The 576,716-nt window shown below is 30.1% G+C and overlaps 40 protein-coding genes, 8 long non-coding RNA genes and 2 pseudogenes across 79 annotated transcripts in view; 26 read left to right on the top strand and 24 right to left on the bottom strand.

Moving 5' to 3' along the window:
• Positions 1 to 18,774, top strand: part of Serca (ATPase sarcoplasmic/endoplasmic reticulum Ca2+ transporting SERCA) — a 21,786-nt gene extending 3,012 nt beyond the window's left edge. Inside the window, exons 3-13 of the mRNA XM_074239355.1 lie at positions 3,735 to 3,752; positions 5,002 to 5,084; positions 5,780 to 6,868; positions 8,195 to 8,986; positions 9,576 to 9,796; positions 9,921 to 10,056; positions 10,120 to 10,272; positions 10,347 to 10,480; positions 10,565 to 10,682; positions 11,284 to 11,401; positions 16,960 to 18,774. Coding sequence (XP_074095456.1) covers positions 3,735 to 3,752; positions 5,002 to 5,084; positions 5,780 to 6,868; positions 8,195 to 8,986; positions 9,576 to 9,796; positions 9,921 to 10,056; positions 10,120 to 10,272; positions 10,347 to 10,480; positions 10,565 to 10,682; positions 11,284 to 11,401; positions 16,960 to 16,988 — 2,891 coding nt within the window. The 3' untranslated portion in view covers positions 16,989 to 18,774. The remainder of the gene's footprint in view (positions 1 to 3,734; positions 3,753 to 5,001; positions 5,085 to 5,779; positions 6,869 to 8,194; positions 8,987 to 9,575; positions 9,797 to 9,920; positions 10,057 to 10,119; positions 10,273 to 10,346; positions 10,481 to 10,564; positions 10,683 to 11,283; positions 11,402 to 16,959) is intronic.
• A 3,638-nt stretch (positions 18,775 to 22,412) lies between these two features.
• On the bottom strand, positions 22,413 to 87,076 carry LOC141527269 (alkaline phosphatase). Its single transcript, XM_074243041.1, has 9 exons — positions 85,771 to 87,076; positions 72,527 to 72,774; positions 36,744 to 36,918; positions 35,761 to 35,939; positions 34,407 to 34,608; positions 33,818 to 33,958; positions 30,812 to 31,006; positions 23,235 to 23,356; positions 22,413 to 23,117 (listed from the first exon to the last, which is right to left on the bottom strand). The coding sequence occupies exons 1-9, from the start codon at positions 85,853 to 85,855 to the stop codon at positions 22,695 to 22,697; spliced, it is 1,770 nt and encodes a 589-aa protein (XP_074099142.1). The 5' UTR covers positions 85,856 to 87,076; the 3' UTR covers positions 22,413 to 22,694.
• A 59,920-nt stretch (positions 87,077 to 146,996) lies between these two features.
• LOC141538169 (uncharacterized) lies at positions 146,997 to 151,906 on the top strand. The gene is given in 10 exon segments (XM_074259555.1): positions 146,997 to 147,190; positions 147,721 to 147,927; positions 149,489 to 149,606; positions 149,717 to 150,154; positions 150,229 to 150,621; positions 150,697 to 150,751; positions 151,133 to 151,200; positions 151,203 to 151,353; positions 151,439 to 151,675; positions 151,755 to 151,906. Coding segments are annotated over 10 exon segments (2,013 nt in total).
• A 1,966-nt stretch (positions 151,907 to 153,872) lies between these two features.
• Positions 153,873 to 157,636, top strand: LOC141524677 (uncharacterized). The gene is made up of 8 exons (XM_074238703.1): positions 153,873 to 154,124; positions 154,492 to 154,624; positions 154,735 to 155,166; positions 155,940 to 156,329; positions 156,405 to 156,615; positions 156,729 to 156,950; positions 157,060 to 157,296; positions 157,388 to 157,636. The coding sequence occupies exons 1-8, from the start codon at positions 153,928 to 153,930 to the stop codon at positions 157,534 to 157,536; spliced, it is 1,971 nt and encodes a 656-aa protein (XP_074094804.1). The 5' UTR covers positions 153,873 to 153,927; the 3' UTR covers positions 157,537 to 157,636.
• A 473-nt stretch (positions 157,637 to 158,109) lies between these two features.
• On the bottom strand, positions 158,110 to 163,543 carry LOC141524752 (uncharacterized). Its single transcript, XM_074238832.1, has 9 exons — positions 163,404 to 163,543; positions 163,210 to 163,309; positions 161,961 to 162,048; positions 161,512 to 161,722; positions 160,929 to 161,089; positions 160,661 to 160,835; positions 159,677 to 160,090; positions 158,659 to 158,877; positions 158,110 to 158,554 (listed from the first exon to the last, which is right to left on the bottom strand). The coding sequence occupies exons 1-9, from the start codon at positions 163,453 to 163,455 to the stop codon at positions 158,175 to 158,177; spliced, it is 1,800 nt and encodes a 599-aa protein (XP_074094933.1). The 5' UTR covers positions 163,456 to 163,543; the 3' UTR covers positions 158,110 to 158,174.
• Positions 163,407 to 166,968, bottom strand: LOC141524817 (INO80 complex subunit B). Its single transcript, XM_074238957.1, has 5 exons — positions 166,844 to 166,968; positions 166,447 to 166,736; positions 165,405 to 165,638; positions 165,157 to 165,323; positions 163,407 to 163,961 (listed from the first exon to the last, which is right to left on the bottom strand). Exons 1-5 carry the CDS (start codon positions 166,887 to 166,889, stop codon positions 163,826 to 163,828), a joined length of 873 nt encoding a protein of 290 aa, XP_074095058.1. The 5' UTR covers positions 166,890 to 166,968; the 3' UTR covers positions 163,407 to 163,825.
• Positions 166,969 to 168,320: 1,352 nt separating this feature from the next.
• Positions 168,321 to 171,065, bottom strand: LOC141524513 (BTB/POZ domain-containing adapter for CUL3-mediated RhoA degradation protein 3). Its single transcript, XM_074238494.1, has 5 exons — positions 170,822 to 171,065; positions 170,267 to 170,711; positions 169,273 to 169,585; positions 168,993 to 169,191; positions 168,321 to 168,802 (listed from the first exon to the last, which is right to left on the bottom strand). Exons 2-5 carry the CDS (start codon positions 170,616 to 170,618, stop codon positions 168,599 to 168,601), a joined length of 1,068 nt encoding a protein of 355 aa, XP_074094595.1. The 5' UTR covers positions 170,619 to 170,711; positions 170,822 to 171,065; the 3' UTR covers positions 168,321 to 168,598.
• A 288-nt stretch (positions 171,066 to 171,353) lies between these two features.
• Positions 171,354 to 172,416, top strand: Ift20 (intraflagellar transport 20). Its single transcript, XM_074238620.1, has 3 exons — positions 171,354 to 171,713; positions 171,780 to 171,934; positions 172,016 to 172,416. The coding sequence occupies exons 1-3, from the start codon at positions 171,590 to 171,592 to the stop codon at positions 172,127 to 172,129; spliced, it is 393 nt and encodes a 130-aa protein (XP_074094721.1). The 5' UTR covers positions 171,354 to 171,589; the 3' UTR covers positions 172,130 to 172,416.
• A 28-nt stretch (positions 172,417 to 172,444) lies between these two features.
• On the bottom strand, positions 172,445 to 176,627 carry LOC141524444 (putative protein phosphatase CG10417). The gene is made up of 4 exons (XM_074238371.1): positions 176,290 to 176,627; positions 175,519 to 176,182; positions 174,007 to 174,929; positions 172,445 to 173,243 (listed from the first exon to the last, which is right to left on the bottom strand). The coding sequence occupies exons 1-4, from the start codon at positions 176,398 to 176,400 to the stop codon at positions 173,028 to 173,030; spliced, it is 1,914 nt and encodes a 637-aa protein (XP_074094472.1). The 5' UTR covers positions 176,401 to 176,627; the 3' UTR covers positions 172,445 to 173,027.
• Positions 176,628 to 178,124: 1,497 nt separating this feature from the next.
• Positions 178,125 to 201,048, top strand: Hs3st-a (Heparan sulfate 3-O sulfotransferase-A). Its single transcript, XM_074237635.1, has 4 exons — positions 178,125 to 178,414; positions 196,125 to 196,216; positions 198,499 to 199,066; positions 199,658 to 201,048. The coding sequence occupies exons 2-4, from the start codon at positions 196,158 to 196,160 to the stop codon at positions 200,321 to 200,323; spliced, it is 1,293 nt and encodes a 430-aa protein (XP_074093736.1). The 5' UTR covers positions 178,125 to 178,414; positions 196,125 to 196,157; the 3' UTR covers positions 200,324 to 201,048.
• On the top strand, positions 199,987 to 220,170 carry LOC141524055 (uncharacterized). Of its 2 annotated transcripts, none has more exons than XM_074237804.1 (7): positions 199,987 to 200,117; positions 216,287 to 216,407; positions 216,475 to 216,607; positions 217,148 to 217,278; positions 217,729 to 217,984; positions 218,243 to 218,576; positions 218,663 to 220,170. In XM_074237804.1, the coding sequence occupies exons 2-7, from the start codon at positions 216,363 to 216,365 to the stop codon at positions 218,778 to 218,780; spliced, it is 1,017 nt and encodes a 338-aa protein (XP_074093905.1). In that variant the 5' UTR covers positions 199,987 to 200,117; positions 216,287 to 216,362; the 3' UTR covers positions 218,781 to 220,170. The 2 variants fall into 2 exon arrangements, with proteins under 2 accessions (XP_074093905.1, XP_074093831.1); XM_074237730.1 differs by lacking the exon at positions 199,987 to 200,117 and adding an exon at positions 212,695 to 213,162.
• Positions 206,405 to 216,421, bottom strand: LOC141524187 (uncharacterized). Of its 2 annotated transcripts, none has more exons than XR_012478674.1 (3): positions 216,347 to 216,421; positions 211,333 to 211,546; positions 206,405 to 211,237 (listed from the first exon to the last, which is right to left on the bottom strand). It is a non-coding gene; the product is annotated as an uncharacterized LOC141524187 (long non-coding RNA). The 2 variants fall into 2 exon arrangements; XR_012478679.1 differs by lacking the exon at positions 216,347 to 216,421 and adding an exon at positions 212,346 to 212,444.
• Positions 220,171 to 222,305: 2,135 nt separating the features above from the next.
• LOC141528482 (regulator of G-protein signaling 11) lies at positions 222,306 to 237,035 on the bottom strand. 5 transcript variants are annotated; one of them, XM_074244668.1, is made up of 15 exons: positions 236,850 to 236,984; positions 236,702 to 236,763; positions 236,338 to 236,523; positions 232,449 to 232,675; positions 232,280 to 232,376; positions 231,706 to 231,756; positions 231,528 to 231,634; positions 230,915 to 231,031; positions 230,488 to 230,751; positions 229,550 to 229,929; positions 227,881 to 228,102; positions 226,859 to 227,086; positions 226,534 to 226,587; positions 224,410 to 225,303; positions 222,306 to 223,787 (listed from the first exon to the last, which is right to left on the bottom strand). In XM_074244668.1, the coding sequence occupies exons 4-15, from the start codon at positions 232,524 to 232,526 to the stop codon at positions 223,727 to 223,729; spliced, it is 2,553 nt and encodes an 850-aa protein (XP_074100769.1). In that variant the 5' UTR covers positions 232,527 to 232,675; positions 236,338 to 236,523; positions 236,702 to 236,763; positions 236,850 to 236,984; the 3' UTR covers positions 222,306 to 223,726. The 5 variants fall into 5 exon arrangements, with proteins under 5 accessions (XP_074100769.1, XP_074100849.1, XP_074100690.1 ...); XM_074244748.1 differs by having other exon boundaries at positions 236,890 to 236,965; XM_074244589.1 differs by lacking the exon at positions 236,702 to 236,763 and having other exon boundaries at positions 236,890 to 237,035.
• Positions 237,036 to 237,537: 502 nt separating this feature from the next.
• Mical-like (MICAL-like protein) lies at positions 237,538 to 257,271 on the top strand. Of its 3 annotated transcripts, none has more exons than XM_074244423.1 (7): positions 237,538 to 237,729; positions 241,536 to 241,772; positions 243,912 to 244,090; positions 247,726 to 247,811; positions 253,784 to 255,136; positions 255,740 to 256,607; positions 256,954 to 257,271. In XM_074244423.1, the coding sequence occupies exons 2-7, from the start codon at positions 241,621 to 241,623 to the stop codon at positions 257,130 to 257,132; spliced, it is 2,817 nt and encodes a 938-aa protein (XP_074100524.1). In that variant the 5' UTR covers positions 237,538 to 237,729; positions 241,536 to 241,620; the 3' UTR covers positions 257,133 to 257,271. The 3 variants fall into 3 exon arrangements, with proteins under 3 accessions (XP_074100524.1, XP_074100450.1, XP_074100583.1); XM_074244349.1 differs by having other exon boundaries at positions 237,538 to 237,734; XM_074244482.1 differs by lacking the exons at positions 237,538 to 237,729; positions 241,536 to 241,772; positions 243,912 to 244,090; positions 247,726 to 247,811 and adding an exon at positions 252,036 to 252,143.
• On the bottom strand, positions 254,166 to 259,327 carry LOC141529124 (protein-lysine N-methyltransferase EEF2KMT-like). The gene is made up of 5 exons (XM_074245592.1): positions 259,094 to 259,327; positions 258,607 to 258,993; positions 257,865 to 258,306; positions 257,273 to 257,366; positions 254,166 to 254,300 (listed from the first exon to the last, which is right to left on the bottom strand). Exons 2-5 carry the CDS (start codon positions 258,982 to 258,984, stop codon positions 254,285 to 254,287), a joined length of 930 nt encoding a protein of 309 aa, XP_074101693.1. The 5' UTR covers positions 258,985 to 258,993; positions 259,094 to 259,327; the 3' UTR covers positions 254,166 to 254,284.
• LOC141528960 (uncharacterized) lies at positions 258,695 to 290,477 on the top strand. 3 transcript variants are annotated; one of them, XM_074245305.1, is made up of 6 exons: positions 258,695 to 258,819; positions 264,876 to 265,394; positions 272,719 to 272,772; positions 287,678 to 287,772; positions 288,083 to 288,469; positions 289,449 to 290,477. In XM_074245305.1, exons 3-6 carry the CDS (start codon positions 272,733 to 272,735, stop codon positions 290,319 to 290,321), a joined length of 1,395 nt encoding a protein of 464 aa, XP_074101406.1. In that variant the 5' UTR covers positions 258,695 to 258,819; positions 264,876 to 265,394; positions 272,719 to 272,732; the 3' UTR covers positions 290,322 to 290,477. The 3 variants fall into 3 exon arrangements, with proteins under 3 accessions (XP_074101406.1, XP_074101482.1, XP_074101567.1); XM_074245381.1 differs by lacking the exon at positions 264,876 to 265,394 and having other exon boundaries at positions 258,755 to 258,819; XM_074245466.1 differs by lacking the exons at positions 258,695 to 258,819; positions 264,876 to 265,394; positions 272,719 to 272,772 and adding an exon at positions 285,623 to 286,320.
• Positions 259,963 to 263,787, bottom strand: LOC141528758 (uncharacterized). 2 transcript variants are annotated; one of them, XM_074245084.1, is made up of 3 exons: positions 263,708 to 263,787; positions 263,000 to 263,171; positions 259,963 to 262,299 (listed from the first exon to the last, which is right to left on the bottom strand). In XM_074245084.1, the coding sequence occupies exons 2-3, from the start codon at positions 263,096 to 263,098 to the stop codon at positions 260,035 to 260,037; spliced, it is 2,364 nt and encodes a 787-aa protein (XP_074101185.1). In that variant the 5' UTR covers positions 263,099 to 263,171; positions 263,708 to 263,787; the 3' UTR covers positions 259,963 to 260,034. The 2 variants fall into 2 exon arrangements, with proteins under 2 accessions (XP_074101185.1, XP_074101109.1); XM_074245008.1 differs by lacking the exon at positions 263,708 to 263,787 and adding an exon at positions 263,251 to 263,406.
• Positions 290,478 to 290,609: 132 nt separating the features above from the next.
• LOC141528879 (solute carrier family 23 member 2) lies at positions 290,610 to 295,148 on the bottom strand. The gene is made up of 5 exons (XM_074245194.1): positions 295,031 to 295,148; positions 294,733 to 294,952; positions 294,289 to 294,405; positions 292,998 to 293,488; positions 290,610 to 292,265 (listed from the first exon to the last, which is right to left on the bottom strand). Exons 2-5 carry the CDS (start codon positions 294,748 to 294,750, stop codon positions 291,161 to 291,163), a joined length of 1,731 nt encoding a protein of 576 aa, XP_074101295.1. The 5' UTR covers positions 294,751 to 294,952; positions 295,031 to 295,148; the 3' UTR covers positions 290,610 to 291,160.
• Positions 295,149 to 295,718: 570 nt separating this feature from the next.
• Positions 295,719 to 301,472, top strand: LOC141530194 (uncharacterized). The gene is made up of 3 exons (XM_074247211.1): positions 295,719 to 295,937; positions 296,060 to 297,501; positions 298,479 to 301,472. Exons 1-3 carry the CDS (start codon positions 295,818 to 295,820, stop codon positions 298,600 to 298,602), a joined length of 1,686 nt encoding a protein of 561 aa, XP_074103312.1. The 5' UTR covers positions 295,719 to 295,817; the 3' UTR covers positions 298,603 to 301,472.
• On the bottom strand, positions 300,243 to 305,658 carry Rl (Mitogen-activated protein kinase rl). The gene is made up of 4 exons (XM_074247319.1): positions 305,395 to 305,658; positions 303,232 to 303,889; positions 302,896 to 303,084; positions 300,243 to 301,700 (listed from the first exon to the last, which is right to left on the bottom strand). The coding sequence occupies exons 1-4, from the start codon at positions 305,517 to 305,519 to the stop codon at positions 301,575 to 301,577; spliced, it is 1,098 nt and encodes a 365-aa protein (XP_074103420.1). The 5' UTR covers positions 305,520 to 305,658; the 3' UTR covers positions 300,243 to 301,574.
• Positions 305,659 to 307,034: 1,376 nt separating this feature from the next.
• Positions 307,035 to 307,904, bottom strand: LOC141530521 (uncharacterized). The gene is made up of 3 exons (XR_012479765.1): positions 307,765 to 307,904; positions 307,242 to 307,664; positions 307,035 to 307,169 (listed from the first exon to the last, which is right to left on the bottom strand). It is a non-coding gene; the product is annotated as an uncharacterized LOC141530521 (long non-coding RNA).
• LOC141530479 (uncharacterized) lies at positions 307,080 to 308,009 on the top strand. The gene is made up of 3 exons (XR_012479764.1): positions 307,080 to 307,176; positions 307,283 to 307,624; positions 307,871 to 308,009. It is a non-coding gene; the product is annotated as an uncharacterized LOC141530479 (long non-coding RNA).
• A 1,214-nt stretch (positions 308,010 to 309,223) lies between these two features.
• LOC141530347 (transmembrane protein 47) lies at positions 309,224 to 313,489 on the top strand. 2 transcript variants are annotated; one of them, XM_074247515.1, is made up of 3 exons: positions 309,224 to 309,278; positions 310,123 to 310,455; positions 311,144 to 313,489. In XM_074247515.1, exons 1-3 carry the CDS (start codon positions 309,224 to 309,226, stop codon positions 311,437 to 311,439), a joined length of 684 nt encoding a protein of 227 aa, XP_074103616.1. In that variant the 3' UTR covers positions 311,440 to 313,489. The 2 variants fall into 2 exon arrangements, with proteins under 2 accessions (XP_074103616.1, XP_074103537.1); XM_074247436.1 differs by lacking the exon at positions 309,224 to 309,278 and adding an exon at positions 309,512 to 310,008 and having other exon boundaries at positions 310,120 to 310,455.
• A 694-nt stretch (positions 313,490 to 314,183) lies between these two features.
• On the top strand, positions 314,184 to 316,586 carry Rtcb (RtcB RNA ligase). Its single transcript, XM_074259872.1, has 2 exons — positions 314,184 to 314,375; positions 314,879 to 316,586. The coding sequence occupies exons 1-2, from the start codon at positions 314,280 to 314,282 to the stop codon at positions 316,301 to 316,303; spliced, it is 1,521 nt and encodes a 506-aa protein (XP_074115973.1). The 5' UTR covers positions 314,184 to 314,279; the 3' UTR covers positions 316,304 to 316,586.
• Positions 316,587 to 317,047: 461 nt separating this feature from the next.
• Positions 317,048 to 394,262, bottom strand: Dpy (fibrillin-like protein dumpy). Its single transcript, XM_074254773.1, is given in 40 exon segments — positions 317,048 to 317,975; positions 318,748 to 318,934; positions 319,187 to 325,710; positions 325,938 to 326,255; positions 326,327 to 326,629; positions 326,706 to 327,011; positions 327,088 to 327,414; positions 327,488 to 327,796; positions 327,867 to 335,198; positions 335,284 to 335,604; positions 335,671 to 336,000; positions 336,151 to 336,471; positions 336,551 to 336,856; positions 336,933 to 337,559; positions 337,629 to 337,940; positions 338,008 to 338,331; positions 338,397 to 338,714; positions 338,792 to 339,097; positions 339,177 to 339,479; positions 339,562 to 339,879; positions 339,950 to 340,585; positions 341,167 to 341,487; positions 341,570 to 350,677; positions 350,880 to 351,062; positions 351,510 to 351,587; positions 351,705 to 351,848; positions 353,538 to 354,383; positions 355,510 to 355,647; positions 355,738 to 364,107; positions 364,369 to 364,602; positions 364,881 to 365,138; positions 365,545 to 365,782; positions 366,534 to 366,667; positions 367,859 to 368,108; positions 368,942 to 369,189; positions 369,379 to 369,495; positions 369,811 to 369,915; positions 372,295 to 372,490; positions 372,566 to 372,621; positions 393,992 to 394,262. Coding segments are annotated over 40 exon segments (41,301 nt in total). The 5' UTR covers positions 394,002 to 394,262; the 3' UTR covers positions 317,048 to 317,736.
• Positions 369,803 to 372,337, top strand: LOC141535537 (uncharacterized). Its single transcript, XM_074255890.1, has 7 exons — positions 369,803 to 369,930; positions 370,370 to 370,458; positions 370,531 to 370,691; positions 370,743 to 370,777; positions 370,911 to 371,080; positions 371,199 to 371,306; positions 372,210 to 372,337. Exons 3-7 carry the CDS (start codon positions 370,680 to 370,682, stop codon positions 372,212 to 372,214), a joined length of 330 nt encoding a protein of 109 aa, XP_074111991.1. The 5' UTR covers positions 369,803 to 369,930; positions 370,370 to 370,458; positions 370,531 to 370,679; the 3' UTR covers positions 372,215 to 372,337.
• Positions 373,986 to 380,265, top strand: LOC141524960 (uncharacterized). Of its 3 annotated transcripts, XR_012478775.1 has the most exons (6): positions 373,986 to 374,856; positions 376,145 to 376,590; positions 377,297 to 377,332; positions 378,602 to 379,287; positions 379,380 to 379,580; positions 379,661 to 380,265. It is a non-coding gene; the product is annotated as an uncharacterized LOC141524960 (long non-coding RNA). The 3 variants fall into 3 exon arrangements; XR_012478780.1 differs by lacking the exon at positions 377,297 to 377,332 and having other exon boundaries at positions 376,145 to 376,386; XR_012478790.1 differs by lacking the exon at positions 377,297 to 377,332.
• Positions 394,263 to 405,169: 10,907 nt separating the features above from the next.
• Positions 405,170 to 408,227, bottom strand: Thoc6 (THO complex subunit 6). Its single transcript, XM_074246232.1, has 5 exons — positions 408,008 to 408,227; positions 407,321 to 407,545; positions 406,918 to 407,085; positions 406,223 to 406,385; positions 405,170 to 406,133 (listed from the first exon to the last, which is right to left on the bottom strand). The coding sequence occupies exons 1-5, from the start codon at positions 408,121 to 408,123 to the stop codon at positions 405,813 to 405,815; spliced, it is 993 nt and encodes a 330-aa protein (XP_074102333.1). The 5' UTR covers positions 408,124 to 408,227; the 3' UTR covers positions 405,170 to 405,812.
• An 88-nt stretch (positions 408,228 to 408,315) lies between these two features.
• Positions 408,316 to 411,893, top strand: LOC141529656 (uncharacterized). Of its 5 annotated transcripts, XM_074246559.1 has the most exons (5): positions 408,326 to 408,504; positions 408,707 to 408,752; positions 408,991 to 409,154; positions 409,433 to 410,167; positions 410,292 to 410,570. In XM_074246559.1, the coding sequence occupies exons 1-4, from the start codon at positions 408,476 to 408,478 to the stop codon at positions 409,602 to 409,604; spliced, it is 411 nt and encodes a 136-aa protein (XP_074102660.1). In that variant the 5' UTR covers positions 408,326 to 408,475; the 3' UTR covers positions 409,605 to 410,167; positions 410,292 to 410,570. The 5 variants fall into 5 exon arrangements, with proteins under 5 accessions (XP_074102734.1, XP_074102660.1, XP_074102514.1 ...); XM_074246633.1 differs by lacking the exon at positions 409,433 to 410,167 and having other exon boundaries at positions 408,316 to 408,504; XM_074246413.1 differs by lacking the exons at positions 408,326 to 408,504; positions 408,707 to 408,752; positions 408,991 to 409,154 and adding exons at positions 410,702 to 411,066; positions 411,315 to 411,893 and having other exon boundaries at positions 409,610 to 410,167; positions 410,292 to 410,406.
• Positions 411,894 to 411,984: 91 nt separating this feature from the next.
• Positions 411,985 to 414,687, top strand: LOC141529518 (uncharacterized). Its single transcript, XM_074246128.1, has 3 exons — positions 411,985 to 412,307; positions 412,632 to 412,746; positions 413,076 to 414,687. Exons 1-3 carry the CDS (start codon positions 412,254 to 412,256, stop codon positions 414,194 to 414,196), a joined length of 1,290 nt encoding a protein of 429 aa, XP_074102229.1. The 5' UTR covers positions 411,985 to 412,253; the 3' UTR covers positions 414,197 to 414,687.
• A 610-nt stretch (positions 414,688 to 415,297) lies between these two features.
• Positions 415,298 to 424,361, top strand: LOC141529447 (uncharacterized). Its single transcript, XM_074246008.1, has 6 exons — positions 415,298 to 415,491; positions 416,552 to 417,025; positions 417,990 to 418,095; positions 418,188 to 418,264; positions 418,549 to 418,669; positions 422,801 to 424,361. Exons 1-6 carry the CDS (start codon positions 415,432 to 415,434, stop codon positions 423,526 to 423,528), a joined length of 1,566 nt encoding a protein of 521 aa, XP_074102109.1. The 5' UTR covers positions 415,298 to 415,431; the 3' UTR covers positions 423,529 to 424,361.
• A 176-nt stretch (positions 424,362 to 424,537) lies between these two features.
• Positions 424,538 to 438,331, top strand: LOC141529937 (uncharacterized). Of its 4 annotated transcripts, none has more exons than XM_074246923.1 (4): positions 424,541 to 424,736; positions 424,800 to 424,835; positions 425,527 to 425,671; positions 437,462 to 438,331. In XM_074246923.1, exons 1-4 carry the CDS (start codon positions 424,674 to 424,676, stop codon positions 437,506 to 437,508), a joined length of 291 nt encoding a protein of 96 aa, XP_074103024.1. In that variant the 5' UTR covers positions 424,541 to 424,673; the 3' UTR covers positions 437,509 to 438,331. The 4 variants fall into 4 exon arrangements, with proteins under 4 accessions (XP_074102945.1, XP_074103024.1, XP_074102863.1 ...); XM_074246762.1 differs by lacking the exon at positions 437,462 to 438,331 and adding an exon at positions 431,941 to 432,473; XM_074246999.1 differs by lacking the exon at positions 437,462 to 438,331 and adding an exon at positions 431,041 to 431,236.
• Positions 426,962 to 461,754, bottom strand: Sarm (sterile alpha and armadillo motif). Of its 4 annotated transcripts, none has more exons than XM_074245708.1 (9): positions 461,632 to 461,754; positions 435,848 to 435,988; positions 434,512 to 434,726; positions 433,358 to 433,619; positions 433,087 to 433,254; positions 431,252 to 431,353; positions 428,161 to 430,316; positions 427,505 to 427,735; positions 426,962 to 427,100 (listed from the first exon to the last, which is right to left on the bottom strand). In XM_074245708.1, exons 1-8 carry the CDS (start codon positions 461,716 to 461,718, stop codon positions 427,531 to 427,533), a joined length of 3,336 nt encoding a protein of 1,111 aa, XP_074101809.1. In that variant the 5' UTR covers positions 461,719 to 461,754; the 3' UTR covers positions 426,962 to 427,100; positions 427,505 to 427,530. The 4 variants fall into 4 exon arrangements, with proteins under 4 accessions (XP_074101809.1, XP_074101937.1, XP_074101883.1 ...); XM_074245836.1 differs by having other exon boundaries at positions 433,370 to 433,619; XM_074245782.1 differs by lacking the exon at positions 461,632 to 461,754 and adding an exon at positions 447,931 to 448,199.
• LOC141528244 (uncharacterized) lies at positions 449,173 to 450,579 on the bottom strand. The gene has a single exon (XM_074244227.1). It carries the CDS (start codon positions 450,577 to 450,579, stop codon positions 449,173 to 449,175), a length of 1,407 nt encoding a protein of 468 aa, XP_074100328.1.
• Positions 460,483 to 464,988, top strand: LOC141530153 (uncharacterized). The gene is made up of 3 exons (XR_012479720.1): positions 460,483 to 461,542; positions 461,614 to 462,107; positions 464,850 to 464,988. It is a non-coding gene; the product is annotated as an uncharacterized LOC141530153 (long non-coding RNA).
• A 4,078-nt stretch (positions 464,989 to 469,066) lies between these two features.
• On the bottom strand, positions 469,067 to 508,176 carry Nmo (serine/threonine-protein kinase nemo). Of its 3 annotated transcripts, XR_012480928.1 has the most exons (11): positions 507,564 to 508,176; positions 507,046 to 507,473; positions 488,266 to 488,395; positions 488,008 to 488,063; positions 485,418 to 485,524; positions 478,935 to 479,230; positions 478,098 to 478,286; positions 477,826 to 478,027; positions 477,274 to 477,367; positions 476,678 to 476,905; positions 469,067 to 472,906 (listed from the first exon to the last, which is right to left on the bottom strand). XR_012480928.1 is itself a non-coding variant. In XM_074257044.1 (10 exons), exons 2-10 carry the CDS (start codon positions 507,261 to 507,263, stop codon positions 472,852 to 472,854), a joined length of 1,347 nt encoding a protein of 448 aa, XP_074113145.1. In that variant the 5' UTR covers positions 507,264 to 507,473; positions 507,564 to 508,176; the 3' UTR covers positions 469,067 to 472,851. The 3 variants fall into 3 exon arrangements, 2 of the variants coding, with proteins under 2 accessions (XP_074113145.1, XP_074113896.1); XM_074257044.1 differs by lacking the exon at positions 476,678 to 476,905; XM_074257795.1 differs by lacking the exon at positions 476,678 to 476,905 and having other exon boundaries at positions 507,046 to 508,176.
• Positions 481,470 to 483,489, top strand: LOC141525325 (uncharacterized). The gene is made up of 3 exons (XR_012478841.1): positions 481,470 to 482,048; positions 482,445 to 482,865; positions 482,954 to 483,489. It is a non-coding gene; the product is annotated as an uncharacterized LOC141525325 (long non-coding RNA).
• A 623-nt stretch (positions 508,177 to 508,799) lies between the features above and the next one.
• LOC141525373 (ubiquitin-protein ligase E3B) lies at positions 508,800 to 515,352 on the bottom strand. Of its 2 annotated transcripts, none has more exons than XM_074239883.1 (10): positions 515,258 to 515,352; positions 514,713 to 515,115; positions 513,757 to 513,906; positions 513,313 to 513,640; positions 513,061 to 513,249; positions 512,599 to 512,980; positions 511,717 to 512,128; positions 511,533 to 511,651; positions 510,716 to 510,840; positions 508,800 to 510,655 (listed from the first exon to the last, which is right to left on the bottom strand). In XM_074239883.1, exons 2-10 carry the CDS (start codon positions 514,871 to 514,873, stop codon positions 509,309 to 509,311), a joined length of 3,213 nt encoding a protein of 1,070 aa, XP_074095984.1. In that variant the 5' UTR covers positions 514,874 to 515,115; positions 515,258 to 515,352; the 3' UTR covers positions 508,800 to 509,308. The 2 variants fall into 2 exon arrangements, with proteins under 2 accessions (XP_074095984.1, XP_074096064.1); XM_074239963.1 differs by having other exon boundaries at positions 510,716 to 510,831.
• Positions 515,353 to 515,527: 175 nt separating this feature from the next.
• On the top strand, positions 515,528 to 517,034 carry LOC141528169 (uncharacterized). Its single transcript, XM_074244118.1, has 3 exons — positions 515,528 to 515,653; positions 516,110 to 516,252; positions 516,313 to 517,034. Exons 1-3 carry the CDS (start codon positions 515,581 to 515,583, stop codon positions 516,727 to 516,729), a joined length of 633 nt encoding a protein of 210 aa, XP_074100219.1. The 5' UTR covers positions 515,528 to 515,580; the 3' UTR covers positions 516,730 to 517,034.
• Positions 516,892 to 523,747, top strand: LOC141538099 (multidrug resistance protein homolog 49-like). Its single transcript, XM_074259441.1, has 11 exons — positions 516,892 to 516,960; positions 517,023 to 517,456; positions 517,802 to 518,486; positions 518,539 to 518,664; positions 518,806 to 519,171; positions 519,549 to 519,735; positions 519,789 to 520,576; positions 521,404 to 521,642; positions 521,702 to 522,044; positions 522,104 to 522,307; positions 523,535 to 523,747. Exons 1-11 carry the CDS (start codon positions 516,892 to 516,894, stop codon positions 523,742 to 523,744), a joined length of 3,651 nt encoding a protein of 1,216 aa, XP_074115542.1. The 3' UTR covers positions 523,745 to 523,747.
• Positions 523,748 to 523,820: 73 nt separating this feature from the next.
• Positions 523,821 to 526,831, bottom strand: LOC141525507 (protein pelota-like). Its single transcript, XM_074240065.1, has 6 exons — positions 526,727 to 526,831; positions 526,540 to 526,595; positions 525,519 to 525,762; positions 524,783 to 525,453; positions 524,430 to 524,536; positions 523,821 to 524,069 (listed from the first exon to the last, which is right to left on the bottom strand). Exons 2-6 carry the CDS (start codon positions 526,578 to 526,580, stop codon positions 523,972 to 523,974), a joined length of 1,161 nt encoding a protein of 386 aa, XP_074096166.1. The 5' UTR covers positions 526,581 to 526,595; positions 526,727 to 526,831; the 3' UTR covers positions 523,821 to 523,971.
• Positions 526,832 to 528,398: 1,567 nt separating this feature from the next.
• On the bottom strand, positions 528,399 to 530,817 carry LOC141523932 (uncharacterized). The gene is made up of 3 exons (XR_012478634.1): positions 530,740 to 530,817; positions 530,619 to 530,677; positions 528,399 to 530,510 (listed from the first exon to the last, which is right to left on the bottom strand). It is a non-coding gene; the product is annotated as an uncharacterized LOC141523932 (long non-coding RNA).
• A 113-nt stretch (positions 530,818 to 530,930) lies between these two features.
• LOC141538544 (uncharacterized) lies at positions 530,931 to 533,996 on the top strand. 5 transcript variants are annotated; one of them, XR_012481073.1, is made up of 8 exons: positions 530,931 to 531,034; positions 531,108 to 531,187; positions 531,886 to 532,414; positions 532,691 to 532,971; positions 533,029 to 533,072; positions 533,156 to 533,294; positions 533,359 to 533,535; positions 533,645 to 533,996. It is a non-coding gene; the product is annotated as an uncharacterized LOC141538544 (long non-coding RNA). The 5 variants fall into 5 exon arrangements; XR_012478629.1 differs by lacking the exon at positions 530,931 to 531,034 and having other exon boundaries at positions 531,051 to 531,187; positions 531,886 to 532,063; positions 532,232 to 532,414; XR_012481071.1 differs by lacking the exon at positions 530,931 to 531,034 and having other exon boundaries at positions 531,051 to 531,187.
• Positions 533,997 to 534,166: 170 nt separating this feature from the next.
• Positions 534,167 to 540,068, top strand: LOC141538024 (uncharacterized; annotated as a pseudogene).
• Positions 540,069 to 541,400: 1,332 nt separating this feature from the next.
• LOC141538478 (proton-coupled zinc antiporter SLC30A9, mitochondrial-like) lies at positions 541,401 to 544,146 on the top strand. Its single transcript, XM_074260003.1, is given in 17 exon segments — positions 541,401 to 541,778; positions 541,781 to 541,895; positions 541,964 to 542,150; positions 542,251 to 542,336; positions 542,401 to 542,457; positions 542,460 to 542,520; positions 542,609 to 542,747; positions 542,852 to 543,034; positions 543,036 to 543,077; positions 543,079 to 543,285; positions 543,288 to 543,397; positions 543,464 to 543,493; positions 543,495 to 543,548; positions 543,550 to 543,589; positions 543,659 to 543,717; positions 543,719 to 543,770; positions 543,839 to 544,146. Coding segments are annotated over 17 exon segments (1,845 nt in total). The 3' UTR covers positions 543,884 to 544,146.
• A 136-nt stretch (positions 544,147 to 544,282) lies between these two features.
• On the bottom strand, positions 544,283 to 545,295 carry LOC141537948 (uncharacterized). Its single transcript, XM_074259198.1, is given in 3 exon segments — positions 544,283 to 544,843; positions 544,846 to 545,073; positions 545,260 to 545,295. Coding segments are annotated over 3 exon segments (678 nt in total). The 3' UTR covers positions 544,283 to 544,429.
• Positions 545,296 to 548,865: 3,570 nt separating this feature from the next.
• Positions 548,866 to 559,504, bottom strand: LOC141537869 (uncharacterized). The gene is given in 23 exon segments (XM_074259098.1): positions 548,866 to 549,370; positions 549,457 to 549,509; positions 549,512 to 549,582; positions 549,668 to 549,881; positions 549,884 to 549,914; positions 550,073 to 550,205; positions 550,319 to 550,671; positions 550,741 to 550,807; positions 550,896 to 550,990; positions 551,093 to 551,200; positions 551,267 to 551,284; positions 551,286 to 551,413; positions 551,416 to 551,492; positions 551,561 to 551,720; positions 551,723 to 551,903; positions 551,906 to 552,265; positions 552,435 to 552,803; positions 552,806 to 552,892; positions 552,895 to 552,936; positions 553,030 to 553,168; positions 553,277 to 553,372; positions 553,447 to 553,577; positions 559,177 to 559,504. Coding segments are annotated over 22 exon segments (3,045 nt in total). The 5' UTR covers positions 553,527 to 553,577; positions 559,177 to 559,504; the 3' UTR covers positions 548,866 to 549,187.
• A 2,544-nt stretch (positions 559,505 to 562,048) lies between these two features.
• LOC141525041 (synaptotagmin-6-like) lies at positions 562,049 to 569,544 on the top strand (annotated as a pseudogene).
• Positions 569,545 to 572,136: 2,592 nt separating this feature from the next.
• Positions 572,137 to 572,556, bottom strand: LOC141524255 (mitochondrial disaggregase-like). Its single transcript, XM_074238052.1, has 2 exons — positions 572,287 to 572,556; positions 572,137 to 572,218 (listed from the first exon to the last, which is right to left on the bottom strand). Exons 1-2 carry the CDS (start codon positions 572,429 to 572,431, stop codon positions 572,196 to 572,198), a joined length of 168 nt encoding a protein of 55 aa, XP_074094153.1. The 5' UTR covers positions 572,432 to 572,556; the 3' UTR covers positions 572,137 to 572,195.
• Positions 572,557 to 572,859: 303 nt separating this feature from the next.
• Positions 572,860 to 574,906, bottom strand: LOC141537715 (mitochondrial disaggregase-like). Its single transcript, XM_074258995.1, is given in 10 exon segments — positions 572,860 to 572,868; positions 572,943 to 573,025; positions 573,028 to 573,074; positions 573,145 to 573,352; positions 573,455 to 573,545; positions 573,611 to 573,639; positions 573,642 to 573,860; positions 573,925 to 574,114; positions 574,185 to 574,237; positions 574,365 to 574,906. Coding segments are annotated over 10 exon segments (1,236 nt in total). The 5' UTR covers positions 574,672 to 574,906.
• Between the last annotated feature and the right edge of the window lie 1,810 nt (positions 574,907 to 576,716).

The following is a 576,716-nucleotide window of genomic DNA, read 5'->3' as shown; positions in this document are numbered from 1 at the left end:
TGTTAATTTTATGCTTGAACAAATTATTATAAATATTAATTTTATTTATAAATTAACTAAAAAAAAATCTTGTAATTTTTAAAAATAATTTGAAAGTTGATTTTATAATCAAAATTTTTTTTTTTAATATTGGAGTAAAAAATTAAGTACCCGTTTTTTTTTTATAAAAAATTTTTTTTTCAATATTTAAAAAATTTTAATTTTAAAATAAATAAATTCAAATAATTTTAATTCAAAATTTAATTATTTTTCTAAATAATTTATTAAATTTATTAATATGTTGTTATTGTTCTAAATATTGTAATAAAAAATCAAGCCCGTAAAAATAATTTGTAAATTTTAAGATAATTTAAAACCACTTACCAGAAAAGCTTTTAAAAAGCGACCATATACGAAAAAGCTATTAAAAGCGTTTAATAACAAAAACTGCAGTAATAATAATAAAAAAAGTTTAAAAGTGAATTGACATATCCACGTGAAAAAGCCAACAGTTATTTATAAAATATTATTTTCTTAAAAATAAAAAAAGCATAGTGTATCACAAGTAACAGATAAAATATTCAATGACTCTGTACCCATCAACACGTTAATGCACGTGTATAAATAAAGATTATAAATTTATTTACGAGGGTAAATATAATCTAAATCTAAATAAACCATGAGCTAAAAGCCATAGCTTAGAAAATTTTGAATAGTAATAATAATAACTAAAAACCAATTGATAGAGAGTTTATGAGTTTATTTTTTTATTTTTTTTCTTCACTGAATTATTTTTAGTGGTTAAGGCAATTAGATAATTTGAAGATTTAAAGACCGTTTTATTTTAGCCAGTACTAAATTACATTTAAGATATATGTTTACGGAAGTGTTTTATGGATTTAATGAGCGTGTAATATTTTGAAATTTTAGTTATTGTTATTTATCTATTTAACAGTAATAATTTAATAATTTAATAATGTGTTGAGAGAAGTTTGTTGCGTGGGTTTTGATAGTTTTATAAAATTAACTCGATAATTATTTGGATAATATTTAAAATAGTTTAAGTACTTAGCTGTAATTATAGTTGCCAAAGTCGAGCAAGTTACTAGATTTAACTTTAACTGTCGTAATAGATTATGTCACTATATTAGAATTGACTTTAGCCCAAGTTTAAATTTTAAAAATAAAAATACCAGCTTTATGTAAGATTTTTAACGGAGTAATATGTATTTATAAATTTCAATTTTAGAGTTTATTTTTATTTTTATTTTATTTTATCGTGGACTGAGTGGTAATGAAAATTTATAAATTATGCGGGCGTTTGTGTCGCTATATATATTTAAGTCGATGAACTTTCAATTATTAATGTGATAACTTTTCCTTGTAAATTTTTTATCAACTGTTGTAGTTTTATCGGTAGAATAATTTTGTTTTAAAAGTTATTATTTATTGATAAAAATTACTAAGTTTAAATTTCGGATTTATTTTTAATATTAGTTATTATTGTTAATTGCAGCCTTTTAAATGCACTTGTAAGGTGATCTGGTTTATTGGTTCAAGTTTTTTTTTTTTTTTTTTTATTATATTTTTTTATACAAGATATATATTTTTTTTAAATATATCTTGTCTAAATTATTTTGTAGAAAAAATTTATTGTAATTTTTTTAAGGTACTTTTAGTTTGTTCTTGAAAAATTTTTAATTGTTAGATTTTTTTCAAGATCTAGTATGTAATAATTATTGTCGTGATCAGTTTTAAAAAGGATTGCTAGGACGAAATTTTATGTTATTTTTTTTTTCAAGGTTTTCGTGGAAATTTTTCTTTTTAATAATTTTATACAATTATTGTAAACTTGATAAAAAATTCCAATCATTTTTAAAAAAGTCTGAGAAATTAAAATAGAATTATTAAAAAATAATTTTTTTCTATTGAAAAAATTGTAAAAAATTTTGTGATAAAAAAAAACAAATTTCAAAATTTATTAAGATTTAACATTTTTAAAAAGCAAAATTTGATACAAAAATTAAAAAAAAAATAATAATTAAAATCTAAAAAAAATTTTATAAAATTAAAATAAGAAATTTGTTATAAAATTTTACTGTTAAAAAAAAAAAAATTGTAAAAAATTTTTATTTGAGAAATTTTGTGATAAAAAAATTCCAATTCAAAATTTAAAAAAATAAAAATTTTTCCAAGCAAAACTTGTCATAAAAATAAATTAAAAAACAAGAAAAAAAAAATAACAGTTAAAAGTTGAAAAAAAAATGTCAACTCATTATTTGTAAAAATAATAAGTACCAGAATAAAAACTTTTAATCGGTCATAAAACATAAAAACGTTTAGCGTTATATTACATAGAAGGAAAAAGGTGATGTGAGGGGACAAAGATTTTTTATCTTGAAAAATATGAAACTAACATACGAACAAAGATTGATTGGAAAGTGCAAGGAGAATATCTAAACATAGATGGTTTTTTATTGCATACAACCTAACCGTGATATAATATATGATATGGTTGGACACAGCATCGAGTACGAGGAGCAGAGGATAGATTTGTGTACATCATCCGAGCTTTGTATCTGTCCTTGCTGCTCACGCTCATTGTCGCGTAACAAATTTATACAACATAACACTTCAACGTATGGCTCACAGCCACGTCACACTTTATCATCCGCGAGCACACGTTGCACGGGAAAAACGGTCAATGGTCCCTTTTTTCTCTCTCTCTAACGCTATTTAGCCCTCGGCTTCAGCCACACCGCCCAAGCCCTCATCCGTACATTTACACACACTCTTTTCCTTTGGTAAATGCTAAGGGTACCGAATCCCTTATTTCTTATTGATTTTTCATCCACGTGTCATTTTTTATGTTATTTACATTTTTTTTTTTTTTTCCTGTTCGAGCTGGAATAATTTTTTTAATATTGAAAAATTTTCAGAGTGAAAATTAAAAAAAAAAAAAAAAAGCTGGAATTTATATTTTTAATTTTAGTATGTAAAAATATTTCATTTGTATAATTTGTATGCTAATGAGTGTGAATTTAGTTATTAGAAATTTTTTATAGAATTAAAATATTTAATTTTTATTATTTTTAATAAAAAAATTTTTTTTTTTAATTTATATTTATCTGAATTTGTCAAAAATTGTCAATTTTTGTCTTTAAAAAATTTTTAAAATCATAAAAATTTTTACTTTTAATTTTTTGTTTCTTACACACTCAAAAAAACGGGGTTCGAATCCCGATGCGGATAATTTTTTAAGTTCAAAAAAAATTTTATTTCATTTTTAAAAATTATTTTAAAACAAAAAATTTCTTTATACAATAATTCTATAAAAAAAAAAATAAATTTCGGCTTAATTAATAAAATTATCACTCAAAAGCCGATGAACGTCAGAACAATAGAGATAGTAATTAATTAAATAAATTAGCCTGAATTATTACATATCGATCTTTGTTTATGTTTACTAACACAATCTGACAATTAGTTATGTCAATTATTATCAGATGTAACATATTATATTAAATTCCGGTTGTTCACGGATGCAGAATACAACATAGTCGATAATATCGTAACTTTGATGTAGGTCAACTTGGAGAGAATCTCTCATCGCAAAATTGTTTTCAATGTAACTAGTAATTTATCCAATGAGTTAATTACCGTAAATTAAAAATTATAAATAATAATAATAATAATAATAATAATTAATTATTAATTATTAATAAAAATATTAATTAGAGTTTTATTTGTTTCAGAATTGCCAGCCGAGGAGGGTGAGTTGATAAAAATAATATCAACGATAGTTGAGATAAAATTTTCCTGTTTGCTTCCAAGAGATTTATATCCAGCTTAATTAATTGAGATAACCAAGAGTCTCGATTAATATTTTAATTTTATTTAAAAAAGCGTAATTAACGGACCTTGGAGTGCGGTTAATAATATGTATTAATAATAGACTGAGGTGTGACGATAACAATGATAACGGACTGTTAAGTATCCGATACTTGTTCTTTACTTCAATGTCCCTCGTAAGCCTCGTTATTATATTTAAACAGTATTTACGCGGTATAAAACATACATTGTCTTCATTATGAGGGAAAATAATGAATAATGATAATAATAGTAATACGTAATATTTAAAAAAAAAAAAAAAAAAAAATAAGTAGCACATTTATATAAAAAATATTTCAATTGAAAAGACAGTGACGTCTTTTCATTGCACTGCGTTGCTAATCACAATGCTATAAAGGTAAAAAATAGTCATCGGTTGTTGCATTAATTTATGCGTCATAAATAAATATATATGATAACTTTATCAGTTAAAATTAATTTGAACTCAATTAAAAAGATAGACTAAAACTCAAGATCCAGACGATTGTTTAGATTAATCAATTAGCAAACAATTTTAAACTTTTTAAGTCTCAAGATTTTGATTGTTTTGTTTGTAAATGATGAATAATTACAAAGTGTTTTATTATTATTATTATTATTATTATTATTATTATTATTATTATTATTATTATTATTATTATTATTTTTGTTTTTATAAATATTTTTTTTTTTTAAATCGCGAATAATAAAAATTAAATAATATTTAATATTAATTAAGTACAGTAGTTTTGTTGGAGAGTTTTAATGACGTCAATCATACGCAAGACATTTGCCATCAAGGTCGCGGTGACTCGATTGGTGTCTTACAGTTTAGTTGTAAGTTCCGCTATTTAATGCATGACCAACAATCGCTGTATTTAAAAACCGATAATTATCCGCGGGTTACTTTGGTTTAAACGAGGCGAACGAGGGCTTAATGAATGACTTGCAGAACACACATGGCCCGTGGTATCGATAAACCTCAAATACGGGCCATGTGAGTTCTCAATAACTCAAGTAAAACTTCAGGCGACGTATGATGTTATATATAACCGATACATGTGCTTTGTTTTATTATTATTATTATTATTATTACCAGTAGTTTTGTTTTGTTTTGTTTTCATCTGAACTTTTAATTGGATATTGTTTCAGGAAAGAGCATTTGGCAACTTGTTTTAGAACAATTCGATGATCTTTTAGTTAAGATTCTTCTGTTAGCCGCTATCATTTCTTTCGTAAGTATTTTTTATTTATTTATTTCAGTTTTTTGTTTTGTTAAAAATTTTTTTCCTTTTTTTCTTTTTATCAATAATTGATGAAAAAAATTGAAAAATTTTTTTTTATTGAATATAAAAATTAATTCAGCAGATATTTGATAATTTAAAAAATTTTTGTAACAAATAAAGTCTGGTGAGAAAAAAAAATGGATGTAGAAATTTAAAAAAATTAAAAATGCAATTTTTAAAAAATTTATTTTCGAAACAAATTTATTTGTTAAAAAAAATTATCAAATGACTACTAACTTTAATGTCATAGAAAATAATTGAATTTAAACATTAAAATCCACAAAAAAATCATTAAAAAAAATTTCTAAAATATTTTTATTTTCTTGAACTCAAAATTAATCCAATTTATTTTAATAAAACAAAATGTTTTTTTTTTTTTTTTAATTTATTGAGAAAATTGAATAGAATAAATTTTTTTTTAATGCAACATTTTGTTTAAAAAAAAAATTGAGTTTAAATTTTTATCCGAAAAAATTCAAAGTTTGACGAACAATAAACTAACAAATGTAACTCACTTTCGAAGAAAGTTTTGATAGGAAAAATATTAGATAAAAAGAAAATATTAAAATCCAATTTTTTTTTCAACAAAAAAAATTCTAAATAAAATTTGTAAAACTAAAAATAAACTTAATTTAATTTTCCAGATATTAGCTTTATTTGAAGAGCACGATGACGCGTTCACAGCCTTCGTGGAGCCATTCGTTATCCTGCTCATCCTTATCGCGAATGCGGTGGTGGGAGTGTGGCAGGAGCGTAACGCGGAGTCTGCGATTGAAGCCCTGAAAGAATACGAGCCAGAGATGGGTAAAGTGGTCCGAGGCGACAAATCCGGAGTCCAGCGGATCAGAGCCAAGGAAATTGTCCCGGGAGACATCGTCGAGGTGTCTGTAGGAGACAAGATCCCAGCTGACATCCGTCTGATAAAGATCTACTCAACGACCCTCAGGATTGACCAGTCTATCTTGACCGGAGAGTCGGTCTCAGTGATAAAGCACACTGACGCGATCCCCGACCCGCGAGCCGTCAACCAGGACAAAAAGAACATCCTCTTCTCCGGAACCAATGTCGCCGCCGGTAAGGCCCGAGGTGTAGTAATGGGAACTGGTCTGAACACCGCTATTGGTAAAATCCGTACCGAGATGTCAGAGACAGAAGAAATCAAGACTCCCCTGCAACAGAAATTGGACGAGTTCGGTGAACAGCTGTCGAAGGTCATCACCGTTATCTGTATCGCCGTCTGGGCCATCAACATTGGTCACTTCAACGACCCAGCTCACGGTGGCTCCTGGATCAAGGGCGCCATCTACTACTTCAAAATCGCCGTCGCTCTTGCTGTCGCTGCTATCCCTGAAGGTTTGCCTGCTGTCATCACCACTTGTCTTGCCCTTGGAACCCGTCGTATGGCCAAAAAGAACGCCATCGTCAGATCTCTGCCCTCCGTCGAAACTCTTGGTTGTACTTCCGTTATCTGCTCTGACAAAACCGGTACTCTCACCACCAACCAGATGTCCGTCAGTCGCATGTTTGTCTTTGAGAGGATCGAAGGCAATGACAGTGCTTTCAACGAGTTCGAAATCACTGGATCCACTTATGAACCCATTGGTGATGTCTATCTCAAGGGATCCAAGGTTAAGGGCACTGATTATGAAGCTCTTCATGAGCTTGGTACTATCTGTATCATGTGTAACGACTCTGCTATTGATTTCAACGAATTCAAACAGGCTTTCGAGAAGGTTAGTTGGTTTTTTTTTTTTTTTTTTTTTTTTAAGCTTTCCAGGAGGTTTAGATTAAGTTTGGGTGATTAAATTTATGCTATGACATTTTTACTTATGCTCAGTTTCTATCTCAATTATTTATTTAAATTCAAACAAAAATCCATTCAAAAATTTTTTTATCTTCCTACAACTTTATATTCTTAAAATTTATGCAATTAAAATGCATTAAATTTGTTTAGAAATAACGAAAAAAATTATTTTTGGAGGACATAAAATTTTTTCTCATGGCAAAAGTATTAGAGGTTGTTGCACTGCATATCCTCTAATATTTTTTTAATAAAAAATTTAGATTTATTTCTAAAAAAATTAATAAATAGAAATTAAATTTTATTTTAAAAAATATTTGTAATAAATTTATTTTTTGAAATATTTATAAAGAAATTGATTAGATAGAAATTTTAGATTATTTTTAAAAAATAAATGTCAAGCTTACTATGGTGAAATTAATATATTATTTATTTCTTTACAAGATTTGTTCTAAAAGTTTTATAAATAGTAATTAAATTTTATTTTTAAAAATATTTGCAATAAATAGTTTGATATTTATTCGATAAGTCATTTTTTTTTTTTTTTTTATTTTTATCAAGAAATTGATTAGATAAAAATTTTAGATTAATTTTATATATTTGTGTCAAGTTTATTATGATTTTTGATGGATAAAATTAACATGTTATTGATTTCGTCATAAAGAAGTTGTAAGATTTTTACCAATTGGTTTTATTTAAAAAAAAAAAAAAAAAAAAAAAAAAAAAAAAAAATTGTAATTGATAGTTTTATAGATAAGGTACTTTTTTTTTTTTTTTTTTAATGATTTTTATGAAGAAATCGATCAGATAAAAATTTTAGTTAGATTAAATTATTAAAACTGTGTCAAGTTTATTATGATTTTTGATGATAACTTTTTATTTTTTTTTTTTTTTCATAAAATGATTTTTGTAAAATTTTTTTAATAATTTAAAAATGTTTAAAGAATTAAAAAAAAAAAAATAAATATATTAACAAAAATAATTAATTTTTATCATAAAAAAAATGGTAATCTAAAATTTGATATGCAAATAATTTTTTTAAAGATTTTTGTGAAGAAATTGATTAGATATAAATTTTAAATCTTTAATAAATTTTTGTCAAGTTTATTACAATATTTTATACGATATTGAAATTTATTTATTTATTAAATTTATTAAATTTATTAAATAAAAGATTTTGAAATTTATTATTTATTTTTTCATAAAAATATTTTCAATATTTAAAAATTATTAATAACAATTCTTATTAATATTAAAGGTCGGTGAAGCCACTGAAACAGCTTTGATCGTCCTCGCCGAGAAAATCAACCCCTTCGGAGTCCCCAAGAACGGATTGGACAGACGTACAGCCGCCATTATCGTCCGGCAGGACATTGAGACCAAATGGAAGAAAGAATTCACCCTTGAGTTCTCCCGTGACCGTAAATCTATGTCATCTTACTGCGTGCCCCTCAAGCCCTCAAAACTTGGAACTGGCCCGAAATTGTTCGTCAAGGGAGCGCCTGAGGGAGTTTTGGACAGATGTACGCACGCACGTGTCGGCACCATCAAAGTTCCTCTTACTTCCACCCTGAAGAACCGCATCTTGGACCTCACCCGTCAATACGGTACTGGCCGCGACACTCTCCGTTGTTTGGCTCTCGCCACCGCTGACCACCCAATGAAACCCGACGAGATGGACCTTGGAGACTCCACCAAGTTTTACATGTACGAAAAGGACCTCACCTTCATCGGAGTCGTCGGTATGTTGGACCCCCCACGTAAGGAAGTCTTCGACTCAATTGTCCGTTGCCGCGCCGCTGGAATTCGTGTCATTGTCATCACTGGTGACAATAAAGCCACCGCTGAAGCCATCTGCAGACGTATTGGAGTTTTTACTGAAGATGAAGATACTACTGGCAAATCTTACTCTGGTCGTGAATTCGATGACTTGCCCATTGCTCAACAGAGGGAAGCTTGCGCCAGGGCGAGACTGTTCTCCCGAGTGGAACCTGCTCACAAATCCAAGATTGTTGAATACTTGCAGAGCATGAATGAAATTTCTGCTATGGTATGTCGTTTTATTGTTACATTCATTTTTTGACAGAAGGTTTAGTCAGAATTTTTAGAAAATTTACTTATAGCTTTTTCTTCAAGGATGAAACAGAAATTTCGTTCAAAAAAATTAAAATTAAAATGGTTGACCCCACTTGTAAATATTTACCAAATTTTCTAAATTCAATATGATATTATTTAAGTAAATTATAATGCAATAAAATTTGTATAAAAAATTTTTTGATTGCTTGCATCAAAAAATTTCAGCGTGGCTAAGTACAAAGACTGCTTCTTACACAGTCAAAGTAACGGGGTTCGAATCTCGACGCGGGTAATTTGAAAATATTTCCTGAAAATTTTAAATTAATTCAATTAATATTTTTTAATTTTAAAAATTTTTTAGATATTCTAAAAAAAGCCGGACTGAATTTTTGTTAAAAAATTTTTTTTAGTCAATAGTTTTTTTTTTTTTTAATTGTATAATTTTTTAATTTAATTAAAATTCATCATTTTTGAATTGTAAATTATACAAAAATAATATAGATAAAAAAAAATTTTTTTTAACCATAAAAAATAAATTCTAACAATGAAATTATTTCCCACAGACTGGTGATGGTGTGAATGACGCTCCAGCTTTGAAAAAAGCCGAAATTGGTATTGCCATGGGTTCAGGAACTGCTGTCGCTAAATCTGCGTCTGAGATGGTGTTGGCTGACGACAATTTCTCATCAATCGTCGCCGCTGTTGAGGAGGGTCGTGCCATTTACAACAACATGAAACAATTCATCCGTTATCTTATCTCTTCCAACATCGGTGAAGTTGTCAGGTGAATTAATAGCTCCATACTCAACCAAACAAACAAATAAAAAATAAATCTAGATTTTTAGATTAAAATTAAAATTAGATTAAAAAAAAAAAAAATTAATTTAAATTTGAATTAAACTTTACAGTATTTTCTTGACTGCCGCTCTTGGTCTTCCTGAGGCCCTTATCCCTGTCCAGCTCTTGTGGGTCAACCTCGTAACTGATGGTCTTCCAGCTACCGCCCTCGGTTTCAATCCACCCGATCTCGACATCATGGACAAGGTACTTAGAAATAAAAAAAATAAAATAACAATTAATTAATAAATTATTGATTTAAATTTACAGCCACCCCGTAGAGCTGGTGAATCATTGATCTCCGGATGGTTATTCTTCCGTTACCTCGCTATTGGTGGCTACGTCGGTGCCGCTACCGTAGGGTCCGCTGCCTGGTGGTTCATGTACGCTCCCTCTGGACCTCAGCTCAGTTATTACCAACTCGTAAGTATTCCTGAGGCAATATAAATTAATTATTAATAATTAATTTCTAATCTATCTATGAATAATTATTTCAGACTCACCACTTGGCCTGCATTGGAGGTGGTGATGAATTCAAAGGTGTTAACTGCAAAATTTTCACAGACCCCCACCCCATGACAATGGCGTTGTCTGTACTTGTAACTATTGAAATGTTGAACGCAATGAACAGGTACTTAATTTTTTTGGCTGAAAAAAATTTCAGGTGATTTATTATTTTAAATAATTTAATCATTAAATATTTTTCTCTGTTTAGTTTGTCTGAGAACCAGTCATTGATCACTATGCCACCATGGTCGAATATGTGGCTCATTGCCTCCATGGCACTTTCATTCACACTTCACTTTGTTATTCTTTACGTTGAAGTTCTTTCGGTAAGTTTATTAATTTTTTTTTTTTAATTTAATTTTACTGTAAAACTATTATTAATTTTAAATATTTAAAAATAATCAAATAATTTAAAAATAATGCTTTTCTAATCAAAGTTGTTAAGAAAATAGACGCTCGTAAGCTGGTGCTCTTTATTTTTTTTTTAATAATTAATATTTAATATTTTGAACTGACAGTAATTTTTAAAAATTCTTTAATTAATTATAATTTAATAAAAATTTATATGATAGTTATTCTCTTATTACAGATAATTAAATTTATTTAAAAATAATTAGGGCTTTTACCTTAGTTATTAATTCTTTTTTTTTTTTTTTTTTAATTTGAATAAAAATTTTTTTTTAATTTAAATTAGTATTAAAAAATTCCGCTAGTGGCGCTACTATCAAATTCTGTTTTCTTGGGATTCCCGTAACTCTAAAAAAAAAAAAAAAAAAACCTGAGACCGGTAGCATTCCGAACCTAGTACATGTCTGATCGAAAAATTACACTTTTTAATGAAATAATTTTTCAAATAAAATTATTTAAGTATTTGCATGATAAATAAAAGACTTGAAAAAATTAATAAATAAAAATTATTATCCACAGTCTGTGTTCCAAGTGACTCCATTGTCAGGAGATGAATGGATAACTGTAATGAAGTTCTCAATACCAGTAGTACTGCTCGACGAGACCCTGAAGTTCGTCGCCAGAAAAATAACTGACGGTGAGAATCCAATATACACCATTCACGGGATTATTCTTATGTGGGCCGTATTTTTTGGACTATTACTCTACGGGCCCTTTTAGATTATCTTTTTTTTACAAACTTTTATTAATTTAAATTAAACAACAATAACTAGCTTAAAACAGCCATCGATAACTAAAAAATACATGGAAATTCGCAGGAATTTCGGACTTGCTGCATTTATTATTTTACCGAGAGGCTAATTAATCCGAAGCGTTTTGCTCCTAATTCCGGCATGCTCTTGGTCAGTTAATTTAAAATGCATTTAACCTTACCACACCAGACAAACCTATGTAGAAAAAAATTAAACGAGTGCCTTTCTATTGATAATTGCACTCTCCTTCCCTTAATTTTATTAATTTTTTAAATTAATAATAAATAATTAACTTGCCAAAATATTGAAACTTCGCACAAATATTAAAACAATTCTTGTATTGACAATACTGTTAACTGACTAAAAGCTTGCTGCCTCACCGATACCTTCTAACGAAGCATTTAAATATTTCGAGCGTACAATAGTTTAATAAAATATATCCTTCTAATATCTAGTGATATTTATACTAATTGTAAATAATATTAAAAAGAGTGAATAAGCGCGAGAAATGCTGTATATTGTTAGCTTATTTAGTAATTGAGCTTCTAAGTGAAAGAATCGGTGAAGATTAATGTAATCGCATGACCTTTTTTGTACCACAAACAAAGTGTGTTAATTTTAACATAACCTCCGAACAATCGAGAGGGCATTGTGTTAATCTTCCGGAACAAAGCAAACAGTAGCTTATGCATGACAAGTCCTCATTCTTGCGCCTTCCTGTTAATCAACAAAGTTTATTATTAATTAATTAAATGATTGATTAAAAATGAAACAATAAAAAAAAAACATTTTTAAAAATGAGAACAAGGCATTGAGGCGATTGAGTGGTAAGTTGCGGTAACGCGATAGGTAATTTATTAATTTATCGTTTGTAATTGTAATAAAGAATATTGATATATTAAAAAATATTGTAATAATTATATTAATATTCTTTATTAATAGATAATTTAAGTAAAGCGGATTCTGATATAACGAATCTGTTTTTATAAACAAAACAATAGTTTTAACCCGTAACGTTCATTCCAACTGTGTGTGTGTGTGTGTGTGTGTGTGTGTGTGTGTTTATCCCATTTTTATTATTAGCGTGTGTTTATGCTTTATTTAAGAATTTATTGTTATGTAAGCCACTCATCTATATTAATATTATATTATATATGTTTATTAGGGTGGCGCAAAAAGACCTACTATTTTTTTTTTTTTTTTTTTTCAGTTTTAAGTGAAAAAATGTTAGTTTTTGATTTTTTAAGAGTTCTTTTCAAAGGACAGTTCAAAAAAAAAATTTTTAAGAGCTCGCTCCAAATTTTTTTTAAATTTCAAAAATCGTCAAAAATCGAATTTTTTATTTTTTTTCTCGTTACGGTATAATTTTATAGATTAAAAAAAAAAATAAGTTTCTGAAAGTTCAAAATTAAAATTTTGAAAGGTCACTCATAATTTTTTTTAAATTTATTACACGGAAAAAAAAAAGATGACGCTGAATATTATCCCAGATTTTACTCAGTGATATCTGTGGGGAAAAAAAAAAAAAAAATTAGATAGTAACTAGTATAATCCAGATTATACTGAGTGATATCTAGATTATATTCTTTATAATCTGGATTATACTCATTATAATCTAGATTATACTCAATATAAAAAAAATTTTTTTAATCGATTTTTGACGATTTTTGAAATTTAAAAAAATTTGGAGCGACTTCTTAAAAATTTTTTTTTTTGATGCTTGCCTTTGAAAAAGACTTTTAAAAGATCAAAACTAACATTTTTTCACTCTAAGACTAAAAAAAAAAAAAAAAAAAAAAAAAAATAATGGGTTTTTTTGCGCCACCTTGTTGTTTATAAATACAATAATATATAAATATATAAATATAAATTTGAGGGCGAGTCGTGCGCATTTTTAGTCGCTGTCCTGCGTCGAGTTTTTTTTTTTTTTAATTTCACCGAGCATCAACCATCCGGTTTATTTATTTATTTAAATTTAAAATTTCAAATAATTTTTTATTTATTCGTATCTAAATCTGACTAGACGTAGGAAAATAATTAAATATCCATCGCCGAAAAATAATAGTCTTGAGTTCAGTTTATTAATTAATAATATAAATACTGTTTCTAGCTCAATTTATAGAAAAATAATTCAATTTGATTAATTGATATTATTGATATTGATAAATAAAATAGTTTAAAATCCACTCTACAATTTTTTATAACCGAAACAAGACTGAGGCGAGTGGTTATTGTTGAAACAATTATTGTAAAAAATAATTATTAATTATTAATAATACATATATGCAGATTTATAGACATAGTTAATTAATTAGTTGTATTTTAATCGATTGATTAATAGTTAAGGTTTTGGTATGGGCATAGATTAATAATTCATTTGTTCAATGGCGCTCGTACTTTGTACAATAAGGGTTAGATTAATTATTCAATATTTGCACTGTTTTTTTTTTTTTTTTTTTAATAATTAATCAATTCCTTCATTAATTTTCGATTGAATTTACAATATTTTGCTCATTTATTCAAAACTTTACCTTTATTAATTGTTAATTAATCAGTGCTTCATAAAATTAACCTAAAAACAATGAAAATTTTATATTGTTCTTATTGATATATTTTTTTTTATAATTTTTTGGTATAATCTATCAGTTAATTAATTTTCAATGATTAATTATGCGGAAAGTAACTGGAGATCATTGAAATTCAATTATTTAGCAAAATAAAAATTGTTGAGAAAAACTAACCTATATTGAAACAATGAAATTTTTTTTGTTTTTATTGAAATTTGCGATTAGTGTAATTAAAATATTAAAAAATCATTAAAAAATAATTAATTAGAAAGTAAATTATTAAAATTAAGGTTAAATAGTCGAAAAACTTGTTGTTAAAATCTAACCTCTGAAGAAACAAAGAGAATTTCTTTGTTTTTATTAAAATTTTCTATTAATCTAATCAGCAAGTTGATAAATCAAGGAAGAAATAGATAATTAGATAGAAAATCATTGAAAATTATCAAAATAATAATTACATAGCCAAAAAAGCTTGTAGGAAAAATCTAACCTCTAAAGAAACAATGAAAATTTTTTAGTTTTATTAAAATTTTTGATTAATGTAATTAAAAAATTGAAAATTAATTAAAAAATGAACAATTAGATAAAAAATAATTGAAAATTATTAAAATAAAAATTAGATAGCAAAAAAAAATTATTCTTACAACCTAACCTCTAAAGAAACAAAGAAAATTTCATAATTTTTACTAAAATTCTTGATTAATGCTATTAACAAACTCGCAAATCATTAACAAGTGAATAAAAATGATTAATTAGATAGAAAATTGTTAATAATTGGAAAATTGTATACGCTTTACTAGAAAAAAAAATTTTTTTAAATCAGGTTATAATTACAACGGTGCAAATAACCTTTTATTAACGATTAATCGATAACTAGATAAAAAAAAAAAAAAAATCATGATCATTGCCCAATCATCAAGCTGAACTCGACGTAGGTGGCTATTTATAAATAGTGTGAATAAAATGTTTTTAAGTGTGTCCTAATACCCGAGCGCCAATAAATTGACCAATCATTTATTTTTGTGTAGTTAATATTATTTACATAAATAAATTAATGATTAATTATTAATAACTTTCTCTATAAACATCATCACACGCATATTTATGTCATTAATGTGTTTTAAAATGTGTCTTGCGTGATATTAATTTTGTAAACACCCACCCAATCATTGCGATGTAATTAATAGATTGATTAATCAGGGTCAATTATTGTTTTTGTATGAATTTAAATAAACGTCAGCAATGATTGGGATATAAATAGCAACAATTATTATTTTAAATAAATTTGTAATAAATTTTCATTTACAGTAATAAGTTATTGTGATTAATATTAAAAATTTTTGTTGATGTGTGTCTTAACGTCACAATCGGCCTACTAAATAATAATATTAAAATTAAATAAACAAATGGATATTAATAATTGTTATTTTTTTAAATTACTTGAAATTTAAATAAGCTTATTAATATCTGAGATAAAATTTAATTATCGATCAGAGTATTTAAAGCTATTCAGAAAACAATAACAGTGATAATTCCATAGTTTTTGCATGAAGTGTTTACATTATCCTTGAATGATTACTCAGTGTTGAATCGCTCGAGTTACTACCCAGTGTTTTTATACCATTTTACAATGTAGCTTTGTAATAATAATTTTTTTTGCTGTTTTACTCCCAATCCAATAAACTTGTTACCCATCGGCGATCGACGACAGCTGGCATTTCACTGGTGAGTATATTAATTAATCAATATACTTTTTTCTGTTTCATCGTTTTTTGTCAACCTTCTGTACTGAAAAAAATATTACACATATTACTGGTATTTTTTTTATCGGTATATTTATTTTCAATTTTTCTTCTTTTTATTGAAGCTCTTCTTTTCAATAAAAAAAAAAAAAAAAAAAAAAATTGTAAAAATTTCTAGATGTCGGTTAACTTAATTTTCATAAACATTTATAATCCTGAAATCATCAGAAGTTTGATATTTTTTTATTAATTAAATTAGAAATGAAAAAATATTAAAAAAAAAAAAAAAAAATTGCACCTACTATTTTTTAAATTTCCTACAAATGATATATTTTTCTTTTTATTTTTGAATTTTTGAATTTTATTTAAAAAGCAAATTTCTTCTAAAAAATTATTAAAAAAAAATTGAATTTTTAATTTATTAAAATTTCTGGGTGTCAATTTTTTTTACATTTTTTTTGCCATAATTTATTTGTTAAGAAAATTATTAAAATTCTCAAAAATTTTTTGCTACATTATTAAAACTTTTTTAAATAAGAAAAATTAAAAAAATTATAAAAAGTCTAATTTAATTTTAATTTTTTTTATAATAAATTTTTCACTAAGAAAAATTAAAAAAATAGTAAAAATTTTGCTAATTTAATTTTGATAAAAAATTTTCAGTACTAAAGGTTTCATAATACTCATCATCACATTTTAATTACACAGTACTGTCACCTAAATAAAATTAAAACAATATCAGTAAAGTGATACTTTAAAAGCATAGAAAACATAAAAAACAAGCCAGTCATACCAAAAAAACAAAATGTCTAAGTATATCATCTTTACCATCACGACTCTTGCCACTGACCCCACCTGGCGAGGAGAAGAAACAGTATCTTTTATTCCCGGCAGCCTTCAGACCACTTGGATTGTTTACTTAGAGTAACTAACTGTTTTACTACTAATTTGTTCAGCTTCAGGTTTTCATTTTGTTATTAATATTAATATTAATAATAATAATAATAATAATAATAATAATAATAATAATAATAATAATAATAATAATAATAATACTATATCGTAATTAATATTTACATAAATGTCCGTAATTAATAAACCCAGTAATTAACCTAAGTGTAAATGTGTTTTCAGTTTCACCGCCAGTGAAGCCAACGCAGTAATCACCAGCCGAAGAGAGGGAGTAGAAAAAAAATCTAAAAAAAATTTTACAAATAAACGTATATTAAGTATAAGTTTTAAAATCTTTAATTTAAAGTTTACGAAATGTTATTTATAACAAACAACCTTGTATATAAGATAATAAACTCAAGAAAGTGGATAATCTGATGAAGAAACAAAAGACACCTGGTAAACAACCTGGAGATGACTCTGTAACTCTGGAGGACTAAAAAATAAATAAAATTTTAAAACAAATATATAAAATGTATGTCTGAGTCGACGAGCGATTCAATTTTTCTATTCTTCTTAACAAATTCCGCCATTTTATCTTCTTCTTTGCACACTTATGTTAATAAGCGCGCAATTAAGACAAAGAAGAATAGAAAAATGAAAAACAGTTTAGAATTTAAAAAAAAAAAAAAAAAAAAAATCTAAATATTAATTTAATACTTGACAAAAAATCAAACACAAGTGATATTAATAATAAATAAATTAATATCATTTATTGATCTTAACCTCAAAATCTGTAGCGCTTAATCCAGTGTTATTTTTAAAGTGTTCAAAACATCGAATATCTTTTTGAGGTTAACTTTTAGGCGCCAAGACATGCGCGTTGTTTTAAACAATCTGAAAAAAAAAAAAAAAAAAAAAAAAATAACAAGTTTAAGTAAAATAATGGAAATGATAATAATAATAATAATGATAACAATAATTAATTAATTACCGTCCCCGCAATTATACTCTCATTGAGCGTGTGAAAGACAACGGGCGGCGGAAACAAAACAAGAACAACAATGGAGCTGAGTGGCTTGCGTATGATCCAAGCGCCCATTATTTAACTGCTAACAGAGCAACTAGAGCTTACTGGGCTTATACTGCCGGCGAGCTTAACTAATATATAATATCTGGAGCTTAAATAATCAGCCTTGTTCTACAACTCACACTTGCGACGTCTTTGATCTTTTCTCAGCCTGTAAATTCAATTTTGATTTATTTAATCTTATTTATAATTACTATTACAATTAAAACTTTTATTTTTACCTTTTTTTTCAATCTTTCTTCTTTTCTTCTTCTTCTTAATTTCTTCTTTTTTCACTCTTCTTTACTCTTCTTTACTCTTAACTATTTTTTCTCTTAATTCAAATTTTCCGCCATTTTGCTTTACGCCATTTTGATCAACCGCCATTTTGTCGCGGCTCATGTCTTGCGATAAATGTTAAGATATTAATACACGAAAGTAATATCGGGTTTTCGTCTACAGAGAGGTATTTGTTGTTAAATAACAAACAAATTGTATATATAATTATGGTATTGATAATTATTTACGATTATTAATATCTGTAATTAAATAATTAAATTAAATTGTGAAATTATTAAACGACGGGATGTATAGACATTAATTAAAATTAAATTATACCGTCATTTGAGACAAGAATTGTAACTTTAATAATTATTATTTTTTAAATAAAAATAATAAATTTATAAATCTTGTTACGTATGATATGGTAATTGCCATTTAAATATTATAGATTTTAAATAATAAATGCTGAGCGTAAGTTATAAGGGCCAGAGCGAGAAAAATTATTTTTTTTTTTTTAATTTCGCGGGTTTAAATTTTTTACACAAAATGGCGGTGTTAATTCTAATTGGCGGGAATTTTGATGGTGTAACCTCAAAATTTAAATGGCAACCGCTCTATTGATGCTAGGGATTGATTAAGTGATGTGTGATAATGAAACAATAATTAAAAGTGACAATCATTGAGAAAAAAAAAAAAAAATAAATAAATTTTAAATGAAAGTAATATCAGTAATTATTCTCGCTCATTAGTAATATAAATATTATTTATTTATTAATTTTTTTTGATCGTAATATTAAGACCGAAAATATAAAAAAAAAAAAAAAAAAAAATATAAAAAGTATTTTATTCTAAAAATCCGAATAAATAATTGATGATATTGATTATTTGTTATGTACGAAAAAATATGAAATAAAATAAAAGATTTGAAAATAAAATTGAGTTTTGTCATTGATTGGATTTTTTTTTTTTTTTTTTTTTTTTTTTTTTTTTTATGAGACGTCACCCGCAAAAGTGTGTCATAATGGAGGAACGTCCGTTTTGTCTCAGCGAACGATTTATTCCTTTTTTCAGTTATTTATTAGACAGTAACTGTCGAGTCATATCCTCGGTGGGATCGAGGCTTCCTACCAGTGGCTTTACACGTCCAGGGTTAGAAACTGAGGTTGAGGAGCCGACTTTGCCAATTTCCAAGAGATTCTACATTCTTATATATTTTATATACATATATATATATATATATATATATATATATATATATATAAGCTTAATACTTTTGCTTTAAATCCTCATCAATTTTAATCTCCTCCTTTGCTTTTTTCGTTCTTATTAACTAATAGAAAACGTGCTTGATAGATTCTAGCGGAACTGAAAGAAAATTTCTGAAAAATTAGAATCCAATTTGTAAAAAATGGAATTTATAAAGATTAATTGACTGATTAAAATTTTCTGCACTGAAAAAAAACTAATTGATTGGAGAAAAATATTTTTGTTCCAATAATAAAATTATTTTGAAGAGAATTGGCCGTCTTAATCCAAGAGTTACTCTGTTTTTCATTATTTTAGTGCTTAATAACCTTATAATAGTCTTAGACTCATTCTAATTGGTTAATGCTAACTTTAATTTCATTCAATTAAATTAATTAAATGATTAACTGATTAAGCAGTTAAATGGTTAATTGGATAAATGATAAATTTTCATTTTTCTATTTATAAAATATAAATTACTATTAAGTTATATATTTTCAACATATTAAAATATCCCCGACAAAATATCGAAGGGAGGAGCTGATTTTCAAAAGGGTATCTTTTCATATTTTAAAAGAGCAGTTTTTTCTAACTTTTAAATATTAATTATTTCGAAAATTATAAAGATTTCTTAATGAAAATCGAATTGTTGCTTCATAATCGATAGCACTTTATATCTAAATTAAAAAAGTTTGATAAAAATATTTATAATTAGAAATAACCAGTTTTTTGTCTTGATTAATCAAAAATGAAAAGATACCCCTTTGAAATTTAAATCTTCATATTTTGTTTTTTATCGTTTTATTAAAAAATTCCGACTGATTAGGATTAATTGTCGGGGATATTTTGCTGGACCCCCATCGAGACAGAAAGTCTGAAAAGCGGGGTAATAATACATAAAAATTTATATTTTTAATCTTATCTTAGATACAAGGATCGTAAAAAAAAAAAAAATATTTTTCTCAGCGTCCCAGTCAATCTTTAATTATGTTTCCATCTCATATTTTGAGCTTACAGTACCTATCAACTCAAAAATTGCAATGTTAATATAAAACACATCAATGACGTGCTTGAACAAGATGAAAAAAAAAAAAAAAAACACATAATACCCAGAGTCGCAACAAAAAAAAGTGTCGCAGCTTAGTAAACTTGTTCCAGCAAAACTTGGCCAGCGAAAATTAATTTATTATCCGCAAAAGCATCCTCAATCCTACTTATCAAGTCTGAGATGCACTTGGCTGAGAACAATCCTTGTACATAACAGCTGTCTCTCTCTAGACCGCGAACTAACTCTTTCCTCCTCCATCCTCCCTTTTCCGTCTTTATTCTCGCGTCAGTCTATTTCTCAGGTATTTGGTCGACGGAAAACTATTTATACAAATTCTATCATTCTGATGCAGACACAGACTAGCAAAGAGTATAAGTAAATGTTCAAGTCGACGTAAACGAAGACGTTAAAGGTAACGTATAAAAGAGACCCTTTGTTTCCTTGATATCTAATATAACTTTCAATTCATTTCGCTTAATTTCATTTATCGCATCAAATCCAACGACTCTATTTTATTTATTTTATTTATCTCTCATTATTTACTCGTGACTTGCTTATAATTATCAATTTTTGCTCTATTCGATCAATATGTTAATTGAAATTATCTATAACTCAAAATTTAGCAGTCACTTGGTCATTTTTTTTTAATTTTATTTTACAAAAAAATTATTTTTAAAAAATTGCGATTTTAAATTCTAAAAATTTTTACATTTCAATTTTTCTTTTTTTCCTATAATTTATTTATTACAAAATTTCTTAAAATTATTAAATATCTGTTAAATTAATTTTCATCAATTTTTTCATTGTTTTTAAATAAACAAATTTGTTCTGAAAAATTATTTAAAAAAAATAAATTAACTTTTTTTTTGTCACTAGAATTTAAATTTGCGCGCGTAAGCGCGCGCCTGAATTTGGAATTTGCATATATTTTCAAGCTTATGATATATTTGACCAATCACGTTACGAATAGTTTGCTTGTATGATATATTTTCATATTTTTCATCTAAATGATAAGATTGGATAATTTATTTGTTACAAAATTTCTTAAAATTATCAAATTAATTTTCATCAATTTTTCCATTTGTTTTTTTTAATAAAAAAATTTGTTCTGAAAAATAATTAAATATTTTTTAATTCCTATTTTTTTTATCACAATTTATTTATTATAAAAATTATTAATGATCTGCTAAATTAATTTTTACAATTATATTTAAGAATTTAAATCTTTATTTTTTTTCTTTGAAGGTTTTCTGAACTTTGTAATTTTTACCAGACCGCTTTAGATGATCGATAGAACTCTTACCATGATTTTTCTTGAAGTTTTAAAAATAAAATTTTAAAAATAAAACTCAGTAATTAGTTGTGATTTTTATTTTTTATGAAAACAACAGTACATATACATCTATATATATATATATATATATTAAATCCATTCACAATAATTCGTTCATCTGTCCATATATATATATATATATATATATATATATATTATATTAATTAATTACTTATTTACAGATATAAATAAAAGTGTGACAGCATCGAACGAGCGATCCATCACAAACAATGTACACGTTTGTAGTAATTATCAATTATCGTTATCATAATTATCATCCTTACAATTATAATTATAATTATAATTACAATAAATATCAATTATAATAGGTGCAGTAATAAACGTGTAAGTAAACAAATATAACATTTGAAAACCGCGATCGATTGTCTCTGTACAAGTACGCTCTTTAAACTAGGGTATATATCAAAGTTCACCAATATCCGCGCACACACTCAACTTTTAGTTTCTGTTAGTGTAGTAAGCTATATAAAATAAAATTAAATAACTTTTAAAATTTTTATTTGAATTTATATAGTTCAATATTCGGCGGAATTAAAAGTTGGACCCGTCCCCGTTGGACTCCCCGGTAAAAAAAGTTATATATAATATCATATATATATATATATATATATATATATATATATATATATATATATATATATATATATATATATATATATATATATATATATAAATGGCTCTATATAATTATATAGAATTATTTCCATAGAAAAAATATATAATTATATATAATCTTAAAAACAAACATATGTAAAGACACCATATAGTTATATATAAATTAGATGTAATTATATATATTTAAATATAAATTATATGAAATCATAAATAGATTATATATGATTCTATAAAATTATATATAATTATTTTTACCCGGGCTTGGATTTAAAAAGAGTCGTCATTAATGTAATTCAATAATTACTTAATTATTTATATTAAAATTAACTAAAATATTCGGTCTCTCTGTCTAACGTCGGACGCCATTAACTGGCGAGAGGATTGAGCAAAAGATGAATAAAAAACCGTAGAAAACAAACAGATAGAAGAGAAATAAATAATTGATGAGCTTTCGAAGTCGTGAGATTAGAGCAGACAGAGTTGTTTGATTTAGAGCCCGGATTACGGGCCTGGTCGTTCATTACGTCACTGGAAATGGCCGCGCTGTTGGGCTCCGCAGAAGGACAGCTGATCGAAGCGATTTGATTGGTGTCGTTGATCACCATATTCGATTCAAAGGAACTGCACCTGCTTGCGTACCGACCGAGGCACCCCGCGTACGCAATTGCATGCGGAATGTAGCTCTGGTCCACTGTTCCGCTGAAGAGAACCCCCGCCAGAGGGCCGGTTGCGAACACTGGAACGTCTTCTCCGCCGTGAGTCGCCCACGTTCGAGGAACTCCCGCCGTCTGAAATAGTTTTAACTTGTTTTTATTTTTATTTCAGGATTTAGAATATTCATCCGCCTTCAAAGGGATTACGGGAGTGAATAATAAGGATCAATAAAAAAGAATGTCTTTATTTACCTGAATAGAATCCTTCCCGGCTTCTCGCATGACAGATCGCGGCTCCGTGTGACCTGGCCCGTTGCTGTACAACAAGGTCGTGTACGGTTTTCCATCCACGTCCGATTTTTTGCTGTCAGACCCTGCAATCACGAATATATTAAATTATTTTCTGTCGCTGAATAAATAAGTGAGTTAAAATGCCTTTTTTATACAGTATTTTTATAAATATTTAACTTATGAAAGTTTACTTTTTTTTTTTTTTTTTTTCAGATTAGGTTTTTGTCAAGATTGGGGTGACGGCGGGTTCATGATTTATGGATGCGAGGTAAGATTATAGTTTTTATTTGGAAAGAAATTTTTATTAAAAGTTACTGTCGAAATTGGAGAAAAAAATTAGAAGAAATTTAAATTTCCCGCGCTTATGGCGGTGCAAGTAAATTACTAATGACGTCATTTATTTTATAATAAGTACTAAGTCAAAAAATTTTTGTTTCTGTGTATTTTTACTACCCCGATGTCCGCTGTACTGTTTGAAACTATAAAAATTTACCGGAATAAAAATTTCTTTCCATGTAATTCAACAAATCATTAAATATTTTGTTCAATATTTCTTCATCGTAACTCTGAAACTCGAGCAAACTTTTTCAAAGACTTTATCACAAAGAACTGTGTAAAAAAAAGACTATTGAGGGTAAGGTAGGATCAATAGTTTTCCGTGTTTTAAAACCTATTAATTTCATTTGTTACCCAAACAAAAGAATTTCTTGAAACGTTTTCCGGCTTCGGGCATCAAGAGAATAAAATCTCAATTACGAGTGAGAATATTCACGGAATTTTTCAATGGAGTTAAATGATGAAGCCGGCCGGATTGATTGATTTCAATAAAATTGTGAAGGTTAAAAATAATAAATAATAGCAGAAACAGAATAAAAATAAATGATTGAAGTTAATCAAGTATCACGTTGAGAGTATTCGCTCAGGAATTGTTAAATTATGCATTGCTGGAGAATAGTAGCTGCCGAATAGACTTGTGGAAGGGAAGCAGCCGTATAAAAATACAAGGTTGCAAAAGCATTACCGATGCCTGCAGTTCTTCTAGTAGTTGTACTTGTATAAGTTGTAGTAGTGATAGGAAGTAGTCGACACCTGAATAAAACATCGGCATCTCCATTTCCCTGACGTAGAACCCATTCTTCCGCATTTTCCACAACGCCCGTGTCATTTCATTCGCTCACGGTCTTTCTTTCTTCCATCCTCGTTCTGGTTATTATTATATCCACTGACGCTCTTTTTCACCCTCTTTAATTTTCTTTGACACTCATTACTATCCACGGTAACTCTATTCTCATTTCTTTATATATTCTTCAATGTCGCTATTTTAAGACATAATCATACCGTTTATAGTTTCTTCAATTAGTTCTTGTTATTAGTAATTACAATTAATGAGATCGATTAAGCTCCTGCCGGGAGGAAGATTAACTTAGTTGTTTTACATGAAAAAATTTTTATCGTCGGTTATCAACAATAGGCACTGTAAAATATCGTTTTAAACTTTTCAATATTTTTTATCCACCCCATTTAAGTTATTTTATAAAATCTTGGAAAAAATATTAACATTTTTAGAAATTTTTTTTTTCACAAATTTGCACGGTGAAGAATAAATTAAATTTCACTAGTAGATAAATAATGACTTTAATTATTAGATAAAAATTAATTTTATGTATAATCTAATATTTTTTATTTAACATTAATCGCGAAAGTACCTCCTTAAATTTTTTTCTTTTCTTTTATAATAAAGATAATTAATTGTCTTTCCAAAGTATCCCGAGTAAGAAGGTAATAATAATACGAAGCCTCAAAGTAACCTCGGACGACAAGTTAATTAATTACATCCTAATCACTAATTAAACAGAAATAGTTAAAGTTTAATAGTCTGAGCCAACATAAAGACAGGTAAAGTTAGCCCCAAAGTTAGATTGAAATAATTAAACCGAAATTCCAGGGAAATGACCATCGGATGGAGAATGAAAATAGAAGATTACCTAGCGAGGACACTCAAGAAGTGAGAGCTCACTCCTGTCGAGGAAGTTTGCATTTCTCTTGGTGTAATTTTCACCGTCCCGGAAACTATTACTGTAAGTTTAAAGTACAATACAGAGATGTGTCTAGTGAAGAGATGTCCAGCCCAGGAGTTTTGTAGTGTCTGGAACCGGACAGTTTGAAATGGGAGTAGGACAAGAGCTGGACAAACAGCTCACGTCAAGTTCTCACTCTTCGGAACTTCGGAACTAGGAACTAAATTACATTTGTCACGAGTCACGAGGATTAAGTTTACCATCAGAGTTTGGGATTTTCGCGGTAGCTACCTCGAGAGGTTACGAGGACTTGGTTGTCTTGGTTTTGCGAAATTAACTTGGTCACTTGAAGGGTTATTTCAAGGAGAATAAAATCCTGGTGGGCTTATATTATATTCCACCGCTGAGCGGTCAGTCAGTCGATTGCCGATAGGTGCTTCAGGGGCTAGCTTTGCTCTATTTGTACAAGTACAAATATCTATATAGCCCACCAGTTTACTCGGTCAACATTGTTCAATTTTGAGCGGAGGTTTTAATTGAACGAGTAATTAAGCCCCAGTCCGGCGGTTCACGCGATCGAATAAAAAAGCTCTGCCAAACAAAAGGGATATCCGATGTTTGCTGCACGAAACTCAATGTTTAGAGCTTACTTTTCAGAAAGTAGAAATTATAATAATAAAAAAAAAAAAAAAAAAAAAAAAAAAAAAAAAAAAAAGGCGAGTAAAGGTGAGTATCATTATGGTTATTATTAAATAGAGGAGAGCATTTACGTGAGGCCACCCCCGCGAGAAACTCGAAGAGGGTTCACCGCAGACAGAAACTCGAGAAGACCCTATGTTCTATTGAATCCGCCTGCTCCAGAGGCTCTAGATCCCAGGAATAATGTGTTACACATCCCTCGGCCTTTTACACGTATCACGTATCGGGTTATTTACGTTAGCTTTGATTTTTGATATTATTTTGATCCTCGGCCGGGAAAAATTATACGCGGGATAATGATGAAAGTTTTTAAATTTATGGACTGTATTATCAAATTTCGTAAAAAAAATTTATATATCTATTCATATTAAAGCTTGATAGGGTGGTCATGTTCTCCATGTAATTTTTTGAGGAAAGTAATGTTTAATCGCTAACAGAGAGCGCAGTTGAGAGAACAAGTAAAAGTATTGATATGATATATAGAATGGGTTTTTTTCTAAGTTTAATTTAATATAATTGAAAAGGTCTTGACCTGAATAATATTAATATTTGAAACTTTATTTTTTATTTGATTACTTTGGTTCAATACTGCCGGTTAACCAGAAGTTAAGTTTAAACTTTAAACAAACTGGATTTTCTGCAGTTGAGAGGTTAGACCGCTGAGTTTTCAAGGAATATTGAGTTAATAACTATAGGTTAACGTCATTTAGGAGTTTTTGAATATTACAGATAATTTCATTAACAATCATAAGTATTGTGAAAATTTACTTTGCTAAAAATGTTGATTTTATATTTTTGTCTAAAGAAATAGTGATCGAAGATCAAATGTGGCGAGACCTTAGTTAATAATGTGTTCTTTTAACTTCACTTGTCCAAGTTGGAAGATAATACATTGGATCAAGTGATTGCATATCGATTAGAAACCTTGATAGTGTGAGAACTAAACTCGGTTTCAATATAAGATCCATTCTTAAAGAAAATAACTATTATTGTCTATATAATTAAAAAAAGAAAGGAAATTTTGTCTTTGGGATATTTTTATGATAATATGATTTTTTTTTAAGTTGAATTTAGTATAGTTTCATATGATTTTTAACGATATTTAATTCATGAGAATAAGTTTTCAGAGTCATCATAAATAGACTCGCATTTCAAGCTAGATAAAATTTGTTTATTTATTTTGTTTTGTGAACAAAACATAATATTCATATGAATATGAACCGTCGTTATTTGTCAAATATTAATCGATATAATTAAGAAAATAAGAAACATTTTGTGACGGACATATCTTTATTATAAAATGGGTTTCTATAGTTAAATTTAGTATCCATAGAAAGGTCTTGATCTGAATTTGTACCTTTTCACGATTTTGTATATTTTTTAGTGATAATCAATTTTCTATGTCAAGTTTTTGGAGGAGTTTAGAATAGTTTTGTTTGTAGGTTCTATAAATTTATACCGTAAAATTTTCCATTAATTTATTTCTAATTGATTCGTCATAGTAATATTATTTTTAAAATTTTATTTAAAAATTACCGAAGCTATGTATATTGTCATCAACAATATTGAAAATTAACTAAGCAAAAGTTTTTTTTATTCATAGTTCGTAATTTTCAGCAGTGATATAGTAACTGCAGGTTGTTAGTAGTATTTAATACACTTGAATAATTTATAAAAATTGTAAATTTATCTTTAAAGGTAATATTGGGAGGAGGTAGAAGACATTTTGTATCAAAAGTAGCTCAAGACCCCGAAGAGCCAAAAAAAGAAGGCCGCCGACTTGACGGGAGAAATTTAATAACAAAATGGACCAAATCAGACTTTATGAAATGTAACCATATATGAAAATTTTTTTACGGGACATTTAATTTCCGGAATCGTTAAACAAAATATTGGAGAAAATCCTCGATCTAGTCTCCCTTTTTTCCCGGTCGAGAAATCGAAGTTCTGATAAGAAATCCCGGGTTCCTAGTTGTCGTATGCATCTGCATAAATCTACATTAATAACCAGGATTTAATGGTGAATATCCTTGCGGTGGTTCCGCCGTCGAGGATTGAAAATTCAGTTCGGTCAACCAAGCAGTCGCGATGTCTGCCCACTCCACTTATACTTACCCCTTATACCAACGAACCCCTTTTACTTTTATTACCAGCTTTCTAACGAACGAATTGTTGCATTTTATACCCGCGTCATTCGCGAGCTATTTCCGCTTGAGAAATTCCATCTTATAAATTGGATGTCTTTACATTTTTTCTTTCTTCATTTCTTTCTTTTCTTGAAACATCTGAGAATTCTCCAGGATTTGAAAGTCTAATTGCGTTTCTTAAATTTAATTTAATTTAACAGAATAACAGGTCAAGTGACAAAGGCCGTGATTTTTCCAGCTCATACAAGGATTTTATTTTATATCATTTGATAATTTTTTTAATAATTTTTTATTTAAAATTTATAGTCAATTTTCTAATCAAGCCAAATGGAAACAAATTTATTTTAAAATTGCCGTCAGACATTTCTTATCAGGAATATTCTATCAATTAATAACATCGAACATTATAAAGTAAAGAGTAATGAATTTATGATTTTAAATAATATCATCTAAATTTTGTATTGGCTGTCGTAGCAGCAGGACATTATATTAAATATAATGATATATTCCCGTTAAGTTAAGAAACAAGCTCGAAGCTGTAAGCGCCGGCGGAACAAAACACCAGAGTCCTACTGAGTTGATTTCCTGGCAATTTCAGTCTGGCAGAAGCAAAGCCCTCGGCGATTCTCTCTCAATAGCTTGTGATTTAACAATTTGACGGGTACTCGTGATACCAGTTTTAAAGCTCGATTCGTTCACTTTGGATCACGCGAGTACAAACCACGGTACGCCAACCACCAACTAGTTAGGTAGGTCACTGTGATACTGTGTAACTGCAAAGCGATAGAATTTAACGGACATTGCCCTGAAGGTGAGCCCTAGGCCAGGACTCGGGTTTAGAAATTTCGTCGCTTGGAAACTTTATTCGATCTTCATTTTTGGAAGAAATTGAAAAATAATTGAAATTTTATAAAAAAGTAAGTGGATTATTCTACGATGTGCATTAGCTGATATTTCCGCTACTTTTCAAGTTATATTGTTATAAAATATGAAAAAATACTCATAAATACATTTTTTTAAATTAAAACTATTTCGTAAGAGTTCTAACAGATGGCGCCACTACAATAACTAAAATGACGTCACTAGTTTTTTAGTACAAGCTCAAAGTTTTGAATATATCAAGGGAATGGTTCGTTTGATTAAAAAAATGCAAATAGGAAATTTGTAGGAAAATAAATTTTCTACAAAATTTATCTTTGTGTTCTTGTCGCTAAAATGCTTACTTTCGAAGATATAAGCAGAATATTAAATTATAAGGTAGCTGTGGATAATAACGCCTAAGTGATAGAAATGCTATTTAAAATAATCGCTTCCGCTACAAGACTTCTCTAGTAAAAGTGTCTAGCATTGAAATGTCGCTACAAGTTTATAGAGTCTCGATACAACGTTCATTGTCTTCTATATTTCATAAAGTAACGCAGAAGAATTCCTAAAAAACAATTTGAGTAAATGGTAAACATTTTTTATAATTTTATATTTAATAATTTAAAATCATTGTTCTAATTTTTATCAACATCTTAAAAAGTATTGTTGCTCAATTTAAGTGATGATTGATCTCTAATACCAATTTTATCAAGTATAGTATAACTATTTCCAGTATGTATAACCCTTAGGCGTTATTACCCTACCGTAGTAGTAATAGTAAAATAAGGCTTATTTGTAAGGTTTTTAAAAAAATTTAATTTTGTGTTTGTTTATGGTGAAAATTACCATAACTCCTTTATTATATTTTATGGCTAATGTATTAATTTAAAAATTAATGATACATTGCAATAATTAATTACAATATTTTCAATTTTTTTCAAAATCTTCCTTAGCTAGGCCTTATTACCCGCCGGTACCTTATAAAATAACCTGATAGTTTCAATAAATAACTAATTTTTTATACCTTAAAAAAAAAAAAAAAAATCATGAGAATCAGCAGGAAGACGTTTTTCTACACATATTTCTCTCCTTAAAAAAGCATATAGAGAAAAAAAAATTTACTTGAATCAAGTTAACAATTTTGAAAAACTTTATCTTCTTGATTTTAGTAAAAAAATTCTTAAACTAAGAAATTTTTTTTGATTTAAATAAATTTAATTTGATTCAAGAATTTTTCGTCTTGATTCAAGACAATTAAACATTTCAAAAGTATTTTTTTGGTTTAAGAACTTATTTTTTGATTCAAGTAAATTTTTTTTTTCTGTGTGCGAAAAATTGAAAAAATATAAATTCAGGTTAAGATTTTTTTTAAGTTTATTAAATGTTAAATTTAATTTAAAATACTCATTTTATGATATAAATACGCCGGAAGAAAAATGTTTCTTATTCTCTTAATTACATATACTGTTATTATTATTTGCAAATAAAATTTCAATCGCTCACGATAATTTCGATGGATTTGAGAAGATAGAAATTGAGATTTTAGATTTCAGATTGTAGAATAAATGTCAGCGAGATAAAGAAAATAAGGAAGGGGATAAATGTTATGAGGCTGGGTTCTTAAGATTTAACTTTAGTGAATCGCGAAATGGCAAACGTGGGGAAAAAAAAGGTTGCTGGAGCTGGAAGCGGGGATAAAAAAAAGAGATTGAGGTGACGGTGAAGGCGACGGAAATGAGGGGATAAACCTTGGGCGAAGGTGGTAGAAGTAACGAGAGTGAAAAAGTAAAATTTAAGTTAAGATACTCACCGAAGATTGGGTTCCCACGGATCGTAGCCAGTCCGCCGAGAGTCAATACGTGGGAGTGGTCAGCCGTGACCACCAGAAGCGTCTCCGAGAGGTCAACTTCTTCCATAACCGCTCGAACTGCTTCCTCCATTGCAAGGGTCTCGTCAAGGGCTCGGTAAGCGTTGTTGTAATGATGCGCATGATCTATCCTTCCACCTGAAATTAGTTTTATTGCATGAGTATATATTTTTAATAAGATTTATAATATTAACTTTCTTCTTTTTAATATTCAGGTCGCTTTTTATATTTTTATTTTGTAAATATTATAATTACACTTCAATTAACTATTTAAATATTTAATTTACAAATTCCTAGGATCGTACATTGTAACGTTACATTGAAAGTTACAATGAATATTAGCTGGAATAATTATTATATTACATGGATAAAATGTACATGCTAATTCGATGAAATTTAGAATTTGTGAAAGTCAAAACAATACTCTAATTAAATTTCAAGTTTAGATCTAAAAATACTATTCTATAAAATTCCCAGCGAAGCGGGATACTGAATGTTTAGAAATAAAGTTTGATTTAGTTATAGTTCCAAAATGTTAAAATGTAAATCTAAACCAAATGTAAATTAAATAAGCGTCGAAGTGTTGATTTAAATAACAGAGAGATAAAGACAGATAAACGAAAAAGGAAAGGAGGTAAATGTAAATTGAAAAAGTTGCTTCTGAAATAAATCACTCAGCAGTTAGTTGTTGCTTCGCCGCTCGAGTTGATTCCTGCAACAGTATAAGGATCCTTGAGAAATAGATGGCCCGATTTGTTGTCAATCGTCCAAAGAGGAAACTCCTAAACATTCTTGGCACGAATCGTATGTCCTGGGAGTGAAACTTGAGAGTGAGTTCAACACTCGTGAAAAGAGAATCCAGATGAAAATCTTTTAACTGTATTCAACTATCACTATAACTATAACTGTTGTTTTATAACTTTCCAGCTATTATTATCTCATCGGGGCTGATTTTGCCGAGGCTGGGGTAGAGGGTAGTAGATAAACTACCACCCGTTCGTATTAAACAAGGCTTCAACTTATCAATCTCTCCGATCTTCCATTAATTTACTGCTTGCATTTTAATTATGATTTATCTAGCACTTTGATGAACTTTCAATTCATTATTGATAAAGTTTAGATAAACAAATTTTCGTTTCTTACTTTTTGTTTTATATCAATTCAGAAGATACTTTTTATCTTTTTTATACACGGTAGTTTCTTAGTTATCGTCACGGGTAGATGAGCTGAAATCTTTTAAATGGAAATTTTATTTCCTACAACTCCTTCTCGGGATGATATTTTATCGATGTTTTAAGGAGTTTTATTTCCGTGCTTTTTTTTTTTTTTTTTTTTATAGATATTGCATATAAGAAAAGTTTGGTACATTCGTGTATACATATTATTTTATTCAAGTAAATAAAAACTGAGAAGAATGGATAATAAATTGATTTAAAACATTTTTAAATCAATAAATTAAAGTTTATCGATAAAATGTTTGTTTCAATGACTTAATAACCCTCAAAATGATTTCTCGCTTGCCATTGGTTCATAAAATGACGTCATTAACTCATCCTCTAACGTCATTGGTTAATCAAATCACTTTGACAGAGAATTTACTTTTAGCGTCACTGGCGCGGAAATTTTGAATTCAAATTTAAACTTTTACCGCCACTAGCGCGGGAAATGTGAATTCAAATTTAAACTTTCGAGTAATAATGCGAGACTTTCAATAAAAATGTATGAGATACGTTCTCAACGACAATAATAAAAATTTCGACACTGACTGACAATAAAAATGAAAAAGTTACAACATATCTGTCTCTTCTGAAAAATATCATTTTTCTCCATACCAAGTTTTGACAGTGAATCGTTAATATAAGTAACTTAGATATTTAAAAATTTACTAGCAAAAGTTACAAATCATAAAACTGACTCTAAATTCTACAATTAAAAGCCCGACATTCAATAGAAATTCCAGTTATAAAATCAACAAACAGTCGGGAACTTGACAAAGAAAAGAAACTAACTCAGGAAGAAAAGAAAAAAAGCCGCGATCTTGTTATCAAAGTATGTCCTCCGTTTTATATCTTAATAAGATCAAGTTTTCTTGGAGTTATTAGTAGAAAATTTGGCTCGCTGGCATGTAGAATTTAAGTTTAGCTTACTAAAGTGCAATAGAGTGCCATGTATCCAAGCGGAGGACAAAACTTTATTAATTTTTTTTTTTTTTTACTTTTGGTCCTTTCTTCCTTTATACCGTAGCTTACAGTGCTGAAACTTTTTTATTGAAGGCAATTAAAAAGTTGTGCCAACACAACCATGGCTTTATTGAATTTTTAAACCTACTGAGAAATTTAATATATCCGACAATTTATAACTATCACTTCGGATTTACGCGCTTTTGACGAATCAAGTATTAATACGCTCGATAATAACGTCAACGCTTTTATAATCAAATTCAGGATAGGTTTTTCCTAAAATCAATTTTTTATGTGTCTAAAAAAATTGAATATTACCTTCTACACACAAAAAAAAAAAAAAAAAAAAAAAAAAAAAAAATATTGTTAAAACTTAAAAATTTTACAGAAAAAAATTTTAAAAAAATCAAAAATAAAAATTAAAGTAGTTTAAAAAAAATTTATATTCTTCAGCCAAGAATATCGATATTTTTGAGTAGAATATATTTTTCTAAAACTGTTTAAACAAAGAGAATCTTGTAGTTTTGGATGAAAAAATTTTTATCTTCTAAAAATAAATTATTTTTCAATAAAAAAGTTATTTGTTTGATTAAAATTCTGTAATAATTTTAATTGAAGAAAAATTGATTGAACTAACAAAAATAAGTTTATTAATTCAAGAAAAATATTTTCTAGACGACAGTGTTCTTGATTAAAGAATTTTTTTCTTCAGCGCACCGTAATATAAATTATTAGTAATACTGAAAAAAACAGAAACAAATAGAGTTACCTTCAACAAACAAGAAAAACCCTTTAGGATTCCGTTTGAGAATCCTGAGCGCTTTGATCGTCATCTCAGCGAGGGATGGGTCTCCGGTTCCGGTGGTGTTGCGATCGACGTCAAAATCCATGTGCGAGTAAGCAAATAATCCTGATAACAAAGTAACCGATTGAGGTGTATTAGTGCGTCTAAACTGAATACCGTTGCTCGAAAAGCATTCGAATGCAACATTCAGAATAATTAACGGGGATTCAGCAACCGTTCCAAAGTCTACAATTAGCAAGGCGTAAACTTTCCATCCAAGTGTAAGTGAGTTAATTAAAATCTGTCCTTTAGGACCCGAACTCGCTATATACAATCTATACTCTACATGTAATTTTAACTTACATTTTAATTAATAAATGTTAAACAAGTTATTAGGCGTCATTCGAAACCAATTTAGACGTAAAATTCACTATTTTGTTTCACATCGATATGCGACTCGTTATTTTATCCATTTGGTTTCGATAAAATAAAAATATACATATTGTGTTACGTATCATGCATGAATTTTATTTAATTAATATTGAATGTGCAATTAAAATTATTTTTCACTCACCCAAGAGATAATTGACCCGCGACGGATCTATTTCGTCGAATTGCTCTTTTGAGTACACGTACTTCGCCGCCATGTTTTGGTGGTACTTGGTCCACTCTGTTATTAAATTTCTCCCGTCAAGTCGGCGGCCTTCTTTTTCTGGCTCTTCGGGGTCTTGAGCTACTTTTGATACAAAATGTCTTCTACCTCCTCCCAGTATTACCTTTAAAGATAAATTTACAATTTTTATAAATTATTCAAGTGTATTAAATACTACTAACAACCTGCAGTTACTATATCACTGCTGAAAATTACGAACTATGAATAAAAAAAACTTTTGCTTAGTTAATTTTCAATATTGTTGATGACAATATACATAGCTTCGGTAATTTTTAAATAAAATTTTAAAAATAATATTGCTATGACGAATCAATTAGAAATAAATTAATGGAAAATTTTACGGTATAAATTTATAGAACCTACAAACAAAACTATTCTAAACTCCTCCAAAAACTTGACATAGAAAATTGATTATCACTAAAAAATATACAAAATCGTGAAAAGGTACAAATTCAGATCAAGACCTTTCTATGGATACTAAATTTAACTATAGAAACCCATTTTTTAATAAAGATATGTCCGTCACAAAATGTTCCTTATTTTCTTAATTATATCGATCAATATTTGACAAATAACGACGATTCATATGAACAAAACAAAATAAATAAACAAATTTTATCTAGCTTGAAATGCGAGTCTATTTATGATGACTCTGAAAACTTATTCTCATGAATTAAATATCGTTAAAAATCATATGAAACTATACTAAATTCAACTTAAAAAAAAATCATATTATCATAAAAATATCCCAAAGACAAAATTTCCTTTCTTTTTTTAATTATATAGACAATAATAGTTATTTTCTTTAAGAATGGATCTTATATTGAAACCGAGTTTAGTTCTCACACTATCAAGGTTTCTAATCGATATGCAATCACTTGATCCAATGTATTATCTTCCAACTTGGACAAGTGAAGTTAAAAGAACACATTATTAACTAAGGTCTCGCCACATTTGATCTTCGATCACTATTTCTTTAGACAAAAATATAAAATCAACATTTTTAGCAAAGTAAATTTTCACAATACTTATGATTGTTAATGAAATTATCTGTAATATTCAAAAACTCCTAAATGACGTTAACCTATAGTTATTAACTCAATATTCCTTGAAAACTCAGCGGTCTAACCTCTCAACTGCAGAAAATCCAGTTTGTTTAAAGTTTAAACTTAACTTCTGGTTAACCGGCAGTATTGATGGAAAGTATATAAAATAAAAATAAAGTAAATATTTACTAAAATATAAAACCACTTACATTAATATTACGTCCTGGTTCATCTTCCAGAAGTTGTCGAGCGATATCTTTACAAGAAGCCCGCGCTGCTGAAGGCACTTTACTATCATCTTCCCAGTAACGACTTGAAGCATGAGCATACAGCGCTGCCGGCGTAGCGTGAGTTATACGAGTTGTTGTTACCATCCCCGTGGATTTACCTGTAAGAAAAACATAATTACAAAACTTACAGGCTACTTATTCCTAATTTTTGTGCTTTAGGTCCAGAAAATCGAGTAAATTATCAAGATGGTCGTAGAAAGAATAGATAAAACTGGTTTTTCTGGCATCGGAGACGAATTTGGCCATCCAGCGATTCGGAGGTTATGTATGCGGATATGGATACATGTGTGTGAGTGAATAGTTGGGCGTAGCGGTCGTAAATAAGAAATTGAATGGAGAGGATTAAATGGGTATAACAAACGGGATAAACGTAAGAGAGTGAAACTTGGTTGTTATGTATCTGCAGGACATCCATTACTCTGTCAGTGTGTAAGTAAGTGTGCAGATAACCTGTGCTTCGGTTGTAAGCGAACTTGTATTGTACTTCCAGTGTTGTCTCGCGCAGTACAGTACGTCAATGCCAAACGGCGTGTGTGATTAATCAGCAGGGGTGATTCATCCTAGCAACGGAAATTTAACAACGGAAATTGACGGGTACCTGTGTTCTGTTGCGGTAATTACATTAATTTACTTATTTATATTTTTTTACATTTACTAATAAAAAAAAAAAAAAAAATTTGAAAATTCTAAAAGTTCACGCTTCATGATATTCATTTAATTTTTAAGAAAAAAATAAGTCGTAAAACTGACGAAAAATTCAAAAATTTCGCGCCAAAATTTAATTTTAAATTCAAATATTTCGCGCCAAAATTGTAAGTAATGAGATTGAAGAACTACTTTAACCGATAAGCATTATAAGGCGTGCAATTTCTCTTTTCAGAACTTGTTCAGTGTTCTTTTACCTTCTCGTTGAGCCCAGTCGACGATCGACGTCACCTTTGCCGTTTTGCTGGACAAACAGTTGTCAAACTTGGCCGAGGAATCTAGCCCGAGTGTCTCGTAGTTGGCCTTCACGCCGCAAAGCAGTGCAGTCGCGCACGCCGACGACTCTCCTACTTGGGCGTCCATGTTGTAAGTCTGAAACAGAAAGATTTTAAGTTTAATAGTTTATTTCGAATAACAATCACGTTCTTATGAGCTGACTTATTGGTGGATAAGCTACCAGCGCTCACTCGATAAATATTAAAATTATCTTTTTGGTACTTTATTATCGCAATGACAGTATTATGATAATACTTGGTATTTTTCGACGGTAGACTCACTCCTCTGGAGCGCGAGGAGAATTTTATATAAGTCAACTTACGGATCGGGGATTTACATTAAGATGGTTTAAATATATCGGAGGTTATCTGGTATAACTAAGTTCGTCTTTTTCATAGTTATTATTAGTTCAATTCGTAGATTTTTATCATTTTTGATCGCCAGATTTTATTGATATAATTTTGCTCAAAAACATGATTTTCGTGAATTTTCATGAACTTGCGGTTCACGGAAATCAACGCAATTTTTTCAGTTTCTCTAAGAATCTTAGAGCGCGAATTCAGACCAAAAATTTCACAGTAATTAATAAAAAAAAAAAAAAAAAAAAAAATTTTTTCAATTTTTTTCGACAACGATAGCTCTCATACGAATCAACCAATTTTAACCGGACCGGTTATAATCAACGTGGTTATTCAAGATTAAAAACTGATTAGTTTTTAGAATCGATCGATGAAGCCGTTTAGAAGTTATTCCAAAAAAACGGTTTTTTGAAAATTTTATTTTTGAGATTTCTCAAAATCTAGCGAACCGAATTGATTCAAATTTTTACGAAATTTAATGGCAATAATACTTATTGGATCGCTACCTATCTCGATCCGATCGGTCGAGCCGTTCAAAAGTTATAAGAGGTTTCCCTACACACATTAGGGTGTTCCAAAATTTAACTTTCGTGATGGACCTCTTAAAATTGGAATTTTAAGATCCGCTTTTAACAGAAGCTGTGTTTGGGTATTTCCTGAGATATTTCGGGCGTGAGTGGATTTTTTGGATTGTTACAAATTTTTTTAACAGGAGTTTTTGCTGAAATTTCAAAATTTCAAAATTTGGCCAAACAAAACTCTTGTTAAAAAATTCTATGAAAATCAAATAAATCCCTTACGCTGAAAATATCTCAGGAAATGTCACACAAAACGGTTTTTTCATGGAACAGCGTTAAATATTTTTAATTATTTATTTTTATTTAGATAATAAGAAAAAAATGAACTTAGCGTTAAAAAAAAAGCTGAAACTTATAAAATTAAAAAAAGTTACAATGTTTTCTTGTCTCTCCTGAAAAATTGTATTTTTCGATGAATGAGGTTCTCATAGTAAGCCGTTGGTATATAACTATGGATTATTTATAATTATTAATAAACGGAACAATGTAAAAGTTAATTAAAAGCTTGTTTTCCAGGATTATCACGAAATTTAATGAATCCAAGGAATTAATTGGATGGATTGAAATATTAATTAAAACATTACAGAGTTGTTTCCCTGATTAAAAAAAAGAATTCAAACCGATTGACAATGTTAATTTTCCATAAGATAAAGAATTCAAAAGTATTTAAAGTATTCAGAAGTATTGGAAAGAATTCAAATTTCGTTATTTCCAATACTTTTTAATTCATTTTTTTAATCAGGGTTATTTAGCTGCAAAATTTCAACGGATTGACGAATATTAGCACAATAAATACTCTAATTAATGAAACCAAACAGGCAATTAAAATATTCCGATAAAGATTTTGTTTCACTAGCGAAGTTCCGTTTGTTCGGCCGTTAAAATACTGAAAGGATAATGATCAGCATTGTTATTAGTAGTATTTTATAAATTTATAATAGAATCGTTTCACTGAACCTGAAACAATAATTTTAATGAAAACTTTCAATTATATCGGCAAAATCGATTCTGTTGAATTTCAAGTTATATGAACGTGCTATGCCAATTCTCAGATCTTTATTATCCCGATTATCGGAAAATTAAGTAAACTTGATATTCATCCGAAGCGTGACCAAGTGCTCAAGTACTTGAGCGTAATAGTCACGGCTCGTCTGCTCTAACTTGTCGGTCTAAATGCCGGAAACTACCGAACGCGGTCGACCCGAATCCCACATAACTACTGTCCTCCGCACATATTGGCTCTAAGTTTACTGCATTCTGCATCTGATATTTATCTCCAAACCATTTCACAGATAACTCAAACAAACTCACCTCAGGTGATAAAAACTCAATGGTAAATGTTATCCTTTGTTAAAATAAACAATTTAAAATTATTCAATCCATCCAAAGTGGTCATTTACTGGATTAAAAATTTTTATAGAAATTTTAAAAAATAAACCGTAAAACTTAGATCTGATTACAAAGTAAAAAATTTTTCGTCATTATGTAGAATGTTAAAATTTGTGTGTAAAATATTACACTCTACTTTGTAGAATTTAAGATTCTAGTGTGTTAAAATCATTAAATCAACACATGAGAATGTTAAATTCTACACACTAAGGTGTAATATTCTACACACAAATTTTAACATAATTCTACATAATGACGAAAAATTTTTTACTGTGTAGATTTGAGAGTTAATCCATCGAATCATTTCGAAGAAATTAAAAAACAAATTTGAATTTTTACATTTTTTTTAAAATAACTCTAAAGCGTGTAGAAAAATCATAATAAAACCATATATACATTTTTTGTGCTTAAAAAATTGCGTCGAATGTATTTTTGAAAATAAAAATCGAACGACGCATTCAAAAGTTATATTTGTTTAAAAATTTACAAAATTTTGTTTTTTAGTATTTTTTAAAAATTTCTTTGAGATTTCTCAACCAATCAATATAAATCTATACATTTTCTCTTTGTGCTTTAAGAATTGCGTCAAATACTTTTTTTAAAATGAAAATCGAACAACGCATTCAAAATTTAATTTAAAAATAAATAATTTAAATTTTGGAAGTTTGAAACTTTACAAAAACTTAACTTTCACAAATTATAGAATTAAAGTGAAAATCACATTTACTCTAACAGTTTCAAATTTTTAAAATTATTTTTCTCAATAAAAAATTAAATATTGCTCTTTGCAATTATTTTAACCAGCAAACTCACTTTAATAATATTTTTTTTTTTTTTTGCAGATAACTCAAAAGCTTAATGGAAATTCCAATTACATAAAATGACTTTCCAACGAAATTTATGTTCTCATATGGGATTTTCTTTCGCAACTGCTCGGCAGACGAAGAAGGGGACGTATTTTTGAGCCCTCATCCCTCTGTTGCTGTACCAGACTTTAAGTATTTGTATTTTGTATTCCTACAAGTGTACTATTTGTATTTGTAGATGAAACCTGAGTACAAATTGAGTGTACACACATATTCGTAAGCTCAACTGAGTTAAATATCTATATATATACTTCAATATATATACAAGAATTGGGATCAGGGTTTACCTCCTGTTGTTCTTTTGATATCGTGCCAGAAACACTTGCTCCATGTTTCAGGAGTCGCGTATTATTTGCTACCGAGTGTTTCTACTTCTTGAGTCTTTTCGCGAGTCTCTCAACCGTTCATACTGGATTTAACTATTTTTAAAAATTTTTTATTCTTCTTTCCCCGGGATTACTTGTAAGCGCATCCGAGCTTTCTACATTCGTGAATTCTTATTGTCATCACGTACTTAAATAAGAAAATAACACGAGAAAAGTTGATTAAAAAAGTCATAAAAAATTTCATCAAATTCAACAACTTTGTCTTCATTTCTTCCTTCACTCTGTCCAATTAAAACTTTAATTTAATTGAGTCACAAGTTGTCCGAGGACAAAAAGGATCCAGTGGGCAATAACGTTTGACAAAATTTCTCTTTGATTTGCTTGATACCTGAACGCCTTTGCAAAACTCTAGCTCTGCTTTTCAAAAGAGGGTGTCCCTAATACCCCTCGAGCAGCTTAAGTTTTTTCCGCTGATACATTTGACTATTATTACCGTTAAAAATACTTCAAAGAAGTAACGTAATACAATTTGGATGTTTACGTTTCTATCCATTAACGCGCTGTCGTCAGCTGGACTTCTCTCTCAATAGTCTGCTCGACTTTACTCCATTTAGTGACGTAGTCATTGTACACACGTCTCTGTTAGTTCTCCGTTTGTACTCAAGATCTCTGTTTTCAGTTAACGGATTCCAGTATTCATCTGGTCAACAGCCTCGAGCTGACTTTATTATACTGATTGTTATCCAGACACTGGACTTTCTGTTTCTGGACTTTATGTTTTATTAAAGCTTTCACAGTTACTTTACTCATTTAACTGCTTTAATACCTCTGGAAATTTATATTTACAGGTAATAAGAGCTGTTTATTATTTAATACTCTACAACAAAACATTTTTGCTGCAATTTTTTGTTTATTTATGTTTACAGATAGCCCACTCATCAGAAATTATGGCACAGAAAAGGGCAGCAGCGCCACCTCCCGCTTTTTCATCGTATTAATTATCAGAGGTCAGTAATCATTTTGTAGAATTTTTTAAATAGCTAGTCGTGATTTAATTAAATAGAACGCAGTGATTTAAGTTTTTATATTAAAGACTTAGTTTTTATTTAAAAGATTGCGTTTTAAGAAGCGTCCGTTTAAGACATAATCATACTGTTTATAGTTTCTTCAATTAGTTCTTGTTGTTAGTAATTATAATTAATGAGATCGATTAAGCTCCTGCCGGGAGGAAGATTAACTTAGTTGTTTTACATGAAAAAATTTTTATCGTCGGTTATCAACAATAGGCACTGTAAAATATCGTTTTAAAATTTTCAATATTTTTTATCCACCCCGTTTAAGTTATTTTATAAAATCTCGGAAAAAATATTCTCTTGCATTTTGTATATTCAGATCACGACTTCTCATCACGAAACAGTAAAACTTAATCGAACAAAATAAATACTGTCAAGAGATAATTATTTTTTAATTAATGCAAAATAATCTCTAATAAATTTTAAATACGGTTGATAAAAGATTTAAAAAACAATACTTATAACTTTCCGGGTTCAGTGAAGTATTTTAATTTAATATCGTTCGTAGCCGTCTGTCGTGCTTTTTAATTATCATTATTTTTTCACAAATTAATTATATATTCTTTGTAAAGAATTTTTTTCAACATTTATTAACTTATATTCTATAAATTATAACTTGTATTATAAAATATTTGCTTATTTTCTTATTTAAGATGATAATATAATAGATTTCTTTTTTTAATTTTCTGTAAGATGGCGTTGCGCACCGGATACAATATGACGTCACTAGTTTTTGAATTTAAAGGTTAAATAAAATAATTTTTAGTTTAAAAATTATCTAGGCAAAGAAATTATTAAAATAACTTTCCTTTGGCTTGTTTTGACAACTTTTATTAAGTTTTGAATAAATAATAAAATTACAAATCATACAACTTCTTCGTTATAACTTTAAAAACACGTCAAATGGTTAAAAACATTAATTTTTTAACCGTAAAAATGGTGAAATGACAAAAAAACGATTTCAAAAATTTAATTCTCTCAACCACACATTTCACTTCCAACGTATTACTTTCATAGCAACCATTATATCAATTATAAATCTCCTGAAAACTGTGAAGTCATAAATAAGTGAAACGTTAGTCGGAAGTAAACGGATTTGTAAATCTTGTGACGAAAAAGTAAGAGGTTAGTTGTCTGAGATACCGCAATTCTAGCGTATATTTACGATTTCTTCGTATTTACAAAACACACGTAGTAATGTTGGGTGGAATTTGATAAATAGGTATCGAGGATTGATATCCCTGGTGATGAATAATAAATAAGCTCTTGAATTATTGGAAGTTTCATTGTGAAGCAGTTGTTGGCTCGTATAAATCGTATAAGCACTAGCTCTTACGGCGGAGTCTCCGGGGGTGCAGATGACTTATTGCCAAAGTTTACAAACGTCCGCATGAGTAAAATTATTCAGAGTAACATCGATCACACCCGCGTATCTCAAGTGCATCTTTAAGATTGGCCATCTCCTCTTCATCCTTCCTCTGGATGAATCTCCAACTTAATATATTAATTCCGACACGAAGACGCTCACCTGGTACTCTTCGACGGAGCATTAAATCTATCGGATATTTAATGGCCGCCTAAATTTAATAGCTTTGTGTGATAAAAATATGTAATTTGTAATATGAAAGATAACGAGAGTTATTAATTCAAATGATTCGGCCAGATAAATTTGTGCGGAAACTTTTTTGCAGATGACTAGTCAGAGTAGATCGTTCTGAAGAAACTCGAGTGGCAAGGATAAAATGCAGCTTCTGCTCGATTTTTATATTTGTATTATTATTATCATCATCTATATATATATATATATATATATATATATATATAGTCACTCATCACGATATCTCTGAAACTATAAGACCTAGAGACTTGAAATTTGGCAGGAATATTCCTTTCGCCGAGTAGAGGTCAGCTAAGAACGGATTTTACAAAATTCCACCCACAAGGGGGGTTGCGGGGGGCGTTAACAATGAAAAATCCCCATTTTTAAACTATAGCTCCTATCGACTCCAAATTTGGTAGGAATCTTCTGTAAGAGATGTAGAAAAATTCTATGGGCAAATTTTACGATAGCTCATCTCCAGGGGTTTGCGAAGGTCGGTGTTAACATTAAAAATTTTTAATTTCCAAGCTATAGCTCCTATAGACTCCAAATTCTCATTTAAAATTTTTTTCTTCATGTCAATTATTATTCATTTTTGAAAAAAATCCACGCAAACATTATAATGATTGCACATTGAAAGTTACAATGAATATTAGCTGGGGAATAATTACATGGATAAAAGGTACATGCTAATTCGATGAAATTTAGAATTTGTGAAAGTCAAAACAATACTCTAATTAAATTTCAAGTTTAGATCTAAAAATACTATTCTATAAAATTCCCAGCGAAGCGGGCGGGTAACAGCTAGTTTTGATATATACCGGAGTTTAAACAGAAGACAGGAATATATTTGATCTGAAATGCGACGGAATACGGATGATGAAGGATGGAAGCTTAGGTAAGGGTGCTTTTTTTATTAATTTTTCATAGTTTTTTCGGACGAACGATTTGTTGAGAGTTACGGAGCGAGATGAGCATAAGGAGAGTACTTAAGACTGTTTTTATCTCTTCTCCTCGGGCGATAGGACGCTCTTATGTAGAAAAATAGCTAGCGTGAATGAGAAACTAGACTCAACTCAAGAGTTTGCTGAGATCTTCGCCAGAGTTGCTTACGGTCTCTCATCGAGGGAATTTCTCGTAGAATTTCTACCGATAGCACTGCTTCAAGCTAAATTTTATTTGCATCTTATTATGCCTTTTTTCAGCTTATAAATGCCTTTTTCCCGAGTTTTCTTTTTCAAAGTCTATAGATAAAGTATATCCATCGGAAATTTTTGCATTGTAAGGATTTTAATTATCAATAAATGATGCACTCAAAGGAATTAATTTGTCCTTTGCAAATGATATTTATTTAAAAGCTTTGTTTGATTCTGCAGGAATGGATTATTTAAGCGACGGTGATATAATCATGTACATCCAATCTGGAAATTGTAGTATCGGGTTTTTGGCTTTTTGTTATGTATAATCCGAACTAGTATAATATCTACATTATTTAAATTATTATTTCCGATAGAATATTACAATTATATTACAATAATACAAATGAAATTCATTGTATTTATTGATGTTCAGCTTCAATGGTCTTATATTTAAATGGAGTACGCTACGAAATATTTGATAATAATCAGGAAAGGATAATGAACAAGTTAGAATTATTTCACGGTGCAATTCACATTTATCTACTCATATAAACTTCTCCATTGCCAGTAATTATCAAAATATTTTTTTTAATTTTATTTTTTATGTTGTTTTTGATAATTTTACACTTTGTCTGTTTTGTTTTTTTTAAATGTTTTCAACAGTTATTTCGACGATTTTCGACTTTTTGTCATTTTTATTATTTTATTGCCATTTTTTGAAGCCTTTAATAGTTTTTTGTTATTTTTCGATATTTCATTGCAAATTCACATCAAAACCAAGTGGGTTACATTTTTACATTTTTTTTAAGTTATTATATTATAGTTTATTGACGATTTTCTTAGTTTTTTTTCTGTTTTCCAGAACTTTAGACCATTTTTCAATGTTTTCTGATGAATATTTACAGTTTTTTTTTTTCTTAATCATCTCATTCGCAGTTTTTTTAGTGGATTTAATTTTTTTCCCTTGTTTCTGCCATTTTTTGACAATTTCTACAATTTTTGGCTATTTTCCATATTTTTCGGCCTTTTATCCAACTTTTCATCAGCCATTTGCCATTTTCTAAGTCTTTCATAGGTTATTACCAATTTTTATAGTTTTTGATAGTTTTTTAAAGCTTCAAGAAGATTCTCCAAGAAGATTTACATTTTCTTAAACTTTTTCAAATTTCTTCAAAGTTTTCCCATGTTTTCCATTGGATTACACTATATTCTATTAAAATTTCCAATAAATTATATTTTAACAGTGTCCAAAATATTAAATTCCTTTTATAATTGTTTGCATGTCCCAAAAATATAAACTACTGTGATAAATTACCCCCCCAAAAAAGATCCCATAAAATAAATAGCTTTTTCCAAATATATCGTCGAATTAATTTCGAATAAAAATATTTTATAATTACTTAACGATTTGATACTACAAACAGGATCCATTTTTCACGATAATATTTCAAAGGCATTAAAAAAATAATTTATTACCCGAATTACTTTAACGACTTATCTCTGATTTATTTATATTGCCTTTTTTTTTTTCCACCAAGAGTGAAAAATTCAACGTCAGTGTTACGTCGGGATGCAACGTCACGTGCATACTATTTTACATTTACGAGAGTCGACAAATCGTAAATACGAATCAAGGATCAGTCCACCTTTTTTTTTTTTTTTTTTTTTTTTTTTTCTATAAACCTTCAAGAACTATAAAATATTGTCGCGAAAAAGGTGAAAAGCTTTACAATTTAAAATTTTTTTTTCTATTAAATTCTTATTTTATTTAGCTTCTTCTGCTAGTTTTCTAGCCAACGTTTCTTTAGCGAACGGCAACAACAAATGGCGGTTTTATCGTCACTCTAAAATGTCAAAGTAGTAAAATAAAAGGCGTGAAAGAAAATGAAAGAGACGTTTCCGTGAAAAAATATAAAATACCTATGAAATTCAAATGTTCCTTGTGACTTGAGATAAAAATAATATTTAAATAAAAGAAAGGGAAAAAATTAACCGAATAATAAAAAAAAAAAAAAATAAAACATTATATCCTGTGACGCGTGGTGTGAACACGATGAATATTCATCGCCGGACGTTCTGGAACGTCTCTGCCGGTTTATTAATCCTCCACCCCTCCTCCAGCTATTTATAAAAAAAAAAAAAAAAAAAAAAAAAAAAAAAAAAAAATAAGAGCAATTAATTACATCGACACTGGTAACTAGACAGTGCGAATTGAGCTTTCGTTGGAGCCCAAATCCCGTATCGTGTATCCCGGCGTGTTAGCTAGTCAATATATAATTTATAACGTGAAATATCGTTGGACGATTCTTTCCTTTGTGCGCTACGTACGTGCAATCGGCGTTATTTATCGCCGATAAACTATCGGATACTTGAGCACAGGTGGAAGAATCTAATAACCGCGACTTGCTCTTCGAACACTAACTGAATTAGTGGGAACTGATTCAAAAATTTGTTAGTAACTTCCTCGTTAACTGACGACAGTTTCCCGAACTGATAAAATTATTTTGCCCGGAATTAATTTGGTTAATTATTGATCCATTAACGTGATCTTTTTGAGGTTGCGGATTACGTTCAGTAGAGTGCGTCAAAATTTAGTTGATACCGATGACAGATAAATTAATAATAATTTAATATTTATCAAAATGGAATTTATTAATAATAACAAAAGCAATATCTCCGGATTTAAATTTATGTCATAATTTAATATTATTTTTCTATACAAGGTTAAATAAGAAAGTTTGTATATTCATAATTATCTCTTTAAATATTATAACATGTCGACAGTTTTAGTTTAAAGTCGTTAATATTTAGTCTTTAGTACAATTTTTCATTTTTTACTGTCAAAGATAATTTATTTGAATATTCCCGCTTGATTTTAAAAATATCACTAGATGGCGGCACTCAAGATATCCTAAATTATTTAGACACAGAGCATCAAAGATAACCTCGTATCTTACTAAATTTTTATGTATTTAATTAATTAAATGTTTTTAATTGTTGATTTTTATTTCAATAACAAGAGAAAAATTAACTTTGTGCTTAGTAAAAAACAAAAGCTTAAACTTATAAAAACAAACAAGTAAAAATGTTTTTTGTCTCTTGTAAAATGTTTCATTTTTTGGCATACGAGGTTCTCATAATCAGCCATTGATTTATTATTTAATTTTTTTAATGAAAATTTATATTAAATATTTTTTAAATAGTTTTCTTACTAAATTGTTATTAAATTAATGCACTAAACACCCAAAAATCATCAATTTAGCTTTGTAACGCTCAAATTCTTAATGCTCAAATTAAAAATTTTTAAAATGGCTTCTCGCTTGCCATTGGTTCATCAAATGACGTTGTCAGCTCATCAACTAACGCCATTGGTTAATCAAATGACGTTAACAAAGAATTAGCCTCTAGCGCCACTAGCGCGGAAAATTTGAATTCAAATTAAAATTTCTGCGGAAAAATCGCTGAAGTGAATTCCTTCTCACTAACGCGAATTCAGTCTTGTTGAAGTGAATTCTGCCTCGCTAAAGAGTATATTCTCGAATAAGTGAACTGGAAGACTTCAAAGATTTTAAGTCATAATAAGTACGAGATACGTTATATATGGAAAATTTGATTATACTATGAAAATTTAAAGTTATATCAAGCAAGAGTACGTCGGAAAGGTAAAAACATTTTTTTTTTTTCATATCTCTGTGTAATATATTCCATAAAAATTCAAAGGTTTCTCTAATAGTCAATCAAATTTGTGTACCAACATTGTATGGAGCAAAACATCGATAAAAAAGTTAGCAACTTTTCTCTCTGATGTGACCTTTTTAATTCAAAGAGAATTTACCGGTTGACATTGTGTCACACTTTAAACTGACAAGTTCTCTTCACACTTTCATTATTTTTCTGTCGTATCGAACTATTATTCGCAGAAACTGAGAGCTCTTCAGCGCTTAAAAGTACACTTTAATTTTTTTTGTCGCCTCTATCATACCTTTTATAAAAAATTTTCAATTTACATTGAAAAAAATAATCCAATTAAATATTTTATAAAAATAAAGTAAAATCGTTCGCATAAGTAATAAGGGGATTTTAATAAAAGCACACTTTTTTTTTCTTTGTTCACAAAGGTTATAAAACCTCTGAGAAATTTTATATAAATTATTAGTGCGTCTTGTATTTATGTCCATCTGAATTATTCAGTAAAAAGACTTAGTAAATTAATAATACACTTAAAAGGTTTTTTTTTTTTTTTCTCCAGGAGATTCGTATAATAAATATTTATTAATAATTGAAAAAAGCTTGCGTTAATTAGTGATGAAAAAAAAAAAATAAAACCCTGAGGATGTGGAAGAGTGAAGTAGAGTACGATCAGTAAAACGTTAAAAGCAAAATGACCTTGATGAAGTAAGAGAGAAAAGGTGAAAAAAAAAGAAATGCGAAACGTGATGGAGAGAAAAAGAGACAGAAACGGATGATGGAGATGTTGAGGGTGGTTTTACGTTTTAAAACTACTAGTACAGACAAGCAAAGAGTGAGGAGTTTTTCAAAAACAAGAGTCGAGAGAATGATGAAGGGAATATTGCTGTCGTATCTACTCGCTCCGTCGGGCTTGAAATAACTAGAAACTATGGTGTAAAAAATTTACGCTTTCAGCTTTGGTTTTCACGCGCTACAGACTCCTCTACGCTCAACTTTCCGTGAGATCGCTGCGTTTTATTACTCATAGCAGCTCTTTGTGCTTATTTATTGAAAAATAATTAATAATGTTGACTGGATTACGGTTCTGTGGGAGAATCGGCTGTTTTTTTGCGGCCTGACACTACCACTTGCGAGAAGACGCCCCCCCCCCCAAGCGGTAGCCACCTAGCGGTGACTTTTAGAACTAATTTTTTTTTAAGCTTTACTGGTCATTAATGATCTGAATAGTCGATCCTGAATGTATTTTTGAATTTCTTTAAATAGAAATCACAGTTTTTTACGAAAATTTATGGAGAAACGAATTAGGGCGGACAATGTAAAAAATTTTGGATAATTTGTGTTCTCGAAATTAATTAGATTAATTATCATAGCTAATGGTTCCATAAAATAAATAGTAGGGGCGTAACATGACCGAGTGATTTGTCGCGCATTTCCATTGACCGCGAAATAGCCCATTATCGTAAAACAAACTTGGTCATTATCCAATATTGAGTGTGTATGGTACTAATAAATGTAATCCGTAAATTGTCGACGGGAATCACAAGTATTTATTGTTAATTTGTGAAATTTCCGATCTAACTGTTATATTAATTGAGATCAACCAAACTTTTTCTGGAAAATATTTTGTACTTCAGAAATTTAATTTATTAATTAAAATTTTAAAGTCAAAGTTATAATGAGTTTTTAGCTAGAGTTAACTTCAGTTATGATGAAGTTAAATAGATGAATGCGCTGGAAACGCGGGAATGTTGAAACTATCAATGGTTTGGAAAAACAAAGAAGGTACGAAAAAATTAGTACGGAAAATGTTGTAATACAGGGAGAAACTTTGAAGTAATTGTAAGAAAATAAAAATCACAACATTAGTTATTTTACAATGACGTTTGAGGATGTTTTTCATAGCTTTCGTGTTCGTTTCCAAGGTTCTTTCAATTTTTCAACATTTTCTGCAGTATCTTGATGTTTTTCGTAGCTTTTTGTCGTTTGTAAATGTTTTTAATAGTTCCATCATGTTTTCTGTAGATGTTTGCTTATTTTCGATGTTTTCTATGGTTGTTGTGCTATTTTTTGACGTTATTCATATTTTCCGTTATTTTCTTTAGTATTTTTGCTATTTCCCGAATTTTTTTAGTGCCTTGAGCAATTTTTTGACGTTTGTTTTAGTTTTTAATGTTGTTCAAAAATTTCTACTATTTGTTTATATTTTCTATCAGTTTTTCGCTTATTTCGACGTTTTACGTAGCTTTCTGCTCTTTTTGTTATATTATTAAAAGTTTTGGAATATCTTCTACAAATTTTTACCATTTTGTGCGTTTTTCATCATTTTTAGCAGTTTTTTAAAGGTTTTTCAATATTTTTCATGGAATTTTTACTATTTTTCGATGAATTCCAAATTTTTGTTGCTATGTTTGAAGTTTTGCACAACTTTTTGCTGCTATTGGACAGTTTTGAATATTTTCGACTATTTTTGACGTTTTTTAAAATTTTATTCGCTATTTTTCAACGTTTTCTTTACTTTTCCGACTTTTTAATAGCTTTTTCTCAGTTTTTTACAATTTTTTGCCGACTTATGAATGTTTATCACTACTTATTGCAGTTTTTTGCCATTTTTTCGTCGTTTTACTTCAAAAATCTCGTAAATAATTATAAATAACTAAAATTCATAATAAATTGGTTCAAAAAATAATTTTTTAATACCTAAGCTATTCTAAAATAATAAAAAAAAAAATAAAAAACTGCGTCTTCGATCCACAGTTCGAAAACTTTGGATCCAAAGGTTAAAGTAAAGAATTGTGATGAGTATTTTACCGGAAAGACTTGAGTTTTAATTAAAACGGTTCGGTAATTATCATTAACTGTAACTAGAACATAGAATAACCCATTACCAAAGGTTTATCTAAAAAAAAATTGATTTTATTTCTGACTGAAATAGAATCGTTCCATAAATTAAAAATTAACCACTATTGAGAAAAAAAAAAAAAGAATAAAAAATATTCTGATTGCTTTCTTTATTTTATTATCCAATCAATCAAGTTTAAATTGGTATAAATCAATAGAAGAAATTATTATTGCTATTATTAATTTATACTGTAGTTTAAAATCAGGAAGACTTTTTATTGATCATAGTAAAAATTAACTCATAACTTTGGATTATATTCATTATATTCAGGTCACTTGGCTTCGACGAGCTCTCTCTCGTGAGCATATATAGATTATTATTATTATTATTATTTTTGTTATTTATAAAATAAAATATGGGAAAAAGTATGAACGTCGAGAAGTGATTTATATTTTTTCGAGGGAAAATCTCTGGTGTTGTTTATTTACCATTACAATGCAACCAAGGGGAATACCCTTGAGTCACTAATTTGAGTGGAACACATACCGTGGGTGCTCTTGTAGGAGTACAGAGCATAGTAGACGGTTAAGGTTCCACTTATGTATATCGCAGTGAAGTTTCAAGCCCTTCCCGGTGAAAACGAGTTGAGGAAAAAGAGAAGCTGAAGAAAATAAAATATCAAGGCAAAAGGACAAAACTGAGACCGAAGAATGGGTTTCAAGTTGAGCTTACTATTATACCGTGCACATAGTCGGTAGTCAGTAGGGCTGTTGCAGTTCTTATACCAAAGGTACTCTCTGCTCTTTAAAGATCTTTATCTGTATATGGAATAAAAAATACGGGGTTGAGAGGATGAAGGCAACTTGAGAAGAAGATGCTGTTAACGACATCTCGCATCAGGAGTGCCTGCGTCGGGCTCTCAACAAATAAAAATCTTTGTAATAATAAGAACATTCAATGTTATGATTGTAAGAAGTGGTTTTAAGCAAGTTACTGAGGTAAAGAGGGCTTGGATTGTTTTTTGTCCAAATTTGAGTCATTAACTTTGAAGCAGTGCTTGCAGAAAAAAAATTTTTCAACAAAAAATTTTATAAATATACTTTCAAATTGAAATTTTGAAAAAAATTGGATGAGGTTTTTTTTTAAAAATTTTCGTTTTTTTTTTTTTTTTTAGCTTGGTAATTGAAGCAGGAATTTTGATTTTAATTGAACATAAAAAAAAAAACAACGTGAAAACGTGCGTATGGATTTGAATTTCACGCGAGAAGTCGAAAGCTAATGCACCGGGTAACTCTCTAGGGAAGAAATTCATTACTTTTAGGCCGCTAATTTGCGTTGGTGTATTGGCTTTCAATTGGCTAAACACCCATTTGAATTTCGTGGTCTAAAACATTTAAAAAATACGTGATTATCGGAATTGTTACTTCTCGCAAAATTTCACAAAACTTTTTCAATTTATACCTAATAAGGGTACTTTAATAATCTCATTACTTCCTTTTCGATCGTCATATTATTTATCTACAAAGTTTTCGTCAATAAACCGAAACGAGTTTAAGTAGAGCGTTGAAAAAAATCGTAATTTAAACAATAAACTGCTGGACGGTATCCAGAAAATTTTTCAGTTTGCATGATTTGCTATAAAAAACTAAATATCGACGGTTTACTATGAAAACTTGGCATATTGAAGAATACTAATTTGCAGGAGAGATAAAAAACATTGTAACTTTTTTATTTTTATAAGTTTGAGCTTCTGTTATCTTTTTAAGCAATAATTTAATTTTTCTCTTATTATTGAAATGAAAATTAACAATTAAAAACATTTAATTAATTAAATAAGTGGAATTTAGTGAGATACAAAGTTATTGTTTGCACCAAGAAAATTACAAAGAAGACAAAAGTTATTTTGGAACAAGAAAAAATTTTCTTGGCTCAAGAAACTTTGACTTCATTTAAGAAATTTTAAATCTTCCTTAATATTTTGTGAGCCAAGAAAATTTACCCTCCAGTCAAGAATTTTTTTTTTTTTTTTTAGTTCAAAATTCATTTATTTATAAATAATTTAAGATAAACTCTCGCATTATTACTCAAAAGCCTTCATTTGAATTCAAATTTCCCGCGCTAGTGGCGCTAAGAGCAAATTCTCCGTTTAAGTGATTTGATTAACCAATGGCGTTAGTTGATGAGTTGATTACGTCATTTAATGAACCAATGACAAGCGAGAAGCCATTTTGAAGGTTTTTAACTTAGAATTCGAGCGTTATATAAATTTTTTTATAGGCTCAATATTTTAATCGTAATATTAAACATTTAAACCTTTAATTTTAAAATTACGGCAAAAATTTTGGCTTTAGAAATAAAATTTATTCTGCAGATAAGAGGTTTTGTTATTGTTAACAATAACTTTCCATTCTGATAAATATTATTAAATTATTATTAGCTCATTATCAGTATAAGGTGATTCAGAAAATTTTTATCTAATAATCTCCTAACTTTCCACTTTTCACGGAATTTATTTGCTAATTACGATGAAAAATCTATATTCTAATAAGATCAATACCATTCTCTTTGCAAAACAAAAAAAAAAAAAAAAATTAGTATTACCCAAATGAATTCGGGAAGCGATTTGTGAAATTGAATTCCCGATAAAATAATCTTGTAAGCAATATTTTATATATTTATTTCAATTTGGATGTGTATGTACACATATATATTTGAATAGAGCCATTTAAATTTGTACTTGAGCGTAAAATTGGTAGAAATGTTTTGTCAGGGATCCTGGTAAATTGTGGCGATTGAATTTTAGCTGGATCCTTTATTGGTAAAGTGGAAAGTACAAGGCGGGGAAAAACTCGTTGCTACGTGGTCGAACTATTTTTCGTAAACTTGTAAGGCCACACATGGCTTACTACTGTGTTCTGTTCAGCTGTATGTTGTATGTTGTTTCAAACAAGTGTAGCTTCTATAGATATATATATATATATATATATATATATATATATATATATATATATATATATATATATATATATATATATATATATATATATATTGTGTATATATGTGTATAAATTGAGTATCGAGTCGAGAGTGGATACAGGGTGAGTGTAAAGTGAATGAGAAAGGATCGTAGAGGAGCAGAAGTGCGAGGGTGAGACTGGGTACCAGGTTATGAGAACTGAACAACGGGAATCTCACATTTTCAAACGAGTATCGAGATCGCTTACGCTCGGTCACGTACTACTGTAGCGGTCAATAATCCAATCACGGCTGTACCTGCTCGAAATGTTATTTTCTAAGTCACGTAATTATTTCAATAGCCTGCAGATTATACCACTGGCCTTTTGAATAATAATTGTTTTTATTATCTGTATTGTGATAGAAATAAATTGATTGTTTTGTTCGCTTATTTTAAACGAGAACTTAACTGTAAAATATACTTTGATAAGAGGGCGTTGAAAAGATTACGAAACAATTTCCGAATTGGAAAAAGTCACAGTGGGTTTTAAAGCTGAGACCCTGAGGATTATAAAAATACTGGCGAAGACATAAAAATAACTATTTTAATTAAATTAATCCAGCAGTGAAGTTTGAAAAATGTCTTTGTGCAAAAATTTGGGTTATTTAACTTTGACATTTTTTTTCTCGGAAACTATTGTCTCTAGAAAAAAATTTTTAGAACAAAAGTTGTAGCTCTAAGGTTCTTTTTTGAAATGAATCCTGTCCGGTTCTTTAATTTTTATTAGAACAAAAGTTATGGAGTTTTAAAGGCTGTTAGTTAAGATAATTTTTCGAAAAAAAAAAAAAAAAAAATAGTTTTTTCGGTTAGAGGCGTTGAAAACTTTGCGAATAAATTTCGAAATTAAATAAAGTCTTAGTGAATTTGAAAGCTGAGACTCTGAAGATTCCAAAAATCCTGGCAAAGACATAAAATAATTATTTTAACTACTTAGATGCGGTAATAAAGTTTTAAAATAATGAAAACCGCGGAAATGTGCATTAAAAAAATTAAAACAATAAATTCAATATTAATTTGATATAAAATAGTTTAAATAAATTCGAGCGTCAAAGCGTAAATATAAAAATTCAATGAAAAAAAATTGTGTAAAGTATAACGCAATTTAATACTATTTATTTTTCGGTACACTCGTCACTGAGAATTCGATTAATATTTTCCGTAGTGACGTCTGCCTGAACGGTAGTCGTATCCCTAGTGTTGGGTCTACAACTCGGTTTAAAAAATAGGCTAGATGCTTTAGGATAGTTTCTCTGTCTCTTTCAATCTCGTTTTGTTTTGGTCTCGCTTTGAACTGAGCAGCGCGAGGAGTTATGTATAGAATTTGAATAATTGCATTTTTTATTTAGCAAACTCCTAACGCCTGCAGGGTAAATCCGGCAAAAAGAGTGAGCCTGGATATGATATTCCGGGGTTCTGTGTTTTTTTGCTGTTTTCTGATGTTTAATTATTTATATTAAATTTCATGAGCGGACGTTTTATAGCGTATCTGGGCCTCCCGGGCTTCCTCAATGGGGAAACATTTCAGTTATTTGTATCTGCTAAATAATATTACGCGAGTGTATAATAACTTGCTACGCGAGATTTTAATGACCCAACCCAATACCCGGGGATTAAATGATTGTTTAGATTTTAAATTTTATTTATTTGTACTTTATTTTACATAAAAAGTAATTTAAAAAAATTTTTTTTAATCCTTATCACGCAGTTTCTGAAACATAGATTGAGCTTATATTTTTTAAATTGCCGTATTTTTTAAAATACCGCCACAATAAAACGGCAACAATATTGTAAATAATTTAATTTCTTACTACTCTGGTAAAAAAATTTTTTTTTAAGATTAATTATTCAAAAGTTACCGCTATTTAAATAATTAAAGTAAAAGCCCCGATTATTGACAGGAATTTAAATACTAACACCCTAAATTATTTTTAAATATATTTAATTATTTATAACAAGAATAACTATCATATAAATTTTTATTAAATTCTCAAAAATTAAAAAATTGAAAAAAATTACTTTTAGTTAAAAATATTAAATATTAATAATTAAAAAAAATAAAAGTACCAGTTCATCAAACCATCTTACGAGCGTCTATTTTCTTAACAACTTTGATTAGAAAAGTATTTTTTTAAATGCCGAGTTTAAATTAATTTCTTCATCTAATTATATAATTTTTTTTTTTTTTTTTAATTAATAATATATGAAAAATTAATAAAATATTTTATATTAAAAATATCCATATTTTTCAAAATATTGATCCTATATAAAATTTAATTGAGACCAACATTGTAAAAAATTTGATTTATTGAACTTTTGTATCTAAAATTAATAGTTTAACAATTAAAGCTACTTATACAGTTATATATACCCAGAAAAAAAAATTTCTTGACTGGAGAACAAAATAACAAATTTTAGACAACATTAAATGATAAGGACATTAAGCAAAATATTCATTCATACCTTTCAGTAAATTTTTCTAAAATATTATTCTTAAAAAATTTTCCAGATTCGTTTTCTCCGTGATACAAATAAAACCCGAATAAATGTAACAAAAACGAAATAACTTGTCATTGAACTGAGAACGAATTTTTAAGATTTAAAAATTTTTTATCGACTCTCAGATTTTGCCAATAAAGTACCGGCTTTGAGATTAAGGGAATCCCGTCATAAAAGATAAGACCTCGCTGGACTGAAAAACATATCTTACGATTGAAGAATGTGATATATGTACTCACATATATTTACGTACGTGAGCTGGAGTCTCTCAATCGCATATGTACCTCGACATTTATACATAACCATTCCATGTCTTGCTTGGCTCCGCACACGAGAATATATTATACAGCACACCTATAACTATGATAAAATAAATTCACTAGCGACCTCTTGCCTTAGCTTCAATATGCTCCAACGACCTTAGAAATTCTATTGAACCTTCTGGTACAGGTCTTTATGTTCCATTCCACTTTAACTTCATATATACTTATTTCTTATTCCATTTGCGACTGAATACAGTCAAATTCTCTGCATATATAAGTGTATCTTTTTCTTTTTTATTGTGTTATAGAAGTTTTTTTTTTTTTTTTTTTTTTTTTTTTTTTTTTTTAATTGTTATTAAAGGGGGTTTTTGTGTTATAAATTAGGATGTTGGTACTAAATTGCAAAGAAATAAAAGACTGTTAAACAATAATTGCCAAATTTATAAGGAAGTCTTGGAGTTTTCAAAAGTATTTTTTTAAATGAAAATTCAAATGCTTATAACTCCTAAAATATTAATCCTACGAAAAATTTTTAAAATACCAAATTTCTAGAAAATTTAGTCATCTATAACTTTTGTATTAATATTTTTTCTCTAAAATTAATAGTTCAAAAGATACAACCACTTGAATAACTGTATATAGTTTCTAAAAATGTATAATTGAGCTTGTATTAAAAAAAAATTGATATAATTTCTAAAATACTGGTACTAAAAAAAAATTTTTTGGATCAAAATTTGTAAAAAATTTAATTTTTTATAACTTTTGTATGAACTTTTAAAATTCCCGCTAAAAAATTGAAAATTTTCAAAAATTGGGAAATTATTGATTTCCCGCCTTTTTCCAAAAATCGAGTTTCCAACGGATGTTAGTAGCTCGTCCAGACTTAGATTTTAACTACAATTTAAACCGGTAGATTTTTATAAATAATAAAAAACTAAAAAAAAATAATTTCCCGATTTTTGAAAATTTTCAATTTTTTTAGCGGGAATTTAAAAAATTTTTTTAACAAATTAATTACAGTAAAAAAATACTTTTAAAAATTTTCACTTGTAATTTTTATTAATTTTCACATGTGAAACTTTTCAATTAAATTTTTTTTAGATAATTTAATTGCTATAAAATTCCAAAAAAATTTTTAATATTTATCAACGTCAGTGTTATCGAAATTCCCAGTTTGATCATTTTAAACTTACATATTCTTTATTGGTTCATTCCTTCAAAAGTTTAACCGTTTTTTTAATTTTTTAATTTCAAAATTCTAAAAAATAAAATAATCTCACCAACTTAATTAAAAAAAAAAAAAAAAAAAAAAAACATTTTTTTTTTATTTCTTGCATCCATAGATATTTTCTTATTTTCTCCAATTTAATCGAATTATTTTATTTTTGTTCTGTAAATTGCGACGTTGTAAGACGTTGGTGCCCGTAAAAGTTATGCGTTATGTTTAATATATGCGAGTCTACTTAGTTACCGTGAAATTCAATGAGTAATCCAAGTTTATCGGTGTTCGTCCTTTGGAGGAAACTATCCGTGAACTTCTTTAGCAATAATTTTCATGTTTATTTACGTTACGGTTCATATTTTTTATCTGGCTTTTCGTATTTTTTAAGAGTCGGATAAAAGATATTCGGTTTTTATGTACTCGAGGCAGTAAAGTCAAGTTGGAGAATAAAAATGTGTAAGAATGGCAAGTAAGATATCAGGGTAACAATCGCTTGTATTTAAGTTTCTTTCGGCGAATCGTCTTTTCCATTCATTTTTTTTAAATGTTTTTATACACGAGTTTTATTACTTGACACTCTCTTTAAAAAAATAATTTCAACTTTGATTTATACCCCGGGAATAAATAAGGTAAGTACATGTTTAGGAAGCTCGTTAAAAAGACATTCAGATTTATACTTTGATCTTTATTAAAAAATTTTTTATTGCATTGTAAGTTCCATTCGTTTAACATTTATCATTTTTCAAAGCATGGAACTTTTAATATAAATTAAATTTTTCTGCAAAATCATAATTTCAGAAGATAAGGCAATTTTGAGCACACGGAAAAAAATAAACTTTAAAATTAACTCGGGTTCGGATTAATTTTTATAATTTCAAAAATCTTAAATTTTTTTTCTACACATTAAAATCAATTTTCCCTTGAAAAGAGTATTATTATACACCACGAGTACACTTGCAAAAAATATATACATTATATGATTATTAATAATATGTTTGACGAGCTCTCGAATTTATTTCCAACAATCAACGTAACACTTTTAATCGCATCAGAAGAGCTTTTAGCTTTGATAGTAAAATGCCCGTAAAAATGGGCATTTGATTCAAGCGGAAATCGAAATTTAAATCATAAAATGTAAAATATCATTTTATTTTTTAGTCATCAATTTTATTCCCACGCTTTTATTCTTTATTGTCCGGCGGAAAATAAAATGAATGAAGGGAGGAAAAATTTTAGCAAAATATTTATTGGAAAAATTTTAGCAGATGGTGCTCGAGGGTTCAATTCTCAGAGCATCGGCGAGGTTGTTTCAATCTTTGAGCTGGGAGATAAGATTGAAATTGGTTACTCCGGGCGTCACTGATATGAGCATCACGGTTTGTTGGTCCAGCTCTCTATGAAGTTACGGAGCTCTGTTGATTTTGCATATCTGTATGGTGATGGTATATGGATATGGATATGGTCAGTGAAAAATAAACAAACGCAGCGTCTCGTCCAAATTAAATATCCGAAGGCTCCGGTGCGGAAGGATTCTCCCTTACGCTGCGATGCCACCGTCCACTTAATTTGCTGCCTAGCGGCGAATAAACATTTATCGAAATCCTTTTCGAGTCTTGGATAATGCTGATTTATTGTCTAATGAGTTGTTATGGAAAATATATAAAAGATTTTTATTTTTTTTTTTTCGTATTTGACAAAATATCCTACAGACAAAATATCCTCCGACAAAACATCCTACAGACGAAATATCTCCCGACAAAATATCCCAAGCAAAATAATTTCAAGACAAATATATCTTTTTTATATAAATTTCCCTTATTACGAAAAATTAGAGATAAAAATTGTTGTATTAGACTGGATAGCCAATTAACTGAAAAATCTAGAAAATAATAATCTAAATTAATTAATTTTTGCCCATATATTTTATAGAAATACTAATTTTTTTCTTCGCGTAGAATTTTAGAATTTATCAATTCATAACGTCGCATTTTTAAATCGAGTATTACTCCTTAAGTATAAAGATTACATTTTCCTATTAGGTGCATAATATTTTATACCGCGGGGTGTTAAAATTCGTGAAATTCTCAAGTTTTTGTACTTTTAAACTCATAAAGCGCTCTTGCTTCACATGAATTGTAGTGGCATAATTAAAATTAGTAATAATTTTCCATCCCCATAAAACTTCATAAAACTCGGTGAGATAAATAACTATAAAAGTTTTAAAATGAATATGGTTGATTAAATTAGTCGATGAAAAAAATAATTACTTAGTGAAACAGAATAAATTTAATTGAAACATAAAATTTGATTTACGAAATGAAATAAAGTGAGTAATTCTGAAACAAACAATTATTGTTAAAACTACCGTTTCTGTTTTAGCTATTGTTATAATTGGGATGAAAAGCATTTTTGGGTGTAATATTAAATACTCACTTTTGGGCAAAGTGCAAAGGCTTTGGGGCTGATATAACAATGGTTGAGGAAACTGACGCGTTGATTTACACGAGCCACAGTACGGACCGCAACGCGCTGTTGATCTCGCTGCCGAGCGCAGCTATTGTCATTGCACGTAATTACGTCAGGTATTTCTGTATGGATCCACATATATATATATATATATATATATATATATGCGGATATTTGCAAACATCTATGCAAACACAGGTATATGTATTTCTCAAGTGAGGATATCGGTATTATACACATTATGGAGTACCCCAAGAGCTGGGATACTCTGATCCCCTTTCCCTGGCCGCCCTTATCCCTTATCTCCCTCTTTGGTTCAACTCCTCACTCGATTCAACATTTCATACCCTCGTTCTATTCTCTAAAACCCCTATATTACAACAATGTACATTCGACCACACGCGAATATTGTACAATCGAATCACACCCGGATTATTCTATCCACGTGGATCAATTTTGTCTCTATTATTTTCATTGGATTCACTTTTTTCTCCTTTTAATCCTTCATTACAATAGTAGATTATCGGTATTATGTGTTTTTTATTTCTTTCTCAGTCGACAAAATATTTTTTGCTTTCTAAATTTTCACGGATTATTATTTACGAGTTTTATTTATTCTATAACTGTCTAATCAATCGATCAAATGCCTCCAAATTTTGTAGAGTTTGTTTGAATGTTTGTTTTCAATCTCCCTATAAGTAATAAAAAGAATTTTTCAAATCGGTTGATCAGTTATCGAGATATTAACTCCGTACATCCGTACGTAGCTTCAAATCTGTACGGATCGAATTTCTGCAATAACTTTTAAACTAATTACCCGATTATTTCCAAATGCTATAAAGATGTTTTATTTTGAATACTCTTCAGGTGGTAGAAAGAATTTTTCAAATCGGTTGACTAGTTCCCGAAATATTGCCTCCGTACATTCGTACCTAGCTTCAAATCTGTACGGACTGAATTTCTACTATAACTTTTAAACTAATATTCCGATTGTTTTCAAATTTCGTAGAAATGTTTATTTTAGATATCTTTTAAATCAATAATAAGAATTTTTCCGATTCGTTGAATAATTTCAGAAATATACCGTCCGTACATGTACATTCGTACATATCAATTTGTACGGATCGTTTTTTTTTTGCTATAACTCTCAAACTAATCGTCCGAATGATTTCAAATTTTGTAGAGATTTGAAGCTTATAACACACTTAAGATCTCAAAAAAAATTTTTATAATTAGTTAATTACTTCCTGAGATACAAAGTCGTAAAATTTTTCTAAAATTTTATTGATACAGTTATCATAGAATTGAAAAAACTCTTAAATAAAAACATCGAAGATATTGATTGAATTTATTTAAAAATATAAAAAGTTCCACGAAATGTTATTGTAAAAGCAGGAAATTTTGCATATATAATAAATTAAAATAAAACAATGGAGGTGAATTTGAATAAAACGAAAATCAATGGAACCTGAAAATAATAAAGTTTTAATGAGAATGAATAATAAATTATTTTGATGAAGGCGGGATTTAATTTATTGAATGAATGAATGAGCGAGCTAGCTAGCTAGCAACCGACGAATGAATGAATGAGTGATAGGTAAATCGGTTGTGAGAGAATGAAACCGAGTAATGGAAGGACAAGATTGAGAACAAGCTGCAAAGAGAAAACGAGCCCTATTAAAAGGGATAAGAGAGTGTAGTATTAATTTAACCTAGTCTGAGATTCACTTAAACTTTAAATGCAGAGCTTAATATTGGTGTAAGTGTAAGTGTTAATATTAGTATAACTCTATACCCTTCGCTCACTATTGAATGACCTACCGTAAAATTTATTCTTCATAACTCATACACCGTTTTATGGGAATTAAATCCCCGGTAAATGTTAACACTTTACCGCGCCACTTTGCTAATTTATAACCCTTTTAATTCGGGGGATTCATTTGAATAATTTTTACCTATTTTATATTTTTTATTTTTATCACGAATATATTTTTTAAATTCATATAAATTTATGCGGGCTTGTATAAACGGGCTTTGAATAAATATTTATGCTTTAAAGTAAATATTTTTTTTACTATTCATGTCTCTTTATTCAGGTTGTGAAAATCTTGAAGTCAAAAGTTTGTTGCTAAAAGGCACGCAAAACATGTAAAGGCAACCGCAAGCAAAAAACCGCATAAATAGAGAGAGAAGTATAACTAGGATAAATGTTAAGGGTAAACATCGCCTCTAGGTAAAATAATGTTTATAACTATCGGAAAAACAACTTTGTGCGTTTACATTTAACAGAATTTCAATACATTTTTGCTTAGATTTACTGTGGAATAGATAATAAGAATTTTTAAAGTCACTATGGATTGGATTTTTGCAATAACTTTCAACCTGATTGTCCAATTATTTTTAAATTCCCTCGAGATATTTGTATTCAATCTCTTTACAAGTAGTAAAAAGAATTTTTCAAATCGGTTGATTATTTCCCAAGATATTTACTCCGTACATTCGTACATAGCCTCAAATCTGTACGAATTGAATTTCGGCAATAGCTTTTGAATTAATTGTTCAATTGATTCGAAAATTTATACAGATGTTTTGTTATGAGAAAAAAATTTTTAAATCGGTTAATTAGATTCAGAGATATTTAATCCGTACATCCGTACATAACCATAAGTATGTACAATTCAAATTTCTGTAGTAACTTTTAAACTATTGAGTACTCTTAAGTTGAAAGATATTTCACCGCAGTTGATTAGTTTCCGAATTATTGACTCCGTACATTCGTACGTAGCTTCAAATCTGTACGGATTAATTTTATGTAATAACTGTGAAACTAATTGTCCGAATGTTTTCAAATTTCGTATGTATGTTTATTTTTAGACCCTTTTGAAGTAGTAAAAGTAATTTTTCAAATCGGTAAATTATTTCCTGAGATATTGACTCCGTACATTCGTACATTTCATTCTGTACGGATCATATTTTCGCAATAACTTTTAAACTTATCATCCGAATGATTTAAAATTTTGTGGAGATTTAAAGCTCAGAATACTCTTAAGCGCCCAAAAAAATGAATGTAATCCGTTGATTCTCTTCCGAGCTATCAAGTTAAATTTATACAATAATTTTTAAACTATTGCGAAATTTCGTAGAGATAATCATTTTTAAATACTTTTGAGGTAGTAGAAAAAATTTTTCAAATCGATTGATTTCATGTTGAGATATTACGAATCCGTGCGTCCGTACACATGAAAGTTTACGTAAATCTCGCCTTGAAAAGGCACGGAAATAAATTTCTCTAGTCCGTACCTAAATTATCGGTATAGAATACAACTTTTAAAAGATCCTAGGCCGTAATTCCAGGGGATTTATAAGGATCCCAGCGGGAAGTAAAAAATAGGTGAATAAATGTCTGAAACAGGATCCAAAATGACAAAATAAATCCAGTGGATTGTGCACTCGCTGAGTGCAGCGGACTGATCATATTGTGTGTCCTTGCTTGGCTTTCTGTCACAGATACCTACTGGCAATTGAACAAATAGGTCTCGGAACTCGAAAGAGCGTCAACCACGTACCAGACATGGAGAGACTCATTGATGCGACATTAACGATGTGCGTGTCACACACGATCTACTCCGATGATTGCCCGCCTTGTCTCCCTGCATTCCAATTGACCTGCACTTCATATGAAGTTTGTATTATACACCACTGAACTGAACCTTATTTGCGTTTTATCCACCTCCGTTTCTCAATTTCTGTATTTCAGCCCTGTCGGTTCGGATAATTCGAAGCTCCTCCTCCTTTTTTTTTTTTTTTTTTTTTTTTTTTTTTTTTTTTTCACAAGTACCAATTATAATTAACTTTTCGTCGATACTGAAGATCAGCTTAAAAATATTAGTTTAAAATATTTACCAACCATCAAAGTTTCACCCTCTAGGATCTTATTAATTCGTGCCAAGAAAAAATTAAAACTTCCTAATCGTGGAGCGTGCTTACCGTAAAGTTGTTTGAATCTGCCGCGTATACTTTGGCTCGTCTTATCGTTAATTTATGCGTCAACACGTCTTATCGACGGCAGTATACGTTTATATCTATATCTAAGTAGTATTCCTAACTACGGAAAGTTACTCTACCAATCCTTCATGCACGTAAAAATCTCTAAGTCTCTATTTAGCTTGTAATTTATATTTTGTCCTGGAAACGCTCTTAATCACACAATATACAGAGAAAAAAAATATAGAAAGTTTTACTGAAAAATATAAGTAAAAGTTACACAGAAAAAAAAAGATTCACTTTAATGAAGAAAATATTTTTCTTCCTAATTATTTTCTTGAGCGAAAAAAAATTTTTTTTTCAAAAAAATTTCACTTATTCCAAAAAAATTAATTTTCTTGCTTTAAGAAATACGTATCTCGATCCAAGAAAATTTATTTAAGTCAAGAAAATACAAGTAATGTACTTATTAATTTAGCTAGTAAATTTTGCTAAATCATTGCAATTCTCATGAAACTTCCGAGACTTATTTTTTCCCCTGTAGTTTATTTTTTGGCTCAATCTAAAAATTTTCGCGTTGTATTTTTAATTAATGTACATGTTATTCTCATGGAATAATTATTTCTTATTTTTTCTACTATTGCCCAAGAATTTTAATTGCTATCAATTCACTATTTATTATTTTTTAATTATGATACGTTTTAATTAAATTTTCCGGTAATTAATTATTTTTTTCGTGGAACATTTTTAATTAGCGAAACAGTACGAGTTTGAAATAAAACGATGTGAAATTTATAATAATAATTTTTTTTTTTTTTTTTTTTTTAAAAAAAATATTGCAGATTAACAAAATTCATGACCTGTTATTTTTACGGAACGCTTGAGCCTGAAGTATGTGTAAAAGTAAATATTGCAGCAAACAAGACGACAAGTACGCAGTAAACCTTCCGATGAAAACAAACAAAAATTTTTCCACTTAAACTCAAATTTAAAGTTAATCTTACTTTAAAAATTTTTCATGAAAACAAACATCAAGACCATCTCGACGTTTTCATTTAAATTATCTATGTTGTTCTATCGAAATAAACTCAGCGCTTTACGAAATATATATTTGAGGATTTAATTTCTCGGAAAATAAGAAACGGATTATAAAAATTCATGGTGGAGTCAAAAGAGTGTTCAAAGCTTTAGACCTCCACAAAATTTTAAATCATTCGGACCATTAGTTTTAAAGGTATAGCGAAAATATGATCCGTACAGAAAAAAATGTACGGATGTACGGAGTCAATATCTCGGGAATTAATCAATCGATTTGAAAAATGCTTTTTACTAACTCAAGGGTAGTTATAAACGAACATGTCTACCAAATTTGAAATCAATCGGATAATTAGTTTAAAAGTTATTGCAAAAATTCAATCCGTACATAATTGATACCCCATGTGCGGATGTACGAAGTCAATATCTCGGGAACTAATCGACCGATTGGAAAATTTTTTTCGCCGATCTTATTCGTAGCCAAAAAATAATAGTCTTACAAAATTTGAAAACAATTGGACGATTAATTTTGAAGTAATTACAAATTTTTCACTTCCAATTATTTCTTCCATCTAAAAATGAAAAAAACTATTTTAACTGGACGAAATTTTTATTTAATTACCGAAAAAAGCGCCAATAGTTAATGAGTCCATTAGTCACAAAATTAAATATCCGCAAGCTCTGCTCAATATTTGGAGGCTTTATCAATTTAGAACTCCGTTTATTGTCAGTAATTTTTTACAATTATCTATTTTTTATGGATAAATTTTTTATTGGAGTAAACCAATTGGTATGCTCGTAAACTTCTTATATTCCAGGCTCACGTCAATTTACAAGCCAGGATATGATGGAGCGTTACGTGCCCGCAGTGAGCTGGCAAACATCATACTGGCAAACGGCCAAATTCTATCCTCTTTCTCACAGTTATATATTCATGCTTCTCGGCCCTGTTATATAAACCATTTCACTCATTTACTCACTCGCTCACTCCCTCCGCAAATCACCCGCGCTTTAACCACCTACTCTTTGCCTTCACTCGTTTTCGCGGGCTTTCACCTCTCAGAGGACCCATTGATTTGTATACAGACACGGTTATTCATCCAGTGTACATTCGTACTCGGTGAATTTACTGTTCTGTCGTACGTCTGACCGAACCAACAGTTATTCCACTGCTCGTACACGCTAAATACGTTTCATGTTTCATGTACGCTCCTCAAAGGATTTTTTTTACTGTTTTTCCCATTTTTAATGCATCTGTGTACAAGAAAATTCTGATAAATTCACCATTGTTGTACCATCGAACCAATGGAATTGCTATTGTTTGAATTCTCACGCATTTTATCGTTAATGAGTGTTTTGTCGATGAATCATTCTTGCAATAATTTTCGAGAAAATTTTTTAATTGATTACAAATTATTGGAGTCATTAGTTATTTATCCCTTGAAAATTTGGTAAAATAATTTTCCTAATTGGACAATTAGATTCAGAGATATTCAATCCGTACATCCGTACATAACCATAAATATCTACAATTTAAATTTCTGCAATAACTTTTAAATTATTGAATACTCTTAAACTAGTTGAAAGAATTTTTCACAACAGTTGATTAATTGTCGAGATATTGACTCCGTACATTCGTACGTAGCTTAAAATTTGTACGGATTAAATTTCTGCAATAACTTTTAAACTAATTATCCGATTGATTTCAAATTTGGTAGACATGTTTGGTTATGATTACCCTTGAGTTAGTAAAAAGGATTTTTCAAATCGGTTGATTGGTTCCTGAGATATTGACTCCGTACATCCCTACATTTTTTTATGTACGGATCATATTTTCGCTATAACTTTTAAACTAATGGCTCGAATGATTTGAAATTTTTTTTTGTCTAAAGCTTAGAATATTTTTAAAATTTCAAAAGAGATTTAGTTTATTTAGAAAATTTAGTTTCAAAAATAAATAAATATTATTCTACGTGAAGCAATGCTGAAAAGAAACTCAATAAATACTTCCAGCAAAAGAATTCTCGCCGTCAACCAAACACGAAACAAACTAATGAATGACCAAATAATGATAACAATGGGCAATTAAACTACAACTTTATCTGAAAAAGTAAAGCTGAAGGTTAATTAATTACCGAAACAAAAAATAGTAAATTTCCTAAAGCTCTACTTAAAAGTTTAAATGCTTGTCACGAGCATCGAACAATGCTCCGCCGTAGACTCACTCTCGGCTGGGTAAAATACGTATTTTACCGAGTGAAATAATTCAGGCATGCACAAGCTGGCCCGCGAGTGCGGTCAGCCATAGGGATTCAACCCGACAATTATTATTTAACTTTGAGGTGAAGAGGTCACTTGGAATCCATCCAAGAATCTAACACCATTATGCCTGAAAAATACCGTAAATTAATAAACACACCAGAATTCGATTAAATATTCAACTGCGTAAGCTTTTAATTTCGTGCTAACTCTCCGCCAGAGGGCACTGGGTCAACTTTTCATATTTACGCTAATCTCTCGAGTCCTTTTTGGCTTACTTCCTTGGAGATTTTCCTGCTTCAAAAGAAACTTTCAAAGATAGCCTGTGAAACACGGAATCGTTAAACGTGCGTTAAGGGAATATTTAATTTTTGCAGTTTCTCAAGATTCAACCAGAAGAATCGATTCAAATTTTTAGAAGAACAAAGTTTTGGTGAACTATTTCAAAATCTGCAAATTGAATGCTAATCAATCAATTTGTTCAAAAGTTAGAAGAGATTTGCGAGTACTTCAAATAGTAAAATTTCTAATTTTACTTATTTTTGCAATTTCTCAGAAACTAATCAATAGAATCGGTTCAAATTCTCAAAAAACTTGAGTTTGATGAATCCTGTTCAAATGCCTTGTGTAGAATGTCAATCGGTCAAGTTGATTAAAAGTTATGAGCAACTTTCGATTACTTCAAATCATAAAAATTGGAAATGAAATTTTGGATAATAGTTTATATTTCAAGTTCCTCAAAATCTAACCGTCCGAATTGATTCAAATTTGCAAGGTACTCAAGTTTGGTGAAATTATTTTGAAATCTACAAGCCCGAAGTCAATCAATTAATCCGTTCATAAGTTATGAGAGATTATCGATTGTAATTATATTCAATTTAGCGCTCGTAAAGTTAGAGCCGTAATTAAAGCAAAATTCAAAGTGTGTGAGTTTGAATGGAGTAAAAAGTAACGAGAAAACTTTGTTCTGGTTTTGTGAGAATATTCACGCAAATTGTACGCGATTGTACGGTCACGATATCTAAAAAAACCAGTAGTTTGATACCGATAATGTCGTAAGAAGTGACTTTTACGTGTAACGCATATTATATAATCAGCGTAACAAAGTTTTGATGGTAAAACGTCTTTGAAAGTAAAACTTGTGCAAACACTTTGTATTCATGAATTCAAACCTCGATTAATGTCTCTCTTTATTCAGGCTCATCCTCGTCCAGAGACTTTCGAACAAATTAAACGCCGGTGCATTCAGTTTAATAGCGTTAATCACTGAAACTTTTAAATAATTAACGGGTATTTAAATAAACAAATGTCAAGAGTTTATTTCTTATTTCTGGGGTAAAAACTACATCTTATTGAGAAAATGGAAAAACAGTTTGCAAAGTGCCGACTAAGTGAGCGAACGGATTCGAAAATGATAAATAGTTTGATTTACGACGCGTGTACTCTTGGGGATTAGTAAACACTTTGGGAAAACAGAATAAACTGCACAATTGATGGGAAAGTGAATTCCCAAGACAATCAATCACGATTTACCAACCACCGACAATAAAATAAAGTTTACGCGGGACTTGTTCGAGTGCTTATCCTTAAAGTTAACTTCGGTCTTTGGTAAACATTTCTAAGCTTTATTTCAAAGTTATCGAGTTCGAGATTCATATATTCGCCTCAGGCGGACGTAATCCGCGGGTTATACTGAAAAATTTAAAGCGCTGTTTAATTTTATCTTTATTTTGGTAATCAAAATTCATGGTGCTAAATAAATAAGCCTCTATTTAGAATTGAAAAACCCAAAGTTTTCGTGTATGTTTATACGAGAATTTCTGTGAATTATTATTGTTTAAAAAAATAAAATTTTGATGACTTTATTTTTGTGCAAGCTTGATCTATTGAAGAAAAAGTGACTGATTGGAAAAAAAAAACACTTTAAAGTGTAGTATATAAGTTTTATTTGAAAGTCACTTAGCTTGAAAAAATACTCTTCAACTTTAATGGAAAAAGGTTTTGAATTAATTCTTCGAAAATTGTAAAAAGAAGTATTGAAGACTTGCTAGCTCGGAATTAACGGATTACATTCATTTTTTTTTTTTTTTTTTTTTTTTTTTTGGTGCTTAAGAGTATTCTGAGCTTTAAATCTCCACAAAATTTTAAATCATTCGGATGATAAGTTTAAAAGTTATTGCGAAAATGTGATCCGTACAGAATGAAATGTACGAATGTACGGCGTATCTCAGGAAATAATTTACCGATTTGAAAAATTACTTTTACTACCTCAAAAGGATCCAAAAATAAACATATCTATAAAATTTGAATACTATATGATAATTAGATGAAAAGTTATTGCGGAAATTTAATCCGTACAGATTTGAAGCTACGTACGGATTTACGGAGCCAATATCTCTAGATATATCCAACCAATTGGAAAATTTTTTTTTTTTTACTGTCTAAAGAGAATCTATAATCAAACATATCTACAATATTGGTTATCAATTGATCAATTAGTTCAAAAGTTATTACAAAAATTCAACTCGAACATATTTCCGTGCCAAGTACTTGATGCCTTTTTTACTCCCAGCAGAAAAAAAAAAAAAAAAAAACAGTAAACTTGAGTTATTTATTTACTAATCAACAAAAAAGTTGATTCACGAGGAAGGGTCTAAGTACTTGCATTTATCAAGCCCGTCGTTAAAAACGTCGACGTAAACCTGCCAAATCTGCGGCTCTACCGGAGTTTCATTTCGAGACAGAGTGCTTGCAGTTCGTTACAGATTGACCATCATGATAAAACTGACCATTATTTCTCCACCTCCCACTTATATTAATCCATGCACCCGGCAATAGATCGTGCCTGAATCATTAACACTCAGCATAATTGTGCAAACAAACGATTCTTTAAATCCCTCGCTGAAAATCGTTTGTTAAATTATCCTTGTAAATTTGTTGTATGTACCATCCGCCCTCCGCCCTCCGCCCTCCGACTTCGAACATCAAAGCCTTTTTTTTTTTTTTTTTTTCAACCTGTTTGTGTATTCTCTTTTTATTCATGCCCGGGTCAATGAATTTTATTTGCTAAAATAAAATAAAAAGTCACGTTTACTCACTCGATTATTCTAAATAAATATTTTTAACAAACAATATGTTTGTTTTAGAATTTTTCCGCGAAACAGTCCAACAGCAATTATTTTTATGTTCGTAAAATAAATTTTTTTGATTAATGAATTCTGTAATAAAGTTTTTTCCTCTGTCTGTCTGTCTGTTTTATTGCATGCAACAAATAAAATATTTATCCAAATCGAATAAATCGAGTTGAATATTTTACTTTATTTAAATCCCTGATGACGAAATCGAATCAAGAAGGAAATATCGTAATTAATAACAAACGGATAGCATAAATAATCAGTGACATGTTTCCTCTATCAATAATTCACCTCATCGGAAAAATGACAAATTATTAACAGTGACATAAGCACGAATTTATGGACACATCAAGGCCAGATATTCGATGAGTATGCATCTGTACATGCGTTTACATCCACTTCGATAGCTTGCATCATATCAATGTCAATTTTTCCCGTTGAGCCACGGCTCGCTGATCCCTCCAATAGGGATTATTATCGATGTAGAATTATGCCATGCCGGGAATCGCCTACTCATCATTCATTGTTTCCTGTCAATATTTTTGATTCGATTAATTAATTATTATCCTGACGATAAATTCTGCTTACGATGCCTGATTCGATCTTGTCTTGGAATTTACAATCAGGTCGCGTGTCATAGTTATAATGACTACGTAAATTGCGTTATAGGCTTTCTAATCCTTTCCAATCAATTTTAGATAATTAAATTTTAATAAATTACATTGACGTATTTTAATAATTTTTTTTTTTTTTTTAATTTATTAAGCTTATTAAAAGAAGCTCTTAAAAAAGTATCAATATAAAATTGCACAGAAAAAAAATTTACTTAAATTAAGTAAATAAATTTGAAGAATTTTTCGTCTTGATTCAAAATGATTTTTTTGGTTCAAGTTTTTTTTTTTTTTTTTTTTTTTTTTTTTTTTTTCAGTGTGGAATTAACAGATTTGTAATTTTACTATTTATTTAAAATTTAATTAAATTTTTCAGGACAAAATACAAAAAAAATTTAATAATTTCTTTGTCCGAGTAATTTTTAAATTAAAAATAATTTTTTTTAATCTAAATTCAAACGCTAGTGACGTCATATTACAGCAACGCCATCTTACAGTGAGTTAGAGTAAGGGGAAAAAAATATATCCACTATGTTGTCATCTTAAATAAGAAAATAAACGGATATTTCATGATTTATGTTATATTTTATGTGAAATAATTTAATGTAAAAATAAAAATTTTTTTTACGAAGAATAAATAATTATTTGTGAAAAATAAAAATAATTAAAAAGCACGACAGACGGCTACGAACGATGTTAAATTAAAGTACTTCACCAAACCCAGAAAGTTATAAGTATTGTTTTGTAAAGCCTTTATCAAGCATATTTAAAATTTATAAGAGATTATTTTGCATTCATTAAAAAAATAATTATCTCTCGTATTACTTGACATTATTTATTTTGTTTGGTTAAGTTTTACTGTTTCATGATGAGAGAATCATCGAAATATACTTTAAATAAACAATTTTTTCATTAATATCAATTTACATTGATGCAATATATTAATGCAAGTTCTCTATTTTTCATTTTCGGTCTAAATATCATAATAAAAAGTATTTTTAAACTTCAGAAGTTGATATCTTGTCTTACACGCAACAAACTGGAAAGTGTGCCCTACATTTTTTTTTAGGAAATTGAACGCTCTACAAAAAAGGTTCCTTATGATTTTTCAATAAATTTGCTTTTTCAAAAGTTTATAAGTAATGAAAATTTTTATTCATCTCGACGAAAAGTGACTGGAATTTTCGGTACAAAATTAAAAAAAAAAAAAAAAAAAAAAAAAAAAATCCGACGAATAAAATTTGGTCTTATTTACAAATAGATACGAAAGTAGGTACTGATGTAACTTAGATCAAAGGTTAACTCAGTTGAAACTAGAAGGAAGACTAGGAGGAAAAAGTATCGTAAAAGTAAACTCACTTTAGCCAATGAAACAGCAGGAAAAGTATCCCAGACGAGTTCAGCTTCTTCCCCGGTGTTACCGTGACGCTGTCCAGACAGAATTCTAGCAGCGGTGAGGGTGCTCATCCCCATGCCGTCGCCGACAAAGAGGATGACACCCTTGGCCTCGCCGGTTGGAGAGGTGGTACCTGTGCTGGTGGTTGAAGCAGCGGCCCGCATCCTCGTCTCGATGCTCCTTGTAGCTGCATCGTACCACACGTTCCTCTCTGAAAGTCAGACCGGGAAGTCCCCAGGTGAATCACGATGCTAAGTATGCTTCATAAATCTTACACATCTACATTCATCTACATATACACACATACACACTTGATATATATGTGGGTATAACTTAAACTCTAGCCAAGTTTGCTAGTTTGCTTTCCTTTACTGCATCAATGAATTTGGAATATAATATATGAACGATTACACATGATCAAATATGACGATGGAGGAGATGATGACCATGCATAATGATAATGATAAGTTGATAAGCGAGCATGATGATGATAATTATCATCATACATCATTATCATCTAGCAGGATGATGATTAAACATGATGATGATGATGATGATGATGATCAATCATGATGACAGTGGTGATGATCAAGCGTGGCAATAATGATGATCAAACATGAAAACAATGATGATATTAGTGATGATCAAGTGTAATGATGATGATGATGATGATAATGATTCAGAATGATGATGATCAAGCATTATTATCAGTATCAAGATAATAATGATATGAATAAATATCTTAAATTTTAATCAAGTTCGCTAGTTTGCTCTTCTTCTCTGCATCCATGAATTCAGAGTATAATATATATACTTGGAAAATACACTCTTGAACTTCCAAAAAGTTAATAGTTAAGCAAGTCACCATTAAATCAGTAGTAACTGCACTATATCCAAGTTGTTTTACATAATTTTATAAAACTTGATATTAATCTCTATTTAAGTCAAATTAAATGGGTTATTATTCGTTATTTATTACCCCATTTTATTTATGATTCACTGACAATAAAATAATAATTTTTCCGGAAAAAACAGACTTGAAAAATATCACCGGATATATAAACTACAACCTATAAATTATTCAAAAACTCAACTCCAAAAATCATAACACTGAAACTTTTGAAACTAATTCTTCCGAGTGACGTAACGAGCCTACGGTAATGTCGAATTTATGAAACTCTATTCATTCCACTTTATAATTATCGGAGAAGTGAATGTTGAAGATGTTTTTTCTTTAAAGTAACTTTAGCAATCGTATTTTATTTTGATATTTCATCAAAACGATTAATATTAATGTTAATGTTCAAATTAAAATGAACATTAGTAAAATTAAACAAAATAAATGCAAACTATGAAAATTTAATTAAAATTGTGTTTATTCTGTTTTTGAAATTCAGTTATTCTCTGGAAGTGACCACTATATTTATTCAAAAGCATAATGTATGAGACGTCGGGAAGATTTATGATATGTGCCAGAGCAACTCCCTCGGCGGAATGTGACGTGAGATTTTTAATTTAAAGACAAGTCAAACACTCGAGTCGAGCATGAAATATGATTAATTACTCGGATGGGAGCTTTAATAAATAGACATCAATTATTTAAATAGAAACAATAAATTATTCAATAACTGGATGGATCTACCCTTAGGATTAATCTGATACGGTCCTACCGTAAGGGTTTGATGCTAAAAGATAAAAAAGATAAAAAAGACTATATATTATTCTAGTGTCATTAATATAGAGATTTTTAATTTTAATACATATATTTTATGTCTGAATAGAAGATAAGAAATTTTGATTTTTAATACTTCTGTGATTTTTAAAAGGAATTCTTGGAATGTCCATGGTTTATTCAAAAGATAATCAAACGTGTTGATAATGATGATGATGATGATGATGATCATGCATGGTGATAATGATGATGAGTATCATGCATGATGATGATGATGATGATGATGATCATGTATGAGGATCATCATCATGAATGATGATGATTGTCGTGCATGATGATCATGTATGATGACGATGATCATGCATGATGGTGATGTTAGTGGATAATGATGATGGTGATGATCATGCATGATGATAAAAAATCTTTTGTTTCTGTTTTTTTTTTTTTCCTAGAATTCTTTTAAAAAAAATTAAACCAAGTATGGTTTTTGATTTTTGTTATGTACTTCATTAAAACGAAATCCATATAAGCAGCTTTTAAATTTTCAATTTGTCATAATGGCATTTAATCAGCTTTGCATAAAATTTCAGAAAGTGCCAATAATTTCTAGAAATTCAAGCGCATCAATTATCAGTTTTTTATCGCAGGATTAATTTCCATTATCAGACTATAAAAAATTCTGTGAGACTGATTAATAAGCTGGTTGGTTGGAAGTTTTCGTAACTTATTAACAACAGATCATATATAATACGTATACTTTAGCGATAGGTGCAGACACTATAGCGTGAGGTTAAGCAATTATTTCGGTGAGTGCCGCCAATTGGAGACTTTTAGAGACTATAACGAACAAGTCTGTAAACTAGTTGGACGGGAGTGTTACGATCGTATACAAAATATATTACTATCCAGTGGAGTTCTTGTTCACGCTAATGGCCAAGTTTACTACATTATAACTCTTAAATCCATCACCGCATTTTGGCTTATATATAATATATAATACATAATACATTAAAACTAATTCCGCATTATCGGTAAAGTTTTACTTTTATTAACAGCAACAACGGAATAAAAACCGTCAAGTACTTAAATAAAAAACCGTGAATTAAGTTTTAGATTTATTTTTATTACCCACCTGCCTCGCCGGTACTTATTGCACGCATTCACGTTAAGTGGACGATTTACGAGCTGGAGGTGTGTATACTGTACTGCACTATATTATGTATATAGTATGTACCGTATGCTATATATTGGATGAGTATTACGTACATTAAACAACGCGGACTGTTTCCACTTGGTGTTAGCTGGACCGGCAAAGAATTCGCTTTATCGTCCGCAGCAGCATTTAGATGAAAATGCCCTTCGCAAGTCGCCATTTTGAGTCGCCATAAAAAAAAGACGTTTTCAATTCAATTAAATTTGTATCGGCTGCATCATTCAACTAATTGTTTCGTCCCTTATAAGTGAAAGTTTCATTCCAACTTTGTTTATTTCAAAATAAAATTGAAACAAATTAACCCAAGCTTCAAGCACAAAGTTTTTTTTTTTTTTTCACGCAAGACGAATCGAGTTATGCGCAACTGTTAATTACAATTTTAAATTCATTATTAACGCTCCAAGTCTGTGATTTAGTAATTAATTAACAGTTTTATTCTGTGTTCACAGAATAAAAGTGCGTGGTTCTCTTTGTTGTTGCGTCATCAAGAGCGTTGACCAATCAGAGATCACTGACGCTTACCAGTGGCGTCATCTAAGCTTCAAAGGGCGCACTGATTTTGACCCGAGGCTTTGATAATAATTATAACTTGTTCAGAAAAAAGGAAAAAAAATTTGTTTTGTTTTGAAAAATTTTTTTCGCTGAAAAATGCGATTTATTTTTTATTGAATTGGAAAAATATAATAAACCTAACCGGAAATTCTCTATTTCATGAATAGTTGGAGAATTTTTGATTCTGTAACACGGAATTTTTGGTATAAATGAGCTTTTCTACGCATTCATCGGCTAATGAATATCGGTTGGAAAAATGAGTGAAATATTTTACTTGAATTGTTTTTATCAGAGAGGGCTGTGAAACAACGCAAAATTATTAACAAAAAGCGGATGCAAAAGATAGTGGTATTCTAGTTATTTAATTGGGATTTGAAAAGATACTTGATATTTATATTTTTCATCGGAGTGCTAATAATATAAGGTATCCGCAGGTAATAACGGCTAAGTGATAGAAATGCTATTTAAAATAACCGCTTCCGCTACAAGACTTCTCTATAATAGTAGAAGCGTCTAGCATAGAAATGTCGCTACAAGTTTATAGAGTCTCGATACAACGTTCCTTGTCTTCTATATTTCATCATCCTAAATATGCTAAAGTAACGCAGAAGAATTCCTAAAAAACAATTCGAGTAAATGGTAAATATTTTTTATAATTTTATATTTAATAATTTAAAATCATTGTTCTAATTTTTATCAACATCTTAAAAAGTATTGTTGCTCAATTTAAGTGATGATTGATCTCTAATACCAATTTTATCAAGTATAGTATAACTATTTCCAGTATGTATAACCCTTAGGCGTTATTACCCTACCGTAGTAGTAATAGTAAAATAAGGCCTATTTGTAAGGTTTTTAAAAAAATTTAATTTTGTGTTTGTTTATGGTGAAAATTACCATAACTCCTTTATTATATTTTATGGCTAATGTATTAATTTAAAAATTAATGATACATTGCAATAATTAAATGCAATATTTTCGATTTTTTTTTTTTTTTTTTCAAAATCTCCGTTAGCTAGTTAAGTAGCATCTTTCGATGTAAAAAGTTCGTATAGTAAGCCTTAATAATCTTCAAACGAGTTTTCAACTCTTTTGCTGTTTAATAACCATAAAATAGTCTCAGGAATTCTGATTGATTAATCAAATGGCGTCATTGATAATTTACATGCAGCGCCACTGGCGCGAAAAATTTAAATTAAAAAAAAAATTTTTTTTAAGCCGGGCATGGTTTTCTTAAAAATAGTACTATCAACCTTTAGCAACACCTTAAAACACAAAAATAAATTTTTCATCAAACGAAAAGTTTCTTTTGATATAAATCCCAACAATTGACCGCGACCAAACAATTGGTAAACTTGGTAAAACTTGCAATTGTTTGAAAACTGGATGGTGAAAACAAGCCTCAACCCCTGGAGTAGTTTCAACGAACTTTCCACGCGTAACAATAGATTATCGAAAAAACGTTGAAAACAAAAGCCAGATAATGAATTATTTTGATGAAACCTTTTTCCGGTCGGACAGAAGTTTAGTTTTTCAGCGAAAATGATGCTTACAAGGGGAAGGGAGAGGGGTATGCGATAAAATCCTTATTACCATTTCCATTCCCTATTGGGATTTAAATTTGAATTTTTTGTATAAAAGCATGGAGCGGTTGATCTATTATTGATGGTGATAAATTTGGTATCATGAATCTCCTGGAGTTATTAAAGTGGAAGTGCGGAGTGTGGAATCGATATCACCCAATCAATCTCATAAGCTCCTGCTTAAGGGAAGAGGGGATTGTATCCCTTTGATTCTATTTGGAATTGATTGACAACCCGCTCGGTTTGTTAATTTGTCAACAAGATAATTTTAAGCTTCGGAAATGTAAATGGAAGAAATATCTGTAAGAGACAAACGGAGTGTGCCGTTGGCAGACGAGTGTCAATGATTGTCAACTGTTTCAGTAAAACACCCAACCGAATAAAAGGGAAATTCCAATTGGAAAGCCCAACTTTTGTGTAAAGTGTAAACTGTTACCAGAAATCGGGGATGGGTTAGGATGTGGGAGATGAACTGGAGAATAGGCGAGAAACCCGTGGTTTCCCGGACGATTAAACGACGGCAGGCAATTCTGTAAGCGACAGCGGCTGCTCGATAGACTTCGCTTCAATGTTTAATTTTGTAGCGCCTGTTCAATCCTCGAAGCGCACCCGACCATTTTTTTACGAATATACCACTCTCAAGTTTTTTTTTTGTTTTTTTTTTTTTTTCCTTACTTTAGATTTTTCTTATGGACTCGGGGTTTCTTTTTACGGCTCTTGGCTATCAGATATTGCCAAATGCTACTCAAAACTCGATTGTCCCATTAAAAACTTACAGGCTCCGCTGTCTGTCTAATAAAAAATATTTATCGGAATTTAATGACACTCGTCAAATTAATTGGACGTTAAAGTTATGACCGTACTTGGGATTGGATAATTTTTTATTGAATTTTGAGAGAGTTAATACACTTATTCGCAAATCGATAAATAAAGATTTTTTTATAAAATGGGTGATTCGATGATTTATTATCGAATTTCACTAGAGTTAATGGCCGTGAAAACCCTGTAACTTTTGAAAATTGCTATTTTTAGACTCGATTTTCATTCGAATCCTTCACGGAAAAAAGTAAACTGTAAAATCATCACGATGTCTCTGGAACTATAAGACCTAGAGACTTGAAATTTGGCAAGAATCTTCCTTTCACCGAGTAGAGGTCAGCTAAGAACGGATTTTACAAAATTCCACCCACAAGGGGGGTTGCGGGGGGCGTTAACAATGAAAAATTCCCGTTTTTAAACTATAGCTCCTATTGACTCCAAATTTGGTAGGAATCTTCTGTAAGATATGTAGAAAAAGTCTATGGGCAAATTTTACGATAGCTCATCTCACATGGGTTTGCGAAGGTCGGTGTTAACATTAAAAATTTTTTTCTTTGTGTCAATTATTATTCATTTTTGAAAAAAAGCCACGCAAACATTATAATGATTGCACATTGAAAGTTACAATGAATATTAGCTGGAATAATTACATGGATAAAAGGTACATGCTAATTCGATGAAATTTAGAATTTGTGAAAGTCAAAACAATACTCTAATTAAATTTCAAGTTTAGATCTAAAAATACTATTATATAAAATACCCGGCAAAGCGGGTGGGTAACAGCTAGTTTATGTATATAATATTTTATCTGTTGTCAATAAAAATTTACTTAGTGGCCCTCTGGTCAATGGCATTTGCCATTGGGCCTCTATTTAAATAAATAAATAAATAAATTCGTAAAAAAGTTTCAAGACTTATTTTCTCCGTGGGATTATATATTGCATTATCCAAGCACTGTTCATCCGTTGAGATTGTGATATGTAATAGCAGTATGCATAACTAAACTATCATAATCATATATGACACAATTTTATTTTCTGAAGGAATCTCAAGCTCCGTATGGGCCGAAGCTATGAATTTGTTAAAGCCACCAGAATATACGCGAGCTCACGTTTAGAATCACGTGATTCGTGACAAACCTCGGTGCATGGTCACATTTAACTATATAACTATATAATAAAGACATTTGTATGTATGTATGTATGTATGTATGGATGGATGGATGGATGAAGGTATGGATGGTTTACAAGGCGCACCGTGATGTGATTTTCGCTTACAAATATTGACATTTTCCCTTTGAACATGTGTCGCACGATCCCAAATAAAACAGGTTCCATGTCTAGGTTGTTTTACATCAAGCTTCAGGATACGAATCAAATTCAATTCATCTAATTTAACCGTACGCAACTACTCGGTTTGAGTAGTTACCACCTAGTTCTACAAGGTAATTTCGGATATTTTTTTTTCCTCATCGATTCCACGGCTGTAAATAATTTACCCAAATTGAAAATAGAATAGAATAGTTTGCTAATTTAATATCCGTGTTATTTACAGCTGATAAAAGGTGTCGAGATCGCCGAGTGTGAGAATTATTTATGAGTAAAGATTATTATTTTTTTTTTTTTTGCAGATAAAAATTTTACGTAACAATTTTAACGATTTTTGTGCACGTTAAAAAATTTAAACTCAACAATTTATTTTTTATTTGATTAAAATAGATTTCAATTGCTGGGCTTGAGTTTAAAATTTAGTAAAACAACTTTTTAAATTTAATTAATAATTTAATTAATAAAATACTGAATAACAGTTCATTTAAATGGATAACAAATAAATAATTGAATTTTTATTTTGAATAAAATTGCAACCAAAAGAACGATGAAATAATCTATAATAATATAATAATAATAATAAAGTTATATAATTTAGATGAAAAATATGAAAATATATCATGTAAGCAAACTATTCGTAACGTGATTGGTCAAATATATCAAAGCATAAAAATATATGCAAATCTTAAATTCATGCGCGCGCAAATTTGAATTCTAGTAAAGTTATTATTTTCAAAGTTAAAAAATTTAGGTTAAAGCGAAGCATTTGAGCGTGTATTGTGCACCTTTTAGTATTAAGTTCATCTATATATTTATAGAGAGACACTGTATATAATAGAAGAAGACGGTCACGCCATCTTCTGGTGATTTTTAATTAAAATAGAGCGGCCCGAAACTGAGTGATCCTTAAAAGCTATATACTAATTTAAATGAACTGTTTTCTCAATGTAAGGGTTGATAAATTATAAAATTTAACACAGAAAAAAAAAAATATAGTGATTTTTATTAAAAAATTTATTAATTTGAATTTAATGTCGAAACGCTATTGGAATATTTGAGAAATTAATATTAACATGAGTACATTTAAATGCATTTAATAATTTTTTAGCCTCTGATACACTAGTCACAAAAATTAAGGAATATAAAATAAATTCCTAAATATTTTGGTGGTTTTTAACGAGCTGTAACTCCGAAAAAAAATGATCGTACAGCAAAAAAAATTTTCCAAACTTTTTTCTATTTTAATTCTTATTTATTCATCTAAACTGTTTAAATATTCATCATTTACACGTTTAAGTATTTGATAACTTAAAAATTAACAGCCGAATGTTAATTTATTATTAAGCCAAATCGATAAATTCGTAAGATAACATGATGTTTAAAAAAAAAGTTAATAATCCTAGAAAATTTATTGGCGTTTAAAAGCAACAATTATGTGGAAATTTTCCATACGCTGGGTCTCGTTAAACAATCCTAGGAATTTTTAGATTAAATATTTGAATAATTAATTAAAGTATAAATATGATATTTACAAAATAAAAATACGAAACAAAAATAAAAATAATGACTTGACTATCAAAGCGAAAAGTTTGTATGATAAATCTTATTAAAGTTTAGAAAAATAAAAAAATTAGGAAATGTATTTAGTTTGTCAGTAAGATGGAAAACGTATTTTTATCTCTTATTTGCTTGGTTGCGTTACATTTTTTCACGTGGATTTTATTTAAAAAAAAAATAAATAAATAGCGATTTTAAATAAATGGCGTTTTAAAATTGCAATTTAAAACTAGTAATTTGTACCCATATTTTTTATTAAAGTAGTATATTATTTTTTCAATATAATTTTGGCCAGTACGCAGCTAGGCATTCCTTCAGAAATATGATACGTTATACTCCAGCAATAGTTTAGTTATGCATACGTTATTACATATCGCATGCTATAGATTCACAATGCTCGTATAATATAATGTACAATACTTTTTGTGAATATACGAGTGTCTTATTTTGAGATTTGCATGATAATAATAATAATAATAATAATAATAATAATAATAATAATAATAATAATAATAATAACCGACTTTTTGCTTTGCCATCTCTGCTCAACATCCTTTTGCATAAATTCTTATTCAAGGACCAGGTTCCTGCTTCTTTAAGCCACATTGTCAATAACTTCTTTGAACTCTTAGAACTGTGCTTTCCAGAAATATATGCACTCTCATTTTTTTTTTTCTTTTCCGATTTCTTTTTATAATTTTTTACCATTCATAACTACATTAATTGGATTGTCATTCTCAGCGGGATAGAATATAAATTTTTCCGATAATTCAGAAACTTTTTTTACGAACAATTTCATCGTTGTTCTTTGTTACGGAAATTTAATTTATTATGCGCAATGTTAAAACAATAATTTTATTTTATTTATTTATTTTTTTTTTTATGTCATTAACATTAACGATATTTTGTTCCATTTCATTTTGATTAAAGATAATTGCGGGCTCCGGTATTTAATTAACTTTACGTGCGTTTTCATTAATATTTCGAGGAACATGTGGATGAAATTGGATAGAACGTATTGAAAAGTGGATGTATGGAATGCTGACTTTAATTAACATGTTTTGGGTATGTGTAAGAAATTTCATGTAGTTATGAGATATTTTTAGCTTTTCAAATATTATTGCATCGAAATAATGAGCACATATTACCGGGTTGTTATTGTGGGTTGAATAGTTGTAATTAATCAACTGTTGTTCGTTTTTGTTCTAATTAGTTAATAAATTTACTTAAAAAAAATTTTTTCGATTTAAAATTCTCGAATTAAAACTTCCATTTTTTATCAATAATTTTAAAGTAGTAAATATTTTTAAAAGGCTTGATTTTTTTTTTAATATGAAATTTAAATATTTCTAAATAAATTTCGAAAATTTAAAACAGATTGTCCATTCATTTAAGTAAATAATTAACTTTAAAGTTGAGCAATTTAACATTGGTCTTATGGGGTAATCTCTAAATATTAATACATTTCTGTATTTTTCTCCTAAAACTGTCGGTGAATATTTTTAAAAAATTTATAAATGAAAGTAAATATATTAGTGATAAATTTAATTCAAAAAAATTTACACTTGTCCGACTAATTAAAATAAAATAAAATAAAATAAAAAAGTCTTTTATTTCTAGTATTTGAAGTTTACACTTTTTACAATTTATTTTAATGTTAGTTCATGTAGTTTAATCTATGTTAGTATAATTTCTCTTTCCTTTACTTAATTGTATGTGTACCTAAATTTCTATATATTTTTTTATAAAGTTTTTTTTTTTATTGTTGTTTTAATTTAATTTAAATTTTTGTCCGACTAATTAAAGTGTATTAATGAAAAGAAAAATAAATGCCACCCCGCCGAAGCGCTCGTACTTCCTTAAAAGTACAACAATTTAAAAAAAAAAATTATGATAGTACGAATTAAAAATTTTTTATAAAAATTTGCAATGTAAAATTTATTTTAATGCTAAAATAAAAATAAAAAGTAAATTATCGAAGAAGTAATTACAGAATTTAGAATTGTTCAAGAATAGAGTTACAAATTTTGTAATTTAATTATTTTAATTTATTTAAAGATTAGTAAGAATTATTAAAGTAAAAGAAAAAAAAGGTATTTAAATTTCTTTGCCCAAGTAATTTATTTAATTAAAATATAATTTTTCCAAGCTTCTTATTGTCTTTTTCACCGGTATGTTTGTATTTTTGTAACAGACTTCATTTTTACCCACTTCATTTACTTTTCAGTTTCGTTTTATATAAAAGCGTGTTTTTCATTTTTTAAACTATTGTTATCTAAAATTTTAATTTAAAAGCCAGTGACGTCATATTATACTCAGTGCGCAACGCCATCTTACAGTGAGGTAAAAAAATATATTTATTATGATGCCATCTAACACAAGAAGATAAACGAATATTTTATGAACCTAGAATTTAATTTGCGCGCGCAAGCGCGCACTTGACTTTAGAATTTGCATATATTTTCATGCTTATGATATATTTGATCAATCGCATTATGAATTTGAAACACATATTTTTCATCTTAATTTTTTTTCTTAAAAAAAAAAAATTATTTAAAAAAAATTGCATTTTTAATTTATTAAAATTAATTAATTAAATAATTTTTTTATGCTATAATTTATTTGTTAAAAAAAATTAAAACAATTGTGAAGTGACAGCTTTCCGTTTTAACGGAGATAATAACGTCACAATCAATCATAATTTGTTTCTTTACGCCAAAATTTATCCATTTTTTATAATTTATTTAAAAATTAAAATTGTTACTCGAAAAAAAAATCATCCGATAAATTTTAAATAAATAATTCTTTTATTTATTTATTAATTTTAAGTGATAAAAAATTAACGCAAGTTCTCGATTGTTCAATTTTTCAAAAAAAATTTTGAGATTGTTCAGAATTTTTTTTTAAAATCTCAGATTTCGTAAACTGCAATTAAATTTTCAGTAAAAAATTTTAACTTTAATAAAAAAAAAAAATTTGTCACACCTCCGCAGTGGAAATTGAATTTTTTGACGGAAATCGACGGTCTAATATTTTTAAAAGCTATTTCGAGAGCGTGTATGATTGATCTAGGAAAAAATTAAATCATCCTCCCACCCGTCATATTCAAAAGTTCTAAAAAATTTCTACAAGAAAAAAAAAAGTATATTTATAAAATCATGGAGAATTAAATTTAACGTAGCAAACTAAAAGTTTGAGGATTTCTGAAGCAGCTGACAGATTTAACTGTTAAAGAAAATAATTTAATTCATAGAAATAATTTTCTTGTAATTACACTTGAATTACCGCGGAATAATTCGGAAGTTTAATTAGCTAAAGCATTTTAAATTTCATTTTCACTTATCAAAAATTCAGAACCGACAAAAATTTTTACACAAAAAAAAAAAAAAAGGTCAATTAAAAAGTTTAAAAAATTTGACGAATTTAACGAAGCTAACAGCTGCCAAAAGTGCTTCCAATTAAAAAACATTCGCTATATTGTTTTGCTGGAAAAAGAATTTCAAACAAAACAACAAAAACCCCTTTGGAGTAAAAAAATAAATCATCCAACCGTGCTGTGAATTTTGTTTACCAAACAAGTATACCCGGAAAAGGAGAGACCGCTGTGCCAAATCGCGGAAAAAAAGCTCCGCCACATTATAAAGGTGTCAGAGATGTACGCGGTAAAAAATTTAAGGGCTGGAAAATTTTTATTTATTTCTTTCTCAGAGTATGATTTAGTATTTTAAATACTCCATTAATCTTATCAGAAACAACTTGAGTTTTGCCCTGCAATTTTTAAATCCGAGTTATAATACTACCATTAAAACGGATAAAAACTTGCATATATTTTTTTAATCTTCCCATATTCCTCTGTGATATAATACAAAAGTATATTATTGTATTGTTAATGTTAACGAGCTCTGGATTAATATGAGATTATGAAATTCGCTAAAAAATATTTGTTTTGCAAATTAAAATAAAATGACATTAAGTTTTGTATAATTTAATCTTTTTAACTCGGAACATGGATAGGATTTAAATAAATTTAGTAATTTAGTAGAGGTACTTCGTTAGTGTTGCCGCGCTTTATGGATTGCTGGTATCGTAATACAATTTTTTTGTGTAATTAAATTTGCAAATCTGTTTAAAAAAATTCATTAAATTATACCGTGAAAAAATTGACGTTAAAAAGAGTGTACTGAATAGTGGTAGCTTAAGGCGTAGACGTCCTGACATATAACTCGAGAGGACGGGGTTTGAATCCCGGCTTGGTTCCAGACCATTTTTTTTTTCATGGTTATTTTTTGTTTTCAATTTAATTATCATTAATTTAATACTCAAAGACTTTTATTCCAAATTTTCGGTATTTTTGCTCTTTTATTCAGGTTAAAAAAATAAATAAAAATATTAACCACACACACACACACACACACACTTTTTCTTACAAAAATCGGCCGGAAGCGACGGCCGCAAGCGTCCCACCTCCCGACTCATAATTTACCTTGGTCCCCAGCCTGGACGAGGACGATCGCGTGAACCACCAGGAAGACCAGGGCGGGGCCGATATTTCTTCCTGGTCGTGGCATCTCCGTGAAACGGTCTTGTCCTACGTGACACGTTGCCGCCTCATTCCTTCCCCAACAATTTCCTCCAAGGTAGAACAGCCGGCAGTTCCTCAAATCATCAGCATCTCAAAAATCCTTGACTCCAATCGGTCTTTTGTTCACTTTCCGACAATAAATCTAATATTTATCACCAACTCAACACTTTTCGCGACATTTCACACACGTTCCAAGTTCACTGAAGAATCCTCAAAGTTTCTGTTACTTCCTGCTCTTTGTGTGCTTGCTCAAACAAAGTTGACGTAACGCTTCAGTCCCACTTTCTTCTCTCACTGAGAGATTTATGTGAAAATCTTATATCTTATATCTAACACCCCCAAATCCACATCCCTTGAATCTACATCTACATTCACGAATTATATCTTCACTCCTAGCGTTTCCATTGTTTCATATTTTATTTATCTCTTCTTTTTGCTCAAGCTTCTATCCACTAGCAGCCTGCACGCTTTCATATTTCACTTTTATCTTTTTCTTATTTTACTATTTTTCACTTCCTTTCGACCCGAAATTTATCACCAAAAACAAATAATATCTCAACGCAGTGCAGAGCTAGACACTTTATTAAATCAAAAATATATTCCAAATCGTTAATTGCTCACTCAAAGACGGAAAACTTTTAAATTCATCATCAGAAAGCTTGCACTCAACTCTTTTTTTTTTTTTTTTTTTTTTTTTTCTATTCTTTTTCTACAGAGTTTTTTTCACTGACCCACTTTGATATTAGAGAAAACTTCAATTCCTGTTGTTCCAGATATTAAAACTCCAAAAAAATACAGAAATTATTTCCGTTTTATCACTAATTAATTGATCAAATTAATTAATTATTACTCGGTCACTTTTAGCACAATCACGTGGAAAACGAAAAAAAATCACCAATTAATTGGTGGCGAACACGATTAATGACAATGACAATAGAAATGAACTACCACTAAAAGTGTGCAAAGACGGGGAAGATAAAAAGGTTGTTCGTCTGAGAGTAACCCGCACTAGACTAGATTGCTGCGAGATCGACTCTGAAGAGCGGAGTCGGAGCCAGATGTGCCTGAGCAATAGGATATCAGAGCGGGGTGAGCGTGCGCAAGAAACCGCGAGATGTTGGGGTTCGCACGTGCACATTACAGTTTTAGTTTTAGTTTAGTTTTATAAATATGTTTCATTTAGTTGGGACGTTTCATTCATTTAACTGATTTAGACCACTTCCGTCGAGGATGATAATGATGATGATGCGTCGAGAATGATAGCTGGCGGATGGTAATTTTAGGGTAACCTTTTTTTTTTTTGTTGGAGGAAGTGGAAAACAAGTGTTAAGGTTGTCATATTAATGGGACTCCAAGTGCTGGTTGACAACTGCTTTGGGTGATGTTAATACAGTTTTTAAGGCTGAGGCGATGAGTGTGAATGATTGATTATCCTAGAAGTTTGGAAACAGTTGGAAGATTTTAGATAGTTAGTCGAAAGATTTCGACTAACTATAAATTGTTTGGATACTTAGATTAGTTGCAAGAATTAGAACGGTTCTAAGTTTTGACCGTGAGAATGCTTTGGATTGTTGGATTCGTTGATTAGGAGTCTACACTCCTAATGTTAAATTTTTTGGATCGCTGGAAAATTATAAAAATTGGAAATTCCAAGATTCTAAGAATTTGGAGAATTTGAATTAATACTTAGAACTGTTTGGGCAATTTAGACTTGAAAAGTTGAAGTTATTTTTTGGATTTAAATGAATTTATAATTTTTTATCTCGAGAAATTATTGACGGATTGCAAAAAATTATTCAGAAAAGTCAAGAGTAATCTAAGCTACGGCTTGTCACAAAATTTGAAATCATTCGGACGATTAGTTTAGAAGATATCGAGAAAATACGATCCGTACAAAATCAAATGTACGGATGTACGGAGTTAATATCTCGAAAACTAATCGACCAATTTTGAAAATTCTTTCGACTACCTTCAGGGGGCTTAAAATTAAACCAGCTTTAATTGGTACTTTAATTGGAAACTAATCAACTAATTTGGTAAAAATTTTGAAAAATTTCTCCGTTTTAATTTAAAACAATGTAGTTTAAAATAAAGTAAAAGTTACGTTAGTTAAAAAAAAATTTTTTTAGTACAAAAACTTTACTACGCAAATCAAGACGATTTAAGCCCTTCAAAGAGATTTTCTTGACTTAACAATTTTTTCCTTGAATCAATTTTTTTTAATACAAAAAAAAGCCATAAGCTTCTTCAGTTTTAAATTATAAGAAATAATTGAAACGTCTTTAATTTCTCAAAGCCATAATTCTGATTAAGTTCGTTACTGCGATGATGGTATATATTAATCAAATAATAAATCTAGCGTATAGTATCAAAATGATAGCCTTGTTACGTATTACATATTACATTAAACATTAAACAGAAACTAGAATATCTAACACACAATAGATCGCATGCATTTAGTAGGAGGACAGAGGTATTGGACATCACGCACAGAGAGTTGTGTGATACTCCATAAATTCATGAAGCGTAGGGTACCAATGGTAATATGAAAATGAATGGTCAACCAACATTGTTCAGAATATAACAGAGATGAATATAAATAGAAATAGAAACAGGATAGGCCCTGGGATACGATGAGAGTGTAAAGCTCAAGCTTATATATTGATCGGTATGATAAACCAATCCACCAACAAGAGTTTTACGCATTTCCATATCGTGAATCCTCGACAACTCGGATAACCACCAATCCATGTCCAGCACTCGATACTGTCGACTCTAGAATTCGTGATTGAAATTACCGTGATTGGTTTCCCAGTTGGACACCAACGAGGATAAACTTTCCTGGGTTAGTGAATTTCTGATTTTTTCTCGAATTTACATTTTTATGCGGCACATCTATCGGCGGTAAGATTTATCGCTCGAGTAATGAATCTGTCAAAGCCTTGGTTCGGACTGATGTTAGGTTATTAATAATATTACCAGTGATGACACTTTCATTATTTTACAACATATTCCATAAATTTTTATAGAAACTCATGTATTTTTCAACGAAAGTTTGAATTTGGATTTTAAATTTTCGCGCGGTTGGCGTTAGAGACATATTCTCTTTCAAACTGATTTGATTAACCAATCACGTTAGATTATGAGTTGATAACATCATTTGATTAGCCAATGGCGAGCAAGAAGCCATTTTTAAGGTTTTTATCCTAGAATTGACCGTTACAAAGCTAAATTGATGATTTTTTAGTACTTAGTGCATTAATTTAGCGAATTTTAGTAAAAAGACTGTTCAAAAAATAATTTATGTATATTTTTATGAAGAAAGTAGAGAAAAAATCGTATACCGAAGGATTAAACATTTTAAAAGAGACAAAAAACATTGTAAATTTTTTATTTTTTTTAATTTGAGCTTTTGATTTTTTTAAGCATAAAATTAATTTTCTCTTATTGTTAAAATGAAAATTAAATACTAAAAACATTTAATTAATTAAATACATGTAATTTAGTGAGATACGAGGTTATTGCCTTTGTGTCTAAATAATTTAGGATATCTTGAGTGTCGCCATCTAGCGATATTTTTAAGATCAACTGGGAATATTTAAATAAATTATCTTTGATAATAAAAATGTTAAAATTGCACTAAAGACTAAATATTTACGACTTTAAATTAACGGCAAAAAAAACATAGGGATTTTTCCTATTTTTTCAATATTAACTTGGGAATTTTTTCTTTATTAACATGATAGAAATATCCATGTGACATTGGAAAAATTTATTTATCACTAAAATTTATTTAGTGACTTAATTTAATAATTACAAATTTACATAACAATTTTCTCATTCGAGCAATTTCAGATAATTTTAAAGTAAAACAGTGATATACAGTCGGTTTGTGATAAAAAAAATTTGAGGAAATTTTTTTTCAAATTTTGCTTTACATTTCAAAAAAATTAAAAATCCAGCAGATTATGGACGGTGTGACTTAAATTGCCAGAACTTTTTCAAAAATTGACTTATCGGGACGTTTTTTTTTTTTTTCAAAATTTTTTTTATTAAATGTTCTTTTTGGAAAAAAATAGAAAAAAAAAATCATTCGAACCTATCTTCATCGTTATTTTTTAGATTTTCCGAAAAAACTCCGAATTTCTCGATGATAAACATTTTTAATTTCTTTTTTCTTTCTTTCATATGAAACTTTGACATTTTCTACAAGTATCCTGAAAATTTCAGAATGGCGTTCTTTCGATTTCTATTTTTTTTCAATTGAAAAAAAAAAAAAAAAAAAAAAAAATTTATTTCATGTCATAAATAAATTTTTCCTATGTCACATGGATATTTCTATCATGTTAATAAAGAAAAAATAATACCATTGGAAAAATTACTATGTTAACAAGGGAAAAATAGGAAAAATCCCTATGTTTTTTTCGTCGTGTATACAAACTCTCTTAGTGCGCTCTCGGGGTAATATCCGATAAAATTATGACAGAAGTTTAAATCTTGTGATACGAGGTATTGTTATTGTTAATGATTTCTATTCTATTCTGTTAAATAATATTAAATAATCATTAGCCTATCATCAGTAAATGTAATTCTGAAGATTTACATTTAACAATCTCAAACCACTGAAAAATCGATGTACGAGGGTCTTCACAGTAAGCTACTGTTGCAATGTTCCGAGAGCTAGTAAATATAAATATTTATGATACAAATTCGGACAAATGTTTCAGTCAAAGATAAATAAACGGCGTGTTGTAATTCATTTAATCGGATATAAACCTAGGATTATTGTTGTGTACACGAGTACTCTAGTAGTGAAGGCTCTTAGGCGTCTAGGAGGCGATTAATGTACAGTAGCAACAGGTTTGACAAGATTACATACATTATATTGTAAATATAATTATCTTGAGTCCCATGCCAGAAGAACGAACCGAAAGAATATGATAAAACTATAAAACAATATCAGCAGTAAAATAAACGAGGCTCAGAGACAAACATTTATCATTTGATCCCTCCTAGCCCGTTGAATTAACAGTTTCTGAGGAATCGTCGGCTACTGAGCGAAACAATATCTTGGGATTGCTATTGTAGCCGGGAGGATATTACCTGGTATTAACAATCACCTCATTCCATCGAATACATCCTACGTGACAGGGTATCGACATTGCTACGTCATTAATCAATTCATCCAGTATTTATAGAATGATTAATAATAATAATCATTTGCTTTAATTTTCATTTTAATTACTATTGTTTTGTTGGATTAACGTTTCAGTGGCTGCAGAACCTTTTCAATATAAAACGATTGAAATTGGGGAAGTTTGACGTGGTATTACTGAAGTGTCGTATTGTAATGTTGTTAATTATTGATAATATCAGTTTGAATTCAAGCACCGACAGATTTATCAATTGGATTATAAATATTATTTGTGATATGTTGGATTTTTGTGGATATTTATCGTGACTTTCATCAGTTTTTAGAAATTATACTGACATGTATTAACTGATGATGACACGCTCAAAAAAATTACCAAAAAATCAACTCCTAGGCTTCTTTCATTATTAATGAAATTTCCAAAAAAATATTTATAATTTTTTATCTCGGAAAGTTATCAACGGATAAAAAAAAAATTATTCAGAAAAGTCAAGAGTAATTTGAGCTACGGCTTCTCACAAAATTTGAAATCATTCGGACGATTAGTTTAGAAGTTATCGAGAAAATACGATCCGTACAAAATTAAATGTACGGATGTACGGAGTTAATATCTCGAAAACTAATCGACCAATTTTGAAAATTTTTTCGACTACTTTCAGGGGGCTTAAAATTAAACTAGCTTATAAAATTACGAGTCAATTGGATGATAACTTCAAGAGTAATTGCACAAATTTGATCCGTACATAGTCTAAAGCTGATGAACGAAGCCAATATCTTGGAAATTAATCAATTGATTTGGAAAATTCTTTCTTCTACGTTAACAGGATTCAAATTTAATCATTTCTACAAAATTTAAAATCATTACGACGATTAGTTCAAAAGTTATTAAAAAAATTCAATCCGTACATAATTGAAGCTACAGATGTACGGACTCAATATCTTGGAAACTAATCAACTAATTCGGAAAAATCTTTCTACTCCCTAAATAGTATTAAATAAAGAGTATTTCTATAAAATTTGAAGTCAATTGGACAATTAGTTCAAAAGTTAGTGCAGAAATTAGATCCGTACATAATCAGAGTTACGTACGGATGTACGGAATCAATATCTCTAGATCTAATTAATCGATTTCAAAAATTCTTTTTCTTATTTTTTAATTAGCCAAAAAAAAAAACACAAAAAAACAAAAAAAAACAATTTTAAAGAGTTTTGAAACATTTTAACAATTAATTTTAAAAATAATTGTTCTTCATAAATCTTGCAACTTTTTAAAGATCAACATACGTAATTACAAAAATTATCTTAAAAGTTTTCCAGCTTGATTTTACGTTAAAGAAAATTAAACGGGAAAATCTTTTTTCTGCCCTCCGGCCGAAAAGTGGCAACTTTCTGGCCGCTGTGCTAAACGAAGTTGCCACATTCCGGCTACGTCGAGCAGAAAAATAGTATACACACCTTGGCCAGTAAAAAGTAAAGCCTCAGACCACATGTTTGTCAACCTCAGCTTCGCCTCGGCCAACAATTACATGTGATCTGAGACTTTTCTTATTTTATTGGCCTAGGTATGTAATATACTATAGAGAGGTGAATGAAAAACATATTGCTCTTTTAAACTGAAAATAGAATTTCCTGTAGAATACAATAACTTTTCGTAGATTTTCTAAAATATTTATGATCTGAAAGCTTTTTTAGCTGGGAAAAAATAATAGCGATGGTAATAATAATGTTCAGAGGTATTTTCATTGTAAATGCATCATGCATATCATGCACGCTCGAGATGATAAGTATGTAAATCATATTGTAATGATCTATGAGCTAGCGTACCGGCGTAGTCGAGATGCTCGTACTTCGGTGTAACACGGAGGATGGAAGCGTTAACCAAATGTATATATGTCCGTCCGCGATGTATGTATTATCCACGTGTGTATTATACATATATATATATATATATATATATATATATATATATATATATATATATATATATATATATATATATATATATTTATATCTATATCTATATAGATATTTTTTAACAGGCTATTCCCAGGATTCACATATCAAGTGTTTTATTGCATTGATTTCATACTCCCAGTCGATTGTCCCTTTCTCTTTAACTCTCGACGTTCATTTCCCGCGGGTAAAGTTTACTGTTACATATAAAAACCAACAGGCATAAAAAAATGATCAATTTTTCAGTCCCAAAGAATTGGAGGGAATGAGAGTGAAGAAAAGCATGGACAAGGAAAGAATTTAATTTACCCTTTTTTTTTTTTTTAGGGATAAAAATATTTATTATCAGGTATTAATTTGCAGCTTGAAATACAGAATTTAAATCTTTAGATAATGACGAGCATCGATAAAAAAAAATGTCTAGACTAATTCTACAGAAAATTCAGAGCTCAAAAATTTACACAATTAAAAAATTTTTTTTTACATGTTTGTGTTGATTTTAGAAAATTAACTTAAAAAAGTGTTAAAATTATACATAAAAAAGTTATAAATTCAACATAATAATTTTTACACAAAATTTTTTGACGCAATGAAGAAAAATTGATTTTAATTTTTTTGGCGGCATTCAACGCAGTTTTTGAACTGAAAAAATTTATATAACGTTTCAAATAAATAAGCTTCAAAATTTTAAATTTATCGTAAAAAAATGAAAACAAATATTTTTGTAAAATACTTAGGAATTGCAAAATTAAAAATATTGTGTAAAATTAACACACAATTTCTGTGTTAAATTTAACACACTTTGTGTTATTTTAACACAAAAAATAAAATTTTTAACACAGACCATATACGGAAAAAAAAATGAAAAAATTACAGTTTCAAATTGTAATTATTACATACGTTAATATAATTCTGATAAAATCTGTAATAATTATAATTCGAAACTGTAATTTTTCCATTTTTTTTTTTTTTTTTTTTTTTTTTTTCGTGCATTTACGTAAATACACAAAATTTTTACTATACAGCCGATTAATTTAAAAATTTGTTTAAACATAAATTCATCGATGAAAAACTCAATATCCTTAAATCAGATCCAAACCAACAACTCCCGAATTTTTGAAATTTTCCTTTTTCCAAGCGGAAAGTAAAAAAAAAAAGTTCCACGAAATATCTTGGACAAAAGATGAGCTAAATTTTTTTTTCAGTATAGAAAAACAATATTTAGTGTTTCTGGAAAATTGCTCGGACAGAATGAATTCAGGACAAAGCTCGAAAGTAAAGAGCAAGCAATGGGATGAGAAACGACGAAGAAACTCAGCACTATTGCTCACTAAAATGAGGGTAGATAATCGTGTCATGATATCGATTGCTTCTACCTCAGTTACATCGTGTAAATCTCAAGGTTATCGTCGTATTCATTTTCTCTATCATCTTTATCGTAATTTGTCTTTCCCCTTTCTTACGCCTTACACTCCGCTTTTCTATCTCCCTCGCATGTATATCTATACATGTATAGCTTATATATTTCTGTATGTAGCGAAGTAATTAAATCCCGAGGCGAAGATATAACAGAGAACGTAAAAAGTTAAAAATTAATTATCCTCGTCTGATACTTGTTACGCTTGTCGGAAAAAAATATACTTTGAATACTAATTTATCTTTATTCATCCCCAGTCTTTTTTCACGCTCTAAGCTGGAATATATTCCGGGTGGAATAACGAATTCTTAATTATTATCCGCTTTGATAATTTGGTAAATTAATGTGTACTTGGGAAGAAAATTTTATTTTAAATTATAGCAATCTAATTTTTTTTTTTTTTTATATATATAATTATCTACGAATACAATGTTAGAAAAAAAGACGTTGAGCAGCTGAAATGGAAATGAATTTCCCAGAGCACCTGAAAACTTTTATGATTGGTAAAATGAATGCAATAGTAAAATTTCATCAAAAAGATAGATAAAATAGTTAAAATGTAATCCAGAAAAAAAAAAGTAAACATTATAATTAAACCTTATTCAATGGGCTTTCAAATGTATTTTCCGAAAACTCGAGAAATTATCCCGTTCAGAAACTATTTCAAGAAAAACAAGCTAAAGTGTCATAGTATGAATTTTTTGAAAAATTGGAATTGCTATCATTCCTAACGTCGAAGAAATTCTTCGAAAAATAGTGAAATGTTTCGAAAGATTAATTATGAGGACGAGTGCAATAAAATCTACTAAAAATGTATCATTAGATCATTTTTTCAAGAAACAATGATCTGACTGAAAAACAAAAATTTTGAAATTTTGAATTTCCCGCGCAATTGGCGCTACAAGTAAATTATCAGTGACGTCATTTGATTAACCAATCAGAATTTCCAAAGGTGTTTTAAGGTTATTGAGCTACAAAACAATTAAAGAAGAAAAATTTTCACATCAAAACAACAGTTTCTCTTCAAAATAAATTTGTTATTAGATTAATAACACTATTTAAATTTTAATAATTTAATTAATAAAAAAAAATTTTTAACGTTTCATTTTGCCGCTTTGGTAGCACTGCAAGTAAACTACCGATGACGTCATTTGATTTTATAAAATAAAAAAATATATTTTCTAATAGTTTATTTTTTTTTTAAGGAAAAAATAATCTAATTGACAAAAAGAATATTTTCAATTTGAATTTCCCGCTTTAGCGGAGCTGCAAGTAAATGATTAATTACGTCATTTGATTAACCAATCAGAATTTCTGAGGACATTTAAAGGTTACTAAACTCCAGAACAGTTGAATTGTTGGCAAAATGGTTGTGCAAATCCGAAATTGTAGCCAATTAACCTAAAAACAAAGTTTAAATACCAAAAAAAAATATCTGGCAAGTAAAAATGAGCCGCAATCAACTAAAAAACTAAATAACGAAAAATAGTTAATTAAAAAAGTTGGTTTTGGCTTAAAAACAAAACCATAACGATAAGAATGAAATTGAACGGGAGTGAACTGAACAGATGTCCAGTGACAAATACCTAAAATAAGGCTCCAAAACAAACATCACTGTCCGTCAGAGAGCCAGCATACGCAGAGCAAAGTGATGAATGAAACCCGGAACCGAAATACTCGACTCGCCATCGAGATTCTCAACCGAGATGAATCTACACTTTTTCCGCCTCCATTGTTCCGAGCTTACCTTTTTTTGTCGTGCAATATTTTTGTCTATTTTTTTTTCCGGATTTTAACTGTAATGCCAAATAAAACAATAAATAATTCCGACGTAACAGCAACTGCCGGGAATAATGGAGATGGGCATCCACTCTTCCACAAAGGGACCAATACAAATACAAATACTGACACACATGGACAGTATTTCAGCGGACATCCTGAGTAAAACCGGACAAGGGTCCAGGACGAATGTTGGAGCAGAAACGATTCGAACAGAAGGTGGAGGCTGCTCGTGGAATATAAACTTATACCCTCACTTCACTTCCACGAGCGTATACGAGTCAAGAGAATACGAGGACCTACAGACCACGTAATTATAGCTTCAGGCTACTAACATCAGTATCTATCTCACGAGCTAACATATAAATATACATAGACTTACACACATGAACAGCTCTTTCTCTTCTCCTGGCAGCTTTGATATGAGTTACATTTTATTAACTCCAGCATACTTCCTGTAATGTATCACAGGTCATTAAATAATTATTTCACTATTTCGCTTTTACCATGTAATTATATAAATAAAGTGCTTATCACTTATTTCAAACGCGTATTTTTTGTTTTATTACTTTCGTTGATCCTTTTGTCACCGGCGTTCTGGTCCATTCATTCGATTCGATGTATCGTGAAGTTTATGAGAATTAAATTTTCTTTCTATGGACTCTTTATTGAAATTTATTATTTATCTTTAGTGAAATTTTTTCCAAGTGCAGTGTCGAGGAAATTCCAACAAAAAAATTTGACCAGGAACCTTGCATTGTGTTTGAGCTTGAAATGTTTAAAAATGTTTCTGTCTCGACGTTTGAAGCTCACATTTATAACTGTTATGAATTTTCTAAGTCTTAAAACTAGCAGGTGCAATACAAAGCTTGACTTCAAGAGCTAAAATCTGCTTAGAAAGCTCAGAACTTCGTACAAAAATCTAGAATAAAGTTTGAAAGCTCAAAACTTGTTTCAATAGTCTAGAACTTAGAACTAAAATCCAAAATTAGGTTTTAAAGCTCAAAAATTGCTTGAAAAATCCAGAACTTGGTTTAAAAGCTTATAATAACTGGTTTCAAAAATCTATAACTTGGTTCAAAAGCTCAGAACTTGTTTCAATAGTCTAGAACTTGGTACAAAACGTCCAGCACCTGGTCCAAAAGTCCAAAACCAGGCATAAAATCTCAGAACTTTTTTCAAAAGTCTATAACTTATTTCAAAAGTTCAAAATTTATTTTAAAAGTCGAAAACTTGTATTGATAGTCCAGAATTTGGTTTAAAAATTTATAACCTGCTTCAAAAGTCTAGAACTTGGGTTGAAAGCTCAGAATTTATTTCAAAAGTCTAGAACTTGGTTCAAAAGTATAGAATTTGATTTTGAAGCTCAGAACATAATTCAAAAGTCTAGAACTCAGGGTCATAGCCTAGAATGTGGTTCAAAAGTTTACACTCAGTACAAAAGCCGAAACTTGGTTCAAAACAATTCTAAAATTTGAAATCACGATATGTTTTGAACGAATGAACTAATTTTGATGCGACTTGCAGCGTTCGACGCAGTTTTCCAAGCAAATAAAGATAATTTGCTTAAATAAAAAAAAAAAAAAAAGAAGACACTGTTAAAAATTTCGGAGTTAAACCAAAACAAACAATTTTTTTGATGTTTTTTACAAAAATCAAAATCTAATGAATCAATTTTTGAGAAATAAATTGCCATAAAAATTTTTCCAATTTTTGAAAATTATAAACTTTAATAGCTTCATAAATTCCAACCATCTTTCTCAGCGTAATTGATCGGCTTTGTTAGTCTTCTGCACAATATCTTGCTGCAAAGTTTTCTCGGTAAAAAAAAAATTTACAAACGATAATTATTCTGTAAAAGTAATCCAGCGGCTAAAGTGCAAAAATATGTACACTTAGTAATAATAATCTTAATTAAAGAATATAAAAATGTGATTATTAAAAAGTATATTAGGTAAAAAAAAGTTTATAGCTGTTAATTATCTTCACTCGTTCCCTGGAGAGTGTTTTTGTATGAAATAAATGGTTAAAAAAGCTTTTCCAGTGTCTTGTGTCTTGTATACGGCAGAATAAAATGGTTGGGTTATCGTCAAAAATTTAGATTTTTTATTCAGGAGCTGCTTAACTCGTTTTACTCGGAGTTTGATGCTTTTGTTTTTATTTAACGGATCCCTCATTGTTAGGGAATTTTTCACGGTCGAGGTGACTTGAACTGTGACAATTCAAGCGATTACTCTTCCAATTATTATACTTTTACCTCCTCTGTCCTTAACTTTTGAGAGGAAAAAACTCGGTTAAGATCCTACTTGAGATATGTAGATGCAAATTATGTGTAAATGCTTTATTTTCTGCATTTAAGTAAATGTTTTTTAAGGGGATGAGTGCTGCTTTTTCATAGTTTTCAATGTCTTCTTTCAATGAGGAACGCTTCTTCTTCTCCAGATGACGGTTTGAGTCAGGTGCGAATCGTCGCTGGATTCAATGAGGATATTCTCGGATTTTTCAATGGCTCGAGCTTTTAAACCAACTTTTTTTTTGTCTGCAACTTATCACTCGGTCTTTAATCGGAATATTTTTCATCGAGTTTATTCATAGAATTATTCATCGGAGCATTGAATTTTTTATTTCAAATTATTAAATTTTTATTTATCATTATTGATGGCTTTGTTTAAAAAAGATTTTTAATTTTTATTAAATTGTCTAAAAATATTTTTTTTCTCAAAATTATTGAAAATAAATATTTTAAAAAGTACCAAAAATTGTATATTAATAAATTTAACACAATTTTAACATTTCGAGAGCTTGAATAATAAAAAATTTTCAATCTTTTTGAACTATCAAAGGTAAAAAGTTATTTTTTCTTCATAAAAATTGAATTTCAAGATAACAAAAAATTTTTTTTAAAATCAAAAAAAAAAAATTTGAGCCAATTTTAAAATTTTGACAATTTGGACAACTAAGATTTTCAATTTTATTGAATTATCAAAAGTTCTAATTTTTTTTTCTTACCACAAAAATTAAAACTCAGTAAAATACTAAAATTCTCTTTTTATATGAATTTGACAAACTTTTGAAATTTTTACAGACCAAAATTCTCAATTTTTAAAAAATATTAGTTCTATCGTTAGTTTTCCTTAAAAAGGCGAGAAATTTGATGGATTTTTCTCAACTTTTCTTTTAACATGAATTCGTCACGATTAAGCGATTTTAATAGTAATTTTTTTATGAAAAAAAAAAAAAAAAAAAAAAAAAAAAAGAGAGAATTTATTTAGTGATAGTTTTCGGTAATTGAAAAAATAACGCGGTCAGCCCAGACCGGGAATCGAACGCGGACTTTTTGAGTACGCGTCAAGCGCTCTACCAGTTAAGCTATCTAATACAATCTTAGGCAATTGCTATTCAGTTTTTGAATAATTTTTCTTTAAAAACTCGTAAAATTAAAAAATCTTTTGATCAAATTACAAAATTATTTATTCTCTTATGATTTTATGGGGGAAAATTTCTGCCCAAAATTCCACTTCCTTCCGAACATTTGGAGCCTTTTTCATTAACCCTTCGAAATTTAAAATGACAACTTCTTTACCTATCCATTTCAATATCACAATAAAGAATATTCTATGAAATGTAATGTAATATAATATAATATATAAATCTCAATGGATTTAAACGGTAAAGACTCACCAAGAATATTGGATACTAAAATCCCCAAAGATCGGTGCATCGAGTTCATTTGTAAAACCTCCCTATATATATATATATATATATATATATATATATATATATATATATATATATATATATATATATATATATATATATATATATATATATATATATATATACAAAAATTGGATTCTCCGAACATTAAAATAGAAAAAAAAAAACCGACTACTAGCTGTATAAAAGTGGGCAAATTAAAATTCGTTTCATCTGCATCCTGCAATCGGGGTGGATAAAAAAAATGTGACAGAAGGTGGCTATTGAGATTTTCATAAAAAAAAAATTATTCCAATCGAAATTTCTCCTAGTTATTGTAGGTCAAATATACATACCGTTTTTTTCTTTTTTTTTTTTTTTTTTTTTTCTATCGGCTGCAAATAAAATATCTCTATAGATATTTGAGAACGTGCTAGGTGTTATACGGATGCAAACGGAAGGTTTTTTTCCCATTCTCTGTTCTTAGCCTCCGGGTTAGCTTTTCCGTCTTTACTTTATATTATACCCTTCATCTTTATCGTGACAAGAATATATATTTGTTTCCTCTTCGGTTAATATTCTGACAACAACATATTCATCTTATAAGTACATTTCATACATCAAATTTGAATAAAAAAAAATTTCGCAGATGCTAAATAAATAATTGTCTTTTTTTTTTTTTTTTTTTTTTTTTTTTATTGAATCGAGTTTGCACGTATATTTATAATAATTTTTTTTTTTTTTTTTATTTGTTTATATTCGAAACGGTAAATTGCTTTTTTTATTTTACACATTTACTTTCCGCGGATTAATAAATATTTAATTCTTTAGTAGCAATTGTGAATAATTTATCGAATAATAAATTCGATAAAATGTTGCATTTAATGAAATATACATGGACTGGAATTATATTTTATATTCGAAGGCTTATAGAATGGAAGATAATTTTCTGGGAATTTTAGTACTGCTAATTTTATAATTTCAATTATTTTTCGTAAAATATTATAAAATGTTATTTAAGAACTGGAAAATATATTATAATATTGTGCAGTGGAAATAAAAAATACTTGAGCATTAAATTTTACCATTTTTTTTCGTGTCTAAATATAGCAACGGTTCACTTCTTTCAAAGAAACAAAAAAAAATATTCTGAATTTAAATGTCCCGCTTTGGCAGAGCTGCAAGTAAATTACTATCGACGTCACTTGATTAACCGTTTACATTTTTGCGACCATTTAAAGGTTAATAGGCAAGAGAGCGAATTTTGAGACAAGGAATTTTCGAATCAAGACAACCAATTCTCTTCTAGATAATTTTTTTTGATCTACAATATTTCTTACCAATTAATTTTTTTTTTTTTTTTTTTGATACAGTAATCTTTAATTTAACAATAAATTCCATTAAAAATTTTTAATTTAATTTCTAAATAATGGACGAAATTGAGTTACAACTAATTTTTTTTTATAATTTACATTGCTTTATTACATAAAATTTATTTTATTTTGATTAATAAAATATACTTTTGTTGAAAATTACCTTAAAATTCACAGTAATCTAAAAAAATTCTTTTTCTCTGTCTTTACTATTTTTTTCTTCTCCTTTGAACCACCGGAATCGCTTGAAACTCAGTCAGGCCATCAAGGTTGACGCATTTTTGAAATTATGACACAAATTTCTGAAATAGTTTGATCCATTATCAAGATATTGGGAATCCACACATCCATATCAAGCGTCGGAATGAAGCCTCTGATTCTTGGGAATAACTTGTTTCTGAAAGCAAAAATAAAAGAAAGAAAGAGAGTGAAACAAATGAATATTGATAAAGAAGAAAAAGCTTCGACTAATTCGTATCAAAGGAAAATTTCTACTCGTAAAATTTTTACTTTGAATGTCGAGCAGTAAATAATAGAAAAAAAAAATTTTTTTATCAGAGTGATGTGAGCAACGAAGCATCAAAGAAAAATATGTTCTATAAACATAAAAAAGGTAACGAATGCCGATAAATTTACCGGATCATCGATAAGACTGGGTCGAAGGAAGATCGCACAAACTCCCTTTAGCGAAGTAGAGTGTGGAATGGAAACTATTTCGAGTCAGTGTGGAAATTCCGATATAGATCGAGAGGATAGAGAGCTGCCGAGTGGGCGGAAGAGGAGCACAACCAGAGATACGAGAGTATCTGCGTCCTGGGAAGATACAAGAGGCTAAATTCCATAGACTCGCTGTTACTACTCTCATGCCTCAGCATCCCTAGAGATGTATACGAGATTATGTATCCTCCCTAAGGGTATGTTCTCATAAATTAACATAACTCTTTCATTATCCAAGTATAGCCATGATAATGTTAATGACAATGCCGAGCCGTTCGATATTTGCATGTCATCACTTTCCTTAATAACTCACGTCCATTTCATTTTTATTTTTATTTTTATTTCTCACAAGTTCTGCTGAAAGCCTTCTATGAGTTTGAATTTTCAATTTCAAGTTTTAGAGTTCATTTTTCTGGCCTGGGGAGCCGAAATTTCAACCTTGGTACGGATGTACGGATTTATTAATTGTCTATATCTCCGGAACTAGTCAACGGATTTGAACCATCAAGATGTCAATCTTTAGAGCTTATCATCCTTTATAGCCCTGTAAAATTTAACACTAATCGGACAAGTAGTTTTTGAGTAATTCAAAGAATTTAATGCTAACATCTTGGTACGGATGTACGGAGGTGAGAATTGTCTGTGTCTTGAGAACTATCCAACGGATTTGAACTATCAAGGTGTCAATCTTTAAAGCTTATCAACCACTATAGCCCCCTGCATACTCTGATAGCAATCCAACGAAAACTTTCTCAGAAATTTCAAAGTTAATGTGCCAAGAAACAAACTTACAGATAAGTTTAAACAATGAACACTAAAAATAATTAATATTTAGCATAAGCATACACTAGTTGGCAAAGCAATAGCAGTAACATCTCACTGTTGGTATCATCAGGACGAACGAGGCGAAAACTTTGTTCCGGAATTTGTGGTGAACAGGAAATTGCGGCGAATAAACTTGTGTCTCCTCTTTATTCGGATAAATGTAACCTCTATCTGTACACGTATCTTTGTCTTTCGAGTCTAGTTGAAAGGGTTGAACTCAACCGGGGCTCTGTGCAGTGAAAGCCCTTCCTTCCGCTTTTGGTGCCTTTTATTTCACTAGAGCAACCGGATCGTTTTCATTATTCTCCGAAGAGGGATAATCCACCCCAGTAACTTCCTGTGTACAATTCACTTGATCATTTCAAAGCCGGACAAATTAAGAGATTTGCCAAGCTTTAATGTATCTTCCCAGGCTCGATGACTATTTAGCAAACCGGATGCTGGATAAGGATAAGGACAAGTGTGGGTGGGGTTAAACCAACACAGTCCAGTTGGACTCTGTTGGAAAATTCATTGAGAGCAGGTCAATGCTTTTTAAACGGCAATCAGGTGTGTCAGGTTAAGTTCCTGGACGTTTCTAGTCGACACCGGGTGCGGCTAATTAGATGCATAATATTCCGTCGAGTGGAGCTCTGCGACCCAACTCCGTTCTGGGTGCAGTTGGTATATAATAATTAGCAACGACCACCGGGAAACTCAGACCCGGATCTCCGTAATTACGAGTGCGACGCTAGCTAGTGAACACAGCACACACGAGCTTAATACCCGGTCGAGTCTTCTAGTTCTCTCGTCTCTCATTTATACAATCATATACCCTTACAAGAGATTATCGCTTTAAGTGTGCCACCGGTTTGGATTATATTCGACTCACTCACCATCAAGGCTTTTTTGGGACAAACCACCACCGAATTTAATTGAAATACTACCCGACATTTATTACCTGGATCTTACTGCACTCTACTTTGTTTTTAAGTACGGATGATTATTTTCTTCCATTCTTAAGTGTCTCTAATGGGCAAAATGTTTCTTCAGGCCATTAAAATGTTTTTTGGATTTTTTATTATTTTATAAACAATGTACTTTTTATAAGTATGTTTAATTTACCTTAGAAATTTTTTTGCTAACTTTAATTTTTATATTTCAGCCGGAGAAAAGTATTCTGGAGCTGGAATTTCACTCTTTGTGCGGATGTACGGATGTACGAATGTACGGATGTACGAATGTACGGATGTCTTGTAACTCAACATATATCTTCGCTGACATTGATATTCTTTCGTTTTCAGATAGAAGAATTTATTTGCAAGTGGTTGGGAACCAAAAATCAATTTTTGGTGCGGATGTACGGATGTACGGACTTAAAAACGGTTGATAAATCAACAACGGTTTGGATTTTATGAAAATTTTTTTTTGTGACTTCAAGAAGACTTCAGTCCTGACAGCCCTCTAAAATTTTAGAGCAATTGGTTAATTAATTCCTGAAAAATTAAGGATTGAAAAATTAAAAAAAAAAAAAAAATTTTTTTTTCCCCGGTTTTAAATAATACAGAAGTATAAAAATAACAATTCAAATTGTCAGTATCGAATTGATCTGAATAGATTGTAGAGAATAATAAATTAACGGAGTGTAAAATTAAAAACGAACAAAAATAAACGACAACCGCAAACTAGAGTTTTAAATTGATTAAAAGCCCACCGATTAATTTATTGCGGTTATTATCAGTTGGTATATATTTTGATAGTTTTTTTTATTTATTTATTTTGTTTGATGTTGTGTTAGGTGATGTTTTTTTATCAGCAGGAGATTGGATGCGGAGAGATTGTTTTGGATACAACGAACATTGACGTCGAAATGAAGGCTTGATAGGTTGATCAGCAAAGAGCGCTCGGAAGTGGCAATTTTCGGTAATCGATATCAACGTCGACGATTGAATGGACAAGCCCCGAAGCTTTAGAACCCAGTAATGACTTGCGGGTGTTCACATATATCTACACATATTCCTGGTTAGATGTCTGTTTATCGTGCCTCGATATATTTATACGTATACATCTAGACATATTATTATACGCCGCAATCAAAACAGCCTTCACTCCAATCAACTAATAAATCAATGCGATCTTTTGGTAATAATAATTAGAGTTAAATTTTCAATAAGTAGCAGACAAAACGGATGTAAATATTTTAAAGCACCTAAAAAATTTATTTATTTATTTATAACAAACATTGAACCCAAGAGCAGAGCAATTAACAGGGTTCTTTAATTAAAATTATTATCATAGCATAATACAACACGAAATACAATATTTCAAAAAGGAATACATTAAAGTGGTCGTTAAATATTAAATTTTTTCCGGCGCCCAAAAAAATCCTTTTTTTTTTTGACGAAAAACTATGAGAAAAATTTTTCTTTTTAATTTTAATCAAAAAGAACACGTGCCAGTAAAATTATGATTTTTTTTGTTACAGTATCTTTAAATTGATGACAAAACGAATAAAATATTCATTTCTTCTTTTGATTTTTTTTTTTTGTACTTACAAAAACAGAAATTTTTTTTTTTTTTAACCAAGCACAAAATTTTTAAAAGATCGTAAAATTATTATATTATAGAAAACAGATCAAGATAACCAGTCATTTGTTGATTTTTTGGGGAAAAAATGGCTAATTTGACAACAAATAATTTTTTTATTTGAATTTCCCGCTTTGGCAGCGCTGCAAGTAAATTATCAATGACGTCATTTGATTAACCAATCAGGATTTTTGAGGTGATTTTAAGGTTATTCAGCTACGAAATTGAAGAAACTAGTTTCTTTAAAAATCATTTTTTTTTCCATTATGCTTTCATACATTTTCCTGAAATTCAATAAATCATTATTCTATTTAATTAATATTGTTTAATAATTTTAAAATTTATGAAAAAGTTTGTTGTAATTTAAATTTAAAAAAAAATTTTTTTAATTTCGTTAAAATTTCTTTTGAAAAATTTTTTAAAACATTTTTTCTTTAGAAAATTTCTAAATAAGAATTTTCAAAGTTTTTCTAAATTTCCTGTTATTTAATAATTTTGTAAAAATGTGTTATGTAAAGAAATATTGCTAATATGTAATTATATTGGTATGTAATAGATGCCTGAAGAAGCCATGATTCATGGCAAAACGTCACTGAATTGAAAAATAATAAAATTAACATAAAAAGAAATTGATCCGTAATAATCTGAATCACTTACTTATTTAATTATATTCACTAGGATCTAAATTATTTCATACGATGATAAGTCATTATGTTCAAGTAATTTTACGAAAAACTAGTAAAATATTTATACTTTGCGCTCTTTAAAAATGATGAAATGTTGTAATTTTTTAGCTATTCGATCAATTTCACTCCATTAAATCTGTTAAAAGAATAAAAACAAAAAAAAAAACAAAAAAAAACACTCAAAAACGGGAAAGAAAAACTAATATAACAATGCATTATTAAAGGTTTTATTAGATCGAAAAAACTAGTATCAGTGTACAGAATAAATTTCCTGGAGATCACTCATCAAAGTTAAAAGTACAAACCGAGTTTCTCAGAAGTTATCGATTTTATTTATTATTGCTTTCTTTTTTTTTTTTTTATAAGACTCGGTAATATGGCTACGGCCAGTATATTTAGTATTTTTTTCCAGCAAATACTTTTTTAATATATATCTTTTATCCGGGTTTTTATCTATATAGGAGGTTTTTCTCCGTGGGTCTGTGCTCTAACATTATTCCTCAAACACGAGAGTAACTTTTCTTCAGGAGTTTCGTTTTATAACTTGGAGCCTAGAATAAGTTGAGGTGGGTCGGGCAAAACCGAATAGAGGCCATTGAGGGTGGAGTTGAGTTGAGGGTGTGAGTGTAGAGGGTACTCAGTACCGAGAATATAGTATAGAGTAAACCGGAAGATTGCTAAAATCTCTCAATGTTCTGTGTAATGTAATGGTGACAGAGTCATACACATCAAGGTAAAAACATAACCAGAAACTCCTTGACGATTTGTCCCTCTTTCCACCCTCTCTGTCCTTTCTACACAGTCTGCGTCAGCCGAGCCCGGCCCCAAACTGATTTATCCTTACAAGTTATATAAACGCGTGCAACCATGCAAATAAGAGATAAAAATACTTTTTCCATCTTACTGACAAACTAAATACATTCCCCAGTTTTTTTTTTATTTATAAACTTTAATAAGATTTATCATACAAACTTTTCTCTTTGATATTCGACTCGTTTTTTAGATTTTTATTTTGTAAATATTATATTTATGCTTTAATTAACTATTCAGATATTTAATATACAAATTCCTAGGATTGTTTAACGAGACCAAGAATATGGAAATTTTCTACATAACTGTTGCTTTTAAAACACCGATAAATTTTCCAAGCTTATTAATTTTTTTTTAAGCATGTTATCTCACGAATTTATCGATTTTGCTTAATAATAATAAATTAACATTCGACTATTATTTTTAAAGTCATAAAATACTTCAACGTGCGAAAATAACTATTCAAAGCGTTTGAATGAATATATATATATATATATATATATATATATATATATATATATATATATATATATATATATATATATATATATATATATATATATAGTTAATTTTTTAGAACATTTTTTTCATAGACTAGCTGTTACCCGCCCGCTTTGCTGGGCATTTTATAGAATAGTATTTTTAGATCTAAACTTGAAATTTAATTAGAGTATTGTTTTGACTTTCACAAATTCTAAATTTCATCGAATTAGCATGTACCTTTTATCTATGTAATTATTCCAGCTAATATTCATTGTAACTTTCAATGTGCAATCATTATAATGTTTGCGTGGATTTTTTTCAAAAATGAATAATAATTGACATGAAGAAAAAAATTTGAAATAAGAATTTGGAGTCTATAGGAGCTATAGCTTGGAAATTAAAAATTTTTAATGTTAACACCCACCATCGCAAACCCCTGTGAGATGAGCTATCGTAAAATTTGCCCATAGATTTTTTCTACATCTCTTACAGAAGATTCCTACCAAATTTGGAGTCGATAGGAGCTATAGTTTAAAAACGGGAATTTTTCATTGTTAACGCCCCCCGCAACCCCCCTTGTGGGTGGAATTTTGTAAAATCCGTTCGTTAGTTGACCTCTACTCGGCGAAAGGAATATTCGAATGGAAATAGAATTCAAAATAGTAATTCTCAAAAATTATGGAGTTTACACGGCCATTAACTTTTGTCAAATTTCGTCATAAATTATTGAAATATCTTTTTTATGATAAAATAATTTATTGATCAATTTAGGAATGTTTTTTTATGTTTACTATTTATTTTTTTTTCTGCAACTGTTTTTCCACATATTTTTTAGAAATATAGTATTTCTCTATTTTGAGGCAATATTTTGTAAATAAACTAGATGTACACTTCCATAAATAAAATATTTCTTCGGTTACTTTGAATCGCCCGAATAATTATTACCAACACAAAAAAAAAAAAAAAAAAAAAAATAAAAAAAATAAATAAATTTAAAAATACAACTGCTGCACGATAAAAAGCAATTTTTATGTCAAAAATGTTAGCAAATAAAATGTAAAAAAAAACTTACATTCACAGCAGAAGCATGTCAATCAATTCTAGCATCCCGGAGCGTATGAAAAATAAAAGCACGATATTAAATTAATATTCACGTGCATATACACCTGAGAGTTATATATTTAGAGCATAATTCAGAGAGTGAGCAGTGACCACCAGTGGAATATTTATCTCGCTAAAAGATACACGGAAATAAATCAATAACGGATGAAAAATAGGATTGAAGGTAAGCCGAGTTGATGTACAATAACCCATAGCTTTGATTTTTTATTCATCTCTCATCTCTTTAGAATAAAATTTTCTGCTCAGAATCTCACTGCGGTCGCCCTTTGTATTAAATATTAATTCGACCGGGTTGAAACTCATCTTCTGTGTAAAATTAGAGAAGTGCGCTCTCTGTATGTATATTAACGTGGAAGCACAATTTTAACTCGTTATTTAAGCGGCCGTCTATCATATCTCCGTCTCATTGTTGGGCACGTGGTTGCTGGTGGTTTTCCCACTAGCTAGAGATAAACTAGAAATAATTGCAATAAAAGTGCAAACAATTTAGTACATTTGCCAGTTCGAAGTGCAAATTCAAAACACTGATAAATTAACACGGATCCAAGTAGAGGTTGATAACCACATCGTTGTCCTCTCCACAGGGACTTAACATGGATTTCATTTTAGCTCGCGGAATATTTTATCGCGATAAACTATTTATCAATGACACTGCGACCTCGCTTGGGTTTTTAATGATTTCTTCATTGTAATTTGTTAATTGAATCCTCTAGATAATTGATGTTTGTCCTTTCGATCAGTTCTAACTTCTGGTTTTGACCCACTGTTAAAATTGTCTTTTTAACATTCTTTGTTCTCGTCGATTGAATTTATTCATGCAAGCTCTGAAATTTTCGTTATTTTATAACATTCAGATCAATCGTGATGGAATTTAACAAGCTTTTGATGATTTAAAAAATAGAGGCTGAAAAATAATATTTTTGATATTTTAAATATTCCGCGGTAGTGGCGCTGTAAATAAATTACCAATGACGTCATTTGATTAACCAATCAGCATTTCTGAAGCTATTTTGAGGTTATTCAAGCTCAAAAATACAATTTATGTGTTATTTTGAACTATCCGAGCTCAAAGAGATAGCTTTTCTATGCTTTTGAGTTTTTCGAGCTCAAAAGTCTGATAGAAGTTTGATTAAACACTTATTTTTTTAATGTTCAAACTGCAATAACTTTTGAATGAATGAACCGATTTTCAAGCAGTTGGCGGCATTAAGCGCAGTTTTTTAAGTCTCATGAAGAATCTTTGAGTTTGAATTGATCGAACTAAAAATTAACGATTTAATTAACTCGAACGAATTAACCGATTTTGACCGGATTAGCGGCAATCAACGTGGTTTTTCAAGGTCAAGAGCTGATTAGTTTTTGGAGATGATCGATCAAGCCGTTTAAAAGTTATTCCACTTGAAAAAGCCACTTGAAAAAAATAAAATTTTCTCACATTTTTTCACGGTTTTTTTGAGATTTCTCGAAATCTATCGTTCCGAATTAGTCCAAATTGTATTCAAAATCTAAGTTTGGTCAAGCCCTTTCGAATGGTGCGCCAACCGCGATGAAATCGGTCAAACCGTTCGAAAGTTATAGGGGGTTTACATACTTACACACACATAAATACATACAGACATAGTGACACCCTCGTGGGGATATTCAGAAAAGCTTTCTGTAACCTTCAAACGTCGAGATCTGATGAAAACTCGATTTTTGCAAAACTGGATAAAACCAATAACTTCCCGATTTTTGAAAATTTTCAATTTTCTTAGTGGGAAGTTAAAAAGTTCTTATATTTTTAATCCGGGTATTGTGGTATAATATAATATAATTCTAATCAGGGATTGTAAAGTAATGACTGAAAAGCCAACCAAGCAATAATAATTGCAGTAACACCTTTTACAAGCTAAAAAGAGCAACAAAAGTGCCGATCAAAAAAACTATAAACTCTACGATACCATATCAATAATGTTGCTGTGAACTGTTTGCGAACAATGGAGGATTACGCACCTAATGCACACTAAATTGTTAAATGAGCTTATATTAATCGGTTTACCGCTTAATTATTAGAGTAATCCAAAGCAGAGTGATATTCAATTTAACTGCGTATGATCCGCCTTAAAGCTCAATAAACAATCACTGGAACGTCTAATAACAACCCAACTAATTGATAATGAACTACAACCTTTAAATAAACATTGCTGGTTGTCTTGTACTTTAAAATAGAATGATGAGCAAGAATAAGATAAGAGCAAGATTAGCATTATCGTAACTTTCATTAGGGAACCAGGCCTGAATGCACGCGAATCAAATTCAGGTCAATGGGCCACCGATCTGGAGAACTGAAGCTTTTTTTTCTCTTCAAAATGTTTCATAGCTCCTGATTTTTTTATTTCCGCTCGATATTTATCGCGTTTAATTTAAGCGGCGAATAATAGAGCGGAAGTCAAGCTGGAAAAAAAAGAGCAAGATATTAATGAGAGATGAAAATATAAATGAGACCAAAAATATAGAATATAACGAATAATTTAACTTGAACATTAGCGTCTCCAGAAGTGCCAGCAGTTACAGTTACCGGAAAAGTATTGCAGATCTTTTGAATCGCGGTTTCTATTTCTGTATCTCCTCTGGGTGTTCAAAAGGATCGGAGCTACACTATCACTGATACCTAGCAACATCTAGACACAGACCTGGAACGTTTGAACAGATAGAGATAGGATCACGGTTGAAATGGGTAGAAGTTAAGTGCGAGCAGATAACGTGAATGCTGGATGGTAGATTTACTGGTGGTTGTTTCGCTGGTGTGGAACTAGAATCTCAAGACCTGAATGTGTCTCGTTAGCAATACTCAAACCGCATTCGCATCCTCTCATTGACTTTCGGGCTACATACTGTATGCTCATGTCATTGCTGACGAAAGCTATTCTCTTGTGTTGACACTCAGTTCTCCTATTTGCAGTATTCAATTCAAAAGTTGTAGTTTCATTTTATCGTTATCGTTTTTAGTTAATTACAATGAATTTTACCAACATTTTTAAAAAATAAGCTTGGATTTTGCCTTTGGTTGAATATTTTCCCATGAAATCAATTATTTTGGTCGTCTATAATGTTAAAATGAGCTTAAGAACGCTGATTGGTTAATCATATGACGTCATTGGTATTTTACTTGCAGCGCCTCTAGCGCGGGAAATTCAAATTTTTTAAATCATTTTCTGGCAATTAAATCATATTTTTCTTAAAAAAAAAAAAAAAAAATCAGCTATTGAAGAAGCATTTAAATACGGAAAAATATTTATAGCCTAAAATTGAAGATAAAAACACTGAAAAAAAAGCGCGGGAAATTTTTTTTTAGTTTAAATTTCAGATTAAAAACTAATCAAAATTTTTAAAACAAACAAACACTTTTTTGATATATATTCGAAGAAAAAACAATGAAAAATGTAGTGAGGAATAAATATCATCGATAATAAAATCCAATGTGCCCGATAGACGATAGAGCGGGCGACCGAAAGTCGGGCGATCATGATCTCGATGAAATATTGTGTCGAACACTTATTTAATTTTATATATAGGTTTGATAATAAGAAAAGCCAGGACAGTTTATATCTCAAGGACTTTAAGATTAATTGGAGCGATTGGGACTTTGTGGCGTCGCGTGTTACTTTAAATTAACCTCAGTAAAAATACAAGTGCACAAGAGGTTGTTAAACAGTCGGATGGAACATTTTAGTTTTCTTGCAGATCGTACAGACATACAAAAGAAACTTACTGGAAGTTGTTGATGGTTAATAGACGGTTTAAGGAAACTTTTTAAAACACCAATAGAAATTAGTGCAAACCCGGCAAATAATGTGAGTCTGGAAATAAAATAGATGTGAAAGGGAAGATCTACCCGTCTGTTGATGATGAGTTGAGCAAGTAAAACCCCAAGAGTTCGCAGAGAGTCATCGAATTATCTAACGCTCCTTCTATACTACAATGTCGTCGTTTCAATGAAATTACAGTTTACACATGACTGACAGTCTGTTAACGTTTCTAAAGATTATCGTATTATAAAATCCGCGAGGTAACTTTCTGAAATTGCTCCAGTAATTTGTATGCCATGAAAATGATGTTCTACGGGAAAGTTTCGTTTTTATTCAACTTTGTAATCTACATGTTTTCTTTCTAAGTAATTGTTTTTCTGAACTAATACAAAAGAAAAATTTTCTTTATAAAGTTTCATCAAAAAAACACACTGAAAAAAAAAAAAAAAAAAAAAAAAAAATTGTTGATTCAAGAAAAATTTTCTATTGAAAATTTCGCTTTTGTTTAAAGAAAGTTTAAATCAATAATTCGTTAATTCAACAAAATATTTTATATATTTTCAATAATTCAACAATAAAATTCATTCAAAAGTTCTTGACAAGAAAAAATTTTTAATTTGAATTCCCCGCGCTAGTGTCGCTTCAAGTAAATTATTAGTGACGTCATTTTATATTAACCAATCAGCATTACCGAAGCCATTTTTAAGTTACTGATAATAGTTTATGTTTTTCAAGAAAATAATAACAAAAAAAAATTTTTTTTCAAATTTAAATTTCCCGCGCTGATGGCGCTGCGATTAAATTACGAATGACGTCATTTGATTAACCAATCAGATATAACTGAGGCCATTTCATGGTTATTGAGGCACATCACAGTCGATTTGTAGACAAACTGGTCGCAAAAAAGGATATTCAAAGCAATTTAACAAAAGTAATCCACTTATTTTTTTTCAATAACTAAATCTATTAAAACCAATCAATATTTCATCAAAGAACGTAAATATATGTAACGTCAAATATCCCGTAAATGAATTTCAGAGTAAATGATGTTTTCGAAACTATGTGCATAGAACTATAGCTCACGTGAGCTGTAAAGTACATAAAATATGAGTAATACCTCTCAACATTAATTGAGTTTGATATTTGTTTCTTCTTCACATTTTTACCGTAAAATTCAAGTGAATCAAATAAAAATCTTAAGCCCATTAAAATTTGCAAACTAATTTATCGAGAGACTGATTAATATTCAATATTTGTAGTAGAAAGAATTAATTAATGTATTAAATAGTAGATTTTACAGGCATAAATATTTTTATCTGTACTTGCAAGTATAATAATAATTATTATTAATTATATGAGATTACCACATTAACACACGAGGTAGTTTAGTACTTGCTACTTGATAATATTTGTGATCCAGTAAATATTTACACACGTGCATTAGATTGAATCGATATTATTGAAAATCATATATGTTCACGTTTAACGTTTCGTTAGGTTTAAATATCGAATATAATAATATTACTAAATAAACATTCTAATTCCACAGTGTATAATTCATTTAAAATTACAAGAAGTTTCATTATTTAAATAACTCTTTAATTATTTAGATAACAGATATATAAACAAATATATTATAAATAATGCAAAGGTTTGAAACAAAATGTATACTTGAATAATTATACTATCACATTAATTAAATAGCAAAATAATATTTGCTATTTTTAATATTAAACTCGGAAATTTGTTAAATAAATATTTTATCGCTTAAAACTTTATACTTTCGTAGATATTTTTAATTGATAAAGTAGTTAATAGGAAAAATCATTTTTACATGAATTATGTTAAATTTTGCCGCTTCGCGTCATTTCAAGTCATCGGCCATTTTGATTAGTATTCTAACTAACAAGTAAAAATTAATAAATTTCTTTAAAAAAACACGATTAATAATGTTGAAATTGATGTTATAATGAATTTGCAGATTCTCGAGAAAACAAGAACAATTTTTTACGCATTTATCGTGGTAGGATAATTACAAGTATTGTTAACCAATCAGAAGCTTAAATGGAAACAGTTAATCTATAGCGTGACAAAATATCAATTTAGGTTTAAAAAAAAGTTTAAAAACGGGAAATTGCCTCAGTTCTGACGAGAACTGTCGACAATCAAGCTTTAAAATGTTCCGAGCAATAAAATATTGACCAACAGAATTGATATAAAATATAAGACTTGTTCTCTAATATTGAAGATGATAAATAACTTGTGAGTTAAATTTGAAAATCATTGAATTGAATTGACGGAGATTGCATGGAGTACTCGATCGCTGATTGGAAAAGAGTGAAGAGACCACATGGGAATAAAGAAGATGCAGCTGAGCTTCAATATCGTAATGGATACTTCCACTAACCTAGTCTTGTAGCTAGTCTTGGAATTGTACTCGGGCCGTACGTTAACCTAAATCTATGGCTGGATACACTTACGAACATGGAATAGAGCACTTTTACTTTAAAATCATCAGATATCGGGTGTGATTCACATCGGAATATCAACAGCTCCACATCACGATAAGACTACATTCGTATATATTACATGACCGTACCCCGCCCGAGTCAGCGAGTCCGTACGTACTTTTATCACTATTATTAACTTTAATCACTATTATTATAACTGTCTATCTTTACACTCGGGTAACTTTAATTAAACTCGGATAAAAAGATCAGACAAAGAACCTTACCTCCCAAAAATAATTTATCATCATGTCCAGGGTCCAGAGATAAATTCTCTAAATTCGCATCGTCATTAATTTATTTATCGACAGTTTAATTCATTGTCCCCGTTACAGAGTCTTTCTTTTTACGGAAAAACGATAAGCTGCATAAATTCTTTTAAAATGTTACCGAACTTAGATCATCGTTTTTTTTTTTTTTTTTTTTTTTTTTTTTTTAAGCTATATTGAAGATTTATAAATTAATGCAACTTTTCTAGTATGAATTTTAGAAAAAAAAAATTTTTGAACAATTTTTGAAAATTTGTTAAATTTAAGATTATTAAAATTTTTTTTTAAATTGTTCATTTTTTTATGTATTTTTTAAAAATGCAATGCAATGAATGGATAGAAAATATTTAAGGATCATTTAAGCATAATTTTTCGGATAATTTGGGGTTGAAAAATTTTTAGTAAATATTTTCAAGTGGAGTTACCATTTTAATTTTTATTTTTTTGAAATAATAAATAATAAATAAATAATATCCTACAAAAAATTATATTGAAATTAAAATGATAGAAAATTAAAATTTCCAATTATTTTTATATTTTTCAAATATCTTCGAAGATTTCTTTTTTTATAATAGCACATTTCAAATTTTGACAACACTTGTGTAAGATATACATTTGTAATTTATGAATGATCAATCTTCATTAAAATGAAATTTCAAAATTAAATTGATGAGCAAACTGGCACGAGAGCCCTCTACCAACACCTTTAACTTAATCACCTTCTTGAAGGTAAAATAACTTTTTCTAAAATAAATTAATTAAAGTTTTGTGTTTAAATGACTTTGATGTGGTTAAAGCGTGAAGTGATCAAAGATTTAGATACTTGAGTAAATTGGATGGTATCTTATTTTAAAATTTAATCAACCGACAAGAAGCTCTGCTTTGTCGGTAGCTAAGATAATATAATCAAGTATCTTTACTCTTATCATCCCGAGTACAACTATCGGTGAGAGGTAGTGGCAGTAGGTGTAGGTGAGTCGTATCTAATCGAGAAACTACTACATAACAGAGCAGACACGCATATAACTGTGGGAGCGCGTGTGTAGTTTATCGCATCTGGCATCACATCTCATATCCCGATTTCCGGCGCACGCGAATAAACAACCGTATTAATACACTGTATGTACGAACACTGTGAACTGTGGTACTCAACCCAGGTAGTTCACACCGGTGGATATTCGATGGTGGATGGTGAATGGTGGATAAGCTTTGACGGCCCAACTCCGATATCGAACGGCACCGACCTACTCCATAACCCCACAACTGATGTGTGAAAAAAAAATAAAACTCTACCGACGGAAACCGCAATCCAGACATCAACAGTTGCGTCATTTCCATAAATCATCTAATATTTATCATCAGCTTTGAATTTTCCATCACCGAAAACTAGAAAGTTATCAAAGTATCAGCTTTTTATTTTCTGCGATGTGAATGTGAGCCAAGCGTGACGGATTAGCCGGAGATTTAATTAACGTTTTCTCCAGAAGCGAGTTCTTGGATAATGCGTCGTGGTAATTAAAATTTTGTACACGCCAATGCAAGTTCTGTTACTTTGGGTCTTTTTGCCCAGACAAAGCCCTTTGATATAATAGATGTATTAAACCAATTTTACACTCTATTGTTACGGGAGTTGCAAGTTCAACCTCGAGAGAGAAAAGGAAAGATTTTGAAGTATTAATCAAAAGTCTCGTTTGTACACTTAAAAAAACTCTTTCATTTATAAAAGAATATTTTTCAGTGAAGAACAAGATTAATTTCATAATTTTGATTTAGAAGTAATTATTTCTAGTTTTAAAACTCAATTTGTTCCTCAATAACCTTAAAACAGTCTAAAAAATTCTGATTGGTTAATCAAATGACGTCATTGATAATTTACTTGCAACGCCACTTACGCGGGAAGTTCAAATTTTAAACAAATTATTTTTTCCAATCTTGATTTAAATAAAATAAATTATTTTAAAAGCAGGTATTTATTTTAATTGAAAATTATTCATGTTAAGACTCGTCTTGAACTCTCTAATTAAACAGAATGATTAAAAATAATTTCACATTTAAACCCCTTATAAAATTATTTTAGGGATTAAAAATTATTCAAAAAGTTTAAAAATCAAATTATTTTTTATACAACTCAATTATTTCGTTTAATAAAGGCTTTTTTGTGCCTTACTAGCTTCAAAATAGCGTTAAAAACTCTGATTGGTTAATCAAATGACGTCATTAGTAATTTATTTGCAGCGCCTTCAGCGCGGGAAATTTAAAATTTAAAAAAGTTTTCCGTCAATTGGGAACTTTCTAATTAAATTTATCATTTAATTAATGGTTAAAATTATTAAAGTGCTTGATTAAATTAATAAAATTGATTTGAATGATTGAATTTCCGAATTCACAACATCATTTTGATTGAAGTAGTTTTTTTTCTACAATATTAAAAACCTTTTTTTTTAACATTATAAATAAAAGTAAAAAAACTTATCTTTTTGTATTCTTTCCTCACACATCTCACCATACCACTCTAGAAGCAACCGATTTGATATCAGTTTTAAAAAAAATAGAGAACAATCTCAGCAATATTGAAACAAAAAAAGTCGATATCTATCTATATTGGTACAGTAAACAAAAAAAAATGAGAATATGGAGTATGGAAATGCATGTGGTTGTTGTTAGTTCTGTCGAGATTTGGAGTTTTGCATGGCAGCGTATCCAGGGCGGTCTAAATTCGCCCGATCGACCGGATGTCAAGACCAAAAGCATATGCATCCGGTGTGAGTTACCAACTCTCCGGAAAAACAAGAGTTAAGAGTGCCACTTTGGTATTCTCGATCTGTCCTCTTCCTCGTTATATCTACATTCATTCTTACCATACACACCCATACACCACACACACACACACACACACACACACACACACACACACACACACACACACACACACACACACACACACACACACACACACACACACACACACACACACACACACACACACACACACACACACACACACACACACACACACACACACACACACACACACACACACTTATGCAAAAAAAGAAGAAATAACGAGTACTCACGCACATGGGACGAAGACTATTAATATCAGTTGGTCGTGCTCTCTAATATCCTAAATGGTGCTTACTCCTAAAGAGCTTGGCAAACACACAGCACACAGCACACTCTTACATCAGGTCTTTACTAAAATACAAACTATTAATGTCATGAAAAAGTAAACATTTTTTTATATTTGCCTTCGGCAATTTATGAAATACTTTAGACTCTTCCGTTATTAATAATAAAAGCTCCGCCCATTTATGAGCTATCAACTATTCATTCATATTTTAATGACATTCTTTAAATAAAAAACGTCGGATGGATTTTATTTATACTCTTCAGTGCTATTTTTAAGGAATTAAATAACGCGGATTGGTCCGCTTGAAATCATACGGACTTAAGAATATATTTCGTCAGCTTTTCGTGTTTCTAAATATCCAATCACTTTACGGAAAAATTTAGCTCAATCTCGATTTGGAAATCGCTTTAATCTCCGTCCTTCCGTGATATTTCTAATACATTCAAGCGGTATTGTGATCGTCGGGAAATACTTGAGGAGTTCATTTGCAAAATTATTTTCCTCGATTTTTTGGTCCATTAGGTGATTGAGTTTTTAGTAACCACAACAATTACACGGGAGAAATTTACTGGTAAATTAATGAGAAAAATTACCGGGCGGGGGATCGTTATCGTGGGACGCTGTTTTACTATTTATTAATAACTGCAACTTTTTAAAGTTTATCTCAAAAATTTACCGGAGTTTCTAGTAGAATAAAAAAACAAATTTATGCAGCTTACCGCACACATGGAATTATTATTAAACATATTGTTATCAATGGAATATTATTATTATTTTTACAGGTTTTGTATTTAAAAAAAAAAAAAATAAAATTTTATTTAGCAAGATTAAATATTTTATTTTTTTGAATTAATCATTTTAATTTTCATTTATTTGAACGAAATTTCTATTTAATTTTATTGATAAATTTTTTTTTTTTTTTTTTTTTGAAAAATTGTCACCCATGAACCTAGTAGTTTATGTGACTTTAAAAAAAAAAAATTTTGGAAAGTTTGAAAATCCAAATTTTATAAATTTTCAAAATAAATTTATACATTCTTTGGAAAATTGTGATATTTAATTTTTTTTTCTAAAAAAGTTAAAATTTTTTTTAAAAAAAAAATTTTGGATGAAAATTCGCAAGTTGTCAATCTAAAACTATTCAAAATTTTCAAAAAATTAATTTCTTGTCAAAACAAGGTCCATTTTTTTCAAAATAAATTTTTTCTATCGGTGTATTTTCAAGATTAAAGCTTTTGAATTCTTTCAACATCTGGAGTTATAAAATTCAACGTGCTAATAAATTATTGATCTATAAACGATAATTTTTACTGATACTAAAATTAATTTCATTACCAAACTAATTTTAAATTAAAATTATCTGTAAACTTAATTTTTCATACAAATTGCTATTATATAAACAAAAAAAAAAAAAATAATTATTATTAGTAAAATTATAATTAGATCAAACCTTGCGGAACATTCTACTAATTTCTTCTCGTATACAATTACAATTTTCATTATTCCAGATTGCAAAAATAATTCCATTTTGCTTCTGTAATTGTTATTATTTAACAATTGTTAATTCACGAGAAAAGAAATTATCAATAACTCTAAAGGATTTAAGCAAAACCTTTCTTTGAGTAAAAAAGACTGCAAAAGACGTTTGCAAAAGCCTTGAAATGAATTAACGCATAAAAATACGAACTGAAGGTATTTATTCTAGCGAATGTTGTATAATATAATCAAAGGTATAGCATTAGATCCTTTAATTCTCGGAGTTGGAAAAACATAAAAACCCTTGATAGAAAGAATAAGTTATGATACTTTGAAGTGACTATTTAATAGGAGATCTGAAGGAAAAAGGAAAAAAAAAGTCAAAGGTTAGTTATACGCTGGGGGCTAAATTTTCTCATCACTTTATTCAGATCACGAATCTCGCTCGGTACGACCTCATACAACTATTTCAACTCGCCCCCATTCTCTCGGATACTTTATAAATTTTTTATTCTCTTTCATGGAGTGCATGACGTATAATCGTTCCAGATAACCCGCACTCCAACAATCCTCTATTTTCTTGCAATCTCCGTTCAACTGAGTGTAAAAGATGCACAATAGTGCGACAGCAATTGTCGGAAGTAACAAAGCAAAAAATTGATACTTCATGTTTTTCCAAGCAATAATATTTTTGCTTTATTGTGACTTATGATCTAACCAATCACCCGTGTTTATGTGCCCGCTTTTGTGAGGGAAAAACAATCGGGAAAATTCCGATGACAAATAATGACAAATCTTTTTCTTCATAGCTTTATGATATGCTTCAGAAAAATCTGTGTTTAATAGTAAGTTTCAAATATTTTATTTGTTATCGCTGGCAAGTTTTCGTAATAACTTTAATATTTTTATTTCAGAGGCTGAGAGAAGCATTTTAGAGGCGGAATTCAATTCTTCATGCGGATATACAGATGTATTGTAACTCACTAACAGTGTAGATTTTTTGGAATTTTTTTCGTGTGACTTCAAGAATAATTCAACCCTGACGGCTCCCAGAACTTTAAAAACGATCGGTCGAATAGTTTCTGAGAAATTTCTCTAAACACATTGACGGCTTAGACAACCTTGTACGTCAAAAAATAATACTTTTCAGAAGAGCTCTTCCCTTAATTTTTTTTTTTTTAGGAAGGTCACAGAAATCGTTTCTAAATATCCCCACGAGGGTGTCACTATGTCTGTATATATTTATGTGTGTGTAAGTATGTAAACCCCCTATAACTTTCGAACGGTTTGACCGATTTCATCGCGGTTGGCGCGCCATTCGAAAGGGCTTGACCAAACTTAGATTTTAAATACAATTTGGACTGATTCGGACCGATAGATTTCGAGAAATCTCAAAAAAAACCGTGAAAAAATGTGAGAAAATTTTTTTTTTTTCAAGTGGCTTTTTCAAGTGGAATAACTTTTAAACGGTTTGATCGATCATCTCCAAAAACTAATCAGCTATTAACCTTGAAAAACCACGTTGATTGCCGCTAATCCGGTCAAAATTGGTTAATTCGTTCGAGAGATATCGTGAACAAAAGAAAACCGAAAAAAGTGTTTTTTCGGAAGTACTCCGAAATTTTTAGTTCGATCAATTCAAACTCAAAGATTCTTCATGAGGCTTAGAAAACTGCATTGAATGCCGCCAACCGCTTGAAAATCGGTTCATTCATTTAAAAGTTATTGCAGTTTGAACATTCAAAAAATAGTGTTTAATCAAATTTCTATCAGACTTTTGAGCTCGAAAAGCTCAAAAGCATAAAAAAGCTATTTGAGCTCTTTGAGCTCGGAGAGCTCAAAATAACGCATAAATTGTATTTTTGAGCTCGAAGAGCTCAAAAACGTCATAAAAGTGCAATTTTAAGCGCTTAGATATGGAATTAGCGGGAAGTTGTAGTAGGGATGGCCTTTAGAATCAACTGTTTTCTAGATTTTTATTATAAACATTAAAGTTACTACCATTATATTAATTTTTATCATCTGTTATATTACTATAAGTTTGTACTTTCAACTATCTAAAATAATTTGATTGAATATTTCGACAACAACTTTTAAAATCAAATTAATAATTTCTACAATCTTCTACAATAGTAGAAAGAAAATATCCTTAAAAATGTCAATTTTTAGGTTTTGTTACCTCATTGCCTTGTTCTCCAGAAACGCTCATCGAATTGGCAAACAAATTCATCGTTCCCCAGGTCCTCGTATGACCCTCCGATTCAGCGTCCTCGTAAAATAAAAGTAGCTGCAAGCGTTGCAAAAACCGAGCCGACCTGGTCACTTTTGTTTCACAATATCGTTGCCATATCTTTTATATCGATGCCTTTCTCCATATTGGATCGCTCAGGTGATCAATACCAGCTCGCTTTTGCCGATTGCAGAATCAATACAAGTATATATTAATTATACAGAAGCTAGCATCAATGGCAAATAAATAAAGTTCGTTTAATTTAATACCGAATCTAATGCAATGTTGAATCGAATTGTTAAGAAGCGGAAACGTTAAAGTTGGAAAAACTGAACCATTGAATTCAAAGAGTATATTTGAAGCGTATTATATATCGAGAGGTTAGTTCAAGAGAATGTTAATTACAACGTGAAATATTACAGTTTTTTTTTTTTTTTCCTTTTAATTATTTAGCTTTGGGTCTGTAAATTAATAACTTTTGCTCCGAGATAATATATTAACAAATCTATTATTATTATTATTATTATGAACTTAATAAATGAGGAAATCATAGTTATTATTTTAATAATTGTTGTACTAACTTTGTATAATAATTTCCACATGAAAAATTCAAATATAATGGAATACTTTGTTACGTACAAATTCATAGCTATTGCAGTAAAATTAAACTTTATTATTTTACCATTTATATATTTAGATGCAGATACGTTTCATTATTGAAATATTTTATTATATATAAAGTTCTATTCTGGGAAGTTCGATCAATGCGTACGTAATAAAGATGAACTTTATAGTGTTTTATAAACTGCCTAGTAAATAAAATAATTTAAAATTCAAAATTTTAATTTATAATCATTTTAATTTATTGTGTGGTAAGTATTAAGGTCACATGTATTTTGGACCATGGAAAAAAAATTCTTAATTAAAATATCTCCCGAAAAATATCTCCGCACAGAAAGAAAGGTTCGCTTGAGCCAAGAAAATATTTTTCTTCCTAATTATTTTCTTGAGCGAAAAAAAATGTTACTGGAAAAAAATTTAAATAAACGCACTTAAAATCCGTAAAAGAAGAGTACAGTATAATAAAACGCTAACGACTAAAAATTCAAAGTAACTTTAACAGAAACTTTGTTTAAAACATTATACTATTGTATTTATAATATTATTATGCTTTTTTTCCAAAAAAAGACCAATGTACTTAAACTTTGAGTACCGCTTTTGATAAAAATTTCTATTTGTTACGACTGGCTTTTTAATAATTTTAAATAATATTATTTCAATATTCTTTTTTAAAAGTTCTTTTTTAGCCGCATTTAATAATCTGCAGCATCTACATTATGGGTTTAATTAATAATTTATTAGTGACTTGTATAAATACTAATATTCCTCACAACCCATAAACAAAGTGGATTACTAACTTTTACTAACTATTTGAATAATAAATTTTCTGTAATGAATTTTTAAAATGCTTTTAACGTTATCATTTAATGAAGTAAAAATCTGTCAAAGTAAATAGAGATTAATCATTCAAACAATAAAAAGGTATTCATTTTTTTTGTAGCGTGTTAAAATAGACCACTATTATTTATTATTTATTAGTAAGTCATAATCCATAAGTACCTCAAGTATAATCAAGTATAATCCTTGACGGTGAGTCTGCCACCATTACGCTAATTTTTAGATTTACATACCTTATGTATAACGCACATTAAAAGGTTTTAACAATTTATGATGGAGACGTATTTGGAACGATATAATTTTTGATTTCAATAATTTTGTGATCAGTCATAAAGTCCTATATTTTTGAACAGAGATTGCGTTTTGTAGAAAATTATATGCAATTAATTGGGAGTGAACTTCTCGAAATTGTCACCTCTGACGCTAGTCCTGTCTTTTCGAGGCGAGTAATATGTTTTCAATGTTACCTCCTTAAATATCACTCCTAAAAAATTTTTACACTTTGCAAAATTGTTAGAAATAAAAATTGCTATGATTTGAGTATCTGGAAAAATTTTCGTATGGCCGATAGTCACGGAGCAACAGTCGTTGAAACATTTTCGATTTATGAATTCTGAATTAGTTTCTAACAGCAACCTTAAAATTTTTGTATTGCCGTTTGATATTTCTTGAATTTGTGATTTGATTTTCCACAAATCAAAAGCCGTCTCTGTAAAATACGAACAGCAACAGTTACGATTCACATTGATGCAAATTCGTTGGAAGTACGCAGAAAAGAATATATATTAGTCGTAATATTACCTTTTGCATAGAATAGTTTCGTTTTAAGATAAATCTCTTAAGCTTCTTAGAATATTATTTCTGGTCTTTATATGTTTATAAGTCATAAGCGGAAAAGTATGCAATAAATATACTATTAACTTGTTGTTATTGTGTGCAAAGAAACTACCCGAGTTTACAATATTGAAAAGACCTCTTTGAGCACAGCCATTAAAATCAGTCGTTCTCGCACTAAAATCGAGTAATTTTCTCTAATATAGGCTCACTAAATCCGTAATTAATGTATCGATAACATCGCTTTAAGACGTTACCGACTTAGTCCAAGGCCTTTGCAGAACTAATATCTGTTTCAAAAACATTGACTCACATAAGTTATCGAACCATAAGCACTCGAAATGATTCCACAAACAGTGTAATTATAATATTCGTAAAACAATAGTGTTATCAATTAATTACGTAAATTAGTAATAATAATCCGAATCCATGATATGATCGTGCGGGTTCACGGTTACTAGCTAAATCAATTAAACTAATTTTAATTGAAAACATTTTCCGCACGAGTGACACCATTATCGTAATTATAGCAATCAAATAACAGCTACTTCCATTATCATAGACTGAATATTATCACAATAGAAATCGTTATTCAAAGTTTTAGCACAAAAAATGAAAACATTATTTCTATAATGAATATCCTAATAGCAGTAAAAGTTCCGGAAAACTTATTAATGGGCCACGCGGAGTTTAAAAAAAAAAATCTTAAGCAAAAAAAAAAAAAATTAAGAGCTCGAGAATTGTTATTATTATTATTATTATTATTATTATTATTATTATTATTATTACTTTCTAGAGTATAATTCTCCGTCCAAGGATACTCCACTCAAAGAAGTTTTATAAAGTTATATAACTTTTAAATTGTTATATCTCAAAAAATTATCCTTTCAAAAGGAGACATTATTGTTTCGGATAAGAATTTACTGTTAATTTAATAATAAACAATTTTATAGATTTTGCGAAATTATAATCTATTATTAAATCACGTTTTGCGTTATTGGATTATTCGCTTTGATTGGTCAATTAAGAGTAATTAATTGCCGTATTATTTACTGAATAAATTAAATTACTGCGCAATAATCTTCGTTGGGTTTAATTAGTATTTAAATATTTTGGAAAATGTTTTGAATGTTCTGGCTAAAGCTCAATGTATGAAAACAACAAAACAAACTTTATTTGAGAGGTTGCGTTATAAAATCACATATATTTGTGAGACAAAGCGAAGAAGAGTTTGACAACTTGAGTCGTTGGACATTACCGCAACATTTGTCAAGCTTTCGGAAAAAGCAATCTTTCAAAGCACAATGGCCACAGTCAGATACTTCAGTCCTTTTGCGAGAAGCCAACGTATTTCGTGGCTCGATAAATGCTACCGCTAATGGTCCAATAACACATCTTAGGGCTTTGTTCGCTTCTATGTTTGTATACAATATAGATATAAAACGCATTTAGAGGTTAGTTACTTGCACTTTTAATAATTTGTAACCTGTTTTGTAGCTTGTCAGCATTCTTTTGGAATTTATTGCTTTAATTACTTCTAAAAGGCTGCTTTTCAAATATACGATGGTATTTTGTGGAGCAGTAAGTGTACAGAGTCGGACATCCGTACATTTTTCCATCGACATTTTGTATTCAAGCATATTTACTTCAATTTTTCAGGAACTAATTAACCGATCGCTTTAAAATTTTAGAAGGATGTCAGGGCTGAAGTGCTATTGGAAACACAAAAAAAAAAGTTTTCAAAAAATCCAAGTAATTATCGAGTTACAAGACATCCGTACATTCGCACATTTTTCCAAACGACATTTTGGAGCCAAACATATGTTTACTTCAATATCTCTGGAATTACTCAATCAATTTATTCTAAATTCAACAGGGCTGTCAAGACTGAAGTACTCTTCAAGTCACAAAAAAAATTTTTCATAAAATCCAAGCCGTTCGTACATCCGCACCAAGAATCGAATACCGCCGGCAATAATAAAACTAAAATTAACCAAAAAATTTCCAGGGTAAGTTGAATGAATACATTTATCATCAACATTAAATTGTGTAAGCAATATAATAATTATAAAAACTTTTTTGAACCATTCAAATTTCAGCAGCTATGAAAGCTCAACCTCACAGCAGTTATTCAATCCCTCATACATTGTATTTTATATCTGCAACTCTATGATAAACTGGTTACTTAAAATTAATATCAGTTTACAGTTTTCGCATCAAAACAATGTAATAATTCAGTTATGAATTAAAACTGTGAATAAACAAACATGTGTTTGATAGTGAATAATCTTCGAAAATAATCCCGTTTACAATCGAACAATGACAATCCGTGAATTATTATTAATTTTATTAGAATATCGTGCCGGAAATTCAAATCGTAGCATTTTGATTGAAGCCTCTGCATATCGGGGTGGAATTTAACTTGAAATATACGCAATGCATACAAAGCTTTCAACATAACCGTTCATGTTTATATTTAACGAGCTCTTTGAATTTATTTTAGACAGAATAAGAAAAAATAATATAATTTTAATTTATAATAGTTGAGGTGTGTATAGTATCTACGTATGACTTTTTCCGTCGATTTGCACTACTTGAGTAAATTCACGGAAAGTACAAAGTCTTTGACCGCTATAGAAACCGGGCATCAAGTTAAGCACCAAGTCATAGTCCTTGTGCTGCTGCCGTGTGCACTGGTCCTCGTAATTGGAATTTTCCATTCCTACTTTTTCATCTGACAACCGACCAGCATTTTTAATTATCCCTCTGGGAGTACGAGTGCCCAGGGATAACGACGTCTACTTCAACAGGAATACAACTGGCTCAACTACTTATTCATCCTTATTTTTTAAAACTCGGTAAATACAGTCGAAACTTCTACTGAAATTTAAATATTTCAAGTAAATTTTTAAACAATTAACTTTTCATTAGTATGTTCGAATTACCTTGGAAATCTTCGTGCTACTTTAGTTTTTTTTTTTTTTTTTTTTTTTTTTTTTTTTTATTGCAGAAGGAGAAAGACATTCTGGAGCTGGTATTTGATTTTTGGTTCGGATGTACGGATTTCTTGTAACGCACCAACGGTTTGGATTTTTCGAAAATTTTTTTATGTGACTTTAAAAAAACGTCAATCCCGACAACTCTTTGAAATTTGAAAAAAATCGGTCAAGTAGTTACTGAGAAATTGAGGTTAACATGTTCGTAATTAAAAATACCAATAGAAAAGAAACGTCCCAGTAGTCTTGTAGTAAAAAAAAATAATCTCTGTTTTTAATATTGAAGAGAAGAAATTTAAATGCAACGTTCATGAAAATCAATATCACGGCATTTAAATGTTCTTTTAGAACCAAAAATTTCAATAACTCGAGCGTGGAAAAAAAAAAACGTCAGTGCTTCTACTACAAGTCCATAACAATTTGGAGCTCAATTAAAAATTAAAATGAATGGTAAAAGAATAACAAACGCCAATAAATATGCAATTGCAATTATTTAGAAAGCTCGTCGTAACTGAAAAATCTCGGGTCTAAACATTTAAAGAGCTTGAATGAAAATATATTGAGTTATGCCGAAGCTTTCAGGATTATTAATTAGTTTTTTTGTTTAGAGAAAACGAATTAAAAAAAAAAAAAAAAAAAAAAAAAAAAAAAAAAAAAAAAAAAAAAAAAGATGGATCAAAGTTATGGAAAATGTTTTTAAACTTTGTTTACGATATTGGTTTTTATCAGAAGCCGTTGTCGACAAATACATAGTTATACACCTGCAGTAACTATAAAATTGTTGTCTCGGCGCAATAAAACCGATCGACATGTTACTGATACGGTATCAACGGAAGTGGTCGACGACAGTTTGCCGTTGTCGTATAAAAAACATCCCGATTTACATTTTTACTCGTTTGCTTTTCAATATCAACGAACGTCTGACTAAACTTCCACGGCTGTTACTTTGACTTTTTAGAGTATAGTTATTTATATTTTTATTTTTATTAACGAATCATTGATATTAAGCTCTAAAGACTCGGATACTGTTATTATTTATTAAAGAAATCATGGGTTATATTTTTAATCCTCAATCTAAGAATTGGTTTTAGAGATTTTTTAAACGAAGACAAAAATATAGTAAGTTTTACTAAATAAATACGAGTACAAATTACTGAAGTTAGTTTCAACAATATTGAAACGTTGTTAAATTATTTGAGAAGTTAATATTGACGTTAGTATATTTTACAATGCGTGTAGTAATTTTTCAATCTTTAATAGGGGAGAAAGGGGTAAATTGAACCACTCGAATTAAAAAACCGAAAAAATTGAAAAAAAAAAAACTTCATCTTCTTAGAATTAGATTCTAATATGTTAAACTTTGATTAGAAATCATTGAAATTAATAAATTTTGAAAAATTGATATTTTTGTATTTTTAGGTATGTTAACTTTTTTTTCGGCTGGTTACAAATTGTTTAGTAATATTTTAATTTTTGAATCAAGTTATAAAATTTGAAATGTAGTACACTGAGAAAACAGTTTATTTAAATAAATCTCTTATTTAAATATCACCAGAAATATTTATTTGATAGAAATAAATTGATTCATTTGAGACAAAGTTCTAGTAGATTTGAATGAAATTCAAATTTGTTGATAGTTAACAAATATTTCTTTAGTGCTATAACAATCATATATACTTCAACCAAATCAGATTTGTTAACTATAAATAAATGCTATCTTTAAATATATTTAAAGCAATGGTTTTTAATTTAAAATTAAGAAAGTAGTAAAAGACGATATATCGAACATTTGGGGTAAAATGGGCACTTCTTTTGGAATTATTAATTACACTGAAATTAACAATGACAATAAAGTTAGCCGACATCTAAAAATTTTTAGAATTTATATTCTATTAAAAAAATTATTACAAAAAATTTTTTTTTTTAATTTCATTTGTAAAAAATTCGAAAAACTGTAAGTGCAATTAAAAAAAAATTTAATTTTAATTTAATTTAATTTAAGTAGGCACTAGGCGTAATTTACTTAAAGCTAGATTTTTGTTAATAGTTAACAAATCTTTATTTAAATGAAATAAATAAGTCGATTGAATTAACTAAACCAAAACGAGGTATTATTTGATTAAAAATAATATATATTTAAATGAAAGAAATTTGTTAACATTAAATATATATTTTTGATTTATTTCAAATAAATTTGCGCATTTGAGTCAAACAAACTGTTTTCTCAGTGTACACAGTAAAAAATTTTGCGTCATTGTGTCAAAAAATTTTGTGGTAAAAATTTTTGTATGAAATATTTAACACTTTTTTGTGTTAAATTAACACGATATATCTCCCTTAGCTAGGTATTATTACCCACCGGTACCTTACACGGATTAAGCGACCCTATGGCCGAGGGCTATTGGGTTTCAATAAACAAAAACAAATATATAAAATTTATATTATAAATTAATTGATTTTATATTTCATTAAAACGAATTAATTTCGTAGTTTATTTTACTGAAAATATTTTAAATATTAATATTATTATTTACAAATTGCATATTTTATATGATGAAGAAAAATGGTTTTATATTTTATCTTTTTGTATATATTTATATTCTCCCAACGTATTATTTATTTTATTATAAATTATAGGTAAACGTGATTGCTAGAACTCGAGCAAAAAATGATTAAAATTTTCAATATTTAGCAATATAAAAGCTTACAAATAAACAGAAAAATTTTAAATATGTATTTTGCAACGGGAATCAATTAGAGCTGTATTTACTGTTTTTATAGTCTATTATTTAGTTGCTTATCAATTATCGGATATTTGTTTAGTTACATGGCGAAGGTATTTACGGAATATTTGAAGCAGAACGAAAGATAGATTTATAAAATATGAAATAAGTTCTTTTATTCGATTGAATGAAATCAGACAGGATTATTTTTTATTTAATTACCGGAATTCTCTTCTCCATTACTGAGTACCCGTCTAAAGTTGGCTCGAACGAATAAATATGATTTTGTTTTACAAAACAAAGTTTATGAGCGGGTATTTTATGATTAATGTATACGCTGTAGAATAACTGAATTAATTGGGTAAATTTCGCATATTATGGATATAAAGTGGAGATTTAATAAAAGGAATTTTGTTCAGAGGCATTCATATATTTATATGTATATTTAACAATATTATTGTTCCAATTCTTGATAATTATTTTTATTTAAAATATGTACATACAATTCAAATATAATTAAATTAATTTTTTAAATATTTTATATATTTTTAGAGCTTAACGATAAGGTATTGTTGACTCATAGGTGGCCGTAAGATTTAAATATTTTTAATTGTAAACTTTATTGTTTAAGTACCCGCGTAAAAAAAATCGTCTTAAAATTGTCTTAAAAAATCTTAAAATAGTCTTGGTTTGTGTCACGTTTAATATTTTAAACAAACGACAATTTTAAGACGATTTTTTTTTACACTGACAGGTTATGAGCCCAGTTATCGATTTTTTTTGTAATTATATTCATAGTTATTTCTATAAATGTTATGACACGTCGATAGTTTTAGTTTAAAGTCATTTGGATTTAGTCTTTACTGCAATTTTAATTTTTTTATTGTCGAAGATAATTTATTTAAATTTTTCCGGTTAATTTGAAAAAAAAAAAAAAAATTCACTTGAACCAAGTAAATAATTTTAAAGAATTTCATCTTCTTGATTTGAGTAGAAAAATTCTTAAACTAGAAATTTTTATTGGTTTAAATAAATTTTATTTCATTCAAGAATTTTTCTCTTGAATTAAATTAATTTTTTTTTCTGTATTTATTTAATTAATTAAATGTTTTTAGTTGTTAATTTTCATTTCAATAATAAGAAAAAAATTAACTCTATGATTAAAAAAAAAAAAATTTTAAACATTAAGTTCTCATAGTAAGCCATGAAGATGTTTCGTTATAAATCACGATAATTCGTATTACAATACACCAATCCGCAATTTAGTCGATCCATTATAACAAAGGACTGATATCGACAAACTATTTCGTCTAATAAAGTTTCAGGACGAGATAATAAACGTGAACATAAAAGATGAAAAATAATAATTTCAACAGTAGTTAACTATCAAAGAAGAGTAATACTTCCTGACCCGAATCCGAGGCGAAATCAGCGGTTGATAATAATCGATTCTAAATCGGCGATTATTTGCGAAGCTATCCTACTTCACTTCTGACCCAAATAAGGTCTATGAAACATGGAATGAATAAGCTCGATCAACTGCCGAGTCGACGGAAAAGTATCCTACTGCTATTACACATATAGTCATGTGTAATGATTGAAACTGCGGATTTAGTGTGCCCGTATTAGAGAAATTACTCGATTTGAGTGCTAGAAGGGCTGATTTTAATGGCAGTGCTCAAAGAGGTCTTTTCAATATTGTAAACTCGGGTAGTTTCTTTGCACACAATAACAACAAGTTAATAGTATATTTATTGCATACTTTTCCGCTTATGACTTATAAACATATAAAGACCAGAAATAATATTCTAAGAAGCTTAAGAGATTTATCTTAAAACGAAACTATTCTATGCAAAAGGTAATATTACGACTAATATATATTCTTTTCTGCGTACTTCCAACGAATTTGCATCAATGTGAATCGTAACTGTTGCTGTTCGTATTTTACAGAGACGGCTTTTGATTTGTGGAAAATCAAATCACAAATTCAAGAAATATCAAACGGCAATACAAAAATTTTAAGGTTGCTGTTAGAAACTAATTCAGAATTCATAAATCGAAAATGTTTCAACGACTGTTGCTCCGTGACTATCGGCCATACGAAAATTTTTCCAGATACTCAAATCATAGCAATTTTTATTTCTAACAATTTTGCAAAGTGTAAAAATTTTTAGGAGTGATATTTAAGGAGGTGACATTGAAAACATATTACTCGCCTCGAAAAGACAGGACTAGCGTCAGAGGTGACAATTTCGAGAAGTTCACTCCCAATTAATTGCATATAATTTTCTACAAAACGCAATCTCTGTTCAAAAATATAGGACTTTATGACTGATCACAAAATTATTGAAATCAAAAATTATATCTTTCCAAATACGTCTCCATCATAAATTGTTAAAACCTTTTAATGTGCGTTATACATAAGGTATGTAAATCTAAAAATTAGCGTAATGGTGGCAGACTCACCGTCAAGGATTATACTTGATTATACTTGAGGTACTTATGGATTATGACTTACTAATAAATAATAAATAATAGTGGTCTATTTTAACACACTACAAAAAAAATGAATACCTTTTTATTGTTTGAATGATTAATCTCTATTTACTTTGACAGATTTTTACTTCATTAAATGATAACGTTAAAAGCATTTTAAAAATGACAGAACTTTTAGAATCAAAATAACAGAAATCTGAAACGAGGAGCGGATTTATTGATAAAATATTCATCGTAAAAGCTGAAAAGCTTCACTAATAAAGAGAAAGACAAAAACAACGAGTGATTGCCGTAAACTAGGTGAATATTAATGATGATCAAGACACCAATGAAAATGAGGAGGAAGTTAAAGCGGTTGCGTGTCAGGAGACCGGCAAAGGACTATTTCCCTCCAGGACAGTAGCACGTGGTTTGGGAAGTTTAAAGCTGACGGGTCGACTGCTCTACACCCCAGCGCACACAGTGGATATGGGATATGGGACAGAGACGTCGACGTCGACGGAAGTTGCCCTGGCGGGTGAGTTTATCTAGTGGTTAACACACTGGGGAGGCTTATACAAGGCTGCTATCGGCCCGGGTGCTGGTTCGCTGCTCCGTATGTACCTTCCCCACCTCTCTGGCCTTTACCCTCACCCTTTACCTATCACCCGCAACTGTATGTACACGAGATTGTTCAGCAGTTAGTTTTGTTTGTTGGGAGTTTCGTTGACGACAACCAACTACTTCTGTCACTCCGTTGGGTCAAACCTGTAAAGCTTTTCCATCAGTCTTCGTTCCATCGGCGGAGAATTTCGCGATAAAACATTGTCAACATTGTCCAAATATTGCCGGTACTAAATCTACCGAAAGCACTTTCATGCTCTGTTGTATTCGAGCTCTCAAAAGTTACCAATTTGTTCATTTTTTACTTTCACAATCCAAGGATTTAAGATCCTTTGGGAATATTTTTAACCAGCGATATCTTTCAATTGCATTCTTCAATTTTTATTTTTTTAAAAGCAGTCTTTTAAGCACAATTAATTCATCAATTTAAAAATTAAATAAACCTAAAAACAATTATTTTATTGGCGTTTCTTTTGTAATTATCTTTGATGAGCGATTTATTTTAAACGCATCTTTCAATCTTAATTTTTTTAAAGACAATCGATGCAATTTTTTGAGTGGTATCAGGCGTCTTGATCCTCCGACAAAATATCCCCGGACAAAATGTCCCCGAGACTAAATATCACACAAAATCCATGCACAGTAAAAAATTTTGCGTAATTGCGTTAAAAAATTTTTGTGTTAAATATTTAACACTTTCATATGTAAATTTAACATTTATGGTGTTAAATTAACACAAAAAAATGTTAAATTTTTTACTGTGTGATAAAAAGGTACAACACGGTAACAAGCTTATGTTCTTCTTTCCAGTTGAGTTTTTTGAGAAATATTGTAAAAATAATTTTTTTTTTAAATAATTGTTTTGAATTGTTTTATTGAAAAATTTAATTATTTAAGATATTTTGTCAGAGGATCGAAAATCATGGAATTTTTTTAAATACAATAAATATACATAAGGTTTTGCATTAATTGGTTTATAAATGTCAAAGTTAACAATTTTTTTATCAGTTTTTATTTCATGAATATTTTTAAGCGGTGATATATTTCAGATCCTTCGATTTTAATTTTTTTTTGGAGGCAATCGATGCATTTTTTCACGCTCAAAAGGTTTGTAAAGAGTTTTGAGTTAATCGATTTATAAATGTAGAACTTTTTTAATGAAAAAAAATTTTTTTTGGTTTTTCTTTTATGAATATTTTTTGAATATCTTCAAAAAAATTTCATTGATTAATTTTAAAATCTAATCAGATCTTAAATTATTAAGATCTGAAGTAACCTCGAGTTTGTAATCAGACTTAAGGAGATTGTCACTGACTTTCCAGTTTAAATTAAAAATTAAAATGCAAAAGACTGAAAAAAGTGAGCGAATCACTGTTGGATAATGAAAATTAACAAATTGGTAATAAAACTCTGGATCAATTTTATAAACTAAAAACTCAATCAGAAAAAAAAGAAATACGCAAAAGTTTGCAATACCGTTGATGGTAATTCTCAATAAAGGCCAATAATAAACATGATAATTAATTCAGATTTAGCCCGAGTTAAGCTCGTCTCTAACCACCAAAAATAAAACCAAATTCTGTAGTCAAGTTAAATATTAACTATCTATTATCTCCTACATAATTAACATTCACTTCACAACGTTAACATTGGTGTAGATCTAAAACAATAATAACAATAATAATGATAATGATGATAATAATAACGGCTATATTGAAGCAGCACTCGGAATACTCTAATTGACAATTCATGAATAGTTTGCCTTTGATCCCAAACTTGAGACGTATATCAACGGTAATAAACAGTGCAGTAGACTACTCGATATTATGTCAGCTATGATATCCCAATTATTAATTTTATTAATTTCTCCTCTTTGTATTATAAAATTTATTTAATTTTTATTTACATTTGATTACCTTGGTACACTGAATAATTATGTATGAAAAATAAAAAATTAAAATATTTTTTTTTAATTACTAAAGCCAAAAAAGCGTATCTGGAGAGATCCTATCACATTTCTGTAAATTGAAGCTTAATAAATAAGCTTTAATTTGTTTGATTATTTTTTCAACTTCTCGTTAAGAAAATTGAAAATTTTGAAAAATTGGAAAGTTTGTTCAACAACAGGCTCTTTACCGTAAGATGGACGGTGGTGTTTATTACTCGATAGGCCTTATTAGGTGACTGAATAATAATTACGGACAGTGTCTCGGATAGCTTAACTGGTAGAGCCTTTGGCGCGTAACCAAACGATCCGGGTTCGATTCCCGGTCTGGGCTGTCCGAATTACTTTTTCAGTTACCGAAAATTCCTACTGACTAAAGGTCCTCCCCTTCCCCCTTTATCCTTTATTTCCCCCAGTTCCCAAAAATTTGTCTTTAATGACAAATTTAGCTATTATATATGGCTTGACTTGTTTTTTTTTGACTTGTTTACTTGTTTTTTTTTTTTTTTTTTTTTTTTTTTCATAATATTTATCCATTGAATTTACTTTTTAACTAATTATAATTTATTATAACATCCATTTTAAGATGATTAAAAAGTAATTATAATAGTGGTTAGTAATCATGAAGTCGTGGTTCGAATCTTGGATAGAGTAATTTAATAATTCAATTTTTCTCTTTGTAAATAATGAAATTAATAGTAACTAATTAATTAACAAAGTCTAAAAGTATGTTAAAAGTAATAAAGTAAAAATGTAATATGAAATGGTCGGAAATAAGTTAATAATTTAGTTAATAATGGTCGGATTTGTTATACAAAGAAACGAAGACTTCCCTTGAAGTAGACACACCCGGCTTTTTCCTCTCTTCACAGTATTTTATATTTATTTTCTCTATTTTACGAGCACCGAGGACAAATAAAAGAGACACGTAAAATAAAAGTATAAAGGAGTAAAAGTAAAAAGGAAATATAAAAATAATAATAAGAGGATGAAATGGTGAAAGACTCAACTCGTTCTGGTGTTGTCGAAGACCCGGTCTCTTTAGAAGCGCCCTGCACTGGAATATTGCTGTAATTTACTTTAACGAGGTGTCCGTCATTGACGCCGCACTGGTGTGAGAACATCTTATAGAACCTCGGAATAAAGTAACCCGTCTTCTGAAAAAAAAAAAAAAAAAAAAAATGAAAGTATAAGAAAATTCCGTGGTGTAATTAGAGAAAAAATATTTTCAATCTTTACATTTATTAAATTCTCGCTTTAATCATAAACTTTCATTTGCATTTCTTATTTCTTTCCACTAATTATTATGTGCGTAATACTTTTTTTTTTTTTTTTGTTTAAATATTTGTAACTTTAATTAAAAAAATTTCATGAGATTGGAAATATTTTTAATTATGAATTCTTTTAAACTCGGTAAAGACAGTTGGAACTTCTAATGAAATTTAAATATTTCAAGTAAGTTTTTAAAATTACTTCATTTTCAAACAATGGACTTTTCATAAGAATGATCAAATTACCTTGAAAGTCTTTGTGCTGACTTTAGTTTTTTTTATTTCAGGTGTAAAAAAAAATTCTAGGGTCAGAATTCGATTTTTGGCGCGAATGTACGGATGTACGGATGTCTTGTAGCTCAAAAATGGCTTAGATTTTTTGAGAAAAATTTTTTTGTGGCTTCAAGTGACTTCAAGTGAACTCAAATTATTGGGTAATTTTCAACGAGCTGTAACTCCAATAAAAATGATCGTACAGCAAAAAAAAAAAAAAAAAAAAAAAAAGGAAATTGTAGCTCCAAGTGCCTAGTTTTCAGATATGCCCATAAAAATTTTTTATCATGTTCGGATCTGAAGAAATCCTAAAAAAACTACAAAAAAAAATTTTCTAAATTATTTCTCATCTTAAAAAAAAATTTACAGGCTTCAAAAAAATTTTTTCCACTGTTTCGCTGAAAAGCTTCTTTAGAAAATTTAATGTCCTCCAATTTGACGTAATCAAAAAGCCTGTACGATGATTTACCGCGGAGTTATCGTCAGTCAAAGCAAAAAAATTCTTTTTACACTTAAAAAAAAAATTTTTTTTTACTCAAGAAAATAATTAGAAAAATATTTTCTTGGCTCAAATAATTCTTTTTTTCTGTGTAGGTTACTTCTTTGAGTGTTTTTTACGTTGTTGATTTTAATAGCTATCATTCTGATAAATATTATAAAATTATTACTAGCTTATCATTAGTATAAGGTTTTCTTGAAAATTTAAATCTAAAAATCACAAAACAGTGAAAAATGAACAGAGTTTTCATATTTAGTCATCGATGTACTCAATTAACCAGCTCGCTGAAAGGAAACAATACAGTAAAATAAATAAATTCATTTATTTCAATTAAAATTGAAAAATTATATATATGTTCATACATATCGACCTATATTAACAAATTTCCGTAAAAATAAATCGGCAAAAAAAGGTAATTTATTCTCCGTGAACAATCACGCGACATACCTCGGAATTAAATTCCGCAATTGTACTTCTATATCAAATAACGTATTTACAATTCCTCGCTCGGTTGTTTTGTTTCAGTTTTCATAAATTTGATATTATAATTTTTTGACGGGACTTTCGTGATGAAAAATGTTGATTTTTTTATAAATTTTTATTGAAACTTTCATTCGAAACATAAAAAATGAATATATATATATGTATTTGTAGATTTAAACTTGACGTGCGAACAGACAGGAATGAGTTTGAGGATTTCTATACGCTTGGGACGTTTAAATGTAAATTACACTTCCAGAATCCTCACCCTTCTTTACCTAAGGATTATTACCATAATTTGCGTCAGCGTCATTTCATTTCCCTCCTCTTCTTCTCTCTCTTTCTCTCTCTCTCTCTCTCTCTTATTCTATTTATCTCACCTCTATCTCTTCTCGTTCATCGGTAGTATACTTCTCTGCACCGTTCTGCACTCAACGCTCGTTCGCCGCCCGCTTACGTCTACGCCAGCGCTTGTTGTAGTGCCGCTCGGTACTTCTCATCACCTCTCTTGTTTCATTTGGGATTTAGTTTCAAATTCCTCCAGACTTGTCTTCGAATTATTTTTATTTCAATACACCAATCACTAATAATTCTCAATTATGATTTTTCATCACCAATTCTGAGCATTCTTTAGTTTTTCCTTTATTGAGCAATTACTGACATTAACTTTTTAACTATTTGTTGTAAATTTATAAAAAAGTTGATTTGTTTCGAATTTTACATTAAAAACACATTTAAAGTTCGAATGTACGGATGTACATTATAGAGCTTTTACCTTTTGTTTTACAACGAGGACGAAGATGTATGGATGTACGAAATATGGATATTCAAATTAAAAATTTGAAATATACGGATGTACGGATTTCAAATATCTTGGTAATTAATTATCTGAATTCAAAGATAATTAATTGAACTTGAAGATTTTAGAAGTCTTAATACATCCTCAAAATTTGAAATAAAACGAACAAGTAGTTGATTTGAAAAATTGAAAAAGTATTCCGTACAGAATTTTGAGTTTGTCATTTTTAACAAAAAATCAAGGAACTTACTAATAAAAAACTAATAATTATTCAATTTTTTATCAATTATTTGCTTAGTTCAGATTTTTAAATTAAGACAAATTTGTAATTCAAATGTACGAATGTACGGATTTTAAATATTTTGAAAATTAATCATAGAATTAGAATAATTTCAACTGAAATTCCCAGAGTTGACTAACCTCGACAGCTTCTGAAAATTACAAATAAATTAATCAAGCAATTTTATTCTAAAAAATCGCATAAATAACTCAGCAGCTTGAATTATGTCCCCAGTAGTTGTTAATTAAAAATCGGTGTCGAAAAAGTAGTCACTGGTAAACAAATGTAGTTTTGATAGGCACCAGCAGGTCCGTCGCGTAACAAGTAGTCTGGATCTGAAAACAATAAGGGTTAAAAATAAATAATAAAGAAGAAAGAATAATAATAGTCGGGGATAATTTATTCGCACTATTCTCTAGTATATATCTTACCGACCTAAATAATCTCAGAGTCGCAATCTACGGAGACATTTGTATTCCTCGCGTGGGTGAATTCTTTCGGCGGTGATGGGGATGTACGTGTTGTACTTTGCTCTTTAAAAGAAAATATTACGCCGGTGTGTGTTCAATTCGGAAGCCACCGAAGCACATAGCTTGATACAAAGTAATATATGTGTTATATACATTATAAAATATATAATATAGATATAAATTATTAAAATTTTATTATTTACTTTAATATTTTTATCTTGATCTTGATCTTAATCTTTATCTTCATTTTCTTTTAAATTCAAATTCTCTAGATAAATTATTATTCCAAGAGTATTACGAGGTATAAGAAGCTCTCAAGAATTTCCATTATCTCTTGATGCGCTGAATTTAAACTCGAAATAAGTTGACTTATGATAAATTAATTTTATGTATATATATATATATATATATATATATATATATATATATATATATATATATATATATATATATATATATATTTGTCGCGTGAGCGCTTTTTTAATTATTTGGTTTTGTTTGATTATCGTGAGATAAATGAATTTTCGCGAATAGAAAACTGTCAGTAACTCTCACGAGCAAGCTGTGTCAAGGCACTTTGGATCGACGCCAATTCAATTAGACCCTTAAACGCGTAACCTGGCAGAGCAGCGTACTCCTCCTCCTCTTCCTCCCCAGGTGGTGTCAGGCCGCTCAACTCACGCCAACGATTGGACCCGCTGCCATAAATTCATTCTGAAGGACGTGGACGACATGTCTCATCGAATTAAATTCACCGATTGCGCTTCTGTCGAATTACGCATTTACCATTCACATTACTTCATGTTACACTTTTTTTCTAACTCTTTTTACGAGTACTCAAGATTTTTTTTTCAATTAATTGAACCCATTAAAACGGTGCTTTTGGTTCGAACAACTTTAAGAGTCCTTGGATTCTTAAACCTGTAACTAGATTTAATGAATTAAAAATTCTTGTTATTACTATTGTTAGTCTATGTAATGTTCATTTTTATTGCTCTTGTAGATCGTTTCCTCAAATTTTAATCAAAAATATTAACCTCAATTGAGGCAATGTCATTTTTATAAAAATCACAGTATCTAGTTGGATAAATGGGCAGAGATGAAGAAGGAAGAGAATTATTATTTTCTTACGAGTGAGTACTTGAATTTTAGTAAGAAATTACATACTTCAAAATTCTGTACGGAATACTTTTTCAATTTTTCCGATGAACTACTTGTTCATTTAATTTCAAATTTGAAGGATGTATTAAGACTCCTAAAATCTTCAAGTTCAATTAATTATCTTTGAATTCAGATAATTAATTACCAAGATATTTGAAATCCGTACATCCGTACATTTCAAATTTTTAAGGTCAATAAAGATTTTAAGATAAAAAAAAAAATCTTTAAATTTTACAAATATTCCTTCCAAAGATATTAATAATTCGTACATCCATACATCTTCGTCCTCGCTGTAAAACAAAAGGTAAAAGCTCTATAAATTGAAAATTAACAAAAACCAATAACTATTTGAGAAAGTTTAAATCGAATCAATTGTCTCGTTCTATTTATTTTCCAGCAAAAGGGGACGTCTCTGTTTGGATTGGCTATACTCACTAAAAAGATACACAAGGTATAAAATAGCTCAGGCTTAGCTAACAAAGAGAGAGCGAGCTCTCGAGGTAGTTTCAGTTCCCAGGGGTGATCTTTCCAGCTAAGTTTCACAACTAAGGCAAAGCTCCGTTAACGATAACGACGAAAATTGTCCACGAGTATCTTCAGAGGCATTTCCAAACGTATACTTTGATTTCAGTGGTTCCTGTCGATGAAGGTTGCTTCTTCGAAAACAACTGGACCCATCCTTCGGTGAGTTATCAAGACTAATATATCAATCCGAGTGAATACCCGGCTCGGAACTCAAACTCAAAAGATGTTGCCAGATATATTTAACTGATAATAATTCACCCACATCAATCAAACCACGATAGCAGGGGGCGGAGTTTCCCCAGTAACAAGTTCAGAAGTACTACTTGTAGTAAGTTTTCTTGCCTCAAAGACGAATGGTAATGGGCTGGAAGTTTGTACAGAGTTTAATGTTTTCAGCATGATCAGCTAGTCGACACGCGATCTCGCTGTTACGTTTCGCCAACTACTGTTCTACACCGGTCGTATAATATACATTAACCTTTCTAGTCTCTACTCTCCAGTATTTCAATCAATATTTATTCATTCGTGTTAAATTATTTTTTACATGCTGTTCTGATAATTGAAACCGAGATTAGAAGTTTAGAAATAATTTTTAATTATTTAATTCATGCAAAATTTTATAAAAAAAATCACCGGATTTGAAAAATCACATTTTTTCATTCAGAATTTTTGTATCTACACTCTGAAAAAAAAAAATTAACTTGATTCGAGAGAAAAATCTGGATCTGGAGAAATCCTAAGAAAACTATAAAAAAAAAAAAAAATTTTCCAAATTGTTTCTCGTCTTAAAAAAAAATTTACGGGCTTCAAAAAAATTTTTTCCATTATTTCGCTGAAAAACTTGTTTAAAAAATTTAATGTCCTTCAATTTGACGTAATGAAAAAGCCTGTACGATGATTTGCCGCGGAGTTATCGTCATTCAAAGCAAAAAAGTACTTTATCACTTTGACAATCAATAACTCTGGAAATAATGATCGTAGAGGAAATCGAAGGACGGTTTTAAAAACTACACAATATTTTCTATAAGATACTGTGAATAGCTTTTGTCAAAAAAATTTTTTTTGAATTGAAAACTTTAACTGAAAAAACGACAAAAATTCGCATAATTGAGGATATTTGGATAACTTGGTATAACTTTGGATAAAATGGATGAATAAAGGATATCGTCGGTAATTTTTCAACCTCAACAAGTGTCCCCTAAAATTCCTGAAAAATTCAAAGCACTGCGATTTTTTTTTTCATAGTGCTCCGAAGCTTCAAATTCTTTGTTTTTTCAAAAATCAAAAAATCACCATTATGAGCAATTTTTCGATTTTTATTCATTTCTTCAATGAAAAAAAAATTTTTTTTCTCAAAAATCTTTATCATAAATACTTGATACACTAAATTTTTATATTTGTTAAAAATTTTTAGATACTTTAAGGAAGCAGCATCACTTACTTCAGCTGAAAAAAAAATTTTTCTCTTGAATATTTGATGCCCATTTTACATTATTTTAGCGTGCAATTAAACATATTGAATGAAAAAGAATGATGAAATATTATTTGATCTTCCCATTTGACATGTTAATCAATAAAAATATTAATAAAAATTTACTTCTATCTTTATATTTAATTTTTTGGAGCAAGAGGCTGAATTTTCTCAAAACAAGAAGAGTTTCTTGACTTAAATAAATTTTCTTGAATCAAGATCCGTATTTCTTAAAGCAAGAAAATTAATTTTGTTGGAATAAGTGAAATTTCTTGTTAAAAAAAAAACTGTTTTTTACTTAGAAAAATATTTTCTTGACTCAAATAAACCTTTTTTTCCGTGCGCTAATTTCAGTATCAAGTTAGAGGAAGAGAGAATTAAAGAATATAAATGATTGAAATAAAAAAAAATTTCTTGGATTTTAAATAATTAAAATATTTACATATATATATATATATATATATATATATATATATATATATATATATATATATATATATATATATATATATATATATATTATTCAAACAATCTCTTAAAAAATTTTTAAATTATAGTTCTCAAGTGAAATGACGATGAATTCAAGACTGAGTAAGTTTGCGTGGTTGAGTGAACACAACCATTCATTTGGATATGCATGGATACGGAGTTAGAACTACTCTTCTGGAGCCAGAGGTAAAGGTAAAGGTAAGCTTTTGCTAGATGGAAACAACCAAAACAGCGCTCGAGTTTGGAGGTAACTATAGAAGGCGGTATGCCAAAATTTATTACCTGATACAAAGTTCCGCTTACCGGGACGTGAACTCGGTACGAACAGTCCGCACGCAAATTAGATTCTACGGGACCTGAAATTATTGATTATTATTACAATTAATGTTATTTACTTAGCAGTTACATTTTTTCACCAACACTTCACCTTTTTTATTTCAAATTGCCGATTAATTGGATTTGCTTGGAGTTAAATTGAAGCTAAAGCTAAAAGTAATTGCAACAATATTATATATGGGTTATATGTCGATGTAATAAGCCTGAATAATGAAGTTGCAATCTCCGGCGTTGGTTATCGACTCAAATGTGTCTATAGGCTTTGTTCTGCGCTCCTTTGGTCGAGGTTGCTTCCTCTTCCACAGTCGAGATAATTAGAGCGGCCCTTAAAACGCACAAATCGCGGAAATACCTAAATTGTTTCTCACAAGGAATTTCTGCGGTGGTTCTGTTCTTGTATGCTAGATAGTGAATGTGCTTACGTCTGTTTCAATGCATAGAAATTTTTTTAACAAAGTAAAATCATTTTTAAAAGCTTTATTGAAATTAAGAAATTCTTGAAGGAATTTAATTTTTTTTTATTCAAGAATTTTTTTTCTTGATTCAAAAGAATGAAACTTAAAAATTATTTTCTTAATTTAAAAAAAATTTTTTTTTTTTTTTTAATTAAATTAATTATTTTTCACTCTTTTTGAATAAAAAGATCCCACATGTTAATCTTCTATAAGAGATTTTGTATTAAAAAGGATTTCAAGGATTCGAAAGTATTCAAAACAATTAATATTTTAAGGATAATTTTAAACGTTTTTCAAATGATTTTAAGACAATTGTTTTTTGCTGAAAATATTTTAAGAATGTCCCAAACAGTATATTATAAAAAAAACTTCCGTAGACCGTAAGCACAAAAACTCGAAAAAAATGCCATCATTTGAATTTACTTTTTTTTTTTTAATATTATTTAAATGAAAAAAAAAAAATTATAATAATACACTAAAATTGAAAAAAAAAAAATTTATCATTGATCGAGAAAAAAAAGATTTGGAACGAAGTTATATTTTTTTGCATAAAAAGTTAAAATTCTGAAAATTAAAAATTTTTTAAATAAAAACATTTAAAATTAAATTAATTATTTCTAATCTTTGTTATAATTATAATTACATATATACAGCATAATCTTCTTTACTCAAGAATTAAGATTAGTATTTGTATTTAATTACAATATTCCAGAAATGAAAGCCATTCCAGGAGGTTAATTAAATAATTAATAAAACAGATAGGTGAGTAGAAGTATAGTTAAAGAGAATTATTAAACCGACTTCTTGGTAGACGATAGTTAAGGTTATTACATTTTTTGAGGTCAAGGGTCAGAGCAATGACAATGAGTGTTATTAAGATAAGACACTGGTTATTATTAAACTACAGTCTAGTTGATAGAGTCCTTAGGGGGTTAAAAGGACGCGAGCGTTAAAATGTCAAGCGTTATCTTTTAAATAGAATATACCAGACTGACAATTACTGTTGTTTCAGCTTTAATAACTTCTGGCTCAAATATTTCCCAGGTAATAGCTATTGTTCCCGGTAAAATCTTACCTTTGTATGCTTCCAGGTAATTACCTCAAGAAAGGTTTCTTTAAGAAGATTCTCCACGCTAAAGCAAAAAAAAATTGAGTATTAATTTCAAATTTTGGTATTCTTTTTCATGTTATTAAAAATTACAATTATTATTTAGAATTTATAATTTATAATGCAGCTCGTAAATCCTAAATTGACGTTCTGTTATATTGTACCAGGAAATTTTTGTTACAGAGTAACAAATCTTATTATAGTACCCAGCACAATGAAGTCTTCGAGATCAGATGACGCTTTGCCACAAAAGCTGCTGTGCTATCTCAAGCGGTGATGGCTCTTTTCTGCCGGATGTCTTTTATACAGTCTATGCAGCCCGACAATTTAAGTAATTGCTATTCCATTGCTAGTTGCAGGTTATTATGCGGTACATTATTATTTTTTTACTACTTGAGGAAAAATATCGCTATCAAATGATAAATAATAATTTAAAAAAAATGAAGAATAACACTTTGTAAAAAACTTAACTAATAAAAAATAAAAAAATTATTTTAAATAAAAGAAATGAGTGATTAACAAAAAAAATTTTTTTTATTGAAAAAGAGGGGTAAGTCGACTCTATATATTCTTCTTTTTCTGTAAAACTGAATAAGTTTTATCAACTTTTAATAATTCTTTAGAAAATTCCCAAATTAAAGGGAAAATTTTACTTTTCAAGGAATTTTTTCCAATAAGCATTCTTACAAGAAGTTTTAGTAATTTTGAATAATTCTTCTGGCAGAGTCTCAAAAAATCTGACTTTCTAAACCGTGTAAAAAAAAAAAAAAAAAAATCGTCTTAAAATTGTCGATTGTTTAAGATCTTAAATGTGATACAAACCAAGACTATTTTAAGACTTTTTTAAGACGCCAAAAAAAAAATTCCGAGAGCAGATTTTTGAAATTTGGCGCTCGAATTTAGTATGAAAATTAATTTTTAGACAATTTTACGAATTTTTAACCGCTTGATTTTTGAGTAAGCTCTTTTTAAATTGAATTTGAAATTGTTGAAAATTCATTATCGGACAATTGTGAAGATCCTAATCAGAAACAAACTTATGATAATTATTTTATTTTAAAATATCAAATTAAAAAATTCTGTAATACACATAAATAAATATGAAGCTAATAAAAGCGGGTAAAAAGTCCAACAAAGGTGAGAAAAAAGCAGTCAAATAAATAAAGATTTTGTTGTTATATATTTTATGCGGTTAACTCACGCAGGTAATTAATAATTCTGTGATAATTAATGGCGCCGAGTAGTTATAACTACTATTTCTTTACACGAAATGTTTAAACTTCTTTTTTATCACCAATCTTGTATTAAATACAATTCTTATTGCGTAATAATTTAATTGTGAATTTAAAATTTATATTACAAGCTTATATGGGATAATTAATGCTAAAAGATCTTAATCTTTATCAATTAACAAAAAAATAATTCCAGATGATCTTAATCTCTTGACAAATTTCTTGCCCAAAAATTCAAAACAATCTTACACCCGGAGAATAAATTTGCTTAAGCTTATAAAGTAACCTTCACCAAAGTTCATTACCCTCAAACAATAATTAACGAGAGAATCTGGAGGCTCAAAAGCCGCGGAATTCATCCCCCGATTTAATTAAAACGCGTATTATTTATTAGCTGGAGTAAAAAATAAAAAAAAGGGGAATCCTGAAAAGGACTTTCCATATAAATGACAACTTTTATAATATTTTTCATTTTTTATTTGATAAAAATCGTCTTAAAATTATCGGTTGTTTAAGAATTTAAACGTGATACAAATCAAGACTGTTTTGACTTTTTTAAGACGCAAAAAATAATTTATAGAGCAGATTTTTGAAATTTGATTCACGAATTTTTTATGAAAATAAGACGATATCACAGCGACAGCTTCGGAAAATTATTATAGAGTCTTAAAATAGTCTTAAAAAAATCTTAAAAAATTTTTTCGTGACTATTTTAAGATGAGCTAACAATCACAGAGCCTCGGAACATTAAAACGGAGCGTCTTAAAATTGTCTGATAATAAATTTTCAACAATTTTAAATTCAATTTAAAAAGAGCTTACTCAAAAATGTAGCGATTAGAAAGTCGTAAAATTGTCTAAAAATTAATTTTCATAAAAAATTCGAGAACCAAATTTTAAAAATCTGCTCTCGGAATTTTTTTTTTTTTTTTTGGCGTCTTAAAAACGTCTTATTAAAGGGAAGTCTAATACAATTTTTCCGACAATAAGACTTTTCAGACTTTTTTCAAAGTTCATTAACCTCAAACAATAATTAACGAGAAAATCTGGAGGCTCAGAATCCCCCGATTTAATTAAAATGCATATTATTTATTAGCTGGAGTAAAAAAAAAAAAAAGGGAATCCCTTTGGATGGCGAAAGGGATTTTCCATGTAAATGACAACTTTTATAATATTTTTCATTTTTCATTTGATAAAAATCTCCGACTGGATGACTGTGGACAGTCATAGCGACTATGAACTATGAATGACGGAAACTGGATTCTATAGACGTCAAGAGCTTCGACGTTTTTTATATTCTCGAGCACCTGAAAGCCCTGTTCGAGCGGGAGTCCCACTAGCAGTATCCGACTGTGTCGTTAGAACCAAGTGCAAAAAACCCAATGCAAATGGATCTGGACAATGGGAGCCTTTTTATACATTTACGGTGATGAAAAGCGGGTAAGTAATAGCGGCTGGTGGATATGCGGGATGGTTACACGTAGCCGATGATCAAGGCGTTTTTATCCGTCTCGTAAACAGTCATGCTGATGTTTGGGTTTTTTTTTTTTTTTATTTATTTCTGGATGCTGGTTCTACTGTATTACACGTACGAGGCTGCTTTTTGTTCCTGGAGTAAAAACACACCGGACGCGTGTTTTTATTTTCTTAAACGTTTCATCAATGTCAGCTTCTTGGATACATCGTTACTCTTAGTCGGCCATTATTGCTAAATAAACTGTCCGATAACCTTTTTATTTAACAATATCTCACGGTCCATTGTTGCTCGCTTGTAATTGCTAGCATTGTTATCGTGTCACTTTACCAAAAGTTAAAATTACTTTAAGGAAAAAAATTAATTGGTTATGACGTCTGGATATTTAATTGCTTTTGCTAAAACTCAATGTCACTGGGTACTTTTGTTCGCTTGAAAATTGACGTTAATTGTTATTGATTAATTTTAATTAAAAATATTTTTTTTCCTTTTAAAGTTTCAATGTTTTTCCTCAGTTTGCTCAAAATTTGAAGAGAGTAATGTTCGGTAAATTTTTGACGCTGATTTTATTCCCGGTTTTCGCCGCTGAGGGTGGAATTAAATTAAGCACTCCTGAAGAATGTACCAGAGAGTGCAGCAAAGATGAAACGCCCAAAATTTGCTACTATTTTTTTGCGCTGGAATTTTTCCCGGCGCTTAGCAGGTAATTTTACGCTGATTAAAAAATTAATTTCACAAAAAACTTTACTCAAAAAATTTTCCGTCTTCCTTAAGATTTTCTTGATTTAAAAAAATTTACGCTTAATTCAAGACTTGTTTTTTTTCTGAGTAGAAAAATTATTTTTATATTGACAAAATTAGTTTGAAATACTTTTATTTTTTGAGTCAAGCATTAAAATTATTAAATTGGAATTTTTTTAAATTAAAAAAATTTTTTAAATAAATTTTTTTTATATTTATAATGTTATAAATTTAAGTCAGAAAAAAACTTTGAAATAAAATAATTTTTACTTCTCTATACGCCGAAAAATATTTATTAATTTTAAATAATTTTATTTCTTAACTGAAGAAATAAAAATAACTTTTTTGTTAAAGAAAAATTTTTTGATTTAAAAAAAATATTTTTGAATGAAAAATCGTAAGCTGACAATCTAAAATTGTTTTTTCCAACAATAAAATTACTGTGAGAAAAATTTCTATTTCTTCAGCTAAAAAAAAAAAAAAAAAAAAAAAAAAAAAAAATAAAATTATTGAAATTAATAAACAAATAAATTTTTTATTACAAAATTTCTAATTTTTTTCAAAAGAAATTTTTTTTCTCTCAGTGCATTCTAAACAAACTTAAACCTTAAATACTTTAATTGCAACTTAAAATTACTTTGTGTGTACAATTAAAAAATAATTTGCCCATCCTTAAAATTAACGTAAAGTTTTGCGGTAATTATTTTATATTTAACGAGTAATTTGATGTTAACAGGATATTAAACTTATTTTATAGCTTGAATCTGTTTACGACCATCAAAATTGTTTAATAATTCATTTCGCAAGATAAATAAAGTTAAATTACTGTTTTGATAATATTACTGAATAAATATTGTTTGAATGAAATAGTAATTATCAATAACAATAAAATGAATTAATAAAATTGAAATTAACAGATACTTGACCATTTTTGATTTAATATTACAAATAAACGAAATAATTATTTAAAAAAAAAATTGTATTTGTAATTTTTAATAATTTTTAAAAGTAGAATTTTTGTTTAAATATTTCTTCCCGCAATTTAGTTGTTAAAAAAATCTTAAAAATTATTAAATAAGTTTCTTGTAACAAATTTTAGTAGATTAAGAAGCAAAAAGTAGGTCAAAACAATTGGAATTTTTGTATCGCTATATCTTGGATTGTTTTAAAGATATTATTTAGGGGTTAGTTTCATAATTAGCGTAGTTAAATCTATAAAAAATTGGTACAATCAATATTTAGGGCACTAAATCTATTATAAAGTTCAAGAATAATTAGATGTAAAAATAATTATATGATTATTCAATTGGTTTTAACTTGAAAACAATTAAAGTTATGCAAATAACTATTGAAAACAAAGTTTTAGGAGTTGGATTAACTTTAGGAAGACTATATTATGTGTATACGATACGCGGTATTGTGTAAGGTTAGCTATTGTCAATTGAAATGAGTTAATTAAATTTATATGTAATAAAAATTGAATAACAATAATGGTAATAATAATGAAAACAAAATTAATAATGTCAACCGACGACGACACAAGGATTGAAAAACAAAGAGGACTGCGAGTGTATTATCGTTGATGGAGTTGAACGAACTGTGTTTTCAGTGAATCGCATAATACCCGGCCCCCACATTCAGGTAAATATATGCTCGAAAAATTAATACCCAGTGAACAATATCGGCAAATAAAAAGCGCAATCTAGAAACAAATTATTGTTTTAAATTTATTTATTAAATATCTGTTTCAGGTTTGCAAAAATGATTACATTGTGGTGGACGTTGAAAATATGGCTGAAGGAGTCGGAACGACGATGCATTGGCACGGACTGTTAGAACGTAATTATCAGCACTATGACGGAGTGCCATTCGTTACTCAGTGTCCTATAGAAGAATCTTCTGACACATTTCGGTACCAGTTTCCAGCCTCCGAATCGGGGACTTTTTTTTACCACTCCCATGTCGCGCTCTATCAGCTGGACGGGCAATACGAAAGGCCGCTGATAATTCGCGAGCCAAGAGAAGACGATCCCAATTCGCAGTACTACGATGTTGATGATCCAGAACACGTGATCCTCATCAGCGACTGGATGTATGAGCTGGCTACCGAGCGATTTCCTGGGTTACGTAAGCGCTGGAACAGCGAAGCTGCTGATAATATCTTGATCAACGGTCGAGGAAGTTACACTGTAAGTTTATTAAATCATTTTATGATATTAATATGAAATAAAAGGGTTTAATTCATTTTTTAATTTTTTTCCAGTACGAAAACAAAAACAAGACCGACGTAGAACTGGAAATATTTTACGTCCAACCCAATACCAGACACCGGTTCCAGTTGATAAACTCCTTCACAACGATATGTCTCGCGCAATTCAACATTGAAGATCATCAGCTACTATTGATCGCTCAATATGCGGCTAACATGGAGCCCGTTTATGTTGACACAATCGTAATTAGCTCTGGCGAGCGTGTTGATTTTGTTATAAACACAAATAACACTGCTAAGACATACTGGATACAAGTACGCGGACTTGGAATTTGTGAAGAAAAAAAAGTTAACCAACTGGCAAAGCTCCAGTACCAAAGCTATCAAGATTCTGAGTCAAACTTCAACGATCCTCCGACGTATGACGAGGGACTTCCCCGAGGAATTGTACTCTCTTATTTTATTGTTACTCTATTTAATTAACCATCTACTGTTGATTATTGTTGTTTTTCATTATTACAGCTCTATAATCCGCTAGATGCGTCATACGATCCAGAACAAGGAACTGTTTGCTCAAGTAATTTGAAAGCTGTAGATTTCAATTCTTGTAACTTTGTTCCACTCTCATCCTCAAAAATATCCAGTATTTTTTTAGTAAGTCAAAATTCTGAAGTTATTAGCACTTATGAAACTGAAAAAAGCGATTTTTAATCAGTTGAAAAAACTTTTTGAAAAGAACAAGATGACACTGGGATATATAATATCATCCCAGAATATACTCAGTGATATCTGCGGTGAAAAAATTTCCGATAGTAGCTAGTATAATCTTGGATTATACTCATTATAATCTTTGATTATACTCATTATAATCTGGATTATACTAGCTACTATCTAAAAAAAAAAAAAAAAAAAAAAAAAAAAAAAAAAAAAAATTTTAACTTTACACACTAATTTTCAGTGGGACCGGGAGAAACTCCAGTAGCAACTATAATAAACGATATAGCTTTTAAACCACCTCGGGCGCCTCTCCTCTAACAGAGCCCGAGGACCAGGAATACTTTTACGAGAATACCGACTACTGTAAATCTGAATCAATGGCCAATGAATCAAGGCCTTGCTCCAGTACACACGTCAAAAATATTCCACTGGGTTCCATCGTCGAAGTTGTAATCTACGATCAAGGTAAACCGTGGCTTTTAACAGATAAAAAAAAAGTACTTCCTTATTTTATTAATAACCCATTAATAAATTTTTTACTTAATTTAACCACGAATACCGATCTTAAGCTACCCGTTCCACCTTCACGGAATAAACTTCCACGTGCTGGACATCGGAAGTCTTCCGGAACAGCCGGCTCTCACGATGGACGACATTGAAAAAATGGTTTCGAAACACCGCGAGCGTCTGGTCAATAAATCTTACGACAAACCCTCCGCTAAAGATTCCGTTATGGTGCCTCAGGGTGGCTGGGTAATTTTCCGGTTTCGCGCAGATAATCCAGGTCTACAAACAATTTATAATATTTATTAATGATTAAATAATTAACTAACTACAAGCTATTAATTACTTTTCAACAATAAGTTACTGGGCATTCCATTGTCACATTGAATTGCATTCAATAACAGGAATGCAGATGGTTGTTCATATCGGCCCAGAGTCCGATTTACCGCCAACGACGCCAGGATTTCCTCGATGCGGTTCATTTAAACCGTACATTTGTCCGAAACAATAAAGAACTCATTTGTTTGTTTATCTATTTTAGATTAAGCATATCATTTTGATTTCATATTGCATACCAATCGACCGTTAAATTCCAGAGTATTGAATTAAATAAATTAATTAATCAAAATGTTAAAGTATAATAACTGAAAATTTTGACTTTGATATTTATCATAATCATTTCGTATTTAGAAAATTATCGCAAGATATGTAATTGATTTATGTTATAAAAATTAAAAAAAATTTTCAGTTCAGTTCCAAAAATAAATATAAATGTTTTTATATTTATTCAGAAAAACAAATTTATAAAATTTTATAACAATTAAATTTTAGAAATAATTTTACATTTAGAAATTAAAAAAAAAAAATCTATCAGTTCAAATTAGAAAACAAAAAAATTTTTATCAAGATATTAATTTGTTATAAAAATTTCAAAAATTTTCAGAAACAAAAATTTCTTAACTGGAAAATAAAATTTTTGGCTCAAAAAAATTTTTCGGCTGCCTGAAGAAAGACCGAAGTTGTATTGGCTGAAGTAAAAATTTTTTTTGAAATTCTATTCTTGGTGGAAGTAATTTTTTCTTAATTCAAATTATCATAAATACTTGATACAATTAATTTTTAATATTTGATTAAGATTTTTAGATACTTTAGGGAAGCAGCGGCAGCTACTTCAGCTGAGAAAAAAATTTTCTCACCTTGAGAAAATTTTTCTAAAGAATATTTGATACCATTTTTATATTATATTAGCGTGCAATTATACATATTGAATGAAAAAAAAATATGATGAAATATTATTTCATCTTCCCATTTGACATGTTAATCAATAAAAATATTAATGAAAATTTACTTCTATCTTTATATTTAATTTTTTGGAGCAAGAGAGAAATTTTCTCAAGACAAAAAAATTTACTTCTATCAACAACTAAATTTTTTGGAGCAAAAGGCGGAATTTTTATGACATTTAAGTTAGCTGTCACCTGACCAATTTTTAATTTTATTTAACAATTAAATTTATTAAAAAAAAAAAAAAAATTGCATTTTTAATTTTTTTAAATTTCTAAATGTCAATTTTTTTTTTTTCTTATTTTTTTTTTCTATAATTTATTTGTTAACAAAAATTCTAAAAATTATCAAATATCGGCTAAAATTAATTTTCATTGAATTTTTTCGAAACAAGAAGATTTTCTTGACTTAAATAAATTTTCTTTGTCTTAAGATCCGTATTTCTTAAAGCAAGAAAATTAATTTTGTTGGAATAAGTGTAATTTCTTGTGTCAAAAAAAATGTTTTTTTTTTTTTCGCTCAAATAAACAATTAGGAAGAAAAATAATTTTCAAGAAATTAATTGTCTTTAATCAAGAAAAAAAATTCTTGAATCAAGTAAAATTAATTTAAATCAAGAAAAATTTCTTAGTTTAAGAATTTTTCAATTTAAACCAAGATTAAATTCTTAAAAATTATTTACTTGATTCAAAAAAATTTTTTTTCTGTATATAAATACACAGTCGTATCTTAATTTTTTATAAATAATAACGCTTCGCTTATGACACGTGCAATAAGAATGTTTGACGTCAGGAATTCTTGAAAAATTTATTTACTTCATACGACATTTAGAGAATATTTTCAATGTCATATTAATGTTAATAAATAATTAAAAATTAATAAGAAAAAAATATATTATTAAATTAGTCTAACATTAAAATAATTTAATTCTGACATTTAATAATTAAAAAATGTAGAATAATTTTGAATTTTAAATTATTTTATAAAAAATAAATTACGTTAAATAATTTGTAAATAAAAAAAATTATTTATAAAAAATTAACTTGACATTGAATTATTAAACATATTATATATTTATCTAATCATTGACATTGTAAATAAATAGCTGATGCGATAATGACCGAATAATTAAAACGCGCGGTATCTGTTGACGGAAAGAAAAAAAAAATGATTATCATCGTTATCAAAGATCAGCTAATAGTCAAAAGTTTGTGGCTTTTGTTAATACTTTAAGTATAAAAGGCAATAATGAAAGCTTGTAAAAAAATCAATATGTTAATATTGCTGGTTTTTATCCTTCCGATTGGTGCAATTGGCCAACAATGTGCGGATGATGGACTGAAATTAAGCACTCCAGAAGAATGTACGCGTGAGTGTAGCAAAAATGAGACACGGAAAATTTGCTACTACTTTTTTTCATTGGAATTTTTTCCGGCACTCAGCAGGTAAATTTTATTATTCATTTCATTCCTCTTTTGAGGGAACAAATGAACATTGAAAACGCTCGAGAATTGGAGAGGAAATTTGATTTGGTACAACTGTAGTGGGTACAAATAAGTGTAAATTGAATTTCCTTTTCAGCTATAAAATATATTTATTGGTAAATAAAAAAAAAAAAAATATGGGATAAAATGAGTATTGTGTCAGGTTAGCCATTGTCAATAAAAAAAAGTTAATTAAATTTATCTGTAATAAAAATTGAATAATAATAATTAATAATGGTAATAATAATGAAAACAAAATTAATAATGTCAATAGAAACTTAAAATTGGATTTTATTATAAATAATTATCTGTTTAATATAAATTTCAGCGCTTGCGATTTGTGCCAACCGACGACGACACAAGGATTGAAAAACAAAGAGGACTGCGAGTGTATTATCGTTGATGGAGTTGAACGAACTGTGTTTTCAGTGAATCGCATGATACCCGGCCCCCACATTCAGGTAAATATATGCTCGAAAAATTAATACCCAGTGAACAATATCGGCAAATAAAAAGCGCAATCTGGAAACAAATAATTGTTTTAAATTTATTTATTAAATATCTGTTTCAGGTTTGCAAAAATGATTACATTGTGGTGGACGTTGAAAATATGGCTGAAGGAGTCGGAGCGACGATGCATTGGCACGGACTGTTTCAACGTAATTATCAGCACTATGACGGAGTGCCATTCGTTACTCAGTGTCCTATAGAATCTTCTGACACATTTCGGTACCAGTTTCCAGCCTCCGAATCGGGGACTTTTTTTTATCACTCCCATGTTTCGGTCCATCGGCTGGACGGGCAATACGGGCCGCTGATAATTCGCGAGCCAAGAGAAGACGATCCCAATTCGCAGTACTACGATGTTGATGATCCAGAACACGTGATCCTCATCAGTGACTGGATGCATGAGCTGGCTACCGAGCGATTTCCTGGGCTACGTAAGCGCTGGTCCTCCCAAAGGGCTGAAAATATACTTATCAACGGTCGTGGAACTTATACAGTAAGTTTCTTCATTATTACTTCCTTTAAGGAGATCCAAGTAATTACTAATTTTTAACTTCCCGCTAAGAAAATTTAAAATTTTCAAAAATCGGGAAGTTATTGGTTTTACCCAGTTTTGCAAAAATCGAGTTTTCATCAGATTTCGACGTTTGAAGGTCACAGAAAGCGTTTCTGAATATAATCTTAAATACAATTTGGACTGATTCGGACCGATCGATAGATTTCGAGAAATCTCAAAAAAATGTGAAAAAAAATTTTTTTTTTCAAGTGCCTTTTTTGGAATAACTTTTAAACGGCTTGATCGATCATCTCCAAAAACTAATCAGCTCTTATCACCTTGAAAAACCACGTCGATTGCCGCTAAAAGTGTTTTTTCGGAAGTACTCCGAAATTTTTAGTTCGATCAATTCAAACTCAAAGATTCTTCATGAGGCTTAGAAAACTGCGCTGAATGCCGCCAGCCAACCACTTGAAAATTGGTTTATTCATTCAAAAGTTATTGCAGTTTGAATATTCAAAAAATAGTGTTTAATCAAACTTCTATCAGATTTTTGAGCTCGAAAAGCTCAAAAACGTCATAAAAGTGTAATTTTAACCGCTTAGATATGGAATTAACGGGAAATTGCAGGGATGGCCTTTAGGGTAAACCGTTTTCCAGATTTTTTTTACTTATTATTAGGCTACATAGATTGAATTTACAATTTAAAAATTTGATTACTTCACGTAGATCTCCTTAACATAAGTAAAAAAATTAATTCTTCTTTCTTTTAGTACGAAAACGGAACTAAGACTAACGTAGATTTGGAAACGTTTTACGTCCAACCAAATACCACTCACCGATTCCGACTGATAAGTGCATTCACCACAGTATGTTTGGCACAACTTAACATCGAAGATCATAAATTGTTATTGATCGCCCAAGACGCGGCTAATATCGAGCCGGTCGAAGTCGACACGATTATAATTGGCTCTGGCGAGCGCGTTGATTTTGTCATCAACACAACCAACGACGTCAAAATATATTGGATACAAGTACGTGGACTCGGAGAGTGTCAAGAGAATGAAGTGAATCAATTGGCAAAGCTCCAATACCAAGGCGGCGAAGATTCAAAGTCTGCCAGCGATCCTCCAACTTACAGCGATGGACTTCCTCGTGGCATTGTATTTTTCACTTTTCTACCTTCATTCAGTCATTCGTTAAAATTAATTATTAATTATTGCAATTGATTCTTCCAGCTTTATAATCCACTGGACGGGTCTTGCGATTCAGCGGAAGAAAATTTCTGCGCGAGTAATTTGAAAACTGCAGATCCTTTTGACAAAGAAATTCTTAAGCCGGATCCAGATGTTCAAATTTATTTACCATTTTGGTTCCATAATTTCAATGAGACTAATACTTTTGATATTTTGTACGGATCTAATCCGGAAAACTATCCAGTTTTCTTCGGTAAGTTTTAATTATTTTTTTTTTTTTTTATAATTTACTATAAATGTCAAGAGAACGAATAATTAAATTCTGTCAAATTGGGAGAAAACAAAATTATAAAAAAAATTTTTCAGTTACTTTGGGAACAAACCCTCTGGTGAGCGTTCTGGGAAACGTTACTTACAAACAAGCCAGCGCGCCCCCACTCACCGAATCGGAAGGCCATGAATACTTCTGTGATTCCCCGGATTCCGATTATTGTAAGGAACATGCTGCTGACCGAACGCCTTGCTCTTGCACTCATGTTCAAAATGTTCCGCTGAATTCTATTGTTGAAGTTATAATCTACGATAGACGTAAGTTCTTTTTTAATAAAAATTTTATAATTTTTAAAAAAATTTAATAATTTAATAAAAATAGTGAACAAATAATGAACAATTAATTAATTAATTTTAACTTTAAAAGAACGTTTGCCGACTTTGAACCACCCGTTCCACCTCCACGGTGGAAATTTCTACGTCTTAGACATCGGAAGTCTTCCTGAGCAGGCTAACCTCTCGGAATCAGACATAGAAAAAGTTATGGCCAACCACCAAGAGCGTCTGAGGCGCAAGAAAGGCTATGACCGGCCCTCCGCTAAAGATTCCATTGTTGTTCCACAGGGCGGATGGGTTATTTTTCGGTTCCGCGCTGACAATCCTGGTTTAAAATTTATTTTTTTTTTCATTATTTGCATTAAAATTTTATTAATTTTCAAATTCTATTGTTGTAAATAATTAAATTAATTTTACAGGATACTGGGCATTTCATTGTCACTTCGACTGGCATTCAATAACGGGAATGCAATTACTATTTCATATTGGTTTGGACTCTGATTTACCGTCAACACCTTCAGGATTTCCTCGGTGTGGTTCATTTAAACCACCCGTTTGTGCTCCTTGATAGTTTTTTGATTATTTATTTTTTTTAGACAAATTTATTTATTAATTTTTTCTGTTAAGAAAAAAAAATTAAAAACAATTCAAAGTTATTTTTGATAAAATATTATTATTATTTATAAATAAATTTGTGATAATTAATTTTTTTTTTTATCTATTTTTCAAAAATGCAAAATTTAAGCTCAATTTTTCCGATAATTTGGGGTTGAAAAATTTTTAGTAAATATTTTCAAGTGGGGTCACTTAATTTTTATATTTTTGAACGAAATTTCTAATTGATTTTATTGATATACTAAAAAAAAATTCATAATTAAAAAAAAAAAATTAATTACCATAATTTTCACAAATTTTTAAAAAAATTATATAATCCAAGATTCTACTGAGTATAATACAAAAATAATTTAGTATAATTTGGATTATATTTGAAATTTTGTTTTTTTTTCGATAAAGATTACACTGAGTATAATCTAGGAGGATATGTAGTGTAATTTTGTTCTTTCTCTGTAGTGTCAATAATTGGAGCTTTTACCTTACTAATGAATAATAAAGCAGTAATTTGAGGTAATAAATTTAAAAATTAATAAATAAATAAATTTATATTATTACAACAAACATATACAAAATTTTTAATCTATAATGGAACTATTCATCCTCAAAGATTAAATCAGGACCTTTGTGATTCCCGCAAGTAGGAAAATCGATAGGAATTGTAGGCATGTTCTCCGGATTGCCAACTTGCAGGAGAAACTGCATCGGCGGACCGTGAGTAGTTGCATATCCCCGGGATTCCCATAACCAATACCCGATATTGTCGGTATAAAAATTGAGTATAACGTATCCCTTGTTCGGAACAACGAAGCTATCCAGTTTAGGAGGATTGATTAGATTCCGCGGGAGTTTATTTGATTGGTCAAGAGATACTATCTCCTCTCTTGTTACCGCTCGTCCGAATGATTGGTATCCTATTACGTTGACCGTGTACCCGTGGATATGATACACGTGGCTTCTATTTCCGCCGAACCCTAATTGAATAACCAATAAACCAACTGATTAATTAATTATTCACTTGTTTACAGAAATAAGTACATCAGCATCGTTCGCTAATTGATTAAACCAACCAACCAACCTTCATCAATCAAAACAATTTCGATTGTTTTCTTAGCGGGGACTTGCAGTACTTGCAAACACTCGCAGAATTCGGGATTGTTTCTGCAAGCTATTGACCGCTCTTCTATCGAACAAACCAAATCTTCCGGAACTAACTCCGGTTGGGAGAGAATTGGTGATGACGGGTACTTGAAGGACATCTTGTTTATCTGCGTCACCTTAGGATTGTCATCGATAGCTAAAATATTAGAGAAGAAACATTTTTTAACAAGAGATTAGAAAAATTTTTAATCCCCCGATAAAATATCCCCAAAATAAATATCTCCGGATAAAATATCCCTGAGACTAATCTGTGTAAAAGAAAAATTATCCTAAAAGAGTCATAAAATTAGGATCCTAAATTTGACACAATTTAGAATATTTTTATGACATCAAACTGAAGTGAAATTTAGATTTTAGAAAAATATTGTTGCTATTATTAAGAGAAATAATATTGTAAAAAATATTTTTATTACGATTTTTTAGGCACTTAATTCACAAGTGTATGATACTTTTAGGATATTTTTATAACAATTTTAGGATACTTTTATGACAATTTAGGATGACTTTCTGAAAATTTTAGGATTTTTTGTGACAATTTTAAGACATTTTTCTGATAATTTAGAATGCTTTTATAAACATATTAGGAAATTTTTATGAAAATTTTAGGACATTTTTATGACAATTTTAAGAAAATTTTCTGACAATTTTAGAACACTATTTTGTCAATTTTATTGTTATATTAAGTTTCCTAAAATTGTCATAAAGGCATCCTAAATTTTGATAAAAATATCCTATAATTGTCATTAAAGTGCCTAAAATTGTCATAAAATTGTCATAAAAGAATGTTTTGAATTTTTTTATTGAAAAATTTAATTATTTAAAATATTTTGTCCAGGGATATTTATTTTGGAAATTTTTTGTCTAAAAATCAAGAATCATGGAACCAAAAAAATACAAACAAGAAAAAAAAATAAGATAATGTTAAATAAACTTACTCAAGTACGAGGGGTAGAAAGAGTACCCATAAATATTAAAAGTGTAATCAGTCATGTCATCGGTGATGCTCGGGTAGTAGTTGACGTCAAAGGGAAGATAATAAATAGCCGGTGGATCATTATTAATAATAACATTGGATGTTGTCTCTAAATCCAAGGAACAGAGAGTATTTTTTTCAATACTTCGACAGTCATGACCCTGCATTTCTTCCGGTACGTCTAGATAATGTACTGGATCACCATCATCATCGTCAGCCTTATCTTCGATAGAGCCAGGAGGGATATTTGATTCCGCACTGTCATAAGTTAATGAAGTCTCGTAGATCAAATTCCTACAGCCCTGCAGGCCTTTAACCACTACTCGATATTTTGATCCAAGTCTATTTGCATACAATATTAAGTCTATTCTTTCTCCTGAAAAATAATTAGTTTTAGATTATATTACTGAATTAAAAAATTTTATGATACTGAAATGGAACAATTTTTAATAATTTAATTTTTATAAAAAATATTGAGTGGAAAAATTGCAATTATAAAAATTAAACTACATTTGAAATAAAAATTTCAAGGAAAAATGTTTAAAATTAATTTAAAAAAAAAAAAAAAAAAAAAAAAAATTTTTTTTGGATTGTGTGAAAATTTCTTGAGACATAAAATAACAAAAAAAAAAAAATTTTAATTTAATATATTTGTCTTAAATTAAAAAATTTATTTGAAAAATATTCAAAAAATTTTTATCAAACCAAAATTTTCTTCTGCAAATTGAGAAACACACAGACAGTAACAGTATAATTATGTATATAATATGTAGCCAATTTTGTAAGCATGTCAAAGAGAATCTCGTAACAGTAGATTGATTGAACGGGAGATGGATTTTTAATCTTCGAGCGACAAAGGACCAATAGATCCAGACTAATCCGATCAGGACGAAGATCAAAGTAAATTTTTGCGGTAATTATCGGAATAATTTATAATATTGGTTACCTGGGAATATAATAACATGCATTGTTTCTGTCGGTTTAATCAGAGTATTTCCAACAGCGTATGCTACCAGCGGGTGATTGTCGATGAAAAATCCCATCGGGCAAAAAATTCCAGCATTTATTAACCGCAGGCGATAACTGAGGCCTTTGTGTACATTAAGCTCATGATTATTGGCCTGGAAAGCACAATAATTACACTTACACATCAGCATCAGCATCATTGTGACCGTGATTTACGGTCAATAACTGTGATTTGTGATTGTAATTACCTGGCCGTTTATCGTGAGAGCGATTGCGACGGGCGTTGATTGCGAGAACGGATAAATAGGATACGATTTTCCAGATAAAATCAGAGTTCGTTGGAGATTTTGATCGTCTGATGGAGAGGATACTATCAAGGAGCCGTACAATCCGTCAGCTTGCTGAGAAACTTAAAAGTTAAATGGTTTTTAAGGTTTGTTATTAATTGCGATACTGACATCTATCCAATTTTTTTTTTTTTTAAGAAATAAATTGTTGTAGAAAAATATTTTCCGTACACGGAAAAAACAAGATGACACTGGATATCATCCCAGATTATACTCAGTGATATCTGTGGTAAAAAAATTTCAGATAGTAGCTAGTATAATCCAGATTATACTGAGTGATATCTGGATTATACTCAGTGATATCTGGATTATACTCAGTGTAATCTGGATTATATTAGCTACTATCTGAAAATTTTTTTCACTTGATTTCTTTTTATTTATTTGTTAAAAAAAAAAAAAAAAAAAAAAAAATTTTTCAGATGTCTATTAGATTAATGAATTAAAATTCATAAAAAAAAAAAAAAAAAAAAAAAAAAATAAGTACTTGAGTGAGCGTGGTAGAAGTAAGTCCCATTTTTCTCGGGCTTGAAATCATACCGAAAGCTCGAGAACGGCATGATTGGACACTGAGTTATCATAGGAACTCCATCCATGTGTACATATCCTTGCTGAGATATTCCGTGCCAGTGGAACGAAACCTCGCTGGATGGTAATTTGTTGTGAACAAATACTTCTATGATATCTCCGAGACACACCTGCAATAAAATTCATAAATAATTTTTTTCTATATGATTAAAAATTTTTTAATCATTACGAAGACATTTTGCAATTTTTTAACAATGAAAAAATCAAGTAAAAAAATTTTACAAAAAAATTAAAAAAATTTTAAGTGCAAATTTCGAAAAATAATTTTTTTTTATAATATTTAATCTGTTATAAAAATTTCAAAAAATTTTCAGATGCCCGCTGATTTTAGTATCATTAATTATTCACCTCTATAGCAGGTCCAGGTGTCTTGCCGTTGATCAATAAGACGCTGTCGATTGATTCATTGCAATTGTCTGATTCATTTCTGCAAATCCTTTTAAATTTATTGATTACTATTGGCGGCAATTCACACTACCGCCACCTGCAGGACTGATTGGTAATTAAATTTCAATCTACACCCCTGATAGCCACCTTATCTATAACTTACTGTCAATCTACGTCCGCAATTTGAAGCAAACTTGACGGAAAGAGTTGGCAAAGCGAGCGATTACCTATTAGTTACCTATAACTTACTCTGCAAATAGACGTCAAAACTTGCTGTACAAGTATTTCCTTCAAATTGTAGTAAAGTTGAAAAGAAATTTAACTACAAGTTTGATTGTTAACTTGTATTCAAGTTGCGGCCGTAGATTTCCGTCAATTTGCTTACAACTGTTGTTGAGAGAAGAATTACCGCCAACTTGATGTATAAATTAACCGTAACTGCTGGAAGTCAACACTTACTGAGAAAGCGCTGGCTATCAGGGACCACTCCGCCATTTTTATTAATCTTCACCTCGAAATTTATTTTGCTCATTATATTTAATTGCTTATAAAAAATCAGTGGGAATAATTTTTTATTAAAACTGTGCAATGGCAAGATTGTAAATTTAATTTACTTTTTTAATTACAATGTGCCTTTTATTTTACGTGACCTTCTGAAATGTAAGCGTGCGGCGCCATGTTTAATTTTATGCAATGTTGCTAAAAGAATATTAATTTTTTGTGAGAAATTCAAAAATATTAACAAGAAAGTGATACAAATTGTGTATGGTAGAACTTTTTAACGTCCCAATTGATAAAAAAAATTTTTTATAAGTTTCAAAAGATGAATCTTATTTAAAATAAATTTGACCTAAAATATGAATCAAAAAAATTTAATTTATTAATAAACTAGATTGAATTTTAGTTCCGACTTTCCCCAAAACTAGTACGCAACAAAAAAAACTCGGTAATTCACTCGGTTAAACCGCTAATGGAACTTTAATAATACAATACATATCTATATCTCGATCTGCAATGTAAATAAATGTTAAACAACAAAACTGAACGTTTATAATTAAAATACCGTTAACTGGATAGAAACGGATGAGCGCGCGGAAAGATTGAAAGGTCTGCAAGTATAAACACTAATAAAATAGTAAAAATAAAAATAAGCAATAATTTTTTTTTTTTTTTTAGATTTATGATTTCTCAAACTTTAACAAAAACTTACGTGTTAGATTTATGATACTCCGTCACTACAAAATTGTACTGACATTTTAATGAATTTCCACTCACACACTGACGCTTACACTCGTGCAATTCTTCTCCGACTGAGAAAAAATTTAACTATTAATAATTTAATTACTAGCAACAAAAATAAATTTTTCTAAATTTTCAAATAAAAAAAAAAAATTAAACACTTACCAATTAAAGTTGACAAAAGTAACAAAAAATTAAAAACAAACAGACTCATCATGACATCAGACCATTTTTTAAGAATATTAATTTTAGATAATTTTTTTAACTGATAGTGTCACTGTCCGGAACAAGAATGAACTGTTAATGCTATGCTGGATATCACTGCTGGAAGTATTGATGCACACTGGTACATCCACACGTATGAGAACCGGTCTGGACCGTGCTGACCATAAGATCGTGGAACGGTAAACCGTTACAGGTCATAATCGGTAATTGTTTTTACTACTATCACTATTTACTATTTATTAATTTAAATATTATAAACTAGGCTTGAAAAATATTAACAATTTTTTTTTTTAAGACCTTAAATTATATTTATGAATTATTAGATGTGAGTGATGAGGTAGGCTAATGAATCAAAGCTTGGATTATGCTAGGATTCGCGCGATGTTTGCCTTGTAACACCGCAGACTGCACAGAGGGATTCCTGTCCTAGAGCAGGAATATCTTTTTGGGCTTTCGCAGTCGTCTACTCCGCACTTTATTACTTCTGGTATTTTTTTTCTGAAATTTAGAAATTTATTAATTAGGATTTTTAAAATTTTAAATAATATTGAAAAATTAATATGTGCATGTGCTAAATTAATTCAGGCTGAGATAATAAATTATTATTAATTAAAAACTTAAAATTTTTCTGTTTTCTGTTTTTATCAATATTATCAAAAAATTAGTAGCTTCAATTAATTCATATAATAAAAAACATTTAATTATTAATATCAATTTTTTTTATTTACGTCTGACTTTATGAAGAAATTTTTTGAACTCTCAAAACAATCTAACTTTAATAAATAATTTTGTATTATTTGTCAAAATTATTTGAAGAAATTTATGTACTTTTTTTCATCATTTTAATTTTTTCTTCCTTATTATTTTTAATAAATCTTTTTTTTTAAACAATAAAATTTTATTATTACTATTATTAATTTTAATAAAAAAAAATATTTCAAATTTTGGTACTTAAAAAAAAAATCTTCAAATTATAATTTGAAAGTTTTGAGAGTTAATATTAAAAAGTTAAAAAGTTTCAGCCATTAATTTTGTGATATCTGCCTACTTATCATAATCAAGATCATAAAAACACTTTTTTATAAGCTAATTATTATAAATTATAATCCTAATCATTATGATGTATGATGTATGTACAATAATTTTGTTATAGCACTTGTAATTTTGTATATTACATTACTAATGACTACTGATATATTCTCACGATTGATTACTGTATATATTTGTAACTTTCATATTTATTTTTCTGTTTTTTTTTTTTTTTTTTTTTTGACAAGTGTAATGAATTTCTATATATCATTTATTCAGAAATAAATAAATAAAATTATTATTAATTTTATAATCTAATAGAAATACCGTACGAGTAAAAAATTTTCAGTCACATATTAAATTCAATTAAGCAAATGAAAGCCAGCATTAATAATTTTCCGTGACACGAAACTAAATTAACTTATAACTAGTTAAAACGTCAATTAGATAACTAATTACAAATTAGAATTAGGATGTTCGCGCCGACGTATGACACGTTGCATAACATACTTCATAAACCTCGCTAATTATCTACTGTCACTGCTCTAACACGAGAAAGTGATTAAAAACTTTTGACAAAAGTTACGCTAAGCAATCTCCATTATTTAATTTAATTACTAACCACCAAAATTAAATTCAAAATCTGGTGAAAAATAAAACTTACATTGAAGTAGGAGGCAGAGGAAAGTCAACTCCCGGCGGAAGCGAAATAGAAGAACCTTCTAGGGTAATCCTGTAAGTCACCAGTGGTACTTGTCGCTTGATCTTACCCTTGGACATTATTTTTGTCTTGGACTCTTGTTTCTTCAACAATCTCTCCATAGTTTTTTTCTAAAAATAATTAAATATTATTTCTAATTTCTAATTTCTAATTAATAAAAAAATTAATTTCAAAATAAAAAAATTAACTACTTTATCCTTTTCCCGTTTTTCATCAGCCATCTGCTTTCGCTTCAGAGATTTTAACGCAGCTTTCTGAATTGCCTCGGCGGTCATGACTTTTTCCTTGTACCCAGTAGGCAAGGACATCAATTGCTCGACTCCTGGATTCGGCTCGGTGTCTGTTTTTCTCTCAAACATCGCCCGCTGTCTGGCTGTCATCAATTTTGGATCCTTTGGTTTTATTTTTTTTAATTCATCGTCAACCTGGAATTTATTTAAGTCAAAAATTAATTATTTGTATTATTAAGAAAATAAGAAAAATTTTTTCTCCAGGATAATTTTGTCCCTCTAGATACATAATTAAGAAATTATATTGTATCTTAAGAAATATTAAAATTTTTAAAGATACTTAAAATAAAATAAAATATTAAAATAAAATACTTAAATAAAACTAAAATAAAAAATATTTTTTATTTTTTATTTTACTATTTTATAATATTTAAAAATCCCGCCATTATCTCAGTCGACCAACCAAGAACCTAAAACGCGAATATATAAAATGAGAAATTCAAAATTTAAAAAAAAAAAAAAAAAAAAAATTTTCACCAGTCAAAATGGAAGGTAGATTAAATGTAATTTAAATTTTAAAATACAATGATTTTTTTAATTTTCAAAAATTTCAAATGGCTGCCATTTTTAAACTACTTGACAGATACAACTTAAAAAGAACAATTACAAGTTCAATTTTTTTTTTAAATAATTTTTTTTTCATAAAAATATTCTAAACATAAATTTTAAATTCAAATTCAAACCCAAGTTTGACATTTATTATTTAAAATCCGAATTCTTGGTCATTTTTATTCACGTCATTCCTGCCAATTGATATTAGTGATTTTATTGTTCAAACTTTTTAAATTTCTAAACGAATATTTTTATAACAATTTTTTTTAAATAATTCAATTATAAAAATCTCAAAAATTGACAGATGTCTATTAATTTAATTATTATACTTTTTCAATTAAAAAAAAAAAAAAAAAAAAAAAAAAATGATAAAATAAAATTTTTAAATTACCTCCTCAAGTTTTCCAGACTCAATAGCATCCAGCCAACGTTCCTCTTCACTGCTAGTCCCACTGTCCTTACCTTTTCCACTTTTCAAAACCTTTTTCTTGGACTTCGGTGAGGTCGAAGTACCCGCTAGAGTTTTCACCACCTTGCTGTCATCAATTTCTACTTTCTTAACGCGGTTCAACATTTTTTTCCTGCCTATCAGTGAATTTCCTAGAACTGCTTCGTGGATTAATTTCTTCTTCTTGTGTTTTTTGTGCTTGTGTTTTTTATGCCGCTTCTGCGAAATTGTTTCTGAAAAATTATCCACGCAAAAATTAGAGGTTAACTCTATAGTCAGTCTGCTGTGTCAATAAAATATATATCTAGTGGCAATAAATTTTATGAAACTGTTTACTTACCAATATTTAATCCAATGTCACTGATAGCTTCTTTAGGTTTGCCCATTTTTTATTTTTTTAAAACATTTTAGACATTGACAATTAATAGTCTTGTTATTGTTTAAATGTCTAACATTGTGTATATATATTTATATATTTAATAATAATAATTGTAATTCATTGGTAACTTAGGAATTGTTTTTTCTTCCTAGGAAAAATTTTTGTGCTGCAGAAGGTAAAATAGAAAAAGACACTTATAAAAAAATTTTTTTAATCTTTTAACAATACTGAAGTTAGCCGTCAGCTGTTAATTTTAAAAATTTTTCGAACAAATTAATTATAATAAAAAAATGCTTCTAAAAATTTTTATTAATTATTTTTGGTAATTTTTTAAAGTGGTTTTTTTTTTGTAATTAATTTGTTGTAAAAATTAAAAAAATTTGATAGCTATCAGCTGACTTCAGAATTGTACAAAAATTTGATGAAAATTAATCTAGCAGACATTTGTTCATTTTAAGAATTTTTTTAACAAATAAATTACGGCAAAAAAAAAATGATAAAAATAATTTTAAAAATTTAAGAAATTTAAAAATGCAATTTTTTAAAAATAATTTTTTTAAACAAATTTAAGTTAAAAAAAAATTTTTAAATGATAAAGTAACTGCTAACTTAAATGTCATAAAAATTTGACAGTTTTCAGCTAAATTCAGTATCACAATAAAAAAAATTAATCTCTTGAATTGATCTAGCGAATTTTACAATTTATCACCTGTTACCTGTCACATTGCAGCTGTCATCTGTCATAAAGCGCTCTTATCAGATCTGCATTAAATAAACAATGTCATTAAATTATTAAAATCCTCTAAATTAAAATATATGAAAGTTTTGAAGTTAGTCATAGGTCGAAACTCGCAAAAAATGGCCCACGATTTCTTATTGGTTGAAATTAAAGCGCGCGCTGTTTAAATTTCTAATAAAAAATATTTAAAAAAAATTTTATTTGCAGTTTTAAATTAAAATTATATTCAAGTGAAAATTATTTAAAATATTTAAAATTATTTCAATTATTTTAAAAAATTCCACAGAAAAAATTAATTAATTATTTTTATTTTAATTAAACAAATAAAATAAAATAATACGTGACCAATCAATTTTTATTATGAGCAATTAATATGCAATTAATTACAGTTAACAATTAAACAATGGATATTCATATTTAAATATATATATTTATAAATAATTGGTGATTGTAACAATCTTATTATTAAATTCAACTATTTTTTTTTTTTTTTTTTTTTTTTTCTAGTCCAGTAGATTCAAACATCAATACGGAATTTAAAATTTTTAATATTAACCATTTAAAATTTAATTACCCTGTCGCGAAAAATTGGCAGTATTTATTAAATTTAATTTAATACAAAACAATGCATTCGATAAATTGAAAAAAAATAAAGAAAAGAAAAACAATATAAATACAAATGAATAAATAAAAGTAATCTACATATTTTACAGAATTTAAGTGATAGTCCAGTTACAAAAGTTATTAATTATTCACTAATAAATAATATTATCGTTTGGCACTTGTCTGCTTGGTAATTAGTGCGAATAAATAATAGTTACAATGATCATAGATCATTATTGTAATTAATAATTAATAATTTATAATTTATAGTTAACAATTATCAAAAATTGTTATTTTATATGAGCACGGGTTTTAAAAGACCGTACCAAGCTCATGATTGCAGGATGCGCGGGTGTCAGTACAGTGAGGGAGGGTCAGTTGGTGTTCTGCTTATTGGTCCGGAGACGGGCTAACCCGGAACGCTCACCCTCTTCTTCGTCGCTCGTACATGGCGGTCCGCCGCCAACTGCTCCGCGGGATGACGTTGCTTGCATCAGCTCCTGGTCCGGGCCATTACGATGCTCGTATAATAAAATGTTTAATGTTTCTTCGTAAATTCTAGCTTCTGGGAACTCCACCTGGTAATTTTATTTTATTTAGAATTTTTTTTTTTTAGCAGAAAAATAAATTTATTGGAACAATAATGAAGAATAAATTAAAAGGATATAAATTTCTTCAAACTGTTAAAAATATTTTCAATACTTGCCCGCTTATTATTATTTAAAAAAAAAAAATTAAAAAAAAAAAATGACAAATCATTATTTTTACCTTGGTATGTTTTCTATCAGTAGTATAAACAATCGAATGACAACAGACTTCTCCGACTTTTCTTCCATGTCCATAAAACGTCCAACAGCATATTTCAATAGAACCGATAACGTCTTTAATAAATAAGACTCTTCCATTGAATCTCAAAGACATTTTATCAAACAATTCGATGTTTTTCAGTAAATTGTCATCTGACGTGCTGAAAATTAAATTATTATTTATTATTAATTCTTATTAATTAAATAATAATAATAATAATAATTATGAATAACAAAGATACCTTGTATATGAATATTTATTATTATGCCTATTGATAAGTAACTTAACAACTGGTTTGGTAGTACTGCTAATGAGCAATTGCTCTTCTCTTTGGGAAGTTATTAAAGCAACTCTACAAATAGGCTCAGCTTCGCGTTCTTTTCTTAATAGTGCTTGTTCACATGACTCTGCTAGCTCGCTGATGCAGTAGTACTTGGCTTCTACCAGCAGCTCGGTTATTTCTTTAGTACTTTCTGGCAGAGCTACTGATCCGTTTCTCAGAAAATTTAAAATTGTTCCAAAATGTTTTCCGCATCTGTCTATCAATATCCAACCTGCCAATAATTAATACTTATATTAATTAAATTAAAGAATATTTTAAAAATTCCTTGGTTCTAAAAATTATGTATGAATTTAAAAAAATTTTTTTTTTTTAAGTATTTAATTTATTTTTTAAATAAAAAAATTTTTTTAAGATATCTGCTAATTTTTATTTTATAAAAATAATCATTTTTTATTTTTAAAAACTTAAATTCAAGTACTTAATAAAATTATAATAAAAATTACAATTATAATCAAGAAAATATTTTATAAAAAAAAAATATTTAAAAAAACTTTTTCGAATTTTTGCATGTAAAATTTTTTTTAATAATTAAATTGTTGTAAAAAATTGAAAAATTAATGCTTTTCAATTTTCTGAATTTTTGCTACAAATAAATTTTTTTTTAATTCCTACTTGTAAAATTTTTGCATAAAAATTAAAACAGTTAATAGATATTTGTTAATTTTATAAATTTTTACACAAAATTAATTGTCATAAAAAAAAAAAAAATTATGTAAAATTTAAAAAATTTTTATCCAAATTATTTTTATAAAAATTAAATTGTTTTAAAAAATAAAAAAAAAAGAATATAATTCTATTGATTAATTATAATTAAGTATATTTAAAATTAATCAATTTTAATTAAGTATAATTAATAAAAAAAAAAAAAAAAAAATAAAAAAAAAATATCCACCTTCAGAATCAGTGTGAACATCCATACGGCCACTGAACATAGCGCGCAACATAGTGTCATGCTTCCTGAGAGTGCTAATGGTCGTGTAATGCAAGGACCCGCCAATATTGAGTTTGACATACTCCGAGGGATAGCGAATGACCGGACGATGATCACCAGACATAACGGTGGTGTTGCTGGTGCTGGTGGTGGTGCTGACAATCAGCGCTGGCGAGGTTGACGAAGAAATCGAAGTCGAACTCGCTGGGGAGGAAGTAGTAACCGAGCAAGATGAGACGGGCAGCAGAGCTAGAGGTTCTGGAGTCGTCGATGACGACGGTGCCTCGATTTTATCTGGTGTCACAATCAACATTTAATTTTCTTACACGAGCAACGTCGACACGCTGCTTTGTCAGTCTTGGTTTTGGTCAGGCTGCTAATCTAACGATCCTACTGTACCTAGTTTCTGAAATTAATATTTTAATTATTATTATTATTATTATTATTATTATTAATAATTTTAGTAAATATTACTTTTTTTTTTAAGATAATAATTATTACACATGCAAAACTTACTGCGATAATTGCTAGTCTACGTGACACTTAGACTCGTCATTTTAAATATTTATGATTCGAGTTCGAGGAAGTTCTCTTCTGCAGATATATTGATTTTATTACGCGTAATTCAATCATGTCTTTAATTCCATGTCCATATTAGCGGTGCTCAACGTTTTTTTTTCTTATTATTATTTATTGTAATTTTAACAATTTATGTGAGTATGTAATGCAATAACACAACCAGTTGACAGTCACTTGAAGTTGCCGAGGCTCGATGATTTTTACAGGATGACAACTGCGGAAAAAAAAAATTTTATTGATACCACAATTATAAAAATTATTTATGACAATTTTTTTTAATTTTCTTTCACAAAAAAATTTTTTAATAATTTTTTTTTGCAATTATTTATTTATTAAAAAAAATTTTTAAAATATGACATTAAAGTTGGCTGTCACTTGACTATTTTTTAATTTTTTTTAACAAATAAATTTGCTCCAAAAAAATATTTTTAAAAAATTGCATTTGTAGTTTTTTAAAATTTCTAAATGTCAATTTTTTTTTTTCATAATTTATTTGTTAATTTTCATTAAAAATTACACTCAGACGAAAAATGAATAAAACAAAACAATGCGCAATAACAAGTGCGCATGTAACTAGGCAATACATTCAATATCAAAACATAGCAACTGTTTTTGTAAACTTACACTTGTCAAAAAAAATTATTTTTTTTTTACAATTCTATTTTATAATTACTAAATAACAATTATAAAAAATTACAGAAATAAATGGCGGAATCTCTGGCAAAATATGGATTATTCGTTGACGACTTGTGTAAAATCCGTATCCTCGAGCCCGAGATAACAACTCAGAGTGACAAATTAAAAAATGAATGTCATGATTTTGTCAACAGTAAGTTAAAAAAATTATTTTACAATAAATTTAAAAAAATAATAAAAAAATAAATTATTTTTACAGAAATAACAGAGTTTAAAAAAAATTCAGAACATTTCATAAATTTGCTAGACAAACTAGCAACAGAAGTTGAAAAAGAAAAAATGCGAACTATTGGCGCGAGAAATTTACTGAGCTCTGTTGAGAAACAACGTGACGTACAAAAACAAAAAATTCAAGTAAATTTTATATTTAAATAATTAATAATAATATTTAAAAAAATAATAATACTAATAATAAATTTGAAATAATAATTACAGGCAATGATAATTGAAAAAACAATGGAGTTGGAGCGGCTACGAGTTCAGTATGACTCGTTAAAAAAAATAGAACTCGAGCAACTAGAAACAATTGAACATTTGACTATTAATTAACACACAAATTTGTTTATTAAATATTTATAATTCAGACAGTAAAAATTTAAACTTAAATTTAATTAAATGAATCCTTAATTTTTAACTATTTATATATTAAGTATTATTATTATTATCATTATTGTAATTATTATTATTATTATTATTATTGTTGTTGTTGTTGTATTGTGATTCCTAAAAATAATCCTTAGATTTAAAAGGCACGTCAAATCTTCTGGCCACTGACACACTAAAAAAAGCAAAACTTTGAAAATAAATTTTATTTTAAATGAAAAAAAAAAAAAAAATAATAATAATAATAATAAGAAAATTAAATTGTGTTATAAATATAAACCCTATTGTCTAGATTTATTTACATTTACATATTAATTCTAATAAACGTTAAATCTAGAGACCATTGGAAACAGATTATCTAGTCGGAGCTGATATAATAAAGTGAGTTTAATTTTTTTAATTATAAAGATAAAAATAATTATACTTGCACGGAAAGAACAAGATGACACTGGATATCATTCCAGATTAAACTTAGTGATGTTTGTGGTGAAAAAAAATTTTCAGATAGTAGCTAGAAAAATCCAGATTATACTGCGTAATATCTGGATTATACTCAATGTAATCTAGATTATACTCATTATAATCTGGATTATACTCATTGTAATCTAGATTATACTAGCTACTATCTGATTTTTTTTTTTTTTTTTTTTTTTTTTTTTTTCCCAATATAATCTGGGATGTTTTTTTGTGTCATCTTTTTTTTTTTGTATGTGAGGAATCTAAAAAAAAAAAAAAAAAAATTATATTGCTCCTCGTAATTTTAATTAACAAAAGAAAATTGTACGGTTGTAAAAAATGTTTGAAATTAGGTAATTGTAATTAATAATAATAAAAAAAAAAAAAACTAAACGGTTTCTCTAGCCCGTTTACACTCGTTTGATTGTTCATTAGCTGAATTATTTTCACTGGTGGGCGAGAGCGGCCTTTTTTTAGCTGCCGACTCCTCGGTCTTGTTTTTTTGGTCCTCTGTATCGTTCTTCAGCTTCACAATCACTGCTGTCATGTTGTCACACCCGGTACCGTCGCCGCAGGTATCTGGTGCTAGGCAGTGATCAAATAGCTGCAATAAATAATTCAATAAATTAGTTTTGCATGGATGAAAAATATACATAGTATTTAATTTTTATTGAATCAATAAAAACTGTGAATTCAATTAAAACTTTTACTAGAATAAATAATGCAAATGCTGGTTTAATTGATTCTGTAATTAAAAATTTTAATTAAAAAATTTAATATCTGTCGGCTGCTTCCCTGATTAATATTTATTCACTAATAATAATTATTATCAATGAGTTTGTAAAAAGTAGGTAATTGTTTACTTTCACTCACGTTATTTGTGTCTGGAAAAATTCAATAAAATTATTAGATAAATTTTTTTTATTTATTCTACCTACTTGGCTTGTTTTTTAGTAATATTTTTAAAATATCAATTTATATGAGTTCAATATTAAATTTTAAGTGAATGAAAAATTAAATAAAAAGTATTATTAAATAATTAAATATTTTTTTTCATATTTTACATCAATTAAATAATTAAAAAAAAAAATTGTCAATATTTTAATCATTGAATTTTTAAAACTTTTTAGAATTAATAAAATCGAATTGAATATTAACCAAAATTGTAAAAGTTGACATCTACTTTCATTTTAAATTATTCGATTTTTTATGTAAAATTTAACAATATTAAAAAATTATTTCGTTACTTCTAAATTGAAATCGTGTATAAATAATTTACATATTTTCAAAAATTTTAATGAAAAAAAAAAATAAATAAATAAATAAATAAATAAATAAAAAAAGTAAATAAAAAAAAAATAAATTACCTCTTCGCAAATGACAGACAATTGTTTTCTCTCATCAATTCTCTTCTTGACAAACTGGATAACATCAGCGCTGCTCATAAAATTCCAAATCCCATCACAAGCAAGAATAAGAAACTCATCTCTCTGAGTCTCAATCTTAACATGCCTGACATCAGGCATCGCGGAGATCATTTGCTTCTCTGGCGGGAGCTCAGAATTCTGCTTATAAGAATGATCTCCCAGAGCTCTGGACAAATTGAGCCCTCCATTGACTCGCCCGTCGGGAGTAACTTTACCGCCAGCCTCATTGATCCGCTTCATCTCGATGTCATCCTCCGGCTTGTGGTCCAAGCTGAGCTCCAAAGCCTGGCCATCTCTACAAAGCACGCACCTGGAGTCTCCAGCATTCGCGACAAACAGATCATCTCCTCTGAGAATAGCGACAACTGCCGTGCACCCGCTGTCTGAACCGGGCTCTTCCTCCATCGTGATGTCTTCTTGTGCATCGTCATTTTCGTCATCTTCGTACGCATATTCATCATCCGAATCTTCCTCGTCAGATTCATTTTGGTCCAGTTCCTCATCGTCACTCTCGCCATCGGGAGCGTCAAAGGATTCGTCTGTGTCATCCTCGTCCTCTTCGTCCGAGTCTGAATCCCCGAGCAGCCCGTGGAAGAACGCTTCTGCAGCAGCTGAAATTCTGCGTCTGCTACTGGTCATTCCTTCCTGACTCGTCTCTCCGTTTTCCATCGTCGAGCTGCTTGTCACGTCGTTATTTTTAGCCTCTTCTTTACTCTCCGGTTTGTCTTTAACGTCAGAGCCGTTTACTTCCTTACTTTCGGTTTCATTTTTACTGGGAGATACTTTTGCATCCGAGTCCTCGGAACTGTCCGGCATTTCTGCTTTAATCTCTTTTATTTCCTCCTTTGCTTTAACTGCCGGTTCTGAAATTTTATTTTATTATATAAATGTATAATTTATTTTAATAATTAATATTAATTCATTTATTCATTTATATACATATAAATAAATAAATAAATAAATATTCAATATTGATTTTTTTTTTTGTGTATATAATAATTAGAAATTTTTATAAAATTATTAAAATATTGAAAAAAATTTTTTTTATTTTTCTTGAATAATCAACTAGGTATAGAAAATTGCATTTATAATTTTTTAGAAGTTCTAAATATGCATTTTTTTAAATAAATTTTTATTAGTTAAAAATTTTTTTAAATTATCAAATATCTCTCCATAAAAAATTTATAGAAAAAAAAATTAATTGCTCATTAATATAAAAATAAAGTAGCAAACGTCTGAAAATTTTTAGAATTATTTTAAATTTTTTTGAATTTCTAAATGTGTATTTTTTGCTGGATATTTTTAATTACAATTTAATTAGGAAAAAAATTTTTAAATTATTAGATGTCTGTTAAATAAAGTATCAAAATTGTTTCAAATTAATTTTACAAGTAATTAATTAAAATTAAATTTTCATTTAAAAAAAAAAAAAAAAAAAAAAAAATATCCTACCATTTGCGACTTTATGTTCAACTTCTCCATTGATAGTAGCTCCAGTTGCAGTTCCAGTCGTAGAGTCAAGAGTCTGTTCAGCTTCGCTGCTCTTGGAGCTCTCAAGATCCTTCTCTGGACATTTCTCAGCCTCTGGATCTTTCTCTTTCTCCTTACTCTCTCCAGAAGCCGAAGCAGAAACGGAGCTGGAGCTAACATCAGCCTCGTTAGTCCAAGTAGAAGAGCACCCAGCAGCAGGGTCCCTTTCTTTGGTGCGACGACAGCGAATATTGGGACTGGAAATAATTTTCTTGCCAAGCCTGTCGCCAGCAGGAGTCTCCATGTACTTGGCGATGACCTGCTCGAGCGGCATCGCGGCTTCCTGCTTCAGGTCCCTGACATTGTCTTCTTCATCAGTCTCGGCCTCCTCCTTGACTTTCTCCGAGTCCCCTCTGATTTCTTTGAGGACCTTTATCACCTCAGGAGTGGCGAGAGTCGCGTCGAAGCCCAGAAACGCGTCAATCAGCGCCTGTCTGATGTCACCACGCTTGTAAGCTTCTGTTTCTTTTATAAAATCCGGGAGCTTCTTCGCGCAGTAGCTCGAGACATCGTGCCCGCCGTGGCCATCGTAAACTGCAAAGAGCGAGACGTTCTCGTCGAAATCGCTGCAGCAGTTGTGAGCGTCCTGGTAATAAATGTCAACAGTGTCAGAAAAATATAAAAAAAATTTTTTTTAATTAATTTTAATTATCAGAAATTTATTATTCAAATAAAAATTAAATAATTATTTACCTCCTGGCTTATTCGCCATCCTTGCATAGAACTCGCGCCAAATACCACATTTTTACCAAAACCATCAACGGACTCCTTTGTGGTTACCGGCTCGGACAAATACGCGCCCATTTTTATTTTTCAATATTTATCAAGAGGTTTTATAATATTTTAATGGTGAAAATTTTTTTATCTCGACACTGTTTATTATTTTAATGTGCAATACTTAGGTTTGTTTGTTCGTTGTTATTTATTGTTGAGTTTTGTTTTATTGAAGTGAAACTCTGAGCGTTAACGCTGAATATCCATGACCGGTTTTTAAAGCTACTTAACAAATAAGAGTTGCGAATGTGAGCTAATGCTGATCCGCCATTACGATCGTGTTTTTTCCACAGGTGCTGCCCTCTAGTATTTACGCGGGAAAATTTGAATATTTTTTGCCGGCTTTTTTTTTTCTTCAATCGCTTCTAGTAAAAAAAAAAATAATGAACTTATAAATTACTATTTATTTTTATTTTATAAATTAAAATAATTTTTATAAATATGCCTTTTTTTTTTATTGAATTGTAATTAAAAATAAATTGAAAGTTTTCATAAATTTAAACAAAATAAAAAATTTTTTTAAATTTGAATTTTTCATAAATTTAATTAAAAACATGATTAGTTAAATTTCAGATAATTTTAGTGTTATTTAAATAATTAAATTTGCATGTACGACAAAATGGAGTCTTTAAACAAAATGGCGGCATGCGCGCGCGTATAAATTAATACTCTAGTATTTTTTAAATTAAAAACTATTAAAAAAATAATTTTCAGTATTCTAAGTCCTTTTTTTTTTAAGAACAATTCTTTTAGTTGTAATTTATATAATAAATAATTAAACTTCAACGTATTTATCAGGTTAAATTTCAGAAAACAAAATTGCGGATTTAGCACCTGCAATAAAATCAAATTATTAAAACTAGAACTAAAAAAAAAAAAAAAAAAGAAGCAATTATCTTTAAATAATAAAACGGACTTTTTATCAACCTGTCAACAGCTTCAATAAACAATTACCAGCAAAAATAAACAAAATATCCTTATCATCAAATAATAATAAATACCATAAAAAATGAATGAAAAACAAGCTCTAGGTCATAGAAGTTGCGTAGTAGCGTTTATCGATTTCCTCGAGTGTACAATAGCAAGTTAACGTTACACTTATCCGTACGCTTCAGTTCCATGACAATTGCCAATAAAAGTCCATGAAAAAAAAAAAAAAAAAAAAAAAAGCAGACATTACCAATTCAGAAAACTGTCACACAAGTGTCAGATTAAACGCATCGACAAAAATGAAAATCCTGGCAGTAGTTTTACGTAATAAAATAACGGGTAATCCCCGAAGATTGTTTACCCGAAGATCTTGGCAGCATTCCCAGGTTGCCGGCGTACCAGGTGACCCCTGATTGGGTCATCAACCAGAGCTGGTTATTAAAAAAACTACCATTGAGTGGGTGCACTCCAGCATCCTCTTGTGTTGCTCTTGAGACTGAAAGAAAAAATAAATTAAATGCATAAAAAAATCGAGCGAGATGACAGGTAGGGTTGATGAGGGTGCTCCGATTATTCGACGAGGAGAAAAAATTCCTCTACTAGCTCTTACCTTAGCGAAGCAGTTGTGGTGGGGGCCGTAATGCCCGTAGTACCCGTAGTCGTAGCCGTAGCGTGAGAATGAGACGGCGACCGAGTTAAGCTCAGTAGAAGCAAGAAGAAATTTAAAACAAGCGATAGACGGGTTGTGCGCATGCGCAAAAAGCCAGAGCTTGACGTTCATGTCGGCTCCCGCCAGTTCTCTGACAAACCTCAACGCGCTCGGGGCTTGTCCTCGTCGGCTGGTCGCGCTCTAGCGCAGCGCCGCTTCTATTATAATTATATTTATTATTATCATTGTTAGAATTGTAATTATTATTATTATTATTGTTACTATCGTTATTATAATATTGAAGATTGATAAATTATATATCTGATCGTATGCCGACTTACTCGAGTGCTTGTTCCCGTGTCCGGAAGTTTCAGTGTCTGATTAAAAAAAAATCATCTTCTTCTTCCGAGTCTGGGGAGCTAATTTGTGGATTTAATTGATGGAGCGATGACCTTGGAGCTGGAGGTGAGTGATTGATCTACCTGTAAAATAAAAGTACGTGTTAGGTTAGGTGTTAATGACACTGAAGTTGACAGATATTCAAAATTTGTTCTAAAAAATTGCATTTTTAAATTATTAAAATTTTTACAATTTTTTTAATAAAATTTTTTTTGTTATTATTTGTTAAAAAAAATTAAAAAATTGTCAAGTGACAGCTAAATTTAATGTCTAAAAAATTATTAAAAAGTTTCACGTGTAAAAATTAATAAAAATTACAAGTGAAAATTTTTGGAAGCATTTTTTTATTGTAATTGATTTGTTGAAAAAATTTTTAAAATCTAGATTACATTAAAGTTAGCTGTCACTTGACAATTTTTTGATTTTTTTTGACAAATAAATTTGCTCCAAAAAATTATTTTTAAAAATTTTTAAATGTCAATTTTTTTTATAAATTTTTTTTTTGCCATAATTTATTTGTAAAAAAAATTTTTAAAACTTCAGTGTTATTTTTTTATTGTAATTGATTTGTTAAAAAAATTTTTAAAATTGACAGCTGACCGCTAACTTCAGTATTAAAAGTGTTAATTATAATTTAATGGATATTTATTGTGAAGATGATGATAATGATGGTAATTAGCTATTTAGTTTAAGAAAAGTTGGCGGTAGTTTTTAGTAAGTGGTTGGAGATCGATTACTGGACGAATTGCCCTCGCCTGAGCTAACCACTCGGCACTCGGTTCCTTAGTTTGCACATTTCGAGTGAATGCTTACTTGTACTTGGTATGAGTTTAACAGTGGCTCTTTTGCCCTCTAGAAACCCCTTTAGGCCTTCCTGGTTAGGTTCAGCCAGGATTGATGTGTAGTGGAATGGGAATAGTTATTGCTTACTACTACTGTGACTGCTAGGCTGTTGTTTGAGCTAATAGTGCCTGTGCTGCTTCTGTGTGCTCACTTTCGAGGCAGCAAGAAATGGGGTGAGTAAATGCCGAGTATTGTAAGACACGCATCTTGCGTTACCACGAAATTTAAACATCAAATGAGATTGATCGGTGAATACCACGAATCAGGGGTGCTTTGATGGAGGTGGGTACTTCAGGCGGTAATTCTAGAAAAAGAGGTTTGTTAAAATAATTAGGAGAAAAATATTTAAAGGGTGGAAATTTTGTCTTGTAAACTTGGCTGAAATTTAATATTAAATTAGGAATTAAATTAAATACTTAGAAATTTATGTCTTTAGTGTTTGATCCTATAAAGATTATTTTTTAAACTTATTTTATACTGATAAAAAAAATTAATTTGACTCAAGAGCCAAAAAGAGCCATTTTGAAAAAAAAAATGATTTTTTTTAATCAAGAGAATAAATTCTTGAGTTAAGTAATTATTCTTGATCTAAGAAAATTATTTTCTTCATAATGGTAATCTTGGTTCAAGATTTAGATTTTAGATTTTATTTAAATTTGATGCCAAGGCAAAAAGCCAAATGGCAATTTATAATACATAGTTAAATAATTTCTACATCAAGAAATTAATATCAAAATCATTTCTATGAGTACATAGTATTAGAGTATATAATAATACAAAATAATAGATTAAATAATTTGCATATCAACAAGATACAAACAATATGACAAGTCTACATAATAATTTATAATAATTCTTAATAATTCTCAATAATTCTAGATTTAGGCTCTTGAGTCAAGTTAATTTTTTTATCAGTGTACTGAATTTTAATACTGAAATAATATTAACTTTGTTATATTTTTTTTTTTTTTTGAGTTGCAATTGCTAACACATCAATGGTCTACTCATATAGCAATCTATTATTTTTTAAACTTATTCTATTAAATTTTAATACTAAAATAATCTTAACTATGTTTATATTTTTAATTTGGTGATGCTTATTATAAAAGAAGAAATGAAGCATATATCAAAATAATTGAAAAAATTATATAAATTTCTTTAAATAATTTTGACTGAAATAATATATATAAAAAAAAAAAAAAAAAAAAAAAAAAAATATTGTCGCTAAGGACCCTAAAGGTTGATGTGACTTTAAATAAATAATTAAAAAAATTTTAATTAGGAATTAAATTAAATACTTAAAACTTGACTGCTCTGCCAAGTTTTTGGTATAATTAATAACTTTATATAATAAACAAAATTATTGTTAATGTCTTTAGTGTGTGACCTTATGAAGATTATTTTTTAAACTTATTCTACTGAATTTAAATACTAAAATAATATTAACTTTGTTATTAATTTTAATTTGGTGAAGGTTACTTTAAAAGAAGAAATAGAGCAAAATTAAAAATGAACAATACAAAATCATTTTATAAAGTTAAATTGTTTTGGAAGTTTAAAAATTTTTTTTTGTAAAATCTCAGTTTTAATTATTAAACCAAAATTACATATTTATTTTTAAATATTAATTGAGCTTTTTCCATGAACTTGTTTTATTTATAAAATAGTTGGAATAATAATAAATTTTTAATAAAATACAAACTTTAAAAATAAGCTGTTTTTTTTCATGTACATTTAATCGGAATTATTTTAGAATGCTTGACGGAAAAGCAATGAGTTAATTACTCTTGTCCTAGTAATTACGATAAAAGCTTTAATTTCTTAAAATAGAGATTTGTTAAATTGAAGAAATTATTTATATAAAGAAATTTAATTTAACAAAACCCGGAATTTTCTGAACTGTTAAAGTTATTTTTGATATCTTCCAGTTTCTTTTAAAGTACCATTACACTAACTCCTGAAGAAAATACTCCAAAGTTAATCTAAAAACAATGGTAATAATAATAATAATAGTAAGTGTAATGTAACGAGTAACAGTAGATGGGTAGTAAAAAAAAATTTTATAAGATTTGAGTGGTGACAAATAGCGCTGACGTTGTGCATTTAGTCTTCCTTCTATCTTCTATCCGCTGTAGCGACATGTAGGAGGTTTTAATATGAAGAAATAAGTAGGATTGAGAGCCGAGAGGAAGGAAGATAAGAATCTAAGGATTTAAAGGAACGGAATAGAGCAACTTTAAATGAGACAAGTATCTCACTCGAGAAACTCACATTAAAGGAGCTCTTTTCTAAGCTACATCAGCTCCAAGTCCACGTCCGAGCCCAGCTCGTTCTTGGACTTAAAAAAATGGACTGGATTGAGTCTAAATCCCCGTTAGTGGTCGCTCTTTCGACACGTTTCTGTTGTGTGTTCTCTTGTACCAAATGGCTACTGTATTCTTCTTTATAGAAATCAAAAATTTGAAGATTAAATCTCAGAGTAGCCAGCAAAGGTTTTAAATTTACAAATCCTACAATATAATTCACTTGAATTGATAATATTTTTATTTCTTCTTTGTAAGAACAATCAGAAAAATTAATTTCTGGCTTTTTCTGACAAGAAATTGCGTTGGTAATAAAAATGGCTGGCTTAGAAATTACCAGTAGCGCCAAAGTTGCCGTTATTTGTCTCCGGTTGGGTGTTTTTATTACATTAGAGCATCTAATCTCACTAAATTGATCATAATTTTTGAAAAATAATGGAATATTATGAAGATAAAACAAGATTTTTACCTGAACTGGATGTTCCAATTGATGTTCAAAAACAATGTTTTGACTAAAATGGAGTCTTATATTGACATAATAAAGAAGAAACAATAAAATTGTTTGCCAGAAATGACAAGTGGCGCCAAAGTTGCCGATATTTGCCGCAAATTTAGTATTTTTGTCAGATTTTATCACCTAATCTTCACAAATTGATGATATATGGAAAAATAGTACGATATTTCGAAGATAAGGACAGAATTTAGTCGAAATTATGGGTGGAATATAGTTTATTGAAGAAATAATTGAATTTTTTAATTAAAATAAAGCCATATATTAATATCATAAAGAAGAAATAGTAAAATTGCTCACAAGTATTTTTATTAGCGACCGGTAGGGCAAGAGTAAATAATAACAAGTAGCGCCAAAGTTGCCGATATTTGCCGTAAATATTGTATTTTTGTTAGATTTTATTATATAATCTTTATAAATTGATGATATATATAAAAAGTAGTGAGATATTTTGAAAATAAGGCTAGAATTTCGTCGAAATTATAAGTTAAATATAAATTAGTGAAGAAATAATTGATATTTTGAATTAAAATGAAGCTAAATATTAATATTATAAAGAAGAAACAGTAAAATTGCTAGCAAGTATTTTTAATAGGACAAGAAATGACAGGTAGCGCCAAAGTTGCAAGTATTTGCCGTAAATTCAGTATCTTCACAAGATTATATCGATTTGTTGCAATCAAATGACACATTTCAGTCAAATAAACAAATAATTTTTATCTGTAAATTATTCACATTAATCATGAAGCGAATATTTAATAAAAAAAAAAAAAAAAAAAAAAACCCACTCAAAAAAAGAAACCTGAATTGAATTATTGAAAAGAAATGTTACTTTTTCAAGAAATTAGTAACGTAATGATAATTATAACTGCAGATTAAACATAAAAGGTTTGTGTGATGGAGCGTTAAATGAATATAATTAATTTCCAATGAAGTCGAGTGGGAAAATAGCTGATAAATAAAAAGAAAAAACGAGTACAGAGAAGAAAAGTTGTCGATGAAAGTATTTGGTTCGTTGGCCTCGGGATCGAGTACCTAAAGCTCTTTACTCTCTAGCAGCCCTTGCTCTTCTTGATAGCTCTCTCTGTTGCACTAGAGGGTTTTTCACCCTCAACTCACGCTGCACTGCCTCGAATCGAATGGAATAGAAGCGGCTCGCACATCCGCCGTAAACTATCGCGTTTATATGTACATTCAGGGCAAAAGCAATAGCAATAGCAACAAAGAGCAGTAGTGTGTGCCGGTAGATGCTGGATTGTCGTTGTTGAAGGGAATGGTTTAACGGCACCAATAGCTACGGGGTAAATACACCTGCAGTTGCACAATACAGTATAAAGTTTCCTCGTAACCAACAATAATAACAGTAATAATAATAACGGGGAAACAATAATAACAGCACCCCTGTACAGCTCGGGCTGCAAGCTGCAAGCTGCAAGCTGCAAGCTACAAGCTCCAAGCTCCAAGCTTGTCGCTTTCACCTTTTCCAATCGCGATCTCGCAAAACAATAAAACAAATATTCAACGAGTATTTTTTTGGTTAAGCAAACCTTTCATTGTTTTCTCGTTACTTATTTTATGGATGTTCCATTAATTTAATTAAAAAGCTATTACGCCAGTCATTTTATGCTTTGTTATAATTATCCGACTCTTGTTTAATATTTTAGCAGTAATTTATCGATTTAATAATACTTTTCGTTTTTCTCTTCATTATTTTAATACTTTGGGTAAAACGCTTCATTGTTTCTTCAAATAATTTATTTTAATCGATATTGTTCTTGTTTTTCAACGTTAATTGCTGTAATTTTCACGAAAATCTGTTGTAATCCTTAAATTATCGTTTGTCATTGCTGAATACAAACTCCAATATGAATTTACGCGGTCGAATCTGATCAAGCGATGACACACAATCAAAAAACAGAATTTTTTTCCAGGTTGATTGAAATATTTGTTTATTTAACTGCAATTCACGGTTTAAAAATTTTTTTTCTCAAATTAAGAAGATGAAATTTTTCAAAATTATTTAGTTGATTCAAGTTAATTTTTTTTTCTGTGCATTAAATGTGCAATTATTAACTCTATTTAATTTATATTTCTTAATTAATAATTAATTATTTAATGTTCTCTACGAATAAATATTTCTTAGCAATTAATAAATCAATTTTTCTTCAAGATAAATTTTTAAATTATTAAAAAATTTTTAGTAATATTTAATAGATGAACAAATTATTTTAAAATAAATAAATTAACCACGACAATTCCCTTAAATATAAATTGCTTTTCAATGAACCAATTTGCTTCTTAAAAATTCTACAATAGTATTATTATTTTATGATAAATTTATTGAACTACAAATGACAAGTTTATTAATTCAAAAACCAAAAATTCAAGACAATAATTTTGGTTCAATTATTTTTTTTGTGTGCAAATTTATAGTTTAAAAAATTTACTTTCATTTCGGCTGCCAAATGGTATTTTTTGAAAAATAGAATAAGACCTATCTTATGTTTGAAGCAATGAGCCCTGAGAATTGCAAGCGGATCTAATTACCTAGAGTTGGAATTGCTTATTGACGTGCATAGGCGCTTACGTGTTCATCTAATATTATATACTTGTGTATTAATACCAACACCAGGACAGATATCTGTATTTTTGCGATGTGCGAGTATATGAGTGTAGAGGAAGCTGAAGACGTGTCGATTCAAGATCCGTTTCCTTTCCTCTATCATCAGTCCAACTCTTTCCCTTCCGTTTTATTTCGCTCCGATGCTCGGACACATTTCGATTCCATTTTAGATTTTTTTTTTCTTATTTTTTTTACTTGACAACTTCATCCTCGTGGCTTATCAAACTTCAGTTTTATTTTATTTATTATTTTATTGAAGAAATGGCATTTTCCTGGGGAATAAAAATCGAATAAAAATTTCAGAGCATCTTTTTTTTTTTTTTTTTTTTTTTTTTTTTTTTTTTTTCTCATCTTTTTTTATTTAATAGCGGAAGAAGAAATATTTGTTTAAGTTTATTTTTGAATAAACATATTGAATTCAATATTAAAAATAAATATTGCGATGATGGAAATGTAATTGATGCAATTGTTTAATTAAATATATTTTTATTAATTTTAATATTGCTATTTTACGAAAAAAAAAAAAAAATGTTTAATTTAATCTAATGATAAAAGGTAATTTTATTTATGAAAAAAAAAAAAAAGTAAGGCAAAAAAAAATTAACTCGCGTATCAAGACATTTAAAACCTTATTTACATTTCCTTATTTTCCATATTCAATTTACATAAATTTGAATTTTAAAATTATAGATTTTAAATTAAAATTACACTGTAAATATTTTTCGATGGGTTTAGTTTATACTTGTTATTTTTATTTTAGTAGAGTAGAATGAGATGAAGAGAAGAAATGAAAAAAAGAAATTCTGGACATTGTTATTTATTTCAAAATTCTGTCGTGCATTAAATTGCGGGATTACAATTATGAAAAAATGAAAATAAAGTAATTTTTAGGTTTATTTTTATTCTTCAACTTTATTTATGATACTCTTGAGTCACTGCGTCGGCACATGAACGTTTGGTTTTATTTTTAATATCAAATCGTCTGTAGTACGGTCACGTATTTCATGTTAAAAATTCAGAAGTTACGATGGGTTTATATGCATATCATTATGATTATTATTATTATTTATAATTTTTACTATTCTAGAAGAAGAGTCAAGATTTATTAGAACAATAATGAAGGAAGCATCCAAATGATGCTAGAAAGTATATAAATTTCTTTAAATAATTTTGAGTGAAATAATATAAAAATTAGGAATTAAATTAATTAATTTAAAATTGACTGCTCTCTCAAGTTTTTGATATAATTAATAACTTTATTTATTTTTTAAACCATTCTTTTCGATTTTTCTGAAATTTTTATATTTTTCTTTATTGAATACAATTTTCAGAATTTTTTCAAATTTTTTTCCCAATCAAAAAAAAATTACGTCATTTAAAAAAGACAGCTTTTTTTTTTTTGTTGAATAATCATAATTTTTTTGAAAATTAACTTATTAGGATTTTTTTTTTTTTTTTGAAAATTTCGGGATGATTGACATTTTTGATTTTCGATTATTTTTTTTTTTTTTTTTTAAATATCATTCCACAAAATACTCTAAAGTTAATAAAGAAACAATAACTACAAAAATAATAGCTCAAAAATTTCACTATTATCTTTTTAAAATTAAATTGATAAATTCTACTTAAACTTCACCTAATTCTCAGAAGATAAGTATTATTAAAGGCAACCTTGGCACTTTTTGCGAGTAGCAAGTCTAAATAATAAATAATTCCTTTTCCTTCCCAATAACTTGGTTTCTGGGGTATGCAATCATCCGTTAGTTAAATTTGTCTTAATATAAATAGTTAAGTGTAACCGTATAGATTAATCGGAGTCGGAATATGAATAAAAAATGAACTTACAACCTTTCGGCATGTCTTCGAATGACGCCTTTCAGTACAGTTAAATTTTTTTCGGTAACGCGTAAACCAACAAACGGTGGCCCCACCCGTGAATAATTAAATTATCAACGTAATTATTAATTACACTAGAAGTCAGTGAACTTATTAAAAAGAACTTAATACTTCAGTACGTTTCGTGAGACCAAAGAAAAATTCTAAGGGAGAATATACTCTTGGGTATTTTATTACACCAAAGAAAATTTAAAATAGGTCGTAACAAAGTGTAATTTTTGGTTGTATGTAGACCAGAGTGCTCGTTAAAATTACATTTTTTTAAGGCGGTAAAAAGTTTCATTTTGCCGAGATCTCCTGGAAGATTTGATACATGGAGAAAAAATATAGTAAGATTACACTGGATGTAATCCGAAAAAATATCCCGTATAATTTGAATTATACTCTGTAGAATCTTGGATAATATAATTTTTTTTTTTAAATTGTGATATTTATTTTTTTTTTTTTTTTTAATTTAAAAATTTTTTTGAAAATTTGTAAAATTTGTGAAAATTGTTGTAATTAATTTTTTTTTTAATAAATCAATAAAATCAAATAGAAAATTCGTTCAAAAAAATAAAAATTAAGTGACCCCACTTGAAAATATTTACCAAAAAATTTTTCAACCCCAAATTATTGAAAAAATTGTGCTTAAATGATCCTTAAATATTTCTATCCATTTTTGAAAAATACATAAAAAAATGAACAATTAAAAAAAAAAAAAGTTGAATATTACAATTTTTTAAAAAATTATATAATCTAAGATTCTACTGAGTATAATTCAAATTATACGGGATATTTTTTCGGATTACATGCAGAAAAAAATTTTGTTCTCAAGAGAACTATTATTGACCTTGGTGTTTTAACGAAATCACATCCTCGATATTAAATAGTTTTTCATCACTATTAACCGTCGGGCTTAGTGTAAATTAAAGTAGTGCACGAATAGGAAGACAATGTCGGGGTGAAATAAAAAAAAAATAGATATAGCGATAATAAAATAAAAAGTAAAGAGGAAGGAAATAAAAGGGATGATGATAAAAATAAAAAAGGGTAATCAGAAAATAAAAAGGTGAATCTCGTTATGGTAGTCTCTTTAACTCCCTCTACTCTTTGAGTCATTGCACTGGTTTAGCGATCACGAGACGTAGATTCGGCTCTGTAACCAATTACCAGAGCTTCAATCAAGGTGTAATCAGCGGAGCAAACAACGTGGTCCGGATGGAAAATTAATTGTCCCATTCAAACTATTTTCCTATAATTAATTGCGACATGTCTGATAAATTATTTATCAGATATTAGATATTGGGAATTACATATTATTGCACAAAGGAAACGAGTCCCTAAAATTTAGTAAATCTTGAACCAAGAGATAAAAATTCTTGAAAAAAATATATCTGTATATAGCTTCAAGAGTTCAAATTTTGAAGAAAAAAAGTTTCTTGAATCAAGATTGTTTTTTTGTCAGTGCACTTTCTAATTCTAAAAATAAAAAAATAAATTTCCAAAGCCAAAAGGGCGGATGTTTTAACTTATACGCCCTTTTAGCTTTAGGACATTGAAAATTTAGTAACTTAAAGCCAAAAGGGCGGATAATTTTTTTTGCCGATTGCTTTGAATTGTCATTTATATGTTACTAATTTTGCTGCATAATTGAAAATATATATTGATTATTAAATTACAAATAGGTATTTTTAAAGGTTATTAAGGTAAAAGAGCCAGTTATTGATACTTGCAATTTTATTTTAATTAAAAAAAAAAAAAAAAAAAAAAACAAATCAACTCTAATAAATTAATAAATATAATTTTTGAATTATAAATTTTAAGAAAATTGCTTTTTTTAATTAGAATAAAATTGCAAGTGTCAATAACTGGCTCTTTTACCTTATTACAATTTTAATACGAATTCTGTTTATAATTTTAATTGAAAAAGAAAAAAAAAAAAAACAGTTGCGATATCTAACATGTTTGGTGAGTCAGAGGCGCGAAATTAAACAATATTAAATCATCTGGATTTATTTTTTAGAGTTAAAATTTATATTTCAGAGCAACAATTGAAAGTTTTTTTATCCGCCCTTTTGGCTTTAGGCTAAACTTTTTCTAAAGCCAAAAGGGCGTATGTTTTGAGATATGCCCTTTTGGCATTAGTACGTTGAAAAATTTTTTTTGACAAATCTTTACGTTTTGAGCAGTTCTAAGTTGAATGGCGAAAAAAAATTTTTTATACGCCTTTTTGGCATAAAACCCTATCTAACTGCTGTAATACGCCCTTTTGGCATTAAAATTTTTTTCTTCGTGCATTTGAAAACGTAATTTCTATAAAAAAAATCCCGTTGCCTCCTGAATCTTCCCCAAGTGAAGATTCTTCTGTCAAAAAAAAAAAAAAAAAAAAAAAAAAAAAAAAAAAAAAAAATTGGACAATTACAAATCTCGAAATAGCCGTGATGTTGGTTCCTAAAACTCATCATAGACTTGTGAGAATAGGAGTGTGCCTTGTGTCTATCCAGCGGAACAAAGTCTTGTCTCGAACAAGAGACAAAAGCGGGCGAGGGCACTTGGCTCTCGTCGAATCAAGTATAAAGCGAAGAACCTTTAAGGAGTCATTGTGGATGATGCAGATGCGAAAGATTGGGAGCCACGGAGCCGAAAGAGGATGTACAATTTCACGGGAACCGGGTCAAGGGTGATTAAGAGAGCACCCTCGAGGGAATACCACCAGACAACGGTGGCAGGCAGGTCAATTGGATTCGTTGGAGCTGCTGAAAGGCCTACGTTCCTCCCAAAGGCTGTCCTCCTGTGTACCTCAAAACACTTATTCAATTTAACGAATTCGCAATGCGCTGCCTGTCTGCCAACTAAACTTTTTTCTTAATTGAATAACTTTATGTTATAAATAATTCACCTTTTTGTTATACTATTGGCTATTCTTCTTATTTCTTCTTCACTTTTGTCGATCTTTGTTTTATTTATTTATTTATTTATTCATTCGCTTTGTTAATTAAGATATCTTGCCGTTTTTTCTCTTCTTTTTGGTCCTTTCTTCTTGAGCTCAATGTTATGTTATACATTATGAGTTATTTTATAAATTATTCACCGGAAGATACTCTACGGGTGGTATTGGGCAATACAGGCAATACAGGCATCAAGAATAAGAGGGAGTCTCCCCTCTCATGATAAGAGGCTCACAACGGTCGCCCAAGGCGGCTTTTCCACCTACTTCAGATAATGTGTCATATTTTATCCACAAAATCCTAAGAACCCTCTGACAAAACTCACCTTTTTTGCTTTTAGACTATTTAGATTATTTATCAGCGCTATTTAGATAACTCTTTAATCAAAATAAGTATCATTTGTAAGCGTTTTTTGGAAAAATGACAAAAAATTTTTAGATAAATTCGTGGATTTAGATAGCTATGCAGAAATCTTGATACAAGACAATAAAAAAATTAATCTAAAGAAAAATTATTTTTTTTTTTTGCTTTAATTAATTCTTTGGAAATTTAAAATTAATTAAGTAATCTATTTAATTTAATTAACCTTGAATTATTTTTTAATTACGTTAATCTTTTTATATAAAATTTATTCAACTTACATTGAGTGATTCTAATCACAATGCTGATTAATTTAAGGTCAAAATTTTATTTTAAAAAATAAATAATAACTTTTCACTTAAAATTATTTGTAATTGTTGCACTAATTACTTAATTAATGGCACTATTGTATTTATATCGCTTATATCTATATGAAAAGCAATTAAACCACATTGTTTATTGTCGTACCATTACTATATTACTCTGGTAATAGACTGGTCAACTACTAAACTGCTGTGATTAGAAAATATATAAGGACCAAAACTTGAATATACGGCGCTTGCTTGTTCAAGTTCTGGGTACAACTTTGAAAATTCCTGGACATATTAAATTTAAAAATTGTACATTTTAAATTTAAAAATTTGAAAAGAGGTGATTTTTTGACAGGGAAAATAAAGGAATTTGGGGATCGGATTTTTTTTATTTTACTAAGGGTACAAATAAAAATTTTTGAAATTCCGTACGTGCGACGACAACTACATTCTTACTGATTAAAAATCAATTTGGATTTTTAATTTCAGATGATCCGTTTTTGAGTTATCAAACCGACCATGGAAGGGGAAATTTTTTTTAGTGCTCTACGAGATTGTTAATAACTTTGTAATAATTAAATATTTTTTAATAAAAATTTCAGGTAATAATCTTTAATGTACCCTTAATAAAATTAAAAAAAAAATCCGATCCCGAAAATCACCTTTTTTTTTCAAACATTTTTAAATTTAATAGAAAATTTTCACAGTGTAGTTAGACGATAAAATTTAATAAAAAAAAATCATATTTTTCAGCCTTGCAAAGTATATGAAATAGTTTTAAAAAATTATTTCATTTATTAGAACTTTATTTTTTATTCAAAATGATCGTATACTTTTTTTTTTTTTTTTGTTGGTTGCTAGTTTTAACTGAAATAGTTAAAGTTAACCAGAATTTAAACTCTAAAGTTAAACAGAATTTAATTATTTAAATTAAAAATTTTTTACAACTTTCAAAAATTAGTTGCTAATTTTTTTTAGAAGTTACGGAGGAAGTCGAATATTGGTTTAAAATATTGATCGACAACTCCAAAAATTTAACACTGATTTGAACGAAATATTTTGGCGACCTTAGCACCGTTTTTAGCCAGTTAACATTTGAATTAATTTATAAAAAATTATAATATTATAACCACATTTTTGTTGAGTTTTAAATAATTTATATTAAAATCAGATAAAAATTTAAATAGTTACAGCGGCTTGTTTGAGTGCGCCATAATCTCAAACTCATACCGTCACTTAACTTCGTTAGAATAGTAACCTTTGTAGTTAAATTTCCTAAGAAAGGAAAAAATGTGCATACAATAATGAGTAAATAAATGCCGTATAACGAGTGTGAAGCAGTGCAGCATGAAAAATAAATTTACATAGAGCGCAAATATAAAAGTTTTGGTTTTTAACGCTTCAACGCTTTACACTATAACCAGAGTATAGAGTATAGAACAAGACTTTGTGCGATTTTGTCTCTAGGTTAGTTCAGCTTTTTTACATAGCATTACATCTATATCTATCCAGCGTAACAAAATGTCGAGTCGAGTTAAGGAAAAAGAACGAGGGAAAAAATGAAAGAAAAGTTTTACAAGAAAGTGTCGGGGTAAAAAAGCAAAAAAGATCTCGCGGGAATATTTTACTTTGCGCTGTACAAATTGCCGAACTATCGCTGAGGAACACCGTTCATTTTATTTATCTTCAACCGGAAAATTGAAGGAACAGAATAGAATGAAAGTATATAAATAAAATTATCGGAATAAAAACCGCGTAACCAAATTATTAACCGATAATAAATTTTTATTGGATAATAAATTATTACCCGCGTTTTGTCGATAAAATATACCAGAATTGTTCTGGAACAACAACCGGAGCGGTTTTCTATATATTTGTTATCGGGAATCGAGAAATAGAATTAAAAAAAAAAAAAAAAAAAAAAAAAAGAGTTTAGGCAAAGTTGAATTAAATGTTGGCTCGATCAAACTTTTTCCTGATATATTGTTTTTTCTTTACTTTCTTCTTAAATGTTGTAGTGAGTTATTTTTTAACCAGTTTTGAGCGTAGTATTTTTAGTATTACACTGAAAAAAAATTTATCTTGAAAAAAATAGGCATTGTTGTGACAAGAAATTAATTTTTTGGAAATTTTAAGCAATTTTATTACTTAGCTAAAGAAATCAAATTTTTTTTATTAAAATTTTATATTAAAAATTATTATTATTATACTTTTTTATTAAAAAAAAAATTTTAGATAGACAACTTGTGAATTTTCACCCAAAAATTTTTTTTTTCCCAAATCTAGAACAATTTTTTTTTTTTTTAAAGAAAAAATTAGTGTGAAAAATTTTTATTTTTTCAGCTAAGAAATAAAATTGTTTAAAATTTTGAACAAATAAATTTCATCTTACAATATTGCTCATTTTTTTCAAAATAAATTTTTTCTCTAAAAGTAAACTAAAAATTGTTACAAAAATTTTATAAAAATTTAATCGTTTAAAAGGACAAGGTTTTTTTTAATTTAGAAATGGTATTCACATTTTATTTTAATTAAGAAGAATATATTTAATTTAAGAATATTGATATTCTTGGCTGAAAAGATCCGAAGATTTTCTCGAAATTGTTCTAGTTATTTTCGGAAAATTTATTAAATAACTTCAACTATTAATTTAACAAGATTATTAATAAAAAAGGTCATTTGAAATCCGAAATAGAAGTAGATTTCTTTTTATTTCATTACTGTGGACAAAACGGCTACAAGAGTAAAATTTTATTAAATACTTACAGACGAATAGGTTATTTTCAGTTTATAAGGATAAAATGGCATAAAAATTAAAGCTCGTTTAACGGGATTTAAAATACAATTTTCAACGGTTAGATAAATTATTTTGTTCAAAAATTATCTGCGAAAGAATCTGACAAATTATGAATTTTTATGATTTTGAAAATTTTGGAACCTTGGAATTTTTGAATTACTTGACCGATTAAACTTATCTTTGAATTTGGCTTTAATATTCGTCTTAAAATTCAATATATTGAGTTTGGAAAATATTTATTATAAATTAGCGACACTATCGTCCGGATAAGTCGCGTTATATTGTATGTACGTAGTTAGGTTGGAAAATAGCAAAATTTTTACCAATTTTTGATTACAATATCTATTAATAATATAAAAATAATTATTGCATCGATTTTAAATTGATCAAACACCATAATTTACTAATTTGTTAAAAATTCATCTAATTTCAAAAATCAAATAAATTTTTTCGTGTAGTCGCTAATGATCTTGAAGAATTATTAAATTTTATTTTCAATCCAATTAATACCATAATTTTCAAAATTAAAATCAATATTCTTTTTTAAATTCTAATTTTCCAAAAAAATAAAATCTTTTAACTTCTCCAATCCAATAACTATAAACCTTCCATTAAAATTTCAATTTATAACCCTCCAAAAGCAAACCATAAACTTTTTCCATCCATCGTTGCAACAGCCCCAAACTCAGAAGCTTAAACTCGAAATAAACCTCTCTAAAATACACATATTGACATACTGCACCCATTCCCAAAAATACCTTGATCTAGCTAATAAAATAATTGGAACCGAAATTGATCCTGGATAAATAAATAATCCCTGAAACTCAGAAGAGCAATTAATCCTCAAAAGTTTGATCTAGCTTCAGAGCAGAACGTCAGATAAGCTTTAAACTGAAGTCTAAGCGATTCCATAAAAGTTGAGTGGATATAGCTCCCTCGTTGAAACATCAAAGACTCACTTTGCCGAGCGAGACTTAAACTTGCCAGGTCGTAGGTCATACGTATAGAGAGAGTCTAAAGCGGATCTGGAATCTAGATAAGTGGTAGAATCTATGAGGTAGTAGGTAGTAGCTGGCAATTCGTACGTGGATGTAGGAATGAAAAGGTCGGAAAAAATAGAGGTAAAAATTATTTAACGATGTCTGTGTCGTGTGTGTAGGTTGTCGGTTTAGTTGTAGGTAGCTGGTTGTTGGATTAGGATCCCGGAATCTAATGTAGACTCAACTTATGGACTGGTAAATTATTGTGAATACATGGATGGATGTGTGAATATGTCGTACTTATACTATACATGCATAATGAAATGATATTATGGAGTGTAGAATAGAGACTATAGAGTGGAGGGCGAACTATAGGCCATATTGGTGAGTGAAAAGGTGCGAGGTCAGGTCGATCGCGACTACTGGGTACTGGGGTGAGACCTTGACTCACAATGCACACCACCGGATAAAAACGCGCAGCCGCGTTGTTATCATGTCTTATAACTATATGTTCACTGATAAATAGTCAGATCCCTCGTATTTACCTATATTGTGTGTGGGGGGTTGAGGGGGTGGTGGTTGCTCGGTGGAGCAAGGTGGAGTAGGTAGTAGTAGTACTACCACATTGCTCGTATACTACGCGATCAGGATGTAGGTGGGTATCCTGTGCAGGTATCCTAGAGCTTTGCCACTTTTGGAACCACGTGCCGTCGTATCAGACGTAATCAATTGACTCGAATCCCCTGACATTTCTAAGTGCTCGGTGGAGATATAGCTAGACTTCCTCCATAGAGTCAATAATTTAAAATTAGCAGAAGATCGAGCTGGTGTGTTTTCCTGCCTGACATCTGCTTTCTCGGTCGCTGCCTTTTAATTTTCAGCTGGCTCGTTTAAAGAGAGCAATCCGAGGATAAGGATTACCATATATATTGTGTATAATGATAATTGTAATGGGAATTCACTCCTGGAAAATGAATTCATATTAGTCGTGGATCTAAAGTTTTAGTAGTTTAGAATAAATTTTCTCTTTGGGTTAATTCAACCGATCAATGGAATTTTATGTTCAGAGAAGCTTATAGAATATTTTTACCCTTTTAAGGATCATGATTTTGGTTCACTAGAAAATTAATATTTTATTTTTTTTTTTTTTAATATTTCATTGAGAGATTGGTGGTTGGAAATGGAGAGTTTTAATGTTAGTAATAATGCAGTAATTTTTTTTTTTTTTTTTTTTTTAATTATCGTTAAATTTGAGGGATTTATGAGGAAAATTCGTTTTAGAACTCAAGTACGTCAAGATGGCGGGGGAAATTAAAATGGCGGGCTCGAGAAATTCTATTGGTCCATTTGAAATAGCCAGCGCCAAACGCGGCAAATTTATCAACTAAATGTTAATCTAACATACGTTTTGAATTTTTATTTTTTTGAGGGGCTATATGCGGTTGGAATTTTTGAAAAATCTATTTTATTACTTTTTTTTTTTGTACATTTATTTAAGTAAACAGAAAATTTTTAAATCATTAAATAATATTTTATATTAACAAAAATTTTTTGATTTATTGCAAAGCAATTATAAATTTATCTAATCTATTTTTTGGCAAAAATTTCAAAATTGCACACTTCAAACCAACTTCGAAGATCCTTGAAATCTTTTGCAAACCACAAAAAGGTTCTTGTTAAATTCTACCTGAAAAAATGGACTGACAAGAGCATGGAAAGCTTTTTAAAATACGTCAAATAAAGAAAAAAAAAAAAAAAAAAAAAGACTCACCTTTTAAAATTTGATTTATACAACAAAAAGTTCTAGATAATCCAATTTAATCCGAAATGAACAGTTATATCATCAAGACATAGACTAAATGTAAACCAGAAGCTATTTGCGGTTTAAATTGTATATTATTCACGGTGTCCTTGATAGAATATTCGCGAATAGATATCGTTGACACAAATGGACACTATATACAAGCTTAATCGAGTTTTGTCACAGAATATATCTGTCTTACAACTTTACTCCATCCAGAACAGTACAATCATAAATTATTAAACTCGATTAAATTTTAATGGACACTGATTCATTGATTTGTTCTCGCGTACTCCGGCATACAATCTTCTTCCTATAAATAAGCAATAAAATTATTTATCAGTATGTTTATTTTAATTCAAATGTTTATAATATTTTGATACTTATTAATGATTTAATTATTTTTTTATTTTTGATGCAGAACAAACCAAGGATGTGAGAAAACAGAGAGCAAATGCCCAACAAGGCTCGGCCTCGTCGTGAGTGGCCATCTGAGTCCCTCATAAATGTTTTGTAAGTTTTTTTACACATTATTATTATTATTATTATTATTATTATTATTATTATTATTATTATTATTATTGTTATTATAAGCCGTTTACTATTCAGTGTTTATAATAAAATACGGCAGACTAGAGCTTTGGAAAATTTGTCTCCAAGTACAAAAAAAGAGGATGAAAAATCGATGTTGATTCCCGGGGGAATATCTTGAATATGTATTTCTAGTGTACGTAGTAAGCTCCTCAATTTTCACTGAGAAATGGCTTACAGTCACGAACTAACGTTTTATGATAGTAACTTTGGGTATAAAAATCATTTTTTAGCTCAATCTTACATCAATCAACTTGAATCAACGTCTTAATGTAATGTCTGAAATGCTCGAGAAATTGCTTTTGTAAACTATAAATAAATAATTGCTCTATAGTTTTTTTTTTTTTTTTTTTTAGCAATTACCTCACTTGTTTCTCAAACTTCCTGATTTCCATAGACGTCTTGTACTTTAATTCGCGATAAAATTTTCCCAGTCCGCCCGATCGTAAGCAATTTAACCGCGAAATTCTATTCTTGATGAAAGTAATTTTTTTTTTTTAATTCAAATTATCATAAATACTTGATACAATTAATTTTTATATTTGATCAAGATTTTTTCTTGTCAAAAAAAAATTTTTTTTCGCTCAAGAAAATAATTAGGAGGAAAAATATTTTTTTGGCTCAAGTGAACCTTTTTTTTAATAAATTTTAACGGACCCTTTATAATTAATTCTTTACTTTAAAGAAAAAATTCAGCTTATATTAAATTATTAAAGTTTAATATTCTCCAGAAAATTGGAACCTAAAAATAAGAAACAATTTTGATTCCACGAAATTATTATTTCATTATAATGGCTTATGATATTAATATTTCTAAGAGCTTCCTAGGGAATTTATTAATAAAATTAATAGAAGCTTCAAGCTTTCACTCACTCGATTATCTTAATATCAATTTGTTGCATTAAAAATATAGTCAAAGTTGAGATTTATTAATACTTAGTTTAATATATTACTAAATTATAATTATTATCAGTAACCAGTTATAAAAGCTAAATGGTAAATGTATTTATAATTACAAAAGCTTTAGTTAATTATATTGATATTATTATATATTAAAAGATTAAAATATCAAGTTCACTTACTTCATTAAAACAGCAGTAATGGGTAAATATATTTTTAATACATAATCATCGCGTGCTGAGAGAAAATAGTAACGTGACGATAGAATCTGGAGATTAAAAAAATAATATAAGTTTAGGTTAAAACAAGTACTTAGAAATAAATTAATGAAAATAATAATAACAATAATTAAAAAAAAAAAAAAAAAAAATTATTGAGTTTATTTTTTTTTAATTGCCTTTAAAGTATTTTCTTCAGAAGTTAGTTTAAGGGTACTTAAAAAAAGCAGGAAAAATAAATTTCTATTTTAAAAAATAAAAGCTTTTAAAAGGAAAAGAATAATTAATTCATTGGTTTTCCATTAAAAATTTAAAAATATCTCTGATTAAATATACATGAATAAAGCTTAATTTTAAATCCATTCAATTTTCTATAAATACTATAAATTTATCATGAAAATTTCTGTATTTTTTTAATATTATTATTTTATTTAAAATATTAATTATTTCGACGATTTAATAATTGAAACAAATTAGCGGGAAAAGCTTTTGGTTAATATTTAAAAATAAGTATGTTTATTTAGTAAAATAATTAAGACTGAGATAATACATTGCAATTAATTAAAAACCAAAAATTTTTTTGATTATTGTTGTTTTTAATATTATTAATTTATCAGTTGCTTAAATTAATTCATAAAATAAATAATATTTAATAATTATTAATTATTAAATTAATAATTAAAAATTATTTAACTTTATTAAATGATTTTGTATTGTTCATTTTTAATTTCAGTTTATTTCTTCTTTCATAGTAAGCTTCATCAAATTAAAAATAATTATAAAATTAATATTATTTTCGTATTAAAATTCAGTAAAACAAGTTTAAAAAATAATATTCATAAGATCAGACACTAACGACAATAATAATAACAACTTAATTTTGGTTATTAATTTTATCAGAAACTTGAATGAGCAGCCAATTGTTTAAGTATTTAATTTAATTCCTAATTTTATATTATTTTAGTTGAAATTATTTGAAGAAATTTATATACTTTTTCCATAATTTTAATATATTCTTCATAATTGTTCTACAAAATTTCTTCTCTTGCAACAATTAAAATAATAATAAATTACAATAATTTACAGGTGGATACCCCGCTCCGCCATGAGGCCGGCCGAGGGCGACACGTCAGACTGCATCCTGGTGGTCGGCGTGTCACGGCCAAAGTTAGCAGCGGCCTTTCTACTGGTAGCCCTAGTCTCGCTCTTCCTAACCTTCCACATCCTCTATGACAGCGCCGTCTACAGCCTCGACGCGGCGGCATCAGTCTTCGACTCATCGGACGAGCTGGCGACGAACCAGCTCGAGCCAGCGCCGTCTCGTCGCCTACAGCCGTCCTCGTCTTCGCAGCAAGCCAACAACCTCAAGGACCTCGTCCCTCCACCAAGTCTAGTCAGCAAGGCCCACTTCTCACGCACAAACCGGCACCTTCCGCAAGCCATTATCGTCGGAGTGCGCAAGTGCGGAACCCGTGCTCTGTTAGAGATGCTGTTCCTTCATCCTCAGATCCAGAAAGCCGCCGGGGAGGTTCACTTCTTTGACCGCGATGACAACTATGAGAAAGGTTTAGAGTGGTACAGGAAAAAAATGCCCTATTCACTCAAGGGCCAGATAACTATTGAGAAAAGTCCTAGTTATTTTGTTACACCTGAGGTAAATTAATATTTTTTTTTCAGTCAAGATGGCTTCATTTATTTTTTATACAAAAACATTAAAGATTATTATTATTATTATTATTCATTAATTAGCTGAAATTTGCAAAAATTCTCATTCGGTCACATAATTGAATGTACTGTCAACACGTAGTAAAATTCTATAAAAATTTAAATTTCCCGCCATTATATAATTTAAATTTTTGCCGCGCGGCGCCATTTCATATCAACGGCCATCTTGATAAGTACTCTAATTAACAACTTAAAACTGATAAATTGCCTTAAATAACTCGTTTTATAATATTGATATTGATATTTTATATTTTAACAAACTTTTTCTGCTATAATTTCGTAACTTTAATGTATAATTTAATTTTTAAATTCAATATAATATCAAAATTAAAGTTGTAATATGTCGCATTTTTCAAAAATTCAAATTTCCCGCTATTTTTAAGTTTGAATTTTAGCGGCTCTGCGCCATTTCGCGTGATCGGCCATCTTGACAAGTACTTTGACCAACAATTAAAAATGATAAATTCCCTTGAAAAACTTGATTTATAAAATTGATATTAATAATTTATGAAACTTTCAGGTCCCGGAAAGAATAAGAGCAATGAACGCGAGTATAAAACTTTTGCTGATAGTCCGAGAACCAGTAACGAGAGCGATATCAGACTACACGCAGCTGCGAACACGAGTGTCTACAACATCGACATCCTCAGCAGTGACAACATCCTCAACGTCATCTTTATCATCATTAGAACGTCCTCCAGGAACAGGTGGGATCCTAACCCCGACTTTTGCCGAAGAAGAGAGTCAGCGCAGAGCAGCGTCGAGTCGAACCTTCGAAGAGCTGGTTTTGCGGCCCGACGGGAGTATTAATGAGTCCTATCGACCTATAACAATCTCCCTCTACCACAACTACATGCACCGATGGCTGGAGGTATTTTCACGGGAACAAATTCTGGTTGTTAACGGGGATCAGCTTATTGAGGATCCATTGCCCCAGTTAAAACGGATTGAAATGTTCCTCGGTCTGGAGCCCCGTATCGGTAGGCATAATTTTTATTTTAATCACACCAAGGGTTTCTACTGTCTGCGTAACGACACTGCGGACAAATGCTTGAGAGAGAGCAAAGGCAGAAAACATCCCCGTGTTAATCCCCTCGTCGTTTCTAAACTCAGGAGGTTCTTCAATGAACACAATCAACGGTTTTATGAACTCGTCGGCGAGGATCTCGGCTGGCCGGAGGAATAACATTTTTATTTTATTTCTGACGCTGGAATTTATTTTAATAAGTGTAGACTCGAAAATAGAAAAATTTTTATTTTATTTTAATATTAATTTCATTTTTTTTTTATCATTTTGTAAATTTAAAAAAAAAATTCTTACAGAATTCTTAAAAATATTTTTTTTTAATTTTTAAACGATAAAATTATCAAAAATTAAGTCTCTGTAATTTTTAGAATTTTTTTATACAAAATTTATTTATTAGTAAAAATTTTAATCTTTAAATTATTCGAAAAAAATTGAAAAAATAAAAAAACATACAAAATTGCTAAAAATCGCAGCCAGGCGTCGCATGGTTAGCAATCTCGCGCGCTAATAGAAAGTTATAAATAAAATATAAATAATTTTTTGTTAAAAAAATTTTCATGTCTTAAAAAAAAGAAAATTTTGTTTTTTTAAATAATTTTTATCAAATTTCTGAGTTTTTTAAAATTTTTTCTCTGAAAATTTTATGAATTTTTTTTTTTTTTTTTTTTCCAGTAAAAAAGAAATTTTATTTTAAAATAAGAAGATAATTTTTTTGATTACCTACAATTAAACAAAAAGTATTTAAAAAAAATCAATGAAAATAATTTACGACTTTTAGTAATCACAACCGCATAATTATTCAAATTATGCAGTACTGTTATCTATTTTTACCCGTAAACTCTCGGAATTTTATCTAAAAAAAAAAAAAAAAAAAAAAAAACAACTTAAAAAATTTCGAGTCTCCATTTGTTGAAATAATTAAAAAAAGTCACGCAATATAAATATAACCAGTCAATTACTTAGTCTTTACCCGAAAAGCCAACTAATTAAATAACAAAAGCGAAGAATCCAGCGTAGCACGCAAATTGAATTTTTAATCAGCATTAACTCTTACCGGCGTCAGTAATGCGATAATAATCTTTAATAAGTTAAAAAAGGTATAAATAGTTCCGAGTAGAGCTGGAGTGTGAGTATGTTCCATGGACATAACACATAACACTAGAGGATGCTCGCTCTGCCGTGTGATCAATGTTACGTCACGCAGACAACCGACAACGACGACAGACGTACCAGGTCGCCGTAAATGTATTTAATATTTAATGAATAACTTGATAAGTCTAATAATAAGAATAAAATAGTGTAAGAAACTGTCAGAACTTGGAATCGATCTCCGTGGATCACATTGGTCCGTAGATAATAAGGTTAAAGTTAATAACAGATTTAATATTTTTATAATCCACATTGGAACGTTGTTATATCGTTGACTGCTTGTGTGAATGTCGGTAATTTATAAAATTTAAAAAAAATTTATAAAATTCAAAAAAAAACACCAAAAAAATTTGTGTCCCTTAGGAATTAGTTTTTTCATTCGTTGCAAATTCTTTTTATATATTTACTACAAGTTATACTTATAAATTTATATAATTTTTTTTTCTTAATCTTAAATTTAAAATTTTTTAAATGATCAATTTTTAATACAATGTATCATTTTTCTGCAATTTACGGGTATTTTAAATTAACCTGCGCAGTTCCCTGCGCAATACAAATTCCGCAAGTTCTCTGACTCCCTCTAGCGCTAAAAAATTCAACTCAAACTTTGTACCGTTACAAAAATTCAGTAAAACTATAATTTGTACTTTTAATCAATTGAATTTAAAAATTTTTGCAAAATTTATCTTTAAAAAATATTAAATTATTATTTTTTAATGCAAAATTTTACTTTGCTCCAAATTTACGTTAATTGGAACAGTTCTCGGTACAATGTTTTTGAACTCCTCTAGAGCCATAATTGTCAATTCTTTAACTTTTTCATCATTTAAATAGTCTGGAAAACAAAAAAAAAAAATTTTTTTTATTATCAAATAGAGCTTATTTGTTAAATTATAAAATTTTTCTGCAGTTCCTGGAACAAGATAAGTTCCGCGAATTCCTTAACTCTCTCTAGCGCTAAAAATTTCAACTTTTTAACCTCCCCACAGTTATTACAATCGGTAAAACAAAAATTTGCCTTCAAAAAATATTAAATTAACAATTTTTAAAGCAATTACAAGTATTCTTGGTTAACTGACGCAGTTCTTGGAACAATTAGTGTTCTGAGTCCTTCTAGCGCTAAAAATTTCGACTAAAAAGCCTTCAGACGAACTAAAGATTCATCAAAACAAAATCTAAAGTTTTAATGATCGTAAATCACAAAAATGCATTTCTTTTTCGACATTTTAAAGAACTAAGACAGTTTTGTCGATACTGTGGTTTTTTTTTTTTTTTTTTTTTTTTTTGCAACAAAAAAATGATTTATAAAGTTCCGGATGAAATATTAAAGAAAAATGTATAATTTAAGTAAAATTAAATAGAATTTGCAACAGTATTATAAACAAGAGCTCAAAGGCTCGGTTATTTATTATAATTTATGAGTCTGTGATCTGAAGCTTCGCCGGAAAAGTTTTCGAGCACAATAGGCGTTTTACGGTTTTCTCTTTTTATTCTTTCTGTCCCGGATAACAAAGGAGGAGGATAATGAAGACATTTATTTATTAATTGGGCGTATTGACGGGGTTTAATGCAAGGGCCGACGGGGGGAGAATAATAAATTATTGCGGACTAGGACATTTGTAAGGACGTGCAAGGGCTATCGATTAGATGTCACTCGTTAAACGTCGAGACTTTCTCAGGCTATTTTCCTCTGGAAGTTATTTTTTTCTTTTTTCCCTTTTTTCATTGCTTTTATTAGATCATACTGTTATGTTATGGTGGATATTATTTGATGTTATATATTACCCATTTGTCGTCGGCTGTTAAGGGATCGCTTGATTGTATTTTCTCTTCTTTATTCAATCATCTAATTTATATCGACCGCTCTGATTTACGTCGCCCTGCAATTACGGTTATACAATTATTCTGCCTGTCATTTTATTAAAAGATTCATTAACTTATTTTTTTTTTTTTTTTTTTAATTATCAGAAAAGAAAATTTTTTTTAATTTCTATTAATATTTGCAATTTTTTTCATAAACTAATTTTTTTTTTTAGCCATACAATTTTTCCTGATATTCCATTTCAAACTTTAATTTTAAACTTGAAAAATACTCAAATTGATTGAAATTATCGCATTTATTTTACTACATGCGAGAAAGCCGCTACTTTGCGCCATCTCGCGATCAATTTTAAAACTAACTTTTTTTTTTTTTTTTTTATAAAACTCCAAAAAATTTTTCTTAATTAAATAAAAAATTGTCTCATAATAATTAATTAATTTTTTAGCAATTTTTTTTTCAAAAAAAATTAATAATTCAATTTTTATCTAGCCATATAATTTTTATCATTTTTTAAGTTCAAGGTTTAATAGATTATCACAAAATTTTTTATAAATTTAAATTGTCGTATAAATCACACTACATGCGAGAAAGTCCACATTATGCGCCATCTAGCGGTCAATTTTAAAAACTATTCTTTTTTATTAACCATTCAAGAATCTTACAAGTTATTATTCGATATAAATTCAAAGAATTGCTAACTTATTTTGTTTTAATCAAGAAAAAAAATTTTTTTTTTATAATAATTGCAATGTAATTATCTTTTTTCAACCTTTTTTTTTTTTTTTCCAATGAATTTATAAATTGATTTGATTATAGCCGTACAATTTCTATTGTTATTCACGTTCAAGATTTAATTTTAAGCATTAAAAATCTCTTAATAATGAAAAAAATCAAATTGATTTTACTGCATGCGAGAACGTCGCTACCAGGCGCCACCTATCGGACAAATTGACAACTAAATTTTTTTTTCTATCAGTCACATTAAAAATACTCTAATAATAATTAATTATTTCCTATCAATTTCCAAAATTACTATTTTTTTTTTTTTTTTTTTCAAATTTTGTTCAAAAATTAAATTTTCTTCCCCAAATTTAAAAATTTTTTAAGTCTAATTTTTTTTTTCTTTTTGATAACAAAACTCCTCAATATTTCTTTTCTTTCATCAAAATTTCCAGACATAAAATTTAAACTTTCCCATCAAAACACACCAAAGAAAACTCTAAATGTAAAAATCATAAAAATTCTTCCAAATTGATTTGATGCCTCCGCAACATAAACAAAGTAACAAAAAAAATTGTTTATAAAGACAGTGACGTCGTGAGTTTCGAAAGAATCCGAAGATAAAAAAAAAATGAAGCTTCGGCGAGAAAAATAAGAAAGCTCACAAGCCCCAGAATTACACGCCACACTAAAGAAGACTATACACATACCCGAACATTATACAACCCATTCTTCTTCGTTTACTATTATGGCTCTCTCTCGCGTGCATCCTCACTTTTTTCCAAGATTCTTCCACCCCCTCCCCCCGCCGCCATTTAAACTTTTTTCTCTTTTCACTTCATTATTCTCGGGAATGATATTTTTTTCTTCTATCTTCATTATTTTTTTTTGAGTATTTATTTTTTTGAAACCACACAAACACACTGAAAATTCCAAGCGCATCTGGAGTAATGTTTCTCGTTAATGTTAACCCTCTGGTAAATGTCTCTTTTTTTTTTTTTTTTTTTTTTTTTTTTTTTTTTATGAAGAAATATTTAAATTTAAATTTTGCAATAAAAAAATAAAATTTATTAGCTTCAGATTATTTAAAATAATTAACCGAGTTTTTGAGCCTCTAGAGTATGAATGATTCAAAGAGAATAGTTGAGTGAAATGAGGCAGGTAATCATTAATGAATCATAATCATAATCATGAATGAAAAATTGAGCATCATCAAAATGATAACGCGATAGATATTTGTTGGTTAAAGTGGAGATTACACGAAATCCACGGGTCGTTGTTCTGCCGGTCGACCCTGGCATTATCGATTTATTGGTGCATCAAGGTCTTGGGGGGGGGGGGGGTGTATGCGCGAACCCGAAGGCACGAGGGATACTGTGCTGTGGTATGGTATGGTACTATCGCGGTGCATTGATAAATTATTAGGATCCCGAGAGTATTAAAATTTTCACGTCACGTCGATTCATTTATTTACCTTTTTGTTTTTGTTACTTTTTTTCACTAACTAACCGCCACTCATTAACCATTAATCACTAATTACTAATTACTAATTACTAATTAGGTTATAAATATTTATTGGTAATTGTTAATCGTTAATTTTTGACAAATGATTAATTTACTTTAATTCTTAGATTTTATAAATTAAAAAATAATGATTACTGTTAAAAATAAGTTTTGAATTATTAATTTTTTTAATACTTAGTCATTAAAGTTTGATTTTTTTAAATACTAATCGATTAATAATATTTTTAAAATAAATCATTAATAATTAATTATTAGTTATTTATTAACATTATTAAAAAATTAGTCATTAATTATTAAATTTTGAAGATATTAATCAATCTTTAATGTTTTATAACTAGTTATTAATCACAAATAATTAAACTAGTCAATTTAAAGTTGCATAAACTACTAAGGTCGCGACCCAAATACAAAAAGGGTGTATTACAGCAGTTAGATAGAGTTTTATGTCAAAAGGGCGTATAAAAAATTTTTTTTCGCCATTCAACTTAGACTTGGTCAAAACGTAAAGATTTGTCAAAAAAAATTTTTCAACGTACTAATGCCAAAAGGGCATATCTCAAAACATACGCCCTTTTGGCTTTAGAAAAAGTTAGCCTAAAGCCAAAAGGGCGGATAAAAAAACTTTCAATTGTTGCTCTGAAATATAAAATTTAACTCTAAAAAATAAATCCAAATGATTTAATATTGTTTAATTTCGCGCCTCTGACTCACCAAACATGTTAGATATCGCAACTGTTTTTTTTTTTTTCTTTTTCAATTAAAATTATAAACAGAATTCGTATTAAAATTGTAATAAGGTAAAGAGCCAGTTATTGACACTTGCAATTTTATTCTAATTAAAAAAAGCAATTTTCTTAAAATTTATAATTCAAAAATTATATTTATTAATTTATTAGAGTTGATTTGTTTTTTTTTTTTTTTTTTAATTAAAATAAAATTGCAAGTATCAATAACTGGCTCTTTTACCTTAATAACCTTTAAAAATACCTATTTGTAATTTAATAATCAATATATATTTTCAATTATGCAGCAAAATTAGTAACATATAAATGACAATTCAAAGCAATCGGCAAAAAAAATTATCCGCCCTTTTGGCTTTAAGTCACTAAATTTTCAATGTCCTAAAGTTAAAAGGGCGTATAAGTTAAAACATACGCCCTTTTGGCTTTGGAAATTTATTTTTTTATTTTTAGAATTAGAAAGTGTTAATAAAGCGATTAGTAAAAAAAAAAAATTTATTAACAATTGATGATTAACCCCTACTTACAAACAATTGATCTCTTCATTAATCAACAATTAATTTACATTATCAATAAATGAACAATTAATTAATTAATTCATTTAATCCTCATTAATTAACGATTAACAATTAACAATTAAAAATTAATTATAATTAAGAAGAAAGAAAAAAAAGAAGAAATGTCTTAATAATGACGATGCCATTAATGAAACGATACATATCAGAAATTGCCTGATGGTGATTAATCTTAAAAATTTACGCCCACTTACAATTACATATCATTACTTCTAAGTAAATAAATAAATAAATAAATAATAAGAATATGAGGGAAACCACAAGATCTGCTTTGCAATAATGTCAAGCCTGCTTTTTAAGCAACGATTTTATTAATAACAAAACATTTTCATGCAATGTAATTGCCCTCCATTACTAGAAGCTATATTTATTAATAAAAATTAATATTTCTAAATCTTAAATAAAATATACATATATAAATTATTAATTAATGTCCTGAGGATTTAATGAAAATTTTTAAAATATACACATCAATGTATTCTAAGTCTTTGGAAAGACTTTTCATCTGAAGCTACTATTAAAAAGTATATTAATATATATATATAAATATATTACTTACGCATTTGTATTTTTGATGTTTTATAGTAATAATTTATTGCTGGGAGACTGGCATCAAACTGAACGATAGTTCAACCCTGATACATATCACTAGTTACTAAAAAAAAAAAAAAAAAAAAAAAAAAAAAAAAAAATTAAACATATTAAATATAAATATATATATATATATATATTGATATTAAATATTATTATTTATAATTAATAAACGAATGCATAGCGCGTAATTTATTACTTACTTTTTAGGCATAAAAAATTTTAATATATTATATAAATGTGTATTATAAAATGTGGATATTGTAAACAATGTGTGGATGAAGTTAAATTTATTAATTATAACGATTACAAACAGTATTTTTAAGTATAGGCTTTATTTCAATTGTTAAGTATTCGTTTGTAAGAATGAGCGCTTTTTGTTGTTTCTAGGCTTTTGTTTTTATTATAATGTTATTAATTATTTTTTTTTTTTTTTTTTTTAACAAGATTTGAAAGTTTTTAGGTTACTTTCTTCTTTGTTTTGGATTTACGGTCCAAAGAATTGTTATTTAGTGTTTTACACAAGATGAATGCTCATGCGCTGTTCAAAATGGAGGATTATAACCTCAGTTTTATAATGTTATTGATTTTATGTGTTGATTGTAATTTTGTGACATTTTTTGTTGAGATTATGTGCAAATTTGTTGGAATTTTTTTAAAGAAGAAATAATTGAATAATTTTAGTTAATTGTAATTTATGGGTTAGATTTTGAAAAGATGGAAAAATTATAAGCTTTTTTGTTGGATATTTAAGGAGATTCTAGTATCCTTTTAGTGTAAAAAATGTCTTTAAAAAAATAATACTTTTGTTATAAAGCTTAAAATTAATTTTTAAACTAATTAATAACATTTTTAAGGAAATCTCCGAAAAATTTACTCATTAAATAATTAACCAAGAAGAAATATTTATATATAATTATATAAATATGTGAAAAATGGCCAAATATAATAATCATATATAATTATATATGACTATATATAATTATATACTAGTATACATTGCACGCGCAAGCGCGCTTCTGACTGTTGGTATAGAATTATATATATATTTTCATGCTTATTATATATTTGACCAATCACGTTACGAATAGTTTGCTTACATGTTATATTTTCATATTTTTGATCTCAATCATAAAAATAGATTACAATATTTAATTATATATTTATTACATCTAATTAATTTTATTTTTCAATCAAATTCAATGAAAATTAATTTTTTTTTCAATCGTTAATTGCATTAAATTCTTAACAAAATACACGGTTAATAGAATCTTTATTTACCTACATGTAAAAAATTACAATTTTTAAACCTAATTATTTGATTAAATATCCCGGAAACTGATTTTTAATTTTTTTATTAATTATTAGGTTACATAGATTAATAAATTCACAAATTTTCAAAATTTGACTACTTCGCGTGGATTTCCTTAATTTTTTTTACTAGTTATAAAATTTCAATTAAAGAGAATTTTTTTTAAGGTTAGCTTCAAGCAAAATTTAATTTTTCAAATAAAAAAATAAAATAAATTATTTTCAATTTAAAAAAAATGTTAAAAATATTTTATTCTAATTATTAACATTGTTATTTTATACATTAACATAATTAATTTTTAAAACCGAAAAAAAATTTCATAAAAATGCGCCTTTAAGTTCGCTTTACTATAGTAAGAGAGAAGAACTGACCAATCAGAGTTGGAACAAAGATTGAGGTTATAATTCTCAGAACAAAATCATTAAATCACCAAAAAAACGCATTTTATTTAATATTAAAGATATTTAAAAGATTACAAATAAAAAAATAATTACAAATAAAGCCTAGAAATGATAAAAAAGCAATTTTGAATTAAAATTATACAAATTATTTAGAAAGGAATATATAAAACAATAGACTCTGGCTGAATATCTCAACATTTATTATTTTTATATTAAATATACTGTAACATTAATAATAATAATATTAAATAATTAAATAAATAATAAGACGGTGTCTAAACATATCAATAATAATAATAAATAATATATAACATATCACTATTTAATAAAAAAAAAAAAAAAAATGTCTGATGCGAAAAATAAAAATTATACGAACGCCTTCGGAGAGTGACAAAGTATATTAAAAATAATAATAATAAAATATTTCCGAGGGTTCTTTTGTTCCGATAATAGTCTTCTGCCGTGTAAATTTTGTGCTCGTACAAAAATCGCTTAAAAATTCTTCAAAACGTAGATTTAAAACTGAAAAGCAAAAAAAAAAAAAATGTAATGTATACACGGAGTAAAAAACGAATTAAAGCAGACTTATTAATAATTACTATGATAACGATAACAATTGCAATTTTACGATTAAATTTTTATTGACATTTACGTGTATAGCCAGATATGGAACAAATATATGAATTATAATATATATATTTAATGAAATAATTGTTTAAATGCATATACAATCGTTGAATTCTGATTGTTGTGTATCGAGCTTCGATACAATACGTCGATTATACGGGATTTTACAATACAGACCATAATTATTTAATTTTTAATCATTCATGAATAATTTTGTTATTAAGTGTGTTAAAACAAATTTTTTTTATATATCTGCGACTTTTGTCTGATTTTTAAATTTTTATGCCTTGTTTTTGCTGTATGTGATTCTATCTGATTTATGTAATCAGTTTTAATTTTTTTTTTCTGATGAAGAAATGTAAAATTTCAAAGAAGAAATGTTAAACAATGTTTAAATTAGATAATTTTTTTTTTTTTAAGATATCTGATCTGGTTACAAACGATATATGAATCAGATATTAATTGATCTAAATGATATATAAATCATATAAGCCATATCTGCTACTATAATACAAATAAATCAAATGTTCTTTTTTTTTTTTTTTTTTTATCGTAAAAAATAAGAAATTTGAATCATATTTGATGTTTATATGAGTCATATAAGTCATGTCTGATACTGTGAACCAGAGATATCAGATATTTTGAGCAATAAACAGGTTAACAGTTAAAAAATATTTAAACTAAATCAGATATTGTTTAATCAGAAAAAAAAAAAAACAACAGTTAACTATATCTGATAATTATATATGAATCATATAAACCGTATCTGATACAACAAACTAGATATATCAGATACAATTTTTTTTGGCCTTAAAAATTAAAAATTAAAATATATCTGATGTTTATCTGAATCATATAATCCATATCTGATCATATAAACCAGATAAATCAGATATTATAATAAAACTTCAAAAAAAATTAATATAAACCAAATATATCACATATCAGAATCAGATACACCTCTAACCTGAATTTAAGGCCAAAAAAGTCAAAATCAGATACAATCATATACGGCATTTTTTGACTAATTATCCATCGTAAAAACGAAATAACTTCGATAAGGTGTATGTATGTTTGTGTCGAACAAAAGCAATAATACCTAAAACACAGAGTATACATGCTTTGACGAATAAACCCAAATAGATATTATGTTAATCTGAAAATTATAAAGATAAAATCGTTAATGTAATTTAATTATGTAAATTTTATTATTTGTTGTCTAGTTGAATTGTTTTATTAAAATTAATAAGTAAATCATCATTCAATAAATAAAAAATGCGTTGATTTTTATTTTTAAATATAAAATAACTTACTTACATTTTTAATTAATTTATTAATTATATAATCTATTAATTTATTTGCATTAAAATTAAAAAAGAAGATAAGAAAAAAGCAAATATCATATTATAAATAAAATTTTAGTTATTTTTTCTTGTGATCTTGTCTTTTGCATTAAACTCGCTTTGTCTTCTTCGTCAGTTGGCACTGTCTTTGTCATTGTTATCTCTCATTGCTCTGGAGATTGGATTGTAAAGCATGGAGCTGGTAATTCTGATAGTGAAAACGGAAAATTCTCTCAGGAGCAGGAGCGCATGTCCGTCTTTATCTGGAACTTTTTTTTTATTATTGTATTGTATTGACCTGCAAATTTCACCCGGCAAATTGATTTTATTTAACGGGTTTGTGTCTAAACTTGTTACAAATTACCTGACATTGTCAATCAAGTCCGCTGTTATTCTCCTTTGTACGTTTCACTTCTGTTGATATATTCGAGTTTATGTTCTGCTTTCATTCCATACAGATCAGGCCTTTCTAGCTTACCAAACTTCGATACACTCGTTTGTTGATATCGGATCGCTTCATATTTTTTATCCACTATTTCGTCGAAACTTTTTAGTTTTTATTATTTATTATTTCTTCCCTGTAATTTATAAATTTAATCAATTTTTATCAATTTAATGTTAACAAATTTCTTTCATTTAAATATATATTATTTTTAATCAAATAATACTTCGTTTTGGTTTAGTTAATTCAATCGATTTATTTATTTCATTTAAATAAAGATTTGTTAACTATTAACAAAAATCTAGCTTTAAGTAAATTACGCCTAGTGCCTAATTAAATTAAATTAAATTTATTTTTTTTTTTAATTGCACTTACAGTTTTTCGAATTTTTTACAAATGAAATTTAAAAAAAAATTTCTTTGTAATAATTTTTTCAATAGAATATAAATTCTAAAAATTTTTAGATGTCGGCTAACTTTATTGTCATTGTTAATTTCAGTCTAATTAATAATTCCAAAAGAAGTGCCCATTTTATCCCAAACGTTTAATATGTCTATACTTTTACTACTTTGTTAATTTTAAACTAAAAACCATTGCTTTAAATATATTTAAAGATAGCATTTATTTATAGTTAACAAATCTGATTTGGTTGAAGTATATATGATTGTTATAGCACTAAAGAAATATTTGTTAACTATCAACAAATTTGGATTTCATTCAAATCTACTATAACTTTGTCTCAAATAAATCAATTTATTTCTATCAAATAAATATTTTTGGTGATATTTAAATAATAGATTTATTTACAGTTAACGAGCCTCAATTCATTTGAATGAATTGTTTTCTCAGTGTATAATTTATTCATAAAAAAAAAAAAAAAAAAAAAAATGAATTAAAAAAATAACTTTGATTCAATCTAGGGAATTTTAAATTACCATTAAAGGAAAAATGGATGAATCTATCTGGCAACACTGCGCCAGAACCGTTGGAACCGGGTAAAATGAACAAGAACAAAATTTTGTCACCAAATTTGCTTAATCTGACGCCATCTGGATAAAAAAGCGCCGTCCTAAAAACAATAGTATTATAAAAAATGTGCGCAATAAATCTTGCGCATGTATATGATCCATTCTTACCCAAGACTTGAATATATATCTATATATATATATATATATATATATATATATATATATATATATATATATATATATATATGTGAGCACATACAAATATATTTTTATTTTTACAATAGGCCACTGGATTTCGCACGAATACGTGCTGCTCAGTATTCCTCCGGGTCTTCAAGCGTTCCCTTCTTTTGCTGGTTTTCACCTTCGAGGTCTCAGCGTATCACAACAACACCACAATACCACTTACGTTGGACAAAAACTCTCAAACTTTATTCCTTTTAATACAAACAACAACAACAACACTAAAAACATAAATAAAAAAGGCGAGTTAAAATCACACGGCGTGATGTCGCGCCCCTTTGAACCAAAACAAGCTTTATTTCGATAGTGAGTTTAAAAAAAAACCCGTCAAACGTGTAAAATTTTTAACTTTTTTATGTTTTTCGGAGGTTTTATATTGATAAACCCAGAACTCTTCTCGTACTACAAGTTTCCTCTCGATTGCAGTTGGACGCGGTTTTAAGCTTCGCGCCAAATTTTGTAAGTAAGTTACCTACTTACGTGCTCGTGTACGCCATTTGAATATCTAATCGCCATTTTGACGTCTATCGGGAATTCAACGGTAAGAGTTATTATTTCATTATAATTACTGTTATTCAACGATAGAAGGATTTTTTAATACTTAATTAGCTTTATTAAATATTTATTTACAGTCAATATATATTTTTTTAATTAATAAATATTTATAAACAATTAAAAAATCGTTTATTGAACACAATTTATTATAACTTTTGATAAATAATTATTTATAGACAGAAAAAAAATTCTTTCTTAAAAAAAAATTAACATTTTTGTGATAAGAAATTTTATTTTCTTAGCTGAAGAAATTAAAATTGTCATTACAGTAATTTTTTTATTGAAAAAAAAAATTCTTATATTTAGAAAAAAATAATTTTGAATAAAAATTCTAAAGTTGTTTGTGTAAAATTATTATTATTTAAAAAAATAATTTATTTCTTCTTTTAAGAAATAAAAAATTCTTGAATCAAGTAAAATGCATTTAAATCAAGAAAAATTTGTAAATTTAAGAATTTTTTTACTCAAATCAAGAAGATGAAATTTTTAAGAATTATTTACTTGATTTAATTTTTTTTTCTGTGCATTAAATGTGCAATTATTATCTCTATTCAATTTACATTTCTTAATTAATAATTAATTATTTATTTGTTCTCTACTAATAAATATTTCTTAGTATTCTTAATATTCAATAAATGAACAAATTATTTTAAAATAAATAAATTAATTATTATTAAAATTCTTGAGTAAAAAAAAATTTTTTTTTTCACCTAAAAATTAATCTTTAACTTGCAATTTAATCTTTAAAACCTCTCGTTTATCTGCAAAGAATCAAATTTATTAAAAATTAGTGTCTACAAAAATAAGTACAGAATAAAATTATCTTAAATGAGCTTTTGTAATGTCTACTTACCGTAATAAAAACAATAACCGACTATCTTTAATCTTTAATCCTAAAGTGAGAACCGCTTAATTAAAATCTATCGAGCTTACTGTCAAATAAATGATTATTTTTTAATCAAAGCCAAAATAAGTTTTAGTACTTACTGTAATTTATTACATCCTTGCAAGTCCGGTTTGGTGTTGAACTCGCTTTTATTGTACTTAAAAAACAATCTGACGGTCAATGACAGGATAAAAAAAATAATTTCTCCCGACAGATAAAACAAAATAAAAAATCAAACCTTTTTTACAAATCCAATTTCACTCGACAAATTTATTCATCAGATAATGCATTTAGGATTAGCATTTCCATCCGAGGCCGACTGGATTTTTTTTTTTTTTTTTTCATTTTTCGTTTTTAATTTAATGATACGAAAAATTTTAATATTAATACAAATATCGGGTTATCGGTAATTAAATCTGTATCAAAAAAATGTATTATTAAATTTAATACTCTGAGAAAACAATGCATTTAAATGAATTGAGTGTCGTTACCTGTAAATAATTCTATTATTTAAATATCACCAGAAATATTTATTTGATAGAAATAAATTGATTCATTTGAGACAAAGTTCTAGTAGATTTGAATGAAATTCAAATTTGTTGATAGTTAACAAATATTTCTTTAGTGCTATAACAATCATATATACTTCAACCAAATCAGATTTGTTAACTATAAATAAATGCTATCTTTAAATATATTTAAAGCAATGGTTTTTAATTTAAAATTAAGAAAGTAGTAAAAGACGATATATCGAACATTTGGGGTAAAATGGGCACTTCTTTTGGAATTATTAATTAGACTGAAATTAACAATGACAATAAAGTTAGCCGACATCTAAAAATTTTTAGAATTTTTTCTATTGAAAAAATTATTAAAAAAAAAATTTTAATTTTAATTTAATTTAATTTAAGTAGGCACTAGGCGTAATTTACTTAAAGCTAGATTTTTGTTAATAGTTAACAAATCTTTATTTAAATGAAAGAAATTTATTAACATTAAATATATATTTTTGATTTATTTCAAATAAATCTGCGCATTTGAGTTAAACAAACTGTTTTCTCAGTGTATAAAAGTAAAGTTTTAAATTATTACAGGAAAAATTTTTAAAAGTTCATTTTAAGTGCAAATCGAGTGATTTTTTAACATTTTGATGTAGCAATAGTCCAATTATAAATTATTTGAATGATCCAAGCTAAAATATTATATTTCTTTTAGATATTAGAGTGATAATACTGATAATATATTTTAAAATTATTTTTTTTTTTTTTTTTCGTACAAATGAAAGATTCTCTAAAATTGAGTTAGAAAATTTTCTAATTAGAAGTTTGAAACTTTGGAATAATTTTTAACTTCCCGCTAAAAAAATTTAAAATTGATCGATTTTATTGCGGTTCGCGCCATTCGAAAGGGCTTGACCAAACTTAGATTTTGAATACAATTGGGACTGATAGATTTTAAGAAATCTCAAAAAAACCTTTAAAAAATGTGAGAAAATTTTTTTTTTCGTGGCTTTTTTGGAATAACTTTTAAATGACTTGATCGATCATCTCCAAAAACTAATCAGCTCTTAACCTTGAGCTTTTGAACTCGAAGAGCTCAAAAGCATAAAAAACTATCTCAAGATCTTTGAAATTTGTTATCTTTCCGTGTAGAAAATTAAAAAAATAATTTTTTTTACACAGTTAAAAATTTTGTGTTAAAAATTTTTATTTAAATATTTAACACTTTTTTGTGTTATAAATCTTAAATTTATACATAAAAGTGTTAAAAATTCAATAGAAAAATTTTTAACACAAAATTTTTTTCTGTATAGATTTAAGATTTAAGATATCAGAAAAAAAATTGACGTCTAATTTGAATAAGCCAAAAAAAAAAAAAAAAACATTTTAATTAACAAGTAATTCAAGTTGAATCACTTGTCACGTAGAGTGTCAAGGCAGAGTTATTCGAAAGTTTAAATACAAATATATATATTTTATTTTATAATCGAGGACTCTTGATAAATCAGCTGTAATGCTAAATCATTTAAATCCACTAGCGCTCTAGGACGTTCGATAACCCGTTGGAACAAAGTACCCAGCTAAAATTCTTTCCTTACATTATTTATCCGCATATATTATGTATTACATATATTCTGTTCTATATAAAAGAAGCGCCGCTCCTTTTCAGTAGATCTTATGCTAATAAGCTGTATTATTAATGGCATTAATATAAATTTCATTAGATATTCTTCCTGGTCCTGGATCGCCCCGGGAATTCCGAAGATATTATTATTTCTACTCACTTCTTATTGACTCGCCATGGAGTCACTATCACGCCCGTTAGTTTTTCTTCTCAGCATATTGGTAAGTTTTTTTTTTTTAATTAATCTATTTCTTCTTACTTTCCGACATTTTTTAAATTTTCCTACAGGCTTTACAAAATATCGACGTTGACGGACATGGCCGTCTGATGGATCCGCCTTCTAGGAACAGCATGTGGCGCTTCGGCTATCCGAATCCTGTAAATTACAATGACAATGAATTGTTCTGTGGAGGTTATGCAGGTACTGTACAATTTTATTTTAAATTAGAACTAGAAAATATTTTTTTTTAATTGCATCTATATTTTTTTAAGTTTTTTACAAAAGAATTTTTTTTTTTTTTTTTTTTTTTTTTTCAATAAAGATAATTCTAAAAATTTTCATAAAAAAATGTAGAAATAAAAAAAAAAAAAAATTAAAAATTCAATTTTTTTTTTAATTTTTAAATTTTGGCGCGAAAATTGCACAGAAATGAATTTATTTGGTGATTCTTCGAAAAAATTAAAAATTTTAACTTGACAATTTTTTTTAAACAAATAAATTTGTTCCGAAAAGTTATTTTTAAAAAATTGAATTTTTTTTTTATTTCTACATGTCTATTTTTATAAAAATTTTCGAATTATCTTTAGTGAAAAAAAAAATTTTTTTTGGTAAAAAACTTAAAAAAAAAAAAAAAAAAAAATGCAATTTAAAAAAAAAAATTTTTTTTATAATTAATTTAGTATAGAAGTTTAAAAATTGCAATATATTGATGATTAATAATATTAAACCTGTAATTTAAAGTCCACTGGGTCCAAAATGAAGGAAAATGCGGAGTTTGCGGTGACGCTTATCATTTAAGTCATCCCAGACCTCATGAAGCGGGTGGTGAATTCGCAAGAGGAACTATTGTTAGACGCTACACTGCTGGACAGGTATGTTTTGTAATTATGGTAAGATTAAACACCACTAATTATCAAAAACTGTGGATATGTGATGCATATAATTTCTTCTAATTAAAATTAAGTGACTTTGCACTAAAAAATAATTTATTTTTTTAAAATAAATTTCATAAATTTTATTTTCATTCAATATTCTTCTTTATTATTTATAAAAATCATTAAAACTATTTATTTATCAATTTTTTCCCGCCAATCAGATTTAAAAATATTAAAATCAATTAAAACGGTTGAAAAATTCAAATTGAGTAATATAGATGGCGCGGAGGTTTATTTCTAACCCGCCATTTTGTAAAATCCCGCCATTTTTATGTTCTAAGTGACTAAAACGATTATTTCCCATAAATTCATGCTAAATTCAAAAAATTAGCTGCAAAATTTTATAAAAAAATTTTTTTTTCCAATTTCTTCTATAATTTTTTTTAGGACATCGACATCGAGGTAGAACTAACAGCAAACCACCAAGGCAGATTCGAGCTTAACCTTTGCCCGCACAACAATCCTTCGCAACGAGAGAATCAAGAGTGTTTCGACAAGTACCCTCTGTACTTATCAGGAATACGAGAACCGGCATTTATTATCCCCGAAGACAGCCCAAAGAAGGCAATATTTAATTACAGAGTAACACTGCCTCCGTTCATAACGTGCTCTCAGTGCGTTATCCAGTGGAATTATCTGACAGGTGTTTATCAAAATAATAATAAAAATAAATTACAGTAAATAATAATTTACCTCGTTAATGCGAGTGTTCAGACTCAATGCCAGCAGATAGCGTCAATACAGATTGGGTAAATCAATTTCCAGAGAAAGTACAATCCAAGGTTTTGACTTGACTTGCTTTATATAATTTTTTTAACTTAAAAATCCGAAATTACGATGGGCGTAATTATATTTAAGTTTAGCTTTATGGATATTAAATAAATGCTACATATAATTTCAGGTAATATGTGGGGAACTTGCGAGAATGGAACCGAGGCCGTTGGTTGCGGAAAACCGGAAACTTTTCGCAATTGCGCGGATGTTAATATTGTAACAAGTACTTCAGGTGTCCCTCCGATGTTTGTTCACCAGTACAATCCCTTTCTATTGTACTATCAGGACTACCGTACTTCGGGTAACAATAACAATAACGATAATATATATCCGCTGGTTATCAGAGCCCAGACTTGCCAACCGAGAAAACTTTACCGCTTCATTCCTGGTATGAATGATTGGTGCCTTGAAAACTGTCTTCGCTATCCGCCTAATTGTCCACAGACTGTTTGTTCTTGTCCGTAAGTATAAATTATCCAATTATTATTATTATTGTCGTTGAGGTAGTAAATTATCAGCTTTACTAATTAATAATTCACGTCACCAGAGAACAATGCAACGCTGTCGGTGAATTCAGTGGAAGAAAAGGCGCTGACGTCTATTGTATGGATAAGTGCCTTGTCAATCCGCCAGATTGTCCGGCTGATCGGTGTCAATGCTACTAAAATTATTAGTTAATGCTTTTATAATCAATAAATGCCTTGTACATTTATTATACATCAGTTTTTTTTATTTTAATTTCCTTGGAAGTGCCAGTTTGAGCACTTTGTTCCGACATAACCTTAAAAAATGATCGCTTTGTTCTGAATTAATTTCTTCCTTGTTTTTTGGTATATTACAGCAGCTAGATAGGATTTTATGCCAAAAGGGCGTGTAAAAAATTTTTTTTCACCATTTAACTTAGAACTGCTCAAAACGTAAAGATTTGTCAAAAAAAATTTTTCAACGTTCTAATCCCAAAAGGGCATATCTCAAAACATACGCCCTTTTGGCTTTAGAAAAAGTTTAGCCTAAAGCCAAAAGGGCGGATAAAAAAACTATCAATTGTTGCTCTGAAATATAAAATTTAACTCTAAAAAATAAATCCAGATGATTTAATATTGTTTAATTTCGCGCCTCTGACTCACCAAACATGTTAGATATCGCAACTGTTTTTTTTTTTTTTTTTTCAATTAAAATTATAAACAGAATTCGTATTAAAATTGTAATAAGGTAAAAGAGCCAGTTATTGACACTTGCAATTTTATTCTAATTAAAAAAAACAATTTTCTTAAAATTTATAATTCAAAAATTATATTTATTAATTTATTAGAGTTGATTTGTTTTTTTTTTTTTTTTTAATTAAAATAAAATTGCAAGTGTCAATAACTGGGTCTTTTACCTTAATAACCTTTAAGTATACCTATTTGTAATTTAATAATCAATATATATTTTCAATTATGCAACAAAATTAGTAACATATAAATGACAATTCAAAGCAATCGGCAAAAAAAATTATCCGTCCTTTTGGCTTTGGAAATTTATTTTTTTATTTTTAGAATTAGAAAGTGTTAATAAAGCGATTAGTAAAAAAAAAAAAAAAAATATACGCCCTTTTGGCACGGTAGTGCCAAAAGGGCGTATAAATTGATATGCTAATTTTTAAATAAATCAAAATGAATATATTTTCAAATAATCGATTTATTTAAAGTCAATAACATTTAACATAGCATTAAAAATAAAATTGTGCTTCTTAGCACTTGGCCACTAACATTTAACATTACTCATATATATATATATATATATATATATATATATATATATATATATATATATATATATATATATATATACAATATATATCATCATTAATTAATAATATATACCAGTATAATAAAGATATCATTAATCATTAGACTTTTAATTAATAAGTAGTTTACTTTTAATTACAGCCCTAAGAGACTAATCGCAACTTCTACAATCACCTGCATCGACAATTAGTAATATTATTGTTTTTATTATTTTATTATATATATTTAAATATTTTACCAGCGATGATTACAATCAACTATGTCAGCAAGTTTTAGGTCATTTATCATTAATCAATAATCAAAGACACTAGGTCACGTTAATCTGAAGCTAATTTATGTAGACATCGATTAATCTAGTGGCTTTATTATTATTATTTATATTTATTTATATAATTTTCTTTCTTTAATTTATTTTCTTAAACAATTTGTTGATTAACAATCCAGAAAAAAGATCAACTAGTTATGCGACTAAGTGAACAATATGTTAGGTTTAGTTACTTTATTTACCGAGGTATGCCAGGATTAATTTTTTAATAATAATTAAGTAATTAATTAATAATTAATAATTATAATAGTCGATTAGTCTACGTGGACGATTTTATTCGCGTACAAAAATTTATTATTATGTTTAAATGCATTGGGAGTACATATGAGTTGATAAATTATTTATAAATAAACGAATGGCTGATTCGTTTATTAGTTAATCATTAATTAAATATCTCTGATTCATACTGATAAATTATATTTATATATATTTATATATTTAGGCGTTAATTTAAAAGCAATTATACATATTACAAACAAAGTAGACCTCAAATAATACTTTTTATTTATTATTAATTATTTTAATACCAAGGTTCCTTTCTTTTCAGGTACTTTATTACAATCAAACTCATATGTACTTCCAATATAAATAATTTCATTCATTTGTTACTTTTTTTAATGTACATGAGCTAATTCGATGGTACGTTCTTTAAATAATAGTGTTCTTGTTTAATAAAATCTATTTTCACATTTTTATTTCATTAAAAATCAATATTAATCATTAGAAACTCATTTATTTACTTTAAATTTCAAGGTTAGGCCGATTAACCAATCAAAACGCTCCTACAGAGCTGCAGCCAATAAGAAAGTAGTAGCAGCACCAAGTGGCAAAAAAAGGAACTATGAAAATAATTTAAATTTATTTTGACGGGAAAGATATTTTAAACAAGAACATTTATGGTTAGTCAATCAATTAATCAATTAATGGGTATTTATGGCTTGAAATGATCATGATTGTTAAATGATAATGGCTAATTAGCGTAATATCAGTGCCCACGACATCGATAATTATAAACATAAAATTCACACCATGGCAAATCAACATATTAATTGCTTAAATAGTTTTTCATTACGATTACAATTTTTAATTATCATTATTCATTATTATATATATATATATATATATATATATATATATATATATATATATATATATATTTTTTTTTTTTTTTTTTTTTTTTAAGCGCGAGAGAATTATTCTATACAATTTTTGCTACAATTAATCACGCTAACAATTGAGCTCGACGACTTTATTCTAATTTTTTTTTTTTTTTATCTAAGCGACTGCTCTCAAGTTTATTAAGTAAATTAATTTTTTTTTTTAATTAATAAATTAATTACTTTCAAATTTAATTGATAGCTTGCAATTCTGGGGCAGTATCAGTCTCACAAGCATAACAATTAAAATAAATATTTTTTTAAATTCAAATGAGTTTAGAATTTAAGCCGCCATTTTATCGACACCCGCCATCTTGTCAACAGCGTTCTATTTCACATGTACTAACAGTATTTATCAATAAATCTACGCATTTACTAAACAATCATTACATTTTATGACTTATTAATAATTTTATAGTAATTATCTATTTTAATTACACAGATTAATTGAAACTTTTGATAAATATTATGAATAAATCATCAAACTGTAAACTGTAGAGGTTCATAGAGACTTCTTTTAAACTCTTACATCAAATACATTACAAAATAGTCTGACAATAATAATAATAACTTGAAATATTATATTCTTCTTGACTATCACAAAGGCTTTTGTTTAAATCGTTGCTGAGATTAAAAATTAAGCCGATATTATTGATTTAATACTTTTAGTTCACATTTATATAAAATTAATTGCTCTGCGATTTGAGAGGGAGGTCAAAGGGCTCATTTCAACAGTCCCCTTCAAAGCGCATCCAATCAATAATCCTTTTGATTAATCAACTAACTTTTAATACATTTTGATTAATTAAATTAGCAGTAGTTAGCGTCAGCAATTTTTAGTTATTAGTAATACAGTAATGGCTTTTGCTTTTTTTTTTTTTTATTCAGTACCTTATACATTTAACAGTCGGACTACTATTTTTTTTTTTTTTTTTTTTTTTTTTTTTAATGACGTTCATGCGTAATTGGTAAGACTTAACAGTAGATATAAATTTATATTTTTTAATTTTTATGAAATTAATTATATTTTTATCTTCCCGCCAAAATTTAAAAATTTTTTAAAATTATATTTATAATTATTAAAAATTATATTTATGATTTTAAAAAATTTTTTAAAATTATATATATAATTTTAAAAAATTATTAATAATTAAAAATTAGATTTTTAATATACAACCTTTTTTTTTAATTTTAAAATTAAAGTAAAAGCTCCAATTATTGATAAGAATCTAAATATTGACACCCTAAATAATTTTTAAATATATTCAATCATCTGTAATAAGAAAAACTATCATATAAATTTTTATTAAATTCTAATTAATTAAAAAATTGAAAAAAATTACTGTCGGTTCAAAATATTAAATATTAATTATTAAAAAAAAAAAAAAAAAATAAAGTTAGCACCAGTTCATCAAACCAGCTTACGAGCGTCCATTTTCTTAACAACTTTGATTAGAAAAGCATTTTTTTTAAATGCCGAGTTTAAATTAATTTCTTCATCTAATAATATGATCTTTTTTTTTTTTTTTTTTTTTAATTAACAATATATGAAAAATTTATAAAATTGATTACTTAATAATAATAAGTTTCGATAAATAAGAATAAGCAGATGATTCGACGCATGCGCAGAATAGGTGTCAATAATTGGGGTGAAGGTATGTCAATAATTAGATCAATCAGTTTTTTAATCTGCCAATAATTGGTGTATCCGGATAATCTATTTAATTATTTAAAATTAATAAGTAAATATCAGTGATTATCATTTTAAAAGAAGAAATTGATTAGTAAAAAAATTACTTGAGACATTAGCTTACTACATGAACGTCCTTAATAGCCAAACTACTTTTTTTTTTTTTTCTTTAACACTATCATATCATATACTCTATTAATTTAAATCTAACAAACTTCTACACAATAATCTACTGACGAATACGTTGCAACTTTAATATATTGATATTAGCCGCCATCGCGATAACACTTATAAATATATATTAATAATATAATGTAGATAATTTATGTTAATTAACATACATATTCAAAAACGCTTTGAATCCATTATCTAATTAGTAGGCCGAGTTACCAGATTCTGCGATCGTTAATCAAATCATAACGCTTTGGATGATTAAATTTTAACTAAAAAATACCGAGTTTTCATTATTAAGCAAACATAGTGAACTTATTATGCTAATTAATGTTAACCTTAATACTTAAGACACTTGAGAACAGCCGCAAGGTGGCGCTTACATCGAGATTAAACGTGTAATCCATGTGCGAATAGCGTGTAAAACGGTTTAGGTGATTAGTGCAGTAATTAACTCTCTCGTAAGTCGATAAAGGATTTACAAGTAACCTAAGGTCGCGTAGGTTTTTACATAAGGTGTGTCCACTTTACAATTCTCCCTGGAATCAAATTTGTTGGTGTTAGTATTATTCAAAGGTTACAAGACTGTTGAACCGTAAACGACGAAATTTTTTATTAGGACAAAGAAAATCAATAATTAAATGTTAATTTTTAATTACACATTCTAATTATTTTTTTTTTTTAATATTTGAATAAAAAATTTTGTCATTTTTTATGCGGATCAATTTAAATATTTTAAAAAGTCGTAAAATTATTGATAATTTTTTTTTATTGGTTTTTTTTTGTAAATTTAAATTTAAAAGTTGAATATACACACGGAAAAAACAAGATGACACTGGATATCATCCCAGATTATAATGAATATAATCCAGATTACAAAGAGTATAATCTAGATACCACTCAGTATAATCTTGAAAAAAATTTCAGATAGTAGCTAGTACAATCCAGATTATACTGGGTGATATCTGGATTATACTCATTGTAATCTGGATTATACTAGCTACTGTCTGAAATTTTTTTTCACTCAGTATAATCTGGGATGATATCCAGTGTCATCTTGTTCTTTCCGTGTACAATACAGTCTAAAAAATATTAATATTCTTTTTTTAAATTATTCAATTTTCTACTTAAAAAAAAAAAAAAAAAAAAAAAAAAACTTACTCATCTTCCCAAGGACAAACTTCATTAACATTATTGTCTTGCTTTTCCGTCGAAGTACCAGCCTGCTGTGCCTGTGGCTGGTTAGGCGCCTGACCGTCCTCAGGAACCCAAACCGGAACGACCTGTGCGTCCTCAGCCGGTTCAGGGGCGTCGGAACAAATGGAACTTTCCGGCTCAGTAGCAGTGTTGTCCTGCCTAATGGTAGACACATCAGCAGAGCTGTCATCTCCAAAAGCGACGGATTCGACATCAACACTGGGCTCAGAATCAACGGAGTCGCCAGTGAGGTCGCCGACGATGGCGCTGATGCTGATCAACGGAGCGAGAGCCTTAGGCTTGCTCAAATCCGGCTCTTGGGACTTCTTGGGGCTCTTGCTGGTGGTCTCAACCTCCTCGGGCACAGGAGCGCTCTTGACGTCGAGCTGGTGCGGGTGATGGTGAAAGTGATGGTGGTGGTGCTGATAGTGGGGCAAGTCGAAGGACTGCTGAGGCGTTGTGAAGTTTACGGCCGGCCTGCTGGTGTCAGCAAGCTTCACCTTGGTCGTGACGGAGCCACCCGGGTAGTTCCGGAGGACAATGGGGTTGCTCATCGAGTGCTGGAGTCCGCAGGTCTTTCTCAGCCGGTCGGAAGCTTCGGCTATCGCCAGGCTCACGTCCGAGGACGAGCTGCAGGAGTCCAGCTGGGATGAATTTTTCCTGGAGGTTCTCGATGACGTCTCCGTCGGCAAGGGAATCCCGCTTGTGCTCGGGTACGGCCAGCAGGTGCTTTCGTCAGTCGAGCCTGACGAGGTTCCCGCAGCGACGCCTGATTCTACACTCGGGCCTGGTGCCGCGTCCCACGGGCACACGTCGTCCATAGGGCGAGCTGCAGCTACCTCCGCTCCACCAGCATCCCTGACAACAAGAACTTTATTTTATGATTTAGTTTTTTACCAGTCTTTCAGGTTTATTTACACTCCCACTCTCATGCATTCACTTTGTTTCGTTTTCTGGTTTGTTACATCCAAGGATTTTATTTGTTTTGTTGGTTGATTACTTTTTTTTTTTTTTGTTTAGAGATTTAGTGATGAGTCTTTTGTAATTTAATATACACGGAATTTTTTTTACATAAAATAGGTGGTTAGAAATGGGAAATTATAATGTTAGTAATTATGCAGTAATTTTTTTTTTTTTTTTTAATTATCGTTAAATATGAGGGATTTATGAAGAAAATTCGTTTTAGCACTCAAGAACGACAAGATGGCGGGAGAAACTACAATGGCGGTCTCGAGAAATTCTATTGGCTCATTTGAAATAGTCAGCGCCAAACGCGGCAAATTTATTAACTAAATTTTAATCTAGTACACGTTTTGAATTTTTATTTTTTTATGAGGCTATATGCACTTGAAATTTGTAAAAAAAATCTATTTTTTTACATTTATTCAAGTATATAGAAAATTTTCAAAGTATAATGAAAATTCTGTTTTTTTTTTTTGTTTTTTTTCCCAAGTCCAAAAAAATTTTTAGTTTAAAGAAAAAATTTTTTTTGCATTTTTACACGTTTCATACAAAAATACGTCGGTTCCCAAAAAAAAATTTTTTTTTTTTCAAACTAAAAATTTTTTTGGACTTAAAAAAAAAAACAAAATTTTTTTATACGCCTTTATGGCATCTGTAACGCAATATAATTTCGCAAGTTAATTTTAAGAAAATTGAAACTGCATAATTACTAAATAAAAATAGTAATAGTAATAAAAAAAAAAAAAAAGTATTTTTTGGAATTGAGTAGCCAAGTAATGTAAAATCTTAAAAATGAGGGTTGAAAGTACGAAGACATCAATAGTTGTCAGGTAATCAATAGCAGCAGAGTAGATAATACAGAGTTTAGTAGGTATAGTTGTAGATGAGGCAAATAAATAATTTAGCAACATAAAATACACAAGCATTCACAATCTCCAGATAAAAAGTAGCAATATCGAGATAATATTATCCAGATGAAGATATTGATGCATTTAGTATAGAAGTAATATAAAAAATAATTTTATTAAATTATTGTTTATTAAACTTTAATAATAAAAACGACGACAATTATAGTATAGACGTCAATGGATAAAATCACGTGAAGCATGAGGGTTGTCGACTTACTGAACACTATGTGGACTAGCCCTGCCAGGGGATACGATACCAGCGAGATCTCCCCTGTAAATACCAATGGTTCAGCCTCGAAATTAATAACTATTATTGTACTGCCTTAAACTCGAATTAATTAAACAAAAATTAAATGCTAATTATTTGACAATGAAAATATTGTTGAAGAAAAAAAATATCAAGTTATATTTAGACTTTACTTCTATTCTGGGCGAAATGACAAAGCGATGCATCATAAATGACTGTGTGTGTTGTGAATGTCAAGTGGATTGACGTTGTCACACATTGCCGGTAAGCTCTGAGAGGATTATTTTAGCTGTACCTGTAAGGGATGTCAGTGAGATTCGATTGACTGTGGGAGTGAGGAACCCTGGGGGCCACGTTGACGTCCCGAATACCACAAACGGCTAGCTCGTGGGCTGACCCCGAGAGGCTGCGATCGCTACCTCGTCTACGTCCCCCGCTTCCGCTGCTCATGTTTCCCTGCAAGCCGCCTCCCGTTGCTGATGCTGCGGTTTTCTTCTTTGCTTGTCCGCCGAATCCGAAGAACCTGAGGGGACAGTTTTCATTAGTTTTTTTTCTTACTTTTTTTTTAGACAGTTTAATTATGCAAGATAATTTTCATTTTTATTAATTAAAGAAATTTATTTAACTTAATTAATTTAGCAGAATAATTTTTTTATTTTGTATCAGTGTTTATTGAAAATTATGTACTTAAGGGTGTTGTGGCTAGAACTACAGTCATCCCCAAATTTCAATTTTTACTATTTTTAAAAAATTCGAAAAAATTTTTATTTCAAATAAATAATTGAATTTTTCAATTTTTATTTCAAATAAATAGCAATTTTATGTATATTTATTTAAACATTTAAAAAAAATGTCTGATAAATGTATTTATTTATTTAATTTATTGGATCAAAATTTTTTTCTTTAATAATTTCAATTTAATATAATAAGCCCAAAAATTTGGCATTGTATAGAAATTTAAATTTCCCTCTAATTTAATAGTTTCAATTTTCAACACTTTGCGCCACTTCGTGTCATCAGCCATTTTGACTAGCATATTAAATAATAAGTAAAAGTGATAAATTTCTTTAAAAAAATCAATTTATAATGTTGAAATTTATAATTTAACAAACTTTTTCTTAAAAAAGCCTCTTTTTTTTTTTTTAAATTAAAGAAAAATAATTAATTTACTTGAATTAAATAAAGATAAAAAATATTCTCATTAATTATTAAGAATATTTATTAATTTTTGGGTCAAGAAAATTTTTTAAATTGTAATATTTTTTTTTTTTTCAGTTTATAGATTTAGATTTTGAAAATTTTATAATTAATACTCACCGTTTTTTTTGCAACGGCTGAATACCAGCAGCCAAAAGATTTCGATAGTGATCTGAGCGTATAAATCTAGGATAACAATCCTTTTTAAGCAAAAGTGTATAAACATGCTCAGCAGCTGCGTCAAATGTAAATCTACTCGGATTTTTCATTTCCTGGTGAACTCGATCCATTGTTTTTCCATCAATGTTTATTTCACACGGTGCACCCGGCGCTAAAAATTCTCTGCAATTATAAACAATAAACAATAACCTCTATTTTTATTATTTAACTCATAAATATAATTATAACAACAATGAATTTAAATAATAGTGAACTTTAATTAAAACTCGAGACAATTGAATTATTTAAGGCCAGCGGTTAACTTTGTTTTGGATTTTAAATAATGCCTTGCAATTTGTCTCTAAACCTGACTGACGTTCTATTATTTTATTTTTAGACTTTTTTCATAATCTTTTAACAATTTTCCCTTATCAGCTCCAATGAAAAAGTTTCTACACAAAATGCAATAAAAAGTTTCAATGAAAAAAATTTTAAAGTCGAATTAACTTACGAGTTTTATAAATCAATATCATCCGAGGCTGGCTCTCGTGTCTTTAAACGGCGATAATAATTCAAACTTGAATGTTAAGATTCATTTTTATAAGTGTACTTTATCACTTCAAAGGTTTAATGCGTAAAAAAATTCCTACCTTTTTAAATCACGCGTTCAAGTAGTACTTTTTTATATCACAAATTTCACTAATATATTTATTTATTGAAAAAATTCTCCCATCAAAATAAATTACTTTTTTTTTTTTTTTAAATTGTAAATATAAATTTGAAAATCTCTAAAATTTATTCGCATTAATTTCAATTTTTATTCCAAGAAATACTTGAAGAAATTATCGGAATTAGTTTTTCAGAAAAGTGAAACTCAAGCCAAAGCATTTCCTGGAAAGTTTATCTCACTCGCTTCCGGATTGTTTTTCTTGGAAACTTAAAAAAAAATTATAATTAACTTAATATCACTGTTGCGAATTCAGCGGATAAATAAAAATATTTACCAAAGACTTATGAATAAATATAATTCGCACATTAATTTTTTAAGTGATTAAAAAATTTCCAGATTCATAAACGCAGTGTGCAAAAAAGATGAGTACTCAGTGGGTGAGTGGAAATAATTTTATAATTTACGGATATGAATTTTAGAGTGAATTAATTAATCTCTTTCTTTGTATGATAACTATCGATCAGTGGAATTATATTATCTCAAAGCGACTTTATTTCTCTGAGCTGTTCTAATTGGATTTTAATGCTCAAATTATTGTTCCGGTTCTGTGAGCAAATGAACAATCTACTTTGGATAATTTTGAGTAACAAGATCGTAAAAATCGTACATATAAAATAGTTTGATGTTAGTATTAATGAATTAATTTTTTTTTATTTAATAATTAAAAATTTTAATTATATTTAAATAAAAAATAATTTTTTTCAAACTTTTAAGGGCTTAAATTTTTTGGAAAAAAAAAAAAAAAAAAAAAAAATAAATTATCAAAGTTTAATTTTTGATTTTAGTATCAAAAATTTCTCTTAAAAAATTATGAAAATTCTATTTAAAAACTGTGATTTTTTTTTTTTTTTTTTTTAAATAAAACTATTATTATTTCTGAAAAGCATAACTTGAACTTACCTAAAAATATCAGTAACTTTCTCACAAATTTGTGCCTGGAAACAGTGCCTGAGATCCTTAACAGCCAGCCAGAACCTGATATTCTCATGACTGTACTCCTTCCTGAGATAATTAGTGAACTCCTGAAGGCCTGTGGGATCAGACATGATCTCCTCGAGCGAAATCGACCACCGTTTTACTCTCTTCTCCGTGGGGACCTCGACGATCGGGCTGTTGAGCTGCCAGAAGGTCTGGTCGTCGCTGCTCCAAGGATTCGAGGGCAGTGGCTGGACAATCATCGGGTCATAGTCCATATAAGTCTCAAAGTAATTTTTAATATTCTCAATCGCCGCGGAAACTTTTATCCTCGTGCGAGTCAGACTGTTTCTCAGCAACTCGACCTGTGAAAATTTATAATTTATAGAGACACTGATAGAAGGATTTTTTAATATTTAATAAGCTTCATTATCTGTTAATATATTATTTTTTAATTCTCTATTTCTAGATACATAATTAAGAAATGACCTTGTATCTTGTGAAATATTGACATTTTTAAAGATATGAGCTCATCCTGATGTTACACTCATCGAGACCTTTCATTTGAGTACCCACATCAATTTTTCATATATTTGATATATTTATATATATATATATATATATATATATATATATATGAAAAATATATAAAAATGCATGTGGGTACTCAAATGAAAGCTCTTGACGAGTGTAACATCAGGATGAGCTTATATCTTTAAAATCGTCAATATTTAAGAAACTACAGTGCAATTTAACAAAAGTCTTTTCTTTAAAAAAAAAAAAAAAAAAAAAAAATATTTAGTAATATTTAATAAATTAGTAAATAAATAAATTTATCAACAGGTAATAAATCCTATCACTGTAAAAATGAGTCTTATTAATATTTCTTGCTATAATTGAGTGTGAAGTCATAAAAATCATACCTCACGCTGAATATCAGTGAGCGTTCGTTTTCGTAAAGTTGGTCTCGTGCCAGGTCTCGCCCTCGTAGGAACCGGTGGCACTTCCAGACTACTCGTATATCCTGGGGGTGGTCGGTAAACCCTCCAGAATGCACGCTCTTGGGAGTCGCTAACAATCTTATCTCCTTTCTTGCGGTCTTTAAATAGACGGACTTGTTCTTCAGCTTGCATGTGGATAAGCTCCCACTTGTTTACCAAGTTTTTTCTCAGACTAGCTAGCGCTTCCTGAAATTCCCATCAGAATAACAGACATACATTCTTACACTAATTATTATCATAATATCACACGCTTAAGTTATGTTATCATTATGAGCTTATGACGTTATAAGCTATAACTCATGAATATTTATATTTATTAAAATTAGTTTCAACAAATAACGCTACTTACAATCTCATAATCCTCAAGCGCATGACGCTGCTTGTTTCTCAGCGTACGTTTCTGCAAATATATTGCATAGTCGACATTGTCTGGCGGCCGATGCTGCCAGGGCCAGTAATACGGCACCTAAATTTATTGTTCCATGTTAGTTTGTGTTATAAATATTTTAATAATTTTAATTTCTTCATATTTTACAAATTAACTGACTAAAAAATTTTTTTTAAATAATTTAATTTAAATTTTTGGAAAAAAAAAATTTTTTTTTGTAAAAATTATTAGAAATTAGATTTTCGACAATTTATCTTGATATTTTACAACTGAAAATTAACTAAATTTTTTTTTTTTAATAATTTAATTTAAATTGTTGAAAAAAAAATTTTTTCAGTTAAAATTGTTAGAAAATAAATTTTGACTCGAAAAAAAATTATTTTTGTTCAATTTAAAATTTACAATTATAAAAAACAAAATTATATTTTTTAAAATTATTTCTAGATATTTAGATTTGTAGGTTAGAATAAAACATAGTCTTCCTTATTGATGAATACTTAATATAATAACTCCCAACAAGGTGTTTTTATGTTAAATTTAATAATGCAAGATTATTATAATTATAATTAATTACCTGGAACCTGTATAGAGAGCTGTCGTCTTTGACAGTAAGATTCTTTGAGTCGTTTACCGGAAAGAAGTAGCCGTACTGGCAAATTTGATTCGCCAGATGAACCGCCTCTGCAATGTAACACATACTTTAACATTGTAATAATAAAAATAATAATAATAAATTTTACAGTTATTTTTACCTGTTTCTTCGATACTAAGACGCTCCATCAACCACTCTATAAGGTCGTAGCCTGTAAATAAAAAACTTCGGGTTAGATACTGATGCACAGGAAGTTTTAAATAAAAACAATACGCCTACAGGGAAATCGTAATAGATTTTTAGATAAAATAGGAATATATCGGCGTTAAGTTATAAATAAACGTGTTAAATGTCAGAAGATAATACTGAGGTGTCAGCTTTTATCTTTCCGATTGTTTGTTTCATTGAAAACTTAAATTATTACTTTTTTTCTTCAAGTTATAAATGTTTACAATATTTTTTTTTTTTATTTTTTATAATTATATACATTTTGTTTATAAAAAATTAAAATTGTCTAAAATTTACTGAAAAAAAAATTTTAATTTTAAAATTAGAAAATATTTTATAAAATAATTTAACAAAAAAAATTTTATTTATCTAAATTTTACTTAAAAAAAAAAAATATATATATATATATATATATATATATATATATATATATATATATATATATATATAAATTTTAAGATTAAAAAATTTTTATTTAAATGATTAATAAATAAAAAATAACTTACCCATAAATGCCGCGGGAATTGATGTGAGGAATTGTTTTTGGCTGCCCACGGGAACTCCGTTCTCCGGGTCTTGCATTTTCCGCACCAGCTCCTCCATCTAAAGAAACCATCGTCATCATCATTATCATCATCATTGTTATTATCATAATCACTGTGTTAAATCTCTTACCTTATCAAAGGCACAAGGTCTATAAACTCTCGGTACCTTGTCCTTGCGTTGGTGTTGGTGAGTAGTGTGAGCCTCCATCGCGTTCGCGGTGGCCCTCTTCGGCGCTTGCACGAGTGGTGGCGGTTACGATGGCGGAGGGGGCTGGGGAGCTGGGCCGGAGACGGGTCTACCCGAACTCCATGGGGCTCTGGCCCCATCCCATCACTCCAGTCACCCCCGCACGCCCACTGTAAGCAAAAACCAAAAAATCAAAATTAGCAATAAATAAAATTCATTTAAACTTAAAAAAAAATTTGAATTTCCCGCGAATTTTTAAACAAATTTAAGCGCTCTTTTTCAAAAATACTACTTTTCAAAATGGCCGTCGCTCCATCAGCTGTTATTCGCCGTATTTAGATGTTTTTTTTTAAATTACAATTAAACTACAAGCTGAAATGTAATAATTTACGACGGAGACCTGCATTTTAGTCCAATAAATCGATTGCAAAAAGAATTTAATGAATTATCAGTCTCGTTCCAGAGATATCGAGCGTATAAATATGAAGCTGGGAGTAAGATGATGTTTTTTTTAACAAAAATACTCGCTAATACAGTAAATTGGTAAGAATTTTACGGTCGGAAGCAAAAAATCAGGATAGTTGATTAAAAAACATCTTTTTGTTTTAGGAAATAACTCGCCTTTGGAGAATGAAAGAGAGAAATTAAAAAAATAAGTTTTATCAGAAGATGAAGACCAACTGAGGAGTTTGAGATGGAGAAATATCAGGAATAAAAGGTGCCGTATAATAGAAGGAAAATAATGAGTTATCCTGAGTTAAATTCCAATAGTGGAGCAGTGGTGAGGCATAAGTAACGAAGGAACAAAGATATATCCGTCTAGTCTGCTCGGGTCGTTTTGCTGTGCTGGTAATGGTGATGATGATGATTGGGATTGCGATAGTGCTGGTGGATCCAAGTAATATAAGCTGAGTAATTAAACTATAGCACAGCTATAGCCGATATTACTATAAAATATCACTAGGGTCTCTATAAATTCTAGATTAATGATTTTAGATTTTAGATTCTAGATTCTAGATACTGGTATGTGGGCTGACTATGGATTTATGTCCTGGATTTATTAAATAAGAAATTAGAGGCCCGTATAAATGGTATAAATGGTATAAATAGTATAAAAAATGCCCTAAGAATTATTCATTTAATTTATTTACTTATTTTTATTTATAGATGAAGGGAAGCCAAAAATGAAGATAAGCCCAGCTCTACTCTTATCTAGACTACCGATAATGTAATGCCTGATGTATAGCTAGCTAGCTAGGGAGAGTTTTTAGTTCGAGTTAAGTAATAGGTAGTTAATACATTGTATTGTCGGAATCAAGGATTTAAGCTGCATTAATAATTGATGACATGCATTATCGAGTAGTCAGGTGTAGCATTCAAGTAGAGCATTGTAAAATGTCAAGACACTGGATGGTTCTCCTTCTCTTTCTGTTGTGCAACTAGCAACCAGCTACCAGCTACCAGCTACGAGACCTCAATTATTATTAAGTATAATTGATTATACTGATGTAGATGATAACGAACCTATTTCCGCGGTACTTTTTTGAACGAGGGTTCTAGTACTAGAACAGTTATGTGTACTCGGTTTGGGTATCGGGTATTGATTTGCGATAATTGATTATTGTTAACCGGCAATTTTTACTTTTTAGTTTTAATTTATTTTACGGTTTAAACTTTTCCATTCAAATTTAATGCACTATTCAAGTGATCTATTTATAGTGTTTTAGATTTATTTAGTATAAGTTATAACTTGTGACTTGTCAATTAATGGAATTGTCAGGAAATAAAACTTTTGTTTTATCGATTTATTTTTAATTTGCTACTGACACTCCAGTGTTTCCGGAATAAATTATTGTTACACGGAAAAATATGTGATTATTTTTACTGCTTCCATTTGTTACATACTACAATTAATTAATTACTTTTTTTTTTATTTTTACAAAGCAATTTTTATATTTTTTTAAATTAAAAACTTTAAAATTTATCCAAATTTTATCAAAAAAATTTTTTTTATTTTACTGTATTAAATCTTCGATTTTTACTGTCAAAAAAACTATTATTCTTATCAGTAAAAATTAACTTTCCTTTTTTCTGTGTAAAAAAATATTTATCTAAATCACTTATCAATAAAAATGTAAACAAAAATAAAGATAAACATTTTAAAAATTACTCATTGAAAAATTTAAACCGTAAAATAAATATTTCTTCTTAAAAAACTGAATAATGCAAAATCAGTATAAAAAAAAAAAAAAAAAAAAAAAAAAAGATAACAATTGAGTAATCAAAAATGTTAATCAGCTCTAAAAAAAAATATTGTCTCGGTAGATAATTTAAAAGCCAAATAAAGCATTACTGTTAATTACTATATTGATTTAATGACTCAAAATTTGTTTATTGAGAAAGTAAATTGTCATCTTACGTTTTATAAGTTAATTAATATTTCAATTGTTCGGTGATGTATCACCTAAACTTATTAAATTTTTTATCTCTACGATTGTTGTAATAAATCAAAATACATGTCATTTCTGCAAACTTGAATTTTAATTTATTTTACCCCTCTAACTAAAAATTTAATGAGCTTTTATATACATCGCGTTAATTTAAACTATTTTTGTAAAATAGTAGGTCTTGTATTTTAGTTTTAATTAATTATTTTTTAAGATACTATTATTGTTTACCTCTATTATCATCTCATCTATATTGTAAATTTACTATGTTGTCTCTCATTGTAGTAAATCTTACTTTTATAATTTTAATATGTTGAAAAATTTTTTCTTATGTTTTTTGTACTTGAAAATTGCCATCTGGCCATTAGGCTTTAGCATAAATCAATCTATCTAACTCAAAATTTATAAGAATCTATAATATTTCGCTTAAACCGAAATTCTGCTGTAATTTTAGCCATATCTGTCAAAAACCCGATTTCAATTTTTTTGACTAGACTATATTACTAAAAATCATTCTCTATTTTTCCGAACTAGTACTACAACTCTTACAAAAATCAGTACCAAGGTTTAGATTATCATCAGAGAAAGTTTAAAAGCAAAACGTGACGTGAGCGGCGGGTTCTCCAGCAGGTTTATAATAGCGTAGCCCTTGAGATATTGTAACGTGCTTAAAGATAACACAACTCTCTTTTTATTCCTTCTCCAGTCTCTAGACAATGACAACACTAATACAACAATGATACTCGGGGTTTTTTTCTAGAATCTAACGAGCTCTTATTTAATCCTCCCGTCTTTCTCAAATGTTTAATTTGGGTCCAGCTTCTACAAACATAAGAATATAAATATAAATAAAAATAGCATAATAAAAATAAAAATAAAAATAAAAATAAAATCTAATACTAATCTGTATCAGGATGTCAGCACTATCGCGAACATATGATCGCTAAATAATTTGTGTTCCTAAAAAAAACCTCTCAGCCCTCGGGCAATTTCTATTTAAACTTAACATAAAACTTTGCCTTTTTATAAAACCCTCTAAGCAACATCTTCGTATCACATCAGTTAAACAAAACTTCTTCTCCAGCATTCACCAACCAACTTATTTAACGGGTCTATTCATATTCATAAATCGTTTTATGTTTAGTTGACACGCACTCGATTCTCGTGATGACTTCCCATACCGTCCCCGTACCCGCAAACAAAGGAAGCACGCCCGGAAAATAAATGAAACAAAGACAAGTAGACTTACAAAAACACGGAAACCAGTGCCAGACTACTGAATTTTTTTTTTTTTTTTTTTTTTTCCATTATCACTCAGTATATTTATTATTTATTAACTTAACCTTGTCTATAGTTATTATTAATATTTATAAAGTAAAACTTACTCGACGATTCAAAACAGCGGAGCTTCATCAACACGAGGATGTCAATCAGGTCATTGAGTCCCGAGGCAAATGTCTTTTCCTCAATTATACGCTCTCCAATCCTGATCACTATTACTCTAAATTACAACATTTCTTCTCCAAGTCTAAAATATATCTTCCCCGTCAACTGTCCTTGATCACGAATCACTAAAAAAAAACAAAAAAAAAAATTATTTTAGATTTTTTTATAAAAAAAAATCACCACACCCTTGTATTAGTCCATCAGCAGCCCTCCAAAATCTTCCGTAGTAATTAGATTGAGAATGGGAATCACAAAAATGGACAACAACAAGTGACGCCAAGTGGCTGAAATAAAAGTGCCCACCAGCTAAATTATTTTATTGTTTTTTTCGACACTTTTTCTTTTCACATTGACATCTTCTGGCACTACAATTAATTATTTTGTATCAATAAATATTATTATTACCATTATTGTTATTATTACTGTTATTATTGTTAGATGTGTTACTTACTGGGGTTAAAATTTAATTATTAAATAGATAAAATTTTTACCGTAATAAGAGTTGTATAAAATGTATCACAAAACTGGAGAAGAATAAACGAGTGACGCGTTGAAAGTTTTCACATATTAGTAAAACGGCCGACGACGTCGACGAGGACGACGTCGATCAACAACGAAAAACGGGGTACTGTCACGGAGGAATATTTAGTTCGTGGAGGTCCGCTTGTGATCGTGAGGTTACGTTATAAAATGTACGATGTTGAACGACCGGGGCCGAATATTACTTTCGCTTGTCGGCTTGTAACTCGGGACTCGGGAGCCAAACGAAGCCGAAGTGAAGGGTCGCAGATACACAAACTCTCAATCCGAGCCCCAGCTGTACAAATACATGCTTCGGCGCACGGGGGACGGACGTTATTGATCACCGATCACCTGCAATTGTGCCGCGCCTAAAAATTCACTAATTAAATTCAAATATTTTTAATTTCCCGCCAAAATTTTGTTTTTGAAAAATGAGGGCGCGCAAGCCGAATTTTTGAAATTTTTTGACACCAAACGCTTCGGGAATTATTTATTTGAGCGATTTTTAAAATTCCCGGGTCTGCGCGCGCATCTGGAAGGGGAAAATGGCGCCGCGGGAGAGAGGGTGTTGGAAATGCGTTAGTACACAAGACGCTCGGCACAGACGGTCAGTTGTCGATTTACGCGCTCGCTGTTACTTGGCTTTTGATTTGTTAAGAAGGTTCTCATAGTTTTTGCAATTGTTTGTGCTTTTTTTATTTTGACTGTTTGATTTTTTTTATTTTTTAACTGTCAGTGGTTTTTTGCCGACAAGTTTTCGGGGCTCGGGCGTGACACGTGGATGGCGATGTGGAAAAAATTTATGTGACGTAAGGTAAATTTTTTATACATAACCATATATTATTAATAATAATAATGACGATGATGATAATAATTATTTTTTTATTGCGTTTAGGTAAAGTACGAAAAGTATCGAGGGGCGTTTTAAGATGTTTACAAATGACATAAGTTGCGATGCGTTGTAAAAATTTATTGCGAAAAAAATGATTCATTTTTTTTTAATATTGATCTTTAAATTTTTTAAATGAAAATTAAGTTAGCCGACATTTAAAAATTTTAAGAATTTTTTTTTTATTGAAAAAATTATTATAAGATAATAAAAAAAAATTTTCATTGGTAAATTGCACTGAAATTAGCAGACGGAAAATTTATGAAAATTAAATCAACTATCAATTTTTTTTTTTAATTAATAAGTTACAATAAAAATTATGAAACTAAAATTAGCTGACAGCAAAAAATTTTTATTTTATTTTTTATTAATTGAATTAGCAATAAAAAAATATTTTTAAAAAATTGCACGAATAGTTTTTTAAATTTTTTAAATGTGGAATTTTTTTTTTAATTATTTTATAATAATTTTATTGATAAAAAGAAATTCTGAAAATTATGAGCTGTCTGCTAATTTTATTTTTATTAAAAATTTAAGCTTGTAAATTTAAAAAAATTATGTCATTATTTAGTACAAATTTATTTGTAGTTTAAAAACTTCGAAAAAATAATCTAGTTTTAAATCTTAATTTTACTGACATCAGAAGTAAAATTTACGCCTAAGGACTCTACAAGAATAAACAAATTTTCCAAAAGTTGGAGAAAGATTGTGCCTGCAGAAACTAAAACTAGAACATTAAAAAAAACGCCTCAAGAATTTTTGAAGATACTAAAATGATAAAAAAAAAGTTTTTCGAGGACTTTAGAATGAATTGTGCCTGCAGAAAGAAAATACTAAAAATCTAAAAAAGTTTCGAAGATAATAAAATAAAGCGAGTTCTGAAGCCTGCAAGAAATTTTGAAGAATTTATGATCTTTTCTTCTAAAACTTACAAATTCTACCGTTGAGATCCTTGAAGACAATTTTCATCTACGCTATAATCTAAGAAAAATAAAATTTCTAAGAAATTTACGACTTGCTCCGTACCAGAAAAATATTGAATGCAGTTTAAATTTATTTTTTAAAACAATTTATTTAAAAAATTAAATGTTTGTAATAAATACTTGTGAAAATTAGTTTAACAGATTTTTGATAATTTTAAGATTTTTTGTAACAATTGAATTATGGTAAAAAAAATTGACTTTTAAAAATTAAAAAAATGCAATTTTTTAAAAATAATTTTTTGGCGCAAAAAAAAATTGAAAAATAGTCAAGTGACTGCTAACTTTAATTTTATGTTATAAAAAAATAATATTTTTGTAAAGTTTTTATTTTTAAGTCAAAAAAATTTTTTTTTATTGTTTAAAAAATTTAAAAAGAACAAAAATGAGACGCAAGTATTAAAAAAAAAAAAAAATGATTAAATTTAAAAAAATGCATCCGCTTTCAGGGTTATGGTTGTGGCCATAACAAAAAATATTTACAATATATTTCTAACATGATAAAAGTTGAGTAGACTTTATAAAAAAGATCGCGTGCATTAGCAAGTGCATGATTACTATACACGAACGTCGCAAGTTACGTCGCGACGTAACCGTCTTTATTTTCTAATCCACATTACATATAATATTGTGTGTACTTTGGTAGTTTATACCAGGAGGTTCCCACGGTTCGGATGTACCCTCGCGTGTCAATTGTTTTTGCAGTTATTCGAATGAAATATCAACAAAACAGTTTGAATAAAAATAGACATCACTGTTACTGTTATGTTATGAATTTCTGAAATAAACTGTCTAGTCTATTTGTGAGTCTCTCATCTAGTCTAGATCCATTGTTGATGGATTTCCACGAATATAAGAGCTGAGATAAATGGTTTTGATGTAAACAGGTAGTCGAGGAGAGGAGCAGCTGTCCCTAATGCCAACGTCTACCCAGATAAAAAATAATAAAAGGATCTGAAAAAGAAGATCGGGCGCGATTAGAGCCTGTCCTGCATAATAACAGTTCTGGGAAAAAATAACAAGGAAAAAAAAAAGGGAAGAAGAAAAAAGGAAGTCGAGAGGAAGAATGAAGAAAAAAAATTTTTAATGTAATAAAAGTAATTTTAGTTAATGGTTTCTTGTTTGAGAAATTGTAAGAGATTCATGATTTTAAAAAGCGAAAGGAGTCACGGTTTCTGATCTCAAATTATCGTGACACCTGAATTTTAATATTTATAATAATAATAATTATGTATTTTTCTTTATTATTGTTAAATATTATCCAAGTTCTAGGCCACAGTAATTGTTACAAATCTCTCTTTTTATTTTTAAAAAAATCTATCTATTGTGTGTTTAAATTGATCTACTATTAAAACTGGAGGTGAATTAACAACCAACCGACTTCCGTTCGATTTACGTGACTCTAATGTAGTCCATTCATGTAAAAAAAATTATATATATATAATAGTGCTTGTAAATAAAAGTAATGGGTGTAGTGAACAGAGCTCGGTTGAAATAGTTTTTTTTTTATTTGTAAATAAGTTTGGTTTGTTATATTGGAACATTTTCTAAAAATTGTTTGTTTTTTACTAAATTTCTTTTGATTTGTAATTGTTAGAAAAAGAAAGTTTTTTTTTTTTAAATGAATAATTGTTGAAAAATGAAATTCATAGTTTTTGTAAATGAATTACATTTTTTTTTTAATTGATTTTTTGTTTTTGAAAATTTTTTTAAATTATTGTATCAATTATTAAATTAAATATTTTGATTTTAAATAATTATTCAGAAAAAAAAAATATTTTGTATTAATAATTAATTTTAAGAAAAATCGGAAGTTTGTTTCTGAAAATCATTTTTATAATTTTTTTTAAATAATTAATTATTTAGAAAAAATTATTACTAAAAAATGACTTTTGATTAAAAAATTAAAATTATGTTTTATGAAATAATGAATTTTGTTAAATTGCACTGTACTTTCTTAAATATTGACATTTTTGAAGATATAAGCTCATCCCGAAGTTACACTCATTAAGAGCTTTCATTTGAGTACCCACATGCATTTTTATATATTTTTCATATATTCATATATATATAAATATATGAAATATATGAAAAATTGATGTGGGTACTCAAATGAAAGGTCTTGAAGAGTGTAACATCGGGATGAGCTTATATTTAAAAAAATGTTAATATTTTTCAAGATAAAAGGAAATTTCTTAATTATGTATCTAAAGATAGAGGAAACAAAATTTTTTTAGTTCTCTTTATAATATAGATAATAAATTAATGATTAAAAAAAAAAAGAATTATAATAATAACAGTGTTAATTATATATTCTAATTAACAATTTCTAAAAGTAAAATAAATGAATATTTCCAGCGATATCTGATAATGATAGTGATAATATGACAACAATAAAACTAAAAGGTGATAGATTGACAAATAGTACACCTAATCTATATATATTTAAATCTAAAACAGTCCTTTTTATCACGCGATTCCGTTGAGGCAAAACACCGGTTAGGCCGGAAGTTAAAGTTAACTGTATACCGTAGTATTGAAGAGAAAATAAAATAAAAGGACAAACTACTTTTATTTGTACTTAACTTCAGTTGTCTGGGTACATATTATATATATACATGTAATGTACTCATACTTTGTACAAGCATCAACTACTCCTGGTGAGGTGTATGGGTGTGACGAGACACCTACGGCGGTTTAATTAATTTTTTACGGGACTGTAACTAACAACTCTCTATTGTTTCAGGTTCCAAAGTGAAGATATAGCGGCCAAGGATAAGGATAATAATAAATTATTAAAATAAAAGGAAAGAAGAAATAAGTTTGGAAGGATGTCTGAGAGAAGAGGACCCAAGGCACTGGAGCTGTGGTGCCGGAGGATCACCGAAGGGTATCCTGGAGTTAATGTTCAAAACATGACGACCTCTTGGCGGGATGGGCTGGCCTTTTGCGCGATGATACATCACTTTCGGCCGGACCTCATGTAAGTTTTTTTTTTTTTGGGCGAGATTTAAGTCCCTGCTTTTAGACCTGAGAAATAACATTTAAATTTAACCGTGGGTTAATTATTAGTTTTATTTTATGCTGACGCTGACGAGGCCCCAATTATTTTTATTTATTTATCGCAATTGTGATGAGTTAACTTGGTGCGTAGGCTTCACCAGTTTATTTTATTAACTCACTTTTGTGTTTTAAACACTCTTTATTTTATTGTTTTAATAATTGTAATTGAGTTTTATTTATTATATTATTTTTTTTTTTTTTTTTTTTTTTATGAAAATTATTGTTTCAATTAGGAAGGCTATATTTTATTTATTTATTTTATTTATTGAATTTAAATGCCAAGGCATAAAGCCAAATAGCAAGAAGTAAAATTCATAGAATTATCACATAAGTAATAAAATTAAGATTAGAAATATTTGCTTAAGTATAAAAATTTTGTACTATTTATAAAGAATATACTTTAAATTTGAAGTTATACATTTTTGTAAAAGTCTAAACTTTTTTTTGTACTGAAATTAACGGACTAGTTTTATTTTGTTTAAATAATTTGTTAGTTTTAGAAAAAATATTTTTATTAATTGTTTTTTTTTTTTAATTTTTTTTTATTTTTAATGTGGAATTTTTTTTTTTTGTAATTTATTTATTAAATAAAATTGTCTAGTTTTTTAATTATAGTACCATATTTTTTATAAAAAAATTTTTTGTGTGATTTTTAAGTCAGAATTGATTTTTAAAATTAAAAATTAATAATTTTTATAAGATAAAATTTTTAATCGACATTTTCATAATTTTTTTTCGTTTAATTATTCAATTTTTTATAAACTTTAAAAAATAAAAATACAAGACCATTAAAAAAAATTGTAACTATAATTTTATGGGTTAATACAAAGTATTCTAGAATGGGAAACAAATCAATACAAATGTAGATAAAGATGGTCGACAGAAAAAAATTATTTTTTCTCTAAAAAACCTTACTTTAAATTTAGAATCAATTTTTTTTAAGCAAATTATGAAATTATAAATTTGAAAGAGAGTCAAAGATTTAAAAACTTGCCTTTGTATACAGAAAAATCAAATTTCTCGCGCCAAAAAAATTTCAGTCCAATCAAGAATTTTATTTTTTCAGTGTATGAAAAATTAATTAAAATTGAAATAATTATTTTCACTAAATTTTTATGTAAAATAAATTTTACTTTGAAAAATGTAAAGTATTAAAATATAAAAAATACTAGAGTTAAAAAATGTATTACAAAACAATAGACAATTCAAATATTTGATACAAACAAAAAAAATGAAGTTGAGCAATTCTGTACAAAAAAAAAAAAATGTTAACTATCAATTATATCAAAACATTAAAATCTATTGAAATAAAACCAACATATAGATGGTGATATAACAGGCAATAAACAAATAATCCAAGCTAGCAGTTAAACTGAAACTATTGAATGATGTAACCATTTTAGGTGTAGCCTGATTTGATTGAAAGATTAAAGACTACGCAGTAAAGTATCGTAATCGTTGGACTGTAGTACGCTATATATAAGCTGGAATTGCCTTTAAAGTATTGCTCTGCATAATAAATAAATAAAAATGAATGCAGGTGTAACGCGATACGCATGGAAGATACCGATGCACTGAAAAATCGCAGTTATGTTTGCATATATAATTGAATATAAAACTTATAACTATAACACAGTATCGGGTATCGATTGTGCCCGAGTATCGGTATCGGATTCTATTCCGTAAGCGTAATACGCAACACAATTAAATTAAACATAACAGAAGTCGCTTGTAGTTTTAAAATGATAAATTGTAAATTGTAAGAAGTAGCTGGAATATTAGAAAAAAAAAAAAAAAAAAAAAAAAAAAAAGCCCAAAGTTCAAAAGTTTGTTAGCCTATTGACTATTCTAGAACGGTTGATTTGTTTCTTAACGGTCATGTTTGATCAAGGTCCAAAGATGACCTCTGGTTAAAAATACCCGGTGACTCAGGAGAGAAATACGAAAATACCCATAAAGAGATAAAGTAAAACTCTAAAAATGTTCGTCAAGCCCAAATAAGTTTAAGTTGATAATGTTACGCTAATAATATACTTTTGTTTGGTTGTTTGTTCTAAAGAGATTTCTCGAGCTTAAACAAGGACGACATTTATGGAAACAACGAGCTGGCCTTCAGAACTGCTGAGCAGCACTTGGGGATTCCTGCCCTCCTGGATGCCGAGGACATGGCCTCGTGTTCCGTTCCTGATCGGCTTTCGATCCTTACCTATCTTTCACAGTTCTATCAGCAATTTGGAGGTAAGTTTCTAGGATATTTTTAGATTTATAGTCGCGGTTTTTGGAATTGCAGATCTGGGAAAGTTTTAGTTTGTTGATACTGATTTTTTTAAGCTTTGATTTCAAAAAATTTAATTGCGCATTTTTTGAACAAACTTTTCAAGTGGTTGAAAATTTTTAAGAATATTATTTTAGTAGTTTAGTTAATAAATATTGAAAAAAAATTCGGTTTTTATCTTAAAGCTCGACAATTACCGTTATAATTTTGTTTAATTTGAGAGAAAAAGCATTAAAAACAATTGAAATAAGATTTTTTGTCGCAAAATAGCTTGGTCATAAAAAATAGTTCAATAGCGTCACTAAAGGCGGCGCTAGGGTCTTTTTCTGAAACTATGATACTCATTTTCTCTCAGATAACTAACAGTAAAGAAATTAAGGTTATTTTTTAGAAATTTTGAGTGATGGATTTTTTTAACAAGTAATTAAAGAATACAAGAGATTTTTATCTTGAAAGTTTAATTGATAAATATTGTTAAAAATTGGAAAAAAATTCAATGTAATTTTTAAAAGTGGATATTTTTTAAATATTGAACAAATGTGACGCTACTAACTTGTTTTTATATTGAAATTTAATTAGAATTGCTTTGATTTTGGAGAATTTGAGAAAAATATATTAAAACATTTAACATAAGTTTGGTTATCAATAGCTTGGTTAAGAAAAGTAGTTTGATAGCGTCACTAAAGGCGGCGCTAGTGTTATTTTCTGAGACTAAGAGACTTATTTTCTTGAATCAAATTCTTTGTTTGGTTTTAACACAAGTAGTTTTCATAATAAAAGTTTAATTTTAAGAAATTTTCAACATTTATATGAAAAAATAAAAAATATTTACTCAAAAATGAATCTAATTCTTCAATTACAATTTTAATATTAATAAAATACTTGAAAGATATTGAAGAAATGAATTTGACGTTGATGAAAAAATTGAATCAATTAAATCTATTATTAAAATTACATCAACTTCTTTTTTTTAAATAAAACATTGAAACATTTGTTGTGAATTTAAGAAATTTAACTAATTGATGCATTTCTTAAGTTTGATAAATTCTATAAAAAATTTTATAAATGAAAAAGTATTTTTTATTTTTTAAAATCTACTTGATACATTTTTTAAAAGTTAAAAACTAAAAAAAGTTATTTATGTCAAAAATGCAATTAAAAAAGTTTTTCATCAGAAAATTATTTAATAAATGCACAATCAATTTAAATAAATTAATCTCTATGAAAAAAGCATTTTATCCAATTAAAAATAAATAAATTTCAATTAATAATTTAAAAAACCAATACTTGCGAAGCTCAAATAATAAATAAAAAAAATGAATAATTCAAGCATGAAATCAATTAATTAAAAAAATCCAAAATATCAACAAATTTATTAATATTAATTACAATGAAACTTTCCAGATTAATTTCAATTAATTAATAAAATAAACAACAGATTTATTGACTCGAAGAATTAAATAGAAGGAGAATAAAACGACGTACTGCCGGAGGCATGATCTCCAGGCGATAAAAGTGAAAGAGTTCTAGAGGCAGTCGCGCGCGAAAACCAGTCAACTTAAATTAATATGTGTACAATATATGTACATATACATTACATTACATTATATATACATAGATATATTATTATATAGATATAATATCCTTGTAAAGACGCGCTCATTCGCATTTATTGTCGCAAATGTTGTTCACCACACATGCCTGGTATATTAATGTTAACTGAGAGCAGAGTTGTTGATGCTGTTATTGTTATTGTTACTATAATAATAATAATAATTATTATTATTATTATTTGGTCTAAGTATTTAAAAAAAAAGTCGGTACTCTGTACACTCGAGCGTCTAATGCAATGTAATGTTAATGCTGAAATAGGTCACACGCATTTAAGTGTCCGTATCTCGGTACAGTGACAGGCTTGAGACTTTCTCGTGCGCAAAATATGTTTTATAGTCATACAAGTACAAGTCCTCGTCTTTTTTATAATTTAAACTATTTATACAACTTATGTGTTCTAGTAGTACTAGTTCTAAGTTACTAGATTAATATATTATTCAATTGTAACGAATTCTATGTTCAATTCAGAACGCATTATTGTTATAACCGGATGATTGCTATTATTATTATTATTATTATTATTATTATTATTATTATTATTATTATTTTTATAAATAATTATTTACTTTTTATTTTTATTATTACTAGTCAGACATTTTTTTTAATAGTAATGGTAATAGTAATTATAATTATAATAATTATGATGATTTTCAAATAAAATTAGCTTTTATAATTTTGAATGGAAAAAAAATTTTCATAATAATTATTTATTATTATTATTATTATTATTATTATTATTGAAAATAAAAATTTAATGTATTTTTTTTTATTAAAATAATAATAATGCTTCATAATTCAAGTTAAGGATGGCGATCGAAAAAAAGAGATGATTTTCAAGAATTTTTTTGACAAGGAAAATAAAAGAATTCAGAGATCGGATTTTTTTTATTTTATTAAGGGTACATTAAAGATTATTACCCTAAATTTCGATTAAAAAATATTTAATTATTACAAAGTTATTAACAATCTCGTAAGAGCCCTCGAAAAAATTTCCCCTTCCATGATCAGTTCGATAAATCAAAAACAGATCATCTGAAAATAAAAACCCAAATTAATTTTTAATCAGTAAGGATGTACTTATCGTCGCACATACGGAATTTTGAAAATTTTCATTTAAAAAAAAATGGCGACAGATTGAAAATTTTCTCACAATCTTTACTGTTTTTTTTTTTTGTTTTAACCCGGCTAAAAAAATCTTTAAAATAAAAATTTTTTTAATTCCGTACGTGCGACGATAACTACATCTTTACTGATTAAAAAAATATTTGGGTTTTTATTTTCAGATGATCTGTTTTTGAGTTATCGAACCGACCATGGCGGGGGAAATTTTTTCTAGGGCTCTTATGAAATCGTTAATAACTTTGTAATAATTAAATATTTTTTAATAAAAATTTAGGGTAATAATTTTTAATGTATCCTTAATAAAATAAAAAAAAATCCGATCTTTAAATTTTTTTATTTTCCCTGTCAAAAAAATTCCCGAAAATTACCTCTTTTTTTTTTTATCATACTTAACTTGAATTATGAAGCATTATTATTAATTTTATAAAAAAAAAATACATTAAATTTTTATTTTCAATAGTAATAATAATAATAATAAAGGCGCTAGTTTCAAATAATGACTATTAATATTATTATCATCATTATTAATATTAACATAAAAGAAAAAAATAGTAAAAATAATTAACCGGTTGTGAAATAACGGCAAGAGTGTCTTCATTGTTAATAAATGTCATAATCATGTGGTACACACGGTATAAGATGTTCTTACGTAAATGTAAATAATATTTTAATAATTTTCCGGCGGTAAATTCACCGACCTTTTGATTTAAGTGAATCGATAAGACGTACATCAGCCGCGACCTTATGGCATTACAGCGATACAACTTTGATAAGATTGTTAATTATTGATTCAACTATTACTTTAACTGCAAATTTTATTGTATTTGTTATTGTTGATTTTTATTTTTTATTTTTATTTTAGGATCGTCGCCGAGCAGACTCGCCAGGAGCAGAACACCCGATAGCTCGGCCCAGAAAATTACACCTGCTGATTCCCCGGCGTCTAAGGTAACTGAGATCACTCTTACGGTCTTTTATCTTTTAATGTGAATGCCTAGCAGGTCTTTTTTCATTCTAGTCATTCAGGTGTTAAGTAATGTCGTACAATTGCTTTTTTTGTAATCCGAGTTGTTAATTGGAATTAGTAAGTTTTGCTTGAGTCGCTTGAAAATGATTTATAAAAAAGAATATTTTTTATAAATATTATTTGAGCTTCACAAGAATTGATTTTTTAAATTATTAATTGAAATTTATTTATTTTTAATTGGATAAAATGCTTTTTTCATAGAGATTAATTTATTTAAATTGATTGTGCATTTATTAAATAATTTTCTGATGAAAAAAATTTTTTTTAATTGCATTTTTGACATAAATAACTTTTTTTAGTTTTTAACTTTTAAAAAATGTATCAAGTAGATTTTAAAAAATAAAAAATACTTTTTCATTTATAAAATTTTTTATAGAATTTATCAAACTTAAGAAATGCATCAATTAGTTAAATTTCTTAAATTCACAACAAATGTTTCAATGTTTTATTTAAAAAAAAGAAGTTGATGTAATTTTAATAATAGATTTAATTGATTCAATTTTTTCATCAACGTCAAATTCATTTCTTCAATATCTTTCAAGTATTTTATTAATATTAAAATTGTAATTGAAGAATTAGATTCATTTTTGAGTAAATATTTTTTATTTTTTCATATAAATGTTGAAAATTTCTTAAAATTAAACTTTTATTATGAAAACTACTTGTGTTAAAACCAAACAAAGAATTTGATTCAAGAAAATAAGTCTCTTAGTCTCAGAAAATAACACTAGCGCCGCCTTTAGTGACGCTATCAAACTACTTTTCTTAACCAAGCTATTGATAACCAAACTTATGTTAAATGTTTTTAATATATTTTTTCTCAAATTCTCCAAAATCAAAGCAATTCTAATTAAATTTCAATATAAAAACAAGTTAGTAGCGTCACATTTGTTCAATATTTAAAAAATATCCACTTTTAAAAATTACATTGAATTTTTTTCCAATTTTTAACAATATTTATCAATTAAACTTTCAAGATAAAAATCTCTTGTATTCTTTAATTACTTGTTAAAAAAATCCATCACTCAAAATTTCTAAAAAATAACCTTAATTTCTTTACTGTTAGTTATCTGAGAGAAAATGAGTATCATAGTTTCAGAAAAAGACCCTAGCGCCGCCTTTAGTGACGCTATTGAACTATTTTTTATGACCAAGCTATTTTGCGACAAAAAATCTTATTTCAATTGTTTTTAATGCTTTTTCTCTCAAATTAAACAAAATTATAACGGTAATTGTCGAGCTTTAAGATAAAAACAAAGTTGTACGACATTACATAACCCACCATGATACGCTTAGACGTAAAGCTTAAAAATCCATCGCTCTCCATTCTGTTCTTCACGGCTTTATTTAGTCTTTTATCTTTTTCTTGCAAATTGCTGAACTGTACATCAAATTACTAGTATAGTTGTTGTAGTAGTTACTAGTACTGTTGCAGTAGAATAAAAATAATAAATAATAAATTTAACCTGAGTGGTAGTCGAACCCAAGCTGACTTCTTCGATTTTCTATTGTCGATTTTCTCGACTCACGGCATCCCAGTTTTAAATTATCAGCAGTTGCAGTGGAACATGAAGGAGATTGACCAGGTCCAGTACAACTTCTCCTCGAGTACTGAAAACTCGTAGCTCAATCGGCCCAACACGAACAGACCAAGAACCTGATCGACGAGCCAAGTAACATCATAATGAGAAGGAAATGTGATGGAGAGTTCCGGGTACAAAGAAGAAATAATAAAAGAATAAATTATTTCTAAGACAAAGATGGGGTTAAACTCTTAACAATAAAAGTTTTAGTTTCTCAAAGTTGAGGATAAGTTGTACACGATTTACACGAGTAGTTCCAGTTGAGTTACTGATGATGCTCCTTATCCTCAACTTGCAAGTGGTAGATGCTGAGACTGAGAATAAGACTACTCACGATTTCCTAAGACGAGAAGAGAGTAACGTCATTGCCCTCACTCTCAGTGGTACTTGTACTTAAATATAAAGAGTACACGCCGTCATACTCTGTAATATTACCTTTGCTTTTATTTTTTAATTTTTTATCCTCTTATCTTATTATTCTTATTCTTAAACTACTTATAACTACTACAACTTATACTACTACCTTTTTTTTTTCCTCGTATGACTACATGTTACATATTACATACTACTGGATGCTTAGAGATGGAGATCAACTTGTTCCCACGCTTGAGATATCTACTTCCGTAGGTAGTAGGTAATTGTAATTATAATGACAATTCGAGGAGATTATCACCGCGTATTTTATATTTTACATTTTATGTACATGTTTATTCTCGAGATTAGTTTAATTTTAGCTTGAGGTTTCAGACCGATTATTTAAATTATTTTTTTTCTGTTATAATTTTTTTAAATGCATTTCAATATTATTTAATATTAATTAAATTATATAAATTATATACATTTATAAAGGTAACATTTTATTCAATTTGAATTTCCCGCGAATTTATATTTTGAATTTTTGCCACCGCGTTATTTCGCGTTATCACCCATTTTGACTTATATATTAATTATTAATTAAAAATTAATAAAATTGTTTAAAGAAAGTTGATTTATAATGATTATTTCGTAAATTTAGTTGAATTTTGTTAGGAATTACGTTAAATATAATAAAATAATTAAAATTTTATAAAACTATTTTATCAAAATTTGAATTTCCCGCGATTTTTTAGTTTGAATTTTTGCCGCCACGACATTTCGCGTCATCGGCCATTTTGGCGTGTATTCTAACCCTCAACTAAAAACTGATAAATTTCTAAAAAAAAGGAAAAAAAAAGTCCAGTTACAATGTCAACATTTTCATAAAAATCCTAAAATGAGTGTAAAAAACATTTTTCAAGCATTAAAATGTAATTACCCAAAAAACCTCGGTCTGAAACCTCGTCAATTTGTTTAGGTCAGTTATCCACGTTAAACAGCTTGTCATATCTTTTTCCAACTAATCCTAGTTAGCGTACGAGAAAATAAATAACTATTATAAGTTAACACATACCGTCACGGATTTATTTTTGTTCTTCAGGAGGAAAGCTTGGACTTAATGGGGCAATATAAACCTGAAATATTCTGCTAGAAGGTAATTGCTTATGTCGTTTATTGTTTATGCTTTCACTCAAATTATTATTTATTTTACTGTGCTCAATTCATCCATTTGTATGTTAAGTCGTCTGCTCTTTTTTATTATTATTTTTTATTAACACAGACGATGACAACGTACATGCATGCTTTTTTGCTTTTTCTACAGGTCTATCTCTTTTGTAATTTGTTTTTAACAATTACTAGTTTTTAATTAATCGTACTGAAAAATGAAGATGATAATCGAGTAGCTCTTTTAACGTAGAGTACTTTAGGAAGAAAAAAAATTAAAAAAGTCGCCGGTCAAAGTTTTTGCTTTAGCGACGAAGCAAAGTCACTGAACTCATACGCGAGAGGTCAGGGTTCGATTCCCGATCCCGACTAATTTTTTTTTTTTTTCTTTTTGTAATATTAAGACTGAATAATCTTGAATAAAAATTAAATTTAGAATAAATTAAAAAAGAAGAAATATATAAAAAAAAATTCTTCGTAATTCAAACATTTAAATAAATAAAACTATCACGTATTAAATACTCAGTCGGAATGTTTTATTGTTATTCACCCAGCTAAACGGAAGTGTACTATATATACATACAAACTCGATAGCAAATACACACGTTCAGGTCATTGATTCACTCGTCGACACTCTCCTACTTTTTAATGTAACATATATACAACTGAACTAACCGACCTGGTGACCTTTTACCAATTAATACCTCCAAGATAATTAATCTAATCTAACAATTAACCGATTAAATTTAGCAATAACCTAAAACAATGAATAATAAACAATTAACATAAGAAAAATAAAAGAAGAAAATGCAGTAAAAGGAATCGGAAAGAATGGAGGCGATAGACTATCGCGTGAGTTATTTATAATCAACAACTTATGGACCGTCGACATGTTGATGTACTCTATTCTCTATGTACTACATACATGGTAAAAGAAATAATAAGAAGTAAAAGCGCACGCGCTACGAATACTTAATACTTAAATAACGAATAAACTCAGTATTAATCGGTATTTCTTCCCAGTTAGAGGATTCTTCTACAGAATACCGATTTTTATTTTATTTTATTTTTTTTTTTATTTTATTATTAGTTAGTTTATATTATTTTATTGTTTATTGTTTGATAATTGGGATGTCGGTCGACCCAACGGTAATTTTCTTTTATTTTCTTCTTTTTTTTTATTATTATTATTTATTATTGTTATTGTTAATTTATTATTGCGCAAGAGTTTGATCAAAACAATTAGTGGTATTGTTAGATATTTGAATTTACTAAGGGCGTTGAACTCGCACTTTTATATCTGTTACCTGTTTAACTAACGCCAGTGTGCATGTTAAATAGCATTGAGTAATTTTAGTTTTATGATAAATATTTTTTTTCTTATTTTTTTATAGGTAAATAATAATAATAATAATAATAATAATAATAATAATAATAATAATAATAATAATAATAACTGATCATTTTTATTTTTATTATTATTATTATTTTGATAGTTGCTAAAATTAATTTTGATGATAATGATAAAAATTATAATAGTAAAATCATTTTTAAAAAACTTTAAATTAATAATAATAATAATAATAATAATAATAATAGCAAAAATATCACTAATAACGATCATAAATCGGGCAATTCTTAAACATGCATTATTATTATTATTATTATTATTATTATTATTATTATTATTATTATTATTATTATTATTACTGATAGCGTTAAAAAATTTTTTTCAAACTGTTAAATTAGGAATAATAATAATAATAATAATAATAATTTCATATTTAAAATGCATGGATTATGCGACCTACAATAAATAATATAATCATCACTAACTACTATAGCTTCTTTTCACATAAATTTATTTGGGTTATGGTTCAAAGAAAAGGTCGCCATATTTTATTGTAAAGTTAAACGCTACCTTAATATTATAATTTTTTATTAACGTAATTATTGTAATTAGAAGAGAAAAGTCGCTAGAAACTAATAATACACTAGTTATTTCCGTTAGGCCGTTTATAGTATGAACTAGTTATGATTTACAGAAATTTTCTAACCTCAATTTAAGCAAAAATGATTATTATTATTATTACAATCGTGTAAATAGCTATTAATTATAATATATATTACACATTTCCTCTATAAATATATATATATATATATAGACAATCGTAATGAAATAAAATTTTTAGTTTAGTTTTTTACGAATTTAACTTTGCCACTACCATTTTTATTCGTAAACTAGTTGCGACTTGGAAAGTCCTGACCTCAATTTTACATTTTAACTTTTTTCTTTTTATATAAATTATTTTGTCTTCTTACAATATAATTATATATCAGTTTTATTACCAACTATTTTAAAAAAATATCAATTGGTTGAAAATGAAAGTAATTTTCCCGCCATTTTGTTATTTAAGTTTTTCTTTCAATTTAAAGTAGTGAAATTCAATAATTATTGAGAATTTTGTTCAAAAATTATTAAAAATCTTATTTTTTAATTTTTAATTTAAAAAATTAAGCGAATTATTAAAAAAATACGCCGGAATTTTCTTTTTCTTTTTGCGACAAAATGGCGTTTCAATTTTCGCGGCAAATTTGAATTTTATTTATAGTTTAATTTTTATAAGGCTTAATTTCATTGTAAATAATTAAAAATAACAATTAAAAAGCTAAAAATTAATTTTATTGCCAATAATAAGCACAAAAATTGTAACAAAAGTCACTTTTAAAAATACTAATCCCAAAAAAAAACCTTACAAATGAAAACTAACAAAATAAAATTTTTCCAGGCAGTACCACGTCTGGGGGTGCGTCGGGAATCCTGCGTAGTGTGCAGCCTACCGGTGTTCCTCGCGGAGAAGCTAGTGATATCAAAGTCAACTTACCACCGAACGTGCTTCAGATGCGCAAGGTGCCACAACCAATTGACACCTTGCAGTTACTACGAGACCGAGGAAGGCCAATACTGCTGCGAGACTTGTCCTGACGAAGATACGCCCGACGTCAGCATATACCCGTGTCCAGACGAGCCGAAGGACCTGGAGCTGGATGTAGAGCAAGACCAGGATCTGAACTACCACAGGTCGCTGAGCGACGAGGAGAAACTGACCAAGTCAAAAGATCTGACGTCGTCGCGGATCGCTTCTTTGCGTCTGAATTTCATGTCCAGCAGCTTGCTGGCTGATGATCAGGACCTGGATCAGGATAAGTCTTCAGGACCCAAAGATGTCAACGTATCCCCAGACACGAAGCATCTCCATGTTCTCGAACCAGAGACAATGGATATTAACTTACATTCCATGACATCTAGAACAAATGATAAAGTTGTAAATAACTCTAACGGTGATAGCGATAGTGTTAAAGTTAACCGCTGCCTTACTGCCACGTCCGAATCACTAGATAAGGATTCTGTAATTAATGTTGATGATTATTTTATTGTTAATGCTAAGAATAAGAGTAAGGATGAGGTTAAAAACCAGGATACCAAAGAGATGGTTGGCGAAACTGGTACCGAAGTTAGTCAGTGTCTTTCAATTGTTCAGAAAAGGCTGAAATTATTTCAAGATTTAGTTGATAGTAGCAATGTTAGTATTAATTATGATGATGATGATGATGATAATAATGTAAAAGAAGAAATCAAAGAAGAAGAAGAAGAAGGTGTGTCAGGTGCATCACGAATAGAGCCAGACTCGCTGGATGGTTTTACACTCACCGAGGCCTCCAAACCGGTGTCGCAAGAGGTTGCTAAACCCGCAAATGCCAAGGCTGATTTATCACCAGAGGATCAACAGTACCCGGACGATATGAATCCGTTTAGGAGTGACGATGAGGCTGATGGAAATCCTGAAAGGTCGACCAATCCTTTCGGTAGTGATGATGATGATGTTGAGGAGGAGCCACCGAAGCCCAAGGCAAGAAGTGCGAAGAGGCTACTCAAGGCTCCGGTTAATCCGTTCGAGAGCGATGAGGAAGAGGAGTACAAGCTAGAGGCGCCGGTTCCTAAGCCTAGGAGCAGCTCCAACTCCGATAGGTTGAGTAAGGATGGGTTTTACGCTTCCAGTAGTTCCTTGGCTAGTTCTACTGGGTACAGGAAGCGCAGGCCTGCTCCACCACCACCGGATAAAGCTACACCGGAGAAAAATGTGAGTTTTTTGGGGTTAACGGTAATTTAGGATTTTTTTTTTTTTTAGTAATTTATAGAAAAAAAAAATTTTTTTTTTTTTTCTAAAATTTAATTAAAATTATTTTTTATTTCTTCTTCAGTTATCAAGAATTTATTATAATAAAACTTCTTTTAATTTTGAGCGCTTAATTTTGAGAAAATGACACTAGCGCCGCCTTTAGTGATGCTATGAAATTACTTTTAAAATCATGCTACTTTTTTACTGTAATTTTTTATTTTAAATGTTTCTAAAATATTTTTCTTTAGATTGAATGATATTGAAGCAATATTAATAAAATATAATTTATCAAATTACATGAAAATTAAATTACCGAATATCTGAAATTTTTTTATTAAAAAAAAAAAAAAAAAAAAAAATCATTAAAAAAAAAATTTTTACATGTGGAAGATTTGAAAAATTTTTGAACGTCTTTAAACTACTTTTTATAACCAAGCCATTTTTTTAATAAAAAATCTCCCTAAAAAAAAAAAAAATCTTCAAAGTATCTACCCATTATAAATTCTTAACTTTTTTAAGCAAACTATCAATTAACAAATTACTAATTATTATTTCAATTACCAGGACTCAGGAATGCGGACACCAAGGCCGCGCAAAAGCAAGCCGGCACCACCTCCACCGATGGCGACGAGTTCTCCGCTTGCATCAGGACTGGAGAAGTTGTTATTGACAAGCGAGTCTTCGACAGCCGAAGCATCTCTGAGCAAACAGGGTATCAATGTCGCGGAGGATGCTGACAAAGGAATCGACTCGTGGGAGGACATAAAGGTCTGTAAAAATGAGGCCAACCGAACAAAGCAGTCACTGTCTAGGTCGGAGAGTGGACAAGACAACACCAGGTTCGACAAGAGCTTCCACGGAAAGTGGAAGCGCAAAAAGGCCCAGGCGCCTGCCAGGCCGATTCCTCAGAGACGGAAAATCCGCGTGATGTCAATGAAGGACGTAAAGATGGAGCTTGCGGAGATCGAGATGCAGCAGCTGGGTCTGGAGAAGCAGGGTGTCAGGCTAGAACAGCTGATCCGCAATAAATGCGAGAACGAGGCTAATTCAGAGAAGAAAGAGTCGGGAGACAATCTCAAGGATAACAATGACACCAGCTTGAGCATGGATGCTGATGAACTGGTGCTAGAGCTATTTGCTCTGGTTAATGAGAAAAATGAGCTCTTCAGGCGGCAAGCTGAACTCATGCTGCTGAAAAGGCAGCACCGCTTGGAGGAAGAGCACGCGGATATTGAATATCAAATACGGTGCTTGATGTGCCAGCCTGAGGCCACTAAAACTGACTTTGACAAGCAGCGGGAGGAAGCTCTTATTCAAAGGCTTGTTGAGATTGTTGAGAAGCGCAGCGAAATTGTTGAATGCCTGGAAATGGATCGTAAAAGAGAAGTTGAAGAGGATAAAAGTATTAATATGCATATGGAATTGTATACTGGTAATTTTTTTTTTCATTTTAATTTTTTTAACTTTAATTTTCTTAACTTTAATTTTTTTAACATTAATTTTTAACATTAATTTTCTTAATTTTAATTTTTTTTAACTTTAATTTTAATTATGAGATTTTTTATAAAATTTCAAAATTAATAATTTGAATTTTAGATTTTACGGAGAAAATTTTTATTAATATCTAATAATTAGAAAAAAAAATTGGCCAATAATTATGAATAATTTTCAATTAAAATTTTCCTTAAACAAATTAAAAAAAAAAAAAAAAAAAAAAAAAAAAAAAAAACTAAAAATAATGCAAAATAATTAACTAATAAAAATAATTTTTCTTTCAGCTAAAAAAGGAAGCAACGAAGAGCAAAAAACGCACAAAGGAAAAAAATTAAAATTAAAGGAAAAATTCCACATAAAAGAAAAGCACTTGCTAAAAAAAGGTCACAAAAAAGACGCTGATAAAGATGTCGACGAGACTGAAGTTAAAGTTAAACGCCAAAATAAACGCAAATGGTTTTAAATAATTTCCTCTTACTCAACTGTACTAGATTAAATAACGATTTATATTTCTTATAAATGCACTTGTTTTTTATATTATTATTACTATTATTATTATTATTATGTAAATTGTCAGTTCACAAAATAAATATTTAAAAATACCTTTGTATTCTAATGATCTTAACCGGCACACTTGCTATCTCGAAAATTTTGTATTCCGGCAGAGGCAGTTCTTTGTAGCTCAATTTATGTTTCTCTGCAATGTAATAATAATAGTTAGTTACAATTGTAATTTGAAAAAAAAATTTTTTCAATGAACGTCAAATCAACGACTAATTTATATTTACTGATTTTTTAAAATAATTGCCTAAAAAATATTTCAGGTAAAAAAAAAAATAAATTATTATAAGATTATTGATATTTTTCTCAAGACCCCAATAAATTATGAAAATGAACTTAGCCGACATTTCAAAATTTTTGGAAATTTTTTTGTGAAAAAATTTCACTTAAAAAATTAAAAAAAAAATTTCACTTAAAAAATTTTGAAAAACTATAAGTGCAATTTTTTATAAATATCTTTTTAATTGAAATTTAATTAATTAAAAAAAAAAATCAAAAATTTGTAGACGTCTACAAATAGCAAAAAAAAATTTTATACGTCCTTTTAGCAAAAAACTATCTAGCTACTTTAATACGCTCTTTTGACATTTAGCATGCAATATTATAAATACTAAAAAAATGATCAATGAATTACCTAACTCTCGCAAAAAACCCTCAAGAGTGTCTTGATTTCTTACAGTAACGCCAATAATTGCGGAATTTATCGAGTTTTTTAATAATACATAAATGGCGTTAATTAAAAAATTGAAGACACTAGGGTCATAGACGACATCAGCAGCGAGAATAATGTCTGGTGACGTCCAATTAGCTTCTTTGTGCTCGCTAATTGATTCCCACGCGAGCTCTTCTATTTGGACTATAGTTTCATCAGCTTTCTTTAGCTCATTTAACTCAATGTTTTCTTCCAGCAAATCTAGGACACGCGGATGACAGTCTGTGAATGTGTAACTTTTCGGTTTGCAGGTCTTTAATACAGTTATTCCAGTTAGTCCTACGCCGGAGCCTAATTCTACAATTGATTTTCCAGCTATTGATATTTTATTTTCCATACACCATTCTGCCAAGACTTCTGCAGCCTAGAATGAAAAAAAAATTAATAAATCCAATTTATAGTAAAAATTCATTAAAACTTTTAATGAGAACAAGATGGCGGGAAAAATCAAAATGTCGAATGGAAGAATTTGATTGGCTGTTACTAAACTAGTCACCAGCGCTTATAATTTAAACTAGAATTCGAATTTACGCGCGCCTGAATATAGAGTTTGCATATATTTTCTTACTTATGATATATTCAACCAATCACATTACGAATAAATTGGTTTTACATACATTTCATCTCTAAAATCTCTATTTTAATATTAGGAATTAGAATTTACCTGCCAACTACAGAGCCCAGTAGTTCCGTCAGAAACAATCGATTTGCTTTCTTTGATAATTACTCTTTCGTCAGGATTTATCAAAAAATGGCGATAGTTCATCCGAGAATCTTCAAGTGACAAATGCTGACAAAAAAGCTCGTACAGAGAATCATCAATTTCTTCGTTTTCACTCTCCAGGCGCTTAATTAACAATCGTAAGAAATTTTTCAAGTAAGTATTTTTTACCGGGTACTTTTTTAACAAACTGTCATTCATGATTTCTTCCAAAATTGAAGATTGTATTTCCGGGGTGAGTTTTTTGGGTAGTTCTAGTTTCGCTAAGGGAATGCAAGCAAGAAATTGTTTTTTCAGTCGTGCAATATCAAAATTATCCATGATTAAAATCTGTAAAAAATTTTAATTAGTAAAGTAATTTTTAATTTTTTTTATTAATTAAATTACAACTAAAAAGATATTTCTAAAAAATAATACAAATTTATCTTACCTTAAAAAATTTTTTTTTTTTAAATTATTAATCACACTAAAATTGGTAGAAAAAAATTTGTGTGTAAAAAAATAAAAATGCTTAAATCTAGGTTATGTTAATGTAAACATTCAACAAATATTTTTTTGCGCGCACGCGCGGGAATCAGGGAATGTGTCTATAGTCTGTCACACTTGCTAATAGCAAAAATGTGATTTAATGGCGATTTATTTATATTTAACTAAATTTATGAAAATTAATTTAGCAGATATTTGATAATTTTTAGAGTTTTTGTGAACAAATAAATTATAAGAAAAAAAATAAAAGAGAAAAATTGACATCTAAAAATTTTTAAAAATAAAAAATGCAATTTCTTGAAAATAATTTCTAACAATAAATTTAATTTTTAAATAAAATTAAAAATTGGACAGGTGACAGCTAACTTTAATGTCATCTAAATTTATAGATTTTTCAAAATTTTTTCAACTATTAAATCTTCAAGTCGGAAACGTCAAATTGACTACTAACTTGTGAAATTTTTATGACATTAAACTAAGCAGTCACTTAACCATTTTTTAATGTTTTTTTTAACAAATGGATTTTTTTCAAAAAATAATTTTAAAAAAATTGCATTTTTTATTTTTTATTGCATCTCAATTTTATGATGGGATATCTTGAATTTTTTTTTTTTAGCCCTCTGAACTGTTTTTGCTTTGAATTTTATTACTCCTGGTCAAAATGCATATTTTATTAATTTTTTTTAAATATTTCATTCATAAAATATTATTCCATTGCTTGGTTAAATATTTCTTCCCGTTTAATGCATAAATTCAATACCAGAGCGCGCCAGTTTCGGCAAAAGTGCTGCCTCTTCAATGAAATCAAAAAAATTAACCATAAAAAAATCACATTTAATACCGATAATAAAAAATTACAAAATATATTTATAACTAATCCAAAAATTACGTCATAGAACTATTTTTAGCAGCAGTCAAATTATAAATCATAGTCCTGAGATGAACGAGTTCCTTGATCTCAGTATTAAGCTTCCTGATTTCATCTTCCTTCTCCGTAATAGTCTGACTGAGTTTCTTAGCCTGCTCACTAGACTCTTTGAGTTCTCTCTTATGATTCGCGAGAGTGACCTGCAAGGTCTCCAACTCTTTGTTAGCCTTATCAAGCTCCTGTTCCCTTTTTCCTAATCTATCTTCAACCTCAGCGTTAGCTTCTCCAACTTCAATAATTTTTTTCTTCATCCCCTGAACCTTTTCCTCCAATTTGTGTTTCTCACCAACCAGCCTGTCCTTCTCGTTCTCCAACTTAGCATAGCTAGCCTTGACCTTATCAAAACTCAGCATCTTTTCTTCAAGCTGAGCCTTTTCCTTTCTGAGACTGCTGACCAGTTTCTTGCTGGTCTCCTCAGTCTGACTGACCTTCTGGCTCATCTCCGCAGCATCGGTCCTCCACATGGCTTCATTCTGCTGAGAGTAATACAGCAGCTGCGTCAGCTTCTTATTATTCTCCTTCGCCTGCTCCATCAACCCCTCCAACATGGCGACCCTGCTCCTGGCGCTTTCAATACTCGCCATGTTAATCCTATCCACCTGCTGCTGGACCAGCTTCTGGTGCTCGTACAGCTCAATGACGTCCTTCATAAAAATATCGCTGACTTTGTCTTCCCTAACTAAGTCTGCCAACTTCTCCAAGATCTGTTCCAACTCCTGCTGCCGCGCTAACGAGAAGGACTCAGTGCCGCCCTCTACCAGAAGCCGCTCGAGCTTTAAGTCAGCGTCTGTGCTCGCGGAATTTATTTGAGCCATCGGGTTAAGCTCACACATGCACTTAACAACTCCGGAGACAAACTCTTTGCTGCAGTTCGTCGACGAGAAGACTTCCAGCGCCGTCTGCTTGACTTCACAATCACCTGTAAAAATTCCAAGGGCTACAATCATTCTTACCGCGTACTTTTCAGAGACATCTGTGAACAAAGCCAGCCAATTCAAACTTTGCTCTGCTAACTTCGCAGTTAGCGCAAGCGCGTGGACATACACTGCCATCTGCTGCGGTTCCTGGGAAGTAATTGTGCTATCCAGCGGTTCTAGCAATTCACGCATTTTCTTCTCACAGAAAGTATCGCAGACTTGCTTGTGGAAACACGGAAGCCCAATTATCTCCAGGAACAGTTTTATAAGCTCTGTTGATTTCGTCATATTGTTTTCTGAATTTTCTAGATTTGGCGTCAGAATATCAAAATTTATCAGCTCTATTAATTCCTTCTTGTTGATTTTAGAGTCGGATATTATTGCGCGAACAAGTCCCAAGGCCTCTATTACAGTTTGTTCGTCGGTGATCCAAGTGTTGGCGAATCTTAAGAGTTCTGGGTACTGAGGAATCAGCTTGGAGATTCTTAACCTGACAAGAGAACGGAAGAATTTAATGATTAGCACAGTGGATTCAGGAGCTAGAGAGTTCAAAAGCTTGATGATGATTTCCACATCCCGATCGTAGTTTGGGTAAGACAGCAATCCGGGTCTGAAGTGTTCGTTTGTTTGCATTTCTTCGAAGAATTCCACCAGCAGCTTCAGGGTGTCGTTGTCTTTGTCAGCAACAGCTGATGGAAGATTCTGCATCAGGGTTGTCACGAACTCCAGGATCACGCGTTCTGGTATTTTCTTGTTGATCTGCTCCATGACAACTAGAAGCTTGCAACACTGGATCCGGATTCTGGTGTTGGCGCTCTCCATGGTGATGAGTCTCCGGTAGAGAGCCTTGATGTCTGTTTTTTTTATCAGGATGTAGACTGCTGGAAGGTTCCGACAAACGTTGATCAGCACTGCGAGGGATAGGGCTGCGATCTCCTGCTCTTGGATGCACAGAATCACCCAGTTTGATAGCGTGGTGATCAGGTTGATCAAGTAAGGCTCAGAATACTGGATGTTGATTCCATGAGTTAGCTCTTGCAAGAGTCTTAGCACTAAAATTCGCTTCTCCGGTACCAAGTCTGGGTTTACGGCCTTGGAGACGATCGAGGCGAAGTTGTAGGTGTGGGTTAGTGTCTGGCGAGCTGATGCGCTCTTGCAGATGAACTGCAGCACGTCCATTGCTATCCATATCAGAGGGGATGACACGTCGCACGAGTTCATCAGCTCGGTTAGGCGGGAGTAAAAGTCTGCTATCACTGGCGTTGTTCTGTCGAAGATACGTAGGTCTGTTGATAATGTGATTGCCTGGAATTTTAATTTAGTTTTTTTTTTTTTTTTTTTTTAATTAAAATTTGAAAAAAAAAAAAATTGTTATTGGAAAATGAAGTGATAAATTTGATGATACTAGAATCAGCAGACAGTTGATAAAAAATAAATATAACATATATTTTTAAAAAATTCCTATTTTAGTTTTTTAGATTTTTTTGTTTGTAAATTTTTTTTTTTGAAATTGATTTAATGAAAAATTATTAAATCGTATGTTATTAAGAGGATAAGAAAAATTTTTTTTTTTGATGTGAAATTGTCGAAAAAAAAATTTACAATGAGTGTTAATTTTTTTCAGATTTTATTTAACAAGTAAATTAGTTTTAAAAAATTATTTACAATAAATTGCATCTTAATTTTTTATAATTTCTACTTATAGAATTTTCTTGACAAAGAATTCGAGTGACATTTTATAATATTTAGAATTTTTTATCAAAATAATTATAACAAAAAACTTGAAAAAAAATTCCACGTCTAGAAATTTTTTTAAAATAAATTTCTGTAGCTAATTTATTTATTAAATGAAATTAAAAAATTTTCAAGTGTCATTACTTACTTGTTAAATTTTAAATTTGTACTTAAAAAAAAAAAAAGAATTTAAAATAATATTTTTAACAGAAAAAATTAATTAATTTTTTTAAAAATTAGTAGCTTGTAAAAAATAAAAAGTATGACTTACATCGAGACATTTCCGAACAATAGCACTAGTGGTATCATTTGAACGTCTTAAATATTCATCAACAGCGGCATTAAAAGCACGAATATTTTGATCGTCCATTTTTATAAATTAAATATTTTTTTTGGAGTTTATAAACAATAATTGTTTTGTTTACTGACACTTGCCGGATAACCTAGAAAAAAAAAAATGCAATTATATATCACTGTGTAACTTTAACCAAGATAAATAAATATATAAAGATATGTTAATACCTTTTTCGAAAATTCCAAGCTTTTAAATAAAAATCCAGTTTAAAAATATAATTAATAAATTTAAAAATTGTTTACGAGTGAGATAAATAACAGCGAACCGTTAATAAATTTAAAAAACCAACAAGTCGGAGTTGTAATCTAGTGTCAGTAAGCAGTTGATCAGAAGCTTATAAAAACTGACGACAGATGGCGCGAAAAATTCAAAATTCGGTTAAAATATAAAGTTTTATATAAATTGTATATAATCTTAAAAACGAACATATGTAAAGACATATAGTTTAGTTATATATAAATTATATGAAATCATATATAGATTATATATGGTTCTATAAAATTATATATAATTTTTTTTTTACCCGAGTGCGCAAGAATTCTTTTATTGTTATTGTTTTAAAACACCAATTCGGTTGAAATTTCTGTCGATTAAACAAAAATATTCTTTACATTTAGTTCTTACCTAAAAAATAACCAAAAAAAATGTGATTCTCGTTCCTCGTGTGAATTACCCAACTATCTAAACGAGTTATGAGTTCCATTAAAGTCTCCGACACACGCGTGCAAGGGCATATACAACAAGTCTACTATATAATAACTTAGCCCCTTAGCTCGTTGATACTCTCTCTCTCTCTCTCTCTCTATCTTTTAACTTGAATGCCTCACATGACCTCGCAGTTGATTTAGCTTGTAAACTTGGAGCTTTATACCGTAACTTGCATAACTTTGCTCCAAGTGTTAAATTAAAGATCTTCGAGGGCCATAATTTCTACCAGTACCTGCAATATAAAACATTCATTTAATATTCAATTATAATTAAACATGCAGTCTAGACTAGTTACAGATTTTATTATAATTATAATTAATTTTACTGATTTTTCTGTATAAAATCATAATTAATCCACTACACTGAGAAAATACAGTTTGTTTGACTCAAATTTATATATTTAATGTTAATAAATTTCTTTCATTTAAATATATATTAATATTATTTTTAATCAAATAATACCTCGTTTTGGTTTAATTAATTGAATCGACTTATTTATTTCATTTAAATAAAGATTTGTTAACTATTAACAAAAATCTAGCTTTAAGTAAATTACGCCTAGTGCCTAATTAAATTAAATTAAAATTTTTTTTTTTTTTAATTGCACTTACAGTTTTTCGAATTTTTTACAAATGAAATTAAAAAAAAAAATTTTTTTGTAATAATTTTTTCAATAGAAAAAATTTTAAAAATTTTTAGATGTCGGCTAACTTTATTATCATTGTTAATTTCAGTGTAATTAATAATTCCAAAAGAAGTGCCCATTTTACCCCAAACGTTTGATATGTCTATACTTTTACTACTTTGTTAATTTTAAACTAAAAACCATTGCTTTAAATATATTTAAAGATAGCATTTATTTATAGTTAACAAATCTGATTTGGTTGAAGTATATATGATTGTTATAGCACTAAAGAAATATTTGTTAACTATCAACAAATTTGGATTTCATTCAAATCTACTATTACTTTGTCTCAAATGAATCAATTTATTTCTATCAAATAAATATTTCTGGTGATATTTAAATAATAGATTTATTTACAGTTAACGAGCCTCAATTCATTTAAATAAACTGTTTTTTCAGTGTAGCATGTAAAATAGTCACCTCCCAACAGTCCTGCTGGAAGTACTTGGTTACCGACATCCCGTCTCACTGATCCGTCTCGTGGGGACCTCTGACGGTTAGGTGACCATTCCAACAGAAGGCATAAATAATGAAAAGAACTCCTTGGAAAAGGTAACACGGTGCGCTTCTGAAGTCCATCAGCTCGGCCTTAGCCTTGCGGGCACTTGATCTTCTTTCAACCAGGCCAGACAACTCCTCCGGGAAAGAGAGAGGAAAGGCGACCAGCAGACCAGTAGGGGCCTCGGCGGGCTCGCCTGCAGGCACAAACCCGCGCTACCGCTGTCTTAGTTTCATTACGCCCGCATTAAACTACGCGCAAGGTGCCGCGGTTTGGACTCCAATCTAGTGGTAATTGTTTTTGTTCTCAAATTCACACAAACAACAGGACAACCTGCCTTGTTTCAATTGTTGCGATAAACCAACAGGTGGACCAACAGGTCCAGTCTTCAGGATGCCCGAGATTAATTAATTCACCAGGTAAATTATAATTAATGCTCGGTTAATTATTTCAGGATTAATTACAAAGCTTAAGCGTCGTAATTGCCCGGTAATTATATTTGTTTGTCAATATTTAAGTCTTCCTGGGGTCCAACAGGACCCCAGGTGACCAGATGAGTGATCAATAAATTAGCGGCTCGCTAATTTTATTATTGCACTTGTTATTTATGTTATTCTACCCAGCGTCCAGCAATTTGTTGATTTATCTGAAACAACATTCAACAATTATTATTATTATTATCATCATCATTACTACTAATTCTTTATCTTCTTGTACTGCAGCTTTGTTAAGATGACTAGAAACAAGAGATTTATCTCATGGCGATTAAGATACTACCTCAAGGCCGTGATATACTCTCGGTAATACACTCGTTACGCAAAACGATCAACACTCGCCATATGCATGATATCATGCTTACATTTACTTGGCTATTCCGCCTAATTACCACCATACATCATTCTTTATCATATCACAGATGTCTTCCTGTCTTCGTGTAATGCCATCAAAACATTAAGCTTTTTTATTTTCCACATTAAGTTATAAATAATCATTACTATTGATATTTTTAAAATAAATACAGAAGTTTATGATTGCTCAAATTATTGAAGATTTTATTTTTACACTATATAAAAAAAATTAAGTACCTCTAATTTCTAAAGAAATTAAGTTCTTCTTTAAATTTTAATCATTTTTCAATGTTGCAATTTCTTCTTAAAATTTTAATTTTTTTCAATATACTTATTTCTTCTTTAAATTTTTTCAAAGTATTACTTCTTTAAATTTATAAAAAAGAAATAAAAAATAAAATATACAAATATTTATTTTTATAAAAATATATTCTGATATAAATTCGTAAAAATATGACTTTTAGTACACTTACTAAAGATAATTTGATACTTCTTTAATTGAGTACAAATTATAGTTTTAACTACCTTCCAAGCCATAATGTTAATATTTAATAAATATGGCTTGTAGACACTAGCTTTAAACGATGTTTAATTTTCTTCACATTTATACAATTATTATGATCATCATTATTATTGAGGTTTAAATACATTGGGAAGAAATAAACAGTTAAGTTGGGAGTCACTGAACGTGTGATACGAGTTGTAAAGTAAAATGAGGATCGGAATAAAAAGAAGCTGAAGAAATAAATATAAAAATAAAAAGGACGTAGTGATGGTTGGTGCGAGAAATTGAACCGTCCAGGAGTACATAGTGTTTTAGACTGGAGCTCGTGATGATCGTGACTAGAGAATTAGCAAGTCGGTGATGATGCTCTTGTGTTGCGACTTAAGAGTCAAAAGTAACAACAGCACACGGATGAGAATGAGAATAAGTATTAAAACGAGGAGAGAGGATCAGGGTAAGGGTAAATAAAATAAGGCGTTTGGATTGCGAGAAGTAACCAGCTCCGATTCCTGAAACCCAATCGCTCTTAGTGTAATTCGATCTCTTCCTGCTGATGAGATAGACTCCAGAACGATGGACAATTTATATGTGTACTAAAAAACCTAATGGGTAGAACACGTCAGAAGAATTTCCCATGGGCGCCACGCTCGGTACAACACTGAATCACTTGTTGTCAGTAAAGCGATCGTTCAAAAACATCATTTTTGTGTCATTTTGAGCTCTCCGAGCTCAAAAATCTGCTAAAAGTTGAATAAAATAATTTTATTAATCTATTTCTTCTTTTAAAATTATAATCACTGATATTTAGTTATTAATTTTAAATAATTAAATAGATTATCCGGGTACACCAATTATTGGCAGGTTAAAAAACTGATTGATCTAATTATTGACATATCTTCACCCCAATTATTGACACCTATACTGCGCATGCGTCGATTCATCTGCTTATTCTTATTTATCGAAACTTATTATTATTAAGTAATCAATTTTATTAAAGTTTATTAATAATAATTTCCATAAATGACTTTTAATTAATTACTTTTAAAAATATAAAAATTAATTTAAAAATAATTTATTTAATCAGAAGAGTTCAAACTCTTACAGTTCATTTTTTAGATAAAAGTAAAAAAAAAAGGCGTCATAGCGCTGTCGAATGGCTGTCAATATTCAGTTAGAGATTCAACTTAAAAATTATCAACTAGTTATTGACACCCATTATTTAAATATTATAAAGCATACAATTAATTTCGATTATTCAATTTTATAAATTTTTCATATATTGTTATTTAAAAAAAAAAAAAAAAAAAAAAAAGATCATATTATTAGATGAAGAAATTAATTTAAACTCGTAAGCTGGTTTGATGAATTGGTGCTAACTTTATTTTTTTTTTAATAATTAATATTTAATATTTTGAACTGACAGTAATTTTTTTAAATTTTTTAATTAATTAGAATTTAATAAAAATTTATATGATAGTTATTCTTATTACAGATGATTAAATATATTTAAAAATAATTTAGGGTGTTAATATTTAGACCCTTATCAATAATTGGGGCTTTTATCTTATACAATTTATTTATTAAAATTCAATTGCATCCTGTACGTAAAAGCATCTCTAAAGTTATCTTTTCCTAAAGATGCTTTTAGTTGAACTCTCGGCTAGATAACTTGTAAAATAATAAAGTAAATTAAATGAAAGCGAGCAACAAGTCCGGGACAACTTTAGCGCTACTCAGGTGGGGAGAGAGTGACCGTCTTGACCCCGCGAGTCCTGGAAGTCTTAAAAATAATAAAATAACGTCTGAGCGATACAAGTATGGACGAAAGCAAGAATTAAAAAGAAAATATAACAATTAAATGGTAATGAGGGGAGTATCCCAAAATCTTGACTTCTGAGCACGGAGGACAGGACGTTTTAATGCAACAAATGGTCAAGGATGAGCTCCTCGTTGAGATGCGACACGCACCCGGTTCACCGGGAGGTCCGGATACTCCAACTGAGTGCTAAGATCTCAAGTTTACAATGGGAATTAGCTTACCTGTCAACTGTCTACTTTAAACTCTGATGTTTGGCTCGAGTCTATACTATCTGGCCACTGAGTTATCGAGATGCTTATCTCTCATTCAACATGTCATTTATCCGTCAACTCTATCACTTTAGCCTTTTATTTATTTTTTATATATTAATTTCTTCTGGAGTGCTCTGGGTTCTTGTTTTTTTATTCAAAAAATTATTAATAAAAAATTAAAAGAAGAAATTTCACATGTAAAAAATTAAAAAAATTATACGCGCAATTTTTTAAAAGTATTTTTTTTTTTTTTTACTTGTAATTCAATTGTTAAAAAAAATAAAAAATTGTTAAACGCTGGCTAATTTTGCAAGAAATTAGCAAATTTCACTAAGAAAATCGATTTTACCATATCGTGACCCAAATGTCAAAAAGGCGCATATCAATTTGTCTTGAATGGAAGATTTTTTTTTTTTTTTTCCCAATTAAAACTATTTAAAAAAAAAAAAATTCCGCGAAATTTTCAATTTTTTTGTAAAAAATTTTTATTTTTTCCATTTTTAAAATTGTTCAAGTACTGAGTACTTTACCTAAATATTTTTTTTTTTTTTTCATTTTCACATGTGGAATTATTTAATAAAATTTTTTCACAATAATTTAATTGCTATAAAATTATGAAAAAATTTTTAAAATCATTTAACGTGAGTATCTTCCTTTTTTTTTTTTTTTTTTTTTTTTTTTTTTTATATTTATAACATGACCAATCACCAGGAGTTGAGCAAAGTCTTGTATGCTAGCTGATGACACACCGTCGATGGTCAATGTCAAGACAAGTGATGGGAGCTTAAACACGTAGCACGGTGAAATTGACAGCTGTTGAACATTTCAGATAAAACTCATGCTCGTTAGCTTTTCCTTGTTTGCGCTGACAATCCACCACCTGGTTCCGTTCAATCAATTTTTTATTTAGATTTTTATTTATTATTATTGTTGTTTGAGTGAATATCAACAGTCCGAGAGTTTTCTCAGCAATAGCAATTTACAAGTTAGGGATTTTATAATCTCGGATGGCGGACGTAGATCGTCGGGAACCTGTTACTTGGTTTGTATAGCAATAATAAAGCCGATTATTAGCGAACTAGCGGTAAACGGCTTCCGCGTTAAATTTATACGATATGAATAATAGGTACATACATGAATAATGGTGATTTTTGATTCTCATGTCGTTCGAGACCGTGACTAGGTTCTGTTCTGTTCTGTTCTGTTCTGTTCTGTTCTGGGTCCGCGCACGTACAGACCGGACGGAAGACACAAGACACAAGACCTAACACATGCCTCCACGTGTCACGCTCTTGTATGCTGGATATCGCGAGCGTTGAATACACAATGCTCCTTCACACTCTGCTCGTGTTTATTCCCGCCGGTTAAACTTATTTCCCAGTTTTAAACATCACCATACACGCCATTAAAACCCACACTCATTTACATTTACAAACTGTTTTGCAATCTCTTGTAATCCCACTATAGTACAGATTAACGGGTGGAAATTCTGCTACTTTCTAATTCATTGGATCTTTTTTTTGTAATTATGCTAATTTAGGAAGACGTTCAAGTTAACTGACAGTAGAAATTTTTTTTTTCTTTTATATCAATGAAGTCTATATTATTAAGCACTGATAGAAAATTTATGTTGACTCAAGAGATATTTTCTTGATCTAAGAATTTATTTAGGAAGACAAATGATTATTTAAGAATTTCTTGTCTTGATTTAGATTTTCTTGGCTCAAGAGCTATATTCTAGCTATTATCTTCAATCGATATAATTAGACAAGACCTTGTAAATTATATCTCGAAGACCTGATGTAAAAAATTTCATCAAAATCGGTTGAGTAGTTTTAAGGGGAAGGGGAAGGAGAAATCCTAAGAAAACTACAAAAAAAAAATTTTTCCAAATTTTTTCTTGTCTTAAAAAAAAATCTACGGGCTTAAAAAAATTTTTTTCCATTGTTTCGCTAATAAGCTTTTTTAGAAAATTTAATGCCCTTCAATTTCACATAATCAAAAAGCCTGTACGATAATTTGCCGCGGAGTTATCGTCAGTCAAAGCAAAAAAGTACTTTTTCACTTTGACAATCAATAACTCTGGAAATAATGATCGTATAAGAAATCGAAGGACGGTTTTGAAAACTACATAATATTTACTATAAGATACCGTGAATAGCTTTTGTCAAAATAATTTTTTTTTAATTGAAAACTTTAACTGAAAAAACGACAAAAATTCGCATAATTAAGGATATTTGGATAATTTGGTATAACTTTGGATAAAATGGATGAACAAAGGATATCGTTGGTTATTTTTCAACCTCAACAAGTGTCTCCTAAAATCCCTGAAAAATTCAAAGCGCTGCGATTTTTTTTTCATAGTGCCTCGAAGCTTCAAATTCTTTGTTTTTGCAAAAATCACCATTATGAGAAATTTTTAGATTTTTATTCATTTCTTCAATGAAAAAAAAATTTTTTTCTTCAAAAATCTTTATTTTTTCAATCAAAGAAATTAATTTTTCAAGAAATTTGAAAAAAAAAAAAATTTTTCAATTTTTTTTCAAAAAAAATTTTTTTTTTTTTTCAAATTTCTCCATAAATCAATCTCTTTGATTGAAAAAATTAACTCGATTTTTACTTCAAATCTCATTTTAAAAAATCAATAAAAAAATTCGATATATCGGCTTTTATTCACACAAAAGTGTCTTTAAATTCGAGTCACACATAAATTAAATTATTAGATATGAAAAAAATCCCACATGTGAAAATTGCAAAAAAAAAATTAGTAGAAATTTTTTTAAATATTTTTTTTAAATTTAATTGTTATGAAAATAAAAAAAAAAAATAATTGACAGTCAGTATCATGGAAAAAGTTAATCCGCTATTTTTCATTGGTACGTACTTGGATTAACTAGAAATGATTAAAAATTATTTAAACGTCATCATAATTATCTAATATCTGTAAACAATTCCTGGAAGAACAAATGACAGCGACTTTATTCCCGTAGATGCTGAGAAAATCTGGATTCGATGAACACCGGGGTCTCCGGGTACAATAAAATTTTTTGTATTAATTGTAAAATGACAATTAAGTTAATACCGTCTTAGGTAAAGAAGACACTTAAATAAAAGATGCCCGATAAGTTAAGAAGAAAGATAAGAAGAATAAAAGGCGAAGTGTACTTATATGTTGTATCCTCGTGGACCAGTTGCTCGCTCTGCGGGACACCCGTTTGACATAACCAGTTCGTCGCTGCGGGCAAGGACTTTCCCTGGTACTGGTACTCGAGATCGGCACGTCAGACGTCACATTTATCCATGACCATCGTAATAACTCACTACTTGGAACGTATTCAGGAGCAACACTCGTAGGAAGAAATTCACCTAGCATGTGCGCTTTTTATTTTGTTTATTTATGTCCTGGTTTTTAATTGCAGGCTTAATTAAAGAAGCAGTAAACTTTGAACCTGGATTTGCATGGTTTATCGAAACCAATCGAAGCTATCGAGAATATAAACTCGCGTGGAGTCGACTAACGTAATTAGCGTTACTAATTAATTAATGTGTACTGGGATAATTGCCTGCACCAGAAAACACGCCCAGTACCTGCTTCGACTATCGTGACCCTGTGATTTTAAATTGATTTTCACTGAAGATAATCTTAAGGAGTTTTTTTTAGTTAGGAAGAACTAAACTTAAACGGGTCATGTTGAATTTTATGCGGAACAGAATGGAAGCGTTTGATTACAAGTTTTATTGATTATTTGAATTAATTTTAGTTGAATTTTTGGTTCTAGAGGAAAATTTTTAAATTTAAATTTTTGGCGGGAATTTGAAAATTTGGTGAGGTTAGCTTTGAAATTATTAATTATTTATATTGACTTTTACTAAACTTCAGAGTATTATTGTGCGAAGAAACAATTAATACAGAGGTTAAACGTGTGATTTGAATGTTTGCGCGCGCTAGCCGCCATATTGTCGCGCAAGTTGACGCCATTTTGTCTGAATTTAGAGCTCTTGGCCAAAAAACACATAAAAAGAAGATAAAAATAAATAAATTAAAGGAAGAAAACATTTTTTTTTTACAAAAACAAAAAATATGTATTTTTACATATTTTATTGCATTATTTTAGTGAAAAAAAAAAATATTTTAGATATTTTATTATCATAGTTGATCGAAATAAAAGTATCTAGCTTTGCGTTTAGAACCCTTATTTAGTAAAAAACAATTAATAAAGATGAGTTTGAAAAAAAATTAAAATTTATGTGCCTGGTAAGAGTAAAAATGCCATAAACCGCAGCGTTTACAATAAAATAATAAAACTGTTTTTATTTTAGGAGTAACCATCGGTATGAGGATGTTCGCTCGGCTCTGTCGTCTCGCTTCTGACGGTACGTCGCAATTTTATTTATATTTTAAGTCAAGTAATGTAGAAGGATGTGTTGTCTTGTCTAGACTTTATTTTTAAAAAGCTCTAAGAATAATGTATAAAAGACTCTTACATCATTTATGTCTAGAGACTTGAGCTTAAGACGTACTGGTAATTAATACACGTAAGAGTCTAGTACCGCGGTGGCCCGCGAACTATGTTTAACGGACAATGGACACCGCTTGAGCCTTAACATCAAGCTCTTTTATCCTCCTGCTCCCCTTTTATACACCAACTCTTACTCTTGCTCTTAGGTTTTAGTTCTCGAGCCGACGAAGCTTCTGGTTTCCTCAACCCACCGTGGTAGAGGATCTCCGTGATTTACGACTCTCTTATTCAACTATTTTTCCTCCCCAGAGGTTCCAATCAACTGTCCTCTTGCCGGCCTCTGAAAACTTATCTTCTCTGTTTCATCTCTATTCAGCTTTTATTTAAGTACAAGTTCCGCTACGGAAATCTACTCAGTTGGCTTCCTTTTCTTGCTCGACGGTTGATGTCAAGTCGCCGACGTGAGTTTAAAAAGAAACTTGGGGAAAAAAGAAACCTGCCAGACTTAAATAAGTCCACATTTAACTCCAGACACAAGTAAACTAACTCAATACAAGAATTAAATCGAGTTATTCAATGTCACTGAGTTGTTTAACTCTATTAGCGACCGATCAGACAAGATAACTTGCAAAAAATTCTCTGATCGATCACCAGATTATTAACCTGCCTTCAATTCACTTATTAACTCGATTACAGATTTATTTTATTTTTATAAATCTTATTTTATTTAACAAAAGATTGCTTTGATTTAATTCTCATCACAATTGTTCAAAAAAAATTTTTTATGAAAGAAGAAAAAATTTTTTAGAATTTAACTGCATTAATATTTAATAAGTTTTATTATTTTTTAATATCAAGTGATTTAATAAATCATTTATTAACAGTTAATAGAGAGAAATTAATAACTCAGAAAAATAATTATTTTATTTCTTCTTTTTTTTTTTTTTTTTTTTTTTTTTTTTTTTAATCACAGAAAAATTTGTTAATAATTATTGAAGCTTTATTAAATGATTAAAAATGATTTTTCAACACTAGATGATTTAATAAATATTTATTAACAGTTAAAAAATTGTTTATTATAAATTTTTTTGTAGTTAATTAATATTTATTAATTTTTAATAAACATTTCTTCAGACCCTTAAAAAAAGAGTGAGTGTAAAAATTGTAGCACCAAGTATCTTGTTTTCAGATATGACTATGAAAATTTTTTATCATGTTCGGGTCTGGAGAAATCCTAAGAAAACTACAAAAAAAAAATTTTCCAAATTTTTTCTCGTCTTAAAAAAAAATCTACGGGCTTTAAAAAAATTTTTTTCCATTGTTTCGCTGAAAAGCTTTTTTAAAAAATTTAATGCCCTTCAATTTGACGTAATCAAAAAGCTTGTACGATGCTTTGCCGCGAAGTTATCGTCAGTCAAAGCAAAAAAGTACTTTTTCTTTTTGACAATTAATAACTCTGGAAATAATGATCGTATAAGAAATCGAAGGACGGTTTTGAAAACTACATAATATTTACTATAAGATACCGTTAATAGCTTTTGTCAAAAAAAATTTTTTTTAATTGAAAACTTTAACTGAAAAAACGACAAAAATTCGCATAATTAAGGATATTTGGATAACTTGATATAACTTTGGATAAAATGGATGAACAAAGGATATCGTTGGTTATTTTTCAACCTCAACAAGTGTCTCCTAAAATCCCTGAAAAATTCAAAGCACTGCGATTTTTTTTTCATAGTGCTCCGAAGCTTCAAATTCTTTGTTTTTTCAAAAATCAAAAAATCACCATTATGAGCAATTTTTCGATTTTTATTCATTTCTTCAATGAAAAAAAAATTTTTTTCTTCAAAAATCTTTCATTTTTCAATCAAAGAAATTAATTTTTCAAGAAATTTGAAATAAAAAAAATTTTTCAATTTTTTTTCAAAAAAAATTTTTTTTTTTTTTCAAATTTCTCCGTAAATCAATCTCTTTGATTGAAAAACTTAACTCGATTTTTACTTCAAATCTCATTTTGAATCAAAAAAATCTAAAATAAATTTAATAAAATAAATCTAAAATAAAAAAATCTAAAATCTAAAAATCTAAAACATTCTCAAGAACTCAACTTGCTTCTGCGCAAGTTAATAATTAGTTCAACGACAATTATAAATAAATAAATAAATAAATTGTGTCATTTGTTATCAGTGAAAATTTTTCTCCCCAAAGAAGAAATATATAATTTAACAAAAAGAAAGTTTCGTGAATAAAAAACGTGCCACATTTGAAGAAATAAAGAAGACAAGGACTAAGTACAAACTGAAATGGTAAAATTAATTATCCTAGATACTTCAGAAGAGAAACAGAAAGCAGAATAAGATTGCATGCACAGGTCATGAAGAAAGAAGCGTGGGAATAAAAGTGTTGATGGTCGCGTGGGCCCGAAGCCCATATCCAAACTACAAATTAACTTTTTTTAAATCTTTACGATCTTGAGCATCAGTATATAAGTCTTGAAATTGTTTTACTTACAGAAATTCGTATAAATCGGCGAGCGAATAAGAAATACCTAAGAAGTTAAGAATAAAAGCATCACATCAAAGATCCGGAACGGTTTTATAAAGCCCAAAACTGTTGTCCGTCATTTAAACTTTATATTACACGAAATAATTTAACGAGTTTGATTACTAGCCAGACCACCGAGGTTTTTTTATTATTGTTCTTGCGCAATTCTCAGCGCCTGACGTCGGACAAAAAGGTATCCTCTTAAAATAAAATTATATTATTATTATTATTTATTATTTTGGTACAATTATTTTGTTTTTTAGTCTTTATACTCGATGGTTAACATCATAACTCACGGGCTCTTTAATGTAAAGAAATAAGCTGAAGTTGCAGCCCTTGAGAAATTGGATGGTAAAAAATCTTTTAAGTTGAGAAAGAAAAGGACTATTAATTAGCACATTAATTAAGACATATTATTATTATTATTAATTTATTGATAATTTTTATTATTTAAAAATAATACAAACTTTGTTATTATTTTTAATTTAGTGAAGACTACTATGAAAGAAGAAATGAATCACAACTAAAAATTAACAGTACAAAATTATTTAATAATAGAATTCAAATTTTCGCGCGCAAATTTAAATTCTAGTCCAATCTTATAATATTTAGACTAGAATTCAAATTTGCGCGCGCATGAATTTAGGATTTGCATATATTTTCATGCTTATGATATATTTAACCAATCACGTTACGAATAGTTTGTTTGCATGATATATTTTCATATTTTTCATCTAAATTATAAGAGTGGATTAGATTGTTTTAGAAGTTTAAAAAATTTTTTCATAAAATCAGACGTAAATAAAAAAAAATCTTTAATGTTCATTATATAAATAAATTTAAAGGAATTAGTAATATAATTATTAACTTTAAACAAATAGTTTAGTTTTAGTATTGCAGAGATCCTGAAGAATATTATTTCGCCGTAACAGCAGGCGGAGGAGTAGAAGAAGAAATGATAAAATAAAATAAAATGAAATGAAATGAAGAAAAAAAAAAAAAAAAGCACTATTAAGTATTAAAGAGGAGTACTTTAACCTGCAAATGCTGAAGTAAGAGGAAGAGCGAGGGAATAATAATGTATGATTTTATTTGTTGGTATAATAATTCATAAATACAGTATAAGGTGAATTATGGGCACACGTAGCAATTGAACATCGAGAGCGATTAAAATGCCAAGGATTGTTCAACATGTAAGTGTTTCAGACACACATTAAGTGCTGGTTTAACTTAAAAAAAAAAAAAAAAAAAAAAAGAAACAAGGCAAGAAGAGAATAAATAAAGCGTATGTACAAGATACAAGTTGGGAGATGCTGGTTCCCTAATATCGATGCGGGAATCGTGAATTATGAAGGTGGTCGCGGTACCGGAGTAAATAAAAGTTATTGCCAACGATTTGTTATCGAGCTGCAGGAAAGGAAACGGCATTGGGTGCAATACACTGGAAATAATTAACCGTTTGAATAAATAATAAATATTTTAATAAAATAATTCTCGATATGAGGCACTGAATTAAATATTTAAAACGGCTATTAGGCTCTGTGACTGGGACATTTAACCAGCGGAACTTTAGCTGAGGAAGAGCTTATCTCGGGATCCTGGTGGCACGGGAATATTAAACCCAGAAAGGAAAGAAGATAGCCAGAGCTCCTCCTTTACGACTTAATATGTCCAAGTAATCTCGATTATCTCGGGCTGGATCCTGCTGAGCCAGTTTAAGAGCTCAGGATCTTAAAGCATGTAAGGATACTAATTACTTTTATTTATCTACTAGGTCAGGATCGGCATCAGCAAAATTAGTTCTTCTGAAGAAAGAGAAAAAATGTTATTTTTTATATAATTAAGAAAAGAAAAATTTTTGACAACTACCTAAATTATGTATAGGGCAATTAGAAAAATCAAAAAATTATTAAGCTAAATTTTTCTTATTGATAATCCGTAAATCTTGGCAGTTACATAGTGACTGCGGTTGCTAGTTATTATTATATGAGAAAGAAGAAATATAAAAAAAAAAAAAAAAAAAAATAAGGTTTACTTACATGTAATATGTAATGTAAGCCGTAGAGCTGGTGACTTTCACAATGAACCTGTATCAAATTTATGACTTAGTCTTTGGAGCAGCAACGCCTACTCACACTCGGCATCTACCACCTCGTGATTTATGCCCGTTATAAAGACACCCTTTGGGATAGAATGATAAAAAGGAATTCAAATGTCCTGCTTTTCCGATAATGTAAGTTTAACATCCCGATCTCGAGTAATTTTCGATTGGTATTTTATCTTGCCTTTTTTTAGGTTTAATACACTACCTGGAATTTCGAGGACGTGAACTACGACCCACCCGGCTCATTCCCAAAATCACCCGAGACCCTGCAATCATATTTATCTTTTTTTGCTTTCTTCTTCTTCTTCTTCTTCTTCTCATCATTGGGGATCGCGGTTATGGTGCGCTGCGCCAGCTGGAGCTGGAGCTGGGTCGAGTTGTATCGCGATACTGGATATCTATAATTTAAATCTCGCGCGAGTGCCGGGAAATAATTGTAATTAATATTACGTATCTATATATGTTCAAGGGTATGGGCGAACATGGAGTAAAGATCGGGCACTCTCGAAGAGTTGAGAGATTGTTGGTTATTGATAGGAATTCAGAGCTGTAATAGGAAATTTTAGGAAAATCGATTCTAGTTGTTTTAAGTACACTGAAAAAACAGTTTATTTAAATGAATTGAGGCTCGTTAACTGTAAATAAATCTATTATTTAAATATCACCAGAAATATTTATTTGATAGAAATAAATTGATTCATTTGAGACAAAGTTATAGTAGATTTTAATGAAATCCAAATTTGTTGATAGTTAACAAATATTTCTTTAGTGCTATAACAATCATATATACTTCAACAAAATCAGATTTGTTAACTATAAATAAATGCTATCTTTAAATATATTTAAAGCAATGGTTTTTAGTTTAAAATTAAGAAAGTAGTAAAAGTATAGACATATCGAACGTTTGGGGTAAAATGGGCACTTCTTTTGGAATTATTAATTACACTAAAATTAACAATGACAATAAAGTTAGCTGACATCTAAAAATTTTTAGAATTTTTTCTATTGAAAAAATTATTACAAAAAATTTTTTTTTTAATTTCATTTGTAAAAAATTCGAAAAACTGTAAGTGCAATTAAAAAAAAAAAAAAATTTAATTTAATTTAATTAGGCACTAGGCGTAATTTACTTAAAGCTAGATTTTTGTTAATAGTTAACAAATCTTTATTTAAATGAAATAAATAAGTCGATTGAATTAACTAAACCAAAACGAGGTATTATTTGATTAAAAATAATATATATTTAAATGAAAGAAATTTGTTAACATTAAATATATATTTTTGATTTATTTCAAATAAAAAAATTTCTAATGGAATTTTCTATTGAAGCTATGGAGTTATAAAAAATGTCAAAGTTTAATTTTTATCCCCACTTTTTATTCAAGGATCTGAAAAAATGTTTATTAAAAATTAAGAAAAATTCATGAACTATAAATAAATATTTATTAAATGACTTAGTGTTAAAAAGTAATTTATAAATAGTGAATAAAGCTTCAATAATTATTAACAAATCCTTCTGTGTTGATTAAAAAAAAAAAAAAAAAAAAAAAGGATTGGAAAGAAGAAATAAAATTAATATATTTCCGAGCAATTAATTATTGAAAGATTAAAAAAAAATCTCGATAATTTTTTCTTACGGCCCGAAGATTGTGATAAAAGAGCACCCCAAACTCCCGACCGAGTCTTGCTATAAATAATTGATTGAACGGCTGGTAAATTTATTGACTCGTTGAAAAAATTACGGTAAATATTTATCGGGCGTACTCGGGCTCGTAATTTTATAATCCATTATTTTCTAATTTGAGTAACTAAAAATTTGTTTATCGTGGATCGTTTATCGTGTGTGTAATATATTTATCGAGTTTAAGAAGTTTTACGTTCGTTCCCTGTGTGAGAGAAATTCCGCAGCGTTGATGCCGTCTTTAGGTACAAGTTACAATACAAGCTAAGTGAAGAGTATTCACGGCGAGATTGCAGGCTCGGGGGAAACTGCCGAGAACTCTCAGCGTTCCTACGTGGAACGTCGTAAAATTAGTGAGCATGAAAAGCGCCGAAGCTAAGAGATTCGAACATACTTGTTCTTATTATTATTTTCTTCCTTGTAATACTCTCAGCGGATTTTTATTCACTGTGTTACTGGTCCAGTCTATTGAAAAATAATATTATTGTTATTGAAAATATTATTTTGTTTTATTTTTTATATTAAATTATTAATTACTTTACATTTTTATTTGTTTCATCTTGTGAAAAAATATTATAAATATTTCTTCTCTATTCAGATATTTATTAGTTAATTAATAAAGTTTATTTCTTCTTTTAATTCTTAGTTTTTAATTTTAACATTGAAAAAAAAAATTTATTTTAGTACACTTAAAGAAGAAATTTATTTTTAAAAAATTGTCATAAGAAATTAATTTTTTTTTTAGCTGGAGAAAAAAAAATTATTTCCCACATTAATTTTCTTGTTAAAAAAAAAAAATCTTTTTGATTTGAAAAAAATAATTTTGGAATTTTTAAACAAATTGAAAATTTTCATTCAAAATTAATTTTTTCTAAATCTAGAAAATTTTTTTTTAACAAGAAATTTATTGTAAAAAAAAATTTTATTTCTTCAGGTAAAAAATCAATTTTTTGTCACAACGGCATTTTTTTCAGTAATGAAATTAAGAAGTAAATAGTCAAGGTCTGAAAGAAGAAATGTACTTTAATTCACTAATAAAAATCTAGATAAAGAAGATATATTTTTAATATTTCTTCATAAAATGATACAAATAATATTTCAAATAATTAATTATTTAATACACAAAATAAAATGAAATAATATTTTCAAGAATAATATATTATATTACTGAAAGTTAATAAATTTTTCTCATGAAGAAATATATAAAAATATTGATTAGTAAATTGAAGTATATTTCTTCTTTCAGATTTTGGTTATATTCTTCTTAACCTAAACACTGAAATATTTGAAAAAAAAAAAAAAATAAATAAAAATTCATTAATTGTTATTAATAATTAAAAAATATTTAGTTTTATTCAATAAATCAACAAATTAAATTAATTAAATTTTATTGTATGTCAAATGAAAATTTTTATTTCTTCATTAGAATATTAAATTTTTCTTTTGTTTTATTTATACAAAAGTATCTTTTTTCATCTAAAATATTCTAAAGAATTAATTTGAAGATAATATGTTTCTTGGTTCCAAAGAATCAGTCACTAGCGCCACCTCTAGGAACATTTGTAACCGCCAAGTGATGTTTCTGCGTAAGTCAATAATTTGTTCAGTGATAATTATAAATAATTATAAATTATGAATAAGTTGTGTCATTTTTTATTGATAAATTTATTTTCTACATAAAAGAAGAAATATGTGATTTAATAAAAATAAATTTTCGTGAATAAAAAAACAATGTCGTGTGACATATTTGAAGAAATAAAGAAGAAAAAAAAGAAATTCAATAATAATTAAAAAACAACTAGTTATAATTAATAAACAATCAAATAATTTCTAAATAAATAAATTTATTAATTAATATTAAAGTTAATAAATTCTCCTATCAGTGTGTGAATTTAAAAAAAAAACGGCTACTGTTTTTAGACTTGTGGATACTTATTCAAGGTAAGGGTTCAAAAGGTATTTGTATTTTTATTCGCTACACATGTTAAATTAATTCAAATGGTTACTTTTTTTAGCTACCTGGACACGCACCAGATGGACGAGCAAACACGGTAATTACCGCGACACGAAACGGAAGAGGATTAAGAATAAGAATAAGGATAAAAATAAAAATAAAAAATGAAGAAAAGGATTGCGCTGAAGAAAGAGTAGACTAAGAAGATAAAAGGTGAATGGAGAAAAAGAATAAAAACAAGATTTAGGGTGTCAAGCTCGTGGTAATTCGTCTCACGAAAGTTGTCTTTTACAGCCAGATTTAAGAGACGTGGAAAGTTTAAACCCATAATAATTGTATGGAGGTTATTGTAAAACAAAGTTAAGATAAGTTGAGATAAATAAAAAAAAAAAAAAAAAACGGATCGTAGCAATAATTTTTGGCCATGGACATTGAGGATTTAAGGGCTTGCCGAAGAAAGTCGTTGAGCGTGTAATGGTGATTGAATGCAGCTAATAGTTCTCGAGGTCCTCTTTATTTTGTACTCTGCTCTCTTCTCCTAAAAGTATTGAACATATAAGTTTTAAGTTAAGAGCTAAACGTTTGCTTCAGAGTTAAGTAAGAGGAATCGACGTATTGCGTTAATACCGGATGGTGAAACCGACCGTACATAAAATCGCTAACGACTTTGCTCTCTTTTTTTTTAAATTCAACTTTATCTTTGTTATTATTATTTGTTTTTTTTTTTTTTTTTTTTTTTAATATTTATTTACTTTTGTTTGGTGAATTTTTATAAATTTTATAAACAGGAAAAATTTTTATAATTATTACAGGAAGTCATCTAAATTTATGTTAAATTAAAATTATTCGATGAAATTGATTCTTTATGATAGTTCGAATCGTAATTTATGCTGCCGTTAAATTTTTTATCGTTCTACTGATTTGTTTTTTAGCGATAAAATATCGAGTCACTGTGAATTTATTGCTGGGTAGAAATTACAATTATTGAAAAGTTTATGACTATCTTACATGAATTAAACTTTTTTTTTTTTTCATATAGAATCAATAGAAATAATATATTTTGAAATTTTGTTCGAATTAACACCTTGGTAGGTGTGAAAATATTAGATTTTCTGGTATTTCAACAGAGTTTGGTGATGATTCATCACATTATTGGTAAATATTTACAAGTACGGTCCACCATTTTAATTTTCATTTTTTTTTTTTTTTAATAAAATTTCTATTTAATTTTATTTTTTATTTATTTTTAAATACATAAAAAAATAAACAATTTAAAAGAAAAAAAAAATTTGATTATTACGATTTTAACAAATTTTCAAAAAAATTTATAAATTTTTGAAAAATTGTGAAATCCAACTTTTTTTTTTTTTTTTTCAAATTGTTCATTTTTTTATTTATTTTTCAAAAAATTTATATCAAAAACATTAAACAAAAAAAAAAAAAAAAAAAAAAAATAGGAATTTTATCGAAAAACATGAAAGCCAAAATTTTTTACAACTTTTGAAGACAAAAATAAACTATCAAAATTTTTTTTTTCTTTCACATTTTAAGAATGAAAAAAAAATTGTAAAATGTTAATTTTTCACCTACACGGAAAAAACAAGATGACACTGGATATCATCCCAGATTATACTCATTATAATCTAGATTATACTCATTATAATCTGGATTTTTTTTTCACTCTGTATAATCTAAAATAATATCCAATGTTGGACTCAATAAATATTTTTTAACTGTTAATAAATCTACTATCTACTATCCAAAAAAAAATTTATAGATAGTTAAAAAAAATTTAATTGTATTAAATAAATTAACAAATTATTCCCAAATAAATAAATCAATAGCTATTGATAAATTATTCATTAAAAAATCTATAATCAGTTAATAAATATTTGTTGATATTTTTTTTGAAAGATTTATTTAACAGTTAAAAAATTGTTTACTAAACACAACTTATTATAAATGCTAATAAATATTTATTTATACTTAAAAAATATTCGTTAACTGTTAATAAATATTTATTAACTTTTTTTCAAACCATTGACACAAACTTTGACATTTTTTATACTCCATAGCTTCAATATAAAATTCAATTAAAGAATTATTAATAATTTTCGAATAGTAAAAAAGAAGAAATAAAATTAATAATAAAACAACTGTTGTAATAAATTACAGAATTTTTTTGCGGTGAAAATTATAATTATTTTCTTCAAAAAAATATTTATTAATAGTTGCAAAATTTTTAATAAATAAATAAATTAAAAAATAAGTAAATTAGTAATTAAAAAATATTTAGTAATACTTGAAAAATTAACAAACTGTTTTTAAATTAATTAATTTATTAACAGTTAATAAATTCTTCTATCAGTACAAAAAAAATTACTTTTTTTTTTTTTTTTTTTAACAGTGTGCAGGTGTTCTAAAAAAAAAAATAAAGTTTTAATATCGTTATATTAACGTTTGGAATAATTTAAATTGTATCGAAACTAATAACAATATTTATCTTAAAAGTTATAAAAATAAAAGCTTTTGATAGAGGAGGATCATATGAGATTACAGATGATTGCCAGCAAATGAAATGATGCCGTAAAATTTTAATTTAAAGAGCTAAAAGCGATGAGTGTATTGCTTTCAGAACGATTCAATTTTCGATAATTCCGTTCCCGAGATCGGTTAAGTATCGGAGTGACCGGGAATTAGAGGAGGACAGGACTTGAGAACTAAGACGTATCCGTAGCTGGACGTTGGAAGGAGGATAGCGATAACGCTAAAATGCCAAAAAAAGTATAAAACTCCACGAAGAAATAAAAGGAATGAAGAAGAAGAAGAAGAAGAAGAAGAAGAAGAAGAAGAAGAAGAAGAAGAGGATTCTTCAAGATCGGCATCTCCGAGTCGCACGCTCGGACCGGGATATATTTTGGTTGCAGTCGGGCCATCGTGCGATTCACGAGCCGAGCTTCCTGCCGTTAAAGTTCCCAGAGAGGGTCACAGGTCGCGGGAACCTCCTTCTTTTTTTTTATTCCTCTTTCTTAACTTCTTCTTATTTTTATTTTCATTCTTAATCTTATTCTCATTCTTATTCTTACTTTACTTTTATACTGGACGTTCTCCTCCTCTTCATCTGCCAAGACTTACTCAGTACCTTTCTCTCTTCGCACCGACAACCTTCGAGGCGCTCACCCAGCCCCAGAATATTGCCCCAGGGCACCTTATTCCGAACAAACTCAAATTTTTACCAAACTGTCTCTTCTTTTCATTCTTTCTAGATATTTGTCGTCGAATTCCTTCATTTCTTCCGAAGAAAACAACCCTGCAATAATTAAAAAAATTTATTAGAAAGCAATCGATATAATTTCAAATTTTTTTTAAGATTTAATTTTTTTTTTAAATTCTCCCTGGTGAAAATTTTTCGGACTTTTCTTTCAAAAACTTTGAAGAAGTCTTTAGAATTTAAAATAAGTCTTTTTTAGAGTTTTTCAGAGAAAAGTACGGAAAAATTTTCCAAGAGCTATCTACACTAAAAGAAAAATTTATTAACTGTTTATAAATTAATTTATTTAGAAACAATTTGTTAATTTATTATATTTTACTAAATATTTTCTAGATTTTGACAAATTAGTTGTTTTTAAAAAAAAGTACATTTAATTTTACTTAGTGTTGAGGTTAAGGGGGATGTATACGGAAAAAAAAAAAAAATTATCTTGAATCAAGAGAAAAATTCTTGAACCAAAAAAATTATTTTGAAAAGTTTTATTGACTTGAATCAAGACGAAAAATTTTTAAATCAAGAAAAATTTCTTAGTTTAAGAATTTTTCAAGTCAAATCAAGATAATTAAATTCTTCAAAATTATTTACTTGATTCAAGTAAATTTTTTTTTTTAACGTCTTAATTTTTAACGTTTTTTGAGGATTTTTTTAACTGGGTTATTTATTATATATTGAAGTACAGAAAAAAATTTTTTTTAAATTTTTTTTTTTTTTTTTTTTTTTCAAAATCGCGATTTATTAAGTGTTAGTCTATTTTATTTTATAAACAATTCATCACCTGTTAATTAATATTTATTAAATTAACTAATGTTAAGAATGAAAAATATCTCTTAGAAATAAATTTTGCTGATCATTAATTAAATTTTGTAAAAAAATATAAAATTACATATTTCGTTGATTATATATCAACTTAATAATTTTTATTAATTTTTACACGTGAAACTTTTTAATTAAAATTTTTTTTTTTTTTATAATAATTTAATTGCTATAAAGTTATAGAAAAATTTTTAATATCTATCAATTTCTGTGTCATTTATAAATACGATTAATAACTCTAATAAAAAAAAATGATTCGATGTAATTAAAATTGATTAATTTTCTAATCATTTTTAATCATGTAAAAAATCATGTAAAGGCATTTAATATCGTGAAATAATTTTGTTCAAAAAATAAATGTAAATTAACAAACATTAATTTTTATAAAAAATGAATTCCTTGAATCGAAAAAAATCTTATAAAATCCAAACAAATCGTTGAGCACGCGGTACCCAACAATTACGTTGGCAAAGGGCGAATTCCGATTGGCTGGGTGCTTTACCCGGGAATTGAGGAGGCCAATCCTCCTCAATTCCCGCGAAGTAGTGTTATATGCTCTTCTCTGGGCCTGTCTTTCTTCCTCCTCTACTTGACAGCAAACCGCCTTGTACGTCGTGCCCGAGCATCTTCGGCTTTCTCTCATCTAGGGATCTCTCACTGGCAACGAAACCTTGAGTTCCGACATCCAGCGATCCCTCAGCTTTAGTCTAGTCTTCGCTGCCTTTCTGCATCTACGGTCCTCCGCGAACTACCAAGTGTAGTTTTTCCAGTAAAAAAAAACTTAATAATTAATTAATAATTTAAAATCAATAATAAAAATACTAACAAATAAAATTATATTAAAATTATTTAAAATCAACCGAGTTAAGTTGATAAATTTTACCAAAAATTAGTCTTTGATACCACCGCAATGTGATTCAGTGCTTGTTAATTGTTGGTGAATCCATAAAATAATAGAAATAGATAAAAAGGTGCTTCTCGTAAATCTTTACATGCTCTGACTTTATCGCGTAGCTCAAGTGCGTTTAATCTTGCCCCAGGATAATCTTTTTACTATTGAACCTACCACAGGGCGGATCTTTTCCGGCCTAGCAGGTAATTCATCAGCAGAGTGTCTTGTGTGCAATCGGGTTTATCGCGAATGGTTAAATATTTTTTGAAAAATTATTGAAAGTTAAATTATATGTCGGATAATTTTTATCTTTCATAAATATATAACTCCTTTTTATTTATGGATTACTTAATTAATAGATGTGGTACTTTGATAAGCGGTAATTAATTGGTATTTAAAATCAACAATTGGTTGGTGGTATTAAAACATTTATATTTAAAAAAATATAATTTAGTACCGACTAATTTTAGTTTGATTTTCAATTAAGAAATTTTTGTTTGACTTTGTTTTTTTCGCCGTGTACTATAAATTATTTATTTATTTTTTTAATTGTTCTATTTGCCATTATTAGAACTTGTTTTAATTAAATGTATATTATTCACATCTTGAGAAAGAATCAATGAAAGTAGTAAAGAATAATAGTATCATTGTATGATACTTTTGTTCAAGCAAATATTTTTCTCATTAGCGAAAAATGTTTCTTAGTTTTTTTACCTTGAAAAATATATAGATAGATAGATAGATATGAGTTTTATTTATATCGCAATTATGTATTTTACAAAGTTATTAATATTAATGTTATTTTAAAAATGTTAAAATATTATAAACATTTTTTCTACGTACTAAAGATATAATTCCACTTATTATTAAAATATTAGGTATTTGTCTTTAATAACAAATCAATTTTTAAGCATGATTTTTCTTCCTGTCCAGCTTTTTATGTTAAATATCTTTCTTGATTAAAGAAAATTTACGCTTGACTCAAGACTTTTATTCTTTCTGTGTACTTTTCACATATGAAATTTTGTTATTAAATTTTTTTCATAGTAATTTCATTACTACAAAAAAAAAAAAAATTCCTAATGTTTGTCAACTTTAGTATCATTAAAAAAACAAAAAAAATGTAAAAAATAATTTCACGAGTCAAAATTAAAAAATTAATTATTGATAAAAATTTTTAGAAGCATTTTTTTATTTTAAAATAAAAATAAAATAAAATAAAATAAAAAACTTCAATATCTTAAAAAAATTTATTTACCCGCAACTAAATCAATTTAGTAATAACTTCGTTTAAAATACAATTAATATTAATTACAACCATAAATTTAAAACTATTGAATTAAATTATGTAAATTTAATGATTAAAAATTGAAATGAGCGCTTGTGGTGTGTTAAAAATTTTCCGAGATTGTTTTAATAAAATGATACAAGCCTATGATCTTTAGCTTCTTACCGGAGCAAAATTATTAGATTATAAACTCCCTAACAGCGATGGTAAACTATTAAATCTTCTTTCTTCTTATAAACAGTAAATAGTTAACGTGAATTATTTATTTTCAGGAGACTTGAAGCGACGACAGTGGAACGTCGATGAGGATATTAGAAACGAGGAAACGGAGCAAGTAAACCTTGAAGAGGATAACGACTCTCCCAAGGTATTAAGACAACTATTCCCGAGAGTTAAATCCCTGACTGGAGGTTTTCTTCCTTTTAAATATAAAAGTTGAGACAAGGTGTTTTGCTAACATATAATTCCACAATAATAATTATTTCTTACGAGGATATTATTAACTTTTATCCTTTGTTTGAGTTTTTACTGTCTGGCTCTCATGAAGTAAACCCTGCAGTAAAGATTTACCTTTTACCGATAAAATATATTTAATATTACTGTACAATTATTGTTACTCGAGACGTACTTGAAGTTTGTACTGCATTTACTTAAACATAAAAAATTATCGATTCCAGGAGGATGCCTGTACGCTGCAGGAGGTGGACTTGGTGGCGAATTGTCCGCTATTACGAGTGACACCCTCGCGTACGCCCTCGCCGGCACCAAGTTGTCTGTCGTCAAGTTACAAGAGCATGGGCCAACGTCCCAGCACACTTTTGCGCCCTAAAATATCCTTGACTTGGGTACTTCGCGGACAGCAGCATCAGCACAATGACGTCAATAATACCGCGAGCATTCAGGAATCACAGATTATTCGCAAGAGCAAAGATAGATCGTCTAGGCGGAGTGTCAAGAGTATCAAGAGTATCAAGACCAAGGAAAGTACCGAGATTATTGATCGGGATAAACATGAACGCTGCAATGTCTTGCAAGAGATTGATAAAATTGTAAGACATGAAAAGGTATTAAATATTTTAATCAGACTTAATTTTAATTAGCCCTAAAATTAATCGACGTTTTTAATTTTTTTTTTTTTTAATTCATTAATTAAATTGGAACAGAAAAATATATTTTTTTTTTTAATTGCACTTGAAATTATTCAAGTTTTTTTACAAATTAAAATTTTTTTGTAATAATTTTCTTCAATAAAAAAAAGTATAAAAATTTTTAAACTTAATTTTCATAATTTTAATCAAAACAGACATCTAACAATTTAAAAAAAAAAAATTTTATAACAATTAAATTTTAATGAAAAAAAGTCGAACAAGATGACACTGAATATCATCCCAGATTATAATCAGTGATATCTGGATTATACTCATCGTAATCTGAATTATACTAGCTACTATCTGAAAATTTTTTTTACCCAGTATAATCTAATGGGATGATATCCAGTGTTAACTTGTTCTTTCCGGTCATTTATTGTTTTATTTTAAAAAAGTTTAAAAATATTTATGTATTTTTTTTATTTTTTTATATTTTATAAGTCTAAATTCAAAAATTAGCATTTGTAATTTATCAAAATCCACAAATAACTCCAAATTTTTAAGTAAAAAATTGTGTTTTAAAGCAAATGGAGTTATTATTCTAAGTTTAACAAAATGGCGACCTGCGCGCGCATAATAATGAAATAACCTCTTTACAATTCTAAAAATTATTAATGATTGGTAATTTTTTACAAAAGGTTGTTTATTTGATTAATAAAAAAAAAAAATTTTAAGTATAATTTTTGAAATTTAACAAATAAAATATTACTTTGAAGATTTCTTTCTAAAAATTTGAATAAAAAAATTGAATTGTAATGATTTACTTCTACAGAGTAAAAAATTTTGCGTCATTGCATTAAAAAATTTTTTACTGTATATAATTTCAATAACATGCAGCGATTAAACTTTTTCAATCGAAAAATAAAAAAACTAATTTACAAAATTTCAATTTCAGCCAGCGAAGAAACTGAACAAGCAACCAGAAACCCCAGTAAGCAGTAAAGCTGACCAAAAACAAGACTCAAAAGATCCTTCGAAGGAAAAAGTGAAACGCGCTGTATCAGAGCCATTTTTAGCATTAAAAGAATCATCGACGCGTGAAAAACATCACCGCCATCGAAGAACCAAAAGAAATCACAACCCGCGACCACCAACGAGATTTGGTTACGAGATCGCTGATCTCGATTCCTTTCTTACAAAGGCGTCAATAGAGCGTCCGGCAAATATTCCAGTAGTTTTGTCATTTCCTACGACGTTGTACCAGACTCAGGGTGGAGGTCAAGACGAGATAGCATTGCCTTTAGGCACCGTGGTCAATGCGGTCTTCAAGAACCAAGCCTGGCTGTACGTCCAGACACCTCACGGCCAGGAAGGCTACGTGGGGTACGCAGCGTGCCTTCCTCTGGGCATCCTGCCTCAGCCCACATGTGGCCCCTGCTGGGAAGACTCCACTGACGTGTTCCCCAGGCCCATCGGGAACATGACTGACACCGAGAAGCTCAGAGACACCAGGTCCGAGTGTGGAGTCCGTCAACGCTCCTCCAGGGTGCGACGCGGCCATCGCGACGCTGTTTCTGCCTGCGGAGAACGCAGTGTTGACAGGTTGTATCTTCGAGCTGCTGCCAACGCCAGGACCAAGGGCTCCAGGCAGACTCTCCTCGTGATCCGGAGCGACTACGAGGGTCGGGGAAGTAATTCCATCAGTGTTTCTAAAGGCGATGTCGTTGCTTTGCTCAGCGATCATGTCCAAGGATGGTTCTGGGTCCGGTCTAGAGACAGCAGGGAAGGTTTTATTCCTGCTGTTATCGCTGGTCATGGATTCTTGTGATTTATTACCACACTGATAGAAAGTTAGCTTGATTTTAGAGAAATTATTTTATAATAAGAAAAAGATTAAAATTTTTTTGAACCAAGAAAAAAAAATTTTGAGCGAAGATAAAATTTTTGGTTTAAAAAAAAATTTTTTAATTTTTTTTTTTTTTTTGACTCAATAAATTTATTGTTTTTATTGCAGTAAATAGAAAAAGAAATTTTTTTGAATCAAGTAAACTCTGTTTAAAAATATTCATTGAAAAAAAATTTTTAAATTTCGCGCTATGCAAATTATATATCTACTAAAATTTAAATTTGCGCGCGCAAACGCGCGCCTGACTATAGATTTTGCATATATTTTCATGTTTATGATATATTCAACCAATTACATCACGAATCACGAATAAATTGATACCACATACATTTCTTCTCAATTTTATCGTAAAGATTAGAAAATCTTGAATAATTTAATTTTTTTTTTAATTTTAGTAAAAACATTCTTAAACTAAAGAAATTTTTTTTGATTTAAGGAAATTTTACTTGATCAAAGAATTTTTCGTCTTGATCCAAAACAATGAAATTCTCCAGAATATTATATTTTGGTTCAAGAATTTTTTTTTTTTTTTTTGAGTCAAACTAACCTTTCTACCAATGTATGTAATTTGTAAATAAATTTTTTAATTACCTATTCTATAAAAACTAATTCACTAAAAAAATTTATTTAATTATTAATTTATTTAAATGTAAAATATCAATTATAAACAAGTAAATAAACGTTTTAACTATAAAAAAAAAAAAAAAAAAAAAAAATTTGCTATTAAATTCTAACCTAAAGTTCAATTTTCTACGTCGTATTTATTTTTTTTTTTTTTTGCGGCAGTTGCGCGCTCTGGGTCGATAAGTCGGCATGAAAGGTAAGTAGGAAGTCCACTTCCATTTCCTGAGAAGCGTCATGCCGACGGGAAAGTCAAAAGTATTTGGAATGTACTCTTCGTCTGTTTTATCATCAGCTTCATCAAAATTGAGGGCCATTTCATTGGCCCAAGCGTCTAAGCCTCTTTCTTCGCTGGTTCCAGGAATCATATTGTCCAGGAAGCAACCGACGAACTCGCCGACAAGGATGGTGGTGCTGAGGAGGACAGTAATCACTCCGTCGGCTATTTCATTGCCTGTTTTTATCACATCAGAGTTCTGGATCATCCATTTGGACAAAACTAGAGGGAAGAAAATAGAAAACCCTAGAATATACAAGTTCCTGGCGGAGTTTAGGTTAATGTACTGCAGCGATGACAACCCGAAGGCGGCGATCATCCCAAACATCACGCAGAAAATTCCTCCGACGATCGGCTCGGGAATTATGATGAAGACAGCGCTGAACTTGCTGATCAGTCCTTGCAGAACCATTAGTACGCATGCCCACTGGATTACTCGCCTGCTTCCGACTTTTGTGACGCCGATGGTTCCGACGTTCTCTCCAAATGTGTTGGTTCCGTTCCCGCTGCCCCACAGACCTGTCAGAATTGTTCCCAGGCCTTCAATCGCGATTCCGCGGTTAATTGCGTGGACTGGCGGAGGCGGCGCTCCGCACATTCTTGAAGTCGTCGGGTAATAACTGATGGACTCCACTGTGCACGCTAGCACGCCTGCCAACATTCCCAAAACTCCTGATAAGCTTACTGTTGGAGTTCCCCACTGGCCCGGGTACGGAACTCGGAACCAAGAGGAGTCTTCGATTATCTTCAGCTTCGTGTCCGTTCGCCCTGGGTGGCCCACTGGAAGGTGGTTCGTGATTGTCAGGATTCCACAAATCGCCCACATTACTACGATTGTCAGCAGCACCGGGAACAATTTGAACAATGCGAACCAGATTATCTTAAACCCTTCGCTCTTTCGGTAGACTATCAACGGCACTGACACGTTCACTAGAAGTTGAGAGTACACTGTCAGCATGATTATTGTCCTGGAAAATTTTTTTAAGTTGTTTATTATTATTTTAAATAATAATAAAATAAAAATCAAACTAAAAAAAAAAAAAATAATTTTTTTTTAATTATATTTTTTTTTTTTTAAGTTATTTAAAGTAATTCAAAATTATTTTATATTTATTAATTTTGTATAATACTAAAATTAGCCAGCGTTTAACAATTTTCGTTTTCAATAATTAAATTACAAGTAATAAAAAAATATTTGAAAAAAATTGCACAGATAATTTTTAAAATTTTCTACATCCCAAAGCGTTACATAAAAAATTGTTGACTTTTTAGTAAATTGCATTTAACAAGAATTCAAAAATTAATAATTTTCAACTTAAATTCAACAAAATATTATTACCAAAAAAATTTTGAGGCAATTGGGATGTAAAAATTTTTTCTTTTAATTTTTTTAATGAAAAAAATTATTAATATTAAATCAGAAAAAAAATTTTTAATGAAAAAAATGATTAACATTAAATCAGAAAAAAAAAAAGAAAATACAAAAATTACGCAAACTTTTTTCAAATCCAGAAAATTTCAATTAGAACATAAAAAAAATTTTTTTTAAATTGCACTTACAGTTTTTTTACAAATGAAAAAAATTTTTTTATTTTTTTGTAATGATTTTTTCAATAAAAAAAATTCTAAAGATTATTAGATGTCGACTAACTTAATTTTAATAAAATTACAATAATTATGTTTCAAGAATGAATCCTTACCCGGCAGCAATGCCCCAATGTTGGGAAGCCGCAGCAGTAGCATTTTCAAACAGGGACAACCCAACCAGAAAAACAGTCGGTACAATTGTCAAAGGAGTAATGAACTTCAACAAGTACCCGACGATTCCTCCAAACCCGATGACCATTTGGAACAGCGCGGAGACTGCAATCGCTCCAGACAGCTCTCGCATGCGGACCTGCCAAAGCTCGGTCCTGTTTTCTGAGCTTATTTTGCTCAGCTCTTCCTCTGGAGGACACTTCCACTGCGGAAGACTCAAAATCGCCAATGTAGGAACTAGAAAGGATATAGTTCCGCCTTGGACCAGCGGAAGTCTGCAGCCGAACGTAGTCTGGATCATTGTCACCAGCCCGGTGACGAAGATCATCGTCGAGATTATGTAACTCCTGGACGGGTCGTCTTCCGCCATGCATAACGCTGGAGACAGAATGAAGGGAATTGAGACAATTGCTCCGATCATCGTAAGGTAATGCTAAAAAAATTTTATTTTGTTAGTAATTAATATTTTAAAATTTTTAATTATAATTTTTTGTGTTTTAGGATCATTTATGTTTGACCCCATATAATTTTTTAACAATAAATAGTAAATAATAAATAAATAAACTATTATTTCACTACAAACAAAGCTGAGGATTATAAAGTATAAAAATGTACAACAACTACAATTCAAACTTTATCAATTAATTCAAAAATTTTAATATTATTTAACAATTTTTCACCAGACGAAAAAAAAGTTTAAATGCCTAAGAAAAAAAAAAAAAAAAATCTCAATTTTTCAAAATTTATTAATCATTTATCAATGATTTTAAATTTTGATCATATCCGAGTTTAACATATTATAATCTAATTTCAAGAGCATAAAGTGTTTTTTCAATTTTTTCGATTTTTTAATTCAAATCGTTCAATTGACCCCCTTCTCCTCTATTGGGGAATATTTTGTTAGAGGATATTATGTCGAGTGATATTTTGACCTTTGTTTATTTTGTCGGGGATGAAAACGTGCATTACCACCTTTACTTATAAAATATATATATATAAAAAAAAAAAAAAAAAAAAAAAAAAAAATAAGTGTATCTTCACTGATGAAATAAATAATTTTAAAATTCGATAAAATTTTATCTTTAATATAAAATGGGGCCCGTAACCTGTTTTCAACGAGTAATAGAAGAAGACAGTAAGAAAATTTCTAATCCTAATGTCTCAAAATTTCAGTTTTAAGTAAGATTTTTAAAACTTGATCTGATATTTTCTTTTTTTTCAGATTATTTTTACCTGGAGCGCCATAAAAAGACAGAGATACCAAGGAGGCGCGTCATCGATTCCATAAGTGAGTCCCGTGGGTCTCTCGGGTTTTTCTTTCTCCTGAGGATTATCGGCGTTGCCCATTGACTAAAAAGATAAAAATTACTCATTACTTACTTGTGTAACTATCGGTAATTACTTAGCCTTGAATTCCTTAGATAAAAAACAAGAAATAGACTAAATAATGTTTTATGTATTGTTAAATTAATATTCATCAGTTATCGCAATTATTTCGATAGAATTATAAAATAAATTTATTGTAATATTTTTTTCCAACAATATTAAATAATTATATAACATAATTGGAGTAAAAAATATAACTTTGGAATAATTAGCGAAAGCCTTGAATATTAAAATGATAATGAACTTGAATTTATTGTATCGATTGTTGGAATCGTGATTTATTGCACTCACCACATCAGATAGCTCCATATTTCAATTTTTAATTAACTTATAATCTCCGTCAATTTATTTGATCTCGGCAATTGACTCAATGGACAATATACAGTGAGATATATATAAATTATACTCAGAAGTAATTAGAATTAATGCCAACACTTGCTATGTATTTTTGTTGCAGGAATATTATAACGCGTCGTCAGCTTGGATACAATTTCTTCATATCAGATCATGTCTAAAAGAAAGAGGAAAAAAATATACATTATTATTTTTGGGAATTAAATAACAGCTCATAATTTACGTGTTTACTCACAGGCAGTAAATACAGTAAATCACTATATGTTCAGCCAAATAAAAAGTGTTTATCTTGAAAATTATCTGTTTTAACACTTTATTATTTAAGGATCTATTTATAGAGCTTTGTAATATTTGACTTGGTAGTTTAAATGTTATTAACAGTTACGAAATGAAAGCACTAATGTAAATAGTAAATAATTTATTATTACTTTGGTAATTACGGACACCACTTAGCGCGCGCGCTTAAATAACTTTTGACGGAGTTTAAATTCCCCCGCTCAAGGTTACTGCGCGCCATCTGGTGGGAAATTTTTTAAGTTAAGGGTATTTTCAAATTTTCAAAAATTTTATTTTTATAATTTAAATTAATTTTTAAATAAAAAAAATTAAGTTTCTAAAAAATAAAATATGACTTATTACGGAAACTTTATAATAGTTGATTTAAAATTTTTTTAAAAAAGTATTAGAAAAAATTAAAATTCAGAAAATATATTTTTTATTTTTTTGAAATAATTTTTTCAATAAAAAAAAATTCTAAAAATTTTTAGATGTCGGCTAACTTTATTTTATATTTTATAATTGAAAAAATATTTTAAATATTAAAATTTCCCGCGCTGACTACCAGCGCGCCGCCTGGCGGTAAAATTAAAAAGCTCACAATAAAAAAAAAAAACCAAGTAATTATTAACCTTAAAATTAACACTCCAAAATAAATTAGTAAACAAATAAATGAGGTGTTAAAAAAAAGATTATAATTGTAAATATTAATTTTCATTTTCAATAATAATAAAATAGTGAATAAAATGGCTGAAGTTTCCGGGCCGATGGACATAGACTCCTATACTGAAGCCTCAGACGAAATAAACACAGATTTAGATACTCTGATACAAAAACGTAATTTATTAGCTGACAATTTAACAGTGGTAAGTTTTAAAAAAAATTTTTTTGCTTATTAATTTTTTCTAATTAAATTTTTTATTGACTAATTTTTTTTTTTTTTTTTTTAAATTTATTTTCATTTTAATAATTTTATTTATTCACCCAGCAACCTAGATATGAAAATAAAGGCGGTGCGTTCATGACGGGGATAAACATATTCAGCAAAGAGGAGCAGCAAAAGCTAGAAGAGCGCGCGAAGCGCTTCGGAATGAAAGAAAATGCCCGGCAACTCGACGTAGAGGACGAGGAAGAATTGTACGAGAGTATGGGAGTCTCGGAGAGTGACGACAGCGCCAAGTACACGAGGTTCAACACTTTGCACATGCGAGGTACGGATAATATGAGCACACAAGACGTGTTTAATTATTTCAAGGACTACGCGCCAGCTTCGATCGAGTGGATAAACGATGTGTCGTGCAACGTGGTCTGGCTGGACAAAATTTCCGCCGCCAGGGCGCTGATAGGCTTGTCCAAGCGGATAACCTCCAAGGAGCCGGCGAAGGAAGAGGACGACACAATGGAGGGCCTTGAAAAAAAGCTTGCGGTTAGTATCAAGGACATTGATTTTCCTCTCCCTCCAGGAATCTGGAGAAAAGGCGTGGATTGCGCAAAATCCAAGACTGTGCTGCTGAGGTTCGCTACTACGTCGGACAAGAAGCCCGCGAATGCCGAGAAAATGAGTGAGTATTATAAAAAACACGGGAACCCTAATTACGGAGGGATTAAGGGAATTTTGACCCAGTCCAGGAAGCGGAAGTTCAGGGACGTCAATTGGCAGGAAGAGGAGAAGGAAGTTGTTAAAGAAGGCTTTAAAAATCCCTGGGGTTTCTTGTCGGAAGCCTGGGGCAGTCAGGACTCGGTTGAAGTTTATCAACGCGAGCGACCTCTGCCGGAGAGAACCGGAATTAAGGAACGGCTGGGCTTCAGAGCCAAGGAACCGAACGAAGGAACGGAGGGGAAGGTCAAGAGCAAGGTTATGAACATAATTAAGAGCAAAAGTGAAGACGGCGCCAGTCAGAGCGACAGCGACAGTGATGATGGCTGGAACAAGAGGAACAAGGTCCTCAGGATGAGGATGCACGCTGATGATGAGGAGGAGAAGGTTCAGAAGAAAAGGCTTACGCAAATGAAGCTCAAGATGCAGGACAAGGCTCAAGGAAATGACTTGAGGTCCAGGTTAAGAAGGGGAAAGCCCGCCGTTTATCATGAGCCGATTAGAGTCACGGTTTCTAATTTGGAGTATGGGAAAAATCTGCATTTGGAGCAGGAGGAGGAGGAGGAAGAAGAGGAAGAAGAACAGGAGGAGGTTCAGGAGGTGGAAGACAATGAAGTGGTTACGGAGGAGGATGATAAAGAAGAAGGAGAGTGGGAAGACGAGGAACAGGCCCAGGAATCTGAGGAATCGGACACTGATAGCAGCGACATCTCTGAGAAGGAAGTTCAAGGTCCTAAGGGGAGTGTTATTAAAGTTATTACCCGGCCGAAACCTAGAGTTGCTTCTACTGTTTGGGCTAGGTTGAATAATGAAGAGAAAAATAGTTCTGAAAGGTAATTTGGATTTTTTATTTTTGAATTAATCATTTTTTTTACATTTGGTGATTTAATATTTACTAGCAACCTTGGACATTGTGTGACAATTTTTTTTTTCGAAAAAGCAATGGCTAGTCGTTAAAGGGAATTTATTCAAGTTCTTGAAGCCCACCTTTAACTTTCTGTGCGATCGTTGGTTCCTGAGATATCGATAATAAAAGACAAAAAGATCCTCTTCTATTTGAAGACTGATATCTTGGCGAGAAGTGGACGTATCAAGGTGGATAAAAAAAGAAATTTAAGGGAAATGATCAAAGTATCCGATACTTATAGTGGTTGAGCAAAGAAAATTTTTTTCACGCCCGTAGACCAAAAAAAAAAAAAACTAAGTAAATTTTGAAAATTTTTTTGTTGTTGGTTTTTCTAAGACCACTCAAAAACCACGGAGGCTACAAAGTTTTGAAATTTTATTACGAAAACTAGACACTTGGAGCTACAATTTTATTTATTTTTTTTTTTTTTTTTGATTTTCTGTACGACCATTTCTCTCGAAGTTACGGCCTGTTAAAAATTGTCCAAGAATTGGGATTTTTTTTTTTATCCCTTAATTTTTTCCAACAACTTTGATCACTTTTTTTTTTTTTTATTTAATACAAATTATAACGGGATTTTCAATTTTAAAAAGTTTATAATTTAGAAAATTTTTTAAGAGTAACTTACGTCTTCAAATTGCCCAAAATATAAAAAAAAAATAACCAATCCCTAAAAAAATTTTTTTAAGCAAATAGTTATAAAAAATTGATGGCCCGGAATTTCAAAAAAATAACTGCGATATAAAATAATTTAATTTTGTACACCGACCTCAAAAGTTTACGAAAAGGTAATATAATACAGCGTCTAGACTAAAAATAAAAAGTAAAATAAATTAGTTTTGTTAAACAATTGTAATAAATTTTCCAACGCTACTTATATTAAACAATTATTTATAATTACAGGAATGAAGTAAAAAGCGTAAAAGGTGACCTGAGATCTCGGCTGGGATTCCACAACAGAGGAAGATCTCCCCTGAGAATAGAGGTCAAAAACGACAAGTACGCTGAAGAAAGTGACTCAGAATAATTACAACGAATCGTTGACAACTATAATTATAATTATTATAATTAATTGAACATATAAATACTAATATTTAATTTTAACTGTCAAATGAAAAGGCAAATAATTTTTTTACAATAAAATTGCCTTAACAAATAATTAAATAAACTCTGCTCTGCTTTAAATCCTAGCAATAAAACAAACGAGGAGATGGGAAACAATGAAACTTTGATTATCGGCCAATAAAGCCTTTTTTTTTTATTAGGACAATAATACTTTTAAGTCATTCATTTTTTATATCTTCAATACATTAATAATTATTTCTTTTTAAATACATACACATTTACATTTATTAACGAACATTTGATAAAAAGATGAGTTCATTTAAATAGTAATTTGTTTTTTTTTTTTTATTTTATTTTTTAAAGATCGACACTTGTGCCTTCAAACGTACGAGTTTATCAATTAATAGTATTTTAATTAATTAAATATTAAATATATATTTAAGCTACATTCATAGATTGATACAAATATTAAATAAAAACTTAGCGTATAAATTTAATTGGGTAATTAGTCTAGTATTTAATTAAACAAAAAGGATCCCATTGTGCTAATGTAATGTAACATAACATATTGTGTGACAAATGCCAAATGAAAGTATAAAATATTTTTTTTTTTGTTAATTACTTGTAAAAAAAATTTTCAGATAGTAGCTAATATAATCTAGATTATAATGAGTATAATCTAGATTATAATGAGTATAATCCAGATATCACTCAGTATAATCTGGAATTTTTTTAGCTACTATCTGAAATTTTTTTTCACCACAGATATCACTGAGTATTATCTAGGATGATATCCAGTGTCATCTTGTTCTTTTCGTGTAGTTTTAATAATTAAAAAATTTTTTCTTCTTAATCTTTACATTTAAACGGTTTTTAGTTAAAAGAGAAAAAAAAAAATTTTTATACGCCCTTTTAGGAAAAAAAAAAAAAAAAAAAAAAAAAACCCTATTTCTGTTTTAATACTTTTTTTTGACACTTGCCACGCAATATTTTCTTATTTTTTGATATTCTGTCTGTTTAGTTATTATTTTTTACAATAAACTTACTTTATCTCACGCACACAAGCTTCTACAAAAATCTACTTAGTCTTGATAAAATGAAGATTTGAATTGTTTTATTAAATATTGACATGGGCAAGTAAATAATCATTACAATTACAATTATAAACATTTTTTATAAGTTATAATTCAAGGTACTCAAGTTAACTTTGATCATTGACTTGCTACTTTCGTTTCTTCTTTACACTAACAAGCTTACAAAGCAGCAACAACAAATACAAAACATTTTTAAAATTTAATTTAAGTATATTAGGCCAGATATCGTTATTATATCGATAAAATTAATTTCTTTTAATTATCGCTCATAAATAATAAAATTATTTATGTTGCGGTCGCTTTGAGCGAATAATTGTCGCACGAGTAACTCGATAAACGCGAGAATGATTACCTTCATATTTATAAATGACCTTGCGAGCGAATATTATTTTTATTGAACATTTTTTTTTTTTTTGTTTCTCAAAAAAACAAATCTTGAATTTAAAATTGGAAGAACACGAAGTTAAATAAATCTCAAAATTTTAAAAATTACAATAAAAAATAATAATTAATAATTAATAATAATAATAATATAATATTTGTAATATACATTAACAAGATTTACAATAGCTTGCGCGATTATTTGTAAATATGGAATTGAATAATGGAAATAGCTAAAAACTGCTCTCTATATCTTCTTTCACACTAATTATCTCAAACCATAATTATCATTAATCATTACACTGCTAATAATTAATAATTAATCTCTCTTAACACACTCCGAGCATTCACACAACGTCCGATGATATCGAGGCATCTCTTTGGATAAAACTTGACGCTTAGTCAGCAGTTACATTTAAAATCTTTAAATATATGCGTGTGTATTTTTAAATTAATACACACACATACATATATTACATATACATTTAATTAAATTAATTTTTATTTATATTTATAATATATATATATATATATATATATATACTGTTATTTTTTTTTTTTTTTTTAACAGTAAAACTGAATTAATAAAATAATACAATCCTTGGATCATCGAAATTTAACTATAAAATGCAAATAAATGTCCCAGCGACAAAAGTACACGCTAAATGCCATTTTTTATTGTTCATAATTATAAATTTATATTTTTATTTTGTAATTATGATAAATAATAATCATTCTCTCATTAATCATTATCATTTAAATAATATTCTCACATCGACGTACCGATCACGTAATTGCTTGATATTATAATCACAGACAGATGTTTGGAATAACAATTAATCGGTATTATCGGCTGATGTAATTTTTTTTTAATATTAATGATAATAAAAATAATAATTACTAATTATCATTAATATAATATAATAATTAATTAATTAATAACTAAATATTGTTGTTAATATTAACTGATACGGAATCTAGAGCTATGACTGGATAAAATAATATTGGTTGAGTTAAAACTATAATTGTTTTATATCATACAAATTAATATTATGCAACTGGACACTATCGTGATCGCGGTGTTGCGCGGCATCTCAGTGGGATGCTTGATAGAGATCGGGAACTGATGATAGATGAGAGAAGAGACCTTTAATTAATAATTAATAATCAATAATATAAAAAATTATTTCATTTAATTAAATTGATCATCTTTGACCTTAATCACCCCGGTTTTTCGTCGCTCGCTTGGTAAAACTTTAAAACTTTAAAACTTTAGACTGTGTCTGGTTTCTGATATTGATACTGACTAATTATAATCATTAGTTCTCATTCATTCTCGATTTTTTAATTTTTTTTTATCAATTTAATTTAAACACAATCTTATAAATAATTTGATAAGTTTACGCCGATGATCAAGGTTGTCCCGTTTTTTTTTTTTTTTTTTTTTAAATGTAGTTCACTACATCGGATTATCCCGATGGTTTTCAGCGAACTGTGCGGTCTCGTCGAATATATACTGCTTTAGAACTTCTTTTGGAAGATCGTCTAGCTCCATATCGAATCTGAATGGTTCTTCCGCTACAGGCTGTAAAAAAAAAAATAAATTTTAGTACTTTTTTTTTTTTGTAAATTAAAATTTTTATAAAAATTAAATTTTTATTGACATTTTTTATTAACACTCATCGAGACCTTTCATTTGAGTACCCACATGAATTTTTCATATATTTTATATATTTATATATATTATATATATATATATATAAATATATGAAAAATATATAAAAATGCATGTGGGTACTCAAATGAAAGCTTTTGATGAGTGTAACATCGGGATGAGCTTATATCTTGAAAAACGTCAATATTTAAGAAAATACAGTGCAATTTAACATAATTAAAAATTTGATTAAATTGCATAATTTATTTATTTAATTTTTAAATAAATTTTATAATTATTTTTTAATCATTAAAAAATTTTTTTTACCCACAGGAATCAGATAATTAAAAATAAGCAATAAATATCATCAATTATATTATTAAGGCTATAAAAACTACTTAATACCTTCATTAAAGAGCCCCAATCCCAACACAAGTTAAATTAACCGTCATGTTCAACATTAGACAAATAAACTTAAAATAACTTTTCGTAAAATTGATAAAAATAAATTTTGCTAGATTTTTATCATGGCTTTTTTAAAAAAATAATTTGCTATAAAATTTTATTTGATTTGTCACTTTTTAAGAATAATAATGATAAAATTTTATGACTATATAATACTTGTATTGAATGCAAGATGGATCTCGTTAAATTTTAATAACCGATTGAATTTTGTTGAGAACATATTCTCTTTAAAATACTTTTGATATTTAAATTGATAATAAATGCGTTGTTATTTAGTTGATACTTGTAAAAATTTTTTTCATGAAAAATGACTTGCTGCATATTGTAAAAGACATTTCTCAGAACAAGTTGATAATAACTATAATTATCAGCCATAATCAATGAAAACAATTTATAAATAAAATGTGTAATAATAAAAAAATATCCAGGTGAATTTTTTAAGATATTTCAATAAAAATATATTGAATATTTACGAAATTTTTTTTTAATTTAAATTTAATTTTAATAAAAATTTTTTGCTAAATAATATTAAAATTAATAAAAAGAATAATTAAATTTTTTAATTTTTTATGGTAAAAAAAAATTGAAGCTTATCTAAAAAATTCTAATTACAAAAAATCTGCAATTTTGATTAAAAAAAAAAAATAATAATAATAATTACCTCATCAGCGGGATCATAATACTGCTCGAGGTAGGGATGTGCGAGTGCATCTTCAACAACAATCCTCTTATTAGGATTAAACGTCAGCATTTTATCGAGCAAATCCAGTGCTCGTGGATCTGCATTGGGGAACAAACAAGTCCAGGGTACCTTGGGTTTATACGGTAACGATTGTAAATAATTCCTTGCCTGTAAATAAATAAATATGACTAATCGCTCAAACATTTTTTCCCCTTCCCTCAGCCATCAACAACTAACAATCTCCATTATCATCATCATCATCATTAATCATTTTTACAATTCACCGTGATAATAAAATTAATAAAAGCAAATAACCTTCTCATTGATGATGCACTCAAGGTCCTCAGCAGAAGGCGAGCCCAGAACCCCCAGGATGTGGTTCAGCTGATCCAGGTAGTGTTTACCAGGAAATATAGCGCGCCTCGACAGCATTTCAGCGAGGATACAGCCGACAGACCAGATGTCTATGGACTTGGTGTAGCCCTTGGAGTTGAGCATGATCTCCGGGGCTCGGTACCACCTTGTAGCTACGTACTCCGTGAGGAAGCCCGCGTGGTTGTGATCCGGGTCCGCGACCCGCGCCAACCCGAAGTCGCAGATTTTAAGGTCACAGGTGGTGTTCAGGAGCAAGTTGCTGGGCTTCAAGTCCCGGTGGAGGACGTTTGCTGAGTGGATGTACTTCAGCCCGCGGAGGATCTGGTAGAGAAAGTAGCATATGTGGTCGTTGCTGATCGCCTGTGTCTTTAATAGTTTGTATAAATCCGTCTCCATAAGACACTGAACTATGTAGACGTCTTTCATCTGATCGATACTCGGTGCTCGTATTATGTCCCTTATGTCTATTATGTTTTCATGCCGAAATCGCGTGAGGATTTTTATTTCCCTTAACGTCCTCTGGCTGTATGTTTGATGCTCGAATGGGGATATCTTTTTTATCGCCACTTTTGTTTTTGTCACGTTGTCATAAGCCGACCTGAAACATTATTTATTATTAATTTAACAATTTTTTTTAATTATTAGAATAATTACAGTTTATTTTTTTTTAACAAACAAATTTGTTTAGAAAAATTATTTTCTAAAAATTGCATTTTTAATTTTTTTTAATTTCTATGTCAATTTTTTTTTTTTTTGGCAAAATTTATTTGTTAAAATTATTAAATATCTGCTAAATTAATTTTCATGTAAAATTTATGATTTCAAAGCTAGAAGACACTTATTAATTTTGATAGTAATTTCCTAATATTAAAAAAATTAATTTTAAAAAATATATTAAAATTCAATTGATGAAAATTAATGCACAGGTAAATTTTTTTATGTCTGAAAAAAATTTTACGTCGGCTAACTTCAACATCGGCTTATCTAGTCGATATTTTTTGACACCTCGTTTTCGTTGATAGTATCAACAAGTAAACAGTACCTTAATAGAATATTAAATATTTAAATTAACAGACATGAAAATTTATACAGAAAAAAATTCATTTGAAAATTGTAATTTTGTAAAGATAAAAAGTGATAATTTTATTATTACTATAAATTTATAATTTATAATTTGAAAATAAATTTAATTTATATGAAATAAAATACTTTTAAAAAAATTGATGCTAAAATTAAAAAAAAAAAAAAAAAAAAACTATTAACAAAATTTAAAAATAAAAAATGGTCAGCTGTCTGCTAATTTAAATATTAATTTACAAATTTATAATAATTTTGAATTTAAAAATTTAATATTGAAATTTACAGTCATCTGACAATTTAATAATAATTAAATTAATATTAAAAAATAATTTGTGTGAAAATTAAAAAAAAAATTGAATACAGTTTTTAAAAATAAAAAATAGTCAGTTATCTGTTAATTTTAAATCATTATAAAAATATACTAATTTATATTTTTTAATTAATAAATATAAATATTACTAAATAAATAAATTTTTTTTTAAATCTAAATGAAATTCTTTAAAAATAGTTTTTCTTATCACCAATTAATTTAAGAAAAAAAAAAAAAAAAAAAAAAAAAATAGTTAAAGCTGTCAGTTGTCATCATAAAAATAAACACATTAACAATATTTATCAGGAATTTAGTAACAGGATGTGATGTGGTTTAAAGCCTGACAAGTACCAGGAAAAAATTCCCTAGCAGAGCGAAGATAAATTAAAAATAACAGTGGAGCGAATGAACCGAGCAGCTGATAGTAGTCCTAGAAGTGAAATAAAAATAAAATGACAAGAGAAGATAAAACAATATTACTATTAGTATAAACTATTGTGAAACGGTGAATAAATTTGAATTGTAATGGACGATGTTTGATAGACGGTTGGCTCTAATTATTTATCTTGTCATGCAGACACCAGAGCACCAGCACCAGCACAAACACGAGCACCTGTGGGGCGGGGAGAGAAGTTGATGATTCACAGAGTAGACAAACATGTTATGTTATGTTTAAGTAATAATAATAGTTAAGTAATAATGATTGTACTCACACGACCATCCCGTAGGCGCCTTCGCCCATGTACGAAAGATTGGTGTACCTGGGGCCGACTTCGAATACCTGTCCTCTCACAATCTCGGCATTCGGATTAACGTTAGCTGCACCTTCATTCGCCATTTTGACAACTACGCTAAGTCACTAATATTGGCTGGAAACAACGGGCAGCCGAGCTCTGTGCTGAGTGTTCAGCGATGCTGAAGTCCTGTCTTGTTGTAACTTTTCTGCTAAGCTTTGAGCCTCTCGCTTGCCGTTTGCTGTGTCTGTAGAGAGACTTCTGGCGCTCTCTCGTAGCGTTTCTGGGACTTAAAAGCGCAAGATGGCGCTGAATGCCAGGGCGGGAAATTTTTTAATTTTGAAACTTGGGATTCCCGGATTTTTATGATTTTGGCGCTGTTTTCCGACAGGAGAGATGAAGAAATTATAATTTAAGATTTTAGGAGGTTAATTTATGAGTTTTGAAATTTTTTTTAATTATAATTAAACATTTTCTTGAAGATAAATTTTAATTTTCATATTTATTTATATTTCATTGAAATTGACAAATTTTAAAATTTTTCAAGATATTTAAAGCAATTAAATTATTATAAAAAAAAAAATAAATTTAAAAGTTTCACATAGAAAAATTAATAAAAATAAAGTTAGCCGATATTTTTAAATTTTTAATTGAAAAAATTTCAATTAAACAATTAAAAAAAAAAGTTTCACATGTAAAAAACTTGAAAAACTGCAAGTACAATTTTTTAAAAATATCTTTTTAATTGTAATTTAATTAATGTAAAAAAATTAAAAATTTTTAGACGTCTGCTAAATTCAGAGTCATAAAAATTAATAAAAATTACAAGTGAAAATTTTTAGAAGCATTTTTTTATTGTAATTGATTTGTTAAAAAAATTTTTTAAATAACTTCAGTATTATTTATTTATTATTTATTAATCAACATACATCGGCTATATACATCAGTAGAAGTTATTTAAAATAAAATAACATTAATTTAAGGTGAGCGATATTTGTAAAAAAAAATAAAATCGATTTTTTTTTTCATAAATCGTTAGAATATTATTTTAAAAATATGCCTGTAAATTTTCAACACAAAATTATTATTATTTATCTATTAAAAACTCATTTAATTCATTAAATCAATCAAAACTTCTCTGAATCTCTTCAATTACAAAAGAAGAAATATCAAGATCATAACCTCAGTTTAAAAAAATTATTTGATTTTCTGTTTTTTTCATCAACTTATTTCTTCCGTAGAGTTCTTAAAAAAGAAGTATTAAAAGAATTAACCAGATGTGTGCTAATTTTAGAACCATTGAACAAAATTCCAAAAAAAAAAAAAATGGAACACTGACGCGCAAGTGAATAAAGTGAGTCTCAAGCGACATTACAGAAATGTTCGCATTTTTTTAACTTCAAATCAACAGTAATAAATCATTAGTTAGCAATTATTTAATCTTAATTAATTAATTAAAAATTTCTTCAGTCACTTGACAATTTTATAATTTTTTTTAACAAATAAATTTGCTCCAAAAAAATTGCATTAGTAATTTTTTAAAATTTCTAAATGTCAATTTTTTTTTTGCCATAATTTATTTGTTACAAAAATTCTTAAAATTATCAACTATCTGCTAAGTTAATTTTTATATTGCTTTAGTAATAACTGAACGGTGGATTAAAAATTATAACATCTGATACTTTGATCCTGGACGGTGATATTATTCCGGATTTTAAAGCTCCGGTTACCTCAATCCGGTACAGTGGGAAATCCTAAAATGTAAGTAGACATTTTTATTATAATTATTATAATAAATATTAAAAAAAAAAAAATTAATTAATTACCTTAAAAATAATATTTTTAATTTTTTAATTCGTCCATCTAGGTCATGATTCATGATCACGCATGATTGATAAAAATAAAAATTGCTGATAATGATAAGAGTGATCACGCAGGTAGAGTTGGAGTGCAGAGTCTAGTTGAATTAAAAAAGCAGGAGATTGCATTTGTAAGTTGAAAAATTCCTTGTAAGCAGTGAGCATTAAAAAAAAATATTTGTCATTTCTGACGCTCTGATTCACAGCGTCCTCTTTCCGCATGACGTCAACTACGGATCTGGATAAATGAGACACATCAATCTCTGGCGTGTACGTGGTGTACGGCCTATACCTAAAATCCAAGTCGGAGCACAAGAGTTTTATATTATTATAGGAGCACCAAGTATAAGGTATAACCAACTCAGTATAGCTGCTGAATTTATCTGTAATCTACAATAAAAAAAAAAAAAAATAAAAAAAAAAAGGGTGTATAATAAGTGTATAATATAAACGTAAATATGTGTAGATATATTGATGTAAACATTCACACCTAGGATTAGTAATCCGCATTAATAATTTTCTTGAAGTTTATTGAAAAGTTTTCGAGAAACAATAACCAGGTTGTAGTTGTAATTGTAATCCAGTGATTTTTTCAGGTTCTGGCGTCTCAGTTTCCTTGGACATCTAAGCCAGTAAAAGTTTGTCTCCAGATCCAGTGGCCAGTGTCTCATTACCTTTTGAGTAATTAGCAGACCCACATTGCTACTGACTGGTCATGTTTATACTTACTAATGTTCGAGATAATTACTAATGATACCAGTGTGTGATTGTACTTGTTTTGTGCCCACAAATGCTTCGGTGATAATTGATAGACAATCTAATTGACAAGTGCTTCAAGCGTATGCTTTTTTTTAGGTATGTTTGGTTAAAATATTTTTTTTTTTAATTGCATTTTTAGTATTTTTAATTCTTTTACTCATGAAATTTTTCAATAAAAAAAAAATGATGAATGTGAATTCAGCAGACAGCTAATTTTTGAGAATTTTAACTTAATGGTTGTAAAAAAAATTTTTTAAATTGCATAGAAAAATATTGTTGCATTTTTTTTTACTATTTCTTCTGTAACAAATTAATTATTTGTTAATTATTAAAAAATTATCAGATATCTGCTAAATTCACACTCATAAAAAATGACAATAAAGTTAGCCGACATCTAAAAATTTTTAGAATTTTTTTTTATTGAAAAAATTATTACAAAAAAATAAAAAAAAAAATTCCACGTTTTAAAAAATTCAAAAATTGCAAGTGCAATTTTTTAAAAATATTTTTTTGTTTTAATTTAATTATCAAAAAAGAATCAAATTTTAATGACATTAAAAAAAAATTATAAAAATTTTTAGATGTTGGCTAAATTTATTTTTTAATATTTTGAGATTGATACTAGCAGACATTTGAAAATTTTTGGAGTTTTTATGGTGATACTGAAATTAGCATACATCTAACTATTTTTTTTTATTTTTATTGTAAATTTATTATAAAAATAAAAATAATTTTTTTTTTAAATTTGCACTTGTAATTTTTTTTTTAGTCTCTAAATCTGAAATTTTTTTAAGAAAAATATTTTTTTTTAATTTGCACTCATTATTTTTCAAAATTTTTTTTTCATTATAATTTGTTATAAAAATTTAAAAAAATCTTAAATGTCTGCTAATTAATGTCAGTATAATTAAAAAATAATTTATTTAGCAATAAAAAAAAAAAAAAACTTGTCAGTTTAAAATTTATGTAAATAAAAATTTACATAATGCTGTCATACACAATTTAAAACATTTATTCATCCATTAGCTATCATAAATAGCATAAATATATCCACTACAAAAAAAATTCTGCAATATTAAATAAAAAAAAATTCTTAATCATAAAACAATAAAAAAAAAATTATCTACTATTTTAATAACAAACAATAGAGCTAATGACTAATTTATTTCTTCTACAGATACCGTAAAACAATGGCCCAATCAACGACAATAGAAACAGTGACAATCACCAAGCCATTCAAAGTAAGTTTCCCCAGCAATATCAATAATTTCGATGACATAAATATCGAAGACCTGGATTTGATGACACTTAGACACTCACTAAATAAATATCAGTTATTACTTATGATTAAAAACGTGAAGTGGATCGTAAATCGTAAGGTGAGTCGCGCAAGCGTGACTCCGGTTGGAAAAATCGAAGGCGACTGCGCCCTGTTCTCGGCATCGCCACCCTAGACCCCACTGTCCTAGTCTGGCGATAGTAATTCGTAAATCCGTAATCGGAAAACGGCACAGAAAAAGTTATGAAACGGCATAGAGCATGTAAATTAGATCTTTGAACCCACTGATCTTGGACTGAAGCACCAGTAGTACTCTAAGTTTAATTATTCACAAGTGATTACTGGTGAATGGTTGGTGACACCTTCAGAGCCGCTGCAAGTTACAAGTTGTGGTTGTAATATTGAGATAAGACCATCAAGAGAAGAAAGTCATAAGTTTGGTGGGTTCTGAAGCGTGCCTCACCCTACGAGTGAGTGATCTATGGCGGGGCTCAACCGGGTCTACGACGTTCCATAGAAAAATAAAAATAAAAATAAAAAATTAAATTAAATTAAAAATATTCTTCTTGCTAATTATTTAATTTTTTACTTCAAGCGTTTAAAAAAAAATTTAGTGAATAAATAAATAATAAATCAACAATATGATAATGTATACTGTCGCAGACGATCACATGGGGGAGAATGAAATCGCCCAGGTATCCAAGACAACCGACAGTTTCGATTTTATAAAATAAGTTCAATTAAATAAAGCATAATTGCAGGAATAATTATCATCTATTTTTTTTTTTTTTTTTTTTTTTTTTTTTTTGTTTGCATTGGTATGCGGAATAATCGTGATCTTGCTGATGATTATGGGACTGGCGTCGGCGGACTGGCTGATGGCGGTGGGATGGCGTCAAGGATTGTTCACACACTGTATTGCGGATGGTGCAGAGACACCGCTGCCTTTTAACGTTGTAGCTGAACCCGGATGCTATTCCGCCAGAGACGTTGGGTACATTAAAGCTGTCGCTGCTTTGTGTATTGTTTGTCTGGTGGCAGATATCGTCGGGACTCTGCTGACCTGGCTTGGACTTAAGTCCAAGGATCACAGGAATAAACATCGCTGCTACAGGATTGCTGTCATTTGCATGTTACTAGCTTGTAATTATTTATTTATTCATTTATTTAGTAGTCGCTTGTTTGAGAAATAATTTTATTTTTAATCTTAACTATTAATTTTTGATTTCTTATTGAGTAAAGTCTCCCAAAAAGTCAACTTTTTTTTTATAACGCTTCTCAAGCGGGAAAAAAATTTTTTTGGTAATATTTTGTTAAATTTAACAATTATTAATTTTTTACTTCTTGTTAAATATAAAATTTACCAAAAAGTCAACAGTTTTTTATGTGACGCTTGAGTGTTGGTTTAGTTTGATAATTATAAAAATTATTTAGTTTTGAAATTCGCGCCTAAAAAGTTTAAATTATTACGCGGGATTAAATCTAGGTGTCACTATTTTATATTAATACAATTAATACATTAATTTAATGGCGGACGCCCGATTTTAAGCGTTTTTTTGGCAATTATAATTAAAAGAAGAAATTTTAGACGACAAAAATTTGTGGGGACCTTCTAATAAGAATTATCAATCAGATAAAAAAAGAATTTTATCAATTGATCATGTCGTTCAAAAGTTATCGAAGTTATAAAACTTCACACTTAACTTTTTAGGTTATGAAGAAAACTTTTTAATTTTTTTTTTTAATAAAAAGAAGAAATATTAAAATACTTCTCAAACAAGCGATTAAAAAACTTAAAGTATAAATTAACTAATTAAATTTGTATTTTCAGTGATAGCTCTGCTGATCGCGTTGATAATATACCCAGTTTGTTTCACCGGAGAACTGAATCTCGGGAATAGAACAGTCTGGGAGTTCGGATGGGCTTACGGGGTCGGCTGGGGCGCAGCGATATTCCTCTTCGGTGCAGTGATACTCCTGTGGTTCGACAAAGAGAGCGAGGAAGTATACTATAAGGAGCGTAAAATAGTGCGCGAAGACATGACAAGTGGCGGAAACAATGCCATGATTGGCCACGGAATTGCTAGCCACCATGGCACCATGAGAACTGGGCTCCAACATGCCTAGTGGCATTGTACCCTGCCCGATGTTGTCCTTTAGGTGATTTCAATTGATATTTTTTTCTTCAATATTTTATTTTCTATCACACAACCTATTTTTATTTTATTTTTTCACATAAAACATATTTTTATTTTTAATATTATGTTGCTAAATTTAAAATTTCTTTAATATTGAAAAAAAAAAAAAAAAAAAAAAATGACAGATCTATTGATTATAAATTTTATAATTAATTAATGTAAATCGGAGACCAATTCGCGTAAAACTCTGTGACTGCCACTGCTGCGCTACAAAAGTGCGTATATTATTTATAAAAAAAAAAAACTAATTAATTAATTGATTGTCTAAATTAGATAAAATTTATTTTAAAATAACGAAAAAACTGAAAGTGAGGGACATTGAAAGTACGGCAGCTTAAAAATATTTATTTATTTTGTAGTTATATTTATATATATATAATATATCTAAGCTAGGAATTTAAAAAAAAAAATAAATTCTACATGGAAAAAACAAGATGACACTGGTTATCATCCCAGATTATAATGAGTATAATCTAGATTATAATGAGTATAATCTGGATTTTTCTAGCTATTATCTGAAAATTTTTTTTTCATCACAGATATCACTGAGTATAATCGGGAATGATATCCAGTGTCATCTTGTTCTTTCCGTGTACAATTAGGTCTTGAAATTATAATTTAAAATTGTAAAATATTACACATAAATTTATTTATATTTTTTATATTATAAAATCTATTTTTATTAATTAATTAATTTAGTATATAATTGTCTGAAAAAATGAACAGAGTAGCAGCTTAATAATAGACTCAATAAATTAGCGATTAATTATTTTAAATAATTAGGCAGCTTATCAAGATAGTTTATTTTTTATGTCCCTCGTTATATTACTGTTTTAATTATTTACATCACTAATTATAATTTTTTTTTTTTTTTTTTATTTGTAATTAATTTATATTAATCATTGCTCATCGACTTGTGTACTAACAGTACTTATATACTAAAGTTTATTATTATCATTATTAATTGATATTATTTTTATTACTATTTAATTGTACAAAACCAAACGGTTAATGAAATAGAAGCAGCTCGGGCAGGCAAAACCGATCCATTGCGCCATATGCATTACTATTAATTACGCATATGTATATAATACCTTAGAAATTTTATATATTATATATTATATATAAAAATTAATAGTTGTCATAGTACCAGTGCTATTGTTAGATTAATAATTATAAATTATAATATTAATAATGAATTATTGAATATATTGTAAAATTATAAGCACGAATAATTAATTAATTAAATTAATTAATGTAGAGAGAAGAAATAATGCTTAATTAATAGATTTCTTATTGAGAGCCGTGAGACCGAGGTTAATTAAAATTAATTGAATAATATTTTTAATGAACTACTGTTGAACATAGTTTTTCTGATGAATTAAATGTTTAAATAAATTTATTGTAATAATTAATAATTATGTGACTGAAATATATACATTTATTATATTGTATTACTGATTACTGAAAGGAATGTTCGAATAGAAAAAAAAAATAATTAAGCGATTAGTGATATGATTGTGACTAATTCCGTCTGGTTTTAAAATATAAATATTTAAATTACAATTCCGAATATAGATAAATCGACGATTAGATTATTTTTTAAGTAATTTTAATATTTAAGATGTTGGTTAACTCTTTGGCACTTTCATATCACCTAACATATCGTTATCATCTATGCGTATAGTTTATGTTTATGTAGACCGATATTGTAATGTAATGATTAATTATTAATTAATGTTAGATGAGGAAATATGACGGAGATGTTACCAAGATTGGAGAACCGATTGAACCGGGTAATTAAGTATTTCATTGTTAGATGTCTTTATTAACAGCCTATCAAATGTAGATATTTTAGAGTGTATCATATAGTGATGTTATATTATTAATTGTAACAGAACAAATTATTGTCCATTGTCATTTGTTGTGAGCATATCGCAGTATTGTACAAAAAATAAATAAAAATATCCGTCGATCAATTTTTTTTATCTTCATTTTTTTTTTTTTAAATAATAAAAAATAGATTTTGATTCTGAGGAAAAAATTCAAGGTAATTTTAAGGAGTTTTTTTTTTTAAAACTGATAGAGCGATTGTTTTTAAATTTTCTAAATACCTTTAAAATTTTTTATTACAAAAAAATTAAAAAAAATTTCATTTGTAGAAAACTCTAAAAACTACCAGTGCAATTTTTGAAAAATAATTTTTAGTTTGAGTTTAATAAATAAAAAAAATTTAAGAAATTAAAAATGTTGGTTAGTTTTAGTATCATAGATAGACATCTGACATTTTTTTTTATTTTTACTACAAATTAACTTTAGAAAAAAAAAATAGTTTTAAAAAAATTTGCACTTGCAATTAAAAAAAATTTTTACAATTCACAATTTTTTTTATTTTTTTAACAAATAAATTATAGCAAAAAAAAACTTATTAAAAAAATGGACTTGTAGAAATTTTAATAAAGAGAAAATGAAAAAATTATCAAGTGACAGCTAACTTTAATGTCATAAATGTAAATAAATACCTCCATTTTCTGTTTTTCTGTCAAATCTGGTACTGCGACTCTGGTGGTGATTCTTTACACTAATTTTTCTAAAACGACAAAAGTATCTTTCTAACCTTCCGCAGCATAAAATTTATCAGCTGCTGCATCAAAGAAATCATTTAAAAAATAAATATTGTAACCTCAAACTGACAGCCGGCTCGCAAACAGTTACTATCCTATAAAGAAAATTTGTATAAATATTAAGTTAAAATAAATTATTAAAAAAATGGTTGTAAGACAATATGAAGAGGAGTTGAAATATCTCGAAAAAATTAATAATCACTGCTGGCGTATAAAAATGGGATTTCAGCCAAATATGAAGGTAATTTTAAAAAATATTTTTATAATAGAATTTGCACATAAACTTAGTATTAAAAAAAAAAAAATTGTGCTTACATTTTTATTAGTTTATTAATTAATGACATTAAAGTTAGCAGTCACTTGACTATTTTAAAAATTTTTTTTAGCAAACAAATTTGTTTAAAAAAATTATTTTCAATTTTTTTAAATTTCTACATGTCAAATTTTTTGCCATAATTAATTTGTTACAATAATTATTAAATATCTGCTAAATTAATTTTCATTGTTAATTAAAAAAAAAAAAAAAAAAAAAAATGACATTCAAAATTTCATGAGTAAAAATTCTTTTCAATTTTAAAAATTAAATAATTAAAGAAAAATGTTTTTCAATTTTACTCAAATTTACCGCAATTAATTAAAAAAAATTCATATTTATAATTCTACTTGAAAAAAAAAAAAAATTTTTTTTTCAAGACTTGCTATTTCTAATTATAATAATTAAAATTATTATTACAAAACTTCCAGGTTGAAGGAGTATTTTACGTGAACGAAACCCTAGAAAAACTAATGTTAGAAGAACTCCGAAATTCGTGCTACCCTGGAGCAGTGGGTGGATTTCTTCCTGGAGTAAAGCAAATCGCGAACGTAGCAGCGCTGCCAGGAATAGTGGGTAGATCAGTGGGGCTGCCCGACGTGCATTCAGGCTACGGATTCGCGATAGGAAACATGGCAGCATTCGACATAAACGACCCGAAGTCGATAGTCTCCCCAGGAGGCGTAGGCTTCGACATAAACTGTGGAGTGCGTTTGCTGAGAACGAATCTCTGGGAAAGAGACGTGGCTCCAGAGAAGGAGCAAATAGCGCAGAGCATGTTCGACCACATTCCAGTGGGAGTGGGTTCCAAGGGGATAATCCCGATGAAGGCAGCGGACCTGGAGGAGGCTCTGGAGATGGGAATGGACTGGTCGCTGCGCGAAGGCTACAGCTGGGCCGAAGACAAGGAGCACTGTGAGGAGTACGGCCGAATGCTCACCGCAGATCCTTCCAAGGTTTCTGAACGAGCGAAAAAACGCGGGCTTCCCCAGCTGGGAACTCTCGGTGCCGGGAACCATTACGCCGAAATCCAGGTGGTTGATGAGATATATGATAAGTTAGCGGCCTGCAAGATGGGGATCGAGGAGAAAGGCCAGGTTTGTGTGATGATTCACTCAGGAAGCCGCGGGTTCGGCCACCAGGTCGCGACTGATGCTCTGGTAGCCATGGAGAAGGCTATGAAGCGTGATAACATTGAAACTAACGACAGGCAGCTGGCTTGCGCTCACATTAATTCTCAGGAAGGCCAGGATTATTTAAAGTCCATGGCCGCTGCGGCGAACTTCGCCTGGGTCAACCGCAGCTCCATGACCTTCCTAAGTCGGCAAGCTTTTGCCAAGCAGTTCCACATGGCTCCAGATGACCTGGACATGCAGGTTATCTACGACGTGTCTCACAATATCGCCAAGGTTGAAGAACACCTGGTTGACGGTAAGCTCAAGACTCTCTTAGTTCACAGGAAAGGTTCCACCCGCGCTTTTCCGCCTCACCATCCTCTCATTCCGGTGGACTACCAGCTGACCGGTCAACCAGTTCTTATTGGAGGAACTATGGGCACCTGCAGCTATGTTCTCACTGGAACTGTCCAGGGCATGCGCGAAACTTTCGGTTCCACGTGCCACGGCGCTGGTCGCGCCCTCTCTAGGGCCAAGTCTCGCAGGAAACTTGATTATCAAGACGTGCTGAATAAAATGGAGAGCATGGGAATCTCTATCCGGGTCGCTTCTCCGAAACTGGTCATGGAAGAAGCTCCGGAGTCTTATAAAAATGTTACTGATGTTGTTGACACTTGTCACGCTGCCGGGATTTCCAAAAAGTGCATCAAGTTACGGCCTATTGCTGTTATCAAAGGATGATTTCGGGTTGTTGGGGTAATTTCTACAAGTCATTTTGTATTTTATAAGAATTTTTTTTGTTATTATTTGTTAATTAATTTTTTTTTTTTTTTTAAGTAAAATGATACTTAGTCGATTGTATAAAAATTGTAAAAGTTTTTCAATTATTGATTTGATTTTTTTCAAGATAATTTGTTGAATTTTGCTGAAGTCATCAATGGTCTTGAAGATTTTGTACTTTTGATGAAAATTTGGAGTATTAAACATTTTTTGTAATTAAATTAGAATATTTAAGCTAAATAATTGATATTAAAAAAATAAATATTAGATTGTAATTTTTATTTTTGTGTACTTTATAAAATTTTTAAAAATTCTATCAAAATTTCAAATAAGGTAAAATACCCAGTTTTTGACACTTGCAATTTTATTTTAATTAAAAAAAAAAATCAACTCTAATTAATTAATTAATAAATATAATTTTTTAATTGTAAATTTTGAGAATATTTAATTTTTTTTAATTAGAACAAAATTGCAAGTGTCAATAAATGGATCTTTTTTTTTTTTTTTTTTATTAAAATTTTATAAATTTTTATACGTAAAATGGACTGATAAAATTTTATGAAATCTCAAAATTATATAAAAAAATATAAAATTTAATACCAACAATAATTCTTAAGGTTTTAATTATAATTTAATAAAATTTCATAAAAGTTTACCCTTGCAACTTTGTTTACAATTGAGCAAGGAAAAGGAAAATGGCTAATAAACATATTATATAATTTATTAATTTATTTTTTTTTTTTTTTTATTAGAAATAATGTACAATTTGTCTAATTTTCATTATTTATCATGGAAGCTATTAGACTATTTTGACTTTTGCACAGGAATAAAATTCGCCGTGGCATTTACATATATAATTTATAATTAATTAGTTTTATTTATTTATTTGTTATATTTAATTAATTATTTATATATATATTTATTATTATTATTATTATTATTATTAAATAATCTATTATTAGACAAGTCCTCCATTGACTAGAGATAGAAAAACACGATGAAAAAGTTGGTAAACTTTTCCATAACAAGGAAGATAGTGAAACGAAGACCGTCACCTTTAATTACTATCAATGATTCCCAAACACGCTTTTAATTATTAATTTATAAAGTAATTAAGCACCGTTGTGAGTACGAGACAATAAAGAGTAAAAGCGTGTGAAAGATAACAAAATAATATAATAACTCTAATTAGTCACTGGAGGAAATGCGTTCCGAAATACACTGCCGACCAGTGAGGACGAAGTGGTCGGGAATGCATTCCTCTAAATTCCTATTATTATTATATTTATATTTATAATTATAATTATTTATATTTATATTTATAATTATTTATAGTTATATTTATATTAAAGTTGTTTGTAAAAAAACTTTTCTCTGTATTAAATACTATCTACTTATGAAAGATGATAGTCAGGCGAGGGTTCAGCAACGGATTCCGTTGTAAAAAGTGGATTAGGAAATTCCGGAGGATGTGGCAGTGGACCGGCAGTCTTTGGCTGACGTCTATAGGCCATCAGCCAGCAGGATACGGCTATGGCCACGGCTACTAGAGCAAGTAGAGCTGTTATTACTAGGGACACTATGAAGCCCGTCGTTGATACACAAATGTCTTCAGCTCGCTGGGCTGCTGGGACTGAAATTAAAATTTTTTTTATTAGTTTTTTTTTGTTAGTGCTAATAATTAATTATTATACTAAAATTAAGAGACACTATATAATTTTTTTAATTAATTAATTATAGCAAAAAAAATTTATTTAAATAATTTTATTTTTAAAAGCTCCAAAAAAATATAAATGCAATTTTTTTTAAATAATTTTTTTGACCTAGTTTATTTTTAAAAAATTAACTTTCATAATTAATTAATTAAAGTTTTCATAACAAAAGTTATTTGAGTAAAAAATTGGATGAAAATTAATTTTTTTAATATTTCATTACTTCAAAATTATTTTAATTTTTTTTTTTTTAACAAAAAAATTTGATTTAAAAATTTATTTTTAAAAAATTGCATTTTCTAATTTTTTAAAATTTCTAAATATCAATTTTTATTTTTTTTTTTTTTTGTTTTTTTTTTTTTTTTTTTTTTTTTTTTTTTATAATTTATTTATAACAAAAATTCTCAAAATTAATGATACTGAAATTAACAGGCATCTGATTTTTGTTTTTATTTTTATAATAACTAAATAATTATAAAAAAGTTTTAATATAAAAATTTTTCATCTAAAAATGAAAAATAAGTGAAATTTTTTAAGAATATAATTTTTAGATAATAATTAATTTTTTTAATCAGTCTAATCATTAAAAAATCAAGTGTTGGCAATTTATTTTTACAAAATTCATTTCTTTTTCCAATAAAATGAAGGTTATGTCATGCATTAAAATTTGATTTAAAAATCAAAAATACTTACATTCAGCAGGATCAGCAGTGTATCTCTCCTCTCGCCTTTCAACAGTACGTATCAGATTGGATTGTATCGTAATTTCTTCCCTGAGTTGGCCATCAAAGCCTTCAGTAACAGACAAAGCTGTGTCGTTATAATCATTACCAATTTCACGTTTCTTACGTCCAAACGCATTGTATCCTCGACAGTTAACCTAAAAAAAATCAAGAACAAACATTAATTACAAAAAACTCCTCAAATCGACAATAAATTAAGATACTGAGGTTTGAACTGACAGAAATTTTTTTTTAACTTTATAGCAATAAAAATTATTATAAAAAAATTCCACATGTAAAAATTAAAAAAAATTATTAGTGGAAATTTTTTAAAGCATTTTTTTAAAATAAAAATTTTGTCAGCAAACTTCAATATCATCAATAAATTATAAATAATAATAAAAACTTACAGGCTGACATCTACCGAAGCAGACTCTAATGTTACATTGGAACCTGATGTTATCACTGCTAGGGAACTTGAAAGCGTTGAAGCTCGCCATAAGAGTCTGAGTCTCATGGTCCTGTTCCCACTCCCCAAATATCGTAGGATCAGTAGCGCAGCCATTTTCATCCGTGACAATATACTCATTTTCCTGATTGTCCTCCATAGTCTTCGCGACGCAGTTTCTCGCGAACCCGCCGTAGATCGATGAAGGCTGGACTTCAACCGAAAGCATAAGATTGTCCCCAATTTCAGCGGACTGAATCTCGCTGCCATGTTGAGTGACAATTTTCATAAGACAAGTCGGAGGCGGCCCAGTATTAGCGATAGTTCCAGCAGTAGTAAGCATGGAGACATTGAACCCTAAAGTAACATTCTGCTCTCCAGTCTGGTAGATACACTTGACATGGTAAGCTTGAGCCTTGTAGGTCACGAGTTTAGGATGTTTCTGGATGACAAGCACGAAGCTGGCTTCACCGTTGACATGAACCAGCCCGCAGTTTCCAAACTTGACCTTGAAGGTCTCCATCTGGGTGTTGTCATGCTTGGGTATCGACAGGATCTTCCTGCACTGTTCTTCTTTGCTGCGGCCTCTGACGTACAACACACCTTCGAATCCTTCAGACTGAACTCGAATCTGAACCTGGACCCCGTCGGAAAGACACTGGGCGTCCATGTCAGGTTGCGGGAAATCAGTTCTGAATTTAGTTTTGGAAGGCTCGCAGAGGGTGTATCCGTTCCCGGTGTAGCCCTTGATGCAGGTGCAAACCCCGCGGTGTCTTATCGCAGAGCAAGTCGCGTTCTGGGTGCAGTTGAACGGCTGACAAGGATCGTCGCAGGTCTTGGAGATCTTGTTGCAGTACCTGTTATCAGCACAGTCATCGTCAATCAAGCACTGGATAATCGGAGAACAGTTACCATCGTGGTCCAGCCGCCATCCATGTTCCGTTGAGCAGACGCAGTTTCCATGATCATCAACAATGAACCCGCGTTCGAGCGCGCACTCGCACCTTCCATCAGGAGTGACCTTGTAGCCTTGATCGGTAAGACAAGGAGCGCAGATGTCTTGGACGTTCTTGGCAGTTCCAGGTGGGCAGACGCAGTTGCCATCCAGGTCCTTAATTTGCCCCTTCTCTACAGCGCAAACACGCGTCGGGTCGCAACGCGCCACTGCATTGCCTCTATACCCAGGAACGCACTCGCAGATCATTGTTCTGACGGGCTTGGTGTCTAGGACAGTACACTCTGCGTTGATTCCGCAGGGTTTTATTTTGGTGCAGGGGTTGATGCATTCTCCGTCGAAGCAGGCAGTTTGGGAAGGACACTCATCATCCTGCTTGCATTGGACGTTGATCTTGTAGCAGCCTCCTTCCACGCTGCCCGCATACCCTGGAGGACAGGAACACTCAACCACGTGGTTGTAAACGCTGCACTCTGTTTGCTCAGCGCAGGGGTTCTTGGTGCAAGGGTTCTCGCAGCGGTTGTTGATGCAAGCTTTGTTGGTGGGACAGTCTGAGTTGCTTCGGCAACCGAGGAGACTGCAGGCTACGCGAGGATTTCCTGCGTAGCCTGGAGGACACTCGCAGACGGCTTGGTGGTCGATGCCGTAGCACTCGGCGCCTTTCGCGCAAACTGACAGCAAAGGAGAACAAGCTGGAACGCAGGTGTTTTGGACGCAAGTGTGGGTTCCAGCGCACTGACTGTCTGATCGACATCCAATAATAGGAGTGCAGTCGACGTCAGGGTTTCCGTCGTAGCCGGTGATGCAGGAGCAGATTGGCTTGTGGTTGATGACGTTGCAGATGGCGTTGCTGCCACAAGCGCAAGGGTCTTTGCAGATAGCGTTCACGCAAGCTTTGTTCGAAGCGCATTCGCTGTCTCTGATGCAGCCAATTTCGACGATGGGTGTTGTAGCTTGACAAGTTCCGCTTCCACTGCTGATATATCCTGGAGGACAGACGCAGATCATAGTCCTGACGGGTAGAGTTGCAAGGACGCGACACTCTGATGGACTGAGACATGGTTCGATTACTGAGCAAGGATTCTGGCATTTCTGGTTGAAGCAGGCTGATAGTGAAGGACAATCTCCGTCCACTCGGCACTCAGGTTCGATTTCTGGGCGACAGTCGATCAGAGGATTGCCTTCGTAGCCAGATGGACACCTGCAAGTAGGCAGATGGCCTCTAACGTGACACTCTGCGCGGGTTGAGCAAGGATTAGCATGGAGACACGGATCAGTACATTGTTTGTTGACACAGGCCAGGTCGCTTGGACAGTCTCCGTTGCTATAGCAGCCAATTACATGGCACTTGTCTCTTGGATTTCCTATATAGCCATCACGGCACCGACACTCTGCAATGTGGTTGTTCGGGAAGCACTCGGCGTTGACTCCGCAACTTTTGGGAGAGAACAGACAAGGATTCACGCAGTTGTTGTTGATACAAGACTTGTCTGGCATGCACTCAGAGTCAGTTTGACACTCCACTGAATAGCAAGCGACCTCTGGATTACCCTGGTAGCCTTGTTCGCAAGAGCATATCGGTTTGTGATTGCGAACAAAGCAATTGGCGTTGCGACCGCAGTTGCAGGGGTCTCTGCACCTGCGATTAACGCAGGCTTCCTGATCAGCGCACTCGGAATCAGATGTACAAGTGCCGACGAGCGTAATTGGTATTTGTCGGCAAACTCCGTCCGGGTCTGTTACCCACCCGTCTGGACAAGTGCAAACCATTGTTCTAACAGGAACAGTGTCCAAGACTCCGCACCTGGCATTTTCGAGGCAAGGTCTGATGAAATGACAAGGATCTACGCAGGTTTCTTTGATGCAAGCGAGCTTGCTGGGACAGTCGACGTCTTTGCGACACTCTGGCTCCTCAACGCCTATTGGTAGACGTCTTTCACAGTAGGAGAACGGATCACCGACTGGGAAACTCTCGGGACATCTGCAAGATGGTGTATGCGTTCTGACGAAACAGATGGCGTTGGAAGCGCAAGGAGAACGATCGACGCAAGGATCTACGCAGCGTTTGTTCTCGCAGACAAGGTTCTGAGGACACTCGTGGTTGCTGGTGCACTCAGCACGCTCACAAAGCACTTCTGGGTTTCCGAAGTAACCTGGACCGCAACGGCAAGCACTGCGGTGGTTCTTTCCATAGCATTCCGCGTTGATGACACACTCATTCTCCAAGAGACAAGGGTTCACGCATCTTCCAGTGTGGCATGCTTCTTCGTAAGGACAGTCTTTGTCTGTTTCGCACTCCAATTTAGTGCATCCCAGCTGAGGATTGCCAGAGTACCCTGGATGACAGACGCATGACGGGTAGTGATTTGCGACGACGCAGTTGGAGTTTGGTCCGCAGTTGCAAGGATTGATGCACCGTCCGTTGACGCAAGCTTCTGTACCCGCGCACTCACCGTTGGAAAGACATCCTAGGATTATTGCTGGTGGAATGCACTCAATTCTCGGATCTCCCATGTAGTTGATAGGACACTTGCAAATCGGGTTGTGATCGTCGACATGGCAAAGAGAGTTCCTGCCACAAGGATCACCAGCCACGCAAGGATTGACGCACTTGAGGTTGATGCATTGTCTGTCATTGGCGCACTCGCTGTTACTGTAACACTCCGGAAGTGGTGGAGGTAGAGGGTTTCTTGGTTTAGAAGAACACTCGATGTAAGGATTGCCGGTGAAATCAGCAGCGCAAACGCAAACTCCGCTGTGCGATGTAGATTTGCATTGAGCATTGATTCCACAGCGAGTGGTCAAGCAAGCTTCCACGCAGTTTCCGTGCAAGCAGACTTCGTGGTTGCTGCATTCTTCGTCCACATGACATTGGACGTCCTTCCATACGATCTTTTGGCACTTTCCGTTTGCGTCGGTGTAGGTGTCCGGTGGACAGACGCAGATCATCGTTCTGAGAGGAGATGTGTTCAGCACGCGACATTTCTGTTCTGAAGTGCACATGTCTGAAAGCACGCAAGGATCTTGACAACGCGTGTTTATGCAAGCAAGCAATGGAGGACACTCTGAGTCAGCACGACACTCTGCTTGGAGCTCGGTGATGCATTCGATGTAAGGATTGCCAGTGGTACCCGGTGCGCAGACACACTTGGGTTGATGGTTCCTGGCGATGCAAGTAGCTGTTTCTGCGCAGGTTTCGTCGTCACAAGCGGGTCTGCAGACTCTGTTCAGCCTATCGCAAGCCTGGTCATCAGGACAATCTTCGTTGTAGTGACAGATCGCGGATATACATACGATGCGCGCGTCTCCTTGAGTTCCTTGAGGACAAGTGCAGTGAGCTCGGTGGTCAGCGACAGTGCACTCGGCTCTTCGACCACACATGACGTTGCCATTACACGGGTTGGTACAAAAGCCTTTCTTACAGGTCTTGTCGTAAGGACAGTCGTTGTCTACCCGACATTCAGGCTGGAAGCACTGGTTCTCTGGGTCTCCGGCGTAACCTTGAGGACAGTGACAAGTTGGATGATGTCCTATCGCGATGCAGTCAGCGTTGAGCCCACACCTGTCGCCAGAGCAAGGATTCTGACATTGCTGGTTGATACAAGCAAGATTGTAGGAACAATCAGAGTTGCTGGTACATTCAGGTAGTGTTAGAGTGTGACTGTGGCAGCCTACGAAAGGATCTCCAGTGGTTCCAGCAGGGCAGACGCAGATATGTTGATGGTTGTCAACACGGCATTCAGCAGATTTCGAGCAAGGGTTGATGGTGCATGGATTAACGCAATGACTGTTGATGCACGCCATGTTTGATTTGCACTCGCTGTTGGACCGACAGATCTCCTCGACCTGATGAGCTACTGGTGCGCAAGCGACGGTAGCGTCGCCGATGAAATTAGGAGCACATTCGCAGATCATCGTTCTGACTGGCAAAGTGTCAACGACCGTACATTTGGCGTTGGTGACACAAGGCTGCGTTTCTCTGCAAGGATCCTTGCAGGAGCCGCTGAAGCAAGCGAGTTTGCTTGGACAGTCAGCGTCAGTTTTACACTCTGGCAGTTCCACTGGATCTCTTCGACAGTTCTTTTGGGCATCTCCAACAAATCCTGGAGGACAGCGACATGTTGCTCGATGGTTGATCACTTGACACTGCGCAGTTGCTGGACAGTGTCCAGAACAAGGGTCAGTGCATTTGTTGTTTTTACACGCCAAGAAGTTTGGACAGTCTGGATCTTGTAGACACTCGGTACGCTCGCAATGACGGTTTGGATCGCCTTGATAACCGTCGAGGCAAACGCATTGAGGCTTGTGGTACCCGTCAGAACGGCAAATCGCATTTGCTCCACATTGCATCAACGAGCAGGTGTCAGTACACTCGTCATTGACACAAGATTGACTTACTGGACAATCGTGGTCGCTACGACAGCCAATTTCTCTGCAAAATTGTTGAGAGTTTCCGGTGGTTCCTTCATTGCAGACGCAAACGGCACGATGGAATAGCACTTGGCATCTGCTGTTGTATCCACAAGATCCTAGCAGACATGGGTCCACGCATCTTTGTTCCCAGCAAGTCTTGTCGTTGGTACACTCGGAGTTCCTTGTGCATTCAGGTTTTGGTACTTCAATGGCCGTAACCTTACATTGGATCTGTGGGTCACCTGTGAATCCAGCAGGACACGAGCAAATCGGGTTGTGGTTGATGGTCTGGCAGAGTGAGTTGACTCCACAAACACCTATGCAAGGATCGCGACATCTCAGAGAGAAACAGGCACGATCACGTGGACAGTCTGAGTTGATAACACATTCCGGGTAAACGCAGAAAGCGATGTTGTTACGAACCCTGCATTCCCCGTTGATGTTGCAAGGTGACGGGTTGCATGGGTCTGGTTCTTCCTTAGCGAAACACTCGACGAACGGATTGCCCATCAACGGAACTGGACAGCTGCAAACTGGACTATGGTTGATGGCACGACATACAGCTCCAGCTCCGCAGACTCCACGAGCGCATGGGTCAACGCACCTGTTGTTCTCACAAGCTTTGTCCCCGGAACAGTCTGAGCTTAATACACACTCTGGATGACAACCAGCTAAGCTCGACGGCTCACCTTGTAATCCCGGGAGACATTTGCAGATTACACGCTGCCCGACGTTCTCACAAATGGTGTTCGGTCCGCAGGGAGACGGGTTGCATGGGTCTGATACTTTATTCGTTGGTGGAGTTTGACACAGCGTGAACGCGTCACCTACTGTTGGAAGAGGACATGAGCAGACTGGTACGTGATTGGAGACCGTACAAACAGCTCCTACACCGCAGGTTCCTGGACAAGGATCCTGACACTTGGTTCTTATGCAAGCAAGGGCGTTGGAACAATCTGTGTTGACCAAACATTCTGGATGACAAGCCTCGTATGGATTTCCTCGGTAGTCTGGCCAGCATTCGCAGACCGCTGTGTTGTACCGCTCCCGACAGAATGCGTTGGCTCCGCATGGTGATGGATTGCAAGGTTTGGCTGGTACTGGTGGCTCTGGTTGAGCTGGAAAATAGAAAAACCGATTAGTTTACCGTTGAAAACTTAGTTCTATTAAGTAAGCTCTATTGCTATCAGACATATGGACATATCTACAAATATATATAAGATTTCATGCAATTTTTGGATATTTACAAGCAATTTATCTACAAATATACATTAAAGCTGTTGATAAAAAAGCAAATCAGATTAATTAGCACAGTAAATAAAATCCTCTAAATAAAAATTCTTACTGGTAATCAATGAGCATAGGGTGAAAGGATCACCAGTGAATCCTTGCTGACAAGAACAAGAGGGTTGATGTCTAGCGACCTGGCAGAGGGCATTGATGCCACAAGAACCAGGACAAGGATCTCTACATCTCTGGTTGATGCAGGCTAACTGGGTAGGACATTCACTGTTGACCCTGCATTCAGGTCGGCAATTTGGTGGCGAGCCAACGAAATTGGGTAGGCAACTGCAAGAGGGTGAGTTCTTAGAAACAGTGCACTGGGCGTTAGATCCGCAGGGCGAGGGGCTGCACGGGTTGCTCACTGGTTCAACGGGTTCTTCTACGGGAAACAAAGTAAACTTAGCTTACAGGACATTTCCTAGCGATAATTTTATCAGGCTTGGGACTTACTCATAAGAGAACAGTGGACAAATGGATCTCCAGAGTATCTCTGCGGACAGCTGCAGATAGGGTTGTGGTTTCTGGTGACGCAGAGGGCGCTTTGCCCGCAGGATCCTGGGCAAGGGTCTTGACAGCGTTGATTGATGCAAGCGCGACTTTGCTCGCAATCAGAGCTTACAACGCACTCGGGCCGACAACTCGGAGGGTTACCAAAGAACCCGGGAAGACATGAGCATGATACTTGATCTCCAAAACGCTTACAGACACTATTAGGGCCACACGGTGAAGGTTCACATGGGTTACTTGTTGGTCCTAGGGTCAATAATAATTTACAATCAAGAGTTGTTCAAATTGTTAGATTTAGGTCTGATCTTTTGGGAAAACTTACGTTGAATATCTTGGCAAAGGCTGAAAGGATCGCCTTCGTAATTGGCGATACAACTACACATTGGGATGTGATTAACGACATTGCACTCTGCATTACGACCGCAGATTCCAGGACAAGGATCAACGCATTTATTATTACTACATGCTTTGTTGAACTGACAGTCTGAGTTCTGCACGCACTCAGGTCGACAACCAAAGTAAGGATCTCCGTGGTACTGAGGTAGACATGTGCAGACACCGTTTCGGCAAAGACTGTTAGCACCACAAGGTGAAGGGTCGCATGGGTCGTTGGGAGCTGGCGGTTCGGCTGTAAGAATATTTCATTATTAATAATTGAAGGGCTAGTGAATCATACCCTGGATTTGAGCTGGGTTAGGACTTACGTGGTGATTGTTGTACGTTACAACTCGTGAATGGATCTCCAGTGTAACTTACTGGACAGGTGCAAATTGGAGTGTGATTAACGACAGAACATTGCGCGCGAGTACCACAAGATCCAGGACAAGGATCTTGACACTTTTCTCTAATACAAGCTTGGTCTCGGTTACAGTCGGTATTTATCGAACACTCTGGTCGACAGTTAGGTGGGGAACCGATGTAGTTCTGAAGACATGAGCAGGCTGGGTAGCCTCCGTTATCTTGGCACATTGAGAATGGACCACAAGGTGATGGGACGCACGGGCTTAATGGTCTAACTGATTCTGTGGATTCTAAAAATTGTCATTAATTGGCTTTAGTTGTACTCTTGAGTACAACTTGGAAGGCTGCTAGAAGGGAACTTACGTGGAATGTCAAAGCATTTAACGAAAGGATCACCGGTTTGGCCAGGTCTGCAACTGCAGATAGGACTGTGGTTCCTTGTTTCACATCTCGCGTCAACGCCACAGACGCCTGGACAAGGATCGCTGCATTTCTGATTGATGCAAGCGAGACTTGACGAGCACTCGGTGCTGGAAACACATTCGGGACGGCATCCAGGAGGACTTCCAACGTAATTAGGAAGACATGAACATCTAGCAAAGTTATTGAGGTTTCTGCATTGGCTGTTGGGTCCACAAGGTGAGGGGTTGCAAGGGTCTGAGGCTTCTGTTGCTGTTGAGGAAATAAAGTCAGTACCTAGTGTCTAAAAATGAGCGAAAAGTTATTGTGAAAGGGTTCTTACGAGTTTGTTCTGCAAGTCGGCAGTACTGGAATGGGTCACCGATGTATCCGTTTAGGCATGAGCAGGTCGGTAGATGGTTTATAACCTGGCACATGGCGTTCTGGCCACAAGTACCAGGACATGGGTTGGTACACTTAGATCTAACGCAAGCGCGGTCTGCGGAACAGTCGCTGTCGACAACACATTCGGGTCTACAGCCTTCGTAGGGATTTCCAAAGAAGTCTGGGGTACAGGAGCAGGATGCTGTGTTATAATTCTCACGGCAAATTGCATTTGCACCGCAGGGTGATGGCACACAGGGGTTTTGTTGTGTTGGAGGCAAAATAGTTGCTGAAAATTAATGATTCAATGATCAGTGATTGTAATTTGGCGGGGATTCATTATTTCACTTTGGAAACTTACCAGGAATGGAGTTACATTGAGAAAATGGATCTCCGGTGAATCCCGGGACACATGAACACATGGGAGTGTGACTAACTGTTGCGCAATTGGTGTTAGATCCACAAGATCCTGGGCAAGGGTCTTTACATTTTTGATTAATACACGCTAGGTGCGAAGAACATTCGCTGTTGCTGATACACTCAGGCCTGCAGTTTGGAGGGCTGCCGATGAATTCTTGGTTGCAAGAACAGGAGGGACTGTTGTTTATAACGCGACATTGAGCGTTGGGTCCACAAGGTGATGGCTGACAAGGATCCACCGAAGGTTGAGGATCTTTGGGAGTCTGCGAGCAACGGACAAACGGATCTCCAGTGAATCCATTGGGACAGCTGCAAACCGGGTTGTGATTGATGACCAGACACTCTGCGCTTAGACCACAAGTTCCAGGACAAGGATCGATGCACTTCTGGTTGTTACAAGCACGGTTGCGAGGACAGTCTGCGCTGACGACACACTCAGGTCGGCAGGAAGGAGGCGTTCCGAGGAATCCTGGTACGCAGGTGCATACTGCAAGGTTGTTGACGGTTTGGCAGTAACTGTTGGGTCCACAAGGTGACGGATAACAAGGATCTTGAGTTGGTGTGTCTTCAATCGCTGAGCATTGAATAAAAGCGTTTCCAGACATGTGAACTGGGCAGCTGCACATCGGTAGGTGATTGACGACGTTACACTCTGCGTTAACTCCACAGACTCCAGCACAAGGGTCACGACACTTCTGGTTGATGCAAGCTTGAGAACGAGAGCAGTCTTCGTTGACAACGCATTCCGGTCTACAGCCGACGTAGGGGTCACCCTGGTACTCTGGAAGACAGGAGCATTGTCCGTTACGACACTGAGCGTTAGAACCACACGGTGAAGGATTGCATGGATCTTCTGGTACCGGAGGAGCTGGTGGTGGTGCTGGAGAACATCTGGTGAATGGATCTCCTGTAAAACCTTCGGGACACGTGCATACTGGTGTATGATTGACGACTGAACACTGAGCGGAGAGTCCGCAAGATCCTGGACAAGGATCTCTGCACTTTTCTCGCATGCAAGCCTTGTCGCTGGTGCAGTCTGGGTTGATAGAACACTCTGGTCTGCAGTTTGGTGGTGATCCGATGAAATTATTCAAGCAAGCACAGGATGGGCTGTCGCCAATCACTCTGCATAGTGAGTTTGGTCCACAAGGCGACGGATTGCACGGGTCTGTTGGCTGAGTGTCAGAAACAGTCATCTGGAAGCACTGGAAGAACGGATCCCCAGTGGTTCCAGGTTGGCAGCTACAAATAGGACTATGATTAATTACTCTACATTGAGCATTTATTCCGCAGGTTCCAGCACAAGGGTCCCTACACTTTTGATTAATACACGCAAGACTAGCTGCACACTCAGTGCTGATGGTACACTCAGGACGACAGTTCGGTGGACTTCCAATGAATTGAGCTTCGCAAGAACACATAGCCTGGCCGTTGTTGGTCTGACAACGGCTGTTAGGTCCACACGGTGAAGGACTGCATGGATCATCGTTGCTTGGACCTATTTCCGGCGGCAGTTGGTTGCAGTAACTGAACGGATTGCCAGTGAATCCTGGATTACAAGTACAGGAAGGCAAATGCGAAACTACTTGACAATTGGCGTTTTGACCACAAGTTCCAGGACATGGATCTTGACATTTAGATCTGATACACGCCAAGTTCGCTGGACAGTCTGTGTTGATAGTACACTCGGGTCTGCAGCCTTGATACGGGTTCCCGATATAATCCTGGATGCAACTACAAGCTCCAGCACCGTTTTGCTCTCGGCAAACGGCATTAGATCCGCAAGGTGATTGCACACAAGGATTACGAGATGGTTCTATTTGCAGAGGTGGCATCACGTTGCATTGAGCAAACGGATCTCCAGTAAATCCATTCATACAACTGCAAGTCGGAGTGTGATTGATGACAAAACACTCAGCATTCTGACCACATGATCCGCGACAAGGGTCTTGACATTTTCTGTTGATGCACGCTAGATGACTGGCGCATTCGCCATTGCTAGCACACTCTGGACGGCAATTTGGTGGCGTATCAAGGAATTCTGGTAAGCAAGAACAAGAAGGTGAGTCGTTGATCACTTGACACTGAGCATTTGCTCCACAAGGAGACGGTTGGCAAGGATTCTGGGTCTCTGTAGGTCTTTCTTGGACTGGTATGCATCTGATGAATGGATCTCCAGTAAATGAAGATGGACAGCTGCATATTGGGTTGTGATTGACTACTTGACATCGAGCAGAGACCCCACAAGATCCAGGACAAGGGTCACGACATTTTTGATTGACACAAGCTTCATTCAAAGGACACTCACTGTTGCTAACACATTCAGGTCTGCAAGCCGGTGGATGACCGATGAATCCCATGACACAGGAACATACAGCCTGGCCATTTGTCTGTTGACAACGGCTGTTTGGTCCACAAGGCGATAGATTGCAAGGATTAGTGGTTGTTGGTTCTATGGCAGTAATACAATTAGCGAAGGCATTTCCTGTTGTTCCAGCTGGACAACTGCACATTGGAATATGCTGAACCACATTGCATTCAGCGTTAGCACCACAGACTCCTGGACAAGGATCAGCGCATTTGTTGCGAATGCAAGCTTTGTTTGATGGACAATCAGGATTCTGGACACACTCTGGTCGACATCCGTAGTAGGGATCTCCATGATATTCTGGAAGACATGTACAGACTCCATCACGACAACGAGTATTCGCTCCGCAAGGTGAAGGATCGCATGGATTAGTCACTACGGTGTCTTGGACTGGTTGTTTGAAAGTACAGCTGGTGAATGGATCACCCGTGAATCCTTCAGGACATGTACAAATAGGTGTGTGGTTAATCACACTGCACTGAGCGTTGATTCCACAAGAGCCTGGACATGGATCAGTGCATTTGTAACGAAGACAAGCCAGATTGCTGACACATTCCGAGTTTATCGTACATTCTGGTCGGCAGTTTGGTGGCGAACCGATGTATGAAGCTTCGCAGGAACATGAAGGAACGCCTCCGACGTCACGACACATCGAGAATGGCCCACAGGGCGATGGAACGCATGGGTTACTTGACGGTTTATTTTCAGGAGCTACTGGAGCTTCGAAACATCTGACAAATGGATCGCCAGTTAGTCCAGCGTTACAGCTGCAGAATGGACTGTGATTAATGACATTGCACTTAGCATTGACACCACAGATTCCAGGACACGGATTCACGCACTTGTTGTTGATGCAAGCACGATTCAAAGCACACTCTGAGCTCACTGAGCATTCAGGACGACAATATGGCGGTGTTCCAACGAATGTCGGAGAACAGGAACAGATGGCCTGGCCGTTGTTCTCGCGACACTGACTGTTTGGACCACACGGAGATGGTGAACATGGTCTTGTAAGTTCTGGTACTGGAGGATCTTGGACAACGCTACAGAACCTGAATGGATCGCCGCTGTATCCTGGCTGACATGTACAAGATGGTCGATGGTCTACTACTTGGCAAATCGCATTCTGGCCACAAGTTCCAGGGCATGGATTCTGACATTTAGACCTGATGCACGTTCGATCTGCTGTACAGTCTGAGTTGACGATACACTCTGGTCTGCATCCTTCGTAAGGGTTTCCGATGTAATCTGGCAGACAAGAGCAAGCACCAGCTCCGTTCTGTTCCCGACAGACAGCGTTGCTACCGCAGGGTGAAGGAATGCATGGAGTAGCATGGACGTCAGGAATTGGATCCATTTGTTTGATGGCACATTGGGTGAATGGATCACCGGTGAATCCTGCCATGCAGACACACATTGGGGTGTGACTTATCACTCGACATTCTGCATTAGCACCACAAGATCCAGGACATGGGTCTCGACACTTCTGGTTAATACACGCCAAGTTCGTGGAACACTCGCCGTTACTCACACACTCTGGTCTACAGTTTGGAGGAATGCCGCTGAATTCTGGTAAGCAAGAACAGGATGGTGAATTGTTGATCACTTGACAGAAAGCATTTGGACCGCATGGTGACGGCTGGCATGGATTCTTCGGAGCTTCTGGTTCCTGAGGAATTGGCACACACATAACGAACGGATCTCCGGTTAAATCAGCAAGACAACTGCATATTGGATTGTGATTAACGACCTTACACTGAGCGCGAATTCCACAAGTTCCTGGACATGGGTCAATACACTTTTGGTTGCTGCAAGCCATATTAGCAGTACAATCCGAGCTGATGACACACTCAGGACGACAATTTGGTGGAGCTCCGAGATATCCAGATATACAAGAGCAAACTGCTTGATTATTAATTTTCCGACACTGGCTGTTAGATCCACATGGTGACGGATTGCAAGGATCAGTTTCCTGAGGTGTTTGCACCGGCGAACAACTCACGAAAGCATTTCCTGACATTTGTGCCGGACAAGTACAGACCGGAACGTGATTTACAACGCTGCAAAGAGCGTTTTGTCCACAAATTCCAACACACGGGTCCCGACATTTACTTCTGATGCAAGCCTGGTCTCTACGACAATCTGGATTCAAAACACACTCCGGTCTACAGCCTGCATAAGGATCACCTTGAAATTCAGGTAAGCACATGCATTGATTATTGATGCACTGAGTGTTGGACCCACATCTGCTGCATGGTGGTGGTACGAGTTCCGGTGGTGCTGAAGGTCTTGGAGAGCAACGAGTGAATGGATCTCCACTGAATCCTTCAGGACAGGTACAAACTGGTGTGTGATTGACTACTGAACATACAGCGCTCACTCCACAAGATCCTGGACAAGGATCTCGGCACTTAGATTGCAGACATGCTTGGTTACTTGAACAATCAGGATTTATAACACATTCGGGTCGACAATTTGGTGGTGATCCATTGAATCCTGACAAGCAAGCACACGAAGCTTGGCTATTGAGGTCCCGACACTCTGAATTAGGTCCACACGGTGAAGGTACGCAAGGATTGACGTACGTTGGCTGAGTTGGCATTGCCATTGGTGTCATCAGTTCAAAGCAGTTAACAAAAGGATCTCCGGTGTAACCGGCTTGACAGGAGCAGATTGGACTGTGGTTGATGATCTCACATCTGGTGTTGAATCCACAAGTGCCAGGACAAGGGTCTGAGCACTTCCTATTCACACAAGCGCGGTTGGTAGGACATTCAGAGCTGACTGTACACTCTGGACGACATCCAGGTGGGCTGCCGATGTATTCTGGAAGACAAGTACACACAGGTTGGGTATTGATCACGCGACATTGACTGTTAGGTCCACAAGGTGATGGGCTGCAAGGATCTGTAGGAGGCTGCTCATCTTGGAGGACACTGCAGTAATTGAACGGATCCCCAGTGTACCCTTGGAAGCAAGAACACTGAGGTAGATGATACATCACTCGACATTCGGCGTTCATGCCACAAGTACCCGGACACGGATCTCTGCATTTCGATCTGATGCAAGCCATATTTGAAGCACAGTCTGAATTTACAATACATTCGGGTCTGCAACCTTCGTAAGGATTTCCTGTATACTCTGGCAAGCATGAGCAAGATCCAGCACCGTTCTGTTCTTTGCAAACGGCGTTAGGACCGCATGGTGATGGAGTGCAAGGAGTTTCTGGCGCTGTTAATGGCGGTGTTTGTTGCAGAATACACTGAGTAAATGGATCACCCGTAAATCCTGACCTGCAGACACACATCGGCGTATGACTGATGACATGGCAGTCCGAATCAGCTCCACAGGATCCAATGCAAGGGTTCTTACATTTTTGGTTGATGCAAGCCAAATTTGAAGAACACTCACTGTTGCTAACGCATTCAGGACGACAGTTGGGTGGAGAACCAGTGAACTCCGCAAGACAAGAACACGATGGAGAGTTGTTAATCACTTGACACTGAGCGTTGGGTCCGCAAGGCGAAGGTTGACATGGATTTTGAGGCACTGGAGGATCTTCTGGTATCGGAGTGCATCTTACAAACGGATCACCGGAGAATCTCGGTAGACAACTACAGATCGGATTGTGATTGATTACTTGGCATGTCGCTCTGACTCCACAAGTTCCTTGACATGGATCTTGACACTTTTGATTGAAGCAAGCTTCATTCGGCGGACAGTCCGTGCTGACGATACACTCAGGTCTGCAAGTTGGTGGACTGCCCAAGTATCCTCGGATACAAGAACAAACCGCCTGACCATTTATGACTCGACATTCACTGTTTTGCCCACAAGGTGACGGGCTGCAAGGATTAGACGGAACAGTAGCCTGGATAGGCAAGCACTGACTGAAAGCGTTACCAGTCATTCCCGAAGGACAACTGCACATTGGAACGTGATTAATGACCGCGCAGTTGGCGTTAGTAGCACAGGTTCCTGGACAAGGATCTCTACATTTGTTCCTCCAGCAAGCGCGATCTCTTGGACAATCCGTATTAAGAACACATTCTGGTCTACACCCAGTGTAGGGGTTTCCTTGGAATTCCGGCAAACAGGTACACTGACCGTCGTTGCATTGAGCATTAGATCCACATGGCGAAGGGTTGCACTTGTCTAGCGGTTCAATGGGTTGGTTGACTGGTTGAACGTTGCAGGTAGTAAACGGATCCCCAGTGAATCCTTCAGGACAGGTACAGATTGGTATGTGGTTAGAAACCGAGCACATAGCGTTAAATCCACAAGATCCAAGACATGGGTCACGGCATTTTTCGTTGATACACGCCTCGTTGCTTGGACATTCAGAGTTGATGGAACATTCGGGCCTACAGTTAGGAGGTTGACCGACGTACCCTTCTCGACAGGTGCAAGCTGGTGATCCACCAATATTGCGACAGTAAGAGAAACTTCCGCAAGGTGAGGGCGCACACGGGTCTCTGGGTACTTGGTCATTCGGTTCAGTTGCTAAAAGGTAAAGGGCATGGGTGTTATAATATCAGAACAATTCGATAGAAAGCAATAAACATTAAATAAAGGGTAAAATGCTTACGTGGTGGTATGAGAGTGCATCGGGTGAATGGGTCGCCGCTGTATCCCGACATACAACTGCAAATTGGGCTGTGGTTAACGACGACACACTTGGTGTTAAGTCCACAGGGTGCGGGGCACGGGTTCTCGCATTTTTGGTTGATGCAAGCCAGCTGGGAGGGACATTCGGAGGAGGCGACACACTCGGGACGGCATCCTGGTGGGCTACCGATGTAGTTTGGCAAGCAAGTGCAAACTGGCTGTCCATTATTCACTCGGCATTGGCTATTGGGCCCACAGGGTGACGGGTTACAAGGTTCTCGTGGTCTATCGCTGTCTATGGCTGTGAAAAAATCATGTAAGTAGACATGGGAAGGGTTATGATAAATAATGGCTGAGTAAGACTTACGATTGGTCGATAACGGGGTGCAGTAAGTGAACGGGTCACCAGTGAAGGCCGGTCGACAGGTACAAGAGGGCGAGTGGTTGATGGGAATGCAATCGGCGTTCTGGCCACAAGCGCCGGGACAAGGGTTACGGCACTTTGATCTAGAGCAACTCTGGTAAGATGGGCAGTCGGAGTCTATTACACACTCGGGTCTACAGCCTTCGTATGGATTTCCAATGTAGTCAGCCAGACAAGAGCAAGATCCAGCGCCGTTTGACTCTTTGCAGACCGCGTTGGCGCCACAGGGCGAGGGTATGCAGGGCGATTCTAAGTTTACGGGTGGTTGTGGTGCTAGAAACATTTTACAAGGTCAATCTTTCTGGAATTCATTGCTAATAGCGTCAAGCTCTGAGGATTTGCGTTCTAGAGGCTCAGGGGCTTCAGGTCTAGGTCTAGGGCTTGGGGTAAGGGCTTAGGGATGCTAACATAAAACATGCTTACATGATACTGGCTGACAACCAGTGAAAGGATCACCAGTTTGTCCCGCAAGACAAACGCACATTGGAGTATGACTAACTACTCGGCATTCAGTGTTGATACCGCAGGACCCTGGACAAGGGTCTCGACACTTTCGATTGACACACGCCTTATTGCTAGGACACTCTGGGTTGCTTATGCACTCGGGACGGCAATTTGGAGGTGAACCTATAAATTCAGGCAAACAGGAGCAAGATGGGGAGTCGTTTATAACACGACACTCGGCATTCATGCCGCACGGTGATGGTTGGCAAGGATTTTCTGGTGGCGAAGTTGGGGTGTTTTCTGTGTGATAATCATTTGGCTTAAAATTTGTACTCATAATTATAACATATCATAAATTTAGAGAGGTAAGTCATCTTACGGATAAAGGTACAACGTGTGAATGGATCTCCAGTGAAACCTTCCCGACAGGAACAAATGGGGTTGTGATTGATGACCTCGCACCGGGCTTCTAAGCCGCAGGTACCAGGACAAGGATCACGACAGCGCTGATTAGTACATGCTTCGTTACGAGGACAATCTGAACTGACTAGACATTGAGGGCGACATGTCGGAGGGCTTCCTAAGTATTCTGGAGCACAGGTACATACTGACTGACCGTTAACTGGACGGCAAATGCTGTTGGGCCCGCAGGGTGAGGGACTACATGGCCTGGTTTCTGGAGGAGCTAGGGTAATAACATTATCATTAATAACTTGGTGATGATAGTTCGTATGACGATGATCACTTGGTTAAAATCATACCTTGGACTGCTTGGCAAGACACTAGAGCATTTCCAGCCATTCCGGCGAGACACGTACACATGGGAATGTGATTAAAAACTGTGCATTGGGCGTTTTGACCACAAGTACCTGGACACGGGTCAATACATTTGTTTCGTACGCAAGCGCGATCTTGAGGACAGTCATTGTTCAAGACACACTCGGGTCTACAGCCAGAATTGGCGTCGCCAAAGTAATTTGGCAGGCAAGAACAGAACCCGTTGTTACATTGAGCGTTTGAGCCACATGGTGATGGGTTGCAAGGATCAGTGACCGTAGGTGCTGTTGGTTGTTGATAGAAGCACCCGGTGAATGGATCTCCGGTGTAACTTTCGATACACGAGCAAACTGGAACGTGGTTGTAGACTGAACACACAGCATTCTGCCCACAGGACCCAGGACAAGGATCCCTACACTTCTCGCTCATGCAAGCGCGGTCGCTTGGACACTCCGAGTTTATGACACATTCAGGACGACAATTTGGCGGACTTCCACTGTAGCCTGTTGAACAAGAGCAAGCTGGACTGCCATTAGCGTTCCTGCACTGAGAGTTTGGTCCACAAGGCGATGGGAAACATGGATCCCGAGGTCTTTCGATTTCCGTTGATTCTACAATAATGATTTTGTTAAAGGTTTCCTACAAGAAAGAGGGAAAGAGGTTAAACTTAGAGGCCTTACGTGGAATAGGGAAGCAAATGGTGAACGCATCTCCAGTAAATCCAAGGTTACATGAACAAATAGGGCTGTGGTTGACGACTCTACACGTAGATTGTCTTCCGCAAGGTTCAGGACAAGGGTCAACACATTTTAAACTAACGCAAGCGCGATTCAAAGCACAATCTGAACTGGTTGTGCACTCAGGTCGACATCCTGGTGGGCTGCCATTGTATCCCGGCAAGCAGGAGCAGACAGGTTGCCCGTTTGACTCGCGACACTGACTGTAAGGCCCGCAAGGTGAAAGTCGACAAGCGCTGCCTTTATTTTCTACTTCTAGAAAGGTTAGACGTTAGATATCTTTCCTTTAATACATTACCCGGTGATGGATTAATCAATTTACCTGTTGGTGAAATGAAATTACAGAATCTGAAAGGATCTCCAGTGTATCTATCAATGCAAGAGCACGTCGGCAGGTGGTTCACGACCTGACAAACAGCATTCTGACCGCAAGTACCCGGGCAAGGGTCCCTGCATTTAGAACTAATGCAAGCTAGGTTTGCGGAGCAGTCAGAATTCAAAACACACTCGGGTCTGCAGCCTTCGTAGGGATTTCCAATGTATCCAGGGAAGCAAGAGCAAGATCCGGCATTTTGCTGGACTCTACACTCTGCGTTAGAACCACAGGGTGATGGTGAACAAGGATTCGTCACCACTGGCTGGTCAACTAAAATGATCACCATTAATTTCTGTGTTTCCAGGTTTGTTTTTTGGTTACTTCAGATATCTTACATTGCGCTGGAGTACACTGGGTGAAAGGATCACCGGTGAATCCAGTTGTACAGACACACATTGGCGTATGACTGACGACCCGACATTCGGCTCCAGGCCCACAAGATCCAGGACAAGGATCTTTACACTTCTGTCTAATACACGCAAGGTTATTGGAGCATTCGCTGTTGCTAATGCACTCGGGCCGACAATTTGGTGGAGTTCCAGTAAATTCTGGGAGACAGGAGCACGACGGAGAGTCATTTATCACCCGACACTCAGTATTTGGACCACAAGGTGACGGTTGACATGGATTGATTGGTTTAACTGGTTCTTCAGCTTTGGAAAGATTCAATTGCACTGTTACCTTCTATCAAGATAAAGAAAATGAAAAAGAAAGAGAAAGGAAAGCTTACGAGTCATTTGGCATTGCACAAACGGATCTCCGGTCATCGACGAAGGACAACTGCAAATAGGGTTATGATTGATAACATTACAGGTTGCTTGCAGTCCGCAAGCACCCTGACAGGGGTTCCTACACTTCTGATTGCTACAGGCTTCGGTCAAAGGACATTCTGACGAGATAGCACACTCTGGTCTGCAGCTAGGAGGACTTCCAATGAACCCAGGGATGCAAGTGCAGGTAGCATGTCCATTACTCTGTCGACACTTGCTGTTCGGACCGCAGGGCGATGGGTTGCATGGATCAGTTACTTGAGGCACTAAAAGTAATCAAAGCTATTGATCTAGCTCTAGATGCAATCATCATTGATTTGCATAAAACTGTAGAGAAAATCCTACCAGTGACTAGAGAACAAATGACAAAAGCATTGCCTGCCATTCCTGAAGGGCAAGTACACATAGGGACGTGGTTATAGACGTTACATACAGCGTTTTGCCCGCAAGTTCCTGGACAAGGATCTTTGCACTTATTACGGGTGCAAGCCTGGTTTTGAGGACAGTCATTGTTCAAAACGCACTCGGGTCTGCATCCAAAGTAAGGATCTCCGATGTATTCAGGTAAACAGGTGCAAACTCCTTGCTGACAACGGGTGTTTGCTCCGCAGGGCGAAGGGTTACACGGGTCTTGAGGTAGTTCATCCACTGATAGAAAGAGATAGATTAGAAATGGTTAGAGTTAGAGTTAGAGATAAAGTACAGAGTAAAAATGAAAGATAGGTCTTACTTGGTGGCTGGATGATGCAACTGCTGAAGGGATCACCAGTAAATCCTTGAGGGCAGGTGCAGATAGGTGTATGGTTAACAACCTCGCACTGCGCTTGAATGCCGCATGATCCGGGACAAGGATCACGGCATTTAGAACGCATGCAAGCTTGGTTAACAGGACAATCCGCGTTAATCGTACATTCAGGTCTGCAGTTTGGTGGAGAACCGATGAAAGAAGGCAGGCATGAGCAAGAGGGTCCATTAGAGTCGCGACATATAGAGTTAGGTCCACATGGCGATGGTACACAAGGATTCTGGGTTTCAACCGGGCTGGGGGCTGTAAATATGTGTTTAAAACCTAGAACCGGGTAACATTATCCCGAAATTTTTAATTGATAAAGACTTACGTGGAGCTGCGAAACAGGAGGTGAATGGATCGCCGGTAAAACCGTTCCTGCAGGTACAAATGGGACTGTGGTTCATGACAATGCAGTCGGTATTCCTACCGCAAGGTTTTGGACATGGATTATCACACTTTCTGTTAATACAAGCGCGGTTCCGAGGACACTCGGTACTGACAGTACATTCAGGCCGGCAGCCAGGTGGAGAACCGATGTATTCAGGTAGGCAAGAACAAACGGCTTGGTTGTTGATAACCCGGCATTGACTGTTGGGACCACAAGGACTGGGCGAGCAGAGCTCAGTGATTGCGGGCTGAGTTATCAGAGGCGCTGGGCTGCAATATCTGAATGGGTCTCCGGAGTAACCTGTCGAACAGGTGCAGGACGCCAGGTGGTTTATCGTCTGACACTGGGCATTGGGGCCGCAGGTTCCAGGACATGGGTCTCGACACTTGGTCCGTATACACGCAAAGTTCGTGGGACAGTCTGAGTTGATAACACACTCAGGTCTGCAGCCTTCGTAGGGGTCACCGATGTAGTCGGGAAGGCATGAGCAGGATCCAATACCGTTTTGCTCACGACAAACTGCATTGGTGCCACAGGGCGACGGTGAGCAAGGTCGTCTCATCTCCTTCGGGGGTTCTAGAGGGAAATCTTTTAGCTTAATACTAGTTTTTGGGTTATGGTTAACATGATATGAGTTTTGTTGAGAAGCAGGTGCTGCGATAACTGCGGGGTTGATGCTTGTGGGTGAATTCGGTCAGTTGTGATTATATCTAACGATGGTAAGCGTAGTTAATGGCATTATTTTGGGTCAGGTTTTTAATTTTGGGTCTAGTTAATTGCATCTGGCAACTGGTGGGTCATCAGATTGAGGTTCAGGTCTGAGGGTCTAAAATCTAGGGTTGATGTGTGACATTTAAGTGGTTTAGGTACTAATTCTAAGTTAATGACTACGTTTCTTTGGCAGGGATGTAGAGCCTTTGGTTAGAGGCTTCGCCACCATCTCAGGTCTTTGGGCAATGGATTAATCGCTTGGCGTGTGTCATCGAAGTGTTGAAGAACTATTTGTTCTTCGTGAGTTTACTTGTGTCGTTAGTTAACAAAGCGACACTTGCCGTAATTTGTAAGCTCTTACCTGCTCTAAATGACAGCAGAGTCATTAAGATCAAAAACTAAATTTAAAACCATAACCACATGCAGTATTCAATTGGTTGACTTACCCTTTGGTGCAGGAATACAGTTGCTAAACGGATCTCCGGTGAATCCTTCGGAACAAGCGCAGACTGCATGGTGGTTGACTACTGAGCAGGTTGCGGAAATACCACAGAGTCCAGCACAAGGATCACGGCACTTTTGTTGAATACACGCGAGGTTTGAAGGACATTCTGGGTTTATGGTACACTCAGGTCGACAGTTTGGTGGCTGACCGATGTAATTTTGAGCACAGGAACAGGCTGGACTGTTTCCACGGACGTTGCATTCAGAGTTGGGACCACAAGGAGATGGTTGACATGGATCTACTGGTTCCGGAGGCGTATCCACTGTAAAAAATTAATTTTGATTCGATTTTGATCAATAGACCTTGAAATAAAGTTTTTAGCTGGAGGCTAGTTGATACATTACCTGGTAATAAGTAACATCTAGTGAAAGGATCACCAGTATTGCCTTCCAAACAGCTACAAATTGGATTATGATTGACAACTTGGCATTTAGCGTTTTGTCCACAAGTTCCTGGGCAAGGGTCCTGACACTTGTTGTTCAAGCAAGCGCGAGTTAGCGGACACTCTGCGCTGGTGACACACTCAGGTCTGCAACCTGGAGGGCTTCCGACGAATCCTGGTGAGCAAGAGCACACAGCATGGTCTTCAACGACGCGGCAGATGCTGTTAGGTCCGCAAGGTGATGGAGAGCACGGTTCCTTCGGGGCAGTGTCTTCCTTGACTGGTCTGCAGGCGTAAAACGGATTGCCTGTGGTTCCTTGTGAGCAGCTGCACATCGGAATGTGATTGACAACATTGCAAAGGGCATCAGTACCACAGGTTCCAGGGCACGGATCAACACAACGTTGGTTCATGCAAGACTTAGTGCGAGGACAGTCTGAATTCATGGTACATTCCGGACGACAGAAGACGTAAGGATCGCCTTGGTATTCAGGCAGACAATTACAGACTCCTGAGTTGCAGAGAGCGTTCGCTCCACAAGGTGAAGGGTTGCAAGGATCTTCTGGTTGTTTCGGCTCCATGATTTGGGAACAGAGTGTGAAGGCATCTCCAGTGAATCCTTTATGGCAAAGACATGTAGGAATGTGGTTCTGTACTCGACATTCTGCGTCCTGTCCGCAAGATCCGATGCAAGGGTCCCTGCACTTTTCGGAGATACATGCTTGAGTTGAAGGACAGTCAGTGTTAACAACACACTCAGGCCTGCAGTTGGGAGGCGAACCGATGTAGTTGCTGAGACAGGAACAGGCAGCTTGATCGCCGACTCTTCGACATTCAGCATTGAGCCCGCAAGGGTTTGGTACACAAGGATCGCTAGGTCTTGTTGGTGGTACTTCGACGGCTTGGTAGCATCGAGAGAATGGATCTCCGGTTGTACCTGCAGGACAGCTGCAGAGAGGGTTGTGGTTGATCACACGGCAATCTGCACCAATGCCACAAGTTCCTGGACATGGGTCATTGCACTTGTATTTGTAGCAAGCGCGATTCTGAGCACATTCCGTGTTGACCACACATTCTGGGCGGCAGTTCGGTGGAGCTCCGATGTAGTTGGCTTGGCAGGTACACACAGCCTGGTCGTTGATCGTCCGACAGAGACTGTTGGGCCCGCAAGGAGAGGGATTGCAAGGGTCTAGACTTATTCCTGGAGTTGTTGACTCTACTTGGAATGTACAAGCAGTGAAAGGATCGCCGATGAATCCTGAAAGACATGTGCAGGTTGGTATGTGATTGATGACAGAGCACTGGGCTTGAGTGCCACAGACTCCTGGGCATGGATCCACACACTTGTTTCTCTCGCAAGCTTTGTTTGTTGGACAATCCGAGCTGAGGATACACTCTGGTTGACAGCCTTCGTAGGGATTGCCGTGGTAGTCGTCGATACAAACACAAGCACCTGCATTGTCTCGTTGCTGGCAGATGGCGTTGGGGCCGCAAGGTGATGGCTCGCAAGGGTTGATCGTTTCTGGTTGCTCAATCATGCACTGCACGAATGGATTTCCAGTGTAGCCGCTGGTACAGCTGCAAGTGACTGCGTGGTTGATGACGCGACATTCAGCGAAGTCTCCGCAAGATCCTGGGCATGGGTCAACACACCGCGAGTTGATGCAAGCTTGGTTTGATGGGCAATCCGGATTTATGACACACTCTGGTCTGCAGGATGGTGGAGATCCGACGTAATTAGGCAGACATGAGCAAGCAGGAATTCCATCGTTGTTCTGACACTGTGCGTTGGGTCCACAAGGTGATGGCGAGCAAGGGTCTTGAGGATCTTTAGGCTCTGCTGGCATGGTAATTTCGTAGCAGCTTCTGAAAGGATCACCAGTTTGTCCAGGCGGGCAGCTGCAAATCGGCGAATGGTTGATCACTTCGCATCTTGCGTTGAGACCACAAGATCCAAGACATGGGTCAGTACATTTGTTGCTGATGCAAGCGCGTGTTGGAGGACACTCTGAGCTTGTCAAACACTCCAGACGACACGCTGGTGGTGTTCCCAAGTATCCTGAGAGGCAAGAACAGACTGCATGGTTCTCCACGTTGCGACATTGGCTGTTAGGTCCACATGGGGATGGTGAGCAAGGATCTCTCTTGTTTTCAGGACTGTTTGGCTGGATTCTGCAGTTGATAAACGGATCTCCAATAAATCCTGAACGACAAGAACACACTGGTATGTGATTTACAACGTCACATTCAGCATTCTGGCCACATCTTCCTGGACAAGGATCTACACACTTGTTGCGAAGACATGATTTGTCTCTAGGACACTCTGAGTTTAGCACACATTCAGGTCGACACTCTTCATACGGATTTCCAAAGTACTCTGGCAAGCAAGTACATTCTCCGACTCTGCAGATAGCATTAGGACCACAAGGCGATGGAGTACAAGGATCTGCTTGAATAGGTGCTTGAGTAGTTGGTGGAATCAGCGAGCACTCAGTAAACGGATCGCCAGTGAATCCTTCCATGCATGTGCAAACTGGGATGTGGTTCAGAACGTGACACTGGGCGTTGAATCCACAGGAACCTGAGCAAGGATCTTGACAGCGTTGATTAACGCAAGCCAGGTGGCTCTTGCACTCAGAGCTGATAATACACTCTGGTCGACACTCTGGAGGCACTCCGATGTAGTTTGGAAGACACGAGCAAGCTGGATTACCAAAGACCATCTGACACTGCGAATTAGGACCACATGGAGATGGATTGCAAGATGGTGGTCTTGGTGTCGAGGTGACTGGTACTTCAACTTGTGGTATACAGAGAGTGAATGGATCTCCAGTGAAGCCAGTAGGACACGTGCAGATCGGATTGTGATTTTTGGTTGTACATTGCGCGCGAACGCCACAAGTGTTTGGACAAGGATCAGCACACTTTCTGTTGATGCAAGCAAGATGAACTGGACACTCTGCGTTGACAATGCACTCAGGTCGACAGGATGGAGGAGCTCCTATGTAGTCTGGAAGACATGTACAGACTGCTTGGCTGTTGACAGTCCTGCATTTGCTGTTAGGACCACATGGTGTTGGAGAACAAGGATCTTGTGGTGGCATAATCTCTTTAGTTTCTTCATTGCAGGCATAGAACGGATCTCCAGTATATCCAGGTGGACATTGACATCTAGGAACGTGATTCTCTACCTGGCAAATCGACAAAGTTCCACAAGTTCCAGGACATGGGTTGGTACATTTGAACCCAACACACGCTAGATGTGGGACGCAGTCATCATTGACTTCACACTCACGATGACAACCTTTGAGATTGTCATAAGGATCACCGATGAAGTCAGCAGGACAAGCGCAAGCTCCTGCTCCGTTTCTTTCTCTGCATTGCGCGTTGGGTCCACAAGGGTTTGGAAGACATGGGTTCGTTGGTCTAGGTTCAAGAATCGATGGGATGGCAGGCGTACATTGAGTACTTGGATCTCCAGTGTATCCCTCAGGACAAGAGCAAACTGGGGAGTGATTCAATACCGAACATCTTGCCATGTCTCCGCAAGCTCCAGGACAGGGGTTCTTGCACCGCTGGTTGATGCATCCCATAGTCGTAGGACATTCCGAATTGTCTCTGCACTCGGGTCTGCAGTTTGGTGGTCGACCTAAGAAGTTAGGTGCACAAGAGCAAGCTGGCTGTGAGCCTACAACCTTGCACTGTGAATTAGGTCCACAAGGATTAGGCACGCAAGGATCTTCGTCTTCTCTTCCAGGTCCTGGTGTTAATTCAACCTTGCTGCAAGCAACGAACGGATCTCCGGTGTATCCACCAGCGCAGGTGCAAATTGGGCTGTGATTGACAACCAGACACTTGGTGTTCTCTCCACACGCTGATTGGCACGGGTTGATACACCTGTTGTTGACGCAAGCTTTGCTCCTTGGACATTCTGTGCTGATACTACACTGAGGCCTGCAAGTTGGTGGAGTTCCAATGAACCCACTCTTGCAGGAACAAACTGCGTGGCCGTTCAATGTTCTGCAGTTGCTGTTGGGTCCACAGGGTGCTGCTTCGCATGGGTCAGTTATTGGGGACTTGGTGACGATTTCCAACACTGAACAACCTGTCGTTGGATCTCCAGTGTAACCAGCTAGACAAGTACACGATGGCGCGTGGTTTACGACCCGACAAGAAGCATTGGGACCGCAAGTTCCACCGCAGGGATTGATACATTTATTGTGTAAACAAGCCTTTGTTCTTCCACAGTCGTTGTTAGTAACACATTCAGGTCTGCAGCCAGTGTAGGGATCTCCGAAGTATTCTGGAATACAGGTACAAGATCCCGCTCCGTTTCTTTCATTGCAAACAGCGTTAGCTCCACAAGGTGATGGATCACAAGGGGTTCTTGGCTTTTCTGTAGTGTAAGGTTCTTGCAGCTGAGGTGTACATTCAATAAATGGATTTCCGGTGAATTCTGGGTTGCAATTGCAAACCGGATTGTGTTTGACGACATCGCAGAAAGTGTTGACACCACAAGAACCCGGACAAGGATCCGAGCACCGTTCATTCTGACACGCCAGATTACCAGGACACTCTTCGTTTATCACACACTCGGGTCTGCAATTAGGAGCTCTGCCAACGTAGTTGGGAAGACAAGAGCAAGCTGGGAACCCATCTATAACCCGACACTGAGAGTTCGGCCCACAAGGTGAAGGTACGCACGGATTTCCGCCAGGTTCTGGTCCAGGAATCTTCGGTTCTTCCTTCAAGCATCCTGAGAATGGATCACCAGTATAACCATTCATGCAAATGCAAACCGGGTTATGGTTGATCACTTGGCAACGTGCATTGAGACCACAAGTTCCAACGCAAGGATCTTCGCAGCGCTGATTGATGCAAGCCTTATTCTGGGCGCAGTCTGTGCTGATAACACACTCGGGTCTGCAAGTCGGTGGGCTTCCGATGGTTCCTGGTTGACATGAGCACACAGCATGGAAGTCAATGACTCGACAGTTGCTGTAAGGTCCACAAGGTGATGGCTCGCAGGCGTTCTCAGGAACGGTTGGAACTGGTGGTGGAACGTAGCAAGATGTCAACGGGTTTCCGGTGTATCCTGAGAGACAGCTACACGACGGCTGGTGATTGAACACTTGGCACTGAGCATTAAGCCCACAAGCTCCAACACACGGGTCCTTGCACTTGTTCTTCGTGCAAGCTTTGGAGTGAGGACAATCTGAGTTCTGAACACACTCAGGTCTGCAGCCGTCGTAGGGATCTCCAGTGTAGTCCGGCAAGCAAGTACAGGATCCAGCTCCGTTCTTTTCATTGCAAACTGCATTGGAACCGCAAGGTGATGGATTACAAGGCTCGCTAGGTGGAGCGACTGGTGTCATTTCTCGCTGGTTGCAAGCGGAGAACGGATCACCTTCGAATCCTTCTTGACATTGACAGATTGGTCGGTGGTTCCTGACGATACAGTTGGCGTTGATGCCACAAGATCCGACGCAAGGGTTTACACAGCTGTTTTGCAAACAAGCGAGGTAGTTGGGACAGTCTTGGTTGATCAGACACTCGGGTCTGCAGTAAGGTGGCGCTCCAAACATTCCAGTTAGACACGAACAGACTGGGCGGTTATTCTGGACCCGGCATTGGGCATTTGGACCACACGGAGAAGGCACGCATGGGTTCGTCGGTTCAACTACCTTTGGAACCTCAGTGCACTGGACAAACGGATCTCCAGTGTGTCTTTCCGGGCAACTGCAGATAGGGTTGTGATTGCTGACTTGGCAAAGCGCGTTGTAACCACAGACGCCTTGGCAAGGATCGCTGCACTTCTGATCAATGCAAGCCAGATGCGGAGCACACTCCGAGCTGACGAGACATTCCGGTCTGCAGGAAGGTGGAGTTCCACGATATCCTGGACTGCAAGAGCAGACCGCGCGGTCGTTGGCCACTCTGCAGATACTGTAAGGTCCGCAGGGTGATGGTGTGCATGGATTCTGTGGTGGTACGTTCATTTTTTCAATCTTACAGGTCTGGAACGGGTCTCCGGAGTATCCTGAGAGACACGAGCACGTGGGGATGTGATTAGACACCTCACATTGGGCGTTGAAGCCACAGATTCCTGGACAAGGGTCTCTGCAGTGTTGATTCAAGCAAGCTAGATGGTTAGCACAGTCTGAATTGATCATACATTCAGGCTTACAACCTCCAACGTAAGGATTTCCGACGTAGGGAGGTATGCAAGTGCATCTAGCGACGCCGTTTACCACGTTACAGATTGCATTGTTGCCACAAGGCGACGGATTGCAAGGATCATCAGGTGGTGTTGGTTGAATGGGCACCATAGTAGTACACCCGACAAACGCGTCGCCTTCATATCCAGGTTTGCAAGAGCAGTAAGGCGTGTGGTTGATGATAGCACACTCAGAGTTAGGTCCGCAGCTATGAGGGCAAGGGTGAATGCATTTGTTTGCCACGCAAGCTTGGTCTATCGGACATTCCTGGCTGATGAGACACTCCGGTCTGCAGTTTGGTGGACTTCCTATGAACGTACTCTGACAGGAGCACACTGGACGGCCCATCTTTATCTGGCAGACTGAGTTAGGACCACAAGGCGATGGATGGCATGAAGATGTTGGTTCTAGTTCTTCTTTGTTCATTGGAACGCAAGCTACGAAAGGATCTCCTTCATAAGTAGCAGGACAACTGCACACCGGGTTATGATTTATCACCAAACACAAAGCACCGTGTCCGCAGATTCCGTTGCACGGGTTCACACACTTGTTGTTAATGCAAGCCTGGATCTGGAGACAATCTGAGCTGACGATACACTCGGGATTACACAAAGGCGGGCTTCCACGGAAGTCTGGTAAGCATGAGCAAGTGGCGTAACCTCGTGGAGAAATTAGACACCTGCTGTTTGGTCCACAGGGTGAAGGATCGCAAGGATTTGACTGAGGCACCACTACTGGACCTACTTCTTTGTGAGGGTAGCAGTGGACGAACGGATCTCCTGAGAGATTAGCGTCGCAGAAACAGACAGGGTAGTGATTGATGACGTCACAAGAGGCTCCAGTTCCGCAAGCGCTGTGACAAGGATCAACACACTTGTGGTTAGAGCAAGCCTTAGTCAATACACAGTCTGAATTTTGGACACACTCAACATGACAAGCGATGAATGGATTGCCAGAGTAGCCTTCCAAGCACTCACAAGTAGTAGCTCCTTGGTTTTCACGGCAAATTGCATTGGCTCCACACTGAGTAATACTGCAAGGATCGCGATGCTCAACGTCTTCAGGAATGCAACCTTGATACGGATTTCCGTAGAGTCCAGTAGGACAACGGCAGACAGGTTGATGCCAAATTACTTCGCAATTGGCGTTTACACCACAAGTTCCCAAGCAAGGGTCAGCGCACTTCCAGCCTATACAAGCGTGGTCAAACGGACAGTCGCTGTTACAAAGACACTCGGGACGACACCATGAATTGTCTTGAAGATCACAGCCGCCACACATGGCGACTTGGTCAGTGAAGGTCTCGCAGTAGTCAAAAGGTCCGCAGGGTGATGGCGAACAAGGATGAGTGATGTTGGGATACTTATCCATAACGATGCTAGATTTTGGTGTGCAGCGGATGAACGGATTTCCAAAGTAGTCTGGTCGACATAGACAAGTCGCAGTGTGATGAGACACGCGACACTCGGCGTTGGTGCCACAAATATTTCCAAGACTGCAAGGATTCACACACTGCATGTTCAAACAGGCTTTGTCGTGAGGACAGTCTGAGTTTATCATACACTCCGGATGACAACCAGACTGCGGATCACCCAAGAATCCTGGAAGACACGAACAGACTGCCCGGTTCTTCAAAACTTGGCACAAAGTATTCTGACCGCAAGGATTTGGATAGCAAGAATTCTTGACCGGCTCGGGTACCATCGGCGGAGAGCATCTGAGGATTGGATTGCCTTGAAGTCCTTCTCTGCAGTAACAGACCGGGTGGTGTGATTCCACACGACAGTTAGCGTTGACTCCGCAAGCTCCATTACAAGGATTCTGACACTTATGACCAACGCAAGCATGAGTTTGAAGACAGTCATCATCTTTGGTGCACTCGAAGCTATCGCATCCAGCTGGACTCGTAGGATCTCCTGATGTTCCTGAAGAACACTCGCAAATTGCCTTGTTGGAGTTAGTAACCCGGCAGACGGCGTTCCTTCCGCAAGGATTGGGCTGACAAGCGCTGCTAGGCGGCAGATGACAACCCGCATAAGGATCACCGATGAATCCATGCTTGCAGTAGCACTGCTCGCGGTTTTCTGACACGTAGCAGTCGGAATTAACTCCACAGGGTCCAGGTTGACACAAAGGAACTTCAACGTTGACAGTGCAAGCTTTGTAAGGATTTCCGACGGTATTTTCCGGGCAGTAGCACGGTGGAGAACGGTTTGCATCGCAGACTGCGCCGTATCCGCAAGGATTTGGCTCGCATGGGTGAGTCTGCTCAACACATCCTCGAACTGTGTTCGGACTTTCAATGAACCCTGGAAAACATGTACACTTGGCGATTCCGTTGTTCAGAATGTTGCACCTAGTGTTAGGCCCACACGGGGATGGCTCGCAAGGATTCTCTGGGACGAAGCAAGCAGTCGCTGGAGGACTTCCCTCGTATCCTGGAAGACAGAAGCACGTGATCTGGCCCTGGATGACTCGGCAGCCCGAGTTAGGACCGCAGGGGTTGCCCTGGCACTTGTCACCTTCAGGAACACAATGTTCGAAAGGATTTCCTGTCATTCCTTTCGGGCAGAAGCAGATCGGGTCTCCGTTGTCTACTTCGCACATTGCTTCCAATCCACACGGGTTCGGAACACACGGATTCGGCCCAGAACCCTCGCAGGCAACCTGCGGGTTTCCTTCGTAGCCTGGTAAGCATCTGCATTTTGCTGTATGATCTTCCGTGAAGCATTCCGCGTTGCTTCCGCAGCTGTCCTCGAAGCAAGGATTTATACAGCGGCGGTTCAACCGGTCGCACAGTTTGTTCGGCGGGCAATCTTCGTTGTACTGACAGACATCTCCGATGCTTGATACTGAAATATTTAAGTAATTATTTGAAAGATTTTTTATTAAAATTACTGATAAAAAAAAAAAAAAAAAACTATCTTTATTTAAGAAAAGTATTCTTGATCCAAGAAAATTATTTTGAAGAGAACATTGTTTTATTTTAAGAATTTCTCTTCAATAAAGAATAATTTTTTGTCAGTAATAATATTTTTTATAATTGACTCTTACCAGGACTGCAAAGACTGAATGCATTTCCGTGGTAGCCTTCTTCGCAGCTACAATCAGTACCGTGATTCGTGTTGATACAGACAGCGTGAGCAGCACAGGGGTTTTTGATGTGACAAGGGTCCTGGCAGATATGTCCGATGCAGATCTCCCACAGCGGGCAGTCGTTGTCGCTTTTGCAACCGGCTAAAGAAAGAGAGAAAGGTGCCCATAAAGACCCAGTGCAAACTCGAAGATGAAGGACCAAGTGATTTATTTATAATTCAATGGCTAGGACTATTGTTTTAGGTCTTCGAGTTGAGCAGTGTGCGAGTGTCATGTGTTTTAATTTATACGTGACTGATGAATGTCAATTTAAATGTATATATCAATTTAGGACTAATCAAGTATTATTTTGCTGTGCCTATTGCCATCAAAAATATTGAAACTTTCTGATTGCATGTTGCAATTTTTATTTTTAAAATAAAAATTTAAATATCAAATAAAAAAATCTACTGATCTTGAAAAACTAGTCTTAATTGACAAAAAAAGGTGTATAAAACATTTGTAGCATTCCAGGTGCGATAAATCGAACCTCTGATTGCTTGTATTTACACTGGATATATACAAGTGTGATAAAAAAAAAGTATATACCTTTAATGCAGGTGTTGGTTGAAGTATCACACTGATGGCCTAGTGGACAGTATGGACATCCGGAAGATTTATCATTGGCTGAAAATAAAAGTAATGGTTAATAAAAATTTTCTAGATGGATAAAAGATAAAGTCTAAAAGAAACAACATCATAAAGAAATCTAAGAGTTAGATAAATGGGCTGATGATAGGTTACCTTTAACGCAAACCGGTCGATGATCTTGGACGTGACATTCTTCAACGTAATCACAAGGATTTCCGAGAGTACAAGGATTCAAGCATTGCTGATTAATGCAAGCCAGTTGTGAAGGACAGTCGCCGTGGTCGGAGCACTTGACATCTATCAAAATAAATATTCATGAGTAAAAGTCTGCTTGCTAATTAAAGATATGTTTAAATTTTATTAATAAATAAATATTTTGTTGAAGGGATTGATTATTTGATAATAATAATTTTTTTTTTTTTTTTTTTTTTTTTTAACTACGTGGTTCTAACAGATTAATCAAGCCCAAACGCTGGAGAAAATAAAGGACAGTGATAAAGGAGAAGTAAAGATTGTTGAGTGATAAAAGACAAGGGCTCGTATTTTAATGAATAAATATTTAAATAATAAAAGAGGAAGATTGATATATATGTTGGTTGAGCTTTATGCTACATGGTAAATGCAATCCTGTAATTCCTGGTAATCACTGGTGATTTATCTTGATGACTGTCTCAAGACGCTGTGGATAAATATTAACAATAGAAGATAAAAATAGTTAAGTTAATAAAAATAACAAATAAAGAAGCGTGTTCTAAGTACTTGTGCTATTAATCAAGACTATCAGCACAATCCTACATGTCTAACTACCATGCATTAATAATAAAAGCTGTAGAGGTAAATATTGTCAGAGGTGTTGCTGTTTCTTCGTGGATTATTAATAATAAATATAAATATAAATATGAGTATTTATTATTTTATTTTTTTGCAGAGACAGATGCAACGGAAGGAGAAATAATAAACGTTGGTCCAGCAGGGCCGCGATCGGCAGAGGACAGGCTATCGGTAAGTCACAGGGCACATCCAGATCAATATTTTACCAGAACCTGAAATAATTCGACTAGGCTCGCAGAGCTCCAATTACCACAATAAGAGTACAGATGTAAGGACAGTTGTTTATGGTGATACTTCTTTTTTTGGAATCATTGTCTTCATTTGAAATTATTCAAGCAGGAGTTGGAATTTTGTTGGCTTTATAATTTTTTTTTTTCGCTGTTGTTGAAATGAAAAATTTTCAAATTAGAAATTTAATTTTTATCAATTATTTTTTGATCAGTGTTTTTTTTTTCATTTGAGCGTAAAAATGGCGGATTGTTATTGTAGCCAGCCAACCATTTAAAAATTTTTTTTTTTTTTTTTTTTTTTTTTTTTTTTTTTTTTTTTTTAACAAATAAATTATCATAAAGAAAATTTTACTTAATTTTCTTAATTATTTTTAATTTATTTGTTTACAAAAAAAAAAATCAAACAATTTTTTAATTCTCAATTTTAATATCGAGAATTTAGGTTATAAGATAATTAAAAAATGACCTCTAGAATTTTTTACAATAATAAGATTTTTTTTTTTTTTAATTCATTTAAAGTAAAATAATTTTAATTTTCTAATTTTTAGATAAAAAAAAAAAAAAAAACCAGATTTACTTAAACTAAATCTTAAATATCCAATTTCCCAATCATGCTCAAATAATTTCAACCACTAACAATCCACATGAAGATCAGAATGACTTAAAGAAGTAAAAGACACCATCTAAGATAAAACCTTAAAAGATACGATAGTTGAAACAGAAGAATAAGTTGACATAGAGAAGGAAAAACACAATCCCGGATGTCATAGGACATGGAAATGGTGAGCAAGAGTAATGACAACATGATCATTTAATGAACAATTATTATAAACATAATAATGATGATGGTTATTGATAAAAAAAATATATAATAATTGAAGTGGTGAGGTTTTCTGTTCTGCAGATCATACGTTCTGGTGTTTACCTTTCATGCATCCGTATTTAGTATCAGGTACGAAACCAAGGGGACAGAACTTGCAGACGGGCTTGTGATCCTCGACGTAACAGGGGGCGTCAGCAGGGCAAGTAGAGTTGCGGCATGGATCCACACATCTATAGTTCCGGCAGGCCAAGTCCGGTGAGCAGCCACTGTCTCGTAGGCAAATGGACAGGGAAGGATTGCAGTTCTGGGTGCAAATGCAAATGGGACGATGATCAAGCACGTCGCAGAGCTTGTCTGCTGGACAGGGAGCCAATTGCTTCAATCGTGAGGTGCATGGGTTCTGGCATTTTCCGTGAATGCAAGCCGCATTTGACGGACAGTCAACGTCTCGGGCACAGGAAGCCGTGTCGGGAGCGCAGGTCAGTTCTCCGACGTCATTAACGACGAACCCGTGCTTGCAGACGCACATAGGCTGGTGATCCCGGACCTGGCAGCGCTTGTTCGGTTCGCAGCCGTGGTTGCTGGTTCCGGTGATGATCGCAGAAGTGTTGCTGATGCTCGTCGACGTGATACTGCTAGTGCAGGGGTCCCGGCATTCTCCAGTCACGCCGTTGCACGCCAAAGTCTCAGGACAGTCTGCGTCTTTCTTGCAGCCTATTCGCGGCGGGCTTGGACGCGGGTATTGCGACTCGCATTTTGGATCTGGCTTGCACGACGTCTGGGGCATTCCCACGTAACACTGCGGGCAGGTACATCGCGGCTTGTGCAGAACCACCCGGCACAACGCGTTCTTCCCGCAAGCGCCTCTTAGCAGGCATGGATCCAGACAGTGGAGGTTTATACAGGACTTCTCGTTTGGACACTCCGAGTCACTGGTACACTCTCGTTCTAATCATGGATTTCACGATTTATTTTTATTTTTATTTTGTTTTGCAAGTCATAATTCATTGTTTTTGTTTCAGGGTTGAGGATTGTTGCATTTGGGTGCCGGGTATTCAAGGGAAGGAGAGGAAAAAAAAAGAAAAAATAAAGCAATTTATATAGAATAAATGATGGTGATGGTGGAGAGAAAATTTCTCACAAATAACACAAAACCACATGCTTTCGCGTATTTATAGATCTCACTTATTGTCTTTTTGGTGAGGCTGCTTTTGGGAATAAGACAAAATATTTCTGACAAAATTTATTTTTTAATTTATTTCAAAAAAAATTTTTTTATTGGAAGTTAAAATATTTTTTTAAGTGAAACTTCTTTATTTAGCAATGTAAAAAAATTTTTTTTTTTTTATTTTGTTGATAATATTTTGTCATAAACCCAAACACCGCAATCAACCATCTTAATTGTCACTTTTGTTCAAAACAATATAATTTAACGCGACGATAAAAAAAAAAAAAAAAAAAAAAAAAAAAAACATTTTGAGCCGTATCCTCAGTAGAAATAGCCGATAGCGTATATTTACACACAAGCCCCCGGAAAGACTTTGAAAGTAGAAAAATAATTGGAAAAAATCACGGCACTGCGATTATTCTTTAAGCATGGGTATACAAGAATGTTCTTATTATCCATCTCCTTATTTTACCATTAATTTATATAAATATTTACAACACAATTAAGTACATAATTTTTTTTACATTAAATAAAATAAAATTATTATAAAGGACCTAAGAACATTCTTCGTATGCTGTTATATGTGAGACACGCACAGGTGTATATAAAATTATGTACAATCCTAACAAATATATACAAAAAAAAAATCTGGGCACAAATAAATAAATTGTACAGGCACCAGCTGCCTGGGTCACATCTGTCTCTCAGTGTTAACGATTACACTGTTAAGTAACTAGTTAAAAACGGTATTAATATTTTAAACTTTTTTAAATAAACACACGGTTATAAATTTTAATTAAAAAAAAAAAATCTACGCGTTAAAACTATAATTATGTCACAAAGTGCCGGATTAAATGATTTAAAACTAAATTATTAGCTAATTAAACGTATCAGTTGAGTACATACCGGTCTTGCATTCAGCATCTGGAGATCCAGTGGTACCTGGAGGACATCTACAGACAAAAATGGTACCATCGCGAATACATTCTGCGCCCTTACCACAACCGATTGTTCTGCAGTCGAGCGAGCTTCGATCAACGCTACCTAAATTTTAAAATCCAGGAAAGAGATTAGAAACAATCTGATAAAATTAAAATAATAAATAAGGTAGTTCGATATAATTAATTAACTTACATTCATGCATAGGATCGCCAGCAGGATACTCCGGAGGACAGTAGCACTGAGGTTGGTTGTTATAAACCCGACAAGCAGCCTTGACCCCGCAGCTGGTGTCTCTGCAAAGATCGTCATCGCAGATACAGACCTGATGGGGATCACCGTAGCAGCCTGGAGCGCAACTGCACTCGAATCCACCAGCAGTTTCGCGACACTTGGCGTTGACACCACAAGGTCTCCTGAGACACTCATCAGTGCCAGGTTTGCAATTGATCTTCGGATTTCCGTAGTGTCCTGGTGGGCAGGAGCACTGAGCAGTGCGATCAACAACGCGACACTGCGCGTTGAAGCCGCAGACTCCGTGTTGAAGACAAGGATTAGTACAGACTCCATCATCGCTGCACCGTTTGGTAGGTTCGCAGTCCTCGTGACGAAGACACTCCAACTGGTAGCACTCCTGGCTTGGTTCACCTTGATAGCCTTCTGGACACAAACAGACTGCGCGATGTCCTGAGACCTTGCAGAGCGCGTTGATTCCACATGGAGATCCGTTGTAGAGACAAGGATCCTCGCACTGTCCGTTGTTGCACGACAGAGACGTCGGACAGTCGCTGTGAGTTCGACATCCAGCTAAGCAGAGTCCAGAATTGCAGATGTAGCCCTTCTTGCAGGAGTTGTTAGCGTCACACTTGATGCGACACTTTCCATGGTCGCAAACTTCTCCACAAGCGCAGTTCTCGTTTACAGAGCAGCTTCTGACGCAGTAACCGATCTCGTCGCACTCGCAGACTCCGTCACAAGGAACGGGGGACTTGGTGCAGCTTATCAATGCGTTTCCGTAGTAGTTTGGCGGACAGCTGCATTGCGCGGCGTGATTGACGACTCTGCAGCCGGCGCATTCTCCGCAAGCTTTGCCGCCTTCGCAAGGACTCTGGCACCTGTTGTTGATGCAAGACTCATCGTTGGAGCAAGCGTTGTCGCTGCGACATCCCAGTTCGCAGATTCGGTTCTCGCAGATCTGACCGGGAGAACAATGATCATCGGTGTTGCAGATCGCTTTGCAGACTCCTGCTTCACAGCGTTCGTCATTCAGGCAGTTTGAGTCGCTCCTGCAGGTCGCGTAGCAGGATCCTCTGTTGCAGGTGTGACCTGGAGGACAAGAGTCACTGCAAGGAATGAAGTTCCGGCGACATCCAGTCAAAGGATCTCCAACCAACGGAGCTGGACAGCTGCACTGTTTCTGGTGATTGAGCATCGCACAATTGGCGTTTGTACCGCAACAATCTGGAAGACTGCAAGGATCCACGCACTGGTTGTTGATGCAAGACAAGTTTTCTGCGCACTCAATCTCAGCTCGGCAACCAGCAAGACAAACAAGACCTTCGCAAATCTCACCGCTGCGACAGTCTTCGTCCTGCCGACAAAGCGCTCGGCAAATTCCTGAAGAGTCGCAACGTTCGTTGCTCAAACAGTTCGCGTTAGAAGAGCAGACTGCCACGCAGGAACCGGCGACACACGCCGCTCCTAATGGACAGTCTCTGTTAGCTTGGCACGAAGGTCCTGGAGCTCGCAGACAAGCTATCCGAGCGGAAGGATTCGGCATAAATCCATCAGGACAAGCGCAAGAGGCCCGTTGATTAGTCGCAATGCAATTAGCGTTAGGGCCGCAAGGAGTTACGTCGCAAGGATTTACACATTTGTTGGAGGCGCAAGCTTCATTCGCGTTGCAGTCTTCGTCTCCTCGGCAGCCGTAAGAACACATGTTGTTCAAGCAGATGTGACCTAGGAAGCAATCGTTGTCCAGTCTGCAAGTCAGTAGACAGTTTCCGCGCACGCATTTTTCGTTAAACGCGCATTGATTGTCTGAAGTACAGGTTGGAAGACAAACATTGTCCCTGCAGGTGTTTCCAAGGCTGCAGTCTTCGTCTCCGTTGCAAGAAACTGGGAGTCTTACGCACTCAACTTCGGAGTTTCCAGTGAATCCTGGAGGACAACTGCAGCGCTTGATGTGATTGTTAACCTGACAATCAGCGTTTATTCCACAAGCGGTACGAATCTCGCAAGGATCTAGACACTGACCGTTGAGACACCGGTCAGTGAGGTTGCACTCTTCATCAGACTGGCACGATGGTCTGCAGATGTTTTCGTAGCAGTAAGTATTAGCAGGACACTCTGAAGAAGTGAAACAAGCAGTCGGCAAAGGACGGCAACCTACTCTGAGATCATTGGCATCTCCATCGTAGCCGAGTCTGCAGCTGCAGGACGCGACGTGCTCACCTGGGATGCATTCAGCGTTAGGACCGCAGCGAACTCTTGAACACACGTCAGCGCACTTGGGAACTCCGTTGATTTCGATGCACCTGGCAGTAATTGGGCAGTCTTGGTCTCTGAGACACTCAACCGGGGTTTGGCACCCGCTGTTGTAAGCGTCTCCTACGGTTCCTAATTGGCAGTGGCAGCGGTAAGACCCGCGAGAATTGGTGCAAACAGCGCCTGGAGCGCAAGGCGAGTTAAGACAGAAGTCTATGAGATCACAACCACGAGTTGGCTCTCCAGTGTATCCAGGTTGGCAGGTGCAGACTTGCTGGTGGTTGTTCGTCGAGCAGATGGCGTTTTGACCGCAAGGATTGTGCGCGAGACAAGCTATCCTACACTTGTGCAAGTCACAGATCTTTTCATCAGAGCAGTCGTTGTGGCTCTCGCACTCAATCGGCTGGCAGCCCATCTTGTCATCATAAGCATCACCGAAGAACCCGCGGTCGCAGGTGCAAGTAGCTTTGTGGTTGTCAGACTTACACCCTGCGTTCCTTCCGCAGAGAATCAGTTCGCAGGCTTGACGACACTCTGCTTGTCCAAGATTGTTCCTGATGCATTTTTCGTCGTACCCGCAGTCGTTGTCCAAAGTGCAGCGCAGTTCTTGAATACAAATGTTGTTCTGGCAGTACTGGTACTCGGGACAAGTCGAGTTTGACTTGCAAGTCGGTCGGCAAAGTCCGTCGATACACAATTGGTCGCCGATGCAGTCTCTTATTGAAGTACAAAGCGCAGTGCAGATTCCTCCGTTGCAGGAAGCTCCAGTGGGACACTGGCTATCAGTCTTACAGTATTGAACGGGAGTGCATCCTAAATTAGGATCTCCAGTGCCTCCAGGTTGGCAGGTACACACTGCCGAGTGGTTCAGCGAAGAACAGTCAGCTCCTTGACCACAGACATTTGGAACTGAGCAAGGATCCACGCATTTGTTGTCGAAGCAAGCGCGGGAGGGTCCACAGTCGCTGTGGTAGTTACATTCGAATCTGATGCACTCAATTTTGGGGTTTCCTGAGCTTTGTCCAGCGCAACGACACTCGGGAACGTGGTTCCGGACAAGACATTCGGCGTTGTGACCGCAAGTATTCGGAATGACGCAAGGATTCCTGCAGGTGTTGTCAATGCAAGACGCGGAATTAGGGCAGTCATTGTCCGCAAAACAGTCGCCGGGAAGCTTGCAGCCTAGACCAATGGGATCTCCAACGAGGCCATGCGGACAAGAGCAGTAGAAGGAACCTTCGGTGTTCTGGCAAACTGCTGTAGAATGGCAAGGATAGTCCAGACATTCATCAACGTCCAGGCAAGTATCTCCAATCAATCCGTATCCTGGATGACATTGACAAACGGCGTTGTGTTTCACAGTTATGCAGATTCCGTACCCACAGTTGACTCTGTTGCATGGACTAACACACTTATTGCTTTCCAAGTTGCAGTACTTGTCTTTCGGGCACTCGTTGTCTGTAAGACATTCAACCTTAAAGCATCCCGAAGCGTCTCCAATGTATCCTGACTGGCATTGACATCCCGCGACGTGATCTATGACCGAGCAGATCGTATTAGGCCCGCAATCGACGAGACTGCAAGGATCTGCGCAGCTGAAGTGGATGCAAGACTGCAAATCCGGACAATCATGATGGTTCTCACACTGATGTGGCGTCAAGCAACCAGTACCAACTGGATCTCCAGCGGTTCCTTGAGGACAAACACACTTGTAAGTACCGTGGAGGTTGATACACTCCGCGCTGGGGTGGCAAGGATGTTCTTCGCACTCGTTGATGTCCAAGCAAGTGTCAGGTCCAGCAATGAAACCGTGGCTACATTTACACTTTCCGTTGATGCAAACTTCATCAGCGCGACACCCAGTGTCTGAAGTGCATCCAATCTCGCAGCTTCCATCAACACAAAGTTCTCCAGGCAAGCAGTTTCCGTTCCCGTAGCAAACTTTAGCGCAGTAGCCGTTCTTGCAGCGTTCGCCTTGAGCGCAATCATTCTTGGAGGAACACGAGCACTGACAGAATCCTTTGTCGCAGAAGTGTTGAGCTGGACAGTCTTGGTTCGAGTGGCAGATGTTGGGGACTCGCACGCAACCTTGCTGAGGTGTCGGATTCCCTGAGAAGCCCGCAGGACATGAGCAAGAAGTCGCGTGATCGATGCAGTTGCAGATGGCGTTCGCTCCGCAGACGTTTTCTTTTAACGAACATGGATTCTGACACCGATTGTTGATGCACGACTGGTCTGAGGGACAACTCTTGCTGCTGCGACAGCCCAATATGCACGCTCCGTTATAACAAGTCTGATCGGCTTGACACTGGCTGGGAGTAACGCAAGGAACCGAGCAAACACTTTTGATACATTTCTCTCCCTGCGCGCAGTCGTCGGTAGATCTACAAACGGCACGACACTGCCCGTCCAGACAATTACCATCGTCACAGTCAGCTGAAGTGAGACAATAATTAGTTCCACGCACGCATCCGTTCTGCGGGCCTTCTACTGACGGAACAAATCGATTAACACATCGGCAAATCGGCTCGCCATTTATTATCTCGCATATCGCGTTCTTTCCACAGGCGTCTTCGCATGGGTTTATGCAGCGGTGGTTCTGGCACATTGATTGCTTGGGACAATCTTTGTTGGAGACACAGGAGCCCTCTGGTTGGCACCCTGAACCGTAAGGGTCTCCCACTTGACCGGGTTGACACTGGCAAACAGGAGAATCAGCAGCTCCAACCACGCAAATCGCCGTAGGATGACAGGGGTTCGGATTACAGGCTTCGACGCCCACACACTCTACATCGGCTATTGGATTCGCTTTGAAGCCTGGCGGACATTGGCAGATCGCGCAGTGATCGTTCGCAATGCACACTGCGTTGGTCCCACAGGCGTTTTCTTCGCAAACGTCGTGACAAGTGTGACTAAGACGGTCGCACAGTTGAGTAGGCGGACAGTCAATATTATAGACACACGGGACTGGTTTGCATCCGTTTGCTCCATTAGGATCTCCGGCGTATAATCCTGGAGGACACTCGCAGTTAGCAACATGGTTGTTAACCACACAGATTGCTCCAGGCCCGCAGGTAACAAAGTCGCAAACCGGAAGGCAAAGTAACGCCCCGTCGTTGGAAGTCTTGCAGGTTTGGTCTTCTGAACACTCGGAGTCCGTGGAACACCTGTTTTGTCTAGCGCTCTGGCAGCCTTGGCGGTCATTTGGATTTCCTGCGAATCCTAAGAGGCATTCACAGGCTGCTTGATGATTGTTAGCCACACACTGAGAGTTCAGAGGGCAGGTGAATGATTTGCAAGATGAAATACACTTCAGAACTCCCAAAGCGTCTGGTCTGCAAGCTTCCGTTGAATGGCAATCACTGTCAGCAATGCAATCGGGCACTGATGGCTTCTCGCAGTTTGAAGTCACGGGATTCCACTCGTATCCATCCTGACACTTGCAAGTCGCGTGACCACTTCCATCAGGCTCGCAGTGTTGGTAAACGCCACAGACTACTTTACTGCACGGGTTGATGCAGTCATGAATCCCATTGTCCAGCAAAATGCAGAAGTAACCCTCAGCGCAGTCGGAATCGCTTGAACAAACTGGCGGAGCAATTGATCTATCAGGTTGGCATCCGTCTACGAGATTACTTGGATTTCCAAAGTACCCATCAATGCAAATGCAAGATGAAACATGATTTTGTGTAACACAGAGTGCGTTAGGGCCGCACTGAAGCTTACTGCAAGCGTCTACGCACTTCCTTACGCCTTTGCCGACTTGGAAACAAATCTGCTGCGACTCGCAATCAAGATCATTGGAGCAGTGAGCTTTGAGATGACATCCTTTGACCAAATCATGAGGATTTCCAATGTATCCTGAGGGACAAATACAATTTCCGTCTTGACAATCAGCCTTGGGACCACATTGGGTGTTACTGCACTTGTTAACGCACCTTCCTTCGACGCATGTATGACTGTAAGGACACGGAACTTCATTGCTGCAGCGACAAGTCGCTGGATCCGTACAAGGTCCAGATTCGATAGCCAGGCACCCGACGAAGGGATTTCCAAAGAATCCTTCTTTGCACCTGCAATCATAACTGCCGACGGTGTTAAGACACACTGCATTACTTCCGCAGGCGTTTCCACTGCACTCATTGATGTCATGACACTGGATGTAAGGATTACCGGCGAATCCTCGCGGACAGACACACTCAATCGCGTTGGGTCCAGCGTGACAATTAGCGTCTTTTCCACAAATCGAATTAGTACACTCTGATTTCTTCTGAACGCCACATCCTTGATACGGATTCCCGGTAGTTCCTGGATTGCAAACGCACTTAAAACCAGCGACGTCGTACTCGCAGTGCGCGTTGTCTCCGCAAGAAGGCTCGCAGCGTGGAGGTTCAATCGGTGGCATGCAAAGAAGATCAGGATTTCCAACAAAATAAGGATTGCAGACGCATTTATTTGTCTGAGGATCGCAGCTCGCGCCAATTCCACAAACTACGCCCTCGCATCTTCGCTTACACCTTCCGCCGATGCAAACACTGGGCTCAGCACACGGAATTTCAGGTGAACAGATGTCAGGAACACACTGGCCACCCGGGAAAGGATTTCCCATGAACCCTTCGATGCATTTGCAAGTGGGACCATCATAAGAAACAATGCACTGGGCGCCAGCTCCGCAGACAAAGCCGTCGCATTGCGAAACACACTCATTGTTGCTTCCCTCGGTGAATCCCACGACACATCTGCACCAAGGAACGTGTTTATCTGGCTCACAATAGGCATTGGGACCACACGGGACGTTATCGCAAGGATTAACGCAGCTCCCTTGGACACAAGCTAGGTAATTCTCGCAGTCATTGTTGCTGGAGCATTCTTGTCGTGGCTGGATGCCACCAGTACACCCGGAACCGTAAGGATCGCCAACTGATCCCTTGGGACACTCGCAGATATGTCCGCCGCGATTGTTCAGACAGTAAGCACCGTGTCCGCAGGGATTGTTGATACATTCGTTAACGTCAACGCACCCGTGCTGAGGATCTCCTTCATAACCGGTCTCGCACATGCATCTCGGAGGGTCGCTGGGCGTGCATTTGGCATTCATCCCACAAGGGAACCTATCGCACGGGTTTTTGCAGTGATTTCCATCCAAGGCGTCGGTGTAGAAAGGCGGAGGACAAACACACTCGCCAGGCTGGACGCATTTTTCATTTGCCTTGCATTCGTTATCACTTGTGCATCTTTTTTGTGCTGGAGAGCACAATCCATTGTAGGGATCTCCACCATAACCGTGAGGACAAACGCACTCGTAAGATCCTGGACGATTAATACATTCAGCTCCATACCCGCAAACTTGACGACCTTCTGTACACTCATTTATATCTTCGCAGGAGCCGTCTGGTTGGGTGCTGTAGCCCTTTGGACAGGCGCAATAACTCACTCCGCCGGCTATCGTGATACACTCGGCACCCTTTGGACACGGTTCACCTCCGGAACAGCCCGCTAGCATACATTTATCATTTACGATCTTATAAGGCGGCTGACATTGGCACTCGATGCTGTTGCACTCCTCGCAGAGGGTGAAGGGATTCCCGTGGAACCCGGACAAGCACTGACAGTCATAACTTCCTGGTAGGTTTTTACATATCGCGTTCACGCCACAGGGTGGCTTGTCCCGGTGCTCCAGGCATTCATTAACGTCTCGACATTTTCCGGTTTCAGGATCCCGGGTGTATCTCTGCTGGCAAATGCACACGTTGCTACCGACGAATTCATCTTTTACACACTGCTCGCCGGCTGGACAAGGCGAATTCGGACCACATACGTGCGGCACTGCTGTTTCCTTGCACCCGCCATTGTAAGGGTCTCCGGTGGTGCCGCTAGGACACTGACAAGAGAATGAACCCGCTTCATTGTTGCATACTGCTCCTGGTGGGCAAGGATTTACTGCGCATTCATCTATATCCGTACAACCGCTCTTTACGCCCGGTTTACCGGTGAAGCCGTTGCTGCATAGACAAGTAGCTATGTCGTTTAGGATCATACAATGGGCGTTTGGTACGCAGGATACATCTTCACAAGGATCTGCAATGGTAATTACCATAATATAATGATTATGTATCCATAAATTTACAAGCTCTTTTAAATTAATGTCAACAGGATATGTTTATTTCAAAGAACATTGTTTCTCTTATTGTTTTAGCTTGAAAAATCAACAGACATTTGATTATTTTTTTTATTTTTATTCTAAGATAAATTATTGCTAACAAAATAATTTAAATAAAAATTCTTTAATTCTACTTTTGAATTTTTTTTTACAATAAAAAAAAAATTAATAAAACTTACGTCGACAATCATTTCCAATATTAGGCTCCGGACAAAGACACCTCTTGGCCAGGTCACAAATAGCATTACCAGGACAATCAGCATCAGCTTCACAGGTGACAACTCCAACGCACTTGGTATAAGGATCTGGATCAGGTATCGTGTCCTCGGGACAAGCGCATGTATATCCACCATTGGTATTGGTGCAAGTGGCACCATGACCGCAGGCGTCAGGCCTTGCACACTCGTCTACGTCTGAAATAAAACCGCAGATTAATCGACTCCCACATGGCATAAGCACACGAGTAAGTATCATATCTAGATATTGCTTTTTAATATAATATAATAAAAACATAAAAAAGTTTGGAAAATCCAAAAGTGCACGGCTCATAATGCTCATTTAATTATAAATTATTAATAAACAGCTAAAAATAGTTGCCGAAATGAGGCGAAAAAAATTTTTCGATCGTAAAGCACTTTCTGATGCTTCGCATAATGAGTCGTGTAATAATAAAATATAAAATAATAAGTACCCATGCATTGCTTGAAGGCATTGCCAGAGTAACCGGACTTGCACTGACAACTGAAACCGCCAGGCGTGTTGGTACATATTGAGTTTTTACCACAGCGACCAGAAGGCCCGTTTACCGGGTCGCATTCGTCGATGTCGACGCAACCAGCGGCGATGTCATTCGGATTGAAGGTCCAGCCGTCCTCGCAGATGCAGTAGGCCTCGTGTCCGTCGGGCTTGCAGAAGGCATGCTCGCTGCAGGTCACACCATCACACGGGGCTGAAAATCAACGGGGCATTAATAGCTTGAACGAGGAAGAAGACTCTCATATAAGAGCCTCATGTAAGAGTCATGATCATGAGTGACTATTAATATGAGCTTCTCTGCTTTATATATATATATATATATATATATATATATATATGTATAAATATATAAATATACAAGAGTGTGCATATGAGAGCGAGTAACTTCCTCATATCTCAACGTCTTATCGGCAATCAGTATCTCTTCGGCCTAAGGGCATAAAAATGCTATTGCATGCTTTAAGATAGCAAATAAAATAAAATAAGAAGAGTACTTACGGGTTTGCTCTTTTTATTCTATTTTATTTATTTTAATTTATTATAGTGCCTAGTGTAAACTCAGGTTGTGTGTAAATGTATGTATATGCAATGTAATGTACCTTTGCAGGGTATTTGCGGCGGTGTTCCAACGAAACCGGTCTCACAGGAGCAGTGATAACTTCCTCGGGTGTTAATACACACTGAAGACGGCCCGCATAGGTTCGTTGCGCACTCATTGAGGTCCTCGCACTCCGTTCCAACGGCCTTGAATCCGTCCTTGCAGAAACACTGGCCCTCTATGCACTCGCCGTTGTTCACGCAGTCGAAGTTTGACTTACACAGGGTTGTTACGTCCGTCTAATTAAGGATTTCATTAATTTTTTTTATTTATTTTACCTTTTTTTAGGTCATCATTATGAATTATGACTATACAGCTGATCGCGAGGCATTTTATTTAAATTTACTTGATTGAGAGAAGAAATTTATGATCTTTTTTAGATTTGTATTTTTTTGACTTATTATTGATGATAGTAATATTTTTAAAAACTCTTTAAAAATAATTGTATAATTTAATCATTGTGAAGAAAAAAATTATACAATTTAATTTTGAGGTAAGAATTATTCAAAATGGCGAAGAAGATATCCGTACAATAATTTCTTTTTTTAAACCGTTCATTAAATAAATTTAATTATATTAAATTATGATATTTGAAGCAGCAAACATTTGACCATTTTTCGGATTTTATTTAACAAATAAATTAATTTTAGAAAATTATTTTGAAAAATTGCATTTATAGTTTTTTATAATTTCTTCATATAGAATTTTTAAAAAAATTTTTTTTACCATTATTTATTCTAAAAAAAAAAAATTAAGAAAATTATAAAATATCTGTCAATATTAGTGTCATATATTTTATACTAAAATTATGAAAAATTTGACAATTTTTATGATTTTTTTAACAAATAAAATTAGAAAAAAATTTTAAGAAATTATTAATTTTTATTTTGTTTGTTTAAAAAATCAAAAAAATATTTAAATGTCTTCTGACTCGAGTATCATTAATAAAAAAAAAAAAAAAAATTTATCCTAGTAAATAATAAAAGTCACCTGATCGCAAGCAACCGAAGGACTAGGATTGGCGCTGTATCCAGGAGGACACTCGCAAGTGAACCCAGGAACGGAATTTCTGCAGACTGCATTAACTCCGCAAGGATTCGTTGGTCCATTACACTCATCGATATCTAAATATCAATAAAATAATAAGTTTAATTATGAAGAAACATTCAGCTAAATAGCAAAGGAAAATAATTATAAGTGGTAAGAACATAAAATTTAATATTAAAGTGATTAGTTTAGCTAACCAGTGCAGCCTTTGAAAGGGTCGCCGGTGTAATCCTGGTTGCATCGGCACAGGTAGCTTCCAAGTGTATCCACACACTCGGAATTATCGCCGCAGGGATTTTTCTCGCATTCATTAACATCTGTTACACACCACACACAAATGGTTAAATTATGATCAATTAGTTATGCCAGTGTATTTATTATTTTTATTGTTTAATGATAATTAGAATTGCTAAAATAAGTTTAGTTTTATACACTGAAGAAAAAATTAACTTAAATCAAGAGAAAAATTCTTCTCCGGATGCTAGAAGAGCTTATAATAAAAATTGTATTTTTTTTTCTAAGTCCAAAAAAATTTTTAGTTTGAAGAAAAATTTTTTTTTGCATTTCTGCACATTTCATGAAAAAATATGTCGATTTCCAAAAAAAAATTTTTTTATACGCCCTTATAGCTCCCAGGACCCACCTCGAATGCCATAAGGGCGTATAAAAATTTTTTTTTCGAGAATCAACGTATTTTTGTGTGAAACGTAAAGAAATACAAAAAAAAAAATTTTTTTGGACTACTGGGTACTTTACCTAAGTAAATTTTTTTTTCTGTGTATAATAATGATAACGATAATGATAAATGATAATAATGATGTTACTGACTCTCGCATAAAATGAGTCCATGTCCCGTGAAACCTTGAGGACACACACATGTATACGATCCATAAATATTAATGCACTTTGCGTTGAGTGCACAAGCATTGTCACGCAGGCACTCATTAATGTCGGTGCAACCTAGAATTGGATCACGTTGATATCCAGGAAGACACTGGCACTCAAATCCTCCAGGAGTGTTTACACAGCTCGAGTCCTTGCCGCACAAGTCGTTCGACTCGCACTCGTTGATATCTGTTCGATTAATGCAAATAAAAAACATTTGTTACGTTAATTAAAGCTTGTAAAAAAAGCATTAAATTTATCAACGGTTTTGAATCGCAGTAAGTACAGCTAGGTTAAATGCATGTAATTAACCCTGACAAATTTTAAATTGACAACCAGCCCGAATAATCATTAAATGCGATTGATTGTAATCATTATATTACCGTTGCAGCCAGTGAATGGATCACCGTCCATGCCATCAGGACAGTGACACTTGAAACCCCCGTCTACGTTCGTACACAAGGCTGATCGACCACATGGACTTCGAACACACTCGTCAACGTCGTGGCAGTGATCCTCTGGATTTCCTTCAAATCCTTCTGGACACTCGCATCGATAGCCACCCGGTAAATTAATGCAGCGGGCATTATGCCCGCAACTTCCTGGATTATCGCACTCATTTATGTCGTAACACTGGAAATTTTTATTTTATTTATTTTTGTTTTTAATTAGCTATTGTTGAGGTTCTATTGCTGTTTTTTTTTTTTTTTTTTTTTTTTTTTTTTTAATCACTTAAATTAATGAAAATTAAATTAGCTGACATGTAAAAAATTTTTTTTTATTCAGAAAATTATTGCAAAAAAATTTATATTTTAAAAACTTGAAAAACTATGAGTGCAATTTAAAAAAAATTTTTTTCAGTTCTAATTTAATAAATGAAAAAAAAAAATTAAAAAATTAAAAGCGGCAGCTAACTTTAGTATTTTCTAAAATTAACAGACATAAAAATTTTACTTTTCATTAAAAATAAATCAGGTTTATAAAATTGCGTTCACAATTTTTTAGAGCTTCTAAATATAGAATTTTTTTTTTCTTTATAATTTTTTTATTTAAAAGTGAAATTATAAAAAAATTTTTTATGTCATTTAAAATTATGATACTGTAATTAGCAGACATCTGAAAACTTTTAGAATTTTTATAACTAATTAATTACTATAAAAAAATATTTTTTTTTTTTTTAATTTGCACTTAAAATTTTCAATAATTTTTACATATTGAATTTTTTTGCTAAATTTTTTTATAATAATTTAATTGTGATAAAAATAAAAAAAATTGTTAGAAGTCTGTTCAATTCAGTATTATTTAAAATTTGTACCATCTAAAAATTTTTTATGCTTAATTAATACTCATTGAAATTAAAAAAAAAAATTTTTTTTTAATAAATATTAAATTTCTTAAAATAAAATTTTTTTTTTTTTTTTTTAGTGGTAACAGCAATAAAACCTGGATATAAAAAAATTACTAACATTTTCGTAGGGATTCCCCGTAAAACCTTGCGGACATGTGCAGGTAAAATTACCAGGTACATTATGACAAAGTGAATTTTCTCCACAAGAGTGTGGAAGTTGACACTCATCAATATCCTCGCAGTGTACCTCGCCGTCGCCTCTGTACCCGGGCTTGCATTTGCAGAGAAAATTAGCCGGCAAATTGCAGCATTCGGCATTAGCGACGCATCGGGACGCGAGCGTAGGATCTTCGCATTCGTTTATGTCTAAAATCATGGAACCGTTAAATCATTAGATTACACTGTTCACTGTGCAATAAAATCGAATCAAAAGGAGTGCTTGTCCGAGTAATAACTTATAAGTTATAACTTATAAATTATAACTGAACAAAACAATAAGGAAGAATGATTTTATATTTATATCTAGGTCTGTTACTTTTAACTACGAGCACTTACCTTCGCAGGTGAAGCCATCTCCCCGGTAACCGGGGTAACAAGAACAGTGGAATCCACCAAGAGTATTCGTACAGTGAGCAAAAATATCACAGGGCCTGTATTTACACTCGTTCTCATCTGTAATAAGTTTTTTATTTTTATTTTCATTTTACAGACTGGATGGACATTAAATAAATGGGGAACCGGAATTGCTGCTATTTAGTTATTTAAAACATGTCCGATAAGACAGTCAGCATTTAGATTGATGGTAGGATTTAACAACTGGAATTCCAAGTCCAACTCTCAATCTAAGAGCTATATACTATTTTACGATCCTCCACAACGGATTCTCTAAGTGCTCATTGGTCTAAGTCTTAACGTATAGGTCTTGTTGTGGTATAAAATAATAAAAATAGCTAAAGTAATAGTAATAAGGAAGAGAATTATTATTACCTGGCACTTGACAATTACATCCACCGAAACCATCATTGCAATGACAAACTGAGTCAAGGCAAACTCCGTTCTGACATTTTGTACCGTCCTCTTTAGTACAATCATCTGAAATTAAATTAGGTAAATTTATATTTTTTATATTTTAATTTTAGGGAGATCCAAGTACCCTCCTAGTATAAAGAATGTCTATTAAAAAATAATACTATTGTTATAAATCTTAAAATTAATTAATGACATTTTTGAGGAAATTTCCGAAAAATTTAATCATTAAATAATTATATTTTCAAAATATAAGCTCATCCCGATATTACACTCATCAAGAGCTTTCATTTGAGTACCCACTTGCATTTTTAATATATTTTTCATATATAAATATATAAAATATATGAAAAATTGATGTGGGTACTCAAATGAAAGGTCTTGATGAGTGTAGTGTCAGGGTGAGCTTATATTTTTAAAAATGTCAATAGTTCACAAGATACAAGGTCATTTCTTAATTATCTATCTAGAGATATTTTTGAAGTAGCATAAATTATTATCATCATAAATTGACCATCAGTGAGAATGAAATAAAACCATAAAAAAATACAGCTCCAGATCAAGACTGGCAACAAAATTATGCTTATTCTCTTGATAACATAGATGCATGTAATGTATATTTTTTTTTAATGGTATGAAGATGATAAATTTCTTCAGTAAAACTATGTTGTTATTTTTTAGAATTAAAGAATCAAGTAAACCCTTGACGTGAAGAGGAATGAAGTTGTTTCATGAGCTAAGAGATGTGTGCGTGACTGGACGATCACAAACTGCGTGACGAGCGTCGGATCATAACGGTAACGCCTTTGCCCACGCGGAAGACTACTAACATGAGTACATGGGTACGACTTGCAGAATAAGAATTACTGAATTACTGAATTACAGAATTACAGAATTACAGAATTACAGAATACCTGAGAACTCACAGGTAGGAAATCAACGCGTCTCTGCTATTTTTATTTTACTATATCTTCTTCTATAAAAATAAATAGTTTTAACAATATTTCTTTCCTAGTTATTTTGAAAACTACTTGGAATCTAACTACACTCATTTTTAACAGAGTTTATGACGTTCTCATGACCGGCGTAATGTTACTCAGGGCAATCACGACAATCGTGCTCCGATGGGTTAAGCTACCAAATCAATTCCCTAGATACATTGGAAAATCTGATGCTGATGGCTCATGGGATGGGTATCATCATCATTATCTTCCACTTATCATCCTGATGGGTATGCACTAATGTAATCTAAGAAGTCGGAATATCAAGAAACATCTTCCATAATTTCAGACGAATTTTGACATTGGAAAAATTTATTCAATTGTAATAGGAAATACTTATGTTTTCAGAGAAGTTACTTGTGGACTGCATCCAGATGTCTTCACAATACTTGATGAATAATAACAAGATAAGCTTGGAACAGAAGATTACAAATCCAGTTTTTACTCTTTTCATTGGTAGGGATAAAAAATTTAGATGTATGTTTAATAGTTTTTGTACATAGCGAAGAAAACAGAGATTTTTCCTATTTTTGCATAGGAAAAATTCCTATGTTGACATAGAAATTTTTCCAATATTAACATGGGAATTTTTTTTTTTATTAACATGTTAGAAATATCCATGTGATATAGAAAAAATTCATTTATCACTAAAATTTATGTAATTTAATTTAATAATTACAAATTTACACAACAATTTTCTCATGCGAGCAATTTCAGATAATTTAAAAATAAAACAGTGATATACAGTCGGTTTGTGATAAAAAAATTCGAGGAAATTTTTTTCAAATTTTGCTTTACATTTCGAAAAAATTAAAAATCCAGCAGACTATGGACGGTGTGGCTTAAATTGTCATAACTTTTTCGAAAATTGACTTATCGGGACGTTTTTTTTTTCAAAATTTTTTTTATTAAATGTTCTTTTTGGAAAAAAATAGAAAAAAATTATTCGAATCTATCTTCATCGTTATTTTTTAGATTTTCCAAAAAAACTCCGAATTTCTCGATGATAAACAATTTTAATTTCTTTTTTCTTTCTTTCATATGAAACTTTGACATTTTCTACAAATATCCTGAAAATTTCAGAATGGTGTTTTTTCGATTTCTATTTTTTTTTTCAATTGAAAAAAAAATTTTTTTTCATGTCATAAATGAATTTTTCTATCTTGTTAATAAAGAAAAAAATTCTTATGTTACCATTGGAAAAATTTCTATGTTTTTTTCGCTGTGTAATAAAGTCTGGGCCCATAACCTTTTGTATCTCTCATATTTTAAAAATTATTTCTACATATTATTTTTTTATAAACATTCTCTAAACAAAGAGGGTACTTAGATCTCTTTAATTTTTTTTTCTTCTTTCAGTTTGAGCAATTGTTGTCTTCACACATGATTATAAGTGATAATATCTAATGAAATTAATTTATAAAGAAGATACAATCAATTTTACCTGAACATTTGAGTATTTGTCGAGCTTCGTCGGCCCCTTCGTAACAATCGTTTTTTCCATCGCAAAGTCTCGAGAGTTCCAATAATTGGAGTACATCTGTCGAGGCATTTACTTGACAGCCGAAGTAACCGTCTTCTAAATTTAGAAAAAATACTTCTCTTTTTGGTCCTCGTCCAACTCCTCTCACGGAGTCGGCCTGGAATAAATTAAATAAATTTTATTTAATAATTTATCAATTATAAAATAAATAATTTATATTATTTATACTTACGGGACATATTGATAATATTATGTACACCACCAACGGCCAAAGATGTTTCATCTTCGCTGAAATCATAAATAATATTATTAATTAATTAATTTATTATTATTATAAACATTAATATTAATTTTAGTAATATTATTAATATTAAATATATCTTGAGTTTTATAATGAAAATATTCAACATCAACATCCTGGATAAAATTGAAACTTTCGGGTCTAGTGATTTTCACAGATGCGTAAGCAAGATTCGAGAAAAAAAAATATTTGAGAATAAGATAAACATTTTTATGACCATTAAATATAGTTCTATAGCTTTATCCTACGTATTTTTCTTGGAGATTCGGAATTTTATTTTTATTTTATATTTTTTCTATAAACTTTATTATAAAGTTAAATAACTTCCGAACGGCAAACAAAATTCTCCAGGTATTATTTTTAGAATTATCATATATATTATATTGAAGTTTTACTAATTTAAATTTTCACTTTTTAAATATTTGAATACAAAAAGACCGAGTAAATATTTGAGAGTTTCTCTTTCAGAATTTTTTTTTTTAAACATGCAAATTATTTAAGTAAATGCATACAGAAAGTATAATAATGATAATGACATTTTTTTTTTTTTTCATATTTACAAAAAATTTTAGACTTTTTTAAATAAATATGCATTAATATATATTTATCGAATTTTTAATCATTTAAAATAAGTTAAAAAATTATTCTTTATTCCAGAACCAGATTGACAACCCGAGAAGATATTTTTAAGAAGAAATAGTAGTGACCGCAATAAACTTGAGTAATAAAATTTAATTTATAGTCTAAATTTTCTAAATAATTTTTTTCTGTAAAATTTAAAATTATTTCTAACACGATGAGAAAAAAATTTATAGTAAAGGTATTGATTAAAATTTGTGTCTTTGCGAGGTTTCATATCATTCTCATCGATAGTCAATTTATTATGATAAGAAATGAACTTGTATCTTGTGAACTATTGACATTTTTAAAGATATTAGCTCATTTTATAATATTACACTTATCGAGAGCTTTCATTTGAATACCCACATGCATTTTGATATATTTTTCATATATACATATATATAATATATATAAATATATGAAAAATTGATGTGGGTACTCAAATGAAAGCTCTTGATGAGTGTAACGTCAAGATGAGCTTATATCTTAAAAAACTTCAATATTTAAAAAAGTACAGTGCAATTTAACAAAAGTCATTATTTAATTTATTAATAATTTTATTTGTTACAGATTAAAAATAAAAAATCCAAAAAGAAGAAATCTAAAAATTTCTGTGAATGAATTTAAATACTAATCCGTGATCAATTACTCAGAATAAATACTTCAAAATTAAAATAAATTACAATAAGATAACGGTATTAGAAATTAATGTCTAGAGACCTTGACATTGTGATCTTTCCATGTCCATTAAAAAGTGTCTCTGTATCACCACATTTTGTTAAATAACAACAACAACAACAAAATTAACTTAAAAATTGTGTGTTAGAGTTTAAAAAAAAATAGTGGAATATTTTTACAGAAAACTGGTGAGAAATAATTAAAATTTAATTAGGGCTTAATTTTTATCACTTCATACGCGGAGATAAGAGAGAAAACACTCCTTAAAAATATTAAAAAATTTTTAATTTGTATAATTAAATTTAATTGTTTATAAATAAATGATAAAAAAAATATTAAATGATAAATCGTGAAGATAAAACTGTTTAGTATGAGATATCACGATATTCGGTTGTAATTCCGGATTACCGACTCATCTAATGGGAGGTAATTACTCATTGAGTGTGACTATGTGACTATTACAGACGATTATACATATTTCGTTTATTATTACGGATTACGGATTATTTTATTATTCACCGGTACGTGCGGTAGGTATAGTACGTCTGACGTCTTCACACCTGTATGAAGTAAACATTCAGCTTCGCTTGGTTTTAAGATAGTAATAATAATAACAATAATAGTAATAATAATAATAGACGCTAAGAATGTGATAACGAATGTTAGAATCACGGGAATTAGCCGGGTATAATACATGAATAAAGCCGTTTATAATTCACCGGATATTAAGCCAACGTAAAAAATAACTATGAAGACACTGAAGAAGAGTAAGAGATAGAAGATTAAAATTGGAAAGGGAAATTGAGATGAAGAAGCTGCTACCGGCTACAGGAAAAATAAAGACTCGCTCTAAACAGGAAATAATAAAACGGTAGCCACTGGGATGATGCACCTGTACCGATTTTCCCGGGTACGGGCTAGAGGTATGTGTTCGTTGCTCACCTTTTTTTTTTTTTGAACCCTTTTATTGCCTGGAAAATTACCAGTCGAGAGTGAAGACATAAACTCTTGCACCTGCGAAATTACTTCCTTTTCGGGGGATTTACCTTTTAAATGTATTAATTATCATTTTATTTATTTTCTTGCCTAAGTAAATGAAAATTTAATTTAAGTTTGTTTACATTTTTGGGAATTTGATTTTTAAAAAATTTTAATTTTGGATTAAATATTAAAAAAAACCGAAAAAAAAATAAGAGATTTTTTTTTTAGGAAATTTAATTCTCTAAAAGAAAGGTCCTTTTTTTTATTTCTTTAATATTTTAATCAATATTTAAAATAAAAAGTCAAATATAAATTTTTATAGTCATGTTAATAATATACAGAATATTAGAATAATACACAGAAAAAAAGGTTCACTTGAGTCAAGAAAATATTTTTCTTCCTAATTATTATTTTGAGCGAAAAAAAAAATTTTTTTGACAAGAAATTTCACTTATTCTAACAAAATTAATTTTCTTGCGTTAAGAAATACGTATCTTGATCCAAGAAAATTTATTTAAATCAAGAAAATCTTGTTGTTTTGAGAAAATTTAGCCTCTTGCTCCAAAAAATTAAATATAAAGATAGTAAATTTTTATAAATATTTTTATTGATTAACATGCCAAATTGGAAGATCAAATAATATTTCATCATTTTTTTTTTTTCATTCAATATGTAAAATTTCACGCTAAAATTATAAAATAGGTATCAAATATTCAAGAGAAAAATTTTCTCGAGGTGAGAAAATTTTTTTCTTAGCTGAAGTAGGTAGTGCTGCTTCCTAAAAGTATTTAAAAATTTTGATCAAATATAAAAATTTATTGTATCAAGTATTTATGATAATTTGAATTAAGAAAAAATTACTTCCACTAAGAATAGAATTTCAAGAAAAATTTTTACTTCGGTTAACATAACTTTGGTCTTTTTTCAGGCATCCGAAAATTATCTTGAGCCAAGAATTTTGTTCTCCATTTCTTTGTATTTAAGAAATCATTTTTTAGCATTTAAAAAATATTTCTTAGTATATAAAATCAAAATTTTATATATATATATATATATATATATATATATATATATATATATATATATATATATATATATATATATATATATATATATATATATATATATATATTAAAATCGACATTCTCTAAAAAAAATCACGTATATTTAACTGTAGAACCTAATTATAATTACGAAAAAAAAAAAAAATCTAATCTTAAATCTTTTCAGCCGGAACTAAAAAATTAAAAATGAAAAATCCAAGGACACCTATTACAAATCTAATCTACGAAAGCAATGAGCAATGAACTTATATAATTAATAGATGATGTAAGGATAATGACCTCAGCGTCCCCAGTGGGACCGTTAATTGCGAAACGGAGGCAATTAGTTTATAACTAAGTACACGAGGCATAAACAAAGGACATCATCCGTATTTTTTACGGCGATATAATCCCAACTGTAGAAATTACGTAGGTATATCTAGACTTAGACATATGTTTATTAGTTGTACATTCTGCTGTTATTCTCAACACTCTGGAGGCCTAACGTAACCAGAGGACAGCAACAGGTCGAGGCGACAAATTACCACGGGAATTACCGCGATAAGACTAACGAGTGAGAGTCAGGGTCGTCTGGCTGTTGGATTCCTCGATGCTGAGGTTGGGAATAAGGAAGTAAAGTCTCTTTATTATATTACGTTTTTATTATTACAATTATTAAAATAATTAGCTACTTAACGTCAGATATTTATTATTTAAATTTATATTTTATATAAAATTTTTTTAAATATTAAAATTATTGTCCAGGTATTGAAATATTATCAAACGCGGATGCGCTCGTATGATAATTTACTTTTATATTAATTATAAGCATCCTTTCCACTTAGTGCATGCTTAGCATTTGTATTTATACTCAGGTCTAAGTACTGTATATGTATGTGGATATTCGATTCGAAGAATTTAAAGTACTTGCTTTTTTTTTTTTTACTCTGTTGCAAGTTATCCGTAAAAGTCCCGCGTAGGCGGCTGTTAAAGTTTAACGACAAGTTTAACTCGCTTTTTAATTTAAAACCGTACGTGGGTTTTGTTCCTTCAGATTTACACCACATTTTTCGTCAGTTAATTTTACTTTTTTTGGTGATTAACGGCCACGCGATGCAATTATAAAAATTACGTTATTCTCCTTGGGAATTTATAAATAATAAATAATTAAAATATTTATTGTTGATGATTATTTTTAGGAGCACAGTCATTGGGACTTTTTGCTCATTAGCTATTCAGTGACAACTTGTTTGTTAAATAATTTTAATTATGTCATAATTTATAAAAACAAGTTAACTTTCATTTTATTTTTTTTTTTTTTTTTTTTTTTTTTTTTCAGGAAGAAATTTTTTAAAAAGGCAGAAAAATTTTTCAGGTATTAAAAAAACCAAAAAAAAAAATTTCTTATTAACATTTACTAGTTTTATAAATTTTTTTAAGTTGTTTAATGTAAAAATAATTTTTTGGATATTTTTATAGACTATTTTTATGTTTTACAAATTAATGATGAAAATTTAAAATTTTGCTGGATTAATGACAAGTTTTTTTTTTTATATTTATGCTAATAATCAAGAAAAAAAATTTTAATTTAGTAAATGTATTAGTTATGATACTGAAATTAGCAGATATTTAAAAATTTTTGAAATTTTCTATAACAAATCAATTATTTTAAAAAAATATTTTTAAAAAATTCGCACTTAAAATTTTTAAGATATTGAAAAAATTTTTTTGTTAAAATTAATTAAAAATAATTGTTTGGACATTTTATATTTTACAAATTACTTATAAAGAGTCAAAAATTTGGATAATTAATTACTGAATTTATAACAAGTTTTTTTTTTTTCAATTTATGACACTAATTAAAAAAAAATTTTTAATTAAAAAAATGTATCAATTATGATATTGAAATTAGCAGACACTTAAAAATTTTTGGAATTTTTATAACTCAATTTTTATAAAAAAAAAAAATTTTTTTAATTCACACTTAGAATTTTTTTTGTTATAATTTAATTGTTATAAAAATCTAAAAACTTTTTAAATAAATCCGAGCTAATTAAAAAAAAGTTACATATTTTTCCCAGGATATATAAAATTTTTTTCTAATTAAAATTCTATCCACTCTTTTATCATCAATAAAATACAATTATTTTCTAGAAATAAAAAAAGATCAATTAATTATATTAATGAAATTAGTGCCCATGAAAATAATGACGTTTTTACAACTGTAGAGACCTCGACATGGATTGCAACTCTCACGCGTAAGAAGATCACCGATCGCCGGATGATCTATGAACACGATCAACAATCATGAAGTTTTTAATGTTAGTATTACATAAGTAAGCGGCATGTGGCCAAATATGCAACAGTAATAGTAAAAGTAATAAGCAATACATAACATGTTGTTTCATTTATATTAATTTCATTATCATCAAGATGGTTTATTGCACTCTGCATCGTCATCCTGACGGTTCATTTGATTTGGCGTCACGTGCATCCGGTAATCGAGCGCTTCCGGCGACCAAATTCTCGAAGAAAACTATCAAAGGATATTTTTCTATTTAAAATTACTTTCTTTTTTTTTTTTTTTTTTAATCAATTTTATTTAATAAAATTATTAAAAATTAATTTATTTTTATTGTTTCAGTTAAAGGCTGATAATTGTTTCATAAATGCCGCTATCTCGACCATTCACCGTGATTCATGTTAACTTGTTTCTCGTTTATAAACAGCGAAAGTTAACTTTATGTCATTAAAGTAGATCACCTGAGCTAAAAGTTTATTATAATGATAGTGAGCAGAAAATTATTTTACAAAATATTACTAGCGTAATAAATAATGCTCTTTATTATTACTCAATTACATTTAATAAACTGCAAAGGAGTTTTAAAAAAAATAACTCAATAGTTTTCTTTAATTAACTGTGAGAAAATTTCCAACAAGATTATCAACAAGTGACAAGTTCCGCGGACGCGAGCGAACCGAGTTCGATTCCCAGCTCCGATACGGCAATTGATTAAAAGCAAAAATTTTTTTATGAATTGAAATCATTCAGCCGAAAAAAAAATTATATCATACAGGAATAAATTTGTGACCATAAAAAATATGAAATGTTTACACAATGACGTAAAATTGTGGCGTGTAAAATTCTTCGAACATTGTAAGGCATGAGAGCTCTCAAAAAAAAAAATTCAAAGTTATAGAATATGAATATTATGATGCAAATGAAACAATTATTCACAGAGTCAGCTCGTTTACAGTTAATTTGGTATACTTGATCACAATAAGCTACTTGAGTTGTTCAATGACCAGTCCTTGTATTTAAAACTGCCGGTAAAATTATTCTTACTATCATTTACATTCTATTCATTCTCTTTTTCTTTTTCTTTAGTCCGTCTAACACTAATACCCAATACTCTTTTCAGACACACTTTACGAGCCCATTGTCGGACAGGATCTTCGACACCTTCGTAAAAATAAGGACAATAAACAGTGCCTGCAGGTGTTTCCCAGAATGCGGGGAGTAAAAGTGAAGGGGCTCGACTAAAAAACACGATAAATAAATAAATAAATAATTGGCCAGTTAAAAAAACTGGAAGTTAAAAAATTATCCGAAGAGTTATCATGTAAGTAATATACTGGATGGTTATTAAATTATTTTTTGCTGAGATCCCGCCGATTATATTAATTTTTTATTGGCCCTTAGAAGATTCTGACAAGAAAATTCTCCAAGGAGCCCTAAAGTGTTAACAGGAGGCGGAATAAATTAATCGAGGCTCAAGAACAACAACTCAATTAATTTAATCGATGGATAAATCGAATCAAAAATGAGGATTACCATACACATACTCTTAACTCTGCACGTGACTTTTTTTTTGGTGATTATGATTATCAAAAAAAAAGAAGAAGAAATGAGCGTGCCCACGACTTGGGACTAAGGACGGTATCATCGAGATCTTTTGTACGCTGAGCACGCCGGGTTTATCTTCTCGCTCTTGCAAGTCCCGAGTCTTGGGTCTCGAGTGAGAGGAACATTACCTTGGGTTCAGTTCTGTAGTTAAGTCTGTAGGTATTATATACCTGAGGCAACATCCGGTATGAAAGAGCAAAATACACGGACTCGCGTGCGGTATCATATATTATAGAGTTGAGTGTCATAGTTGTGTTCTTAAACTTTACCGGGACTCTAGACTATAGATTTTGGATAAAGAAAAAATATTTTTAATAGTTTGGATGTATGATTTTATATTCTTCTTCATATGTGACCATATATGAACATATGTGACCTTATATGAGTATATATATATATATATTATGACGCATGTAACTTTATATAAATTTTATACTGATAAAAAATGTATATTATTATTTATATATGTGCATATATGGCCATATATGATCATATGTGATCTTATATGACACATATGGCTTATTTAAAGAAGATATATTAAGAAAAAATATTTTTTTTACCTAAAAAATATTTTAGATTGTATGATTTTATATTCTTCTTCATATGTGATCATATGTGAACATATGTGATCTTATATGACTCATATGGCTTCTATAAAGAAGATATATCAAGATATTTTTCTTAAAATTCTATTTTTGGTGAAAGTAATTTTTTTTTTTAATTCAAATTATCATAAATACTTGATACAATAAATTTTTATATTTGATCAAAATTTTTAAATACTTTTGGGAAGCAGCACTACCTACTTCAGCTAAGAAAAAAATTTTCTCACTTTGAGAAAATTTTTCTAGAGAATATTTGATACCCATTTTATAATTTTAGCGTGAAATTTTACATATTGAATGAAAAAAAAAAAATGATGAAATATTATTTGATCTTCCAATTTGGCATGTTAATCAATAAAAATATTTATAAAAATTTACTATCTTTATATTTAATTTTTTGGAGCAAGAGGCTAAATTTTCTCAAAACAACAAGATTTTCTTGACTTAAATAAATTTTCTTGGATCAAGATACGTATTTCTTAACGCAAGAAAATTAATTTTGTTGGAATAAATGAAATTTCTTGTTAAAAAAATTTTTTTTTTCGCTCAAAAAAATAATTAGGAAGAAAAATATTTTCTTGACTCAAGTGAACCATTTTTTCTGTGTAGAATTTTTTTTCTTAGTCTAAAAAAATCTTATTAAATCGTTTTACTAAGTAAAATAATCTTAAAAATCAATCTTAACCCATTTTTAATAATCTTAAATCTCAGAATTTTTTATTAAATAATTTTTTAACTGTTAATAAATATTTATACGTATCCATTAATCATAATTAAAAAAAATTCTGTAAACATTCGATTGTACTCTCCAGACTTTATAATTTATTAATACTCCATTAATATTGATAGAATAACAAAAGTAAGGGGAGTTTGAAGGGAGTATTACGTCCACCGGAGTAGCACTGTATATAAGTAATAGTAATGTAGCACAGAACGCAAGTGAAACGTAGTGTGAGTCCAGGCGAGACTGAAATTTGTTAAAGTGAAAGTCATCAACGTCCCAATATAAATACTATAACAACAAGACAAACTTTTAAAGTTTCCAGCTAGATGTAGAGTAGAATGCCTTTCCCACTACCCACCACTGCATATTGTTTATATCAATAAGCCTACAAACAAACTGTTGTACTAATATTTTATAAAACCCTTTCAAGAGAAAAGGAGATAAATGTCTTTTAAATCGATGGTTCCATTGATCTCCAGTACCTGATGTTGACGAGGGTCATCGTGACTATTAGTTTCCATTTGAATTGACAAATATTCCGATCTATTGATAATTTATGTATAAGTATCTAATATAAGAAGAATATTTTAATCGAATGGATGACAAATTGTTTAAATTATCCTCAGTGTTAATTTTTTTAAATCTTTTCGATTTTTATTTTATTTTATGTAAACCTGATTGCATTGATTAATCAATAAAATCTGCAAAATCAATGTTATATCATTGAATTATATAATTTTTGTGATTAAAGTTTTTATATTTATATAAAAAGTCACCTTGGAGATACTATTCTTCTTCAATGATCAATTTCAACCTTTAAGACACAAAAAATAAATATTAGCTCGACACAATTATTAAATATTTCTTTTTTAAATCAAAAGTATGTAACTTTCTTCTATAAATTTACATTTCTTCATGAAGAAAACAATTTGATGTAATAATTACTTAGTTTTTTAATTTTATCATCAAATATTTTCTTTAAAAATAAATATAACTTTCTTGAAAAAGTAGCACAAATCAAGAAAAAATAAAAATTTTTTCTTTACAAAAATAATTTGTTATTCAAAATCAGAAAATTACTTAATTAAGAAAAAAAAATTAAAAAATCGATTTTTTTAGTGAAATTTGATAAAATTTATTTTTATAATTAAATTTAGTATCATTGCAAAGGTCTTGATCTTTTATTTTGTAAAATATTAAAATTTTTAAAGATATAAGCTCATCCCGACATTACACTCATCGAGACCTTTCATTTGAGTACCCACATTAATTTTTCATATATTTTATATATTTATATATATTATATATATGTATATATAAAAAATATATGAAAAATGCATGTGGGTACTCAAATGAAAGCTCTTGATGAGTGTAACATCAGGATGAGCTTATATCTATAAAAACGTCAATATTTAAGAAAGTACATTGCAATTTAACAAAAAAAATTTTTTTCCACAACTTTCATTTAAAAAAATTATGTTTGATGAAATTCGCTAAAAAATCAATCAACTTTTATAATATTGGCTTCAATTTTATACTAAAAAATTTTACAACTAAAATTTTATCCCGAAATCTGAATTAAAAAAAAAAAAAAAAAAAAAAAAGAATTTAACACTAACTAAAAAATATTATTCAACAATAATACATGATGATTAATTCAAATGAATAAGAAATAATGTTAATTTGATGAAAATTACTTAAAGTTTCCATTGTATCAAGGAAGTAATCATAACATCATCTTCAATTGACTTCTTTCAATAGCAATCTTAGAAAAAAAAAAAATGTGACAGATTTTGATTTGTAAAATAAAATAACAAGATATATATATATATATATATATATATATATATATAATATAATACGTAATAAATAATAAATATAAATCTATGTTACGCAGCAATTGGTGTTGGGCACAAAGACGTATTGCGAGGATTTACGACGGCGAGATACCATCCTTCTGCACGAGCAGACGATTACCGCGTAGAGATCCACGCGTAATATCTATTATGGTATTACGTGATGCTTATTGTCGTTTATAGCAAACACGTGTCACTTATATATAATTATAAGGCATCTTCTCATCATAATTATCATCATCGTGTTCTTCTTCTTCTCCGATCGTCAAACTAAAGGTAAATATTAGACTTAATAATAAATATTATCGGGAAGAAATAAAATAACATAGCTTCTTCTTCTTAATTTAGATGACATGACGGGTAATGGCTTTTGCATTCCGTCTGGAGCATAATAGTGGAGCAAGTTGCATCAGATGATGAAATTTTATCGGGATGTCGTAGGCTGGGTGCTATAGAACGGAGAGTAAGGCCGCAAGATACCCAAATATGGAATCAAGTGTGTGTTTCTTTTCATTAAATGGTAGAGTGTGTGCTGTGCTGTGCTGTGCTGATGACTTCAACTTTAGATAGAGAGTCACTCTCTGATGCAAGCATTGAACTCTCCCGCCTTACTCTTTTTCTTCGCTTGGTACTACTACAACATCCTTGGTACATGTTTGTATGTACCTCTCCGGTTATGGATTAACTTAACAAGAACATTCAGCGCCTACATAATCTCATAATCGATTATCATCAATAATCAACTATCGCACGCACCGCATAGTCTTCATTCATTTATTCATATTATCTGCAATTGAATTATTAATTATACAAGATGACCTTGTACTAATTAACAGGAAAACACTTTCTCACCCATTTTGTTCATGAACATGCATGGTAGAGCTGTTTATATTGAAGATGTGGTTTGGAAACACACTTCTGGAAAATGACACTTGATAACAAGTTGATTTAGACATTTTACAAGTTTTTAAATTTTTTTAATAAATTACGGTCAATGATTTTTTATTTTTTTGTTAAAAAAAAATTTTTTTTAATTATTTAATTGTTATAATTATTATTTAATTATTCAATTTTACACAAAAAAAATGGCTAGTGTTCAATTTTACATGAAAATTAATTCAGAAAAAATTTAATAATTTTTTTAAAAATAAATTATGGCAAAAAAAATATTGACTTGTAGAAATTTTAAAAATTATAAATGCAATTTTTTAAAAATAATTTTTCAGGAAAAATTTGGTAAATAAAATTAAAAAATTATTAAGTGATACTGTCAAATTTAATATGATATTTTAAAATAATTATTAATATTTTTTTTTTTTAATTAAATTATAACTAGAAATTTAAATAGCGCGCTACGCGCGTGCTTTAAAATTCATTAATAATTAATTGTGGCCCGTTTTTCATTAATTTATTTTAATTAAGACGATTAAAAAAATTACACTTTTAAGTTCTTAAAATATTTTACATGTGAAATTTTTGAAAATGAAAATTGGATTTTTGGCAGAGGTTTTTACAAAAAAATTGAAAATTTGGCGGAATTTGTTTTTTTAAATAGTTGTAGATAATAATTATAGTTATAGATAATAACTAAAAAACTTTCTGTCATAGATACCTTGAACCTAATGGGAAATGGGAAATTGATATTCCGCTTGGTCATGATCAGCATCATCTAGGGGTTGAAATAAAAAAGAGAGATATTTTTCTCACCCTCGGATCTCGGATGTAAAAACCGCTGTTAGACTTATGTATTATTTTATTATTATTTTTTTGTTCTCGTTATTCACTTATAAAGGAGCTGAGAAATCTATTTGGTATGACTAATCTTGGATGGGATCCAAGCCACGTTTTCACCAATCATCCAGGTCTATTATTCATTCAATTGACGTACGGTGTAGGGTGTGCTGGATATTATGTGAAACGGTAAAATAAAATCCAGCAGATTTTAAATTGTTGTATAACGCGAAACAACAATAACAAAGGACATTGTTATTTAAATTAGTTTGTTTTCTGTTTCAGGTTAAATCTGGGTTTTAAAATTCAAGATAAGTATTCGATATTAAAAAAAATTAAAACTTAGGGATTTTTTCTATTTTTCCAATATTAACACGGGAATTTTTTCTTTATTAACATGATAGAAAGATCCATGTGACATAGGAAAAAATCATTTATCACTAAAATTTATGTAATTTAATTTAATAATTACAAATTTACATAACAATTTTCTCATTCGAGCAATTTCAGATAATTTTAAAGTAAAACAGTGATATACAGTCGGTTTGTGATAAAAAAAATTCGAGGAAATTTTTTTCAAATTTTGCTTTACATTTCGAAAAAATTAAAAATCCAGAAGATAATAGACGGTGTGGCTTTAATTGCCATAACTTTTTCGAAAATTGACTTATCGGGACGTTTTTTTTTTTTTTTCAAAATTTTTTTTATTAAATGTTCTTCTTGAAAAAAAAATAGAAAAAAATTATTCGAACCTATCTTCATCGTTGCTTTTTAGATTTTCCGAAAAAACTCGGAATTTCTCGATGATAAACATTTTTAATTTTTTTTTCTTTCTTTCATATGAAACTTTGACATTTTCTACAAATATCCTGAAATTTTCAGAATGGTGTTTTTTCGATTTCTATTTTTTTTCAATTGAAAAAAAAATTATTTTTTTCATGTCATAAATGAATTGAAACAATAGGAAAAATCTCTACGTTTTTTTCGCCGGGTATACGTAGGAGGATTTATTATATATATATATATAATAATCTGATCGGCAATTCTTAAGAAGCATCGTAGTCGTTGAACCCACGTGCCTCGCCCATTATTTATTATAGATATTACGTGATGTAAGCAATATACATAGAGTTGATACTCATACATGTATAAATATATAAATATATAAATATAATATACATTTACGTTTTAAGTTTACGTTTATGGACATACCGAGTGCAGAGAACGAGCAGCAACCATCGAGCGATGAACTAACTTGTATAATTATAAAATCACGGATAATGCATCAGTAAGGACTAAATTTATGAACACGTCAATTTAATTTAACTTAAGCTTGTTCATTTACCCTTAACAACATGTCTTCTTCAATCTATTATCAGGCTACTAATTATTTTAATTACCTAGGTTTCTTCTTCCGAGTTTGTTCTGAAAAAAGTAACCGCAAATAGAGCAAGAACAAAAAGAAACCAACCCTTTGGATAAAACCTGTGTGTATCAGGTTATAAATAACTACGGAAAAAATTAACTACTTACAAATAGAACAAGTTATCTAATTTTATGGGTAAAACCTGTGTTTGAAAAGATAGATTATTTCTTAGATATAGATAGTGTGGTTGATGTAAGACATCAAGAGAATTTTTGAGTAAATATTTTCCTTAGAATTTTAAATGATTGATTTGATCTTAATTTTGATTTATTTTGTTGGTAAATTTGTTTATTTTTGTTTAATAATGTAAACAAAGTAGTTTAGATAAAATTTACTTTGTTCCTGTAACCTAAAAAATTAATTTTTGGTTTAATTTATTTATTTTTGTTTAACAATATCAAAAAAGTAGTTTATATTTAAAATTTACTTTGTTTTTATAACCTAAAAAATGAGTTTTTTGTTTAATTTATTTATTTTTGTTTAAAAATTTGAGTAAAGTAATTTAGTTAAAACTTACTTTGCTCCTATAACCTTAAAAAATTAGTCTTTTGTTTAATTTATTAATTTTTGTTTAACAATCTCAAAAAAATGGGACCTTATTCCTTATTGGTCAAATTTAAAGCGCGCTATTCAAATTTCTAGTAATCTAGAAAATTAGTTTCTTGTTTAATTTATTAATTTTTGTTCAAAAATATGAACAAAGTAGTTTAGTTAGAATTTACTTTGTTCCTATAACCTAAAAAGTTAGTGTTTTTAAAAGAAATCTTCTAACTTAAAAGTAATTTCTAAAGATTAAAATTTTTTATTGTAATTTATTAAAAAAAGAACTTTATTTCTAAATATTTAAAAAAAATTATTAAGAAAATAATCTTGAAATTAAATGTTTTAAAAATTTTTTTAACAAAGAAGAAATAATTAAACAAATTTCATAAATTTAGGTAAAAGTTTAATGTTTGATGAAACATATCTTGAAGATAAAATCTAAAAAGTATATTATCAACTATAAAAATAACGATAAGCTAAATACATTTAATATACAAACATAGTATAATTTTATTATAAAAAATTTACACAGAAGAAATATATTTATTTTATTTCAGGTATAGCCGGAAAAAATAAGTCCTTGAAAAGAAGAAAAAAAAAAAAACTGGTGAAATTGTCATTATTACGGAGTAAATTAACAACATAAAATAAAATGAAATGAAAATGATTATTCAAGATTGGGTGTACGTGGAATACAGTAATGAGTAAACGAATAATGATCAAATGTCTGGTAAGTGAGCACATGTAGGTATCGTGGCTATTTTCTTAAAGAAAACTATCTTTGAGTAGCAATATATAAGCTAGTAAATGGTTGCTGTTATTATTATTATTATTATTATTATTGATATTGTTGTTGTTATTGTTGTTAGCTGGGCGCAAATCTAAGGCTGGCATAGAGCGACCTCCTTGAGAACGGTCCTTGACTCGAGGGCCTGGGCAAGAAGAAGAAGAAGAAGAAGAAGAAGAAGAAGAAGAAGAGGATGAAGTGTCGTGAGCGGTTGAAAAGGCACAAGATTCCTGGGCAGAGTCAAGGGAATGTGCAGATATATATATATATATATATATATATATATATATATATATATATATATATATATATATATATATATATATGTATATATATGAAGTAGATAAGGCGAGGTGAGGTGGACGGCAAAACGATAGAGTGAGACTAAAAGTAAGCAAAAAGACGAGTAGGAGGACGAAGAAAACAAGCTGAGGACGAAGATGGGAATGGCGCCTACGGCAACTACAACTGGAATTCTATGGTGGAACACTAGCCAAGCAAATTCCTAGAGCTCGAGCACAAAGTGCACAAAGCCGAGTTTTCATGTGAGTTAACTATTAAGTTAAGTATTAATGTTGATATTGTTGGGAGTTTAAAATCTACAATCTAGAATTAATGTCGCCTTTCAGGTTGGAGTCTGAAAGGCTGGAGCTGTATTAAAGCAAGACCATGACTATAATCGGCAATGACCAATCGACCGCACCTCAGTACCACTTTCACGGTTCTCTTTATTAATCTCGCTTTAGTTTGAGCTTATGATGGTGAATTGAGCGTTAACCGCTTTAATAGTTTCACTGTACTGTGGATTGTAAATGTATGCGACTGTAAAGTTGATGATGACGCGAGCTACAAGTTACCACGGAATCCCCGATGACGAGAATTGGCCTTACGTAAAAGTTTGCTAAGTGTGCCATCAAATACGGCTAGACAGGTCTCATTTAATCCTTTTTATTTAAGATAAACAGAAAGAGTACACGGAGAAAAAAATATACGGATTTTTCCAATGTTAACATAGGAATTTTTCCAATGGTAATATGGAAATTTTTTTATTAACATGATAGAAATATCCACGTGACATAGAAAAAATTCATTTATGACATGAAAAAAAATTTTTTTTTCAATTGAAAAAAAATAAAAATCGAAAAAACACCATTCTGAAATTTTCAGGAGATTTGTAGAAAATGTCAAAGTTTCAGAGTTTTTTCGGAAAATCTAAAAAAATAACGATGAAGATAGGTTCGAATAATTTTTTTCTATTTTTTTTTCAAAAAGAACATTTAATAAAAAAAATTTTGAAAAAAAAAAAAACATCCCGATAAGTCAATTTTCGAAAACGTTATGACAATTTAAGCCACACTGTCCATAATCTTCTGGATTTTTAATTTTTTCGAAATGTAAAGCAAAATTTGAAAAAAATTTCCTCGAATTTTTTTATCACAAACCGACTGTATATCACTATTTTACTTTGAAATTATTTGAAATTGCTCGAATGAAAAAATTGTTATGTAAATTTGTAATTATTAAATTAAGTTACATAAATTTTAGTGATAAATGAATTTTTCCTATGTCACATGGATATTTCTATCATGTTAATAAAGAAAAAATTCCCATGTTAACATTGGAAAAATAGGAAAAATTCCTCTATTTTTTTCGCTGATGTTGCTACAAGAAAAGATTACAACTATTATGACAACGAATTCTGATGATGACGCTAGCAAGAAGTTTTACTAGGGAATATAGAGGAGAGATATACCGACCGGAAAGTAAAACGCCATATTGCGGTCGCACGACTGACGGGAATTCGCACGCAAACTCAACTCTCTAACTCTCTTTCGTACTGAATCTCCATCTTATGTGTCTTATATATTATATATTGTACCAGAAAATCTAGATCGCTGTTTTTTCTCGTTCTTATTCTAGTTAATTTATTTTTTAAAGTGCTTTCCAGTCCATCAAGGTCCAGGTCTAGGACATGAAGAGTGATAAGCCTGTGAAAGATGCCTCGAGCAGGAAGCATTGAACGAAGGATCGTGGGATCGTTGATCAACGATCGAAAAGTACTTCCGCCGATATTGTGCTGAACAGTAAAAGGGAAAACTAGATTTTCTGGTTTACAAAAAAGCTAAATCCGCTCTTGTAGCAGGTTGATGGTTGCCACTCGCACTCTTACTGAAGGTAAGTCCAAAAAAAATAACGCAAATAAAATATCACAGAGATAAATTAGTACCTAGGGCTTCTGGGATTTTTTATCAACACCAGAAGCAATCTCAGGACCTTTTTTTATCCCTCCAGATGTTTCTCTGCCTTTTATCCGTGTGTCCGTAAGAAGGATATTTAATTAATTTAATTACATAAATTAACGTTTGCACAGACGGAGAAATGAAAATTGGACTGCAAGCCCTGGTATTTACAAATGGAGCTATTGAGCGTGCGAATCGTGTCATTTTCTCTCCTCAAAACTGACATTTTACATTTAACGACTAATCATCAAGAAGTGCATCGGGAAATAAATTTATGATATATAATATCGTAAAATTAATAGTGACGCCTGGATAGTTTTCAAGTAAGGAAAAGACTAGTAACATAACTACCTTGATTTTTCCAGCATTTGATTACTGTGCAGCGATTAAATTGCAACGCAAACTGAATCCTTGTGTTAGATTTACACTTAAAGTATCTAGATTTGACTTACGACTCTGGTCAAGCGATGAGGAAAGCCCCGCAAATTGCCAAAAATTTTTTTTTTTAGCAATTTAACCTTTTTGAAGATGAAAAATAATTTTGAAAAAATTATTAATATATTTTAAAATGTTCAAGGAACAAACTCAAATTTTTTTTAATAATTTTAGTAAATATTGAAGGTGTAATAATAAAAAATAATAAATTTTCTTAAATCAAGAAAATCTTAAGAAAGACTGAAAATTTCTTAAAGTTAAAATTTTTTTAGGCCAATAAAATTTCTTCTTGCTCCAAAATAACTTCAGTCTTCTTTATAATTTTCTTGGTTCAAGAAATTTTTTTTTTCTGTGTAATTCAAATTTATTGTAATGTATTTTGGAGGGCTATAAGATACGACTCAATGGCCTTAAGACAATAAATAATGATACACAGAAAAAAAGGTTCACTTGAGTCAAAAAAATATTTTTCTTCCTAATTATTTTTTTGAGCGAAAAAAAAAATTTTTTTGACAAAAAATTTAACTTATTCCAACAAAATTAATTTTCTTGCTTTAAGAAATACGTATCTTGATCCAAGAAAATTTATTTAAGACAAGAAAATCTTGTTGTTTTGAGAAAATTTAGCCTCTTGCTCCAAAAAATTTTGTTCTTGATAGAAGTAAATTTTCTTGCCTTGTGAAAATTTTTCTCTTGCTCCAAAAAATTAAATATAAAGATAGTAAATTTTTATAAATATTTTTATTGACTAACATGCCAAATTGGAAGATCAAATAATATTTCATCATTTTTTTTTTTTTCATTCAATATGTAAAATTTCACGCTAAAATTATAAAATGGGTATCAAATATTCTCTAGAAAAATTTTCTCAAAGTGAGAAAATTTTTTTCTTAGCTGAAGTAGGTAGTGCTGCTTCCCAAAAGTATTTAAAAATTTTGATCAAATATAAAAATTTATTGTATCAAGTATTTATGATAATTTGAATTAAGAAAAAATTACTTCGACCAAGAATAGAGAATTTCAAGAAAAATTTTTACTTCGACCAACAAAACTTCGATCTTCCTTCAGGCACTTGAAAATTTTTTTGAGCCAAGAATTTTATTCTCCAGTCAAGAAATTTTTCTTTCTGTGTAATATTTGTGGGGAAAATGAGGCTAACTCATCTTCCGCTCGGTGAAGCTCAATATGGTTAGATCATAAGCTAACTATTGGTTTTCCCTTCACTTTGATTGCCGATGCTAATCATTGCTGACCACTCGTTCGTATTAAAAGCAAGGCCGTGGCCTTTTTAACCAACAATCGTCACATTGTCGATTTATTACCTGGGTTTGTAAATAACACCGGATTAATGTGAACATTATGTCGTAAATCTGACCTGTATTATTCTTACAGGTTATTATGGAAGAGAGGAAGAGTGGAAGAGTAACCTAAGCCATTATTTATTTGGTGGGTTGTTTGGTTTCGGCGCTTTTGAGTGACACGAGTCGATTAAACCTAACAGTTACTCGAATTACTAGCATGGTTTTTTATTTAAAACAAACAAAAAGCATGTAAGTCACGGGAGAACGCACTCAGGATGGTGATGGACATCACACCACGCGTCAGAATGCCTTGCTGCAATAACTATGATTTAATTAGTTGCATAATTTGCATGGATGCGTAGGGGCTCGCTTCTAAAAAGTATAATAGAGAGATTCTGATTGTAATTATAATTAATAATGGTTGTCTATTATAAAAAAGTAATGAGGGCAAGTTAAGAAAGACGACCTTCAATAGTTTAGTCACTTTTTATATCCGATTTCCACGCACGCGTAGGCATGCCCACGCATTTGTGCTCTTTTACCTGCAATCCTTTTTTTACACAATTTCTTTGGCTTTAGATTGGAAATTCTGTTAACGGGGCTTTAAATTACTTTCTCTGAAGAACAACAAGCCAACCTCATGTCATCGATAGTCTTCCGAAACATTGCGTCATTTTTAGGATTGAGAAATTTTAATTAATGCCTATCGATTTGAGTCTTTTATATCAGGTTTGTTTTGTTTTAGGTTGAGTTTTTTAAATGAGACTTTTAATTGAACGCTCAGAAGCATGTGATATCACTTCTTCTTTAAAAGGATAAGAGGAAGAAGAAAATTTACGTCATCGATATTTTTATAAGAAATTAAATCTTTTTCAGTGGAAATTTACATTTTAGTTTATATTCTAGTATTTTATGTTGTTGCTATAGAAATTTGGGGACAAGGCTTGAAATTTTTATTTGTTGTACGTGATGTTTTTTTTTTTTTTTTAAAGAAGAAATGAAACAAAGTTAAAAAAAATTAACAAAAATACTTCGTTTGAAGTTATAAAATCATTAAAAAATTCAGAAGATTGTTCACGGATGTACGTGATATTATTTCCCCTTATCATTATCTACAGAGAAGAATATGAATAAGAATAAAAGGAAGAGGGCCAACGAAGAAGAAAAAAATTGACGTCATCGATATCCTCACAAAGAATTACATCACCTAAAGGTAAAAAGTAAAATTAACGCTGAGTTATAAAGTTGTTTACTCAAATATTTAATTTTGTTTATTTTTAGCCACTCAATAACTCTCAGAGCTTATATATATATATATATATATATATATATATATATATATATATATATATATATATATATATATATATATATCTCTCAGCCGTATTTTATCTTAGCGGTTTATTTATTGCCAAGCAATTTATTTAAAAATATTTTCAGGTCGTTTTGTTCTTATCCTGAGTACGCACCGGGGGTTGAGTTACGACTTTGCGAACAATATTTAGTTCTACATAGAAAGTTTCGTGATAACCCGAGGTGAGAGGCAGGAGGTAGGAGGCAAGTTTTTAGCAACCGGTTGATCGGCCCTTGAGCGTTCTCTAGATAAAAAAAACCCGGCTAAATTCTCCATATAGGTTTATTTTTAATCGGATTATCATTTTTATAATCGCATCAACCGAAGGTCACCCAGAGTCTAGACCATCACTGTTATTCTTCTCTAATTGAATTTAAACGAGAGAAAACATCAATCCAGGTGATCGTTATAGTTATAAATATAATCATAATTAATATTTTAATTATTAATAATTAAATGTGTAATTTTAAAGATTTATTATTCATTCTTGTTCTCATTTTCCGTATTAATATTTTTTTTCGGTCGAGACACAGTTTCGACGGCTCTCCCAAGTACTTTCTAAATGCGTTAAGGTGGCTGCACAACAAGATACCGAATAACCGGAAGGATTCTGCAACCAAATTTCGCAAATAATAATTATTATCATCATTTACTACTGCTCATCTGTTAGAAGCCTTGATGTCACTTTAATGATATAATCGTCAAGCAAAATAAGAATTAAAAGTCAAGAACGTTTGCAAACGGTCAAAAATTATTCTTCAAGGCTTGAGGACACCGAACCGTGAATCCGTTTTTTTGGCGGGCAAATGTCTTTAATTTTTTGTTAGCTTCCGCTCGAAATAACATGTGACAGGTAAGAACATTACCTTATGGAGGTTTTAATGTAAATATTGATTTACTGAGTTTAATTTTTTTGCAGTCTTTCATTACCGAAAAAAAAAAAAAAAAAAAAAAAAGAAAAAAAAAAAAAAAAAAAAAAAAAAAAATAAAAAAAAAAATAAAAAAGAAGAAATATTTTTAAAAAAGGAAGAAATAAAAAAAAAAAAAAAAGAATAAGTATTTTTAAAAAATTCTGTCATTTGGTGAAAACATGTGTTATCTTTAAAAAATATGCTGCAAACTTACCCGTCCCCATGGCTGATACCAGCCTCCACGTTATCTCTCCTCTCACGCCAGTGGTTATGTGTTAATCACCTTGCAGACAAAAACAATCTCCACACTTGTTAGAAAACAACTAATTAGTAACTTAACAATCAATATAAATAAATAAATTAATCAGCATGTAAAAATATGAAGCCAAATCCAGTAACAAACAATCACAATCACAGAAATGATAACACTGGAACTATAACTGGAAACTCTCGGACTCGTATGATCGACTTCGTCCTACCGGGAAGACCGCGGACGGACTGGTACCACATCAGTAACTCCTTTGGTGAGACTCCGCGGCTCTTACTACCACAAACTTACCGAGTATGCTACCTGCCGACAGCAGCTGCGATTGGTCGAGAAGTATACCTTCTCTTATCGCTGTCTCACTCTAGAGCTTGCCGACAAGCTGGGTATCCTTACCGCTCTACGCCCGTACCGGTGCTTGTCTTGGTGTCTTTGTCTTTCACTCGTGGGCCGACTCCTTCTTTTGGTCCCGGTCCGCTGCACGGGCTCCGGAACTCGCGGGGTTCATACTCCCACGGAAATAGGTGGATACTGAATTGTTTAAGATACCTACAAGACAACTCTCTCGGGATTATTGATGTAACTCCGTTTTTGGGTGTTATGACAGCACTGTTTCTCCACAAATTTAATGGATCATTTATTGTCTTTTTGTGAGTAGATTGGGAATCATCAAAGTTTTGTATGGGCACACTCATGGAAGGATTTTTTTAACTATTAATAATTTCATTTATTTCAAGACAATTATTTAATTTGTTAAATTTTAATAAATATTTTTTCTTCCTAATTATTTTTTTGAGCGAAAAAAAAAATTTTTTTGACAAAAAATTTAACTTATTCCAACAAAATTAATTTTCTTGCTTTAAGAAATACGTATCTTGATCCAAGAAAATTTATTTAAGACAAGAAAATCTTGTTGTTTTGAGAAAATTTAGCCTCTTGCTCCAAAAAATTTTGTTCTTGATAGAAGTAAATTTTCTTGCCTTGTGAAAATTTTTCTCTTGCTCCAAAAAATTAAATATAAAGATAGTAAATTTTTATAAATATTTTTATTGACTAACATGTCAAATTGGAAGATCAAATAATATTTCATCATTTTTTTTTTTTTTTTTTTTTTTTTTTTTTTTTTTTCATTCAATATATAAAATTGCACGCTATAATTATAAAATGGGTATCAAATATTCTCTAGAAAAATTTTCTGAAGGTAAGAAAATTTTTTTCTTAGTTGAAGTAGGTGGGGCGCTGCTTCCCTAAAGTATTTAAAAATTTTGATCAAATATAAAAATTTATTGTATCAAGTATTTATGATGATTTGAATTAAGAAAAAATGACGTCCACCAAGAATAGAATTTCATTTGAAATAACAAATATTAAAAGAACAAATGTTGGTGCCTTATTACCACGTGTCATTACTTTAAAGATCAAGTAGGATTTGATGGACAAAGGTCAACTGAGTATTAGAATAGTCGATAGCACGCGAGAGTTGTTGGTACGTCCTTAGCCGCGAGTTCACCGACTCTAGTTCTTCTTTCTCTCTTTTTCCTCTTCTCAGGACTAGCTTCAGTGTAGCAGATCCTCTCTTAACTTATTTTCTCTTGACTGCTTCCTTGTGGACGTGGATAGTCTTATACTGATGCTCGTCGAGAATTCCTGGTGTAGTTGTTGTTACAAGCTTAGCTCCAGCTCTAATGTAATGTAACGTAACGTATAGTAACATAAGCCGTCTTATTCTTATTTTTATCCTTATTCTTATGTGCAGATAGATCGGTGAGCCGTAGTTGTGTTGAATGACGCCCTACTGTAAATAGAGTCCTGGTACAAGTAAAACCGGGCAATCATCCGTGTAGTAGCTGAGTAATATAAGTTGAAAGAAGAAATTAGCTTCAGCTATCCGAATCCAACATTCGATTTTTTATCAAAGTCATTTTTTTAATTTATAATACTTAAATGAAGTAAATAATTTTAGAGAATTTCATCTTCTTGATTTCAGTAAACAGAAAAAAAAATTTCTTGACTGGAGGACAAAATTTTTTTTTAATTCAAATTATCATAAATACTTGATACAATAAATTTTTATATTTGATCAAAATTTTTAGATACTTTTGGGAAGCAGCGCCCCACCTACTTCAGCTAAGAAAAAAATTTTCTCACCTTGAGAAAATTTTTTTAGAGAATATTTGATAACCATTTTATAATTTTAGCGTGCAATTTTACATATTGAATGAAAAAAAAAAAAAAAAAAAAAAAAAAAAAAATGATGAAATATTATTTGATCTTCCAATTTGACATGTTAGTCAATAAAAATATTTATAAAAATTTACTATCTTTATATTTAATTTTTGGAGCAAGAGAAAAATTTTCACAAGGCAAGAAAATTTACTTCTATCAAGAACAAAATTTTTTGGAGCAAGAGGCTAAATTTTCTCAAAACAACAAGATTTTCTTGTCTTAAATAAATTTTCTTGGATCAAGATACGTATTTCTTAAAGCAAGAAAATTAATTTTGTTGGAATAAGTTAAATTTTTTGTCAAAAAAATTTTTTTTTTCGCTCAAAAAAATAATTAGGAAGAAAAATATTTTTTTGACTCAAGTGAACCTTTTTTTCTGTGTAAGGATGAATTTAAAACACTTCTAAATCAAAACTATTAATATTTTTTAAAAGTAAAATGATAAAATTTAAACTTTCAGTATAATTGACAGCAAACAATCATCTGTATTAATTTCCTTTCCTCTACGCATTGAAATTATCTTAATTACTAGCTCATCCAGTCCAGCTACTAAATACTTGACCACAAACAATTTTTATTAAAATCTAAAATAAAGCGGTGTATGTTAATCCTCGAAAACCTGGGCTTTAATCGTCCGGTTTTTATTTATTTATTCATTTTTGCCGTAGAAATTAACGAGGAGGTTTTACGTGTGTGGATCATAGGTTTTACATCGTGTTGAGTACACATCCTCTCCAAGCGTCGAGCGCTCTCTCTCTCTCTCTCTCTCTCTCTCTCTCTCTCTCTCTCTCTCTCTCTCTCTCTCGACTTGAACGACCGCGGGTGCGTCGACTTCTTGGTATCTATTCCGTGTTCCACGAATTGCACATCTCATGATCATAACTCGTACACATAAAACTTCTGTAAGTTCTGTAAGTATGAAGCTAAGAGCACTATATATTAGATCTGACCATTAAACACACAAATACTTGCTACAAATGTCCTCCATTGTTCTGTTGCAGGATTCCCAGTTCAGGTAAAGATGTCACCGGCGATAGAAAGATAGAATTCTAGGCGTGCCTGGTCATTTGTAAATCGTTTGACATAAATTCACATAATAAGCTCTATCTTCTCTTCTATAGATTCTGATGGATTGCTCTCATAAATCTCACTACGCATCATAATCACTTGGGAACATTTTACTTCCCAGATGTATAATGTCAAGCTTCCTGAAAAGATAAATACTATTAAAGATAATCCAATAAAAAATAGTAAATACACGGTAAAAAATTTGCGGACTTGAAATAGATTTTTAAATAGTACTCTCTTCGTAAATTTTTTAAATAAAAAAAAAAACTATTTAAAAATTACAAAATAAGTATTAAAAGATTTTAAAATTAATAAAATATTTTTCTGAGCTTTACAAAAAATTTTGAATGCTTAAAAAAATTATATAAATATTTTTTTTAATTTTTATATGTAGCATTTTTTTATAAATTTTCTTCACAGAAGAAAAAATTCATAAGTCGCTATCCAAATGCCAAAAGGGCGTATTACAGCAGCTAGATAGGATTTTATGGCAAAAGAGCGTATAAAAAATTTTTTTTTCGCCATTTAACTTAGAACTGCTCAAAACGTAAAGATTTGGCAAAAAAATATTTTCAACGTACTAATTCTTTTGATATTTTAATAAAACATTGAAAAAATTTGCCGTGCTTATTGCCATATATTTTATTAGTTAAACTATACTGCTCCCGGATTTTCACTGGAATTTTTTTTTTTTTTTTTCGTAATAATTTAATTGATAAATAATAATAAAATAATTGATAATGTTTTTCAATTTTAGTGTCATTTAAAATTGTTTATATAACTTACTTTTGTTTAATAAAATTAAAATAATTTTATTTTATTAAATAATCATAATCTCAAAATTTTGATAGTTTTAGATAAAACGCGTAGGATGATTTCCGCCCACGGATACTTTGAGAGTGAAATGAGAAAGGATTATATAGGTGTTTATTTTTAAACAAAATAAGGTTGCCATTATGTATGGAGAATGTGTAAGACACGAGAATCATTCCAAGGTTACTTGTCTCATGCTTTTAAATGTTTTCTCTCAAGATTCGGTCCGGAGAAAGCATCGCCTTATTAGTACCGTACCTGGGAGAAAAAATTTCGACTCATCAGTGTTTTTTTTTTTTTTTTTTTTTTTTTTTTTTTTTTTTTGTAATGAAAATTATATTTACAAACCCAAAAATTAATTATACTCACAAATTTTAATTGTTTGCATATAGTCACATTTTCTTGGGCAGTTCGTGAAGAAAATGGTTGACGGTAGAGAAGTCAAGCCCCTGATCGTACTGATCGTGCAGACCGTACCGGGATAGCTCTTTTCTTCTTGGCGTAGGTGCTTATTAGTTTGCTGACTGGTAATTGCACCTCGCTAGAGGTAAAAATGAAACCGTAACGGTAAAGTTACAAGCCGCAACTCGTATCATGGATATATGAGTGCATAAGAATAAAATAGAGGGACGTAAATGCGAATCATTAAAGAGGATTTTATTTTTTATTTCATTGTGAGTATGAGTTATGTTTTAGTTTTTTAATATTAAACGTCTAAATTGATGCTGTTATTAAAGGTGGTCAATGGCTTTGAATTAATAGGTGTTGTAGATCGCGTGATTTATTGGATGCTAATATCTTTAATTTTTTAATTTTACGAATAATTTACTATTTATTTTTTATACTGAGAGAAAAAATAAAAAATTTAGATAATTTTATTTTCCTTCACGGCGAAAAAAACATAAGGATTTTTCCAATGTTAACATAGGAATTTTTTCTTTATTAACATGATAGAAATATCCATGTGACATAGGAAAAATATATTTATGACGTGAAAAAAAAATTTTTTTTTCAATTGAAAAAAAATAGAAATTGAAAAAACACCATTCTGAAATTTTCAGGATATTTGTAGAAAATGTCAAAGTTTCATATGAATAAAAGAAAAAAAAAAATTAAAAATTTTTATCATTGAGAAATTCGGAGTTTTTTTTGAAAAATCTAAAAAATAACGATGAAGATAGGTTCGAATAATTTTTTTCTACTATTTTTTCAAGAAGAACATTTAATAAAAAAAATTTTGAAAAAAAAAACGTCCCGATAAGTCAATTTTCGAAAACGTTATGGCAATTTAAGCCACACTGCCTATTATCTGCTGGATTTTTAATTTTTTCGAAATGTAAAGCAAAATTTGAAAAAAATTTCCTCGAATTTTTTTTATCACAAACCGACTGTATATCACTGTTTTACTTTAAAATTATCTGAAATTGCTCGAATGAGAAAATTGTTATGTAAATTTGTAATTATTAAATTAAATTACATAAATTTTAGTGATAAATAAATTTTTCCTATGTCACATGGATATTTCTATCATGTTAATGAAGAAAAAATTCCCATGTTAACATTGGAAAAATCCCTATGTTCTTTTCGCCGTGTTGATGAAGAAATAAAAAATTTTTTTTCAGTAACTTTCTTGTTGGAAAAAAGTTTTTATCTAAAAATTCGCTAGTTGTTTATTCAAAATTATTTTTTTTTTTTTTTTATTAAAAGAATTTTTTTTCATCAAAAAAGTTACTATGAAAAAATTTTCTATTTCTTCAGGTCAAAAATGAAATTATTAAAATTTTTCAACAAATTAATTTTTCAGATCTTATAAAATTAATTTTTTGCGTGAAAAAAAGTGTATTTTTAAAAATATAACCTCCTGAAACGCTCTTAAATAAATCTAGATGATCTTTTTGCGATTTAGCACATAAATCCTGAAAAAAAAAAAATGATAAAAGGAATGCTAATGTTGAGAATTATAAGGAGGTGGTGGATGGTCGGACTTAGCCAGCTTTAAGAACGATTAAATTGGAGATATCTTACAAGCCTATTCACGACTATCTGCGATGGTCCACAGCATGAGTTCAAACACTGGAGAACTATATATAGACCTGAGATATTCTCAATACACCTTGCAGTGGTGTAAGTTTAACTACTTTGTGCAAAAATAAATATATAAGTATAAGTTTTAAGTAAAAGATTCAAGAGTTTAAAAGAATGATGGAAGACAAGTAGACAAAGAAGAAATCAAGAGTGCTGGCTCGTGTTCGCTATAACACCCTGATATTTTTTGTATTTTTTGTTTGCTGACTTGTAGCCAGTGTACTGAGACTATCCATCCACCACCATCATCATCATCATCATCATCATCATCATCATTATTATTGTTATTATCATCATCATCACGACCACAGTATTACATATATTGTGTATTGTATATGTAATGTATATAACGGAGAATGTTATATTAGTTTCTTCGTTTCGCACTCACGTTCAATTGGTATTCTTTTCGTCGATGCGTCATCCACCGACGCGGTACCATGCCGGATGGCAGCCACTTGCTCGGCAACTCCTCTACTCAGGGTCACCGGCTCCAACGAAGGACGATTAGAATACCTAAAAAAAATTATAATAACAGCGTTAAAATTTAAAAAAAAAAAAAAAAAATCATATAGCAGTTTCGTGAGTTTATTTAATTGCGCTCAAGTCAAGTGTCGTGGGAATTTAATGGAATTGTTTTGATAACGTTACTTACTTAAATTAAATATTTAATCCATCTTATTCTTCATTTCTTCTTTTACAATGGCATAATTTTTTAATAGTTAATGAGATTTATTAACTGTTAGTTAATTATTTTAATAAATACTTATTAACAGTTAAAAATCATTTATTAAATAAGAGTGATTAATAGTTGATAAAAATTTATTAACATTTATTAAAGATCATTTCTTACAATTTTTATTAGCTTATATCTTTAAAAAAGTACAGTACAATTTAATATTATTAAGAATCGACCTTGTATCTTGTGAACTATTGACGTTTTTAAACATATAAACTCATTTTGATGTTACACTCATCGAGACCTTTTATTTGAGTACCCACATCAATTTTTCATATATATATATGAAAAATATATGAAAAATGCATGTGGGTACTCAAATGAAAGCTCTTGATGAGTGTAATATCAGAATGAGCTTATATCTTTAAAAACGTCAATATTTAAAAAAGTACAGAGCAATTTAACAAAATTCATTATTCAATAAAGCAAAATTTCATTTATTTATAGTTCATCCCGGCAGTCACACAGTGATTGCAATTTAACTAGTAATAAATAATTCTTGATAATTACTTCTTGCTAAAATTGACCGGGAACAGTGTAATACGGATTTCATGTGTTGATTGCCGCTAAAATAATTGAAAATTACCCTCATTATTTTAATACCTGCTCTCGGCTTCCATATTTGCAATGTAAAATATAAATATTTATTTTCTCATCCTATAAATATATATATTTATTCACGCAATTGTTTATATTTAACTGTAAAAGCTTTAAGTACTTACACCAATCCGGATAATTATGTAATGGATGAATTATAATACAGGTACATTTGTTGTTTATTGTTCTTACACTGATTTAAGCTGTGCATTACGCATACATGGCTTATTAATTATTGGTTGTGTAACTGTGTATTTTTTTTTTTTTTTTTTTTTTTTTTAATAAATTATTATTGTAATATTAATAACTAATAAGTAGTAATATTTCAATGCGGCATCGGATGTCGGAAAATGATACCGATTTTATGGATGGAATAAAAGTAGCCTTGAATTATGCAATTTATAAAAAGGTGATTATTAAATAAACAATTACTGATAATTTCTATTAAATATATATATATATATAAATAACGATGATTCAATAAATTATTGTGATTATTTGTAAAATATTTACAATTATCCAGCAAAAATTATCGAGTACTTTTATATAGAATTATTTAGTTAATTTTGCGGTTTCCGGTAGACTTTAAAAGATTAAAAAAAAATATTTAATAATAATAATAAAAGTTAGAATTTATAATTATAAATTTAAAGATTAATATTACAGACCATTAATAGTTTTACGATTAAATATCAACGGCAATAAAGTTACATTAAAAATCTAAGTAAATGATCTGCGTGGGATTCGAACCCACATCTTTTAAAAGCTAGTCAATGCACTTGATAATGAAATCACTTTTATAAAATTTTAAATAAATAATTTATGTCATTACATCAGATAAAAAATACCCAGTTATGCAATATTATTGATCAATGTGATTAATTCTGACTTAAAAGATATAAATTATCAATTATTTACACCTTACGCGTGGGCCAAAAAATAAGCTACTTTTTTCAGTAATAAAAATAATAAAAAATTTTAATATATCTTATTACTGGTGACACAAGGGCGGATAAATTTGCACGCCCTTACAACAGCGGTAATTAGATATATTTTACATACAAATGCAATTACAATTATTATATTTTTCATTTTAGAATACTGATATATTTAAAAATATTGTTTCTAATACTTCGCGACCCAAAAACTAAAAAGGCGCATAAATTTTTTTTTTTTTACTAATTGCTTTATTAACACTTTCTAATTCTAAAAATAAAAAAATAAATTTCCAAAGCCAAAAGGGCGTATGTTTTAACTTATACGCCCTGTTAGCTTTAGGACATTGAAAATTTAGTGACCTAAAGCCAAAAGGGCGCGTAATTTTTTTTGCCGATTGCTTTGAATTGTCATTTATATGTTACTAATTTTTCTGCATAATTGAAAGTATATATATATTGATTATTAAATTACAAATAGGTATTTTTAAAGGTTATTAAGGTAAAAGAGCCAGTTATTGACACTTGCAATTTTATTTTAATTAAAAAAAAAAAAAAAAAACAAATCAACTCTAATAAATTAATAAATATAATTTTTGAATTATAAATTTTAAGAAAATTGCTTTTTTTAATTAGAATAAAATTGCAAGTGTCAATAACTGGCTCTTTTACCTTATTACAATTTTAATACGAATTCTGTTTATAATTTTAATTGAAAAAGAAATAAAAAAAAAAACAGTTGCGATATCTAACATTGTTGGTGAGTCAGAGGCGCGAAATTCAAAAATATTAAATGATCTTTTGGCTTTAGGCTAAACTTTTTCTAAAGCCAAAAGGGCGTATGTTTTGAGATATGCCCTTTTGGCATTAGTACGTTGAAAAATTTTTTTTGTTACAAATTTTTACGTTTTGAGCAGTTCTAAGTTGGGTGGCGAAAAAAAATTTTTTTATACGCCCTTTTGGCATTTGGGTCGCAAAGTGTTCAAGTACTGGGTACTTTACAATGAAATTTTTCTAAAGAATTTCACTTACATTTAAATTAACTAATATTAGAAATTTTTTTATAATTTTATAGCAATTAAATTATTATGAAAAAAATTTCACATGTGAAATTAAAAAAAAAAATTTTTAGAAGCATTTTTTTTATTATTTTTGATTTGTTGTAAGAATTAAAAAAAAGATAGTTGTCAGCTAACTTTTTAGTATTTTTAAAATATGCATAATAAACAACAAATAATAAAAATAATGTTAAAATAAAATTGACAGGTAATAATGACTCACCTGAACGTTTTTGGTCACAATAAAGGATCATTGTGAGGTTGGAACCCGATACAATTGTCTCTATCGGGTTGGTCGGGTTTATTTAAACCGCTATTAACTTTATAAAAGCAATCCCTCGGATATGATACTTAAAGTTTAAGCTGAGCAATTTACTTGATTCGCTTCAAGAAATCTTGGAAATAAAAGTTTAAAGTATTTTCTAATAATTCAGTGAATTGCAAGTTTGACCTTGACTGCTGGACGGTTAAGAGGCAGTTCTTCCCCTTAGCTTCATATATATTTATATATATTGTTGTTACTCGGTCTACTCTACGGTTAAGAAAGAATGCCTTACTCCGAGCCTTTATACCTTGATGCCAGGAGAAGCAAGACGTTGAATTAGGGTGGCAATTTAGCGCTCCGGCGGCCTCTAAGGACGTCAAGTTTTTTTCAGGAAGACTATACCTACAACGAATAGGCTTCTTCAACGAGTTTTAACGTTAACATCCATTCTCATCTGATGACGTAAGCATATACTAGTCAATATTTTATAGATTTATTTTTTTTTATTCATTTCTTCACGATGACACTTTTACTAATCTGGATTTATGTTAATTTCATTTCTTCACAAATTTTTATAATTTATCAGGTTTAATATAATTATTATAATCAATATCTTTAAAATTAATTCATTATTTTTATTTCTTCTTTAAAAAATTTTAGGTAAAAATTTTGAAGGTTATTTCAAAGAAGAAAAAAATTATTTATGGAAATTTCATGGAAGAAAATAAACTTAATTTTTATTCATTTCTTCACAAATTTTTATAATCTATCAGGTAATTATTTTAATTAATTAATATCTTTAAAATAATTCATTATTTTTATTTCTTCTTTAAAAAATTTCAGATAAAAATTTTTAAGGTTATTTTAAAGAAAAAAAAAATTATTCATAGTATTTTTATGAAAAAAATAGATTTATTTTTTATTCATTTCTTCACGAAGACTCTTTTACTAATCTGGATTTATATTAATTTATTTCTTCACAAATTTTTATAATCCATCAGATTTAATATAATTAATTAATTAATATCCTAAAAATAAATTATTATTTTTAATATTTCTTCTTTAAAAAAATTTTAGATAAAAATTATAAATTTAAATATTTTAAACGGCTGTAAACAATTATTTGTTGAAATATTGCACACCTCAAGCGTGAACGCCTGTAATGTGTTTTACGAGCGGTTCAAAATTTTTCACGGATTTGCTCGAGTTAAATCATCTCTAAACTCTTTAGAGTACCTACTACAATACAATAGGATAAACGCTTACTATTAAAAAATATTATTTATGAGCAATTATGTTTAAGCTTGTTTTAAGCCTAATTGCGGTTAGTCAAATTTTGAAAAGTTGTTTTGGTTGAATAACCTTTATTGAAGAAGAAATTTTGTAAATAAGATAACTTCCGAAGAACATTTTCAATTTATCTGATTTTTTTTACAATAAGTTGATGATTTTAAAAAGAAGAAATTAAAAAAAAAAAATAATTATTATAAAAAATATAATTTAATAATAAATTGAAAAAGAAAATTAAAACTGGAACGGTATTGAGCGTGAGACATCTAAATGGAGTAAAGAGCGACATCTAGGATTGGTTTTGTATACTAAAATTAATTTATGATGAAATGTTAGGTAATAGGGGTATTTTTATTACAAATATTGTTATTAATTATTTTTTTTTTTTATAAAATTATGTAATATTTTTTTTAATTATTTATTTCTCAAAAATTTAGTAAATTTTTTTTTTATTTTTAATTTCTTAAAAAATTTAATAATAAAAATTCATAAAAAAAAATATTTTACTACTTCTTGGCTTGATTTTTTTGGATAAATTTTTTAGCTCTGGCTTATAATAAAAATTCTGTTGTTTTTTTTTTTCTAAGTCCAAAAAAAATTTTTTTTTTTAATTAGTAAATATTTTATAAATTACGAAAAATAAATCTAAAAAAAGCTCTTGATAATTAAATATACAAAAGCAAAATTTTATTTACAATCAAGCGAACTTAAATACTAACTCCCGATAATTAAAATTGGTACAAATATCAACTTTGTTGCTAGATCCCGCAATACTAAGTACTTTATGAGGTTTTTCCTGATAAACAATACTGTAAACAGTGTGGCTAGAAGTCGGAACTTGTGCAAAAATTTCTCCCTGGTAATTCAGATGGTAGACGTGGGGCATCGTACCACCAGCAATGACGCGTTCCTCGAAAATTTTAGCCTCATGAATTCCCTGATCTGGCAGGTCAAAAACAGTCGCTGGCTCCATGGTGCGAAGGTGCCAGAGTGAAAGGTTCGGGCCGCCTCCGCAGAGCTGAAAAATAAAAGTGACTGTCAACGTATTGTTATACTCTCGGAGATTTTATTATAATAAGAATTTTTTTTTTTAATATTTTTTATTACCAGCCAGTCTTCGGTGAAGTCTACGGCGCCAATCCACTTTCCGAGCTGGGGTCTCGCGACCTTGTCAACTAAATGCGGCTTCAATATACTCGTATTCTCGTATGTTCGTAAATCCCAGAGACGTACTGATCCATCTTCACTTCCACTCGCCAATTGGTTGTTCCTGATCATTTAAATTCATCCTATTATCATTTTACTTCTACCTCTTATTTTAGTTTTTAAATTTAGCTCGAGATTTTTAGCTTTTATTCGTTAATTAAATAATTTATCTATTTTTATTAAAGTAATTAATTATTCAATCTTTTATAAATTAAATTACCCAGTAATTTTTGCATTGTTATATTTTTAATTAACTTTAATAAAAAATTATAATCATTAAAAAAAATTCCAAGTATCATTTTTATGAGTTGAAAATTTTTGAACCGTAAAAATAAATAATTCCCAATTTTTTATTTTATTTAAAATAAAATAATTAAAAAATATGAAAATAGAAAAAATTTTTTTTTGTAGAAAAAAAAAATTAACAAGTCAAAAAATGAATAAATAAATAATAATTTGGAATAAATTATTTTGAAATAAAAATTTTATCTTTACATCTAAACTCATCAACCCGGATAAAATGTAAAATTCAAATGAAAGATATTAATTACATTAACAATTATAACTATTTGAATAAATAATAAAGATAAACTTACATGAGTGCAAGACAATGAATAAAATTCTCATGACCTTCTAACGTCTTAACAATCTTACCATTGTCCAAATTAATAACATAAATTTTCTTGTCACCGCAGCCAGCGTACAAGTAGTGTTTATCATTTGAATAAACAATGTAATTAACATCTGACTTCTCTGAGCTGTCTCTGAAAGTAAAATCCATTAATTAATAATTTAATAATTATGATTAAGATTATTAATTCGATTAGCAAATAATTTTTTTTTTTCAAATTCTCCTATTTGAAAATTTTTTTTTAAATTACATTTGGAATTATTTATTTACTTAAAAAAATTTTTTAAGTATTTTTTTTTAGCCTGTTTGCGTACTATTATTCTCTAATAAATAAATAATTAATAAATAATAAAATGTATAAAAATTACTTGTCAGCAGGAATCTGCACAGTCCAAGATACTTTTATTTTAGAAGCTTTACTGGAAGTAACAACATTCCAGTCCCAGCCAGAAATTTCTCCAGCTGTTCCGGTGACCAAAAAATCATCAGTACTCAGCATCGCCTGGACATGTTGACCTGGATACGCCGTGAATTTATATGAAGGTCCTGGTAAATCATTTTCGTCGCTTACTGGAGTCAATAATTTTGATAAACTAAAATTAAAAATTTTAAAATTTGAAAAATTTTTTTTTATTTTTTTTTTTTTACTACATAAATTTGCTCCGAAAAATTATTTCTGAAAAATTGCATTTTTTACTTTAATTTTCTAAATGTCAATTTTTTGTTATCATTTTTTTTTTGCAACTATTTATTTGATAAAAAAATTAATTATTATCTGCTAAATTAATAAAAATAAATTTAGCAGATATTTAATCATTTTTAGAATTTTTTTTAACAAATAAATAATGACAAAAAAAAAATTAACATTTAGAAATTTTAAAAAATTTAAAATGCAATTTTTTAAAAATAATTTTTTGGAAAAAATTTATTTATTAAAAAAAATTTTTAAATTATCAAGTGACTGCTGACTTTAATGTCATTAATTTTTTTTTGTAACAAATAATTATTCTAACCTGATAATAATAAATAATTAATTAATAAATCAAAATACTTACTCAAAAACTGATATGTCGCCATAAATATTTCCAGCTACCAAGTGTTTTCCAGACGGCGAAAATGTCTGGCATAAAACAGTGTTATAAAACAATTTGTTGTTTGAATTTTCCGGCATATTTAATTTTTGTTTATTACTAATTGCTCAAGAAAAAAAATAGCGTTTAACAATAACAAATTTATAACCACAAAAGTAAATTTTACATATTACATCGAATTGTCTGTAGAAATTTATCTTACCGGCTGAGAAAATAAGAAAATAGTTTTAAAACTCGCCGTTAGGTGGCGCGTTGACTTTGAAAAATTTTTGGCGGTTGGCTTTTGTTGTCAGCGTTTATTTTGGTTATGATTTCGCTTTATTTACAATTTATTATTGTTTATAAACGACTGAAAGTTTTTTTTACGTGAATTCTGTTTTAAATAATTTAATTATTTTTTATTGCAAGCAAGTTTTTTTATTTGATTTTATTATGGTACGCAGAAAATCCAGCCCTTCAAGGTTTGTAGGTTATAAATATTTTATTATTTATTTTTCCTGTCATGAATATATATTTTTATGGAGCATGTCTTTTAAATTCCGGTGCATATAGTTGAAAAGTATTTTTTAAGTTTATAAAAAGTGTGAAAAAATTATTATTATTGTTTTTTTTTATAAATATAATTTTTTAAAAAATTATAAATAAATAATTTTTTTATTTTAGATCAAAACCAACCTCGGGATCAAAAGGTGGACAAAAAACTGGCAGAGTAAGTGTAAAATATAAGAAACAGATGTTTAAAAATTTTTTATGTTATTTTTAAAAATTTTTATGGTCCTAAAATTGACGTTAATTTTTTTTTGGAGTTTTTTTTACAAAAATTTTCTAGAATAATGTTTAATTATATTTATTTTTCTGAGCTAACAATAAAAAGAATAGCATTAGTTAAAAAACTTAAAAAAATTTTTTTTTAATTTAATTTATTAATTGTTAATTTATTTTTACAGGCTAACGTTGCTAAAAAAAATAACCGAGCAAAATCTGGAGTAATAGCACTTAGAGAAATAAGATTTTTACGAAAGACAACAAAATTAATAATACCTAAACTCCCATTTTCAAGGCTTGTTCGTGAAATAATGTCTGAACTTTTTCCAGGAAGAGAAGCTCTGAGGTATACTTTTAATTATTTTTATTACTTTAATTAAATATTGATTATTTCGCGACCCAAATGTCAAAAAAGTGTATTAAAAAAATTTTTTTATGATTTTTTAAAACTTCTAAAGATGGAATTTTTTAAATAAATTTTTCTTGATATAATTAATTGTTAAAAAAATTCTAAAAATTATCAGATGTAGAGACATCTCGTAATTTCACTATCATTTATTATTTATTCGATACTAAAATTTACTTTCAATGTAAATTTTTCAATTTAAATATAATATTTAACAGAATGCAAGCAACAGCGCTTGAAGCACTGCAAGAAGCTACAGAAATGTACCTGGTGCAATTTTTCGAAGACTCAATTCTCTTGGCATATCACAGCAAAAGGGTAACTTTGATGCAGCGTGATATGATACTGATGCGAAGACTTCGAGGTCGTGACGACGTTATCAATAGATAACTCAATAATGATCAGCTGACATTCATCAAGAAGTTGATGCTGAGTTTTTACGTTAAATTTATTATTGATAATCAAAACTATACTTAAGAATTAATATATTATTTCGTAGACGGTTTTTTTTTTTTTTAATTTTTCTTTTCAAAATTGTGAGATAATATATATATACTCGTTTGGATCACTGAGATCGTCATAGAAAAAAATCAATATTTAATTTTAATCACTTAAATTGTTAATATTCAATATTTAATTTTTAATAACTTAAATTGTTAATATTAAATATTTAATTGTTAATAATTAATTTTTAAGTGTCGTTAGTTAAAATGTACATTTTAATACTTAAGTGTCACCGAGTATACAAATTATATGTTCGCTTTCATAACCTTAATAAATAATTGTAAATTGGAGCGAAAAAAAAAATTTATTTTTAAGTTAGAATTTATGGAAAATATTTTTTTTATAATTACATGATTTTATTATTAAATACTAGGAGACTTTTATTAAAAAAAATGAATGTTAATAATATGTTAAAAAAATTCAAGCGCAAATTTAAAGAAATTGGCGAGGTAGGAAGGTTATGTTTCAATAATATATTTTTTGAATTTAAAAAAAAAAAAAAAAAAAAAAAAACAATTAAATAATAACTCATAGCATTGTTTTTTTTTTTTTTTAATTTAATTTATTTTTCAGGACTCTGAAGAAGTTGAAGAAATAAGAAGAAAGAAACCGAAAAATTTGACTGTTGAAGATATTACTCCGCTACCTGATGTAACTGTGATTTACTCCAATGAAACAGCATCAAAAGGCAAAATACTCTTCAAATTAAAGAAGTTTTTTTTTTTATAAAATTAATGACACTGAATTTAATAGACACCTCACAATTTTATGACATTAAAGTTAGCTGTCACTTGACAATTTTTTAATTTTTTTTGACAAATAAATTTGCTCCAAAAAATTATTTTTAAAAAATTGCATTTGTAGTTTTTTAAAATTTCTAAATGTCAATTTTTTTTAGTCTCACTAAAATTATTTTATTGAAGCTTGTCAAATTTTTAACATAAATTGTATTCTTCTAATAATATATATGTTTTTAATTTTAGGTGTTGTCAAAAATGTGAAAAATTTCAATTTTATAAAAAGTAACGTTTCTAATTATGTAGTTAATCCATTTTATAAAAGAAAAAAGTTTGATGATGATCATCATAATTTAAATCATAATAATAATAATAATAATTATTGTAAAGTTGATGATATGAATGGTGGTCATCAATTTTTACAAGGAAGAGAAATTAGAGAGAAGAAAAAATATAATACTAGATATCAAGTATCAACAGTTAAAAAGAAAAATTTTGGGGTGAAGAATTTAAACCCAGTAGTTTTGCTTCACAGAATTGTTATGCCTGAACCTGAACCTCCAGCAGCAGCAATTGAGTCTTTTGAGAAAATTTTTGATAGAACTAAGTTTGCAAGTATTCAAGATTTGATGATAGGTATTAATAAATTAATTAATATAGAAAATAAATATTAATAAGATTTGAGTTAAATTGAAACAAAATATTATTCAATATTTAAAAGTAAGATTTTTAATTCTAAAAATTGAAAGCTTATTTAATTAGCTTCAATTTTTATACTTATTTATATTTTTTTTTTAATTAAATAGTTTAGGAATAATTTCTTGTTAAATAAAATTAATGTAAATTTTTTTTTTTCTAGATTGGGAAGAAAATAGAAGAAAACCTACGAAAATTCTCTGGGAAAATAACTATTACGTGTGCAATATTTGTTCCTGTAAATTTGGTTCTAGAAGTGAGGTCGAATTTCACATGCGTAGGCATTTCTAATTTTTATTTCTCAAGCTAAAGTTATGAGCGTAATTTTAATTGACGCATGAATAATTATTCAGAACAAAAAAACTCTTACTGGTGATGCTAGTCCATCAATTTTTTGACGCAAAGATAGTTTATAGAGAAAAGTTACTTTAAATGAATTTATGAATTTTTTACTATTATTTTTTGATATTTTAAGAGAAATTTTTATATTTTTTTTAACACTTGAAGTATGAATTTTTTTTATTTTTATTTTTTTCTTGTCAAGAATAATGGGTAAAGAAACTTATTCTTCGATTTTGTTTTTAATTTTGTAATCGAAGAATTAAAATACCGAGATTTAAACATGTTATAAAATATATTTCATCGAATTATATTTTTTATATTTAAAATAAAAAAACTACAGTGTTAATTTTTAAGAAAAAAATTATAATACTGAAATCAGTAGACATCTGACAATTTTTTTGATTTTTATTAAAAATTACTTATTTAAAAAAAAAAAAAATTTATAACTTTTTTTTTTATTTTTTGGATTTCAAAAATGATTTTTATTTAAGTACTAAAAATTGGGGGATTCCTAATTTTAAATAATTTTTTAATAATTCGAATTGGACATTTCAAACGCGGAGCGCCACATGTTCATAATAATATTTTATATATCTCAAATGTGAGCACTAGCAATATGTTTATATTATTCCAACTGTTAATTGTAAATTGTAAATTGTGAGTAATTTTTAAAACCATCTGGACTACTTGGAAGAAAATTATTAAATTAATTCATTGCTATTTTATAAATGTACTTGGTGAATTAATATAAATAATAAATATGGAGGTTAATGATGTTCCTTGCGAGGAAAGGATTTTCAAAATTAAAAAAGAGGTAAAGGTTATGTTTTATAAAATCAAAATTTTTTTAGGAGAATTAATTTAGCAGCTATTTATTAATTTTTAAAATTTTTTAAAAAATAAATGAGAAAAAAAAGTTTACATTTAAAAATTTTTAAAAATTATAAATGCAATTTTTTAAAAATAGTTTCTCAGAAAAAATTTATTTGTTAAATAAAATTAAAAAATTATCAAGTGGCTGCTAATTTTAATGTCACAATTTTTTTTATAAATTACGTATAGATAATTTAAATATTATTTAAAAAAAAAATTTTCATAAGTAAAATATAAATTTTTATCATAATTTTCATATTTTTAGGAATTTCAAATTGATGAAAATGATTGTCATCCAGAATCTTATTTATTTCAATCCATAGATTTTGTAAAGCAAGAAGAAAATAATTCAATGAGTGAGGAAATTACTATTGTACCTGGTATGTTTAAAATATTTTAATTAGAAAAAAATCATTAATTGATAAAAATTAAGTTAGCCGACATTTAAAAATTTTTAGAATTTTTTTTTACTGAAAAAATGATTACAAAAAAATTTTTTAAAATTAAATAAATTATTAAAAACATGGACTTGTAGAAATTTAATAAAATTAAAAATGCAATTTCTTAAAAACAATTTTTTCGAAAAAATTTTTTTATTAAAGAAAATTAGAAAACTGTCAAATGCCAGCTAAATTAAAAGTTATAATTAATTTTGGGATTTTTTATGTCAAAAAAATCATTCGATCAACTAACATTTAATAATTTCCAGAATTTATCAAAGAAGAACCTGAAGATACTGACGATGAAAATTATAAAATTTCAATTTCCACTGAAGAGCCCGACGCCGTAAAAACCGACACTACCTTATCAGAAAATTCAATAGCAAAATGTACAAGATCCAAGCGAACTCCAAAATCTTCTCCAAAAACCACAAACCCAAAAAATAAGGCTAAAAAAGTAAATCCAAAAAGTATCACCTTAAAATCAAAGAAATTTGCAAAAAGCACTTTGCAAATTGACCCGGCGGAAGTTTACACATGTGAAGTATGTTCCGCGAAATTCCAGCGAAAAGGTAATTTCAATAAACACAAATTAGTCCATACCGGCGAAAAGCCTTATGGATGCGACTTATGCTCGTTGCGATTCAATCAAAACAGTTCTCTGAAGCGACACATGCACACGCACTCGGAGGAGAAGCCTTACGCTTGCAGTATGTGTCCCTGGAAATTCCGACTGAACCATCAGTTGCAATCTCACTTGAACACCCACATGGAAGAGAAGCGCTACACGTGCGATGTCTGTTCCAAAAAATTCTGGCAGAAACACAGCTTGAGAAGACATCTTGGTATCCACTTCAACGAAAGACCTATTTCTTGCGACGTTTGTTTCAGGAGCTTTCGAGAAAAGACTCAAATGAAAATCCACAAGCGAATCCACTCCGGAGAGCAACCCTACGCTTGCGAAATTTGTCCTGCGAAGTTCCGCGTAAGGGGTTTGCTGAACAGACACAGGCTAGCTCATGCTGAAGAAAAACCTTATGCTTGCAATTTTTGTCCCGCGACTTTTCACTTGAAGTCTCGGTACAAAACCCACATGCTTATTCATACAGGGGAAAAACCCTACCAATGTGACGTATGTTCCGTTCAGTTCCGGCATAAGTGTTCGTTGAATAAACACACTTTGATTCACACCGGAGAAAAACCTTACACTTGCCAGGTTTGCTTGAAGCAATTTCGCGAGAAAGGGACTCTGGATAAACATATGGTTGTTCATATGGAAGGTAAACCTTTTGGCTGTGATGTCTGTTTTTTTAAAACTCGCCGGAAGCAACGGTTGAACTCCCATATGAAAATTCATTTAGAAGACGATTTTGCGTTTGAGAAATTTTGAGAAAATATTTTGAGTGCAAATATTTATGGCACTCCCTCATTAAAAAAAAAAAAAAAAAAAAAAAAAAAAAAAAAAATTAGAAAGAATTCAAAATAATTTGATTTTTAATTATTTTAAGAAATTCTTTTTAATATTATCTCTTACAGATATTTTTTTTTAACACGTGAGATCATTTTTAATTCTTTTTTTAAATAAGGGCTAAAATTTCCAAATAGCTAGTAATTTTTTATTACAAATATTTTTTCAAAATTCAAAAAAACAATGCAATTTTTTTAATGAAAATTAAATTTGCCGAGATTTATTAAAAAATATTAAGTATATGCTTCGAGATAAACGATTGGAGCGTAGATCGCTGATGATGTCTTGAAAGAGAGGTCTTGAGTATGTGGTTGTGTCTTAGGTTCTGTTCATTATTATTGATGAACTCAAAACACTTTTTAATAATTTTTTTTTTTTTTTTTTTTATTGAAAAAATGATAAAAAAATAAAAATAAAATTTTTTTGTGAAAAAAATTTTAAGTGCAATTTTAAAAAAATACTTTTTAGTTTTACCTAATTTGAAAAAAAAAAAAAAAAAAAAATGGGCCAACTTTAGTATTATAGTTTATTTGCTATTTTTTTATAAATAATTTTTTAAATTTTACTCAAAAAAAAAAAAAATAACACTATAGTTGACCGACATTAAAAATTTTTTTAGAATTTTATAGCAATTAAATTATTAATAAAAAAAAAATTAATTAAAAAATTCCACGTGTGAAATTTAATAAGAATTATAAGTGAAAATTTTTTTATTGTAATTTATTTGTTATTAATATTTTTAAAATTGACAGTTGTCAGCTAACTTCAGTGTCACAAAAAAAAATAAATTTTGGTACCTCATTCAATGAAAAGCTGGCTAATTTAATTAAAATTGTATTCTTTATCGTTAGGTCCATCATTTTGATTATTAAATTATTTATTTAATTATATAAATTTGCACAATTAATTGACCACAGCATGATAAAAATTTCCACTTGAACCGCTGACTGATAAACCAGTAAATGTGCCATTTTGTATACGCAAAATATAGACTATACATTTTGGTATACTGAGAATCGCAGATCATGTTTTTATAAAATCTTGACTATGAGTGTTTACGAACAGTGAAAAATATTTCGAGACTAACGAAGAAAAACTAAATTACAAATTTACTTTCTTCTTTGTGCGAATAAATAATAGAATCAAGATTGGGAAAAATGAACATGGAAGTTTTGCCATTTGAAACAGTGGTTATAAAAGTTGAAAAGAATGATGAGGTATGGTTAGGTTTCATGACATTAATGTTAGCATTGACTTGACCATTTTTAAAAATTTTATTCAATTAACAAATTATTATTTTACCCAAAAAATTATTTTAAGAAAATTGCATTTTTTATTTTTTTACAGTTTCTATGTCAGTTTTTTTTTTTTTTTTTACAAAATTTTTATTAGCTTCACGTGTGTTTGTAAGTGACTCCTTTGAGCGCGATTTTGACCCACTTTAAACGTCCAGATTTCGTTCAGACTTTGATAAAATTATTTCATTTTTCAATTTGCAAAAATTTTTTAAAATGAAATAATTTTTTTTTTTTTTATTCATAATACTGAAGTTAGCCGTCAGCTGTCATTTTTAAAAATTTTAATAACAAATAAATTACAATAAAAAAATGCTCCTAAAAATTTTCACTTGTAATTTTTATAAATTTTCACATGTGGAATTTTTTAATTAAATTTTTTTTATAATAATTGCATTATTATAAAATTTTAAAACAATTTTTAATGTCTGCCAACTTCAGTGTCATTTTTATTCACATTATTATTAATTTATATTTATTGAAATTTTTAATTTAAATTTATTTTACAATAAAATTCATTTTTTTTTTATTACCGCTTGAAAAAATTTTACTGCTTTAAAATATTCATATCAGATGCTTTAAATAAAAATTGCCTCTTAGTAAATTTTTAATAAACTCCAAAACTAAAATGGTCAAGAAAAAATAATAGTTTAAAAAAACTAAAAAACACGCTTTTTATAAAAAACCGAACTAAAAAAATAGAAAATAAGTTTTAATAAATTTAAATTAAACATTTCAATAAATATAAATTAATAATAGAGTAAATAAAAAAAAAAATGTATTTTATTTAAAAAAAAAAAAACGTGGGGTGCTTTTTAAGATATTATAAAAATGATAATCACTCTACTCATGTCTGTCAATAGAATATTTATATCTGAGCCATGCATTAGAGTTAGCAGCAGTGTCTGCGCATATAACTTAGATTTCACGAACTACGAAGAGTCCGCCACCGTCTTTGTGACTGAGTTTAATTATTTCGCAGTGTCTACATTCGTCCGTTGGGAACATCATGGAAAGAAAAAGCAAACAAAAATATACTAAAACACAGAAAAAAAGGGCATTAGAGAAAAGAAGACAACAGTCAATAAAGCGAACGTCAAAACTCTCAAGCGAGGAATTAGAAGAAAGAAAGAAGAAAAAAACGCTTTATATGAGAAATTACAGAGCCAAACAGTCAGAGGAAGCCAGAGCAGCTCGTTTGCAGCAAGTGCGTGATTCCATGGCTCAGATCCGAGCCTCTGAATCAAACCAAGTTAGGGAAGTCCGCTTGCAGCAAATGCGAAATTCTATGGCTGAAATCCGAGCCTCAGAATCAAAGAAAGCTAGAGCAGTTCGTTTGCAGCAAATGCGAAAGTCCATGGCTAAGATCCGAGCCTCTGAATCAGAGGAAGCTAGAGAAGCCCGCTTGCAGCAAATGCGACAACGAAATGTTGAAGTCAGAAGAAGTAGAGCCAATGTAACGGGCTTTATGCAGTCAATTAACATATTTAATAAATTTAAATTAAGAGTCATGTTAAAAATTTTATTAAATTGAAATTAATAATAGTGTGAATAAAAAAAAATTATTTCGTTTTAAAAAAATTGTAGGGAGTCAATAGTTATAAATATTTTATTGACAGATATGAGTAGAATGATTATCATTTTGATAATATTTTAAAAATCACCCCACGTTTTTTTTTAAATTAAATAATTTTTTTTTTTTTTTTTTATTCACACTATTATTAATTTAAATTTATTTTCTATTTTTTAGTTCGATTTTCTATAAAAAGCGTATTTTTTATTTTTTTTTTAACTATTATTAATTTTTTTTTTTATTTATGGAAATTAAGTTAGTCGACATCTAAAAATTTTTAGAATTCTTTTTACTGAAAAAATTATTACAAAAAAAAAAAATCTGTAGAAAAACTGTTAGTGCAATATCGAAAAAATATTTTTTACTTCTAATTTAATAAATTATAAAAATCATAAAATCAAAAAAGTTGACTAACTTTAATATTATTTTTTTTTTTTACTATAATTTAATTGTTACAAATATTTAAAAAATTATTAAAATTAATTTAGCTGATATTTAATAATTTTAATAATAAATAAATTACTGCATTAAAAAAATTGACATTTAGAAATTTTAATATATTAAAAATGCAATTTTTTAAAAATAATTTTTCGGAACTAATTTTTTTGATGACATTAAAGTTAGCAGTCATTAGAGAATTTTTAATTTTTATTTAACAAAAAAATAATTTTTAAAAAATTGGATTTTTAATTTATGAAAATTTCTACAAGTCCATTTTTTTAATAATTTTTTTTTGCTGTAATTTGTTTGCTAAAAAAAATTAAAACAATTGTGAAGTGACCGCTAAATTTAATAATGTCATTAAAATACATAGTTAAGATTGATTTATTTAATGACACATTTTTAGGACTGGCGAATAAATGAGGTTCTGGAAAATCCTTTAGACATTGGAAAAATAGAAGATGAACTTGAAGGAGATTCAGTGGTTATAGAAAATACTATTGATGTACCTGGTATTATTTTTTTTTTATTTTCAATGAAAAACAAAAAAAAAATGTATAATTATTTATAGAAAATTATTGAAGTAAAGTTTTTTTAATTTTAGATGTCAAAGTTATTGACAGTGTAAATTTTACGTTTGGAGGATCAGGATCAGTTTTAAATGAGGAAAAAAGTGACGACGTGAGTTTGATTTTTTAAATAATATTTTTAATTAGTAAACTAAACAATTTAAATTAGACATTTCTTACAAATTTAATAAGACGGAGTCTTATTATTGTAAATTAATTATAGTAAAATTTTTTTTTTAATTTATTGTTTTATTTTTCAGAGCTTAAAAAAAATCAAAATGAAACTGCTATATTCAACAATTTTTTAACATTTTATGAATATATTTTGGAAGAATCATACACTGATTATTTTTAATTTTCAATCTAATAATAGTAAAAAAAATTTAATATTTTTAGGAGTTTAACGCGAATCTAGATTATCCGATAGATATTGAAGAAATCAAGATCGAAGAAACTGAAGATACAATAATTTATCCAAATATTACTGATGTATTAAAGACGACAAAAATCAAAAAAAGTATGTACAATTTCCAATATAATAATAATAATTATGAAAATTAAGTTAGCCGACATTTAAAAATTTTCAGAATTTTTTTTCTTGAAAAAATTATTACAAAAAAATAAAAATAAATTTTTATTTGTAAAAAACTTGAAAAAATATAAGTGTAATTTTCTAAAAATATTTTTTAGTTCTAATTTAATAAGAAAAAAAAAAAAAAAATCAAAAAATTAAAAACGTCGGCTAACTTTAGTATCATTATATAATAATTATTTAATGTAATGTAATTTATTTACTGGCTGTAGGACAAAGTCTCCTAACTTAATAATAATAATAATAATAATAATAATAATAATAATTATTATTATTATTATTATTATTATTATTATTATTATTATTATTATTATTATTATTATTATTATTATTATTTTGTTATTAAATGCTCAGGGGGGTTATCCCCGGAGTCCGATTCTCCGAGGGCCCAGCCTGAGCTCCATCCGTTACTGCTGGACCACTCCGCACAACAAGGCGGTTAGTGATCACAGCAGGCCAAAGTCATTTCCCTTAAGAGACGGAGAGAACCAAGTAAAACAGCCTTCTGCATCCTAACTGCCAAGAACTCAGCTTTTGATGAACAAGCTGGAACTTTGGCAAGTGAGGATACAAAAGACTGTTTCATCCCTCCTAGGACGCCAACAATCAGGACGACAAGCTTGATACGGTAACCTGGGTAAAGTTTGCCAATTTCAAACAGGAGGTCCTGATATATTTGTCTTTTGTGCTCTTCTTTGGCTGAGATGTTATATTCAGCCGGGGCCGAGAACTCAATGACATAAATGTCACGAGTGGCCTTGTCGAAGCACAATATCAGGTTTGTTGTGATCTATCCGCCGGGTTGTTGCAAATGGTATGTTCCAATAAATTTTGCAACTGTCATTCTCAACAACCTGGGGAATATCTCCTGGCAGATAAGGTAGCACTGGTGTCACGTCAATACCGTAGCAATGACGAAGATAGTAGTACAGTACTCTCAGGGCAGCATTGTGACGCTGGATATATGCACCTCTCGCCAGCACTGGACATGCCGACAAAAGGTGCATAAGCGTCTCCGGATGTTGTCTACACCTCCTACAGGAAGTGTCCGGTAGCTGCACCTGGAGCACCTTCCTACGGTACTCAAGAGTGTTAATGACACCATCTTGGCAGGCAAATATGAACCCTTCAGTCTCGGACATCAGGCCAGCTGACTTTAAGAAGGAAAACGTCAGCTGGGTGGACAAGCCATGATCACGCACGTGTTTAAAGAACACGCTGTGCATGGACTTGTCCATCAGTTCGCCAAGGAGTAGTTTTTCCTCGGTGTTCCTGATGACGCTCTTAAATTCCTCCTTTCGGAGTTCCATAAGAGCGTTTATTTCTCCAAGACCAAGGGTTCTTGCCGCATATATTGCTGTCTTATACAAGAATGACCCCTTATGTTCATTTTCATGTTTATGTACAATTTGCATAAGAAAGTCATCCTCGTCTGCAGTGAAATTGACAACTTCGTGTGTTAAACCCAGGACCAAACGGTCGTGAAGCCGCTCCAAACTCTGCAAACCTCTCCCACCGATGGATCGGGGGAGGTATAATCTGGCGACTGATGAATTGGGGTGCATGCTCCGATTCATATTGATGATCTTACGGGTTTTGATGTCGAGATCTCGTAAATCCTTTCGGGCCCATTTCAGGACACCGAAAGTGTATAGTAAGACTGGGACAGCGAGCATATTAGTAGCTGAGACTTTGTTTTTGCCGGAAAGTTCGGAGGACCAAATTTTCCGGAGTCTCCTAACATACTCGCTCTGGAGAGTTGCTCGGACTTCAGAGACCGCATGCATGCGGTGCTCTTCCATTCCTAGATATCTATACAACTCCCCGGCGTCTAATTGTCTTAAGACGCTCCCATCCACTAACTCGACATCATCACCAGTATCAGAGCACTTACCCCTCGTCAGATGTACGATCGCACACTTGTCCAACCCAAAAGACATTCCGACATCTCGTGTGTACTCTGCTCCGATGTTGAGGGCCGCTTGTAGATGATCTTTATCAGCGCTATACAGCTTCAGATCATCCATGTAAAGCAAATGGGTAATCGAATAGTTTCGATCACCCGGAGGCCCCACAGAGTACCCACGAGTTTTACGGAGAGCAACAGATATAGGCAGCAGTGAAACGCAAAACAGCAGAGGGCTCAAGGAATCACCTTGGAAGACCCCCCGTTTATACTCTACAACTCCGGTTACGTGCAATGCATTTTCACTTCCAATGTGAAAACGCGTTCGCCAGAGCTGCATTGTACGCCGAATGCACTCCACTATTTCCGGATTGACTCCCAGGCATTTGAGTAGATATAAAATCAACTCATGTGGAATTGAGTCAAATGCATTGCGATAGTCAATCCAAGCCATTGACAGGTTGCGTTGATAGTAGATCGCATCTTGTAAGACGCATCGATCCACTATCAGGTTCTCCTTGCAACCTGACAGGCCTCTTTTACTGCCACGTTGTTCATATATCTGTTGCCATACAGGCTCTATCTGCTGCAAGATACGGTTATTTAAAATTTTTGTAAAAATTTTATAAACCGCATTCAAGCAGGTGATAGGCCTGAAATTCTTAGGGTCAGACAAGTCAGACACCTTTTTTAGGTATCAGTACGGTTCGCCCTTCTACAAGCCAGTTCGGAATCGGATCGTCAGCTCTAATGTACGATGTAAATATGCAGGCCAGATGGAGGTGGGTAGAAGTAAACTTCTTCCACCAGAAGACATTAATGCCATCTGGTCCCGGGGCAGCCCAATTTTTGCTGCCATTTAGAGCTGAACGAACTTCATCCACACTGACTGCAGGGCTCTCTTCATCAGCATTCTGCCGACGGTGTTCCCGACAGAATGCTTTGAAGTCGTGCAGAGCTGGAGTATTGGCGTTCACGTTTGGTTGATCTCCATACAACTCAGTCCAAAAAGCTTCCACCCGCTCAGGTATTGGATAAGTCCCAGTAATATCGGTCTTTGGTGTCAGAAACCGTGAAGGGCTGGATCGAAACAACGAGTTGTCGACCAACCGCTTCAGCCTTTTCTCTAGTGACTTTTTGGCAGTCACTAGAGCCCGCAATTTATTAAGAGACTCTTCTTTGATGACAAGAAGAGTACTCTTGTTCAGTGTGTGATGACGCCACCGAAGTTCAGCAACAATGCGTCGAATTCGGGGTGTGTATGCTTTTTGAGTTGTTTCGAACTCAATCACACACTGAATGCGGGAGACATGTTTCCGGGATCTGTCAATTTTGGAGCCAAGTTGTAAGATGCGCTGTCTCAACCTTGCCTCGATCGAGAGACAATGTCTCTCTCTCGGAAAAGCCAAAACTGCTGCACCATACACAACCTGGCTCACAGTGAGCAGGGTGGAGTCCTCCAGGATGGTTGCACGGAGATCTTTGTTTACCGCGTCAAGCTGTTGTTGGGAGTAAGTTATCTTTTTAGATATACTTACTTGCCGTCCTACAAAGGGATTGTTGTTGTCCAAGGAGGAACGGCGTCGCTCTTGGTGTAGTTGCGCCGGAAAGGAAAGTCTATTAGACTGCCTTCTGTCCGGCAAAAGCGATCTTCTATTTCGCCGAAGATGAGCGGCATAATTACGCAGGTGATTGGGCGTAAAATGCGCTAGCTCCGGATGCTTATCACTCCAAAGAGTGTGCATCCGGGCCATATAGCCGCTCACCCCCGGCTCGCTACGTTGGTAGCACACCAAGAGATCGACTCTCAGTTCCTCCGTCCACTTAAAGTAAGTCCTTAAGGCGCCAGGGTCGTCATCTTTCATCGGGTCCGGCGTGCTCCTCCCACCTGATGAATGGTCCTCATCCGAAAAGGACCGGTTGTGGGGAGCACTTCTGAGTTGGTATCTTGTGGTAACTCAGTTATTTCCATGCAGTGGGTAGTTGGCCCACTGCACGGGCTACGTCGTTCGCCTACAGACCTGATGTTATGGTCTGCGTTTCCCGCGATGCGCCGCTTGGAGGCCACGTAGCAAGCACCGCTTATTATTATTATTATTATTATTATTATTATTATTATTATTATTATTATTAAAAATAATTTTTTTCAGATGCAGCAAATGATCTCCAAGAAGTTCCCACGGAAGAAACTCCAAAAAATGAATCCATGTGGAAAACATTCAAATGCGATAAATGCGCAATGGAATTTGTCAATGAAAGTTCTCTAGCAACTCACTCAAAAAAATATAAATTTAACTGCGACGTCTGTCCAAAGTGTTTTATATCAAGACAAGGATTGTGGTACCACCTGAAATCGCACTACGGCCCCAAACCATTTAAATGCGAAGTATGTCCGGCTGATTTTGAGTTGAAATCCGGATTGATAGAGCACTCACGAACTCACGCAGGAGACATGAGCTTCTCTTGTACCCTGTGTGCCTACAAAACTCGGTACAAAAGTTCCTTGAACAGACACGCTCGTGTTCATACCAGAGAGAAGCCTTTTGCGTGTGACCTCTGTTCCGCGACCTTCCGGGAACAAGGTCACTTGAAGAGACACAGTCGGATTCATACTGGAGAAAAGCGGTACACCTGTGATGTCTGTTCCGCCAAGTTCAGGGAGAAGAGCACCTTGAGACAGCACATTATTATTCACACTGGGGAAAAACCCTACACTTGTTCTGTTTGTGCGGTTAACTTTAGGCAGCAGAATCATCTCGATAGACATATGGTCATCCACAATGGAGAAAAAAGTTATGCTTGTCAAATTTGTTCCTTGGAGTTCCATGGATTGAGTACGTTTGCGAACCACGTGCTAACTCACGATGAAAAGGAATGAAATTTTTTTGGATATGGAGAATTATTATCCAGATTTATTTAGAAATCTTTTTCTAAAAGTTAAGAATTTTTATTATTATTATTATTATTATTATTAGAGTTAATAATTGAAGACAGTGAATTTTATTTTTATGAGGTTATTTTTAAAATTAATACTTTGAGATAAATATAATAGCGTAGAATAATAGTACTGAGATAAAGGAACATTTGATGATTTTTATAATTTTTTTAAAAAGTTAAATAAGATGACAATTGAAATTAAATCAGCTGACATCTGAAAATTTTTAGAATTTTTTTTATTGAAAAAATTAAAAGGAAAAATTTCATATGTAGAAAATTTCAAAAATTATACGTGCAATTTTTGTCAATTATACGTCAGAATAATTTATGTTGTGATAAATTTTGGGGTGAGAAATTATTGTACTTGAGAAATTTTGACATGGGTAATTTTTGCGGATTAATAAAGGCCTGGAGCCGTAAATAATTGTGATAATAAAATTAGCCGATGTTTAATAATTTTTCATTTTTTTTCCGGCAAATTAAATTATAAGTAAAAAAATACTTTAAACAAATTGCATAAATAATTTTTCAAATTTTCTAAATGTGAATTTTTTCTTTCAATTTTTTTATACTAATTTTTTCAATAAAATTTATTTGTTAAAAAATTTTTTTAAATTATCAGATGTCTCTCAATTTCAGTTTTACAAATTATGACAAAAATATTGACATATAGAATTTTAAAACAAACTATAAATGTTCATTTTCTAAAAATACATTTATAGAATTAATTTATTTAATAAATAAAGTCTAAAATGGTATCATACTTGCTGATTTAAGTACTTTGTAAAATAATTCTTGTATATACACAATAAAACTTTTTATACAATAAAAATGTATGTGCTGCGTTACATTAAAAATAAATTTTGGCTTGCAGAATTATTTTTTACCAACCGAGTTTTGTTTACTCCTGTCATAATTTTATTACTTGGTTATGTCAACATGTTTATTTACAATTAGAGATTGTGAAGAAAAACACTGAGAGGCTAACAAGTGAAATTGATAATAAAAAAAAAAAAAAAAAATTAAAGTGAATTAAATTATTACTTCAGTGTTTAAATGTAAATTATTATTCAAGTTTTGTGAAAAATGAGTACTGAAACTTTGCCGTTCGAAAACATTACTGTCAAAGTTGAAAAATACGAGGATGAGGTTAGAACTAATTAAAAATATTTATTGTACTTACTTTATTTACTCCTTAAAAATCAATTTTAGGTTATAATTTTTTTTAACGGATCTTGGTGTATGTCAGTAAGTACTTTGAATTTTTTCAAAAATTTTTTTATTCTTTTATAGCAATTAAATTATAATTAAAAAAATTTCACTTGGGAAAATAAAAAAAAATTGATAGAAGAAGTTTCAAACAGTATTCTATATTATTTTAATTGATTTGTTATAAAAATATGCCATTAAAGTTAGCTGTCACTTGTCAATTTTTTTATTTTTTTTTAATAAAAAAATTTGTTCTAAAAAGTTATTTTTAAAAAATTGCATTTTTAATTTATTAAAATTTTTACAAGTCTATTTTTTTATAATTTTTTTTGATATAATTTTTTTTTTTTTTTATATTTAAAATAGAAGCTCAAAAAAATTATAAATGGAATTTTTTTAGCTCTAGTTTATTTAAAAAAAAAAAAATTATAAAATGTCTGATAATTTTTTCTTTTTCACTTTTTAAGTCACAATGACTTTTTTATATATATATATTTTTGTAAAAAAAAATTTTTTTTCCAAATAGTTATGTGAACGTGGACTTGGCAGAATTTTTACAGTGAAACAGTTTTTTTCTTGGGATCATAATAATCGTTCACAAGAAGTAAACTCCATACCAGTTGTGTGTCGAAGCTGACTTACATGATTCCTAATTTCAAATTTTTTTGGAAAAAAAATTAATTTTTTCTAATTACTTTATTGGAATTGACTTAACATTTTATATTTTTAGGATATCAATGAAAAATGCCCTGAAGTTCAAGAAAATTGTAAAGAACATCGAGATCCTTTGCACGATTTCCCTATAGACACTGAGGAAGTAAAAGTTGAGGTATCTGAAGATTCAGCACTTCCAGGAGACATTGCTAATCTACCCAGTAAGAAAGAATTTTATATTTCAATTAAAAACAAATTAAATTATTTTTTAGTTAAATAATTGAAACTAGCACTATATGTGACTGCCGTGACTTTTAAAATATAAATAAATAAAATTTTGCTTTATTAAATAATAAATTTTGTAACAAAAAAAAAAAAAAAAAAAAAAAAAAAAAAAAAAAAAAATTTATTTTTATTGATCTTATAGATAACTTTTATTTAATTAAAATAGTAAATTAAATTTAAAAATATCTAACATTAATAATACAAAAAAACTTACAAATAACATATATATTTATATCTTAACAGTTTGTTAAATAAAATAATAAAAATTTAATAATAATATTAGCTGCGTTTAAAGCGTCGATTAAAAACGCCCATTAAAATAAAAAATAATAATTGTTTAATAATGATTAAAATGATGAAAAAAAAAAAAAAAATTGAATCGGTTAAAATATTCTTAAAATTACAACATAGATAAAAACTACTTTACAATTTTGTTATAGTACAATTTATATAAAAAAAATATACGTTTGTATGAATATTTATAAATTTATAAATATAAAGCTATAATGTAAGCGCAATTAAAATAATTTATAAATTTAAGACACATATTTATCAGGCACGATTGTCGCAATATAAATTTAATTGTTTAAAATTCAATTAGATTAATTTTAGCAAAACAATATTTTAATTTACAATAAAAAATAATAATTATCATTTATCAGTAACATATATTTATCACTTGGTCATTTTTTGATGAGTGATCTCATCCTACTAACGCATTTGTTCATAAATTTGGACTTTTTCTTCTCAAAGTGGCCCTGGAGGGACTGAAGCGATCCCTGAGGAACGTTACTCTGAAATTCATTTGAAGAAATAGATTCTTCTTCATCCAACCCCGCTCCACAGCTTTTAGATTTAGACAGAGAACACTTTTCATTAATAACATTATTATTTTCACCGTCAGTATCAATATCAGCACTTCCACGTCCTTGGATATCACAGCAATCAGTTAATTTATTTTTGATCAACTCGCTGTCCAGAGACAATTGTCTGCTTGGAAAGTCAAGCTTTACTTTCGCTTCTTTAACTGATTTTGTCCTAGGACGCGGAACGGGTAGCGCTGTAATTTTACTTGACTCTAAGAGAACTTCGTCGAGCTTCACCGACACCGGAGATTCGTCTAGAAAATCATTGAGACTCCGAGAACGAGGCCGAGCAGCAGGTTCTGATCTGTCAGTCAGTCTCTTGATCACTTTTTCAGGCTGGTCCAGTAATTCCAGCGAGCGCGATCTCGTTGATGACAATGATGGATGTCTCGCTGGTCTTTTGGGTTCTGGACTCTTTCCTGGGTTTGTGTAGACGAACTTACGCGATGGTGTCAAAGGCATTCCTATTGGTCTTATTGGACTGGAAGTTTTTCTAAATCTAAAAGAAAAAATTATTTTAAAATTAAATTATGGTAAAATTTTATTTTAAATTAAATTTTAAATAATTATTTTAAAAATTAGGACACATGCTAGTGCTAAATCAAGGGAAAAAATATAACAAACCTATCTTCAGTTCCCTTTACTGCATGTAAAAAAAAATTTTTTTTTTTTTAATTTTTTATTAACAAGTATTAATTAAAAAAAAAAAAAAAAAAAATTCGCAAAATTTTTACAAATATTTTTTTGTGAAAAAATTCCACTTACAGAAGATTTAAAAAATTATACGTGGAAAATTTCAATAATATTTAATATTTATTATTAAAAAAATATTTTTTTTTAAATTGCACTTATGTCGGCTAACTTAATTCCACATTTAAGTATCATAAATAAAATTACATTTACCTATCAACTGTGGGCGGGTCATCTAGTCATTCTGAATTCTTAACAGCATCTTTATTGATAGTTTCTTTGCTAGAATCTTTATTATTCTGACTCTCATTGCTCGGTATTCTATGATAGGCTGGCGGATGTCGCATACTTGAACTCGCTGGTGTGCCTGGTGATGAAATGTCTTTAGAACCTAATCGGAGGCTAGCGTCTGTCCTTACTGGTGGCATATCACCTCGCATAAATCTGAAAAAATTAGTAAAAAAAAAATTTAGTGTGTATTAAAAATTATATTATGCTGAAATCAGTAGAAAATTTTTATAATTTTTTTTAACAAATAAATTATAGCAAGAAAAATTTATTTAAAAAATTCCATCTTTAAAATCTCTAAAAAAATTATAAATGCAATTATTCAAAAATAATTTTCTAGACTTAGTTTATTTTTTTAAGAAAAAGTAAAAAAATTTTCAATACGCAGAAAAAAAAATTTTCTTTTATCTCTTAGTTAAATTAATTATAAAAAATTTAATTTAAAAAAAAAAAATAAAAAAATTTAATTTTTTCATAAGAAAAAAAAAATTTTTTTTATAAAAATAAAAAAATTTACAGTTGTCCAGCATCACAATTTAATAAAAAAAAAAAAAAAAAAAAAAAAAATTAATCTAACGAACCTTTCTAATTTGTCAACGCAAGCATCTTGATAGTCATGGATCCACCTGACACCATTAAAGTGACAAACAGCACGCATATCTTCCGGCAGCTCTTCAACCTGCGGCCACTGAAAATTATCAATAATCGGAATAATATTACACTGCGACTGTAACGCAGCAACAATTTCCCGATGAACCCAATCTTTGCCCTCATCATCATTAATGCACCTGCCGAGTGCGTCAGTCGTGAGAACCAGCAGAAAGTGTTTAGCCTGTTTGATGCTCTGAAGCAAATTATTATCAAATTTCCCGGCTTCAAGCCTCTCGACGTCCAAAAATACGGAGAACCCTCTCAATTGCAAGTGTACTTTGAGAAGACTAGCCAGCTGAGAACCGTTGGATCTCCGGTAACTCACAAAGACATCAAGATTTTTGTCCGTAGTTTCTATTTCATCTGTCGGCGATGCTTTTTTCGAGTTCAAATGTCTCTTAATAGACTCCATAATTTTAACCCTGTGAATACTATTAACAATCCCGCACTCCGTCAACAATTGGTCTTCGGAAATGCTCTCGAGGTACGCTTCATCAATGCCCGCATTAAGAAAATTGTAAGTGTAAATTGCAAATTCTTTCCCTGCGAGGAGCAAAGTTCCGTTTAAATTTCCGGAATCTTTGCTGCTGTAGTCCGCAATTTTTTTAAGATTTTGAAGTTCCCGGGTGAACCGTCTCCGCTTAATCCCATTGGTCAGCCCAATGTCTTCTTTCAAATTTTCTTCCGTCAGCTGCAAAAGCAAATCTCCATCAACCCGACTGTCAACGAAATTCTGAACATACTCCGCGAATCCAATCTGCTTGACCCACTCCTTGACATCATCCGTGGACCACAGCGGCACCTGTTGGCTGAGCTTATGAGGCACTTCTTCGCCCATTAAGATCAGCGCTTTAGCGGCGAACTTAGAAGCAACCGCGTTCGGACAACTAGCGACTTTCTTCAGGGGTTCAATAACCCCAATTTCATGAAAGATGTCCGTTTTACCCTGCTCTTTTTTAATCCCCGCTTCCATGCAAAAATGAAAAGCCGCAAGACTGCGCGCTTCTTCGCGCTTAGAGCTCAGAACAGGAACTAGCTTCTCAAGCCACTGCTTGGCTTGTCCGTGCGCATGCGCGAGATTAGACTTGGCAAATTCCGAAGGATTGTGGGAGGTTAGGAACGGTTCTATGAGGTCCAGAACTCCTCCGTCTTTAACCGAGGCCTCGATTTCTTTATTAGCGACTAAAACAGCGACTGCTAGGCACGCGTAGTACCTGACGTTCTCGTCGTTTTGCAGCGCCAGAGGAAACGTCCAGGTGGGAACTTTGGAACTGATCATGCGCTCTTGGTTCTCAGCACCGCCGTACAGCGCCAGATTTACAATTGCGCTTGCGCAGTGCCGCAGAACTTCGACGTCGGCCATTCTGCAGGCGAACACAAGCTGTTCCAACCCTCCCAGAGCGATTACTTTGCTGCAAGTGTTCTGGCTGTGCTTGAAGAGATGCTCTAGAATTCCAATTCCCACTCTTGCGTAGTTCAGGTCTTTGTTTTTCGGGTTCATGCACAAACAAGCGACGCTTACAACCGCGTCTAGGCCGTGTTCCACGACGTAAGCCCGGTTTTCGGTGATTAAACATTGTTCTAGAAGCGTCGCTGAGGAAAATTTAAGCTTCTGGTCATCCCCGCGGCAGTTTTTAATCATAAAATCCAACCCACCGCGTATCCTGAGCGTGTTGCAGAGCGTTAGACCCAGCTCGTGACCGTGAGTGGGAACTGACCAGGCTTTTTGGATAATACTATGAATTTTGTCCAACAAACAGGGAGCTTTTGAAGAAGTTTTTAACAAATCAATAAATTTTTCTACCAACGCTGAATATTTTTGACGCGCTTTTTCGACGTCTTGCGCTGTCGCGTTTATACACAGCTGCGTTAAATCGTCCAGAGGAAGTGCTAGCAGGTCGTCTTCCGTGTAAGGCCCATTTAAAAGGTGGTTTACTGCTGACGCAGCGGTTGTTAATGCTGCTATTGACGAGCTTACTTCTTTTGAGGATGCTATCGAGAAACTCGATTGTGAAGATGACGTGTATTTGTTTGATATTCCTGATGATGTAACTGTTTGTCTTTGTTGCTGCGCTGCCATCGCGGTCTAAAAAGTAAATAATTTTATTAGTAATCAAACATTTGGTATTAATTATTCAAATTAACCTTCAGCCTTGAGTCGAGACTGCACTTTCGCATTGTTAGGATGTTGCAATATAATTTTCAATTTAATAAATTTAATAAATTTAATAAATCAATATTTTTTTAATTAATTAATTGAAGACAATTGTAATTTGCCACACTGATAGAAGGATTTAGTTCTATTGAGAGAATAAAAAAAATTTTGTCAGTTTGTGATGATAAGAATTTATCATGCTTTTGAAAATGCTCTATTTCTAGATATATAATTAAGAAATAACTTTGTATCTTGTCAACTATTGACATTTTTAAAGATATAAACTCATTCTGAATAAGTTAAAGTACCCAGTAGTTGACCACATTTCAAAATAAAACTTATTTGACTCTACTTTTAATATAAAAAGTAATTATTAGTTCAAATAAGTGATTTTTATGAAATTATAAATAATTTTGAATAAATTGAAGCGAACTAATAAAATATATAAAATATATACAAGTCTGTTCAAATATTGGTCCGATTTTTCTAAGTTGTCAAGTACTGGGTACTTTACTTTAATTATCAATTCAATAAATCACTGCTGGGTTTTATTATTAATTAATTGAAGAAAATTGTAATTTGCCAACACTAAATCCAACTATAATGGCAAAAGTCTTGATATTCCGCCAATGAAAAATATTAAATCTCTTCCTAGAAGCTGATGTCATCTCTAATAAGAAGCTTTAAATCAATAAAAAATAAGTGTCTAACGCAAATGGCCCAACGCTTAACTAAACTTAACAACGTTTACCGTTCAGACAATCTTATTATCACTGATTAATCTCAGCAATATCTCGTCAAGATACCCAAGAATGCGATAGCGCTTTATATAACAAAGATAACACGAGCGTTAAACGATTGCTCACCTTCTCAGAACTGAAAGAATCGCTCTGCAGTTTCATGCTGGAAGCTGCTAGATTGTTGCTTTCTTGGTGCGAGAGATTCCCAGCCTTCAAGCTTCTCTGTTCCTGTAACCAAGTAGGAAAATAATTAGAAAAATTGAAAGAACAGAGCGAAAAAACAAAAAAAAAAAAAAAAATGAATTTTGCTCGAGTTTTAGGTGAAAATTTGGTTTGATTGAAGTTTGACGTACAAGTGAGCTTTGTTTGGAACCGTTCCGACGCCTGTTGACCGGCCACGGTGCGCTCATCTTCGATGACACGCGGGTACTGATTCGTTAATAAAAACCGTCAGCTATGTGATGGTACATTCAATAAAATAAATGAAGATGGCTTAAACATTATTAACAGAGTTGATGCGAGAGAAATAACTCGAGCCAATCTCGTATTTTTTGTGCTTGTATTAGTGAGAATTATTCGAAAGAGTGGGACTCCCCACTGTCGAGCTGTGACGAGAAAACGGTTAATTTTATCACGACAAATCCATACGTCAGTCATCGGCTGTATCTTATTCACGAGGCTAAGTCTAACTATATCACTTGTACTTATGATAATAATTTATTAGATTCAATTTTTACTTATTACTACTTGTCTTTTATTTTTAATATAATTTAATGGATTTTTATTTTATTTTATTTTATTTTATTTTATTTTAGGTTCAATACCGTTTTTAAAGTCGATTCAATTTTTGGTGATCCCGGTAATGGAGTTACTTCGATGTACTTTGACAAACGTGAAAGTCGTTGGCCCATCCTTTAACGCCGCACTTTCTAACACTGACTACAGGCTATTGACTATAAATGACTATAAATGAAACAACCCCCGGAAGATATTGATCAGGGGTTGTCAAGGATACCTAGACCGCGTCAACATTCCGCAGTTACCGCGAAAAATTAAGAACACGCGAGAATGTTGCGTTATTTCATTTATTTTTATTATTTTTAGATCTTATCATATTTTTTTTGAGAATTTGAAAATTCTTCAATGAAATTGTTGAAAATAATTTGATTTTTAATTATGGTAATTTATTTAATTATTTACTAGGGTCCACACTATTTTGGCCATATCTAGGTGAAAAATTAACATTTTTTTATTTATTTTATAAACATCGTTTTCATATTTTTTAAAAATATCGTGAAAGAAAAAAATAAAGATTTCGATAGCTTTTTTTTACTTTTAAAAATTGGAAAAAAATTTTGGCTCTCATGTTTTTGGATAAAATTTCTATTTTATCTTTTTTTAATATTTTTTTGAATATCACAATTTTTTTTTAAATTTATACATTTGTTAAAATCGTGATAATTTTTTTTTTTAATTGTTCATTTTTTTTATGTATTAAAAAAAAAAAAAAATATATCAAAATTTTTAAAAAAATGAAAATGAAAATTAAATAATTACCTTAATTGTTTTTAATAGTTTACAATACTTTAAATTATTTTAAATACTCTTATAAGCATTTAAAATGTACAGTCAATTTTTTTTTAATAAGAGAAGATATAATTTTGGAAAATTCTGTTAATTTTAAATATTTAAAATTAATATTGAAAATTTTTTTTTTTTTTTTTTATTTTAATCTTTGGTAAAAATATAAATAAAAATGAAAATTTGTATATATTTTAATTTTCTAAAATTAAAATTAATAAATTTTCTTTAATTAAAAAAAAATTTGATATAGATATAAATTTAGCATTAAGGTAATTTTTTCAAATATTTTTTTATAATAAAGATTAAATTTAAATTCTCATAAAATGTAAATATTTGAAAAAATTACTAATTTTAAAAAATTAATGTTAATTAATTACCCGAGCTGTAGCAACGCTTTTTTCAGCAGAAACTCCATCAACTTCAACGCGAGCTCTAGCAGCAGTAGCAGCGCTTTCTTCTTTGTAAGAAACATCTCCAGCTTGCAAAGCGCGCATTTCTTCACAATTGGCGGTGGCTTTCTCCGCGCTGAATCTGTCCGTGACCAGCTAAAAAGTAACAATTGGCACGGATTTTAATTAACTACAGATTTATCCCAAAGCAACCTCGACCCGAGACAGATATACAGTTTGTTAGCTAATCAATCGTCACCTGAGATTTTACCTTGGTAGTGGAAGTGCTGGTCATTTTCTTCTCTTCAAATTTCATGCTCTCTTGACCGGCAAGCCCCATGCTCGAGATGTTCAGTGGTGTGTTTATGTGGTGGAGGTCACTAAACGAGTTCAGGGGGTCAAGTTGGGAGGACGAGTCAATACTCATGTTCCTGGGTCGTAGACTCGTCGGAGATGGGGTGTCCGAGTCGGGGAAGGTGACCACTGGTTGGTCATCGTCGGTGATGCTTGCGCTTCCATCCCTGATTTAGGAAAAATTTGATTTATTAGTAAAATTAGTAAATTAAAAAAAAATATTAAGAATTTCTGATGTGACTTAGGAAAATTCATAGAAAATTCTATTAAGAAAATTTATTAGGAAAATTTGTTAAAAAATGTATAAAGAAAATGTATGAAGAAAGGGTATTAGAAAATTTTATAAAAAAAAAAAATTAGTAGGAGTATTTATTAGGGAAAATTATTAGGAAAATTCATAGAAAATTTTACTATAAATTCTATTAGGAAAATTAATTAGGAAAATTCGTTAAAAAATTTATCAAGAAAATCTGTAAGGAAAATGAATAAAGAAAAGGTATAAGAAAATTCTATGAGAAAAATTTATTAGCAATATCTATGAGGAAAAGTATTAGAGAAATTTATCAGGAAAACTATAAATGAAATTCTATCCAGTAAATCTACTAGGAAATCCCATTAGGAAAATCGGATAAAGAAAATTTATTAAAAAAGTGTATTAGTAAAATTCTACTGAGGAAAATTTATTAGAAGAATTTTACCGTAAAAATCAGTTAAGGAAACGGATTAGGCAACTTCTATTACGAAAATTTACTCGGTAAATCCTTAAAAAAATTAAATTCAGGAAAATTTTATTAAAAAAATTTATTTGGAAAATTTTTAAGATATTTTTATTAGGAAAAACTATTTTTTAGAAATTTAAACTCTACATTTTGAGTAAAATATTGAAGATACGAAAAAATCATTTTTTGTAGTAAATAAAATTTCCTATAGAAAAGTTTGGGATTAATTTTTCCTTGTCTTGTATATTTTAGTCAGAAAATTAGTTGTTATAGCTTCTCTCCGAAAAATTACACACAAAAATCGTTAGTTTTAAAAATAAATGAGAAAAAATGAAATTACCTATCAAGATTGTGCGCTCGATGCGATCTCGAGTAAATAGTCTTCATTTCATCGATTCCAGAACGCAAATCAGTGATATTAGTCTTAACCGCATTAAGTTCTTTTTTCGAAGACGATGTTATTGTTGACAGCAAACTTCTTGTTTTCGTGCTGCTCGAAGCGCTCGAGGTGCTGCTGGTGCTACTACTGGTGCTACTACCTTGGCTGTGGTGCCTCTGAAAAGATAAAAAAAGAATCATATCACCGCGTGTTTAAATAAAATCCTATTTCAATTCCAATTTAAAAGTCCGTGACTCATACTCATGTCACTCGACGCTAAACCGCGGATCGGAGTTCCGTTAAGTTTTATAAGTAGCTTCTATCTACATATCTTAGAGTCTACACCTGTCTCGCTCCCTGTCAACTCATCTATCTGTCGTATTTAAAATATTTAAAAAATAAAAGAACAAACATTTTAATTGGCAGCGAGTTTTGATCCCATGCCAATTTTGTATTCAAGGTAGAGGGCATTATGCAAGTGACTGAAACATTTCCCTCCATCGGCCTTTTACTTTCTTTATTTTTTTATAGTCTTTAATGATTTACAGTTAACTATTCATAAAAACAATCCCGGAAGTTACCACAAATCTTTTGATAATTAGAATTGTGAAATTTGCGGATTAGTAGAGAAGAAATATATATTTAGTTGATTTGTGACAAAGTTTGGTTTATTTTTGGGGATTATGTCAATTTTCTACAAAATTAATTTTTGTGTCAGTGATTCAGAAAGTGGCGAATGTTTGACCTTTTTATTATTTATTGATGAAAATTTTTTGAGGACTTTTGGGTGAATTAATTTACTTTTGAAGAATAAATTAGAATTTTTTATTGATAAGAAATTTAGAAAGAAAATTTATTAAGGAAGTTCATTAGAAAAATCTAGTAGGTAAATTTATTAGGGTAATTAATCAAAGAAGTTTATGAAGAAAATTAATTAGGAAGATATACTAGTGAAGGTTATAATGAAAATAAATTAGGAAAATTAATTCGGGAAATTAATGAAGATAATCTGTTATGTTTTTATTTTATGTTTAATCAATTTTTCAATAAATTTTGATAAATATATATTTTAGTTGTTGTTGTGTTGTTATTTTGAGTAGAGAAGGGAAATTTGGATTCCAAGAAATTTACACAGTTGCGTACATTGACAAAAAAAATATTTACTAAAGAGCGAGCGAGAGAAAGATAGGGAGATAACGATAATAAAACGTGTAATATAATAGAAGTGTTTTTAAGTGCTGTTGTATTTTATTTTTTTATATTTTTATTGTTACTTTTAAAATGGATAAATTATTACCTGCGATAATGTTGATGCTTGTGGGTGTGTTCTCACTGTGCCGAAATTATTTTTAGACGGAAAGTCTTTGTTAATATCCAGCTGGATTCCAGCTCGAGAACGGATATCTCCATTTTCGAGCTCACTTGGGAAGTCCGACATCTGTAACAATATTAATAATTCATAAATTTGTTAATTAAGTAAATAAATTTGAAAAATTATTTTATTTTTAATTCAAATTTAATTAGTAAGAAAATTAATGTTTATTTTTTAATTAAAATTAAATTATTAAAAATTTTAGTTTAAAAAAAACAAAGAAAAAATAGAAAAAAATCAAAATTTTGAATTTCTTTAAAAATAAGAAGATATACAGGACGAATAAAATATTACAAATGAAATTTAAGAAAAAAACTTTTTTTTTTTTTTTTTTTTTGTTTTTTTGTCTATAGAGCATGAATATTAAAAAAATTTTTCACTTACAGTTTAAATAAAATAGAAACACTTAAGGCTTAGGCAAGATTAATTTTTATAAAATGTAACACTTAATGCGCGTTTTGAGGTTTTTTAAATTATTTGTATCTAATATTTAAAAAAAAAAATTAATGCTTTACTTTTCATTAACAATTTTGTTATAATAAATTATTTAAAAAAATAATTTATTTTTGTTTATTAAAATTCTTTATTAAGTGAGTCCTCAAATGTCATATTTCTTCTTATTTACTTATAAAACATTTGTATAAATTAATTACAATAAAAATAACAGTTACTTATATCAGATATATGACAATTGCAGTCATAAATAAATTTACATGTCATAAAAAAATTTTTTCATAATAATAATAATAATAATAATAATAACAAAATTTTTAGAAAAATTAAAAATAATTATTATTAAAAAAAAAAGCGCACCTTAAAGAAAAACTGAAAAATTTAATTTGACAAAAAAAAAGACATAATAATAATTAAATGCCCACACGTGACATTAAATTTCCTTTAACGCGGGCATTAATATTTAATTCGATCTTTCTCGAACAACATGTATACATCACACATAACTACACATACAACTGAACATATCAGACAGCACAGAACTCGGCACTAAAATAGACAGTCGGTATCTAAAAAAAAAAAAAAAAAAAAAAAAAAAAAAAATCATACATAATAATCATAAAAATTTTTATTTAAAACGACTTGAGCGAGATACCGAGAAGAAATAATAACACGTGAGAAAACTAAATAAAAACACACGTCACACGATTCTGCCCACGTGGAAACGTCTGAGAAAAATATCGATCTACGATAGCCAATAATGTATCACATATTGATAAATTCTAATAAATAAAATAATCTTGGAGCGCATAGCAGTAAAATAAAATTTTTTCTTCTTTCAAGTTTATAAATTAACGACTGTAGTAATGGAACACAACACGCCCTCGTCCTTTGTCCCTTTTACTTTTTTCGAGCAGCACAATTCTTCGAGTAAAGACCTTGACACAATTTGGTGATGCGTACTCTTCTTCGGATCTTTGTCTATACTCTCGTCAGTAACTTTTACTTTATTTTATTAAAACACATTTTACTTATTTTACTTTTATTTTTAAAAGTACTCTTCACGTTGCAATTTTTATTTTTAAGGCACTCGCTGTTGCAATTTAAGAAGAAAGAGAAAAAGAAGAAGATGAAGAAGAAGAAGAAGAAGAAGAAAGAGAAGAAGCTATGACAGTTATGGTGTAGCTGACCGCAGTTTATTGTTTTCTTCGCAAACTCCCGAATTTTTTATTATTTTTTACTGCACGTAAATTTAATTTTAAAACGACGATACGTGGATAATTGCGTGTACAAGTCTCACCAGTTACTGTTCTATCTCTTTATAGTGGGAGAATGATTATTCGAAACGACCTTAGCGCCTCCAACACGTGGTGGTCATCCGTCAAACTTTAGATTAGGTAACACTAATAACAACATATTATAATTATTCTCTTTATTTGTAATTTATAAACTCTCATTATTAATGATATACCAATTGAATATCAATAAGGAATCTACTGTTCATTTTATACCTTCACATTCAGTTATTTTCAATGTAAGTAATTGAAGAATACGTTTAAAATTTAATTTTTTTAAAAGCTTATTGTAAGATATGTATTCTACAGTTTTTTTTTTCTTCTATTTTTGATCATCTAAAAAAGATATTATCTCAATTTAGGTAATAAAATTAAATTCTCCAGAGGTTTGGTGATTGACCTCGGGGTAAAAATGGTCTTTAGTTTTCGTTGAGGTTTATTTGTTTTAATTAAAACTAGAAGTGAAATAATAAACATGAAGAAATTATATAAACAGTAAGATGACTTTTGTTCTAAATTTGAAGATAAGTTTTTGTAATGATTGTTTTTTTATGTTTAAAAATAATTTATTGTTATTATTATTACTATTATTATTATTTAGATTCACGTGCAGGCTTCTAATTATTATTATCTTATTTTTTGTCAACTTAAATTTTTCAGTTTTTTTTCAAGGTGCGCTTTTTTTTTAATTTAATAATAATAATAATAATAATAATAATAATAATAATAATAATAATAATAATAATAATAATAAGTGTAAAAATTTTATTATTATTATTATTATTATTATTATTATTATTATTATTATTTATTATTATTATTATTATTATTATTATTATTATTATTATTATTATTATTATTATTATTATTATTATTATTATTATTATTATTATTATTATTATTAAAATTTTATTTATGACTGCAATTGTCATATATCTGATATAAGTAGCTGTTATTTTTATTGTAATTAATTTATACAAATGTTTTATGAGTAAATAAGAAGAAATATGACATTTGAGGACTCACTTAATAAAGAATTTTAATAAACAAAAATAAATTATTTTTTTAAATAATTTATTATAATAAAATTGTTAATAAAAAGTAAACCATCAATTTTTTTTTTAACATACTAGATACAAATAATTTAAAAAACCTTAAAACACGCAAAATTTTAATTTTTTTCTATTTCTTCTTTGAATTTCTTTTTTTTTAAGCTAAAATTTTTATAAAAAATTATATAGTGCAGATTTTATCTTTCAAAAGTAATTTTTTTAACACTATGATCATAAAATTTGAATAAAAAATTTACGTAACACATTTTAATTAAAAAATGAACATTAATTGTCTCAAACAACCAATTTAATTTTAATAATTAAAAAAAATTACATAAACATTTTTTTTAATTACTACAAGTAGAATTTTTTCTAAATTCTCTCTATAATAATAATAATAATAATAATAATAATAATAATAATAATAATAATAATAATAATAATAATAATTTTTTGTTTAAAGTTAAATAAAAATTTATTTAGTGACTTTTTTTAAAAATTGTTCAAGTCTGGAAATTTTAGCAGCTATAAAGATTATTAAATCTAATTCTTAATATTTTTTAACTCATTTCTTCTTAATAATTTCTAATAGATCCAAAAATAACAGTGATTTTTCTAAAATTTATTGTTATTATTGTTATTAAAATTTTATAGATATGTAAGCTTATTTAATCAAATCTAGAGGTCTTAAATCCAAAGAAGCTAATTCTATTTTTAGATTAAATGACGGTGTCCCCACTTTTTAATAAGTCTAATGACCCTGAAATATGATAACCGCGTTACACCTTAAATAATCGATTAAAAGTCTAGTCATTTCAAAGAATATTAAACAATTTTTTTTATTTTATAAATCGTTAATTAAAAATATTCATTAATAACAAACAATGATAAAATTTCTTCTTTTAAAATTTCAAGATCACGCTGTACTAATTATTTAACAAAGACTTAAAAAAAATTCTCTAAAATTGGGTAATCTCAATAATTTACGATTAAAAAAAAACCCGAGGTTAAAGGTATAAAAAATTTTATTAATTATTTACTTTTTTAAGACTAATTTAAAAAAAAAAATTAATCTCTTAAAAGTTTAGAGTTGGCAATTATTTTAAAATTACAAAACAAAATAATTGATCAGAAAAAAATCTAAAAAAAAAAGAGTTTTTAGAAACAAAGATTGATGGTTGAGATTGATGGTTGAGATTTGAATGTATCAATTAAAAAAAAAAAAAAAATAGATGTAACTTGATAAAAAATCCCGCGGAATGTTGTAAAACTGAAAAAATGTAATTTGTAAATTTTAGCGTGTAAAATAAACGTCAGGGCCTTTGAGAGTGAAGACAAAACAGGAATGCCGTCCGGTTGGTATGCGAAAGAGAATGGGAAGCTGAGGTACGCAGCCTCCTGTACTTTTGTTGATTCTCACCAGAAAAAAGTCCACTTAAAAACACATTGATGTTAATTAAATTCCTTAAATAATAATCATAATCTTTAGGTGGACTATTCTTCCCATGGAACCTAACAATTGTGTCGATAAATAAAAATATACAATGTTGTTTACAATTATTGATTCATCCGACAATTATTTCATTTAGTATTTAAAGTCATACACCGTTTCTTTATTTTCCTCACACGTTATCGTAATAATAAAATAAGCTTTGCTCAAACAAAGACCGTGACGTAAATAACAGCTGAAATCTATTTATCCGGACGGGAATTCCAATACCTTTCACACTCGATTCGTCACCAAATTATTTGATTCACTAAAAATATTTTTTTATAATCATTTAACAACAAATTTACGTTTTTAATATAAATGAAAAACATTTTATTCATTTGTTTAATTTAAAGGCGCGCTTTAATGAACATTTTGAATTTTTTTAATTTAAATTTCCCGCCAAACTTTAGAAATTTTGCCGCTCAACAGCTGATTAGCGAAACAATGGCGGATGACAAGTTTCATCGGTTTAACACAAAAAAGCTTGTTATTATTAAACTAATTGGATTTTTGCAATGATTTTTTGTAAAATTTTAGATTTTACGGCCCCCGAGCTAAAGAAAAAATAATTAAATTAATTTGTCAATTTTTTAGGAAGATATCATTGAATTAATATTGAAAGTTTGTAAGATTTGATAAAAATTGCCTCAATTTAAAATTATTTTAATCCAAAAAATAATTTAGCATAAAAAATGATGAATTTTTTATTTTTTCACTGTAATTTTATTGCTAAAATTAATAATTCACATTTTTAAATCAATTTTACTGAAGAAAACAAGCCAAAAAACTTTTTCACTATCAAAACTTCAAACTCCCCGCTTTTTTAGTTAATGACGCCACCGCTAGGACTCAAAAACAATGGCGACGAAGAAACGTCCCCGTATTTACCACAAAAACCCAAATTTCAAGCAAACGATAGAAATTTAAGCTCTGATTTTTCACCAGATCATATTTCGTATAAATTCGAAGCTTAAAAAAAAAAAAAAAGCCGGCTAACTCCCCAAAAATAGAACAAAACAATGTAAAAAAAGAGTGAAGAATTTACAGGGTTTAAAAATACACTTTTAAGTTCACGGACATTCCGGTTGCTTCCGTAAGACTTCGTTCACACTTTTTATAATCACTCAACTGTATTAACCTACACACGGAACAGTCTATTAATTTCCAGCAGTCATCTCACGTAGCGGAAGAAACACTAGACTGGGATTCGGATATCCGGGCTCGCGACGGCATCTTAATTAACAAACCAAATAAGAAATGTAACAGATGAAGATAAATAAAAAAGTTCAATGTCTTGATCTTAATAGCGCGACACTCGGGAGTAAACTGTCGTTAGATCATCGATCAGCTGTAATTCATCTAATCGTTTTTCATCGCATCGCTTCAACACTTGCGTGTAGAAAGGTTATGTATACTGTATATACGTAACGCACTCTTCTATCTCTATGTCTATATCTATGTTATATATCGAGAAGACACATCCGATACTTCCTCCCGTTTAAAAGTTAACTTTATTATTTTACATTTTTTTATTTGTAATCTCGCGTGAATAAATTCTTCGAAGGCGCGAGTCGGTGATTCATCGCCGGCGCGCCATCAGTGTCACCAAGATATAATACCAGTGTTATAATGTAATGAGTATGAGAGAATAAGAGTCATCATTATCAATTACTTTATTACAGTAATATAAATTTTTTTTTTTTTTTTTTTTTTTTTTTTTTTTTAAAGAAAAAGAAGAAATACGCGTAATTCGAAACTTCGCAGGTGTAATTGTAATTTGTTCAACAATAACAATAATTAAATACCGGAAGGTGGAAAATGTAAATGTAAAGAAGAAATGTTATCTACTGATAAATAATTTTATCTTTTCATTGATTTTTAATTTTTTTTGTAAGTATTTATATATTTATAGACCTGAATTGTATTCAACATGGTGTTTTGCTCACGAGAGGAAATCACTGGCGTCTATCGGATGAGTCACGCATGAAGACACACTTGGTCTTCATTCTTCATGTTTTTTTTTTGTTTTTTTTTTTTGTGAGATGTACCTTCTCGTCAATGTAACCCTTACTCAAATTGTTTTTGGGTTGGTTTAATTTTTAAGGTTAAAAGGTTTCAAGATACCACCGGTGAACCACTTCCATTTATTGAGTTTGTCAAACAGCGATGGATTTTCTTGGAATTTTTAATCTGATTTACATTTACATTGAGGTTTGTTAGTGTTATGTAACGGAATTAAGTCATTTATTATTTATAGAGCAAAAAATATTTTTGTTTTCGTTGTCGGCCGACGGAAATTATTTCTTCCTATGAATGGAAGTTTTGTTTTATTCATGAGTACTTTTTATGGAAAATTGTTAAGTGGTTTTAAGTTTGTTAAGATTATTTATTTTTATAAAAATAATTATTATTATTAATTAATTATAATTATTGTTATTAATTTAAAAAACTCTTAAATTTATTTTTAGAGTTTTAATTTTTAATTGCAAAAAAATATGAAGAAGAAATTTTTTTATTTTTATAAAAAAAAAATTTTTATTTCTTCTCGAAGAAATATTAGTTTTAAAAATTTTTTTAAATTATTAATTTGAAATTATTATTATTATAATTCATAAGTGACTGAGGCTAAATGAGGTATTTAGTAACAAATCTTATTTGTACATGTCATTAAGATTAAGCAAGTTGATTTTATTAATGATCGTTAACCCGACAATGAGTAGAGGTGAATCATCTTCGTTGTCTAAAATTTTTAAACTGGCGAATAGAAAATAAAAAAAACAAATTATCATGGATGAGTCACTCGGGAATTAAACGACGGGGTATTATTATATATTTTAATTTATAATACTCTTCTCAAATATTTCGCGGTTATAATAAAAATAATAATAATAATAATAATAAAAATATTTATGATGTAATTGTGACGTAGAAGTGTCGTTTATTTACTACGACAATTATATTATAAGTTTATATTTATATTAAATGCTTTGATATATTTAAGTGTGTTGATCTCATTTTTTTATTTTTATAAACAAATTTATTATTATTTTTTTTTTTTTGTAGAAGTGGATTAATTTTATTATTATTGTTTATATTATTAAGAGATTAAAAAAAATTTTGTGTCCAAGATAGTTGTACAATAAAATCGGCTAATTAAGAAATTACCTTGTTGTATCTTGTGAATTATTGACGTTTTTAAAAATATAAACACATCCCGACATTATACTCATCGAGACCTTTTATTTGAGTACCCACATCAATTTTTCATATATTTCATATATTTATATATATGTATATATGAAAAATATATTAAAAATGCAAGTGGGTACTCAAATGAAAGCTCTTGATGAGTGTAACATCGAGATGGGCTTATATCTTTAAAAACGTCAATATTTAAGAAAGTACAGTGCAATTATTATTATAATTATTTCTGAAAAATTTTTTTAAACAATATTAAAATTTAAATAATTTATATAAAATAATTATTATAATTATTTAAAGAAATTTTACTCTATTAATATAATAAAAAATATAAGAATGAAAGATGAATCAGCCTTATCGCAAATTCAGTCCAAGACTATGATTGCAATCTTAGATGAGTCTTTAACTTAATATTTTGTTCTCTTTTTTTTTTTCTCTTTCTTCTTTATGTATTATATTAAATGCCGTTTTATACTGCAGAGCATTGTGGTATGAAGTAAAATAAAAGTAAGAGGTGCGGTCATGCGATTATACTCTGTACGCGAAATCTTACGTATCAAGAATATAAACTCGGGAGAAAATTATTTTCGTATATATATATATATATATATATATATATATATATATATATATATATATATATACACTTCATTTTACGTAAGTAAGAAGAAAAAAAAACAATCAACAATTATTACAAAACCAATTTCTTATTTCTTACTTCCGGCACTTCCGTGTTTGTTTTTATGCTGGAAGTTATAATTATAATTATAATAACAATAATTATAAAGATAATGATAATGTAATTAATGGATTTTTAGTAAAGAATTACGGCCTTGTGTTTCCGGTGTTACTATCGCGATGAATCACATTCATTCATGTCTTCTCCCACTTATTTTTTATGCAGTAACGCTTCGAAGATATAACGATAATAATAATAAGTATAATTTTTGTGTGATTAGTAATATTAATGTAAATTAGATAAATAATCCCCCGAGGTGGTCGTTCAATAGTACATAATGTGGAATATCGAGGCCCGGGATTTTATTGAATTATATACTGCGGGAGCTATAAATAAATCAATAAATTCCTCACGATCAGGCGATCCTAAGTTATCGCTTAAGAATTTTTTTTTTTTTTTTTTTTTTTAAATTATGAAACAGAATTTATTTTTTATAAATTTGTTATTTTGTTAAAAATTATAAAAAATTTTACTAATTAAAATAACTTATTCCCGATTTCGTCAATTTCATTTAGCCGTGCGTAAAAAAAATTTCCTGTGAAAATTACATGTTTAAATAATGTCATAGTTTCTTAAAAAAATTTTCTTCAACGTTTAAAAATAGAAAAAAATATTTTTTTCTCTCAATCCGCAGAACGTATAGCTAAACTATATTTTTTTTTATATTTTTAGATCTTTTAGGAGATTTAAAAATTTTTAATAAATTTTGGGGGTTCCCTAAATTGTCTCGCTATACCGTTTTGTCTTCACTTCTCTTTCCTGATGTAAACTTTATATTTTTTTCATGTAAACTCAATAACTTTTCTTTAAATTAAATTTACCTTTTTCATATTTAAATATATTTTTCATGGGAGTCTAAATTCACCCCCGGTTTTTTCCAGTATATTTTTTTTTTTAAAGAAAAGAAGAAACTAAAATGTAAATTTAGTTTATCTTTAGTTGAATTTCATAATTTGTTTATAACAAGTTATCTAACCGAGATTCCTTGTCTGACCTCGTGCATAAAATGCGGCTTGGTAGCAGTTAATACGCGGCGGCGTTCTTTGAGTCACTCTGTGCGGACGCACTCTTGTCTACAAGCGAAACTAGTGTACCAACAATCATCAAAGATATCAACATCTGTATGCTGACTGCCACTGGTTACTTATAGCTTATTGCTTATTGCAATAACAACTTAACCTCGAGTTCTTTAGATTAGATCCCGATCAAGCTCAGACTAATTGCGCTTTAATTGCCGGGCATTTCAATAAGTAATTATCATATTTCATATCAAATCAACTAAGTGTCGTTTTATTCATTTTAATTCAAGTTCTTTTAAACGGCAAAAAAGTCCGGTCAAAATTACAGAAAAAATTTTTACTTCTGTCAAGATATCAGTATCAAATTTACAATTTTGAGAAGTTTTAGATTGTAAAAATTTTCATTTAAAAAAAAATCGCGACTGATTGAAAATTTTCTCACTATTCTTACTGTTTTTTTTTTTTAACCTGGATAAAAAAATCTTTAAAATTATGGAGGGGGAAATTTTCTCTAGCGCTCTTACGAAATTGTTAATAACTTTGTAATAATTAAATATTTTTTAATGAAAATTTAGGGTAATAATCTTTAATGTATCCTTAATAAAATAAAAAAAATCCGATCCCCAAATTTTATTATTTTCCCTGTCAAAAAAATTCCCGAAAATTGGCGCTTTTTTTTCCCGCTTAATTAAATATAAATTGATTTAAAAATTTATTAAAATTTTTTTTGGAATAATTTTTTAATTTTTATAATAATAATTTTATTTTTTTTGAAATGATTTTAAATAATTAAAAATAATTGATAATTATTTTTAATCTTAAAAAATTTTATTAATAATTAGACTTAACAATCTTCCTAGCCGTTGATCTCTAAAGAATTTAAAAAAAAAATTAAAATTTCGCGGGTGATTTCGTTCTCTTGTGGAATGTTTGGGAGAGTGGACAATTAAGAAAGAACTTCCGGTAGATATGATCCAATTAAAAGGAGTAAAAAGGTCAGACATGCCGCGTGCGTGGCTCGTGGCAATTACTCGCGCCCCGATGGACCCAAACCACAAATTCTATCGGATTAAACGCATCCGGTGTCGGTTTGCTGGTTTGCTGTCTTATATTCGGTCGTTTTATTGAAACAAAATAACAAATGTTTCCTTAAATATAGGTTAAAATAGAGTTATTTAAAATTCTAATATGGGTCTACTGAGAATCGCGTATGCTCGACTATTTATAAGCTCAGAGCCTAGTTTTCAAGAGTTTAAGTTTAAACTCAGATAAAGTTTTAACTCAACTGGCAATATGGAAAGCCTCCAGTCGAATTTATAAATTTATACTCTTGAAAGTTTTATTAATTACCTTCCACCGCATATTTATATATTTATATATATTTATCCAACATCCAACAATTCAGCCAGACACTCAAATATTAATTTAAATACTTTGAATATTTTAATACACTTAGAACTTGTAAAGACTGGACGGTGCTTTTTTATCAATTGGTATCGATGTTACGTCAGAAGACGTCTTTTAGTACGTCATAGCTCCCGATGAATATTCAGTTATGCTCACTTAGTTATTTCTTCAATGGAATTTTATTTTTTTTTATTTTACTTTCTATTGCTCAATATATTTTCTCGTTTATTATTATTATTATTATTAAAATTAATTTTTAGAAACTGCCAAATTGATAAACTTAATATTAATAATAATAAAAAATTTTTTAAGAATTTTATTATTATTATAGAAAAATTTTTAACTTTCAGAAAAAATTGTTAAAAAAAATAATCCAAAAAATTTTTAAATACAACTTGAGTAAAATTAAAAAAAATTAATTTTTAAGAATTTTTTTTTACAATTGCCAATCTATATTATTTAGAGAATAAGCAAAATTTTGTGAACTATTGACATTTTTAAAGATATAAGTACATCTCGATGTTACACTCATCGAGACCTTTCATTTGAGTACCCACATCAATTTTTCATATATTTTATATATTTATATATTTCACAAATATCATATATATATATATATATATATATATATATATATATATATATATATATATATATATATATATATATATATATATATATATATATGAAAAATGCCATGTGGGTATTCAAATGAAAGCTCTTGATGAGTGTAACATCGAGATGAGCTTATATCTTTAAAAAAATCAATATTTAAGAAAGTACAGTGCATTACTAGTATTATTTATTTTTTTATAAAAATTTTTTTTCAATCATTTGAATTTTTAGGAAGAAATTTTAATGAAAAAAAAAAAAAAAAAAAAAATGACCGCCTGTTTATTTCGTCAAATCAAAGTGACTAAAGTTAAAATCCTCGATTGTTATTTCAAGAGTAGTGTTATATACCAGCATATTTAATTCCTCATCAATTCAAAGAAATCAATTGGCAAATGTTAACACAGCGAATCACCCAAAACAAAACAAGTTGGTGTTATGCCAAGAGTTGTAAGAATAACAAAAGAGCCTAAAAAAATTAGATCGTTTAAAAAGAAAAACTTTAAGTTAAAATCCAGACTCTATCAAACGGAGCGCAAAACTAAAATAAATCGGAATTTCGTTCGGCTTTAAGCACCAGGTTCAAGGTCTTTTATGGACGGAACATTCGAGACTTGAAGTCCTTGAAGTTTCATTAAGCAGCTCGACAAGTAAAGGACAATTATTTACTTGTTTTTGCAAACAATCGAATGAATAATCCGTATAATTTATTTTCCGGTAAAAAATTAGATAAATTACCTCCGGGCGAATTTTTGACAATAACGAACTCCGGGTTGAAGTAAACGACGGCATAATGATAGTGTTATTGATGACCATTGTAGACACGAATTATTTTTCACTTTTTATAAAGTCCCTAGGCCAGAGGCCCGGTAAAAAAATTTAATTACCGCAAGTTTCTGTTAGAGTCCATAAATTAAACGTTTTAATTCACTCACTGCACGTTTGACAACAAACATCGAAGATTTATATTTATTTAGTTTTTAAAAATTCTAACTGAGCTTCACGTACGAAAGGTTACTCGCAACTGAGTCTCTGCGCACGATCTACTGCGGTTATATACGCCGCAGGCGTGCGCGTGCGTCGGGGATCTTTTTTAATAGCGCGCATGCGCAAATAAGAAAGTTGCGGTACCGCGCAACTTTGAATTCCCCGCGACCTTCGAACTTCATGGGACATCAAATGGGAATGTGAATTGAGGAGGAGAGTTTACTTGTGACTTAACTACACCAGAAAATGGATGAATTATAAATAGATCATTGAGGCAGGCCAGTAATTATCACACTTTTTAATATCATTAACCTTTTAATAAATAATTTTCCTGGCGGTGTTATGTTTTTCGTCGAAATTTTAACATGGTCATTTATTATTTTTATGGAAATTATATACTTTAATATAATTGTGTGGTAAATTATTTTTTTATTAATAATTTCATTAGAAACATTTTTAATTTTTTAAAATAGAATTTTATAAAAATTTTTTAAATTATGTTAGTTTAGAGAAAATTTTATAAAGCGACATTTCAAAGCAAGAAGAAAAGAAAATTTTTAAATACTTCACTAATATTCCTATAAAGCGCTCGGTTTCATTTTTTAATTCATAAAACTACTCATAGATAGCGCTAGTTGTAGTTTTTTTTTTTTTTTTAAACAAGTGACGTAATGCAATTTTTTGGAACAAATTAAGGAGATTCAAGTACCCTCCTAGTGTGTAGAATATCTAAAAAAAATAATACAAATTTGAAAAAATTTTTTAAAAGCCATTTTTACAATTAAAAAAAAAAATGTTTATTAAATTGTCCAAAACTTAAAAAAATTTTTACCAAATTCGAATATTAATATTTTAATCCAATTCCAACTAATTTTACAAAATTCTTTTAAATTTTCCACCTTAACAATCTTATGACTGATCTTAATTTATGAAAAAAGAAATTTTAATCTCAAATTTCCACTTTCAAACCTTTTCCTCCAATACTCAATCCTGTTAACTCGAAACTTCAAAATCTTCCTCTTCTTCATCTTCTTCTTCTTCATCTTCTCCAATTTCCGGAAAGTACTCTTCAACAATCCTCGCGACCTCGACAACATTATCCTCCATAAAAACCGGATAACTCCCAGCAAAAGCCAAAAAAGCTTCATCACTAATCTTCCTCATAACCACCACCACAACCTGCCCCTCTTTTTCATCATCATCATCATCACCTTCAAAAACACCAAAATGATCAATAGCCTCAGCAAAGTTCCTGCAATAATCCTCCACAGTCTGCAACTTGCAAGCTTCAAATTTAAAAACCACTCTTTTAGGTTGCATAACCGGTTTGTAAACATGAGCTTTCTCCATATAAGCTCCAAAAATGGTCTTAAAAACATGAACCTTGCACCTGGCATTGGGAGGAAACCACACGGGGGGATACTTAACCTCCTGTTCATCATCTTGCTCAGTGAAGCTATATCGCTGCACAAAGCTGACTCTATTGTCATCTCCAGCCTTGGAAGTCGCAGCTTCCTGAACGACAAACTTCAAAAAATTCTCCGCGTCGTCAATGGCTCTAGCGCACCTCTTGTCCTTGGAAATGAAGGGATAAGGCACGGGCCAATCAGGAGGCGGAGCCCTGGCCTTGAGTCTCATCGCAACAGACTCCCCTTCAAGGAACCGCTTGACTAATTTCTCTGTCAAGAACTCCCCACTGTCAACAAACATCTTCTGCAGCATTCCTTCCGTCAGCTGGACTCTGATCTGTTCCAGAACGTCAAACCTGTCCGGCAGAACGCGGTACATCAGTTCCAGGTACGGCGGGCTCTGTTCCTTGTCCTTCTGGTGTCCTTGGTCATCCATAAAAATCCTCGGGAAGATTACCAGCGCAGTTTCTTCGCTCAGCTCTGCAGTCATCTGTTCCATGTAATCTTCATGTTTCTTCCGTTTTTCTTCCTGTTCCTGTTCAGACTTCTGTTTCTCCAATTGGTTCCTCCAGTCGGAACTCAACTTGGCTTCAGCAGGGCTCGGTTCCGCAGGAAGCAGCTCCCAATCCGGAGGATCGTTCTCTGCAACGCGCTTCAGTTCCTGCTGCAGAACTCGCTTTAGGTTCTGGGAATCGGAACCGAAGGTTAGATTCACGAACTTACCGTTCTGCAGGAACATCCAGACCGGTTCGCTTCTGTCTCGGAACCTCTTCAAGGCCTCAATATCGTCGTTCCGGGCCACTGCGAAATTCAGAAGATCTCCGCCCAATTCTACCTTGATCTTCTTGAGGATTGAGACCATCGCGACGCAGGGTCCGCACCAGGAAGAAAAGACATCAACTAAAGTCAGTCCTGGTGAGGTTAACAGTTCCTTCCATTCTTGCTCGGTCGTAACCTCTGTTTGCAAGACAGTTGGCTTCAATTTCGCCATTTTATGGCTACTGGTGAATACAAATGACTGTCAATCTTGCTGACAACTTCAGGGAAATACTGAATTGGTTTTTATTGTTAACGAGGGAATAGAAATAGTGGAACGGATGCAATTGACACTTGTTGACGAGCAAGTGATGCGTCTAATGAAATGATGATTAGCTCGGCTGCTGTTTGTTTATGTTATGTGCTTTAAAATAGAGGATAGATGCTAGATGGTCGAAGAAATAGTTGGTAATTGTAATTATAAAGCTAGACGGGACGTCCCGAATTAGGGGCGTTGTAAAAGAGTCTACGCTGAAGTGGTTTAATGACGGTAATAATGATAATGATTATAATAAGAGAGTGAAATGATAAGGAGACGAGACAGCTTATTATCATTAAGATCTTGATAGCTTAACCCTTGTCATTTACTTACTGTTTTGCTCCGCCAATCTAAGTGATATTAATGGATAATAGTCATTTGCATTTTTTAAGTTTATTGCTTGGGATAACATCTTTTATTTGGTGGATCTAGTTTGGTTTTGCAATTTTACGCCGCGGATTTTTCATTAGATTAATTCTTTAAAAACTGTTAAAATTTGGATGATTTAAAAAATAATTATTGTCATTTTTTTTAAATAAATAAAATTAATAACTATAATATTAGACCTAACGTACATTAAACTTTTCAAATTTTTCAGCGTAAGAAACTTTCGTAAATTTTCAATTTCGAACATTTCTTCGTTATTAAAAATTTACGATGAATAATTTAAAAAATTACATAAAATCTCTTGTATTTCGTAATGAAGAACGGAAAAAATTGTTCCCTGAATCAACAACAATAAATAATTGTATACAATATTTAAAAAATAGGTTAACAAACTTGCAACAACGATATTTATTTCCCGGTAGTAGCTCATCAGATTGTGGTCGGTGTCTCGTAGGCAGTTATAAAAATTTGCTTAGACACGTAAAATAACGCTAATCTAGGCCACACGTGTGCCCAATTGTGCTGCAAACATCCGCGTACGTAAATACATGCATTTACACACCCAAAAAAAATATTTTTGAAAATCTTATTCAATTCAAACTACTAATTGCCCCCCAAATTTGTTTCTTCTTTAATAAAAACAAGTATTTTTCCAATGTTAACATAGTAATTTTTCCAATGGTAACATGGGAATTTTTTCTTTATTAATATGATAGAAATATCCATGTGACAAGGAAAAATTCATTTATGACATGAAAAAATTTTTTTTTTAATTGAAAAAAATAGAAATCGAAAAAACACCATTCTGAAATTTTCAGGATATTTGTAGAAAATGTCAAAGTTTCATATGAAAGAAAGAAAAAAGAAATTAAAACTGTTTATCATCGAGAAATTCGGAGTTTTTTCAGAAAATCTAAAAAATAACGATGAAGATAGGTTTGAATAATTTTTTTCTATTTTTTCCCAAAAAGAACATTTAATAAAAAAAATTTTGAAAAACAAAACGTCCCGATAAGTCAATTTTTGAAAAAGTTATGGCAATTTAAAGAAAAAATTCCCATGTTAACATTGGAAAAATAGGAAAAATTCCAGTATTTTTTCCGCCGTGCATTAAAAAAAGATTCTTATGCAAAATAAAAACGATTATAAAATTTTCTCAATGTGATGTTTACATCTTGAAGGCGTGTGAAAAGTTATGACAGAGCACTTCCGAACTTTCATCACCATAACATCAAAATGGGGCTTTAATTATGCGTCTGAGATGTAAATACCACGAAAGGTGGATGCGTCTATCACGTCTTTCATCGGAGCTCGGAGATTATTACACCGTGTAAAATGTCGTGTCTCGTATCTGGCTTAGATGAGCTTTCATATTTTTCAATTCGTCTTTTGAAAGAGCGAAATGATTTCCTGCCTGGAGCAAGAAGTCGAGTCTTTATGGATAATCGTCGGAAACATCAATTCTCGTTAAAGCGTAGGAGATACATACCTACAAGTAAAGACTAGGTACCGCCTCCTCCACTCCGTTCATTTTTAAATATTCTATATATATATATATATATATATATATATATATATATATATATATATATATATATATATATATTTTTTTTTTTTTTTCAGCACAGCAAACTGAACGTCTCATTCGCCTCTTGACCACGATATTTTCCACATGCGCATCAACCGATCTCTTTCTATTCCTCTCATATACTTTAATCCATTAATAATTGAATTATAATATCGTCCCTGACACAGTCCCGGCCCTTTCAGATAGACGCCGGCGTCTCTATTTTATTTCATTTATTTTTTTATTTTATTTTATAGTTATCTTTATTTGCGATGCCCATAAAACTATCAGCCCGAAGTTTTTATTAGTAACCGGTCACCTTCGTTAGATGGCATCGCGTCGGCGGGTAATCGTCGCGGAAACGCCAAACATAATGGATGGAAATTTCATGAGAACACTCGTCGTAATGCGCTATGTGCAATATCGCTCTATCTCAATGGATCGTTTATTTGTGTCAGTGTTATGATGCTGATGCGATGTAATTATTGTTTATGTTCAATCGTTTGCGGTAATAATCGCCTCGAAAATCCTATCCGGAAGAGGCGAGGAAACATTTTTTATCACCTTTTTATTCATACAGGTTTTTAATTGCGTAACATTGTTGCAATAGCTTCACAGATTTTGCTTTGGTTATGTAAATAATTTTATGGCCATTTTACGCTGGTAAAATCTTCAATAAATCTTTTACCTTGGTTAATATAAAAATAAAAGTTTATTTAAAAAAAAAATTTTTTTAAGCAAGAAGAAAAGAAAAAATTTTTCATGTACTGCAAAAATTTTCCTTCAAAGCGCTTCAATGTAATTGTCTGCTAAATTATTTTTTTTTATTAATTATTTTTAATTATTCTTCTAATTTTTCAAAATATAATTTTATAAAAATTTTTTAAATTACGTTAGTTTAAAGAAAATTTTCTAAAGCGACATTTCAAAGCAAGAAGAAATGAAAATTTTTATATACTTCACTAATATTCCTACAAAGCGCTCGGTGTTATTTTTTAATTCATAAAACTACTCATAGATGGCGCTAGTTGTAGTTTTTTTTTTAACAAGTGACGTCATTTTCAAAGTTTTTTTCATTGAGAAACGCCTTATACTACTTTTTTTGGCATTTGAGTTTGATGTTATAACAAAATTCATTTTTTAAATCATTTTTAATTAATTATTTTGCAATTTTGCTGTGGAATAAATTTTTTTACAAAATTGAAATTGCAATTTTTAAAAATATTCTTTTTGAGAAAGTTTACTTTTATTTTTAATTAAAAATTAATTTAGCAAGAATTATTTTTGTAATAAATAAATTATAGCAAAAAATTGGAAATTTAAAAATTAAAAATACTATTTTTTTTAAATAATTTTTTGAAAACCTAATTCTATTTTAGTAAATATATCCCGGAAAGTAACTGTTTTTTAATTTTTTTATTAATTATTAAAATTCGCGTGGATTTTCTTAAAAATAATTTAAAAAGGTTATCTATTTTAGTTCATAGAAGCGCTCTTAGATGTCGCAAGTTGTAACTTCCAACGAAAGTGACGTCAGTTTAGAATTTTTTAAAAATTTCTTCAATTTAATTATTCTGAAGAATATATAAAGTTTCATAAAAATTTTAAACAATTAAATGTTAAAAATAATTTTACTATAATTAAATATAAAATTCATAGAATTTTCCAAAAAATATTAAAATTTGTAAAAAAAAATAAAATTAAAAATAATTCCTGATTTTTAATTAAAAGAAGAAAAACTTTAAATAATTTTTAATCGTCCTACACAAATAAACACAATATTTTCTCACGCCAGCATTTGTAATAATACCATTAATAATTCATCAAACAGAATTATTAAGACTTGCAATAACAAACTCTATTATTGTTAATCCTCCTGACATTGGAAGTGTGATAAACTGTTTAATGTCAGACAGAGCAATTATTAGCATACCATCGAGCGTCCAGCGGCACAATAGAACGTCGCCACCTAGACTTTCCTCGTTAATACTTAACAGACCCGATGTTCCATAAGTTCGTTAGCGAACGACGCTAACCTAAAAGTTCACGGGTTCTCATGTCAATTACATTATTGCTTTGCTAATAGTAACAGTAATCGAGGCAATTTCGTTCTCCAGGAACGTGTTCCAATTATTAAGCAAACAAAAGTTTACTCTTAGCAATTTATTATCCCAAGAGGTTATATTTCTTTTAATACTTAATGTACATACTTAAATATAAGATTATTACTCATTTCTTCTTTAGCTCTTGTTCGTGAGAATTGAAATAAATTCGCAAAGTATATAAATAAACGCGTTTGCTTTTATTGTTTCGTTAATTAAATGCAAACGAGGGTGACATATTTTTTAGTCAATCATTTTAACTCAACATTCCATTTCTTCAGCAATTGAAGAAATTTATCGGTTATAATTTTTTTAGATCGCAATAAAAAAATAATGTTTTTTTTTCTGGTTATTAAATTAATTGCTTATTTTCATAATTCAATGATAAATCGTACAATTAAAAGAGCGTAAATTTTTTTTACTAGTTATTAAATAGAAAAAAAAATTACGCGCGTATTTACGATGACACTTTTATCATTTGATAATTGCTAATATATAAAATGATGATTAATTACCTTGAACAATGTCGTTCAGTGGTTGCTTAAATACGGTCAAGGCTCGAAAAGTTGCTTAATTATAAAACATAAATCCTCAGGTGAATATTATTATGTTTTTAAATTCAAACGCAAGAGTTGAAGACTCATGATGGATGGACTATTTTCCTTGATTGTTGTTGTAGAAGAAATACCCGAGAGTTGTCGTAAATTATTTCATTTTTCTCATATATATTCATAGTTTATTTTACTCTATCTGTTTTACGACATTATTATTGACTGATTCTAAAGATTATCATTGGAACAGATGTTTATTAATAATCCTTCGATTATTATTTATGATCTTATTGTTTTTAACAAAGCTACTGATTTCTACGTTGGAATTTTTATTTATGATTGCAATTAAATACTAATTACAATAATGCGATCGCTTTTTAGATAAGTGGTGGACATTTTTTATTATTTTAATGTTTAAAATATGGAAAATTTAGCATTGAAGAAATTTTTATGAGCTTTAGGAAGACTTCAAGAAAATTGGAAGAAAAAAAATTTTTTTACTGAAAAACCCCATTTAAAATATTAAAGCGTAAGAAATGTCAATTTTTAAATTAATTTTTTGCTGAAGAAATTTAAATTATCTTCACAGTAAATTTTTTGGTGAAAAAAAAATTTTCTAAATTTGAAAAAAAAAAATAAAAAAAAAAAAACAATTTTAAATAAACTAGAAATTTTTTTTTGAGAAGAAAATTAATGTGAGAACAATTTTTGATATTTATATAGGTCTTCACTTATTTTAGAGTGTAAAAAATTAAAAAATTGATTTTTTTGAATTTTTGTTCTTTTTTACGGCGGATTTATGATAAAAATAATAAAGAGTATGAAAATTGGATTTTTTTTTCATTTAAAATGAAAAAATTTACGATTTTAGGTGTTTTTTAATAAAATTGTATTGATGCTATTTTTTTTTTCTTAAAGAGCGATCAAAATAGAATAAATTAGAAAGAAAAATTCAAAATATCATAAAAATGTTGATTCTTTTTTCAAAAATCGAAAATATCCTAAAAAATTATAATTTATACTTTTATTGTATAAAATATTAACAAATTCAATATAAAAGTAATTTTTGCAAGCCCTAAGTTTAAAACTTGAAGAAGAAATTTATTAAAAAAATTTTTGTCGTAACATCTCCCCGCTTAAAATTTCAGGACTCCGATAACTGATATTTTTTATAATTTAGATAATTAAAAAAAAAAATATACAATAATTTACTCTATAACTGGAAATATTTCTTGTGTTCTTTACAATAATCTTGTAAATTATCACAGTGAAAGATACTGTAAATTTTTCTTCACAACAGACTTTATGAAATCACGAAAAAGTAACAAAAAACCGTATAAATGGTCCAAAGCAGTAAATTATTCAAGTAACGTGGGCAGAAAAACCAACACAAGGTAGATAGTGAGATCAATTGACGCCAGACTGAAAAAATGTCGATCACAGTCGAGAAAAAGTTTATTGTTGCGGCTATGCAGCGACTCAATCATTTCAAGTCGGCGGCCTTTACAATACATCATGTCCACGTCCAGAGGGATTGAAAAATAAGTGACGATTAATCTCTTGGTTGTAATGTAAGTCGACCTCTCGTGATCTACAATCGATATTTGTGAAACTGATTGAGAGTAAATATAATGATGAATGTAATATATTTCAATAAGAACCATAACTTCAATTTTAGATAAGCGCAATGATGAACAAAATATAAGGGACCTTTTTTTACTTTAAAAACTTTAATTTTTCCAAGTTTTTTTTAAATTGTCGATTAAATAGTAAAATGATAAAATAAATACAAAAATCGTCAAAAATGGAAGGCAGCTAAAATTGTCCACAAGTGAGGCAGCGCTACCAAGTGAAAAACAAATTAATGGCACAAATTATACCTTGGAAAGAAATTAATTAAAGAAGAAAACGTTTGGAACTGAGAAATCTTTCTTGATTTAAAAAAATTTTAATTGATTCAATTACTAATAATAAATTTCTCAATAAAAAATTGAAAAATAAAAAGTAACTAATGATTTAAAATTTTATGCATAGAAGAATAAATGCAATACTGTAAAATTTGGTATTTCTAATTGTCATTAAGTTATTACAAGATATAGTTTCAATTATTACATTGTAAAGTGTAATACTTGCAATTTTTTTTTTACAACGGACCTGTTTTTACTGTAAAAACTAATTTTTCCATTTTTTTTTTAAATTATCAATTAAAAAATAAAATAGTAAAATAATTTACCGGCCTACAGTTTTTTAAAATTTGATTTTTCTTTAATTTAATTAATTTTTTTTATTATTTAAATATCAATAAAAAAATTGATCGTAAAAAAATTTGTTGATTTTTATTATCGCGACCTAAATTTTAAGCTTCTAGACCAAAATTTCTTCTTAAAGAAGAAAACTTTAAGAACTGAGAAAATTTTCTTGATTCAAACAAATTTTAATTAATTCAAGAATTTTTCGTCTTAATCCGAGACGATGAAGATCTTAAAAATGATTTAATTGGTTCAAGAATTTTTCTCTTGCCTAAAATTAATGTTATTTTTAACGTACTGAGTATAGACAATATAAATATAAATGGATAGAATGTGAGCGTAAATATAAATAAATAAATAGTTAACAGAGACCTCGAAGATATCTTTCATCGGTATTAAACAGTGACCAGGGAAGAGGAACAACTGGTCTGTGAAATTTCTTGCCAATGCAAGATGCCTCTGCCAAAAAGTCATTGCATCAAACACCTGATACTTATCATAATCATTATCACTATTAAATTTATTATTATTATTATTATTGTAAATATTTTCCTAAGTAGAAAGTTACAACTCAATTACTGATACTGAAAATTTGTAATTTTTTGTGAGTGTAGTTTCGGTGTATGTAAATATATATTAATAAAATGAAGCAGAAAAGCATAAAAATACAACCTCCTTAAAATAGCAGAGGCGTTGCGACGCTTAACCGCCGTCGTCTATTTTAACGCTGCTCGGTGGTACTGAGTACAGAGAGTATTATTATTATTATTTTTATTATTATATGTATAAAGAGTATGTAAGATATAAGAGCGAGAGCTTCTTTAAATGGCGTACGACATGAATCACGAGTCTTTGTTTGGAGTAGCTGGCATATTTAAATCCTGGCAAGTCTATGTCAGGGACCAGTATGTCAGTGTATTGCTCTTTACTTATGCTTGCAATTATTATTTGTCGTTTATCTTTTTGCATAAGAAGTGCGGTTAAGATGTGAGATATGATTAATTTTATTTTACTCGATATTTTAGCGTTGAGAATTTTTTTAATTATTTTTTTACTTCAGAAGAATATAATTTTTTTTTTTAATTTATAAAATTGGAAATTTTAAATATTAAAAAAATATTAATATCCTTGTTTAAAAATATTTATTAAAAAAATTTTTAAAATTCGCTCTATGCACGAAAAAAAAAATTGAAGAAATTTTTTCTATTTTATCCAATTTTTTTCCGTGTACTAAGAAATTTAAATCAATTGAAATTATTGAAAAAAATTCAAATCTTATTAAATTTTTTTTCAATTAATATTTTTGTGTAATTATTTACAAATGGGGTAAAAAAATTAGAATTTTTTTATTTTTTTAATTCTATTTGTTTTAACGAAAAAAAAAATGCCGTGAAAGAAAAAAATTGGAACTCTATAATTTTAATTAAATAAAAAATGTCTAATAAATTAAAAAGATTAATAATTTAAAAAAAAAAAAAATAACCCAAATATTAAAGAATGATCCACTTTTATAATTTAAATGAAAAATATGAAAATATATCATGTAAGCCAACTATTCGTAACGTAATTGGTCAAAAATATTTGCGCGCGCAAATTTGAATTCTAGTAATGATTGTAACAAAATATTTTGTTTGATAATGTAAATTATTAATATTGCAAGCAAAACAATAAATAAATAAGTAATAAAATTTTTGTGTAGAAGTGATGCAAATAAAACTGTATTATGCATTATTATAAAATACTTCTATTTAATATAATAATTTTTAAGTTAATATTTTTAACAGTATATATCCAGAAGAATTGTTATTAGCATATGAATGATAAAAAACAAGAAATTAAATTAATCGAATTAATAGAGGAAGTAAAAAGTACTCGTTAGAATTTCTAATTTGCTTAGCGCCTTTCCTCACTTAAAACTTATGACTTTATAACTAATTACAATAAAAAAAAAAAATTTGGAATTAAAAAAAAAAACAGTATAAATAACGATATATATATATATATATATATATATATATATATATATATATATATATATATATATATATATATGTACTTGAGACGATAGTTGGCGCCTGTATAAGAAACCGATTGCACGCAATGCGTGATGCCTGACATAACTATTTATTTGAATATACATTTTTATCTGTATTTTTAATTTAATTCCGTCGTCGATCGTTATCACCGATCGTGCTTAAAATTCCGCGAATTCGAAAGCGAGATTTATTTATTGCTATTACAATTAATAATTACAACCTAATTATAATACAGTAATTAGATAATAAATATTAATGAATAATAATAACAATTATAAATTTTTAAAAATTAATAGTGTTATTATTATTATTATTAACGATTGAAAATTTTAATAATAATAATATTAATAAAATTAGTTAATGACAGGTAAGTATTGATTTACTGTCACATGGATAAATAAGCAACTATTAAACTTAATAATTTAAATTAAAGATGGATTTAAATGAGAGGCGATAATTCATCGATCTCGATAGTCATGAAGGCCGAGATCGGCAGTTAGTCCGAGACCGGTTAGCGATTGGGATTGGAATTGTAGAAGGAGAAAGATCGCATCCGGTCGCCCACGCGACGTCCTCACGGTAAAACCTCTCGCTTACTCGTTTTTCCTCATCTCTCCTTTAATCTCTCAATCTCAATCTCACATTAACATTACATTTAATTACACACGTACTGCCGCTTTTACAGGAGCTCCAATCATTTTTTACCCGATTTCATTCATTCATTCACGACCCACATTTTCGTTTAAATTTATCTTTTTACTACATTTATCGTCTGGTAGATCACAAATAGTCTTTTTTTTTTTTTTTTTTTTTTTTTTTTTTTTTTAAATATAAAAAAATTTTTAATAAAAAAATTTCATCAAAAAATACTAAAAAAAAAAATGTTTATATTGGAACAGCCGTAGGAACACTGAGAACTATTTTTGCGCATGCGCATTAATATTTAACAACCTCTAAAAAAATATTTTTAAGAAAATTTATAATTAAAAGTAAAAAAAAAAAATTGATCAATTCTTAAATTTGAATTTTAACTTTAAAATGATCAAATTTTAATAATTATTTTATAAATAAAAGTTAGATTGAATTTTTTTAATTTTTTATAAAAAAAAATTTTGCACTTTAAATTAATAAAAAAATTTCATCAAAAAATACCAAAAAAGAAGATTTTAAAAATTTTAATATTGGAACAACCGTAGGAACACTGGGAACTACTTTTGCGCATGCGCATTAATATTTAACAACCTCTAAAAAAATATTTTTAAGAAAATTTATAATTAAAGTTAAAAAAAAAAAATTAATAAATTCTTAAATGTTAAAAATTATTTTATAAATAAGAGTATTATTTCCAAAATATTAATTTACACTTTTATCAGCTAGTTAACCAACAAACATTAATTCCCTGTAAACTTAACCTCAACCAATAGGTTATAAGTAACAAATATAACCTCTAGTTTACCCAAACATTTTTTCTCAACAATAATTAAATATATAATATACAAGTGTGTATTATATCCACATCGTCTCTCCGGTTCTCCGGTTTCCAAACAGAGCAAAAGTAAAGCGTGTCAGATAGTGCGAATTTAAAAAGAAAATATAAAAGACTAATGCAAGTATACGCTAAGATAACTTTAAACACGTCGTATTGATAAAACCTATGTAAGTAAAAAAAAAAAAAAAAAAAAAAATTAAACTAAAAGAAGAAATGTTATTTAAAAAAATGTGAAGAAACAAAAAATGGGTAATAGCTAATTGAAAGCGTGTCGTTGATAAAAATGCGACTGGATTATTGAGGTTTGAGAATACGAGTGAATAAAGTGAGATGAATATGTAAGAATAATAAAAATAAAAAACAAGAATAAGAAGATGAGGAACAAGAATAGCCCACGGGGCTCAATGACCTCGTCACGTGAGCCAAAGTCCATGTTCCTTTCTCTTGAGTTACCAAAACATTTTATAATCAATTTTAACGCTGATTAACTGGAAGACTGTGAGTATTAGCATTAATTGCTTTGTTTCGTCAATTGGAACTGCTTTATAACTAATTAAGATTGTTTTAAGGTAAAGAAGAAAACTTACGAATCGGCCATATTCGGTGGGTGAAACTTCGGGCGCAGTTATGCTCCGGCGGAAGGGTTTGCTACCCCTAGCCATTGTTGTCTTCATTGTTTCACGTCACTGCACGGTTATGTTACTTCTGACATACTGTAAGAACACATAGTTAATTTATTTTCTTATTTATTGTTTGTTTTAGATCGAAGATTAAGATTGTAATTATATTTATAATTATTGCTTATTTAGTTATTTATTTATTTATGGGTCTATTTGCCGCTGAAGTGATTAATGATAGATGCAAAAGATAGAGGCAAATGAGCGACAAACGCTGGCACTAAACTGTGATGGCGGCTAACCCGGCACTAAAAGGAGCGGGAGAAGTAAGAGATGTCGAGCCGCCAAGTCAACTCTCGATCGGTTGTGTATTTCGATACCAGATATACATATTATATTCTACCAGGCATTTGAAAGCTGCTAGACTACACTCTAGTAACATCAGGGTTTGTACTCGGAGTTTATTTATTGTTTTCTTTTGCTTTGTTTTCGTCAGCTGTCTATTTTTGAGCAACCTGGATATCGAAAATTTATTGTTTTACTGTGAAGATATACGATTGATTTAAATGGTTTTTTGGTTTTGTAAATTTTAGGTTGACCTACATTTAATATTTTTAGATTTTTATTCATTGGTGACATTTAGATGCTTAGAAGACTCTTGATCAAGTCACTTTTTTGTATTTTATTCGGAGCTTTTTGAGAAGAGATATTTTTAGATTCAGCTTTGAAGAAATTTGTTCAATTTTATTTGCAGATTTTAATTTTTTTTTTTTTTTTTTTTTTTAATGTTTCTAATTTTAATGAGTTAATAATGTAATTATTTTTGAATGATCTTACACAGAAAAAAAAAAATTAATTTAATCCAACTAAATTTTTTTTTGTGTACTTAAAAATTTAATTTGTAAAAATTATCATTACAAATTAAAAAAAAATTTTTAATAGCAAAAAAATTGTTTTTTTTTTGTCGATATATAATTAATTTACCAAGTAAATTTTTTTATTTTTTAAATATCAGTAAGGTAAAAGCCCCAATTATTGACAGTGGTCTAAATATTGACACCCTAAATTATTTTTAAATATATTTAATCATCTGTAATAAGAATAACTATCATATAAACTTTTATTAAATTCTAATTAATTATAAAATTAAAAAAAAATACTGTCAGTTGAAAATATTAAATATTAATTATTAAAAAACAATAAAGTTAGCACCAGTTATAAATAACAAATATCAATGCAAAAAAATATTGTGAAGAACAAACTTTAACCTTTCCCCATTTTCAGGCGTGCAATTATAGAATCTGAGGAGATGGGTTCGATCCTCAGCCTCGATAATTTTTTTTGCATCAAAATTCATAACTTATAAAATAGATTTTGAAATAAAATTATCAATAATTAATCAATAAATATAAATAATTAAAATTAAAAAATATAAAATCAAATTTTATAATTTTTTTAAAAAATACCAAAAAAACGTTTAAAAATTTTTTTAATTAAATTAGAACAAAAAAAAATTGCACTGGTAATTTTTCAAATTTTCTAAATGTGGAATTTTTTTTTTTTATTGTTTTTAAATAATTTTTCTTTAAAAATTGTCAGATTTAATTTCCATAAATTCTTATCGATTAAACCGAAAGGAATTTACTGAAAAAAAATATCTAATAAAATAAATAAACTCCTAGTTAATTATTTTCTTAGAAAACAAAATAACGAACCCTGATAATAATTTCTGAAACTCATTTAACCGGACAGTAAAATTGATAGTAATAGTAATAGTAAAGTTTACCTCTCTAGTTCACTAGCTCTCGAGCCAACTATCTCTTCACACACTAGATAATCTCACCTATTACGCACGTACGTGTAGTTTGTAGTCCTTAGCTGAGCACAGGTAATACCCATGCTATTGTAGGTACATAACATATAATAAAATATATATAAGTATATAATATCAGTATCAGTATACAATATTATACTAAGTACGCCCACGTTCTACTCACGACGTCATTGCTGGCTCAAAAATCCAATCCGCCGGTTGTAACGTAATAAAATAAGTAAGATATATTATTTAAATATTCTTGGAAGACATTCAGCATTTTATTCCTGAATAAGAAAATTAAGATGTTTATGAGTTGGGTTAATGTTAATGCAAACAAATAAATTCATAAATATATTTAACATAAATGTAAAATAAAAATAGTTACCTACCTGATTGGCGATTTGCATACAAATAGGTTACAATCTTTATAATTTTAATTATCATTTCAATATTTTAAATTAATCTTATATTAATGAATAATTATCCAGGAGTAATCTGCAATTAAAAAAATATTTTATGGATTTTTAATAGGGTATTATCTTGTAATCAATTAAATTACCAACCTTGGCAAAATTAACGTACTCGTTACTCGTCAATCAACAATTTATATGTATTTATAAATTTTTTAATTGTACTAACATATAATTATTATTTTTTCTGATCCTGCCGCTGATTGACAAAGACTGGCGCGAACTCGGAGCTTAAGTTTAATTATTGATGACAAATATGACACTAGAATTAAAAAAACATTTGACAATTTTTTTTTTTTTTATGTTGAAAAAATTATAACAAAAAGATTTGAAGAAAATTTTTAATTTTAATGTCATTCTATCTTAAAATAGCTGACAGTTATGAGAAGTAGTTCGAAAAAAAGCCGCTAGGTGTAAAGCCCGCCAAAAATTTCAAAAGTCATCCATTAAATTTTAAAAAATTTCCGTAGACACTTGTGATGATTTATAACCTCTTGTTTTCTGGAAAAAAAAAAAAAAAAAAAAAAAAAACCTTCCTTTCACTACAAATCTGGACAGTAAGTGAAAAACAAAGGCGTGCCTATTATTACAACCTTTTTACAATATTATTCTACGAGATAATGAGATAATAACATATCAATTGAGGAACATTAATGACAATAATTAGCCATTACACATTGTCCGGTAAAGTATCAATGATATAATTCAAGATTGCAGATTTGTTGAGCAACAAGTAAAGCTAGACTCCGGGAATCACCCGGTTAAAAATTATCCACGTCAAATTAAAAGTAACTGGCTATCAACAAGTAATCGTAACTCACCTTTTCTGTTTGCTCATACACTACTAACTACAAACCTATTTACATAAACGTTACATATATTTACATACCTTATGCTTCCAGGATCAGTGATCAAACTTATCACCAGCCTCAAGACAGACGTCAGCAGATCTATCCGGTGCAATTAAATATAAATCCACAGCAGCAAAGCATTACTCAAACATGTCAGCCAGCAAAACAAATAAGGCCCAACAAACCAGTGTGGCCAGAACGTGCTCTTTTCTTACCCCCACTTTGTAGGACACTCTCATCTGACTACATTGAAAGCGGTACAAAGTGGGGGTAAAAAAATCGCACGATCTGGGCACACTGCAACAAACCTATAAAGTACATTAAATAATGGTCGGTATATGTGTTTGACATGAGAAAATGAAGAATTGGATTTAAAGTGCATCGTAATGAGCGGCATTACTTGCAAGATAAATTTATTTTATATTTTATCATCAAAATTAACGAAAAATTTGTTTAATAAGTACACGGAAAAAAAGAAAACTCGAAAAATTACAGTATTTAATGTAATGTCGCGATTCGTGATGAAAACTGGAAAAATTACTGTTTTAAATGTAATTATTACAGATTTAATAACAATTACAATGTAGAATTTAATATTTACATTGAAAGCTCTGAATATTAAATTAAAAAATTGTTATTTCAAATTATATTTGTAAAATTTGTTAAATTTGTGCTAATTAATTTTTTTTTATTTTTATTTTTCAAAAATTCAATGCAATGCATTTAAGCAAAATTTTTCAGATAATTTGGGGTTGAAAAATTTTTGGTAAATATTTTCAAGTGTCACAATTTTGATTTTTATTTTTTTTTAACAAAATTTCTATTTGATTTTATTGATATATTTAAAAAAAAAAAAAGTACAATTAAAAAAAAATTGATTATCACAATTTTCACAAATTTTCAAAAAAATTTATAAATTAAAAAAGAAAAAAGTAGTAAATACTAAATCTTAATATCGGATCCAAGCTACTGCTAATGGGATTAAAGCTACATCTTTTATCAAAAGATCCGAGATATCAGCGTGCGTTAATCGTGTTGTGTAGTGTAATGCGAAGCACCGCATATATCTTCGGGCACATGGGAGTTTTTAAATAAAATGAGTACACGACCTTCATATAATGTTACACACGTTGTTCTACTACTTGAATTATTAGCTTGTAGAGTCATGAAATTGTTTGAGAATAACTATTAACTTCAGATAATTCTATTCACTTGGCCGTTTTTTTTTTTCTTTTTATGTTCTTTTTTGCTATCTCGGTGATTATCTCTTGCTTTTGGTATTTATTTTATTAACAATAATAAAGTTGAACTCCAGAGTTAACAATTTGATGGGATTTAGATTTTTTAAGCTTAAAAATTTTATAATAATTTGGAATTTTGGCCAATATTAAGTTTAAAAATAGAAATTTTGGAATTTCAATAGAAAAAGTATTTATTTGTAGAATAGTGAAGAAATAAATATTTATAAAAAATTAAATAAATAATTAACACATTCTAAAATTTGTAAAGTAAATCCCTTATTTTTTTTTTTTAATTAAATAAAAAAAAAAAAAATAATTGAAAAACTGAAAAATAAAATTTTGGAATTTCTGTCAAAATTTTAATTTTTCTTAAAAATTCAAAAAATTTATCAATTTTTAATAATACAAAAGTTAGCCGACGTTTTCAATTTTTTTTTTTTTTATTAAATTATAAAAAAAAAAAAAAACATTTTTAAAAAATCGCATGTGTAATTTTAAAAATTTTTTTTTAAATAATTTTTTAATAAAAAAAAAAAATTCTAAAAATTTTTACATGTCAGCTAACTTAATTTTCATCAATTTCTATAAAAAAAAAGATAAAATCTAGCAAAAAAAAATTAAAAGTACTTATCGTGCTTCCTTCCTCTTTATTTTTCACCCACGTTGCAATCGTACTCACTTCCATTTGTCATTAATCAGCAATGCAAACAGTTTCATAACATCTCATTATGTCTTCTCTAGATTCTCTAATTTATGACGTCCGACACTGCAATTTTCCACCTTCAATACATAACCTCAACTCACCATAACCTCCAATTGAAAACAAAGTTCTAAAGGGATCAATAAATAATTAATAAAAAACACAAATATTATCAAAACATGTATAACGATTTATTGAGGAGCTAATTCAAGCATTAAATTGTATTTTGTCGTGAAATGCAGGTACCTACCCAAGTATTTCATATCTGTTTCATATCACTACTCTCTAATTTAGATATCAATTATAATTGTAATTGTAATAATATAATTAGTCCTTACAATTCGCCTTAATGCTCATCGTCTTCTCGTGGTTCGACTAGACTACGTATAAACCCGAACGAAGCCTTGTATTTTAATAATATTATTCTTAAAGTGTACTTTTGATTGCCAGTCTTCAATGCTCTGCTATTTTGCCATCTGTTTTTACAAATATTTTTTATTTTTAAACTTTAAAATCGTCCACGAGATTTTTTTATCCAATTTTATTCAACACGCACACATATATTTGTATATAGTTTTAATTAATGTACAGAGAAGCATCTTCCGTCGGCTTTTTAGGTTATCTTCGAACAAAGCCCTTTCTTCTTCAAACAAAGTTAAATTTTCATTAATTATTATCATAAATAACACAAAATAATATTTGAGAATAATTATTTCTTCTTTGAATAATTTTAAATCAATAAGTTCTCGTTAATTTATTGTCAAACAATGATACAATAAGGTAAAAGAGACAAAGTTATGATTTTTTTTTTTTTTTTTTAAGCAATCAAATATTAATATTGTTGAATTTTGTTTGTGGTAATGTCTCAAGTAATGTTTTTACTAATCAATTTCTTTTTTTTAAATGATAATCACTGATATTTATTAATTAATTTTAAATAATTAAATAGATTATCCGGATACACCAATTATTGGCAGGTTAAAAAACTGATTGATCTAATTATTGACATATCTTCACCCCAATTATTGACACCTATACTGCGCATGCGTCGAATCATCTGCTTATTCTTATTTATCGAAACTTATTATTATTAAGTAATCAATTTTATTAAAGTTTATTAATAATAATTTCCATAAATGACTTTTAATTAATTACTTTTAGAAATATAAAAATTAATTTAAAAATAATTTATTTAATCAGGAGAGTTCAAACTCTTACAGTAAATTTTTTAGATAAAAGTAAAAAAAAAAGGCGTCATAGCGCTGTCGAATGGCTGTCAATATGAGATTCAACTTAAAAATTATCAACTAGTTATTGACACCCATTATTTAAATATTGTAAAGCATACAATTAATTTCGATTATTCAATTTTATAAATTTTTCATATATTGTTAATTAAAAAAAAAAAAAAAAAAAAAAAAAAATCATATTATTAGATGAAGAAATTAATTTAAACTCGTAAGCTGGTTTGATGAACTGGTGCTAACTTTATTATTTTTTTTTTTTTTAATAATTAATATTTAATATTTTGAACTGACAGTAATTTTTTTAAATTTTTTAATTAATTAAAATTTAATAAAAATTTATATGATAGTTATTCTTATTACAGATGATTAAATATATTTAAAAATAATTTAGAGTGTCAATATTTAGACCTCTGTCAATAATTGGGGCTTTTACCTGATTTTTCCTTTGAATAATTTTAAATCAACAAGTCTCCGTTAATTTATTGTCAAAAAATGATACAATATAAGAAGCAATCATGTGCTTGAAGGTAAAAGGGCGCATAAATTTTTATAAGCCCTTTTACCTTCAAGCACGCTAAATAATACCATTTATTTCAGTGAAGAAATAACAAAAGAGAGGGCGCTGCTTGAAAATTCTTTCAGTAGGTATAAAACGACAGCTTGAATACTTAATAGGTTATGCTGCCTCGGAAGAAAACTGTAAAAGTGCGCAGCCACATCTACAAGTAATTTATAATTAATCATTACAATTGAGATTGTTTATGAATCAATCAATAATTAATATTAAATAGAAAGAGAAGTCTTGAGGTAAGTACCTCACGGATATTAAAGTGTGAAAGACATTACTTGGCTATTTATAAAATAGCTGGCTAAATAAATCTGTTATTAATTATTAATTATTAATTAATCAGCCATTTACATAAAGATTAAGTGTTAATACAAAATCTAATTGTCCAATCAATAAATTGACACACATAAACTTTTTTAGTACCTAGATACACATTATTTAGTATCATATTATGCGCAATTTATATTTCTTCAATTAATTACTAGCAGCGTAATTTATATTTACCGTAAATATTAACTATTTAAGTAATTTATTTAATTGCAATTATATATCTCGGTGGATTTTTTTTAACCTCACAATTTACAATTGATTATTATTGTTATTATTTACAGTTACAATATAATCAATGGCCTCGGCCTCTATACAAGTGATTACACACTATTTATATTACAACAGGCTTGACAATTTTTTATTGGAATAAGAACTTGCTAATTGGTCTACAGAAATTCGGAAAGTTTGTTGCTTTTATTATTTCTTCTCTATATCTTTGTTTTTCTTTGTTTTTCTTTGTTTCAAACGAAGTGCATTCGCATGACAATGGCAGTGCTGACGAAAGAAAACAATTATATAAGTGTGAATATTTACAAATTTTTAAAATAATTCTACCAGTGCTCCATTTTATTTCTTCTTTTTTAATTATACAATATATGCTTATTCTTTTTTTTTTTTTTTTAGTTTTTTTATTAACTAGTTTAAATGTGATAATATTAAGGCCTCTTAGTTACTAAAACAGGTCATCACACTGTTACTTTTATTTAAATGATTTACTATTTATTTATTTTTAATTGTTTTATTGTTTTTTTTTTTTTTTTTTTTTTTATTTATTTCTTCTATAAGAAAGCGATTTCTTCACTATCTGAGCTTTAATAGTTCAAATGGCCAATTAGTCAAGATCCACGAGACAATTGAAGACATGAGTAGGTTATGTTGCCAGAAAATTATTGTTTGGAATACAAACTTTCTCTCTCAAACAATTTTTTGAGGTTAATTACAATCAGTGCATTTATTTTTTAAAATTGTACTTTATATGTAATTAAAAATTAACCTTAAATTATTTAATATACATTTTTTGACCATTAAAATTTTTTACATATCTTCGTAAATTTAGTTTATTTTTTTTTAACTCGAAAAATTAATTAACCTAAAAATTATAAAAATTTTTTTTTGTTTTAATTCAGAGTTTAAAAATCAAAATTAATTTATTTTTTACATTGTACATAAAATTGTTCTGAAGCTAATCAATATTTAAATTAACCTCAATAATATACTTGTTTATTATAAATTCAATCGTTCTACTGCACATGGGCGGAACTGCGCAGAAGCCTGCGCAGAAGAAGAAAGCATCATTGTTTCAAAGTTTGTTTGCAATAAAAATTTTTATGTACAAAGTAACAAAGTTATAAAAATGTAATAATGATTTCTTCTCTGAATTAAAAAAAAAAATAATTTTAAGTTGGAATTATTAAAATTCTAAATATTTTGCCGCTAAATTATACACAGCTTAAATCCACTCAAGTCTTCAATTTTAATAAAAGGAAGTAAAGTTTATTGGAAGATAATTATAGAGAGTAGGATTAATAATTCAAACAAACAGAATTATTTATTAGAGCATTTTCTAGCTAAATATGATACAAATAAAAATTTTTTTTTATCATCTTCAGTCATATTTAGCGAGATTAATGCACTCAAAGTAGCCACTTTCTATAATCAAGGCGTTTATAATAACTCCGTTAAATTTATTTCTTCTTGAATGAATTATTTAATCACTACAATAATATTATATCCTATAATTTATAATATATATAATTTAAATATCCCACATGGAGATTTAATTAGTCAATGTGATCAAAACAAATCCGAGGATTTTAAATGAGATCTTATGAGAAATGCTTTAATTATCAGATACAGTAATTATCTGAATACGTGACTTATTTACAGATACAAATTGTCATTAATCATTATTAATTATCAATTAATTTTAACGATCCTCGTTTTTAATATATGCAACGAGTTATTTTTTTTTCTTTTTTTTTTCTTCTTTAATTATTACTTAATACAATAATTATAATTATTGTTATTATTTTAAATATTATAGTAATAATAATTATGAATTGTTTACTCGGCAGCATCCGCTGGCTAAATTGGCAGGACAGTCTAAAACACGCTTCAATAAATCGACTGATAATAAAAATCATTAATCATTACAACGCATGTTTGTCATTACTGGCTACGTAAGAAGTATATACAATTGCAATTACTTGCTTCGGGAGCTTCTTCCTTTGAGTTACAGTTTTTTTAAACTAACCATTTAATTTTAATTAATAAATTTGTCTGAGATTTTTACAATATTATTTTACGAAATAATTTTTCTTCTTTAAAGACGCGCAATTTTTTTTTTTTTTTTTTTTTAAAGTCAAGTATATTATGTACAGTGCGATGAATTATTTACAAATGATTGACAAAGCCGTGAATTATTTATCTTCTCAGACAAACTTATTAATTATTACAATTACAATAAAGGAACACATTTTAATTCAAATTATGTTTCATACTTGATTGTTTACTGGCTTGTCAGCAACGTTAGGCCAGGATCTATAAATCTCAAGCCAACTTAACCTAAAATCACACTCGGAACGCATTGTCGAGCGTCTTTTACAATCAGATTAAGACACTCAACATTGAGAACGTATCGCACAAGATCCTATCGCAGAAATTACTTTTAATATTCTTCCCTAAGTGTTTTTTTTATTATTTTTTTTTTTTAATTGCATTAGGAATTGCACGTTCCTAACCTGGAAGCATTTTATCATCAGCTTCCTTGAGCGCATTCTTAAAAGTCAAAATGCAAAATTTTGTTTTTTAGCCTTTTCAAATTTTACCCAACTGCAGACAATTTTTAATTAAGGAGATCCAAGTACACGAAAAGAAGAAGATGACACTGGATATCATCCCAGATTATACTCAGTGATATTTGTGGTGAAAAAAAATTTCAGATAGTAGTTAAAAAAATTCAGATTATACTCATTATAATTGAATTTACAAACTTTCCAAAAGTTTTAAAAATTTGATTTCTTCGCGTGGATCTCCTTAATTGTAAATAAATTTCTGGTAAAATGCAACTTTGTTTTGCGCGAGGCACTAACGCCCTCTGGAAAATTTCTAATATTAATTTATCCAAAATGTCTGCTGCCAGAATCAAATCATACTTATTTTTTTTTTAATTTAATATTTCTTCTTTAATACAAACTAACCTAAAATTTATTTAAAAAATTTGAGGCTAGTTTTATACAATAGAAAAAAAAATGCACACATTTTTTTTTTTTTTTAATGTTAGAGGACTTAAAATAAGTACAACTTTAAATTACAGAGGGCGTTAAATCTGATTTCTAATTATAAACAAAACTTTATCGAATGCGCTCTTAACCTTAATTAATGAAACTAAAATAATTGTAAAGTTGAAAACTCGCCAGCTTTAAATTACGTACGCCTTTAAATTACAATAATAATTATTGTTCAAAAATAATGAAGATAAGAAACCTAAGTTAGTGTAAAAACTGGCCTCGTTGTTACAAATTGTCTACTTAGGAATCGAAAATTAGCTACCCTTTTAATTTTTTAAATTCCCCAGTCTTATGTACTCGTCTCTTCTATTTAAACAGAACCAGGTAAGACTACTAATCTGCTTATGCAATAGTTACAGTAATAATTAATAATATTAATTAATTATAATAATAATAATAATAATAATAATGATAATTATTATTATTGAATCAGCTAATATGAAATAAATCGAAGCTACAAATACTCGGCAGTCTATTGTCTCTCTTGAATCTCCTTCATAAACTGATCATGAACGTATTGCGGCTTCTTCCCGTAATAACTTTGTCTTCTTCAATTTTAGTGCAGCGAAGATGATGAACTCTGGTCACATTGAGTCAAAGGACAATAAGAAGGTCCTTTTAGGCGATTTGTTTCTCCGAGAAAACTCGACTCTAATAAGCCGACAAAATGGCGGTTCTTATTCCCACTGGTGGGGCGACGGCGGCAGTTCAGAAGGGTGCGCCACTGTTGAACTGAAAAAATTTGATTATTTTAGTACTCAATATTTAACAATTTAATTAATTTTAATAGATTGGTGATGTTATAATTATTATTTTATTATTTATAGGCTATGATTATGTTATCATGATTACTCAATAGGATTTTAAGAATCATGCGGTATGCACGTGTTATAGGATAATTGATACAATTGTGGATTAGGTTAACTATGCAGCGTTATGTAATTAAATTAGGTTCATTTGATGTTCATTAAAATAATTATTTTTTAATTAAACATTAATAGGAATTTTTTTTTTAATTTTGAATTAATATTCAAAATTATAAAAAATAATTAAGAATAAGGTAAAAGCCCCAATTATTGACAGAGGTCTAAATATTGACACTCTAAATTATTTTTAAATATATTTAATTATCTGTAATAAGAATAACTATCATATGAATTTTTATTAAATTCTAATTAATTAAAAAATTGAAAAAAATTACTGTCAGTACAAAATATTGAATATTAATTATTAAAAAAAAAAAATAAAGTTAGCGCCAGTTCATCAAACCAGCTTACGAACGTCTATTTTCTTAACAACTTTGATTAGAAAAGCATTTTTTTTAAATGCCGAGTTTAAATTAATTTCTCCATCTAATAATATGATCTTTTTTTTTTTTAATTAACAATATATGAAAAATTTATAAAATTGAATAATCGAAATTAATTGTATGCTTTATAATATTTAAATAATGGGTGTCAATAACTAGTTGATAATTTTCAAGTTGAATCTCATATTGACAGCCATTCGACAGCGCTATGACGCCTTTTTTTTTACTTTTATTTAAAAAATTAACTGTAAGAGTTTGAACTCTTCTGATTAAATAAATTATTTTTAAATTAATTTTTATATTTTTAAAAGTAATTAATTAAAAGTCATTTATGGAAATTATTATTAATAAACTTTAATAAAATTGATTACTTAATAATAATAAGTTTCGATAAATAAGAATAAGCAGATGATTCGACGCATGCGCAGTATAGGTGTCAATAATTGGGGTGAAGATATGTCAATAATTAGATCAATTAGTTTTTTAACCTGCCAATAATTGGTGTATCCGGATAATCTATTTAATTATTTAAAATTAATTAATAAATATCAGTGATTATCATTTAAAAAAAAGAAATTGATTAGTAAAAACATTACTTGAGACATTACCACAAACAAAATTCAACAATATTAATATTTGATTGCTTAAAAAAAATTAAATCATAACTTTGTCTCTTATAGTTTCAATAATTTGGGCTTTTACCTTAATTTGTTGTAAAAAAATAATTAACATAAATAATGAATGATTATGAATAATAAATTGCTGAGAAATTATTTTAACAAACGATAAAGATTGAATGCGACGAGAAGCTTAATGATTCACGCGTGGTGACAGTATCAGACTTTTTTTCATCAATATTAATATTAAAAACTAATATATTTGTTAAATTGTTCATAATCAGACTTCTAACTTATAAATAACAAATATTAATGCAAAAAAATATTGTGAAGAACAAACTTTAATCTTTCCCCCATTTTCAGGCGTGCAATTATAAAATTTGAGGCGGTGGGTTCGATCCCCAGCCTCGAAAATTATTTTTTTTTGCATGAAAATTCATAACTTATAAAATAGATTACAAAATAAAATTATAAACAATTAATCAATAAATATTAATAATTAAAATTAAGAAATACAAAATTCAATCACACTCTTGTAAAAAAAACCCATTTATACGTCATCGACACAGCCCTTGTCCTGATAGAGAAGTCTTTATCTTACAAAGTCCCTGTCGATCGATATCGAGTGAAGCACGCGCTCCAACACACGTATATCCCGACAAGATCCTCTTCCTCGTCCTATCGCCAACATGATCACCAATACATAACATTTTTATATTTTAATATTTCTTCTTCCATTTTTATCTTCATCCTTTTACTTGTTAGATTCCTTTAAACGGTTCTCACACTCTAACAGACTTTTTATCACCCCCAGGTTGTTCTTAGACATAGACAGTTGTTGTAATAACACTGTTTGCCCGTGAGAAACTACTAACATTTGACTGACGACGCGTGTCACCACCACGCGATCTTAACCCTCTATTGTCACCAGTCTCTTTATTATTTATTATCATTATCAATTTCTATCTGCCTGATAAATACAAACTCGTCTTGCTTATTAATTTCAGCTGATACTTTATATTATTCACTACCGAATCGCTGCAGGGTCAGGGGACACTAGACTAAAAAATCAAACAAACAAAGTTAAATGTAACATCTATACTCGTTACAAAAATTTAAAATTTTCTATCCTTTTTTGTATCGATAAATTAATTAAAAATAAATTGTAAAAAAATTTTTTTTTTAATTGATCAATTAATGCCTTTTCTGACACTTTGTTCTGGAACAATATTCTAACCTAAAATCTTGAAACGAGTATATACATGACTTATAATTATGGAACTAGGACCGTGGATTGGAAAGCGATTTAGTTTTAAATAATTTTAGTGATGAATGGTATAAAGGCAAAATAATAAATAATAATTTTAAATAAAGAGAGACCCAATACTTTTATAAATCTAATTAATATATAAAAAATTTTTGTACAAAATAAAATTATAAAAAATAAAAACTACAACAATAAAGGTAAAAGCCGCAATTATTGAAACTATAAGAGACAAAGTTATGATTTTTTTTTTTTTTTTTAAGCAATCAAATATCAATATCGTTAAATTTTGTTTGTGGTAATGTCTCAAGTAATGTTTTTACTAATCAATTTCTTCTTTTGAAATGATAATCACTGATATTTATTAATTAATTTTAAATAATTAAATAGATTATCCGGATACACCAATTATTGGCAGGTTAAAAAACTGATTGATCTAATTATTGACATATCTTCACCCTAATTATTGACACCTATACTGCGCAAGCGTCGAATCATCTGCTTATTCTTATTTATCGAAACTTATTATTATTACGTAATCAATTTTATTAAAGTTTATTAATAATAATTTCCATAAATGACTTTTAATTAATTACTTTTAAAAATATAAAAATTAATTTAAAAATAATTTATTTAATCAGAAGAGTTCAAACTCTTACAGTTAATTTTTTAAATAAAAGTAAAAAAAAAGGCATCATAGCGCTGTCGAATGACTGTCAATATGAAATTCAACTTAAAAATTATCAAATAGTTATTGACACCCATTATTTAAATATTATAAAGCATACAATTAATTTCGATTATTCAATTTTATAAATTTTTCATATATTGTTAATTAAAAAAAAAAAAGATCATATTATTAGATGAAGAAATTAATTTAAACTCGTAAGCCGGTTTGATGAACTGGTGCTAACTTTATTTTTTTTTTAATAATTAATATTTAATATTTTGAACTGACAGTAATTTTTTAAAATTTTTTAATTAATTAGAATTTAATAAAAATTTATATGATAGTTATTCTTATTACAGATAATTAAATATATTTAAAAATAATTTAAGGTGTCAATATTTAGACCCCTGTCAATAATTGGAGCTTTTACCTTATACACATTGGTATAAGTAGAGTATTAAGATCAGTAATCGAGGGTTAATCTTTTTAGATTATTGACTATTGTCAATACTAATTGGATTAACAAAAAAAAAAAGTAAATAATATTTTTTTTTCACGAAAAAAAAAAAAATTGTATTGGGTCTCGTACCTTAAAATGAAAATGAAACAAAAACACAATAAGGTAAGTTTAAGGTTTAAGTACCTCTGCGAGCGAGGTTGTGCCAACTATAGCTGATTTATCTTGTATCGGATCATTTAGTTGAGGAGGAGACGTAAGTAGACGATAGTAGTTGACAACAGCGGTAGATAGCTCATATGGATAGTAGTAGTAGCGCTAGTAGTAGTAGTAGTAGTAGTAGTAGAAGTAATTGTGTATGTACACATATACGCGGCGCACGTAGTTGCTGGCTTGGTGGCTCACTTGCTCTAACTTGAAACGGGCAGTAAACCAAGTAAGACGACAGTAAATCGTGATGTTTTATATTAACAGTAATATTCATATTAATCATATCTATTATCAGGCCACTATCAATAATTATTTTTTTAATGGAATTTTTCCCGACTTGCATACTAATTTCACTCAAGCTTTGTTATTTTTAATTGTTGTTACTGTTGTTTAATCTTTAATAAGACTTGGAGCGGACAGGACGAAGGTAGAGGATTATTTCTTCTCAGATCAACTTTATCAATTTATCTTCTACTTATTTCTCTCTCGCTCTTTCTCTCTATCTTGTAAATTCAATCAACTACAACATTAATGCCAGTGGTTAAAAGTTATTGATTAGTCGTGATAATTACCTTGCGAAATTTTTAAATGCCGCGGACTGCGGGTTTATGCACAGAGGTACACGCGGTGTATCCAATCGCTCCGCGATAAATCGGTACATCTCCTCTGTAAAATAAATTATTATTAGTTTTTGTGATTAAAGATATATTTTAGTGATTAAAAAATTATTATTTTGTAAAAATTAAATTTCTTATAATTTTATCGTATCCAAAATTTAATAAAAAATTTTGAAATCAAACTATTTTTTTTTTTTTTTTTTGACTAAAAAAAAATTTTTTTTGAGCCTTGACCTTAAATTCTGGTTTAAATAAGAGAAATAATTAAATTTCCTACAAAATAATTTTTTTGTATCTTTAAAATATAATCTACAATTTCGTAATTATTAAAAAAAAATTATTAAGTTAAAAATTAAAATATTTTTTTAAATAAAAATTACAATTTTTTCCAATCTAACTCCGACAAAAATTAATTAACAATAAAAATATTTACAGGAAGCAGATTGACATTTAAATATTCAAATCAAATGTGAGGAGAGAAAAAAATCAAACGGAAGTAAAACAAACCTTTGACCTGCTGGACACTAGTGAGCTTACGCTCCCACATGTCGTCAAAAGGATAAGCCGTCGAAGGCTCGAAATCCGGCGTGTATTGTCTCAGGCCTGAGTTGGTGTCATAGCAGCACGTGCACATGCACGAGTGGTATCTCAAGCGGCCGTCCTCGAGATAAGGATGTGCCAGTGCGTTCACGACGGTAATTCTCTTGTCCTAGAATAGCGACAAATAAATTAAAATAATAAACCAATCTAGTTTTTAAAAGTACATCTGCAGGACTTACGGGGTCGAAGACGAGCATCTGACAGAGTAAATGAACGGCTTCGTGAGTGGCATGACTGCCCAGAGTATACAGCGCCGTCAAGGAAGGACGTTTCGGTGGGCATCTCAACATGTGCATCCTAGCACCCTCGCAGGCATATCGCATGTCTTCTATCTTCGGCGTGCCCAACAGTTCCGTTATCATGTCAAGCTAAAAGTAATCAATAATTAGTCGTGAGGATTATTTTTTTTTTTTTTTATTTTTAATTGTCATACCACTAGATCTCTTTCTATTTTTTTTTTTTACAATATTAAAAAAATTCAAGTATCAATTTAAATAATTATTATGATTAATTATTTCTTTAAAATATTATTATTAATTATTTATTTAAGATATTATTATTATTCATTAATCTAAATAAAGCTTATGATTTCTTTTATTGAAGAAGAAATATCTAAAAAAATTTTTTTAGACAGAAAAAATTAATAAAAAATTTTTATATTAAAAAAAAAATTAATAAAAATTTTTTTTTATTGAAAAATTTAGCGCAATTGAAAAAAAAGAATTTTTTTTTTTTTATTCTAATTTAATTAATAAAAAATTTTTAAATCTCTGCTAATTTGAGGATCATTATTAATAAAAATTAAAGTAGCGGACATTTAAAAATTTTTGTAATTTATTTTATTGAAAAATGATTAAAAAAAAAATTTTACATGTAGAAAATTTTTAAAACTATACGTGCAATTTTTAAAAAATATTTTTTTGGTTCTAATTTAATTAAAAAAATTCAAAAATTGTTGAACGTCGGCTAATTTTAGTATCATCATCATTATTTTCAATCATTAAGAATTTACGTACCTGCTCGACAGGATTCTGAGCCTGGAAAAGAATCTGCCGGCACAAAAGCTCGCCGAAGATGCACCCAACGCTCCAGACATCCACAGCAGCAGTGTAATGACGAGCTCCCATAAGAATCTCCGGTGCGCGGTAGTACTGCGTGACAACCTCCTGGGTCATGTATTTGTTCCTGTCTGGCTCCTCGACTCTTGCCAACCCAAAGTCGCATATCTTCAGCACGCAGTTGCTATTTACCAGGAGATTACCTGGCTTTATGTCACGGTGAAGAATCCTGGCCGAGTGGAGATATTTTAATCCTGGAATAAATATGTAAGGTTACTTTTACTCTTTATAAATTTATTAAAATATTATAAATCACAATATTATTACTTTAAAATTTACTGGTAATCTGTAACATAGTAAAAAAAAAGATTCTTATGCAAAGTAAAAATTGATTTTTAAATTTTTCAATTGAAAAAAAAATAGAAATCGAAAAAACACCATTCTGAAATTTTCAGGAGATTTGTAGAAAATGTCAAAGTTTCATATGAAAGAAAGAAAAAAGAAATTAAAACTGTTTATCATCGAGAAATTCCGAGTTTTTTCGGAAAATCTAAAAAAATAACGATGAAGATGGGTTCGAATAATTTTTTTCTATTTTTTCCCAAAAAGAACATAGGAATTTTTTCTGTCCAAAAATAGGGAAAATCCCTGTGCAGAGAATCCAACATCTTCAAAGTTATTTTTTTGGTTCAAAATTTTTTCTCTTGATTCAATTAAATTTTTTTTTTTTTTTTTTTTTTTTTCAGTGTATAAGAATACTCGTTCAATACTCAGACAAGAAAACTGCCATTTATTTTTCAGTAAATAAAAATTAATTTCTTTTCTTATAATTGGCGCTGAAGTTGATGAAGTAGCAGCCAATTCCATTAGCACATTTAATCAATCAGAAAATAATCATCTAAGAAATTTAGTAGCAACATCGAGTTCCCTGCCCCCTGTAGATTGACCTTTCCCCACAGCAAGATAATCCTAAGCCTAACTAACCAAACGCATAAATGAATCTATTGACCATAAATGTATATTGTGATACAATACAAAAGCTTTTGCTGTAACTTGCAATCAAGATTCGCGACAACGCAGCGGTTAATCACTTGATTACATTAAACCAGTGGTAATTAATCTGGATGTTATCCGGGGACACCATGATGGCTAGACGCTCCCATCGATCTGCTATCGTGCAGCGCTCTTTCAATTGTGATTTAAATTTTCACGATAATCAGAACAAATTTGGTAATAATTTTTTAATAACGATTGATAAATTAAAGTTTTGTATAATTTTCAGACTCTGGCTGATATGAGCCCAGTTGGATACGTCGCAATTTCAGGATAGAATTATACGTAATGTAAGGTAATACCTGTGCAGGCAATACAAACGACAAGTTTGGGGTGCAAACTGAATAGGCAGGATTACCACTGCCCTCATCTATGCTAGCTCTGTGTGTGTACAATAAGGGTTCTTATTAGAGAGAGAGGGAGAGAGAGAGAGAGAGAGAACCAGAACTAAACTGGAATAACATGAGAGAGACAGCGAATTATTATATAGAATGTGAGACGGAGAAGCATTAAATAAGAGAGAGAAAATGATGGTTGACTTGGGATAATCTACCGTGAATATCAGGGAACTATTTGAGGACGAAGCTTCTCTAGAAACACGAGCTACAATTTATCGTAAAAAATAACTAATAAAACTATGGATCGATTTTGCGATAAATAGTATTCATATCTCTTGTTTTATTCAGTTATTAATGCTCTTATTTTTAGTTTCAGGGAGCTGTTTTATTGATGGGTTCAATAATTTTAATTGGATTAATCAATTCTGGTGGAACTTCAAGAAAATTTATCAGTTCTTCTTTATAATTTATAGTTAAATTAAATAATTGCATTGTCGGCTGTGATTTAATTTAAGAAAAAAAATTTCTTTTTTTTTTTGGAAATTTATTTTGTTGGAAATTTTAAATTATTTTATTTTTTAAGGCAAGAAAATTGAAAATTTCTTGAATGAAATCAAAGTTTCTTGAGACAAGATAAATTTCTTGAGCCAAGAAAATTTCTTTTTGCTCCAAAATAACTTTTGTTTTCCTTAAAATTTTCTTGGCGCAAGAAATTTGTTTTTTCTGTGCACTCGAGTAAAATATCGAAAATCACTAACTTTAAATATTTTTTATAAAAAAATGAATACTTTTTGTTTATGTTATTTTTCATAGAAAATATTTGTTATATCTTTAATTAATAATTCTCAGTTTTTTTAAATAATCATAAGGAAAGTACGATTGATATTTGATAAAGCGTTAGTTTGAACGTCGGTCAGCAGATACGGAAAAAAATTTATTGTTGATGCAACAGGAAAAAATCTTGTAAAATTAAAAAATTTAGAATACGCGAAAAACAAAAGAAAAATTTTTTTTGAAATTCAAAAATTTATATTTAAAAAAAAAAACAGTTCTAAAAATTTTTAGGATCTTTTAAGATTAGTACAAGGTATTATACAAAAAAAAATTGAGCCAAAATTTTAATAAAAATAGTCATTTTTGACGATTTTTAAAAATTTAAAATTTAACAAATTTGGTATTTTTAAAAAAATTTTTTTTTCAATAGCCTCAAGTGTCCCCTTTTAAAAAAATAAAAGGAGACACTTGGGATTATAATAGCATTCTAAATTTAAAAAAAAATTTTTTTTTTTTGGCAAAACTTCGTTCCAAAAAATTTGAAATAAATTTTCTGAATTTTCTGATCAAGTGTTTGGTAATTGTGAACATCAAACATTTCTTATGATTAAAGATAGAACCAAGATAATGATGGTTGTGATAATAAAAAGTGCATTGACTGGAGGGCTGTCGACCCCCGTGTCCATCCGGTATAGTCGCAGGCGTGTCAGAGGTTTTGCTGGCTCCCTACTGCCACACACACTCTTGTACTTGACGCTCACTCAACACCGAACCGGAAGCAGGGAAAAGTGATGTCAGGAAGAGCGTCAGCCAATGTTGAGGTTGAATACATGGAGGTAATAAGGAGTTTGTAAGGAAGTCTGCTTTCTTATTCCGGCTCGCCGACAAAATGGCTCTTCCGGAGTCGGTAATGTAGTTTTTTTAATTTTTTAAGGTAAATTAAATATTGAAAATACGAAAACTTTATAGGAATACTTTTTTGTAGGAAATTAAATTCTGTATCAGAAAGGTTCCTTTAAATTTTTTGAGATTTTTTATATTTTACCCAGAATTTAAGTTTGAAAGTAAAAAATAAAGTATTGCATAATTGAAATAAAAAAATTGAAATTTTAAAATTAAAATTTTGAGTAATGTTTTAAAAATGCGGAAAATTCATAAGAGAATTTCATTTTAGTTAGAACTGAAGGCCAAAAATCAAAAAAAAAATTTTTTTTGAATACAAAAAAAAAGTTAAAGTTTGAAATTAAAATTCTTGGTTAAATATTGAAGATAAAAAAAATTCAAAACACTTTTTTCTTCACAGAAAGAAAAATTTCTTGACTGGAGAACAAAATTCTTGGCTCAAGAAAATTTTCGGGTGTCTGAAGGAAGACTTTTATCAAAAATTAAATTTTTTGGAGCAAGAGGCTGAATTTTTTCAAAAAAAAAAAAAAACAAGATTTTTTTGACTTGAATAAATTTTCTTGGATCAAGATACGGATTTCTTAAAGCAAGAGAATTAATTTTGTTGGAATAATGGAAAAAAAAAATTTTTTTTCTCTCAAGAAAATAATTAGGAAGAAAAATATTTTTTTGGCTCAAATAAACCTTTTTAAAGTAAAACTATTTAAAAATTTTAGAAATTATTGATATAACGTAGTTGAGTTGCAAGCAAGACTGACTCGTATCACTGATAAGGAGTGATGACTGGTGGTGGTCGGACAAAATTCATTGTCTTTTAGCACGTAAGTAAAAACTCGATAACACAACAATAAAGGTAAACTATAGGTAATATGAATAATTAAATATAATAACGGTGGGTTTAATTTTTAGACGGGTTGAAATAGTCTAATCGGAATAAAACGACCACTCCTTGGTCACGTCTCGGAGTTTTTATTTCAATGATCTTCTTTGGTATTTCAAAGGAGTCACGGTAAAAAGTAGACTAAAAGACAATAAAGAAAGCCAAGAAGATGATGACGATGTCGAAGAAATGCAGCGGGAGAAGAAAAGGTGGAAGAACTTCGACTAGATGAGAATCAATTGAGAGTTGTAAGTTGTAACCTTGCGTAAGAGACAACGAGACCCCGTCAGCTTTGGTCGATACGGTGAGAACTCGACGGGTGAGAAGAGGAGCTCAGCTACAAGCTACAAAAAATAAAACTGGTAAAAATAAAAAGAGCAGTCGCGTGCAGCTCAGCACCAAACCGACACGCGGTTATTGGCCGTGCCGAAAATAAAGTCTCCCTCACGCCCGGACGCTCTTTATTCTTTGTTTATTCCGTACTCTTAAGGATGCCTCTGTTAATATAATTTAAGAGAGAAGAAAAGTGTGAGAAGCGGGGTAAATATTCTATAGAATTTTTTCATTTTTATCGAGAGATAAATTTCTATTTAAATCCAAAAATTTACTTGGAATAAATTTTATATATTTTATGACTTATAAAAAAATTTATTAATTGCTAATAAATTTATTTATTAAATATAATTAATTTTTTTTTTTTTTAAATATATGTAAATTAATTAACTAACAGTAAAAAATATTTATCTAATTTTAATGAATTTTTTTTTTTATTAAAAATTGTTTTAAAATAAATATTTTATTTTATTTCTTCTATTTTTTTTATTTAAAAATTATTAATGATTCTTTAATAGAATTTTAATAAATCATCTAATGTTCAAAAATAATTTTTTTAAGTTAATAAAGCTTATTAAATATTAAAAAATCTTTTTATCAGTTCAATAAGTGACTGATATTATAATTTGATAAATTTTTTAAAGAATAGTATCTTTAATTGAATAGAAGAAGAAATATTTAAAATAAAAATTATCAAAGAAGAAATGATAAGATTGTATAATCTGTCCAAACATTTCTTCATGGTGACTCATGCGAAAAATTAATTAATTTAGAAATTATTACAATAAAATATTTAAATAAATTTATAGAAAAAAAAAAATTTTTGGTTTAAACTTGTCTTGCTTTTTTTTTTTTTTTTTTCATTCTTTTTTGTAATTTAAAAAATAGTTTTGCACAAATTTTTGTAAAAATTAAGTAAATTCTATTTTAAATAACAAATATCAAAATAAAGAATCGAAAAATTTATTTTTGTAAGATAAAACAGGTTTTTAAAAAAAAAATTAAATTTTATAAAAAATTTTGAATTTGAATTTTTCTAATAATAATTTTGATTTTTTATCAATAATTAAAAAATAATGGATTAATTTTTTAATATTGTATATATTTTTAATTGATTTATAAAAATTTTACTCTGATAGAAGGATTTATTAACTATTAATAATATAATTTATTTGAAAACAATTATTTAATTTATTAAATTTTAATAAATATTTATTTTAGAGGAAAAGAAATTTATTAATAGTTAAAAAAATTTTATTAACATTTAATAAATAATTTATTAACTGTTAATAAATATTTATTAAATCATATGATTTTAAAAAATCATTTGTTCAGTTAAAAAAGCTTATTAAATATATGCAAATTCTTCTATCAGTGTGATAATTCATTAAAATAAATATAAAAAAATTTTACATAAATTTATGAATTTTTGCAAGAGTTTAATTTCAAAATAAATCTCTCAAAAAAAAATAAAAAATCAATTTCAGGGATGATTTTAGGGCCCGAAAAAATTGAATTATAAAATAACTACATAAAGTATATCCTCGTGGTAGAATACAACTCTCGGACAGGCTGAGAGGGAGAAAGCATCGCCGACCGGATGACGGGTCCGGGGGTCACGGATGGGCGGCCATAGGACTGGTTTTGGCCCTCGTAGTGAAATAACGTTCTACGGTTATCCTATTTGTCTGGTTTAAGTTGGTATGGTATCGGGCTGGTCTGGTCTGGTCTTAGAATTTGGTCTACTATACTACACTATAATAGCAGCAGCCGCAACAGCAGTAGTAGAAGTATAAGGCACTAAAATGCTTAGTTGGGACGAAAGCGCCAACGAATTCTCGATCCATCACGGTCCTTTGACGCCTCCGGGGCTCCAACCAGTCAAAAGCGAGTTCTATGACCGCCGTCTTTCCAGACTGCTCTATACCTAGTTTCGTGCTGGAACTAGGCGTTGGTCCTATCCAAGATCCTTTGTGCTCGACATCAACATCAACATCAGCTTCTTCACTTGTAAACTTTGCCGCTCTCGTATGGAGCAAAGCAACCTTATAATTCTAACCGAAACCTGCTGTTACCGACTACTATTCGATTGATCAAAGCTTCATTCAATCTGGAGAGTAAAGGTTGCAATTTAAATAGTCTAACTGCTGTTCAACTTACCCCGTAGAATTTGGTAGAGGAAGATCTTAATGTGCTCCGGATTGAGGTGCTGCGGGCTGACGATTATCTTGTGAAGATCGCTTTGAAGTAACTCCGTTATCACATATCTGGTTTTTAATCAGTCAAGGAAAAGTCCAGAGTGAAATGAGGTCATCGAGTGGTTACCACGTTTTTTATGTGTTTAAATTGTATGTATGTGTTTGGATGTACTATCTCAGTGATATTGAAATTTAAATAGAAGATATTTTTTTGAGGTTTTTAATTTATATTAATGCAATTTCTTCAAAATTAATGACATGCTCTTTAATATTTATTTTGTAAATTTAGTCAAAGTGACAATATCAAACTACAGTTCATTTTTTTTTTTTTTTTTTTTCCCTACTTCTCAAAATATCTTATTTCAAACCTTAAACTTTATCTATTTTAAGCAAATCGAGGTTTTTAAAAGAAAAAATGTTAGTTATCCATTTCTTGGCTGGTTGAATTGTAAAAGCGGGTTCAAAATCCACTTGTAAAATCAATTTTTATATCACTGTAATGAATTTCACTAATAATTTTCATGGTAGTTTTTCCTATAATAATTCCCTATTAATCGTTACTAGTAATTTTTTCTGGTAAATTTTTCTTATGATTTTTCTATTAAAATTTCCTAGTAATTTTTCCTATGAGGTATTACTAGTGAATTTTCCCTAGTGGATTTTTTTAAGAAGGTAAAATCTACAAGATGAAGTTTAAATATTTTTTAATTAAATTTACCTAATGATTTTTCTTAGTAGTTTTTCCTAATAAATTTCCCTAATAATTTACCTAGTAGTTCTTTCTAGACTATTTTCTTATTATTAATTATTAGTAAATTTTTCTTATGAGTTTCCTAGTAGATTTTCTTATTAGATATTACTACTAAATTTTCCCTAGTAGATTTTTCCAAGGTAAAATCTACTAGATAAAATTTATTAATTTTCTAAATAAATTTTCCTCATGATTTCTCCTAATAAATTTTTTTCTTAAATTTCCGTAATAAATGTTCAAAATTTCATTATTTCTTCACAAAAATTCTTTCTTCATCAATTATTTTCCAAAGATCTTGATAAAACTTGTCAATAACTTTCAAAGCGATAATTTTCTTCCGACAAAAAAAGTAAAGACAATTAAAATCAACATTCCAAACTTCATTCGTAAAATATCAATTTAGCTTGCACCAAAAAAAGGCCCTTACTGAAAGCTCAACTCTAAAAATTTCATCCAACATCGAGTACTTTCATTCCAGAAAGCAAATAACGAAATGATCCTCTTCTGAAAACTTTAAATTATGAGCAATCGAGCAAAGCTTGGTCAGAACACCCGGAAGCAAGTGACATCCTCGGAGTTTTGGAGTAGTCCAGGGTCTGGAGTTAGGAGTTTTGTCGGAACCACATCCACCGCGGTATCGATCCATCCTGTAGCCTCTCGTGGGAAAGCTCGAGATTCTCACGTACACGCGTGGTGCTCTTTTCTCAACCGCGGTTTGCTGAACTTTGGCAAAACTATCTTCAGTGAAGATGATGATACGAAGACTCGATCATTCCAGGCGAGAATTCTGGAGGAGCTTAAATAAAAGTTAGAAGTTAACGATAAGGAGAGGTATAATACGGATAAATAAAAGAAGAAAGAAGAAAGAAGAAAGAGCTGTAAGTAAAAGGGAGAAACAGAAGTAGTTGACCGGTCGGACCAGCCTGTACTGGCCTTGCGGATTCTCGACCTTCTTCTCTTTCTTCTTCATTTTATACTTATACTTGTAGTACTTAAACCTGTACCAGATCTCTTTTTGTCTTCCTTTCTTCCATTGCTTCTAGCTCGGTCATGCTCTTCCTAGCTCGTTACCTTTGCCTCTGACTTTGCATCGGGTACGTTCGTTCGTGCGCAGAAAACACACTCAGACGAGTCAAATCTAAGAAGTAGCAAGGAGCAATGAAGCTCAAGGATTAGCATTATGGATCCTTAAAAGCCCGGTTAGAGATTGAGATTATGATTTACGGTTCTGGTGCCCGAAAAATGATACTAGCTCAAGTATTCTACAGCTCGATGATTGTCGGACACATTTTCTTCAGTGTTCACTGCTTCTGCTCTTTCTTTTACTGTATAGATTGCTGGTAAGCTATTCAACGTGGTACCTTTTCTTCTTTCAGGCTACCCGCATTCCTAACTACAACGACCTCATTCCGCCATTCTGTAGACACGTTTTATGTTTCGTGGGCCGCTCTTCACATCAGCTTTGATTCACTCCTAATTTATTTACTTGTGTGCTTATATGGGTCATTTTGAATAAAATTAAATTTTATTTAGTAGATTTTACCTTGAAAAAATCTACTAGGGAAAATTTACTAGTAATATTTAATAAGAAAATCTACTAGGAAATTTTTATCGAAAAATTATAACGAAAATTTATCAGAAAAATTAACTAGTAACGATTAATAGGGAATCATGCCATTAATTTTTTAGAAATCGCAGTAATATAAATTATTCTTACCACTTATTTTACTTATTAATCACTTTCAGAGAACGTTAGTTTCCGGACTGAGGAATTTATTAAACAAATAAATCAAAAGGATACATTTCTTGGAAGAAATCGACGTGCGGCGGCTGCAAGATATCCAGAGCTGACAGCACCTGTTTAATATTTTTAAAATTATTAATAATCGAGTTTTGAAAAAAAAAAATTTATTTATATTTTCAAGTTTCATGTTAATTTTTGTTTTCTTCTCAACTTTCAAGCAAGAACAAAAAATAATATAATTGAATGCTAAAAATTGTTAAACTTCCATTACGTGGCACATAATATGTCTCATATATAACAAATATATGTACTTACATTATCGTGTTCGAAGAAGCATAACATCTTGAGTTCCCGGAACACGCGTTTACTGCTCACAAGACTTTGAAAGACATTTGGTAACTTTTTTAAAGCAACTCTTCTTCCATCGCGTGGATCAGTCACAGCCCTGAAAAATAAAAAATAACAAAAATTATTAGATAACAGTCTTTTGCAGGTACTTGAACAACTTACAAAAAAAAATATCATTTTTTTGATATAGATAGATGACGGATAATATTATTTTAAGCCCGTATGATTATAAACAATGAGCGATGAAATAACACGCGATCCTGCGGGTCACTCGTGATTTTCTTGAGGCATCTGTAGCCTCAAATCACCTGGCACGCACACTTACCACCTGCTTATTTTAATAAGTGTGTTAGTTACTTGTATTAAAAAAAAAAAAAAAAAAAAAAATTTGATTATTATTAAGATCATTATAAAATTCTCTATTTAGCATTTTATATTTTGTATTTTGTTGGCGGATCAGAGCTCTAATCTAATGGGACTTATTTTATTCAGTAAACTATTTTTTATTTTTAACCCAAACCCCTCGTAATTCTGCCGACTGAATCCGACATATATAACGGAGAGTGCCAAGTCGTAAGCCTTTTCGCGGCGTGATCAACATTAACGAAGAAACGTTAACATTTCGGTGTACAAGTACTGGTCTAGTTACGTTTTATAACGTTTATTTTAATGATTAAACTGAAAAAAAAAAAAAAAAAAAATGATTTTTCTTTTTTGAAATTTTTTAGAAGAATTTTTGGAACATTTATTACGGCAAATTAAGAGAAAAATTTATTAAAAAAATTATTGAATTTTATCGAGTAAATTTTACCTTCTTAGAAAAATCTACTAGGGAAACTTTAGTAGAAAAATCATAAGGAAAATTTACTAGTAACGATTAATAAGAAAATAGTATAGAAATAACTACTAGGTAAATTATTAGGGAAATTTATTAGGAAAAACTCCCTAGGGAAAATTTACTAATAATGCCAATAGGAAAATCTACTAGGGAAAATTTACTAGTAATATCTAACAGGAAAATCTACTAGGAACACAGTAGTTAAATTAATTAGAAATGTTTAGTAGTAATATCTTGGAAAATTTCGTGGGAAAAAAACAATAGAAAAATTTATTAATTTTATCCACTAGGAAAATCATTAAAGTAATTTATCAGAAAAGTCTACTTGAATAATTGACAGGAAAATTTTTAAAGAAAGTTTAGGAAAAATTTCTAGTAAAATCATCAGGAAAATTTACTAAGAGAATCTTTAGAGAAATTTTCGTGGAAAATTTATTAGGAAAATTATTAAGAAAAACTTACTAGGAAAATTAATTTTTTTGTTAAGATTATTTTTTTGAATCAAGTTAGTTTTCCGAATGCTATAACGACACAAAGACTTCATTGAAATAAAAAATAAAAAAACAAGATTAATTTACTAGGTTAAATAGAATATATTTATAAATAAATGAAACTAATCCGACACTTGTACAAACCGATACATTAGAAGTATTTTAAAAAATATTATAAATTATTACTATATGGCATGAAAAGCTTATAAAGGGTCATATGTGAGGTAGGTAGGCGTGCGTGCGTGTGTGTGTGTGTGTGTGTGTGTGTGTGTGTGTGTGTGTGTGTGTGTGTGTGTGTGTGTGTGTGTGTGTGTGTGTGTGTGTGTCCAAATACCTAAGTATGTATGTGTGTGTGTGTGAGTGCGTATAGATGAAAAGCCGTAGCATGATGACACAAAGGATACGGCATTTGGTTTTAAAGAGCACACGTATGGTACTGAGGAAGATAAAGAGAGAATATAAAAGAGAAAGAAGATAGTGGGGCGTGCGAGATCGGTTATCCAGATCCCAGGGCTGCGCTATCCGGTTTGGCAAGTGCCTCTCTCGTATCGGTGAGAGCCAACCTAACCCGTGTTGGTGAATCATCCAGATACATTTTACACTGAACACCGTCAAGACTCTGCTCCTCTACTTCGAGATCTTTAGTGTCCAGGAGAACCTCCTCAGTAGAGCCCTGGGACCAGACCGCCATCCGGTTCGTTGAACAGGATAGATATCTGAGAGCGTGTATGCTTAGACTTTTCTACAACTTTTGCATTTTCTGTTTTCGTTTTATTTAAGTAGCTAAATTTATAAATAATTGCTCTATTAGTATTCCTTATGACACCTGGGAATAGAAACTGATATTTATTCTCAAAAAGATAATTTAAAAAAAAACGTAAGAGACATTTTTTTGTAGAAAAATAAATTTTCAGGGAAAAATTTAAAGGTTTCTCGTATGTCCAATATTTAATTCAAAATTTCAATATTTTTTCATTCCGGAAAAAAGCTTACATTGATAAAAGAATTTATTAATTATCAATAATTTAATTTATTTGAAAACAGTTATTTAATTTATCAAGAAAATAATTAGAAAGAAAAATATTTTCTTGGCTTCTTTTTTTCTGTATAAAGAATAAAATTTTCTATGAAAATGATCTCATACGTTTTTTTTTTTTTTCATATTCTCAATTTTTAATTACAGTTTTTACAAACTTGTTTATAATAATAAAAAAATTATACTCTTTGATTTTCAATTTAAATTTGAGCTGAAATTTATGATCCAAAAAAATTAATAAGAACTGTTTTTGTAGAGAGTAAAATTTTCTACAAAAAAGATTCTATGAATTTTTTTGATATCTCAAATACTTAACCCACAATCTTTAAAAAAAGGTCGTAAAATAAAATTTCTAGGTGTCTTTGTTCGCGGATTAAAATTCGTAAATTCGATTGCCCCAGATCTTTTAGCATTTAAAATAAAACCCGTTCGTTGAATAAATTAGTTCGGAATTAACGGTAAATAAAACAGAGAGTGCAAAAATATTGATTTTAGTATGTATTTGTATCCGAAAAGTGACGAATGGTTTTATTTGAATCGCAGTATTTGCGGAATGTATCGCGGAATGAGAAATTGGCGAATTCCAGAGGTGAAAAAATAAAAACCGAGGACACGAGAGATGAGCGGTGGCACCCCCGCTGGACATAAAAATCACACGCAACAGGTCGTTATCGTGGGTTGCCCTTGAAGTGCATTCGCAAGTGCGTGCACTCGAGGGAGCTAATGCAATGTTTAATCTAACCAGCATAGCCTCTATATATTAAGACTCCCACCAACGGTATTAATGTATAAAATACCACAAAGGCTTGTAATTAAAATAAACCCCAGGTTCATTAAAACTAACAGAATACATTTTAAAATGTTAGATGCCGGATCAAGGATCAAGAATCGCTGGTACATGGATGTAACGAGCCACCGTCGGCGATGAAAATCTCATTTATTTATTGGCGTCAATCATCTGATTAATCGCTTCCAGCCTCTTTATTTAATACACGCTCGCAGTCTTTCTCACTTTCTCTCTATATCTTGCTGGTCTGCTCCTTTCGTATATTATACTCGTGCCAACATTTAATGTCATTTAAAATAATTAAATCAATTTGCTGGATTCAATTATTAACTCTGATTAATTTCTAACAATACCGACATGGGATGATATTCATTCAAATGCTTCCATATTTTTATTATTTTTTAAGTTTATACTGATAAAAAGTATTAAATTATAGAAAAAAGTCATTTTTATGACCCAAATTGTTAAATCAAAAGATATTCCTTCTAAAGACGGCTTAATTAATTTTTATTCTTCATCAGATTTACTTAGACATCTTCGGTGGAAATGCAAAACTTCAAATTCTATCCCAACTTTTTAAAGTCGACACTTGTTTTTAAAATATACTATAAATTTGAATAGCGCGCCAAATTTTAACCAATAATAAATCGTGGCCCGTTTTTTGCGAGTTTCGACCGTTGACTAACTTCAAGACTTTCATGTATTTTTTTTTTTTAAAGGGTCATATTTAAAAAATATGCAAGATATGGAGGAATTTGTAAGAATCTTGTAGAAAATTTAAGAACTACAAAAAAGCTTTTTTTTTATTTTGATATTAACTTAGATATCCGCTTAAAAAGTTCCTTGACAATCAGTTGAATGAAGTCAACAACAATTTTGATCAAAAATTCCATTGACGATCACAAAAATCTTCGAATTCCTAATTTTAGGTATGACATGATTCCTTCCTATAACTACTCAATTGAAATTTATCCAGAAAGTTCTTCAAATTGCTCTAAAGTTTAATTTCACTTCGATTTCCATTTGTTTCCAACTGTAGTTAGAAAATAGTTCTGAAATTGACGTTAGTTTCAAGCTTAGCTTACGCCAATGTTAGGTTCACTTTCTTTGCAACGCTTCTAACGTGTTTAGTTCCAATTTCAAAACAAAACTGACACCACTCTGAAGTTTGTTTACTTCAAAGTAAACACTTCACTTGCAAGCTAATAGTTTTACTAAAAGTCAAGCTAAAATTTGAAGTATCAAATTGTTTCATCACCAAATTTTCATATTTTTCAAAGATATGATCTAAATTGGCATTTGAATTTCTTTCTTCCAAAATTCTCCACAAACAATTCGTAATTTCTTCTTTGTAAAAAAACGCTTCAATATTTTTTAGGAAAGTTATTAAACTTGAGGAAAATCCATAATAATCTTCTGAAAATGAAACCCAAGTCCCCAGACGGGATCTGGATTAGTGTCGAAATAAATTTTGGGCGGCATCCCCTCCACTAAATTTTCCACGTTTTAACGATCGCATCAGCACGCAAAGTCGCTGCTTCTCGTGTCAGCAATCGATAGAGAACAGAACAATAAGAATAAATTTGTGCCTCTGAAGATGTCCCAGAGTTTGTCTTTGAAAAAATAAGAACAAAGGAATGTTGATGCATCTTTAATTTGGATCCAAACTGCAATAGGTGCAAGAGCCAATCACAAATGCGAAAATCAGCGTGGAAAAATTTTTTAAATTTTCGTTAAATCAAGCAATTGAATTAATGACAATTCTAAAGGTATTAAAGGGCAACGCGGACATTGTGCATTGTGTGCTCGTATATTGTGCAGTGTGTGAGTGTATACTGACCATTTGCAATTGGTACGCAAAGGGTGCGTGACGAGGAGAGCGAAATGAGAAGGGGAGTTGGCCAACCTCTGGGTCTATATCGGCTATACAGTATATACACACTATCCCCAAGCCATGGGATATGGATCGATACTATACTAGTCTCCTTCTTCGTTTCTCTGCTATAGATTGCTTTGTTTCTAGTTTGCTTTTTTCAACAGACCAACGGTAATTAGTTGACAAATAAACTAATAATTCAGTGGGAATCTATAACTAACCAGAATGTTTTAAAAATTCAATTCTTTGTATACTGAAAAATAAATTAGATTTCTTTAGAAATCTGCCTGTTGCCTGTTTCAACTCATGTTAGAATTTACATAAAATTTTGATACATTTTTTATTTTGTTGGGTTGTATCGAAAAATACCATCAGCTCAAAAGTTTATGATAGAACCCGTCTTATCAGCATAATTACGCTCGTAATTCTTGACGCGTCTCAATGAAACTCAATACATTTACTTTATGAACCAAAATCTCGGCCAGGTTATAAAATGCGCGAAATCGGTCCATTAGGTCCAAAGTTTTGGATATTTGAAAAGTTTTTTCATTTTAATGAAAATTTTACGAGATTTTCCTAAATAACTTCAAAATCTTAATTGAAAACTAAATTTTGAAGTTCGTCTAATTAACTTCAATTTACCTTATTGTATTTTCTTTTTCAATCGTTTCTTCTGTTTTTTTTTTTTTTTTTTTTTTTTTTTTTACAACTTCTAGTCAGCAAAAATTTTTAAAATAATTGCATAATTCACTGCATCAAAATTGCATGTTATAGCGCATGAAATAAGTTGCAATTTTCATTATTAAATGTATAATTTCCATTAAACTTAAAAATTTTATAAAGTATTAGATATTTTCACTATTACTGTGCGCTCAAATTGAAAAATCGACTTTTCTATATCGAGTATTGCCGAATGATGCTTTTTAACTTCTCTGATAAGATAAAACTAATCTTCGAGAGTTTATAACGAAATTGATTGTATAAACACCAACTTCCAAACATTCAAAGACCTAATCAATTCCAGATAGATGTCTTTGAAATACTTCATAATCCAATTCGTGGAAATACTTGCTATAATCCAAAACGACGAAGTATGTTGATAATTTCCATGCTTCTCTGTCCAAGACAAAATTCCAGAGTTAGCAAATTCCAAGAGTCTCAACATTGGTCGTCAGTTTTGGTCGTCGACCGCGATTCTGTTAATTTTTGGGGGTTTTATACATAAAACTTAAATCAGTGACTCATCTGAGTATTGTAAAGTGGATATAGTCCACAAGCACATCGGTATATAATAGTACTCAATACAAACATACAAAGGCAGATTGCGACATTGATTTTAAAACAAATGTTTATACAGATAGAGATATAGATATTGATACAATACAAGATAGCACCGAGAAAGAACAAACAAAGAGATTTCATGAAGTAGTTCAGCAGCAATTGTCGAATGTGTCACGCTGACATATTGCCGTTACATATTAGTAATGTACTCGCGAGTAACTACAAAAACTCTTACTCTTACTATTTATGATGGTGATGGTGTGCACTATTAAATATTACAGACAATAGTCCAAGTCTTGGTCTCAGAATTGTAACCGGAGCATTGGGTGGTGACGTAAAGGCAAATCCGAAGCCCAGTGGGAAAACTGGCAGCGTAATGCAGTTACGTGCCTATCTGCTTTACGGCACGTGTCTATATCTTTATTGTCTCCTGGTGGTAGTACTAAGTCGGCCTCCGTTATTTTTCCTCGTTCGACTACACACCCATCCACCCTCACCGCGCATTTGTATTCTCCATCTTTTTTTTCTCTTAGCCAGCCAATATTTTACTTTGTTCACATCCATCGCTAACAAACGCTAACCAACGTACTCGATACTTTTCTCGCCGCCATTTACCAAACGTAATGTATAATCCGTCTCGCTCTATTTTTCCACATCGGCTTTGTTCTGATCTTAACGAATAAAGCCGGAATTACTTCTGTCAATGGATTCGTTTTTAAAGAGGCAAATTTAATCAACTTGCGATTAGCAATCACCCAATTATTCTGATTATAGTTAGAAAGAACTGATTAACATTGCTTAGACATTTTATCCAAAAAATGATTAATCAATAGAACGTTTCAGGGATAAAGACGACATGTGGTTAGCATTTATTTTCATACAGACAGATTTTCTCAGTAATAAGTGATTCAGTTTCCGCCCTGAAAATGAAGATGATAATGTAAGGGTGTAAAGTATAGCTCTTTTTGATACAAGTATCAGTATTATGAGAAGGTAAGATCGATAGCTCAGTGTCTGGTTGCTTTGCCGCGGCTAGAGCCATCAAAAGATACATCCGAAAATGAATCTTTGTGAAGCAGATAGAGCAAAGAGAGACTGAAGAACAGAAAGAGAGCAGCTGAATAGAACTGAACAGAGAACTTTCAAGTTTTAACGCAGAAAAGGTGTCCTCGTTGGCTCCCTCCTTGGTCCAGGATCTCGTTTCGATCCCGGGTAGAGCACACGTCGTCATGGCAACACCCAGTCGAGTAGGCAGCGCAAGAAATACCTACGATCGTTATTGTCATCATCAATATCATTATCCGCATCATCAATATCGCTCTCTTCTATCCTTCTTCTTCTTCTTCTTCTTCTTCTTCTCTCTCCAAGTTTTTCAGCATCAGAGGCATTAATTTAAACTAGACTTTTGCCCTTTGGCGGAGCGACCACGGTGGCTGCATAATGAAGAGAATAGGACAAGCAACAATAGATTGCTCTCCTCCTGAGCAGAGAAACAGGAGCTAAGCCATCCACGTGCTTGTCTATGTCTAGCCCAGGAATATGCTAATTGCGACGCAGTTAATACGCTGGGCGACGCTCGGACGCAGAGCAGACTCGCCAATAAGCGAGAGAGGAAAATAAGAGAGAAGGAATAGGCACAATCATACTCTCCAGTACAGAGATAGAGTTTGCTACTGAGTGTGCGACTGAGGGACAATCGACCCCCCGTGTGGATATTGCGTCGACAGGTTGACGTGGATACATGAATATCGATTACGAGATAACTAGAATACTCGTGTCTCGTGGGAAAAAACCCTGTATAACTCGATCTTTACAAAAAATCATTATTATTATCAACGTGGGTCTTGGCTAACCTTCAAGGCTGAAAACTACAGATTAAAAATGACTCAAGATTTCCATCCACCAATACAATCTCTTCAAAGCCAATTGATTATCAGTTTCAACCCTTCATTTTGTTCATGATCATCTACCAAGAACTCGTCTTTTAGAATTTAACCAAACTAGACTTAAACTCAAGCGACTTTCTAGCCCCGCTGACCTTGGTGCACGTTGCTAAAGTTCCGGCTGGTCAGTATCTAGTGTACCGTAATCCAATCCAAGTAAAAAATATACTTAGCCAAAAGGCAGCCTTGACTAATTCGTGGCAACAACGATCTAGCATCTAGCTTGAGATCGGCATGGCGAAGCCTTGAGACTAATCAAGACTAACACTCTCAAGCCAGTCTGGTCGACTTTGACTGGTATCAGTTGAGTTAGCCCGGTTATCCTCGGCTCCATTCTCTCTCATATCTGCATTATATCAGTATAAGTGCTTCTATATATACAACTGTGGCTTACTGACGAGGCATCTACTGGTATATTGTAGCCTTACTTTCCATCTGGATCGCACTCAACTCTTGCCCTGGCAATAAAACTCCTGATCCCATAGTAAAGTTTCACGATCCATGCCAATGCGTCATAACTCACTTTATATATATATATTAACATTTACATTGCATTAGTTGGTCAGACGCCCACCATTATCCTGGGAAACGTCAATACTCAGCATCAGCAAAACCACATCCTGTCGTTACTTAAACGCACATATTTTATTTATTATTTCTTCTTTATTCTTCCTTTCTTGCAAAATATATTATTTTAATAATTATTTGTACTCAATGTTCAGTACAATGTATAGTATAGATCTTTAAACTCGCACCTGACACGCACCTGGCGGACCTAACGCACCGCACGAGTAGACGTTTCGAGCATCAGAGCCTTACATTCACCTTATCCTTTCAGCTCCTTGATGTTTTTTTTTATTTTATTTTTATTGTTTATCTTTCCTAAAACCATCTGGACTCGTCCTCGAGACTGGAGACTATCGTGTGGATTGTGGATCGTGGATGGTATCAACTTTTGGGTCATTTGCTCGTTAATAATTCACCGCTTAGGGCTCACTTTGCCGTTTTCTTTTTGCTCAACAGCTGCTAAGCGCTTCGAGACTTTAGATATCCAAAATAAAACAACTATCGACGATATTAAGTTCTTTAGATTTTAGTTTTTATACGCCGAGATCACGTATAGTATAAGATAGTATAAGAAGACTGCCAGGTGGTTGCCAATCGCAAAAAGGCTTATGGTGTCCTTCACACTTGACGCAAACATACCGAGGCTGTGAGTACTAGGCTCCAAACAAGGTCCGGTACACTACACTGATAGTACAAGCTGTTAAGATTCGTGTGATAACACCGATAACGGTGATATAAGCACACGAAAATATGTTTTATTTTGTTGTTTTATGAGAAATAAACGAACGGAGAATCGTAGACCTTGGCATGCTTTTGTAATTTGGATTCTCATCATTATCGGATGGATTGTAATTCTTCTGGGGATTGAGTTGCTCGGAGTAATTACTGTGACAACTGAATCACTTTTAGATTCTTTGTCAATACAATGCTAATGTTCTTTGTAAAACTTGTAATAGAAAGAATTTAGTACGGAGTACTAAACTGATTTAGTAAAAAAAAATTTTTAGTCAACAATTAATAAATATTTGGTAATGAGAGGTTTGTTATTAAATGATTTAGTAACTATTACTAAATCTTATTAAATAGAACTAAATCCTATCAGTGTATGTTATGGCGGACAAACAACAAAAATTACTTGACATTTTTAAGTTTTTTTTTCTCAAATTTTTTATACTCTTATTTTAAAATTCAGTTTACGAAATATTATTTTTTCGTATGCTAGCAAAACGCTCCGAAAAAATGTCAAAATTACAATTTCAAATAGTGATTTTATCAGTTTTAATATTCACCCGAAAATACTCACGAAAATATAAAATTTGCTTCTGGAAATGATTATTATATTGAATTGGGGCTGCATTTATATTTAGCGATAAAAAAATCGAAAAATAAAAATATTCACAATTGTTGAAGTCTAAAAATAGGTCGAGCTTCAATTTTACATAATCATTGAACGTTTCAGTTATGATAAAAACTAATTTTTCATATATTTTTAAACTTCAGAATGACCAAGCAGTGTTACACTAAATAATTATTTTTTATCAATTGAGATTGACATTTTTCGATATACAATTATAAATTTTGAGTTCATTATTTCGACAATAACAATTACTATTTAATTTTAAAAACAACGAAAGAATTCTTGTCTCAGACATACATATTTTCTTCATAATTACATGTTACGTTAACTTTGACTATGACCCCATTAGATGAATTCAAATTCCGTCCCAACACTTAACATCTTCGACCTTTCAACAGTCCCATTAAAACATCATACTCAAAATCCCTGTCAATAATAATAAAACAGAATTTTCTAATTACTAAATTATCATTACCATTATGTAGAAACGTACGTAACGTTAATTAAGAAAGTAAAATTTAATTTATCTAAAAATTGGGGCACGTTCTAGCTCTAAAACTTTTCTAACGTTAAAAAATGCCTAAAATTAGATAAACAACACGAAATTTAAAAGTTTCCATTTACCGTAATCAACATTGATTAACAGTGACTGAATCTAAAGCGTAAATAAATTCCAACAGTTCCGTTAATTAACTCCCAGATTATTTATCAATTTTTCTTCGTTCCCTCGAGACCTAATAGTGATACAACAAATAACTTAAATCCATAAAATACAAACCCAAATAAATTATCAACATACAGACACTATTTGACAAGCGAACACGTGGCCTAATCTAAGACACCAATTGGACGGCGTATTATCGATTATCATCAGCGCCCCCTTGAACACGTTTTCCGACGTCTTGACGTACATGCTAAAGATTTCGGTCAACTTGTTTTTTTGTTTTATACACACATACGCACAGACACACTAGCATTTACGTTCGCGTTTATAATATTGAAGAACGTGAAAACTTGCCTCACTTCTTTCGCTTTCTTCTCTGACGGTGATTTGTCTCGCCTAATGTAATGTAAGAACTGTACAACTAGCTTTCACCTCGTGCCTTCTTCCGGAACGCTTCTGCTATTCGTTAATACATTAAACACAACTGCAAACAAAGCACTTATATTCCAACCAATTACAACTATTACTCAGGATACAATTCTTGGTTTTTCTTCTTATTCAAAACTGCAATATCAGCATTGTTATTACTAGTTTTAAACTTTTTACTTGCGGCGCTAGTGTCGATGGAATTTCTTTAAAACTTATTGACTTTTGTTGGTATCTGTGGTAATGCATGAAAATCTTTAGGGCCAATTTGGAGGGTCAGAGAAACAGAGAAAATTTAGGTTAATCCATTGCGTGTGACTTTTATCGAGGTAATATCAACGGAAAACGGGGCTTCGCCATTTTTTGACTATAAGAAATCAAAAAATTAACTTCTTCATGTTTGTTTTTCTCATTTTCTTTGTTTTACACGATTTATCAAAAGATTTAGTTCTATTTAATAAGATTTAGTAATAGTAACTAAATTATTTAGTAAAAAAACCTTTCATGAGTAATTGTTACTAACTCATTTATTTCCACCAATAGAATTAAATGGTAATTGTTATTCTCGAAATAATGAACTCAAAATTTATAATTGTACATCGAAAAATGTCAATCTCAATTGATAAAAAATAATTATTTAATGTAACACTGCTTGGTCATTCTGAAGTTTAAAAATATATGAAAAATTAGTTTTTATCATAACTGAAACGTTCAATGATTATGTAGAATTGAAGCTCGACCTATTTTTAGACTTCAACAATTGTGAATATTTTTATTTTTCGATTTTTTTATCGCTAAATATAGATGCAGCCCCAATTCAATATAATAATCATTTCCAGAAGCAAATTTTATATTTTCGTGAGTATTTTCGGGTGAATATTAAAACTGATAAAATCACTATTTGAAATTGTAATTTTGACATTTTTTCGGAGCGTTTTGCTAGCATACGAAAAAATAATATTTCGTAAACTGAATTTTAAAATAAGAGTATAAAAAATTTGAGAAAAAAAAACTTAAAAATGTCAAGTAATTTTTGTTGTTTGTCCGCCATAACATACACTGATAAGATTTAGTTCTATTTAATAAGATTTAGTAATAGTTACTAAATCATTTAATAACAAACCTCTCATTACCAAATATTTACTAATTATTGACTAAAAATTTTTTTACTAAATCAGTTTAGTACTCCGTACTAAATCCTTCTATCAGTGTGGAAAATTCTTGTTAAAGTTTCAAATTTTTCACATTTGGTGCTGTTTTGTCGATTTGCCTTATCATTTTTCACTGCGTAGGCGCTTTTCCGTCATTCAACTCCCGTTAACTACAATATTTATGTAACAATACAACAATGAGAATGAAGATTGATCAGTAATGATGAAAACCGATCATGGATAATCTAGAAATGAAGCATAGGCAAGGGAAGAAGGCCAGTGGCCGTCACGGTCTCTCACACAGGGTTACCTCTGAGTTCTCTTTTCTGAACTCGGTTTCCACATTGTATATTGCATTAGCTTCACTTACGACACTAAATGTGTGTGTGTGTGTGTGTGTGTGTGTGTGTGTGTGTGTGTGTGTGTGTGTGTGTGTGTGTGTGTGTGTGTGTGTGTGTGTGTGTGTGTGTGTGTGTGTGTGTGTGTGTTTGTGTGTGTGTGTGTGTGTGTGTGTGTGTGTGTGTGTGTGTGTGTGTGTGTGTGTGTGAGAGAGAGTAGTAATGCAGCCGTCCTTTTCTCTAAGTCTCAGTTTATCTCTTTTGCCACACAAACCTTGCATCTCTGTTTCTCCCGCATTTAGTTCTATTCGATTCTAGAAAGCTCTCCTTCCTACTCTCCTTGTACTTGGTGCAGTTACCACTCGTGAGTAAACTTTCTTTGTTCTCTTTATGTTTAAAGCTATTTCATACTTTGCTTCATTTTATATTACTTGTTTTGTTTAAAGATATTATATTAAATGTAATTGTAATCTTTGAGTGGTTGATCTTTAAAACAGTCATTTTAAGACTTTTGTTTAAAGTAATTTTAGGAACAAAAGTTGCTAAAATAAATTTTTAACTGTTAAACAAAAGATTCTTTTTTTTTTTTCAAGTCCTTAATTGCAGATGAGAGACAGCAAAATTGAGCTAAGGAATAGAAGGCAAATGACAATGATGAAACCGCGGTATACGGACTTGACACGGTTCTCTTTGTTTCTTTTACGGCAAGATTGCACTCGTGTGTGTAATATACAAGATGTAGCTGCAACACGATAGTATATATATAGAGTACCGGCATACAGATTAACTTTAGTGCAAGCGGGACAAAAAAAGAGACCGGTTAACCACTACCGAGGTCGTGGTATGACAGGTGAATCGACACGTTGCAATAAAAAATTTTTTTAAATCAAAAGTCTGCTGAATTATTTTTACTCTTTTTGGCTTTCGTAAATCCAGGTTGCAGCTGGTTATAACTGCTCCAGGAAAACTGCTCCTGGTAGGTCGTAATTAATGAGTTAAGTTACATCCTGCAGCCTCCAGGTCACTGGCTTTACGAAACTCCTTAAATTTCATTTTTGCGAAAAAAAAAAATATCGAATCTGCAAGATCGGAATTTTTAAAGTTTTTTTTTTTAAATATACTGATAGAAGGACTTGTTTATATTTAATAAGCTTTATTAACTGTTAATAAATGATTTTTTATCAAAAAATATTTAATTCTTACAAAGTTATTAAAAATTTCGAAATTTTCAAAAAAGGTCAACGCCCTGCTGCTTGTTCTTTTAATCGATATTTTCATTTCTGAAATATCTCAGAAAATATGCAAGATACGGAAAAATCGGTAAGAACCTTTCTTGTAGAGAATTTCAAGAGCTACAAAAAAGCTCTCTTTGCATTTTTTGATATATTTGATATTTGCCGAGATATTTGCTGCCAAAAAATAAAAGGCACTTTTAAAACCTTAAAATTCGTTCCCAAGTTTTTCAGGTCGGCGCCCTGCTGTTTATTCTCTCGATCGACATTTTATTCTTCCATAGCGTGATATGAAAAACCAACTGTTTGTTCTGTCGAGGAATGGCGTTAACACGTGCGTCATTTCCCGTTTCTCTTCGATACAAAACTCTTGTGCTAGTATATATATATTATATCTCTTGTTAAATTATCTCGTACCACATATACAATAAATTTTTCGAGCCGCAATTTCCGGTGCCGAATTTTCGGTACCAAAAAACACATAAAATATTCTACACTAAGGTAAAAGCCCCAATTATTAACAGGGGTCTAAATATTGACACCTTAAATTATTTTTAAATATATTTAATCATCTGTAATAAGAATAACTATCATATAAATTTTTATCAAATTCTAATTAATTAAAAAATTGAAAATAATTACTGTCAGTTCAAAATATTAAATATTAATTATTAAAGAAAAATAAAGTTAGCACCAGTTCATCAAACCAGCTTACGAGTTTAAATTAATTTCTTCATCTAATAATATGATTTTTTTTTTTTTTTATTAACTATATATGAAAAATTTATAAAATTGAATAATCGAAATTAATTGTATGCTTTATAATATTTAAATAATGGGTGTCAATAACTAGTTGATAATTTTTAAGTTGAATCTCATTTTGACTGCCATTCGACAGCGCTATGACGCCTTTTTTTTATTTTAACCCAAAAAATTAACTGTAAGAGTTTGAACTCTTCTGATTAAATAAATTATTTTTAAATTAATTTTTATATTTTTAAAAGTAATTAATTAAAAGTCATTTATGGAAATTATTATTAATAAACTTTAATAAAATTGATTACTTAATAATAATAAGTTTCGATAAATAAGAATAAGCAGATGATTCGACGCATGCGCAGTGTAGGTGTCAATAATTGGGGTGAAGGTATGTCAATAATTAGATCAATCAGTTTTTTAACCTGCCAATAATTGGTGTATCCGGATAATCTATTTAATTATTTAAAATTAATTAATAAATATCAGTGATTATCATTTTAAAAAAGAAATTGATTAGTTAAAACATTACTTGAGACATTACCACAAACAAAATTCAACGATATTGATATTTGATTGCTTAAAAAAAATTAAATCATAACTTTGTCTCTTACAGTGTCAATAATTGAAGCTTTTTTTTTTACATTAGTATAGATTTGTGCAGACGGGGCTGAATAATTGGTACATACACACCAATATTGAAGACATGTCACGAGGTAATCCGGATCTGAGTTCTTCCAACGGAGAAAACTTACGTCCTCTTCTGTTATATGTCTTCAGAGTATCAATGCATCCGTATGTAGAGCATGACTTAAATATTTTGAAACTTTTTTCATCTATTCTTCCAATAACTGTTTATGTTCCTGTTATTATTATTTACCAAATGTGATAAGACGAAGCCTCGATACTAAAACCTCGGCTCTTATCGGCATCAGAGTTTAGTTATTTAATTCTCTTTCTTCTTTTTATTTGGTGCTTAGTTGTTTTCTTCATCTTCTATTTTATTTTTTTCCTTCGCTTTATATTTTATTCCAGCCGACTTATTCCCTTATTCAGGCTTCTTGTATTCTTCCCGCGGGATTTTTCACCGCCATTTATATGGGCGTGCCAGCTGCTGGGGCAGGTGACGCCGCAGCTGTCGAGCACCGTAAGGACTTTCCACCCTCAAAAATATCCTGGAATTCTCAGTCTCAAACTTGTCTTGCTTTCTTTTCATTCTTTTTTGTAATTTTAATTTATCGATTGATAAGTTTTTATTCAAGTCTTTTAATTAAATAAACCTTTTCTTATAATTTTAAGATTAAAAGTAATCTTAAAAAAAATTTCAAGTTTTTTGCATTTTTCAACAAATTTATCCATTTTTTTTTAATTTTTGATTAAAAAATCATTTTGTACAAATTTTTTGTAAAAATTAAGCAAATTCTATTTTAAATAACAAATATCAAAATAAAGAATCGAAAAATTGATTTGTATAAAATAAAACAGGTTTTTAAAAAAAAAAAATTAAATTTTATAAAAAATTTTGAATTTGAATTTTTCTAATAATAATTTTGATTTTTTATCAACAATTTAAAAATTATGGATTAATTTTTTAATTGATTATTTAATTTATTAAATTTTAATAAATATTTATTAAATCTTATGAAATTAAAAAATCAATTATTATCAATTAATAAATCTTATTAAATATAAAAAAATCCTTCTATCAGTTTATTAAAATTTTTAATTTCAATTTAAAAATTTTTTTTTCTCAGAAAATTTTTTATCAAAAAATTTAACTTGTTTTTAAATTAAAAAGTTTTTTCAATTCATTTTTCTGAATAAAAAAAAAAAATTTCTCCGATATCGCTTGAAATTTTTCAAAGAAAAATCTAAAAAAATGTGTGAATAGTTATAAAAAAGCAAACAGGGATAAAAATGTATTTTCCGTGTGCTGTTGAACGTAAAGGACATATAATATAACTAAAGGACAAAGCACCGAGGGATGAGATAGATGATATGTGAATTGACAGGGCATTCACTCGCTTACGCTGGTAGCTCCGACTAAAATTCAAACTGGGTAGGTTCTACATGAGCACAAAACGCCAGACGGTCCGACCAGGGGGCTCCTGCTCTTACACGGGGGAGTAGCTACGCAGTAACTCACGGGGGGAACCCCGAGCACAGAACGGATAGGGCTAGGGCACAAATGCCCATTTCTGTTCGAAAAATATTCTAGCTGCACTCTCACCCCCATGCAAGATGCAGAATTCAATACTCTGTACTTATGCTATAGGCCAATACTTGGCTCCACGATCTATACTCGACACCCTCCATATCCTTCTGTGTACCAATACACCAGCATGTGGTTCTCTCAATAGAACAGACGGTTTTATTCTCTATCGCCGAAAATCTACTGAAAATATCATATAAGGGCGGGCTTTAATTCACGGGATTTATTTTTTTACTCCAAGAATTTTTTTCGTAATTATTTTTATGCTACTTGTTGGAGGATTTTTGTTCACTTCAGTTCTCAACAATTGAATATTTTTTTTTTTTTTTTAGAAAAAATTGTAAATTTTTAAATTTAATTAAATAAAATTTGAATTTTTTAATTAAATAAAAAAACTTTTTAAAAAATAATTATAAAATTAGGTAATTATTTAGTTTCACGATTTAGAATATTTTAATTAATTAAAACTAGCAACTGCAGTCACTATGACTTGTGAATTATAAATGAATAAAATTTTGCTTTATTAAATAATGATTTTTGTTAAATTGCACTGTAATTTTTTAACAATTGATCTTTTTAAAGATATAAGCTCATCCCAGTGCTACACTCATCAAGAGCTTTCATTTGAGTACCCGCATGCATTTTGATATATTTTTCATATATACATATATATATATATATATATATATATATATATATATATATATATATATATATATATATATATATATATATATATATATATATATATATATATAAATATATCAAATATATGAAAAATTGATGTGGGTACTCTAATGAAAGGTCTCGATGAGTGTAACATCGGGATGAGCTTATATCTTTAAAAATGTCAATAGTTCTCCAGATACAAGGTCATTTCTTAATTATGTATCTAGAGATAAAAAATTTTCGAATGTAGCCAAATTACTTATCATAATAAATTGAATATCGGTGATAAAAAAAAAATTTGAACTATTTATTAAAAAATAATAACTGTAAAACTAAACTTGTCCCAGGAATTTTTATTAGTGATTATGTAAATTATTTAAAAAATGAAATTTAGAAAACTATGCACAAAAAAAAATTTTTTTTTTAAATTTCATGTTTGATAATTCAATTATTAACCAAAGTACTCAACTATTGAATTACCAACAAATGTTTAACCATAATCGAATCAGTAAATGTCAGCCATAGTTATCTACAATTATCTTATAACTTATGATTTCATAATAATTCCAACTCTTTGCTTCTATTTTTATAGTTTTACTATTGCCAATATATTCACGAATATTGATTCGTGATATTAAAATTAGTTGACATCCCATAGGTTTAAAAAAAAATAAATAAATAAATAATTACAAAATATTTTAATTGATCTCTAACAAGTTAAAAAAAAATATTTAAAAATTCTAAAATGTTTGCTTAAGGTAATATCAACAACCATATAATAATAAATTGCTGTCAACAGCTTATAAGACTGCTAAATAAAAAGAAACCCCAAAAATTTTCAGGGTTTTCTTCCACTACCTAACTCCAAGTAAATCTGATCACAAAAGCGAATTCTCGTATTATAAAAGCAAAAAAAATCTTCCAAAGAATCAACACCCCAAAATATCATATTCCGAAAAACCCCCAAACTTTTCAGAATAAAGAACGCAGGTATAAAAATGACATTAGCCGAGCTGAGCCCTAGGGTTTAAACCTAGGCAAAGTACTATAAAGAATATTTACCAAAATAACTCATATAAAATTTTGAAAATATATTAGAACGTAATAAAAAAAATTGACTTACCAAACGACGCCAAAAGCTCCGTATCCAATGGCCTTGTCTGGCTGGTAGGGCTCCTGGGGCTGAGGAGCAGGAGCCACTGGGTGATAATAATTGGAGACCGGCTGCCCGTGGGTTCCGGAGTTCCCAGCGGTTCCACCGACTGGAGCAGCCCCCTGCATCAGCGACATCGACACGCTCATGGACACTCTTGAGTGCCGGCTTGGCCCCACTACTGCCATCAAGTGTTCCTAGGGGTCCTCTGCCCTAGGCCCGGATGTACTCTAAATTACCGATCACCAGGAACAGGAAACAGGCAACTTAAAATTCTATTTCTTCTTTCTTCTTTCTTATTTCTTCCTGCTCTTTCTTCAGGATTTGTTGTCCTGTCAATGACTAACGCGACTATCACCGGTTGACTCACACGTCAAATTTACTCATCGCACATCCACCTGGAGGATTAATTAATTTAAAAATCGCAGTTTGTAATTACAGAGTTCTCTAATAAGAAATAAATAAAATTATAATAATAAATCACTTACTAATTAAAGCTATACTGGTTTAATATTTTATTTCTTCAATAAAACCAGCTCTACTCTTGGGAGACTCATAGGTTAGGTCAACTGTGCCAGCACTCGCGCATATTTGCTCCGTTGATCCGTCGGTTCATCAACCAGTCACCGTTTCTTCTTTAGTTTTTTATTTTTCCAGGTGCAAAATCGGGTTATTTCTTCTTTGATAAAAATAAAATTTCAAACCGAGGTTTAGGAAGAAGAAGAAGATTTAATTGTCGTGTACTTGGGGCCAGTGTCCTCAGGCTTAAACTCAAACTCCGTTTTTTTGTTTTGTTACCAAACGTCGTAGCGCACACTGGTGGAATAATAATTAAATTATGTTATGCATGTAAGTAATTTTTTTTTTTTTTTTTTTTACTTAGATTTATCACTATTGTTATTATTTATTTATAATATTGCTGTTGGTATTTTATTTACTCATTAAATAGTTTATTTATAATTATTGTTCTGCACATGGAGTCACTGGAGCACTAGGTGTAGACAGAGCTTGGCGTCGATGTAGAAAGAGTCTTTTGGGCGGAAAACACTCGGGAGGGAGTGGACTGATTAGCTGATTGATTACCGATTTAAACACGATTTTCTTCACGCATACGCGGACACTACTCCCTTGACTATTTTGTCTTCTCAGGGAATTTTTTATTTTATCACTGGATTTTTTCAGCTGGATTTATTTACTTTTATGGGTTTGTATAAATATATATATATATATATATATATATATATATATATATATATATATATATATATATATATATGGTGTGTTATGTAGATGTATAGATAGTTATTGTTCCTTGGTATTTTAGGAAGAAGAAATGTGAAACGAGCAATTACTACCGAGGCTCGTTGGCCACTGGCCTCCCTCTGCCGTGGACACTCATTGTCTTTCTATTTTTGACAGCGCGCTCTGGCGGCAAATTTTGAATCACGTGGCTACGCGCCGAGCTGATTTTCGTCTTCTGCGCATGGCGCGGGAAATTTGAATTTAAAATGTTTTATTTGAGAAATTTTAAAAACAATTATTATTATTATTTTTAATTGTTAATATTTAATTATTATAATTTTTAATTGTTAATTTTTTTAATAATTAAATATTATTTATACGCTATTTTTGCTTTGCGGTGCAAAGTACTAATTTTTGTACAAAATTATAAATATAAAAGGAATAAATGTATTTTATTTATATAATTCAATAACGAATTAATAATTGTATTAAACATACAAAGAAGTGTAATTTATTATTAACAATTTTACAATAGTATTTCAATATCCAGTTATAAAACATCTACAGAAATACAGGCAAGCAATTTACAAAGCGTCGATGTATTACCTTGACATTGATAATCATAATTGGTCCTTGGTGAAAACTATCCTGCACCAAGAAGAACTCGGAGGTAGATAAATTTTACGCGAATTACATTTCAATCCATAAATATTGCAATGAAAAAATTTCAAAATTAGCCCGAGTGTAAATAAAACAAAATTTGAGTGTAAAAGGGAATGAAGAGTATTACTAGCTTCGAAAAAAATTTGAAAAAATTTCCTCCAGTAGCAAGAAAAATATGAATTGCCCGTGTAAAAAAAAAACTTGTCATAAAATAGTCATAGAAATATCCTAAAATTTTTATAAAATTTTCATAAAATTTATGACAAGTTTTTTTTACACGGGTGAAGCTACAAAATACCCCCGATTGACTAAAACCGAAAGCTTGACGTTAAGACAACTCAAATCCGGTGTTGCTAGTAACCGCGTACCTGAGTTTCTCCCTTAGCGTGCTTTTTTTTTGGTAGTTCGGTAGCTTGAGAAGATTGAAGCACGTCGAAGAAGTAGGCAGCCTATTTTGCGGATCTTTTTTCCTGATAGTAAAAAACCCGCGAATGACACTTCCAATAGTGTCACCAGTGTCTTCATCATCTCCGACCTCGACACACCTGATCGAAAAAGGGGGCTCGAGGTGGGCGAAGCCGAGCAGCGGAGATTTAGAGCAGCTGGTGACAAATTTAAGAAACAACCCTCGTTCTTCCTCGCTGAAGTCTTTTTCCAAGATGTCCCAGAGCCAGCAGACGACTCTGTGACTATCATGGAACCCGCCGTAGTACTGAGTGTGCCTCCGAAGGTCCCTCAAGTCCAGGGGAACATTGTCTCCAGAAATGAGCCGCTGCAATTCCGGAGTCGAGAACAGCGACAGCCAGTCCGGATTGATAATCGACTTGAACCCCTTGGTGAACGCCGCGGTCTGGTCTTTAATTTGTCTGTGCATCCGAAAGTGCGCCATGTGATGGATGTAATTTATTTTATTAGAATTGGTGACAGTCTCCGCCTTTCCACCAGGGTTCAGCTCGTGAGTGACCAGCTGACCCATCACGTCCTCGTCGAGGGAAAAAGTAAGCTCCAGTTCGCTCACGTCGCCCTTGTAGTGCTTCACCAGGGTCAGGCTCCGGTAGAGGTCCCGGTCCAGCGAGGCCAGTTCGTCCAGCCAGCTGTAGAGAGCACCTCCAGCTTGCCCTGAAAATTGAGACACGAAGAAAGAAGCGAAGGGAACGTCAACGACTATTCCCTCGTAGACTGCTTTGCCGAGCATCCGTCCAACGAACTCGAACAGCTGCAGGTGGTTCTCCTGCATGTAGGAAGTCGGAGACGGGTACAGCCGGTTCTCGCTGGTAGCTCTGAAGAGATTAAGCGACGGGTCGAATACTCGCTTGATTGTCTCCTCCAGGAATTCCTTAAAGACTCCGTCCTGGTCGATTCCTGCCTCGTCGAGCCCTTGCTCGTTCACGAACCTCACTCGGATCACGCCCTTCAAAGCTTGCGGGGGCAGCATTGCTAGCTGCCGGTAACCGTCCTCGACTATTCGAGTTCGGTGAACGGAAATCAGAGTTGAGGAAGGACTGTTGCACGCGCTCTCGGTCAGTCCCAGGACTGCTTTCTCATCCGCCACATGCTTTCGGAAGAGCACTACTCGCTCCGAGTGCGGAATCACGTGAGGCATTTTTGACAGAAGGAGCGCTGCTCCTCGACGGCCTTTTTCGAGGTCTGCTAGGAAACCTGAGACTCTTACTTCCTGGAAGTTTTTAAGGTTTTTAGGGGTCAGAAAAATTCAGGGAGAAGTTCAAGTTTTTACCTTGGCTAGCCAGTGACCCTCTGGGCAAAATGATCGGCGGCAATCTCGCCGGTAGATCGCCATTAAAAGGGTGTGCAGAGATGAGAATAGAGGGTTGTTTGACACTGTCTTGACATCTGTAACATCTGAAACTCAGTATGTCGTACAATATACGATACTGAAATTTATGTCAGTAATGAAAAATAAAAAAAAAAAAACAAATTAAAAATTGGTAAAGTTATACACAGAAAAAAAATTAATTGAATCAAATGAATAATTACAAAGTTTTTCTTGATTTTTAAGAAATTTTTCTTCATTCAAGACAGCGAAACTATTTAAAATTATTTTCTTGGTTCAAAAATTTTCTTTTTGATTCAAGTTAATTTTGGTAATTATTTACAAGTGGGATCTATCATTTTCATTTTCATTTTTTTGGACGAAATTTATATTTGATTTTATTGGTATATTTTTTTTTTTTTTGAAAATAAATTTTAAAAAAATGATTATCATAATTTTAACAAGTTTTAGAAATTTTCAAAAAAATTTATAAATTTTTTAGAAAATTGTGATATTCAACTTTTTTTAAATTGTTCATTTTTTTATGTATTTTTAAAAAAATATATAAAAAAAAGATAAAATATAAATTAAATTCTCATCAGACAAGCCGTTTTTATGTAATCAGACTTTTAAAATTTATTATTTAATTTTGGAATTAATTTTATATTAATATAAAAGGCTAAAATTTTTTTTTTCTACTTTAAATAATATTTTAATATCTTTAAAAAAAATAGTCGATTATTTTAGTCTATACATAAAAATTTTATGATAGTTAACTTACCAAAAAGATTATTAAGAACAGCTTTGTACAAAAACTGATTAAGAAAATAAGACATAGTGACAAAATCCGTGAGCTTGAAAGGATCTTGCTGCTCGTACATCTCCATGTCATCCAATATCCTAGTTGCGTTAATTATACATATACATTACTAAAAGATAAGCAAGAGTCGATAATTTTTACTCACGTCACGTAGTGGGTCATGCAGTCGCTGAAGAGAATGAGCATCTGGAATTCCGGCGCGCTGCACTTGGTATTAGCTGCCAGGTGGTCTAAGAACGCCCGAAGACCGCAGTGTGGCCCCAAAGTGTTGAGAAACAACCACATGTGGTAGAGAACTTTGTCCTGATAGCAAAGTCCCGTCAAGATGTCCAGTTTCATTTGTGTCAGAGTGTGCAGCGCTGTTTGATATAAAGAACATATCAAGGATATTTTTGTCGTCTCGGGACTACCGAGTTTTCGGTAATTTTTGTTACTGTTGTTGCGATTCGTCCGAGCTTCTAGAAACGCTCGGCGGAATATATTTGTACCAACTGATGTGCTTTGATGTTCTGGAGGACTTGGTACTTCTTTTTCTACTATTTCTACCAATGGGAGTCCTAGATAAAAATAATATTTTTTTTTAATAATTCTAGCATTTTTTTTTTTTTTTAATTATCATCGAATTTGACGAATTTATGAAAAAAATTCGTTCTTGTGCTTAAAAACGACAAGATGGAGGTAGAAATTAAAATGGCGGACTCGAGAGAAATTCTATTGGTTCATTTAAAATCACTAGCGTCAATGGTGGCGAATTAATGAACTAAATTTAAATCAATCTAACATACGTTTTAAGTTCGGATTTTTTTAAGAGTTATAAAAAAGCCCCAATTATTGACAGGGGTCTAAATATTGATTTTTTATGAAGCAAAAAAAATAAGTATTTACAAATAAAATGAATAATAATTGTTTGTCAATTTTCATACAAATCAATCAAAAATCTTATTCAAAAAAAATGATTCAAAATTATTTTTCGACCTAAATACATACAACTCCTTAAATAATAAATGAAATATTATTCTATAGTTACCAATAAGTTGTGAGACAATTTTCCCAGTCCAAAGATGAGCCAACTGAATTTTAGTATAAGGTATGGCTCCGTGAAGTGAAGAATCAACGGCTTGTGCAAAGCAACCCAGAACCGGATGCCAATGAGTCAAATTGCTCTGCTTCGCTACCACATACTGCTGACAGGACTCGAGCATTTTTGTCACCACAAAAATGAAGGAAGGAAAGTACAAGTCCTTCAAAACTTCATCCCGCTCAATATTTGCCAGCTGAATTAAATTCGCCAGCAAACACAGCGCATAACTGCCCTCCAATGCATTGAATATTATCCTCAAGTTCTGCTCGGAGTTGAGCAACTCTAAACTCCGCGTGAATAAATTATGGCTGATAAATAGATTTATGCACTAAAAATAAATTATTAATTATTATATAAATTATCAGAGTAAAATTAATTAATTTTAATAACAATAATTTAAATAATTACCTCCGTTGAATAAATATTCAAATGATAAACAAGTGCAGGTACGCTAAATATATTTATTAAAAATAAAGATACTAATTTATCAGACATTTGTGAAGATATCAATGGCCGCATTGTCAAGGTAACAGCTGCTGATAGCGCAAGTGGTTTCAAAGCTATTTTTTCTCTTCCCAGTCCCTTAACTAATAACGTCTAAAATAAATTTATTAATAAGAAAATAAATTTGTAAATAATTAATTAATTAAATTAAATTACCTGCATGATTGTATAAAAACCACTATTGACTAGATGCCCCATAATATTAGCACACAATTGATTCATACCGGCTCGAAGTTTTTCCATTCCTTTGACTTTCTGTATTGCCCAAGTCCCAGCCGACGTGAAGCTCACCAGAGTATGGAGACGCAGTAAAATACATCTGTGGTCAGTAGGTCTCTCCGGTCGCAACTCATCCAGGCCAATCATGCATTGGTACAGTATCATTTTCATTTGCGATATCCAGGATATGTAGTGGTCTTTGTTTAAGGCTACGCCTACGTAAGACAGCTTTGGCTGTTCTGAGTCTAATGTTTTTACAAGGTACCTAAAATTAAATTTATTTTATTTCACGTCCTTGGAAAATTATATAATTATTAAATTTTTAGATTTAATTAAAATTAAAGTTGAAGCAAAATTAAATAATTGACTTAAAAATTCTACCTGCATATTCTTTCTATTCTCGTTTGATCTCTGTCGCGTTTAAAGACTATCAAAAACCTGGAGATCTGTTTGTAGACTTGTAAAGCTGGCTTCAACTCTATTGAAGCGTCCGTTGCTGTTTCATTTGGAAAATAAGTATCGAACTCATTTCTGTAAACAAAAAAAAAAAAAAAATAAATTATATTGACAAGTGCCGAGTGTCAAGATTAAAAATAAAAATGTTATAAATTTATTTATCGATCAAGAAAAATAAAAATTAAAATTAATTTAGCAGTTATTTGACAATTTTTTTAACAAATTAAATATGGCAAAAAAAATTGGCCTGTAAAAATTTTTAAAAATTAAAAATGCAATTTTTTAAAAATAATTTTTCAGAATAAATTTATTTAAAAAAAAAAAAAAATAACACTAAAGTTAATTATTTAACTCATTTATTAAATTAGAATTAAAAAATATTTTTAAAAAATTGCACTATTTTTTTTTTTTTTTTTTTTTTCCAATTTTTTACTAATAAAAATTTTTGTTTTATTTTTTTTGTAATAATTTTCTCAAAAAAAAACAAATTCTAAAAATTTTTAGAATTTTTTTTATTGTAAAAAATAATTGAAAAAATTTCATATGTAGCAAGTTTTAAAAATTATACGTGCAATTTTTTAAAAGTATTTTTTTCCTTATAACTTAATTGATGAAATTAAAATTATCTGTCACTTGATAATTTTTTAATTTTCTTTACCAAAAAAATAATTAAAAAAAAATTGCATTTTTAATTTATTAAAATTTCTACAAGTTAATTTTTTTAATAATTTTTTTTTTTGCTATAATTTATTTGTTAAAAAAAAATTAAAACAATTGTGAAGTGACAGCTAACTTTAATGTCATCTTAATTGTTGAAAAAAATTATTAAACGTCGGCTAATTTTAGTATCATACTTTATTATAATAAAATAAAATACTTACAATATCCTAGTGGCAAATTTAGTCCTGGCAAGCCAACCGCGAACACAAGCCTGTATACAAACAACAGCAGCCTCCTTACGTTTTTCATTAGCCCTTTCTTCCCTGGCAGCTTTAGTCTGTTGAAGAAAATTACCTTTTGCAGACTTCTCAGCTCTGAACATCGTTCACCAAAAATGATAACTCCCCAGTATGTTAGTTTTATTGTTACTAACAATAAATAATTAAACGTCAGCGTCAGCGTTATCGGAACTACGTCGCTCGCTTCAATAAACCATCACGTAAATTTTTCCATCGTGATACCAGAGATTACTATCTACTATCTGATCAAAACTGTCAGGCCGAGTGGTAGATAATAAAACAAGTTGATTTTATTTGACAGCTATTCGCAGCCATCATTGCTGGTCTGTTCGCCGTCATCGAAAACAAAACAAATAAAAATACATAATTATAAATTAATTATCAAACTCTATTTATGTGTAAACATAAAAAATAATTATTTTATTTGCTAATTAATTAATTATTTATTTATTTATTTATTCAATCACCTGACGTTTATTAATTGGAAATCCAAACTTGGAAATTTAACAATTTAGCATTTAGCTGAGCAAATCTCAGGTGATTCAGATCACTTGTGGTTTTAATATCACCCGCTAGATGGCGCTAGTAGAAAGTTTTTGAGTTACCGACCGCAACAGCTGACATTTTGTTTTACTTTTAAAATATTTTTGAGCAAACTGTCACTGCTGATCTTAATTGTTGAAAAATATTTATTAATTATTGTTTAACAATGGTTAAAGACATGAAAACTTTTAAAAATGACATTGATCAGGTTTTCTTTAATTTATTTCAATCAAATGAATTGATCGTTATGAAAAACTTGAATATTTGGTTAATATTCGTCCTGATATTAACTGTAGCTGTCATAATAATCCGTATTGCAGGTAAAATAATTATAATAATAAAGTATGACATTAAAGTTAGCTGTCACTTGACAATTTTTTAATTTTCTTTAACAAAAAAATTATTTTTAAAAAATGGCATTTTTAATTTATTAAAATTTTTACAAGTCCATTTTTTTAATAATTTTTTTTTTGCTATAATTTATTTGTTAAAAAAAATTAAAAAAATTTTGAAGTGACAGTTAAATTTAATGTCATTAAAGTTAGCCGACGTTTTTAATTTTTTGATTTTTTTTTAAGTATTAAATTAAAACAAAAAAAGATTTTTAAAAAGTTGCATGTGTCATTTTTAAAATTTTCTACATGTGAAATTTTTTTCTTTTATTTATTTTTTTTTTTTTTTTTTTAATAATTTTATAAATTTTACTATTGAAATTTTTTTACAATAATTTATAGTAACTAACTCCAGTATTATTAAATAATTTTTTTTTCTCACAGAATTTCTTCGGAAAGAATCCAAAAAAGTTGAACAAAAAAATTTATCACCTGAAGACATCCAAGTAATAAAAGATGGAATGATCAAGGGAAACGTGACATTGAATCACATAAAAAAACTGCGAGCTCTCCACATAGCCACTGAGGTATTTAAATAAGCTTTATCCAATTTCTTCAGTCTATAAAAATGATAATAATAATTTTAGAGATGTTACCTGAAGAAAAACGCCAAGCAATGTATTGAAATCCTGACCTACTGCCCGCACTTGGTGAACGTGAAGCAAGGTCCCGAAGGACTGACACCGTTTCACCGAATCTGCAACCACGGCCACTTGGTGCTGATGAGTTTTATGCTCTCAAAAGGTGCAGATCCTTTCCTGACGACCAATTCCGGAGAAAACGCGCTGTGTCTGGCAATCAGCTGGTGTATCAAGCACCCGACAGGAGGACTGGCTTGTGTTGAACTTCTTCAGCAGCACGGCTGCAGCCTTGACAACACCAACAAGTGGTTTAGAATTTATCTCCACGCTGCTTCTCTGGTTGGTCACAAGAACCTCGTCCGCTGGATGTTCAATCAAGCTGCGCCGTTAGCTTTTCGCTCTTCTTCATTTCCTTTGTTTTAATTTCCAATAATTGCTTAACTATTAATTTTAAATTTTGTAGTACAAATTATTATTTCTTATTATTTTACAAAATTCATTAATAAGCTTAGTTCAATTATAATAGTCATTTGTTTATTTAATTAAATAATATCATCAGTGATATTTAACTAAAATAATTATATAATGGATACAAGTAAGACAAACGTCAATAATTCTGAATATTTCGATCCAATTCAATGTACACTGCCGCAAGTAATTAGTTAAGAGATTAAATCAATTTTATTTTATATTCATAACAATACTTTTGGTTTTAGTTTTCATTTGCTTCGTGCCGAGACATCAGTCAGATAATTCTAGGTTTAATCTCCGCCATTTTGTCGGGAATATGTACGCCGGGAATTATTATCCTCTATGCAAACTTAGCAGAAGTATTTCTTCAGTATGAAATAGCCGTAACAATGTCGTCTTCAAACGACACTACCAGAATACCAGTTGGCTTAAGAAAAATTTCTGAAGAAGAAATAACACCCGGTGAACTGGCAGCTCAAGCTCTCACTTTTTCGATATCTTCGGCGATCCTAGGACTGGCTCAACTTGTATTTACTGCGATATTTATTGGGTGCTTTAATAACGCAGCATTGAACCAAGTTTGTCGAGCGAAGAATATACAGTTCAAGTCGTTACTTCAGCAGAATATATCCTGGATTAGTCAGCAAGATCCTGAAGAATTGGCGTTAAATAGTATCAGGTATGATCTTTTTTTTAATTTATTTAAAATTAAAAAATTTATTTAAAGCTTTATAATTTAATTTTTTCAAACATTAGAAAAATTATTTAAAGATTATAAACACTTGTTAAAAAAAAAAAAAAAAAAAAATAGTTTTTGAATTTTTTTTTAAAGATCTTTTTAAGTGATTAATATAAAAATTAATTTATTAAAAATTTTTAATTTTAAAACACACACAAGGTCAACTATTTCCCTAATTTTTTTTTTTTTTTAAAACTAATATTTTCATCAAAAGTCTTGAACTTTCTAATAATACAAAATTTAATTAAAAATAATTTTATTAATTGATAAATTAAATAATTACAGGAACATCGGGTACTTGCAAACAGGCTTGGATGAAAAAGTCGGTAATTTTATCGCTACTCTATCAACAATAACCTCTTGCACTCTAGTAGCGATGTATTACGGCTACCAATTAGCAGGAACGTTGATCGCAGTAGTGCCATTGATAGCTGCGATAATAGTGATAACTCGCCGAGTAAACAATTGCATAAAAAAACGAGAAGCCCATCACTACCGAGCAGCCCAGGCGATGGTAAGACAGACTTTGAATCACATGAGATGCGTGTGCGCATACTCCAAAGAAGAATATGAAATCAACAAGTACATCAGCCATTTGATGCCTGTTGAGCAGTGTGACGTTATAAAAGGAACCATTTTGAGCATAACTGGCGCTACGCTCTGGATAATAATTTACGGAATGTACGGATTCGCTTTCTGGCAAGGAGTCCAGTTCTTGAGAATCAACAAGAGCTACTCCGTCGCTTCTTTAATTATTGTCTCGTTCACCACCCACATAGCTGTCTTTTATATATTCCAAATTCCTCTGTATGTAAATTTTATGTGGAAAGCGACCATCGCCGCGAGAAAGATTCTGGTTATGAGTAAAAGGACGCTGAAGATAGGGGGCGCTGAGCCAACCGACGCTGATTCGAGGATTATTGTCTTCAATAATGTTACTTTTAGATACTCATTGACTGGACAAGCGGTAAATAAAAAATTAATGCCATTTTATTTTGTTAATTAAATTTTTTTTTTTGTAGATACTCAAAAATGTGTCCTTTGAAATTGACCGAGGGACAACAGTGGCCATTTTTGGACCCCAATGTTCTGGGAAGACAACTCTACTGTCTCTAATTCATCGATTTCATTTTCTGCAACGGGGAAAAGTATTCACAAGAAATAATTTTTTAATAAATCTTTAAATTTCTCTGATTCAAAAAGATGATTTGAAATAATCAGATTTTTTTTAAATCATTTTAAACTTTCAAATTAAATTTCTTAGTCATGGTTGATAATTAAAATTGCAGATCAGCTACAATGGAATGAATATCGAAGACATTGACCTGTCCTGGCTGCGGAAGCAAATCGGGTTTGCCCAACAGTGCCCTGTGCTTTTTGGCACCACGATCATGGAAAGCATCACCTGTCTCACTACTTGCAAGAGTCTTGAATGTGTACACGAAGTTGCTGAGATAGTAGGAATGCATTCGCTGATTTCAGAACTTCCACTGGAGTACAACACTCCGCTGACCTGGGATTTACAGGTTGACCAGAGACAGAGGCTTGCGTTAGCCAGGGTTTTGTACCGCAAGCCTGAAGTTTTAATGATGGACGACTCACTGTCAGCTTTGTCTTCTGTTGATGAAGAATTTATTTTTGATCATTTAAAACGGGTAAAAAAATTATACGCCCTTTTAATTTAGGGGATGAAATTTTTACAACTCGTGTGTCAGCACACACACTTTGCTCGTTGCGCCAACACACCCCTACTCCAAAGCCCGCCTAATTTAATAGCTGAATAAATGACCAATAGGTGGCGTTGCATTCTCATTCCGAGTTTTTTTTTTTTTTAATTTTTAAATTTGGTAAAAAATTAAATTAAACTGTGCCACAAAAAAATTAGGAAATAAAATATATACACAGTAAAAAATTTTGTGTTAAAAATTTTTATGTTAAAAATTTAACACAAAGTTTTTTTTAATTTATATAAAGTTTATATTAATTTTTAAGACTTAAAATTATTTAACAAATATCAATTTTTTTAATGCAGGCTTATGACAAACTGACAATAATAATAGTGACAAATAATCCAAGAATTTTGGAAAAAGTTGATAAAATTTTATACTTAACTGATGGAAGAATAGAAGAGTTTAACAGTGTTGGGCAAATGGTCCAAGCAAATCCGGAAGTTGATAGTTTAATTATTGAAAAAGACAGAACAGTTGATAACTTTGAAGGTTCGTTTCCTAAAACTAAAATGCTAAAGCCTTTCTAATCAATTTTTTTCTAGTTGAAACGATGGCAAAATGCCGGGACAAGCAGCCATCCTGTCCACCAGTGTTTCCCCGGACGTCAAGTTTCTTCGGGCGAAGCTACCAGCAGCTTTTGCGGTCAGGCTTGGTGCAAATCGGGCGATCAGGAGCGTTTCTGCAAGTGCCTACTGTGTCAACTTTCACCCTCGAAAGCAGAACGGTGGTGTTTAAAAATCTGATAAAATTTCTTCTAAGAGATAAGCGAAGATGGCTGCAATTATTGTTCGCGGGTCTTGCTTCAGTAATTCTAGGTCTTAACGCTCCTATGTACACTGTGCTCTATGGAGAAACTTTGAGCTTAGTCGCACTGTTCGACACCTCTGAGCTCTTGAAACGGTACAAATTTTTCACGACCATGTTTTTCGCCGCTGGATTCGTCGCGAGCTTCTGTAAAATCGTCCAGGACTCAATGCTCAGTTTCGTGGACAGCAAACTCACTACCAGAATTCGCAGAGAGACTTTCAGGAAAATTTTGCAGAAGAACATGGAGTGGTTTGATACCGAAGCGAGGACTATTTGTGAGATTGTCGGAGTTTTGAGAAAGCCGCCAGAAGCTCAGCAAGGGTGTGCTAGGAGATTGGTGTTTTTAATAGAAACTTTGGCCTCTGTTACCGTCAGTATCATTCTTTCGATGTTCTACAACTGGAAATTGGGTCTCGCTACCCTTTTTTTGACTCCTATGACTCTTTTTATGCTACAATTCAACAAGCAATTGGTCAGCGAACGCAATTATCATGTTGCGACAAGTTTTAACAAAGCTAAAAAGGTCAGAAGTGTATACTATTTTTTTATAGCTGACATTTGACAATTTAGATTAATTTTTTAAACAGAAAAATTTGAAAAATTCTAGATGGATAAATTTTAAGTGCAATTTTTTAAAAATTGCTAATTTATTTATTAAATATAAATTATATTTAAGTTAACAATTACTAGAATCAAAATTAAGTTAGCCGACATCTAAAAATTTTATTGAAAAAAATTTAAAAAAATTTTTTTTTTGTAAAAAATTTGAAAAACTAAATGCAATTATAAAAAAAAATTATTTCTAATTTAAGAAATGAAGCAAAATTAAAAATGCCGGCTAACTTTATAATTATATTGCTTGACAATTTTTTTTCAACAAAAAAATTTGTTCCACAAAATTATTTTTTTAATTTTTAAAACTTTTGCACATCAATTTTTTTTTTTGCCATAATTTATTTGTTAAAAAAATTCTTAAAATTATCAAATATCTACTAAATTAATTTTTATAAATAAATGACATTAAAATTAGCAGTCACTTGATCAATTTTTAATTTTTTTAAAAAATGTAATTTCTTCAAAAAAATTATTTTAAAAAAATTGCATTTATTTATTTTGTTAAATTTTTACGTCTTAATATTTTTTTTGTCATAATTTATTTGTTAAAAAAAAATTATTAAATATCTGCTAAATTAATTTTCATAAATAAAAATTAAAAATTGTCAAATGTTTAATTAATACCACAAGTTTGAGGTTATAACGCACAAACAATGCATCAATTGCAACATAACCTCTGGCCTGTTAATATAGTGATAAACAATAAGCTCAAACTCAATGTTTTAATTATTCCAGATGATAATTGAAGCTACGAGAAATGCCGAAGCAATAGCCGCATTAAATTTAGAGAGTAAATTTATAGACTTGGACGATGACGCTGATAATTTAATAACCAGTAACCAGAACAATGTTAAGCTACAGGCGTTTATTTATGGGTGCTGCGTAGCATTACCTCAATTTGCATACTCGGTCGCCGTATTTTACGGCGGATATATGCTAAACAGAAATGAAATTGACTCAACAACTGTTTTCAAGTAATTATTGCATTAAAATAATTCTAGACTATAATTATAGATTATTTATTATTTTTTAGAGTTGCGGAAGCTATAATTCTAGGAACTTTATTAGTCGGGCATTTGGTATTGCCCATGGAGTCAATGTCTCAAGAAATGAACCTGTCTTCTAATTTCGTAGACATTCTAGACGACTCTAAGGAAGAAAAAAGCGGGATTGGGTTACCAGATTTGCAAGGAAAAATAACTTTTCAACAAGTATCGTTTGTTCATTCTTACTACGCGGCGATTCCTAAGTTGTATGAGACGAATCTTTACATCAAACCTGGGGAACTTGTTGCTTTTGTCGGTAGATTGCACTCTGGAGTGTCTATACCTATTCAATTGTTACTGGGGTTTTATAAAATAACTTCTGGAGACATTGTAAGCATTGCTGTTTTCACAAACCTGAAATTAGATTATGTAAAATTTATACTTTGCAGTTCTTTGATGATCAGCAGCTGAATGATGTTAATGTCAAGGAACTGAGACGGCAAATGGGTCTCGTTGAAGGAGAGCCGAGGTTTTTTAATGACTCAATTGCTTACAATATTTCTTACGGTGGAAATCGTAAAATGTTAGCCAGCGAAATTATTGCTACTGCTAAAAAAGTGGCGTTGCATGATTTTATTTCTTCTTTGCCTAAAGTCAGTATTTCTTCTTGTTTTTTTTTTTTTTTTTTTTTAATTGTAAATAAGGGAAAAGCCCCAATTATTGATACTTTTTTTAAGCAACCAAATGCAAAAAAAATTTTTCAACGTACTAATGTCAAAAGGGCATATCTCAGAACATACGCCCTTTTGGCTTTAGAAAAAGTTTAGCCTAAATCCAAAAGGGCGGATAAAAACACTTTCAATTGTTGCTCTGAAATATAAAATTTAACTCTAAAAAATAAATCCAGATCATTTAATATTGTTGAATTTCGCGCCTCTGACTCACTAACCATGTTAGATATCGCAACTGTTTTTTTTTTTTTTTTATTTTTCAATTAAAATTATAAACAGAATTCGTATTAAAATTGTAATAAGGTAAAAGAGCCAGTTATTGACACTTGCAATTTTATTCTAATTAAAAAAAGCAATTTTCTTAAAATTTATAATTCAAAAATTATATTTATTAATTTATTAGAGTTGATTTGTTTTTTTTTTTTTTTTTAATTAAAATAAAATTGCAAGTGTCAATAACTGGCTCTTTTACCTTAATAACCTTTAAAAATACCTATTTGTAATTTAATAATCAATATATATATATATATATATATATATATATATATATATATATATATATATATATATATATATATACTTTCAATTATGCAGCAAAATTAATAACATATAAATGACAATTCAAAGCAATCGGCAAAAAAAATTATCCGCCCTTTTGGCTTTAGGTCACTAAATTTTCAATGTCCTAAAGCTAAAAGGGCGTATAAGTTAAAACATACGCCCTTTTGGCTTTGGAAATTTATTTTTTTATTTTTAGAATTAGAAAGTGTTAATAAAGCGATTAGTAAAAAAAAAAAAATTTATACACCCTTTTGGCATTTGAGTCGCGAGATTTAAAAATAATTTAGGGTGTCAATATTTAGACCCTTATCAAAAATTAGAACTTTTACATTATTAATAATCTGAAAAATAAATACATTTTAATCAATAATTATCACAATTAGGGATACTATACAGTACTAGATGATTCGGAAGTAATATTAACGACCAGTCAAAAAATAAAACTCTCTCTTGCTAGAGCGCTTGTGAGAAATCCACGGATTCTTCTGTTTGACAATTTAAAAAAATGCGAGACTGAAGAAGCTCAGCAAGTAATTAAATTATTTTTTGTTTTTCAATTGATTTTAATTAAATTAAATTATTTTTTAGCGATTAGAAGAAATAATATCTTCTGTAGCAGTAGGACGCACATGTATTGCTTCAACACACGACCCACTGTCAGCGACGCGAATATTTTCGCGGATTATTTTTATAAATCGCGGAAATATTTCAGAGTCTGGAACTCATGAGGAGTTAATAAAAGCCAATGGACTTTACGCTCGTTTTTGGAGAGAAGAAAGAAATAGACTCTCTAGTTAAGTTCGACTGTAATTTTAAGTCATAATTATTTATAAGAAGCACCAAAACTCTGAAAGGAACAAAGAAGTAAAATATATAATCTTAGATAATAATAAATTATTTAAACTGTTTGTACAATAAATTAACACTGTATATAATCCATGATAAGTAAGACACTTTTGTTTAGTTAATTATAAATTGCCACGGATGTAAAACAAAAAAATCAACTATCATACGGAATACTCCTGTCAATCGTCTTCAGAGGAATCGTCGCCGTCGCTTTCATCTTCTAGCTCTGGCATTGGGAATCTCAAAATTGCTGCTACACCCGTCAGTTGCTCGAGTTCTGAAGAAATAAAAATTTTTTTTTCAGTTAGATTGATTTTATTTTTCGCTTATATATTTTATACTTCAATTTATTAACTAAATAGTGGAAAATAGAAATAAACAAAAATGTTAGACAATTTAAAAAATTGTCAATATTTAAAATTTTTAATTTTAATATTTTTCATAATTTTAAAAAATAATTAGTTTAATACTTTAAAAATTAATCCCTCAAAAATATTAATAAAAAACAAGACAAGTATGAATTTTTTCAAATTAAAAAATATAATAAAAAAATTTATTTAAATACAAAAAAAAAAAAAAAAAAAAAAAAATTGAAAAAGTTAATTTTTTGATTTTTGATAATAAAAAATAAACTTACGTTCTCCAGAAACGTGCATGCTTGAAAATATTTTAACATCTCCATTAGATTCTCTTACACTTTCAACCAATTCAACATATTCTTTCCTCTCAGCAATATTCTGGCACCTAAAAATAAAAAAATAATCACTTATTTATTAATCAACATTTATGCCAAGGCTCCGTAGGCCGAATAGCAAATTAAGAAATAAATATACATTTTTAATATATAAATTTTTATTTAAAGAATTTAAGGTGCATTTTTTTTTTTTTTTTTTTTTTAATTAAAATTGTTTTAAATAAAAGCGTAGAAAAAAAAAGAAATAAAAATAATTTCAAGACAAAATGATTCAATAAAATAAAATAAAAACATACCTAAACAATTTATCAGAAATAAGCAAAGTTTCAACAGCTTGAGCAGCCGCAGCAGCAAGACAATGTTTCTTCCCATAAAAAGCTCTAGCAGGATCAGTTTGCAAGATGGTATAAAACTGTTCCAGAGCTTTAACTTCTCCAGCAGCTTTAGTATCAGATATCCTAGTAACCACAGCAGGATCAGCAAGGACTTCCTTCAGCGAGTGTTTGAACCCGGAGCTGGCATGAACCAACATGAACTTGCTCCTGTTCTCCAGCAATAATTTATTATCAGTTTTTATAGCCTGCTGGATCATATACTCCATGAACTGGTCCTTGACGAATCCCGGACTCGCTACAATAACACACTTGACAATATCAAAATTAACGTGCCGCAAAATTGCCTGCATGATGTTCTCGTAGAAGCGGTTCAAGCCTTTCTCATGCTGGGAAGTCATGCCCTTCCGTTTGCGCGGAATAACCTGGTCAATTTTAGCCCTCACTATCGTCATGTTCGAAGTGATCAGACATATGTGAGCTATTCCTTCCTGCATGATAACAGCAGCCACATCAGCATTCTGAGTCGGGTCGCATGCTGTGTCAATTCGTTCCAACGCTATCGAGTCCCATTTTACTTTTTTTAGAGTGAATTTACGGTTCTGCTCGACATCCAGCGTGTGGTACTGTCCCATCTGTAATTTAATTTTAATTAATTTGTAATTTTTGGATTTAAATTATTTTAATTTATGAATCATACCTTGACATATTGATTTTCTACTATGTTTCTTCCCTTGAGTCTCAAAACACATGCCTGGGTGTCAAAGTCTATGTTCTCGACGTTGATTGTCAACGTAGTGCGGACTCGCGTGCTGTTTATGCTCCCGGTTGAACTTTCTGTCTGGACTTTTCGGATCGTTGACCCGCAGACACAATCTCCCTCGGATATGAGATTGTATGCGTGCCACATGTCTTCTGGGTTTTCCGGGACCAAAACGACACTTCTAAGGTTTACAATTTTATTATTTTTCATTTAAATTTTTATTCAACTGGCTTTTAAAAATTTTTTAATTTAATTGAAATAATTCTACGTTTGGAAATTTAAAAAAATATTTTTTTTTGTACTTGATTTGTTATTTTATAGCAATTAAATTATTATGAAAAAAATTTAATTAAAAATTCCACATTTGAAAATTAAAAAATATTATTAATAGAAATTTTTTAAAGCATTTTTTTATTAAAATTGATTTGTTAAAAAATTTTTAAAATTAACAGCTGACAGCTAAAATTTTCAAAAATATTTTTTTAAAATTAATTTTTGATAAAAATTAAAAAACTGTCAAATTATTGATTAGTCACTTTTTTTTTTTTTTTTTTTTTTTTTTTTTTTTTTATATATATATATATAAATAATTAAACAATGATACTGAAATTATGAAAATTAATGTAGCACATATTTAATCATTTTAAAAATTTTATAACAAATAAATTATGGAAAAAAAATTGACATCTAGAAATTAAAAAAAAAAAAAAATGCAATTTTTTTTAAATAATTTTTTGGAACAAATCTTTTTGTTAAATAAAATTAAAAAATTGTCAAGTGACAAGTAACTTGAATGTCATAGTGAAATTAACAAACATATGACAATTTTTTATGAAAATTGTTCTTATTGAAAATTTTCCAAATTTAAGATTAGAAAAATTCCAATTTAATGGATGAAAAAAATTAAAAAACTGTCAAAAGTTTGCTAATTAAAAAAATAAAAAATTTAGCAACTTACCCTCCACCATCCCTGTCAATATTTTTATTCAACAGCTTCATTTTTTCATTTTATCCCTGAAAAATAAATTTTGACATTAAAAAAAAAAAAAAAAAAAAATAAATGTAAATTAATTAATAAAAAATTGTAAATTGCTCAAGAAAATTTTAATATTTTTTAAATTTTAATTTATAAAAAACAAACTAACCTTATAGAAGAGTAATTTCATTTGTTGATAATGAATACGACGAATACTGACCACCCTGATAGCCACACTTGCTCAGCAAATGTTTTCTGAGCAATAATTTCGATCAACCTTACGGTAAATTTACAGTAATTTTTGCTCTTCCAACATTTGACGGAAATTTGCTTACAATTTGTACTGCAAATTAACGTCCATCTACAGACGTATTTTGACGACAATTTTCCGGAAAGACTTGAAGTGCAAATTATTGATATCAAGTTGAAGACATATTTCAATGACAGATTGTCATAAATTTAACCTCAAAAGTTTCAGAGAAAGTTTATTCCATTAACTTTCAGGTAATTTGAGCTACAATTTTCTATCAAAATAGTTATTAAGTTTAATAAAATTTTAAGTCCAAAGTTAACTGAAAATGTAGAACTTTAAAATAATACTGATACAAAGAAATTTATATTATATTAAATTACTCTTAAAATATATTGTCTTATCTATTTAAATTAAAAAATTTATATTAAATTAAAAACAAAAATGTTTTTGTGAATTATTTAAAAGAATTAATTCAGATATTAGTAATTATTTTATTCATTTATTTATTATAAAAAAACTGGAAACCATAGATCATTTGAAAATTTATACTTAAAATGAAATTTCGGATTAAAAAAAAGCTTACCAAATAAATAATTGAGTTTGGTAGAAAAAAAAATTTGTTTTTGAGATAAATTATTTTTATTCACTTAAAGAACAGTAAAAATGAAAGTAATTTTAAAATACATAAGGAAAAAATATTCATATGAAATGCCCAAAATTATTTTTATTTTAATTAATAGTTTTTAGACTCTGTAATATTAACAATTTACTCCAATTAAATAATCGTTACACACATGTTTGGTATAATTATCATAGATATAATTATGAAATTTTGCTTCGCTGAATGTAGCCTCAGAATATGTAGGTGAAACTTTTGCCAGTGAGATGAAACCAGAACAGGAACTGATGATGCCCAGTGAAACTCCAATTCATCACATGATATCCGGAAAAATAAATGACAGAGTTGAAAAATCCAACGACGTTGCAATAAAAGCTATTGATAATTACTGAAAATATCATACAAGTTAATACAGTTACTTCATTATAGCTATTGAAATTTTAAAGTAAATATGTGAATAATAATAATAATAATAATAATAATAATAATAATAATAATCAATCAATCAATTTCTTTGCATTAGATAATAAAATATATTGGTATTAAGGGTTAAAATAATATTATTGTCAAAATCCTCCCACTAAAACATATTGCTAAGTAATTGAGCTTATTACATTACAACAGCTACAAATGCATTATTTAATTGTTCATCGTTAATGCTTTCATCAGTGAAAGGCTTTTCTACCCACAATGGCATTCTATAGCATTTACTTCTTACAATATTATATGGTATTATTTCTACTTCGTCATACAATGTACATAAAAAAACCTGGAAATTTATTGAAGGCTGATTTAAAATATTGTACAAAGAATTTAAATTTTTAAAGTAACGAACTGCAAAAAAATATTGATTTTCGTAAAATATTATGTTTTTAATAATCCCGATTTTATCTTTATTTGTAATAAAAGTATTATTTTGATTTTTTATAGAAAAAAGAAATGTTGGAGTTTGCAAGTTAGCATATTGAGTTGAATTATTTACCATTGGACTTAAAATTGGACCATCATCATGTTTTCCATATGCTTTAAATAATTTAGAAGTATCATTATTATTACTATTGATAAACGATTGTTCCTTAATTCTTTTATGAATCTGCTTTAATGGTTGATCAGGTTTTCTAACATATCCTCTAATTGTGGGCATGCAATTTTCATAGGGAAATGCTGAAATTGAATCTAAGGAACCGTACTGGTGATAATCAGATACAAGATGTAAGAGCCCATGTATATTATAAGTGAGAAAGTCTAATCCGTACATTTTATCGGCATGGTTTACAAAAGATTTGAGCGCTTCATCAGCAAAGTCTAAATTTCCAGGTAAGCATGAATCATTAAGTAGTACACGCATAGATGCATGCAGTAGTAAAAAATGATTGTATAGATCAGAACTGATTACGCCTCTGAAAACTACAACGAATGTAAACAAAAGTAACTGGCGAAACTCTGTTGCTTTGAATTTTGAATAATTATCTATCTCTTGCGGTTTTCTTGCGAATTCACGGGGACAGTAAGAATTTAAAGTTATTAATCTATTTGACACAATGTTGACTTTGAATTTCGGTAATTTTTTAGTTATAGATGTTCCCAATAATATTGACCCAATAATTTTTTTCATAACACCCAAACATACAAGATGCATATAATCAAACGGAACTTGATTAACTAAATTAATTGGCAGATCGTGAATAGCCGATTTTCCCTTGTGATGATCAACATCTGATAACATTCTGTATTCTAAATCAGTTCTTAATTTATGATTAATTCCGACAAACCGATTGGATTTATGAAACGTAATACCTTCTACATGACATTTTGAACAGGGATATTTGGCAACATGTGAAGCATGGTTTAAAACATAAGCTCTAGCAGGGGCATCTGCAATAAAACACCGAAATTTAAGATAAATTAAATTACCGTTAAAAAATAATACCGCCTTCTTCTTCAATAGATTTTACTTCTTGCACAAAATCCAAAAAAATCTGTAAAAGAATTAGGCTTCTTTACGCCTTCATAAATTCCAATAAGCTCGGGTTTATCGTGACTTAAATTTATTACGCGAATTTGAATGGGCCATAATTGAATATTTTTATTTAACTCTACGCCATCGGTATTAAAATCAATTATTAATTCACGGGGAATCGATTCTAAAGAAACAAGAGATAAAATTGATTTTAACGTTGATTCGAGTCCTAAGTGAAGATATTCTCCCGGAGGAATTATCTTTGTTTGTATTTTCTCTCGAGGGTTTTTAATAATGATCGACAGTCTGTGGGTAAGAAGTTCAGTTGTGGGTGGGTATGTAGAATCTTCAACATCGTATTACTTTGAACTTGGTTCATTTTTGTATTGAAAAAACCTTTTGCTAAATTAGCTTTGAATGATTCTGCACTAAACACAGTTTCTGTAGGCTTGCAATAATTTGTAATGTCATTACTGGTATTATCCGAAGTACTATTTTTAAAACTATTATCATTTTGAAAAGCTACTGACGATTTTGCATGGTGATCTGACATCAAAGACGCCGTGGAATTTTCAGAAAATGATTTTACATCTGTACAGTCTACATGATAATTATTATTACAAGTATTGTTTAAAATTGAGTTTAATTGTTCGGTAGATGTTAAAAATTCAGTATATTTTTTAGTAGGAATAGATTCTATTGTATTATTGTCACTGCTACTAAAAATCCCAGAATGATTGAAATTCCAAGGGTTCAAATCTATTATCATTGTCAATATCAATGTTGTTACTTTTTTGGTTATTGTTGGTACTTTCATCGAAGCTATTTTGAGTAAAATCACTTATTACAGAGTTAAATTGCGTAGTCGCTAAAAATTCTGGACTTTTTCTAGAGGAAATAGGTTGTGTTTGATCATTACCATTAATACTACAAGTGAAAAAAGATAGCGGATCTACAGACTCTACATTATTATTATTATCATTATTATTATTAGTATTATTGTCTAATTCATCAAAAAATACTTTCCTCAATTTTCTCCTGTGATTCATGGACAATAAATCCCATCGTTTCCTTGAACCTGGACGGAGTTCTGGTTTGTATACGGATAGATTCATCTTATCCTAAGTAAATAATGAAAATAATTTATAATTATTAAAAACTACTGCATTTAGTGAGCAGCGAACATAACCTTATAAAATTAAAAAATAAATATCAATAAACATAATTACCTGAGTTGTTAAATCTCCTCAAAATATCCACCTTGATATTGTGATTACTTTAACGATATCTATAATTTTCATAGGATATAATTAAATGATTGATAAAATTGATTACAAAATATGATATTACCTGTGTGTGTATATCATATCCTTGTAAACGCGCGTTGACATAAATATGGTATAGTGCGCACAGCATAAGAATCTCTTCTTTAACTTTACGGTGAGCATTTCTCAGAACTGAGCGTCTGCGCATATGTTAGATAATAAATTTTCGCTTTCGCTGATCTAACTATACATGACATTATTGTAAAAGCGACATTCTTTTCATCCTATCGCTACTGCTCCGACGCTCCGACCAATAACAATAATAGTATAGTAGAATAAAAAATTTGTCTTAGTTTATTCCGTTGATGCTCGCTAGACCGGTACTGTTTTATATTAAAATAGTAGAAATAAAACTTTTCAGTAACTAATATTTTACTTTAAATTATTTTATAGAATTTCGTACTTGTAAAAACTTGTAAAAGATTGTACTATATTATCTAACAGTTTAGTTCAACAATGAATCAGGAAAAAAGGTGAGCTATTTTTACTGTTTCATGTAAGTTTGTAGTTATTGTTTCATTTTTTCTCGCAATTTATTGCTCTTGTTAGTGTTAATTTCTACGTGGTATTGATTATTGAGTAAATCATGGGATATTTATTATTTAAAAAAAAAATGCACATTTAAAAATTATAAAATCTATCTGTGCATATATTTTTTTAAATTCAATCTATTCATTAATAATTTATTTATGTTATTACAAATTTTATTTATGTCTTCTCAATTTACGTTGATTTATTATTTTAACACAATACAAATATTTTCAATTTTTAATGTTGCATTAATTATTAAAAATATTTTCAATTTTAAAGTTTGTATGTAAATGAATGGGATTAAATGATGTGTGAGTAATATGTATGTGTAGACACTAATGAGTGGTATGAAGAATGAAGTATTTAGTTTATTAATATTTTAATTAATATTAATATTAATATTTCAATTTATATTAATATTAATACTTCAATTTATATTAATATTAATATTTCAATTTATATTAATATTAATATTTCAAGTAAAAGACCTTTTTAATTTGCCCGTATTTTTTGTTCCTTATAATTAAAGTTTCATTATTAGCATTGTGATTATTTCTTCTTATGCTTGTAACTTTTATCTTTTGAATTAAAAATGTTGTACAGTAACATTTATTTATATACATAATCTTATCTGCTACAGGAAAACAACACTCATCATGTAAAACCAGCTTATTATTTTGGATGTGTAATGCAGTTCGACGAATAAAAATAATGCAATGCTGGTCAAAGCGAGTCATTGTTAATTTTTATTTGTTTAATTGTATTCAAAGGCAAGTATTTGAATCCAGGATTAAATGATTTTCATCATTCAAAATAAGGTAAAAGCTCTAGTATCGTCTCATGTACCGGTACCTGCTCATTCAATGTATTTGTATATCTATATTCACAAATATAGATATACAAATGCATGGAGTGATCAGGTACTGGTATATGAGCTGATACTGGGGCTTTTACCTTATATGTCATAAACGTCGATATATTCACAGTGGTAAAATAGTTTAATCCTGGTATTTAAAAAACCGACTCTTGGAATCAACAATTTTGTCCGTATTGAATAAATATGATAAAGGTCAGATTATTCACTTACGTACAAGTAAAACAAGCAACTAAATTTGTGGCTGAAATATTCCGAGTGACGTAGCTGTTCATTAAATTCAACAGTACATACGGTCAGAATTAATTTTTATTATACTGCTAAACGTATGTGTAAGAATAAATATATAATGTTTCTTACGCAAAAATCATATCTATTTATGTTTATTGTTAATATTTTCTTATAGCCGCTGGTAAGTGTAGTATATTCAAACATGAGTCGGAGATCTTACGCTATTTTTTTGTTTTACCTAATTTTATAGTTTCTTGCAATTAAATGCTAAATAACAAATATAAAACTGCAGAATTTATAATTCTCATTTCTTTATTTGTAATAGCATAAATATTTCTAGGGAAATGAAAGTGACGATGCGTTGTCCAACCCAGCAACACCAAAAGAAAAATAATTGTCTCCGCTTCTCCAAGATCTACTACTGCCGCTAAAACTATAATTTTATCGCGTTCTCCAAAAGCTAGTACTGCGCCAACGTCTACGGTTACTCCCACAGAAAAATTGAAACCCGTTGTGATCAATTCACAACCAATTCTACTAAATACTCAAGTAGCAACACAAATATTGGATTCATTAAAATTAATACAATATAATTTGGGAGTTTTTAATAACAGTCTAAAAGTAAGTTAACAATTTTCTATATTCTTCTGTAATGCTTAATATCCTTTTTATTTACAGAAAAATAAACGAAGAGCAAGCTAGTATATCTAAAAAAAATTAACGTAAATAATCAATAATTTATTTACTTTTAACTCCGAAAACAGAACTAAATTTTATGATATTCTAATGATTTAAATTTTTATAGTTTGATAGAACAGAAAGTTGAAAGAAATGAAAGGCTTACAGCCTTTGTAACCACTGTGAAACCGTCTTTCTTACCATTTCGGACGTTTGAAGAAGTTGACGCTTACGACACATTCGATGACGAAAAACGCAATGAATTGGTAAGCATAATAAACGCAAATCCAATAAGACCTTAAATAACTTCATTTATTTTTTTTTTTTCAGAAATCCTGGATTAATAATTTTAAAAATGAAGTATCCATTAAAGAAACCGTCCGAAATATTTTAAAAGAAAATAGATTGTTTGCTGAGGATCTCATCGTCCATTATGTTTATAAAAAGGAGTCCAACGTCGGATCTAAAAAAGCAATTATCAAAAACGAATTAATCATGATTTATATGGCAAGTTTAAAATTAATTTTCTAACTACTTCAATCAACTATAATTAAAAAATAAAAATTTTCTCTTTATAAAAATTTTCAGAATTAAAAAAATAAAATGTTAATTTCAGATTACATGGTATCAACATTCCCAGGGCAAGTGACACATCAAATTTGGTCCGCAATTTTGCAAGCGGCTCTGAAAGCGGCAGATGCTCGTGTGAGCCATCGAAAAAAAGTTGAAGCAACCCAAGACAAAACAAAAACTAAAAAAAGAAAAGCCGATGAAGAAAATTACTATACAAATGCATGGAGTCAATCTGATGATCAAAAAAATTTCAAATTATAAAAAATAATTATTTTGATAATTTATTTATATTTATTTTTTTATATTTATAAATGTTATGTTTATATAGATATAAATCATATTAATATAATGTTATTAGACATACAACTTAATAATTAAAAATTATAATACCATAATTAATTTTTTTATTTCAATTGCTCACCTAATATTATTTTTTTGCTAAAAAAATTTTTAATAATTTGTAGCTCTATCTGGCGGTGAAAATTAGTATTATAATTTTTCAAAGATTTCTATAATATCGATCGTTCATTAGTAGGTAACGTGACATAATTCTCAATACTCAGTTATGTCCACTAAACTACCGCAAATTTACTGTAAGTTGAAGTCAAAACTTGTACATTAAGTCTTACAGTAAACTTACTGTCAAACTACGACCGTAGATGGACGTCAATTTGTAAGTCTAAATTTCCGTCAATTTTCCTTCAACATCTTACCAAATGGTCGTTGTTCTAACCAAGAACCAAGACCAAAAGGTGCAGTTATAAAATATAATTGAATTACATATAAATAATCAATATCCGCATTGCCTAATAATACTTTGAACATTACCAAGTGTTTTAATTATTTTTTTAGCGACAATTAATAACTTTTATCCGAATTCAATAAATATGTATGACAGCTGACAAATGTATATATTTATCATTGACAATTGTTCGTTGATATCTTAAATTTTTGGTAAATTCAAGTATTGACATTGATTATTGAATTTTGTGATGAAATAATTATCGTAAAATTGTTTAAAAAATTTTAAACATTGACATACCAAGGGCAATGGATAAATTAAAAAGAACAGGGGTGGTGAGTATTATTATTTATTGTTATTATTCGTTAATTTATAATTTAATTAAATTTTTTTATTTCTCCGAATTAAAACCAGGTATTTATCCGATCAAGGATTTAAGTTAGTAAGCAATGCTGGAGCAGTAAATGATTTATCATTTTTGATAAAACGTGCTGTTGATGTAAGTTATAATAATAATAATAGTCAATAATAATAATAATAATAATAATAATAATAATAATAATAATAATAATAATAATAATAATAATAATAATAATAATAATAATAATAATAATAATAATAATAATAATAATAATAATAATAATAATAATAATAATAATAATAATAATAATAATAATAATAATAATAATAATAATAATAATAATAATAATAATAATAATAATAATAATAATAATAATAATAATAATAATAATAATAATAATAATAATAATAATAATAATAATAATAATAATAATAATAATAATAATAATAATAATAATAATAATAATAATAATATAATAATAATAATAATAATAATAATAATAATAATAATAATAATAATAATAATAATAATAATAATAATAATAATAATAATAATAATAATAATAATAATAATAATAATAATAATAATAATAATAATAATAATAATAATAATAATAATAATAATAATAATAATAATAATAATAATAATAATAATAATAATAATAATAATAATAATAATAATAATAATAATAATAATAATAATAATAATAATAAATAATAATAATAATAATAATAATAATAATAATAATAATAATAATAATAATAATAATAATAATAATAATAATAATAATAATAATAATAATAATAATAATAATAATAATAATAATAATAATAATAATAATAATAATAATAATAATAATATAATAATAATAATAATAATAATAATAATAATAATAATAATAATAATAATAATAATAATAATAATAATAATAATAATAATAATAATAATAATAATAATAATAATAATAATAATAATAATAATAATAATAATAATAATCTTTCAGGAGATTCTCTGAGCCCTCTGTTGTTTTGCATCTCACTGCTGCCAATATCTGTTGCCCTCCGACAAACTCGTGGGTACTCTGCGGGGCTACCGAGTGATCGAGTATACTCGATCACTCACCAACTGTTTCATGGATGATCTAAAGATATACAGTGCCAACAAAGATCATCTACAAACGGCCATCAACATCGTAGCAGAGTACACACGAGATGTCAGAATGTCTTTAGGTTGGACAAGTGTGCGGTCGTACACCTGGCGAAGGGTAAGTGCTCTGATACGGGTGGAGATGTCGAATGTAGTGGATGGGAGCGTCTTAAGAGAATTAGACGCCGGAGAGTTGTACAGATATCTAGGGGATTGAAGAGCGGCAAATGCATGCCGTCTCTAAAGTCCGAACAACTCTTCGCAGTGAGTATGTTAGAGACTCCGGAAGATCTGGTCATCAGAACTTTCCGGCAAGAACAAAGTCTCAGCTACTAACATGCTCGCTGTCCCGGTCCCTACTTACTCTTTAGGGATCCTGAAATGGCCTCGAAATGAGTTGAAAGATCTCGACATCAAATCCCGCAAAGTCATCAATATGAATCAGAGCATGCACCCTAACTCATCAGTCGCAGGATATACCTCTCCCGAACATCGGAGGGAGAGGGATTGCAGAGCTTGGAGCGGCTTCACGATCGTTTGGTTCTGGGTTTAACATACGAGGTTGCCAATTTCACAGCAGACGAGGACGACTTCCTGATGCGAATTTTAGTTCATAGTCACGAAAATGCGCGGAAGGGGGTCGTTCTTGTATGAAAGGCAGCAATCTACGCGGCAAATACCTAGGTCTCGGAGAAATAAACGCTCTCATTGAACTCCCGAAAAAGGAGTTCAAGAGCGTCGTCAGGATAGCCGAGGAAAAAAACTCCTCGGTAGAACACATGGACAAGTCCATGCACAGCGTGTATTTCAAACACGTCCGTGACCATGGCTTGTCCACCCAGCTGACATTCTCCTTCTTGAAGTCAGCTGGCCTGATGTCCAGACCGAAGGGTTTATATTTGCCTGCCAAGATGGTGTGTTATCAACACTCTCGAATACCGTAGCAAAGGTGCTCCAGGCGCAGCTTTCCGGACACGTCCTGTCGGACGTGTAAACAACATCCGGAGACGCTGATGCACCTTTTTGTCGGCATGTCCTGTGCTGGCAAGAGGTGCCTACACTACAGCGTCACAATGCTGCCCCTGCGAGTACTCTATTATCATCTCAGATATAGCTGCGGTATCGATGAGATCACCAGTGTTGCCTTATCTGCCAGGAGATATTCCGCAGGTTGTTGAGAATGACAGTTCCAAAATTTTATTGGAACATACCATTCGCAACAACCCGGCGGATGATCACAACAAACCTGATATTGTGCTCTTTGACAAGGCTACTCGTGACATTTATGTCATTGAGTTTTTCGGCCCCAGCCGAATACAATATCTCGGCCAAAGAAGAGCACAAACACCAGATATATCAGGATCTCCTGTTTGAAATTGGCAAACTGTACCCAGGTTACCGTGTCAAGCTCGTCGTTTTTGGTTGTCGGCGTCCTCGGAGGGATGAAACAGTCTTTTGTGTCTTCACTTGCGAAGATACCTGCTTGCAGTTCAGCAGCCGTGTCTCTAGCAGTGCGGATGCAAAAGGGCTGTCATTTTGGGATCCCTGCGTCTGCTTAGGCAAATGATTTGGCCTGCTGCTCACTAACCGCCTTGTTGTGTGGAGTGGTGCAGCAGTAATGTGATGGCGCTCAGGCTGGGCCCTCGGAGAGTCGGACTCCGGGAAAACCCCCTGAGCAATTAATAACAAATAATAATAATAATAATAATAATAATAATAATAATAATAATAATAATAATAATAATAATAATAATAATAATAATAATAATAATAATAATAATAATAATAATAATAATAATAATAATAATAATAATAATAATAATAGTAACGGATGTAGTAACGGATGGAGCTCAGGCTGGGCCCTCGGAGAATCGGACTCCGGGGATAACCCCCTGAGCATTTAATAATAAAATAATAATAATAATAATAATAATAATAATAATAATAATAATAATAATAACAACAACAATAACTGATAATTTGTTTGTTTATATAATTAGGAATTTATTTAAAATAATTTTCAGTTGGATCTCCGTGAGATAGGAAGTGGTGACAGGTGATTTAACAAAAGGTAATTTGGTTGTACAAATATTAAAATTACGAAAAGTATTGCTATACCAAAAATAAAGAAAGCAAATTCAATGCCACGTATGCTAAAGTTGTACTTAACAGATGGTAAAAATAATTATCAGGCTATAGAGTATGATCATATTAGAGATATAAATATAAATACACTCACCGAGAACTAAAATACTAATAAGCTGTAAATCAGGTGGAATATTAATGGTACACGGGATATTATATTAAAATCAAGTGATGTTAAGAGTGTATTGGGTGGTAGAGTTCAGAATCTTATGGAAAAATGGGAATTGAATAGAAAATTGACATCATATATCACGTGTAAGGTCTGTTGAAGAGGGTGGACCACCTCCTTGGATACCATTTGGTCAACAGATAATAAAGTCACTGACAAAGATAAAAAATTCAGAGTCTTTTGGCAGGAGACACCAAAGATGGTGGTGGTATCAATAAAGATAACAGTGAATTTGAAGCCCAGAGACAAGATGCCATTGCCGAAGCCTCCAAACAAGGAAGTAAAAAATATTTGGAGGTGGTAATGAAACAATTACTTGATTATTCTGTTCAGAAAATTGTTGATCAAGGGTTTACAATAGATCAAGCTGAGTATGCTTTAAAAAATAAATCGTAATAATGTTGATCGTGCATTAAAATCGCTTAGTAAAAATGATCCAAACAACAAGCAGACTCGAGAGCCACGTGAATCCAGAGAAACCAGAGAACCAAGAGAACCAAGAGAACCAAGAGAGTAAACGTTCTGATAAAAAAGAATAATGAAGAAGCTAAACCTAGCAGCGGAAAAATATCATTGTTTGATTTTCTTGAAGACAAATTACCAGCTCAGATCTCTACTGAACAAACAGATAGTTATAATAATGTTAATAGTAGTAATAATAATAATTATGTATTATAATAATTCTAGATTTGAAAGTGAACTGACATAGTCGTAATAATAATAATAATAATAATAATAATAATAATAATAATAATAATAATAATAATAATAATAAAAGTCAAGACATGCCACACTAATTCACAATTTAGTAATAGAGGTGGTAAAAGTCAAAAAGGTGAGACGTACTAGTTATCAAACATCATTACGAAATACTGATAACAATAAGACATACAAAAAAATAATGATAATATTTATAACAATACATTGACCTATGGAATGTCAAATATGTCAGTTAATTCATCATCATCTTTATTATTATTATCATCAACATCAACATCATCTCCTAATCAAAATAAACCACCAAGATTTCTAAAAATAAGGCTCAAGCAAAATATCAAGATTTTAATTATCAACAAACTACTGATAGTAATATTAAAAAATTATTTGATCGTAATAATCCGTCGTCAATACCAAATAAATATGACTACTCTAATTATACTGGGAATTGATAATGAATCACCATTTCAAAGAAATCATCAAAAAATCAAATTGATAATCGTTATGCTCAGTATGATACTGATCCCAATAAACAGAGTTATAATAATACTCTATTTAATAAACAACATAATACTAAAACTTTGGAGAATCAAATCCCCAAAAACATTTACCTTAAATACATACGAAAACAATTACAATAAAAATGAATTAAACAAATATCCACAAAATGGTGTTGATTAATTTAAATGATTCAATTTTTCATTCAAATCAATCTGATTATAAAAATAATTACGGCAATGATTACCAGTAAATTTAATAATAATAGTAGTAATATTAATTATTCAAATAGTACATGGAGCACTGGAAGAAAGGCGATCAATGTATGGCCAAATATTGGGAAGACAATAAATATTACAACGCTGAAGTAACAGCAGTTTCATCCGTACCTGCGTTGTACAGTTTGAGGAATTTAAAAATTACGAGGAAGTATTACAAGTTGATTGTATACCTATTACTGAAGACATTTCACAGAGCTTTGTACCACCAGAAATTGATAGCCGACGAAGTGGTCGTTCTCCCCGTTATGATCACCATAATCAACATAAAAATTCTGGAATAGAATTCAAACGTGGTGGAGGTGGTGCTTCTATCGGTGCTGGAGGATCTAATCGTGGACATAATCAAAAAAACGTACACAGCAACGAACTGCTCAGCCAATTTACCAACCTCCAGCTCAGCGTAGATAATTATTGGTTTCAGAATATTAATATTAAAATTTTAACTTTATTATAATATATATGGGAGATTCAATGTCCTGCCATATTTATAATACTCGTGTGTAGATCTTTTTTTTATTTCTATAATTCACGGTGCAACAGAATTGATTATTATTTTTTTTTAACAATGGCTGTATCTAGATCTGAATTAAAGTTGATCGATTGAATCCATTAAGAGACATCTTCTCATAGACTACTGTAAAAAGTCTTTATATTATATATACTTAAATTGTGAATAAATTTAAATATATGTACATAAATAATTTCCAGTGAGATTTTGTCGATCTATTTAGTTATAAAATTTATTCTTAACTTTATTAGTAGTAAATATACGATACATATACTTTTTATTTAAGTGTAATTAAATTGAAAAAATTTTATGTCATTGAGCATTATTACTGAAACTAATTAATATTAATTAAAAATGTAATAAATTATTGAAAAAATTTTTAATTATTTTCAATTATAGAAATAATAATAATAATAATAATAATAATAATAATATAATAAATTTTGTCCAATAATAAAGAGATAAAAATAAATAATAAATTCAGATAAACTAGATATATATATATATATATATATATATATATATTTGAAATTCTTTATTTTTTTCAATAGACTGGTAATATCAGAAATCTTTATAAAAAATTTCATCATACGACGACACTTGCTGTTTTTATATACAGCACATGCAGCTGTCTTTTACTGAACTACTTTCACATCAATAAATAAATAATTGTACAGTGTTATTATAATAAAATAAAAATATTTATAACAAATTAAGTTCAAATATTAAAAAACAATGAATTTATAATTTTAATAATGAAAATATTCAAGACAAGGTATATTTTAAAAACATATATATGTATATATTTTTTGAAAGATTATTTTACTTTATTTTTATCATTATTAATTAGTTATTCACATATTATTAAATTATAATGAACATATGAAATAGGTTAACCAACCTAATATAAAATGACGTTTCTAAGTTTCTGACATGTCACAATACGTTTAAAAAATCATGTAGATTATATATATTAATCATTAGTAATAAAAGCTTTTGATGCTTTTATTTTAGATAAATAATTATTAACAGTTGAAAATATTGTAATTATTGATATTAGTTATTTAAAAAATAATTTTTGAATTTAATATTTCAAGTAATTGGTAAGTTTATTAAGTATTTTCTTAACTAAAATAGTTTTAACCTTAAAATGAAAATTGATAAAAAAATAAACAAACAATGACAACTTACCAAAGTTTAATTATTTTCAGATAATCAAAAAGGTAATTAAAATGTTGTACCGTACGTGTAACTTACGGAATATTATTGGTTGTAAATTAAATCATTACAACTTGGATCAATTGTATTATTTAAAAAGTGTTATTAGGAAAACACCACTCCAGTATTTTTTGTTAAGCAATCTCAGATCTAGGAGTGACAATTATTATAAATTACTATTTAATAATATTTATAATAATTTAAATGTCTGTGATAAGAAAAATCTCGATAAAATTTTAAAAGTTAAGCAGACAAGTACCGTCATTACAAGATTCTCATCCAATACCAATAAATCATCATCATCAGATGATGATGAAATAGATAAATTAAAACAAGAATTGAAAACAACAATACAAAATAAAATTGTTGAATTTAAGAGTAAAGAAGTAGGAATTTTTTAAAAGAGCGTGTTTTAGAATCCGTTCCCTCACCAAATGACAATGATAATATTAATAAAATCATAGAAAGTGATGCCGCAAAAAAAGCAATCCATCCAGATGTTATTAAAGGTTTCAAATTAATTTTTTTTTTTTAATATTTTTTAAATTAATTTTTCTAAATTGTTATTTTATTTTAGCGAAAACACTACGGGTTGATCTTTCAGCAGAATCACTAGAAAGAAATTTTATAACGCCGGTACGAGCAATGGTCGATTTTTTATTAAAACCATCAGATCTGGAATCATTACCAAAGACAAAACGAAGATCACCCTATGAAGATAAGCCACCTATAACTGTTTATTGGAGAAAAGACGTTGAAGCTAAGTAAGAGGGTTTGTTTCATATCATCTACCATTTAAATAGTTTACATACATATTTTTATTAATAATTTTATTATTTTATTTTTTTATTACCATCAACAGAGCTTTTTGAAGTGTGGGGGCTCGCGTGAAGCTTTGATTAAAGAACGGATTAAAAAAGAAGTTGTACACAAAACTTATCAACAAAGTAATTAATTTATCATTTAATTTTTTTACGAAATATTATCAACAACTAAAAATTGTTTTTCAGATATTTTTTACAATTAAAAGACGTATGAAGGACATACGAAAAGAAGTGAGTAATGAAAAAAAATTAAACAAAGAGAAGGGCTGTTAGGTAGTTCAGGTAAAGTTGTATTGACAGCTGTTATTATGTAAGTATTTTATTAATTAATAATTCAATTAATTTTATTGTTCAATTATTGTTAATTGTTTATATTTTATAAATTTTTTCTAATAAAGAAATGGAAGTAATTTTTTATTCAAATTGGTGGCATGGATTTATACTGGCTCGCACAGTATGTTTTCAGAGTGTATACATTCCGCAGCTGATACATTTAATCAGTTAATTTTTAGCATATGGAATACACAAATCGTCCAAGTAATTTAATTTATTATTAATATTATTATTATTATTATTATTATTATTATTATTATTATTATGTATTATTATTAATTTTATTTATTTTATCATCTAAAAAAAAGAATCCAGATGCAGATCATCCGTATGGTTATACAAATATGAAACACGTATCATCATTAATATCAGGCGTTGGAATATTTTGTGTTGGTACTGGGCTATCAATTTATCATGGAATTCATGGTATATTATTTCCAAATCCTGTGGAATCATTTTACTTGGCGTATTTAGTACTAGCAGGTTCCCTTTTTGTCCGAAGGAGCAACTCTGTTAGTTGCTATTAATTCAATAAAAAAAAGGAGCTGAAGATAAAAATAAACCCTTTAAAGACTATGTACTGATGGGTCATGATCCATCGGTAAACGTTGTACTTATGGAAGACTTTGCAGCCGTTATAGGTATTGGATTAGCTGGATGCAGTATGGGACTTACATCCTATCTTGGTAATCCTATTTACGATGCCATTGGATCGTTACTTGTTGGTGGTTTACTTGGTGGGATGTTGCTACATTTATTATTTATACAAATGTTGCTGCTTTGGTCGGTCGTAGTATTCCTCAAGAAAATCTTGATAAAATAAATTCGGAGATTGAATCTGATGTTATGGTAAGTTTATTATTTTTCTACCATTTTATAATCATCAATTATTTAATTTTTTTTTCCCCCTACAGGTACGTGCTATTTTATGACGTCAAGGGTATCGATATGAAACAATCTTGTCCGATATAAAGCTGAAATTGATTTTGATGGTCGTGAACTTACCGAGCTATCTTGATAAACATGATTTGACCGCAATGTTAGAAGTAAGTTTATTATTATTGTTATCGGTATTCAATTAAATATATGTTTTTAAATTTTTATAATTTAATTAGGAAATAAAAAAAATGTCAAGTATCGATGAACTCGAACCATTTTTATTAAAACACGGTGAGTATTGTTGATATGTTAGGCGGTGAAATTGATAGAATTGAATTGAAACTCAAGGTAATTTTTTTATAAAAAAATAATTGATTATTAAAAAAATTTTTTATTAAAATATTTATTTGTTACAGAAAAATCACCCAGAAATACGGCACTGTGATTTGGAAATTCTATAAAAGTAGTTCTATAATATATTTTCAACAGTGATTAATGTAAATAAATATTTAATTTAAAAAGGATAAAATAATAGTATTGCTTCTTGTGTGATGATTGAATTCGAAAGAGATTCATTAAAATTTTATAATTTTGTCTGCTTCATACAACTTAATGGTATAGAAAAAAATTCTCATAGCTATAATAATAACATTCTATATTTAATTAATTTTATTTATAAATATACATAAGGTTGATTATGATTACAAATAAATATTATATAAAAATTACAAACTAATCAAAATTTAATTTATTCATACGCACTCCAAATTTATCAACCCAAGCTAAGTAGTATTGAATTTTTTTTAAATAAAGTTGTAAATGTTTTTTTGTTAATTTACAACATTTAGAATAATTAATTTGAAATTTTTTAGGCAGAGTTGATCTATTTGATTTTAATACATCATTTAATTTTTCAATTAAAACATATAGATCTGATAAAACAGCTTTCAAATAATATATTTTATCGTCAATCGGTCCTTGAATAATTTTATTTACAGAAGTAATAACTAATAAAGTTTGACCATTTTCAGGAAGTATGTCAAGTTTGACAGATTTTTAATTACCGCCTGTGCAGCCGGTTTGTCATCATTGAATACTTTATCACCACCTATAATATCGTTTAATTGTAAAAAAATTTCTGTCGATTCTCTGAAAGATTCTTGATGTTCACCGTTGTAATGAAGAACCATAACAACATAAGCGACAACAATATTAACGAGATTGTGAGACAATAATGGAGATGCTTTATCTATTCCATTAATTGGATAAATTTCTATCAAATCTGGACACTCTTTTTTAATATAATCGAGTGGTGAATCATTAACCACCTCTGTAACAAGTTTCCTATCAACTCCTCGTAACCACCAAGGCACCCACTTAGGTAATAATTTATCGGTTTCTTTGTTATAAATCATAGCTTTTTAAATTCTTGACGTTCAGTGTCAGTCAATGCAGCCCAAATATCATCTGGGTTATTAATATCAATGTTTTTAATTCGTTCAGCTAGAACTGGTATCTCATCATTATCATCAGAATCAAGCACATCAAACGATTCATCTAAATTTACAGAATTATTATCCTCATCCTCTTGATCATCGTTGTCAGCAGTGTCTTTATCAGTGAATTTGTTATTCACATCATTATAATGATTCTTTATGACGTTTTAAAATGTTTATCATTTTTACCTCTATCATCCAGGTTATTTATTTTTAATTTAAGTTCAGCTTTTTAACACATTCTTCATAAAATTCTTCCGAACACTCGGCATGGGATTTTTAATTTGTAACATTCTGATGAGCATACAATGCTTTTCTTTACACCTTGGATAAGTATTTACCTTGTGCAGAGTTACATAGTTGACATAAATTGCCATCGGGTTCTGATCCAAAGTCCATTTTTAATTTAATACTCCAATTTAGTATCTCAAAAATTAAAAAATATTTTTTTTTTTTTTAAATTAATTTTTAGAGTGAAAAATTAATTTAAATGGTTCTGTACTAAGCATTTATTATTTATATAGATATTTTTTTGTCACAAAAACTTTTTGCTTACACGTGAAAGTAACACAATTATACAATAGATACGGGTACATATTTGAGAAATAAATTCAATACTGAATAAGCTTGAGGTTAACTTCTTAACTTAATATATACAAAACCCGATATACAAACAGCGATTTAATGTAATATATATAGAGATATATATATATATATATACAGAGAGAGAGAGATAGATATAGTATATATATATATATATATATATACATATAAAATAAAAAAAAATTTTTTATTTATTCGCCACTTTGAGCTGTTAAAGGCGCTAAAATTCTAAATTATTGTAATGTACATAATTTTAATTATAACATTTTTATTATGTACATAAATAATATCAAAAATAATAATTAAATGTGTAAATCCTCTGAAACTGGAAAGATTGATAAATTAGAGCCATTAAAAACAATGAGAATATTTTGTTAGTATAGGAAAATCAAGATCGAAGAATATCTGTGGACGGAAAAGCCCCAATTTTAATAATTTTAGAAATTTTAGGAATTTATTGTGGTCTTTATTTAATAAGGAGTGTCAAAGTCGGTGATGATGTTTTTTACTTCCCAGAACCCATCATCTCTGTACGTATACTACGATATTATAATATTAATTAAATGAAAATATTTATTTGTTTTATTTAATTAAATCATTAATGTACGTTAATAAAGTTTCTTTTTCAAATTGTTTATTTTATCATTAATACCATTAATGATTTTAATTTTGAAAACCTTTACATTTTACAATAGTAGAATACAATAGATCAATGGCAAGTACATTACAATAATGTATATTTAAAAATAAATTAAAAAATTACAGGCTATTAAATTCGTTCTATTTTTTTTTTTTTTAGTAATATCATTATATGTATATATATATATATATATATACTTCAAGTGAAAAAGGTTTTAACAATAAGAAAGAAACCAATATGTTATATATTTTTCCACTTGTAATTATTAATTATTAATATGACAATTGATAATAATCCCTATATTCATTCAAAATCATTTCAGCATATGTAACATTTAAAATTTTTTAATTATATATCAATAAGAAGTTTTTATTCAAATATCGTCGTTATAGATATTACAAAGATCAATGCGTTTAATGTACAGAGTATTGTGAATGTGCCCATATCATATCACAGAGAGGCGTAACAAAAATATCAAACAATTTAAATGTTATACAATATATCTTTTTTTTTTTTTTTTTTTTTATTTATTAAAATTTATTATGAATCATGCATTCATACGGCAGCTATGTTTTTCAACTCATTTTTAAATATCTTTTTTTTTTTCATTTAAAATAACATAAATTTATTAATAGTTGTGCCGAATTAAAATAGTGATTTGCTGGATAAATAATAACAAAACTTATTCTAATTATTGTAAGTGTGGCATTTTTATTCAATTCCACTTGTTTTTCTGTGAGTAATTAAATAGTAATTATTGGGAAAAAAAAAAAAAAATAGAATAAAAAAAGAGTTAGTTAGCTCTATTATTGTCATCATTCTTATCTCGTTTTAAAAATCTTTGTCGTATTATATTCATTACATTCTCCATCTGTTTAAACATACTCCACTGTGCTATATATTTATCAATCATTAAATAATTGAAGCCTTAAAAGCTTTCAATCAAGATCAACAGATCTCTCTATATGTATATCATATATATTCAGCTCATTCAATCAATAAATGTTTAGTTTTATTTCAGTATTATTAATATTATTGATGATTATTATTATGTATACATTTATATATTTTATAGTTCAATAACCATCATTTGGTAAAGATAACGATTATTATAATTAATTAATTAATTAATGAAGCAACTGATTAGATTTTTTCAAGTACAATTTTGACAGTAATTTTTCTTTACAATGATCAATTTATCAATAAATCAATCCTTTAAATCCAATTAGCTGAATAATAATAATTATTATAATAATATTTTAGAAAAAAATTTTATGAAAATAACGCTGCGATCAATTAAATTCATCTCAATGAAGATAATTAGATAAATTATTTGGGCTTACATTTGCAACAGTGCCTTACAACGTCATTTTCATTATATAAATATTTTTACATTATTTTTTAATCAAGTTACTATGTCATTTTTCTGCTCAGTATTTCAATATTTCAATGAATTATATTATAAATATATGATAGATAAATGTTTTATCATTATTAATTACTATATTTTTATATATGAAATTTTGATAATATTTATATTATTTATTAATTTTTTTCATTGGGGTAACAAAGTTTATAAATGATTATAATAATATAGTTTTTAGTAATAGACAATATGCAGGTATAGTTAATTATAATTAAATTAATGAAAATAATTCAAGTAACAATAGTATGTAAAAAATTTTATATTATAATTTATAAGTTATTGATTCAATATATATATATATATATATATATATATATATATATATATATATATATTAAGCCGTTGGATAATGAAAGTAATTCATTTTTTTAATGATTTATTTAATGAGTAATTAATAGTTGGTAGTTGATTTATGGGCAGAATTGAAATTTTTAAGTCAAGTACTGTTGAAGAAATCAACAATTACAAATTAAACAGCATTATAACTTATATATTTCTTATTAAATTATTTAACAATGTGAAAAATAATTATTAGCTAAAAAAATTTTTAGCATTTTACATATTATTAACAATGATAACAATGTAAATGGTACTGAAGTTGCGTATTATGAGATTAAAAATAATAATTTTTTTTCATTATTATTTTAAAATTATTAACGGCTACGCACAGTTATACTACAGCAACAACAACAACAACAACACCAACAACAACAACAGCAACAACAATTGTTATTTAAATTATGGAATAAATAATGGAAGTAGTAATAGTTGATGATGGCGTTAATTAGAAAAATTTATTGTATTGTTTTTAGTTTTTTTTTTTTTTTTTAATCTTTTTTCATATTTAATAATGCGTTGCTAATAAACTCTGTACAAACGTTAAAATTCCTTTTGAAAACAACAACATTCGTGACACAATGGTCTTTTTTTTTTAAATAATAAACATTTTAATGGTAAATTTAACTTTTTTTTGTTTTTTTCTTCTTCACAATTATTATATTTGTTTGCAATCAATTATTTGGCATCTCATAAATACCTTTTATTAGATTTTTTTACGTTTATTAATATTTATCGTCTTGTCAATTTTTTAAAATTTATATTTCAATAAATTAACTACCAATGGAATTTAATAATTTACAATTAACATTATTAATTTTTTAATAATATCAATTAATAGGCTTAAAATAAGCATAAAATTTGGACTTTTGGTTTTCATCAATGGATATTATTGATAATTATGAAAAATTTTTAATTAAGTATTTTCAGTCTGTAAAGTACAAGAAATTTAGTTTAAGTACTGTAATATGATATTAATAAATTAAAAATATAATATGAATTATATTCTGCAACGATGAATTATTGATATTTGTCACAGAAGTGTTATGGATTGGTTATAAAATTAAGATAAACATATTAAAATACTTGAGAGTTGTGATCAATTAATAAATTGATTTTGTTTATCGAACAATTTTTTTTTTTTTTAATAATAATTTAAATTATGAGACTTATCATAAATTATAAATAAATAAATAAAAGTATATCTACTTGCCCGGTATTGAATTTTATTACTTTCATTATTGATTGAATAAAAACAAAATAATCATTTTCTAAGCGGATGCCACATAACAACCGGGCGCCGAAGAGCTGTTAACATTTGTCGCCAGTGTGTTAATGATTTTCCAGTTGCATTAGAACCTATTATAACGTGACCTATGGAGTATGCTTTCCAATTAGTTGTAGTATCGGAATTTAATTCAGCTACAGTCAGTCTCAATTGAATTGTCTGTAATAGTAATTTATTTTTTATTTTTAATTTAAATATAAATCCGGATTTATTATATATTAATTTAACGTCTCAGCAATCTTTACCTGCAGAGTATGAGCAGGCACGTTAAAAATCATGGCCTCATTGAAAGTTGGACTTTTTCACCTCGCTTAGCAGAGGTTTTTTTCTTGTGTATTTTTTTCCCTTGTTGCAGCAGGTACACCTTAAAATTATATATAATTAAGTATAATTAAAATAGAAAAAAATTAAGTAAATATATTTAAAAATAAACTATTATGTTAACTTTACTTTAACAAATAAATCCCTGGTACTGGACTATTTGTGTCAAGATTTCTGGCCTTTACTACAACTAAAGTGAGCCTTTCGGCAGTTGGTAAATAGCTTAATGAAAACAAAAGTTCACCCAAACGAGGAACAGGTAGACCTGGAGAAACAAGAGGCAGCCAGGTTGTAGCTGGTGGTCGAGCTGCTGGTCCTAATTTTAATGAAGCTTCACCAATAAGAAACACTCCACCCCCATATTTGTTTCTACTGAAAATATCTTAAAAAAAAAAAAAAAAATTAATTACTTAATTTTATCTACTCTAATAATAATAATAATAATAATAATAATATAATAATAATAATAATAATAATAATAATAATAATAATAATAATAATAATTTGATTATTTTAACTTATTCCGAACTAAATGCTTACTTCTACTAATAAAGTCCTTCCTATTGGACCTCCATCAAGGGGAAATAAAAATTTTTCCTGATAACTTGGTGAAGGTGATCCTCTATAAAGTCTGGTTTGTACATGTGTTTGTCTATCCGGAAGAAGGCATACTCTAAAATAAAAATATCAATTTAAATATAAGTATAAGTATTTATTAAAAAATAATAATAATAATAATAATAATAATAATAATAATAATAATAATAATAATAATAATAAAATAACCTGGCAAGAGTGTCTTGAGCAGGTTGTCCATCAGGTGCAATCAGATCTCTCGCTTCAAGAACACTAACAACAAGATCACCCTCGATGTCAGCTCCACGTCCTCCCCACCGTTCATACTCTAGGCCAACGCAAATTAGTCCAACAACAATTACTTGTTCAATATCTCCAAGTATAACACTTGTATCTGAGCAAACGCTTTCACAACTTATAGCTCTCTTTAAGTTTGTTTCATCAGGTGGTGGCTCTGGCTCCGGCCCTTGCGAACTACGTCTACCATTTAAACTTATTTCTTCAACATCTATTGACGAATTTGAATTTGAATTTGAATATCCGTACGAGTCTTCTATCAGTTGCTGTTTATTTTTAAATAAAATTTTATTTTTTAATATTTTAATATTTTAATATTTATACATTAAACTTACTTGTGACAGTCTTCTCTGTAGCTGAACCTCTTCTAGAGCATTATAAAGGTCTTGGCTACTGCTTCGCCTCCTACTTAAAAAATTTACACTAATTTAATTGACGCAAAGAGACTTTTAATTAACTTTGATAGTAGAGTTTAAATTTTAATGTCTACCTGACATTATCAATTTCATCCATCTCTACATAATCATGAAATCCGTTTAGTCTTTCCATACTTTTTCTTCTCTGTTCTATACTATTAAATATATCCTAAAAAATTAATAAATTTCGAATTAATTTTTTCGATTTAATTAATTAATTAATTAATTAATTAATTAATTAATTAATTAATTAATATAAAATAAAATATACCTCAGATGTTCTGGTAAAACTAGGATCAGACATATAAGGATACGGTTCTTGATTAAGATCCTTCAAAAGAAGTGGCGATGAAGGGGGATCTTGGAGACTGTTGTAGACCTAAAATCAAACACCAGTAAGTATAAAAATATATATAGTATTTTTCATTTATTTTCACTATTTTACCTCTTGCGCGGTCCGATGAGGCTTCCAAATTAAGCTCCGGACTGTAAAGGTCGGATGTCCGTCTTGAGCAATCAATACCAATAGCCGCGGGCTCACCATCAATGTACAAATTTGAAACTTCATCTTGTATACCGTTTACCGTTTGATTTTTTCTAAATTAAGGCTAGATCGTATCATTCCGGGGAAAGTTAGCATTGGAACTTGCTGAGCTGAGGAAAGCACTGAGCTGTCAATTTTAAATTTAAATTAGTAAAAAAATTTATATTAAAATTAAAATTAAAATTAAGTACTTACTTGTAAAATTCGGAAGCGTCAATGTAGCTCTGAGATGTAACAGACCTCAGAGCGCTAAAAATTCTCTCACCGGTAGTGGGACTGCTGCTGCTGCTGTTGCTGCTGGTAGACTTGTTATGGAGTGAAGGATCATGATTTGATGGATCTGGCGGAGCTGGGGTGGAACAGGACTAGGTGTATCGTTGTCACCCGGTGTTAGGACTCCTTCATCTTCAGTGTTTGGATCATCGTGTATTTGATCACCAGTGAATTGTAATTTGGTACGTCTGGCAAACTTTTGAATGTACTGTGAGACTCTCTGCAGTCCTTGAATTTTCGAATTTCCATGAATGTCAATCCGTAATTGTCATCCGGAAAAATATTTGAATTTCTCAAGGGTGTCATTTCAATATTTTGTCCAATTTCGTCATTTTTTATCAATTGGCTTGAATAAATTTGAGAATTTTGCAGTAACTTTGTGATAGCCTCAGACCCGTATATTGATTCAATAAATGAATTTGAATTGGTAAAATTGAAGCTATTAAAAGATCCCCTTGAGTCATTTCTCGAATGTATATTATGTCGAATTTGTTGTTGTTGTTGTTGCTGTTGTTGTTGTTGTTGTTGTTGTTGTTGTTGTTGTTGTTGTTGTTGTTGTTGTTGTTGTTGTTGTTGTTGTTGTTGTTGTTGTTGTTGTTGTTGTTGTTGTTGTTGTTGTTGTTGTTGCTGTTGTGCTGCTGCTGCTGCTGTTGTTGTAAATTTTGTTTTTGAATAGAATATTCATTGAGCTGACAAATTGAAACTCCATATTTAAGCTTAGCCGTGTCTGGAGTTTCTCGATTTATTCCTACAGAGATGATAACTATCTTTTTATTCTCTCTTTAATATTATTTACACTATCACATTGAAACTCAAAGGTTAATTTTTTCATGTTCATCACTTGCTGCAGGCTCATAATTTTGGTTATTAATAGAGTAACCACAACCACTCGTTTGAATACTCTCAGGTACAGATTTAGTGTGTAAATTATAACTAAATGAAGGCGGGGGCCATTGATACCGGTAGCAGTTTGTCTGCTTCCGTTGTATTGGCTGTAAATTTTAGGAATTTCATTTTTGAAAATAAATACAGATCCATTCCGATCATTGGGATCTTTCCGGTGATGAGCACCCGCTGGACGCGGTATTGGTGGTGGAGTTAAAGGAGCTGCTCCAGAATTTTGCATCCGTAAATATTCAGGTGTATTGTGCGTTTGAAGAGGAGAGAAGGTCGAGGCCGGGGTGTCGGTTTTGGTTGGGGTGCTGGTCTCAGAGGCTGCGGTGGAATCATTGTTGTATTACATCCAACTCCTCCCCCAGTGGAGGATGAAGGTCTCGATCTACTGCTTCAAATCTATTTTATAGTCAAATTTAATATTACCATTAAAATAAATTAAAATTATATTTATTTTATTTATTTATTTAATTTATTTATTATATATTTACCGGGTAAAAAGCTCCTTGAGCGTCCAATCTCAGATCACTGTCGCTGTGTAAAAGATGGTGAGACTGTGTACTACCACCAGACTGTCGATATAGGCCTGGGATAGTCTGAGCTGTTGGATGTTGAGCTTTCACAAGTCCTACCTTTAATTTCAATTAAATCAAATTGATTTATAGTTAGATTTTTACAACAGATGAAAATTTAATAAATTTTTCTATCAGTATATTTTAGTTATTAAAATATTAAATACTTTTTTCTTCTCGTGGGGCCCACAACCATGACAATCTTTGACGCCACTCCTCACACACGCTCCAGATGTTACGTGTGCTCCATTTACAATTTAAACCATACCTGCATTTTTATAAATTAAATTATTCATTTATCAATAATATAAATAATAAAATAAAAAAAAATAAAAAAAAAACCTTCGGTAAAAGACCAAAGCTGCTCCTCCTATAACAACAAGCGCCAAGGCAACTCCTAATGTTGTTATTACCCAGCCCATAATATTTAAAATTTATTATTTTATTTTATTTATAATTTTCCGACTTGAGAGCTGAAACAAAAACAAAAAATCTTTTATGATTATTATTATCATCATCATCATCATCAAACTCTATCTTATTAGTGATGAGCTGATAAACTGAAGAGAAAAAAAAAAAAAAAAAAAAAAAAAATTGAATGGATGGCATTGTATCTGACACATATGAGAGGTCATGAAACAAGAGTTGATTTTAACTTGGTTTAGTTGGTTAAGTCTACTTGTGCTCTGAAAGCTCTTACCATTATGTATGCTATTCATATAGTCTTATATTATCTTATATTTTTTACTCTTTTTTAGATCACTTTTGACTAGAAGCCTCTTTAATTTATAGCGTATTGTAACTATAGTCGTAATTATAAAACAAAGATAAATTTTTTCTAAATAAATAAATATATAAATTTCTTTATTCTTTATTTAATAATTATTTTGTTTTTAAAAGTCAAAGCATTATTTTGAGGAAAAATAAATGAATCTGGTGATGAATAGAGCGCTAAAGAATACTGAGCATTCTGCCGAAGGCTTTAAGTTCATTGACAATATTTGTATAGTCTGCTCCATAAAAAGTTCAATAAACTTTTTCACACTAATATTGACTTGTTGAAAAATATGTTATAAATTATGTTTTATATGAATGACTAAATATATTTACGCGTAGTAGCCGCATTAGACATGCAAATATATTTTTTTAAATTAGTATCGAGCAGCATACTAGATGGGACGTTAAATTTACCAAAAAAAAAAAAAAAAAAAAAAAAATGCAAATGAAACAAAAAAAGCCATCTTCACTTTTTTCCATCTCAAGGCTATAAACAATGGTAGCAATTATTGCGCTGGATTTTAGCCTCCACTACCCTGCAACGTCATTCACTTTTTTTTTTCTTTTTTTTTCATATACCTATATATAATAATACAGATATTTTATTCAATTATATTTATTATTTAAAATACAACCATAACTAATTAAATATTTATAATTTTATAATAAACATATATATATATATATATATATATATATATATATATATATATATATATATATATATATATATATATAATATAAATTTTTTTAAACGATTTTACATCTTCAAGTATATTTTATCAGATTTGATCATTATTTACTGCAGCATGTATTGGCATTGGGAATTCAATCGACGATTATAGTATTTGATATAGCTTCCATTTTTATCAATAATAATAATAATAATAATAATAATTACTATTGTAAGAATAATTTGTCTGTCTTGTGATATGATCAGCAATTTCATTCATTCAAAAAAATTTATTTTTTATGTTAAAAATTTTTATAAACATTTATAATAAAGTGCGATGAAAAATCTGGAAATAATCACACGTTCTATAGAATATATTGGTGGGAAATTTAATTAATTAAAAGGAAAAATGTTTGATGAATTTAACCGGAAAATTTGACATCACAATGTTACATAAATTCTTTAGGAATAACTCATACATATATCTATGTGTTTAATGCACTGAATACCTTAAATACTGTATCACATTGCTGATTAATCTATTATTTACATATTTTTAATAAAAATATATAAGTTTCATGTAATTTTATTTGTATGTTATAATTTTTTTTTTTTTTTTTAAATCTATTTAAGTTGTCTAAAACTTTTAAAAATAAAAATAAAAGGGAAAATAAAGCATTATACATATTACCTTGACCAGATTTAATTTCAATTGTTTTGGCTGGATAGGTATGATCATAATTCACAATTCATAATTCGTCCATGGCCTGACCTATTTTATTCCTTTATATTTTCTGGATTGAAAATGATGCATCAATGCGTATATATTTTACATATTACTACATGATAGTTAAAACTAGCTGGTTTTTTTTTTTTTTTTTTTTTTTTTAAATAATAATAATAATTATTTTTATTAATATTATTGTAAAATTATATTTAAAATATTAAAATACTAAAATACTAATTAAAAATTATGAAAATACCAACAAGGATATAAAATAAAAAAATTAAAAATAGGAAGCAAGAGTTGCTGAACAAGAGCTTGAAAAATACTATATATATACCTAGTTGTAGTAGGGATTGTTCGTGGCGTAATGAATGCATAAAATAAATAATAATAAAAATAAAAAAAGAAGAAAGGCATTATGGATTGTTGCCAGATGGCGCATAGGCGCATTGGTGTTTGAGAAAACTCGGGTATTCCTGAGAATCCTCGACTATTTGAATAAAATAATATCTTTTTATACTTTCAGTATTTATATTACACTAAAAATTATTTAAACTTTAACTTTTATTCAACTGCTCGCGGTCAATGTTCTCTCAACACGAACCTGTCATGTCTTTTTGTTTAGTTATTTCATTTGGTTTTTTACTTTTACACTTAAATTTTTCTTAATTTTAGAGAAACAATTAAATTTAATTTAATTACTTAAAATTTATATTTAAATAAATATTTAAGAATGCAAGTTTTTAAATTTTTAAATTAAATTTTAAAATTGTTTGAAACATTCCTCAATTCTACAAAACTTGTTAGAATGTTAAGAAATAAAAAATTATCAACTCTCTTATTTTTTTATAAATATAAAATAATTATAATAATAAAAATATTAAGTTTAATTGTCAATTTGTAAATGGTAAAGTTTATCGTTTAGTTTTAAATTAGTTGTAAACAAAACTAAAAGTTATTCAAGTTGAATATCTCGAAACTGTCTTATATTTAATTAACAATTTTCAACAATAATTAATTGAGAGTGAAAAATGATGATAATAATAATAATAATAATTTTAATCCTAGAAAAAACTTTTTAATGATTATAAGTTCATTATAGTATCAATAACAATTGTTAATTAACTATTGTACAAGAATAGATGTCAATAACTGAAAGTTTCAGTCATGCGTGCATCAGACATCGAGTATTCAATAGTATAACTGACGTGTAGTCGTTGCACAGAGTAGTCTGTAGAGTACTCGGTATCTATCTACTACCTATACAAATCGATCGTAAATCCAATACCGCAAGCTTTCAGCTTTCAGCTATTCACTAATTAATAAAAATATCTATTTCATTTCTTTTTTTTTTCTTTTTTCTCTTTTGATTATTATTATTATTATTATTATTATTATTATTATTATTATTATTATTATTATTATTATTATTATTATTATTATTATTATTATTACAATCGTTAAATTGGCTTTAAAGATATCATCCTTGTGTATATATATATATATATATATATATATATATATATATATATATATATATATATATATATATATATATATATATATATATATATATATATAGGATATATAGGAGTCAGGAGCTCTGTATTTTAACATCATCGATTGGCAATTAACAGTATACATATATGTATAATATTTAGTGTGTGATCAACGATGAACGATGAACGATGTATAGTATCATCAATTATACTCTACATATAAATTCAAACTATTCACAGGTTAATTTCCGGTTCCGAGCCTAGTAATATTATTGCTAATGCTTACTCAAGTTTATCTATACAAAAATACATAATACAACAAAAAAATAAATAAACTCTACGTACTTATAAACAAAACGCCTACACTCTATTCGATTAATTTTGTTTTTTTTTTTCCGTAGGCAAATTTTTTTTTTTCCATCAATCAGAGTTATTTTATTACTCGGTACAAAAATACCTTTTCATGTTGTTTTATAGATTTATCATTTATTATAAATTATAATTAAAATAAACTTCTTAATAAGTATATAACATTTATAGTGATCAAAGTACATACATATATTAAAAAAAAACTTTTATAACGGGTAATCTCATAAATACTTAATATATAACGTGTAGTGATATGAATACTCTGGTATATAAGTCTCAAAGTAAACTTTTAATAAATTTTTATTTTCTTGTTTCAACTAAAAAAGTTAAAAAGTTTATCGATATAGCATTTGTCGATATAATATTTATTAGAAAAGTTATAACTTTAATCAAGTCTTTGTCTTTTGATATTTTATTATTTTTTTATAATTTATAATTTTTTTTAACGATATCGAAAAATTTTAATAATAAAAAAGAAAAAAAAAAAAATAGAGTTATATCAAAGAGAAAAATTCTTGTTCTAGGAAATTATTTTTGATTCAAATAAATTTCACTCGGTTTAAGAATTTATCTCTTAAATTAAGTTAATTATTTTTTATCTCGGTTGCTTATATTGCGCCAATCATTGAGTGAGATTCGGAAAAAAAAAGTATTGTATAAAAATCATAAAAACTGAAAAAGCTGAGAAAGCTCAGATCACCGTTAACGTCAGCGTCAACAATATCTATCCTATTTTTTCGTTATTTCTTTATTTTTATTTTTATCGATGTACGGTTCGGTTGAGCGCTTTCAGAAGTTTATTTTCCAAGCTAGTCGTTCATGCCATTTAGACTTCTTTTTACCTTTCGTGACCGAGTAGAGATATCGCGTGAAAAAAAAAAAAAAAAAATAATAATAATAATAATAATAATAATAAAAACAATATCTTTACTTTTTTTTTTTTTTGAAGTAAATCTCGATTAATATCGATGATATCAATTGATAAGATAAAATATTAAGTAATTTTTCCTTGTTTATCAGACAATTTCTTTATAATTTTAAAAGTTTTGATCATTGCAATATGAATAATCCGATTATATTTTGATTAAAATAATTTTTTTACTCCATTAAGTAGTAAAAAACGTTTTAGTCATACAAAACTCTAGTGAGTCACTATAGAATATCGGTAATGGATGACTGATGTACATTGCAATATAATAAAATTATTTTAAAAATGCTGTAATAGATTTTAGAGCTGACCGAACATGACTCTTTTTTACCGTGTAAATAAGTTAACTTGACGATACGCGAGAAAAAAAAAAGTAAATTTAACAACGAAACCTGTGTCGAACAAGACCTGAAACTTGTCGTTAGTAATTAATTATTTATGATTTTCGTTTTTATTGTAATATTAAATTAAATAAAGGTATGTAAAATGACTATAAGATAGAATAAAGGTTGAATTTAAAAAAATTTTTTAAATACAGTCAATACAGGTTAACATGAATAACTAGGATTATAATAAAAATAATAATATTTATAAATGTTAAAAGAGGCGGATGTATTATAGTATGTGTATGTGTTAGTCCTCGACCCATTCACGAGAATGTCGACTCCCACTGATTCTCTTGATGCTTTACTCTCATCTCTTCTTTATCATCATCTTCTTTTTTCTTCTTCCTCTTCTTCTTCTTCTTCTTCTTCTTCTTCTTCTTCTTATTATTATTATTATTATTATTATTATTATTATTATTATTATTATTATTATTATTATTATTCTCTTTTCTTTCTTTCCTTTATTCTGTCATCCACTAGGTGAAAGGTCAAGGTGCATTCTAAGCACTCTTTAACTTTATTTTACATTTTTTTAAACAATTATCGATTCTTATACCACTTCCTTTAATTGTTTTGATTAAAATCAAATATTATTGTTCTTACTATTATTATAATAATTTTTTTTATAAAATAATCCTAAAATTTTATAAAATAAATCTTAATTAATGTTTATACAAATTTAATAAAATATTATGTGGAAAAAAATAACTTACGTCGACTATATCGAGTAAATGTCCAGTGTGTTGATTGTTTATTAGTCGACCTTCTCTAGACTAGGGTTTTAACAGTAGACTTTGTCGATTACCAGTCGCTGCCAAGCGTGGTGACACAAATAATCACGAGAATTTTTATTCCACCCAATTTTTCTACTCACATTATTTTTCCCATACATTATTATCATTTTTCAATAATTTAAATATGTTTATTATTTATTGGTATTATTTACTTAGAGTTTTAGATGTAAATAAAAAAAAAATGTAAAAAAAAAATAATGAATGACCGTGGTTTAATGGGGTCTATCTCGTCTATTTCGCGTGCGCGGATCTTTACGGGCTCACATGACCCACCCTCGCTCGCTCGTATCACAACAACGACTGGTTACTGGCTCTATTTTTATTTAAACCAGACTGTGCCGCTACTATCACTTGCTACCACTGGACTGAGCAAACCTGGAGAAAACAAGGAGGCATAATATATAATGTATATATACTTGGCATATCATAAAGCGCCGTCGCAGAGTCGACCCGCAGAACTCGAAATTACACCGTGCTGCTGCTGCTGCTGCTGCTGCTACTACTAGTTCGTGTATACGTATATGTATATTATTATTACTTTACATTAAAAATACTAAGTAATTGAATTTACATATATTATTTTTTATACTAGATTTTATTATTAATATATTAATAATTCAAATGTTGATATACTAATATAATGTATGATTAAATAAAGGCTGTACTATTTAAATTAACATTTGGGGATTTTAATCATTTTTCGTTTGATTTTTTATTACATAAGCTGACAAATTTATTTAATTTAATTATTTTTACAACAAAACAATTAAAAATATCGGAATTTGAAGTCATTATTTATTTTTAATTAACATTCGATAAAGTTAGCAATATTGTAATGTAGGATATATTTCAGCTACCTACAAACGCGTAAGGTTTTCGTGACCGAGCTTTTCTTTTTATCGACCGGATACCGCAAAAATGTAGTAAATATATATATATATATATATATATATATATATGATATCAATTAAAATATATAAACGATACCGCAAGTACAAATAATTTAACAAATTTTATTTTTATAATAAAAATTGTTGTTAATATTTAGTAATTATTATTACTCAATTCTCATATAATTTAATGTAATTTTAAAACTTGTAATTGCATAATTATTTATGGAGGCTTAAGAATGATTGATAAAAATAAATAATTTAATCAATAAATAAATAATATAATTATTTTTAGTAAAAAAATAATTCTTATAATATTCTATTAATGTAACTTTTATTTTAGTTTTTATTCTTTTCGATTATTTATTGGTACTTGCTGTATAATAATAATAACATTAGTTATTGTGGTTGTTGAACCATTTAATAGAGAGCTTAATTTTTTTCTAGATTTTTACTCGTATATATGATTAATAAATATAATAGATCATTGATACATAGTGAGTAGTATTACATGCGCGCTCTTGTCTTTTCTCTATGCGTCCCACGTCGAGGTCTGTGGTCGTCGCGACGCCAACGTCGGTTGTCGGTTTATCAGTCGTGAGGCCACGTTACGCCTCGGAAAGTCACTATCACTTCAATTATTATTGTTATTATTACTTTTATTATCATCATCATCATCTTCATATATACACCGCTGATTTTCATCCATATGTCATTATTTTTTTATTCTTAAATCTTAAAAATTTTTTTTAATTTCACCATTTTTTAATATAAAATCTGTGATTCAAATTTTAATTACCTTCTAATAAATATCTAATAGCAGTAAAAAGTAATGAGAAGTAAATAAATCTGAAATAATAATTTTTTAAAATAAAACAAATAATTGCAGGTAAATAAAATATATTATTAATATTTATTAATAGCTTACTAGTTAAAGTTAAATATTTGTTAAAAAGATTATTATTTTTTTTACAATTTTATAATTTTATCATCACTTATGTTATCTTTAGTGGAAATATAATTATTATTAATGTTAATTAAGAGAAGAAAAAAAAAATATTCATAGATGGATCATTGATAAAACGAGGGAGTTTGTCTATAATAAAATAATTGTACCAGGCGATTATAAGTAATAACCAGCTCCGGTATTGATGAATGAGATAAATTAATCGATTTATTATCATATCATAGAGCTTATCACATATTACTTTAGATAAATCAATAGATATGTAACACTTTCAACTATTTAATGAGACTTAACTGTTAATAATAATAATAATAATAATAATAATAATAATAATAATAATAATAATAATAATAATAATAATAATAATAATAATAATAATAATAATAATAATAATAATAATAATAATAATAATAATAATAATAATAATAATAACAATGAAAAGAAAATAAATTTTACAGTTTAATCCGTATTTTATTAGCTTCTAAGGGGATAAATAAAGTGTCTAATAATGATTGATTATTATTTTATTTGGGTTTTTTATTTACTTACTTATTTACTAAGGGGAGATTGTATCTAATGATAATAGTTTTCGAAAAAATATAAATACACAGTATGCATTTAATATTACGCAACTGTGGAAGCAGACCAAGAATTCACCAAAGCATGAAATTTAAATGACATTTTAGATTTATATTATAATACATAAAACATAATAAAGGCATTACTTGTCTTTCAATAATTCATAGCTTATTTATTTCAACTATAAAAATAATAAACTACTATTTCTATGAATGGTTATGTAAATTACTCTATTTAAAATAAGTAAAATAATAGTACAATTAACAAAGAAGCAATATAATTTCTTAATTACGTACTATAGTAGGCGTTATTTGATGCTTAAGCAAAAAGTAATTATCAACGACTTTATTCCCGGTTCACAGATGAATGAGCAAATAAGCAAATGAGCAAAATCTTCCATAATATTTATAATGATCATAATGAATTTTAATTATTATATTTTTATTTCAAAAGTTGTTTTTTAAAACATTTAAAATATTTTAAATTAAATGATTTCAGATTTTTTGGGTGTTGATTTATTTGATTAGAAATGGTTTCCGCTGCAGTTTTAGGAGCAGCAACTGGAACAGGATTGGCTTTGGTGGTTGCCGTTACAATTGTTGTTTATCGATATTATTCGGTGAAACGATTAAATAAATATTGGAGCACGCTTGATCGTTGGCCTGAACCACCTGAACCATCCAATAATAGTAATTCATCAGTAATCGATAATAATAACTGTAAAGACAAAAATTCACCCTTATATGTTCTTGATTGTTGAGGAAAACTCATCGCAATTATTATACAAAGTTCAATCTCAGGTATTTATTAGATTTTTATTGATACTTTTATTCATTATTTTGTCAATTTTAACAATGCCTGACTAATGACTGTTTTAACTACTGATGTAGACGCGGTAAATTTTACAAATTAGTCTAGGTTGATAATATAAAAATCCGAAAATTTTATTAGAGAGCTTTAAAACTCTCTGAATTACCGATTGTTAATATTTTATGTATATGACAACTGATAAAATTGATATAATTAATACATTTTTAATTCTTTACGTCTTAGAAAATTATTATTTTATTTCATCAAACAAAAATTTTTTTATTGATTAGTTTTTTAATAATTTTTATTAAAAATTTCTTCCAAACTTATTTTATCTAATAAATTATAACTTATTTTTTTAATTTTATACTTTTTAAATTTATATTTCAATTGTCGAACATAATTAACATAATACAAAAATAAATATTTTTTTAGTTGTAATAAAGCATAGCTTTAAGATATTGATTAATATATTAAGTAATAAATATTAATGGTATACAGAGAATACGACCTTAATTATAAGAAAAAAATTATAAGTTATTAGTTATATATTTATTGGGGAAAACAAGGTTGAAATAACTGAAAGTTAACTAAGAGAGTATAGCATTCGGGTTGTTGAGTAGTTGAGTAGTGGTCCTTGGTCCTTGGTGTTACCGTGCGAATCTAAAATTTACGATCAATACAACTCTCTACAATAAAAGCTATATATATATATATATATATATATAGAAGTAGGTATCAGAGCTTTCAAGACCACTACTTGCTTTCCGCTTTCTACTTCCCACTTTCCGCTTTCTAATAGAGGGTACTAACTTAACTATTTAATAATAATAATGAAGATGACAATCATAACCAGTAGACATTATTTATATTTATTTATCACTATTATTAAACTTTAATTATTTCAAATAATTATGAAGCTGATAAATTTTTTGTCTGATGAAATTATTTTTGTACTACTAACTACTACTACTACTACTACTACTACTACTACTACTACTACTACTTTGATGTAGTCTCTAATTCCTCCCCAATTTTAAATTATAAAATTAAATAATTTACAAATTTACAATTATATTATCATGTCTTAGAATAGAAAAGATATATAGTTATTTGTTAGTTCTTTCATAAGTTTGAAATGTAAGGTTTGATACACTGTCAGAAAATATAAAATAAAAATTCGGTTTTAAATTGCAGACTTTGTAATTTAGTTATTTAAAAATTTAAAACATTTTACATATATCATGAACAGTTTTCTTTGCAAACAAATAATATTTATTAATAAGTTTTAGAACAAGAGATAATATACAAAACATAAAAGTCGGCCTCATTTTTATATATACATTTAAATTCTAAAAAAAATCACCATAAAAAATATTCAATAACTTTTTCAGATCCAAATAATAAATCACATCAGAGAAAAACTATTTTAATTTATCAAAAAAAAAAAAAAAAAAAAAATAAATAAATAATAATAATAATAATAATAATAATAATAATAATAATAATAATAATAATAATAATAAATGAAAATGATAGATAAGGTGAGGAATAGAGTGTAGTAGTAGACCTTGACGATATAGAATATATCGAATCCAGGAGCATACGGTGTTCTCTGTACGCAGTTTACCTAGGTGGATATGAACGGCTAGAAGCAATACAGTGTAACCTGTTGCGACGCACGCATAGATATCTCTCTCTACTTTTTGTTATTATGATGATTATTATTATTATTATTATTATGTTATTATTATTATTTCTGTTTCACTCTCACCGGTGTTATACACTAGACGGGTGCTCGGTTGACAAGCAAGGATGGGAGCTGAAAGTTTATCAGGTAGATATGTGCCTTGTGTTCCTTGCATAGTGTAGTATACTAGTATCACCACACACACACCCTTGCTGGCCTCACTTCGACTTACTTCGACTCGCGTCGACTCACATCGCGCAATCAGGAGCAGTTACTACCCTCTCCTTGTTCCTTTAGAATTTGTCCTCGTTGCCCTCGTCGTCACCCTTATAGTAGTCGTTGTGATAGCCACCGTCGCTCATTTCGGGATACTCCAGCTGTTCTGTTGTAGTATCCATTATATTTTCATACGATGCGTATTTTTATCTAAAACAATTTTAATTATATTCAATTTTATTATTATTATTATTATTATTATTAATATTATAGTAGTGAAATTAATATTCAATAAACTAGTGACCTGACAAATAATAAATTAAAAAAAAAATTAAATTAAATTACACATAACACGTCAAAAATATTTTATTAATAATTTAATTGAATGAATTTTTAAGTGAAAAATTTTATTAAATATCAGTGCCTGATTTTTTTATTATTTTTTATCATCAAATAAAAATAAATCTCTCTAATAAATTTTAAATTCCTTTGTTCTTTCAATTATTTTCTTATTAGTATTATAAAAACTACATCAACGTCAGAATCAGAACAATCAATCCACGATAAAAATATTTCAATAAAAAGAGATTATAGTATTTGAATAACAATAAAAACAAAAGCATTATTGAATTTCTAATCATAATTAAATAAATCAAAGAGCCGAGTTTATATAAAAAATCTTTTAAAATAATAGAGCTTGAGTGAATACATATATAATTATAAATATTTTTGAGCTATTTGATAATCATAACAATAAATTGACAATCATTTGAAAAAAGGATTTGAATCGATACGCTTGTATTAATAATAATAATAATAATAATAATAATAATAATAATAATAATAATAATAATAATAATAATAATAATAATAATAATAATAATAATAGAAATAAATAAAATATAATTATTTGATAAAAATAAACAAGAAGAAAAAAAGAAATAATTATATAAGCACTTAGACATAGCAGTGGTATTGGACGCACTCGGCAAAGTGCTTTTGGACAAGTTGTCGGAAGTATTTGGGGATGTATTGAGTTAGCATGCGGCGGCGGCGGCGGAAGCGGTGGAAGTGGAAATAAAGTTGATAAAAATTCTAGCAATAGTTCTGGAAGTAGAATAGGAATGGTAACTGGGGTTGCAATAATACGAGATCGTTGGGTCCAGAGGGGCTCTCCCTCACGATCACCCCTTTCTTCAGTAGCAACCACTGGACAGCGCTGACAGCACAACTAGTTCCGAGGTACTGTTATTATTTTATTCACATCCAATAATAGAATACACTTGTTGCACTTGTTTTAAAATAAAATTTAAAATAAATAGTTAGTCATTTTAATAAAATAATAAATTTATAATCATTAATTATTAAAAGTCTAAAATGTAACAGTTTACAGATATTATAATCTAAATGTCGATTTTTTTATTTAATAAATTTGTCAGCTAGCTCTGACTATTGCCGTACTACTGTCCTATTATACATGTATAGATATGATAATATGATTGCTGACCGACATTCTCTCTACATATTCTATCAGCTATCAGCTATATTAAATAATAATATTACCATTATTTATCTTCCTTTTCCTATATGCTACTCCTGTCATTGCATGTCCATCCTTCTCTGTAATTAATTGTCAATTATTATATTATTACATTAAACTCTTGGTATTTTTATTCTGCTATTTATATTTTATTATAATATTCATAAAGCATATCAATATTTTATTGTACTAACGTATTATTAAATTCTAAAAGAGGTATATATATTAGTATTAAATAATAATATAGGAAATAACAAAAATTTCAATTGTATTTTTCAAACGCTGTTTGATGTACGCAAATATTTTTTATTTGTAATAAATTATCAAAATTTTTACAAATAGTTGATTTAAATTTAATTATATTATTAAAGGAATAATATATTTGTTAAACTAATACACTCAATAAAATTTATCAGATAAATCAGAAACCATTAAAGTTACTGTAACGAAATTCGATATGTTGAAATATATTAAGAAGAATAACTATAAGAATAGCAAGTTAGATTTCTAACTGCTTAATTATTATGGTATTTTTACTGTTAATTAATCAATTATAAGTATACTGTGTACAAATATTTTTTATTAAAGGATTAATATATATTAAATATTTTCTTCTATTAAATAACAATTTATATTTAAATTTAAATGGAACTATTCAATTACTCAATTATTGATTTAATGAATTTTTAAAAATTTATTTTATTGATTACATGAAACTTGTGACTTGAAAAAAATAAATAATTGAATATATATTTTGTTGAAATTTATTATTTCTCTTTGTTGAATACCATAAGTTTATATTAATACAAAAATATTTTTGGAATGATAATAACGACAAAAACTAAAATTTACGTATTTATTTATTAATAATATGTAAGTACACTGTACCTATAAATTTAAATTTTGTTTCCGGTTTTTTTTTTTTTTCCCCGATTAAGTTATATAAAAGTCATTAAAAACTTTATCTATTCCAATAAATAATATTGTGTCTCTATTATAGTGTACACCGTTTGTTATTTTTTAACTATAAAAAATTTTAACGACGAGTTTAATAAATTTATTTTACAAAAAATAAAATAGTAGCGATATATCCTTGGGGGTTGTGTCAGATTTGAAATTTAGGTCAAGGCGGGGTCAAAAGAGAATACAGGGAAAATGATATATGAATTGCTTAAATTCCCAGAGGTAACTAAATTAAAAATAAAAATAAACTACTTTATTTAAATATTTTACAATAGTATATTTTTTTTATATATAATACAAGTATTGACATAAGTCTACTTGTATATATTTATCTCGCTGACTCACTGTAATAGTAGTACATTTAACCACCTAAAATTTTTTTATAAAACTTGATAAATATTTTCAGATCATTCACAGGATTGATAGTTTACTAAATTATACTCATTTTTTTTTTTTTTTTTTATATTTCAGGAATTTAATGTTTCAAAGGAATATCACGCAATTCAACCTCACCATCATCCACTGGGGCTGACGGTAAATTATTAATCATTTTATTATTGTACAATATTTTATATTATTCTACAACGATAATTTTTATAAACAAACAACCTAGTATGTAAGAAAACCAGAAAAAAAAAAAAACAATATTAGAAATTTATTTATATTGCATTGCTGTAAAAGGTGGTTCAGGCTTACCACACCAAAGTCGAAGTTATCCAAGCAGCGGAGCATCAATTCAAGGTCCAGGGGGTAGAATTCTCGTTAGAAATCCCTCGGTAAGCTCACAAAGTTCATTAGAAGGGGCCACCACTATTGGTACCGCATCTGGGTCATCAACCTACCGTGGATCATCACCACAAATTCGAGCTTTGGCCCTGATGGTCGACATCATCATGATTTGGTTCATGCATCTTCGTCGTGCACCTACCCAGCAGGAGCTCAAGGTTTTTTTTTCTTTTTTAGTTTTTTTTTTTTTTTTATAACAAATATGATGGCAATAACTGTTTAAACGACTTACAAAAGGTCACCATCACCAGCACGGGCATCCTCATTAGATGCTAGATGCCGGAACTCCAACAAGCTGTACAGGAAGTACTCAAACTGGAATAGCTTCACCATCCCAAAGCTCTTTATCATCTTTAGGAGCATTAGTAACCGCAACAAGTACATCTACAGGGATAGTACCACCAACAAAACCAACAAGTCGATGTCTTTCACCTCTTTTAATTCCGCCACCTAGAACATCAATAAGGTCTTTTATTAAATATTAAAAAATTAAAAAATTAAAAATTTTTTTTTTTTTAATACAGAATTTTTAATATATTTATATTACAATTACAATAATAGTGATGGTAGCCCAGCACCTCCAGCTTCTCCCTTGGGATCTCTCCAGCCAGATCTTTATCTGCGCCGTGATGGTCCACTTTTTTTAAGTGCTCGGAGGTTAGTATAATAATAAAATTGATAATCTATCAATTGTATATTGTTAATAATAATAATTATTATTTTTAAATTAATAGAACTGGAAAATGTATGGGTCGTCTTCACTTACGTTTAAGTTATGATTTTGATAAATCAGATCTACATGTTCATCTGATAGAGGCGCACGATCTTGCTGGAACGGATCAAGGAGGGTTTAACGATCCTTTTTGTTAAGTTTACCCTTAGTCCGGAGGTTGATAATAGAAAACGACAAACTCCATATCCATAGAAATGATCCAAATCCATTTTTTGATCAACATTTCAGATTTCCTGTTAGTTATGATGAATTAAAAGAAAACTTTATTACTTCAGGTAATAATTATATTTATAATATTAATTTTCGTTTACAATAAATTTATTTTATTATTATTATTATTATTATTAATTTTTTTTTAAGGTATTTGACTATGATCGTTATTCACGAAATGATGTTGTTGGTTCGGTAAGAGTTGCCATGGAAGAACTTGAACTTGTTTCATCCACCTCACCTGTCGAAGTTTGGGGCGAGATAGCTCGTGAAAAGAAAGCGCCTGAGGATATACAACAAGTTCTTGTCTCTCTATCTTATTTACCAAGCGCTGAAAGACTTACAGTGATGATACTTAAAGCAAGAAATTTATTTCCACCCCAGGTTTTACTTTTTTATTTTTATTTCTTTACTATCATTAATGGATATTAATATTATACTTTTTTTTTTTTTTTTTTTGCAGAAAAAAAGACACCTTGGATCCATTTGTCAAAGTGAGTTTACTGTCCGGTGATAAAAGAGTTAAAAAAAAAAAAACTGAAGTAAAGAAAGCTACTAAAAAGTCCTGTTTGGAATGAAGCCATGTCTTTTAATATTCCTGCTAGTACTTTAAGCGTCTTCCGCCATTGAAGTAATATTTACATACATATAAATTAAATTTTTACTAGCTGGTGCTATTAATATTAATATAATAGAATCATTAAAATTTGACAGAATATGTGTACTGGATGCCAGCAGTGAAATGAGTGGGAATTCCATTGTTGGCTCGTGTATTGTTGACCGGCAACTAGTGGAAACCTTGCTACCAGCGCACCTGACATTATAAATCAAAGTCGAGAACATTGGACAAGTATAACTCAATCACCCAGAAAGGCTATTGCTATGTGGCATGTACTTCATTAATTTTTTTATTTTATTAATATTATAATTACTGTCTCGAAAAAAAATTTTCAATATAATTTTATATTTTTATCAAAAAACTATTTTATCAAAATATGTAAAGGTACAAAGAAACATTTTTAAAATACAACTGATAAGTTGTACATTAAGTGCAATGACATGGAAAAAGTAACTATTTTTTCTTGTATTTTTTCTCTTTGATGCATAAAAATAATTTAAGAAAATAAAAAAGCAGGCCATTTGAAAGTTAATAATAATTATAACTATAATAAACTTTTACCTGTACTGATAAAACTAAAAATATAAAATAAAATGATTGATTGAGTTAAAGTTGAGATAATTAAAATATATAACTTGGCCTAAATAAAAATAAGCCAACGCTTATATTGTCATAAAAATAAAAATAATAATTTATTTTCACAATGAAGATAATTATTATATCATCAGTTAAATAATACAAAGCAAAAAGCAACGCATAAAAATGCACAATATATAATTCAAATAAAATATATATAACATACATATATGATTATTGATTTTATATATATATATATATATATATATATATATATATATATATATATATATATATATATATATATATATATAATTTTCAAATTAATTTGTATCATAAACTACGATTAAATATAATCATGTTGTCAAAAGTTGATTAAATTTACTAAAAATATTATACACTCTAAATATGAAAATTATAATGATGATGATAATATAAAAAAAAAAAAAAATTTATATATATATTTCGAATTGAATCGAAATAAAAATGATTATACTTATAGATTTAAATGGAACCCAAAACGCTTGAAAAAAAAAAAAATTTAATTGTTTTCACCTTTGATGAAGCAATACGCGAACAGCTTGAGCTCCGAATGACTCAGCCATTAAATTATAAATTAAAAGTTAAAATTAAAGTCTGATTTTACACAATCTTTAGGAAAAAAAAAAAAAAAAAAAAAAAAAAACAATTACAAACAAATAAATAAATAAAATAAAAAACAATAACAGCATTTAAATGAATAATTATTTATTTACTAAACTAATGAAATACAAAAATTGAGTGGAATACTTTATTGACCAAATTGGATTTTACATATCAAATGACTTTATTGGTTTTAATTATAAAATTATTGAATATTCTTGTGAATTTTAAAATACTTTATCCTAAATTTAAACTTTGTCTATAAAACTTAACTCATGTTGAATAAATTCAATATAATTATATATAACACGTATATATTCGACACTATTTCATTTTTTCTTCTAAATTCTAACTAAAATGTTTAAACTAAAAAAAAATACATTATAACATATATTTGTTAATTTATATATAAATACACTATTAATATGATAAAGTTATTAAAAGAAAAAAAAATTTAACAAACTTTTGATGAATAAAAAAAAATATTAATTATTAATTATTAAATAAAAAACATATAATTGTTGGTTGACTTGATATATTATATAAAATAAAAACATAACAAATAATCATTTAAAAATTTCTAAATGAAAAATAAAATATTATTGTAATTGACAAACAAAACAACAACTTTATAGAAGAAAAAAAAAAAAAACAGAACGCTCGAACTACTTGAGCATGTCCGAATCTTACGCTTATCCCAATAAAGTATATGTACTAACAGTATTTATAAAATTAAAAATTTTTTCAAAAAATTATATACATGAATATACTATGCTATATTATACATATGCTAAAAAAATAATTTAACTATTTATATTTCTAGTATCTGTACGTTCTTAATAATATACAATTAACTGAAAAAAATAAAATATAATTATTCCAAGAGTGGAGTTACTATCAACTTGTCCAGTAAAATTACTAATAAAATAAATACAAATGCACACGAAAGTACCTAAAAAAATAAATTTTATTAAAACACGTAATTCAATTTTCTATAAGTATCATTATCTATTTAAAACGAAAAAAGGAAATAAAAATAAAAAGTCATTATTATGTATCAAATAATTAATTAAAATCCAACATTCTGTTTGTATTTTTGCGATGTATTGAAACATTTCCATTATAAATATTAATAAATATATACACATATATATTTATATTATATTCGTAGAAACGTAAAATATTGTGAATATAATCAATATTTTTCCTTTATAATTAATTTATGATAACTTTAAGTTTATTTATTGTGATATTTTCATTTCTTATTAATATAATTTATGATTTTCTGTATATAATATATTTGAAAAATCAGGTAACTTGAGAATTAAGAAAAAAATAGTAATTAAAATTAATTATTAGATTTTAAAATAATTATCAATCTTTTTTTTTTTACTTGTTAATTTATTTAACAAATCAAATATCATAAATCCTAAATAGATTTCTGCACATCTTTGTAAAAGTTGAAGATACAGAAAAACTTTGATATAATCAATATTATATTATTATTATTATTATTATTATTATCATCATCATCATCATCATCATCATCATCAAAAATCATCTTCATTATTAATTATTATTATTCTTGTTCTTATTGATATTACTATTATTGTTTTTAATCAGATTATCTGTTTCTGACAATATCGACAAAATCTTCTTACACCAGCAGGTCGTACAGATAGCGTAATACTAGCACCATTTTCATACCACTTGGTCTTTAATTTAACGCAACACTTTTTCCTAAAATAATATTGTATTAATCACTAAATTATTTATCAAAAATTGATTTTCATTAAAAATGATCTTACCAATTAGACCACGCTCATGTGCAGCAGCTAGTTGATTAATAACGCGTCTTTCAACTTCATATTTAATAGAACGAGCACCATAATGTGCGTCATACCCATCAGCCAATACTGAAAGAACCTCACGATCCCATTTCAATTCAATCATATGCTTTTTCTTTAGCTCTTTCAGCCCAGGTCTCTAATTCACGAGCCACCAATTTGATCAACTCGGCGTGAGAAAATGGTAAAAATACACAATCTCATTTATTCTACCCAAAAATTCATCTCGGCGAAAATGAGCTTTTAGTATTGGCTGTACTCTAAATTATTTTTTAAAAAAATTATTTACCATAGATAGATATTTAAACTAATTTATTTATATATACTAACAACTTGGTCTTTAAAATTTCTTGAAATGACAATATGCTCTGGCTGTTGATCTTGATCGGAATTTTGATCAAGCCTGTAGTTTAAAATGCGTTCTGCCTCAGATCTAAGCTGTATCGCATGTTCAGCAATTTCTTCGCTAGCAAGATTTGATGTCATTATAAAAATAGCGTCCTTACATTGTATTGTTTTTCCTTTTGCCGTCAGTTAATCTACCTGAAATCAGAAATAATAATAATATTTTAATCAATTTTTATAAATATGAAATTAAATTTATTTAAAAAAATTACTTCATCAAATAACTGCAACAAAACGGTAAGAACATCAGGATGAGCTTTATCAACTTCATCAAACAGTACTACTGCATTTGGATTTTTTTCAACAATTTAGTCAACTGACCTCCGTCATCATGGCCAACATATCTAATTAATAATAATAATAATAATTATTATTATTTTAAATAATTAATTGAAACTTTATATAATAAAATACCCAGGTGGAGCTCCAATTAATTTAGCCACTTCATGTTTTTCTTGATACTCAGACATATCTAATCTTATAAATGCATCTGGTTTGTTTTTATGAATATACGCAGCCATTTGTTTTGCTAATTCGGTTTTTCCGATACCAGATGAACCAAGAAATAAAAATACCAAAGGATGTTGTTCATCAATCCAACCATTTTCTTTTCGTCTAATTGCTAGAATAATAATAATAATATGAATTATTATTACTATCGCTACTAGAAAAAATTAAAAAAAAAAAAAACATTTTAATGATAAATTGTGATTAAAAATTTTACTAGATGCAACAATAGAAATAGGGCCTTCTTGACCAACAATATGTTGCTTTAATCTTTGCTCTAATGGAAATCTTCGTCGTTCTTCCGCTTCCTAAAAATCATTATTAAATTTATTAATTATACAAATAAATAAGTAAACAAACAAATAATGATTACTTTGGATTTCATTATCTCATCATATTTTTGGCATGCTCTATAAGTAATTCTTTTATTTCAACACATTTTGCATAAACATCAGCTCTATGCCCTGAATTATTTTCAATAGTTGGATCTGCCCCAGCATCCAATAATACTCTGACTGTTGATATAGAATCAGCAAGTACAGCATAATGTAAAGCTGTGAATCCTTTAAATGAAGCTCTATTATTAAGTCCATCAGAAAATTCTTCTTCTCGATTCATTAAGACTGTTAAATAATAATCGTTAAAATTGTGGTAAAATAATTATTAAAAAATAATTACGATAATTACCATCTAAATAATGAACTCCTTTTTCTTTAGCTGTATTATAAACATTGACAAATTCATCTCCTGCATTAACATCGCTACCTTTACTTAATAAAAATCTGACAGCATCAACTTGACCATTTATTGCTGCACACTGTAACGCTGTCCATCCAAAAACGTGTCTACTATTTACATCGAATCCTTCAGCTACTGTCTGTTGATTAATTATATTTTTATAAATTTATAGAAGTAAAACAATTAATCAATTTTGAAAACTTAATAACCTTTTTTAAATCAGTTATATTTCCATATTGAGCTGCTCTAAAAAATCGTTTCTCTGAAAACAAAAAAAAAAAATATATATATATATATATATATATATATAATCATAACAACAATAAATTTTATAAATAATATTTGTTGAAAATATTAAATATCTGCTAAATTAATATTAATAATAATACCTTGTAAGAAATCATCACTGCAATTAGCAATTAATAATGATATTCCACCCAAAACGAAAGTTAAACTTTTCAAACGATTAGGATCATTACATTTTTTTCTTGATGAATGTTTACTCCGAGATGCTGATGATATTATCAGTGACGGAGACTGAGAAGTGATTCTTGCTGATCCATTTATTATTATATTATTAAATAATTTATGCAATAAACATAGACAATTAGTATAATTCAATTTATTTAAATGTAGAACGTGATTTGATTTTTTTGTAAACATGATCATCACGCAAAATAATATTGTATGATTCATTTAATTTTTCATTTGAATGTACAAAAAAATTATTATTGACGACTGAAATGGTTCTCTTAGGGAAGAAAATAAAATTTATAATAATAATAACGTGACATTTTTTTATTTACGGTTATTTACATCCATTTATTACTATAAATACGACTGTTTTCATTTCCATGGAAAATTTTATTAATAGTATTTCGATTTTTTCAGCACAACAAAAACAACGACACATGTTATAAAAAAGTACTGACAATACTGAAAAAAAAAAAAAAAAAAAAAAGAATTATGGTATATTTCATGTCCATGAACTACCAACAGTTAAAAGAGAAAACTATTTTGACGGATTTCTTATGATATTTGGTAATGCGATTTAGGTAAGGGCACCCATCGTAAAGTATTCGATTATGATTACTTCACTATGAATTAATTGCTAATCAATCAATTAATTAGTTTATAAAAAATATTAATAATAATTAATTAGTCATAAATCAATGATGTAATAATTAATAAGCAAACAATAAATGAATTAATAATAATTTATTAACTAATTACAGGTGGAATAACGACTTAGATATGGTCAAAAATATGGCCAAGATTTTCCGCTAGGAGTTATCAACTTTTAACACCACCGACGAAATGGCCAATCAACAACTAGAAACAACGGCATAGATGTGGTCGAAAATATCGTCAATAATGTGGCCGGAAATATGGTCAGAGATGGTCAAAAATGTAGTTAAAATATTGTCAAGAAATGGACAAAAATATGGCTGAGACTTCGTCAGTAATTACCGGCCATATGCAAAGCGCATTGTTGTCAAAACCATCAACGAAATGGCGAAGTAATAATCAGAAATAGAGGTCAAATTATAGCCGAAAATCTGGCCTAAAAAATGATCAAAAATTGGGCTGCGATTTCGCCAATGAATACCAGTCGTCCGCGAAGCGCATGGCTTTGGAATCATCGACGCAATGGTTAACAAACAACCAAAATAACGGTCAAATTATAGTCGAAAGTCTGGCCTAAAATAGAGAAAAAATATGGCCGGGATTTCGCCAATAATTACCAGTCGTGCGCGAAGCGCATGGCTTTTAATATCATAGACGAAGTGGCAAACGAACAATAAAAATAACGGCGTAGTTTTGGTCAAAAACATGGCTAAGATTTCGTAAAGAATAACTAGCCATACGCGGAGCGCATGCTTTTTAAAATCGTCGTAGAAATGGCCAAGAAAAAATCAAAAATAACAGCGTAGATTTAGTCGAAAATCTGTCCGCCATTTCGCTTTAGCAATTGTCAGCCATGCGCGGAGCGCATGGCCGTCAAAACCATCGACGAAATGGCAAAGCAAACAACCAGGAATAACGGCCTAGATTTGGTCAAAAATAGGCCAAAAATATGGTCCATATTTGGGGAAATATGGTCGATATTCCCGGCCGACATATATTGGCCTTGGGCGCAGCCCCAGAAGCTCTGAAAACGGGCACCAAATGGCCGAAATATGGCCGGCCATATTTGGTTGAAAAATGGGCACCATTTGGCCGACATATATTGGCCTTGGGCGCAGCCGTAAGGCCCTGAAAACGCCCAACAAATGGCCGAAAATGGGCACCATTTGGCCGACATATATCGGCCTTGGGCGCAGCCCGAAGGCCCACTGAAAAACGCCCACCAAATGGCCGTTGAAATATGGCCGGCCATATTTGGTCGAAAATGGCCACCATTGGGCCGACATATATTGGCCTTGGGCGCAGCCCAATGCTCGAAAACGCCCGCAAATGGCCGAAATATGGCCGGACATATTTGGTCGAAAATGGCCACCATTTGGCCGAGAAATATCGGCCTTGGGCGCAGCCCAATGCTCCGAAAACGCCCACCAAATGGCCGGCCATATTTGGTCGAAAATGGCCACCATTTAGCCGACATATATTGGCCTTGGGCGCAGCCCGATGCTCTGAAAACGGGCCGCAAATGGCCGAAATATGGCCACCATTTGGCCGACATATATCGGCCTTGGGCGAAGCCCAATGCTCTGAAAACGCCCACGAAATGGCCAAAATAT

Source organism: Cotesia typhae, unplaced genomic scaffold (assembly GCF_013202065.1).
Source record: "Cotesia typhae breed Kobodo isofemale line unplaced genomic scaffold, CoteBio_Ctyphae contig_10, whole genome shotgun sequence".
NCBI lineage: Eukaryota > Metazoa > Arthropoda > Insecta > Hymenoptera > Braconidae > Cotesia > Cotesia typhae.
Note: the sequence above shows the minus strand (reverse complement) of the source record. Positions and strands in the feature narration are given on the sequence as shown.

Bases quoted from the DNA above. Each gene is read 5' to 3' on its own strand.
- LOC141527269 (XM_074243041.1), bottom strand. From the start codon at position 85,855: ATGCCACGACCAGGAAGAAATATCGGCCCCGCCCTGGTCTTCCTGGTG. The intron at 33,959-34,406 runs GTGAGTGAAAAA...CTTTGTTATCAG, and splicing joins GCGGGTCAATTATCTCTTGG to GATTATTTGCTTACTCGCAC. The intron at 23,357-30,811 runs GTGAGTATCTTA...TCGTGATTGCAG, and splicing joins CCGTGGGAACCCAATCTTCG to GGTCTGACAGCAAAAAATCG.
- LOC141524677 (XM_074238703.1), top strand. From the start codon at position 153,928: ATGAAAGCTTGTAAAAAAATCAATATGTTAATATTGCTGGTTTTTATC. The intron at 154,125-154,491 runs GTAAATTTTATT...TATAAATTTCAG, and splicing joins TTTTTTCCGGCACTCAGCAG to CGCTTGCGATTTGTGCCAAC. The intron at 157,297-157,387 runs GTTTAAAATTTA...TTAATTTTACAG, and splicing joins GTTCCGCGCTGACAATCCTG to GATACTGGGCATTTCATTGT.
- LOC141524752 (XM_074238832.1), bottom strand. From the start codon at position 163,455: ATGATGAGTCTGTTTGTTTTTAATTTTTTGTTACTTTTGTCAACTTTA. The intron at 163,310-163,403 runs GTAAGTGTTTAA...ATTTTTTCTCAG, and splicing joins ACTTTTGTCAACTTTAATTG to TCGGAGAAGAATTGCACGAG. The intron at 160,836-160,928 runs GTAATTACAATC...TGTGCTTTCCAG, and splicing joins CTCTCACGATAAACGGCCAG to GCCAATAATCATGAGCTTAA.
- LOC141524817 (XM_074238957.1), bottom strand. From the start codon at position 166,889: ATGGGCAAACCTAAAGAAGCTATCAGTGACATTGGATTAAATATTG. The intron at 166,737-166,843 runs GTAAGTAAACAG...ATAATTTTTCAG, and splicing joins TGACATTGGATTAAATATTG to AAACAATTTCGCAGAAGCGG. The intron at 163,962-165,156 runs GTAAGTTTTATT...TCTAAATTTCAG, and splicing joins CCTCTGCCTCCTACTTCAAT to AAAAAAAATACCAGAAGTAA.
- LOC141524513 (XM_074238494.1), bottom strand. From the start codon at position 170,618: ATGTTGATTGTGACACCAGATAAAATCGAGGCACCGTCGTCATCGACG. The intron at 169,192-169,272 runs GTATCTTTGTTA...TTTAATTTTCAG, and splicing joins AATAAATATTCATATACAAG to CACGTCAGATGACAATTTAC. The intron at 168,803-168,992 runs GTAAAAATAATG...TAAAATTACCAG, and splicing joins CTGATAGAAAACATACCAAG to GTGGAGTTCCCAGAAGCTAG.
- Ift20 (XM_074238620.1), top strand. From the start codon at position 171,590: ATGGCGGAATCTCTGGCAAAATATGGATTATTCGTTGACGACTTGTGT. The intron at 171,714-171,779 runs GTAAGTTAAAAA...TTATTTTTACAG, and splicing joins ATGTCATGATTTTGTCAACA to AAATAACAGAGTTTAAAAAA. The intron at 171,935-172,015 runs GTAAATTTTATA...TAATAATTACAG, and splicing joins TACAAAAACAAAAAATTCAA to GCAATGATAATTGAAAAAAC.
- LOC141524444 (XM_074238371.1), bottom strand. From the start codon at position 176,400: ATGGGCGCGTATTTGTCCGAGCCGGTAACCACAAAGGAGTCCGTTGAT. The intron at 176,183-176,289 runs GTAAATAATTAT...ATTTATTACCAG, and splicing joins GATGGCGAATAAGCCAGGAG to GACGCTCACAACTGCTGCAG. The intron at 173,244-174,006 runs GTAATTTATTTT...TATTTATTGCAG, and splicing joins TGTCTGTCATTTGCGAAGAG to CTATTTGATCACTGCCTAGC.
- Hs3st-a (XM_074237635.1), top strand. From the start codon at position 196,158: ATGCCCAACAAGGCTCGGCCTCGTCGTGAGTGGCCATCTGAGTCCCTC. The intron at 196,217-198,498 runs GTAAGTTTTTTT...AATAATTTACAG, and splicing joins GAGTCCCTCATAAATGTTTT to GTGGATACCCCGCTCCGCCA. The intron at 199,067-199,657 runs GTAAATTAATAT...TGAAACTTTCAG, and splicing joins GTTATTTTGTTACACCTGAG to GTCCCGGAAAGAATAAGAGC.
- LOC141524055 (XM_074237804.1), top strand. From the start codon at position 216,363: ATGGAGTCACTATCACGCCCGTTAGTTTTTCTTCTCAGCATATTG. The intron at 216,408-216,474 runs GTAAGTTTTTTT...ATTTTCCTACAG, and splicing joins TTTTTCTTCTCAGCATATTG to GCTTTACAAAATATCGACGT. The intron at 217,985-218,242 runs GTGTTTATCAAA...ATATAATTTCAG, and splicing joins CCAGTGGAATTATCTGACAG to GTAATATGTGGGGAACTTGC.
- LOC141528482 (XM_074244589.1), bottom strand. From the start codon at position 232,526: ATGGAGGCTCACACTACTCACCAACACCAACGCAAGGACAAGGTACCG. The intron at 232,377-232,448 runs GTAAGAGATTTA...TGGTTTCTTTAG, and splicing joins GACCTTGTGCCTTTGATAAG to ATGGAGGAGCTGGTGCGGAA. The intron at 231,032-231,527 runs GTAATTAATTAT...CAATAAATTTAG, and splicing joins GCTCTCTATACAGGTTCCAG to GTGCCGTATTACTGGCCCTG.
- Mical-like (XM_074244423.1), top strand. From the start codon at position 241,621: ATGTCTGAGAGAAGAGGACCCAAGGCACTGGAGCTGTGGTGCCGGAGG. The intron at 241,773-243,911 runs GTAAGTTTTTTT...TTTGTTCTAAAG, and splicing joins CACTTTCGGCCGGACCTCAT to AGATTTCTCGAGCTTAAACA. The intron at 256,608-256,953 runs GTAATTTTTTTT...TTTTTCTTTCAG, and splicing joins GCATATGGAATTGTATACTG to CTAAAAAAGGAAGCAACGAA.
- LOC141529124 (XM_074245592.1), bottom strand. From the start codon at position 258,984: ATGGATAATTTTGATATTGCACGACTGAAAAAACAATTTCTTGCTTGC. The intron at 258,307-258,606 runs GTAAATTCTAAT...TTTTCATTCTAG, and splicing joins CTGGGCTCTGTAGTTGGCAG to GCTGCAGAAGTCTTGGCAGA. The intron at 257,367-257,864 runs GTAATTCATTGA...ATTACATTGCAG, and splicing joins GGGTTTTTTGCGAGAGTTAG to AGAAACATAAATTGAGCTAC.
- LOC141528758 (XM_074245084.1), bottom strand. From the start codon at position 263,098: ATGGACGATCAAAATATTCGTGCTTTTAATGCCGCTGTTGATGAATAT. The intron at 262,300-262,999 runs GTAAGTCATACT...TTAAAATTCCAG, and splicing joins TTGTTCGGAAATGTCTCGAT to GCAATCACATTATCAACAGA.
- LOC141528960 (XM_074245305.1), top strand. From the start codon at position 272,733: ATGAGGATGTTCGCTCGGCTCTGTCGTCTCGCTTCTGACG. The intron at 287,773-288,082 runs GTATTAAGACAA...TATCGATTCCAG, and splicing joins AGGATAACGACTCTCCCAAG to GAGGATGCCTGTACGCTGCA. The intron at 288,470-289,448 runs GTATTAAATATT...TTTCAATTTCAG, and splicing joins AAATTGTAAGACATGAAAAG to CCAGCGAAGAAACTGAACAA.
- LOC141528879 (XM_074245194.1), bottom strand. The intron at 293,489-294,288 runs GTAAAAATAATC...AAATTTTTTTAG, and splicing joins GTCTTTTTATGGCGCTCCAG to CATTACCTTACGATGATCGG. The intron at 292,266-292,997 runs GTAAGGATTCAT...AAAATTTTCCAG, and splicing joins CATTGGGGCATTGCTGCCGG to GACAATAATCATGCTGACAG.
- LOC141530194 (XM_074247211.1), top strand. From the start codon at position 295,818: ATGGCTGAAGTTTCCGGGCCGATGGACATAGACTCCTATACTGAAGCC. The intron at 295,938-296,059 runs GTAAGTTTTAAA...TTATTCACCCAG, and splicing joins TAGCTGACAATTTAACAGTG to CAACCTAGATATGAAAATAA. The intron at 297,502-298,478 runs GTAATTTGGATT...TTATAATTACAG, and splicing joins GAGAAAAATAGTTCTGAAAG to GAATGAAGTAAAAAGCGTAA.
- Rl (XM_074247319.1), bottom strand. From the start codon at position 305,519: ATGGCGAATGAAGGTGCAGCTAACGTTAATCCGAATGCCGAGATTGTG. The intron at 303,085-303,231 runs GTTATTTGCTTT...ATTTATTTACAG, and splicing joins AGTGCATCATCAATGAGAAG to GCAAGGAATTATTTACAATC. The intron at 301,701-302,895 runs GTAATTATTATT...TTTTTTTTACAG, and splicing joins ATTATGATCCCGCTGATGAG to CCTGTAGCGGAAGAACCATT.
- LOC141530347 (XM_074247436.1), top strand. From the start codon at position 309,954: ATGATAATGTATACTGTCGCAGACGATCACATGGGGGAGAATGAAATC. The intron at 310,009-310,119 runs TATCCAAGACAA...TTTTTTTTTTTT, and splicing joins GGAGAATGAAATCGCCCAGG to TGTTTGCATTGGTATGCGGA. The intron at 310,456-311,143 runs GTAATTATTTAT...TTGTATTTTCAG, and splicing joins CATTTGCATGTTACTAGCTT to TGATAGCTCTGCTGATCGCG.
- Rtcb (XM_074259872.1), top strand. From the start codon at position 314,280: ATGGTTGTAAGACAATATGAAGAGGAGTTGAAATATCTCGAAAAAATT. The intron at 314,376-314,878 runs GTAATTTTAAAA...CAAAACTTCCAG, and splicing joins GATTTCAGCCAAATATGAAG to GTTGAAGGAGTATTTTACGT.
- LOC141535537 (XM_074255890.1), top strand. The intron at 370,778-370,910 runs GTAGGAAATCAA...CATTTTTAACAG, and splicing joins GAATACCTGAGAACTCACAG to AGTTTATGACGTTCTCATGA. The intron at 371,081-371,198 runs GTATGCACTAAT...TTATGTTTTCAG, and splicing joins TCCACTTATCATCCTGATGG to AGAAGTTACTTGTGGACTGC.
- Thoc6 (XM_074246232.1), bottom strand. From the start codon at position 408,123: ATGCCGGAAAATTCAAACAACAAATTGTTTTATAACACTGTTTTATGC. The intron at 407,086-407,320 runs GTAATTTTTATA...TTTTACTTTCAG, and splicing joins GTGCAGATTCCTGCTGACAA to AGACAGCTCAGAGAAGTCAG. The intron at 406,134-406,222 runs GTAATAAAAAAT...TTTATTTTTCAG, and splicing joins ACTTCACCGAAGACTGGCTG to CTCTGCGGAGGCGGCCCGAA.
- LOC141529656 (XM_074246340.1), top strand. From the start codon at position 410,069: ATGATTTTATTATTAAATACTAGGAGACTTTTATTAAAAAAAATGAAT. The intron at 410,407-410,701 runs GCAAAATACTCT...TTTTAATTTTAG, and splicing joins CAATGAAACAGCATCAAAAG to GTGTTGTCAAAAATGTGAAA. The intron at 411,092-411,314 runs GTATTAATAAAT...TTTTTTTTCTAG, and splicing joins TATTCAAGATTTGATGATAG to ATTGGGAAGAAAATAGAAGA.
- LOC141529518 (XM_074246128.1), top strand. From the start codon at position 412,254: ATGGAGGTTAATGATGTTCCTTGCGAGGAAAGGATTTTCAAAATTAAA. The intron at 412,308-412,631 runs GTAAAGGTTATG...TCATATTTTTAG, and splicing joins TTTTCAAAATTAAAAAAGAG to GAATTTCAAATTGATGAAAA. The intron at 412,747-413,075 runs GTATGTTTAAAA...AATAATTTCCAG, and splicing joins GGAAATTACTATTGTACCTG to AATTTATCAAAGAAGAACCT.
- LOC141529447 (XM_074246008.1), top strand. From the start codon at position 415,432: ATGAACATGGAAGTTTTGCCATTTGAAACAGTGGTTATAAAAGTTGAA. The intron at 418,096-418,187 runs GTATTATTTTTT...TTTTAATTTTAG, and splicing joins AAATACTATTGATGTACCTG to ATGTCAAAGTTATTGACAGT. The intron at 418,265-418,548 runs GTGAGTTTGATT...TAATATTTTTAG, and splicing joins ATGAGGAAAAAAGTGACGAC to GAGTTTAACGCGAATCTAGA.
- LOC141529937 (XM_074246762.1), top strand. From the start codon at position 424,674: ATGAGTACTGAAACTTTGCCGTTCGAAAACATTACTGTCAAAGTTGAA. The intron at 424,836-425,526 runs GTAAGTACTTTG...TTATATTTTTAG, and splicing joins ACGGATCTTGGTGTATGTCA to GATATCAATGAAAAATGCCC. The intron at 425,672-431,940 runs GTAAGAAAGAAT...ATTTTATTTTAG, and splicing joins AGACATTGCTAATCTACCCA to GTTCAATACCGTTTTTAAAG.
- LOC141528244 (XM_074244227.1), bottom strand. From the start codon at position 450,579: ATGGCGAAATTGAAGCCAACTGTCTTGCAAACAGAGGTTACGACCGAG.
- Sarm (XM_074245708.1), bottom strand. From the start codon at position 461,718: ATGAAGACAACAATGGCTAGGGGTAGCAAACCCTTCCGCCGGAGCATA. The intron at 431,354-433,086 runs GTAATTAATTAA...ACTTGGTTACAG, and splicing joins AAAGCGTTGCTACAGCTCGG to GAACAGAGAAGCTTGAAGGC. The intron at 430,317-431,251 runs GTGAGCAATCGT...TTTACTTTTTAG, and splicing joins ATTCTTTCAGTTCTGAGAAG to ACCGCGATGGCAGCGCAGCA.
- Nmo (XM_074257795.1), bottom strand. From the start codon at position 507,263: ATGGCAGTAGTGGGGCCAAGCCGGCACTCAAGAGTGTCCATGAGCGTG. The intron at 478,287-478,934 runs GTACGTAAATTC...GATTACTTTTAG, and splicing joins CTCAGAATCCTGTCGAGCAG to CTTGACATGATAACGGAACT. The intron at 477,368-477,825 runs GTTTGTTTTACT...TTTATTTTACAG, and splicing joins TAGTGTCCAGCAGGTCAAAG to AGGAGATGTACCGATTTATC.
- LOC141525373 (XM_074239883.1), bottom strand. From the start codon at position 514,873: ATGTTCAGAGCTGAGAAGTCTGCAAAAGGTAATTTTCTTCAACAGACT. The intron at 513,907-514,712 runs GTAAGTATTTTA...TTTTGTTTACAG, and splicing joins AAATTTGCCACTAGGATATT to AAATGAGTTCGATACTTATT. The intron at 511,652-511,716 runs GTGAGTAAAAAT...TAACGCAACTAG, and splicing joins TGCATGACCCACTACGTGAC to GATATTGGATGACATGGAGA.
- LOC141528169 (XM_074244118.1), top strand. From the start codon at position 515,581: ATGAAAAACTTGAATATTTGGTTAATATTCGTCCTGATATTAACTGTA. The intron at 515,654-516,109 runs GTAAAATAATTA...TTTTTCTCACAG, and splicing joins CATAATAATCCGTATTGCAG to AATTTCTTCGGAAAGAATCC. The intron at 516,253-516,312 runs GTATTTAAATAA...TAATAATTTTAG, and splicing joins CTCTCCACATAGCCACTGAG to AGATGTTACCTGAAGAAAAA.
- LOC141538099 (XM_074259441.1), top strand. From the start codon at position 516,892: ATGGATACAAGTAAGACAAACGTCAATAATTCTGAATATTTCGATCCA. The intron at 516,961-517,022 runs GTAATTAGTTAA...TTTTGGTTTTAG, and splicing joins TTCAATGTACACTGCCGCAA to TTTTCATTTGCTTCGTGCCG. The intron at 519,172-519,548 runs GTAAAAAAATTA...TTTTTAATGCAG, and splicing joins TTTTTGATCATTTAAAACGG to GCTTATGACAAACTGACAAT.
- LOC141525507 (XM_074240065.1), bottom strand. From the start codon at position 526,580: ATGAAGCTGTTGAATAAAAATATTGACAGGGATGGTGGAGG. The intron at 525,763-526,539 runs GTAAGTTGCTAA...TGTAAACCTTAG, and splicing joins ATTGACAGGGATGGTGGAGG to AAGTGTCGTTTTGGTCCCGG. The intron at 524,070-524,429 runs GTAAGTTTATTT...TTATTTCTTCAG, and splicing joins CATGCACGTTTCTGGAGAAC to AACTCGAGCAACTGACGGGT.
- LOC141524255 (XM_074238052.1), bottom strand. From the start codon at position 572,431: ATGATTGAATTGAAATGGGATCGTGAGGTTCTTTCAGTATTGGCTGAT. The intron at 572,219-572,286 runs GTAAGATCATTT...ATATTATTTTAG, and splicing joins ACATGAGCGTGGTCTAATTG to GAAAAAGTGTTGCGTTAAAT.